We start from the raw sequence: 420,917 nt of genomic DNA, 5'->3' as shown, positions 1-420,917 counted from the left end.
TTTAAAGATATGCTTTACTTAACTTTATGCAGATTTCGTTCCATATACTGCATTTTATCTTGGATGAAAATATTACACCTAAAATTCTGATATGTATTATAGTTATTTTATTATAGCTGACTCGTTCCCACGAGACTCTCTATCTACGCCTCATGTAATTATGGATACCAACTCTGTAACTAGGAACTACAAAGTACCTGTAACCAGGTACGTTACAAGTGTTGTACTAGTTACTTTGTAAATACTGAATGCAACAGTGCTACTGTGGATTATGGTATAAGAATCATCTCTGTATGAAAAATTCTCCGCCTAAACACGTTAAACTATGGTGGCGCCAAGCTTACGTCACTAGGAACAATATAATTTTTGTACGAAACTGTGATATCATATTTTTAGCACACCATATTTGCAACCAGTTGTTCGCATATATTCATTTTGAAGGTTTTATTGGCATGCTCAAACCCGCCTCAATTAAAACAAAACAGTTTATTTATGAAACTATGCAAGCTCTTTTTGTAGAAGCATTATGCGTTGGAACAGGGCAGGTGGCAACTCTTATAAAACGTAGAGTTAATTTCTCTATCAGTATTGGTACTGCAGCAAATGGGCAATAAAGGAAGGAAGTAAATATGCATTAATCTATACAAATAAATAAAATTAAAGTTTGTAATTACAAATTAACAGCTTTTCACTATCTGTTTTTTGTTAAAACAAATTTGTCTGTTTGTTTATTCTATTTAATCTCTGAAATGGCTGGACGGATTTTGACGGAGTTTTCACTCACAGATAATGCTAATGTTGTAAGAATTAACTGAGACCAATTTAATTTTAGAAATGTTGTTAATTGTAATAAAAAAAAGTTAAATTTTCACGGTCGAAATCGCAGCTATCTATACCAATGTTATAAAGACGTAAAGTTTGTAAGTTTGATTGTGCGGGATAATCTCCGGTACTACTGTTCCTATTTTAAAAATTCTTATAATATTAGATAGCACATTTATTAAGGAAGGCTATACCCTATATTTAACTGCTTTTCGAATGAATAGTAGAAAACGAAATATGACTATTCAAAAGTGTTTATATTTAAGTTTATTTGAATAAAGATTATTTATATTGTAAGTAATATTAAGTTTATTTGAATAAAAGATTTCTATTTCTATTACACATTCACTGCTGCTCGTTTTTAATTACGAAACACACGTGGTCGACATTCAGAAATTAGTTTTGTAAGAGGATTATATTGTCCCTACTCTGATAACATTGTATCATGATAACATGCTTGTATTACACAATTTGTAAGCGGGGATTAAGCAGATAGACTTAACATTGAAAGGAGGGGGAAAGGGGATTGTAATGTGGACTGATGTTATTGCTAGCAATGTACCATGTCAGGTTGACCTCCACGCGGTTCCCCCTGGAAACCATCGTGATAAATTCTTGGTGAATTCGTCATGATTGGCTAACTGACCTGACCTCATGTTCATCTTGTCATCCTCCACTGATGCCCCGCCAGCGTAAACCGTCAGCGCAGGCGGGTGTACCATTCCGTTTTCATCCATAACATAAAACATTGAAAGGAGGAGGGGATAGTAATGGGGACTTGTTATTTTTAACAATTTGACCTGTCATGTCGACCTCCACTTGGTCGCCGCTGGAAAACAATGTGGTTAATTCTTGGCGACTTCGTCGTGATGGGTTAACTGGTTTAACCTCATGCTCAAATATAAATAATAAATAATATAATAATAATCTCAGGACAATTTACACAGCGCCATCTAGACCTAAGTTAAGCTAGCTAAAGCTTGTGTTATGGATGGCGTATTAATTTACATTATTTATATTTTTATTCGGGCAGCTTCGGAGTGGTACCTATTACTGAAAAGCTTAAAGAATGTAGACTTAGGTGGTATGGACATATTCTGCGTGAACCTGAACACATTGTGAGAAAGTGCCTTTCCATGGCTACAACAAAAAGAGGACGAGGCGGGCCACAAACTACCTGGTTGACAAATGTCCATAGGGACATGAAGGAGTTGGGCCTGTCAAATGACGATGCTTACCAGCGAAATGTACGGCGCCCCAGTATTAGAAAAGCCGACCCCGAGTAACGGGAAGAGGCGAGGATGAAGAAAAAGAAGATATTATTAATCGGGTTTTAACACGAACTAATTTTATGGCAAATAAAGGTATTTACCTGTTTCGACGTTTCGACTAGATTGCACTAGCCGTGGTCACGAGCTGACTGGAGTAACAGCGATGTCAATGTAGATAGGTGACAGCAGTTTTTTCATCTACCGTCACTAGATTGTTCAACAAAAGTTCGCGACACACAGCACTCACGGTATCCGTACACTTATTGACTATACCTTTATTTGCCATAAAATCAGTTCGTGTTAAGACCTGGTTAATAATATAAATTAATACGTCCAATTAACCACGACAGTTTCCAGCGGCGACCATGTAGTGGTCGATCTGACATTGTTAACTATGCCCTATCCCCATATTTCATTTTTTTTTAAATGGATTTAATCATCCATAAACTATCCGGTTAATAATATAAATAATGTATATTAAACAAGAAAGTTTAAAAATAAAATATTAATTTAATTTTAAAAAGTCCTTTAAAAGCTGAATATTTAGAGACTAAGTAGTTACATTTGAAGGTTTAACACTATGTCTATATGGTTATATATGCGTATATAATAATAATAATAATAACAACCCTTACAATCCACACAACGCCATCTAGATCCAAGCTAAGCGATGCTGTTTTATGAGTACTAAACAAATTACTATACTCAAATGCAGATTTTTTGTAAATCTTACGAATTATATACTAATATTATAAACGCGAAAGTTTGTGAGTATGGATGGATGTTTGTTTCTCTTTCACGCACAAACTACTGAACGGATGTTGATTAAACCGTACAGCTTATAAATCAGAATAACACATAGGCTAAATTTAAAGAGATATTATGTAAATTGGACGATATATAATGATAAATGTGATGCAGACGAAGTTTCGCGGATCAGTATATACATAATACACATACAAAACAATAAGACCAAATCAAAAATCAATGTTTGTACCGTGCAAGGACAGTAGGCATCAAAAGTAAGGCAGCATGGAGACGCTCAGAGTTATATCAGTTTATAAAATCTCCAGTTTTTCTCCGTTTTATCTGGAACCGGAGATAGCCACAAAGAATTGCGTTATGTCTTGATAATTAATCAATAGTGATTATAACTGGCATAATTATTATGTCACTTTAATTACTATATTTACGATCATTAAGTGAGAGATATTTATATCGAGCGATTGGAAATAAACATTCGGTATGTAGCTCTCGCCTTTGAAGCAACCGCTTACTTGCATGGGTGTGGTGCGACTGTTAGCGGAATATTAAAAATATTAGCGGAATATATAATTAATAAATAAAATTAATAATCTCAGGACAATTCACACAGCGCCATCTAGTACCAAGTTAAGCTAGCTAAAGCTTATGTTATGGGTACTATGGGTTTATATTTTTTTTTCGTAAATATATTATCATAGAAAACACCCAGACAGAACCAATACCGAGATTTTGTAGTAGGTTTTAATTTTTTCGATAGTCAATGTTTTGTAACATAAAAAAAATGACAATTTGAGCTGTGTCTACGTATTTATAGAATAAACTTAAATTAGTCAGTAGACAGTAAAAATGATGTGTATATAATTTTGATTATGTATTTGACCATGATTATGTATATAATTTTGTATGTATGTATCATTATTTTTCTGATTCTTATTTTTTTTAAATTGTTACCAATTCAAAAACTTAGTATGCAATGTCTATTGAATATATACAATAGTAATGAATATAATCTATCTATATTATTATTGTTGTTATTGACTATATAAATAAATCAATTACGTTCTGACAATCGACTGACAAAATTTAATCCTCTTAATAATTTAATTCTAATTGATACGCTTATATATTAACTTTTGCGACTAAATGTAGAATGTTTTTGTCATCCTGTGTACTCGTACATTTTTTTTTTAATTATACTAAAATTTGAGCGCTTTTGACCGCAATCTCACCTGATATTAAGTGAATACCACCCGCTCCTGAATACCATTGTCTTCAGTAATGACGTTGGAAAGTATTGGGACATACTTTCTAAGAATAATCGTTGTATCCACACTAATTGTGCAATTACAAGTAAATTTTTGTGTGGTTCTAAGGGGTTTGTATCCGCAAAAAGTACAACAACAACAACAAATACATACATACATAACCCCTGTGAATTAACACAGCGCCATCTAGTCCCACGGTAAGCAGAGCTTGTGTTATGAGTACTAGTACAACTGATATAAATTCTTAGATATTTTTTTGTAAATATATACATAATATACATAGAAAACACCCACACCGATACAAACAATCATACTCATGAATACAAATGTTTGCACCGTGCAAGGAATCGAACCCGTGACCATCGAAAGCAAAGCGGTGTGCTAAACCGCTAGACCACCGAGGCCGTCAGACAGAAAAATAAACACCACAACAACATTTATAATATTAGCATAGATTCATTTACCGCTCGCACTACAGACCCACCCTTCCTGAAGTAAACAAATTAAATGAAACGGTTAAGTATATTATAAGTATTTACTTATTTCTAGCGTCAATATTGTCGATGCCTCTTTTTATACCTTCCTAATTGATGATCGATGAAATATTGAATCTAAAATAACTTTCAAGTACATATTTATTAGTTTAATAAGTTCAATAAACAAATAGGCACTTGATAATTATCTTAAGTTTAAGATTTCAGCCTTGAAAATGTCGTAATTTGCGTGGATATATATTTCTGAAGTAGCTTACGTTTTAAATTATATTAGTTTGAAGGGTAGTGACCAAAAGTTGTTACCGTCGCCTTTATATATGAAAATAGTACCACTGACATGACGTCATTTGAGGGTCGTGTTGGCAACATTATATTTTTGTTAATGTAAGCAGCAATATAATTCTAAATGTGGCAACTCCTCCGTTCGCCCTAAAACATAAATAAATAGAAAACCTTCTTGAAAAATATTACATATATATACAAGTAGTCAGTATTCAATAACTTTAAGAAAAATATCTTCCAGAATCCATCCAGAATCAAAAGTTAACAAAATTTTCTCCTAGGAAACGTAGCTTGATGTCTTTCATACGGGTCATTACAATAAACCTAGTAAGTACACCAGTAACAACTAATATTGAGACTTAGGTAATATAAAGAACACATTTAAACATTATAAAACTTATAACGTTCAGTAATTTTAATATTTACTAATATTACAAAAGCGTAACAACATTTGTTTGTCTATGCGTCTCGTCAAAACTGAAATTATTGCATTTCAACTAGTTAAGCAGCATCGTTCACTACTTGTGAACTAGATGGCGCTGTTCTGCAATTTAATTTTTTAAATCAATGTCCTGCATTCATACTTCATTTAATAAATTCTTTATATAAATATTAGATGTATACCATCTATATTTTCTATTATATTAGAATATGTGGTAATTAATTGACTGAACATAATTCTCTTTAAAATGGTTAGAAAGAGATATGTATCTGATTAGACTTTTGTATCTAAGAATTTTGATGGTTATATTGAACTTAAAAAAATATGCGATATTATTTTAATTTTATTTATTATGCGTGTATGTGTTTTAAAATATCTTATGATCTTAATTAGTAACTTTGAAACATGAATTAGTATACACAACAACACTTAGTGCTACCGCTACTCCCTACTAGATGGCGCCAAAAAACGTTATCACGAATTCAGGTAAGAATTATGTTATTAACAAATTTACTGAATATTATATTTTTTATATAATGTTGAGATTTCACAAAAAAGAAATAAATATATATATTTTTTTTAAATTATGACATTCATTATTATATTATATAGATGAAAATGCGATGAACATATTGTGAAAAAGAGTGTAAAAGTCACACACGAAGTTGAGCTAATCAGCTAATAGTTACTATATTTAAATTAAATAATTATAATGATTTCCCTGGACAATTCACACAGCGCCATCTAGTTCCAAGTTAAGCACAGCTTATTTTATAAGTACTAGACAACTGATAATACATAGATACATTTTTTTCGTAAATACATACATACTATAATATGTATACATAGAAAAAACTCAGACCGATACAAACAATCATACTCATGATTAGACATTTTTCACCGTGCGAGGATTCGAACCCGCGATCAGAATTAAAGCGGTGTGTTAAATCGCTAGACCACCGAGGCCGTCAAGTAATCATGTGTTAATCGTAATAGATTGCATCTGCACAAGTAAAACAAATGATGACCATATGTTAAACAGATATAATATTAACCGCAACAAACAATCACTGGAATACAATGTGTTTGATGCATAAGTTGACAATACAATCCCGACTAGTTTTTTTAATCCCAGGATTTCGGGATTACGTAAAGATTAATACCAGGTATATCAATTTAGGAATACAGTGGCAATGAAAAGTCAGTAAATTATTTTCATTCATTCTATTTTTATTTTGGTAATAGGTAATAGTTTCATTTTAAAACTATTAAACAAAATTTACTTCTAATTTTATTGAAGAGTAATATTTGTAGTTTATAAATTGTAATACATACTTATTTACTAAAAACTAAACTTTGAGAAAATTAACTTTTCTAGACTCAGTGAGAGAAATCTGGAAAAATATCCTACAGCCATAGGGATGTAAGACAAGTAGGTATGCGAAACAATAGACTTCGATATAGTAATTCTTACATATCATTGTAGTTCTTATAAAAGACACTTTGCGCTTATAGTCAACGAAATATTTGCTACGAAATTTATTTCTCAGATCTTTGATCTTCTCAGATAAAACTTTACAGCTTATACATCAGAATAACACATAGGTTATAATTTAAAAAGATATTATGTAAATTGGATAATAATGGAAATATAGTAATAAAATAACATATAGGTCATGATTTAAAAAAAATATAATGTACATACATAAACATAATAAAAATTGTCAAGTAAATGTTATGCAAACGAAGTTGCGCGAGTCAGCTAGTACACACACAAAAATAACATTTCTTAAAATTTTTGTCTGTCTGTTTGATCCGGCTAATCTCTGGAATGGCTGGACCGATTTTGACGGGCCTTTTTTTGGCAGGTAGCTGATGTAATAATGGAGTGATTTAGGCTACTTTTATTTAAAAAAAAATATTTTATTTTAGAAAAATAATGTTAAATTTCACGCGGACGAAGTCGCGCAGACAGCTAGTCCATAAATAAAAGATGCGTAAAACCGCAGCCAAACACTGGTAAACAGGCAATTCTACGCATTTCCATTGTGTGGTAATGAATCTGATAATTGGTACATCTAATTAACAATGAACTCTATATTCGATATGACTTCTTCAAATGACGTAACAACCAAGCAGACAATTCACACTCTTAATTAAAAATAGAAGATACAATATACTTTACTAGCTGCTTGCCCCGGCTTCATACGTGTGTACATGTATTATATATATAAACCTTCCTCTAGAATAACTATTAAGAAAAACCGCTTCAAAAGTCCGTTGTGTAGTTTTAAAGATTTAAGCATACATAGGGACGGACAGACAGCGACAGCGACTTTGTTTTATACTATGTAATGATTTGTAACATATAGTAAAGAAAAGATATAAACAATATATTAAAGAACACTTGTGTAGTTACAATGAGGCGGCCTTATTGTTGAAAGCAATCTTTTCAAGGCAACCTTAGGAAAACGGATTTCAATATCGAACAGGTTATATGCAAAAAGGAGGAAAGTAAAAAAAAAATAACAAACATATAATGGTGATGAAGAAAAATAATAATAAATGTAAATAATGATAATTATATATTAAACTGTATTAGCCAAGAGCATTAGAAAAATGAATTTTAAGGTTTAAAACTTTAAGGTCAATTTTTAAAAATGCCTATTATTGGGTTTTATTTTTATAAAAATACGTGTATATCTCTAAATAGTTTAAAGTAGAGTACCTTTTTTCTCTGTCTGTTTTTCTATTTATTTCTAAACTACGACAGCCATAACACGGTTTTTAAATTAGACGGCCTCGGTGGTCCAGCGGTATTACACACCGCTTTTGATGGTCACGGGTTCGATTCCTCACACGGTACATACATTTGTATTCACGAGTATGATTTTATCGGTCTGGGTATTTTCTATATATATTATATTATACGTGTATTTTCTAAAAAATATCTAAATATTTATATCAGTTGTCTAATACCTATAACACAAGCTCTGTTTATTTTGGGAGTAGAGGGCGTGGTGTGAATTGCCCAGGGGTATTATTATAATTACATAGTATAAAACAAAGTCGCAGTCGCTGTCTGTCGGTCCCTATATATGATTAAATCTTTAAAACTACGCAAAGGATTTTGAAGCGATTTTTTTTAATAGTTAGAGTGATTCAAGAGGAAATTTTATATATATAATACATGTACATCCGTGCGAAGCCGGGGCGAGTAGCTAGTAGTACATAAAAGCCGAAAAAGATCAATTTTTTTTTTATTATCTCAGGACAATTCACACAGCGCCATCTAGACCCACGTTAAACTACCTAAAGCTTGTGTTATGGGTACTAGATAACTGATACAAGTACATAGATATTTTTTTTTCGTAAATACATACATATTATACATGGAAAACACCCAGACCGATACAAACAATCATACTCATGAATACAAATGTTTGTGCCGTGCGAGGAATCGAACCCGCGACCATCGGACGTAAAGCGGTGGTATAGCGGTCTAGCATACCACCGAGGTCGTCAACTATTTGTTATTATATTGTAAAAGTAACATCCATACCAATGTTATAAATGTGATTAATGTGTCTGTTTGTTTGTCCTCTTTACTCGACTAAACGCCTGAATGGATCTTATAGAAATTAGACATGAAGGAACATTATATAACGAGGATGGCTATAAGTATTTTATTCCCACACATATTTTGTTTAAAAAAGCAAAAGTAAGCTAACAGGTGAACCTACAATTATTAAAAAAATAGAGAATTTGAAAAGAATAAGAGCTGAGTTTATTGTCAGTTCTACTTGGCTCGAAATCACTCTGAACTGACGATAGATTTGGCCTCGATGGTCTGGCGATTTACTACATCGTTTTAATTCCAGTGGTCGCAGGTTCGATTCCTCGCACGGTACAAACATTTGTAGTGATTAGTATGATTTTTTGTATCGGTCTGGGTGTTCTCTATGTATAGTATACAATGTATAAATGAATATGTATTTATATCAGTTGTCAGTGTTTGTATTGCGCTGTGTGAATTGTCTAGGGATATTGTTATTATTATTTGACATATCATACGAGTTTATAATAGACCTACATGAATAAAGATATTTAAAATATTTTGAGTAATTACCTCCACGCGAAGCCAGGACCGGCGTCTAGTCTTACTAATATTATAAACGCGACAGTTTGGGATGAATATTTGTTACTCTTCCAAGCAAAAACTACTAAACGGATTTTGATGAAACTTTACAGTATATAATATCAGAATAAAACATCTTTACTAATATTATAAATGTGAAAGTAGGGATGTTTGTTACGCTTTCACGCAAAAACTACTGAACCGATCATCTTGAAATTTTGTACACATGTTCTTGCAAGTATAGAGATACTTTTTATTTAAAAAAACACAAAGCTGCGGTTAAAAGTTAGTAGACTATAATTTTAGAAAATATTAGGTAAATTGAGATAAATATGAAAAGTGTGATGTAGACGGAGTTGCACGGGGCAGCTAGTGTTATATAAATTGATTATGTTAGTCACGCCTTAATTGCAAATCGGCTGAGATTATACCTTCTTATACATACAATTCTACATCACCTTTCAAGGTATTGCATAATGTAGGAATCCCGCAGGCCTGCCACCCACATGGGTCGTTGAACGGCCTCGCTAGCGACCCTGCGATATTAATACCGAGGTGGTAACACTATGCTAAGTGTTGCCAGATCACGTCCTAATTTCCCCTTCAAAAATTTCCTCGAAATCCTATTAAAAAGAATTTTGAAGGTATTGCCAGATCACGTTCTGATTTCCCCCCAAATTTTGCTCAAAATCCTATTAAAAAGAATTTTGAAGATCGTCGCTAATAATTTCTTTATTGCATTTATTGTTTGTGTGGACTAATATTGGGTTATAATGGCTCATTGTTAGTAATGACCTATGAAGTCAATACCTACGTAGAAGACATCGCTATTAATTGCTTAGCTTCACCACGATACAATGGGTTTACTGACCAGACTTCCTCATGCGAACAATCTCCACTGGTATTTAGTGACTTTATTCCTAGCAATGTACCATGTTAAGTCCACCTCCAGGAAATTCTTGATTAATTCCTAATGAAATTGCTACAAAGATCTAACCGACCTGACTCCATGCTCATCTTATCATGCTCCACTGGTGCCCCTCCAGCGTATACCGTTAGCGGAGGCGAGTACACCATTACATGTTTATCCATCATAAAGGAATTACCAGCATTAGCCTAAAAAACTACCCAAACATAACGTAACAATTCAACAATATTTTAACGTTGCTCTTAATGTTATAGAATACCATAGAATGAATAATATTATCGTAACAAATTCCCCATCTTTTCCACAACTTTCATTCATCTCAAAAGCCCCCAAACATTTGACCCTCTCAAATTTTAGCCTGACCCTATAAAACGCTAGTCGTAAACCGTATTGTCTGCATAACACCTTATGAATTAGTTGTCTAGATATTGTAACAGAGAACTATGTGAGTAAATAAAATATTGTTATAATATTTGGATAATGGACCCAAAAAATAATAGCACTTTCTTCAGTAGTGTTTACAATAAGTAATTTTATAAAGATACAAATATATTCTTAACATGACATATTATGGTATTAAAATATAATTAATAATTTTCAAATGTATATAAAAGAAAAGTAAAATATAGTTAGAATATAAATAAATAAATATTACATAACCCTTTGCTTGTGTTATGGGTACTAGGCAACTAATATAAATACATGGATACTTTTTGTTGTAAATACATACATAATATACATAGAAAACAACTAGACCGATACAATAGATACATAGAAATGTTTCCACCGTGCGAGGAATCGAACCCGCGACCATCGAAAGTAAAGCGGTGTGCTAAACCGCTAGACCACCGAGGCCGTCAAGTTAGAAGACCGTGAAAGTTTTATATTCATACTTAACCGATGTTCCTGATTTAGAGGGGAGACCCACCCAGTCTGGTATCACTAACTGCTGAGTTTAGATCATATATAGAGCCTTACTAAGCCATTTCCTGCCAACCTCTACTGTAGCTAAATAATAAAACGCAATGGAATGCTATTAAATAATTTTATTGTTGTGGTCATATGTAGTTCGATGTAGGAGAAAGAAATCATCCAAAAGGTTTCAGGGAACAATTTCTTTATATATTTATTATTACTAACGGATTATTTTTTTAAGAAGATACAACCAGAGCCTAAAATGCTTCAAGGTGGACCGACGATCTGGTCAAGATCGCTGGAAGGCGTTGGATGCGAGCAGCGCAGGATTGATGATGAAAATTCTTAATTAAACTTGACGTGAATATAATAATAATAATCTTATTTTTCTTGCCTCTCCAATTCAGTGCAGTACCATTTGTTTTGCAAGTTCCAGCGGCGTTATCTTGCGATATACGTAATTCCATTCAAGCGTTGCCATTCCAGAGGCCTGAGATGTCATTGTCACCTGTCATTATAATGACTAATCTCCACCCTTCAACCGAAACAGCAATACCAAAGAAAGTTGCTTGGCGGATGAAATAGGTGAGACTGATGTACCTACGACATCGGATACCGTCTACCTCTGGTGCGGAAACAAAATGTATCATCATCTGCTTCTTCCTTATCCCATTTATTTGGTGTTGACATAACATGTTTTCTCTTCCATTCAGCTCTGTTCACAGTCATCTCTTTATTTACTCCCTTTTCTACTATATTATCTTTCACACATCCATGCATCTCTTTTTCGGTCTTCCTCTGCCCTTATAACCATCCACATTCATATGTAACATACTCCTTAAAATATGATCTGATCTGATCAAAATGGAAACAAAGTATACCAATCAGGGATGTTAGGGAGCTCCGTAATCGTAACCGAAACTATCGGATATGCGATATAAAAACCGTAACCAAATCCGAAATAAATGATTCTGATTGTAATTCCTACCAAATGTTGACACGTAAATAAAATTATTTTATAAGATATTTGTATTTTACTTTTGAAATTCCTTAAAATACTATAACCGAAATTATCCGAAACTAACGGATGATCCGAAATAATTTCATGTCCGTATCCGTATAATATATCATTCCTATATCCGAAATCTATCCCTATCCGAAATGTCATAGCCATAACGTCCTTTAATTAAAAAATGTGTCGAACTAATACGAAGACACGAATGGACTAACAATCCACGCAACCATCAAGCGAGGAATAAACAAAAACATCAGATGACTTCATAGCACCAATTGGTATACAATTTCGTCATCGCAAAACGAATCATTAACTCCGCCAATTTTAGAGTTACTTTGGCACTGAATAAAACTATTGTTTGAAGCAACTCTATGTGGTGTGATTGAATATGTATGGTCGTTATAGAAACGGTAATAATATCGATAATGTTTGAAATTAAATGAAAACTCTTTATTGTTGCCCTCACAGAAAAAAAAACATTTATGTAATCTAGTAGCTGACTCGGCAAACGTCGTTTTGCCATATTATATATATGATTAATATCGCTGTAAAAATAAAGGTTGTTGGTAGAAGGGTGAAAATTTTAAGTTGTTTACTATTTTTCAATGCTAAAATGAAAGTAAGAAAAAATTGAAAATGTTTTAGTGTCGGGTCACCCTTATCATTGAAGGGTATGAACAATAAATGTAGCCGATTCTCAGATCTACCGGATTTGATTATATGCTTATTCTATCTAATATATAGTCTCTACAGAAAACTCCGGCAGTTAGTTTATTCTACAATCTAAGTGTACGCAGTAGGAAGCTCAACTGAAACCGCACTATCCGAGACAACTTACGTTCCAGCGTGTGGGGCTGAATTCCCTGTCGATATATATAAAAATATACTTTGACACAATTATTTTCTTCTGTCAGACATATTTGAACCCACTATCCAAAGCGTGTAAGTCAGTAGTATTCCACTAGACCATGACACTCTTAAGATGACGACGGCTATGATTTATTATTAAAATATGATAAAAATGTCTAGAGAACGTAATATATTCATGTTTCATATTAAAGTTTCAGGAATCGTCCACTAGAAAGTTTATAAGTGGAGTTGAGGGTTGGAGCTCATATATGTAATTCCACCCCTACTTGTACTATGCTAGGGGTGCAATTATGAGAATATAATATCACACACGTATACGTACACGTACTAAATATTGTACACCTGTACAATTTATAAGTCTTATTCATTATCATTCATTATTTTACTTACTTACTAGCTTTTTTTATGCTCCGTAGGTGGCAAACAAGCATACGGCCTATCTGATGGTAAACGGTTACGGTAGCTAATGGACGCCTGAAACACCTATCACGTGCGCGTTGCCGACCCTTAAAAAGTCTTAATATACCATTCTTGAAAAACCCCATGCTGTAGTCTCTCGAGGAATTAGCCACTTACTAGCAGATCCGTAAACGCGTGCTGCTTATAGACTATTTCCGTTTAACAAAAATGGAACAGCATATTTTTTTCGACTACTCTAGTGCTGTTAGCCGCAGCTGGCCGTTACAGCTTCACCGGACGATAGGAGCCGAGTGAAGATGGCACACCAAACCCGCGGAAGGACTTATAGAGCGACTGAAGGGCAACTCTCGCCGAATAGATACGACCAATAGCATATGACATGACACTTTTACTTAATTGAGTTAAAAAATTAATCTGAGTTTTTGTAGTCATGTACAAGCTCATTTGAAAATAAAAAGAGCAATTTTGTCAGTTCTTGGCTCGAAAAGACTCCGAACTGACGGTAGATGTAGACGGAATGACAATCAAGCTAATCCAAATTAGTTGGTAAGTGGTAACCGTCGCCAATATTGTCAGCCTCGGTGATCTCGTGATTTAGCACATCGTCTTACTTCCAATGGTCACGGATTCGATTCCTCGCACGACATTTATATTCATGAATTTGATTGTCTAAATTAGTGTGGGTGTACGCATAATAATGTACTTATGATATATAAGCATTTTTTTCAGTTATCTAGTACCCATAACACAAGCTCTGTTTAGCTTGGGGACTAGATTGCTATCTAGTCCACGCCATTTAGTCATCACTGTGCCCTGTTTAAACATGTTTTTTTATCAGGTTCTGTAATATTATTCAATTCTATAATCAACGAATCAACTATGAACAGAAAGCTTGTACCTAAATCTAGACCTGAGGCTGCAGCCATCAAATGGACTCAAACTGGTTTCATGGAGAAAGTTAGGATAGCTTTCTTCGAGCTCGAAACCGTTTACTGTATACTTACGATGTTTACTTGCTGTTAACAGATATTATTACTTATATAAAATATTGGAAAATACTTTTTTTATACAATTATTTAATCTAGCGACCAGTTTAATTTAATATAAATACAAATAAACTCAATACAAGCACTTTATAGTATATTTTTTTTATACTACTACTCATTCGGAACGCAAACTTATCACATGAAGAAACTTGTCTTTTGCTTTTTTTAATAAATGTAATTTTAAATAAATAAATACACAGTCACAAGTAGGAGGCATGCGATAATCAATACAGAAATCGCTACACGCTCATTCTTAGTGCAATCAGATAATATTGTCAGCGCTATAAATTTTAAGTTTTTTCCACAAAAACATTATTATCATTTACAAACTCATCAATTTTATAATAATCTTTTTTATAAAGAAAGTGTTTAAATGACATTTGAATCTTTTTTCAAGTAGATTTAGAAGAAATTCTGGTAGTTTGTAGTAAAACCTTACGCAATTATCATAAAACGTATTACTAACTTTAGTTAACATTTAGATAATTTAATTTGAACAGTCACAAGGATATTTTAATGATTTACTTGGCTGTTTTTATTATTGTTTTGTTTATTTGACGTGAACACTTGCCTTAAGGGATTGCGCAGATACTTTGTAACAACCGCTAAATGTCATATTTTAAATATCGTTCATAAATTGAGGAATGTTTACAAAACATTAAAAAGTTTGTTTTCTCTATGGATATGTACAAACTTTGTTTGAGCCCCTACATAATGAAAAATAATAAATAAACGGATATTGTAAGTTACATTTATTAAAGTCTTTTGACCCAATTACTAAGTTATGTTTTGAAATGTTTTTTATGCTTGCTCGGTTCTTTAGAGTAAGGTTGTTATAGACTATTCATTGTTGTCGGTAACGATTTAATAAACGACATGAATATTTATATAATTTTGCTCCTTAATAGGTACCTAACATTATATAATAAAAGGTGAATTAGCCTTAGCAAATGACTTATTCATTGGGGAAGCTCGAAGCGCGGCGCGATCATAGAGATCAATTTTTACCAATCGAGACCAAAATTTCAACGACGGTAGACCTTCGGGATTCCATCGTTTACCACTCAAAAAAATTCCGATCGGTCATAGTCGATTTTTTAAGACTAAACGCGCTCCGCTCAACATCTGCGCTGATGTATAAACAAATCACCGGTAACAAACCTAGTTTTACAATTACGACTTCATGTGTGTTCAAATGTTTTCTAATAGAAAAGTTAGTGCTAATTGGTGTTTTGTATTCACACACTTATACTTAAAAATGTAAAGTAATAATAAAATTATTTAAAAGAGCAACAAGCAAGTTTCTTGCACGTTTTTCTTGTGATGAGACAGCTTTCCGAATGAGCGGTAGATTAAAAAAATGTAATGACTATTCAAAAGTGATTCAATGTAATTATTTGAATAAATGATTTTCTATTCTATTCTATTTAGATAGACAGGGACATTTTATTTTTTTATTTTGTGCACACTGCTGACAACAAAAACACAAAGACATTATATGCCGGCATTTTTATACTTGCTCAATAAACAAATTCATCCATCCTTTCCAAATATCCAAATCTGCATTCCTTAACCTTCACTTCATCTTTCAAACCACACTGTAATACACGTCCCATCTAAAGAAGGATTTTTTTTATGGATGATAATGGAATGATGCACTCACCTGCGCTAACGGTTTACGCTGGCGGGACACCAGAGGAGGATGATAAGATGAGCATAAGGTCAGGTAAGTTAGCCCATCGTGACAAATTCACCAGGAATTTATCACGATGCTTTCCAGGGGGAACCGCGTGGAGGTCCACCTGACAGGGTACATTGCTAGTAATGGGGTCATGAGTCCACATTACTAACAATTCCTTTTCCCCCTCCAAAGAAGGATTAGAATTACCACTAATGGTGCCCTCAGTCGTAGTCATCAGGTAGGAGCTGGCCTTAAGTCACTTCATAAGTCCTTCCGTGGGTTTGGAATGCCATCTATATCTGGTTTATCATCCGGTGAAGCTGCGCCAGCTGTAAACAACAGCATTAGTATATTATAATAGTTAAAAAAAATAACATATCTGTTAGGTAGGAGTTGGCCTTCTCCCGCTTCTTAAGTCCTTCCGCGTGTTTGGAGTACCATCTGCACTCACCATCTATCGTCCGGTGAAGCTGTACGCTAACTGGGGATAACACTATTAGTATATTAGAATAGTTCAGAAAAAGAACATATTCGTCAGGCAGGAGTTGGTCTTCACCCGTTTCATAAATCCTTACGCGGGTTTGGAGTACCATCTGCACTCGCCCCCTATCATCCGATAAAGCTATATAGGCCAACTGCGTACAACAGCTATAATCTATAAGAATAGTTAGATAAAAATAACATATCTATACAAAGATATGTTTAAAAATAGATTAAAATTTGTCTAACTGTACATAATTGGTGCAACACCTGAGGCACTGTACTCAATCCCGTTAGATTGGAAGATTGGCCACACAATTTGTAACATAGAGTTAATATTAACTTTATCTCGTGGACAGCAGGTCTTCTGTTCTGTCTTGAGTTTCATATTGTTATATTATCGCAATATCAATTTGAAACTGATATAGTTTTCTAAAGTTTCATTGATACGCAATCGTTAGTAAACACATAATAATATAATAACGGTGGAAAATCCACACAGGGCCATCTAGTTCTAAGCTAAGCAGCGTGTTAGGGGTACTAGATAAGTGATATAAGTACTTAGATTTTTTTTATATGCTTAATATACGTAGAAAACGCTCAGACCGATACAAACAATCATAATCATGAATACAAATACGAATACTGTACGAGGAATCGAACAATGGAAGGTAAGCGGTGTGCTAAATTGCTAGATTAACGAGGCCGTCGCATTAGTAAATAAAATAAATCCCTTGTAAATTGATTACTTCATTGAATAACAACGAATTGTGATATTAATACATTGGAATATCTAAATATATATAACTCAAAGGTGACTGACATAGTGATATATCAACGCACAGCCCAAACCACTGGACAGATCGGGCTGAAAGTTGACATGCAGGTAGATTTTATGACGTAGGCATCCGCTAAGAAAGGATTTTGATTTATTCTACCCCCAAAGAGATAAAATAGGGGATGAAAGTTTGTATGAAACTTTGTCTGGCTTCGAACAGGTGCACATGTATTACACATAGAAATGTTTCTCTTGATCACTTTATCTTTTGCTAAAAACTGCATTAAAATCCGTTGCGTAGTTTAAAAGATCTAAGCAAACATATACCGTCTTAAACATACAGCGACTTTATTATATATTATATAAAGATGAAAACTCTGTATCGTTCCTCTTACAGAATAACAGTTACACTATTATATATATAAATATAAGTATATATGTGTATAAACATATATCAATGAGCTAGAAAAAGAGGTAACAATGTGACCTCCCAAAAACGATCTCTTCCGGTTTTATAGTTTCATACCCATCTTGAAATAACTCTTGATACCAGTTAAGGACACCCTATGTTTCCCTACTCATAGAGTAGGGAAACATAGGGTGTCAAAAGTCAGCGCAGAGCCATAGGGCTCTGCGCTGACTTTTGCCACAAATCTCAAATTACAATATGGTTGATACATCTCAATGTGTATATTTTAGGTTTGTATAGTTCGCGAAGGAACTAGTTGGGAAGAGCCCTCCCAAAGACGAACTACGCGAGCTAGTTCGCAGATCTTTGGCTCTTTAGTTCGTTTGATAAAACAAAACAAGAACCATCCTGTAGAAATTAAACCGCTATCGCTGAGGCCATCTATGCTCGGTCAGTAAGCCAATAATATTATCTTTTATGCGGGTAGTTGATATTGAAACTTTGCTACTCCAGCGTCTGCATTATATATAGATAGACCTTATTTTTCACTAATGTTTAATCTTTAGATACTATAAAGTTAGTCACTTTCTGTCTAGTCTGTTCGCTTAGATCTTTTGAATTACGCAACGAATTCAAAATGCAGTTTCTAGAAGCAGATAGAGTGATTCATGAGGAAGTTTTACATATATAATACCCATGTGAAGCTAGTATTGTATAAAATAGTTAGTTTATTTATTTTACTCATTCTTGAGTCGGGAGCGATTGAACTAGTAGTAGTAGTTCGTATACCCCTTGGGAACTTTGAAACGAAAAGAAATTGTGCGATTTCAGTCACGAACTGTCATGTGCAAGACTAGTACATTTTTTTACGATGATAGTTTGTTTCGCACTATGTGATGTGCATTGTCTGGGATACGTTTTTTGTGTATCAGTTTTGGCAATAAACCTTTTTATGAGTTTAAAGAGACCGCCTGAATCAAACATCAGATTTACCCCAAGAAACATCTATGTATATATATATATATATATACTAAAAACGCAGCTGTCGAAAGACGCATTTAAGAGAAAAACTATTATTGAGTATTTTATTAGTGTAACAGAATTGAAAAAAAAGATTGTTAAAATTTTCTCTATATTTGTGCACATTAATATCAAAAACGACTTAACTGATTTGGATACGTTTTACTTTGTTTATATTTAGAATATTTAATAAAATTAATAAACGTCGTGATGAATAAAAAATATATATAATTAATATTGTTGTAAACTTCACAAACACATTTGTGTTTGTTTTAAATGGTTAAAATAAGAATAGTTGAAACTTTTTTATGACGAATATAAGGACGAAATTATTGTTTATGTGGTATATTGGTTTTTAGATTCCAATAAATCAAATAAAATTTAAAACAGAACATTTTAGCCGTTTATGAACGTAAATTTTCTTGTATAAATATTTTTTCCTAGCGTCCACTTTAGTTTAGAGATTCAATTGAGAAGAACTGGCAAGAAACTGACTTTTTTCTTTTTAAAGCCATATCTCTTATCTTGTATACTTATATATGTAGGTGTCTATATCTAACATTATATTAAAATCCCGTGCATGAAACTTGCCATGCAAACTCTAAGTCAAGTTAAATGTAAAGTAAAGTATACCACTTTAAATTTAACTTGACTTATACTTAACTCATGAGGTCGCGAGTTCGAATCCGGTCACTTTACCAGCGAAACTTGATGCGTCTTAATTTATAATTCCTGCCGCATCTCTTCTGATACAAACCAAATGACTTTGTGATGTCGATAGGCTCGTCCGGACTCCGGCGCCACTTTGGATTCTAATATACCCAGCCAAATGCGGGCAAGTCAAGTGTTGAGATCACCACTTCATTGACAGTTGACAATGTATTACTGTACTATCCGAGTCTGTACTCAATTTGCCAGAAAAAAGATTCAAAAGTCTTATTTAAGCATTTCCTTTGTAATTTTTTACAAAGGAAATGCTTATCATAAAATTGAATTGAATATCTACTTTTAATTAATAATTCTTTATTGCACCAATATTAAAAGATATAGAGATACATAAAAAAATACAACAATACATTAAAGAAAGAAGAAAGTACAGAAGGCGGTCTTATCGCTAACGCAATTTCTTTCAAACAACTCTAAGAAAGAGAGTATTACCAAAAATAAAGTAGGCGGCATATTTGTGGAAATAATAAATTTAAATAAAAAAAACATTAAAAATAAATTTATACACTTCATTACATAGTACATAGTAAAAAACAAAGTCGCGGTCGCTGTCTGTCCGTCCATGTATGCTTAAATCTTTAAAGCTACGCAACTGATTTTGACGCGGTTTTTTTAATAGATAGAGTGATTCAAGAGGAAGGTATAATATATGTATACCTGGGCGAAGACGGGGCCAGTAGCTATTATGCAAATAAATAATAAAGTGTACAGATGTACACCGAAATAGGTTTGATTATATACTTTTAAAGTATATTTTTATTATATACTTTTAAAGAATATTCTAATAATATTGTTCTATATTTTCTGTATCTTTTAAGTTCTTTATACTTTTCATTATTTCTACACCTATCTCTATTTCTAGATTTAATCTTATCACATCAAACCGTCTCATCACAGGGAGACCAAAAGCGATGCAGGTATGCCCCGAACCCGCCGTGTATGTGCAGTTAGGCGATGTATCGGTCTACGGCGATTTTGCCGATAATCCTGTATGCCTCGGTTGCAATCGGGAAGAACAGTTTTGTCAAAGCCAAGTGTTACGTTCAAATTCAAATTCAAAATATCTTTATTCTTGTAGGTCTATTACAGACTCTTATGATATGTCAAATCTACCGTCAGTTCGGAATGATTTCGAGATGAACTGAACTGACAAGTTCAGAACATCAGTTGGCGGGGCTTTGTCAACCGTTTGAGTATTTTGGATGGATGGATACATCCATTTGGGACCAAGCGTCTATGTATGTATGATATTAAATTATTTTGAATATTGCCTGCACTGCTATCTTTTACCTAAAGCCTTGAGTTTATTGTAATCTCATTTATTTAACTGTACGCCAGACTTGCATTCGTGGTCACCAACCGGTCCTTTGAGGTTGGATCTAGACCGGTTAAGGAATGTATATTGATTTAAATATTGTATACTGATTTAGAATAGACGGCCTCGGTAGTTTAGCGGTATGGCATACCGCTTAAGATCCGATGGTTGCGGGTTCGATACCTCGGTGCAAACATACTCGTATGTATGATCGTTTGTATCTATCTGAATGTTTTCGATATATAATATGTATGTATTTAGAAAAGAAAACTATGTACTTATATTTGTCTATTGCCAAGGTTGCGACTTTCATTTCCAACTAGTAGACATAGATATCTCTAAGTCGTCATGGCTTAAATCGAAAAGTGGCAAACATAAATGCCACTAGTAAACAATGTCTAAAAATACGACAACACTCACAGGTAAAAAAAACCCAAAGAAGCGATTATTTTATTAAAAAAAAAATTGTATTAAAAAAACTATTTTTGTCGTTCATAATGCTATCAAAAACATTCAATTTATAATTTATAGAAAATCCATTATTTATAATGAATTTTCTATGAACAATATCATAGATAACATTATGCGTCCCATAGATTTACTATTTAAATTTATTTACTTAATTAAACTTTATTAAAAGTTATATAACAATACATATGTTAATTACTTTCTCTTCTAGCGAATCTCCCAATGAAGTGCAGAAATTTGGCTAAATATACTCGATGGCGGTTTAGTTAATAAAACAATAATTATATAACATATTAAATAAATATACCTAGTAAAATATAACATACATACATATTATAAATATACATACAATACATATATATATTATCAACGAGCCACACATATAAATATAATTACAACATGACTACGAGCCTATCGACGGAAGTGATCTATTCCATTAAACTCATTTTGTTTCAAATTTCAATCACATTTTAAGGGTATTGATAATTTTATTTAATTTATTCATAAACAATATTCATAATCGATTCTATCACCAATACTTGGTGATCGACGCACTTCTAATATGAATACAATTGTCTACTGGAATATATTTTTTTAGAATAAAATACGATTTAAATATTTTATTAGTTTAATAACTCAGTGTAATACCGAGTAACAAAAATTGATAATTATTAACCAATAATTATCGAAGGACAAACGAGCTTGATGTAAAATCTCTAGAATGTGTTATACTAAAACGTGAAGTTAACTTTATAGCGCGTTTTACGTTTTGTACAGCGCCATCTAGTAGATTCGTGTTCAACTAAATATGACAGACTTATTCGTTATATCCATTGTCACTCAATTATTTTATAGTAAGTTTAAAATAAATACATAAAATTAATTCGAATTTCAAATTCACGTTCCGTTACACTTACATAAATTATTTGGTATTTTTCCAAATATCATAAAAAACGCAAATTAACATTGTCGAACGACGACTCGTTTTACATAAATGAGATACTAAACGTATTAATGGAACACAAACTCATTTCTTCGTTCCATTAATTCGTGAGCCTCACCGCTAGTGAGTGAATATGTAAATTTTGATTGCACTAAAATTGTAATAACCTTGTTTACATTTGAACGTAATGTACTTTACATTACTACAATTATCGTATAATTGTTCTCACTATTCTTATTTTTTAATTCTTTTAAGTCTTCCTTTTATTCAGAGATTCCTAAATCATTAATAAAAAATAACAAAAATATATAAAATGAATATTTACAATTATTCTTTATGTGTGTACCGATGTACCAAGTCATAACATTATATCTGTTGCACTTTGGGTTTATCTTTGTATTTTTTTTATAATTATACTGACCGAGATAGCGAAGAATATAGGTTAAAAGCTACAACTGTTGAATTTAAAAAAAAACATATCAATACTAATATTATAAACTTTGTCTGTCTGTAACATACTCATATAAAATGAGTATGTTACAGACAGACAAAGTTTTTATTGATGGCCTCAGTCGTATAGCGGTTAAGCACACCACCGTACCTCCGATGGTAGCGGATTCGATTTCTCGCACAATACAAAGATTTGTATTTATTAGTATGATTGATTGTATCGAATGTTTCTATATATATTGTATATGTTTTTTTTTCGGACTACTCTAATGCAAAGGCGAGTGCATATGGCACTCCAAACCCGCGGAAGGACTTATGGAGTTGCTGAAGGCCAACTCTCGCCTGACGGATATGACTTTAGTCTGAGGGCACCGCTAGGGGTGCGGCACAGGCCGACGTAACAAAAATAAATATATATTTGTATTTATATCAATTGTCTAGTACTCATAACACAAGCTCTGCTTAGCTTGGGACAATTTAGAGCTGGGTGAATTATCCTATACATAGGACACATTATTATTATATTATTCTACAACTCATTTGGAAAGCTATCTCATCAAATGAAAAACCAGCAAGAAACTGTGTGTTACTCTTTTGAACGAATATTGTAATTTTACATTTTTAAGTTAAAATATGGGAATATAAACCAAATAGCACTAATTAATTATAGATATTAAAAAAGATATTAACGTTGGATTTGACATATCATTTGACTCTGTTATAAACCTATATGAATAAAGATATTTGATGATTTGCTTAAGTAAAAAATAATAAAAATTAATAGAAAAGTAAATATATAAAAATGTGCAAATAGTTCGCAATCTGTTAGTTGTTCGGCGTTATTTGTATGCAGCATGCGATCATTGTTACCATGCACTGATCTCAAGAACGTGAGGTAAATATGAATAATTGAAGAGATGGAATTACTTGCGTGCTTCTGTAAAACGCTTGACAGTATTTCACACTTCTTAAACAGAAATTTAGGTAACCAATACATACAAGGAAGTCTATTAATTAGATTCGAAGCGATATAATGTATAAGGAAGTTTATTAATAGTAATAGAAATAGTCTTTCAACTACTCATTTTTGATTCTACTACTCATTCGGAACGCAGATTCATCACAAGAAGAATGAGATAGAAACTTGTGTGTTGCTCTTTTCTATAGATGTTTTTTTATATATATAAATAATGAATCGGGTCTGTACAGTTATTATGAAAAATCGAACCCACGACTATCGGAACTAAAACGCTGTACTAACCCGCTAGACCGCTGATGCCGTCATGGGTTTTTTGTGGAAATAAAGCCTGCAGTTACAATTTTGTACAGAGATCTTCATCATCATCATCATCATCCTTTTATAATCCGGAAGACGTCCACTGCTGGACATAGGCCTCAGAGATCTTAGTGTTTTAAATGAGGAGTTCTTCTGCTACGTTTACATTCAGCCGCTTCCCCTGCCACTCCCGCTGCCGGAAATATCAACTCAAGCAACAACTGAGCCAGAGGGCTGAATGTAAAAACATGCTGCCACTCGTGCTGCCTGTCCTTTGGCTCGCGCACGAAAAACCAACAATCGAGGGAGCGCCGGGCAGCGCGAGAGGCAACGCCAATGGCATGGGAAGTGTTTCCACTCTCGCACTGCTCACTTCCCTGCCCACTCAGGCTGAGTGTAAATTGGGCATTAAATATACATCTACAGTTACCTACCTACATCCTTAGTAATGGACATAATAATTACTTCAGAAGAAATAGTCTATAGTTTTGGTAGAGACAAATAATTATCATGAAAGATCATCGACATCGACATCGACGCGGAAACTATATTATTACACAAGAAGTAATACAAAAATATTTTAATATAAATATTGTAAGTTTAATGCATACTATGATTACTATGCAAGAGTTAGCAAAGCGTACTATTCAGCTACATTAATATTTTATTTGACAGTGGGAGCGAAAGGACAGTATTTGTATTGAGCTGGTAAATGTAATTACGGTAAGACGATTTTTCTATATATACTTTATTGCATTTTTAAATACAGTTGTAAACTTAAATACAGAGTGAGCAAAGGTGTACTTATCTCTAAAAGAGATCTCTACCATTCAACCCAACAGTGAGGCATAACTATTAGTGAGGGGGTAACACATGTGCAATTAACAATCTTATGTTGAAATGTCCAAAATTAGAGAAAAAAAATTTAAGAAGGAATTATAAGGTATGTATCAAAAATAAAAGCAGATAAAAGAAGAATAAAAATAGTGACAATATACAAAAAGATGTATCGTGCACAAACAGCATAAATCCATTTCCATTAAGATTGAAAAATCCTAGCAATCCCCATTAAATATGTGAAAATTTCATGTAAATTCAAATTGGTGAAAATGTTCAACGACTGAATTCCAAGAATAAACCTGCTAACTGCTAGCTAGTAGTATGTGTAATTTAAGTAGTAATAGTTCGTATTAATGATATCATTGATGCTTAATATACAAAATTACTTCAAGGTCAATACAAAACAGTATCCCTCGCAGTTAGTAGTAACCGATTAACTTACGGAGAAAAAATAAACATAAATTTAATAGAAGGTCAAAAGGCCAACTAGGATGAACATGTAAATTTACGTAATATTGATAATAAATAACACGAAATTAGAAAATGTCAACCATTTAATTGAATCTCGTGATATATTGACGCCATAAATTGAATAATAAAACTCGTATTAGGTATGTTTCAAATGTACAAGTTTAATGGTTCCGTCTATAATATTGATAGAAGTGCTGTCAACTGATGACGTCACCTGCGCAGGCGCAGCTCAAGTTTAACCGCGTCGACTAAATATAGAGAGTAAACATTTCTTAAGTGAATCATGTGCGTCTCAGCTGTATTAAGTGAACGCATGAATGGTAATGAGTAGGTTGTTCATTCAGATTTCCAAACTTCTATGATTTTCCAATTGAACAGGAATGGGTAAGCTTTTTGACGAGTCTTCCAGTAGAAATGTAAGAAAAAAGATCATAACGAATCGTCCAGTACCAGTTTTTGGACCAAGCGGTTCCGCGTGCATTCAAAACATAACCTCTAAATTGTTAGCCCATTGTCCGAGTGGTAAAAAATGCAGGCACCGCGCCGCGTTAGTGCCGGCTTAGAGCGCACCTTCGTTGTAAGCGAATGCGAGAGCGAGTTCAAAGCCAGTAAGTGAAGCCAGTCACATTCCCGCCGCGGGACAGACTCCTCGCCTCGCTTGCCCCCGACCGGCAACAAGTTTCTGCACACTTCTCGATAAGTTATCAGTAAATAATTGCATGAAGTCATCGATTAAATTAAGTAGCACAAGCAAAACAACACATGTAGCCGTACCGCAACAGTTTTCTCAGATAAATCTCGCCGTTGCAAATGCTGGGTCCACTAAGATTAACAGTAAACTTGCGAAGTCCGGTGTTTAAGTTTGACAGCTAGTGAACTCTACAAGTGTTCGTGAAAAGTTTGGTGCGATCCAATTGGTTGTTATCTTATTTTGTTTGATTGTTTGCTAAAGTGGCCACGATGAACGGAACGCCGGCAAGGAGATCCAAGAATGCGTTCTCTGAGACGGTAAGTGACTTCTGTGATTTTGAATATTCTATTAAAGTTTGTTGTGCTGTCAAACTTTATCCGGAAGAAAAGAGACAGAATAATGATTTAACGAGAGTAACTGACATGTTTAGAAGAATCCATATTTCTTTACTACGCAAAGCTTCAAACCCTAAGTTGTCTTGTAAATTTATTTATTAACATGATATGTATTTTCACTTCATCAACACTCCCAGATAAGTAAATAAAGGGAATATAAAAAAAGTTCCATTTATCATCATAGCCATCGAAATTAGGTACATGAAGTTTAGGTAACTTTACGCGAATTTCAATAATATAAAATTTTATTAGCGAAAGGGCTACAAGTATAAGCAAATAAATAAATGCTTATTAGATTAACCATATCATAAATTGTGAATATGTAAATTGACAACAGAACGATAACTTTACAATAACTAAATATGTATGGTTAAAACATTCCTGTTTCGCTATTTTTAGGTATATGTAGTAACTTACATCATATTGATATTTATAATTGCGTGATTCTAAAGTATTACTATATTATGACAAGGTATAGAACGCATTTGAGACATAATCCATCAGTCCGTTCGTAGGATTTAAAATTAATTAAAAATTATATGATATCTGCAACAAATAGATGCGATCAATTTTCATGGTAATATTAATTAGAAACTCGAAATGAATTGAATTCGTGCTAGTATAGATATCATTTTTAAATATTATGTTGTAATTAATAAAAAATATATGTAATTAATAGTTTCAATTCAACATTCAAAATTTGGAACTGAACTGAAACTGACCAGTGAAAATTTGACAAATATTATTTTAATACGCATTGTATGTTCTTGTACTTAGATTCTTGTTTTAAGTAATACTAGCTATTCCCGCGACTTCGCCCGCGTGAATGTTAAATTTATTTTTCTAAAATAAAAGTAGCCTAAGTTACTTCTTATTACCTCAGCTACCTACCAAAAAAGTCCCGTCAAAATTGGTCCAGCCATTTCAGAGACAACAGGGGAGCTATTACACCACTAACAAACTGTTAAAGAGATCGGAAATGAACAGGTCAAATTTTGAATTAATAATATTTTTTTATTAATTACTCGTAATTAGAGATCGTGGACTTATGATGCCAAATATTTCATATTTTTTATGAATGTCATTTGCGGCATTAATCATAATCATAGATTTAATATATAGTTTACATAGGTATATATATTTCTCTAAGTTCAATAACTTAGTCTATATATATGTATAGTCTTAATTGTCTTATTAATAAAAACTAAAACCTCCTACATACCAGTTTTAACTATTTCATTATTGTATCTTTTCTTACAAATAGACATAATAATTGGTAAGTAAAAGACGACATGACGGCAGTCTGATAATTAAAACGGGTTTATAAAACGTTCCTCGTTTTATAAGTGAGCAGGTCAGAATTAGTGTCGCATATAATAATTTATTTTTACAATCCTTGACACTATATTTATGTTGCTAACTGTACCAATAATGAAGGACAATACGATTTAGCGTCCCTGAACGCGGCGCCGCGGCGGCCACCTGCTGACAGTGGCCTTGTTTGAGGGTGCTACGGTCCATGAGTTCTTGTAATCTTTACAAGACAAGTTCACAACCTAAAGCTTACAATGTCTGCAATAAATATTTTATTTTATGTTTTATTATTTTCTATATATATTAGTCATTACCGTATAGGTATATAATAAAGGGCAATATTGCTATATCTTACTAATACATGCGAAAATAAAACTTATAAATGCGAAAGTTTGTGAGTATGGATGGATGTTTTTTACACTTTCACGCAAAAAACACTAAACGGATTTTGATGAAACTTTGCAGTAACATCAGAATAACACAAAGGATATAATTTAAAAAGATATTATGTAAATTAAGCGATATGTAATGATAAGTGTGATAGAGACGAAATCGCGCGGGTCAGTTAGTAATAAATAATATTAGGTTCCCTGAAATAAATAAATAAAATAGGTGCTAATTAAAAAAAAATAAAAAATATATATCATATTCTTGCAGTTTCTTCTTGTAAAGTTCTAACTTTCTACGCAGATCTTCGGAGAAAGTTAGGACCTATCATACTGATATAATAAATGTGAAATTATGTGTTTGTCGTCTGTATGTTCCGTTTACACGTCTGAACGGATTTTAAATAAAATTTGACATTAAGATATACATCTATTGCTTTTATAAATAATCTGTATTTAAAAGACCAACACACAAGTTTCTTGCTCATTCTTCTTGTGATGTTTTGTGATGTGATTGTGATGTGAATTCAAAAGTGCTTATATTGAGTTTATTTGAATAAAGGTTATATCTATTTGTCTAAAAGGGTGGAAAAGGGGGAGGAAAGATTTTGCAACGAAGTCGAGAGTAACAGGTAGTACAATATATAAAATACTATTCCCTACTATTCATAGTCAAACTAAAATTAGAATCTATAGTAACCAATTTGAATATTCTATAAAAATAAAGTAAAAATTTCACTATCCACGTTGTTAGATAATATTAAACATTAAAATATAATATTATAAAATAATTAGAGTATTATTGGTATTTAAAAAATTATAATAAAAAAAAGAAAAAAAAATCTGAGGAATGCACACACAGGAATAAAACAGATCAAGAGGATGTCGCCACAAAGAAAGCAGCACATATTACTTTATTCAGAAAAACAACCCAACTAATCAACTTCTAGAAGTACTTCAATACATTTTGTTTTGTTAAAACACACTATGTTCTATGTAAGCAAACACAATGAATAAACAAATGTTTGTAATTTGTATAGAGCGAGCATCAAACCCGTGATTATCGGAAGCAAGGTGGGTCTAGGAAAGGCTACAAAGTCTTATAGAACACATTTTCCAATAAATGAAACTTTTCTAAAAAAATAGAATAAATAAAGCAAAACATTTTTTATTATATTTTTTTAGAAAGTCCATTATAAGCCATTATTCCATATTTATAAACTCTATGGAATAATGGAGTCTAGATAATAGAGTAAAAACTTTTTTGAATTATATTACCCAGTGCAATACCGAGTTCCAAAAATTTTATATAATTATCATTCAATAATTATTGAATGGCAAACAAGCTAAGGAGGCAACATCTCGAATAGGTTATACCAATACGTGAAAACAACTTGTTAGCGCGTTTTACTTTTTACATAGCGCCATCTAGTAGATTTCCATGGTAAATAAACGGGGACCGGACACATTCGTTCCAGCGCCATCTAGTTACAATTCTGTGAATTAATACGAATTTAGAATTCACGTTTTTTTCACGTATGTTGGTAAGTTTTTTGCTATTTTTTTGAATTTCGAATCGAGACATATCTTTATAAATTCGCGCTATTATATTATCAAACTTATTTCTTTGGAGAAATAACTAATTAAAAATGGAAGTTTTGTTTATATTCCAATTTGTGTTCACTGTTACAATGTTTTTAAGGCCAATTTTTAACTAATTTACGTCACACATTAAGGGGGAAGAAAGAGGTCAAGGAAATGTGACATTTTGTGACAAGGTATAGGAGGTGTAGTAAGTAATTATTATTAAAATACGCAGTTTTACTTATACATTTCTAGGCGTAAATTGCCAAACATGTGACGTCACAGCAGTGATGGGGAGTCTGACAAATGTGTGTGGGGTTGAAAATTCGTGAAATTTGTGTGCCTGAGATTAAACTGCGCTCTCTTTTTGTGTTTATGTTAGGTATCTTAAAAACCATATTACATTACTTTTGTACCTACTATATGATATAAGATATATTGACTAATAGAGATATTGGAATCAAATATATATATTTACTAGCTGTGCTTCGTCTGCGTGGAATAATGATCTTGACTAACAAGCCAAAGAATTATTATTATTATTAATTTATATAGCAAAACAACGTTTGCAGGGATAGCTAGTATTAGATATACCATATATGTGTTATTTTTATTTCCACTATATTAACAACTACGGAACGTATTTTTTTCATACATTTTCGACCTTTTATTTATCATTTTTTAATACAAGTTACTTTATATCGCCGGTCTTATCATTTTGTTCCAATTTCAAAAACACATAAACCGAAGGATTTTTGTTATCGATAATTTAATTGCATATGCTGTTTAATCGATTCAGAATTCGTGTTTGTTTTCTTTTTTATTAGCTCAGGTAAAAATAATATACAGCTATGTAACCTTGAATACATATTTGTGTATCTTTATATTGTATAGTGCCGTCTTTAGGATATGTGTTACTTTATAGTACCTTTATTTAGTAGCTAAATTCATACTGCCTCGGTAGATCGTTCTCTACAATATTATGAAAAAATGTTTACTTCTTTAAAAAATAATTTTATTACAATAACAGTGTTGGGAAGACCTAGTAAGCATAGCAATACCTGTGCAAAGTAAATTGCCATATGTTTTTTTTTAAGAATTTATTTAAGACACTGGATACTAAATATTACTATATAAAAATTACTTATTAGACGTTAAATACGAGTATAAAAATTTACAAGTGGCATGTTTGTATAAAATGTTAAATCCGCATGAAATTAGTTCCAATAAAGAAATATAAGCTTTTATACGTATTTTAATTCTAAAGAATTAAATTGCTAATGCTAATTCATTGTTAATTAATGGTATTTGCATCATTGGAGATAAAAATAATTGTCAAGTATTTTTTTAATGGATCGAATAGTTTGCGCTCATATAACATAACAGTCCAACTGAACCGAATAACCGCACTAAATTCGCGAGAGAAGTCGTTGAATCCACACTAGTGTTACAAATCCGAAAGCATGTCTGTCTGTATTTTTCTTACCTTGCCAGGAGTAAACGCCTGAGCCGATCTCAATAAACAATTATTTTAAAAAGCAGACGATGTCACGGGTTTCTGCTAGTATTGCTTATAATAATGATGTGGCATTGTGCCGCTTGTTAAATTATTCCACAAGTTCGTCGACCACTGAAACTAGGCCTTCGATCGCTCAACTCATGTTGAAGCGTTTAGTAATAAAGTTTCCGTGTATAGGTACACATATAGGTACTAATATTATAAATGTCAAAGGGTCTATCTATCTGTCAGTCCGTCGACTGAACGGAACAATAATAAAAATGATAATAATAAGTCTAATAAACTAGCAAGAGCTGATAAAGTTAATAAGAATAAAATCGCAGGACAATTCACAGAGCGCCATCTAGTCTATGCTAAGCAAAGTTTGTGTTATGGCTTATGGATATTAGACTAGAGAACTAATGTAAACACATAGATACATTTTTTTGTAAATGCATACTACTTTTATATGCAAACATACATAATATATAACAGAAAACACCCAGACCGATACAATCAATCATAACTCGGTTGTACTCTGCGAGGAGAATTGAACTCACTACCATCGGAAGTAAGGCGATGTACTAAACCGCTAGACCACCGAGGCCGTCCTAGGTAATGAACCTGACGACAACTATAGTACACCTTTTTCAGAGTGTTCTATATATTACAATTCTTATTTTGAATTGAATGAATATTTCCCACTTTTTCGTTTAGTACACATTATTATATTAATTTTTTTATTTATTTATTTTATTTTGTAATCAATAATTAATTAGTACAATTTATACTACATTTTCTGTGTCATGGTAGTGTTGTAGGGAATGAGCACTGCTTATCTTAAAGTACAGGATTTTTCCTATTTAGGGAGCAGTGTTTCACCTTATATCATAAGGATAAATGTAACATATTGTACAATTAATAAATAAATAAAAAATAAATATTAATTTTATCAAACGGGTTCTAAATTTTTAACAAAATAATTTAATCACGCAAAAACCACCGAATAGATTTCAAAGAAACTCACCAGAATAACTCATAGGCTATAAATTTCACGAGGCACAGCTAATAATAAAGGCTGTCATTTAAAAAATCAATTAAGTAATATATGATGCAGACAAAGTTGCGCAGTTCAGCCAGTATAGACATATAATATATCTCTATATATAATATATGTATATGTATGTATACATATAGTTCTCGAAATATCGATAGAGCCAAGTAAACATTACTCAGAAACTGCCTTACTCATTATTAATTAAAATAATAGATGTACGTTTTTTTGGTGTTCTCATGTGTGATTCCTTCACACGGCTCATGGAGTTCAGAATAACAACTAATTAATATGATTATGAAAGTAACCTGACCTCCACGATGGTAAGATATGGTAAATAGTTAGTGTTGGTGTAGTTTCGTAAATATTATCGAATTATCAATTTCATTTTTTTTTTATTATAGCGCTTTATGCAGACTTTTTGCTGTTCATACTATATATATATATATACATATATCTTGTAGTTCTTGGTCGTCTGCTTGTTGCCAAGTAAAGGGCTCTACTAATCGTTTCCACTCTGTTCTGTTTCAGGTGATTCTGGTCCATAGCTTTCATTACTTAATAGATTTGTACTCAATTGTTTGTTTCATATTAAGACCTGGTTAATAATTTAAATAATGTATATTAAAAACGAAAGTTTAAAAATGACTTGATCTTATGTTCATCTTGTCATCCTCCACTGGTGCTCCACCAGCGTAAATCGTTAGCGCAGGCGGGTTATAGCGATTACGATAGCGATAGCGATACGAAAGGGTGATAACGATTACGATCGGAGTTTGATCACTTCTGGGGAAGATCCTAGCACTTGCGGTAGGGGTGATCAGGTTTCAGTACTGAACAGAGAAGAATAGAAAAATTGAAGAAAATAATACGAATCCATTAAATAACTGTGGTTTAGATTCTACAATAACAGGAAATGAACTTCCTAAATTGATCCTGATCCTAAGGAGCTCTATAATAAGTTGCTGTTCAAATTTTTTGCAACAAAATTTTTGTAATAGACATCCAACCGAATCTTATTTTTAAATGGACATTCTCTACAGAATAGTTCTTTTGTATAATTTTAAATTACAACTAATTTTATTAATATAGAAAAGCTGGTTTCAGCACGTATAATTTTATTGTAAATAAAGGTATTTACCACTCTCGCCGTATCGACTAGATTGCACTAACTGTCACGAGCTGCCTGGAGTAAGGAAGACCTAATTTTTTCAGGACGCAACATAATACACAGTGTGATGTGCAGAAAGAAGGAAAATTAGGATATACCTCAATTATTTATTATTATTTATTTTTATTTAAATAACTTTAATGCACGTCATACACAAGTAAAGAGTACATATGGTGGACTTAACACCTAATGGCATTTTCTACTAGTCAACCATGAGTTGTGCAGAGATAAGTTGTTGGCGGTGCAAATAATATTATAATATTTTATAGAATATACAAGAATAAATATATACACATGTATATACATAAATATTCCTACAAATATACATAAAAAACATAAACATATATATATATATATATATATATATACAAAAATATACCACACACACATAAATACATAACCAATAATCTGACAATGAAATAGTGATTACAGCTGACAGTGTAAGCATATTACAACATAGTAATAGATACAAAAATATATGATTCGCATTGTAGTAAAAATGAAGAAACTTAATGCTAAAGAGAAAAATGTATACAATCTTCGCTTGAAAGAAATTTTACTCGCAGCAGTCTTCATGTCAAGGGATATGTCATATTTATAATATCTACCTATTGTATAAAAGTTACTAAGTTATCGTAGGTATTCTGCCACATAACATGAGTCGATACACGCCGGTCGATGCACTTAGTTGTGAGCAACTGGGTACTAGGTAATATGAAAGATTGCGACTCCACATTGAGGTCTATATTATTTGCTATTATCGACCCGCCCCGTCCCGCACGGGTATTATTTTTTTTATACTGCATTGGTGATGTGATGGTATAAACGCCGGAGCCTGAACGGTGTAACTTGCGCGTTGCCGAAGGTTTCTTAAGACCTTAATATACCCTTCTTAAAAACCCCATGCTTAAGTCTTGTGAGAAAATCTCGGCAGGTAGTTCATTCCACAATCTAAGTGTACGCGGGAGGAAACTCCTCTGAAACCGCACTGTCCGAGACCACATAGATTCCAGTGTATGGAGAGGAATTTAAAATCTTCCTCTTTAATCACTCTATCCATTGCTGAATACTGTATTCAAATCTATTGCGTAATTTAAAATCTAAGTATACAGACACTGCGACTATTTCTATACTATGTAATAATATCACAGCCAACTTAAACAGCGCCATCTAGTCCCAAGCTAAGCAGAGCTTGTGATATGGGTACTAGATGACCGATATAAATACTTAGATACTTTTTTGTTTTGTAAATATATACATAGTACACGTAGAAAGCATCCAGACTGATGGTCTAGCAGTTTAGCAGACCGCGTTACTGTCGATGTTCTCATTTCGATACCTCGCACGATACAAACAATTGTATTCATGAATATGATTGTTTGTATCTGTTATCTCTCGTGATGTGTTTACAAAACAAAAAATATCAGTTGTCTAGTACCAAAAATACAACAAGCTTACTTTGGGATTAGATGACGTACAAATTGTCTGGTTATTATTATTACAGTTTTAAAATTGTCATATATTTGTCACTTTTACACTTACTGTTCGTACTTACATCACAAGGTTACATACACAGATACAGTCCATACATGCTATGCTCATATTTCGGAGTATCGACTCGTTCATGAATACGGCCAGTAGTTAATATTCCACAGCACGTCCAATGCTAAAACGTAAAGATCTGTTTGTCTGTTTGTCGATCATTCCAATGGTTGCCGATTTAAAAAATACACAGTACATTATGTTTCCTACACAACCCAATTTTTTTAACTACTCTAGTGCTGTTGGCCACACACTGGCTGGCCTTTACAGCTTCACCGGACGATAGGAGGCGAGTGTAGATGGCACTTCAAATCCGCGGAAGGACTTATGGAGCGGCTGAACGCTAACTGCCGCCTGACGGATACGACTTTGGTCTAAGGGCACCGCTAGGGGTTCGAACCTCGACTTAGGCCGTCGTAATTTCGATCTCCGTTTAAATTGGACGGGGGATCGATCGGAGGGGTCTAGTCCATTCTTGCACGATCCAGGGCTACCTAAGGGATTTTTGGGCTGCAGCCCAGGGCCCAAAGATACAAAGGGTCCCCAGTCCCGCATGAAACGATACTTAGAATATAAAAAAATATCTAGAATGTTAAAAAACCTATCATGAGTTTGACAACCCTGAGATCAACCAACCCATGCAAATGCGCGTCTATCGAAAGGAACGGGGAATTCCTGGTCGCTTGTTTTTGGTCGGTGTATTTTTTTAATTAGGTAGGCCCCTAAGTAGATTTAGTCCAGGGCCCCACAAATTCACGATCCGCCCCTGGCACCAACTACTATTTAAGTCCTTTTCTGTCCTCAATGGCTTTTTCCACGTGTAAATATATGTTTGTCCCTTACATCTGACGCTACCGGTTTACGTGGCATCGCATCGTTCCCAGAAACATTAAATTGTTTATTAAAATGTCTCAGTTATGAAGTCATCATTATAACACCAACACGCGAGTCAGTTAACAAAAAAAGGATATTTGTACGCTGGAATTATGCGTTCATACAAGGAAAGATTGAAATATAGTTATTTACTGCTTGCATTTATTTTTAATCTTGCAACAACCGTCAGCTAACTATGAATAGTAATATGATACACATATTATATGTATGGAAGTATGATTCTTATCGTATCTTAGTATCTTTCGAATGGACCAGAGCAGTGGTTCCCAAATAGTTTTTGCTACGTACCACTTCAAAAGACCTCAAACCTTGCGTACCCCTTATTGTAGTAATAATACTAATATTATAAATGTGAAAGTTTGTGAGTGTGAGTGTATGTTTGTTTTACTGATAGCTGCACGTACCCCTTGATGCAACTTTACGTACCCCTGGGGGTAGAGAATAAAAGTAAAATAAGTAGAGAAATAAAAAAAAGGCTTTTATCCTTACTATAATATCAGTATGCCAAAGTAACTCTTCTCTGTCTCGCTTACACATCAATACTACTGAACCGAATTAAATGAAATTTGGTACACATACAGTCTAGACCTTGAGAAAGGACATAGATCACTTTTTAATGTGAAAAAGGGTTGTAAGGGGTTTGAAAGGGGAGTTGAAAGGTTGTATGGAAGTATCGTCATAAACTTATTTTTTATGCTGTCGATTGAGTTGTATGATATTATGTATGGAAATTCGTCATTTTTGAAGCTAGTACGATGAAACTTTTTTATTTAGTTTTTATTAGGTTAGATTATTAAATGTTTTTTCACTATTCGGTCAAGGTCACTATTTTACGCAAACGAAGTAGCGGGTACAGCTAATATTAATTGTAAATAATAATAATTAACACGGTATATATTAACATTACCACTAAAGTTAACGTTAAATTAATGTTCTTACATTCTATGAAATATTCTGTTAAATACTATTGATTATTATGACATTGTACTTATTTGAAAAATTAACACTGTCTGGTGAATCACCATTCAATTATGTCCTTAGCGATTTATTTCGTGTCTACCTTCTATCTTCGAGTAGCGAATTCAATTTCCAGTTGGACAAATATTTAAGAATATTTATACAAATATTTGATTACTGAGAGGTGTTGATGTGTCATTGATATCTCTAAACTGAGCAGCTGTTTGGATATATAAGTATATATATACTTATTCTTGTAATTGTAGATTTGTAAAGAACTACGATTAAATTGCGTTGTTTACATTTTTTTAACGGATCACAATGGAATGGTGCACTGCTCTAACAGTTTTCGATGGGGCACCAGTGGAGGATGATAAGAGATATACAAACATACGATAGAATTTTTTATACTGTCGTATTTTTTATATCAATATTATCTGACCCGGCAAACGTTGTTTTGCCATAGTAATTATTATTGCTATTAATCGGTATTGCTATTGTCGGTGATAGAAGGGTGAAAATTTAGGATTAAATGTATTTAATAATGCCTCATAATTTAAAAAAAATTGTCGAAAAAATTAAATTAATAATTTGATCCACCCTTACACACTTACAAAATTACAAAGAAAATTTGTGTATGTTTATTTAGTATGTATTTACTTTTTATATTACTGTTAATATATCTTTATATTAACAGTAATATAAAGAAATAAAATTAATTGTAACTTGTGTCTGTGCCCTTTAACCCATAACGCAAATAAATGTTATATTTATATATATCTATCTATCGATGTATACTTCTATCATATACCTAGTACCTACCTAGGCACTATTTTTATCTCGAACACTATCTTTTTATAAATACTCCGGTATAAATACAAATATCTTCTGTACTGAAATAATGAAACTTATTCAGCAAAACGTCCGTTTTATAAATATCCGTTATCTGATTCTGACATAAATCAAATTGTATTGCAAAAATACATATTCATATATGTATTTTCGATACCTATTTCAATATGATGGTCAATCCTTACTAATATTATAAATGCGAAAGTAATTCTGTCTGTCTATCTATCGCTTTCGTGCCAAAACTACTGAACCGATTTAAGTGAAATTTGGTACACAGACAAGACTATCTGTGTCGGTCTAGACAGACCCTAAGAATAGGCATAGATTACTTTTTAATGCGAAATAACGTCATTTTTAAAGTTGGAGTTAGAAACTTATTTTTAGGCTATTGTTTAAATATAAATATATACGCAATTCAAAATTTGCAAAATTTTTACCCTTAAGGCGGTAAAAGAAAGTAGGGGTTGAAATTTATATGGAAATTCGTTGTTTTTGAAGCTATAACGCTGAAACTTTTTTCTTTGGAATTTTTTATTTGTAAAATAATGAGCCTAAATTATCAAAAATGCTATCCGCTTTACAATAATACATATATCAGAATAAAATATAGGCTATAAATTTCACGCGGGTGTTATCGCTACTTACCGTGATGGTTAGTATAGCGATAATTTTTTTAAATAATTTATTGTTCAATTCTATATGAATAAAGGAAATTGACTTTCACTTTAATAAAAACCATTCGAAATGCCTACATTATATCTTGTAGACTAAATAGAATGTATTGTATGTGTGTGTATGTATATGTATGTGTTGTATTAGACGCCAGTTTATTTACAAGTCAAGGATACATAAAATGCATCCGGCGACACAAATTGAATGTCTCGATACCTACAGTCCGTGCATAATAAAACTATTTTCATGCTCTAGTAAATATAAGATACAAGTATATTTTGTACTATAAAATTATACGTGACGTAGCGATGTGCCACTACCCTGAATTACGCGTTAGTGGTAGTGAGTTCAAACCTGGCTCACACAAAAAAATAACAATTTATTTTTCTGAATAACTGTCCGGCGATATAAACACCGATTACAATATAAAAAATAATCCCTATCAAATCAGAAATAATCCGAGAGAAGGCAGGCTACCCCCTGCCATGTAGAATTAAAATTTACCTATCAAAGTGTGGATATGTCAAGTGTTGCGTTCATCATAAGATTGGCATCTGAGGAGAAGGGGATTCCTATTAATCTGGATTGATGACCCCAATGTAGCATGTCAGCTTGGCTTGCTAATGTATGAGTAAGATAGATAAAATTTTTATTTACGTTAAAGCCATATGCACGCAAGACTCTGAAATATTAACAACAAAAATAAAAAAAGTAGATACACAATTAAATGAGTCAACAAAATACAATACAATACAGATAGAATACAATGTATTGTAGTAAAAAAAATAATTCATAATTTACTACAAGACAAGACAATTTTTTTTTTAATTTAACTCAGTAATGTTCTTATATGTGCGAAGCGGTCTGTATATAAACGAAAATCTATCAATTATACTTCTAATGGGATGTAGTTTCTACATAGTCAAACAGTAGATATCACAGCTGATAGAGGTTAGTGAGAAAGAGAAAACATACCGACTGCTGCTTGTGGGGACTGGTCTGTTCGGGTTACGAGCACTGATTAACACTAATTGCTTTTAACAAAATTGCAATAGCATAGTAACTCTAATCTTCCAAATTTGAATTTAGAAATAAATATATATAATTATAAACAAATATTGTTTAAGATAAGAATACGAGCTGAGTTTCTTGTTAGTTCTTCTCAGCTCAAAAGCATTCGCTAGATTTGACATATCATACGAGTCCGTAATAAAGAAAACAGATAAGAAACAAAGAAAATTATTTATTTGGTACATAGCAATACTGAAAATAATTTTTAAATTTTAATTTACATTTTATCGGTTTATATTAATTTTCAGCTCAGCAAATGTCGTGACGGGGTGCCACGACGCTGGTATTCTGTGGATACCTTCATCTTATATATAAAATTCTCGTGTGACAGTTTTCGTTCCCATACTGCTCCGAAACGGCTTGATCGATTCTCATGAAATTTTGTGAGCGTATGGAGTAGGTCTGAGAATCGGCCAACATCTATTTTTCATCCCCCTAAATGTTAGGGGTCCAACCCTAAATTTTTAGTTTCTATTTTTTTATGATACAACATACAAAAATACATACAATCCTAAATTTTCACCCTTCTATCATCAACCCCTATTTTTTTATAGCGTTATTAATTTATATGGCAAAACAACGTTTGCCGGGACAGCTAGTAGATAATAAATATAATAAAATAATAAAACACATACATACATAGATCTAGGCGGATAATAGACCTATATGAATAAAGATATTTTGTTTTTAATTCCAAATAAATAAATAAATATAAGAACAAAGACAAGAGTCTAATGTTAAATTAGTCCATACAACAAATATGACACACTTTGATAACATTAATAACCTGAATGAGCGGGTCAACCCACAGATGAGCTGTCCTATTAATCAATTAACTTCATACAACACTACATACAAATATATAAATAAAACTGTAGTGTCTATTTGTAATTTTAAATTAACAGCTTTTCAATAAATGCATATGAAAGTATGTTTAAAATCGTACCTTCATTTGAAACAATGAATTGTATCAATCACTAAAACACAATATCTTTATCGTGTATTTTTAAATCGGGCTTCAAACAATTTGACAATATTATAATGCATTTAAATAACAAATATAGTAATATAACATAGTAATATTTGCTCTCGAGTTATCTTCAATCTCTAATCTCTATATAATATTACTAGTTTTTGCCCGCGGCTTCGCTCGCATTAATTTATCCCCTTAGTGGTGGAATTTATCAAAATCCTTTCTTAGGGGATGTTTACGTCATAGTATTTTATGTATGTAAAGTCTCAGCCCGATCGGTTTAAAATTGACAAAGTCTCATACAAACTTTCATCCCCTATTTTATCCCCTTGGGGGTAGAATTAATCAAAATCCTTTCTTAGCGGATGCCTCCGTCATAACATCTACCTGCTTACCAAATTTCAGCCCGATCCGTCCAGTAGTTTGGGCTGTGCGTTGATAGATCACTATGTCAGTCACATTTGGGTTATATATATTTAGATTTCTTTTTTAATAAATGACAAACAATAATATCACCTCATTAGTGTTTGTAATTTTTGATTTTACAAAATAAAGGAACCACGAACTCTTAACACGATATATTCTAATATCAAATTTATATAATTTCTTTAATTTTTAAACTTTCAAATTTAGAATAGTCATATAAATAAAAATGAAAAATATTGTTAGAAAACCATGAAGGTTTTAAATAGACACTTGAACATAGATAGATATAGACTATATATATGTATATACGGAGATATGTATAGTATTATTATATCTGTATAGATATCTCCTTACCTCCGTACCCTGTTATTTCTCTGCCATATCTCTTATTTAAAATCCAAACACGGCTTAAGTGATAGATTACCAATGATTCGATTCTACAGTCAGATGAAACAGATGTTCATTTAGAATGACTTCATATTGAGTACCTATAAAAAATCTTGCGTGGGCGTAGTACCATATTGTTACAAGGCCGATCTGATGTGTCAATATTGGATTTAACTTTACCTTATTTATTATAACTACCAGTGGTCAAAATACGACCATTTATTCATTTATAAGTTTAAAATCTTACTAATGTTCTATTCTCAGAGTATATAATTATACGTTGTTCTACAAGTAATATATTTGTTTGTGTCATTCGAATAAGTCTGTATGTATTATTTTGTATTTATCTAAAGTTTTCTAGTTACCTTATCTTTCTACACAAATTTTCATCCCCTATTTCAACCACTTTTAACATAATTTGTGAGATAAAAAATATCCCATTTACCCATCTTCGTGATAAAATCTATCTTCATTGCAAATTTTACTTAAAAACGTACAGCTGGTTAGACGTCTCGTAACAAATAGACAAACAGAATAGCAAACTTGTAGTATTATTATATATGAACTAGGAAAATGTATCTTAATGTATATGTAAGATCCAAAATAATGGCAATGTACAAATGAAACAAAAAGTCATTTATATATCATATAAGACATTTTAGCCGCTTATGAACGTCAAGATTTTTGTATTATTTCCCTATTATATTTTTTCCCTATCGTCCAGTCCCGTATACAAATTCAATTGAGAAGAACTGGCAAGAAACTCAATTGCATTTCTTTTTCTTTTTAATCCAGTTTATTTACATTATGTATTTATATATATGTGTATACTAATACTACTATAAATTCCCTCTCTCAAATCAGAAACGTAGCGTGCCTTGGCGGGGCTTCTTTTAAAAATTAGTTTGAAGGCCGTTACGAAGGGTAAAGATTTCTCACAAAAGAAAAAAAATTGCATTAAATTAAAGGCAAATCATCTATCTGTTTATTATAATTTATTATATTTCCAAAATTTTTCAAACAATTCAAATTATATACACGATATTCAAAAATACACTCTCCTTGCATTTTTTTCGCCATTTAGATTTATTAAATTACTAGTTATACCCGACTTATGTGACCTATTCAATTCTCACTTGTCATAGATATTTAAATAAATTACTGTCGGAATATCACTTCATAGAAGTAGGTAGTAGGGGTATCCAGCTGAATACAATAGGCCCTATTTAGACGACGATCCATAGTACCACGTGTCTATTCATCGGCCCGAACGTTTGACTAATATTATGGAGTCTCTTTAAAGACAGATTTGAGCAGGGGTGTAGTTACCGCTGTAACTGCCGTATCAATTATACAGGGCCTCGAGCCACGGGGCCCTCAACGTGAGTAAGCAAAAATTAACTACCCAATTTTTATTTTCTTTCACTTATGACAAAAGTAAAAAAATTGCTATATCTTTATTTGCCGCTATAAAATCTATACATATAAATAAAATTGGAGTGTCTGTTTGTATTATTGAAATAACCGTTTGTTACTACATGCATATGAGTATAAATACGGTACATACACATTTTTTACAATTTTTGTCTGTCTGTCTGTTTGTTCCGGCTAATCTCTGTAATGGCTAGACCTATTTTGACGGGACATTTATTGGCAGATAGCTGATGTAATAAGAAGTAACTTAGGCTAATTTTATTTTAGAAAAATAAAGTTAAATCCCACGTGGACCAAGTCGCGGGTACGGCTAGTCTCTCCTATATTCATTAACAGCACCATAATAATATCATGTATATTATTAACTAACAATAATAGTGGACAATAAAATTGTTTCTTTCCTTCTTTTCTTCCTTCCTTTCTTTTTTTCTTTCAATGAGTGCATAAATTAGAAGTATAAAAGCTGCGAAATGCTTCTACAGCCCAAAATTTGTTACCGGAATAGATCGGCTAAAATACAGCTCGCAGCGCTCCCTAAACAAGCGTCCTTCACAAAAAGAAGAATTTCCAATCGAATAACCGTAGTATATCGTTACATAAAGTCCTAGGAAACGGGCAGGTGTGATAGTCGTCGAGTTACGTTAATAAAAAGTGAATTGTCCTCTATTTAGTATTCTGTGCCGTGTGTTACATGTACTTAGGAGTATTTATAGTATGTACTAGTTTCTGTAAATTCAACTATGTGACCTTCATTGACCGGGTAAAAACTACAATCTGATTTCAGATTTAAAAGGTCAAATATGGCTGTGAAATTACAGTAATAATCTTTATTGAAATACACTTAATATAGGCGCTTTTGAATAGTTTTTTTTATTCTACCACTCATTCGGAACGTAGATTGCAAAAAGAATTGCCCCCGGTTGCTCAATTCGATCGAAATTACGATGACCTGAGCCAAGGTTCGAAACCCTAGCGGTGCCCTCAGACTAAAGAGGGATACCTCTTTAGTCGTCGTCAGACGGGAATTGGCCTTTAGCGGCTCCAAAAGCCTTCCGCTGGTTTGGAGTGCCATCTGCACTCGGCCCCGATCGTCCGGTAAAGCTGTAAAACCCAACTGCGGCCAACAGCATTAGAGTAGTCAAAAAAAAAACACAAGAAGAATGAGTAAGAAACTTGCGTGTTGCTCTTTTAAATAAATGTGTTCTAAATATGAATTATAAGGATGAAGTAGTATCTTCTACTCTTGAGGTATTTCAAGTTTCACAGCGTCATAACTACTTATATAAGTACCTACTCATAGTATTTCATGGCAGCCGAGACTGCAATAGTTAACTTGACGATAGGAATGCAACCCCTCCCCCCGTTGTCATTCCATTCCCCTCTTATCGCCATCCGGACGCGGTAGCTTCATGACGTCACAAGTCCAAGTCTCAAGTTAAAATCGCCAGATTGCATCTTATGTGCAGTAAGGTATTGTAAACAGATACTTATTTATTATGTTTGACGATTTGGGTGGTCTAGGAGTGCGGAGGTATATTTGTAGTCTAATAGTAGCAGAATTAAATAGATGTAATATATTTGTAGTAATTAAATAATAAATTGGACTTCCGCAAATTTTTTTAATTACCTGTATCGACTTCTCAGCTTTTGTATGTGAAATTGCAACAAATAATAACTTTATTATTATTAAACAGAAACGAATAAAACGAACGCAATTAAATGAAGCTTACAGCAATACATCTGTAAAAACCGCATCGAAATTGGTTAAGCCGTTTCTAAAATAACCGCCCACATACATACAAAAAAATATAACAATATTTTTTTTTACAATTGAATTCCCAATGAATTCGTCAGGATGCCCCGCCAGCGTTTATAATTAGCGCAGGCGGGTGTACCATACTATTATCATCTATTAAAAAAGTGCCATCTACTCCAAATCAATCCCAAGCAGTGGTATAGGTACGAAAAAACTGACAGATATACTTAGATATACTTTTTCGTAAATACATACATAATTTATATAAAAAAACACCCAGATTAATCATACTTAAAAATACAAACTTTTATAACGTGCGAGGAATCGAACCCGCGACCAACGGAATTAAAGCGGTGTACCAAACCGCTAGATCACCGACCCCATCAAATAATAAGTATAAATTGAATGCGTTACTTTCCCACAATTTGTAAATTGCTCCATTTACTTATTTGTAACAACAAAAACCACAATTTCATTATCGTTCGTAAATATATTCTTCCCTGTCGCACGTATGCAATATCCTACTTATATGAGTGGGATAACGATATTGTTTATAGAGAGGTCGCCATAACAAATGTGTAAACATTATACACACACGCCACGTTGATTGATATATTCCATATACCAAGGTTTGCTACACGGCAGACATATATATACATAATGGCACAGATATATCCGCCTAGATCTATGTATGTATGTATGTGTATTATTATTATTATTTTATTATATTAATTATCTATGAAGGTATCCGCAGAATACATATGCTGAGCGGAGTAGACCTATTTGGTACTATAAAATTAATATAAACCGATAAAATATAAATTAAAATTTAAAAATTATTTTCAGTATGCTATGTACCAAATAAACATATAAATAATTTTCTTTCTTTCTTTAGATAATACCAAATCTATACAAATAAAATTTAAGTGTTTGTAATTTCAAATTATCAGCTAAATGCATATGAAAATATATACGGTACTTACTTCATAAATGAATATTAAAAGATTTCATCTGACCATCTGTCTGTTCTTGGTAACCTCTGAAACGGCTGGACCAATTTTGACGGCCTTTCACTCTCAGTTACCTAAAGTTGTAAGGAGTAACTTAGAGGACTGTTTAATTTTAAAATTTTATTTATTTAATTCCACGCAGACAAAGTCGCGGGCAACCGCTAGTGTACTATATTGATCACGTGATCGCTCTATTCGTAGGAAATTTAATCCGCCTACCCTATTAATCCTACAAATAATTGTTGCGGACGAACTACTAGCAATACCATCATTGTCTATTCATTATAACTAACGATCAGCCCCGGTTTTGCGCGGGTATTTCAATTAATTTACACAAAACATTAAAGTTGTATACTTGTACGTACACTAAACCTTAGTTAGGAATCTCTCTGTTTATAGAAAGAAACTGTATGATAATGCGTTTAGCAGTTTTTGAGATTATCTCAACATATTATACATATTATATATATAATATGTTGAGATACATAGACAACACCCAGACCGATACAAACAATCATACTCATGAATACAAACGTATGTGCCGTGCGAAGATACGAACCCGCGACCATTGGAACTAAGGCGCTGTGTTAAACCGCTAGACCACCGAGGCTGTCAAAAGTGTAGTTAGTAATTAAATCAAATGTTTCTTCAATAAGTTCTGTAATTCCTTTGACATAAACAATGTGATCTACAAAACATTATTGTGTCTCAGAGTATTGTTTGCAGAAGACAATTGCCCTGTTATTCGCTACTGAAGATACCTCGATGCATTGGCAGGTGTCATGCCTTTTTTGTACAACATTGTGTTGCTGTTAGAGCAGTGGTTCTCAAACTATTTGATATTGGAGGTGAGGAACAGGTCACCTCAGAAAATAATCTTATTTATCGTAAATAAATAAGAGCATTTTCTGCGTGTAACTAAAATATATAACAATAAATAAAATCAAAAATAATTTGTTCATGTATAGTAGGACATTATAGCCGCTTATGAACGTAAACTTTTTTGTATTAATATTTTTCCCTACCGTCCAACTTACCAGTTACCTTGCGTAACCTAGATAATTTGCAATTATTGAAGAATCATTCCAAAAGATTGTTGTTATCTAAAGTATATTACTCTGTTACTGAATACTTAGATGACGAAAATATAGGGTAAGTGTATGTAAAAGAAACCTAGACGGTTCACACTGCGCTTAGTCCCAAGATAAGCAGAAGTTGTGTAATAGTTACTAGATAACTGATATAAATATCTTTATTTTAAATACATACATAATATACTGGAATTCACACAGACCAGTACAAACACTTATATTCAGGAATACAAATGTTCACACCGTTCGAGAAATCGTACACGCGACAATAGGAAGTCAGGCTGTGTGCTAATCCGCTAGACCACCGAGGTAGTCGATAAATAAAATTTATTTTAATACAGTTTAGAGGTTTAAGCAACTCTGGCGTTCCGCTATTCGTTGTCCATCGGACATATTTCTTTTTAAATTGTTTTATTGTAGTGTCATTTAAGACAAAAATTGCGATGTTATTTATTTCTATCAAGAAGCATTTTGCTCCTCTCTGGAAGAGAAAGAATATGAACTATTTTTTATAGAATAGGGGACGGCTTATGACTTACGACTCACCTGATGGTAAGTGATTACTGTCGCCATTGAGCACCCGCAACATCAGAATAATTACAAGTTGTACATTGCCGGCCTTTTAAAAATAAATAAACTTTTTCTTGAAGATTTCAATATCGTATCGGTTCGGAAATACCATTTCTAGAAGGTGATTCCACAATGTGTTGTACGTGGCAAAAAGTTTCTTGAAAAACGTATGGTGGAGTAACGCCATTCATCTAGATGATCAGGATGGTATTTTAGTTTAGGTATATTAGGTTTAGGTTAGGTAGAGGGATGGTGTAATTCAGCAGCTGGTATTAATCCAAACAGTTCCTCAGATTACTCTCCGTGATATATTTTTGATGTTATTTCAAGAATGAAAATAGAGGACCGCCATTCATCCAAATAATAAAGTATTTTTGTTTCTAGCGGCTAGTATTCCTGTACTAGCCGCTAGAAACAACTGACAGCAACAATGTATGCGGTAGAAAATACACAGTATGATTCTCTCTTCCATTCGTCTCTGTTCGCAGTCATCCCGTTATTTACTCCTTTCCTTTCTTGCCACGTCATCTTTCACAAAGTTCATCAATCCCTTTTTCGGCCTTCCTTTGCCGTTATAACCATCCACATTCATATAAAAATACCATATTTACCCATAGAAAACACTATGTATGCATGTATGTATTGTAACACTGTATGTATGTATGTATACCATTTAATCATGTTTATGAATACCAATTAATTTGATATGTATACAAATTGTGATTCTAAATGAATCAAATATAATGAATTTACCCAATGCTCCATCGTTCAATGTTTACAAATATTTTCATTGATATTTGTAAACATTCATTTTTTTATTGAGTAAGGGTATTCTCAACCTTGTTTTGGCATTAAGTATACAGCACCTATTGACAACAAATCAAATGTTGAAACGAGATAAATAGAGCATTTTTACAACGCCATCTATTGTATTAATTAATTAACAATATTCCAAATTAAAAAAAAAAATTAACTGACCTTCTGGAAGGGGTATAATTATATCATATTTCTTTAACCTATAACTCATATTTAATAATATGAATGATATATTTCCGATATTCAAACAAATTAGTCTGAGACAGTGTTCAGTTCACTCTCTGGCATTTAATCCTTATTCTTAATAATATTATAAATTCGGAACTAACTCTGTCTGTCTGCCTGTCTGTCACGCCAATGCTACTGAACCGATTTAAATTAAATTTCGTACTCAGATACTCTAGACACTGGGAAAGGACATAAGGCTACTTTTTACTGCGAAAAAAAAGGGTTGTGAGAGGTTGAAAGGGGAAATGAATGTTTGTATGAAAATATAATCATTTTAAAAGCTTGAAACTTATTTTTTAAGCTGTTGATTAACAACTGAAATATAACAATCAAAGTTTGTACAAATCCCAACTGTCGCCTGACGGATACGACTATAGTCTGAGGGCATTGCTAGGGGTTCGAACCTCGGCTCAGGCCGTCGTAATTTCGATCCCCGTTCGAATTGGATGTGACATCAATCGGAGGGGGTGACATACCTGGTTTTTATTGGTTTTTATAGATTACCATAGTAACTATTTATATAAGATGAGCTGTATCTATGTTTGCCACCATTGTGGCATAAAAAATGTAATAAATACATAATTTACGAGAGTTCTTCGTCTCTTCACATTCATCAGAACTCATTTAAGTTTAAATAAGAATAAATTACGTGGTATTGGTGTCATTATTTTATGAAAATAAAATAATTCGATCGTGGAGTGATGCCTATTTATAGATCAAAGCTCTCCACTTTATTAACGTCTGGTTACTGCAAACTTCAAACGAATATTTAATATTACTTAAATATGTTACGTTAGTAGATATATAAAATGTTTATAGTTTTTTTATGAACTAAAATGTCAGGGTACTATAACTTGAAATTTCGCCGCTTTATTTCACTCTTCAAGCGAAACACAGCTTAAAAGCTAGCAGAACTTATGTTACGGATACTAAACAACTGATATAAATATTAGATTTTTTTTATAAATACATACATAATCTACATATACACACCCAAACCGATACAAACAATCATACTCATGAATACAAATACTTGCACCGTGCGAGAAATCGAACCCGCGATCATCGGAAGTGAAGCGGTGTGCTAAACCACTAGACCACTGAGGCTACTATTATAGATGTAACGTTACTATAGTAACGAATAATTGCTTCTTGGGTAAAGTAATTATATATGTACGTGTTACATATATATATGGGTGAGATAGGGCGGGTAAGAGATTCGCATCCTGCGCTATAAATGTATTATATTGACCTTTCATTTTATTTATAGACAGCGTGTATCGGATCACATTTAAGGGCATCTTTACATATATACTAGCTGTGCTCGCGACTACGTCCGTGTGGAATAGACGATGAATGACGAATTTCCATACAAACTTTCATGCACTAAATTCTAATTCAAAATATTTATACTGAATATTCTATTACAGACTTTTGATATGTCAATTCTACCGTCAGTTCGGAATGATTTCTCGAGATTAGAAGAACTGATTAGAAACTGAGTTCGTATTCTTTTCAAATAAATTTTATACATGTTTACCATTAATTTATTTTACCCCCTAAGGGTAAATTCTTAACAAACGCTGAACGTTATATTTATTTATATTTAATCAGCAGCCTAATAAATAAATTTCAAGCTTCTAGCTTTAAAAATGACGATACTTCCGTACCTAACCATTAATTTTCCCTTTCAACGCCTTACATCCCTTTTTTCGCACTAAAAAGTGACCTATATCCTTTCTTAGGGTCTAGACTATCTATGTTCCAAATTAAATTGAAATCGATTCAGTAGTTTTGGCGTGAAAGCGAGACAGACAGAGTTACTTTCGCATTTATAATTCTAATGTAAAGATATATATGTCTATATATTCATTTCAAAGTCCCGAAGGTTACCAAAGTTGGATACTCTTTATAGGTTCCGTACAAGTTTAGGAAGGCCTAAGAAAGTATAAAGTAAAATGTGCATCAATTTACTTATGTTCTGTTAAATATTTTATTTAAATATCTTGAATATCTCATTTAAATATCTATGCACATGAAATCCGTTGATATTAATAATTTGTCTCGACACGGCCCCAGTGGTCTAACGGTTTAGCACAGCGTCTTACATCCGATGGCCGCAGGTTCGGTACCTCGCACGGTACAAACATATTCATGAATATAATTGTTTGTATTGGCCTGGGTATTTCCTATGTATATTACAAAACGTAAACTTTGCAAATATAATATATCAAGACAATTCACTATATACAGCCTTCAATTTTCACCCTTCTATCACGAACTCTTATTTTTTAATAGCGATTTTAATTTATATGGCAAAGCAACATTTAGTCAGTTAGTTATTACTATAAATATCTCCACATCTAGTCACTAACAAACTAATCCTGCATAGAATGCATCGATACTGCAAACCAAGCTCATGTTGACTCTAAACTTAAGGGATGCATACATGGATGCTGCATGTCATAACGGGAGAAGATTGCGGCAACAATTTTGCGGGCAAACAGGGTTGTGTTTGTTTAATTTCACTCGTATACCTATAATAAACTTGTATATGTATACCTCAAATACAAATATATACACTGTAATGTATCTTTGGACTGTATGGGTGTCTAAATGATAAAAACACGTAGTTTATAATAATATAATATAGTAATGTGTAGTTGCGAACTATCAAAAGAACAATGGATCAATAATTGAAATGTATCAAATAACATGACGTATAAAAAGAACTGTTCTAAAAATGTAGATTAATATCAAAAAAATAATAAAAAATATCAAAAGAGGTTTTTTTTAAAGGATGATAATGAAATGGTGCACCCGCCTGCGCTAACGGTTTACGCTGGCGGGGCACCAGTGGAGGATGATAGGATGAGCATGAAGTCAGATCAGTTAGCCCAACGTGACAAATTTACCGGGAATGTATGACGATGGTTTCCAGGGGGAACCGCGTGGAGGTCGATCTGACATGGTACATTGCTAGCAATGGGATCATTAGTGCACATTACTAACAAGCCCCTTCCCCCCATCAAAAGGGGTTGCGGCCGTGAGGATGTGAAGGTGGATGGTAAAGAAACAACAGGATTTCGACATTTCTATTTTTTTTTTATACTATGATGGTGACAATCAGGAATACGGCCCATCTGATGGTAAACCATTACCGTAGCCTATGTACGCCTGAAACACCAGGGCAGTGGTATCACGTGCGCGTTGCCGACCCTTAAGAAACCTTAATATACCCTTCTTGAAAAACCCCATGCTGTAGTCTCGTGGGAAAACCTCGGCAGAAAGTTCATTCCACAATCTAAGTGTACGCTATTCTATTATTGGTAATTAATATATTGGTACTCTGTACCAAACTGCAATCCAAAAAGGGGCGAGGAGAATGAACTGCAGAGTGACACAGGTTTTGACTGACAGGACTAACAATTACTATGATATTGACAGATATATGATAGTGTTATCATTCTGAAACAGGCGGATCGCCAACATATACATTTTGATATTTCACTTTGTAGCTGCAAATAAATGTTGACTCAATATTTTCAAGTTGTTAATAACTGAATATTACTAAGTATATTTAAAGTATTGGTAAAACTAGTAAGTTTAATAAGCAATTGACGTCCTCGGTGGTCTAGCGGGAAAGCACATTGCTGTACTTCTAGTGGTCGCAGTTTCGATGCAAGCATTCATAAGTATGATTGTTTGTATCGGTTGGGTATTTTCTATGTAAGTATTATGTATGTATTTACAAAAAAATCTAAGTATTTATATCAGTTGTCTAGTACCCATAACACAAACTCTGTTTACCATGGGACTAGACGACGCTGTGGTAATTGTCCAGGGTTATTTATTTATTTATTAACACTATAAATTATTAGTTTTAACATGTTTGAGTATTTACAAATTATCACTTCTATTACTCTAGTATGATTTTTAAATTGTTTTATGTTACACGCAAACCTTTTTAATCATTCCATTGTTTTGTGGGGACAATGTTTTTGATCATGTGATATCGAAACGTTCGTGTCAAGAGAGATTAGCCGCACCTATTCCCGACCACTATTAAAATAATTAACGGAGTCATTTGTCCAGTGAAGCCAGTCACTGTACTGAAATATTAGCTTTTAAGGTTATAGCTAGCTATAAGCTGTGGTTATAATCTGTTCGGGCTGAAAAAAAGTAAAGTACTTTATATACAAAAAAATATCCAAAAATTTGTATCAGATGTCTAGTAACCATAACACAAGCTTTGCTTAACATGGAACTAGATGGCGCTGTGTGAATTGTCTGAGATTATTATTGCTGTTATTATTTTGATATTGGTTTTTGTGAATTATATATATTACCTGGTTCATTTAGGTCAATAAAGATCGCGCTTGTAATGCCAGAGAGAGTTTTTTTAAGGATGATAATAGAATGGTGCACCTGCCTGCGCTAGCGGTTTATGTTGACGGGGCACCAGTAGAGGATAATAATATGAGTATGAGATCAGGTCAGTTAGCCTATCGCGACAAAGAAAACCTGAAATTTATCACGATGTTTTTCAGGGAGAACCACGTGGAGGTCAATGTACCGTACATTGCTAGCAACTAAATAACAACATAACAACTAACAATCCCCATCCCCCTGTCAGAGAGAGTAGTCAGAAGCACTTGTCAGTTAATTCTTAACTAAGCTAGCGAAAATCTAATCAGTATATGTATATTTATACAAAACATTAATTAATTATCGTTTTAATTACCAACATTATGTAATTATTAATATAAACACGTGCATAAATTTGCAATTAAATATTATAATTAGTTTCATTAAGACTTCATTGATTGTAATGAAATATAGAAGGCGTTAACTGTTGTAACTTTGTAAGTTGTAAGTCGGGTTCAAACCACGATAAAACCTACTTCAATCCTATTAAAGACTAGCTGTGCCAGCGGATTTATGTTAAATTTACAGCCCATGTGTCATTCTATATATAAGCTATATAATAATATATGGATTTTATTGAAACTTTACAATAGTAAAGTTTCAATAAAATCCATTGAGTAGTTTTTGGATGAAACAGAAACAAACATCCATCAATCCGAAACAATGTGAATGTAAGAGAAGAAGTGAATTGTGTAGTAATGAAGAGAATTGTGTAGTTCAAAATTCCGCGTTTATAATATTAGTACTCAAAAACTGACATAACCACTTGTTATATATTAATCAAAATTATACGGAACCGTACAAGAACCACCAGCATTTAAATAAAAAAATAATTATCAAAATCAGTTGAGAAAAAAGTTATGATATAATTCACATAAGAATACACAGTCGAATTCATTACTTTTTTTAAATTGGTTGAAATAATGAAGATTTCTTTCCATACTAAACTCCATACCAATTCTGACAAAATAATCGTCACAGAAAACTAAAAGTACTTTTCTAAAAAGAAAATAACACTTATTTACTTTGAATAAAGTTAGCTATTTTGTGCTTTATGATTTACGCTTTCTGCCTCGTGGAGTATAAGGTGTCTACTGTTGCATTGGAACCTTCAACAAGACCTGACCTAGAAAGTTATTATAAAGTTGACAAGTTTTAATGATGTAACACTATACCGTTGCAATAGATTGTAACGAGTTCAGAGCTTACCTTACGAAGGTAAACTTTGTAGAACTGAAGGACAGAGTGAAACTTGCGTGCAGAGTTAATGAGTTTCCGACTTTTTACGTAACTGGGACGGTAAACAAGCTGACGGTCTGAACTGGTGGTAAGTGGTCACTATGACCTATATAATAATAATAATAATAATCACTACATGATAAGAAAAATAAAATAGTTTATCTTCTATCTATCTAATATACTGATCTGGCAATAGAACTAAAAGTACAATGGCGTAGAAATAGTGGAAACTCTCCCAATCATTATTTCGTCTACAGGTGTCATTCCAACATTCTTACACACTAACCTCAAGACATTACAACTTCAGGCACTTACTTTCATACTTCTCCAAAAAGGTGTAACACTATGCAGAATTGTCCGCAAATTTTTGTCGTCCATTTAAAAAAAACAGTTGCTTCATATATAAGTCTGTTTATACCTATTTATAAAGGCTATACTCTCGTTTTACACAGAATGGTCGCTTTGAATTTAAATTATATAACTTAGCATAAAACAGTCATTTTCCACTTCAACGATCTCGCCAGCGGATTTTTTTATTATTTCGCTTAGTTTGTCCTGCGTAGAAATACTAAACATGTATATAAATAGTATACAAATATACATATGTGGTCTTTTATGATACACACCAAATGAAATCGCCATCCAGCAATGGTATTTCCTAATCGATACGATATTGAAACTCACATTCAATTCCCTTGGTTATTTGTATTCACACATTTCAACATAAAAATGTAAAATTTCAACAATTGTTCAAAAAAGCAACACGGAAGAGTCTTGCTCGTTCTTCTTGAGATGAGAAGCTAGCGAATGATCGGTAGATTAAAAAAAGATAACAGTGACAGAGAATTTCCCATACGCTGGAACCTAATTGATCTCGGACGGTTTCAGAGCAGCTTCCTCCAGCGTACACTTATATTGTGGAATGAACTACTTGCCGAGGTTTTCTCTAAGGAGGCGTGAGGTTTTTTAAGATGGGTATATTAAAGTTTCTTAAGGGTCGGCAACGCGCATGTGACGTTCATAGGCTACGGTTACCGTTTACCATCAGATGGGCCGTATATTTAATTTTCGCCATAGTTGAAAAAGAACAAAATCACTTACCTTCAGATATACTGCTAGCTTGTTTGCTCTATGGTGTAAAAAAGAAGTCCCTTATTCCCATCTGTCTTGACATAGTCAACTGTGATATGACATGCCTAACTGGCAAAAAACTCAACTGAATTTCCTTTTTTTAAAGCCAGATTGTTAACATTGTTTGTGTATGTGTGTATTTGTGTTATGTAAGTCTATTTGTAGCACAAAATGAAAATCTCATTCTGGAACAACTATTGCCATGCACGTTTGTCATTTAAGTAATCCTGAAGCATCATTTTTTTTATTAAATTATATATTAATTATTAATGACTTGCTGACCCCCCACGAACTTCATTCCCCCTCAGAATTGAAAAATGTGTCAAAGGTTTTTTGAAGTTTAGTTACGCAATGAATTTCTGAAATTTGACAGGTAAGAACAGATTGTATAAGAAAATGAAAGTGTTGTTTCATTCAACGATTATCCAAGCAATTTCTTTATATTTTCTCACCATTAAACTTCGTTGGAGTTCTACAAATATTTCAAAACTATAATTAGCTAAATCGGTCCAGCCGATCTCAAATTTTAGCGAAACTAACAAAAGTCATTTCATTTTTATATATAAGAAGAAGACTAGCTACTCGCCCCGGCTTTACACGGGTGTACATGTATTATATACATAAAGCTTCCTCTGGAATCACTCTATCTATTAAAATGAACCGCTTCAAAATCCTTTGCTTAGTTTTCAAGATTTAAGCATACATAGGGACGCACAGACAGCGACAGTAACTTTGTTTTATACTATGTAATGATGATGAAGATTGTTATATTAACTTATCTTGATTGTTATATTCGGTCGCTTATTGATCATCTTTTTTCTAGAAAAACGTAGAATGTTCGGCGAATGTGTCATTTAAAAATTACCACGGACGAAGCATCAAAGTGACCAGTTTAAATTGACAAAGGTCACGCTTTCAATATCACGTAGGGCTGTCCCCTTTAAAAACACCCGCAAATTATAGAAGAAAATACAGTTAAAACTTTATAAACTTTGAAATACTTTTTTTTATAACTGTCAATATTTATTTAAAACATTATATAAATGTTTAACTAACATAATCTGAAAGTAAATTGTAATAATAAAATGGGCAAAAGGGCTTAAAAGTTTAAAACACAGTACTTTCAATTTATTAGAAATATGACAGACTAAGAATAGCAACTAAGATACAAACTTAATAGTATTTAATTCGTTGTGTTTTGGTTGTACTGTTGTGTTTTTGTGTGGTATGGTGCGATATTAAGCACACACGTTTTGAACTGAAATATGGAAAATTAAAATAAACAACTTTGGGTCAATTCTACTTCGTGACTAGACCCGACTTCCTCGTGCGCGTGGAATAAAAATAAATAAAAGTAGCAGTCTACTTGTAACTTTTTATAATATTAGTTATCTATTAGTGAAAGTCCCGTCAAAATCGAAGTTCCTGTAAAATTTTTCAATAGTAAAATATCTGTATAAAGAATCGTTAGTCACCTAGAATTGCAGTGCATGAGTGGTATCACGGTTGTCACATAACAGTGCTTTTCACGTTCATCATCAATTGGGTCATTTCAATTGCACAAAAAAAAAATGTCCGTTCATTGTCAACCCTAAGTAGACGTTTAAAAAAATTAAAAAATGACGTGATTATTGGTTGAAAATTTCCATTAAACCGTGTAATAATGCTTTGGGTGCCAATGATCGTTCACGTGGACATCGGACCGATGGGGCGTGCAGTCACGGAGCCTGGACGCGATACAATTTTAAATTTTGTTGTTCCACACTGAAAATATATTTTTTACGGAATTAATAAAAAAAACATTAGCTAGCTGGTTTTCATATACGAAATATACTGTAGCCTTCGCAAGTTCTAAACATTTACAACAGTTACTTGTCGGTTCCTATTTTATTATTAGTAGTAACTTGCAATTGAAAGTAATAATTGGTATATGAGAACTGGCCAAGTTAGACCTTAGGTTACAGTATATTATCCTAAGTTATAAGAAGAAATGATATTATATATTGTTATAAATACATTTCAGGACATACTATTGAACTTGGCACCCATTTAGATCTCACCTCTTTTGTCGTAGAAGTCAACAATCAAGGCATATATCATAATATTAAACTCGGCTATCATTTCACATTTATGTTTTTGATGGGATAACAAATTACACAGCGCTATCTAGTACAAAGCATATGTTGTGGACCCTAGACAACTAATACAAATACTTAATTTTTTTCTATAACACAATTTAAGTCTTGTAGGTACATAAAAACAATCTCCGACACAAAGTACAAATTTATGTATCATGCGTGGAATTGCACCCGCGAACATCGTAAGTAAGGCAGTATGCTTAACCGCTAGACCACCGGGACTGTGAAATCGAATCTGCTAGGTAAATAATATCCAGAGGTATGTGCTTATTACTGCTCTCAAATGACTGCGAACTTTACATGTTGAGTCATGTATTATGCAGACTCTTTCAACGATAAGGTGTTTATGTAATATGATAGTAAATTGCAAGTATGTAGATTGTAGGCACATACAGTTTTATAATTATTTTATACTAGCTGTGCCTGCGGCTTCGTCCGCGTGGCATAGTAACCTTGACCAAATGAAGAAAAAATATTTATACAAAAAATACAAAGAAAAAAGTTTCAACATTATTGTTTCAAAAATGACGAATTGGCATAGTTCGTCCCCTATTTTATGTTACCTCCTTAAAGGTAACATTATTACTTTGAATATAATATTTATTTATATTTATCAACAGCCTAAAAATAATTTCAAGCTTCTAGCTTTAGAAATAAGAATAATTCCCTACAACTTTTATCCCCTTTCAACACTTTACAACACTTTTCGCATTAGAAAGTAGTCTATGTAAAGGATATAGGCTGCGACCCATAGTCACAAAAGTGCAAGCTGATTACCAAAGTTATTACAATTGATTTTAAATAATAGATTAATAATTAAAGTTTGTTATTAAGCAGTCGAAATAAATATTTAATTATAAAATCAGCTGTTACGTTATTTCCGCTTACGTAACTCCTAATACCCACTTTTCCCCTAATTTAGGGACTCTGCCCTAGTAACTATATAAGAGGCATGACATCTTAATCCTCTAGAGTGACAATGCTTGAATGGTATCACGGATGGCACATGGTAACAGATTTTTTTCGGACTAGTCTAATGTGTCCGCGGCTACATTTGCCTGATATTTATAGCCTATATATTATTCTGATATATAAGCTATATTTCTGCAAAGTTTCATCAAAATCCGTTCAATACTTTTTGCGTGAAAGAGTAACAAACATCTACCCATACTCAGAAACTTACTTGTTTATTATATTAATAAGATGTTTATTCATTTCATCATGCCAGATTCTTCTTCTGTCTTTTCTCCTCTAACCAAAGGTTATCTGGAAGAGATCGCTAAAGCGGTATGACTGCCTTTATCTATATACTACGTATTTTCTATTTTTTTTTTCAATATATTAAGGGTGCAATATAGAGTAATAAATAAATTAAAAAAAAATTGAAATTCGATCAGTCAAAATAATCCTGGCCATGGTAACATTCCGGCGAGAATGTTTACAATTCGAATTCAATATATAAATCGAGCTATTCGCCGGTGACACTGCTGTCGAAGCCACGCCGGACATAGTCTAGTCAAGTCTCTACTTGCCAACTACTCTGTCTCATCTTCAGTATATTATGTTAATTCATATGTCACGTGACCCACATTAATAACTCTCTAGTTTCATGCTTTAATGTGATACTAAATGACGCTGTATTTTTTTTATTGGATGATATGGAATGGTGCACCCGCCTGTACTAACAGTTTATGGCGGGGCATTAGTGGAGGATGACAAGATGAACATGAGGTCAGGTCAGTTAGCCCTTCGTGACAAATTCACCAAGAATTTACCACGATGGTTTCCAGGGGGAACCGCGTGGAGGTCAACCTGACATGGTACATTGCTAGCAATGAGAACATCTGTCTACATTACTAACAATCCTCTTTCCCCCAATGACGCTGTATTACATTTTAAATTTATATTTATTTTGGTTCGAACTGTAAAAAGGCGTATAATTAGGAAACGGAAGTTAAGACACCAGCGGGGATAATTCAGTGTCGCCATTGTTAAAAATTGTCATATAATACAGAATAGAATAGAAGAGAAGCCCGTGATAGTTTTCAGGAAACTGATAAGTTATTTTTTATAACCTTCATATAAATTTAATGAAAATATTAATTTAATTTCCTTACTTCCGTAGTATGTGTGTATTGGTAAATTTTGTATATAGATTCTGAATTTTATTTCCATAAGTATTACTTTTAAGATATTTTAAAAATATCTTCCAATATTTTTAAAAATAAGTACTTATACAGTATACACAATCAAGGTAGAGATGGCCAATGAATCCGCTACCTATTTATATTCATGAGTATGATTGTTTGTATTTGGTCTGGATGTTTTCTATGTAGATTATGTATATTATGTATGTATGTATAAAAATTAAATCTATATATTTCTATATTTTTTGAAATGAGCCATACAGAATCAATAAGAACGTCACGCACTCGTCACTTCAAAGTCAAGACGTCATGAGGCTACGTTTACCATCAGACGGGCCGTATGCTTGTTTGCCACCTACGTAGTATCTTAATAATATTATAAATGCGAAAGTTTGTAAGTATGGATGTTTGTTACTCTTTCACGCAAAAACTACTGAACGGATTTCTATGAAACTTTACAGTACTTTAGCTTATGCATCATAATAACAGATGGGCTATATTTTATATTGAAATTTAACGCGGGTGAAACCGCGGGCATTTCTAGTCTATACATATAAATAAAATTGGAGTGTCTGTTTGTAATATTGAAATAACCGTTTTTTACTACATGCATATGATTATAAATACGTTACCAAAATAACATTGTTTGCAATTTTTGTCTGTCTGTTTGTTCCGGCTAATCTCTGAAATGTCTGGACTGATTTTGACGGGACTTTTATTGGCAGGTGGCTGATGTAATAAGAAGTAACTTAGGTTACATTTATTTTAGAAGAAATCTTTTATCTTAGAAATATAAAGTCAAATTCCACGCGGACGAAGTCAGAATAAAGAATTTATCCGCTACCTCCTGTCACTTGGGCAACAGGACAAGAGTCTCTGCCCTATTCGGCGTTCAAGGTCTATGTTACGTAATAGAATATTTCGAGGAGTGATCTGATCCTTAGCAATAGCAAATTCATTGTGGCGTATTAAGTCCACGTGTTTGATTTTTTTCTTTGAAATTTGAGTATAAATACACTCGTAATTTTATATGTCATTGTTGTCTTTACCTGTATTTACCTTTGTACCTGATGCACTAAATATATGTACAGCCAAATTCAGAATAGATAGTTGATTTATTTTTATTTAAATTTAATATACTTTTATAAAATATAAAGAAATAGGTTGACTATATAATTGCAGCCAATGTACTAAATATATATACCTACTGCCAAATTAAAAAATTGTAGTTGTATTATTTTTAATTAAAATTTTTTATACATATTATATTATTTTGGTAATGTATATTATAAAAATAACACTCAAATTGTACATATGAACACCTATTCGCTCCTACCCTAACTAAAAAATTTCCGAAAAGAAAACCTAAAATAATTACATTCTAAAATTATTATTAGATTACAATAAAAGATTCGTGAGAAGACCGCTTAAAAAAATATTAATTTTAATTATAAATAACAATGAGGTAATATGTTGCGAATTTGCAAAACTGAAAAGTTTGTGAAACTATTTCCTTATTCATACAAAATCTATTTTTACTATTAAACTATTCAGTTCTCCACTTTCTTAATATAACAAGAGTATTTTTATTTCATTTTTACTATTGAACTGTTCTTTTCTTCTCTTTCCATTTACCTAATTTGAGAGGAGAATTTACTTTTCGTCACACTTTTGTGATTATTCGAAATTTAAATTTTCATAAATGGAATAGTGTCATTTTTTCTTATTATTTCTTTATATAGACAAGTCATAGTTACGGCCCAGTCGCGTGACGTGTCTAAAAATCTAAACAATACGATATGACATTAATCAACGCCCAACACGATCCATTCATTCATGTTTGTCCTGTTTACAACAAAAACTAAGCTTTGTATGATGTCCTTGTGTAATCTATATATTGAATTAATTTTTGTTAAAATTAGAATCAATGACACGTACAACCCACCTCAGCCCATAGCTATACCACAGATAACATAATATACTGACCTCGGGTAATAACGGCCCAAGGAGGAATGGGATTGTTAGAAATGTGGTGTAATTAACCCATTACCAATTCACAAGGATATAACCAAGATGGCTGGAGGGAAGGGGGTTGTTAGTAATGTGGACTTGTGACCCTATTTCTAGTAATGTATGGTACATTGACCTCCACGCGGTTACCCCCGGAAACCATCGTGATAAATTCCTAGTGAATTTGACAGATTCACCAGGAATTTTGCAGTTGCACCATTCCATTATCATCAATTAAAATCAAATCGCCGAAACGTCGGGCGATAACCGCAACCGCGGATCTCTATTTACTCTCTACAAATTATTTAATGAAATGATGATATGAAATGAAATGAATGATGAGCTGCTTTATGTATCGAAAACGTCAAAATGGTGTTGAAAAAAACATTATTGTCACATTGTAAGTCACCAGTCTCTCCTCATAGAAGGAGATTTAATATAACTTTACCACAATTATAGTATTATCACGGTATATTTCGAATTACGAGAACTACTTTGCTGTTTTTAAGGAAACTATATTAATAGCTACTGTTTCGTATAATATTATTAAATTTAATAAGTCAGGTCAACTAGCGGCAGAAATTATAATTAATTGTTTAATATTTCTGATGCTATTCGATGATAGATGGCGCTGTATTAAGCATACAGTTGCCCGTTCACACTTTGTTTTAGTTCGTCGACGCTATTAGTGTATTTTACGCGTACTAGATGGCGCTTCAAGTATTTTCTTGCAATTAAAATGTACATGATAGGACTTGATTTATGACAAGTTAATTGTATTCTTATTATCACAACTAGTTGATATAGACTTAATAAATCATTTTTATGTTCAGGCAATTAAACAAATGCATTAGGTATCTTATTGTTTTATTCTTCAATATTCTATTAAACTGGGCTTACCTACTGAATTATCTTTTTAATTATTTGCTTCATAGGTTTATTTAGACTAGATTTTCTCTTGTTTTGACATTACACAGTATTGTTTCTATTTAGCTTGAAGAGTGCAATGACCTGTCCATAAAATCAGATATCCACTAAGGGTCGAAATTTAATTGGCAATTTCATCTAGGGGTGTTGCAGTTTATCGAGTCATTTCTCCACACATTTTAGCTCTGTTTGCATGTCCGTAAAGAGTCCACGCCCTCAGGCAGCCCATAACCACCCACCTACAAAACCAGTTTTTCTTGAACCCTGCTCTTTCTGTCTATTCGCGATTAGATGATACAACAGAGGCGTTTTCTAGAATTCCTCATGGCTCAAAGTTAATTGGATTGTTGATATAGTTCACCCATTGGGCAGGTAACCACGGTCGCGTCACCGTCACAATTGTATAGTAACAGTAAAACTTAGGCTAGTATTGTGTTATCACCCCAGCTGGAAACTACCCCTGTTTATTTTTATTCACTCAACATAGTTTACGTTCTCAGTTTTCTATCGAAAGATGAAACAAATGCAAAACGGTCCTAAATACTTAAAACAAACTTACCAATAGGTAAAATAGAAATACCTTTCTCAGATTATTGTGGAAAAAATAAACTATAAACAATATGAGACGTAGAAGAGAGTCAGTCGCTTCTGTATATAGGAAAACTACAAAATTTCTAACATCTAATACCGTTAATTTATTAAAGAAAACACCGAATACAAAGAAATATACATTACTAACAAAAATTATAGAAGAATATGACCAACGTCCCTTAAATCGTAGCAATAAAAGTTATAGTAGTTATTCAGAAGAGGAAGACGAGGTTTTAGGTGAAAGAGATCTAGATTACTATCTGGGCGTGCGAAAGAAAGAGACATATTGGAGAGATCCTGTAAACAAAGAACAAATAAGAAAAGATTACCTTATAAACCATTGCGGAATCAAAGAAGAAGACTACAATAAGAATTACAAAATATCAAACACTACAAAATCATTTGACGTTGTACAACCAAAATTAAAGCAGGTGCCTTTCAAAATATATAGAAAGAAAAGGAATAGTTTGAAAGAAGGTGAATCGTGGTGTGAAAAAACGGGTATCTTTAAATTGTTTGCGAATAAAAAAGATAGTGATTATTCAACTTCTGATAGTTATAGTGAATGTGACTCGAATGAAGACATAACAGAGAAAAATAATACATCCAATAACGCAGATGACATTGTAGACAATATGACTACGCATTTCAATTACCTTAATATACGTGACACACTTGATATGTTGTTGATTGAGGTTCGTGTTACATATATGAAACTGTTTTATTTATGTATAATAGATATTAAAATATATATTTTCTTTACAGGGAGTTCGAATAAAAGAAGTATCAGAAGGCAGACCTTGCGACAATTGTCCAGAGCTATGTCCAGGATTCATTCCACATGCATGGAGGTAAGACAACTGTTCTAATAATAACATATACAATATTACTTACGTTATGTCAGTGGTTAGGCATGAGGAACAAAAGGTTCTTGCTTGGAACGAACATAATGGAATTCTTCTTCTGGTATCATTGGAATTCTTCATGGTTATGCAAATGTTCAAAACACAAAACTATGTCTACAAAAACATATAATTTATTTTAAAAGTGCAATAAACGGTTAAAATTTATTAATAGGTCTAGAATAGAAAAATAAACGCCGGCCAACGCCGACGAAATAAAATAGCCCGAAGAATAGGCCGAGTTACGATGGAATCATTTTCTTGTATGGGATGAGGTATCTATGTATATGTAATATTTATCTTATCTGTGATTATATTAAATAATAGAAAGTAGGTAGGTAGTAAGTTATATCGTCCACGATCCTCAAATCTAAGTTGATTTAGAAACTACATTTGTTAATATGTAATGTTGTGTTATCTGTGATTAATGTATTAAAATTGAGGCAAATAAACAACAAAAAACATACGTACCTACGGTGATTACTTACCAATGCAAATAACAAGGTATAACAAAATATGAAAAATAATGGAAATATGATTTTACTAATATTAATTACTAAAAACGTGAAATTTTTGTGAGTTTTGATGGATATGGATATTGCTATGGATGTTTGATTGATAATCTTTGTCACGCAAAAACTACTGAACGGATTTTGATGAAACTTTTCTAATATAGCTTATACATTAGGATAACACATAGGCTACAAATTTCATGCAGGTAAAACCAAATAACGGTTACAATAGCAATACCGTAGTAGGAAGTGCTCTTACTGGCTTTCCTATTAACCTTCTACAGGAACAGCTACTTTTTGTATGGAGTATATTATATGTATATACCTACATATATACATATAATAAATAGGGGTTCTCAACCGCGACTTGTCTATTTCAACGCCAAATTTAGCATTATCTCTTAGCAATTTATTGAAGGTGAACGAAACACAAAAAATATATTAATAGGTGCTTATATTGATAATTTGATGTTATATCACCGTTGAATTATATGCAAATGACAGGCAATTATGTCTCATTAAACTTTTTGTTACCGCCATAGATAAGTGCTCTATTCCAAATGTGATAAATATGTCAATAATCACAAAACTCGTTTTGTTATCGCGCGGACGAAAAACAGTGTTCTCGTTTGAGTTATAGATAACATATCAACAATTTTTAACTTTCATTCACTTCACAAGCATCGCAATGGTTAAACGTGATTAAAATTGACGACCGAGAGGACAATAAATAGCCTTGTAAAGTAAGAAGCGTAAGGTCATCGTCGCATGCGCTTAACAGAAAGGCAAAACATTTTATTTGCCACTGTCATTCGAGCGTTGACAGAGTACAGACGTGTGTAGATAGCGTTGACCGGCGTGACCTGCAGTCATGTGTCTCTCATTGAAACAATTGGAATGTGCGGAAGTGTACCGTCGGTTAACAGGAAACGAGAAAGAGCTACAAATTCAGAGCACTCAGAGGAAAATCCAAAAGTTCCCGTCCAGAGAACGCAATCACGCTGTAAGGAGAAAAAAAAACAACAACAACAATATGCACTCGTATGCTAGCTGCCCCAGCTGTGCGAGAATCGCTCAAGAAGAGAATAGGTGATAGTGCAAAGTGAGGATTGTGGTTACAATGATATTATTAAGGGTGTTCGATTAATCACAAGATTTAAAGCATACTCATCGCTGTATCCTGGAACAATAAGTTTTGGCTATAGTATCAGCATCAGCCGGTCACAAATTTAACTATAACGTTATCGTATAAACTTTTGGCATTGAACAATGACGTGAATAACGGATATTGATAGTGATTAGTATATTAAGAATGAATATTGCTGATACTAAGACTGAATCCGTGATACAGTCCAAAGTACTAACGAGCAAGAACGGCCACTGTTTGTTTCAATATGTAAATTTATGTTAGGCACTTGCCGAGACTTATTGTTGGTATCACAGATAGTATAAATGTTATAATATTGTTCCACGTGTATCACCAATAAAAAACAGGTCAAGTGTAAATTAGTGTTAATTTGTTGATATCAAAATCGTATCGTGTGATATTGTAATTCATGTATATCGTTTTATTGTATTGTATTCGTTGTTTGGACTAATAAATGATAATATAGTCATCACGGCACTTCGTGTCACGTATTTTATGTTTTTTAAGATACCTTGTTCATATTGACTACCCGAAGCAGTGTCAATTTGCACTTCTAAAACCGTTTGTTTGAATGTAAACTTTCTGTTGTAGAGGCGTAAGTTTTAAATCAGTTGAAGTTATCGTCCTATCACTGTAATTGTTTAGGCTGGTAAAATAAGTGAATCTATTTAAGGGGGCCCGGATCCAATAATTTATCGGCGTGTCGTAAAAATGTCGGCTACGAGTATAAAGGATCTAGATAACGAAGTTTATATTTATTATACCTCTTTTGTTTTTGTAATTATATTTAATCTCGTATCTCATTAATGTATAATGAAATAGAAAGAATCTTTATTCAAATGAACTCAATATGAAACGATGTTTCCACACAAAGTTAAATCTCTATATAAAATCTCTGGTCAGGGTTAGTTGCTATACTTTTCCGAAACTAGCTAACCGATTTTGATAAAATTTTATATATTGGTATACTCGGTAAGGCAGAAAATAGGTTGTTTATTCTCTTTTTTTGTGTATCCCAAAACAACGAGACTGGCCTACCCTAAAAAATGTTTTTACACTTTTGACAAAAAAATATTTTTATTTATTGTTGCATTAAAATACACAATAATTAAAATGCTCTCCTAAATTATAATACACTCCTAAATTTTCACACTATTTCACTATTTTTAATGGCGATATTAATTTACATGGCATATCAACGTTTGCCGGATCTAGTAGGTATAATATAAAACTTGTTATGTACAGAAACAATTATGGAAAATTCATGCAATTAGGTAAATAAATCTAGTACATAAGTTATCGTATCGTATAATGGCTTAGTTATAGGTATAATAAAAACAATTATTTTAATTTGACTCCAATAAATGTAAAACATTATCAAGATCGATTCTTCTATTGATAGTCAGTTCAAGAAATTAATAGTTTTATTATGATTATATTATTATTTCCATAAAAATGAGCAATAATAATGACCCTGGTCAAAGCACACAGCGCCATCTGGTACTACGCTGAACAGAGCTTGTGTTATGGGTACTAAACTACATAAAAATATATTTAAATTAATTTCTGATATAAATATGTACATAATATTTAAAACACCCAGACCAATACAAACAATCATTCTCATGAATACAAATGTTTGAACTGTGACCGTTTGCACAAAAATCGATCCTCGGAAGTAAGTGCGATATAAGAAATAATGGATCCATTTTGTACAAAAAATATATTATTGTTTGATCGTAAGTTGACGTTACGTGACGTTGTAACAATAAGTATTGTATTGTAGAAGCAGAACAATTGTATTCATAATATTGTTTCATATCAAAGCAATTACACATAAATTGACACTTTATTTTAAGAATAGCGGTAAAAAAATTACAATATATAATAAGTACTTAAGTAATAACTTTTAGATTTAATACAATAACTTATTCTTTATAACAGTCAACATAAAAAATCATGAATAAGATTAATGTACATATATGTAGTCACAATTGGGTTTTCATTTTAGTTAGTCACTCATTTTATTCAGTTACCGGAACAAGAAGAGTTAAACTTTAAACGAATTAAATTTAATGTTACGTTAACAGGTTAAATATAAAAACTAGACAATTTTTAATTTTATTGTAATTTTATAGCTTTAGAGAGTTCTGAGAGCCAAACGGTTGACACCAGTCTTTCCCCTTCATGCAAGTGTCTTTATCTTTGTACTCAATAAAGGAGTTAAGCTTTTTACACTTATATGATATATATATCATTTTGAGTATACATTGTACTGATATTTTTGAGACCACGAATCCGTGTAATTGCCTGTTACATACTCGTATAGTTATGAGTCATGGGCAATCAGCAGTGACCAAAATGTTTAAATAGATATGTCTAATACTGCACAGCACTGCCAAAACAATAGCCCCGTCATAATATCTGGCACTCAGTCGGCGAAAGTAGTTCTTCTTTTTCTTAATAAACTGCTATCGTTTAGATTAAAATCTCAGCACCGACAAGACTGGTGGACAGACAAATTCAGGTATAATACAGCAAATTTACTTATTTTTAATAACAATTTAAGGAGTGGTTGCATTTATTAACATAGTAATTTATTGTTTATTGAAATAAGTACCTAATAAACTGTAGGTTATTGTTTGTGTAAATCCTGATTCATACATGCATTAACATTCATTATCTAATTGAATTTGTTTAATAACAATATTATTATTTACATACATTACAACAATATTATTATCAGTTTTAATAATAATGTACTCCTTTTCGAATATGTGCTCATAACGCTGGAAAATTTAGCTTTTGTTTTAACTTAAATTTTGACGTACACTTAAATTTAACCTACTTACTGCTTTCAAGAAATAATTATTGTATTTTTATTTACTTATTTTATTCAGGCCCATTTTATAAATCACTACATAGTATAAAACAAAGTGGCTGTCTCTGTATGTCCCTACGTATGCTTAAATCTTCAAAACTACGCAACAGATTTTAAAGCGGTCGTTTTAATAGATAGAGTGATTCAAGAGGAAGGTTTATATGTATAATACATGAATAATATTGTAGAGAAACACTGATAAATTTAGAGGTTTCTAGTACTTTATAAACATGTGTAATTTAATAAATTAAATTATATTTATAATGTATGTAATAGCATTTTGTGCAGTAAATTGAAGGAATAAATTTAGAGGTTTCTAGTAATAAACATGTGTAATTTAATAAATTAAATTATATTTATAATGTATTAACGGTAGATTGAAATTAACACCTATACATATAATATAGCAATAAATAAAATACCGGTGATAACAACCGGATACAAATATTATCAAACAAACAGTATACATTTCCAATAATAGTATTGTGATACTATGACTCATAAACTCTCATCACATCACACAAAGAATGTAAAAACACAAAGGGACGGGCCTTGAGTAGTTTGTCAGTAATTTGTATTTATTTATATAGGCATGTATATTTATACAAACATACGTATAAATGCGAAACAATTATGTTTATAATTAGCGACTAACAACAATGCGAGTCAATGCCCTCAATCCCGCCATCTATTGCGCGGTAGTGGAACTAATACAGAAAATCAGAACACAATTTCAGTATTCGATCCATTGTAGTAGTTACAAGAGTACATCACTAGATGTCAGTATACGAAAATATTAGAATTAAAAGTGATCAAGTGATATTAAATTAAGAAAAATATTAGGATAAGTAAATATTATAAAAACTAAGAATATTAATATTATTAATTGAATAATTTTTAGTTAAAGTAATATACTGCTTTGATTCACAACCATTTCAATTTATGACAGTAAGTATTTTTGTTTTTGTTTATGGCTAGCTACAAAGCTCTTTCTTGATTTGTTCTGTGCAAATATTAAAATTAGAAAGTTCTAGTTTTGTTTCATTGGTTTTATTTATACATACATAAATTTTCTTACTTACATTTTATCTTTTATTAGATATATATTTGCAATGGAAACACGCCCCAACACGTATTTATTAACTATTAAAAAATACAAACATATTCAAATTCAAAAATATTCAAAACCTTCAAGTAACACACTTGAAGGTTTTGAATATTATTTTTTGATATAAGTATCTATCTATCATATTCACGAATGATTTTGCTGAGATTAATCATGTTCTAAATGTATATATATATGTATGTCTACACATTGAATTTTGTTATTCCGATAAAATGGCGCATTGTATATTTCTCTTCTAAGATTGCTCAGATAAAAATCGAAGGCGTTTGTTAGTGAACAAATAAACTAAATCAGTTTTTACCATACCATTTATATATAAATTATAAAGAAAACAGTTATTTTATTCATATAAACATATATTAATTCACATTAACTATTGAATTGTTTTAGGAATCAAACCCAAGACCAAGAAATAAACTCTTGGTTTAGCATACCGCTTTAGAAGTAAAGCGGTATGCTAAACCGCTAGACCACCGAGGCCATCTGTTCCTTAACCACAGATAATATAATATTAACTTAACTAAATCGAAGGACAAAATCCTTTTATTTTCTTTTATTTTAATAATCAATTAAATTTTAAAAAAGATAGACACAAATAAACAATATATTTACTTGTGCCTTACTTGATTCGTAATAAGAACACTTAACACTAGAAGAAACCCCACTTATGGGATAAGTCCGCCATTGTATAAATTTGTTTCTTAAGTTCATTGTAAGTTGTTCAAGTATTACAAACAAACACTTATTAAATAAATCTTGATAAATCCTAAATGCACGATAGTATTATAATAATATATTAATATTAATTAAATATAAAACATCGTAACATATTTGTTGCCATATATGAATAAAAATTTGTATTTTTTATTTTATATAAATGACATATAATGCAGAAACTGGCTAGATAGGTAGAAATGAACACCTTTAAGGATAATAAATTCCTACTAACGTTATGTAATTTATCAGTTAATGTGCTATTGTTACTACAAACATGATTAAGTTAGAATAAATAAACAAGCCAACACAAACTGACATACCACAGTTTATATAATAAACTAGCTGACCCGATCAACTTCATTTCATTTCCCCACCTTTTTCAATATATTTCATTGTAGCTCCGCTCCTATTGGTCGTAGCGTAATATTATATAGCTGAAAGCGTCGAAAAATGGTCTATGCAATAAAAAAATAATTTTTCCATTCGAACCAGTAGTTCCTGAGATTAGCGCGTTCAAACAAACAAACAAACTCTTCAGCATTATAATATTATATTATTATCTATTATATATATACGAGTAAGTACAGATTAGCGACCCGGCATATTTCGGGTGCATTACAAATCTTTGAATTTATCCCCTTGTTTTATATTATAATGTATATAAAAGTTTCTCTTGTATGTGCATTAAAATCCGTTGCGAAATGTAATTGATATAAACGAACAGATAGCGGCGGTGGCTACACTAAGTATATATAGATTAAATAAAAAATAATTTGTTGACAAAGTCAATATGTAATTTTGTTGATTATATTGTGAAGTACCCCTAGGGCTTACGGTGGGAATTGAACCAATTTATAACATCGATAGATCGAAATTATAACAGAAATTCTATAAATAATATAAATTATAAAATAATATTTTCCCACGACGAATTTGTATCAATAATATCATAGAAATGTCTTATCAATTCCGATATATTATCTCCTACCTACAGATTTTGGTACTGTGGGTTTTAACTTTTGTACATTGCTGACGTACTGGCCACATAGTTACATTTGTTATTGTTAAGAATTTTGTATCACTTTTCTATACAGAATGTTTGACATAAATAACTATTTAAGTAGGTAGATACCAAGTTTATGTTTAATTTAGAGTAGTTCTATAAGTGTAGTAAAAAAGTAATACATATGAATTTTTTAATTTATGTGTGAGAAGTCGTCTGCCAAAAAATGTACTTGAGACTACTGCTAAAATTTATAAACTGTCCAAACAATAATCAATAAAATATATTATACTACTTAATTCAATCTACTCTATGTTTATATATTTGGCACTTTTCGTTTGTTTATTCATATCTATTCATCTTACACGCTTTGTTTTAATGTCGACCAGTTTTGCTTATTATCACTACAAAGGTATGTATGACATCATCAACCTCTGTTATTGTACACGTTCAATTTAAAAAAGCCAGTTCGCAGAAGAAATAGAAAGCCCTCGCTTGGCTGAATGCGGGCGTTCCTTAGCCTAAATCCCTTGAACTTGAAAGAGCAAAACGGCGCGGCGCGGCGCGGAGGTAAACAAAACAAATATCGCGGTAACTCGTTGACTGTTGACGCGCATTTGTCATTTGGATATCAAACACGTCGCTCGCTGGAGCGCTAGTGTCCTCGTGCGTTCCGCGGAGTTTCTAAACGCAACTTCGAATTTTAAAAACAAAGTTTGCGTTCGTTTTTTAAATACTATCAAATACGGGAAGTGCAGTGATTTCGGCCAGTGCTATTAGTGATAGACTAGTGGTAAATATAGTGAAGTGTTTTTTTTTGTTGGCAATATCATGTCATTGTTAGTGTTCATGAAGGAAATGCCGGCGAAATAACCGATAAGCAGCTGATACTGCGTCACTGCATGTATTCAAATTATAGCTGCATAGATTATTGTGGATAGCAACTAATTCTAGTAGGTACCCTGGTAGGTAACTGTCTTACATTTGCTGAATAGTCTTTAACAAGTTTTTAATTTTGATATTGACTGTAAAAAATGTAATTTCTCATAATCTTTCTAGATAAATATCTATTTAATCTACGATTTGATAAAAGAAAGAGTTACATAAAAAGCAAACTATTCCGGTCTTTAACTAAACTGTAATGTTTTTTAATCTCGGTGACGGTAATTGACAGGTGTAAATGTCAAATTTTCAAATAATATTACCAGCTGTAACGGGGTAGTGCTGTACCTGCGGTACCGATTTGTTAAATTGTTACTATTTATATAGATTTAGTTTTAAAGATTACTACGACGTTTTCACAACATATTTTGAATTAATCAACACAAAAATATTTGTATATATTTGTCGTTTTCGTAGGTATATAACTCGGCTCTATAAATATTTTTTCACACGTTAGATTACATTATCGAAGTTTTCATGCGGCTCCCTAACCTTTGAAAATATTCTACGCCATTCTATCGCCTACGATCATCAGCGATAACGTAAGATCGTAAAGATAAGAGAATTTTACAAATTGGTAGTTTTGGAGTATATTCAAAGTAAACGAACAAACAAATATTTACTCTTAATAATATTAATAATAATGCCAACCTACTATATTAATAATAGTAATAAATCTTAGGTCACTTTCTTACCACACACTATATCAGCAGAATATTCGTCTGTTACAAATTAGGTTACTTAATTAATCTATAAATACATATAAATAAAATTGGAATGTCTGTTTGTAATATTGAAATATTTGTTTTTTACTATATTCATATGAATATAAATTCAGTACATATACCAAAATAACATTTTTGTCTGTTTGTTCCGGCTAATTTCTGAAATGGCTGAACCGATTTTGACGGGACTTTTTGGCAGGTAGATGTAATAAGGAATAACATAGACGACTTTTATTTTTAAAAATTCTTTTATTTTAGAAAAAAAAATACCACGCGGACGAAGTCGCGGGAAAATAATATATCAACAAGTATACTGCTTATTGATAAATTAATGTTTGAAATATACAATTCTAAGAATTTTAATTTGGTGCTTCGATGGTTTAGTGTACACCGCTTTACTACCGCGGGTTCGATTCCTCGCACGGTAAAAACATTTGTATTCATGGGTATGATTGTTTGTATCAGTCGGCTGTTTTCTATGTATACTATGTATGTACAAAAAAATCTAAGTATTTATATCGGTTCATTGAGTAACAAAATATCAGTACTAATTATCAGAACAGACTAGTACCCTACAAGGAAATAATTAATGGACTCCAGTAGAAATGTGTTTTGATCTATTTACTAGGCTACTATTAGCAAGTAGATCCCATTACTAACGTTTCACTATCTCATATTTGAATAGATTAGTTACGTTATCATATGTACACAATGCAGACTCATTCTTTGACGATTATTGAGGTCGAGCGATAGAGCATTACTTGTATAGTTTTTTTTTATACTACTATGGTTTGCAAACAAGCATAAGGCCCATCTGATAGTAAATGGTTACTGTAGCCCATTGACGCCTGAAACACTAGGGGTGTCACGTGCCTGTTGCCGACCCTTAAGAAACATTAATATACCCTTCTTGAAAAACCCCATGCTGTAATCATAGTTTACTATGGCGCATGTAGGGTGTAATTTTATTTCTAATTCAAATTCAAATTCAAAATATCTTTATTCATGTAGGTTTATTACAGACTCTTATGATATATCAAATTTACCGTCAGTTCAGAATGATTTTGAGATGAGAAGAACTGACAAGAAACTCAGCTCGTATTCTTTTCAAACTAATATTATACATGTGTACAATAATACAGATTAATTTTTTAAATTCAAATTTGGGAGAATAGCGTGACTACCAGCATATGCTATTTCAAAAGCAAATAGTCTAATTCTTTTTTCGATGCTTTTTTTATTCTAATGCTGTTGGCCGCAGCTGGCCTTTACAGCTTTACCGGACGGTAGGGGGCGAGTGTAGATGGCACTCCAAATCTGTAGAAGGATTATGGAGTAACTGAAGGCCCACCCCGCCTGATACAACTTTAGTCTGAGGGCACTGCTAGGGGTTCGAACCTCGCTCAGGGCGTCGTAATTTCGAACCCCGTTTGAATTGGAATTTGATGGATCGAAGGGGGTCTCGGAGAGTGTTCTGAGGAATCGTTCGGTTTACTACCAGCTGCTAAATTTCACCATCGCTTTACCTGCCAGAAACTATAATACTCTGATTTTTTGGATGAATGGCGGTCTCCCCCTTCGTGCATTTTTCCAATACTTTCTAATTGTCTATTTATCAAGTTATTTAGGAATGTCGTGGACAATATCGTATAATAGTACCAAGGAATATTGTCCAGTTTCATGAATAAAAATCACAAACTTTCGTCACGGTACAGTTAATCTTATATATATTATAATACTTTTTAACTTTATTAGTAACTGCAATCCGAACCAGCGTAACGGATACATTACAAATCTTTGAATTTATTAACTTATCTGTACTTTATTATACATGTATATATAAATCTTTTTGAGTCCCTCTATCCGCTGAAACCTGAAACCTACGTTAAAATCTGTTGCGTAATTTGAAACATATAGCGGCTACGACCATTTGTTATGGTACGTACAAAATACAAGATTTCTAATTTTTAGAGTAATACACCAATTGTTAACGCAAACGCACATCCCAAACGTTGGCAAACTACCAATTCAATAATCCAATTGATACAATAATCAACATTCGATTTACATACATACATACATACATCAAAATTGATCGGAGCAGGTAAATTGGAATCAAAATACATTCGCGGTCCTCCTACACGAACCGCTTGACAGGATTTATTGCTGGATTAAATTCAAACATTTGCAGTTAACTAATTAACTTCTAGTAACAAACAGTAACACCGTGGTCCTTACGCACTGACTCACTTCATGGCTAGTGATTCACCGACGGTTAGAATTCCGAAGCCGGACGACGGCGGCTGATTCGTAAACATAAAACATCAGACAAGTTGAGGGATTATCCATAAATTACGTCACAAGTTAAAGGGTGTTTTTCTTGTTACCTTCCCCCTGGAAACCAACATGACAAATACTTCGAGAATTTGACGAGCTAACCGACCAGACGTCATGCTCATGTTATCGTACTCCACTGGTCTCCTGCTAGCGCAAATGTTAGTGCAAGCGGGTGTACACCATTCCATTCCATCCACCATTCCATTATCGGGTGGTAATGGAATGCCATTACCATCCGATAATGGAATGGTGCACCCGTCATGATTCTCCGAGAATTTATCATTATGGTTTCTTGGGGGAACCTCCTGGCGATCGATTTGACATGGGACGAGTTTCGGTTCGAATTCTGAAACCGAACGACAGCGATTGATTCGTAAACATAAAACATCAGACAAGTTGAGGGATTATCCATAAATTACGTCACAAGTTAAAGGGTGTTTTTCTTGTTACCTTCCCCCTGGAAACCAACATGACAAATACTTCGAGAATTTGTCATGACGAGTTAACTGACCAGACGTCATGCTCATGTTATCGTACTCCACTGGTCTCCCGCTAGCGCAAATGTTAGTGCAAGCGGGTGTACACCATTCCATTCCATCCACCATTCCATTATCGGGTGGTAATGGAATGCCATTACCATCCGATAATGGAATGGTGCATGGTTTCTTGGGGGAACCGCCTGGATATTGACTTGACATGGGACGAGTTTCGGTTCGAATTCTGAAACCGAACGACAGCGATTGATTCGTAAATATAAAACATCAGACAAGTCATTTTTCTTATGTCTTGATGATGATTACTAAATTCTCATGTAATCGTCCTCCACTGGTGTCCCGCTAGCTAAACGTTAGTACAACTACAAGAGATGCTTGCTATGCTCCTCCATGTATAAGATCCTAAAAAAGTTTTGAGGAAACACATAAGAAAATACAGTGGAGTTATAAACCTGCGCTTTTTTAAGTTGGTTATAAAATAAATTAATACTTTCAAGTCTTGATAAGACACAAATTATATAAATGTTTATATATATTTTAAGACGAAATCATATCAAGACCTAGTCAGAGACGGCTGTCGTCTAACCGTTTAAAAGTCTTGGTAGTAATTATATGTACTATATGTACAAATAAATAAAATTTAATTGTCTGTTTGTAATTTCAAATTAACGGCTTCTCACTAAATGCATATGAAAATATTTACATAGAAATATAATTGTCATGTTTGTTCAAGCTAATCTCTCAAACGGGTGCACCAACTTTGACGAGACTTTTACTCGCAGATAGCTAATGTTATAAATACTAACTTAGGTTACATTTATTTAAGAATTAATTATCTTAATACCACATGGACGAAGTCGCTGGTAACAGCTATAGCAGCGATAATAAATAAAGTTTATACTCTCAGATTTCTGATGGAAATTGAGAAGCATCTGTGAAAATATTTACACTTGGAATGATCTGTAGACTGTTTGGAAGCGCTGTTACGCAATTTATAACTATATTATAAATTAAACAAAACATACTTTCCTTTGAACTATTTTTAACTAACTTTTATTATATATTTGAAGTAATATCATAATAGTGCATCCGGTAATATCAAAATGTCGTGCCAAATTCCTTTGAATTTGGTGGAGGGGATTGCTAGTAATGGGGATTCTTTTTAATTCATATAAATCTATGGTGCATCCGATTGCGCTATGGGTATATCAGAGAATATCATCATGATCATGAGATGAGGATGAAGATAGGTCAGTTACCGCCCGGTGAAGCTGTAAAACCTAGCTGCAGCCAACAGCATTACAGTAGTACCGAAAAATATTGTGGGGAATACTAGTAATGAGATGATACCAGAGGTTATCGCGTGGAAGTCGTCCTGATATGGTACAGTCCGCCTTATTTAAATTAGCCACGAGCCTACAATATTAATATAAAAGTACGAGGGAGGAATATTAAATATTAATAATGCTGCATCAGGCCTATCAGGTCGACCTTCACGCGGTTGCCCCTGGATTCAACGTTAATTACGGGTAAATTCGTCACGAAGGGCCAACTGACCTGTCTCATACTACCGTATACCGTTATCGCAGGCGGGTGCAACTATCATATACCATCATTATTCATAAAAACATACCTTTGACTAAAAGGTAAATTAACGTAATTATCATAAAGATTAAGATAAAATATATTATCATTGATTATGTCATATTTTATGTTTAAATATCTTATCTTTTCATAATATTAATAATACAAATGGATAACAAGAAAAACTGCCTCGATACTTTGTAACTGTTATTAGAACTGATAATAACGGAATATATATATTAATAAATAAAATTAAATATATAAGTACAGTTATTTAAAGTACAGTAAGTTACAAGTTATTTATAAAAATGAATATGTTGACTTATTTTAATTGTACGGCGGTACAGGATGCGCTTAACGTCATGTAAGTACAACTTATATTTTATTAAACGATTTCTAAACGAAAGTTTATATCTTGTCGGCTCTTTTCTACGTCTATTCTGCAATCTCATCTCTAAAATTGTGGGTTTTTCTAATAGATAGTATTTTTTTTTAATGGATGTTAATGAAATGTTGCACCCGTCTGCACTAACAGTTTACACCAATGGCGAATGATAAGCCAGGTCAGTTAGCCCATCGTAACAAATTCACCAGGAATTTATCATGATGGTTTCTGTGACGAACCTCTTGGAGGTCAACCCGACATGGTACATTGCCAACAATGGAGTCAATAGTCCACATTACAAACAATCGACCTTCTAATAGAGTTTATTTGCTCAGTTGATTGGATACAATTTGGGAGTTATTGAGATATACATATATAAGAATCCCGCGTTATGCTATTTGTCCGGAATAAATGTCAAAACTACTTAACCAAGTTTCATAAAGATTAGTCTAATTTATAAAATGGTATTGATTTGTGCACATAAGTGCAGTTTCTATTTCCAATATTAAGCATTTGGCAGTATCTGAAAATCAGCGGTTTGTAGCTTGAGTGTTTGCTCAAGATGTTCAGACATACAATGAGATGCTGCTTTTTTTTCGTATGAGCGATGCACACACACTACGTTAGTCAGGAGTTTTTTGTACCTTAATCTTATATATAAAATTCTCGTGTCACAGTTTTCGTTCCCATACTCCTCCGAAACGGCTTGACCGATTGTCATGAAATTTTATGAGCGTATTGAGTAGGTCTGAGAATCGGCCAACATCTATTTTTCATCCGCCTAAATGTTAGGGTAGTCACCCATAAATTTATTTTTTTTTTTTAGACAAAATTTTTAGTTTCTATTTTTTTATGTTACATCATACAATCCTTAATTTTCACCCTTCTATTATCAACCCCTATTTTTTTATAGCGTTATTAATTTATATGGTAAAACAACGTTTGCCGGGACAGCTAGTTATGTATATAATTACTATACCTTGTGTTTATGTGCCCCTTAACGCTAATAAAATTTATATCTATCTGTAACATTTAATATAGTTTTCAAATTCATTTAAACAGCGGTAATATAAGTTAATAAAATCAAATATAATTGTAACGGATCGTTGGACTGTTTGAGTGTCTAAATGATGACAATACGTAGTTTATAAAATAATATAATATATTGATGTGCAGTTGCGAACTATCAAAAGAACAATGTAGCAGTAATTGAAATATATCAAATAATAACACGAAAAAAAAAATGTTTTAAAAATAAATATTCAAAATAATAAAAATATCAAAAGAGGTTGTGACGATCGGTCGCCAATAATAATTAAATTCTATTGAAAAGGTACAGAGTACCTTGGTTATTTTGTTTAATTAAGATTCAACATAAAAAAGTCAGATAACCCATATTACAGTCATAAAAAATTCACCAAACCAACATAGCGGCGATGGTAAATTCGGCGCCCGCATAACCGCGTTTTTATGGTCCCCATGTGATAAGTGACAGGTTTATTCTTGTTTGCTGTCAAAACAATGACGTCAGACTTAATCCTCAGTCATGAAATTGACAAGTTGGCAAGAGAATTGATCGGCGAGCTGTTATTATAAATAATTAATAAATTATTGTAGGTAGTAATATAAATAGCACTCATAGGTAATGGTTACCACTTACCATCAGTTGGGTCGACAGCTTGCTTACCCATTGTTAGAAAAAAAAAAAAAATGTTTTGTTGTTTGAGATCGTCTTGTTTTTTTGGACTGTTCAATTTTACCGGACGATAGGGAGCGAGTGCAGATGGCACTTCTCGCGGAAGGACTTATGCAGCGGCTCATGGACACCTCCCGCTTGATAGATACGACCTTACTGGCACTGTTAAAGGTTGGAACCACGGCTCTGAAGAATGCACTAGACAACTGATATAAATACATAGATATTTTTTTCGTAAATACATACATAATGTACGTAGAAAGCAGCCAGACCGATACAAATAATCATACTCATATTTACATATATGTGCACCGTATGAATAATCGAACCCGTGACCATTGAAATTAATGTGGTGAGCAAAATTGCTAGACCACCGAAGTCTATGATATTTGCTATTTATACAAAAGAAAAAAATATGACAATATTCCTGACTACCCAATCAGTGATTACAGTCGTTAAAATATTATATATATATATATATATATATATATATATATATTTTTTTTTTTAATTCACTAAACATAAAAATGGTGTCATGTACTCCATTTAGTGTTAGTTATGCATATAGACTTACTACGACCGTAACACAGTTAAGAGATATTATCTATAAACTACTTTTTGTTTATGCTAATAAGGTAACAGTATGTGTATTGTTGTGTTAAGCACTACCGTGGCTGTTTGATACATTTCCTTTGTGCCAAGTGCGCGTGCAAAAAAAGAAAAAACTGTAAATATCTTGGGACTAGTCTTTAATATTTCAGTATTACATGTTTTTTTTAACTAGTGGTCGCTTCACAGTCCAAATTCGACAGTAATTAATTTGAAATATAAGTTTGAACAATGTAAGGTTCTATTTTCAAAGACTATACTTTTATGCGTGTGTGTCTCAAACATATGGTTGTGGATGTAATGTTTTTATTGAGTAATCTATAGGTACTACATACATACATATAGGTATATAAATAAAATTGGAGTGTCTGTTTGTAATATTGAAATAACCATTTTCTACTACATGCATATAAATTTAAATACGGTACATACACTAAAATAACCTTTTTTACAATTTTTGTCTGTCTGTCTGTCTGTTTGTTCCGGCTAATCTCTGAAATGGCTGAACCGATTTTGACGAGACTTTAATTGGCAGGTAGCTGAAGTAATAAGGAGTAATTTAGGGTACTTTTATTTTAGAAAAATAACGTTAAATTCCAAACGAATGAAGTCGCAAGTACAGCTAGGCTATAATATATGTATAATTTAAAAATAAGGGGTCGTTCAAGTATTACGTAAGCAGATTTATTACAATTATTTACCCCCCCCCCCCCCATGTCAGCAAAAGTAAGCAAAGCCCTTACCCCCTCCCCCGATGCTTACGTAAACATTTTTCAATAAATGTATTGTTTTTTAGCAAAGACAATGTGACAGTTTCCATTCGTGTATAAATAACTAGTGATAAAATCATCATCTAGACTCCCCTACCCCCCATATCATCCAAAGTAAGCAAAGCAAAGACCCCCCCCGCCCCCCCATATGCTTACGTAATACTTGAACGACCCCTAAAACAATATTGCATTATGCACTTCTTCTCTATATAAACTATATAAAATTCATACACCTCTGTCCGCGCAATCGAAGGGGATTGTACGTAATTTGGACTATTAACCCGATCCTATTCTCAGGGTCTAGACTATTTGTGTACCAAATTTCATTTAAATCGCCTCACTAGTTTTGGCGTGAAAGCGCAACACACAGACAGACAGAGTTACTTTCGCATGTACATTATTAGTAAGGATTAGGCTTTCTATTATAGAATGACGGAGCTCATTCATTAATTATTTAAAAGCATTTTCGTGTGCATTAATTTTAATTAATTTCATAGTGACAATTCTATTGTGGCGAGATTAGCTTCAATCAACGCCGGCCACTCCCTTTTACACATAAAAATAAAAATGCTATTATTATCATAAAAGTTATTATATAGAATATCCACAAATAACTTTTGATTAAAGATTACCTATCGTTATTCCCGACATCGGCTGCTTTTTTAAAGTCCAGTTGACCAATTCCCGGTCCAAAACTTCTAAGATGGTTAAGGTAGTTCTTAAGATAATACAATCTATGTTAGTGCTAAATTTTATTAGAATTAGTTCAGCTGTTTAGTTGTGAAAACGTAGAGAGATAAACTTTGCATTTTATAATACTAATAGGTACCCTCGGCTTCGTCTGTATAAACTTTTATGCAATTTTCACCATCTTTCTGATTATTTTTTCATACAGAAGAAACATTATTTCCTTCGTCATGTTACAATCTATCTTCATGATTCTTTTCATCCAAATCTGTTCAGCTATCATATGAAAAGGTAACAAACAGACTGACAAATACACTTTCGAATTTATATAATTTTTTGTTATACCTAATCTTTTATCTCCCAAATTGTATAATCGTTAACAGATGTTAGATTTCACATTAGAAAAATGAATGAGTCATATGAAATAAATCCTAGTTTATTGCGATGTAAATCATGCGTGTAAATCTTTTGATAAACTTTAACTATGTAATGCTTATAATTGGGAGTAGTAGCGTAGTGGTTTGTAACTCCGAATTACGCCCAGAGGGTCGTGAGTACAAATTTGGTTGACATAAAAAAAATCTTATGCATCAATTTATATTTCTGACTGACTCTCTGGTGTAGAAATACCGATAACAAGACTAAAGATTAACGAGAGAGACAGAGCGGCAGGGTCGCCGCCTGTTACTTTGGATTGAATATTCAGTGAAATGTAGATTAGCTTAAAAGTTATAAATTAAAAAATATACCCGATAAATATTAATGTAAGTAAATATAAGTAATATTTAGTTTAGCTATATTTATATTTATCTGATAAAAATGTTTAGATAAATTTATGCCAGTTCGGGACACCGGGACTCGTAATTGTAAAAGGGACAGTCCCGTGAAAACCGGACGTCTAGTCACATTAGCTGTACAGTCTTCTTGCAAACACTTCAATCAGATGTTGCAGACAATAATAGATTTCATAATCTTGTTACATTACTACACCACTTTTAAATCCAGCATAAAACGAACTTGTGTCATTGTGCCAAAATTACGAATGCCGTGGACAATGAAAACATGAAAGGCCTAAGATAAACATTACAAAACAAAAGAATGCACATTAAGAAACAAAGAAATAGGAAAATTACAGCATTTTTTTCCGTTTAGAAGTCATAGAAACTTAGTTAAGACAACTGTTCAAGATTTTGTACGGAGATATGATTGAAATAAATATATTCAGAGCAAATTACACAACGCCATCCCGTCACAAGCTAGGCAGAGCTTGTGTACTGGGTACTAGACAACTAATAGAAATAAATTAAATTAAATACGTACATAATATACATAGAAAACAACTATACAAACAATCATACTGATTTTTGCTCCTGAATACAAATAATAATAGCCAAGGACGATTTACACAACGCCATCTAGTTCTATCCTGTGTTATGTGTACTAGTCATACAAAAATATTTTTTGTATATAATAGACATAGAAGTCACCCAGAACTATACAAATAAACATACTCATGAATACAAATGTTTGTACAGTACGAGGAATTGATCTCGCGACCATAAAAAGTATGTTAATCTTAAATAGCACCCACTTAAATACTGAAAGGATTTCTCAAATCGGCGTAGTTTACTTTCATTATACAAAATTCGCAATCTCTTCAATATTATTAACAAAACTGTAGTATAGAATTTATTGCAGTTTATCTAGAATTGCATTAAGTTCTAGGGGTTCTGCATTAAGTTGCAGGGAGAGAAACAGTAGCAGTGTTGACGTAAAGTGACCTCTTAATCCTACACTCTGATCACAAGTCCCAGGAACTGCTCGGAGTGTCCCTCTCTGCCGCACGATGGACCCGGCACCCGCACGGTGAATCTATTAAATGCTAAGAAGCTAAATTTTTAGCATGGATTTATCGTGAGTCACTTTTTGAGATTCTCCTCGTACAATCGGTAAAAACCTCCTGAAAGTTACTCACTTTTCTTTGAAAGCCGGGTAAATAAAAAGTATATTTTATAGTTTTTTATTTCCTACTTCGTTACAGTGGCGGTAATCCACAGCTGTGCAAATTGCACGTGTTAAAAGCGATCTTGTTTATTTATATGCAAAAAGTACTGAAGTTTTGAATAATGTCTTTATCTTTACATCTATACATATAAATAAAATTGGAGTGTCTGTTTGTAATATTGAAATAACCATTTTCTACTACATGCATATATATTTAAATACGGTACATACACTAAAATAACCTTTTTTACAATTTTTGTCTGTCTGCATGTCTGTCTGTTTGTTCCGGCTAATCTCTGAAATGGCTGAACCGATTTTGACGAGACTTTAATTGGCAGGTAGCTGAAGTAATAAGGAGTAACTTAGGCTACATTTACTTTAGAAAATAAAGTTTAATTCCACGCGGACGAAGTCGCGGATATCGCTAGTAAATAATATTTTTGTGTAGATATTATTATTGTCAGTAGCAGATGAAGCTGAGAGAGTCGAGAACTAGTGATTTATATATATACAATCTATCTGCTTCATAGATATTTCAACTTCAGTTTAGACAGGTTTAATGTGCAAGAAATCTTCAAATATAATGTGACACTACTGAACTGATGAATTGCTTTGATCGTTTGAACGTTAATATTTACGAGTATATGAAATTAGTTGGCTGCCCTGACTTTGCATATATAATTTCATAACTACTACGGGAATATTATGAACTTACTAAATTTTCGTATAATAACACTAATAACACAGTACAACTCACACAGCGCCGCTAAGCAGAGCTTGTATTATGGGTAGAATTATATAAAATTTATGTATATTCATTTATGTATAATATATAGTACATAAAAATACCCAGAGAGATACAAATAATCGTACTTATGAATACAAATTTTTGCACCGTTCCTGGACAGGGCAGGAGGAAGTAAGTGCTAAACCACTAGAGCACCGAGACTGTCAGAATTTCGGGATAATTGTTTATACTTTACCTGTATGTTCTGACGAATGTACATATATATCACTCACCTTAAAAGGTGAGTGATATATATGTACATTCGTCAGAACTTAAGCTGCATTAGTACTAATTATCCAATTACAAAACATAACATAAAAAATAATTAAAAATACAAATAGAATAAATATGAAAGTGTACGGACCTTCTGTGGTTGTAGATAAACTTTTTTTTTTATAAAATATTTATTTATAATTTTATAAAAAAAAAGTGTATATTAAACAAAAGTGCAGGGTTAGCCGCTGCGACCCAGTTAGTAATTATAAAAATTTTTGTTTAATAACGAAGATAAGATTTTATCGTGCAAAAATTGAACCCACGTCGGAAGTCAAACGGCGTGCTGGACCGCTAGACCACTGAGACCGTCGGGTTAAAAATAGTTAGTATAAATACCAATGTCGCGTCTAGGTAATCGTATCCATAGACAGTCTGCCGTAGAGCCAATATTTCAATGTGCCTGCGGTAACTACCCGTCTAATCTACGTCTAATACTATATTGCAGGGATCGTCAACAATTCCATCGCGCAGCTAATTTTTAATATCTAATAATTCCACGTTCCAAGAGCGTTCCACGTTCAAAATGCGCAAACTGCTAAAACTACCGCATCTCTTAATAATAATAAAATTATTAATATTAAGATTAATATAAATAATTTTATTACTCTAATAGTATATTGCATGTCTTATAAAAGAAGTCACAATACGAAATCAAAATAGTCAAAGATTTACGAATAATCAAATTATTATTTACTAACGGTATTTTTTTTATTTACAAAGTATTTTTAACTGCATCTTCTATGTTTGATCCTTTATTTCTCTGTGTCTGATAAAATGTGAGAATCTATACCAGAGTGCTGAAATTTAGTTATATTAAATTAAAATTATTTCTATTTCTTAATACATAAAAATATGTTTTATAATATTATTATATAATATATATATATAATATTGTCCCATATTAATGTATGTCTGCAATCTCTATGTATCATAAGAGATCATGAATATTCAATTTAATATTTAAAACTTTACAATCAAACTCGGATGTGGTTGTATTGTATGTGATAGTCGAGCAAATTGAACTAAATATAAATGTTATACTTTTAAAAATGTTGTTTTGAAACTTGTAAAACTAAAGGAACGGGTGTTAAAAATTAGAAAGTTTGTAAAGAAATGTTTGCGACCTCTGATGTAATAGATTTATTTGCGTAGTAACATCAAAATAGAATGTAGCCTTGCGTCGGGGAATATTCATTGAATGAATAAAGATCATCGAGATGAAACAAGACAGTTCCTAGTATTAGATAATGTGGATTTAAACGAACAGAATATTTGTATATTCAACAATCCAAATTCCACCTATAGTGCCTATTTATGGAACTATAAATATTCGAACGCTATATAAGAGTGTACGTAAATAAAAAAACCAATATAATACTATTTTAGTTAATGTAGTTTACTTTTAATCAAATATGAAAAATCGTATCAACAAATAAAGAGAAGATCGTCGAAGATGGCAAGAGCACCGACAAGATCACGGCTCTTAAATTATGAATGAATGTTTAAAATACTCTAAAGTATGTCAACGTTTGGGATGAAATCGCTAAAATCAATTTTTTTTAGTGTTCGTCTTTCAATTCATCATAATGAGATGACTAATATCTTATCGATAAGTCATCGTTCGGACCTTTAAATAATTATTTGAATCTAAATAATTCAAATCAACTTACCGTATACCGTTGGCTCTGGAAGGTACGCCATTCCATTATCATCCATTAAAAAACCATGTGATATGAACGAAATCATATTGATAATTAAATATACTTGACTGCGATAGGGTTGCCATCTCTAAAATTTGAAAATCAGAATAAAACGCGCGAAACCCCGGATTTTAGAGTCTAGAACCTGGATATGTCAACAGGTTTTTTTAAACATAGTGTAATAAAAAACAGTTAAAAATCACAAAAAAGACATTTTAATTTATTTTGAAACCTTAAAATGAAATGTAGGAATTTTCTATTATCATTTTGAATGTACTTAACAAAACAGTATCTTATTACAGTTTGTTACAAATTGTTTTAATAATCCATTCGATTTTTCTTGTTCCCAAAATAAAACACAAATTATTAATGTACTTTAATATTAAAACTAAAAAATTACATTACCCCAGACGCTCCCCGGATGCCCTCTAAATTAGGACAAATCCGGAGAAACCCGGACAGATGGCGACCCTAGTGTTGGACATTAAGCCTGAAGTGTTATGCGCTTATTGGTACGGTGACTGTTAGTATACAAGTGTTACCGGATCATTTGCTGTCACTTGACGCCAAGGTCAAGTGACAGCACACTACAGTATGATTTTATCATTTTATCAAGCACTTCTATAACTATAATTATGTGAAATATTTATTTATAAACTTTTTATTGCACCAAGCATTTTACACAAGAATTATACAGAAAAGAAATATAGTTTTACAAATGGCGGTCTTATCGCAAAAAGCAATCTCTTTAGGTAGAGAAAAAATAAAAATGGTAGGTGGCGCATGAATAGCATAGAAGAATATATGTAATTATATAGAGGTATAATAATAATAATACAAATAAATATTAGAAACTAACACATTTTATCTTAATAATTATTTAAACACGAAAGTTAGTGAATATAGATGGACGTTTGGTCCTCTTTCACGCAAAAGCTACTGAACGGATTTTGATGAAACTTTACCGTTATATAGCTTATATCAGAATAACATATAGGCTGTAAATTTCATGCGGGCGAAACCGCAAGCACAGCTAGTACTATGTACAAAATATATACATACATAAATATACAAATATATATAGGTCTCTAGGATGATTATGATTTCAGTTCAGATAACTGATCCACGATTCCAGGGGAAACCCTGTGGAGGACGACCTGGTTTTTGGCAGTGGGAACATTGGACCGTATTATTAACAATTCCAATGTGACATTCATGTCATTACATACATATGGTAGTAGAATAGAATAAGAAATAATCTTTATTCAAATAAATTTATTCACGCACTTTTGAATATTCATACATTATTTTGTTGTACTGCTCACCGGGAAATCAGATTCAATGGAGTCGAGAGTGGAACTTGCGAGTTTCGCTTTTAATGTAATGTTATTCAATATTACATATTTAAGATGTTTTTGGAAATATAAACTGCTAAATTGGCAGAAGTGAGTTATAATAGTTAGTTGAGTAGCAAAATAAATCATCAGTTCACGAGTATAAATTATTTCGTGTAGCCACTATAAAAATATCTGTTTCTTTCTAAAATGGTGTTAAATTTTCTGACGATTAACTTTTGGCGGCGTTAGTGCTTAACGAACAAACTTACGGTCTCATTTATAATATTAATTAGAATAATATACATATAATAAGTACATACAGTGAGACGACCTACATCCTAAGTACTTTGTAGTCATATATTGCAAGAAACCTTATATGGGTGCAATATACTTAGTGCATCTTGACCCAGTAGCCCAGTATCTACCTATACCTACCTACTTCATTATAATATAAGAACCTTTTTAACATTAATGATAATTACCATTTTATCATTATTATAACAATAATTTGTGTGTTGTTTAATTTAAATTTATAATATAATCATAAAAATATCTCAACATTTCACGTACCCCCAGCTACTCCCATATTAAGATGTATTATGTTATGTTATAGTTACTAGACAACTGATATAAAATATATAGTTAATTTTTTTTTAAATGCTTACAAATATACATAGAAACCATCCAGACCGATATAAACAGTTATAATCATGATTACAAATGTGCGAGTAATCGATTCCGCGACCATCGGATGCAAGACGATGTCCTAAACCGCTGGACCACCGAGGTCGTCACCTTTCTATAAGAAAATAAAAAAAAAAAAATGTATAAATATACAACAGTACGATACTCATATAGTTATATATCAGCTAGCAATATGTCCTCATAAAACATATATATTTCTCAACACGCGGCTGTTATTTCTTCATATTCCTGAAAATAAAGTGGTGTTATAAACCGATAAACAACATTTTAAAGTTATATATTAGTTGTCTTGACATTTATGTTGGATATCATGCATAAAAAGTCACTTTGTGTATTTATGTACACAAAGAGTAAAATTAGTTAAAATTACTACGTTACAAAACTATGCACTCTTTTGCTAACCCTAACCAAATTGTGTACAACTATCTAAAAAATATATTTACAAAATGCAGTTCAATGCTAATATATTAATATAAGTCTATTTTATAAATTTTAGTTTAAGAAATTAATAGTCAATTCCGTACATCAGAAAAAAGACTTTATTTGTAATATTCTTTAGTCGATTTTTCAATTTTAAGGCCAGAAATTGGCCGCTGATTCCTCTTGTAGTTCCATTACTTTTTTATATAGACTGTCGATTCGCTTAATCTACACATGTATATAAATAAAATTGGAGTGTCTGTTTGTAATATTGAAATAACAGTTTTTTACTACATGCATATGATTATGAATACGATACAAAATAACAAATGTATCAAATTAACATTTTTTACAATTTTCGTCGGTCTGTCTGTTTGTTCCGGATAATCTCTGAAATGGCTGAACCGATTTTGACGGGACTTTTATTGGCAGGTAGCTGATGTAATAAGGAGTAACTTAGGCTACTTTTATTTTAGAAAAATAAAGTTCCACGCAGATGAAGTCGCAGCAGCTAGTATAATATAATATATAAGTACAAACCCACATTCATATACGCAATGATTTCTTTGTGTTCAATCTATTAGTTATAAATGGGAAAAATTAACCGATGATTTGTTATTGTGTAATGAGACATTTTACATTAATAATAAATGAAACAAAAGCTATGTTAATGAGTCAACAACGATAATAATAATAATTTGATTGCAAACTTAGAGTTATAATAATGAAGTTGTACATAAGTGTAAATACAATTTAAACATACGAGTGTAATTGTGCCATCTGAACTAGTATAGAATTATACAGTATCTCAGATGTCACGTACCGTGCCAGGGTGCAGAATTTTTTCATTTATTAACATTGATTTTCAAAATTAACAAAGAATTATTTATGTAATCCAGGTAAACTTTCTAGCTAATTTACTAGCATGAACTTTTACTGACTACAGGGCTAAGAATTTTCCCTAAAGAATTCGTCAAATATAATAATTTAGTGCCAATAAATACATCTGCGTTCCGATCTCTTTACAGACAGATAAATTTCCTCAAATATACACTAATAAACTTTTTACAACACATAATAAATATGTATAATAAAATTTTATTCATTTATATAAATATTTCATCGCGTGAGTTTCCATTGCGAAAGGTAAAAAATATAGTTTTCAGATTATAGGGAATGACATAGAAGCTAGTGAGGGCTGACACAGAATAAATAAACGTATGTTTCACAGAGTAATAATAGCTGTACCCGCGACTTGTGACTTCGCCCGCGTGTAAGTTAATTTTAAGTTTCTAAAATAAAAGTAGCCTAAGTTACTCCTTATTACATCAGCTACCGGCAGGTAGCTGGACCGATTTTGATGGGACTTTTATTGGCAAATAAAAGTCCCATCAAAATCGGTCCAGCTATTTCAGAGATTAGCCGGAAGAAATAGATAGACAGACTGACAAATATTGTAAAAAAAAAATTTTTTGGCATATGTAAGTACCGTATTTATCTTCATATGCATGTAGTGAAAAACGGTTATTTCAATATTACAAACAGACACACAAATTTTATTTATATATATATATAGATAATACATAACTATATAATATATTATAATATATGTACATAATATTTAACATCTTAATAATATTATAAACGCGAAACGTTTTTAAATATGGATGTTTCTTACTCTTTCACGCAAAATCTACTGAACGGATTTTGATTAAACTTACAGTAATATAGCTTATACATCAGAATAATACATAGGCTATATTTTTTATTGAAATTTGACGCGTGTGAAACCGTGGACACAGCTAGTACGTTATATTTTGTAAGAGTCGGCATCATCCTTACGAAAACGAAGCTTAAATTGAATCTGTGCAACCATACAAACCACATAAGCTATAGGATCCACAAATAATAATTACAAAGTATTTAATTCTTACGTCATCTAGTCCAAAGCTTAGCAGACCTTGTGTTATGCGTACTAGACGACTAATATAAATAAATTAAATTAAATACATACATAATATACATTGACGACACCCATTACAAACTGGTGGATTAATTAAAAAAATAATTATTGTATTTAAAATTATTTAATGTAATTATTAGCAAATCTGCTATTAAGAAATCGACTCTAAATGTCTAGTATTAAAGTCAACAATAAAAAAATATCGTGATTATTGTATACGAGTATGTACTATAGTAGGTAATACAGTTTATCTATATAGTATAAAACAATTTAATCTAAAAAGGAAATGACTTATCCTGTTAACATTGGATCACTTGGATAAAGTGTATATGCAATATACTTATTCCAATATAGTGTATATCTAATATATATATAAATACATATAATTTATATAACAGTACCCCTATTTCCCGCGATCGTAACTTCCGAATGACTTAATCGATTTTATTCATGTTTTCTTTTATTGTTTTATAATACTTTCTAGAAGATTGTTACTAAACGAAAAATTTGAATAACTGCAAAGTCAATTGTACAATTATAGAAAACTAGCTGTACCTCCGCGACTTCGTCCGCGTAAAATAGTGACATACATTCTAGTTTCATAATTCTAGCTTAAAAAGTCATGAATTTACATAAAACTTTGATCCCCTATTTTATTGTATCCCCTTAAGAGTAAAATTAATAACTATTAATATTATAATAATAATATTAACTTTGAATGTCATATTTCTTCATATTTAATCACCAACCTAAAATATAAGTCTGATGCTTCTAGTTTTAAAAATGACGATTCTTACGTACAACATTGCATTTACCCTTGTAACCCCTTCTATCGCATTCAAAAGTAGCCTATGTCCTTTCTCAGGGCCTAGACTAACTGTGTATCAAATTACTAATTAGTAAGGAAGGATTTCACAACCATTTTCTGTTCCTGCTTGTTACAGTTCGCGCTAAGACTGAAAAATATTTGTCGCGTCAAATAGTGATTTATTTAATTTAATTATTTTATATTTATTATATTACTTATTTCAGTAATCGAATAATTAATACTTCGTTTTCATTATACTTATAAATAATTATAAACAAAACAGAATTAAGAATAAATTAATTGGGAGTGAAATAAAATATGTAAGCTAAGTAAGGAGTGTGTCGACCACAAAGAATGGAATTCTTTATTCCATTATTTGACATTATTTTCCATTAGACATCAATATTATGTTGCTAATATATATATATATAAAATTCTACGTGTACAGAAAAGTTCGCGTTATCTTGTCAGTTTCCCCGTGTCTGTAGGTTTATCACGATAATATTTATAGACATGTTTACATTCGGCAAACACAGCGCTAAAGGTCGTGAGTAACGCACCGTAACATCACTAGCCACTGCTGTGTGTGGACCAATCTCTATAATCCATCTCCATACCAAATTGGTTGGTTGTTTGGTTGGTTTGTTGGTTGGTTGGTTTTTTTATGCATTATAATGTAATGCACCCGCCTGCGCTAACCGTTTTTTTTTACGATGATAATGGAATGGTGCTCCCGCCTGCGCTAACGCGTTTACGCTGGCGGGGCACCAGTGGAAGATGATAAGATGAGCATGAGGTCAGGTCAGTTAGCCCATCGTGACAAATTCACCAAGAATTTATCACGATGGTTTCCAGGGGGCACCGCATGGAGGTCAACCTGACATGGTACATTGCTAGCAATAAGATCATCAGTCCACACTAACAATTCCCTTTTACGGTGGCGAGACACCACTGGAGGATGATAAGATGAACATAAGGTCTGGTTCACTTTCAGTCCAAAGGAAATTATAGATTGTGTTGTGGGTTGTGAAAATTAGAAGATATCTTAGACCTTCGAATTTAAACGCATGGGTGATGATGATGAACGCATAGGTGCTATCACGGGCATTAATATAAAGTTGCCTATGGTCATATAGACGATGGTGAACGGTCACCTTGGTTGACTTTGCAACTATAAAGAGAAAAGTTTTATTTTATAAAAATTAGTGTCACTTAATGGTCGAAATTTCAATTACAAGTTTGAACAATAAAGTTCTATTGTCAAAGATGTAAATTCTATGTGTGTATGTCAAATACATAGTAGTGCGTGTAATGTTTTTTTTATTGAATAATACATTTTTTATGCATAATTAAAAAAAAATAGCATTCTGCTCTCCTTCTCTTCGCTATCAATTAATTAATTCGTTTCGCTTAAAATAAAAGTGGCCTAAGTTACTCCTTATTACATCAGCTACCTGCCAAAAAAAGTCACGTCAAAATCGGTCCTGCCCTTTCAGAGATTAGGCGGAACAAACAGACTGACATAGACAAAAGTTGTAAATTTTGTTATTTTGGTGTATATAACGTATTTATATTGATATGCATGTAGTAAAAAACGGTTATTTCCATATTACAAACAGACACTCCAATTTTATTTATATGTATAGATAAAAGTGCGATGTTAAGTAGATGTGCGTTAGGAGTACAAAGTATTTGCCTCATGTACAATGATATGTATTTTAATTGAATAAAACAAAAAGTGAGTTTTTTTTTTTCATTTGCTTTTTATAAAACCTTCAGGCTTCTGCTTCTATTTCCAAGAATTGTAACTATCTTTCTTTGGTATTGTTATTGAGTTTGAATATTATATTCTAAGTAATCACTACGCCATACCTATTTAATGACAAAAACTTCTAAGAATTAATATGTGTCATATAATTCGTACTTATTTAGTCTGTATGCATCTATGAATCCAATTCTATATAATTAAACCTATTCCTAAAAACATTTCTATAACCACTATCAAGTACTTTCATAGATCATTAAACACTAGTGACAGAGCCCAGCATCGCTCGGGTGCAATTATTGTAACTATTTTTTATGTACTTATTACTTGCTGATAATATAGCATTTTATCGGCGAAAAGACTTAAAATTGATAAAGTATTGTATATTATATAATAACAACAACAAACTATAAAAACTGCACTATAGGGGGCATCAATTACGTGAGATGTTTAAGGAGATGAGGGGGTCGAGTCAAATCTGATTTAATCTTACGTTGGAGAGAGGAGGGGCAAAAATCACGTAATTTTTTTTCTGATTGAAACAAAAAATATACTATTTTGGTCCATTTAATTCAGATTGTACACGATTATGATTTAATCTTAAGCGTAATCATAATACGATTAAGATAAATAAAAGCATGAAGCAATTTTTTTTGTTTTTACAATAAAAATCTACGCATACCTACTACGTACCTACGCGTACGTAATCTACGTTTAACTAAGCCCACATTTTGAAAAATCTCACATGATATCGTGGGATGAGGGAGGGGGTTGAATAAAATCTCACGACATCTCACCATTACACCAAAAACACTTCGCGTAATTTATGGACAAAGTATTAAAAACAATTATAAAAATAAGCATAATTAAATGTAACAATGTAAAATCAAATTGTGTAGTTTTTGTAATTTAAAAATAATATAGTAAGTAAATATTAACTTAATGAAATATGTGATATCACTCACTCAAAAACCAATAAAGAAAGAAATAATTACAAAATATTTATGGATGGATATTATGTTATGGAATTTAACTATGAGTTTAGGTAAATTTTAAATAAATAAATATATTACAGTACTTAAATTGAACTAAAAATAAGTACAACACATTAAAAGTATTATGTTTCGCAGCTTCATTCTTTGCGATTTCCGTTTAACATAATGTAGTAGCGCCATCTACTCTAGACCTTAGCACGATAATTTAAATACCTTCTTTTTTTTTTTATTGCAATCCAATCACTCCCCTCCTTGTAAGTGGGGCGAGGCTACGTTTTAAATGTAATCGTTCGAGTTAGTCATTCGCGTTTTCGTGCTCAAAGCCTTCGCACGCATACCGCAACCCTAGTGTTTCTTAATTCAAAGTTCGTTATTTTTTAAAATACAATATTTTAAATATGGGAAACAAGAGAAAACGAGAAAAAGAAGAGGCAAGAATTATGAAAAAGATGAGGAAATTGGAACAGAAATTACATCGACGAAGACGTATACTTTCATCAGATGATAATGGTAAGTAAATTTTAGTCAATTTCCTATCGCTATTGGCGATCCACTATTGCCGTTGGCAGTTAATATGAACATACAATATGAACTGTCGTTGACGGTACTTGAAGGTGTTGATTTATAATTATAATGTTATTATTTGTTGTGCAGATTCTGACAACGCCGACGATACAGTGAATACTGATATAAGACGAGTTTCGTCAGAACAATTAACTACAGTTCCAAGTATACCGAATTCAATCGGAATGTCGTCATCTCAACAAGAGATAGCATTAGACATGCCCGATCTGATGTCTCCTTTACCACAGTCGCCAAATGTGGACCCAGTTGTCACTGGTTTAAATCCTTCGCCTGTCCCAGACAAAGAAGAAATAAATGTTTACGTAAATACACCAGAAGAGATGCAACTAGAAGATGATATTTTGCAAATATTAGGTGAGGCACCTCAGCCAGACATAAAGTTTGGTAAAAATATTCACTCAAATATCGCTTCCCGTTGGGAAGATATATTAATAAAGGGTTTACCAAAAGAAGCTAAAGATATTATTCTTAAAAGATACTTTATTCCAGCTAACTGTAGTAATTTAATGGCTCCAATATTAAATCCAGAAGCTAAGGTTGCAATGCCGGATATATTAGTCAAGAGAGATGCTACGCTATTACAAAAACAAAGTCAGATTGGGATTGTATTGTCTGCATTGGCTGAGCTCACCGAGATGATTCTGCAGAATGAAAACTCCAAGCAAAAATTGCTACAACCTCTTAGTGATGCGTGTCGTTTATTGTGCGATAGTCATAACGTGGAAACAAAAACTAGACGAAACATTATTATGAGTTCTATTAATTGTAGTCTACGCGATACGTTCGATACTACTAAACGAGATAAATTCTTGTTTGGTGAAGATTTAGCAGAGAAGCTCAAAGCAGCAAAATCTGTACAGAAAACAGGAGAATCATTATCCCAAATTAATCCTGTAGCATCAACTAGCAGGGTGTCAATTTACAAAAATATGTCAAAAACCCGGAATTTAAACTACAGGGGCCAAATACAAAGGAAACCACCATTCAGAAACAACGAAACATCAAGAGGTCGTGCCTCGACACGTCAGCCTCGCAGCAATGTATCGTTACGCCCGCCGGCACCACCGCCGCCGCGACGAGCATTCTCACCGACCAGGAAGAATCATCGGAGATAGATTCACAGGTAAGTCAATACGCTGGTCGATTACAATATTTTTACAATCAATGGATTCGGATAACTAATGATCGTGTTTTATTATCATGGATAAAAGGTTATAAAATACCATTAGTCGCACAACCAGTTCAAACTGTAATACCATGTACCACCCCTAAATCTTCACAAGAGCACAACGAATTTATTAAAGCAATTCAGGAACTAATCGATATCAATGCGATATCAAAATGCTTCCATGAAGATGGAGAATTCATATCCAATATATTTCTTGTGACTAAACCAAATGGCAAAAAACGCTTTATTCTAAACCTAAAACAATTTAATAAATTTATAAGCACCGATCATTTTAAAATGGAAGATTACAGAACGACAATAAAATTAATAACTAAAAATTGTCATATGGGTTCTATTGATCTAAAGGACGCCTATTTTTTTGTTAACATCGATAAAATACATAGAAAACTATTACGATTTAATTATAATGGTACACTTTACGAGTTTAATTGTTTACCATTTGGTTTATGCACAGCTCCGTATGTTTTCACAAAGTTATTAAAACCGGTTATGGAATTTATGCGATCCAAAAATTGTATATCTGTAATATACTTAGATGACATTCTCTGTATTGGAATAGATTATATCGATTGCAAGTATAATATAGAAAACACATGCTTATTACTCAAAAAGTTAGGGTTCATTATAAATCGTGATAAGAGCTGTTTGAATCCTAGTACGAACTGTAGATTTCTCGGTTTCTGTTTTGATTCTGATAAGATGATTATGCAATTACCTACAGATAAAAAAGAAAAAGTAAAAAATTATATCCATAATTTTTTACATAAAAACAAATGTAAATTAAGAGATTTTGCTAGAATGGTTGGTCTTTTAGTATCTGCTTGTCCGGCATTACAGTATTCATGGTTACATACAAAATTATTTGAACAATTCAAATATCAAGCCTTATTAAAAAATTACAATTATAATCAAATTGTAACTTTACCACATTTTATTAAAGGAGATTTCCTATGGTGGCTGAAAAATGTGGATAATGGATATTCCCCTATAAAAAGAAATCAGTACCGTAAAGAAATTTATACCGACGCCTCATCCACAGGGTGGGGTGCATACTGTGATGGTGAAGAGTCGTATGGTTATTGGAAAGAAGATGAAATAGATTTGCATATCAATGAACTAGAACTTAAAGCTGCGTTCTTTGGATTAAAAGTCTTTGCCAGTAATTATCATGAATGTGAATTGTTACTAAGAATAGATAACGTAACAGCAATTTCTTGTATAAATCGAATGGGGAGTGTCCAATATCCACACCTAAATGAGGTTTCTCGAGATATTTGGAAATGGTGTGAAAGACGTCGTATTATAGTGTTTGCATCATACATAAACACGAAAGAAAATCTTAACGCTGATAGACTGTCTAGGAAGAAATTTTGCGATACTGAGTGGGAATTAAGTGATTACGCGTATAATGAAATTAAACAACAGTTAGGTGTGGCAAATATTGATTTATTTGCCAGTCGCTGCAATTCTAAATGTGATACATATGTTACATGGAAAAATGAACCGGGAGCATGGGCCATTGATGCTTTCACAATTTCATGGGAAGAATTAAATTTTTACGCCTTTCCACCATTTTCAATGATATTGAAAATGATTCAAAAAATAATACTAGACAGGGCGGAGGGTATAGTTGTCGTACCATACTGGCCAACCCAACCATGGTTCCCCTTGTTCAAAAGAATATGTCAGTCAGACCTTATATATTTTTCACCACGTATTAACTTGCTTAAATCTCCTTACAGATCCGTGCACAGCTTACACCGCTCTCTAACGTTGGTTGCCGCGAAATTATCCGGCAGACTCTATTAAAGAAGTCACTAACACCGAGATCAGTAGATATAATGCTTGCATCATTATCAAATAATACATATAGGCAATATGACGGCGGTATAAGAGCTTGGCTCAATTATTGCAGTTGTCATAATTATGATTATACTTCTATATCTATACCTCCAATAATAGAGTTTTTAACGGATGCATTCGATAAAGGTGCCAAATATGGAACGATTAATACATACAAATCCGCCTTGTCTCTGTTATTAAGCAATAATCTGGATGATGATAGACTTAAGCGCTTCATGAAGGGAGTTTTTAAACTAAGGCCATCGAACCCAAAATATAACATAACTTGGGACCCTGGAATTGTCTTACAATTTCTAGCACAGAAATGGCCTAACAATGACCTTGATTTGAAAACTCTTTCCAAGAAGACAGTAACGTTACTCGCCCTTGTGACTGCACATCGTGTACAAACTCTGTCATTAATCCACATAAATAATATTTATACAATGTCTAATGAAATTCTGATAAAGATTACAGACGCAATTAAGACAACAAAATTAAATACATCTCTACCCATATTACGACTTCCGTTTTATAATACCCGTCCAGAAATTTGTCCCGCTCGTTGTTTACAATCATACCTAAATAAAACTAAACTGCTACGCAGTAATAATGACAACAGGCTTTTTGTGAGTTTCAAAAAACCTCATTCTAATATCGGCCCCCAGACTATTAGCCATTGGATAAAAGATATATTAGAAGAAAGCGGCATTAACACATCAATATTTAGTTCACATAGTACACGACATGCAGCCACATCGAAGGCTAACAAACTGGGTGTTAGTATAGAAGTAATTAAAAGGACCGCAGGATGGTCTGATTCATCTTCAGCTTTTGCTCGCTTCTACAATAAAGAAATTACAAATAATAATATATTTGCAGAATCATTACTAGATGATACAACATTATAACTATTGTATACAAAATTACCTACAATGGAGAACTGATTTTGATTTGTATATTAATAAAAATATTCTAAAATTGTCTGCCGACGTATTATTACCTATTCCGAGATATATTATGCAAAAACAAATACTGATAAGTATGATTTGACATTGTTAATTTTTATTTTAAAATCACGACTTTAAACATCCTACATTATGTTAAACGGAAATCGCAAAGAATGAAGCTGCGAAACATAATTGAAGATCAAACGAACTTACCAAGTGAAGTTCGATCGTAATTATGTGAGCAGCTTCATTCGAAGCGATTTATTATCACCCACCCAATTAATATTGGCATCAATCCCATCCCAATAATACTTGTGATTATAAAATAACAAATAACAGATTCATAACTTTAAACAAAATGACTAACTCGAACGATTACATTTAAAACGTAGCCTCGCCCCACTTACAAGGAGGGGAGTGATTGGATTGCAATAAAAAAAAAAAGAAGGTATTTAAATTATCGTGCTAAGGTCTAGAGTAGATGGCGCTACTACATTATTTTAACGGAAATCGCTTCGAATGAAGCTGCTCACATAATTACGATCGAACTTCACTTGGTAAGTTCGTTTGATCTTCAATTATTATTGTTACAATAGTGTGATTCGATGTTTTGCAAAATATCGCTATTTCCTGCAGTACAATTTTAGCAATTTCCTTGTAGAGGTGATAATAGAGGAGTTCAATAACGTACAACAACAAATAAGTGCGTTGACATCATGTTCATGTTTGCAGAAATTATTACAAAATAGGATTTACAGTATTATTCTCAAATCCTGATTGAATCGTGTAAACTATATATTTAATTCCGCTACAATTAGCATGTTTGAGACTACAAATATTCGGTGTGGAAACTTGACTACCATTACATTCTCTAGTGGCGATCAAATTCCGACCGCTATTGAGTCTATACCCATATCGCGACACGTGTTTCGCCTATGAACGAGGCATCATTAGGCGTTGAATAGAGTTCGTGTACAGCACGGAATCCTAGTGTTGACTCCTCGGCGACCAAACCACGCCTCCCTACGCTAAATAACACCTAATTCGATTAAATATATTTTTTTGTCTGAATGGTAAACATGTTGACGACACCTGATGGTAAGAGGTAACCGTGGCTTATATACATGAACCAATGACATCGATCCTCCGTCCAATTCCAATGGAGATCGAAATTACCACGGCCTGAGCCGACCTCAAGTAGTCCCTCAGACTAAAGTCGTATCCGTCAGGCGGGAGTTGGCCTTCAGCCGCTCCATAAGTTAATGAATACATATAGCATACGACTCCCGTCACAAACACAGAGCACCCATGCGATATAGAGATTATTTATTTATATACTCTTTATAGCACCAGATAAATTACATGAATTAAAATCCACAGAGTAACAGGGTACAATAGGTGGCCTTGTAACGTCGCATACGCGATAAGGCCGCCTCTATAGGGATCACTTCCAGAAACCTATGGGTAGAGGAGAAAAGACAGTAAGTAGATGGTAGTAAGTGGTGCTAAAATATAATGGTAAAAAAATCAATAATAATAATGACAGTAACATTACAAATTAATAATAATGATCATACATAATTACATACATATAAACAGTATATACCTATTGTCATATATGTATAACAGGCAAAAATTGTAAAAAATGTTATTTTGGTGTATGTACCGTATTTATATTCATATGTCTGTAGTAAAAACCGATTATTTCAATGTTACAAACAGACACTCCAATTTTATATATGTATAGACTAGCAAGTAATATATGTATATACATACACCAAAATAACATTTTTTACAATTTTTGCCTGCCTGTTTGTTCCGGCTAATATCTGAAATAGCTGGACCGATTTTGACGGGACTGTTTTTGGCAGGTAGCTGTTGCAATAAGGAAGTTACTCCTTATTTAGGCTTAGGCTATTTTTATTTTATAAGATTTCTTTTATTTTAGAAATAGAAAGTTAAATTCCACGCGGACGAAGTCGCGAGTACAGCTAGTGCCATATAAGAATGATTCATCATAATTTTTAGAATTCATTTCATATTACCGTAACTAAATCAGGTAATGTTTGTCCATCTGATAACATTTATAAGGTAAACGCCTAGCTTTTAGCGTAATATGTAACAGTAAAATCATTTGAGTTACGCCGCTGTATTTGCTCATAATTATAGTGAGATCAAAATCATGCGACACACCAAATAGAGAGCTTGTTACGTTTATGTGGAATTAAATGATTAAGGTTGCCTTCGAAAGGCTGCATAATCGAACTGTATTTGGAAGTCTAATACCTTACTAGAGGCCTATTGATTCAATAGCCTAGATTCATGTTTCATTTTATGCACACTGTTATTGCATCATTGCTAACATGGAATCTGTTATCTCCTAATTAGTAGAAGAACAAAAACTGTCTGAACCGAATTGAGAAACTCGTCGTATTTTTGGAATGGGTAAATTGCAATTATAAATGTTGAAATCTGATGCAATAATTTCTTCTTCTTTAGTCGTACACTCTGTCAAAAGTGGTCGTGGCTTTCATGATGTTGTCGGATTCTCTTTATTATCCTCTTGGTGATAGAGCTCTCCGCAATTTGTCTCCAACTTGTACGATTTTTGGCTGTACGAAAACATACCACATTTTCTTCTTTAGTTAGGTACAGCCTTGACAGAGTGGTCTTGGCTTTCATGTTGGTATCAGTGGATTCTTTTCATTTGTTCTCCTTTATGATAGAGCTTCTTGCAAGTCGTCTCCATCTGCTCTTGTTTTTAGCTGTACGAGAACATTCCACAATGGACTGCTGTGTAGTTTTGATAAGGTCTGTTCATCGCGTTGGTGATCGACCCAAGAACTTTTGCCCCCATTGAACCTTGGATAATTACTGTTACTAAACAATTTTCGTCTTGTCTAAAGTGACCAAAATTCTTGCAATGTAATAATGTCCTCTTCCCAACGAATGCCAATTGTAACGACAATTCAATATACATAAGAACAAGATTTGTGATCTTCAGTACGAGATGTTTCTAGAAGATTTTGACCTACGGAAATCTTTCTAAGTACCGAATGACAATATTTTTTACTTATTCGTACGAAGCTAAAATTTATAATGTAATCTGATAACCAAATGAAATGCCTTTATGAAAATCATCGTTTCATTGGCATCCCTGATACTTGCTCAACATACGTACGTAGGACTATAATAAATTTTTATAACGATACAATAAAAAATTATAAAACATCAAGAATAAATCACGATAGAAGCTGTTTACATTATTTTTATCTCTAAAATGGTTGAGATAAATAAACGTAAAGTGCATATTCTCGCTGAAAAACGTCAGTTGAAACGTGTCTGCCCGTTACTGTTTGCCGCAATTTTAATTCGTGTGCACGAAAAATGTGTGCAATGTCTTTGTAATGTCAGCCAGATGTGTAACCGCGGAGAACTTTTGTTCTAACATTTTGACAATATTTATTTTTTTAAATAGATACATCACACGCTTCAACTTTAACGTATGCCGTCGGAGATAAAGAATGCAACAAAGAGTTTAATTTCGTGTTAAAGGACAACTACTGTACAATGTTTTTAGTTCTGTCAGATGATAATAACGTCGCAATGATACCGTACAATTCTGTCACGAATGCATCTGCATTCGTGACAGAATTGTACGGTATTATTGCGAGAGTAAACATTATAGCGTTATTCGTGTAAAAATATATCAGTGACATATTTTTTTAAAGAATAACTATACACTAAAATAAATGCACGGGTGACGCATTGCGATATCGACTGTCAAATCCTTAATGAAGCGGCAGATGAAACCGGGGATTTCAGCTAGTCTCGAGCAATTCTTAAAAGTTACAAAGCTGAAAGCCAGATAGAGTTCATTTCACTACCCACCCGTTCTCAAAAGGCCGGCAATTCCCCTATTTTAGTAATTTTGGGGAAAGGGATTGTTAGGAATGTGATATTGCATCCTCCACGCGGATCTCCTGAAAACTATCGCCATAAATTCCTGGTGAATTTATCGCGTTTGCCTGACTGACTTGACTACATGCTTATCAACAGCGTAAATCGTTAGCATAGTTAGGCGGGTGCACAATTCTATTATCATTAATTAAAAAAAAATCGTCTAGTGTTGCGGATGTTCATAATCACTTACTATCAAATGTAAAGAATTAATCTAATTATCCAATTTACTTTTTGGCAATTTTTATATCAATGTCATGCATCAATTGCTTGGCATACATAGTAATAATACTCTTAACAGCTAACATGCATTCGAGTCAGATAGGAGAATGTTTAGAACAAAGACAATAGCTGCGAGTGATTGTTTAAATTGGAACTTCCTTTTACGGTCAGCCGCTACCAGTTGTATCGCAACTGTCCACTTCGCTTATTGGACGGTTTGATGTTTCCTGCATATGTTTTGATTCGATTAATTAGTCTACATATACTACATTAGCTCCATACACAACAATTATAATCTAACCCTTGATGTAGTATTGTAACTAGGGATGTGAGAAAGTCATTTAACATGAAAACAATCGTATTAATATTCCTTAAAATCGTTATTCAATATAATAGGCCTCGGTGGTCCAGTGGTTTAAGCGCACCGCCTTACTGCCGATGATCGCGAGTTCGATTCCTCGCACGGCACACACATTTGTATTAATGAGTATGAATGTTTGTATCTGTCTGGGTGTTTTCTATGTATAGTATGTATATATTTACGAAAAAAAATGTATCTATGCATTTGTATCGCTTTATCTAACTAAGATTATTATTATTATTCTCTATCTTTTTCACAGCTGGTGATTAGTACCGAGGACGGGACATTATTATTATTATAATAGATTCTTTTTTAAAGCCGATTTTTAAATGACTATTATGAATTGTTATTTATCTATTAGGCTTTTCCCCTAATAGGCTTTTTTGCACAAATAGATAGGCTTTATTTAGTTAGGTGCAAAAATTACTGAATGGATTTCAATTAAACTTTACAGTAATGTAAATAAGCTTATACATCAGAATAACATATAGGCTATAAATTTCACGCGGGTGAAACCTCGGGCACAGCTAATATATATATGTAGTATAAACAAAACATATGGCTCTCTTCTTTAGAAAAAATACAGTTTTATATCGGCAGCAACAAAGTTATGGGATGGCCCATGCCACACTATTATTAGGTACTTATTAAAGAAACAAATGCACACAATTATGTAGGTACGTTACATTACAGCACTTTAATTCGACACCATTTCTATATCTCTATTTCTGTTACACTAATGCATTATCGGCTATCAGTAATGATTAATAATGTAGGTAATGCAAGACTAAACGTGGTTACCTAAAAATTATTTCTGAATCGTACACATAGAATTGTACACATGTAAATGTAGAATAAATAATAATAAATAGAATTGCAGTGTTTCTTTGTAATTTTAAATTAAGAGTTTTAAAAAAAAAGTATGTTGGTTTATTCTCGCCAATATCTAAAACGGTTGTTTTTCAACATATCCTATAGAATTTTTTTCACAATTCTATAGGGATACTTTTATTTTAGAAATTGTATTTATTTTAATAAAAAAATAAGTTACATTCCACGCGGACAAAGTCATTATTTATTTTAGACCTCCTTATTATAATAATTTTTATTAGTGGATGTAAATCATTGAAGCCTTTTATTTTCATAGTCTTAAGTTTACATAACAAAAAATATACAAGTAGAGAACTGAACTCAGCACCTACATTAAGTCAAATGTTTACATACAGACTTTGAAGTCATTGGGAGATAGTTTAGAAAATTTATAAACGGTTTAATAAACGATGTCTAAAAAAGGAGGATGTTTGTTTTAAGAATTGTATTTTCAATTATCTTTATTACCTCAAAACTAGAATCATTTTTAATTCAACTACTTTTTTTTGTACTACGCTACGGGATAGGTTCTGTAGAAATTTCATGAAAACCGGCTCAGTAGATTGATTGAAATTAAATTAACTAGAAAAAAATATCTCTCAGTTGTGATTACAGTCGATGGAATACTTCAAACACTTTCCTTCACTTCATCATATTGATTTTGAATTCTAAATAAATGTGAATAAAACTGGTTGTGTTTTGGCTAACGATTGAAGTCGCAATTTTAAGGTACCGAATGAATTACTTGTTATACCCTAAATAATTTGAACTCATGAATACTAACAAACAATAAATAAATATATAACCCAAAAATCCAAAGAAAAAAGTTTCATTGCTCTACGTTCAAATATATATAAGTTTCCATACAAACTTTCATTCCCTATTTTGTTTACCCCCTTAAGAGTAAAATTTATACAAACTTTGAATGTCATATATTTATTTATATTTAATCAACAGCTTAAAAAATATGTTTTAAGCTTTTAGCTTTAAAAAAGACGATCTTTGATCTCCCCTTCAACTTCTTACATTCATTTTTTTTCGCAACAAAAAGTAGTCTATTTCCTTTCTCAGGGTCTAGATTATCTGTGTACCAAATTTCATTTCAATCCCTTCAGTTGTTTTGGCGTGAAAGCGAGACAGACAGACAGAGTTACTTTCGCATTGAAAAATAATTAATATTAAGTAAGGATTATTCGCATTTATCATAGTAGATAGGCGAGTAAAATTATTTTTAGTTATGATATATTATTGAATCCACATCAGTAATTATTGAATTACCTACCAATTTCATGTGTATATGTTGTATCCGAAAAAAAATTTTGCAATCAATTTAATTTTGATGCCTGATAATACTATCAGTTTATTAATCCTTAAAAAATATTTAATATCGTAATTTCACCCATTACTAGTACCGTAACCAGCTACGTAGTGACACATCGATAAAAGACTTTCAATCAACAAATGTGATACATGCACACTTCGCTAAAATACTGAATCAACTAATCTCATACATGAAGACTTCGCTAAAAGACTGAATAAATAAATGTGATACATGAACAATTTGAAAACAGTGATTAAAAGTGTTAACATTTTGAGGTAATTCGGGAAAGGCAAAAGCGAAGATACAGTGGAAAAATATTTAAATGCCTCCGGAGCAGAGTCGCGAAGGAATGCTGTGTCTATCGAGGCACGAGAACTGCCCATGGTCTGACGCCCTGAAATCGGCGGACGTTAACTGGAATGGGTTGAAGTACAGTTGCCTGAAGATATTACACTTGTACTGCAAAGTGTTCGACAAGGAAGATGTCATCGATATGGTTATTCGGTGAGTTGTACAGCTATTGATTAATATTTGAAAGCCACTACGGTTTAGTAATTACTACTCCTAATTTGATCCAAAGGTCTCGAGTTCAAATTAGACTGAAGCATGAAAATCTTTTGTAGTTATTTATTTTAATATTTATGTATTATTCATATACATTATACATCATCGTCATCGTCATAAATATCATGATCATCATTGCCTTGCGCCTTTATCTTGTTATTTGGGGTTGGCGCAGTATGTAATTTTTTGTCGTCATTTATATATGTATTTATTATAATACATGTACATTTATTATCTATTATCAATAAATTATCTAAGTTCCACGGAATAATATAATAATTATTATATGTTCACGACTGTTATCCGAAATGACATAGTCAAATGCATTATTGTCTATGGTTTCGTCGTGACTGGGCATAATTATTCGTGCCTAATTGTTGCTAGGTGTATTTAAATCCAACTTGGCAGAGAGGAGTCTATTTTCGGCTCTTGTTTTTTTCCGTATTTCTATCATAGGAGTCACAGTATTTTCTGTGATTCATCATTAATTCTTTCATTTATTCATCCATTCACAAAGTGTTTCAGTATTTCGATAATAATATATGTAAATTCAAATATGACCGATATTTGAATTCACTACATTTCAGTTCAAGTAGAGGACTACCCGCTAAGTTACAGCCCTCTCTTGCTTGTTTAGTGTCATACAAAAACGACAATATTTAACCCTAGATTTATTTCAATTAAAGTGCCCACGGGTGATTACGTCCCAACGTGTAAATTTACTCTTACGGAGTCATCCACCGGTGGACATGCGGTCTTTTTCGTGTTAAAATTAGTGTACTTATTGCTAAGTAACGGTTATATCTAACATGCAGCTGTGATGAAATCAAGAGTAAATTGTATTTACTGCTGTATATCTCCATCATAAAATAGATGTACTATATATTATATTACATTTTATTTATAGTCTGGACTATATCCATATCACTTACGTATCACATTCATTCAAACTACAAAATAAAAGTAATGGTTTCCGTACCATTTAATGTATATGTTTATTATACTATGGTGAAGCCCCGAAATCAGCGAATGTACTCTCATTACTCCGCCCATTAACTTCTTTACGAGCAGTCGATGCCCGCAACGCAAACTTTAATGGCCACAAAAACGTTTAACATTCCCATCATCGATGTGCTGCAATGAAATTCAAGAAAACCCGTCTGTTGTCACCTATATATATATATAATACTAGCTGTCTCCGCAAACGTTGTTTTGCCATATAAATTAAAATCGCTATTAAAAAATGGAGGTTGGTGACAGAAATTGTGTGAAAATTTAGGGTTGTATATATTTTTTAATGCCGCATTATAAAAAAATAAAATAAATATGGACAACCCTTATCACTTAAGGGTATGAAAAATAGATAGTAGCCAATCCTCAGATCTACTAAATATGCATATAAAATCCCATAAAAATCGGTCAAGCCGTTTCGGAGGATGATGGTAATTAACATTGTGACAACATTTGGGTGAGGGTGTTCTACAAATGTTATGTACTTATGTATTTGCAAAAAAAAAAAACTAAGTATATCAATTGCCTAGTACCAATAACACAAGCTCTGCTTATTGTGGGACTATATGGCATTGTGTTAATTGTGTTGTAAATCTATTTCAATTCCAATTAACTCCATCTTTCTGAATCCATTATCTGTTATAATCAGATCTCATACTAATAACGAGCAACGCACACGGCCAGCCTGAATACCAAATCGTGTATTCGCTAAAACAGACGCAAACAATGACACGAATGTTCAAAGAAATTCAGCAGCTCATTACAATTTAATTAGGTGATTATACGGGCGATTTATTCCGCGAAGGCATTTTATAGCGATCGGTAACGTTGATATGTTTATTTTCTGCAACATTTCATTTCATCAAAAGGCGTTATTAACATTTTAAAACAATCCACATTAATTCAAATTCAAAATATCTTTATTCATGTAGGTCTATTACAGACTCTAATGATATGTCAAATCTACCGTTAGTTTGGAATGATTTCGAGATGAACACGAAGAATGGACAAGAAACTCATCTCGTATTCTTTTCGTTGTACATGTTACAATAATACAGATTGGTTTTAAATTCAAATTTGGGAGAATAGTGTGACCACCAGCATATGCTATTGCAAAAGTCTAATCAGTGTTCGTAACCTGAGCAAACCAGGCCTCACAAGCAGCACCCGTTCATGAGTATGACGGATGAGCCAGCCATCATTGCACTGGTCTGAGTGCAATGATGGCTGGCTCATATTTATTAGAGCGAGAACCTGGCCTACCACGCCGTCATAAGTTGGAACTTTATAGCAACTTCATATGAGCTGGTTCATCGAATTGAATTTATTATCTCTGTATAATACTCCATTTTCGATTCCCCATTCTTAACAAACGCGACGTCAATCCCATCCTTACTGTTTCTCGCCATTTCATGTTCAGCTATCTGCCTCGGTGATTTAGCGATTACGGCTTAATTATTAAGCACAATTTTCCGATGATCGCGAGTTCGATTCCTCACATGATGCAATCATTTGTATTCATGAGTATGGTTGTTTGTGTGAATTAGAGTGTTTTCGATGTACCTTATTTTAAATGGATGATAATGATATGGTGCACTCACATGCGCTAACGGTTTATGCTGGCGGGACACCAGTTGAGCATGAGGTAAAGTCAGTCAGCCCACCTCGACATATTCACCAGGAATTTATCAGGATAGTTTCCAGGGGGAAGCGCGTGGAGGTTAACCTGACATGGTACATTGCTAGGTCATTAATCCACATTACTAACAAATACCTTTCCCCCTAGTTCCCACAGTTAATAAATGCTGCAAATAATGGAAGTTTGTTCAATAGCCAAATAGAAGCTGTGAATGGAGAGAGGCCGCAGTAAGGTCGCGTTAGACTTAGAACCTAATAGTTAGAAGTTACGAGTTAACTCACATCCATGTCAAGGACTTTGTGTGTATGAAGATACAAATGTGACACAATTTCGCGGGTAATCTTTTGTTTGTTCTTCTACAATCTATATGTATATAAAGTTTTCGCGTCGCAGTGTTAGTTGCCATACTTCTCCGAAACGGTTTGACTAATTTTGATGTAATTTTATATACAGATTTAGTAGATCTGAGAATCGGCTACTATCTATTTTTCATATCCTTAAGTGACAAGGGATATCCACCCCTAACTTATTATTCTTATTTTTTAGTAAAGTTTTTTTAAGCATTAAAAATTACATACAACCTTAAATTTTCACGCTTTAATCACCAACCACTATTTTTTAGTTACAAATAGTTTTTATATATAAATTACACCATTTAATCAATATTTTTCTGTCAATATTCTATAATTATGTAGAGGTATTTAATGAACACAAGGAATTTAATAAAACCAAAATATGAATGTTATACCTTTGGATCTTCAGGCCTGTTAAACCTTTCCGCGACAATTGTTTTTCTGTCAGCTTCAAATACGTTGGAGTTGTCAAGCCACCACTCCTTGTCTACCCCGTCTTTGAACGTTTGCTTAGTAAAGTGATACAATGTAAATGCGTTGTGGGCTTGACGCTTGTCCATAGATTCCATTAGTCGACCGTGCCAAAGGTCGCACAGCATAGAGCTGTTGAAACTGGATAGGGCAATGAGCGGTGCCAATTTCGAGTAATAACTAGAATAATTTGATATTATACTTACTATTTGTTCCCGCGATATCGTACGAGAATACATTAAAAAAAAAGAAAACACTGAGTTGAACTAATAATAATATCTCAGGACAATTCACACAGCGCCATCTAGTCCCAAGATAAGCAGAGCTTGTGTTATGGATACTAGACAACTGATACAAATTCATGGTTACCTTTTATTTTGTAAATACATACATATTATACATATAAATACTCTATATTATTATATATAAAAAATCATAAAATTTTTTATACTATTATGGCGGCAAACAAGCATACGGCCCATCTGATGGTAAATGGTTACCGTAGCCTATGGACGCCTGAGACACCAGGGGTGTTACATGCGCGTTGCCGACTCTTAATAAACCTTTATATACCCTTTCTGAAAACCCCCATGGTGTAGTCTCGTGAGAAAACATCGGCTGGTAGTCCATTCTACAACCTAAGTGTATACTGGACGAAATCTTATTAATATTATAAACGCGAAAAATTTGAGTATGGATGGATGTTTGTTACTCTTTCACGCAAAAACTACTGAACGCATTTTGATGAAACTTTACAGTAATATAGCTTATGCATCAAGGCTATATAAGGGTGTAACCGCTGGCACAGCTATTATAGTATAATATAACATATTAATAGAAAATTTTGTTCAGGTGTTTATTACACGACTCATATCCAGTCCCTTATAAATCTACGTCAAATCTGTCGCATTTGAACATCGGTCACGCTTGCTCGTAGCTGAGATTATGTATGTTCAAAATAGTAATTATATTTATTAACAGTAACAGAATATAACCGTTTAAAAGCCACACCAACAACGGTGACCACTGTGGACTAAAATAGCCTTTTTATAAGCCATTTACTGAACAGAATGGTTGCGTACTTACGTGTTATACTTGTCTACATAAAACTTTATAATAGCTTAAGAGCTCGTGAACCATTCGGTAAGCCTGTCTGAAAAGCTACTTCGAAATATTTTTTTTCGGACTACTCTAATGCTGTTGGCCGCAGCTGGCCTTTCTAGTTTCACCGGATTATAGGGGGCGAGAGTAGATAGCACTCCAAACTTGCGGAAGGACTTATGGAGTGACTGAAGGCCAATTCGCGCCTGACGGATACGACTTTAGTCTGAGGGCGTTGCTAGGGGTTCGAACCTCGGCTCAGGCCGTCGTAATTTCGATCCGCGTTTGAATTAGACGACGATCGAGGGTGGGTTGATGCCTGATAGGTATTGGTAATCGTACTCAGCATGCTATGAGTCATAACTATAATTTCTAGCCTTACAGAAAGCCCGTTGCCCAGAGATACGAGGTCTAAGTCGATTTTTTTAATTTGATGATAATGGAATGATGCACCCGCCCGCGCTAACGGTTTATGCTGGCCCACCAGTGGAGATGATAATATGAGCATGAGGTCAGGTCAGTTAGCCCATCGTGACAAATCCACCAGGACTTTATCACGATGGTTTCCAGTGGGTACAGCGTGGAGTCAACTTGGTGTGGTACATTGCTAGCGTACTAATTCGTATTTAACATTTCAAGCTCATTGTAATATAAATAAATAAATAACTCTAGACAATTAACACAGCGCCATCTAGTCCCAACATACAAAACATCCAGACGTACAATACATACAAACAATCATACTCATGAATACAAATGTTTGCACCGTGCAAGGAATCGAACACGCCACCATTAAAAGTAAAACGGTGTGCTAAACCGCTAGATTACCGAGTCCATCAATATTGAAATAACCGTTTTTTTATTTAAACATTAAAAAATATATATACTAAAAATGTGCAAGGCTATCCTGCCAGGTAGTATTTATTCATCACTAAAATCATTTGTATTCTTACACAGATACAAGTGTTCACAAGTGTTCACGAGCTCTTAGGCTATAGCGAGAAGAATGGATTCGTCATTTCAATGTTTAATTGCTTCAGACTGTGCTCTTTTGTTTTAAAGTTGTGTTAACATTGTTTTTGAGTAAGGATTTGGAATTAGTTTTGTTAAAAAAATGATTCCTGCGTTAATATTTGACTTAGGAGAGACAGAGAGAAAGAGAGAAAGAGCTTTTATTTGTGGTTATACTAAGTAAACGCTTCCTCCTGATATGTGTATATGTATATCTTATCAAACGACATCAAAAAAAGGGGGAGATTTTCACTTCGCACTTTTTTATATGTATATGTTAGTATGTATGTATGAGCACAGAACTTTTTTATGCGTGAACCGATCCTCATTATTCTTTTTGTATTTGAAAGCTGAAGCTTCTCATGTGCTCTTATATAAATTTGGTAGAGGTTTAATCAGTAATTTTTGAGTTATACTTACCATGAGAAATACATCTATTTTCACCTATAATTAGTAAAAAATCACAGGATCCTTACCGCCATGATCACTGATAACGATTGAAACACTGATAACGATTGAAACACTGCTGAAATATTGTGAACTCAATATAAATAAAGCGTTGCGTGATTTTTACTAATTATACGTACCTATAAATAATGACCGCTTCAAATTTAAAATAGTATTTATCTGTTTTACGTTTGGAAAATTGTGTTCCAATGCTGTTCCAGAAACGATTTTTCGATATAATTTATGTTATTTGTCTGCATTAACGATGTAAGAAGATCTTTCTTGCATCGTTGGTGCTGTCTAACATGTATAAAGAGTTTCTAATATTCTATAACAAAAAAGTGTTTTATATACGCCCTTTAATAACGTCCTAATTGTGAAATTATAAATAAGACTAACTGCAGGATATTGAAAATATTATTATACTACTCGTGAAAAGTACATAATATAAAATATATATGTATGTACATTACTGGGATACATACACTTACAAAACGTATATAAAACTTCCGTAAAAAAATCTAAAATACAGCGGAAACTATATCAAAATCTGTTGGGTAATTCAGAAGATGGAAAAACTAGTTAATGTTTACAAAATATGTCCATTGTTCAATGCAAAGATGAAGTCATCATTTTTTGTTATTGTAGTATAAACATGAACGGCCTCGGTGGTCTAGCGGTTTAGTACATCTCTTTACTTTCGATTGTCGTGGGTTCGATTCCTCGCACGGTTCAAACATTTGTACGATTATACGAGAGTACGATTGTTTGTATCGGTCTGGGTGTTTTTTATGTATATTATGTATGTATTTACAAAAAAATCGAAGTATTTATATCAGTTGTCTAGTACCCATAACACAAGCTCTGTTTACCGTGGGACTAGATGGCGCTATGTTAATTGTCCAGGGTTACTTTTTTCTTATTTTATAAGCACATTTTTTTCATGACAAAATTATTTTTTAATAATACTATAATAAAATAAAATCCATACATGTAATAGAAAATATAACTGATTACTTGAAACCCGAAATTTCTTTATCTGTACAAATAGTTGTCAGTTCTTCTCATCTCGAAAGCATTCCGAACTAACGATAGATTTAACTTATCATAAGATTCTGTAATAAACCTACGCGAATACAGATATTTTGATTTTAACTATAGCAACACGCAAGTTTCTTACTCATTCTTCTTGTGATGAGACATGCCAAGAGTGAGCAAGTACTTCCAAATGACCGGTTAAATTGCTTAAATTTAAATTTATTTGAATAAATAATTTTCTATTCAATTTCACGTATACTTTCAGAAATTTGCAATTCAAACACATTCCGCCAACATACAAAAGACATGCATTTTTAGTCAATCAACCTGTTTTTCATTTACGTTATCTAACGCCCCAACTTCATTCCATCAATCTGACTGGAGCAAGCGGTGTTTATTTCACCAGCACCCATGAATAGACTAAGTAGTTTATCTATTAGTTCTTACGTCATTATATGTACAAATATTTGTACGTTTAAATAAAATTTACGCGTCTAAAGTGTTCCGGGACAATGGGAGGCTGAAGTTACGTAACGGTTTTTAGGACTATAAAGAAAAATTATTAATACAAAAAACATCTGAAGAACTGTTAATATAACAAAATGAAGTAACTGAAATTAAAAAATCTGTTAATTTTTTAATTTCAGTTAATTCATTCTACTTCATTGAAGTTCATTTTTATATATACTGTACATATACTTTTTATGAGAGACAAAACAATTTTTCTTTATTATACAAATATTCTGTTTTTATTATAGTTAACAAACGCCAATATTTTTTTGTTATCTTTGTGAAATTATGAAATTAATTATTTCATGAAATTACGAAATTATGATTTTGTGATAATTATTATTATCAACAAAATCATAATTTCGAAATAATTTCAAGAAAATTTAATTTTGTATTTTCAAGAAAGTTTCATTATAACCAACGAACCGCCCGCGGTTTCACTCCCATAAAATTTAGCCTACATGATTGATTAACTTTTGTAGCAGAGAAAAAATTTCAAAGAATGGTCATATAAAACATAGATTTACATGTTATAAGAAAACGGAAACCACACGTTATAAGAAACTAATTTAAGACTGAATTTTTGCAGTATTAAAGCGAAACTATATTCTGTTAAGTAACTTTTATTATTTTATCTTTAAATTAACACTTTTACTCTAATAATTTGATTGAAATAGGACAGAAATATATAAATCAGATCAAAATATACAAAATATTTATAAAAAAGTAGAATTAGATCATATATAAAAAGTTTTAGCAAACGTTATGATTATTTTTTTACAATACAAAAAATACCATACGACGGATTTTTTTTAAAGAGTGTGATTGACAGATATAGCCGCGTAGACCAAGTAGGGGGCCCTAGGGGATTGTTAGTAATGTGGACTAATGACTCCATTGCTAGCAATGTACCATTTCAGGTTACGCTGTTACCCTTGTAATCCATCATGATAAATTCATGTTCATCTTATCATCCTCCACTAGTGCCCCGCCAGCGTAATCCATTATCATAAGAAACCACGTAGCCCACTTAGTACAAAGTCTATTTCCGTAAAAAAAATGTTAAGCAATTAATTATCTATGTATTTATGTGTAATTAATATAATCTTATAAGTAGATAGTCACCAACGATTGCAACCTTCCGAAATTAATCCATCGCAAATCGTCGCTCAAGCGGCCAAAGAAAACACACACGTCTATTCTAAATTTACAATTGACATTTATCGTTTACAATTGCCTTTGAACTTTTCAAATCCGCCACAAGTTTCTGCGTAGTAAAATTTCTATCTATATTACGGGCTCGGTGGGATAGCGGTTTAAAACATCACTTCCAATGGTCGCGAGTTTGATTCCTCACATGATGTACACATTTTTATTATCGAATACGGTCATTTAGTCTAGGTGTTTTCTATGTATATTATCGATTACCGACCTCGGTGGTCTAGCGGTCTAGATCACCGCTTTATGTCCGATGGTCGCGGGTTCGATTCCTCGCACGGCACAAACATTTGTATTCCTGAGTATGATTGTTTGTATCGGTATTTTCTGTGTATAATATGTATGTATTTACGAAAAAAAATATCTATGTAGGTACTTGTATCAGTTATCTAGTACCTGTAACACAAGCTTTAGATAGCTTAACTTGGGACTAGATGGCGTTGTGTGAATTGTCCTGAGATTATTATTATATTATGTATGTATTAAAAATGTATATATGTATCTCTGCTCATCCCTAAGGTTGACTGGGAGAGAATGCTATAGCGTTAAGTCCACTTTTTTTACCAATTTTAGTAGTCAATTAAGCAAATAAATAAAAAATAAAATAAATGAGTGCCATGGACATCTGAATGTCTCTAGTCTGTGGTGCTATTCATGTAGGTACGTGACCATCGCCACTTTCCATCGTGTGGTGGACATCAGTCAGTCAGTCAGTGTCAGTATGATTGTTATATCGCAATCTTACTAATATTATATACTTTACAATTACAGCTTATACATGAGTACATAGCTATACACGAGTACAATGCTAAGCTATGTATAACTATGTACTATGAGTACATAGTTATACATAGCTTATAAATTTTACGGGGGTGAAACTGCGAGCACAATTTTTTTTTCTGGAGCATATATTAGTCCACTGTTGGACATATTTTTCACTTTCTTCGGTCTACGGCGCATCTTGTCCAGGTCGGTCCTGCCGTCTTTTTGATGTCGTCCGACCACCTGGCTTCCGCTTCACATCCTAGGTCGCCATATTAGAGATCTGTATATACATCTGTCATCTGTGCTTTGACATACGTGGCCGGCCCAGCTAGTAGTTACATAAAAAAGTGTGCAGCACCTATAACTAAAAGATTCTTTTAGCTCCAAATGTATATAACATAAAGTTCTCTTTGTTTGTCTTTATGTCCAATCAGTAATCGTAAACTATTGCTCGTTAAACAATAAAGTAATTATTCTAAAATTTATTTTGGTTGTTAAATATGTGGGTGAGTGTACACGCTGCACCAATACACATCTGAACTGTTTATTACCAGTAATAAATCACACGAAAATATATTTTATGACAATGGCACAAGGTGACGCGTTTGCGACAGGCCCGGTGACTGGTAACCTTGTTTGCTAAAACCCGAGATTAGAGACTTTCAGGCAATAAGCAAGTTTATATAAATAGCATTATAGTTCCTTTTCCTGTAAAAAAAACTATAACAATGCACTTTGTTGATAATCAAATTTACACATAAATAAATATTCTTAGATTGGAAGTAATTGATTAGTGGTAGGGTGCAAAAGGCCCCGGTTGTCTAGCGGTTTAGCATACCGACTTACTTCGTAGTCGCGGGTTCGATTCCACTCATAGTGCAAACATTTATTTTTATGAGTACCATTACAAACAATAGCCAAATTATATAGTACTTATGTATGCACTGTATAATTTGGTTATTGACATACAGATAAACAGATAAAATTGTAAAAAAAAATATTTTTAACATTTTTGTCTGTCTTTCTGTAATTTTGTGTGTCTTTTAAAACTAGCCTAATTTACTCCTTATAAGAAGTAACTAAAATTGAAGTAATTGAAGTAAGTTAGGCAATGTTTATCTTTAAAAAAATATTAATAACAATAATGAAAAAAATATATTTCCCCGCAGACGAAGTAACGGGTAAGAGGTTGTCTGACATAAAACTAATGAAAACAAAAGATCGTGTACTGAATTATGACTGTACTTGAGTTGTATCATAAATAGCCAATTAGTGGAATAGTAAACAATGTCATCGACCCGTGTCCCGGCTTACATTGTCACTGCGCATACCAATTATCCCATAGATCAGTGGTGCGCAACCTATCTTCATTTGCGATCCCTTTCTTTTATTTGTTGCGACCCCTGAATAGACAGTAGAGGTTTTTCTTTAATAATCAACGTAGTTAAAAAAAACTATTTCTGAATTCCTTTTATTAGAGGTTTTACACAACACAAAATCTTGTGAAACAATGGTTTTATAAACAATAAAAAATATAATAAAACCATTGTTTAAGTTATTTAAATTTGTCGACCCGGAAATTTTTTCTCGCGACCCCTCTCCCCTCTCCCCTCCCCACTCCCCTCGGTCGTAACCCACAGGTTGCGCACCACTGCTATAGATCCCGTGGGAATGGAAGCTTACTATTAACTTACACACGTATAACTATTAATATTTATTACAATATGTTTTACAATAGTTTTTAATGTAACTAGAATAGCAAACTTTTTTTTTTAATCTAGATTTATTTTGGGGTTTTTTTTTCAGACATGTCAACCCCATAGAATAATACATATATGCAAACTTAAAATATATAATTTTTCTCTTTATATTTAGGAAAAATCCTCATGGACCCGATTACTTCCCTCATTTATATGCAAACGGGTACTGTCAGACTCTTACCGTTTAAAAACCACAAGATGTTCATAGGAACATGTTCATAGGAATAAGGTACTATAGAGTGCCTTTAAATTTGTTCTCTACAGAACCTATGCTTGCTTGGTAGAAACAGTCATACGGTAATACCATATGTACTTATGAATAAAACTAATTATATGAATATAACGTATTGTAAATAAAACGAATGAACTGAACTTGAAATGTGACTGTTGAGATGAATGTGTGGTGTGACAGTAATTGACAAAATAAAGAATTTTTTTTTATCAAAATTTGATGAAATGAAATCTAAAGAATGAATACATTAGAGGAGTAAGTGTTGTCACAAAATATAACTTTTTACTCTTTCACCCAAAATATACTGAATATATGTTTTTATGTATGATAATGAAATGGTGCACCCGCCTGCGCTAATGGTTTACGCTGGCGGGGCACCAGTGGAAGATGATAAATTGAAGGTAAGGTCAGGTCAGTTAGCCCATCGTGACAAATTCACCAAGAATTTATCACAATAGTTTCCAGGGGAACCCGCGTGGCGGTCAACCTGAGCTGATGTACCATACATTGCTAGCAATAAGATCGTCAGACCACATTACTAACAATTCCCTTTCTCTGCACTGAATAGATTTTAATGAAACTTTTCAATAATATAGCTACTCGCCCCGGCTTCGCCCGTGTGTATACATGTATTATATATATAAACCTTCCTCTACAATTACTCTATCTATTAAAAAAAACCGTTTCAAAATCCGTTGCGTAGTTTTAAATATTAAAGCATACATAGGGACGGACAGACGGATACTTCAGAATTTATATTTTGGTGAGAAACAAATCGTAAGTGTTGTCACTAAATATAACTCGTTGGTTGGCGAAGGTCGGGGTACAGGCGCGGTGCACTTACCATTATTGGATGATATCACGGCGTCGACTTAAGGAGTTGGCTGTCTGGCAAATTGATTCTTTCCCCTTGAAACTTTTAGACTTGACCTCTGACACTAGCATGTGTAAATGCGGAAGCGTATCTTGTCTGTACGATGTATTTCAAACGTTACATTACGTTAACTAAACAGCTGAGCAAGATTTTAATGCAGTTTATAATAAGAAAATAATAATCCTGGTTAATTTACACAGCGCCACCTAGTCGTAAGCGAAGCAGAGCTTGTTTTATGAATACTAGACAACTGATATAAATACTTAGATATATATTTTTTGAAAATATAAACATAATATATAAAAAAGAAATGAGATTGTTAGTAATGTGGACTGATCTTATTGCTAGCAATGTACCATGTCAGGTTGACCTCCACGCGGTTCTCCCTGGAAACCATAGTGATAAATTCTTGGTGAATTTGTCACGATGGGCTAACAGACCTGACCTCATACTCATCTTAATCATCTGCATTTTATGGTTTTTATCCTAGTAAGAGAGAACACAAATTGTCCGTTCACTTACTAAAATTGGATTAAAATGTATTTGGATCTTTTTCTAAAAAAACTTTTTTAGTATGTAAGTATTTTTCATACTAGCTGATACGTATTTTTATTTTAATGATATTTTGTGTCCATAAACCTAGACAACCTAATAAGCAACTACTTTATTGTAACGTGTGTATATAGATATAATTTAAATTCGACTCATTCTTTCACTCATTCATTCTATTCAAAATATCTCCCAATCTTCTAATATATTTAATATTTACATGTTTATATATTTACTGTCTCTTGTTCTTCTTGTGATGCATCTGTTTAATATATTTGATCAATTATTTGTTTGTCCATAAAATAAGAATAGCTTTACTTTGTTGTACTATTAGGTATATAAATGAAATAAAGATTTATTTTTCCTAATTTGCTAATATAATACTAAACTTGTATTATAATATTAACTACTCGCCCCGGCTTCGCCCGGGTATACATGTATTATATATATAAACCTTCCCCTAGAATCACTCTATCTATTGAAAAAAACCGCTATAAAATCCGTTGCGTAGTTAAAGATTTATATATATGTACATAAGGATTGGTAGACAGCGACCGCGACTTTGTTTTATACTGTGTAGTGATGTACATTTTCCTTATATTTTATTTATAACTGATATGAATCCAATCATTTTCGAACAATTAATTTATAAATAAATAACATAAACTCAAAGATTTTTTTGTACTTTTATTATAATAATAATAACGGACATTTCATAATTATTATATTAGTTGTCTGGTGCTCATAATACATTATTTTATTTCCCTTGGAAATAGATGGCGCTGTGTTAATCGTCCAGGATTATTATTATTATTTTGGAATTATCCAGACCAGACCAGTAGACCGAAGCATCATCTCAGTCAGAATCTATACAACAATCGGCCAATATTAAGAGCATCAAATATTGATATGCTAACTACGGCACAATAGCATCCAATTGTACTCTCATATGATTGACGCGACCGATTCAGTTAACAACATAAGTGCTCTTCAAATAAATAATGCATTAAGATGTATGGAAGATTGGAGATTTAATAAATCTTTAAAATTATTTTAGAATTATTATATTAAACTTACATACAAGCCAGCCGATTATCTGTGACAATAATAATCATAATTCTGGATAAATCACACAGCGCCATCTAGGCCCAAGCTAAGCAGACCTTGTGAAGGGTACTAAGCAACTGATAGAAATACATTTTTTTTTAATACACACAAGATATGCTAAGATAATATTCAGATCAATGCAAACTTTCAAACTATGAATAAAAATGTATTTACCAAGCAAAATCTGTAGTATAGTAGCATCAGATCTAGCAGTGTGGTAAACTTCTAGACCGCTACAATGGATGCCATCTTATCTCAATTCATCAAATTAATTTTTTTTATTTATTTTATTTATTTATTCATTTCAATATTACAACACCATTACAGTATACATATATATTAATTTACAACATAACATATTTTATTACATAATATAATATGTATATAACATTATAAAAATTCTAGATACTTTTGAACGGCTTCTGTGATTTTCGGAAGACTATAATCAAAAATATCAATATAATTTTTGATAAAATATCTTTATTCATGTAGGTCTATTAGAAACACTTGATAAGTCAAAGGTACTGGCAGTTCAGTGCTTTCGGTCTATGAATTAATTTTTTTTTAAATAAAATATGTTTTCGAAAATAAAGCCTAAGTTACTCATTATTACACCAGCTACCTGCCAATAAAATTCCCGTCGTTTCAGAGATTAGCCGGAGCAGACAGACAAAAATAGTAAAAAAATGTTATTTTGGTGTATGTTACTTAAATAGTAACATACACCAAAATATTCATATGCATGTAGTAAAAAATGGTTATTTCAATATTAGAAACAGACACTCCAATTTTATTAAATTGTATAGATACATATACACTCGTGCGAAGCTGGAGCGAGTAGCTAGTCTATAATAAAGGGAAACGATAATTCGCCGGATTGTTCGAAACAAGATGTCTTAATATGGACACAAGTTGTCGCATGCTCTTGAGCGACTTGTTAGCGATATTTTTAGATCTCATTTATGCATCCATGCATGCGTTATGAATGTGCAAGTACGCTATTTACGTCGTCGGGCCTGGAATGGCTTATTAGCTTAAATGTCAAGGTTGGGTTGATGCCCTAGAATACTTTGAGCGCTCAAAATGTAGTCTCCAAAATCGAACCTATTTATATCTAAACAGTATCACAGTGTCACTATATCGGGAACAGACGAAAAGGTAATCGCAGTAAATGCGTGCACATTCCAATGACCACCTCGGTGGTCTAGCTGTTTCGCACACGGCTTTACTTCCAATGGTCGCGGGTTCGATTCCTCGCACGGGGCAAATATTTGTATATATGAGTGATTGAAGAGTGAGATTTGATTGTTTGTATTAATCTGAGTGTATACTATGTATATTACGTATGTATTTACAAAAAAATATATATCTACTAATTATTTATATAAGTTGTCTAGTTACCCATAAAACAAGCTTTGCTTACCGTGGGACTAGATGGCGCTGTCTTAATTGTCCAGGATTATTTTATTTATTTATGAAGTAATTTCATACATGTGCGCAAAACAATTAACTTCATAAGCTGTGCTTCGGTTGTAGGGTGAAGTTAGGTAGAGAAATTACAAGAGAAGAGGCATGACATCTTAGTTGGTATGCCTTATCTTACATGGTAGCCATTGTAGAGAGTCAGCTTGTTTGCCGTTCCAATCTACATTAAAAAGTAATCCTCTCATTAAGGTTAAATTATTATTTTGTGCGACCTATTGTTATTGAATATTTACGTAAAACAAGTTCTGCATTGAATGAAACAATAGTATTAGGTATGTCAGATAAAAAAAAAATTATAGAATAAAATGAATTAAAAATAAACAACTATTATTACTAAATAAAATAAGATGAATTTCTAACAATTCGTTTTTTTTAATTACATTATTTTTGTTCCGTTCTGTAAAAACCTTTTTTCCTGTATATAGCAGTACGCAATAGGTTATTAATTTAAGTGTACCAAATTATTTAGAATTTTTCTTATTATAACATACATTAACGTATTCATTTTCTTTGTTTACAGAAAGAGTTGCAAGTCATGCGGCTGCGACCGTCTCACCCATTCGGTGTACCACGAGGAGTTGGGCTCCGTCCGACAACGGCTGGGCCTCAGGGATACCCGGCCCAACCACCATGGGTACGACAGTCCGCCAGGACTAACCGCCAAACAAGTAAGTATTCAATATTTGTACAATATATAGTTTGCTGTCATTATTGGGCGTTTTTATTTTGGCGGCTGAATTAGATGAGATTGTGGTAATTATTACATAGTATAAAACAAAGTCGCTGTCGCTGTCTGTCCGTCCTTATGTATGCTTAAATCTTTAAAACTACGCAACTGATTTTGAAGCGGGTTTTTTTAATAGATAGAGTGATTCAAGAGGAAGGTTTATATGTATAATACATGTACACCCGTGCGAAGCCGTGGCGAGAAGCTAGTAATATAATAAAACAAAAAGGAATGTAGAAGGGACACTTCAAAGGACACTGCTCTCCGCGCGCCGTTCGGCTGCCGTTGTCCTCTCTCTGCCGCCACCTGCTTTTCACTCGAACTAAACGAAAAATATTGTTCCTACACGCAACTTTTTCGTGACCCCAAAATCCTATTATGTCTGATGAATAGAAGTTTTCAATAATATAATTCTTTATTCTGCATTATAAATATGATGATGATGATGATGATGTAATCCAGGCCAATTTCGGCCACGGCGACTATCTTCAATTCCGATTTTGTCGTTGATGTGCTCGCATTATAAATATACTAAACGCTTAAAGCAGTATCTTGCAGACAGTATGCCTATGCCTATGCCTATGACACTATGCCAACAACGGCCATGACTACCTTGGCAAAATAGTCATGGCCGTTGTTGGCATATGGGTTTCCTATCCTGATTTAGGCAGCAAAAGTGACCTCTAGCTGTCACCAAAAATTTGTATGTAAGTCCAATTTCTGACTTACTGCGACTTCATTTGCTTGGACCTTTTTTTTTGTTAAAATAAATAAAATGTTGTCTATAGTAAATGTTGTCTATAGTAAATGTTGCATAAGTTATTCCTTATAAAATTTGCATCTTAAAATCCTGTCAAAATCAGTTTCAGAGATTAGTAAAAACTATCAGACTGTGAGACAATCAGACAGATAAAGTATTTAATTTATTTTTTTATATGCATCCTTTCATGTGCATTACAGAAAAACTACTACTTTGATTTTAGAAACAGAGTCTATAATTTTATATATTTGTATAGATTAAAGAATTAAAGAAAAGAAACCGTAACGGCAATACCAGGTTTATTCCTCAGCTTCTTATATAATAAGTGTTCTACAACTGGACGATGATTTGTTATGTTTAATATAAAGAAAACTATATATAATATAATACAGTACTAATTTAATTATCTAGTGTGTAAGAAATAATTTAGTAATTTATTTTTTACAGACCGAACTATATTGGGCATCTTTAGCTGAGCGGGCACCAACCAGTGTAGGTGGCGCCACCGGTGCAGCGGCATGGCACTCATGGAGAACTAGATCACTAGCCTCTCAGTTACCGAAACAAGATCTCTCTCTAGCACATTGTCGGCATGTTGACGATGGTCATAGAAAACAATTTGAAGACTTCGTTTCAGCTCGTAATGAAATTGCTTTAGATATTGGTAAGCAGCGCCATCTATCGTCGAATAGATTTACTTCATTACTGTACTTTTTGTTTTATATTATCTTTTTTTTTAGGTGTTGCATATCAACATCATAGTAGCCCGATAGATTGTTTGGGATGTGATAAGCCTATTCGCAGTGGAAGTATTGCAATTCAAGCGCCGAGAATTAGTGAAGAGGTAATTAATAAGAAATTATTACGCCATCTATCTTACAATTACATATTCAATTTTGTTATAATTATGCTACTCGCTACTAGATGGCACTATATCTCAAAATTTAAAGCTGGACTTTTCTTTCAGGCTTCATATCATCCTGCTTGCTTCTCATGCTCGGAATGCGGTGAACTCCTGGTAGAGCTTGCGTACTGTGCTCTAGATGGTAGTTTGTACTGCGTGAGGCATTATGCGGAACGACTGAAACCGAGGTGTCATGCTTGTGATGAGGTAAGTCCTTATGTTATTATATTTATAAATAATAGCACGGGTGAACGGTCGATATATGAATATGATTGAACATTATTCTATTTTTAAATAATAGTGTTCGATATTTAATATTATTATAAGTAATGGCATTACGTGCGAGGTGCCAGAAATATCTCAGTATATTTTTTTTTTATGTATTCGTATTCGTAGGTACCGGTCACCAATTTCAATAAGGTCAACTGTCACCTATATTTTCGCGTATAAAAAGAGTACTGCTACTACCGGAGAATAGTGAATATTACAAACGGCTTTATATAGCTAAGCTTCACCACAATTACGTTAAGTTTAATTCAAATTCTATTTTCACTAATAGTTAGCACTCGAATGCCTCTGATTATTCTATTAGAGATTAGAGAATGTTCAAACTTATATTTTAAATTTAAATTATATCGAGTACAGTTATGACCGAATTCCGACCATTAGGCGACCACTAGTATATATTTAAATTAATTAGGACTGAATTTTGACCATTCGGCGACCACTAGTATATATATAATAACAGAAAGACAAAATAGACCACTGCCAGAATCCGAAGTCCGACGTATTAATCCATTCTTAGATTAACATTTCCACATATGTTAGTGGATTAATTCGAAATCAATGTAATATTTATTTACATCCTATATTGACATGGTGAGCTTTTCAAGCCGCAAAAATTTAAAATATTCTTGCCAGAAATGTTGGATATAATGTAATCTATAACGTCTTATTAGATTTGTTTTTTTTTTAATTATGTAACTGGCAAACTGTCTGTTGCACCACCTGTTTTAGTCATAGTAACGAGCTATATACGTTTGACGTTACCAAGCAAAGATCATATACAGCAAATATTCAGCCGTTACAGATGACAGCTAGTCATCTGTAACGGCTGAACGGATTTTCATGAAATTTGATGTGAAGATAGATGTTTAAATCCTTACTAATATTATAAATGTGAAAGTAACTCTGACTGTCTGTCTCACTTTCACGCCAAAAGTACTGAACCTATTTAAATTAAATTTGGTGCGCAGATAGTCTAGACCCTAAGAATGGACGTAGGCTACCGTTTCCCCTAACAAGGGGAAGAACCTGTTGTTGAAAGGGGAGATGAAGTATGGAAATATCGTAATTTTTAAAGCTTGAAACTTATTTTTTAGGCTGTTGATTATGAAATGGTGCATTTCCTTGTGATTAACGGTATACGCTGGCGGGCACCATTGGAGGATAATAAGATGAGTATGAGGTCAGGTAGCCCATCGTAGCAAATTCACCAGGAATTTATCATAATGTTTTGAAGGGGGAACCGCGTGGAGATCAACCTGACATGGTACATTGCTATGGGCATTACATGCAATGGGGTTATTAATCCACATTATTAACAATGCCCTTGCCACCACATCAACCATATTAGAGGGAGCACATTGACCTAACCCACCATGCCACCACTTTATAACCTGCAATGACTTTCAAGTTACTCCATTATTTTAAAGTATTTGGATTGTAGACTGTATCAATCACAGTATTCACTCATTACAATCTTCCATAACTTCATTACTTGTTGCTAGATGGCGCTGAAGTAGCGAAGTGTTCATATAGTCAATTTACTCCTAAGTTCATTCTAATACCTCCAACAACATGTGTACAAAATTTCATGATGATCGGTTCAGTAGTTTTTGCGTGAAAGCGTAACAAACATCCCTACTTTCACATTTATAATATTAGTAAGGATCTACAAAAAAACTCACAAATACTATGTCCGAAAACAAAACCAAATGGCTTTATTAACTAGTAGATACATCTATTTTCGTGTACTGAACCGTCAATCTGACACTTTGACATTTGCCAGCGAGCGGCAAACGAGATAGTCGGGTATCTACCGGCAGCCGGCAGTCGGCATATGACGCCATACTCTTCGTAACAGGAGAGGTGACCAGGAATAAAAATTGAACAGAAATCTTAAACTTTGACCAAGGGCGCATACAACGTTGAAAAGTATATGTATTGTTTGTTTGTTGTTCCATATGACATCGTAATCTTATATAAACGCGAATGTTTGGGAGTATGGATGGATATTTGTTACTCCTTCATGCATGCCGAACGAATTTTAATTAAACACATAGGCTATATTTTATATTGAAATTTAACGCGAGTGAAACCGTGGATACATAGTAATGTTAGGTATAAACGCGAAAGTTTGTAAGTCTGGATATTTGTTACTCTTTCACGCAAAAACTACTGAACGGATTTTGATGAAATTTTACAATAATGCGGCTTATGCATCAGAATAACACATAGGCTATAATTTTTATTGAAATTTATCATGGGTGAAACCGTGGATACAGCTAGTAATATTATAAACGCGAAAGTTTGTATGTATTGATGTCTGTTACTCTTTCACGTAAAAACTACTGAAAGAAAATAAATTAAATTTGGTACACAGATAGTCTAGACTCTGAGACAGGATATAGGCTACTTTTTAAAGCGAATAAAGGGTTGTAAGGGGTTGAAAAGGGAGATGAAGGGTTGTATGGAAGTCTCGTCATTTTTAAAACTAGACTCTTGAAACTTAAAACTTCGTACTTTGGTAATTACGTACTTTGAATCTTGAATATTTGCATTTATAATATACTAGCTGTGTTAGTAGTATAATTATAATACTTTCTATTTGTGGCTGTACTTAGAATTTGTTTATCAGATCATTGAGTATTTATTTATATATAATATTTAGCTATATATTTATATATATTTACCTTGTGTATATATATACATACAATTTTTTTACATTTCTTATTAATATTAGTCCACCGCCAACAATCTTTCTCTGCACCACTCATGGTTGACTGGTAGATAACGCCGCAAGGTGTTAAGTCCGCCATATGTACCTACACATTGTTTTGTGTATTGAAGTTAAAATAAATATAATAATAGCAAAAATAAAAATATGAATTTCAATTCTTTTTATTTCTTTTCTGTTAATTGTCTATTATTATGTCATATTATGTAATATAATCTGTGACTTTGATTTTTTTATATATTACATAACTTTAATTCCTATTTTATAGATTGGAATTAATTTACTTATGATCCTTATCACATACATACATAAATAAAACAAAGTCACTGTCGCTGTCTGTCCGTGCCTATGTATGCTTAAATCTTTAAAACTACTCAACGGATTTTTTTATAGATAGAGTGATTCGAGAGGAAGTTTTATATAATGTACACCCGGGCGAAGCCGGGGCGAGTAGCTAGTAGTTCATAAATGAATGATATTTGTCATGTAATTAATTGATCTATTAATTATGTCATCGAGATCATGCTCCTTTAATAATAGCATTATGTGCCGCGTGCATGAGTGTGTCACATATTTTATAACTATTACTATGTGCAATTGAATTTTATTAATATACTGCAACTGTTCTGCCCATTCATACCGGCTGTGATCTGTCATGTATATACTGTGCTGTGCACGCGACTACGCCCGCTTGGAATAGACGATGAATGACGAATTTCCATACAAATCTTTAGTTTATATAGAAATTTGTCGTCGTCGAAAGGGGATGCCCTCTATTTTATTTTACCGCAGTAAAGATACAATTTTTACAAACTGTTAATGTTATACATATTTATTTATATTTAATCAACAGCCTAAAAATAAGTTTCAATCTCGTACCTATAAAAATGGCGATACTTACATCCAACTTTTATCTCCCTAACCCCTTACAACACTTATTTTGTATTTAAAAGTATGCCCAATTCACCAGAAATTTATCACTAGGTTTCCATGGGGAAGCGCATGGAGATCAACTCCAAACGGTACATTGCTAGCAATAGGGTTACTAGTCTATAGTACTGACAATTCCCTTCCCCCTATATACGTGCCTACGGTTTCACCCGGGTGAAATGTATGTATGTTATTCTGATGTATAAGCTATATTACTGTAAAGTTTCATCAGAATCCGTATTACTACTATCCGGTACTAAAATAAATTGCCCGAAATTTATATCTACGTTTTTTATTAGGGAGGTCCTTGAAATTGTTCTTGATTTATTTTCTAAGTGTTCGTCAGTCCATGAAGGTTAAGAAATGATGATCTGAAGGATAATTTTGAACAAAAATCACAGCGCTATTATTCAGAAATATAACAATAAGGAAGGCAAAGTTAATTTATTGTATATTCAAAAATCACATTTTTAATGCGTAACCAGTTCATTTTGAAGTTTTTTTTTCTTATAATATTCCAAATTTAAAAATATCTCTTCCTCCTCTATTTGTCTCTATAAATAGACACCAATACTTACGCTCCGTAATATTTCATTGCGCGGTCACTCCTAGTATCGGCGTTAACCACAACCGTAAATAGTAACCTTCTTGGTGTAAAATCAGGAGTGGTTAATGAAATAATAAGCGCGGTATGTGGTTACGAAAATAAACCGTTAACAGTTCAGATTGTTTCACACCTTACCACTTAGTCAGTTGTAATAAGCACATCGGGATATTTACCCGCCTTTTTTAACGGAAAACTATTTTACAGTGCGTATTTTGAATTTCGAATTCAATTTAATCTATCATAAATGCAGTGTGTTGGTACTTTAGTGTTATAGATTAGAAATATCAGTTCAACGTAAGGTGAGAGTCATTGCATCCGTGTGTAGGTAGTGTGCGTGTTATTTATTTTAATTGATGTTCTATTTTCATCGTATCTTTGCAAATGCGAAATGGCCAGTGTTTATGATTAGTGCATTTCAAAGTAACATTATGTTGGAGTCTGAAGTGGCGCCCTATATTTCTGCCACGAACGAAATATTGCAAATATTACAACATCACATTAGTTGTGCGGTGTGCCAATTTGTAAAATATCGATTTATTGTGCTCAATTTGTTTGTTCTAAATTAAAAAACAGACCAGCACATATGATCTTATTTGCGTACATAGTTATTGAAAATTTTGTTAATAACAATGATTATTCAAGACCGTAGAGTACGGCAATGTCACTTACAGCAATCAAAAGAGAAGTTAATTTTTGGAAAAGTTTACATTCTTACATTAATACCATTCTAAAAGTTGATCTTTAATAAATTCTAGCCTATTGTAATTTCAAATTATATTTTTTGAATAACAATAATTTTAAGTTGAACCCATCCACTGGACAAATTCGCACTTCGATCCACCATCGATCTCCTAAATAGCTATCGATCTCTTTGAAGTTTGTCGTCCGGGCTTGTTTATAGTCACCAGTTCGATGTAATAAATATAATTGACGCACACACACGACAAGGAACACATCTCTTAACCGGATAGCGTTCGCCAACTGTGAACTCAATACTCTTTCGACAGCTACCGAGGACGTGTCTCCTCCAGTTGCCTTTGCCTCCAGCGAAATTTAAAAAATAAAACTAGTCATAGGTTACGACAGGCGGGAGTGCAACGTTCGAATTTTAAATTTACCGCGTACGGTTTGTGAATTTGTGTGCGTTCGGAAACACCGATAGAAGAAATACAATATTGTGAGTGATTTTTATAAAAAAAAAAGTTATATCCTTAATTTACCTATTCCCATTTCAGATTATTATTATGTAATAATTATATAAATATAAGATATTAAATAGACAGTTATGATATAACGTAATGGATATGGGTACATGACGATGTAAGGTTAAAAATAGGCAGGTAAGGTTTTCTAGTAGCGTACCTTAAACGTGATCTATATTTGTTCAAAAATATATATAGGTAGTAGTTTAGTATTGAATGTGAACTAGATACTAAAGTACTTGTACTTTTAGTGCTTAAGTAGGGTAGTTTTTATAAAAATTTGATATTTCGCGTTGGAGGAATCGAATTTTTGATTCTTCCATATTAAAACTTAACCCGTCATGAGAAACGATGTCCCCTTTCGACCGATCCCCCGTCCAATTCAAACGGGGATCAAAATTACGACGGCCTAAGCCGACGTTCGACCCCTAAGGTTGCCTTCAGACTAAAGTCGTATCCGTCAGGCGGGAGTTGGCCTTCAGCCGCTTCATTCCTTTGGTTGGGAGTGCCATCTGCACTCGCCTCCTATCGTTCGGTGAAGCTGTAATGGCCAGCTGCGGCCGACAGCATTAGAGTAGTCCGAAAAAAAACGAAGTAATGAGAGATGACTTGACATGTGAAGATCTTTTACTATCGTTAACTTAATTTACCTAACAATTATTTACTTACTTACTGACTAAATTTAGTTAAATATAATGACAATTATAACTATATTTCTCTATCTAAACTTACTCACTAACGTATCGAAATAATATTATTGCGCACCTACGCAGATGACTTTTTGCAAAGTTTGTTATTTTTACAACAAACTTTGCAAAAAGTCATCTGCGTAGGTACGTCAGTCTCACCTATTTCAGCTAGATTTTTAAGCTTCTTTGCTTGAATGGCCAAATGTGGCAGATTATTGAATAAAAGACATTACGTAGTCATCTGTGACGGTTTGAGCGGTATCACAAACATCACATGATAATGTGATATCCGATGTTTATATATATATTACCCAACGGTTACCACTTACCATCATAAAGACCCTTAGCTTGAGTCTTAAGCTCTAAGGAACTTTTGTCATTACGTAATCTTACATACCCTTTAAGAAATACTTTTTGAAATTTATGAAGGTATTCGGCGCTAATGTTAAAACAAATCAATACGTTTAATATTTTCGAAATACTGTATTTAGAAAAAAATAACCAGGCGCTCTTTGTAATAGGTATATAATTTGATGATAGTATTAAATACTAGTTGTGCCCGTGGTTTAGTTAAGTAAACTTGTTAATAGTTAAGTAAACTTTCATTAAAATCCATTCAGAAGTTTTTGCGTGAAAGAGTCATTAACATCCATCCATCAATTCATCCACACACACAAATTTCCGCGTTTATAATATTAGTGAGATGACAACCTCAGTGGTCTAACGGTATAGCATGCCGCCTCACTTTCTATTGTGTAGGTTCGATTCCTCACCCGATACATTTTTAGTCATGAGTATTTTTACTCATGAGTATGATTGTTTATAGATATTAGTCTATGTATATATATTATGTAGACATGTATTTACAATGAATATTTGTAACCATAAATCGGGCGCTGCTTAGATTGGGACTAGTTAGTGGTGTGTGAATTGTACTAGGTTATTACAAAAAAATATAAATTATAGTTACCTACTGTGAAATAGACTATCACTAGACACGAGATAGATAGCTAAAGAAAATTAAAAAGTCGCAAATCAGAGCGTTTTATATGTAAGTTTATTAATGTATAATATAAATTAACGCAATATTCATGTACAATATACTTAAACACAGCAAAAACTTCTAATGTCTAGTAAACAAAGTATGAATTTAAATCTGGCTATTAAGTCTTACTATTCTTCCTACTCGACGCTAGATGGCGCTATTACACGTATTAGATCATTTAGAGTTGAATAGACAAACCTACATATATTGACTTCGGCAATCCGTACATAACATTCTTATCTGCGGCAAAATAACACCACATATATATATTATTATGTATATCCGTATAGTATTAATATATGAATTATAAGTTAAAAAATATATGAACTTTTATGCTCGGCATCACGGTAAATTCCATCTCCTGAAACCACAATTGGTGTTCTAAGAGGAACGTGGAATCTGTTTAGTCTGTTGATTGATTCATCAGCTGCCCAATTTTAAAGTGTTTTCAAACGCTTACGTTCTCAATTTGATTGTATTTTACATTATTGCGTAATTTATTCAAATCAAAATATTACAAAGTCAGTAATTAGTAGGTACAAAGGCAAAACAAGAGGCGGCGGAGCTTGCATATGCTGACACAACCTTTGCGATTAATATATGCAAGCAATTGCTTGCTAATATGCGATGATGAAAACGTATATATAAAAAAATTGGTAGATAGTGATAAATTCTTAGTGAATTTATTACGATGGGCTAACTAACCTGACCTCATATTCATCTTATCATCCTCAATAGGTGCCCCGCCAGCGTAAACCTTTAGCGCCAACGGGTGTACCATATCATTGTCAACCACAAAAAAAAATCAAATACATACATCTTCAAACTGAAGTATTGAGTTGAGTAATTAAAACCCACCTACTTCAAACAATAAAATTTAATGTCACAACCGCATTTTCCTTTACGTGTGTAGACACTAACTCACTTTTGTAATAAACTAATATAAAATGAGATACGTGTGGGCATGTGACTGATCTTTGGAATTGTTAAAACAACTCGGCAACAGCTATTATTGTTTTATTTCAGTCAGGATATGAGCAAGCACATGAAAATTAATCACATTTTATTTTAAAACCACGAGTTTTGTAAAGAATAGCGGACACATACTGCCAAAAGGCTAAAAATAGAAGTATATATATATATATAGGTTTGTTACTTTTTTTTTAATGAAATTATTAAGTGGTAAATATAGAATACTGGTTATGCCCGCGAATTCGTCTGAACCAAATAAAGAAAAAATATTCATTAATCTAACCCAAAAGAACCAAATGATAAAAAGTTTCATCGTGCTAGTTTCATAAATGACTAATTTCCATTCATCCCATTTTCATTTTACCCCCTTAAGGGTAAATTTTTAGAAACTTTGTTATATTTAATCAACATCTTAAAAAATAACGTTCAAGCTTCTAGCTTTAAAAATGATACTTCTGTACAATCTTTGATCTACCCTTTCAACCCTTTTTTCCTTCATCATCATCATCATCATCGCAACCCAAGTTTCATATAAACTTTCATCCCCTATTTTGTACCCTTGGGGGTAGAATTAATCAAAATCCTTTCTTAGCGTATGCCTACGTCATAATAGCTACTTGCATGTCAAATTTCAGCCCGTTCCGTTCAGTGGTTTGGGCTGTGCGTTGATAGATCACTATATCAGTCAGTCACCTTTGAGTTATATATATTTAGATTTAGGAATTGTAATTTTAGTACAATAAAGATATTAAAACCCCTTGATCATTTGTTGTGTTTAATATTTATATAGTACACTGCCAGCTGCAAATAATATAGTATACAATACAGTTTTGTGGTTAGTGTGACGTGAACTCTTCCGGTTTCAGATTTAAGAAATACTACGCGTACTCGCTCATTCATATTATGTCATACACATAAATACTCACTATACTTGTGTCCCATTGACTCTGTGCTTGTGCATAACATCTACTTCATTGAGTAAGACGAACTTCTTAGTATTCCATGAATTCACCGTGCGGGTCCCGGGTCTTCGTGTGGCAGAGAGGGAAACTCCGGGTAACACTGGTGAAGGTTTAAGGGGCCATTTTGCGTCAACCCTCACCTTTATCGCTTGGGTTTCTCTCCCTATCCATCCAAATCTGATAGGAGCCTGCTAGTGAAACTTTAGATACACGTTCTAGTACAGAACTTACTGTAGTTCTAGATAGGCCAAAATCTTTTAGAAGATTGTAGAGAGATTTCACTGATATACATTTCGCTCCCACTTCGACCACAAAAAATTTCGTACGTTAATTCGTTTTTTGTTTTCTAGATGTTAGGAATTTTTCTTTGCCTATGTAACCCACAACAAATGTCGTAAAATAGTTAAATCTGAGTTTTACATTGCAACTATTGTCTGCGTGCCTATTATATCTATTACAGCCGCGACGCAAGATGTGTTTCATTTGTAGAGTCAGATAATTCAGGGATTTTACAAGATAAGAGTCATAACATCTTAGTATTCCGAAATAGCAATGAATCGTTGTAACAAACTCCTTGAAGTATTTTTATATTATTTTTAAATTTTATGTTCATATTTTTTTTCGTTATTTTTTTGTAACTACCTATTATATACCTCTGTCTTAATAGTTAGATTTCAGTTATCTCCGTATTTTCTTCTCGTCTCCTCACAAAAGCCTCGATACCTCTCATTCAGATACATCAGATACGTTCACTTTAATGCTAATAAATTCAAAGTCAAACTCAAAATAAAGGTCATTTTTGCCATGTTCATGCGTGCCATGTTAATAAGTCTTATCACTAAACCTATAGACGAGTTCGTAGCTAGTTCTACTATCAAAAGTATACTAGTGGGGTGTTAATTAAATCTGTTCTTACCATAATAGTTGGGTAACATCGTAACTAGTGTAATTTACTGTTAGACAAACAATGTTAAACCCGAATAAAATGCTATGTGAAGGGTGTTAGCTGCAAATTACAAATACAGTCCGAGCGAAACTCGATTGATTTTCTACATTTTTATTGTCACTTGTGTTAAATTAATTATCGTAACGATCTGTCTATAATGTTAATTTATAAACTATTATTATATATACATTTATTGACAAATATTAAAAATTATAACATAAGGAAGCATGTAAAGTTCGTAACGGATTCTGATATAGGTTCCACTTGACGGCAGGGAAAAAATTATAATATAAAAATTTGACGTACATAAGCGGCTCAAATGTCCTACATGAATAAATGATTTTTGAATTGAATTTGAATTGAACTGCCCAGATATGTACATATTTTTAAATGTTTATTCTTCAGTTTATATGTACTACAGTGTGTCCTAATCTTTACATAGTATAAAACAAAGAAGCCGCTGTTGTATGTTCGCTTATATCTTTTAAATTACGCAACGGATTTTAATACAGTTTTCAGCAATAGATAGAGTGATTCAAGAGGAAAGTTACATGCGTGTTATAGTATAGAACAAGCCGAGAAATTCAAAGATTTGTAATACATCCATGCGAAGTCGGAAATAATCGCTAGTAGAAAATAATACCTACCTACCTTTAGAAAGCTACATTAGTAAATTATTGTATCCGTGTGAAAAGATAATTCTTTTCACAAGTCCCGAAAATCCGGACATAGGCTAACTTTTCTCCCAATTAAAGCATAGTATCATCATAGTCGCGAGTATATGCTTGTTCTCTATCTATGTTAGTCTGTAATTCCCATAATGTTATTAATTGTTAAACGCTACATTTCAAAGCATCATAACAATTGACCGCCAGAGAAACGATGTCTACTACTTAATCCGAATAAAATGCTCTACACACGACTCTGAATTCAGAATTATGAGAAATCGGCCCTAATTTCACTACACACAAGCTGTAAATTGTCGTTTGCGTGGGTACCACAGTCTCACTTTACATGCTTCCTTATGTTATAATTTTTAATATTTGTCAATAAATGTATATACAATAAGAGTTTATAAATGCATTATACACAGATCGTTACGATAATTAATTTAACACAAGTGACAATAAAAATTTAGAAAATTCATATATATTACAGCCGCCAAGCAGATTTCTTTGTAAACTCTATTTCGGTTGTAGGGTCAGATTAGTCTATGAAAGTACAGTATAAGAAGCATGACATATTAGTCCTCTAAAAGGGCAATGCATTAGTGGTATCATGTTTATCACTAGATAACTTGATGTCCTTAGTGCTATCATGTATATAGGTGACCTTTGCGTCCTCATCTTCTTCCTTATCGTATCTTCTTATCGTAGACCTCTGCAATGGTAACGTATGAGTGGTATTACGGTTAATAACTTGGTTTTCCTAGTCTGACGCCCCCTGTGCTCTAGCGGTTTAGCACGCTTTACGAGATGATCGCGAGTACAATTCTTCGCACGATACAAACATTTATGTTCATAAGTATAATTGTTTGTATTGGTCTGGCCGTTTTTTAACTCAAGCTCTGATTAGCCTGGGAATAGATGCTAGGTATATTATTATTATTATTACAAACGATAGTTACAGTTTACTATCAGATGGATAACTTATTTGCAATTCTAGTTAAACAAAAAAAATATCTCGGAAGCTATCTAGTGAAGTTATTACAACTGCTCCGATATTAACCCTGATTATAAGTGTTGTCTGTAGACCGTTTATGATTCCACATAGCACGTGTTGTCTTTAATCAGCGTGTAACGATAAATGAACAGACAATTGTAAATTAGCATAAATTACGAGCTCAGTCAGCGGATATAGAAAAATGAAAGTATTAGCACAATATGTTTGCGTTAAAAATGTGCGCGCCAACGATAAAAACGTCGACGAGATCATGCCACAGTGGTGGAGTAGAGATTTTCATTCATGAATCTCTTATCGTATTTTCCTTTATTTTTTATATTAGGTGTATATTATAATGTATGATAATGGAATGGTGATCCAATAATGGTGGTATACGCTGGAGGGGCACCAGTGGAGGATGATAACATGAGAATGAGATCAGGTCTGTTAGCCCATCCTGGTAAATTCATCAGGAATTTAACATGGTTCCCAGGGAGAGCCTTGGAGGTCATCCTGACATAGTACATTATTAGCAATGTGTTTATTAATTAACATTACTCACAATGCTCTTCCCCCCTTTTGTATTAGGTAATAAGACTTCTATTTAAACGACCATACATGTTATCCTATGAACATGATAAGCATGAATTTTTTTGGAGGATACATGAATATTTAGATGTTTGTTACTCTTTCATGATAAAAAGCACTGGCCGATTTCGAATGAAATTTAGTAGTAAGATAGATCATATCCCAGATTAATATATATGATTTCTTTTGCATCACAGTAGTGGTAATCCAGCATCCGGTACCATATGATATACAGTAGACACCTACCGTAGTTTGTGGACGCGTTGCCAACCCTTAGGAAATCTTAATATCCTTCCTGGAAAACCTCGCGATGTATGCTCTAGAACTCTTTTATTCATATTAACACAGGGATATAGTCCTCTGGTGTAATTTAAAGGGTTTCAAAGTTGTTCTTTATATGAAAAAGTATGCTGTGTTCTCCATCAAGTTTTCTAACATATTAAGGACCGCCTTACCTCAAGTTTCAGTTTTGAGTTATGATTGATGTGAAAATGACCTATTCCGTACCGAAAATTGGGTCGGAAACTATCAGACAATTCCTTATATCAGCTGACTACGTATCGTGGATCGACGTCCACTCTTGCGCACGGCCCGCGTGACGTCACCGCGGTGTCGGATTACGGCGCGCGCCCGCAGCGCAGCGCCGAACGCGGGCGAAAACTTTCACCACTCGTGACCTTGCCTTTGAATTACTTTATTGCGTACTTTTATGGGGCGGTTTACTATTTATAGAATATCATTACCTATGTTTTTATCTGCTTCATGAACTGAAATATTTATTGTATTTTTACTTTATATAACTAACTTTACGTAGATTTTACAGTAGTCTAAACTCGCGATGTCATTCGTGTGATCAAGATAGGATAAGGACTAAAATTAACCTGTATTGATCTGTATCTCTAATATAATAATGTAAGCCAAATTGAATGACGCTATGAGACAATAAACAAACATGCCCAGTTCTTTATTCAGACTATCAGTAATGATAGGACCAGGCTTCAACCTAATGTACATAACTTTTAAATACACAAATATTACCGTCACGACTATTACGTGTAAATGAGGTAATCAGAAGCATTGTTTAATGACGATGTAGTGGAGAAAGCAACACTTGACAAGACCACATTTCATTCGGTATTTGAATCCAATGTGACAGGGGGTTAATTCTTGGTTTGATATCGATGTTTGCTTCACTGAAAAGTTAGCGAGATATATAAATAAACACACAATGTTTCCTACATTTAAATTTTGTATGTACACACATATTAATATTATATAGCCCATGTTAGTTCCAAATAATGTATTGTTTGAACAGTGGATGATAGTCGAATGTTGCACCCGTCTGTGTGTATACATACGCTGGCACTGTACTAGAAGAGGAGCGATCCCATAGTGGAAAATTACTCAGAAATTAAACATAATGGTTTCCAGGGAGGATCACGTAATCAAAAATCACTAGTCCTCATTAGTATTATTCCCCTCAACCCTAGGAATGTTATTATCACTATACAAATTGTACCAAATTGTTAGATAACAATTACATTTTCCCCCGTATCTAAACTTTACTATACAGTGGGTATGTGTTTGAGATTTTGGCACGGTTATTATAAGCCGTTTATCAGCTGCAAACGTGTTCAGTGGATGAAAGAATTTCAGATATATTCTCTACAATGTATTAATAAAATATTTATTTTAATGAGGTGTTGTTTGCAATAGTTTATGTCAATCAGTTAGACTTTGAAGACTAAGTTCAAACGTACGGACGTGCATGGTTCAATCGTAAAACACGTTTAATGATGGAATGGATTTCTAGCCTATGCTTACGGTGTACGCTGGCGGAGCACCCGTGGAAGATGACAGGATTTGCACGAAGTCCGCTATTTCATATAATTGGAAAGCCAAACAATCTGACGGACTTCTATTAAGCCCTCCATTGAACAGCATTATGGACATCGCAATATCATGTAACGCCCGTGATTACGCATCTAATCCCAAATAACTAAGACGTTATGCCCTTATTCTGTAATCTGCCTTATTTCGCCCTTCTATCAAAGCAACTTACAAATCAAGTTGCATGGGGGCTGAAATAGACGAGACTAAAGTACCCACGCACTTTAATATCAAGCAGTCTCATCCTAATACAGGTTTATATAAACTTTAAAGGATAAGGCTCGCGCAAATTATGGTATTGTATCTTTTGCTGTGAAATAAATTATTTTGTATGAAAAAGTCTTGGCCTAAACACCCATTGCACTTGTACCAAAATATACTAAAGATGGAGAGCTAGCCACTATTGGGACTCCATCCAAGATTTTCATGTTTACTGGGAATTCGTTATTATTTGGCAGGAGTGTTCAGGTTTAATTAGACAATGTTAATTGTTGTTTCAGTACAAATTGTAAGTACTGCTTTTAAAATTATTAGACGGTTGTTTACAAATAGTGGTCTCAAAATGCTTTTAAACGAAAAGTGGTTAATGCCATTAAATTTCAATTCAGTACTATCAGATGGTACCAATTCACGAGAGTAAGAAATAAATATAATACGAGTAGTAACTTAAGTAACAGAATACATGTTATAGTAATCAAATCAGACTAGTCCAGTCCAAACAGATATTAATTAATTCGAAAAATTCGATTACATCAAGACAGTGTTTTTAAGGCTTGTTAATGATTTTAAGACAAAATTAGAGTTAACCTCTTCAAAATCAAAGAGAACTAGACTACTAGAAACAACAACAGACATATAAATTTGAAAATATAGCACCTGCCCGCAGAAACCACATGTTTCATTTCTCTAAAAACGTTTAACAATTAGATACTCTTCAATTTACTATCTATATATGAAACCGAAAATATATGAGTCATTTGAATAGTTCTATGTACTTAGAGCAGCGTACGATCTAGTGTACCTATAATAGTGTACTGGCCAGTCTAATTGGGGAGATCATGACGTTACTGCTCACTATGACGCGCTAGGTCCGTGTGAATAGAACACATTCGCTGTACGTTGTTCAGCGTTGTAGGCGGACTTGTGGCTATCTACGATATATTCTATTACAGTAAATGCTTCTTTTATAACTGGGAGTGGCTCAGATTCTGACGGTACATCTGATGTTTTGTCTAAACTAGTCCTATAATAACAATATCTAAATATCAATGTATACTCTCTTATTATTAGGAAAATCAAATGCTCATAATATAAACTACATATCTCTTTGGTTTACTCTATATTCATTAATCTATTCATATATATTCGCCTTTTACAGATAGGTGTTTTTTATTTGGCACTTTAGTAAAACTATGAAATATCATGTATTACTAGCTGACCCGGCAAACCTTATTTTACTATATAAAATTTATCAATTCCAACAACCGAGAAAATTATTTAAGTTCGCTATTAAAAAATTGAAGGGTGAAAGTTTAGGGTCACGTGTTTTTTTAATGCCACATTATAAGAAATGACCAAATAGCTGCAATAAAATTTAAGGTGAATTTATCAATTTGGGATATGTAAAATAGTAAATGTCCTATTCACAGATCTATATACACAAGATTTGATAAGAATCGGTGAAGCCGCTTCAGAGGAGTTTTGTTAAAAATATTGTGAGTGAGAATGTTATGTTGAGTATTATATAGAAATAAATTTTAGCGTATTATCCTAAGTGGGTTTACAATTGTTAAAATATATTAGCACAATCAAAGATATGAAAAAATGACCCTTGCAGCAATATCCCCAGTTTCTTTCAGTTGCTACCGTCTAATCTTTTATTTATAACCAAACTTATTTGTCACATCTACGTGAATGGACTCTGTTATAAATTATTCAATATAGATTTAAATATAGTCGCTATAAATATATTCATTCCCATACCCATACATAGTAATAAACAGAATCATGTATACAATATGTCTTTGACAGAATTTAGATACTTCTGCGAGATAAGTAACTCGAAATTTTGCCAAGTTTCAATGTTTCTAAGCGTTATTTTTTCGGGCGCTTAAAATTGTTCATGACGCACATACATATTATTTAAGTCTTTTATTGGCTATTATTTTATATAGAAAAATATTGGTACATTGTCATTCTTATTCTTCTGTTATCGTCCTTATTTTGATATGTAAAATTATAAGATTGCTTCTTAAAAATTCCAAACCTTATGGTGTGAGGTCCGCCATACGCTTTATTTTTGTATTTGTGAGCTAAAGTTTTAGTATATAAATAAATATTCACCTACTTAATATAAATACAGTTCTTTGTTCGCAAAAACTATTAACAATTATATAATTAATAATAATGTTTAAAATTATAATATAGCCGAACGTGTCCTGTTTGATTAAAATACTTAATTTACGTTGGAAAGTTGCCACTATTCAATTATTTGGCTGGATTTCTTACTTTCTTCCTTTATCTAAAAACTTCACATTAAAAAATATCTTAAATCAATTAAACAAAAAAATGTAAAATACATTACCATATGACATCTATACATCTATACATATAAATAAAATTGGAGAGTCTGTTTGTAATATTTGAAATAACCGTTTTTTTACTACATGCATATGAATATATTACATATACATGTAGTAAAATACTAATATGCATATAGTAAAATACGGCACATACACCAAAATAACATTTTTTACCATATTGTCTATCTGTCTGTCTGTTTGTTCTGGCTAATCTCTGAAATGGCTGGACCGGTTTTGACGGGACTTTTATTTGTCAGATAACTGATGTTAAGAAGTAACTTAGGCCACTTTTATTTTAGAAAAATAAAGTTTAATTCCACGCGGACGAAGTCGCGGGTACAGCTAGTTTTAAATGAGTAGTATCACATGATAACATAATTGTTCTTAGTGCTGTTCATTCGTTCTTAGTTCCTTGCTTGTATATAGGCGATGATTACAGTTTACCATCAGATGGGCTGTCAGCTTGTTAGCTATTCCAATTACGTAAACTGATTGAAGCTCCACCCGAAATAATACCCAAAACGCATGATTCATAATATATTTGTTCTAAATATTTAGTGCAATAATAGCACAATGTTTACAGATCGCTCTAATTGTGGAAAGAGAGCTATTCGTCACAGTGACGCGAGAGATTCTGTGTGACGTACCTGTGAAAAGATCAATTGCGAGAAAATTCGGACGGTACCATCGTCTCTCCTTAGTAGCTATTACCATAACCTTTTCTTTGGATTAGGTCAGTGGGTAACTTGTTACTATGACTTTTACGTATACATTACGCATCTTTTTACTAATTAGGTAATCTTACTAAGATTGATAAGATAAGATATATATGCGAAAATTTGTGAATAAGGATGGATGTTTGTTACTCTTTCACGCAAAAACTACTTAACAGATTTTGAAAAAACTTTGCAGTAACAAAGTTTATACATCAGAATGACACATGGGCTATAATTTAAAACGATATTATGTAATTTGGGCGATATACGATGATAAGTGTGATGCAGACAAAGTTGCGCGGATCAGCTAGCTAATAATATAAGAACTACGAATTTTATTATTCTTTTTTCTTACTGACAATGACTAAACGTTTAAAATAGTTCTAAGGTCACACAAAAAAAATACAGTCGAATTTAATACCTCCTCCTTATAAAAGTCGGTTGATAAATAATCATTATAGGTTAATCATTAAGCCTTAACCTACTGTTGAACTTGAAAATTCTTATTATATAATTTTAAATGGTGAAAATGATTTGAATGCTGCTGTTTTTCATGTGGTATATTTTGATCAAGATTCTGACCAGTACTAGTTTTGAGATATACTTAATAAGGGTTTTATTTATATTATAAAAAGAAGAAATACTGACAAGAAAACTGCCACATTCTTTATAAAATGCGATTGTACATTATTAATTATTATATAGTATATATTTTTATTGATGTTCATTATATAAATGATCTAAGTATAAAAGTTACAATTGATGTTATTTTAATAAATGATAGTGTCTCAAACATGTTTACAAACTTTGACTTAGGTACGTTATAGTAGTAGGATTATCTTATTGCTTACGTAAGATACCGTGTTGAAAAGCCATAGAAGAGCGGAACAAAACCGAAAGCAGTACAGGAAACGTCTGAAATAAATCGATCAAAACGAAAACAAGTGTATAGGCAACAATAACAGTGTTTTGTACGCTGGTCGTTTGCAATAAAATTAGGTACCCACTCTTGGCAGTTTGACAAAATAAAATGTCAATGTTTCAAATCCAAAAATGTATTTTGAGTGTTTCACAGAGAGTCGTGCGCAAAGATTTTTAACCCCTGAATCAAAAGAAAGGTCGCACAAATTCGTAACCTATATCTCTGTATTGCATGTACCTTTCTTACTGTTTAAAAGAACATTGGTACACACCACTCATTAAGAAATTCGGAATATACGTATGTAATGGTGAAATACTTAAATAATAATTATGTGACTTTTATCTATTTAGTCTATACAAATATTATAAAAAGATAAAATTTCTTTGTATGTAAAGAAATGAGAATATCTGAAACCACTTAAGTTGTTACCCTTAAAACTCTCAATTATATACAATGCGTTATCAATGAAATACTTAATGATCTGAACAGGAGTTAAGAATTGCAGTGTATGAAGAAGTCTAGAAAGAACAAACCAATTTATATTTTAACTGCAATAGTAACTTTAGATATTGTTGCGCACCAAACAAGACATCAGATAGGTAAATCATATTTATTGTCTCGTCCATATAGCTGCCATGACCTTGGCCGCTATCAAAAGAGACATAATGTAATAACGTCTAGTTGCATCGCCAAATTCTAAACGTGGACACAAATCTTTGGCAAGCATTACACTTTAATTTCAGTTGTTCAAATCTTGTCCCAGCGCTACATCGCTGCATCCATCCTTCTCCCTTTCAACCCTTAAAAAGTACCTCACCAATTCCATTCCTTTGTAAACAAACTGTGATTATCGTGGACGAAATGGGACTGTTTCTCTCTGTCGTCATTGCTTACGCCGGGATACAAGACGCCATTGAAACTATAAGGCACATATTAAGTGGTTTACTACCTGAAACTGATCCAGATTTTCAAGATTTAGTCGACTACTACACAAAACTTCTTCATAAGTCGGCCAATCCATCTAGTAGCAACGATTGGACAGAAGAATGCGGTCAAGGGTACTTATGCTTGACAGATGATAAAAATGGAAATCTAAAATCAGCAGCGGTGAAGTACTACGGCGGGCAACCTAACTCAACAGCTATACTGTTCTCAACTAAAATCTCTAGCTTCGGTCAAGAATCTGTTGAGGAAATCCCAATAAAAGCAAACGGTGACTACAGATCTACAGAAAGGTATATACCTACACAGACGAAAACAATCATAACGAACACGTCCGAATCCTTCAATGTGGGGTATAGAAACAGATCACCTACGCCTTCCGAAAATATTTCAGATTCCAATCATATTTCGGCAAACTCTTTCGAGCGTGATACCAGTGACGCCGTCGAGAGTGACCTAGCCAACGAGAAACTGACCTGGCATTACCGCCCTTTGAGCCCCACCCAGGAAAAGCAAACACTGCCCGAAATACATTTCCAATCATTAGATGAAGAGAAGAAAGGAGTTTACAGCGACGACTTTTTAAGGTTATTATTGATTGATGTTGAACTGCACGACTCATTGTTATTATCACATAATCATCAATCAGTAGTGACTTAGCTACACACTTATCATCACAGGCATTATTATTACCATGCACGAGTAGAGAGCTACTTCCAATCTCTGGTTCATCACTCATCTGTATCATAAAACAACTCATATATTGTAAATTTGTTTAAGATCACTTGATGGAATTAAATATCGACCATTGCAACGAAGCGACCCGAGTGGCAGACGCAGAAGTTTCAAAAAGCGTCATTCGTCATCGTCGAACTCTTCCAAAGAGTCGCGGGCATCTCGAGATGAAGAACTAAAGATGTTCACCTCTTTAGAAGAGACCGAGTTTGAACGTATGAATAATGATGGAAACTACACAGGTTTCGGGAGTACACCTAATCTAGCGCCGCGTTCTAATTCCAGAAGTCGATCGAGAGAAAATTCCAGAGAGCGAAGACACGAGGCTTGGAGCGTCGAGGCCTCAGTCGACAGCTTGCCCGAAGACGACAATACAGAATTAAAGCTCCGAGTTAAAGATTTATCGAAACTTGACTCCTTCGAAGAAGAAACGGACGACACGAAAGATAAAGAGGTAACGGCAGAAGACGAAGACGTAGATTTCTGGGGTAACTCCGGAGATTAGTGCTGCTTTAACATTAACGTAGCACGAACGCTTCGAAGTGAGCATGACTGAATGTTAAATTATTAAACTATTATGATTCCCTGTTTGCGTGTTTTCTTTATCAAGACCCCTGCAGCGTGAAAATGATGACACCATCCTTATAGACAGGAATGTCACGAGCTTTAATCCGTTTGGCTTCTGTAGAGAAGGAACTTAAAGTACAGAAACATCTACTTTATATACAGGTACTTTCTAAACAAATTGCACGATCTGAGATTAGAATAGTGATCTAAATTGTTAAGGTTCCTATTATTTTTATTAATAAATAGGAAAGAAGGAATACAATAATCTAATTGTTTCATAATTCTTATTGACACTAAAAAGAATCAGTGACCAATGTCGACAGATGACAAAATTAATACAATTTTTTTTATAATTACGTACACCTAATCCCAGAATTGTGAATCTGTAAACATGAAGATCAAGATTGTTGCACAATGTATCCGAAAATATACGATACGGTGTAGGACCTCGACCTAGATGTGTCGCGATGACGCCGCCAACAGACTTCAGTTGCGACCTTTGCCATAATGTCACTTGTAGTACATAAAGGGATTATTGTTATTGCCCTATCGAGGTGATATTTAAAAGGGTTGTATTTTATCTAAATTTATAGCATTCATTTACATAATAGCACATCTAGGATCTAAATTTATTTAAAAGGTGAATCATACTGAATCTTTACAAATTTAGGTGCACCTTGCAAGTCAATTTTGACACCGGGAAGTTCGAGTGTTGTAGAATATAGAGATAAAAATAATGATGCAATCTGCATCTTTGATGATGATGGATTTGACAAAGTAAAAAATAATATGTTAGTATTTGTTTAAGGAAATAAATTTTATACTTAAATATGCAACTACATTTGAGTGGTTTCAATTATCAAGCTTATCAATAAAAATTACTTCCGAAGATTATGTTAACATTAATTACTCGACAATAACATGTGACCTTCAACAAAAGTATTTACTTTTGAAGTTTTTGCGCATTTTGTTTACATGTGGATAATTTGTTTTATTCAGAAACCATTTTGGTCAGTTACATCATATCAGGTTATGACTCAGCTCTCCGAATAGCTACTAGTATTAATGTTTTTTTGGAGAAAATTAAATCATATGAGGATAAGGCATTATTAATCACGACTCAAAAAGGCTTCAATTTTGCTAAGATTATATTAGTATTCGGGTTCATTAATTTGACAATTAAATTGTATTCTATCACAATATATTTTGATTATTACAATTTGACGGCTTCGGTGGTCTAGAGGTTTAGTTAGACCACCGTTTTACTTCTAATGAGCGCAAGTTCTATTCCTCGCATGGTCATGAGTATAATTGTTTCTGTCGGTCTGGGTGTTTTCTGTGAAAATTATGTATGTATTTATAAAAACAATGTATAAAAGTATTTATATCAGTTATCTGGTACACATTACACAAACTCTGCTTAACTTACTTAATCGGTGTCTACCCAAGTAAGATAAGAGAAAATAAGCGTATTATTGGGGTTCTTTATCAACTTAATAGAGTCCAAAATTATGATTTTTAGAATGTTTGTGCTGTACGATCGTGCAAATTTCAGATACGGCTTAACTAATTTGGTTGCAATGCAATCTTTATTGATGTATAGGGATAAGCTTTAATTAAAATCGATGGTTTTGTTTTCTTTCAATCTGTTTACAAACAAAAAAGTGATTATATATTGTTATGCCAACCTTACCACGGTTACGATATTGTAGGTCTAGCTAGTAAAACTGTTAAAAATGCTATTTAGCATAAGATAATGTTACGTCAGGTAGCCCGTGTACAACAATAGGATATCCTGCCCTAACCGCAGTCTGTAGTATTTGTTTTCATACCGGAATACAGTCTCGACTATTTATATTCCTGTAACATAATGTCCCAGCTGCTGTACAGTTAGCATTCATAATTTATTATGGTATAGATTGTATTGTAAAAAAATCATATCTAAAAATTCGTCTATACAAAAGTTTTTTTTTTACTGTAATGTCAAGTTGACGGCCCAAACGATGGTAAATGGTAATAGTCGCCTATATAAATGAACAGCACTACGAACATCATATAATTCTATACATATAAATAAAATTGGAGTGTCTGTTTGTAATATTGAAATAACCATTTTTTACGTGATATCGACAATTAGCCGGAACAGACAGACAGGTCAAAATTTACAAAAATGTTATTACATACACCAATGTATGTACCGTATTTATATTCATATGCATGTAGTAAAAAACGGTTATTTCAATATTACAAACAGAGACTCCAATTTTATTTATTTTATATGTATAGATGATCATGACGGTTGAAACACTGTTGAAATATCGGGAGCTCAATAAATAAAAAACGTGGTAAGATCCCGTGATTTTCATTAATCACTTTTTTTACCTTTTTCTTCTTATGGATGATAATAAATTGATGCACCCGTCTGCGCACGGTATACGCTGGCGAGGCACCAGTGGAGGATGACAAGATGAACATGGGGTCAGATCAGTTAGACCGACGTGGTAAATTCACCATGAATTTATCACGATGGTTTCCAGGAGGATCACTTGGAGGTCAACCTGTAATGGTACATTGCTGGTAATGGTGTTATTAGTCCACAAGTAACAATCCCACTTTTACTTTTACCCATAGTCACTTGTTAGAACATGGATCAATTAAACATGTTTTATAACAACGGATTCTTGTACGTTTTCACGAATGATAGCTAAGGGCAGTTATTTTTGTCTGTCGTTAAAATTCAGCTGGTCACGTAACTATTTTCATCTCTAAAATTATAATCCATTTCGATTAGTCATTTTATGTTATTTTTCACTAAGAAAAACCGGGGACCTAAATAAATGTCATTGAACCCATTTCATTTGCTAAAATTATTTATATATTTAATATAGATATTTAAATTATAAATGCGAAAGTGTCTACTTGTCTGTCTGTTTGTTATCTTTTCATGTCTAAGAGGCTTAACCTATTTTAATGGAATTCGGCGTGTAAATAGATTGTACTACGACGGAGTACTACAGTTTTGTTGAAGACAGTCGCGGTAGTCTGTCGGTGTAACACACCCTCTCACTTTTGATGGTCGTAGGTTCAATTTCGTACGAAACAAACATTGTATTAATGACAATATGAAAGACAATTTTATTTATTTGTATAGATTAGATATTGTACTCGATAAATATTATGTTGAAATACTGATTTTAACAATAATATAGCAATTGTGTTAATTACAAGAATGTTCTAGTTCAAGTGTGTCTATCTGTTTGTTTGATAGCATTTTTCGAATAAACGACTGCACATATCATCATTATTGAAATTTAATATGAAGATAAATTGTAGCACGGGGATGGATAGTCTATCGAATATCTAAAAAAATAATCTGCAAAGGGCTGAAAATTTGTGCAGACGAAGTTGCGGGTAACAACTAGTGTAAGAGTAGATATTTTTGATTTTGAATTTTAAACTTTAACGCAACATGGTAAAATACAATTTAAATCGACCGTATTATCTATGGTAGGTATCGAATCACATCGCGTATTGCATTTGTATACCAAACTGGCCGCGAATCTAAAAATAATAGGAATTTTCAATTGTAAGATAACATTCCTGTGGTATATTTTATTTGATCAGGTGCTATTTTGCGGAAGTTCAATTCACAGGCTACCGAATTAGAATTTGGTGTTTTGTTTAATTCCAACACTGTTGGCATGGCAAGAATATAAACATTTACAACGGACGGACGGAGGGACCTTCAATAATGATGTTATTTTATTAATATGTTTTACGGCTCTGAACGCAGGTCCTTTTGAGCCCAAGATTTACATGTTATTGTTATCGGTATCCCTATCGTCCAGTTCGGCTTGTTACTTCAGAACTGGCATGAATCTCAATTTGTCCATTTTTTTATTTATGTTTATTTTTTATTTATAGTCCCATTCAAAATCAAAAATATATAAATATATATAAAAATATATTTATATATTTTTGAATGGGGGCTATTGCTGGCAGCTTGCCAACCATTCTTTTTATAAATATTTATGTAATTTTGATAATTTTTTTTATATGTCACTTTTGACTGTCTTGCGAGACCTCGGGAATTGAACACGTAAAATTATTGCTTGTTTTTGTTAATAATTGTGTAGCAATGTCGCTCCAGGCACATAAAAATTAAACAACCTAACAATTTGAATCTGTATTTTTGTAAACATGTACAAACCCATTCAAAAAGAATAAGAACTGAGTTTCTTGAAAAACTAAACATTCTAACTATTTGCTAAGTATGAGTTTAGAAGTATATTGTAAACATGGGTTCGTACTCATTCGAAAATAATAAGAGCTGAGTTTCTTGTCAAAAATTAAACAAGCTAACTTTCTTGTCAAAAATTTGATAAGTATGAATAGATAGATATATGATAAAAGAATAACATTTTAATTTAAAAATTAATCTGTATTTTTGTAAACATGTACAAATCATTCAAAAAGAATAAGAACTGAGTGTGTTGTCGTTCTTCTCAGCTCCAAAGAACTCCGTAATAATGGTAGATCTGATATATCTACAGTCTGTAATAGACCTATATGTATAAAAATGTTTTAATTATGATTTTTTATCATAATAAATAATAGAGTTACCTAAATTAGAAATACATACATATATTTATGTAATGTATATAGTTCAAGCATAATAGTTTTAAAATATAAACGTGTTGGCAATTAGCTGTAAGTTTATATTGTATTATTTAAATAAGAAAAAAAAAGTTTTTATTATAGGTAGAGTTATATCTCTTTTATGGAGACGCCAACTCTTTAGATGTTTCATCTTTGATGGTATACTTCATTTACATTATAAAAAACAATAATTCAGAAAAAATCCTGTCAAACTGTCACCCAATTGCACATCTTTCAGTTTTTGACAAAACTCTCATACATCAAAATGAAATTACTGTTCTATTTTCTATTTTCACGAACACCGGGTGTAACATTCGTCAAGGCACTAATATTAGATCAAACTCGAAATCATGCCAAAGCAATACTTGATCTGTTTGTATTATTTTTTATAAATTCAGCATTATTTATTCATTAATTAAACCACTTAATTATAAAATTACTAATTTTAATAGCACTGTAATAAAACTATATAAACAATTATACCTACCTACCCACCCATATTTAAAATGTTTTTCTTCTATATAACAATTTTAGTTTTCTAGTTATAATCATAATTCAGAGATTTTTTTTTTTTTATAAATAGTGCTATATCGATTTTTACACACTCGTGTATGGTAATAGTTGTTTATATGTCAAAAAACTGGGCTTAAAAAAAAATTCAGTTGAATTTATTGCCAGTTCTTCTTAATTGAATCAGTACACTGAACTGGACGGTAGGGAAAAAAATTAATTCTAAAAAGTCCTTCATGTAGGACATTTTAATCAGTATGCACGTAATTTTTTTCATCAAATGATCATCAAATCTAATAATTTTTGATTTGATTGATTTGACTTGTTACCACATAAACATGGGCATGCGTTCGTACATAGGTACTCGTGTGAAAAATTACAAAAAAAAATCCTTATATCGCCGGCGCTGCGGAAATTATTGATAATAGAGCAAAGTGAAGTGACTACAGTTTTTTAGAAGCCATCGATATCGTAGATATATGTGTGTATTAAAATAAAAATTATGAAATTGTGTATATGAATCCCGTGTGTAGCAGGAGCTGGCCACTTTTTATAATCACAGAAAATTTATGACTATGAGAAGATGGATATTTGGTTCTCTTCTTATATACCGTATCTTAGATTAAAGCCTATTATTTTTTTCTTCAAATTCATACACGCCGCCTGATTCAGTTTTCCATACATTGGTTTCATTTCGGTTTGCGCAGTCAGATTTCTAAATCAAGAGCTGTAATTGTTACCTCCATTGATCGCAAAGTGGTCCGAGTAATCAGTGATTCAATCAGCATCCATTTTCTCAAGAGCGCATCTCACATCCAGGTGTTGTTTATGGTTAGACCGCGGAAACGTAAGCGAATGATTTAAAAATAAACCGATGAATGGATCCGACCCAGACCTTGTGGAAGCGAGGTCCGAATGCATCACGGCAGTGTTGCCAGTTTAATGACGTTACCACTAAAATCGGTAGATTTGAACCCTGCTTTTTTTTGGTGTAAATTTTTTTGTGTATCTCTCGTGTCTCTTGCCTCTTTTGTGGGCAAAATTAGTTTCTCAAAACTAGTAATTTTTTTATAAGCTTTCACAAAGCAAATGATTTAATTTACAATTAAAGTCAAATATATTTCACACGATATCTAAATAAAATATATATTTTAAAGGATTATTATTGAAGTTTATACTGAATACCAAATAATTGTACTAATACCAATACCAATTAGGTAATAATAATATAAACATATCTCTGGACAATTCAGACGGCGCTATCCAGTCCCAAGCTAAGCAGAGCTTATGTTATAAGTATTAGACACCTGATATGAATATACAGATACGTTGTTTTTGTAAATATATATAAAACACCCAACAACAACTATACAAGCAATTGTACTCATCAATACAAATGTTGGTACAGTGCCAGGAACGGAAGCCGCGACCATCGGAATTAAGGCTGTGTACTAAACCGCTAAACCACAGAGACCGAGAATGAAGGAATTATATTGGACATAATTTTTAGAATGTTGCATGATAAATATATTTTTTTATGCATTTATTTTTTTATAATTTATAATGTTTTTATAATTTTGTTGTTCTAGTCGTCTTATAAGAATTTGGTAAAGGGACTTAGTGGTCACATTAATATACTTTCCATAATTTGATAAATGGATTTTTTATGTAACCTGTCGGCTTACTGAATTTTTCTGTTAACACTCCTATGCTATGTCTAGACTAGATATGAAATAAACGCGCTGAAAAATTTGTGAGAAAAATAAACAAGAAAAATTACTCATTAGGTTAAAGTGCTAGTGGAAAAAAGTCCTCGTTAACGTGAATGTTGCTATGAGAAAACTCGTACACTTTTAAATAAATTACGATTATTTGAATATTGATCTTTCAAGAATACTATTTTCTACAATATGCTTTCTAGATTATAAATAAACAATTGTGTTTTATTTTACTACAGATATTTATAATCTATATCTGTGGAACAGAGTTATTAATATATAAAAAATATAGCAAGTGCAGATTTTTTTACAACTCGTCTGAAACAACACAATCAACTTGGGCCTAGAGTGTTTGAGCCAGTTCCTCTACTTTTTTATTTTAATTCGATTTTATGACAATTTATAAATTCTAAATTAGTACCATTTATTTCAAAATATAAAATTGTCTGTATCGCTGATAGTAAACAGTTCTGTAACCTATGGACACCTGAAACACTAAGGGTGTTATGTGCGCATTGCCGACCCTTAAGAAACCTTAACATACTCTAATATAAATAGGTAACGTATAGAAATTTATAATCATTAAACGGTTTTTCTATATTGTAAATTTGCCTCCATTTTTGGCATTTAGCCTTTCATTTACTTCTATCCTTATTATACCATAATATGTTTTGGACAATGTATCACCTGGCCATACTTTTTTGGTCATATAAACACAGCCTTCATACTAGACATGAAGTGATGAATCAAGTGTAATTAAGCGGATCTCAATGAAAACTGCTACGCGGTCCTTTTGTGGTGCGACCCTAGGTCGGTAGGTCTGTATCGCTTCCGTTCTAGAACATAATTCTCTTATTCGACATCATTTCTACAAACATTCACTTGCAAATTCACTACTTATGTATCCACTAATATATGTGGAGTATTTTTATGGATGATAATGGAATGGTGCATCCGCCTGCGGTAATGGTATACGCTGGCGAGTCACCGGTGGAGGATGATAAGATGCAGATAAAATCAGGTAGCAGTTAGCCCATCGTGACAAATTCTTAGTGTATTTTACCATGATGGTTTCCGTTCATGGGGAACCGGATGGGGCGTGGAGGTCATACACATAATCAGTCCACATTATTAACAATTCCCTTTCCCTCCAATATATATGGAGTTAGTGAGTGCAAATAGATTGTATTTCTTCCAATCAATCTCTTTGTACGTTTCTTTGGTTTTGAAAACTGGTTATCATTCGTTTAAAAAAAAGGTGCCACGGGATTACGAACTACCAATCGTAATCATGATCATACGATTAACATGCCAATTAACGTACCGGTGTTGCAATAAATGTAAGAAATTAGTTCAGTTTTGGTAATCCGTGCAAAAATCTTATGAAATATACAAAAGTTTTTTCATACTTATCACAACAATCGCAAACGAGCATACGGCCCAGTAAATGATAAACGGTTATTGAATACTAAGAATATTAAGAATCTCTTGTTGCCTTTGTTACTCGATAAACGTTGTGAGACTATTAAATCGGTTTTCTAATATCAGATAAGTACGAATATGCCGTCAATCATATAATTAGTCAATATATATTGAATTAGGCTAGACTAGTCAATAACAATATTATACACTGTTGATTTTGGCGCATACCATAGTTTTATGGCTTGCAAACAAAACCCATCCAAACTGCCAGGAATAGATACGCCTTGCTAACATTTAATTGTGCGCTTATTGGGTCGAACGTCAAGCGTAAATCAATGATTGTTCGGCAATAATAACTAAGCTGAATCTCGGCCAAGCGATAAGGGAGCGCTTAACACCGTTACAGCGTTTGCCTATGTATATTGCCCTATATACCATTTAATAATGCCGGCTGCGCGGCGTCGGTACGCTTTCTATAGCTGATCAGGATCACAGATGGTGCGGGACGAGGTTCTCGGGTCGCTACGCTCGGAAAGTAAACGCCCGCGCACCTGCCCTCTCCGTCACTCTTCCAAATTTAAATCCCAAACTCCCCCCACCGTCTCGTGCGGTGCGACGCTAAGCATTCTGGAATAATTCCTGTGATTCGGCAACCGTTTCTCGCCATTCGAATTCGGGTCGTGACCGCGTCCGGTGATATCGCTTTCCTAACACTAAACCGGCTGTAAAGACCGCAATGGCCGACGTAGACGTTCAAGTCCAGTATACCACTACTGAAAGGAAGACTAGGAAGGTCAAAAAGAGCACCAAGCGTAGGGAGTCCAAGGATGGGGAGGTGACCGTGACGGAAGTCGAGCAGACCAACACCACCACAACTAACGACGATGGGTATGTGTAGTGGTGGCCAAGCGTGCGCAGTGCAATGTGACGCCAGTGTGTCTGTGTCAACCAGTGTCGATTACCGATCGTGTTCGACCTTTTAAGTGACATGTACATATACAATGCTTGCTATATGTTATGCGCCAGGCGTTGTCTGTTGGCCACCCTCACATACCCGACCTAATTTAAGGTATTTATAGGATACTTATTCTTCAAACTTTCTATGTCATTATACGACGCAATAGTATATAATTAAAAAATAACATAAATTTAAGATGTCATAAGTTCTGTCTACGTAATAAGTTTATGCAAAAAACATTTTTTTTATGTCTAATTAAATCATCATTATTTATACAAACAATTTCCATAAAAATCAAATTCTGGAGAAAGCATCATAAAAGAACCATATTTTTCTATGAGACCCATTGGTTAGTATCTAAAATTCTTATATCTTTGTTCACAGCTCATTTTCAGCGGCGAGTACACCAAGGCGATGAACAAGGACTGGCACAGCGGTCACTTCTGCTGCTGGCAGTGCGATGAGTCGCTCACGGGCCAGCGCTATGTGCTCAGGGATGAGCACCCCTACTGCATCAAGTGCTACGAGAGTGTCTTCGCCAACGGCTGCGAGGAATGCAACAAGACCATCGGCATCGACTCTAAGGTGAGATTTAGCGTAATCGTCGTCGTCAGATTCATACATGGACATCTTAATATTGCTTTTGATACAGAGTCAAGCATAATTACATCTGTAGTTATAAAATCATTTGTCCTGATTGATTGACACACAGTCAAAACTACTTAGTCCAGAAAGCAGAAATTTGATTGTATAAGATAATGTAATAAAAAGATGATCTTATGAGATAAACATCGGGTTTGTAGAATTTTTGAAAATTTTAACTTAACGACATCAAGCGTGTAAAGCTGGAGACAATAGTTAGTTCAATATAAAAATGTAAACATGTGATATACTTAGATAATTTATAAATTTATCTGTTCATTGCGTTCTCATATATTTATTATCATAACTATTCTATCAACTATGATTCAAAATGGTCTCATTTGTCTACAGTACATTCTTGTACCAATTCAAAACATTCTCCACTTAATAGTAAAAATATTCTCAACCAATCTATTAAGTAATTAACAACTCTATAATTATTATTTCTTAACACTGCAGCATTAATATGGATGCAATAAAGATCCAATTAGTTAACACATCATTAGTAGCCACCTCATGTTAAAATAGTGCCGATGTTATATTTTAATATTCTGCTATTTTCATAACGGTAAAATTAGTCACAGATTATAGAATATCGCTATAAATTAATATTTCTAGAAATATCTTTCTTAGAAGACGTATCATTTAATTTATGTGTATATATTGTAATTGTCACATTTTAATTGTGTTCTATAATATGATTAGCAGTTAATATGTATCTAGTTACGATTTTACATACAGCTATAAGATCTGTGGTATTTTCTAGCTTTGTTACAACGATCGGATTTAGTAGTGACACTCCAGTCGTCCCAGATTCTTTGCTGTACCTCTGCACACGGCCCCAGGCGAGCGGTGCCAAGCCAACATAACATAACATGTACGCAACTATACCGGCTACGCAAAACTATTCATTTATCTCAACTGCCGAATGACTTTTCCTGTCTCACAAACAGCTGCAAAACGTCTTCTGTTTACTTTAATACCCAATTGTTTCCGTAATTACATCAACGTAATAACAAGTTTAAATAATCAAAGAAAACATTACTGCAGCCGAATTGATTGCAAAATTTTGGACTAAAATAAGCGGTTGTAATAATAAGTATATTGGCGAAATATTAGCGTCATGTTTACTAAAATAAACATTAGTAATATTGTTAACATTGTGCTGGATTGTTTGCCCGTTGCAGACTGGATTTTAACAAATTGACTAGTATTTTGTGAAAATTCGACGCGTGTTGCTACAAATGAAACTATTTCTGGGGCGGATACAACGTTATGTTAATGTTTTCGTACTCGGTAACCTTGAACGATCATGGGTGGATCCGTCAGCCGATTCTTTTAAGATTTATAATACTCAAGACCCACTAAGTATTTCGTAATCGGCCAAAATAAACATTCATATTTTATTGACATTACGACATTCAGTTTAAAATGTCCGCTCTGCAGCTCGCTCTGTGGACAGGAATAGATTCCAGAAAGAGGGGAGCTTTATTTTGAAACTTGATTATTGTACGCGAGCGTCGAATATGCAACACAAACTATGTATATCTCTGTGTGAAAAAGAAGAATATTTTACCGCGACATTGTCTAATCCAGATAGTTTAAGTAAAATATGTCCCTATATCCTTCTTCCATATGTCCTACGAAACCTAAAATATTGACACCTGAAAACAGATTTTAACTGGCGGCCAGATCAATAGCAAAAATACGTTTATTGGATCTTTGGTACATTTTACATTTTCTAACACTTCTTATCATCACCAGGATGTAAATTAGAAATAACTATAAGAAAAAGAAAAGAAAATGTACAATTATTATACGTTTTAAAAGAACTGTTCATATGTGCATATATCATGTAATACTCGTATACAAACAAACAAAATTTGTACAACAAGCAGCGGCTAGCGTGGTTCTAGTAGACGAATTCTTCTTAGGAATTAAATCCTCGCCTTGTGGTACATTATTGTGTTGGTATGGATGCATATGTTTACAATTCTAAAAGTGTATACGGCAAATGCAGTGAATCACATTACATCGACATGAATCGTGTCCCAAAATTCAAAATTCCAGATGATTCTGATAACACCCATTATTTGAGCACTGAACTTCCAACACTATACGCTAAAGAATATTTACTGTCGATTGTTTATCTTGCATAGTAAATAGATGATTCATGTTTTAAAATAATCCAAGATGTCTGATGTAAATCTAACATGGTGTTTTCGCAAACAACACTTAATGAACCTTAGGAAAATGGCAATAGTAATTTATAACCGTCAGGATATTAAATCCCACAAAATGTATGTATCGTCCAAATAAGTACATCTATTGATTTAATCTCGACTCATCAACGGCGAAGGTTATAATTACCGCCCACGTGTCGCTTCGTTTATGACAACAGATGCTGTCTGCTTCGGAAAATCTCGGTTTTTTGCTCTTATTTGTCTATTGTGGTAATTTTCGTTCTCAATTCAATTTGTTCAATGAGGTTATTTATTTAAATCGCGTAATGAATGTCCAAGAACATTTTTATTTGAAACTGGACTATTCTTAACCTTGATATTATCTATTCATGCGCTCATGTTTAAGTCTATCTGTTTGTCCGTAGTAATCTTAAGTGTCACTGTAGTAAAAAAATACTGTTATGACCCACATTATTACAAGGAGATAATAATCTATACCAGCGCCTAATTATTACATACAAGCACGCAGACGGCTCTTATTTGATGTTCCATGGAGAAAAGGCTAGGCTCCCATTTCTCTTGTACTCAGTCTACTCAACGGTGTCGTCAATGGATTACCAGAATTATATCATATTTACCTGTGTAATTTAATGAATTTTCTCAGGATGGCAGTGGATTACTTACGTAATACGTATATTTTTATATTCTTTTTTTTTTATATGTAATATTCCTAAGTGAGCATATTGGGAAACTGTAGTCAACGAGCTCTCTTAGTTTTAATATCAATAAATAATATATAATCGAATTTATGTTTAGTAAATTAAAAGAGCAATGAATCAAATACTATTGAATACATACGCTGTCCCAGCTATGTTATAAAACTTGTTTAATAATTACCTAATGTTGTGAATGCCAATAATATTTACATAATATTCACATAAAGGATCAGAATTTCCTATCACATTCAAGTCATTAAGAAATTAATTAGCTATTAAATTTCAAAGTATTCATAAAGCCTTTATTATGAATACTTATTTACTTACTTATTATTCCAGTATGTCTTCAGCTCTTATTGAAAATTATACGTCATATATTTAAACATTTAATAAACTTACGTTTTGATTTTCATCGGTAATAATTAGCAACATAATTACATATATCACATGAAATAACAATAAATATATGATAATGATTACAACAATATTGTGAATTGCCTCATTGTTTCACCAATAATCTCGAACGTGTTTATCATAAACTGCAACTTCATACGAATAACAATATTATACATATTACAAACATTTCAAACTTCATTGTATTCACATGCCTACTTATTAACCGAGGTAGATATGTACAGAGTCGTCTTCATGGGTACCTCTGTCTCATCTGTATAAACCGTTATACTTCTTATAAACTATATAATTTTTGTTAAATGCGTATAATTATTATACATGGCTTATTATGTCTCCGAACCGTCTAAATTTACTGCCATATCACACACTTTATAGCAGAACACAGCTTAGAAAGCCTACCTGACATGACATCTTAGCCCTCTAGAATGGCAAAGCATGTATCGTATTGCGGGTGTCGTGATAACATACTAGCCGTAGTGCTGTTCATGTATTCAGGTGATGGTTACCGATTACTATCAGGTGGATCTTTAGCTTGTTTGCCATTCTAATATCATGAAAAATCTTAAATTTTAGCTTGATTTGACGTATCAGTCGGTATTCTAATTTAAAAAAAAGTATTAATTGCAGCTTCATTGAACTTATTGCCTCTTCTACCAGGATCTGTCGTACAAGGACAAGCACTGGCATGAGGCGTGCTTCCTCTGCGCGAAGTGCCGTGTGTCGCTGGTGGACAAGCAGTTCGGATCTAAACTGGACAAGATCTATTGCGGAAACTGCTATGATGCCCAATTCGCTAGCCGCTGCGATGGATGCGGAGAGGTGTTCCGTGCTGGTGAGTTATCCAATTTTTTTCTTCTAGAATTATTCACCAAAATTTTTTTACGGAGAAATATGAAGTTGTCTGATAATGGTTTACGATGTCAGGTACCAGAAGGTAACCAGAGCAATTATTCCACGACGAATTTAGCAAAATTGCTTTATATTGGACATATTTTCTGCTAATGCAAGTACATTTTTTTTATCACTATTCGCACAAATAGGAAATATTGGCGATAAACTCAGCTTGTTTTTTTAATCAGTGTTAAGAATTGTCGACGATTGGACTCTAGATAGTTTGCGTAAAAGATCGCCCTGACACAATACATTGCAAAACAACCCACTAGGCACATTTTCTCCATTTAGAAAAACAAAGTTTCCTCTATTTTATTTTTCTATTACATTGGTCTGCAGGATTTTGCCCGTCTATCAAGAGAAACATAGACGTAGTAAGTTCGTTATTTATAGATTCACGGTCAGATATAGATGCATACATGTGATGTTATACAGTAACTGTTAAAAACCGTACATCGTATAAAAATGCGCCGTATATTTCTGTACTCATATTAATCTCGTGTATCATAAATAGGAATTATTGACTTTTGTCCTGTTAGACATTTCTTGAATGAATTTTATCGAAGACTTATAGAATAAAAAAATTCTGTTATTGACCACATTGAACCAGGATTGCTAAACAAGCATACGGCCATGACGACTGACGGTACGGTCTGACGGTATCCGTAGGCTATGGATACCTGAAAAACCTGAATACACGATTTATTTTTATTCGATCCTTTATAAAATTTTACAAATAGGATTTGGAAATCCCGTACATTCTACATAGAAAATCTCGGCAAATGGTACATTTGACAACCTAAGTATTTAAGGAACAATAATAAGTACGTAATTCCTCTGAGACCACACTGTCCAAGGCCAATAGTTCCAGGACGTGAGGATGAAATATCGATAACAACCACTTATATTTTCATTTGCAGACTTATCTGAACCATTATGATTCCGAATCAATGTAAAATTATAAATTTACTTCGGCCATAAAATTATATATACTAACAATTAGACATCTTAAATATTTATTGAATACAACCTGACTCGCATAATACTTTTGGACCATTTTTTACGGAACATTTTTTTAATTCTTAGCACACATGCCATGCGTTTGAGTAGCTCGCTACTCGTGTATCGTAAGCAGATTCTGCCTATATAAGGTATGCATACCCTCGCTAAATATGGCCAGGAAGGTGATTCGAAGGCGGAGAAACCTGACCACTGTCATTGTCATAACCTCGACACTTCCATATTACCACCTGTATATTTTTACTTTTAGTCCAAGCTGTTACGTGCCATTTCACTATTGTAAAAATGTTAAAGAGCATTGACTATAAAAAGGAGAAAATAAAAGACTAAAAGAAAAAAAATTACCTTATCACTTAGGGGTATGAAAAATAGATAGTAGCCGATTCTCAGACCTACTGAATATGCATATAAAATTTCATAAAAATCGATCAAGCCGTTCGGGAGGAGTATGGTGACTAACATTGTGACACGAGAATTTTATATATAAGTTTTAAATACTGCAAATATTTTTTACCAAAGCGTATATGCAGATTTAAACAAACTATTTCCGCTTGACAACCTCTCGTATCTATCTACCTACGGTTTGATTAATTTGTATTTGTAGAGATTGAAGCCTTTAGTCCGTGTATGGTAGTAATGATGGGTTTGGTTTGATGAAATTACCAATTTGATTATATAATCGTATAATTATAGTGTCAGCTAGAGTCGAACGTCTTAGCATTCCATAGATTCACCGTGCGGGGGAGCCAGGTCAATCGTGTGGCAGAGAAATTCTGAACAGTTCCTGGGACTTGTGACCCGGGTGTACATTTAAGGGGCCCCTTGCCGACGTACCTCAATACTCACCTTCACTGCTCATGTGTTATTTGTGTGTTGACGTTTTATGTAAAAACGACGGCTGGTGAAGCTAGGATAAAGTTTTACACAGTATATAGTGTTAAATGTGAGTCAAAGATAGGCTAAAGAAATCTTCCAAAAAATATATATAAAAAAGGACAGATATTACTGTTTCTTCTTATTAATTTTAAGCTATCTGCTATTTTTAATTAATTTATTAATATAATAATAGCATTTATATGTGTATAACGCGGATGACGGCCCGGGAACTACTTTATAATAATATATTTGGAATTTAATGAAATTCGATATACAGTATAATACATTAACTCATAAGCCATGAGTTACAGTTACTAATACTATAAATTGTATTTTATGTGTAACTAAACACAAATTGATGCCACCAATAGCAAATGTATGTTACATTTAAATCACTTTAATACCAAACAAGATGTACTATAGTATAATAATGTAACATTAACTTGTGCCCACGAAAACAGTCGTAAATTGGAAACGTACGATCAATTACTGGACAAATGTGAGCCCGGTCTAGGGATGCCGACTGTACGAGAATTCTCGTACAAGTAGTTACTATTTAGTTCAAGTACGAAGTCTTCGGTGTGAGGTACGAGAACTTATTATCATGGTCCAAATCTGTACGAGTTTTTGACTTACGGAAAATGACAAATTATTTCACTGTTTTTTGTATATGTATTTTAGTTAAGTTCGACGCGACTAATCCGCCCCCTCTATGTACTGCCGTCGGTTTCTTTTCGAACCCTTCTAATGCTGTTAGCCGCAGCTGGCCTTTACAGCTTCACCGAACGATAAGCGCAGGTAGCACTCCAAACCTGCGGAAGGACTTATGGAGCGGCTGAAAGCCAACTCCGGCCAAACGAATACGACTTTAGTTTGAGGGCACTGCTAGAGATTCAAACCTAGGCTCAAGCCGTCGTTGTTTCATTTCTCTTTCCCCGATTGAATTGGATGTGGGATCGGACGATGCTGTGGTCGGTCAAAATATGACGATGTACGACCTTGGATGGTTATATATATAGGTACGAGGTTTTAACGTCTTTATATGAGGCTAATGGTTTAAAAGTTGCCAACCCTGACGGAGTCTCTTATATTGATGCCACTATAACACTTACATGGTTTCTAATTGATAATGTAATTGGACATTATAATTGATTGGACATATATTGAATACGTGATGGGAATGGGGTACCGAGGGTGGGCTTAGAGGGTCGCATCTCGCCAGCAATTTGGGGATTTTCCATGTGGTATTAAATAGTTTTTTGATGTTGTTATTCATAAATAGAAGAGTAAAGATGTATTGTTGAAATTAGCATGAAGATTTTATATTGCATATAACTTCTAAGTTTTACTGTGGTTTAACATGATATGGGTGTATATTTTTTATATGGCATATAGCTTCTATAATGGGTTGATATGATGTGTATATTTTTTGCTAAAGTGGTCTACATTTAGTCAATAAAACTAAAACCTTTTGACAAATTAATTATTATACTGCAGTGTTGTGTTACTTTTTTTATTAAATAAAAGAGAATAAAATACCTTGAAAAAGACAATTACATTTAGTTAACTATACTATCTTGAAAACATGGTTTATTATACGTTAGCTATAGTTTTAATTTTTTTTTCCACTACATACCTATACATATAGAAGACGCCCAATGAATATAAAAATACATCTAAACAAATGATTCCTAAATTATTAGTATTGTTAATACGAACCTGCGTCTATAGAAAAACGAAGTACGCTATATTAAACCGCCATACCACCACGGTTATCGGATAACTGTCTGATTTATTTTTTACATTAAAAATTACATTGTAGATAAATTTTCGTACGTAATTAATCACTACATGATTTATTACTTATTTTTTTATCACACTACTATAGGTGACTGAATGATGTCATAAATATATTCGCAGTTGAGATAGTACTATGAGAAACAAAGATTTATTGGTTAAGAGCGATCACGACCAACGGCTCGCAAATTTTGCATTATGTCTTAATTTTGTAATACAAATAATTACACAGTTTTCAATATTCATGAACGACTAATTAAAAGGTTTCGTAGCGAAATGAAACGATTAAAAATTTCAACTGTATTTTTAATTGATGACAAGAAATAAGGTTTTGTGTATATGAAACCTCATTTATTCTCAGTTGATTATTTTTTATTCCTTATTGGTTCTTTTTTATTTGAAATTACTCTCATCTTGGATGGGTTAAATATAGATGGGTCCCATAGAAAATTCATCAAAATCAGTTCGGTGCTTTTTAATAAAAATATTATACAAATGAGATCAAAAGAAACATTTCATAATTGTTAACGTGCGTATAATTTCAAAAAGAAACATTTTTTTCTTTTACCTTAAAGTGAGGTATATTTATAGAATTTACACAATTGTTTCTGTTTCTACAAAATGTCAATTCAATGACTCCCACACAGTGTTAGCGTGATGATGACACCAGCTGCCAATGATACGGAAGTGTCCCAAAAGTGATTCACGCCAATGATTGTTGTAATTTGAATTAAATTATTACACGTAGACAAGCTTTTTTACGCGAGCAGTTATAGGTTTTGTATATTTTTTTTTTGCACACGTAAAGTAGTTTTATTGAAGACAAACTCTCAATTTTTTGAAATAAAATAGAGCTTATAATTATCTATGCAAAAGTAGCTTTGAATGGATGAAAGAGTTTTAAAATCGAATAACTATTTTTGAATTTATTTTTTACAAAAGTTACAAGTTTTTTACAAATACTTTTTTCTTCATAATATTAGGTTAACTAAACTTAGTTTTTTTTTCTCTTTACTTATTCAGAAGTTTAGGATCACAATAGTGTGCTTCTTAGCTCAATCTTGGCTTCTTAATTAATTACACATTTAAATATATTTATATTTATATTACATCTAAAATTTAATTTCCTATAAAGACAAGTAGGTAATAATTGTCTTTATAGATTTAAACTTTCATAATGCGAAAAAGATATGTATAAATACCAACGCCAAATAACAATCGGTAATTCTTGTATACTATGTATACTAGACAACTGATAAGACTACCGAAATAGATTTTTTTAATACGTACATAGAGATCACCTAGAGTAATACAAACATTTCTACTCATAAATATAAATTAACCTGCGGTCACCTTTTTAAATACCAATATGATAATAATAATAATAATAATCGTTATTTGTCTCAAATAGAAACTAATACAGTTGCTGCTTATAATAAAATATAAAAGTAATGAACGAAACAAAACGGTGTATATCTCAGAGGGGACAGTGAGTCCACCCTCTCTGCTATTCTGTTATTATATACTTGAACGTTTTCATAAAAAAGAGCATATATTCGTGGCATAGTGTAAAGCTGATGATGGAAACAGCCGTGAGTTCATTTGAAGTAACAGTTTTGAAGTTCTCTAATATTAATATATACAAGTTGGAGATAAATTCAGGATCATAAAACCGTTATAATCACGATCAGACGACGGCGTACCTGCTCCGTTATAATTAATGGCTAGAGTGCGTCACTGTCGAAAAATGCTTTTAATATTTAAAGATTAATTTTAGGACATCTCAATAACTTTTAATTTATAATCTGTTGATGGGTATTTTTATTGAAAGTATATTTTTATTGATGTCATAAACATACAGTTATACCTAAGTATTAAATTAATATTTAAATTATTTAAATTGTATTTCATTATCTTTACTTGTCTTCATATACAATGTAAATTGATATTATCAAGTGTTCACGCTAATATTTAATTTAGTTTTCATAACTTCAAGATATGTATACTAGATGTCGTTGCTTCATATAGGTTCATATATGCCTATATTTTAAAACGTGGTTATACATAGTAATGTACTATTGCTTTCATTTACTTTTATAATAAACTAGCTTTTGCGCGCCTTCGCTCGCGTTAATTTATCCCCTGAGGGGTGGAGTTTTTCAAAATCCTTTCTTAGGGGTTGCCTACTTCATAGTAGCTTTATGCATGCAAAGAATCGGCCAATATTCTGGATTTTATAATTCAAATATGATTCATAACGCGTGGGTTTAGAGTCGATATATTATTAATATTACTAATATATTATATGATGTCAATAATTTGTACAACTAATACATTTTCTGTTATAAAAAGTAACCTTGCCATTACCTTTTAGATAATACATATTTATTATAAAATATTATACAATATGCGTGAATCATAATATTTGCATTTTAATTTAAAATATTGCGGAAATATTAATCTACGGGATTAAATTTTATCGTAAACTAACTGCCCGCTCTGGCTTTGTAATGAGGTAAACTGCCCGGCATGACTTCGAAATGAGGTGGAAAATGAAACCACCTGAACGGTAATCTGTTCATATTATCAAATACTTTTATTTTAACCGAATTTTTTCACTTTTCTAATTTCTTTCTTTTCTAATATATTCTTGTCACAATTACTAACACAACAAAAGTTTAGTTAAATAGTTCTGGCCGTTTTGAAGCAATGCTCTTACTGACATTCAGCAATTGAAGGTTATCTTACGATCATTCGGAGGTGAATGAACAATTAATTATGTACAATATAAATATTTACATGATTAATATAAATATTTATATGGTTAAGTACATGCCTATGATACTTATACATGGATACCCTTTAACATCACGGATGAGTAAACCTTACAAAAGATTAGAATATTTACAAAAACAAACGAAGGTGTGGGTGGGATACCTTAAGAAAAACTGGCAACACATTGGTACTCAATTTGTTGCTTTATATTTGTACAAATAAAGTTTAATTTAAGATTGCAATATGTTAAATTGATGTCCCAAGTAAGTCACAAGTCGCGTGATACCTTAAGAAAAACTGGCAACACATTGGTACTCAATTTGTTGCTTTATATTTGTACAAATAAAGTTTAATTTAAGATTGCAATATGTTAAATTGATGTCCCAAGTAAGTCACAAGTCGCGTTTTAAAATTCATCACGATATAATAAATGCTCGCTCAGATTTAATTAGCCCATTCAAGTGATGTATAGATGGAAGCATATAAATATTCATGAAGACGATTTAATAGTAAGATTAAATTGAGATGGTAACGAACTAAATGTATTTTAAATGGTATTAAGTGTATACATAACTTTGAATCATTATGTCGTTGATTTAGAAAGACGTTACATATTCATGTTCGGTAATTTAATCTAAAAAACCGATATAAAAGTAAAAGTTCTATTTTTAAAATCTAAAAATAGATCTCTGGCTATTATATAAAGTAATATGTTAATATTAAACAAATATAAATAAAAATCTACGAATAACTAATAAATATATATTCCTTATAAGCAATATTAAAGCGAAATTATTTGGAAGAGAAGTATATTCTTATAATCTATATCTATATTCTATTTCCAAACCATTACGTACCTTTCCATTTACAACAACTGTAAAAATATTATTTACTAATTCAATCCTTATTTCTTTTTAATGATTGTATATTTTATTAATAACTAATTAAAAAGCAATTAGCTTACTTTTAGCTGATGGAAAGACAGTTTTTAATCTGTGAAATCGAGGCGTTTCTTTGTATTATTAACTGTACAGTTAGACATGCAAACACTTAAAAATAAAATAAAAAGTTATTAGAAAGTTACATCTAAAAGTACAATACGTACCTAACGATATTTCTAGAAGGATTATAGGTTAAACTTATGCAGTATATTGCATGTAGGCAGCAAAGTCACCTAGTAATATACCCAACGACCGATTTACAACGTATCTCAAGAACATCGCTGACATTAATTTAGATAATCATTTACTTAGTAATGACGGGACACGACACATGTATGTGTGCCTTCTAGGAATTTGTGAATGGCAAATCTTGTTTTGATACCCATAGTAAATGATTCGTTGATAATTCGAATAGCTTTAATTGATTAATGAATGGATTTCCTATGTGCTAACATGAAAATACGTATGTATTGACAAGATCGTAGTTGTCACAGTATATTGTGTGAGCGTATAGACGTCTTTTGCGGTTGTAATTAAATACTTTTGTGATACACATTGTACTATTTTTTTATACAACACACACATACATTTATGTGAAATATACAGAAATAAACATTATTTACAAAATAAAATACACAATTTATAACATTATATATTAATTAAATATAAATAAACCTATTTACAACTTTACGTTTTTCCTTTGCTTCAAAATTCCAGTATATAGATAAGTAAAAAAAGTTGTGATTCCCCCCTCGAATGATATATACATCTTGGTTGTCATAACAAATGCATCCTGCCAATTTATTTCCTCATTGTACTATTACAGATACATCTCTAAACAGCATTCAAACTATTCGTTATCACATTTGATCAATTAAGTTCAATCTACAACCTACATTGTATAACAACACAAACTCAGTCTCCCTCCACGATATTGGCGGCAAACCGCTTCAGTACGGTACGGCGAGCCGCGAAGCCTACACGAGTACGCCCGAAACGTCAAAATTGGCGCTCTTTTTAACTTTTTAATTTTCACGGCAAAGGAAACAAAATGTCAGCGGACGTGTTGAGTGATGACTTAAAGTCTCGTCTGCATTTAACGACTAAAACAGTAGGACAGGAGAGGATACGAAGGGCGAGGGAGAATAATGAGGATGTTGCCATATTATCAATGTTCCTGCCAAATGCCACCGCTGAGAGGGAAAACAAGAAGTTCTGTTGTGCATTACGGGATGAGTGCATGCTTGGGGACCCTAGAAAAACAATTGCAGGTTTAGTCTTTATTTATTTTAATTATTACATTAATTTCACTCAAGTTAAAAGATATTACGTGTAGAATATAAAGAAATTTATAGGTATCATCTCCTTTATTTAAAACCGGGTCGGATTGTCGTTTGTTGAATACCTATCTCTTTAAGGTCAAATGTCACTTAGCACTATCATAGATCAATGTCAAACTACAGAGTAGAGTACTACATTTTATTTATAAGTTTCTATACTACTGAAGATTAGGCTGTATGTTCTCGTACCTTTGCCTATCCACTTGTGGATAAAATATACCGCTACTATTATAAGTTTCTTTCTTATTTCTATAACAAGAATTAGAATGAACACTCTTTACCTACTTCAACTTTTTAGTATTTAATTTTTAGATAATTTTAAACAAATATAGTTAATTAGTTTAATAGTAAATATTATTTTTAAATTAATTACTATAAACTAATTACTATTTTTAACAAATTAGTAATATACTATTTTGTTATTTATTAAAAATAACAAAATAGTATATTACAAAATAGTGTCAGTGTCTTTTCTAGAGGATCTTTTGGGTCGGTAACGGGCACGTGACACCCCTGGTGTCTCAGGTTTCCGTAGGCTACGGTAACCATTTACCATCAGATAGGCCGTATGTTCTTTACCACCAGCATAGTATAAAAAAGAAAATTCGTGACCTAATTAACATAGCCAATGTCTCGCCATTAATTCATTTCAACACTAATTGAAAGTACAATAATCCTCTTTTATCTGTTCATTCAATTAATTTGGAGCCTGTCACTCAGATGTAGGACGTTCATTTGGACAGACAAATATCCATCAAGTATACATATATCAATCAAATAATATAAAGTACAATAGGCTTTTTAAATTTCTATAGTGAAAATAGACCATAATTGTACATTATAAATTGAATTCTAAATTCATTAATGCTGGGTTTAAAGCCGAATAACCGTATTAAAATTTACACTATATAGTTAAAATAATAGAGGAATTTGTATATTCGTATTCCTTTACCTTGAAATAATATATTAAGTTCTCGTGCATTTTTAAAACAAATTTCAGTGTAAAAATGACCAAAAGTTTTAAAAATATATTTACAATTGTCATTGAAACTGAATGAGGCATCGGAAAAGCGAAATTAATACGTAATTGTTAAAATACACACAAACCTACATGAGTACAATACTTAGATGTCTATTTAGATATGATCATATGATATCTTTGTTATCAACACAGAATCAAACTCACGTTCTGCCTTACAAGCCGATAGCGATACGTTGCCACATTGCCTAATCACGGTGGGTAGTTGCTATTCAATAAGTCTACATAATACGAGTTTTTAAACTGATAGAAAACACATATAAACCGGTAACGTGTTTGCTAAGATCACTAACCAAATAAACACTATGTTTTTTGAGTTGGCACTGCCCTTATGTGAACGAAACGTGAATTGAATCTATTACATGTCAAAAACTAAGGAGAGTTTTGTCATGTTATTATAAAAAAGCACATTTTCATACAAAATAATAATAATTATAAGCCTGGACAATTCACACTGCTCCATCTAGTCCCAAGACAAGCATAGCTAGCGTTGTGGGTACGAGATAACTGATATAAATACATAAACATTTTTTTGGTGAATACACATATTATAAATAGAAAAACTCAGAACGATACAATCAATCATACTCATGAGTGCAAATGTTTGTACCGTACGAGGAATCGAACCCGCGACCATCGTAAGTAAAGGGGTGTGCTAAACCGCTAGACCACCGAAGCCGTTAAAAGACGTATTTAGCTAGACATTCAATCTAGAATTTACAAAGACACATTTGTTGTCCGCCAAAAATAGTATACACTACTGTTATACGAGTTTGTTTTTCCAATATAAGATACCTAGTTACTCTGTACTTATACCTATTCTATGTCCGGAACTACGCCGCACATCAATTTCCTTCACTATGCTCTCTTCCGGCGAACTGTAAAGTCTGCAAATGGTGGCTGTTTCCCTCGCTTGTTCCTTAACCCTATTATGTATTTTCCCCCTCTATGTAAATAACTTCTATATTTCGGAGAAATCTTAAAAGATTCAATCCAAAATTTATATTATATTTATTCATGTAGGTCTGTTACAGACTCTTATAATTTATCAAATCTACTGTCAGTTCGGAATGATTTCGAGATTGGAAGAACTGAAAAGAAACTCAACTCGTATTCTTTTCAAATAAATGTACATGTTTACAATAATACAGATTCATTTCAAATTTGGGAGAATAGAGTGACCACCAGCATATGCTATTGCAAAAGTATATAGTCTAATCAGTGCTCGATTACTTCGAAATACAGGAACAAAATGTGCATATAATAATATTGGCTGTACTGTATCGTAATAATTATTGATTATGATTTTGTTGTATAATAAAATAATTGCATATATCTCCAACGCTAAATAATGGGATAAAGGCAAAGCAATTATGATAATGATATGCATAATAAAATTTTCATCCATTTCATTAATGACCGAAGTCTTCCTAAAGGGTAAAATGAACGAATGGAGCCGAGAGCCAATGTAGTTGAAAATTAACAATTAAAATACAATTTATTCAAAGGGTAAATAATAAAAAATACAGGTCAATATCTGTATATCTTTAAATATGTATCTACTACTTAAAGTTCTTTGGATCTGTTCAAACAGTTATTCGTGAAGAGACAACAAACAACACACCTTCGCATTTATATTATACGTATGTAATTATAAACTTTCAAATATTGTAATATGTATTTGTAAATTCAAGTCCAACTTGAACTTGACGAACTGCGTTTTTTTAAAGCATCGCCATAATCTTTAAACATTCTGTCATGACCTTTATATTGGGCGTCAATAAAAAAATCAAACATCTCGGAACTAAGTGTGAATTATTACATTATTTGAACATCGATATATTATACCTCTAAATAATATGTAAACGAAATTGAACTTTACACAACATGTTTTTGGTTTATTTTACCTTTGTATATGAACTATTACCAGTTTTTGCAGCCTTCACCTAAATATGTACAGATATTTGTATGAATATCAGTAATATATTTTTAATAAGATAATTAAAATTTAAGTAAGATTTATGAATTAAAATTAAATTATATATTCTTTTTATTTATCTTATTACTTAGAATATACAAGGAAAAAAAACATACGAGTGTGTTTGTTACGCTTTCACGCAAAAATTACTGAACCGATCATCATGAAATTTTGTACACATATTCTTCGAGTTATTAGAATGAATATAGGATACTTTTAATTAAAAAAAATGGATTCAGTGCGAGCGAAGCCGCGGGTAAAAGCCAGTATATATATAAATTTATATTGTTTTTCTAATTTACCTCGCCTATACTCTTTTAATCATAGAGAAAGTTGAAAATAGTTTTATTTTCACTTGACTTTTAACTTTTAGTATTAACTATTACGGCATCAAAGTATTGGAAGTAATAAAACTGTAATGAGGGAGTACATAAATAGAACAAAGATCTGTTTATAAGTTTATAGCGGACGTAATATTAATTATTTTAAATAGATATAGCTTTTCATTGGACTAATATACGAGTATTAGGCTACGGTAACCATTTACCATCAGATGGATCAAAAAAATATAATAAAAATAATATCCTAGGTCATTTCACACAATGCCATCTAGTCCCAAGCTAAATAGAGCTTGTGGTATGTGTACTAGACAACTAATATTCATACTTAGATTTTTTTTTGTACATACATAATATACATAGAAAAATCCAGACCGATACAAACAATCATACACGTGAGTACAAATGTTAGTACTGTGCGAGGAATCGAACCTGCGACATTTGGAAGTGAAACAGTGTGACCACCGAGGCCGTCAGAATATATACGGCCGTACTTATAGTACAGTGTATATTCATGTCAAATATTATTAATATTTACATTTATATTTTTTTTTATTTATATTTTTTACACATTATTATTTATTAACAGACACAGATACTAATGCATTTATTATATTAATATGAAATATAGATTAGTATGGAAAGAATGTTAATGTCAGGCTTATGAAGGTAATATTCTGAGACAATTACTATTAATTCACAACAATATGTAATCATATCACAATATAAACAAATTGTTATATTTTTCATAACAAATTAACATAATATTAGCATGAAACATAAAAATTAAAAATGAGTAAGCAGATACGACATTCAAAACGGCTCCACGATAAAATGCGTTATTCATTTCAATATTGCAGAGTGCTGTAATAAAAAAAGATATTCCGCTTATACGATGCTCAACGTCGTGTTAAACAACTTGGAAACGTTGGCATTTTGCGTATAATTCCGTAATATCCGTCTACGAAACGAAATAGAATTGAATAGAAAATAATCTTTATTCGAACAAACACAACAGCAAATTTTAAAGAAATAAATTTACGGACTGAGCTACCGATTTTGTACATGTTTATGTTTTTGTATATACTTTTAACTGAAAAATCTTAGTGATATTATAAACGCGAAAATTTGAGAGTATGGACGGATGTTTGTTAGTCTTTCAGGCAAAAACTACTGAACAGATTTTGATGAAACTTTTCAGTAATATAGCTTATACATCAGATTAGCACATAGACTATAAATTTAATGCGGGTGAATCCTCAGAACAGCTAATTTTATACACAAATCTGTTATTGTTTTCTGTTCGGTTACTACTTTTCTTTACCGATATAATTTAATATCCTATTTTTTAGTAGTAACCCTACTTAATAATAAAAAATAGTAGTACTACTAATAATAAGTGTTACAGACTCTTCGCACACAATCAAACACGTGAAAAAACACGAAATTATTAACTAGAAAAATGACATCATTTCTATCCAATTTTAATTACATTATTAAATAATGTATCTATAATTATATAATTATTCAACTACTTTTCTTTTCCAAATGATCGAATCTTCTCGAATCAATATAAAAATAAACACCATATTTTCCTAATTTTTATTTCAACTTTCAGCGTTGGCCAGTTGAATTTTTATTAGTCATATTCTTTGTTATGCTCATAGAAATTATTGTGTTCATATTTTATTTATTTTTCTATCTATACAAAACGTTATCCTATCAATAGTTCTTTGTTGTTGCAATTTACATTACCGGCTACGTTAATGCCAATAATTATAATTATGAAATCATTGTTTGTTGCTTCAAATTAATTTAATAAGTTACCATCTGTCTAAATCAAAAGCTACGGATGCGTCAATGGACTCAATTGAAACACAAATAATTAACACTTGTGTAATTATTATAATACTATGTACTTGATAAAATATTAATCGTTTTATACAACTCTTTGATTATAGTTATCAATGTATCTCATATCATCGAAGAAATACATCGACGATCTCGCTGGACTAGCGGTCTAGCACACCGCTTTGCGACCGGTGGGCACGGGTTGGATTCCTCGTACGGCACAAACATTTGTATTCACAAGTATGATTGTTTGTATCGGTCTGGGTGTTTTCTATGACATCTCACAAAATTTTTCACACAACACCATCTAGTCCCTCGCGAAGCAGAGCTTGTGTTACGGGTACTAGACAACTGATATAAACACATATACATTTGTAAATACGTAGATAATATACATAGAAAACACACAGATCGATACAAACAATCGTGAATACAAGTTTGTACCGTGTGAATCGAACCCCGACTATCGGATGTAAGGCGCTATACTAAACCGCTAGACTTCCGAGGCCGTCAATATCTTCAAATATACGTATAGTAGAAGATATATAAATAAATATATTCTAAGCAACATTTAGAACATTAATTTGAAATATTTATGATTGTTTTATGTGTATTTAATTTTAAATGTAACATCACTCCATCTATATGCATAGCTATAAAAAAATATCGATCAGAGTTTAAAATACAGTCTCCTCCTATTCTAAGTCGGTTAAAATAGACAAGAATAACAGATATGGCATGATTAAACTCCTATTACATACAACTGATTTTCTTACATCCTACACAGCTTTCACTATTTCTAACACAATGACAAAATAAGCCGATTCAATCAATCAGAACACCAATCAATGATCAATGAGGAGTACTTACAACTGTACATGTAGGCTTAACGCCAATATATGTCAAGATTTGTAGTGTCAATGATGAAGCAGTTTCGTAGGCATTCCTTTGTCCTTTAGCAACATTTTGTATTAAAAAATATAAATTATCAAAGCACGTAAAATACACAGTTTATTGGAGGACTACCTCTTTATTAAGCCGGTTGAATTCTGTTTTATGACCACATCTACGTGTCAATTGACAATAATCCATATAAATATTAAATTAAAACTCAATTATAACGGTAAACAAGTCCATTGAAAAACTTGTTGTTCACACTTCATTACAAAAAAAACTTTCATTTTGCAACCTTACATAAATTAAAGCTAAAGTTGAAGGAACCTCTCATATCAATTAAATTGAGAAACGGCTATTAATTTGTCATTTTTGCAAACATGCTTTATACAAATTAGTAACAGTATGTACAGATCAGAGTTCAGATAAAAAGCAGGTATCGGCACAGAACAATTAACATAACGTTTTACGAGTATATGAGTTGGTACCGCCCTTACTTGACTAAAATTTACTCTATGTATCTTTCCACAAAAAGAATATTTTGATATGAGACGGGCATAAATGAATATGACGCATATATATATATTTGTATCACAATTACACACAAAAAAAATCCTAATGATCCAAGCCTGGATAATAATATTAAATGGAATCAGTTATAATAGATATTTACGACGTGACTTAATATTGTATACTAGTTAGAAATTATTCTGCAAATCTATACTAATCTATAATAATAATGTATCAGCAACATAATAATAATTTAAATGAAATGTTATGGCGACGTTTCGTAACGATTTTTTTTGTTTCTGTTTTACCCTTCACTGAGAAAAGCAGAAGGACTTAGTCCATACAGCCATTGTCTTCGGTAGATTCCATAGAAAATTACGTAGTATATTTTTTTTATTTTAATGTAGGTGTTAAATAAACAAAAAATAGGCACTTAATATATTTTGTTTTTGTTCTGCGTGACTTAATACAGTTTTTTTTTTAAATTGATGACGCCATTTTACAGTTCCTTTGATTGGTCTGTAGCGTATGTTGTTATGTTTGATGCATCAACTTTATAAGGCTGTCGGAACAGATGGTGAGTAGGTTGCCTTGGCCTTCACTTATCATATGATTGATCCCTTAACCTCTCAGACGTAGAACATCGTTTGTAGACATTAATATTATTAATAAGGCCATACGTTAACAACTTTTTCCGCTACATAAATTTCTTTTGAAATTAGATAGATTATAAAACAGCTTGATAAGTATTTACTCTTCTATAGGTGTATTATGTCAGACATTTATTTTTTTAATTTTAACACGATTACAACCTTAGACAAGACAGCTGCATGTAATTATTCAAGTGGAAAAGTAGAGACATTGAACCGTTTATTTTTCGATTTGACCAATTAATGAAGATTTGAATATGCTCACAATATTCAGTTAATTTCTTAGTAGAATCACTAGTCAGATTCTATTAAGAAATTAAGAAACTTCAATAACGCAAGTTATGTATATAGTATTAGAAGAAGAAAAAATATTAACTATAAATTGATATAACGATTGTATGCGCTTAATTTCTTTGCCTTTTCCACACAGATAAATACAACAAAAGAAAATCACACAAAATATATTTTTGAAAATAGAACTGTAACCTAATTGTGCTATGGAAAAGAATGCAGTTTTAAAATTTGTGTTATCAATTGCACGTGTTAACCAGGTGCAACGTACACGTGACTGATAACGTTTTTCCCGCCAAATACCTAAACACTATGGTCGATATTGGCGACATGCGTTTAGTTTCTGTACAAATCAGCCATTCGCGTGCGACTGTTTCATTTTAATACCGTTTTATTACTCCTACAAAAAACAGATAGTACGATGTTGGTAGATTGTTTAGTCATGATTCTTAATGGAACCGTCAGACAAAAGTGCAATGAAAGTCAATTCTTTTATAATATAGCGTGTACCTAGGTTACCTACTATCTAAAATTTCAAACTTGCCTCGTTATAATCTTATGATTTGTAGCTGATGTAGATACAGGTTTATATATTAATATAGAAATGATCTTTATATAGTTATATAGATTACAAATCAAAACTCAACTTTTTCCGAATATTGTTTATATTTATCTGCTCTAAAGAATTTGAACAACATAAAATAATTCTAAAGTCTTGTTCACACAGACATAATACAACAACAATAAAAACAAAAACCTGCATCATTATTTACTTAAATAATAAAACATGACATACAAATGAACTGTACATATTTATTTACTTACAAAGATGACATTATAGCACTTGGCTGAACAAATATTGGCAATATTTAATTACTTAAGCACTAAGTTCATTCATAGTACTTAGGGGAACTTTAAATTCATGTTTAAATGTATATACAAACAGACTAAACATATAGAGACGCTATACTCACGTATAGTTTAAAATATATCTAAGTATATACATATATCAGTTGTGTAGTAACTATAACACAAGCTCTGCTTAGCTTGGGACTAGACGGCGCTGTGAATTGGGCAGGGATATAATATTATTGTTATAGGGGAATAGTGGATTGATAATGGGGAATTATAGCACTATTGCTAGCAATTGACTGTCATGTCAGGTCGCCTTACAGGCGGTCTCCCTGCGACAAGCCGAGCATAACATTTATTGAATTCACCATGGGTTGAATAACCTGACTTAAATCTCATCTCAGGTTTTTCTGCTGGTGCACCGCCAGCGTATACAGTTAGGGCAGACAGGTGCACCGTAGCATTATCATCCACAAAACAAACACAGATGTGCAATAGTGGTTGCCACTACACTAGGTCTACAAAACTATTATTACGTTGCTTCATTTAAAATAAATAAAAATAATAATAAAAAACGTCCTCCTTCCTATAATGCACGTGAATTACCCTGAGCCTACCAGGCTATTATATCTGTGGTTCATGTATATAGGCGTATTTTCACACAAACGTATTTTCTTAGGTGGCCAATTAATTACTTTGCCATTTCCGTCATATAAAAAAAAATTGTTTATAGTATTTACAAAAATACAATGTCGTTTGTTTAAGTCGAGTTACTGATGTAATGGACCATAGCCTGTCACCATTATCTGTGCAAAACAAATTGTCCATGCCATTCAAGCTTATGTTAACGTTAAAATTCTTCACAATATCATTTAAATTTTATCGCTACGATATAAAGTTGAAGATTGGCTGGACATAGGTATTCATACAGAATAGCTGGTAATTTGTCTGTACCAGTGTAAACTAACCTTGATCTTCTTACGTCATTGTCAGTATTGTAAGAAAACTCGTCTCTATGGAAAGATTCTTTCAACGTTAATAACACACATATGTAATACACAACAAAATATGTGATCCTCTCAGAAAAAGAAACTTTAAATAGGCCAGCTATGGCCAACAGTATTAGAATAGTTTAATAAAAGAACTTTTAACAATACAACTCGAATATATTTCCATAAAAAGCAATCAACCACAACAATATAAGTTCATACTTCATTTATGAGTAAAAATTTACTTCGTTGTTGGAGACTGGGATTTTATTTATTTTCCTAATCACTGTGTTTTAAATATTTTAACTAACTAATATATACGAATAGGATGAAGTCGTTGTCTCTATTAAATTAATTTGTAAGTTACTCTGTGATTACGCAGTTCCAAATACTTAAATTCAAATTTACGGCATTTAAGAATTTGTAACTGTGCAAACTATTATATTTAAATCGAAGAATAATGTAAATAAAATTTTAAAATGTAATTAAATATGAAATATAAGTTCTTTTTCATTTTTAAATGGATTTAAAAATACAACTACATAATATAACATATCTTTGTAACGAAAGATTCACTAGTTGTTGCGTAACATATTTACACGATTTTCATTTTAATGCAAAATTATAACATATGTAATGTGTACGACATATTCTTGTATGAACGCCAAAATTCTAAATAAAATTTCCGTGCCAGTAGGTACGACTTTGTTTTTAAATTTATCTAAAAAAAGCTCTAATAGCCGCAGATAGTTTCAGAGGTAATGTGTTGAACTTTCGAATCGAAAGTGTCGAATGTAACAGTAGAAAGAAACAATTTGGAAGTAATTGTTATTAGAATACGATTTCAACATGAAAATTAATTCGCTACACACTTATTTTATTGAGGCGAAGAGAAATAAAGTGCATTGTCTTATTTTATACTCCGCTATACTTAGCACGAAGTACCGTAATGTATTATTAACCTACAAGAAATTTAGCAAAACTACTTATCTATCTTTATACTTTTCTATATTTTTAAATTAAAATAAAAAAGTTTTGAGAGATCTATTATTAAGCCTTAAAGGCCTGCGGCCAATGGTATTAAAGTAGTTCGAAAAAAACTATTCATTAAATGTATAATCAGTGGAACAATATTTTCGCGCCAGGACCTTTTATCTCTTTTTAAAAATATAAAATACAATACCTAGTTAATTACATTAATAATCAATTATAAAGCTAAATCTAAAGGGATTTACCTTTATGAATGTCAATTGTCTATTAACCAATTTCCACTGATCAAATTATTGTTTTATTTTATTTTATAATCTACGAATGTACGTAGATTTTTACATTCGTTCTATAGTGGTCATTTCGTTTACTTAACAAAGTTACATGTGTCCTCCTAACAAAGATGACTATGTAATTAAACATTAAGTATTTGTAAATATTCTCGCTGCCTTCAAACAAATGTAGTTCAAAATAGTATCCGAAGGAGTTAATGCCTTATTTATTCCGATTGTATGTACGGAACCACCCACATTGTACTTACATCACCCGGCGGCGACCTTCGCAGATGTTCACGTTAATCGTTTACACATAAATACATCCGACTGTCCTTGTGTCTGGTATCAAAAGATGAAAGAATCGCATTGTTTGTATAATGTTTTGAGCTTTCTCTGATTTCCTGGTTTCATTACAATATAATGAAACCAGGATTTATCCACCAATAGTTATATTCTGTAAAAAGTATTTTTTAAGTAACTGGAAAGCTAAACTAGCGGATTTTTTCTTTTTTATCGAGCACATCTGCGTGCACAAGACTCAGCTGAAATCGTGTTGCGAATAGGATACAACACATAGTCGTGAATATATGATTATTTTATATGTAATATGTTTGTGTTATTTATTATATATGTACTATAGATACTTAGTAATATATATTGTACATATAATATTAAATATATGTGTATAGTATTTTTTTATAATGTAAATGTATGTCTCACGCCAATCGGTTTTTCCTACTAGAAATAAGCGGATTAGCCATTAAATGACAAATGGTGTCACTAAAATCCGTTGATGTCACAAAGTATTTTGTGATCGAAATACATAATCAAATACACTGTACCCAATAATTTCACTGCCATAGCTCGCTTTCACCAAATATATCTTACGATGCAAGATGCTGACAGCAGAAATCATGATATTAACAAATTAAAAAAAGAATCACATTAAAAGTTTATATAGAGGAGTACAGAATGTTTTTTTTAATTTTGCGTTAAAAATACATAAAATCTATAAATAAAACATTAATCATACTAGCATTATATTACAGTCGTGTGTACAGACGAAACGTCAATGTCAAATGTCAATATTGTTAATTGTCAAATCAGCGAATCCAGGTTTGTGTCTCTGCTGTTATCAAAGTAATCTATTTATACGAGAATCAAGTATTTGACAATAGAACTTTAATAATGTTACGAGTTACAATTTAAATTAATTATGGTCGAATTTCGAACACTAGCCGACCTCTAAAATAGATAACGAAATTAACTATAAACTATTATACTTGTAAATATTAATAACAAAATATTGAAATATTAGTAAAATAATGTATTCACAAACTAGTTTATAGCTACCTAACGAACTACCTACGAATGATTTAATGTCTTACATCATCCCAAACGACATTGGTGGACGACGCAATATTTCTTAAAATACAAAATAATATCTATAATAATAACGGAACGAACTCATAATGAAGAGTCTCAATCTCTATCTAATGAAATTCTTGCTATTTAGTTAGTCCACAGCGCAAATGACAAGGCTGACAACAACCTTAAGGGTAGTACTATGTTATTATTTGAATTTGGAATGCGCGAGTAGTCTTCCGCAACCAACTCTATGGTCCTAACCACCGAATGATTGTCTTTCCACGCTGGTAGTGGCACCGCCAGTTTTCTTTTAGTAGGATTTTTTCTTGTGGTAAAACTTACAGACAAAATAAAGTTTCTCAATAGAATCAGCGTCTCTTAAATTGTTCTGTAGTTCTTTTAGTTAATACATTATCAGTAGGATTTTTATAATACAAAATAGAGGATAGGAAGGGGTTGTTGTTAATGGGGATACGTAGCCCCCGTACTAGCAATGTATGTCAGTTCGAACTCCGAGCGGTCGCTTCTAGAAACAATCGTGGTTTAATTTCTTAGATTGAAAGGTTAAAATAGGTGAATTTAGGTAGGGAATTTTAATGTCGAATCGTAAAAAAATGTGTTTGTCTAAAAAATAAAAGAAATAAAATGGGGTCATATATGTCCTTATCTATATATGATATAAAAATAGATAACTACTTAGACGTATCTACTAAGTATACATATAAAATGAATACGAATTACCAATGTTTTCTTCGCTATATTGTGGTATATTAGACTTAGCAATTTCAGAAAGTTTTCTACTAAAACTTCCCCATAATAACATGCCGTTTTATTCATAGAACCTGGTATTAGATATAAGGGCGAGAGTTTCCAACTGTACGTTGGTACTATTAGCTACATATTTATTTTCACGTTTTATCTCTTCTCGTGCGTACGGCCAAAGCACTAAGTTTCACCCTACGTATTTTTCCAGACGCTTTGTAAATGAATATGTGTGTAAACAACATGCCCGTAAGCTCTACCTTTGAACTCGAGACCACTTGAAATCCTTCAATCGTAAAAGTCTAAATAATTTGAAGTGGTGATAAGTAAATTCCAAATATTTAATAAGAGAGATTTAGTACAGATCTAATACTATAATATTTAGACTATCTGAAATTCATATACCGAATAACTAATAAATCACCGTAAATTATATTGTACATAAAGTGATATATATCTAGTATCTGTGAATACATGTTTGTGACATATATGATCTAATAAATTATATGTTCCCAATATTTTACTGCGCGTTTTATCTCTACCCATACATTAATAACAATAACCTAGGACAATTCACACGCCACTTAGTCCCAAGCTTAGCAGAGTTCATATTTTGGTTACTTGACAATAGATAGAAATATTTAAATACATACATAATATACACAGACAACAACCAGACCAATACAAACATACTCATGAATACAAATGTTTGCGGTGTGTGAATCGAACCCACGACAATACTGAATCGTATGAGGCCGTCATGTTTTCATTGATTCATTCTGTCAAGAACAATCAGTAACAGACTGTTAGTCAGTCAGTAATTAGTCATGTCGGTATAATGTAGGATGTTGTCGATATATCAATTAATTATTTGCAAATACATTTTATATTCAACGGTTTCTAGGACGTGGTGAAAGTTGTTAGTGTACTGATTTCTATATAAGTATAATTTAATTAGAGTAAGCTACACTTAGATGCAATTAAAAGGGACTACAATTTCTGTTATTGCTTACAATATATCTTCCTACTTTGTAATATTAGATTACATAGTATAAAATGAAGTCGCTTGCACTGTCTGTTCGCTTAGATCTTTTACCTAAACTACGCAACAGATTTTAATGCAGTTTTTAGCAATACATAGAGTGATTTAAGACCAAGGTTTATATGTACATATGTAATACATGTACACTCGCGTGGTTCCCCCTGGAAACCATCGTGTTTAATTCCTGGTGAATTAGTCACGATGGGCTAACTATCTTATCATCCTCCACTGGTGCCCCGCCAGCGTAAACCGTTAGCGCAGGCGGGTGCACCATTCCATTATCATCCACAAAAAAAAAAATACATGTACACTCATGCGAAGCCGGGCCGGGTACCTAGTTAGATTATAAGGTAGGCAGGTATATTTTTTTATACGTGACGAATAAATATAAAAAATACTTAACGGATTTTAAAACACATCTTACACATATACTTTCCTATATTAAATATACTAGTATAAAACCGCGGCGATTCGCTAGATATTAAATATAGGTGATAAATATCATCGGTGCTTAGATGTAACAGCCTTGTAGGTTTGCTATAGCTTGACTTGAGGTAAACCGCGAAATGGATAATTTAGCGTGTGTATAACTTTACATTTTATTTACATGAGTTTTAAGTCTATGTGAGAAATTTCTATATTTATTTTGCCTTCGTCAATTTTTAATGTATGTAGCTTTCCTTAAAATTCACGTTTTATTCGAAATCTAGTTGTACTCTGATAATTTCGTTTGACCGTTCTTCCAATTCTATTTGTGACTCTCTTGCAAATTTTACGCGATTACTGGCTGGCAATCAAGCAAAATATCTCTATATTGCAGGCACTTAGAAGAAATCAAATTTTCTGTCGGTTTGGAATGTATTTTGAGTGAGAATTGAGAAAATCTGTTTTCTTACTATTTTCAAATAAGATTGAACATGATTATAAAAATACCGATTCATGTTAAAATTAAATTAGAAACAATATAGTAACGACAAAGCATTATTTATATTAAAAGAAACAATTTAATGAACATTTGTAATCTAAAAAATAGATCAGTTTGCGTCACTCCTTAACCATTTACCAATTCATGTAATTTTATATTAAAAAAATACTACTATATCTCCGTAGGTTTTGGAAGCTACATATTGGTCATTTGATCGTAGTAATAGTAATAAAGAGACGAATATTAAAATACCTATATCAATACATCTAAATAATTTAGTCGAACATAAAAGTAAAACAAATAAGTTATACAAATTTTATATGCTTATTACATACATTACATACTTTTTGTATGTACAAACCAAATCCATTCATGATTAGCATAAGGTCAACAAATACACATTAGAAATGTATTAAACTTGATCGAAAGTAGATCTTACTGTGAACAAGGCAAAGGAAAAAAATAAATACGCGTGGGAGTGTTAATTTAACTACTTACATATATTATTATTGGATACTTGTTATATTTACGTGGGTTTAGTTTGTGTCAACAACTATCCCAGTTACATGGCAGAATAACTGATTTCTGTGCCGCGCCGCTCTCTGTGGAGCGTAATTAAAAAAAAACAATGTCCTTTCCATTCGTGTCAATATGGAACAATCAGAACAATGGAAAACGGGCGATTTAACTGTTTGTATGATTTATATTCAGAGCTTTATTGTCATTGTCTCCAAAGCAGCGGTTCCATTTATTTGTTCACTAGTGCCTCGTCCCTGCTTCGCCTGTGTGTTCATAACTTTGTTATTTTCGTATATTTTAACATAATATCTTGCCAATGTCGCTCTGGAATTATGTACCTTTTAAACAGCAAATGAATTTCTCAAACCGGTGCAGTCTATTTTCATTAACATATGTTCAGCCGCTCAGTCGTGAGAAGCTAACGGACTGTTAGAGATTAGAATACAACATATATTAAATAAAAGAAAATCAGTAATTTTTCCAGTTAAGTGAATGAATTGAAGTGAATATTGACTGAATTGAAGGCAATTTTCTTGCTGATTCTTCTTGTGAAGAATCTGCGTTCCGAGTGAGTAGTAGAATAAAAAATATGACTATTCAAAAGTGCTGGTATGAGTTTATTTGAATATAGATTATTTCTATTTCTATTTGATGGCCAGACATAATATTAATATGGATTCCTATGATAGATCATGCACACCCACAACTGTATAGGTATCGTCACGCTATCTTAAAAGAATTGTTACCCCAGTCTCGACAAGTTTTCCTATTAAAGTTTTTCACTGCAAGTTAATAGTTTACTTATTTCCTATGACATAAATACCATTTTTATTCGCTGTGGAACTTTAGACACGATTAAGGTGTGGCCATAAAAGTTTTCACGCTACAAAAGTTTCCAAATTCTGAAGTTACTATTAAATAGATTGTAGCTGGCTGATTGTATCTCACTAATGAATTAGAAGGAAAGGGATACTCGAAATATAACATTATACATTTGTTTATCGTGTTAGACTTTATACAAAGTCGTCTGCTAAATACTTCTATCTCACCTGTGTCTGCCGCCAAGAACCTTGCTTTATTTTTATTTTAGTTATCTATTTTAATTCCCGCACCTTAAGCAACAATTGCCATTTCTTATCACGACCAGTTAGTGCAGTTCAGCTCGATTCCAGTTCCGAAAAAAATCTATAAAAAACTTTCTGTATGATATAATAATAGTAATACCCACAGAACAGAATCTCTTTTCTGTGGTAATGCCCCACGGCAATTTCAACAGTGAAGCTATTGGCATTGCCGTGGAGTATTAATAGCTCCAAATTAGGTAAACCCTATATCAATATATGGATTTGTATATGTTCAAATTCCCTATATTACTTACATATATACATATGCTTTACATATGATACATATAAAATCCAAAACAATACAAATAGTCATAATCGTAAATACAAAAGTTTATTCGTGCGAGAATCGTACCCGGGGCTATAGGATGGACGTTTATAAAGTGCAAAATGCTAATATTCTTTTGAAAATATTTATAAAGAATATATTAAATCAATAAAAAAACATTACACACACTACCATGTATTTGACACTTGACACACACAACGAAGTCTTTGACTTTGTCTTTGTCTTTTACAATATAACCTTAATCTTAAAACTTATAATTTAAATTAATTATGGTCGAATTTCTACTATTGGCCGACTACTAGTTTTAATGATAACGTCACAATCGATCCTAGTTCGATGAACCTTGAACGTTGCAACATTTGCGTGCAATCATCAAATATTATCCCGTACCATCAATGTCACATGCAACCCCTTCAAGGACAACCGATACGATGTATCGTGGCACGGTAGCGATGCAATTTACGACATCATAAATACAAGAAACCATTGTAATCTTGCACGAATGCGGTATTATTGTGCGAAGAACGTATTGAAATATAGATTTGTACAGTTTTAACAATATCACATTGTGTATTCAACTATTTAAAAAAGTTGCTATGTTTACTTTTTTTAACTTTATTTATCCTTATAGGAAAGGCAAAAAGTCTAAGCCCAAACAGCCATTGTATTCCGTATCATTCTTTTTTTTTTTTTTTCCACTTTTTTCAGATATCTTTTACTATAGAAATAATATACTCATAAGTTTTCTTGATTTTTCAGTGAAGTTTTTCAGATATTCAGATCCTTATAAATGCACATAAAATTGTAAATTAGAGCTCAACGTTGTATATTAAATTTATGACAATCAACGACTAGACGATATGTTTACATAAATATCTTTAGCAATTTGAAGCATAAGATATGCTAGTGAAATTATAATTTATAAGTTACGGATGACAACTTCTGTGGTGATAGTGAATTACATTCCAGTAAAAGGATTATATTTCAATTACCACGATTTGATCTGATATTTAGTTGTTTAATTATTCCAATCGAATGATTCTGTACAAATGACCTTATTGTTTATCCTTTATTTTTACAAAATACAATAATTATCTATGATTCAAAAGAAAACGTTTCAAACTACATTAATCCTCGAAATATGTATTTTAAAATAAGAACAAAATAATAATTGAACACGTTCTTTATTTAAATACCTATTATTTAAGTTTCATTAATCACTTATATTTTATTTTCCAATTGCAATAACTTTTTAAAAATCAACTTTATTATCAATGTCTTTAAATTAATATTGGAAAGAATATTATGTTTGAATTACTTCTGTTTATTATTCAGCGTGCGAAATGTCTAATTAATCCTTTTTGTCAGATTAATTTTATTATTACAAAACTGATATTAATAGTGCAAAATGTTGACATCTTTTCTTGTATTTATACAGACATATGTAAATTTATTTAAAAAACACATGCAACATTATATCCTTGACCCTGCAGACACTAGACGCGAAACTAATCATAAATAACTGTTATTCCTTTTGGGTTCATTATACCCAAAAATGGCGCGTCATTTTAAATTCGTGAGAGTGCTATTATTCTTTTAATGTTCTATGATTATCTTTGATTGTGATGAAGATGGCGATAATGTGCCTAATTGTATTCTTAATAGGGCATTTTGAAAAGATTACCGACACAAAAGAGGACAATCTTAATTATAACTACACTGTATTATTTTTTTCTCGTCCAGTCATCCTTTTCGTCAACAATTTATTTGTCTATTATTTTTGTAACGTTCAAATCAAATCAAATCAAAATTATTTTTTTCTTGTAGGATATTTTAGCCGCTTATGAACGACAAGTTTGTTGTATCAATATTTCTCCCTACCGTTAGGTTTTTATATCGCACTAATTCTATCACATTTGTAGTCAATCTGTTTTCGTATGATATATGTTTAAATATCAAAACTATAAGAGTAAGAATATACTTCCGAGACAGTAAACAATAGGTTACTTTTTTATTTTTAAATAACTCATTTACGGCAGAATTCACCCAAACAAAAGCGATTCTGCAGTCTCGAATATTCTATATTCTAAGTCTCGATGCCTATTAAACAGATCTTTAGCTCTCGTATCTCTGTCTGTCTACCCTCCATGAGACCTGGCATAAACTTAATCAAGGACTACAGTCCCACAAATCGTAACTAGAAATGCTTAAATATCTCTTTCATTCTTCTACAGGCACCAAGAAGATGGAATACAAGACCAGGCAGTGGCACGAGAAGTGTTTCTGTTGTGTCGTGTGCAAGAACCCTATCGGGACCAAGAGTTTCATCCCCCGCGAACAGGAGATCTACTGCGCCGGCTGCTACGAGGACAAGTTCGCCACCCGCTGCGTTAAATGCAACAAGGTATGTCCTACCATAATATATTTTGACCAACTTCAAAAAATGAGGTTCTTAGTTCAGTCTATTTTTTTATATGTTACCTCAGGCATTTTCTGATTGGCAAACAGATCTACAGAATACAATTATTAGAATAAGTTATTAGTTTCGTTTTTAAAGTTTGATGTTTGTTTTAAAGTAACACTGCTATTAGGCTAAGTATATCTAAATAAAGGCTAATTATAATAAACCCAGAATTATAGTATCTAGGGATAGGTTTAAACAAATCTTTTATTTATTTTAAAGTACATGTAGTCAGTTTTTTATAGTGTTTTGCTACTTGCAACAGATTATGTGCAAGAAGTTGGAAGCAAAGGTTTTTCAGCTAAGAATCCATCTTTTTTTATTAGTGTATTACGTCACATATTCTATGATGCTTGGCCGTTTTTACTTTTAGTAGTAAATTGATTAAAAAAAACATATTTCACTTAATTATTTAGACATTTAAGTCAAATTTTATTATTATAAAATTTTATGTCGAATTCACACTAAAAAAAATAAAAGTATATCCTTCATAAACTATGGACATTAATAATTAAAATCTATTTTATTATTTAATCTGTTGTAGTGTTACATGGGTATCTAATTTATACAGCTTCATTATAACTATACAATTACTAAGCGTTAAATTTAAAATATTTATAAGAAGCATGTTCTAAATTTAAAAACATTCAAACCGCCAGTTTTTACGTAACTCAAACGCGAATATACTGTTTGGTGTATTTGAAATGATTCAGTACTACCAAGTACCCAGTCAAACTCTTTTATACTTGATTTTATAGCTTCAGCTATTAGATAGGTTAGTTTTGCAATAAATTTAGTCAAGTCGTTTTATAGGGATCGATTACTGACAGCGTCACCCCCGAACGTGGATTTATTGCTCTAAGAAAAGTGGACGCGCCCTCTTTTGTGCTATATTAACAACTTTACATACATATTAAATGGTACAAATAATACCTCTTTAAATAGTATTTCATACTAAAATTATTTCCCTCTTTTAATCTTAATAATATTATAAAAGTTTGTAAATATCGATGTTTGTTACGCTCACGCAAAAACTACTGAACAGTTTTTGATGAAACTTTACAGTAATATAGCTTATGCATCAGAATAACTTATTGGCTATATTTTTATTGAAATTTAACACTAGTGAAACCGCGGTCACGGCTAATATGTGTATCTTAACTTAGTTACTAAAATAGTTAATTGATCTTTTATAATAATATTAATAATATTCCTGGACAATTCACACAACGCCATCTAGTCCCAAGCTAAATAGAGTTTGTTTCATGGGTTCTAAACAACTGATTTAGTTTTTAACTTAGATGTTACATAAATACATACATAATACACATAAAAAACACCGATACCAATACAAATAATCATACTCATGAATACAAATATTTAGACCGTGCTAAAAATCGAACCCGCGACCATCAGTATTAAAGCTGTGTGCTTAAACCGCTAAATCACCGAGACCATCTTATAGTAACTACCAAAGGATCCTGCTACCAAAGCGGTAAGAGATGTTTTTAAAGGTCAATTTATAAAATACGGTATTCCATAAGCTTTAAAAACAGTTTTTTTTTTGTATGAATATATTAATAACGTTATGTTATACAAAATTCTATTATTCATCGAACCTGCTACCTCATGTTCACGCAAACCACTGAACCATCGAGTTCAAATTGTGGAGATTGTTAACTGGGTCGTTTGAATCGATATTGTCTATGACGTATCTTTAACTTTGTATCGTGAGTTTCTCCAATTAATACATTGAAACTCCTTTAGTATTCTTTATTCATTATTTTTTTGTATTGAAAACTTTCTTAATTATGTCAGGCTATTCAATCAATCATTTTTTTTACTTTCTCTAATGTTTTAATTCTAAAACCATTGTAATATCCTAATGCCTCCTATTATAAATGCGAAAGTATCGTATAAATTATAATTAATTTTGGTGTGGGGATGGAATTCTGGTGAGGGTTTTGGTTACTATGTATTTCTCACCAAGCGTGTTTTTATTTCAAAAATAATCAATTCAACATCAATCAAACGATGATAATCATACACACATTTACCCACACACACATACAGTATTTTGCCTTTTCTAAATTACTTCCATGGACTGTCTGATTACCCACTAGTCGAGTATGGGGTCGAAATACTGTAACACAGGTTCTGTTCAATCCTATTATATTATTATACTAGCTGTGCCTACAGTTTGACCACCTGAAATTTACAGTCTACGTGTCAGCTATCATCATTAAAATCCATTTAGTAGTTTTTACGTGAAAGAGTAACAAACATACAAACATCCATACTCACAAACTTCTGCTTTTATAATATTAGTAAGAAGTAAGATTTACGAAACGTTTCATATTTAAAAAGTATATACCTATCACTGGCCTTAATATTTGTGACACATGTGACACTGTCATTTCAGATCATCACGCAAGGAGGTGTGACGTACAAGAACGAGCCGTGGCACCGCGAGTGCTTCACGTGTACAAACTGCAACACGTCGCTGGCCGGTCAGCGGTTCACTTCCCGCGACGAGAAGCCATACTGCGCCGAATGTTTCGGAGAATTGTTTGCGAAGCGATGCACTTCTTGCACCAAGCCCATCACTGGTATATTTCATATTTATTTGCATTTATTTTAGTCCAGTAAAATTATAAATTAAACCATGCGCCAAAACTGGCCACGTTTTTGCGCAATATATAAAAATAAGTCCGCAAATCCGCAAATAATGTTAAGAAAGAAATTTTGATTTAAGTTGACGGAAAAGGGTTTTACATTCTTACATGTTTTACATGTAAAGAATATTATTTATACTGATACAGATATCAGGTTTTATTATCTGTTGTTAATATAAAAAAAACATTAGTTTATTTTATTAAAAAGATTCAACTGTATAAAAATCTGGTCCTTCGCTTCGGATAACGCTATACAGATATTCTGTGTGCCTACTGTGGTCATATATATTAAACGATCCAGGGCTATTTGTGACATACAATAGAGATCTATTTGGCAGTAGATGAAATGTACAATCTAATAGTTGAAGAATAAAAAGAAATATAGTCTACTACTATACTAGTACTGTTATATTTCACAATAATACATTTTCTTTTCAGGCATTGGCGGCACACGTTTCATCTCTTTCGAGGATCGCCACTGGCATAACGATTGCTTCATCTGCGCGCAGTGTAAGACCTCCCTGGTTGGCAAGGGCTTCATCACCGATGGCCAGGATATCATCTGCCCGGAATGCGCCAAACAGAAGCTAATGTAAATAACTCACGCCAGCTTGCTCTAACGCTTCCTCTCGTCAGGTGTGTAACTGTTCTCATTTCAAAATCCGAATAACTATCATATCTGGATGCATATATACTTTTTATTAAAAAAAATACATTTTTAATACTGGCAGCACAGAATGAAATGTTTAAAAACGATTGACGATAAAAAACCACAATAATTATTTGTGATTAGTGAATGCTTGGCGTAAGTTTCAGCACGTTTATTTTTTTAAACTAATAAAAAAAAAGTGTGACTGACCATAGATTTTTGTGATTGTGCAGCGAAAAAACCATTCTACCGATTGTCGCTAACGCCAGAGACTGGTGCACATTCAATAAGCAGGGAACACCCAGCGATGAGCTATTCGATCTTGTCGACAAAATCAACTTTCGTAAGGTCGTCCCTTAGTTACTTATTACTTAGAAGCGTTGTTGAAGATATTTTTATACAAAAACACATGAGAAAATCATAAAAAAAATGTGAATGCACAAAATATTTATTAAGTATTAATTTCGCTTTTTTACTGAACTCTATTTAAGATGTTTATATATTTTGACTGTTTAGTTTGTTATTGTCACTAATATTTTGCAGTAATCTACCCATATTTTATATGTATCACATATCGGTTATATATTATGCTAATTGCCATATAATTTCGCTTTGGCTGTTGTATTAGTCCTTTAGATTATATTGTCAATTTACCTAGAGCGATTCACACGTTGCCTTAATAACATATCTAAGTCAATTTCGAGGGTATATATGTATATATATATTATTTGTGTTGTATGTATATGAATATATAAATTAAAATATATTCGACATGCTCTGGTGCTACCAGATTTCATGTTAAATCTTAGACACTTCCAAAAGGATTGTATTAAGTGCTTGTCATTGTTTAAAATGCGTAACATAGTGTATAAGAAATCTATATTGACAGAGTAATGTATTGTTAAGTATTTATTTGGGAGTATGCACTTTTTTAATGTAACATCGGCGGTGTTACCATGTCACAGAAACACTTGAGATTCTTTAGTTGTAGTGTTGCCATATAATATGCGCCGCCGACGGACACAACCTAACAATAATTATTTGTTAAGCGACGCGGAGTCATCTAGTTTTACTAATAAAAAAAAATATTATAAAAATATTTTTGTTCTCCAATAGGAATCGTGTTACAATAATGTAATTGAATGTTATTGACATTTTTACATGACTATAATACTATTTTTTAGATTTTAGCGACGTATTATAAGAGAATAACATCTGTGTTTTGTGATCGCGTTTGCGAGCTGACCACGAATTGTTTGGGGATCACTTTATAAGGGTTACTTGTTAAGGGTTAAATTATTCTAATGTTGATTATTAATTTATAATACTGTGTACTTTAAACTGCTTAGTTGTGTGATCTGATCTAATTAAATCTTTGTATATCTATCTACCCATAGATTGTAAAACTATGAAACTGAAATAAATGAATAAAAGTAACCACATTGTTTGTTATTTATTATCTATTAATATTACAATATAGCCATAGATGAAAAGGAAACGAAGGCGTCAGAAAGAGGTAGGATTTTGATTTAAGGGCAGTAGTTGGACCAACATGAGAAAGAAATCATTGGACAGAAGAGCAGAGTTGCCAATCCGAAGGACTAAGATGTCATGCCTCTTATCCTGTAATTTCACTACCTAATCTCATCCTACACGCGACCTACGGCTTGAATATGTAAAACTAAGTTATCCATTCAGGCAGAATTTTCAGTCTATCTCGATTAACCCTCAGTCAACAAATTCACTCACAAAGATATGAGTACCCGAGCGAATCCGGGGCGAGCCACTATTCCGAAATAAACCTGATACCAAACTCAGTCTTTTGAAATAACCTTGTACAGAAAAATTATCAAAGTAATAAATATCTCCTTTCCTTGATCCTCTAGTTTCTTGTTATTTAAAAAATAATATAATTTATTGCGTCTTTGGGAGAAAAAATAGACAAGTTTAAAGCAGAAAGCAGTCTTGTCTAAAGTAAAATAACATCTCTGCAATTAAAGAAACTAAAAAAATTTCCATTATCTGAATTTTCAAAATTCCTCGTTGTCCGTCGATATAAATTATTACTTTGGCAATATTGGTATTTCACTGGATATCAATATACAATAAATACATATATAAATCCAAATGTTTTGACAACAGTTTCTGTTGTCATCCAATATGTCAGTTAATTCCACACACTGTATACTCTTAACAGAGCTAGAACACGTGTATGCATAACTAACAACAGTTTATAAAAATATAAATTATTGCAGTTGTTTACGTTGCAAATCTGTTACTTTTGGTGTTATTGTGGATTAAAATAATAATAAAAAAATGAAAAGTTTTATTTTCCTCTTTATTAAAACAAGCATAATAAATATTTATTAAGATTTGGACTTCTCTAAATACATTATTGTACATAATTTCTAAATGAAATTGTACATTTTAATTACATAAATAAAAAAAGGAAATTCCTCACTAAATGTGAAACTTGTTCTTTCGCTAATTTCTAACTCCAATATAATATACCAGTGTAAAAATAATACCGTAACACATGTAATAGCACTCATATAGAAAATACGCCTAATTATGATAAAAATACATTACATCCATTTATTTAAGTAGGTACTTACTCTTAAGCTTATTTTAACCTCATTGCTAATACAATAAACAGCGGAGAGTTAAAAGATGTACATCATACACCATATTTATAAAATTTATACAGAAAATGTATTTATTAAATAAAAAAAATCAATAATACATTTATATAAATTGTGTCTAAAATGAATGTTTAGCAATAACATTTTGCATTTAAACGCTAAATTGCCTACCTTGGCGTTGGTTAGCGTCGTCCATCTATGGATGTCAATAAAACAACTATTTAAGGGCATGCCAATAATGTTAATAATGTCCTATATTTGATACTTTTAGTAGAAAGGTGGACAGAAAATAATACATATATGTTTTATATCAACATAACGGCTTGTGTTCAAGAAACTTCAGTTGAGAATGGTTCTTAGAGAGATAAATATCTCTGCATACAGAATTGTTGTGATTTATGACAACTATTTTGAAATTGAAAGTTTTTTTGGGAACTGTATAATCACTTCGAGTAAACTGTGAAGAAACCAGTAAAATTCTGTTCTTCTGAGTGGAGTTTGGCTGGTTACTCTAGTAGTCTAGGCTCTACACAACAGCCCAAATGAGATGCTAAATGCGCAATACGGAGTCTAATTAATTTTTTTTTATATATATACACAACATTGGGTTCTTGTTGCTTATTAACTACGTCACACATTCAAAGTTTTTATATAATACATATTATGTATGTTCAATAGAAGAATAGTCTAAATATCAGTAGGGAGTTTGAAAGCAAACTATTAATTCATAGGAAATAGATTAATTTATATATTTAAGCATATCACAAAGCATTATCTAGACCAAAAAAAGTCTGCAATTACTAAACAACTAAAAAATTACTAAATAGATCGATAATATATTTTTATAATAGGTTACAATTACTAAAATTTATTTTTTGGATATACAGCTTATTTTATAATTCCGAATTAATTTACAATCGTGTATCAATTTTAAGTATAAGTTTTATTCAAGTTCATAACTTTACTTTATTTCTAACGCTATTTAACAAATCTACTTTTAATTTCAAAAGGCGTACTTGGATATAATTTCATCTAGACTTATACATATACACATTGCCTTGATTATTGCATGATACTAAATTCAAAGATGTGAATCTTTATAATATAATCAAGGCGAGGCATAAAATTGTATGTGCATCACAAGAAGCGACATCAATTTAAAAAGCATTAATGTGTATGATGCCAGGCTAACAACAGGCATTCTTCATTTAAAAATATTATAAATTATTTAATTATAATTATTTATCTTAGCACATACACAATAACTGCCTGATTTCATTAATTTGGCTACAAATTCATCTTATTACATTCATTTGTGACGTAATTAATAGATTATACCTATATTTCTCTGCATGGTATGTAAATTACATATCAAATTCGTCGTCGTATCAGTCGGTCCCGAAGTATTTCTGCCCAAAGTGATTTGGTGCTACGGGGTGTAGTTCTGACGTCAGAATCTTCATCTTTGGTACATAATCTACTACCGCCTGAACCGCGGCCGGAGTGCAGAACAGATTTGATAGAATAATACGTTCCTCTTTAACACCGTGTTGTGTTAGGACATTCACGGCCTGAAAAAGAATTCTTGTATGTGTTGACGGGTACAATATGATCTTTCATCCCCCTTCGATCGATCCCCCGTGTAATTCAACCGGAGACCGTAATTACGACGGCCTGAGTTGAGGTTCGAGGTTCGTTGCGGTGCCCTCAGACTAAAGTCGAACCGTCATTCCGTCCATTCGTCAGTCGGTCACCGAACCGGATACCGTCAGGCGGGAGTTAGCCTTCATCCGCTCTATTTCCGTTTGGAGTGCCATCTGCACTCGCCCTCTATCGTTACCTGAAGCCGTAAAGGCCAACTGCGGCCAACAGCAGTAGTAGTCCGAAAAACAAAAGATCTTTCACACCTTTTTATTAAGCTGTAAGAGGTAGCCAAGAGATCAAAGCAAAAAATAAAAAACAATTCTGAAATAAATCCATATGGCCAAAGTCGGTGAGCAAAAAGATGGAATAATCATGAGTTATTGTTATGACAATGATGTACAACAATTAATAAATTAAAAAATAATACAAGGAAACCCTTATATGTTGAGATATAAAATCACAGTTACCACATCCCTTGAAATTAGAGGGAGGGGGGCATAATAATTTTAGAAAGGCTAAGATGGGGCACGGCACTAAAAAAGTCGGTAAACACTGCTATAAAAAGTATAGCATTTACCTGCTTAACAGTGTTGCCAGTGGACATAATCGGGTACATGAGCAGCACCTGCCTTCGCGCAATGTCCTCAGGGAACTTCGCGTACACAACATGCGCCTCATGTGTGTCCGTGTCGCTTTCGACCAGAATCTTACCAATGCGGATTGAACGGCAACAGTCGCGGAGGCCCTGGAATAAAGAACAACAATGAATATATTAGATTTCATTTATAATCAAACCAAGTAGTTTAATATTACATTAATACTAGACATCCATATTTATTACTATATATAATAGAATCTAATAAATGTGATAGTGTCTGTCTAACTGTTTCCTTGTTTATCCTTCCCTATCTATCACTTACTTTTTGACTATGTCTGAACAAATTTCTATTACATTTGACATCAAGATAGATTGTATCATGAGGGCCTAAAACATAGCCCATTCGGGTATCTGACAAATTTTTACAAACTGTGTTTTTCTGTAATTGTATAATGTAAATAAAGTAATAATTTGTATTATAAATGTGAAAATGTGTTTGTCTGTCGGATTGGAGACATAAAGATATATTGAATCATAAAAATGGACATAGAATAAATTTTCTATGTATCTATGAGTACTTGTGTCCCTTCTATTTCATAATCTTATTGTATTTATAAGTTGTAACACTACATTTTTACATTATGAGATATGATATGATATATAATGATGTTGGAGGACCAACCATCATTTCACATCTTCTAGGGGATTCCAGAACTTTAGAATTAAAAAAAAAACAAAAAGTTAATTATTATTTCGTGCTTATAAATAAATATGCAGAATGTCTAATCTTACAGATATGGTTAACTTACAAAATTTATCCGTCTGTCCTCAGATATAAGGACTAATTTTATTTTCAGTATTATAAAAAGGAGAAATAGTAACATACCTGTTCCATCGCTTCTCCTGATCTGACAATTGAGACTCCACAATTCCCTGCTCCATACTTCAAACCCTTATATATTGCCCCCGTAGGTGTGACTACCTCACAATCAGTGAATGGTAACTTGTTTAAGCTCTCCTCAATAACAAGTCGGATTAAACGATCTGCATAAAACTTAAAGTCGCTTCGAGTTGTATTTCTAGAAAATACCATGTTAACTAAATTTCATCATGTAAACTATCTTTACAGTAACTTATTAGTTTCTTTCAAAGAGAAAAAAATAAAAAATATTATTGTATATTCATTTAAACAGCAAAGGATAATAAATAAATGGAATTATAAATAATTCTTTTATAAATAAAAGCATAAAACTATACTACTTAAACTTGTATTGTCACAAACTTTTTTAAATAAAACAATTATGAAACAAATTACTTAAAATTTTAAAAACTTATTTGGTTTTATTTTACTGACAAGAAAAGGAGTGAATAACAAGATTACTGCAGAGATGAATGGAAGAAAAAAACATATTACACCGACCCCAAATGGAATGGGGTAAGATGCAAATGACGGCTTACAGGCTATTCTGTACAGTAATGTCAATATAAACGAACTTAGGTAGCACTTCAATACGATGCTTTAAACATTTATAATGGGTTTGTATCAGATTAACAATGTTTGAATAACATAACCTTACTTGTCTCTGAGTATAGTTTGCAGTTCTTTGATGTTATCATTTGATGGAAGTAACGTTAAACTATCACCAAATTGTTCCTTCACATCTTTGGCATCCCACTGCCTAATATCATTATCTACCAAATCCATTTCTATTATGTTTTTACAGAAAACAAAGCGTGATGATGAAAATAAGGTAAAAATATTTTTTATTTTAAAAAACAAGACAAGCTACTGACATCGAAACATCAATTTGCTGTCAATCAAAATGTCAAAGACATAAAAAAAAAACTGACTATTGCCCGATCTAAAAATAACGCTGTTCATTCTGGGTATGATGTAAATAGCAAATATCATGAGCATGAGTATCAAGTTATCAGGTATTTGATACGTAATGTTGTTGTTATATATGTTATTGCTTTTGTATCGAATTATGCCATATAACTAAAATAAATATTTTTCTCTTTTTCTTGCCCGATTCTACCTATCATTTAAAAAAAATTGACAAAATCGCTTTTTAATTTTCAATGTGACAGTGTAACAATTGAATAAGGATTTCAGTATTTCAATCTTATGAAATTGATTCCATGCGATTCCATTAACTTGATCCGGGGGGGAGGGAATTGTTAGTAATGTGGACTAATGGTCCCATTGCTAGTAAACCATACTATATTAGGTTGACCTTCACGCGGTTCTCCCTAGAAAACATTGTAATAAATTCTTGGTGTATTTTCCACGATGTGCTAACTGATCTGACTCATGGTCATAATATCAATGGGAGCCCCCTTGCGTAAACTGTTAGCGAAAGCGGGTGCAGTATTCTATTATCGTCCGTTTAAGAAAAAGATATATTCCATTAATTTTCAAAGAATTGTCATCAACAACCTGTATTTGGATACTATGTCTGTGCAGTTATTCCACTGACATTCGACTTCATCTGACTTATATTACTAAAAGAAAAAAAAGCATATTCATTCATTAACGCTTTATTTGCCCAGAAAATACAAATTAATGACTGCAAGAATATTTCCACTTTCATATTGTAGTTTACAATGATTATACAATGATATAAACATATTTATAATCTGAAATTGTAACCACAAAATGTCAATCACAAAAATATATTCTTAAAATATTTTTATGTATCGAACATGGAACTGTGACCGCTAATTCATTCTAGGCAGAACAAGATTTATTGTAAAATATAGAAAAAAAAACGTGATTATTATAAATAAATGCTATAAATCATTTATGATCATAATAGTAACAGATATAAAACAAAAGAAACGCACTCATTAATGACAAATGCGTTATTGTTGTCCCTTTCGATTTGGTATTGCCAATATAAAAAAATTGTGTCATGGTCTATTACAAAACTTCTATATGACTGGTGCCAGTTTATTCCTTGCAAATTCATATAGAAGTTCTGCAGTTACAAGCATTTGTAACGAATTTTTATAATCAACGAAACAATGTTCTGTATTACCAAATAAAGTAACTGTAAGTAATGGCATGGCAGACCAAATCACAAAACAACAAAGAAAAAATCATGTCAAAATTAGTAGGTACATATCAGTGTTGTAATATGTAGGTGTATTCCCAGTCTCCTTACAATATAATCTTATACAAAATCTTTGTAAACCTCCCGTCAGAGTCAGCATTACATAATTATACATGACATTTGTGACGACTACTACTTTGATATGCTTTACCAAGCTTTTGAGACAAGAGCAGTATTTATACATACAAAATATGTATTTGTACTTTGTCCATTATATTATATTCTAGGTGACAATGTAACAAACAAGTCGACTTTAATGGTAGTTTTAATTTCATGGTTCATTCAATGAAATTGTAAAAATCAGATAGCCCGTGCTGCGATTTTCTATATTAACCAATGGATTATTATGCTATATTAGAGATATCATATAGAAATTAATAAAATGGACAAATACATTTAAATTAAATGAAATAATATCAACTTTTGCATACTAACTGGGTATTCAATGAAATTGTGTTGTGTCAACTCAACATATATTGATCTGGAACAGCTATAGACATTATAGCAATATTAAATAATATGAACTTATTATAAACATAGCCTGTAATAAGTTATGGTTAAATAGTTTTTTTAATAAATAGCGGATCGGTTGTGCCTAAAACACGGCAGCATATCCAAATGCGTCGGGGTTATATTTATTTATAAACTAACATTTTGACTTGTACAAAGAAACAACATATGTATATCACTGTCTCAAAATGTACGAATCTCGTGTACTTATTCAGGTGTAAACGCAACATTTTATTTATATCTATGTTATCGAGTCATCGCTCTCTAGAAGTAATCCCACCCACAACCCTGTTATTACAATTTCCCCTATTTGATGTAAAAACAATCGAATGACAAAATAAGTTAATATATAATGTTAAACGATGTTAGTCGCATTACCCTTTCTCATTATAATGAAGCATTGGTTGGACAATAAGGCTCATCGTTCATTTAACATCCCAGCATTCAAACAACACGGTCTCGCCAATAAAAACGGAGAAAAAAGTGAAAATAATGGACATCGTGAGGACATCACTATCCACCGCCATAATTTTCCCAGAGATCTCTGTAATTGTGTTAGCGGTAGACACATTAAATGTACGATGAGCCTAAATTATAGACTACATTCGAAACTCCCTACCTTAAAAATATGACTTCTATAGTGGTACTATACGAAATTGACCTGATCTAAATCTATACTAAATCTGTATCTTATTCCAAAGAAGTAAGGTTCTGTTTAGCGGACGAAATGGGATTAATCCCTACGCTAATTATCAACAGGTCAGAGGAATCGTCCAACAACGTTAACACTAATACAAAAACACCGCTAGTATCGCGTTTATTACATTTTAGGCGAAAGCGGTACATTTAATAAAATGTTTACACTATATAGATTACTTTTTAAATCACAAACTGACACTTGATGCGCAGTTACAACGCGTTAAGTAGACAGAAAGCCTATAATTGTTTACAATTTTACACATTATAGAACAGCATATTTACAATCATATTATGAGCTTTAAAAATTAGGACGCTGTTACCAGCATCTTCAAATTCTCGTTTGAAAAGACCCTTATTATGGATAGACAAATCTGTCTACCCGCTTTCTGAGTTATAATAATTGAGGGTAACTATGCCATTATATAATGTGTACAATAATAAGCCAGTGGTCGTCAAACTTGGACACTGGAGAGCCTTAAATTTTAGTTTGTAGTTGTCCAATGTTCGCGTCCGGCATCAAGGGAGTCTCTAAGTCTACGGCGACAGGTGCCTTGCACAGCACTTATATAGGTACCGATTTTGTACTATCATTATATGTCTATCTCTAAAGGTTTAGATATAGAAATATACCGATAACATTTCTATTGTTTGCACAATTTTACAAATGTACTTGACCAAACAAAACAAAAACTGACGAAAACAAAACTTTATTCGACTTTACTGTATTACTATTTGAAAAATAATGATACAATAAGGTCGATTAAAGTTACCGATATTGACATTTGATTACACACTAATACTGGCAACACCGGCGGTAACTGTCAAATTAAAAACAAAGCTTATGTTTTCGAATATTATTCGTTTAGAACGATTAGAGAGATATACATCTCAAACCTTTGCTTTGTTTGTAGATATTTTATTGTATAGGTAATTATAAATTTTACTGTTATTATTCCGTCATGTGTCACCATGATATCATATACAATTTTCAAAATAATATAAGCATATATGTTAATTTTTATAAAGTTAATATATTTTTCTCTAATTATCTCAAACCACGCAGATGGCAGATTATATAGTTGTCAATAAATGATTATCGTTAAGGTACCAAAATGTTATATAGCACTTGTACTGTACAAGTCCCGTCGCGACCGCTTAAGACCTCCACGTGATTCGACTCTGACACGTGGAAGCGTATAATTTGAACTATCTCTTATTACCCCTCATATATCGCTTAGTGGAAGGGAGGAGATTATATAACAGCCAAATTGTTAGTAATTTGCCCAAATCAGGCAAAAACTCCAGAGCTTGTGCACAAGTGACAAACGATTCAATTCCGCTTCAGTCTTCGCAATGTGAAACAATCTTTATTTTTACGCCTGGACATATCTGTAGTAACTGGAGAAAACGAGACGCCATACACATGCCGTCTCGTTCCCACACGCGGTACTGTTCGTCGCACTCATATTTCGGAATGTAATCTTTGCCACTTGGCAACACGCCCAGATATTTAAATTACACTGACCTAATTCAAAACTGTCAATTTCACCAACTAATAATATTGCTTATTCCACTATAAGGAATTACATTTCTTACACTTTGTGCACTTGTTTGACAAGCGTTACAAAGTATTAAAACTATTCCTAGAGCCGCCCGGCGCGGACACATGTTAAACCCCTAATGTTCACAATCTGTACAGGTCGATTAAAACTATTCCTTTACAAATAAATTATTAAAAAAAATCACTCAATTTCATTAATAATAAATACGTTAAACAACAGCATAGAACTATCTGCTTTTATACGGGTCTTGGTGTGAAACGGGAAGCGAAAAGGAGGTGAATTACATATGCAATATGTTTGTTTTGAAAATAATAATCTCATTATTCTGTCCAATATAATAAGTACCCAAGCAACCATTTATAAAATGCAATTTCCTCCTAAACGTCCATAGTATATGGAACCCGTATAAAAGCGCCATATGGTAAAGGCCCATCCACACTCTTCATCGTCGCATATAAAGATTGGAAAAATAAACATGGAATGTACATGTGAAGGACGCCTTTATAGTCTGTTACGATTGAGGACTTGCCGGTATTTAAAAAATATTAAAACGTTTACAATAATTTATATTAACGTCACGTTTAAATAACATTAAAAAATGTATATTTATTCTTTGTTTTACTTTTTATAAATTAAGATAATAAATAATTGTTAATATTTACGTTCGATTTTCAAATTTGCTGTAATTACTTTGCAACGCCTATTGCATAAACAAGTATTGTCATAATGAAAAATATATATAATATCGAAGAAGATAAAAATATTCGAGTTTCAATATTCGATATTATTTCATTTGAACCATAATACAATATGATTAATGTGTAAAATCTAATCTAATACTTTTAACTTCTTAGATCAACACTATTATATTTTTTCATGTTAATATACTATTATAGAATCGCTTCAGAATAATGAATTTTATTATTGCAATAATATAATTACAAGATCTATGAGTTCTGACACTAAAATAAATGAATAAAAAAAATTACATTGTTTTGAATATATTTTTTTTAGTAATTCTTACTTCTTATTCAGTGCTATTTTTATTTTTATTTCTGGCAACACTATTAAAAAATATATTATTATCGTCATTGTACAAATGTGTGAGTGACCGCATTTTGTGTGTTATGAGCGTCGCTTTGCGGCATTACTATTTTCGTACGTCTTTATGCACAAAAATAGATAAGCCGCATATTGATTTATACCTTTTTGTAAGCCTGAACTTGACTCATGAACTATTCATAAACATATGGAGCAAACCAAAGACAGAATACTCGATGTTAGTAAAAATTTAGTTTTTAACTATTTATAAAAAAATATCTAATTACGCGCCAATTATTAATATCTATCAGATTATTAAAGTTATGCAATTTAATAATTGAACTAGCCGATTTTTTTATAACTTTCATAATCAAGATAGATTCTATTATTTATATAACGATCAACAATTAACAACAGATCATCGCACTGAAGAAGGAATAAAATAAAATGTGTCTCCATACCCATCTCTATTCAGTACTCTAGTATTCGGATTAAATTCTTCTATATAAATAGCGACCAAAGCTGGTTCAAAATACGTCTAATTCAAAATATAAATTAAAAATAATTAAATAGGAAAACAACTGTATAAGAAGTGATGCCCTAGACATGCTATCTCTTTCTTTTTTATGTGATGCGTTGTACGGTAAGCGTATTTAGAACTCTCTAGTTTTCATTGAATAACAACAACCGATATAAAATGGACGAATGAGATGTTACTAATGATAGCGCATATACCATAATCTTAACAAGATATATAGGTATGCATAACCTTTAGATACAAAAGAAGGCCCTTGAATTACAAAAATCTAAATGGAACATAATGGCTTAGACATTACAGTTCAATTTTAAATGTCAACAATATTTGATTGACATAAAATTAAATCCTAGATCTATAACGGTTGTCATCATTAAATTATATCCTACATATTTTAAATTAAATAATTTAATGGTAATAAATTATTACTTTTGTATTGTTAATCCAAAGTATAATTAATATTTGTTAATTATTGCAGTAAGGTGTGAAACCTTATTATCCGGCAAGTCCATCGAATCGTCACAAGATAACAGCCATAACCATTAATCTAACACATATCACAAGCTGTGGTCGACTAGTGCGCGACGACACCGTTCCTCTGTCTCGGGTACACGTTGGGATCAACTTTCTTCGCGCTCACTGCTTCCGGGAGCGGCTCCTGCTTGTCCTTCTTACCCTTTTTGGGCGAGAGGTAGGCCTTGTAGAAGAATCGGGCGAACAGGACGAAGTATGAGAAGTACATGGCCATAGAGAGCTTGATGTTGATTTGGCTGATGTGACACGTGTCTGGGGGTCCGGTCGCGAGGTAGTTGTGGGCCCAAATGTTGATAGCGCAGCCGACTATCATCTGAGTGAGTTGTAGGAACGTGATGGTCATCGCGAGGAACTTGGGTGGGTATTTGCCCATGCTTACTAGCGCGTAGTACGAGTACATCACACTGTGGAAGGAAACAACAATATTATTAATTTATGATCTTACTAACATTACAAACACGAGAATTTGTACTGACGATTTTCTCCATCAACACAAACAACGCTCTAGTATTTATTTTCAATACAATAGTTATAATCTTTATTAAAATGTTAACTAAGTCCGCGGTTTCATCCGCGTTAAATTTCAATAAAAAAAATAGCCTATATATTATTCTTATGCATAAGCTATATTACTGTAAAGTTTCATCTAAATCCGTTCAGTAGTTATTGCGTGAAAGAGTAACAACCGTCCATATTTAGAAACTTTCGCACCTGTAATATTATTAAGATACTTAAGTACTTTTAAATAGTAATTTTTAGGGTAACCCAATTAAAAGAGCAAATTGGAACTCTTATATCTCATTAATATTATAAATGCGAAAGTTTGTGCTTATTAAAAGATGTTTGTCACTCATTCACGCCAAAACGTTCAGTAGTCACGGATTATACATCAGAATAAAAATTAACAAAATATCTATTATGTAAATTGGACAAATATATAAATATATAAATGTCAAGTAAGTGTGATGCAGACGAAGTTGTGCGGGTAAGGTAGTTAATTCATCATCACTGTAACGTCCATAGTACCACTTATGTGTTGCCATTTTTGACGATTTATTAATTATACACTTTAGTGTAGTAGTAATTACGTTTACCTACTACACTGTACCCCAATGGTGCCTGCATCGTTTTAAAGTCTTCTTCTGGTAGAATGTTATAGAACATTTTTAAATCATTATCTATTAATAACTATATTAATAGACTGATAGAGTGAGGCGCGCCTCGAGTGCTCTTTATATTGCCATTCTCCAGCACAATCGCACACAAAAGATCAATAATTACGATTTGATTGTGTCAAAAGGTCAAAGTTGATGCCAATAACATTCAAATTGGATAACAATGGATCTGACAGTGGAAAAGAGGTACGCCTCATTTCATGAACGGGGTCGTGAATTCAATTAAATTAAAAAACCCTGGCCTTCCATACTTCTTATTTAAGGTTATAAAATGAAAGATATATATTTTATCTATACCTATAAATAAAATTGGAGTTTGTAATATTGAAATAACAGTTTTTTACTACATGCATATGAATACCATACATACACTGAAATAACATTTTTTGACTGTCTGTCTGACGGGACTTTTTTTGGCAGGTACCTGGTGTAATAAGGAGTAATATAGGCTACATTTATTTTAGAAAATATCATTTATTTTAGAAAAATAAATTAAATTACCCGCGGATACAGCTAGTATATAATATTTGTAGGTTATTAATGAGTTTAAAACTATTTTGCAGTATGAACTTTACTTTTTATAGGTGAATATGAAAGCGTTCATAGTCTGCGCGAACTGTATACGTTGGCGGGGTTTTTTTGGAACTATTTTAATGTTGTTGGCCGCAGCTGGCCTTTACAGCTTCACCGAACGATAAGGGGCGAGCAGATGGCAATCCAAACCCGCGGAAAGACTTATGGAGCGACGGAAGGTGATGGAGTTTAGTCTGTAGGCGGTGTTTCAACTTCGGTTCAGACCGTCGTAATTTCGATGCCCTTGAATTGGGGATCGACCGGAAAGGACGCTGGACGGTATCGGTGGAAGATAATAAGATTAGGATGAAGTTAGATCAGTTAGTTCAGGAGTTAATCACGATGGGGAGCGCGCGAAGGTTGATCTGATATATTCACAATATAATATTGCTACCTTGTACCAGTACTTTAGAAGCGGGAAATGTTGACGAAATACAACTGTATTTTATTAGATTTTCATAATAATTGTTATAAGTTATTTAGGAGAAATTATTCGAATTTTCCGTGGCGACCAGGTAGAAAGAGCTTGGATTGTTAAATGTTTTATCATAATACGTATTCATATTACAGTAGGTATCATTATTGCTTGCATTTATTTCAATAAATAGTAATAGTAAAATAGGTAAGAGTAGGTAATACATAATGTTTTCTTTTTTAATCCAAACCACATGTTTAATATTTTGTGAAGATTGTTAACAATTTGAAGATATAACAAGGAGAATATGAAAGTCAAAAAGACAAATTTAAATTATCCACTCTACCTATGTTTTCATTATTTACATATTGTTTTACAGATATTATTATAATACATATTTTTAATATTATTTGAATGTCAAATAGGTTAACCCGGACAAACCCGATGTAACAAAATAAAAATTCATTACCAACATAATACATGTAACTACAAGTATTATATTATTATTAGAAACAGAAATAATCTCTATTCAAGTAAACTGAGTACAAGCATTTTTGAATAGACATATTTTTGATTCTACCACTCATTCGGAATGCAGATTCATCACAAAAAGAATGAGCAAGAAACTTCTATGTTGCCGTTTTAAATTATATAGTTGTAATTTTACATTTTTAAGTTAAAAGTAATAGATTAGAGAAAATATTAAATACACCAGCAACTGCTTATGTAACTAAATAACAGTTGTAGTGTTTACTACAGACTAACGAGTGCCGCTTGTAGTGGACAAGCGGCACTCGTTCACAGAAATCACATAAACTTGTGAGTTGCTCTTTTGAATAAATGTTTTTTTATATAAATAATTACACAATAAGTAACTTCAACATAGAAACCTCTACACACTCATTCTTAGTGCAATCGGATAATATTGTCTATGAATTTTAAGTTTCTCTACAAAAACATTATTATCGTTAACGAACTGTTCAATTTTATATGTTTTTTTACAACAACATTTAAATATTTTTTCTGGCAGATTTAGAACAGACTCTGGTAACCTTACGCAATTACCATAAAACGAATAACTAACTTTAGTTAAAGGACATTTAGGTGAAATCAGTTTGTTATTATTAAGATTACGATACTATTAATGATAGTGTAATAGGTTAGATGCGGCGGTTCAGTTGCATACTCCCCGCGCATGTCCCTGGTCAAAATCAGTGGTTTGCTGCCGGTAGCAAACAATACACTGAGGTGCTGCCTTTTTGCCTATGGGCTATGCACATATACTAAGCTGTTTGTTAACTAACCAATGCAATTGTGTATCTACCTTTTAATTTTGTTTTTATATTACTATGCCTTGTGTGTGTACTTACTTTTAACACAAATAAAAGTTTTCTATTTATCTATTAAATTAGATAACATATTAAGACAGTAATTACGCACCTTATTTCTACATTAGTTTAAAATTTTATCTATTTATATAAGTTAGATAACATATTAAGTTCATATTATTGCACATTTATTTAAACATTAGTGAAATAGTTTCAACAAATAAATAGTCACTCATGTTATTTTTACGTCTGCTCCACCTTCATGTTTTTTAAACCTTTTTTTATATGTAGCTTTATATTATATTTATATTGTATTATATTATCGAAAATTTAGAACTCAGTGATGTTTTACCAGAGTTTTTGCATATGTTTAGGTAGTAACTGAAAACTAATGGGTTGTCTCCCAGAGCAAACAATGCACTTATTTATAGAAGTCCTTTTGACCTTTTTGCCTCACTGTGGCACATAGATAAAAACAGAGGAAAGGAAGATCTGTGTGAAAGTTTATATAAATTGTGTTTTCTTCTTATTTTATATACTCTGCTTTTTTTTGTAAATACTGTGTTGTAAAATGTGTATGTGTGTGTATATGTTGATGTGAATATTGATTTACTGAGGGACCAGGTTGTAGCTTTAATTTGGGGTCCAGATCTCCCACAAATTATAATTACAACTAGTTGTACCCGCGACCTCGTTAGCGAGGAATTAAACTTTATTTTTCTAAAATAAAAGTAGCCTAAGTTACTCCTTATTACATCAGCTACCTACCAATAACAGTCCCGTCAAAATCGGTCAAGTCATTTCAAAGATTAGCCGGAACAGACAGACAGACAGACAGACAAAAATTGTAAAAAATGTTATTTTAGAGTATGTACCGTACTCGTATTTATATTCATATGCATGTAGTAAAAAACGGTTATTTAAATATTACAAACAGACACTCCAATTTTATTTATATGTGTAGATTATTATCATTGAAAATTATATAGTCGGAATGGAATTATGCAGAGAAGTGAGGACAATGTTTTAAAAGAAAAGTATTTAACAAACTTAGACGGATTGTGTGGAAGAGGTTATGTATAAAAGAAGAGTATGCTCAGATATGACAGCTGAAAGGGATCAGTGAAAGAAGATGAACCCTGAATAACGGGATACAGTTTCAGTCTATAAAAATTATCAGTACCATACTGATGATTTATAAACTCTGAAATTCTAATTATGTATTATAATTTTTAGAGAAGAAACAAACTTATTATTAAAATACAAGAAATCTTACCTGTGAACGAAATAGTTCATAACAACGAACCACCGCGCAGAAGATGTGTACTCCGTGAAGGAGTACCAAGTGTATAGCAGAACTGTGATGTGGTGGTACCAGTGGAGGAAGATGAGGGGCTTCTTACGCAGCACGATGAACACCGTATCACCCAGCTCCGGCAGTTTGGACAACACGAACATGGCCGTCCAGAAACCGGACACTTTGTCCCGGACTATGAAACTGGAATTATAAAAAAATGTACATGAATTTCAAGTACAATTATGAATGTGGAAGTCGATGGACTATATTATAGTAGACTAGCTGTTGCGGTTTCACCTGCGTAAAATTTATAGTCTATTTGTTATTCTGATGATTTATGATCCTGAACATGTAAAATAATTTTTGAGAAATTCACAAAACCCTTTCACAATCAAGTACCTACGCTTGGATTTTAGAACCACAATCTAAACTAGAAAATCCTATTCATGTGACGACCTCTGTGGTCTAGCGGTCTAGCACACCGCTTTACGTCCAATGGTCGCGGGTTCGATTCCTCGCACGGCACAAACATTTGTATTCATGAGTATGATTGTTTGTATTGATCTGGATATTTTCTATGTATAATATGTATGTATTTACGAATAAAAAAAATATCTATGTATTTGTATCAGTTATCTAGTACCCATAACACAAGCTTTAGCTAGCCTAACTTGGGTCTAGATGGCGCTATGTGAATTGAAAATTATTATTATTATATATATTTGAAATAAAAATAAAACGTAATATTTCTTTTTATTATATACACGTGTTTCATTGCTTTATTATTATAAAACAATATACGTATAAAAAATTATCGTATCGTATTTATTTACACTGTTTATGAGAAAGATTTTTGGAGACATATGTGTTAATGTATACAAAAATACCCATTTTGATATATTACGTGATTATTCTAAGTAAATTAACAGTCCTGTGATAATTGTAAATATGTATATTGAATTGGGAAAACATTTTGCGAACTCTGAGAAATCATTAGCAATACATTAGCATTGTTCAAATACGAATACTTGTAACAACAAATATGACGCTTATGGTCAAATGCAACCAAAATTGTCATGACCTGAGATTACTTGAGGTAGATTATTTGATGGCCTCGGTGGTCTAGCGGTTCACAATACCGTCTTACTTCCAATGGTCGCGGGTTCATCATGTACATCCTATCATCTTCCACATTCTACTAACCACTAAAAAAATCTGATGTTGCAAATATTTATAATTTCCGGCAGGGAACTTATTCACATTTTGTTATAATAAAATATTCATTATGCTTCCAACATACCTAACCTTTAAGCCCTTTGAATATTTCAAAGAAAATGTTTCTAAAACACACTAACCGCCACGGTCGTTTAGCGGTTTAGCACAGGGCCTTACTTACGACGCGGCGACGGTTGCGGGTTCAAATCTTACACAATACAAAATGTAGTAAGATTGTTTGTATCGGCCAGTTTGTATGTATTAAAAAAAGTAAGTATTTCTAACAGTTGCTCAGTATTCATAGTAAAGTTTTGCATACTTTAGGACTAGATGGATCTGTGGTCAACAGATCGTACACTCCGTAACTGTCATTATTATTATATAACATTGAATTACTAATGATATGGTTGACTGTTCGCCCGATTTACGTTTCTATAGATTCCGATTTATTAAAATAATCATATTTATCTAGACAGGTTATAGGCCCAATTTTGGGAACCATTATAAACCATCATAGAGACCGAGACATTGCAACATTACGTCATGGAGTTTAAGAAAGTGTGCAATACTTATGTAAAGGAAACATATTTCTTACATACTTAGCTTTAGTACTTAACATGAGCTTACATTAATTATCGTCAGTTAGCAAGGTGAACAGCGATCGACTACCTAACTACTATTATTATAAAGACGGAACTGCTAATTGAGTTACACTCTAATTCATAGAGTCGAAACTCCAGAATTTAAATAATACTATTTCAGTAATATTATTTATCAAATGGGTGGTCACACTGTCTAAAACACACTGACGGTCTCGGTGGTCTTGCGGTTTAAAACACCTGCCGCCGGTTCGATTCCTGTCAGGGTATAAATATTTGTATTCGTGAGTATGATTAGCTTTAGATTAGATTAACTTGGGACAAGATGGACTGTGTAAATTTTCCAGAGATATTATACTAATATATAATATTATTTTATTATAATTTATTGAATATTATACAATATTCCGTATTCAAAGTGTCGTAATTAAAAAAAAACAGATATCAATTTTGGTAATGGTAAACCATTTTTATGTCAACTAAATTATTATTACATATATTTATTTCATTACTTTATTTTCTTTATTAACAAGTATAGTCAATTGCAGTATACTCGTAAGACGTACCACAACTATTTACACAGTTATTTAAGTAAGTAAATACTGTATAAAGTAACAAAACGTGTTTATTCTCTTGTTATTGTACCTAGATCTAGTATTTACATAATGTCTCGTCTCTCCGACCGACGGTCGGGGACTTTACCATATAAGTATGTTATTTTCAATTAACTTCAAATATGTTGGTTTATAAGTAACATACGTTGTTGTACGTAGGTGGAGAGTATCGTTGGTGTAGCAATTTAGTACACAACTTTACTTCCGATGGTTGCGGGTTCGATTCTTCACATGATGCAAACATTTATATTATATTATTTTTTCATGAGAATGTGTATATGTTTGTATTGGTCTGCCTGTTTTCTACATATTTATATATTATGTATGTATTAACAAAAAAGATGTATCTTAATTCTTCTATTAGATTTTTAGTGCCCATAATATAAGTTCTGTTTAGCTTGAGACTATGGCGCTGTGTAAACTGTCTAAGTTAATATTATTATTTAGTAATAAACATATCTCTCTATATCTCTATAAGTTAATTCCTAGAGAAATTGGCCACGAAGGCCTATCCAACCTTACTTCAACATCATCCTCCATCCGTGAACGGTATATGCTGGCGGGGCGCCAGTGTATACTGTTAACGCATTCGGGTGCACAATTCCATATTCACCCATACAAAAAAGAACATGTCAAACTATATAAACACAACATTTTCTGCGAAAATTACATCAGAGCCGAGCTGTCCGTCGTTGAATAGAAAGTGGTATATTGCGTAATTTGGAAAATTATGCGTCTTCAACGCAGGTAGGTGCGTATACTATGACGACACGCCGACGCGGCCTGAATGGGGTCTGATTATACTTATCGTACGACCGCCGACGACCAATCGAACGGTTCAATTTCTAGACAGTACTTTCTATTATACAATCAAAACATTATTGCACTGTCTGAACAATTGTCATTGTACGCCGAGAGGCGAGAATGCTCTCGCTTTATTATTTAATCGATTTTTTTATACCTATAACATTCTAGTCTACCTATTATTAATACTTGAGTTTGATATTACCGTTGTAGATAGTCATAATAACATTCTTAGTATGACTAATATTTAAAAATGAGAAGAGTTGTTACACTGACAAGGTACAAATAAAATTTTATTGATAACTATTGATCTCTTTACAAAGTACGTAATATTGTTGGCTGCAGCTTGCTTTTACACTTCACCGAACGATAGGCGATCTGCAGATGGCACTCCAAACCAGCACAAGGACTTCAGTATCGAATGAAGGCTCTCTGCCAATAACTCCGGCCTTACGGATATGACTTTAATCTGAAGGCATCGCAAATCTAACTTAGGCTCAGACCGTCGTAATACAATCCCCGTTTAAATTGAATGGGGGATCAATCGGAGGGGAGCCTGGGGGCGCCAGAGTGAAGTGCCCGGTCTGTTGCGCCGGATGGTGTAGTTGAGGACGTTGTCTTCGTAGGTTAGGACGGTGTCGTGTGTCTGTGTGATTCAAGGTAGCGGCGGAATGTTTGGATCCATAAGGAGATTAGCTGCCGTTACAGGAACGTCAGGATCTCCCCTACTAAAGATTTACTCCGATCAATCCCGGGATATAATTAGCAATAAAGTGCGGTTCTCTTCTAAACGGTTCGTAAACACCTGTTTATTTAGAAGTTTGTGCGTACGCGGAAAACACATTATAACATATATATCACCAAAATTACACTGATATACGAATGACATATTATGGTGATTCATACCGGATATTTAGCGGATCAGTCAAATTACGAGAAATATATGTTAAATCAACATTTTTATTACAACAGTTATTTTGATGATCATTAGTTGTTCGCATTAACACCGTTTTGTGGACCCTTTACTAGTTAAGATAGAAAATAGATGACGTCACTATGTCTAGTTAGATAAAAAAGTATTAATTAAAATATCAAAAGCGATTTGTCGCTCTACTCCGGATACAAACCCGGCGCAATCCCTATATTTAGTGTTCAATGGAAAACTAACTGACATTATAATATAATAATAATAATATCTCTGAACAATTCACACATCGTCACCTAGTCCCAAGCTAAGTAGAGCTTGCGTTATACCCACTAGACAACTGATATAAATACTTAGATACGTTCTTTACAGATCTATACAAACAATCATACTCATGAACACAAAATATTTGCACATATCGACGAATTGACCACTTTAACTAGCGACCATCGGTAATAGAAATAGTCTAGGACCCATAAAACAAGCTCTCCTTAGTTTCGGACTAGATGGCTCTGTGTGACCTTGTCCTGTGTCATTTTATTACTATTATTTTCAAACAGTACACTTATCAATGTCAGTAGGTACAGTTCTATATTGTTATGGAATTTAGCAAAAATGTAATTATAGTGGAATATTTTTACGAACAGATAAAAACTTGTACTTGATTGTCATGTATTGTGAATTTCAATTAACACCGTCATGGAATTAGCCCGAAATAACTACAATCATTTAAATAAGATTAAAAACCACAAATGTTTACGTAAAAGAAAACATAATACACCGTTTTTAATTATAGTATAATTTATTGACGACCACAGAATGTAAATATTGATTAGTAGTGAGGTAAATAATTACCTAGTCGCTAATGACATCTATTTTCAAAATAGATATACTACGACTTCTATACCAATATAAAACTAAAGCACCTATAAAACTATTACAAATTATATCACATTGGACCCTGGCGGGCGCAGCAAGCTATAATGAGATACAGTGGCTTTAACAGACTGTAAAAGTATATTCCGCAGTTTATCACAAGATAACTAACTTACTTCTTATTATTTTTGAGGAGTTACTATATACACTATATATATGCCCGTATATTGACAACTTTGATGGCATTCAATACAATTGCTCATTATTATTGTTAAATCTAAAATATTGCACTTATATGTTTAGTAGTAGGTATAGTACTTATAGAGTACAAGATCTCCTTACACTCGTTCTAGATGCCACTATAAATATATCTACGTTATGTGTCGAGATCGACATATTATAACAATAATTGTTTCCGCTCTGGTAACGTCACATCTATATAAATAAATAATATTATTATTGTCCGTTTGTAATTTATGAAATCAACAGCTTTTCACTAAACTAATGAAATTATATAGTTACGTTAATAATATCAAATATAAATTAAAAAACATTTTGACTGTCTCTCTATTCTCTAATATCTGAAAAGAAAACCGATTTTGTTGAGACTTTTACTCGGGTAGCTAATGTTAGAAGGAGTAACTTAGGCTACTTTTACTTTACAAATTATATTTATTTTAATTCCACGCAAACAAAGTCGCGGGTGAGAGCTAGTAACACATAATAACTGTGGTATTGCAATAAGTCGCCTGCCGCGTGGGCTAGACACACTAAGTACATAATACAAGTAACTGGTATACGTAATCCAGGATGCGTATGTGTAAATCCGTCCTGCGCAAGAGTTCTATTTAAAGATCTTTCTAGATTACGTACGACACTATTTACAGTAAGTACACTTTAAAGGAACTTTAAAAGAGGATTGTTAGTAATGTGAACCAATAATGCTACTGCTACCATGTCAGGTTGACCTCCATATGGTTCCCTCTGGACACCACCGTGATAACTTTATGGTGAATTTATTACCTCATGCTCGTCTTATCATCCTCCACTAATGCCCTGTCAGCGTAAACTGTTAGTGCAGGCGGGTGCACCATTCCATTATCATCCTTAAGAAATTTTTATGTCCCTGAACTACGTGTCATGGCACAGTCCTTTACAACCCCAACTTTCGCAAAAACTAACGTGAGTTCATATTTACCCATATACATATCGTTACTCGGATGGATCTCGGATGGAGTAGTCACAAGCATTACCTATTGCATCAAATCTTGCTAATACAAAACTAATTGTGCTAAAGAAACCGATATAAAAAAAAAATTCGTGAGACGGCGGTAACCTGGCCCCTGACGCATTAAATACAAACATACCAAGGCAAATGATATCTCATACCACAGTCACAGAAATACAATAGAAAAAGAGAAACTCCACTTTGAACTCTGCTGAAAAATTAATAATATAGCTAGGCTTCGGGTTTGCGCAGTTTGGTCGCCGAACAGTCAGCACTAGGCTTCCGAGCTGTGTCCAAACTCCCTCCAATGCCTGATGATGCTTTGTTTAGAAACGAAACACGTGGGGCAACGTGGGATATATAAAAGTACTTCACATAAGCCTACGGGCTAATCATTATAGAAAGAATCATTGTATATACTATATAAGATAGGTACAGTAAGAGCCCGTTTAAAGCAATTTGATTTAGCGCTACTTTAGGGGATTCGGAACATGACGTAAAGACGTTAAGGAAATAGTTCAAGAAACAGCAGCTAGTCTTTCTAATAATGAGCTCAAGGAATTAACTGAGCAAGAAGAAAATAAAAATATTTCTAGTAGTGATTCCGAAGAAAAGAAAGACAGATAGCCTCGTTTAACGGTAGAATTTGGGATGTATCCCCCGCGTGAAATGGGATGTTAATTTAGAATAAAAAGTTAAATAATACAAATAATTAATACAATACGTAATCTTATTCCTCAACAACACTTATGTTAATTGCAATTGACACTAAAGACCTCACATCATGTTATTTTTTATGTAGCATATAATATTACCTCTCTTGTAAGTGACAAATAAGTTGTAATAAATTAAACATTTTTTTTTATGTTTTTGCCTTTTTATAACAATGCTAAAACAGCGAACATGTCACTGTATTGTTACTATTATTATAGACAATTGTATTTTAAAAAAAATATTGAATTATTAGCATTGACGTAAGTTTGCGCGTCTAAAGAGCGCACTGTGTGGTTACATAACTATACTTCTTTAAGTAGTATATTTAATATTTATATATTTTGATTATTGATTTATTTTTGATTATATTTGTTTAATATTTTGACATATATTTGCCTGAAACAACGGTTTATAAAATTAATGAATAATAAATAACAAATCCTTAAATACTTTCTTATGAATAAGAGGGACGTAGCATACCATCCTAAGATTAGATTGGTTATAAGGGAAGTTTCTTAAAACAAGAGAACATCCTGGTGCTAGCAAAACAGTTCCATAATCAAGAACGCTCCTTAAAAGGCCATTGTTTGCTAGTTTTATACAAAATGGATGCAAAAAAAGTAATCTTTTTTTTATCGGAATGTAACAATTAGCATAGAAAATTTGAAATAATACTATAAACCGAAATCCTTGGCAATAGCAAGCTAATATTCGCTTCTTATGGGGTTAACACAATCCAATGCCCTTCGGTGGCATTACAATGGATTGGATTAATCGTATTATAGTATGTTATTCTTTTAAGTCTTATTTTATACTTCGATAAAAAGACGCGTAAATATTTAGTCTTCGATCAAATTACTTGGCTCTAGTAAATTGAGCATGACTGTGACCGAAAAAGAAATCACGTTTCGCAAACATTCCCTTTAGGTACAGTTCGAGACGGTTCGATCCCCGAGCATAATAATTTATAGAGACTGTAACCTATTTTTGTGATCAGAATCTCAATCCCGACCTGGGGTAGTAATATCGGCCGATATTGCTCTGTGCAGCGGATATAACTCAGATTTTGTGGATCCGCCCAAATATAATGAATTTAGGTCCGGATGCCTGGCGCGTTGGATTCTATGTATTCGATATTTGGGCAAGTCAACTCAAACTCAAAAGAACTTGTTCATTTATTACCTACATTTTGCCACTTGTGTATATCAGTAGGTATTCATATTATTTTTTAACCTTACTTCAGGTGACTCTTGTAGATAACACTTTTAAAAATATTATCACAATTACTGGAGCTCATTTACTATACTATATAAATATTTAAGATTATTTATCTAAAAGCATTTCTTTTAAATTAATTATAATTATTACATTGAACTGTGATCCGGTAATTACGATTTTGTTTGTTAAACTGTTCCATTAAATATTATTATTTATAGTAAAGGTTGCACAGTGGTCGACATTCGATCATAATTAATTTAAAATTGAGTAAGATTATAGACAAATTATATTAAAGACATACAATATTAATCTATTCTCTATTTGACCACAAGAAGGCACTCCAAACCCGCGAAAAGACTTTGGAGTTGTAGAAGACCAAATCCTGCCTGGCGGGTGCGGTATACTGGTAAATATCGATTGCCATCTCAAATGAAAGCCAAAGTCGTATCCACTTTAGTCTGAATAAAGTTGTGTATAAGTTAATGCTAACATATGGAGATTCTCCCTGCGTAAAACATAAGGGAACGCAAATAGTAGTGATCCAGTAAATCATCTCTATAAAACTTACAACTATGCTATATTTTACTTTTGTTGATGTTTCAATTACATTTTTACCTTGACTTTGTCTTATCGTTAACAAAGATATATGAGATAGAACGAGATAGCAACGCCCAGTATCTTGGTTTTTCTCATGTATCCTGTAGCAATGGATATATTTGTTTGCTACTTGTCTGTGACTAGTAATACGATTTCTAAATGGGTCATCATTTATCCCTATGAGTGCATTATATACTAGATCATTAATTAAATTCAGAATAGCATGTACTTCCTAAAAAGTTCATGCGTCTAAATATACCTATAATAATATAAAATGGATGTACAATAAAAGAACAAGACCCAAGAACATTGGAGATCATGCTCGTGTGTAATAAAAAAGAAAGAAAAGATTAAAGACTATTTTCTTCTAAAACCGTAAAAAAAAATGCACAAAATTAAATGTCGCTAACAATTAAATAAAATGACACTTAACAGCAACAATAACAATAAAATAAAACATAAATTTACACCGTCGACTAAAATATCCGTATTACCTCATTATTTACATACTGTAAAAAACACCAGTCATATATATACATATGTATTTTACATATAAGTCGGGGTAAATACAGAGTAAGACTTTTTATAGTAAATATAGCATATATTTGTTAGGACGACTGTGTTATACACGATACTAAAATATTTGTTTGCTCACAAAATATTTATTAACTACGTAAGCCCCGCGGTTTCGCCAGCTTTTTAATATAATGAATATGGCGGCCATCACATCATCCGTCCTGACCCACTGCAACCGTGTACCGATGCACGGTATAATTCTCCTGTACGATTACTTACTTCTTTCGATAAAGCGCTCGTTTCTTTTTTTACTCACTTCCTAAAGATTATTTATTTTTATTTATTTACTTTCTATAATTGTGCTGGCCGCTGCCCCCGGGAGTCGAAAGGCGCGTCGGCAGGCACCGAGTCGCTGGTACGCCCGGACGTCAATCTATCCTCCTCGAGGTGAGAGAGTGCCCTTTTCAAAGCACTCCCTACCTGAAGGGCCTCAATCAACGCCGCGGGCGCGTTGCGGGTGAAGGACCAGGTGCCTCTTTATAGGCACCACGATGATTCGTCCTGAGAAGGACGTTTACACGATGCTGATGCGACGGTGACACGATGCGATGACACGATGCGTGAAAAGGGTTGTGACGACTATGCTTGACGATGGCGATGATGGACGGGCAGTAAATGAGAAAACGGTTCTTGTGGTTCAGAATGCAGAGGCGAGGAGAATTTCTTCAGTAGTTGATGTCGCTATTCAGAGGTTGAATTCGCTCTTCAGAGATCTATTTCGCTATTCTGAGGTCAGATTCGCTATGATTTGTAGCGCTTTTGGACGCTACTTATATACGATTTTTGGCTACTAGCCAGCGGACCCTTGGCCGCCCTATTCTCCTCACCCCTTTATATAATTTTTATTATATTTTATCAATCTTATAATTTATGCTTACAATTTGTGCATCAAACGACAATATCATCTTTAATTTACATTTCTATTATGATGTGTGCGCTGCGTGACGTGCGGTTTAGGAATAATTCGCGATTTCGCGGATCGCGCCTTTTATATGACCTCGCTCCCCTTCCCCCTCATATATATATAGCGCGGGAGAGCGAGGTCGCGCGTCAGTCGAACGAATGCTGCCGCGCAACGCACATTACAATTATTATTACATATCTACAAATGATTACATAATGATACTTTAAAAAGATCCCTTTTATAGTTTATGCCTATGTATTTTAGGATCTATTTCTTATACTATATTCTATTCTGTTCCTATTTATTTTCAGGGGATTGAAACCACAACCATTATAATCATTTATTTGTCATCTTATCCTATATATCCAAGCATTTTCGTAAATAATAACATAAAGTACTTAAATCTCTATAAACTTATCCCTATCAAATCTACTATTCTTAAGGTGTTACTATGTAACAATTGTACTATGTATAAATTTGCGATATCTAATCGACTTATTTCTACAATCTATGACTATACATAATCTTTAAGCGGTGGTCCGGAACATTATTCTCCCGCCGCTGCAGCGGTCGTCGAGGGCGCTGCAGGAGCCTTGTCTGGTTCCGGAACCCGCTCTTCACTATCAGCAACTCCCGTTGGCAGGACCACGAGTCGTTTGGTTGGCCTCCTCAGCACGCCATTCTTGGTCTGGATGTCGGCCACTCGGATGACGCCGTCTGGGCCGGGAAACACTGCTATTACCCTCCCGCGCGGCCATGTGTTGCGCGGGAGATTAGTCGACGATCAGGACTAAGTCCCCGATGCGCAGAGGTTGCCCCGTGCCGCGGGGCTCCCGCCGGTGTTGAAGTTCCGGTAGGTACTCCCGGAGCCATCGGCTCCAGAAGTGGTCTGCTAGCCGTTGCGCTCTCTTCCAGTGACTCCGGCTATCGATATCGGTGTCTTCAAAACTTCCCGGAGTTTGCACTTTGCCCGAACCACCCAGTAGAAAGTGGTTAGGCGTGATGGCTTCCTCGTCGTCCGGGTCAGTTGACACATGTGTGAGCGGACGGCTATTCACGGTATATTCCGCCTCACACAGCAGTGTGACTAATGTTTCTTCCGAAGGGTGCCGCTCATGCAGTGTGGCGGCTAATGCTGTTTTCACGGAGCGGACGAGACGTTCCCACGCTCCTCCCATGAATGGTGCGCTGGGGCTGATGAACCGCCAGCGTATACGATGATTAGCCGCGTCTTCGCGACTTGCTTCTATGGCGGCGCGACGTAGCTCTGCGTCTGCGCCGTGGAAATTGTCGGACCAGATCTCGGTTGGCTTCCCTCGTCGGGCCATCATCCGCCTGAGTGCGGATATTGCGGAGTCTGTGGACAATGAAGTGGTTAACTCTAAATGTACTGCTCGCGTTGTCAAGCATGTGAACAACGCGACGTAGCGTTTGTGGTGTTGTCGCCCCACGGTGACACTAAGAGGCCCGAAGAAGTCCACGCCTGTGTATGTGAATGGCCTCTGGTGATGGGCGAGTCGGCTGACTGGATGGTCGCCGGTGGGCGGGATCGATGCTGTCGCTCGTCGTAGTCGGCACAGTTGACATCGCTTGACGATGCTGCGAATTGTCGGTCTTGCTCGAAGTATCCAATAATGCTGTCGAGCTTCGTTCATCACCAACTCGACTCCGGCGTGGTGATGTGTTCTATGCACCCAGTCCAGGTACAACTGGGTATATCGATGATTCCCATCCAGGACTATCGGTTTTTTCATGCTGTCTGTAACATCGACGACTGCTGCTATTCTTGATTTCAACTTGATGTAACCGTCTTCTTCGATCACCGCTAGTGGTTTCAGTCGGCTATTGTTATCGACTGTCCCTTTACCGCGGAGTGTTTCTATTTCGTTCTTGAACGATTCTTGTTGCGCGGCCCGTATCCACAATTGTTCCGCGCGTCGTATATATTCCGCAGTTAACTTGACGAAATTTCTTTCTTCACTATTGTCGAACCTCGGCGCTGTCTGTACTATTTTGCGAGCCGTCTTCTTATTCCACGCCGGGTCCTTCTCTATATTGCGCGCTGTGCGCCTATAATGTACCGCGTTTTGTGAGGCGGTGTTTTTTCTATTTTCGACTGCTTCGCGTAACCGGTCGATGAACTGCAACACGCGTGCTGTGGCTCGTAGCAGTCGCAGCCATGACGTGAAGCGTGTGATGTCCGGGAGTACGACGCTGTCTGTTGTGTTGCTATCGCCTGTGTATACCATGTGCGTGCGTTCTTCTCCGGTGTCTGTTGTTATGCCACCAGGCTCATCTTGCCCGGGCCAGTCTTCCTGCGGCTTGTATAGGAACTGGGGTCCGGTGAACCATCGGTGTTCCGTGTCGAAATCTGTGGGCACTCCTCGAGTTGCGTCATCGGCCACGTTGTGACGCGTAGGTACCCATTTCCATTCGTTCGCTTTCGTTTCTTCTTCTATTTCCGCGACTCTATGCGCCACGAATGGTTTGAATGTGCGTGGACCAGCCCTTAACCACGCTAATACTGTTCTTGAATCGCTCCAGAAGTATCGACGGTCCGGTTTAATCTGGTATTCTTCTGTAGCCGTGCGTGCTAACCGGCAACCCAGGACAGCGGCTTGCAACTCGAGTCTTGGTATAGATACTATCTTCAGAGGTGAAACTCGCGCCTTGGCTATGGCGAGTGTCACGTGAATGTTGCCGTCCTTGTCTTGCACTCTCCAATACACGGCGGCGGCGTAGGCGTTCTCGCTTGCGTCTACGAATGTGTGCAGTTCCCTGGATGACGCGCTGCTCAGCTCCGGATGACATCGTGGCACGTTGATATGGCGTACATTGACTAAGTGCTGTGTCCACTTCGTCCAGTCTTCGGCTAACTTCTCAGGTAATTTCTCGTCCCAGCCGATGCCGATTCGCCATGTTTCTTGTAAGATACCTTTCGCTTGCACGGTGACGGGTGATGCTAATCCTAGTGGGTCGAAGAGAGACAGACCGTCCGGAGCTTCTCTTCGTCGGTGTAACTATCTCTTGCGGAATTAGGGCCATATTTAAGTTGAAGCCCAATGTGTCCGTGGCGGGCCTCCAAGGCCTAATATTTTCTCTTCTTTGTCGGCTCTATCTATGGAGACGGTCTTATCTTCTATTCTTGTGCTGTTGTATTTTTCTTGTAGTTGCGGGCTGTTCGATGTCCACTTCCTTAAGTGGAATTTTGCTTTCCTATGTACGGTGTCAACTTCATGGGTGATTTTCATAGCTTCTTCCTCCGTTTGGAAACTGAAGGTAATCATCCATATAGTGGTTATGGATAATTGCGTCGGCTGCTCTTGGATATTGTTCCTTGTGTTGTTCTGCGTTGTGGTTCTTGATGTACAAAGCGATGCATGATAAGATCACTGCTTTCATTCTATATTCGCGGGGTGGTCCCTCCCGCCGGTGTTGTCGCCACAGGAACCGCAGGACATCTCTATCTTCTTCGTTGATTTCTATTCGTAGAAACATTTCTTCTATATCTGCGGCGACGGCTATTGGATGTTGTCTGAATCGCATTAACACCCCTGGTAACGATTGAAGTAAGTCCGGACCGGTCAGCAGATGATCGTTGAGTGACGTCCCCCTGGCGCGAGCGGCTGCATCGAAGACTGGACGAACTTTCCCCGGCTTAGCTGGATGAAGCACGGGAATAAGATACCAGGTGCGGGCGTCCGATGGGATAGGAGCGCTATTTGTCGCTCGTATTCTTCTTTCAGCTGTGGATTCCTATCTATTTTCTTCTCTGTGCTGTACAGCCTGTTGAGCGCCGCATCGTAGTTGTTCGGCAACTCGACTTTATCTGTTTTCCACAGTAGCGATGTACTATATCCCCCATCTGGCAGAGCGCGAGTCTTCTTCTGTAGTATCTGTAGTGCTCGCTCTTGAGGGTCGGCGCGTGTCTTTCTTGGCAGCACGCCTAGTGATTCTATAGAGAAATATCTTCTTAATTCCTCTTCTATTCTATCCTCGGCCCCCTCACGTATATGATATACATGGTGGACTTGATGGCCGAGACTGCGAGTGGACGCTCCATGCAGCACCCACCCGAGCGGAGTTTTCGATGCGACTGGTTGTGACGAGGATCCTCGGCGAACTTCTATGGCCAGTAACAGTTCCCAATTGTCTTGGCCGATGAGGATCGTTGGTGTGGCGTCGTGGTAACACAGTATCTTCTTGATGCCAGCCAGGTGTTGACATCGTCGGATATCCCTTTCTTCTATTTGTTGTTTGGCGAGTTTGAGTCCCTTCATTGTCCTGGCGGAGATCTCATACTCCTCTTCTGGTCCGCATAACGTTAGAGTTACGCGTCTCGAGCTATTTGTTCGAACCGTTGCGCCGGCCAGTGCTTCTATTTTCAATGGTTCTGTCGGCCCCTCCGCGCCGACTCTTGTGGCTAAAATATAGATCCATCGTCGAGGAGGGCGAAAGTGTCGATGCTGGCCCGCGGTCCGACTATTTTCACCGGCAGTATTTTGAGATAACTGCGCGGCGATGTGAGCGAGACGCCTGTCGATACTGTTGCTGTCTCTGTCTTCTGTGTCTCGCTCCTTGCCCTGTAGTGCAACAATTTGAGATGCATACGTGGACAGTCATCTATTCCGCAAGTTCGTCTTGCAGTTATGTGTCTGTGTTCGATATTGTATGGAAACACAGATGTTTGATTTCCCAACGCCCGTAGCTATTTTCTTTCTTGAATTTTTCACACTGTTGCGCCGCCGTGTGCGAATTTGATTTGCACACGGGATATATAATGCTTGCTATCTTCATGGGTTCGGCGCTTACGCTATATAATTTCAGCTTCTATCTTCACGAAGTTGTAGTACTGTATACGTCTTCGTGGGCTTGCTGCTGGCAGTAAACATACCACCTATGTCGAATGTTCGGCGGTAGTTTTTCTATCCACTTCCGGGTTGTATAGGAAGTTGATCTTCTTCAACGTCTTCAATGACACGATGCTATTCTTGACGGCTTAGAATTCCCCCGGTGTGTTTCGGTGGTGGAAGACTCCGCAGCTTTGCTATTTCGACTTCTGCTATGTTGTTCGGTCGACCGAAGGTGAGCTCCAACTCGTGCATGATCTCTTCGGCCGGCGTGTTTGCTATTAGGAGGCTCTTCATTGCTGACCTAGCCTATCTCCGGAATATCCAGGCGACGGCGTTAGAATTCTTCGTATGCCTTATCTGTATGCGCCCCGTAGAACGGTGTGAGTTCCCCTCTATACTGTGCTGCTAGGGGACCCGACGTTGACGCTTGTGGGTGCGGCGCGACGGCCGCTAGCGACGATGTAGTCGCCCTGACGATTTCGGTTACTGCGGACCAACTTGAATGGTGTCTGTGGGTGCCAATCGTTGGTGAGTTTCTAGTCAGTCAGGCCGGTGTGGGCCTCTTCGGTGGATTCGGTGGTGCTTCTGGTGGAGGCGGTGGTGGCTCGGACTGCTGCTCGAGCCATTCGACGACCCTATTGTGGCCGTCTTGCGATGCTGGTTCCGACGGTTCTTCGTCTTCTTCTCCGAAGGCTTCCAGTCGGGCTAGCTTGGCCTCCGCCAACTGTAATCGATAGCGAATGACCTCTTCTCCGATAGCGATTTGTTTCTGTCTCTCCTTTTCTCTATCGGAGAGCTGTGATCGCGCCGTTGTTTGTTGAACGACGGTTTCTTCGACGTCTTGTGTCCCTTGTGGCGACCTCGGCGGTATACATTTTTCCCTCCGCGGTGGGTAATCATGCTCTTCTGTCTTCTCCTCTTGCATATTCTTTCCGGGCATCATTTTGTCTTCTTTCTTCTTGATTCGATTCGGCAGGCACCGAGTCGCTGGTACGCCCGGACGTCAATCTATCCTCCTCGAGGTGAGAGAGTGCCCTTTTCAAAGCACTCCCTACCTGAAGGGCCTCAATCAACGCCGCGGGCGCGTTGCGGGTGAAGGACCAGGTGCCTCTTTATAGGCACCACGATGATTCGTCCTGAGAAGGACGTTTACACGATGTTGATGCGACGGTGACACGATGCGATGACACGATGCGTGTAAAGGGTTGTGACGTCTATGCTTGTCGATGGCGATGATGGACGGGCAGTAAATGAGAAAACGGTTCTTGTGGTTCAGAATGCATAGGCGATGAGATTTTCTTCAGTTGTTGATGTCGCTATTCAGAGGTTGAATTCGCTCTTCAGAGATCTATTTCGCTATTCTGAGGTCAGATTCGCTATGAATTGTAGCGCTTTTGGACGCTACTTATATACGATTTTTTGCTACTAGCCAGCGGACCCTTGATTCTCCTCATTTATACAATTTTTATTATATTTTATCAATCTTATAATTTATGCTTACAATTTGTGCATCAAACGACAATATCATCTTTAATTTACATTTCTATTATGATGTGTGCGCTGCGTGACGTGCGGTTTAGGAATAATTCGCGATTTCGCGGATCGCGCCTTTATATGACTTCATATATATATAGCGCGGGAGAGCGAGGTCGCGCGTCAGTCGAACGAATGCTGCCGCGCAACGCACATTACAATTATTATTACATATCTACAAATGATTACATAATGATACTTTAAAAGATCCCTTTTATAGTTTATGCCTATGTATTTTAGGATCTATTTTTTATACTATATTCTATTCTGTTTCTATTTATTTTCAGGGGATTGAAACCACAACCATTATAATCATTTATTTGTCATCTTATCCTATATATCCAAGCATTTTCGTAAATAATAACATAAAGTACTTAAATCTCTATAAACTTATCCCTATCAAATCTACTATTCTTAAGGTGTTACTATGTAACAATTGTACTATGTATAAATTTGCTATATCTAATCGAACTTATTTCTACAATCTATGACTATACATAATCTTTAAGCGGTGGTCCGAATATTGGAATATAAATTTATATTTCTTTAAATCCGACTGCTAGTGTCAGATATTGTAGCGTTCAAGCCAACAAAAAAGCTTTATATATTAGTAGAGATATGCCCAACCGTATTCCTGATTACTAAGGTATTGAGTAACTTCATATAGCCAAGAAAACAAACAGGAAGCGACAGAAAATTTCTTCTCGTTTCAATCAGATTCCATATTCGACGTCTATTTTTTTTCTGATGTTAGAAAATATGGCTCTGACGGCCTCGGTAGTCTAGCGGTTTAGCACAGCGCTTTACTTCCAATGATCGCGGGTTCGATTCCTTCACGGTGGAAACATTTGTATTCATGAGTTCATACTCATTTTTGATTGATTATATTGATCTGGGTGATTTCAATGTGGGTATATTGTATATATAAAAAAGTATATAAGTATAATATTTATATCAGATATACACAAGCTCTGCTTAGTTTGAGACTAGATGGCGCTGTGTTAATTTTCCCTGGATATTATTATTCCTACACACGGTAACAGATGCGGATGGGGATGAAGTCAGTCAGGTTCGTTAGCTCATCGTGATGAATTTACATTTACCCCGATGGTTCCCACGGGAGACCCGTGGGAACCACCTAACTATACATCGTTAACAATCTTCTTCCCCACTCTTCTTCTTATTCGATACGCTCTTTACAGAACGGTCGGCCATTATGTAGTGGAGTGAGAGACAGATGTCATCCGCCTACGACAGATGTCATGCGGTACACTCTTAGAGTGGTCTGCATCACATTTGACATTTATCTTCCCCACTAGATATATCATCATCTATATAAAAATCCCAGTCGGTCACGTTCTTCTATAATAGCGGATTATGTATAATACCAGCTTTGTATAACAAGTCCACAGGTCAATTTGATGTAATTGTCACCATTACCACGTTATACACAGCGCGAGTGACCTCAGTACCATATATTATTTAAAGGAACTGCGCATTTTCCTTAAACTTATTAGAATCTGCATAGAATCATATAAATATTATTATAATCATAATTCCCATTATTCAATCAATAGTATCTAAAACCATTACAAATTTCTGATCTATATCATTAATAGCTTTAAAATATAGAGTACTAGCTGACCCACGCAACTTCGTCTACATTACACTTACTTGACATTTATCATTATATTTCGCCCAATTTACATAAAGTCTTTTTAAATTATAGTCTATATATTATTCTATGATGTATATGCTATATTACTGTAAAGTTTCAACTAAATCTGTTTAGTACTTTTTGCGTGAAAGAGTAACAAACATTAATCCATCCATACTCAAAAACTTTCGCGTTTGTAATATTAGTAAGATATATTAGTACCGATTACTTTTTTAAATGGGGTTACCCTAAAAAAGTACTATTTAAAAGTGCTTAAGTATATTTAGATAAAGATTATAACTATTGTATTTAAAATTAAGACTAGACCGTTATTTGTGTTAATGTGGCGAACATCGCCATTAGAAACCCACCCGTCGTTAAATTAGTTTTTTTACATTACACGGCTGCCATCGTTATTTCACGGTGTCGTGATGTTGCCTATAGCACTCCTATAAGTGAGACGAAAATAATAATCTACTTATTTCAAATCCGGCAAGCCGTTTTAGTTACAGATAGTGTCATAGATTCGAATATAAATGTATATAGGTACAATATTAACACGTATAATATTTACGAATAATTATAATATTTATACATTACTGTTATTACCTATGATATATTATAATGTACTTTGTCATATAAGGGTGTTAAATATTTGATTGTATTTTGGATAAAACATTTTTTTACACTGTACAACATAGCTCCTTTCCTTAAGTAGACGCGTAAACAATATAAGTATGTACTATTATTATATCCGTTCACATAAAAGTATAATATATTCGATTTTCAAATTATTTATTATACCAATAGGTATATCTACTTATTTACATCTCTAAATATTGACTCTTTTTTTATTTAAACAATTGGGTAAAAAATTAATTCATTTTAACTTAAAAGTTACATCGCTAAATATAGATTGTTTTGACCGTGACCGCCAGTCTGAGACTTCAATCAATACAGGCTGAGATCAAGTAACCATTTAGAGAGACGACCCACCCGTGCACGTCCGCAAACCGCACCGTCTTGAGCCTTGGCCTCGTCTCATGGTCAAATATTTAAAAAAAAATAAACATTCATAATATGTAAAACCCATACAAAAAGGAAATCCATTTCCAGTGACTTCCTTAAAATTGTTTTTGTTGTATAATAGATGTTGTTTTAAATAAATACAAATTAATGTGACCTCTGCGTTTCTAAATCATTTAATAGATTGTGATAAATTCTTAGGGCCTTCTAAACAGCAGACACTGAGGTTTCTACAGGCGTCGTCAAGCCCTCAAGAGGTTTTCCTTTGACATAAAACTTATTACTTTGTTATGTTACTAGCTTTTACCCAAGGCTTCTCTCGCTTTGTGTAAAAAATATTTGTTTTATTTTAATAAGAAGTATCCTATCATAGTATTCATTTTAATATCGCCAAGAACATGTGTACAAAATGTCATGATGATCGGTTCAGTATTGTTACGTGAAAGAGTAACAAACATCCCTACTTTCACATTTATAATATTAATAATAGCTACTCGCCCCGGTTTCGCACGGGTGTACATGTATTATATATATAAACCTTCCTCATGAATCACTCTATCTAAACCGCATCAAAATCCGTTGCGTACTTTTATAGATTTAAGTATACATAGGGACGGACAGACAGCAGACGCGACTTTGTTTTATACTATGTAATGATTAAGGATTAAGGATAAGGATATTTTGCGCAATGAACATAGAAAAATAATCTAACATTATAGAACCAAACAACATTACATTATATGATATTACAACGCATGGCGAGTAGACCTAGAATACCTAGAGTATAGATTAAAATAAGCATGTTTATAAATATGTAATCGCAGTTACAGTTTTCGCTTTATTTTCCGCGTTTATGTGTAGTTCATTCTCGTAATAGGCAGGAAGTAAAAATACATAGTTTGCTTCCAGCAAATTGAGGAAACATATTTTTGTTTGATTGTAGTACAATATAGATTACTACGAGTAGTGATCCGCCTGCCTCGGCCGGGTGCAAATAACTTCGTAGGTTTTGTATATATATATGTATATTTATATATTAGTAACTCTAGCTGTCGTCCGTTTTATTTACGATGAAATATCCAAGTCCGGATTCGTGATTATATTTATCTTTACGTCAAATTTCATTCAGCTGATATTAACAACCACGTTGAGTCGTGAAAATGTAAAAATAAACAGACAGACGGTAAGACAAACTTTCGCATTTATAACATTAGGAAGGACTAAATATAGAACAGAGAAGAATACTGAAACTATCTATAAATGTTTAAACTTTTTTCATAACAAAATTTTCACCCTTTTAACGTCAACTCCTATTTTTAATAGCGATATTAATATTTTAATAATTTTCTACTCTCGGAGGTAGATAACTGATTAATTTACATGGCAATATAACGTTTCTTGTTGGGTCAGTTAGAATATCTTATAAAATAAGCTGCTTGGCAGCAGAAATAGGTCAAACCGAGGCACCCACGCAGGCGATTCTGTAGAAAATTAAATTCTCTAAACAATTTTTGTTATTTAAATTAATATTTTAATGGTACAGAGGCATCATTTTCGCATCAGAGATCTTGCCTACAGTTACACAAATAATAATAAATTAATTAGCATCTCGTAGATGAGAGGCGTAGCCTACTTTACATAATAAAATACAATGTATAATAACATCAGTACTATATACAGAAAGAATATTTTTTATCTACATTTGTTGTTGTACAACAAAAGAATAAATATTGGTCTTGATTTTTTTCTAGACCAGTTTTTATCAAAGAGATACAGGCCGTACTTCTCGCGGGCCGGGTTGCGGTATGCTATTATAGTTATGTAGCTATTTTATATATATATATATCTAAATAAAATTGCAAATTTTCAGCTAAATTAATTTAAATATTAATATCCACTACTACTATAAAATGTTAAAGACAAATATAATTATTTTTTATGCTTTTACACCTTAACCTTCATCATGAAATTTTGCATATCCTACTTTTTAGAATGACATAAGCAGGGTCACCAAATTTAAAACATTTTGGCCTCGTAAGAATATTAATGAATCTCGTATATTACCTGAATTTGGCTCTCTAACCTCATACATATCTTGACGAACTTCCGTGTATCGTACTAATGGTTGACCTCCACGCGGTTCCCCCTGAAAACCAACGTGAGAAATTCCTAGTGAATTTCCCACGATGGACTAACTGACCTGACCTCATGCTCATCTTATAATCTTTCACTGGTGCGCCACCAGCGTAAACCGTTAACACAGGCGGGTGTACCATTCCACTATTATCGATAAAAAATCTATAACAATGGGAATTAAGCGTTAGCGCAGGCGGGGGTGCACATATCATCCATAAAAAAAACTAACAATGGAAATTTACATGTTAAACGTCACAATTTCGTGTAAACTATTCAGCTATTCGGTTGGAAAGGACGGCGTGAATGGACCTTGCGTATGAATGAAACGGCTCAATGAGTGACGTGCGGCCGACAACGTAAAGCTTAGAAAACCCGAGAAACTTTGAATGGATGCCAAGAATGTTTATATAATTTCATTTATGGAGCACTTGGCATACCAACATTAACATTTGGGTTATTTTATAGACGGCATCGGGGGACAAATTAATAGATAAGTATACCGTTCGGACATGGACTCTTCATACATTGTTATATTAACTAACAACCAGCCTCGGCTTTGTACAACTCAACCAATTATACACGTGAACTTTCCTCGGAAATCACACTGTTAACGAATGAGAAATAATAGTAGAATAGATGCAGAATTGAAATGTTTATTCTCCTTATTTGTATATACTATTAAACAATATTTTAAAGAGTGACGCGAGCATATTGCATAGTGGTCTACAGTGAAATTATTGATTTTGGCCTAGACTTCAAAAAATCTAATAATTAATTAGATTTTTTCCAAGTGCCGGCTCTTCGAGCCTTTGTCTTCCCGAGATATACATAGTGATTTAAAATAAAATGAGATTTATTATCTGTTATAGTCTGCAAGATTACGTTAATTCATAAAATGAATGATAAGTATTGATAAGTAATTCTGTAGCAAGCATAATTTGTAACTGGCAGCCAATAAATGTATGTGTTACCATGGTAACCAAAACAAATCAATCAAACAAATCAATACAAATTTTATTGACTCTACTTTAAGAAACATTTCAAAACCAACCAACCATTCAAAAAGATCCTCATTATAATAATTTAATATATTGAAATCATACAAATTCAATTCGTTCTATTACTAGTTGATACAAGCAGTCAGTTAGTAACAGAGAACTACTGATATAGTCTTCACAATTTCTGATGTCTACATACAGTAAAAATATTCGTTATTTACTTTGTGTAATGTAACTATTATGTAATATGTAATATTTCAACTACATTTTTTTTGTGTTTAAATATTTATAAACTTTTGTACATTCTAAGTATCTATTACTATGTTTATTTGTCGTGAAAACGTGATCTTACATATATTATTCAATTGTACAAAAATATCACGAAAAACATTACCAGTAAAGAAAAGACGATAAGCACAGATTTAGTAATTCCATAGTATTCTTATTTTACACCGCAGTTTCCGCATGAAATTTGTAGCACACGTGTTATTCTTATCTATAAGCTATATATTACTGCAGTTTCATCAAAATCCGTTCAGTAGTTTTTGCGTGAAAGAGTAACAAACATCCATACTCATCACTTTCGCGTTTATAATATTAGTAAAATAGGCATCTATAATGAGAATCTAAAACTAAGCAGTTTAGTTTATCAATTAACTTTTTTATAATACTAATATTATTTGAAATAAGGTTCATTTCTTTCATACAAAGCATACATAAAAAAAAATACATAATACATAAAAAGTACATTCTTAACATAGGTGTAACTTTTCCGCCCCAATGATGACGGCTTAACAAAACTGCTCTGCGGTATTTATTGATAAAAATAAAAAGGTTTATATATTCCACAGCAGGTTCCGAGATAAACGAGCATCTGAGCAAACTAACGTCATGGAAAAATCAATGTACCTTTACCTACGACCAACAATAACTTTACAAATAAAATCTTTACCAATGTTTGTTGTTAAGCCGGCTACTCTAGAGCTATGTGCGTCACAGTTCATAAAAAAACGTATCGACTATACGAAAACCGGCTCGGTGCAAATGGGATTACATCAAGTAAATGTTGGAAAATACAGAAATTATTACAATTCTGTTATGTTATCACTATCTATACTATCATTGTATGTATATACGTGGAACAAAAACTTTGTACCGCTTTCTAAGATATTTGCGCAGACGGAAGAGTATGAAATTTCGCACCCTTATAGTTTATATTTTAATCATTATTCATAAGAAATCATTAAATGTAATATTGTATTTGTTTGTTTGAATGACTAAAACTGAACGGCTAAACGGATATTCCTGAGATTTTATATACGGTGTTACGGAGACGAACATAGGCTAACTTTTGTCCCAAAAAGTAATCTAGAACAGGTTGAAATAGGGAGAAATTTATACATGCGAAGCCGCGGGTAACGGCTAGTGTGTATACATATAGTATAACATTTTCATGTTTATTTATTTATTAATATCCTCCAACACAACATTCGCACGAACTGGGGCCGTATGCTTAATTGCCAGCATCGTGGTATAAAAAAAACTTATATTTTTCAGCGAATCAAAACTTAACTAGCGTGTACAATTAAGCTAGAATACATTACATTGCGTACATAGTTATACATTATGGGATCAATATGAACAGATACGTCAGCGGCGCCGATCAGTCTAATATCATTTGAAAAGTACGGTTTGCATATAAAATATTTTGTTAGTTGCAACCCTTTCATTTTAACAACCTCGGCGCGTAGAATCGTTCTAATTTTTTTGTGATGACACTGTACGTGATGTTTCTATGCATTACTACTGTGATAATAGTACGTCTTTTATCATCAGAACATCAAATACGTGACTTTCTTTAAACATTTCAAGACATGTCCACAGTATCTAAGAATTAATTATACAAATATAAAAATAAAGACATTGTTGGGAATTAAACTTGCGTTCATATTATTTATTTTATTGTGAGATAAGTCAAATTATAAAAAGTAATAAATATATAAAACAAAGTATAGTATTGGCAACAGATTCTTAAGAATATTGTAAAATTGAGATTGGATTGTTTTATGAATAAGGCAGAGTGTTGGTTTTGTAGAAACCGGTATAATAATAAAAAAACGAGTAGTGTTTGTGCATTAAATAATAAACATTGTACTCATAGTGTCGCGGACCAAAGCTAGTTTTTGGCATCCCTGACTGATTGTCTGTTGAAATCATTCTCCAGGTGTAAATATGGTTTTAACCTATTAAAACCGCAATTGCTGTAATCTTCCTAAAATATTTATTTACAATTACAATTGAATTTTATTTACTTACAATTTATTTACAATTCTATTGAAACACAAAACAACCTATTCCGAGCACCAAACGTACGATTTTGCGGTGTCATCTAATATATCCTAAATTCTTACTAATCTGATTATCCGTTCTGTCTCTATTCAGAGACATTGCGTCTCACCTCACCCAAGCACGATAGTAATACTTTTAATCGAAATGTTGCCGTAAATATTTACGTTCCGCTCTACTCAACTTAATCTATTATTATAATTCCAATTTGATAATGAAATTTTTGAAATAATTTCTGAAATTTCATTATAATTCTAATGTCTTGCACATTTTTCTCTCTTGATGATTTTAGGACTTTTTTTACGTTATGTGTAATTCTTAAACAAAATTATTTAACGCAAATCTGCCCAGTATAAAACGTTGATATTAGTTATCTTATTCAATGGACAAAATTTTATCGAGTATAATTAGTTGTAGACAATTTTCATAGTATCACGTTTTGTATGGAGCGAGGCCTGGGACGTGCAGTCTTAAATGTTATAGTCATAAAAACTTTGTAGGTTACATATAAACGCACGCATAACAGCCCAAATGAGAGGCTACATGCGGAGAATAGAGTCCATATTACATTACATTACATGTAAACTAGTTCCTCACCTGGGTACACAGATGGAATGGTAGATACCATGGTTCCGGAGCACATGGATGAATTCTGGCAACGTCCGGCAAGCGCCCATGATGCTGAAGGCAGCCAGCGCGGTATTCCATATTAGAAGAGTGCGTCGGAGTTCAAACCTGGAAACAAGATATAACAGAACATAAATACATAGTTTACTAATATGTATTATAAACGCGAAAGTTCTGTATATGGATGGATGTTTGTTACTTATTCAACTACTGAACGGATTTTGATGAAACTTTACAGTAACACATGCAGTTTATACATGAGATTAACACATAGTCTATAATTTAATCTGCTAGTATATATATGTAAACAGATTATCTAACCAAGTTCATTTCCGTATACATTAGCAACACAGCAAAACAATTTTGTGAGGGGCGAACGAACTGGTTTGACGACCTTATGTTAACTTAAAATAATCTATAACATACATAATGTAATTTTTAATCTGTTTTCATTAATAAAAAAAATATTAATAAATTAGAAATGTCAATTATAAAATAACCTCGTCTGTGTATTCTATTTATAAACTAGTATTGAATATGAAAGTATGAATCAAATCAAATAAAAAATAATTTACCTTTGTAGGACATTGGTTTCCTACAAAAGTAAATTATTTTATGTTGTTTGCACCGTGCTAGAAATCGAATCGCGACCATCGGAAGTAAAGCGGTGTGCCAAACCGCTAGACCACCGAGGCCGTCGTACGATTTACGAGTACCTATTCATATAGTATAAAATGGGAGAAATTACTACCAAATAATGAGTGATGAATCAAAATATTGAAAGTCTCGTGTCTAAATATAGAATCAAATCAAATCTTTCCTTTAAGATATTGGTATAGATCTTAAATTTAATTCAAATTTATTCATCTGTACAACAGTGGCTTTTCCTAAAGAATCACACCTAACGTAGTCAGGAGTATGAATGTTTAAAAACATTAATATTTGTAAACGCAATGATAAACAAACATAGCGTTGTGTTTCTATAGCTAGTGCATATATAAGTAACTGTATTTATTGTGTAAACGATCAATGGTGTACTAGACGGTAACATTTACATAAAAAAGTCGCAACTTATTGACTGTAAATCTTAATAATATTATAAACGCGAAAGTTTGTAAGTATGCATGGATATTTGTTACTCTATCAAGCAAAAACTACTAAACGGATTTTGATAAAACTTTACAGTAATATAACTTATACATCAGAATAACATATAGACTACAAATTTCATGCGGATGAAACTGAGGGTACAGCTAGTATATAAAAATCTATATTTAATTGCAAACAAGTTTTTTGCGTTGGTTAATAAAGGAAATATAGATAAAAGTATTTTTATTAATAAGTACTTAAACATTTTATTCTATCAGTTTTTTTTCGGACTACTCTAATGCTGTTGGCCTTTACAGCTTCTCTGGACGTCAGGGGGCGAGTGCAGATGGCACTCCAAACCTAATAGAGCGGCTGAAGTCCAACTCTGGTCTGACGGATACGACTTTAGCCTGAGGGCACCATTGGGGCACGAACCTCGGCTCAGGCCATCGTAATATCGATCCCCGTTTGAATTGAACGGGGGATCGATTGGAGGGGCGCCCGGGGGCGCCGGTTCTATCAGTTGTCTAGTACCGAAAGTTACAAGCTCTACTTAATTTAGTTGTAGATAGCGCTGTGTGAAATGTTTATAGTACTTTTTGTTTATATTAATTATTATCTAATTACATTAAATTTAATTATTATACTGATAAATATATAATATGCCTGTATGTCACATAGGTCAGTTTTCATTAACAAAAGTTTGTTTTATATTCGTTTTAATAATAGTTTGTAATTAATTAATAATATCTTATAACTGATAACCTATTGCCAGTCCAAGATAGTTATATTACTATATTATACGTTTTTAATAGTATTGTTTTTATTAATTATTATTTTATATATCCTAGTATATGAACATTTGTAGGTATTCCAACTTTACTTGGGAATATAAGATTGATATTTTTTACTTGGTTCCATTGGCATTACATTACAAAATTAATTAAATAATAATTAGACACCTACTTAGTAAAGTTAATATATCTTTGAAAAGTCTTTATCCAAGTTAGTTTTTAACTTTTATTTTCTATTCTTCTGACAGACCACTTGCTTAATATATCTTATATTTTTAAAGCATTATATATTATTTAGAAATGAAATGAAGTTATTTAGAATACCAAATTCTAAATTGTCACTACATCCTTGTTCTTTTCGGATTCCCTTCCTGACCCTAGTTTGTTGTGTTTTCTTACTTATATATTTTTACGACAATTCCCTGGTTTCCTTTATCGCCCATAGACCCAGACTATGAGCCGCAATAGCAATAGAAGTAATTTGCAACCTACGTCAGAAAGTTGTATGGAGTACCCTAATGAATTATATATGAATTGAATATGGAATCCTAAAAAGGGGATACTCAGTGGTGTTTATTTCGCCGGGCCGCCTTCAAAAGCAACAGGTGGTTTGTAACCTTGCACTTGATAGTTTCCGAATGTTAAGTTCGAATGAAGGACATCTGGCATGACTATATATACATACATCCATATACGAACATGATTATTGCTATAGATCAGTGACATATCCCAATTAAAAAAAAAACAAATAATTATTAAGTCCCCGGGATCTACGTGACCTGATCCTCTTATCATTCTCCGCATCCCTAATAAAAATAGACTATATATATATATATACGAACTTGTTCATCATGATTATTGTTATAAATCACTGTCATATCCCAATTTTCAACTGAATCACAGCTCAAACGCAAGCTTGTCAGCTGAAGTAGCTGAAACTTAGGTTACCTAAGCACGCGATTTTCAACAAAATTTTTTTTAAAAGATTTCTTGAGATTTCATTAAGTACTGGTCATTCATATACGCTATCAAATCGTCCACACTTATCCTCTAACTTTCCACTGCCTCGTCAGTATTTGCTATTTCTCGGGAATACCATGACCATCCAAGCATTCCTACCAAAAATAGGCAAAGTGTTACCACATAAAACTCACACTTTCTCGTCGTTACAATGGTATAGATATAATGTCTTAGGTTGTCGTCGACTGAGCTAATGACGTATAATACTGTAATCAATTGCAAAATTCTATGCGTAATTGTTGTATGTAAATGGATTCTAATTAAACACTTACTACTGTTTTACATACTAATTAATTAGTTACAATACACTCAATTTGGGTCCGTAATTAGTAGTCAGGTTTGAGTTGCCACGTCGGATAAAGGTATATTAAGACACACATAAAAAAATCTACTTCTGTCGAATAAAGGTAAACAACTTAATTGAAACTTTCTCATTTACACACAAAAATCGACTATACTTACACAATTTTATTATTAGATTAGTACCAGACCTATGTTCAGAATAGCAGTCATGAGGTATCCTAATGCAAAATAAGAGGGCTCTTATAGAACAAGCATATAGCATATATGCTTGTTCTATAAGAGCAATTCAAGCAATTCTCCAATTTGGGTTTAAAAAGAACAAATTGGGTTTAAAGAGACAACTGCAGGTGAAGAACTGAATCCGTGAACCCCGAATAAGATTACAACATACGTATCACACAGCTAAACTAGATCTAAGGGTAGGTTTTTGTATTATTAGTCAAATAACAGTAAGTCACGTAGTACACTGCACAAAGTTGGAAGAATTAACTGGGCAACAAAAATTACATATTGAGGACGTTGAAGCGATCAGATATGTATAACATATATAGAATATATATATAACAGTACAACCGAGGGGTGAATTCTGGTCTACTGAGATACAGCATTCGTGCATAGCTCAGTTCCTAGGCAAGGAATTTATTATTATTATTATTATTATATAGGTATATACATAGAATTTGTTGCTAGCATTGGCCAGCACAAGCCTTGATATAAACGGTCTATTAAAAATCAGTTTCTTGAGTTTGCACAAAGTGGTTAACAAAGACGCCGACGATTCGTAAAGTGGAAATGACAAGCTACGGTTGATCTCTAAATAAATTGAGTTCATCGACCGCTCCGTGTCTAATTGTTTTTTATCCTTATTTAATGAGTATACACACAGCCTTAAAATCGGTGGCGATATCGTAACAGTGGTGGGGAAAGCTAGAAAGAGCGCTTCCAGGGTTGCCCCTTATTTAGGCAAATTAGATAATAATAATAATGATATTGCAGATGTTATATTCGTGACCGGGCGCCGCTTGGTGGGACTGGTCTGTTCGCATTACGAACACTGATTAGACTATTTACTATTGCAATAGCATATGCTATTGGTCACTCTATTCTCCCAAATTTGAATTTAAAAATGAATCTATATTATTGTAAACATGTACAACTATTTAATTAATTGAAAAGAATACGTGCTGAGTTTCTTGTGAATTCTTCACGTGTCGAAATATGACCTACATGAATAAAGATATTTTGAATTTGAATACATTCATACCTCCGTGACGAATTACTGGTGAATTTGTCATGATGAGTTAACTGACCTGACCCTTTGTTCATCTAATCATCCACTACTGGTGCTCCGCCATCGTAGACCGTTAGAGCAGACTGGTGCACAATTCTGTTATTATTAAAATAACCTCCGCCTCATCTATTTCTAAGTTCTTGAGCTGACCTCTTTGTAAGCTCTGTATCGGATGAAACGTGAGATAATAGTGTAATTACAGGGCCTGACTACTTAAGTCTTCCCGAATGGCAACGCACCAGTTACCATAGACATCACTTGATAACGTGAATGTCATTTAGTATCAGGGATGGATACATAAAAAATATCTGCAGATATGTATATAGATGCATTCAGGAAAGTAAAACTGACGGTATTACATAGTAAATCCAAACCTTGTCACGTGCGCTAGTTCAATCATTTATTGCGATAAATCATTATCACTAATAACGTTTAACAGTGATAAAAACGATAATACATGAATCACGGACGACAATGTAAGATAGTTATAAAGGTGCACGCCTACATTTCTTATCATAAAGCACGCGATTTTCGACAAAATTTTTTTTAAAAGATTTCTTGAGATTTCATTAAGTACTGGTCATTCATATACGCTATCAAATCGTCCACACTTATCCTCTACCTTTCCACTGCCTCGTCAGTATTTGCTATTTCTCGGGAATACCATGACCATCCAAGCATTCCTACCAAAAATAGGCAAAGTGTTACCACATAAAACTCACACTTTCTCGTCGTTACAATGGTATAGATATAATGTCTTAGGTTGTCGTCGACTGAGCTAATTACGTATAATACTGTAATCAATTGCAAAATTCTATGCGTAATTGTTGTATGTAAATGGATTCTAATTAAACACTTACTACTGTTTTACATACTAATTAATTAGTTACAATACACTCAATTTGGGTCCATAATTAGTAGTCAGGTTTGAGTTGCCACGTCGGATAGAGGTAACTGTATATTAAGACACTCATAAAAAAATCTACTTCTGTCGAATAAAGGTAAACAACTTAATTGAAACTTTCTCATTTACACACAAAAATCGACTATACTTACACAATTTTATTATTAGATTAGTACCAGACCTATGTTCAGAATAGCAGTCATGAGGTATCCTAATGCAAAATAGAGGGTCTTATAGAACAAGCATATAGCCTATATGCTTGTTCTATAAGAGCAATTCAAGCAATTCTCCAATTTGGGTTTAAAAAGAACAACTTGGGTTTAAAGAGACAACTGCAGGTGAAGAACTGAATCCGTGAACCCCGAATAAGATTACAACATACGTATCACACAGCTAAACTAGATCTAAGGGTAGGTTTTTGTATTATTAGTCAAATAACAGTAAGTCACGTAGTACACTGCACAAAGTTGGAAGAATTAACTGGGCAACAAAAATTACATATTGAGGACGTTGAAGCGATCAGATATGTATAACATATATAGAATATATATATATAACAGTACAACCGAGGGGTGAATTCTGGTCTACTGAGATACAGCATTCGTGCATAGCTCAGTTCCTAGGCAAGGAATTTATTATTATTATTATTATATAGGTATATACATAGAATTTGTTGCTAGCATTGGCCAGCACAAGCCTTGATATAAACGGTCTATTAAAAATCAGTTTCTTGAGTTTGCACAAAGTGGTTAACAAAGACGCCGACGATTCGTAAAGTGGAAATGACAAGCTACGGTTGATCTCTAAATAAATTGAGTTCATCGACCGCTCCGTGTCTAATTGTTTTTTATCCTTATTTAATGAGTATACACACAGCCTTAAAATCGGTGGCGATATCGTAACAGTGGTGGGGAAAGCTAGAAAGAGCGCTTCCAGGGTTGCCCCTTATTTAGGCAAATTAGATAATAATAATAATGATATTGCAGATGTTATATTCGTGACCGGGCGCCGCTTGGTGGGACTGGTCTGTTCGCATTACGAACACTGATTAGACTATTTACTATTGCAATAGCATATGCTATTGGTCACTCTATTCTCCCAAATTTGAATTTAAAAATGAATCTATATTATTGTAAACATGTACAACTATTTAATTAATTGAAAAGAATACGTGCTGAGTTTCTTGTGAATTCTTCACGTGTCGAAATATGACCTACATGAATAAAGATATTTTGAATTTGAATACATTCATACCTCCGTGACGAATTACTGGTGAATTTGTCATGATGAGTTAACTGACCTGACCCTTTGTTCATTTAATCATCCACTACTGGTGCTCCGCCATCGTAGACCGTTAGAGCAGACTGGTGCACAATTCTGTTATTATTAAAATAACCTCCACCTCATCTATTTCTAAGTTCTTGAGCTGATCTCTTTGTAAGCTCTGTATCGAATGAAACATGAGATAATAGTGTAATTACAGGGCCTGACTACTTAAGTCTTCCCGAATGGCAACGCACCAGTTACCATAGACATCACTTGATAACGTGAATGTCATTTAGTATCAGGGATGGATAAATAAAAAATATCTGCAGATATGTATGTATATAGATGCATTCAGGAAAGTAAAACTGATGGTATTACATAGTAAATCCAAACCTTGTCACGTGCGCTAGTTTAATCATTTATTGCGATAAATTATTATCACTAATAACGTTTAACAGTGATAAAAACGATAATACATGAATCACGGACGACAATGTAAGATAGTTATAAAGGTGCACGCCTACATTTCTTATCATAAATATCTCTAGCTTGACTTGACGTAATGAATCTGATTTGATTCATTACGTCAAGTCAAGCTAGAGATAATTGAAATTACATAAACTGTTTAGAATATACATCAATGATATTGTAAATCCAAATGTAAATATAAATTAAAACCGATAATGTTATTAATGGTTTAGCATTAATCACTATTAATTACTTCAAATAATCAAAAGTTTTGTTGGCAATGGTCACTATTAATTACTTTGATACATCAATTACTACCATCATTGAGACTTTTTTAGCAATTCAATTAAAAAAAAACTAATTAACCTAATTCAAATACTATATTACGCGTATGGAAGCTGTAACACTTTCAGAATAGGTAGTAGTAATAGTAATTCAAGCGAATGTAAATTAAGTGAAGAGCAGTCGCGGTGAATGCACAAGCAGGTCTTTAAGACTGTTCTAGACGTGAGCCTCACAAACGAAAGTGAACCAGTTTCGCCATCTTTCCTGGCGAAGTATATCATCATACCCCTATACAAATTGTTCATGCCTAATGCACACGATCGATCAATAGACCTGTATATAAACTAGGGTTGCCAATATTTTGATATTGGCAACCCTAGTTTGTATGCAGGTATATTAGTCGCGTACGAAGATATAAAAAAATATGGTAAAATCTAAGTCAATTTACATCGTACACTCGTACATCATAGCATTTTGACTGAATTTCGTAGGTCAAAGTCTTGTACAATCTTGTACGATGTTTAAAATATCCTCAATAACAAATGTACTAGGTTTAAAGGCCAAAATTCTCGTATTCGTATGTGGATCCCTCGTACAAACTTATACCGGATTTAAAATGTCCTTACGAACAAATGTACGATGTTTAAAGGCTAAAACAAAACAAAAACTATTTTTACGATTGGCGTCCCTGATACAAAACAACATTGTATTAGCGATCGATAGCTAATGTAAAAAGTGCAATTGGAACGTGAATGAATAGGAACAGTTTTGGAACGGTATGTAATATGCTGGTTAAAATTTCTTCCTGACGTTTTTATATGAAACCCTAACATACAAAAAGGTAATTAGACCGTCTTACTCTCCCGTCTTTACATACGACGATGTGAAAACCTCGTAACATATTTACTATTTTATTATATGTAAAGAAATTAAAGTAAAGCATGCATCTCTCTCAAACTCTATTACACCGACTAGACTTTTCTAAACACGCATAAAAAGCGGTTATGTTCTGATGTGAACAATTGATTCTTTCTTGTATTACTTGATTAAGTGATGTAAGTGTGTTCACAGAAAGACCTAGAACTCGTTACGGTCATAGGCACATTGTAGACCGGTTTAGTTAATGATTGTATATAACTTTTAGGGATCCCTATTTAACACAGAAAAGTTTATGAAAATAGCCATAAGTCTGAGTACACAAACAAATTACAATGAAGTCGAAAGCGAAATACAATTTAGACTCTAATATTTTCTTACAAACTCTTAAAAATATAATATAATACGTATATATATTTAGGGATATAATTATTTCTCAAACTTGGCAAATCAGAAATATAATCTAATATTATGAAGAGGTAAAGTTTGTGAGTTCGGATGTACGAGGTAATCTCCGGTACAACTTATCTAATTTTGAAATTTCTTTTAGTGCTGGATAGCTCATTTATCGAGGAAGGTTAGAGGTTATATAACATGACGCTATGATCAATAGGAGCGAAGCTGCATTGAAAAATATTTCAACAACGGGGAAAATATGACACAGCCGGATGTGCAGCTCACTTAACAGAAAATAGAAATCATCCCCTGTACAACATGAACAAAACCTTGGAAATCCATCAGAAAACACATAGACACACATATATTAAAAATGTAATACAATAAAAAATGTATTGGTTTTCAAAAAATTTTAAAATGTTAGCTACGGAATTCTGTCTTTGGTCAACACGCTTTATTGGGTATAATTTATAAACAGTAAACCTTTGATGCGGAAAATTTACTAATATGCGTATATATTTCATTGTGGCTCAGCACGCAATGAACTTGCTGTATTAGCAATAAAATCATTGTTTCCAAATGCATATCTGTACCATGTTTCCCGCGATGACAGAACATGTTATTTTTATAAAATTGTAATGGGAAGGAACCGGACGGCCCATCTGATGGGAAATACCTATGTAGGTACTGATTATCCATAGCCTATGTATGAAAATAGTATGGGAGCGTTAGATTTTTTAAAATTATTCAATAAAATTTGATGAAGCTGTGAAGCTGCGGCCAACATATTTACAGATTCACCAAACGATTGGGAGCGAGTGCAGATGGCACCAAACTCGCGCAAGGACAAAAGCGGCTGAAGGCCAAGTCCTATCTGATAGATGCGACTTTAGGATGAGGGAATCGCTAGGGTTTCGCACCTCGGCCCAATTAGACGGTGTTCGGTCGGAATCAAACATGCCCTAGTAACAAGTTATGTATTACTTCTCATACATTGCCAATTGTGAGGCCTGAGTTATTATGAGTGCCTTAAATTCATTAGCCATATCCCAGCCTTGCTACCAGAAATAGTTTGTAGAAAAAGCAGTTCCGCGACAGAATTAAGTGAAACAATCCTACCCACGTAAACTACTCTGTACAAACTCTAGTTTCGTTTCATTTCAGCAACCGTATCATAAGAAGATGCAAGTGATGTTGCTCTTGCGATGACATTCCCAAGGTCTCAATAAACACTTAACTACATTCTATTATGGTCGTTTAACTTAATAACAAATTGAACAATTGTTTTAATAATTTATAATGGAGTAGAATAAATGCACATTAGCTATATTGTATTTTTTGCTTTTGCAAAGGACCAATAATGCAATTGTTCTTCATTACTATTGTCATGCAAGAATATGCATAATGTTATTGCAAATACAGTAATTTCGTTGAATAGACTGCAATAAAACTAAGTAATGAGAAAATAATTTGCATGCGATGAAAAACAAATAAATGCAGTTAAAGCATTGAGAAGTATGACGCATTACATAACAGAAGTACAATTAATTTAAAGTATAAAAAAATAACGATAATTTCAATGCGAACGAAGTGGCAGGTAAAAGCTAGTTAATAATAACCTTCTGGACAATTAACACAGCGCCACCTAGTCCCACGATAAGCAGAGCTTGGTGTTACGGGTACTAGACAAGTGATATAAATACTTAAATACTATTTTTTGTAATTACATACATAGAAAACACCCAGACCGGCACAAACAATCATAATCATGAACACAAATGTTTGCACCGTGCGAGGAATCGAACCCGAGACGTCGGAAGTAAAGCGGTGTGCTAAACCGCTAGACCACCGAGGCCGTCAAATAATAAATCACTTAATTGATATAACTAGCATGACACTGGATAAAAGTTATCTATATTTGGCGCTTGTAAAAAAACAATTAAAGATAACACAATCTAGTAAATAAAACATGCAACGAGAAAATACAATAATAATTAACAGATTAATTTGTCATTAAGATTGGCCGAAAACAATTAATATCAATCCTGATTCGTAATTCTGTTGCCCTTCAGAATCAGTCAGGGGGCAGATAGCAGACGCTATATAGTCCCAAACTACGTATGTAAAGCTTTGTGCTTATTAAGTACTAGAAAGCTAACATAAATACATTTTTATAAGGAAAAACGAAAAAAAATTCCCTGGACAATTAACACAGCGCCATCTAGTCCCAAGGTAAGCAGAGCTTGTGATATGGGTTATGGATAGGTACTAGACAACTCATATAAATACTTATATTTTTTTAATCCATAACATACATAGGAAACACTCAAACCGATACAAACAAGCATACTCATGAATACAAAATGTTTGCACCGTGCGGGGAATCGAACCCGCGACCATCACAATTAAAGCGGTGTAATTAACCGCTAGACCACTGAGGCCGTCTGTACATACTGAGCCACTAACTAAACGTCCGTACGGTAAATACATACTATACATAGAAAAAGACAGACCAATACATACTAACATACCTATAATATGTTAGAATAATGTGAATATTGTACAAGAACCCGCGACCATAGGCACTAGTGCAGAATTTAACCGATAGACCACCGAGGTAATTATATCAAATAACAAATCAATAACTGTTAATAAAAATATAAACTTGTACAACACCTGCAGCCAAGGACCACGTCTTTTGCCCGTGAACTAGTGAAATAAATTCATATGCAATAAAATTATTCATGATAAACTTGATAACACAGTTGTCCGATGTTACATAAGGAGATTACATAAGATAAAATACCTTTACTGTCCAGTAGTTTGATGCAGTAGAGATTTCTGTATCTTGGTTAATACTCAACTATAAAATAAATATATAGTCTTTGTTCAACTTAATATAACTATTTTTTTTTCGGACTACTCTAAAGCTGTTGGCCGCAGCTGGCCTTTACAGCTTCTCTGGACGATAGGGGACGAGTGCAGATAGCACTCCAAACCCGCGGAAGGACTTATGGAGCGGCTGAAGGCCAACTCCCGTCTGACGGACTTTAGTCTGAGGGCACCGCTAGGGGTTCGAACCTCGGCTCAGGCCATCGTAATATCGATCCCCGTTTGAATTGGACGGGGGATCGATCGGAGGGGGTAATATAACTAAACGCTCTTGAATATTGTGGAAACACAGTGGAAATACAGATTAAACGAAATAGAATGATCATTTTCTTTTTTACATGTTTTCAAACGACAAACTCTTAGGGGGGGGATCGTTCCTACGTTCCAATGGGTTGACATTTACTTGTATATTTTCTGATGAGTGCGGTCGCTTAACTGACTTGGCTTTATTTTCATTCTATCTTCCACAGGCGCTCGGCCAGCATAATATAATGTTAGCACAAGTGAAAAAGCAGTTTTATTGTAATCCATTAAAAAAAATAATCCAACGGCATGGGGATAGAACCGATTGCAATAGCATATACGGTGGTCACTCTATTCTCCCAAATTTAAATTTGAAAATGAATCTGTATTATCATAAACATGTACAGCAGTTCTTCTCATATCGAAATAATAATAATAATAATAATAATAATATATTTATTAATTTTTTACACAATGTCACTAATTTATAGGCCGTAACATCTGTGCTAGGGAGTCCCTGTGTTACAGATGTTATTTCCTTCCACAATGGTTGGTTCAATTTAACAATTTTTACGTAGCTTTGACGTACCTTAATTTTTACTTATCTTATATGACATCTGATGAATTTGTTTATAGTTATATAGTTGTGTGTGTGCGCGCGCGCGTGTGTGGGTGTGTGTGTGTGTGTGTGTGTGTGATGTATAATTGATATTATAAATACATCTATGTTTTTTATTTTTAATTTAAGTAATTTTAATTATATGAGACTAGACATTTACAATTTTTTCTGTTTCAATATAGGTTAATGTAGTTAGGTAATTAGTAACGTTAATTTTACAATTATGTGTAGTAAGAGGGTAAATTTTTATCTGACTACTGATTTTATTATATAAGTGAGGTCCGAGAAATTTTAATTGACGTTGCCCAAAAGAAGATTTGCATTTTATTGTAGTAAATATTTTATCTTGTCTACGTTTAGTAACTATGTGCTGTATGTATTGTTGAGCAGATACATGTTGGTATAGTATTATCTTTAATAAATATAATTGTCTAACTGTTAATACATTAAATTCTTTATACAATTGCGTCGTAGGGTACCGGATAGGTTTTTGAAGTATAATTTTTAATATTGCTCGTTGTGCTCTTTCTATATGTAGTATGTTATTTTTAAATGTACCTCCCCAGGACAGGATGCAGTAATTAATTATAGATTGACATAATGTAGTATATGTTGTTTTTAATAGTTTTAGGTCAAGAACTGCTCTTAGACGTTTAAATACTACTATTAATTTTCTAACTCGACCCGTCAGTATTTGTATGTGCTTTTTCCATGTCAGCAGAAAGTCAATATAGACACCAAGGTATTTTATAAAATCTACTTTATCGATGGTGGGGCAGTTACAATTTGCATTATTAGTACAGTAATGTCCTTTAATTTTATTTATGTTGGGTTGATCAGTACGCTGTTTACTAAAAGCTATGAATTTAGTTTTTTCAAAGTTAATTGTTAATAGGTTTTTATGTAACCAATGGATAACTTCAGTTAAACCTTTTTCACTTTTGTTAATTACATCGGACCAAGTCTGTCCATGGAAAACCAGTGCTGTATCATCTGCAAACGTGTAAACGGTTCCTTTATCGTCATGTAGGTTACAAAGGTCATTAATATAGATAATGAATAAGCTAGGTCCCAGGATACTACCTTGAGGAATACCGTATGTTACTTCTTTTTCCGTGCTAATATAGTCTTTTATTTTTGTTACCTGTGTACGGTTAGTGAGATAGCTTTTAAATATAGCCAAGGCTGTACCACGAATTCCGATCTTTTCAAGTTTGTTGAGAAGTGATGGGATGGACACAGTATCGAAAGCCTTGGCTAAGTCCAAAAATACTGCTATACATTTTTGTTTATTTTCCAAGTGATTAGCGATATCACATGTTAAGTCTTTAACTGCCATTTCAGTTGATTTTCCAGCTAAAAATCCATATTGCTTATTAGAAATTATTTTATATTTTGACAAGTACGAATTCAATCTTTTGTTTAAAAGTCTTTCGAGGATCTTAGATAAACTGGGCAAAATTGATATAGGTCTGTAGTTACTAATGCACTTTTCATCTCCATTCTTGAATATAGGAATTATTACAGACTTTTTGAAGCAAGTAGGAAATATACCACTATGAAAACTTAAGTTTGCTATATGGGTTATTATTGGTACTAATATATGATTTGACATTTTTAGAACCTTTGTTGGGATATAATCTATACCTTGAGTTGTATTATTCTTCAAGTTCATTAATGTTGTATATATTTCTTGATCGTCAGTGTCTAATAGTACTAGTGAATTTCCTTTGTCTACTAATCTTTGCTGTGAAACATTATAATTGGTGGTATTTATGTTTATGTTTATTTGTTCTGCCAGTGATTTACCTAATTCTGCGAAATGTTTATTTACCATATCAATAGCATTATTTTGATTATTTGTGATATTCAGAAGAGCTGATCCGTCAATTGGTTTTTTAATTTCCATTCTTCCAACGTCTTTTATAGTACTCCAAACTTTTTTAGTGTTTTGTGCCGCTTCATTAATCTTATCTTTATTGTATTGAATTTCTATTTTCTTTAGTAAGTCGTTGCAGTAGTTTCTGTAGCGTTTATATGTAGTTTGTAAAATTGTATTTTCTGGGTGTTTTTTTAAGTCGGCATGTAGTTTGTCCCGATTTCTTATACATTTTAGTAATCCTGGTGTGATCCAAGGACGAATTATTCGTTTACGGTTTGGAATTTTTTTAACTGTTGTGTTTCGAGTGATTATAGAAGTTAATTTTTGTGTTAATAGCGTTGCTGCTTCATCTGCGTCAGCGCATTGTAGTACATCAGAGAAGTCTGTATTCTCCACATCCAATTTGATGACATCATAATTAATATATTTTTGAATTATTTGCTTCTTATGTAGAGGTTGAGTGGTGGTTATTGTTAGTATAATCGAGTAATGGTCTGTAATTGTAGATTCAATAACGTATGTATTCGTCTCCTGTTTAGTTTTTATCATTACGTGATCAAGACAGCTTTTACCTCGCGTTTGAAATACATGTCCTGGGAGAATTCCATTAAATGCAAGTAGGTCTAGGTAGCTGTTTGTTAATTTACTGTCTTCTAATATATTAATATTTATATCACCAATCAAGTATATGTTACTGCTTTTTAATGACATTAATAGGTTTTCGAGCGAATTTAGAAAGCTTTTTATATCTTGGTATGAAGGGGGTCTATATATAGCAAGTATAGTGGAATCGTCTGACAACGTTAGCTTAAGGCAATTGGCATTAATTATAGGGGGCTCAGTAACATTTACTTTTAAATCCGTCTTTATGTAGACAACTACACCTTCATTCTGCGAATTGTTTTTAGCCGTTAAGTAAGTATTGTAATTTTTTAACGGAGGGGGTAGCACGGATTCTTTTAACCAACATTCAGTTAATATTATAATATCCACTTCATATTCCAAATTCTCTAGATATACCTCCATCTGAGAGAAATTTTTCTGGACACTTCTAATGTTTTGGGTAATGACGGTAAGTTTATTATTATTTTTACTTATGTATTTTTTAACTTCATTTAAATTACCCGTGTATGCTGTCGAAGGAGTAAAATGATCTAAATTTGAATTTATAATGTCTATGTTAGCGAATTTTTTAAAATAGTCGTACAAGTTAAATTATTTATAGAGATGTAATATATTTGTGTGTCTATTAGATTAAGAGTAAAGAATTGTAAATTTAACCTAAACCCAACATTCCAAAATTTTAAGTTAGTCAGTGTGTAGATGTGTTTACAGTAGTAATAACTATGTTCAATATAACAGTTATTATCATTAAAATTTGTGTATAAGTATTTGTATATCAGAGCGTATGACTGTGTATGTATAGATTTAAATATGTTATTGTAAATAGAGTAAAATAAGTTGTGAATTATATAGAATGAATCTCTGATACAGTTATAAAGGGTATATATGAGTTCGTGTGTGTGTATATGACTTAGACATAATGATAACAAAAAATAAGAGAGATAACAAAACAATATTAATACTAATATAGGTGAGATAAAAAGCAGGAATAGAACTAGTCACATATTTCTTTGTAGTTCCATTATATCTTCCTCACATAAGATTTGGACTGCAGCGGGGGCAGGCCCGTCTTCTTTATTTTTGGAGTTTATATTACGGCGAATATAGATATTCCCACGTGATATGAAATAGTAGTAATTGGAATTACTATTTCGAACCATATCGCGGGCCATAGCAAGCAGTCGTTTGTTCTTAGCAGTTAGATTTTCTGATATGTAGACAGGCTGCACTGGACCCTGAATTGATGTTACTTCAGTGTTAAGATGCGTTCCCTTTTTAGCCTTTTTATATTTTTTTACAGCCGTTAAAACCTTTTCTTTCTTAAGTATCGTTGAAAATTCTGCTATTATAGGTTTGTGCTTAGCGGTTTTTGAACCATATCTAAATATCTCACGTATATCTGAATTCTCAATAGGCACCTCGAGAGCTGTTCCGATTTCCTGTAATGTTACTAATAAATCTTCCTTGGATTCCCTTTCCTTTTGGGGAATATTCCTAATTTCTATACTCGCTGCTCGAGAACTCCGTTCCAAGTTATCTACTCTTTCCTCAAGAGTTTTTATATACAAAAGGTGACTACTCCGCTCTTTTTCTAGAATGTCCAATCTAGTCCTCGTTTCTTCATACTTTTGAGATAAGAACTCCACAGATTTTATCACATCATTATTTTGTTCTTTTATATCATTTAATGTACTTTCTAAGATACTAAATTTCTGATTCTGCTTTTCCATAGACTTGTTTAGTAAGTCTTTTACTTCGTCAATAGATGTTACCATGTCGTCTTCCCTTTTACGTTTTGGACGAGGATTAAGTTTGGTGGATTTATCAGTGACAGTATTTGCTGATAAATCTGGTTCAGAACCAGATTTATGTTGAAGCGGAGGGCTTCTTAATAATTTAGACATAGTTTTATTATGGCAACTAATGTTTACCGCTCAATGCAATATAATTATGTATGAAGTTCGCTAGCTATCGACACTGATGTGAAGGGTCAACGTAAATTGGTCAGTATCGACGTTTTCATTCAATGTTACGTTCCGTCCAGTATAAGATGATCTATTTAGTGGGCAGGGATCAATGTTAGTTGGTAGCTATCGACGTTTTCATACAACTTTTGTCTCCGTCCAATATAAGTTGAGCTCCTTACAATTATTTTCTCTTTCGCACTCGTTCAGTTTTTATAAGTTGAATTAATATTATTGCTACTCACACATTAGCAGTTGCGGGGATGGCCAGATGATTCGATGTGGGCATTGCAGTGTGCGTTACTGCGCTTCTTGTTAAGAGCTCGGGAGTCCTCTTGCTAGTTTCTGTACTCCTAGTAGTTGGTATTATTTATTTACTATTTATTTTAACTTTTAAAAGCCAAAAATAAAATTAACAGAGCCGTGTAGATACGTCTGAACTCCTCAGATGTCCGCGGGGAAGGGAAATCATTTCGAACTGATGGTAAATTTGACATATCACAGAAGTCTGTAATAGACCTACATGAAGTATTTTGAATTGAATAGTAGTAACTATCATTTTTCAGTGCCAATTAGTCAACACCCAATAGATTGGTCCGACAAATCAGTTGCTTTGTATCACATTATACCCTTCCAGCAGCACTCGATCAATCCCATAACGACCTCTCTTCTCGTTATTCTCGTTAGTAGTTGCATATTTTAGACAAAATTTTAAATTCCATTTTATTTATGAATTCGTGCCAAAGTTACGTAATGTTGCAGATCAGATGCGGAGTTCCATTCATAACTAGCGCCACCCCACCTCATACTACACATAATGGGTGGGTGGATACTGGCCAGACTCTCACTCGAGAGGTAAGGGCCACCCCCGCCTATTGTCAACCCTCTTTAAAAAGAAAGAGGTACTCTCTCTCGACTCTATTTTTTACACCGTATCTTCGCTAATTCTCAAACTTCATATAAATGTGCTAACAAAAGGCGACGTTATAGCTTAAAACAATCTCTTACATTTTATAAATCAATTCATCTATATTTGGTGCTTGAAAAAAAAACAATTAAAGATATCAATCAACATTACAATATTGGCATGCATGGATAAATATAAAGATACAATTTAAATCGAAAATTCATTCATTATCCTCCACGTACCACCCACGGAAGCTATAAATACAAAATCCAGTCAGAATAGAACATTTACAATGTATCTATCGGAATGAATTTTGAAACGATATATCAATAGTTGTTTTAATTAATATATCATTACGTAAAATTTCATTATGATCCGTTCTGGCGTTTTGCAATGAAAAAGTAACAAATAGACAGACTCACTTTGACATTTTTATTATTACTACTACTATGAATGTACCTGTCGTAATGAATTTTGAAACGAGATACTGACAAGTTTTTTTTTTAATTAATCTTTACGTAAAATTTTCTGTAAGATCCGTTCAGGCGATTAGTAATGAAAAAGTTACAAATAAACATACTCACTATGGGGTTTTTAATATTTATATGAATATACATTATTCCTAATCTGCCTGTCTCTTGCTAATCTCTAAAACGGCTGGACCGAGTTTGACGGTACTCTCACTAACAGATAGCTAATCTTATAAACAATAACTAGTGCTAGTTTTATTTAGTTTAGAAATTATGTCTAATAAAAAAGGTGGTTTATATTCCACACAGAGGAATCCGCGAGTAACAGCTAGTATTTTTTTATTGTTTTAATAATTATTCAATTATCGAAATCTTTATCACAATAACATTCCGCGGTCAGTAAATGATAACCCTGACCTGACACTGGATGATAGATAATTTAAATTAAATTTTTATCTGTCTGTTTGTTCTTACTAATCTCTGAAACGGCGGGACCGATTTTGGCGCGACTTTCACTCGCAGATTGCTAATATTATAAGGAGTAACAGAAGCTACTTTTATTTTAGAGATTTTATTTATTTTAATAAAAAAAGAGTTAAATTCCGCGCAGTATATAAAAGGTCACGATGAAGTCTTACTAATATTCTAAACGCAGAAGTGGACAGATAGATGTTTAATCTTTCATGCAGAAACTACTGAATATTATAAAGAAATATTACAATAATATAGCTTACACGTCAGAATTAATAGGCTATGAATTTCACGCGGGTGAAGCCGCGGGCTCAATTAGTGTTTTAATAAATATTCAATTATCGAATTATTGGTTACAATAACATTCCGCAGGTATTCAATGATAATCTTGACCTTAACATTGGATGTTAGATACCAATTGTATAATTACATGCTTAATAATCAGTAATTAAGATAATGTATTGAGGTAATCACTTTATTACATTATCTAATTGTGTAAATTATTTAATACTATTTAATTTCATTTTCTACTGATAGATAGCCGTGGTGGTCAAGCAGTTTAATACTCTAGCTTACCTCCAAGGGTACCATGTTCGATTATACTCATGATTATAAATGTTCGTATCATAATATTTATATTCATGAGTATTAGTGACTATCTGTAATGATCTGAGTTTTCTATGTGTCATGTATCTATTTCTATTAAGTAGTTTAATACAAAAATTACAAGCTCTGCTTAATTTGGGATTAAATGGCGCTGTCTGAATTGTCCTGGATTATTATCACCATTATTTTTTTAATGGATGATAATGGTCAGTTAGTCGATCATGGTAAAGTCACCAGAAATTTATCACGATTGTTTTACAGGGGAACAAAATGAGGGTCAACCTGCTCATCACTACTATTAGTATTTCTGCTACAATATGAATTAATTTTAACTATAATTATAAATAAATAGATATTATATAATGAATTTTAACTATAATTATAAATAAGAAATTCTTTTTTATGCCTTCACACCTTAAGGGCTAAGACAATTTTCATGAAATACAACTTTTAGGATGGAAAATTATATATTACTACTGGTTACTCATAGTCTATGTAATGCAGGTATTGATCATCATTTTATGGGTACAGTTTATGCCTCAAGTAATTATGAACGAGATGAATGAATTATTGCAGATCAAAATAGGATGTTATAAAAACATATGTGAGAAACCCACATTGAGTGTCCACTGTATACAATAATAAATATATCAATCAGTTCTTACTATTTCGATTCATTTATCATTTTTGAATAAAGTATATTTCTAGTTCATAATTTTTAGCTACCTTTGTAATGGATAAATTATTTATGTATTAAGTTTTCTATTTGATAACATGTAGTTTGAAAACTTGTAGTGTTTCTTTTCCATTATCAGCATATGAGCTTGATGCTCAGTAAGTAACTATAAAAAAATCCTACTTTTAATGAAATAAATAGGAATCTTATTTCAATTGTTGTAGAATTATGAAGTAAGATAAACATTGTAATGGTAGCTGTAGGGATGGTAAGGTGACATATCATGTTTTATATTTTTGATTGCTGAATAGAAAAAGTAACTTCCTTTAAAGAGTTCCTCAACATAAATATTGTAATTTTCAAGAATTTACAAATTTTTATCTTAGATATACATAAAAAAATATTAAAATAATGATTTACACATAATGTTTTTATATAGGTACAAATTGTATTTATTTTCAAAAATGTTTTAACCATTTTAGGTGTTTTTATACAGCATATTGTAAACTTATTAACATTTGCATATTTTTATTTAAAACTACTTACTTAAATGTTTGTAGATGAGAAGTAACAAATTTAGAGTTTTAAGATTTGTATATTCAAATTTAGTATTATTTACTTAGCCTCATGCAATTTATTTTGCAAAATATGTATGTGTAACTATTAGAAATAAATTCTTAAAAACTGCCTGTAGGCTGTTTCAAGAAATCATATGTGCAGTTTGTAACATGATAAGATAAATTTTATTATGTATTCTTCACTGAAGAATTATCATTAGATAATAACTGTGTAATGTAGATGATAGAGTGAACATCCACTCACCTGGGCCGATTCTGCATATACAATTGTCCAAAGAAAATGAAAGCCATGTAAATGCCAACATAGTAGAATGCCACTGTCCAGTTTTCGGTCATCCATTTCCTGTACTTATGATGAATAAATTCGCTCTCAAACTCGAACACGTACGAGTAATTCGGCGTTATGTCCAAATTGTAGTTAAGTTTCGAAGCCTCCATTATTATTTGTTTAATGTCCTATAGTCACTAAAAAAGGCTGCCACAGTTCGAGTATATCACCTCTAGATCGCCGCACCGATCATCACAACTAAAGGAATTAACCTAAAAATATTAGCAAGGTACGAAGAGTATCGCTTGCTTTATCACAGATGACAAAAATGTCAATATTTCAATTGAGAGGCGAGCCGTACTCCTTTCGTGAGACTAATTTGTGTAATGACCGCGGAATATGTTCACTTTGACTATTTATTAGCAGCGATAAGGCACTGCCGGAGACCGAACTTATAGCGTGGAGATCGGTAGCAGCGACAGCTCCGATATTAATGAAATAATTATATGAGCCGCTCGGAGATTCGTGTCAAGACAGACACGCCGTTTCTTGAATTTCGTGAATGAATTTCTGTTCAAGCACTCCGATTGTCTGACTGACAGTTACGTACACACCCACCTCATGGCGCGTTCACGTCAGTTTTGACATTGACAACTAACAATTCAACACAGATTGTCACAGATAACATAAATATTCATTGATTAATGTACTTTCAATTGGTCATTGGAGCTAGAAGTCTAGAAGTTTAGTCGTGCAAGTTGCAATCTGTTTTATAATTTTACTACTACTTCCAACTATATTTCATTAAAGGCGCACTTATGAGTTTGAGAAAACTTATTTTGTGAACTTTTTTTTAAACTTTTATGCTTTTTATTCCTTGCTATTGTATACTATATTGTTGTTTCTCGAAATATTTTTTATAATAGATTGTTCTATATTCAAAATATAAAATTCTTAATAAAAATAGAAATCTCAACAATACAAAACTAAATATAGTGACAAATTTACCAGGATTTAACCACGATCATTTCCGGGGGATCACGTGAAGATGAACCTGGTACGGACATTACTAACTATTTAGCATTACTATTAACCCCTTTCTCTCCTTGACGGCTCCATAAATAAAACTGCTTTATTTTGAATACTATTTATTTAATATTTTAATTTAAACGAAATATTAATAAATATAAAGTATATTACATCTAAATATAAGTTGCGCTAAACAAACCGTTAAAAATAACTATATGGACAAACAGACAGACAAACGTAGAAAATTGGTTAAAACTAGTCTTCTCTTATGAAGACAGACTGTTATGTTATATACAGCCATAAATATACTAACAATTTTTTATCTAAAAAATGGCACAAATATACCTACTCCATTCGTAATATACCATCTAAGGTCCATGGCACGAATTCATAGGATGGGGCCCACTCTTTGTTTAAATATTTTAGATTCTTGAATTATATAAGCACAAAAAAATCTATTTTAATAAATGTATATATTAGATTCCTGTGCCTTTCATAGCACTTTGTCAAGACCGTCTTAGGTCACTATGCCGTGGTAGTTTGCCGTCGCTACCACGATTCTCTCCTAAATAATACCATAGAATAAATATAATATAATAATACTGATTTATTCTTTATTAATCTTAATTAATAACATTGGCTCCTTACAAAAACTATGCGACAAATATTTCTTATAACTAAATCAGCAAACGTAGCCATACCGGTAAATCTTTTGATTAATTCCTTCCCAATCGGTAGGAAAGGTTGCGTTTTGCTAATGTTTGCTGTTGTTATATTATTATATATGTCTGTACTATTAAAAAATGTGTACATATAAAAAGAGGGCGTATCTCCAATATTAAGGACTTTGTGAAAGATGCCAGATACCACGTCGATTCTGTTTCCGCTAGATAGCCGATAGGACTGTCCTTGTTGCTTGGTTACTTCCGGTTCATATGCCACCATACCCTCCAGTACGGTTAGGGTAACGTTATGTAGTTCTGGTGGAATATATTTCTCTTGTACATATCCTGAGAAAAATAATTAGAATTAATCCCTTCGCGTTTGAGAGCGTAGTGGCCTAGTGTTTTGCTATGCTCGAAGGGTAGCGAATTCAAATATGAAGTTCTAGACAAACTTCCAAAATATTAAACTAGTACTGGATAAAATATCTTATAAATATCTAATTTTATCCAGTACAGCAAAAACAAAGACGAAACAAGCTTAAAGCTGAGCGATATCATTTTTAAAAGATTGCAAACAAATAGAATATTGTTATTTTTAAACATTCATGTTTAACACACATTATTAATTTAGTAACTATTATTAATATACCTTTATATACCATAAAATTATTAGTGTTAACATCCGATTAACTACTTAACAAATATTCTTTATAGTTTTTTTATAACAATCATACTCATAAATACACATATTTGTGTTCATGAGTATTATTGTCTGTTTTAGTCTGCGTGTTTAGTTAATACATTATGTGTGTATTTACAAAAAAAAATGATAAAATACCTAAACGTATTTTATCAGTTGTCTAGTAGGTACCCATAACACAAACTCTACTTAAGTTGGGACAAGACGACGCTGTATGATTTATCCTGAGTTATTATTATTAGTCGTGAATCAGTTTGATTAAAAATTACGATACGAAACTGGTAAATCCAAATAGATCTATATTTAAATTAAAAATACAGACGCGTCAATATAGCTTATTAAATGCACCGCCCACTAACCTGTGCTTTTTTTTCTTATGGATGATAATGGAATGATGCACCCGCCTGCGCTAATGGTTTACGCTAGCGGGGCAGCAGTGGAGGATGATAAAATGAGCATGAGGTCATCGTGGTAAATTGCCTATCAATGTATCACATGGTACATTGTACATTGCTTGCCCACTGCAAGCAATGTACAATGTAATGTACAATGTTATGAGTCCACATTACTAACAATCCACTTTGAGCTACTAACCTGCGTTTGCCCTATGGTTGACTGGGAGAAAATGCATTAACACGTTAAGTCTGTCTTATGCACCTTTATTTTTGTATTTATGTCTAGGCTTTGATAGATAAATAAATACCTGGAAAATCAGCTATGAACATAACATCGCTGTAATTGTTCCACGATCGTACATAGTCTCTTATTTCGTCTAATCTGCTCCTCCAATTAGACGCTTCGTCCAACAGTGGCATCAGGTAAGGTGTCCTCGTCAAGAGCGACCAGAAGGCCTTCAATATATCAACATTAGGATCGAACATGCGTTGTGTAAATCGGCCATTCAATGAACACCACACGTCTATGTAAAGCGATAAATTATTGGACAAAACCGGTTCCGTTCGACTCATACTTGCGTCAATCAAGTTCTTTTCTAAGCATCTCGCGTATTGGTATACCATGTCCCCGTGTCTCGTCCATCTGTCGTTAGGAGCGTAAACTTGAGGATCAACATAAAATTCTTTATTCCTCTCGTTGTCGATAACTTTGACGACAACGGAATATGTGTCCCAGGTGTGGACCATCATGTCCCAGGAGTAGCCGTAGAGACCGTCCGTCCAGTTATTGAAGCCCTATAAAATACATATTTTTTTTACTGGATTATAATGGAGCCCCGCCTACGCTAACGGTTTACGCTGGCGGAGCACAAGTGGAAAATGATAAGATGAGTCAGGTCAGTTTGCCATCGTGATTAAATAACCAGGAATTAACCACGATGCGTTCCAGGTGGAACCGCGTGGAGGTCGACCTGCTACCATTGCTAGCGATGTGGTACATATTGTGGACCCCATTGCTAACAATACCCTTCTCTCCCCCTATAAAGTATATTAGAATATATATTTAGATCAAGTAGGAAAATACGTAGATATATTCTTACTTATTCAAACAGGTTCCTCTAAAAACCATCGTGGTTAATTCCTAGTGAATTCGCCACAATGTGCTAACTAACTTGATTTCACGATCATTCTATCATTCACCAGTGGTGCCCCGCCAGCGTGGACCGTTAGCGTATACAGGTGGAACATTCCATTATAAACCATTACAAGAATAGAAAAATGTACCTGTTAACACATTATGGCCCTAATTATGTGATGATATTAATAACAATTCTCTATTGTAACATTAAAATTTGGGTTTACGATCATTCGAGAATTGTAGACGCGAACTATGCTGTAGGTACAGTTTGCAATTGAAACGTAAAATTATAGATTTTATATTATGCTATAAGAAAAATACGCAAAATAGAATTGCTAACAAAAAATACCTTGGTGATAAAGTGCGAAAATGGCAAGAAGGCTTGACTCAAAATATGAAAGACAATAAAGTACATTGTAATTCTGTTACGCTTAACATCTTTTCCTTCTACGTTTACTTCAGTTCGAGATAGTTTGTTTTCCTCCTCCATTTCATTACATTTACTCGCAATTCCACTTTCGTCTATATCAGTTTCTACTGTATTAGAAATCATTTCATCTGAATTTTCAGTTGTGTCAGTAGGATCCATACCAGAGTCTTTAATTTCCTGATCAATTTCAAGTTCTTTATTTTCGGTATTACATTTATTTTCAGTGTCTATAGCATTCGCTTCATTTTCACATGTTTTCTCAGTTTTAACCAAAGCGTACCATCGTCTTAATTGACCGTCAACTATCCTTATATATTTTTTGCATAGTTTTATTAGAATTTTCGGCCAATTGAACGAGTAGTATAATGGCATTGTAGCTAGACATACCCATGGGAACATACCTGAAATGATATTATCTCATTTTATTCATTTAATCGGAACATTTATTTGTATGATTATTTTTATATAGTAAACTTGCGTCGCTTGCATAGATATACAAGGACATTTGACGTTGGTAAAGCACAGTATATATGACGTAAGGTCATATACATATATGTACATAGGTCTATATGCATGTAATATAAGCGTTTCAGAATTAATTCTCGAAACGATAATGCAAACCGTATCAAAATCTTTGTAGTTTAGAAGTACTTAGGTAAGCGGAGAAACATATTTTGATTTACTATTAGTAGATGACGGCCCCGCCGTTTTAGTAAACAATTTTATTCAAGAAGGTCGCAGGTTCGTTTCTGGATGTTTATGTATAGGTATATCTAGTACTCATACCATAGGTTAAGCTTAGCTTGGGACTAGTTGGCGCTATGTGAAATTATCCTTATTAGTAAGTAGATACATACATACATATAATATATAGACATGTAATATATATAACTATACCTATTGTGGCGTTATATGTAACTGCAAGTCATAACAAATAACTCGTTGAGAAACAACAAACAGTCCCATAAGGAAATATGTCATTACAATTAAATACCAATGTAAATGCCATGATTTCTTATTTATGTGCATATTATAGTATACTGGCGTTATTATAATACGCCAGATTATTTAATAATATTTTGTAAAATAATAATAATAATAATCACATAGTTTAAACATATTTTAGCATGTGTAATATCTGAGGCAGCATGTTTAAGTAATAAGGAATGAGTACTTTATTTGTGTGAATTTTCTAATTTTGTCTATAACTGACAAGTAAAAGTGTTCATCGCTAACGAAGCAGCCACAGGTCAAGTTATCATATTAATAGAATAAACGCGAAAGTTTCTGAGTATGGATGGTTATTTGTTACTCTTTCACCCAAATACAACTGAACGATTTTAATGAAACTTTATAGTAATATAGCTTATACATCAGAATAACACTTAGGTTATAAATTTCACGCGGTTGAAACCGCGGACACAGCTAGTATACCTATACACATTTTCATGTAATTCGTGTCGTTGGTGTAACTTATGAGCGTCCTCAAAATATAAAAATAACTCTACCTATTGTACTTTCTTCTACGGATACTGTACCCAAAAAAACTTAAAAATAGTCTGCAAACACTAAATATGCATCCTAGTAAAAATCACATAACGCCATAAGTAGAGCTTGTGTTATGAGTACTAGACAACTGATATAAATACTTACATTTTTTTTGTGAACATAAAAAGCACGCAAACCAACAACAAATAATCATATCATGATTTGACACCATGAATACAAATTTTGTACCGTGCGAGCAATCGAACCCGCGACCATCGGATGTAAAACGGTGTGCTAAATCGTTAGATCATCCAAGCCATCAAAATATACAAACCAATTCTGAAAAGTCGGCTGTTCATGAGATGAAACAAAGCACAGAACACCATGGCTACATGTCGACTTCTAGACCACATCATCCACATGGCCACCGTGAGGTCGAAAACAAATATGAACCAATGTACCACTATGTAATCTATTTGAGGTATTGTCAGGAACAATCTAGAAAGGAGTAAAGAATAATAAGGTTTTTGTACATCTACCGGTCTACCGAGGAAATTACTTAAAATTTTCCAAAGACATTTAATTACGCCGTTTCGCAACATAATACAGTCTTAATTATATAAAATTTTAATTACTATTGGTAACATTATCATTAAATATTTTGTGGTTAATGAAACGACTAATCAGCATTGTTATTGTTTTATTCAGTTGAGTCTTGATTTCGATTCAAAAAGACAGTGCATAATGCAATTGAAATCGATGTTGAGTTTAAAATTCAGAGTAGACCAACTAAAAATTAAGTAACAGCATAAAATAATTTAATCTATGTCACATTAATTGATTCATAATTTAAGAGCCGCATTATTTTTTATTACTGTTTTACTAAACAAGAAATAATTAGTTGGTAGAATTAGAGCATCACGGGATGTAAACAAATTCAGTAAGAATTTATAATAATAAACAAAATCATTTGAAAATCAACTAAATTATTTATTTGTCTGATCATTTTTGTACTTATTTTTGAGTTTAAGGCGCACTTGACTGTTCTGTTTCAACGTCATAGACTACGTTACATATAAGATAATATTACGACTACGGTAACCGTTTATCATCAGCTGGGCCGTATGCTTGATTACCGTCATCGTAGTATAAAAAAAAACATTACATTACTCTCGTGCTGATTCCTTATATGTCCATTTATGAATGAAATAGAATTTTTGTAATAAAAATCTAAAATTACTTGACAAGTCAAAAAGCTTTGAACATTTTTTTAAAATAAAAAAAGCATTACTCCCTTCTTAATTTTATTTATTTATCGGCACTTGGTAACAACGTTTTATTATATAGAAATATTATTTTTTACATGATGTCATGTTAAACTCTAACACGCGATGTAATGCTTAAGTTATTTACGTCATCTATCAAAATCTGTCAGCTAGTTTGGTCGCTATAGGTCGTTAGCAATGCCTAATGAAATTCATATAGTCTCGTGTATCTAGTACATAGTTCAGTTGTGTTCAGTAAGATCCGTAATAGTACGCTCCATGCCAAGGAGAGTGTAGAGTAGTGTAAAAAGTTTATAGTTTTACTTATAACGGAAATAATGTCAAAGAACCTAATTGAAATGATACTTAGGCGAAATATCAATTTAGTTTTAATCTCAGAAATTGCTTAATTGTTTCATTGATTGATGAATTCACTTCATTATTCTACTTGCTAGAACAAATTCTAGGTCCTTTAACATTTAGGATGTTTCTTTTTAATCATCTATAAACACTATGTCTAAGGCTGCTGATATACAGTCGCATATTAGCAGCCTTAGACATGGTTTAGTTGACATGTAGTTACTATAAGACCGTCCCAAAAAGGGCGCGGTCTATCAACTCGATGACCCAACGTTAGTAGTATACCGACAACCTGAAAACTGACCTACTGTATATTTGGGTTCTTAGACGTAGTATTAATATATGAGACGATTAAATGTTAAGCGAAACTTGCTAGTATATATCAGTGAATTTATCAATTATGACAGCCTCGGTGGTCTAGTGGTATAGCAAACCGCCTTACCTCCAATGGTCGCAGGTTCGATTCCTAAAAATATTTGTATTCATGAGTATGCAGTTGTCTAGTAGGTCTGGCCTAGCCTGGGACTCGATGTAAATTGTCCTAGGCCATTATTATTATTCAAACAGTCATTTCTGAGATTTTAAAAATAATCGATATTTTCGAAGTGTAAGGCATATATTTTTTAAATATCTAATTGTAATGCACAACGTTTTTTTATGGTATAAATATGATTACAGAAATATTTATTCTATTGTTTTTTTTACAATACAAGAGGGCTTTTTGAACTGTTTTAACGTAACTGAACCACAGACCTTGAGCTGTTCTGTTGACGCAGTATAATTTTGACGTTTTGAGTATTTGACGATTAGTTTAAAGTCTAATTTAAAGTACTTTATTTTATAACAAAATATATGACGTAGATGCTTACCAAAAACTTGTATGATATGACGCAAATAGCACAATTGCGCCTATTATGTTTCTTGGGTTGACGAAAGTTATACAAGTTAACATCTACATAAACTTGCCAAGAACATCGAGTTCTGTGTATAAATTTATACTTTTAACTGATTCCATGGTAGTAGAAACACCGATAACAAATCAAATTAATGTAAGAGATGTAGGTAAACTCGCCCCCTGCCATGTTGCATTCAAATATACGAGAATCTCAATACGATTATATTTTATTGTGTAATAGGATTATCTCTAATTAAACGACTTTTTTTATGATTCGTCATACAACGTCATGGGTCTCATGTTCATCAATTGCCTTAATTATATAAGTAGTTTTTAATTAAAAACTAAACAGTTTCATACCCAGTTGAAAGTAAATTGTTATTTTTTTTGCAATATAAATTTTTGATCCTATTTATGTAAGTTGTTGTTAAATAAAAAACAGGCAGTTTCATACCAACTTTAAAGTAAAATAATATTTACCCATTTTTTCAATCAACATTAAAAAAATAAGTTTATTTTTTGTTTATCGTGATATCGTTATTATGAAACTATGGTTTCCGATTACACTTTTTACAATCGGAGCTTAAACTTTCATACATGTTTTATTACAATCCTATATAATTTTTTTAAACAAAATAAGTATACTTACTTTCAGAAAAATATCATTCATAATACTGCTATTAATAACAGGACTTATTTTTTTTTTAATTTCCCACTTTAATCATGGACTTAGAAGAGTTGCGACGACTTATAACAATAATTTATTAATACTTACTTATAATATTTATTAATTAACGCTTACTTGAAAGGTTCAAACACCCAGTGCTCACTGAGATTCTGAACTGAATAGCCCGTAAGCCATTCTGCTGTGCCTTTTTTCAGGCCCGCCATAAAGTATAATATGAAGAATTGATACTTGAGCACGAAATAGTTCCAATAAGGTACCGTCTCCCTCCTTGTTGTCGTATCTAGGTAAGCATCTATTGACCTGGAAAATGAACATGTTGTAAGAAAGAATTTTATCAAACTATTGTGTATTTTTTATTACGTTATGCTTGCGATGTTCACTTCATTTTGCCTAAACTATTACTTTGGGAGAGCAAACGAATTGTTAGTAGGTAATAGCACAGATAGGAGAATTCTTGCAATCAAATAATAGTCAATATAATACTTAGACGGCCTCGGTGGTCTAGCGGTTTAGCACAACGCTTCACTTCTGATGGTCGCAGGTTTGATTCCTCGTACAGTGCAAACATTTGTATTCATGAATATGATTGTTTGTATCGGTCTGGGTGTATTCTATGTATATAACATATGTATTTAAAAAAATGTCTAAGTATTTATATCATTTGTCTAGTACCCATAACATAAGTTCTGCTTACCGTGGGACCAGATGACGCTGTGGTAATTGGTCAGGGATATTTATTTAGTAAAATTATGGAAATTCTTTACCAAACTTTTTTAAAATAGATTACATGTTTTTGATAAGGTAATTTTGTGTTTTCTATTTGCGTAACCAATAAGTAAATCGAAACCAATAACTCTATCCACAAATGAAAATTCGTTTCTAACTACCTATAGCATATTCATACCAATTAAAACTCCCGTCTATGAAATGTGTTATAATATAATAACCTTGTGCTAATAGTCATAACGACCGACTTATTAACTAACCTGACCTAATGCTCATCTTATAATTCTCCATTGGTGCCACGCCAAATTCAAATTCAATTCAAATTCAAAAATTATTTATTCATGTAGGACATTTTAGCCGCTTATGAACGTTATACGTTATACTTTATTTTTTTTCCCTGCCAGCGTATACAATCAACGAAGATGGGTTTACTATTGTATTAATAAATTGACATTGGGGGAAGGAGATTGTTAGACATAACTAATTCCTAGCAATGTATCATGTTAGGTTGACATCTACGCGATTCCCCCTTGAAACCATCGTAATAAGTTCCAGGTGAAAATGGCCACTATGCGCTAACTGTTCTGACATCTGTTCGTCTTATCTTCCTCTGCTGGTGCCCCGACAGCGTAAACCGATAGTGTAGGCATCATTCCATTATCATTCATTAAAATACATCTACATCCAAATAAACATTATATAAACACTTTTAAATATGACTCAAAAGTGCTTTCATTCTTTCATTCATAAAAAAAGAGCGGAGCTCTTGTCGTTGGAACTCTTGCTATTTTCCAAGATCTTCCATCAATCAATTTTTAGATGTTGATAATAGTTCAATTTTTTTCTTAATCTGCTTGATATAAGTTCGTCGTGTCGTATCAAGTGCCCCAACATTTTGTCCCCGCCTATTCTCAATAGTGTCTCTTTAACTCTTAGCAGTATTTCTTCATTTCTTATTTTATCTTTCCAGCTAATTCTTTCCATCCTTATCCAAAACCACATTTCAAAAGCGTCTCAAGGGTATACAAGGCTATATATAGTCTGAGGAGCACTTTGATTTGTTAGCTCTTATTAAAAGTACATTTAATATATTTATTTGTAATTAAATTATTGTTAAATTTCTAACGACCTGGTACTTCCTATTACTAAGTTCTACTACAAAAATAATATTACACTACGAACATGACGTTTGAGCCGATCTAAATACAAATAATAGGGATGCAAATTCCATTCGACTTGAGATATTTTTTTAGTATATCAGATTATCAATTTTAGCAGAAGAAATACTATTATAGTATGAATAATATATAAAAGGTCAAAAAGTGTTAGGCGGATTATAGAGGGCAGCAATTGTATTAGTTTTTGTTTGAGACAAATAAAGATTATTATTATTATTTACGTTATTGTCGCATTTTCTTAGCTTTATTATTATTTTCTTTTTTTATTCATATACACATACTCGAATTTCTTCGGTGTTGTAGTTTAGAGTTACGGATCATACTGATTATTATTTTTATTATTATTACATCCATCTATACCAGCGTTGTATAGATTGAGAGCACCTTATTTAAGTTGTGCTTATATCAGCAACAGCTGCAGCAAGCCCTATTGCCAACTTTGTATGTTAGTTTTTATTTTGTGTATCATTTATAATTTGTTGTGTTATTGTGTTTGGCCAGTAAATGATTTATTTATCTATATCCAATATCTAATCATAATAATATCTGTACACATAAAATATAATTGTCATTAACATAGCATTGCTTTATAGACTATTATTGTTGTAGTAATATAATTTTATTATACATAATGCCGGTTCAGCAAAAACGGTAAGTTAAGTACCTATTGTAAAAAAATAACTTATTGTCTTATTGAAATTGAGTTTAATATTGTTTGATTATTTACGTTTATATACCTACCATTCTGTTCGTGACGTCAAATTAAAAAAACTGAAATCATTTCCAGGTAGTATGATTTATAAAAGGTTTATTTATTCTGTTTTACAGCATATGAAAAGTGCAACACGTAAGTTTCTTTTATTTAGCTCGTTCTTCTTGTGACAGCTTTCCGAATGAGCGGTAGATTAAAAAATAAGTATAGTAAATTCAAACTAACGTCCGTAACGTCGTCCCTTTTAATCAAACGTCGTAACTTTTATCAAAGTATACCTACATATACCTACCAGTAACAGTTGGCTTGTGTGCACGCAAGCAACAGACCGACCAATCCGAACAGATAGCTGTGATTGTTCCAGAAACTTTTCTCAATCAGAAATAAGTACCAGTAACTGATAGTGAACATAGATGCAGTGAGACGGTACTTGTATCCCAACATGATGCCAAGTGCTCCTGGAAGTATATAAATTAAAGATAGTTAGGTCGTTTATTTGATTATTACAAATCACACAATTTGTAATAATCGACTTATTATCGAAATTATATTTACTAGTGGTCGAAATTCAACTACATTTAAATTAAATTATACAAAAGGTTCTATTGTCAACTACTTACATGTATGCGTGTGTGTATGAAATAGATGGCAGTGTGTGTAATGTTTTTTTTATTGATTAAATGTATTTTTTATGCATAAACAAAAAATATACTATATATGATTATAGATACTTAGAATTAGCGTTAAGATTCCCATTTTATTTATAATAAAAAAATAAGGAAGTATTTAAGTTACTAAAAAATGTTGCATACGTAGGTACCAACCTAAATACATATGAAATTTTATAAAAATGTAAATAAACAATTGCGTATACCCTGCTAACCTTTCTATACTAGTAAAAGTAGTTTTGATGTCATAATAAACACGTTTTAGGCCCTTCAATTCATTACCACGTGTTTTGGATTCCGTATCCGATACAAATCTGTCTGTTCATACATAAATTCTATATTCTATCTATTACGTAGGTACTTGTGCATATACATATATAGTAATAATTGTATACTTACTATACTTAGATCACAGATAAGAAAATACCGCATACTTACTACTTATAAACTTTATACGTATCTAAAAAAATGTTAATTGATTATAGACTAAATGTTAACTGCAATTCTTTATATTCAATACCACAATGATGGTAAACAGTTAACGTAGCCCATGGACGCTTGCGGAGTCCTGTGCTCACGGCCTTAGGGGCCCAGCGGTCCCTTCGGCCTTTTGCCGGTGGCTCTTGATATTTTGTTACCTTAGATAGTACATTTAATAAAAAAAATTAATGACAATTAGTTATATATTTACCTAACCACATAGCAGCGTATACAAGGGCCATGTAGGGCATAGATACAGCTCGTATGAAGGGAATAAGAGGGAAGTGGCATGTGAGAGGGTCACCCCAGCGTTCATCCATAATAGCACCTCCCCTTTCATCCGGTATATCAAACAACATGGCAACACCTAGAAAAATAGATAAATTAATATTACAAATGTGAAAGTGAGTTTGTTTGCTAAGCTTTTATCTATTATCAACCTAACTTCTAATCATGAAACTTCCATGTGGTAGCATTTGTGACATTAGATAATTCCTAATTATAAATATTACCTTCTTTTATGTACCTAGTTGGAATAGCAAACAAGCTTGCGGCTCACCTGATGGTAAGAGGTAACCGTCGCCTATATACTTAACAGCAATATGGATATCACATTATCATATGTCACCAGTGATATCACTCATGCGTTGTCGTTCCACCCTTCCGATCGATCCCCCGTACAATTAAAACGGCGATTGAAATTACGACGGCCTGAGCCGAGGTCCGAACCCCTAGCGGTGCCCTCAGAATAAAGTCGTATCCGTCAGGCAGGAGTTGGCTTTCAGCCGCTCCATAAGTCCTTCCGCGGGTTTGGAGTGCCATCTACACTCGCCCCCTAACGTCCAGTGAAGCTGCAAAGGCCAGCTGCGGCATGTAGTTACATTACAGTAGTCCGAAAAAAAGGGAATTAGTCTTCAGCTTCTCTATAAGTCCTTCCGCGGGTTTGGAGTGCATCAATTTTTGTTAATTTTATACGTATGTTAGTCTGTGAGGTATCTTACTAATATTATAAACGTGGATGTTTGAGTGTGGATAAATGGATAGATGTTCGTTACTCTCGTCAAAACAACGGATTGGATTTTAATGAAAATTTCCAATAATAATGGTATATCAGATCTTATAGGTACATCAGAATAACACATAGGTTATAAATTTCACGCAAGTGAAATTACGTACACAGCTAGTATATTATATATGCTAAAAAGTTGTTCGAAATAAAGAAATAAAATTGCATTGTACAAATAGGAATAATCTCTAATTTTTGAGAGCCTTTGGGTATATCAACGCCATCAAATTCAAATTCAAATTCAAATTCAAAATATCTTTATTCATGTAGGTCTATTACAGACTCTTATGATATGTCAAATCTACCGTCAGTTCGGAATGATATCGAGATGAGAAGAACTGACAAGAAACTCAGCTCGTAATTTTTTTTCAAATAATAGTGGAACATGTTTACGATAAATACAGTTATTAAAATTCAAATTTGGGAGAATAGAGTGACCACCAGCATATGCTATCGCAAAGAACAAAAAATTTAATCAGTGTTCACAACCTGAACAGACCAGTCCCCACAAGCAGCACCCGTTCACGAGTATGACGTATGAGCCAGCCATCATTGTACTCAACCATATTTGAGGGAGCACATCGACCCGGCCCACCACGCCGCCACAAGTTTGAACTTTATAGCGAGCATGACTGTTTCAGGTTACTCCACTACGTCAATTATATTATTTACAGCATAGGCTGTACCGATCACAGTTTTCACCCATTACAATATTAAATTTACATTATTTAATTTACAATATTTAATTTACAATATGTCATTACAAAATTTATAATAAGTTTCTTTATTGTTATTACATTATCCATGTCAATGGGAAAAATTATATGCCTCATAACAAAAGTTAAAATTGTAATTAAGTCCACACATTGTAGTCATTTAAGTAGTCGTTTATTTTATAATAAGCTTTAGAGCAAAGTGTTTTTTTTACATGCATCTTAAATTTGGCTTCACTTAAATTTAAAACACTATCTGGCAATTTATTATAAAAACGTATACAATGTCCCATGAAAGATGTACTTACTTTTTTGAGACGATAACTAGGCATATTTAATTTATTTTTATTCCTTGTATTAAAAGCGTGTAAGTGACTATTTTTTGGAAATAAATTTAAGTTTTTGCGTACATACATAATATTTTCATATATATATTGAGAGGGAACAGTAAGAATACCTGTTTCTTTAAAGCGTTCTCTAAGAGATTCGCGACACGGTAAATTATATATTGAACGAATTGCTCTTTTTTGTAATATAAAAATTGATTCTACATCAGCCGCTCTTCCCCACAATATAATACCATACGACATTATACTATGGAAGTAACTAAAATACACTAGTTTCGCTGTTGCAGTATCAGTCAACTGTCTAATTTTTCTGATAGCAAAAGCAGCCGAGCTTAGTCTTTTGGCTAGTGTGAATATATGTGGACCCCACTGCAATTTATTATCTATTACAATACCAAGAAACGAAGTCTCATCAACAAAGTCCAAAACATGATGATTCATACTAACAGTTGTCGTTACTTGTTTTACATTTGGTAAAGAGAATTTAACACATTTTGTTTTCATTGAATTAAGCGCTAGATTATTTGATGTAAACCAGTTTAGAACATCCTCAAGAGCAATATTTATATTATTAAAATCCTTTGTATTTCTTTTCACTTTGAAAATAAGTGATGTGTCATCAGCAAACAATACTATGTCAAGTATGTTTTGAAACTGGTATGGTAAGTCATTTATATAAACAAGAAAAAGAAATGGGCCAAGTATAGAACCCTGGGGTACACCCATTTTTATAAATGACCCCTTGGACTTGCTTCCTTTAATGTCTACCACTTGAATTCTATCGCGCAAATATGATCCAATGAGTTCTGAAGATTTTTCTCTAATTCCATAATGCTCTAGTTTGCGTAATAATATCCTATGGTCAACGCAATCAAACGCTTTAGAGAGATCACAGAAGACACCAATGGCATCCTGTGAATCTTCCCAGGCACCGAAAATACTTTGTATTAAGTTAATGCCTGCATCAGTAGTAGACCGTCCACTCATAAATCCAAATTGCTGTTTATGAAATAAATCATGTGTATTAAAATGAGCTAACATTTGTGTAAGTAGTATCTTTTCAAAAATCTTACTAAATACTGGTAAAATTGAGATAGGTCTAAAATTTGATATATTGTCTTTGTCACCAGATTTAAATAGCGGTATTATTTTACTCACTTTCATTAGATCTGGAAAAATACCTTGATCAATGCTCATATTAAATATTTCAGTTAAATGTGAAGCAACTTCACTTATTACAGTTTTCATGACTCTAACTGACATACCCCAGATATCCTCAGTACCTTTTAGATTGAGAGCGTTGAACGTTTTTATCACACAGGAGCAACTGATATGATGAAAAGTAAAGTCATGAACGCAAGGATTTATGGTATTTTTTAATAATGTTTCAGCTAAACTAGGTGACGAGTTTAAATTTTCCGTAGCTTTGAGAGGTATTGTTGAAAAGAAATTATCAAAAGTTTGAGCAACTAGTTCATTATTATTAATAATAACGCCATTTTCTGCTTTTAACTCATATTCTGACTGGCGCGACTTAATGTTACCTGTTTCTGTATTTATTATATTCCAGGTAGTTTTTATTTTATTTTTAGAAAACTTAATTTTATTCTTTAAATAAAGTGCCTTGGCGGCCTTACATACTTTTTTGAATAACTTTGAATAATTTTTGACATATTCATAGAATATAGGATCACGCAAATATGATCTAATATCATATAATTGATACATATTTTCCCTACTTATATTGATACCTAATGTTGACCATTCAGCGTACTTAGAATTATTGACTTTAAGTTTCTTTACTGTAAAATTTTTATCAAAATGATTTTTTATTATATTGAAAAAACGATTATATGATATATTTGGATCAATATTATCAAACATCAAAAACGGTAAACTTCCATTTAATCTGTTTTTAAAATTCTGTAATTTAAATGCTGTTGTTGGTCTGTAGAACTTATACATAATCTCGTTTTTTTCATTACATGCGAATGTTACTATTTGTCCACAATGGTCTGACGGCAATCTATTTATAATCGATTTATTTAAAATACTAAAATTACAATATATATTATCAATACATGTTGCCGTAGTGGATGTAATCCTAGTAGGTTCAAAGAAAATATGATCCAGATCAAAACTTTTAAAAAGGTTTCTAATTTTATTACTTATAGGACTATCAACAAGAAGATCTATATTGAAATCCCCACATACCAAAATAAATTTGTTACTTTTGAATGCTAACTTCAGTACATCTTCCATGGTAGACTCAAATTTTTCATAGTCTGAGTTAGGAGGCCTATACACACATATAATTATGTGTTTCTCTAGTTCTACACATGATAATTCTATAATGCATTCATTTGAAAGTGCTACAATATCTTTACGTTCTTTCCCTTTAATGTTATTTTTTAATAAAATAATTGAACCACCTCTAATTGAAATTTGCCGAGTAAATGTACTCAATATTTCATAATTTGGTAACTGAAATACCATATTGGACTGTTTTAACCAATGTTCTGTGAGGCATACAATGTCAATATTAAATTTACTTATAAATAATTCTATCTCTAATTCTTTGCCAAGAAAGCCTTGAATATTTTGATGTACTAAATTTAGTTGTGATGGCTTTCTCTTTGTCTGTAACTTAAGTTTAAAGATTCTTGCACAGAAACATTAGTAAAACTACTAAAAACTGTGCAGTCAGAATAAGTACCCGTTATACTACTTATAACAGGATTGTGTATATTATAAGCTAACAAAGTAGCTATATGTCTTTTATCAAAATGTGACAAATACAAAGTATTTTTAGTCAATGTAAATTTTTTTACAAATTTATTTGTATCAAAACAATGAATGTTGTCATTATAACAGCTCATGTTATATATATGAGTGTTAAGTTTAAAGATATAATTATTTCTATTCTTTGATAATGATTTTGAGTATGGAAATGTACAAATTACAAATTTTTTAATTCTCATATTTGAGACAGATTCAAATAAGTTCATCAAATCATTTTGAGTGATACCTAAACTATTTCCAATGAATAACACAATAGTTGTGTATTCAGTATAACTATTTTGATTTTTTAACATTCTATCAACTATATAATTAAATGGGGCATTCGGCATACAATTGTTTTGGATATGTTCACTCAAACAGTTATTCATGAGCGATCCTAGATTTATTCCTATACTATCTGAATATATTACAGTGTTATTCTTACATGTGTGGTGACTACTAACAACATTGGGTAGTATATTTGTTTGTTCCGGAGTGACAATGGATGTTGATGAAGGTGATGTGTAATTGCCCGACATAGTGTTGCAGTCTGCATGTTGCTGTGACAGTTGTTCTGATGTTCCACTTTCACTTTTTGAGTTAAATTCAAGCAATTCCTTCATCACAACATTATGTTTTGATATTTGAAACTGAGCATGTGAGTACTTGTCACTAATAGCATCCAATGTTGTTTCCAGTTCTTTTATATGCAATAATAACCTTGTAGTATTTGTATCAAACTGTAATTTATGGGTCCAGAACTGATTTTCATAATATTCTAATTGTTTTTCAAAATTAAATTCTTTTTCTTTTACTAATTTTGATAAGGCAGTTTGATTAAGTTTGAAAGATTTTCTTAATCTTTTAATTTGTCTGCTTATTTTTCTATAGTTCTTACTATTGTAATTAGTTAGAGGGTGCTTTACTCGCTTCTGTTGTACAAAAGGCTTCTGTGTGTCGGAGATGGAGTGGACAGGGTCAGGCTCATCACATACACTTTGTTCGATCAACTCGGCATATAATGTCATAGTCTTTTCTGTTTCTTGGTCTCCCATTTTTGTGGTCAATGTGTTAATTTTATTATATGCTTCTGACAATTCACATTCACGTACCCCGAATTAACATTTTTACATCTATGTTCGTAGTCTACCCGCAGATAAGGAGGAATTCATAGATAGGGTCTATTCTACATTACCCAGAAACAGTTTATTTTGTGCAACTTTATAGAGTGGCAAATAGGCATACGGTCATTATTTTAATTATTCTCACCAAACAGTATTCTTGTCACAGCCAAACTAGATGAATCCTTCTGTATATACATGTAATCAACTATTTTCGTATACGTAATTTCATTAATATTAAAATCAAATTGTTGCTGAAAATGTTCATTTATAAACTTATATGTAGACGACATTCTTTCCTTTAGTTTCATTTCTGTAAATAAAAAAGTACGATAACTACGCTTCTAAATATGCATAGGAGGTAGGTATGTATCACTACATAGGTAGGCATGATTTTGCCACGTAACATTTAAACGAAATTCAATATTAAAATATCATATTAAAAGCTTACCTGTAAGCTCCCGTCTAGTCAATAAAGATTTAACTGTGAAAATGGGTTTATTATGAGATGGGTTTTGCATCCGTTTAAATAAATAATATATTCAGCTCATTATAAATATGTCGTAATAATTATTGGAGCGAGTGATATTGCGCAAATCTGTCATATTTCATGCGGGATTTTCATTTCGTTGAATCTGTGAGAATAATTGATATGACTTGACTATGTGCTCGGATAAGGGAGATGTAGGGGGATGTAGGGAGACTGTTAGTAATAATAACTAGTAATTCCTTTGCTGGCAATATACTATTAATAGAACTTGTAGGGAGGTTTTTAGTAATGAGAACTAGTGCCTCCTTCACTGCAAGTTACTAGGACAGGTTGACCTACACGCTTACCTATTAGGCCTTGACCCTTCATTAAAGAGTGAGTTTATAGCAGTTTCTATATTGACTGTCGTATGCCTAATACTTGTTAATGGCGGAAGGGAATTGTTAGTAATGTGGACAGATGACCCCATTACTAGCAATGTACTATGTCAGGTTGACCTCCACGCGGTTCCCCCTGGAAACCATCGTTATACATTTCTGATGGATTTGTCACGATGGGCTAATTTTTTTTTTTTTCATTTCAATTCCATTATCATCCGCTAAAAAAAATACTTGTTAATGTGTATTTACTTAGAACAACATTTATTTAAAAGAGGTACGCGCAAGATTCTTGCACGCTGTAGTCGATGAGTCTGCGTTCCGAATGAATGGTAGATTTAAAAATATACCTATGTCTATTCAAAAATCCTTATATTAAGTTCAATTGAATAAAGAATATTCCTATTTCTATTAGGACAAATTAAAAACAACAAAATGTTTTGAAATATTTATTTATTCAATTCTACACTGTTCGATAGCATTCAGTTATTAGTGAACACTTAATTATTGTCTTATATATAATATCGAAATGGCCACAATAATAGTTATATATCACTAAACTTACTTATCAGTATTTAATAGTCCATCACCAAATTTATTTTACTTGTATGTTCTGGAATTGAGAGTACTCATATCATAATAATAATTAATATTCTTGGACTATTCACACAATGTCATCTAGTACCAAGATAAGCAGAGGTTGTTATGGATATTAGACAACTGATACAAATCTTTAGATTTTTTTGTAAATACAGACATAATATATACAGAAAACACCCAGACCGATACAAACAATCATAGTCATGAATACAAATGTTTCTACCGTTAAGATAAAAAAAACTAGAATTCCGTATTTGTGTTCTGAGGAATTGTTCGACATGATGCCGACAGCCACCTTTTACCACCGCACCGCTCGCCATCGACAGGGAATTCATCCCCACACACTGAAACCTAAGTGGTCCCGAACAGTGCGGTTTCAGAGGAGTTTCCTCCCGCGTACACTTAGATTGTGGAATGAACTTCCAGCTAATACGTAGATAAAGTGACATATGACAGCCTCGGTGGTCTAGTGGTTTAGCACACCGCTTTACTATTCGATGGTCGTGGGATCGATTCCTTGCACGATACAAACATTTGTATTCTTGAGTACGATTGTTTGTATCGATCTGGGTGTTTTCTATGTATAATATTTATATACAAAAAAAAATGTATCCATGTATTTATATCAGTTGTCTAGTACTCATAACACAAGCTCTGCTTAGCTTGGGACTAGATGGCGCTGTGTGAATCGTCCGGAGATATTATTATATTATTATTATTATTAAAGTATTTTCGTATTAGAACTATATTTCGGCTAAAATGTAATCTTCTAATTGGTAATTCTATTAAATTATCTATATAAAAAAATATATAAGAAAAAAAATAAATCGAATGTTTCTATTCATCATCATCATTAGCCCACTGCAGTCCACTGCTGGACGTAGGCCTCTCTCAAGGCTGGTAACTAGGCAATGTTTCTAAACATTCTACAAGATATTTCGCTGGTTTGGTTTTTACCATTGTAAAGTTTGTAATAAACATATTTAATTGAGTAATACCGTGATAATATACATGTAAATGTGTAATAAAATTAATACACCACCTCTATACCAATATATTTAAGTAAAAAATGAAATAAAATATCAGTGATTCTCTCTGAAAGATATCGTTGGTTACCTGTTTAATAATATTCAACGGCGACTAGCGAGAATTACCACTGAAAATTAAAAACACTAACATGACAAGCAACATACATAAACAATTAGAAATTGATTTTCTAGTGTACCTACATTGTTTTTAATTACCCATTCTTTAAATGAATATTCAATTTATTCATCTCTGTTCCGTGGAAACGATTGGGTCAAAAGATCTTTTACTAAACTTAAAAATAATTTACTAGTACCTAGTGCTATTATGATGTGTTATAACATAGGATTAAGTCTTATATAGGCTGTCCGTTGATCCCTATGTAACTAAAAAATAACGTAAGTACAGGAAGTTTTTTGCAAATTTGTATGACCTATCACACACGGACATAAAATTTTTACTTAATATGTTATGAAACGAAACAAAAAGACATGTGCTTTATTTGTTTTTAATTGTAGTGTTTATTATATTGAGTACGCTACGTGAGTTTAAATAAGTTAATAAATAAGAATAAATTAGTTGATTTAAGTTGAATTATTATCCATTTAAATAAATAAATAACATTGAGTAAATATAGTCTTTTTAATCCGAGAGTTCACCAACTAGCCTTAGTATATTTTTTATTTTTATGGCTTGGTCTAGCTTTAATTACTGCTCTTAATCACTTTACATTTTACAAATAAGTACTGCCAAATAACGATAATATCTGCAAAATTAATATATGCAGCCAATTGGTTGCAAAATTTAATGCTAATATATTTTTTAATTATTGTTCTACATGACGCAGGCATGAATGTGACTGATTGACATATGTTGCGCGCGCGCTTTTTGCGTTTTAGCATGAGGAATAGAAAAAAACATGTTTGTACTAATTATTCTTATATTATGAATTAACTGATTTTTGATGGGATAAAATAAACTAAAAAAACATCAATAAACTTGAATTAATTTATTATTACTAACAAAATAAACTCAGGAACTTTAATATCGGATACAAATATAGTTACGCACTAAATAATATACAAATTAATCTCAATAGCTGTAACACAAACATCACATCACAGGTTAATGTAATATAAATTTAGCAAATCACTCAGTTGTGATGTTACATATAGGTACTGCTGCCATTATTAATGTATCAATGAATGCTAGTAATGTATGAAGTTCATATTGTGAACTGTAAAACCAAAAAGTATACATCTACTAAAGGGTTTTGTTAACTATTCTAATTGCTATGCAAAAGCTGGCTTCTATGTCAAGCTATTGGCCGTAGCCCTTGCAGTTTCGCAGAGGCGACTGCTTCTGGAACAGCTGAAGGCCAACCCCTGCGTGGCGGATACCACATTAATCTGAGAATACTGGTAAAGCTTCGAACTATGCTTAGACTGTTTTAATTTCGATCCTCGTCGACATAAGATAGAGGCACAATCAGAGGATCGAAATGGGAATAATCTTTAATTAAAATAGCACGAATTGTACATGCTTTTAAAGTTCATATTCAAAATTACAGAACCAGACTGATTCTACATTTTAAGCATTTTCTTATGATGAAATTTTGTTTAGTTTCAAGAATACATAACATTGGTTTCGTTTTGGGTATAACCTTATATAGTTTAAAGGGTTATTTGATAAAATCCTACATGTTTTTTACAGTGTAAAGGGAGATTCAGTGAACAAGTTGCAGTTTTTGTGTAAAATTATACATACTGCGTAGCACAGTTAAAATAATAAACCCCTATTTGTTTAATCTGTTGTATATACAGACTAAAGCATACAATTTCTATTGACCACAAATTCATTTATATTTGTTTTTAATTATTATTTATTAAATTAACACGAATATTGGTATCAAATTAAAAAAAATATATTTTTTTGTACATGCAATTAACATTAAGATTACAAAACTATATGGTATCTTATACTACGTATATATTATAATATGTACGTATATATAAATAGAATATATAATATCTATAGGTACATTAAAAAAAGAATAGTTAAAAAAACCTTGACCAATACGAAAGAACCTCTTAGGGACTTGTAAAAAAAATAACATTGTACATTGTCGTTAATACGCCATTGTCAATGTTCACCATAAATCATTTATGAAAATTAACCTCATCCGTATATTAAGCTGGCGACCCACCAGTATCAGCCAAACGTAATATAAAGGTAGAGCTACACCAAGCGCACTTAATCTTCTTACACTATTCTTAATTTTTATAAAGTGTAGAGACATTAAGAACAGTTAACAAGCTGTCACCATTCTTTGCTGGACTTAAAAGACTGGAATAAGCGAAAAATTCTGAATTTCATTCATTTACATAAAAACAGATTCATGATAAGTTATGAAAACAATTTTGATGTTATTATTCTTGATCCGTCAGCGACAAAATATCGTCATAAAGGCGTGTAGGAGCCGCTAAAATGATAATAATTCGTTATTATGTATGATTTATATTCATTCACGACTCATCCTTGTATGAATAAAACTTAACCTACACCATCTCGAATAGTTACATTACAATAAAATGTAATTTTATACGTTACAATGTGAACGTTTGTATGGTTGGTCGGATCAAGGTCTGTGAAGAAAACAGTCAGCACAGTGTATATAATTAAAAAAAAAAACTCGTCTACTAAAATCAAACATGGCAATCTACACGATAGACATGAATATTTTTATATTACATAGTCTTTTAGGTTGGCCGCTAGCTTTAAAATAGCTCTCATTGATCGTCAGATAGAAGTTTTGCTACTATATAATATAGAAAGAGAAGTCCAACGTTGCTGTCTCGTTCTATCTCATGTATACAGTAACGACAACTAGTAATATATTTGTTTGGCATTTGTTGCGTATTGGGATTTAAAAATTTCTGATTACGGGTTTTATACCTTATTAATTCACACATAATAATATCATGTATATATATTTTTAATATTCGTAACAAACACTGTTCTTATAGATAAAAATAAAACAATAAAATAATAATATTAATAACATTAAACCAACAATGTTGCAATACATTAATATGACACCAGAGATCACTCTTTCACAAACTAAACTCAGTTAATTCAAGATATGTTCAGATTTAAGAGCGTCGTCTAAAACTTCTATAAAGTCTACAAAACGGAATGTACTTATAGATAGCTATCTGGTTAATAAACTACAGCTTAATGCGGCTACACATCAGAATACAGTTTCTATAAAAAAGCAGTTAAAATAAATCCAAATGTAAGAGATTAGAGGAATATTGTCATGCTCACAATTAAATTTTCTTTTAATATCACTTATTTACAAAATGGCATTTAAACATCTATTTTTCTATTCTTATTCATTTTAAGAATATATTTCTGTGAGGAACTTAGGACTAAATAAATACGCAATTTAATATGTATATAAATATCGGACTCCTTACTATGGATTATTAACATGTGCTTAGCAAACGTGAATAATAAAAAACACTATTTTATGATTAAATTACTTTTTTAGATATATATTACTTAATTTAATTAATTATTTTTATGTGTGTCTCTTCTACTATAATTGCTGTGCCTGTATTATGCAATTCATATAATTGGAAAGAACTCCTATAATATATTATATTATAAGATGTTCTAACAGTTTCACTATCAATTTAACACAGAGACAAAAATGAAATAAACATTTCTATTTAATTATCTGTCAAATAAATAATAATAATAAATACATACATACATCCATCACTATTTTTCTTAAAAATAATTGAATTACAATTTCCCATTAGATTATAATTATTGAACAAGTCGAGTGTGACAACATTCCTATCCCTTACAATAATAAATCATCTGGCAACACATCATTTCCATATTTTCCTAGTAATCCTAAGTACAATTACATATTTTGTAATACTACGAATAATAATTGATAATTTTGGTTTTTAGTTAAACTTTGCAAAAACACCTAACATTAGTTGGCAAAAATTTTGGATGACAGCAGACATTTGAAGATCAACTATTCGATATCGCATCTAAATTCTAACGAATCAACATTATAATAATTTAATATAATAACGAGACAATCCGAATCATAATATCCTCGCGCCAGTATAAAAACCTTTTTCTTTTATTCTGTTTATCCTTTAAAGGAAAGGCATAGGGAACTGCGCCCATACAGCCATTCAAAACCTTATTATATCTAATCCGTAAATCACTGTCGATATTTTAACAACATATCGATAAAATTTTGACAGTGACAGTAACATACAGTCGGTCCGAAATGTAAAAATATGGAATAATTGACCACAGACCTATAATTCGATTTTGCACAATCGAATTTTAGGTCTGTAGCAATCTTAATCATTCAAACCAATCCCCCGGATAAAAATATATTTCTATTAGCTCTAGAAAAGTCTAAATAAATTATCACATGACATCTCGTTTATTATATATGTTAAAGAAAATTATAGGCCAGTATAATTGACATTTTATATACATAAAAATATTTTTTAGACTTAGAATTGGCACAGAATTGACATTTATATTTACAATTTAGACTTTACGGGAGTGCCATATGATTGATATTTCTTACCATTTTTGTTTACATATATAATTTTAGTGTTTAATTTGTGTTATATATCTAATAGAAATATTTTTTTGGGGAATATGAGACAGAAGAGTCTCGACATACATCGAGAACCAATCAAACTCAATCGCTCGATCATTCGAGACAAGTTTATAGACCAATATATATTATTTTATATTTATTTCATTATAGACCAAGTTTTACTGTTTCACTACTCATCCGTCCGGTCGATCGATTGTCTAAGAGTACAATCGTATGCCACCTGCTATTCTTCTGGACACCACCTTTTACCTCGATCGTCATAACAGAATTCATGATATGACATACAATTCGTTATAGTTTGAATGGCAACACTGGTGTTGGTTACGAATTTATCCTCGTTCGTATAATATCTAAAATACGTGTTGTATCGTTGTGTAGGTATAAGTCTACAATTGAGATATCCTAATGTCTGTAGATGACACCTCCAGGTCCCGGTAAGGAAGTCTCCCCCGAAAGGAACAAGTCGACCGCGCGCGCCGCCTGTCTTCCTTCCGATATTGCCCACACAACCAGTGATTGGCCTCGACGGCAATCTGTTTTACAAACATTTACATGATACACTCTCAAAATTGTTTATACCGAGATTTTTGCTTAGACAAAGCGTGCAAAGACGCAGTAGATCTGCGGCATGTAAACTTCACACACTTCTTAAATCAGTTCTGTATGAACACATAGCAAATAGAGTTCTAAACAATCCTAAGATTTTTATATCGAATTAATATATTCTGAGATCTTTCTCGATATACTTTTTTTTAAATAAATAAAGCAATCGTACCTCCCGCTGCGAAGACGTTGCTGACGGGCGTTTTGTAAATATCACTCTTTGCTGTCTCGATGTTGCTACGAGCATCGAGTGGTAGATCTGTGAACAAATTTAAATAACCCTTTATTTGGTTCCTCTACGATTCTAATGAAGATCCTTATATTTTTGAAAATAAGATTCAGCCTCTATTAGCTGAATATAGCTTCCTTCAGGTAAAAGAATTTAAATAAATAGGTTAAGTATTTACGGAATGTATCCACAAACAATAAACAAAAAAAATTGAAATGCTTAAACGAATAAGTATATTGTGTTAAAATCTAATATTAAAGAGGATTATTTTACTACAGTTGAGAAGAACTAAGAACAAGCAAGAAAAATATATAGTACATTTTTATTGAGAGAGTAATATGATGAATATTAATCAAATAACAAAGGTATCCGATCTTCCATATCCTTGTAGATTTGTCTAACATTGTGTATAAGTTTGTAACAGCATTACCTATCAACTTTTTTTCATTCAGAGTAATAGGAATAACATAAAAAAATAACAAAAAATATGTATTCTGACTTTACTTATATACAAATGAAGGAAGATTTATAGATTTGTCTATCATTATGTATAACTTTCAAACATGTTAACTCACCAAGTTGGTTGGCTACGTATCTCTCAGGGCCCAGGAAGCCCATAGCGAGGAGGACCAGCTCGGCCTTGAATATCTTATCTGTTCCGGGCAGTTCCTTCATCTCCCATCGGCCGCCTGCGCCTCGCGTCCATTCCACTTCCACGGCAGCTACTCCGCATACGTTACCTTCGCCTAAGGATTATACCATTTAATTGTATTATTATTATTATAAACCTTCTTTTTTATATTACTATGGTGGTAAATAAGCATACGGCCTATTGGATGGTAAATGGTCACCCTAGCCTATGCCGAGACACCAGGGGTGCCGATTCATAAACCTATATACGTACTAGCTGTCCCGGAAAACGTTGTTTTGCCATTTAAATTAAAATCGCTATTAAAAAAATGGATTGATGGTAGAAGGGTGAAAAATTAGGGCATTTATTAATTCCATATTTAAAAAAAATTTTAGTGGTGGACAATCCTTATCATTTAGGGGTATGAAAAAATAGTAGCCTTTATTCATATAAAATTTCATAAAAATTGGTCAAGCCGTTCGAGTAGTAAACCACTAAGTTAGACTTAGTGGTTTACTACGCAACTTATAGTGGGGAGAAGGGGACAGACAGTAATGTGGACTAACCCCAGTGCTAGAAATGTACCATATCAGATTGATCTACCTGTAGTTCCCACCAGACACCATCATTCATTATTTATGTTAACTTTGCTATTAGGCAGTTTGTATAAAAATTAAAATTTTCAAAATCTAAAGATGATACTGATTTTTAAAGTTCATTTGAATGAAGATAATTATTGTTTTTTAGTTCTGTCTACATACCGTCATCCAGGAACTCTTTGGTGAGAGTGGAGAATTTTCTTGGATCATTGCCAAATTTCACCTTCACTTCGTCGTGTCCGTAGTCGACTCTGGACCATAATAATATACATTTTTAGAATACAAATAATACACAGAGTACGCCGAATGGAATACGGTCGCCAGAGTCTCTGAAATTTGTGACACCAGAGAAGAATATAGTAAAAATAAATATGTATAAAATATAAATATAATAAAAAATATTTTTATTTCATTTTTTGTATATATATATACTCGTATATAGCAAAAAAATAAATAAAAAGGTTCGAGTAGGCTTTAGCGGTTTTAAGGTTATGTGTTCGAAACTGTGTGTTAATTTATATTTCTAACTGACTCTCCAGTCGTGTGAGGAATCGAACCCGCGACCATCCTAAGTAAAACGGTATGCTAAACCGCTAGACACCCGAGTCTTAAATATATTAAAAAATTAAACTGTTGAAATATATACCTGAATACTCTCGGCCACTGGGGCCAAGGGTTGTCTTGTCCTCTGGTCGTCTTTGGCTCTGGTAGGATCTCGAATGTTGTGATGGATTTTGCTCCTTGTCGGAGAGATGTCGCTATGCAGTCGCACCTGTCGAACGTCCAGATTGAGTAAACATACAGCTACCCTGATGCTAACTATATTTGACATATAATAGTCTACGATAGACGTATATTTGTAAAAATATTTCATTTAATTTGATTCGAAATACCGTTTACTAGTATTAATGCTTTTGACGGCGGTTTTTAGTCGAAGTTAATTTTGTTTTTTTAATATTGCTGTATGTTATTAGTTTATCATTAGTGTTTAAATTGGGCTTTCTCCTTTATATGCATTACACATTTTTTTATGTACAGTACGCGATATTTTTGTAAATTCTAATCGGCGTTGATCCTATGCTATATCTTTGATAGAAAGACGGACAACCTTAATCGTAATAAATATGATTTCCTAAGTTATATATATTTAAAAATCTGTTTTTCTACTTAATTACAATTATATATAAACAAATATGTATAGCTTCAGTTCTAGAAAATGGCCTAGTATGACATAAACAAAAGCACTAAATATCTTATTGTGCGGGGGATCCAACCCACTACTACCAGAGGCAGGTAATGCACCATTGCACTCCCAAGTTCGATGTGTTTAAAATTTACAATTTTTTAAAATACACTGATTGGAATATCACTGCTTACCCGGTATCACCTCCGCCGATGACCAGAACATTCTTATCTTTGGCATTGAGTTCAGGGTTGTCTTTCATGGGATGAGTTGACCCCATCTGCTTCTTCTGCCAGCTCTCCAGGAATTCCATGGCGTAGTGGATTCCATTCAGTTGCCGTCCCTTGAGGGGAAGGTCTCGGGGCCACGTTGCACCCATGCAGAGGACTAGGGCGTCATATCTGAAAAAGTTCCCGAATTATTTACTATTCCTTAACCAAAAAGATGTAATATTCCTATGTTTTTTATATTTAAATTGAATACATTGTTCTGGAGATAGGCGCAAATAATTGCAATTCAGTTTTTTATAAATTCATGTAGTTTTTTAACATGTTATATATAATATTATACTGGTTTAAATAAATTCTTTAATGAAAAAGAATATATCAGTAATTCTACTACTATGTCTTAGTTAACTTTTACTCGGTTTTAATTATAATTGCAAGAAATGTCTTATGCGTTAACCGCCTTTTGTACTTCATTACTTCTACTTATGTTCTTTATAATTTACTTATAGTGCAATAAAGAGTAAATAAGGAGTACTTATAATTTGATTATCAGATCATTAACAATTTATTCATATATAGTACTTATTTGTACATTTATAAATATTAATGTATGCATTATTTTTATAGAAATTTATATCTTTATATATAAGAATTATGTGTTACGTTGTTTGTCCGCGATGGAATCCTAAACTACTGAACCGATTGCAAATTATTAATGCACCACCAATAATCTTTCTCTCCACCACTCATGGTTGACTGGTAGATAACGCCGCAAGGTGTTAAGTCCGCAATATATACACTGTGTGTACATTAAATAATTTAAAATTTAATCGATTTTCTTTTTTGATAATATACTTTGAAAATGTTAATTTCGACTTAACAAAATGCTTTTAGCAATGAGACCATCTTATTGTAGTACATGTCTAACTTTAGATATTATTTGTGTTTTTTTTAATATTATAATACATATAAAGTATAGGCTATCTATTTATAAAAAAAATATAAGTGGTAGAAACGTGAGAACCGCAACGTACGTCAACTGTATTGTAACGCGCTTGAGCACGCATGACGACTAATAACCCGTGGATCATGAACTCTACGCTCAAAACACATTTCCTCTGCGTCGTAATTTCAACGTTGAACGTCAAGACCAAATATGTTGAACCGTGCAAGGCCATGAAACAACGCTGCAATTGGAACGACATTTGCATATGTCATCGGACTCTTGTGTTACATACACAAGAGTTTGTTACATTATCATGATTTGGGTTAGATTAGTGAACATCATCTGAATATGCATTGCGGACATACCGACTAATGAGCCAAAACTCTCCTGGACTCCTGAAAGTATGTATTCAAGTTGAAAAGGTCAGGTCTGGCATCAATATAACAAGTAAGATCATATTATAGACAGTTAAAGAAAGCAATCAAATCTGATAAAAGCAGCCGGATCGCAGATAGAAAAAAAGAAAAAAAAAACTAATTTGCATGAACGACGGGCAGTTCAATGTATGTTTTGATCAATAACAAAAACGCAGGTGACTTTTACGTCGTTAACAGAGCTGACGTACGATACGTTCACAGATCCGCGTGTTAACATATGAATAAAATAAAGTTAAGTCGTCAAAAAAAGAAATACTTGATTTTTATGTAACTAGAAAGGCAACAAAAATGACGACCCATGTAATAATAGCAATTAACGAACAAACGGACTGGGTCATCCACATCCCCCTAAGAGGTTAGGGGCCTTGGGGCGAGCCCCTTTCCTCTGTCATTAATTCCAGGGCAACAGCTCTCGGGGGACTGCATTTAAGTTCTATAAGCATGAAATTATATAGATTAGACTTATCTAAGTTGCAAGGAACAATATGTACAGTTTAACACCTAACTTAGGAACTAGTGATACATTTGGGGATTTCATTTACTCATATGGATATCACTCCTGACATTACGTCGTCTTATCACCTCTTTGATAACCCTAATAACACTTTGGACGACTAATCGTAGTTGCAGTCAGGTCGGCGAAGATCAGCCAATACTAGGCTTCCAACCCCATATCCGAGCTCTATTAATTGCCGGATGATGCCTCGTTCAGAGGTGAAACACGTGTAGAAATTTTGTGTGGACTCGATACCAGTCGAAATTTGATCACCAATAGAGAGTCGTCGAGCTTCCAGTAGCGGTGGTCAGGTTTCCGCACTGAATATTTGTGGTTTTAAGCATGCTAATGGAAGCGGAATTAAACAAATTAATGAAAGTGAAAAAAGCATTTCTATACATTAATTGTCTTACCTATTTATAAAATGGTATTTATCGTACATTTTATGTTCTTTTGTTATCTGTACGTACGCTGTGTCGTATCTGGTGGCGCCATAGAAAATCAGCCACAGAAATTCAGCGCTGTGGTATAACTTAGTTATACATAGTGAGAGTCTCATGCTGAATGAGACTCTCACTCAGCTCAGTTACCAGCAAGTTTTAGCTTTTAATTTGTATAGTATATATTATTGTGGACAAGAATACTGATGTAATAATAAATATCTTTATTATTACAAATGCATTCAGTAATGACGAATGAATCATGCTTATGTAATTTCACTGTCATATTTCAGATCATTCAAACCAAAACACAGAAGAAACAAGGCAGTAGAAATATGACGCACATAAGCAAAACGACTTTGTACAAAGTCTACCTAGGTAAGAACTCGGTAAATCATGTACTGATATTTAAAACCAACAATTGTTGGGAAAAGCAGAACTAAACGAAGTAATACTTTCGGAGGTCAGGCGTAAGGTGTTATGTATTACAAGTAATAATTACGTTGATGACTTTGGACTTTCTACAGTGTCTTTCCTATATTAGAATGGACGTAGTATACATACGTCAGTTTTAACTTCCTTTGTCATTAATCATCAAAACAAACTATGGACGTCATACAAAATGTGTAACATTAAATAAATAATAATTATGGTTTATAAACACTAAGTCAGAACAGATTGGTGGGTTATTGACGCAATGTATACGTACAGTTGACGTATAAGGTTGTCGAACTCTACTAGATATGTGTAAGAAAACATTAAACAGTGCGATATTGAACCCATTTCGCCTAATGACAGATAAATACCAATCCTAAAAATGGTTGTATAAGGTTCTATTTGTCAGTGGTGTTTCAGGCGTCTATAAGCTACTACCATTTACAGAAACCGCAAGAATCTTAATTTATTTCCAAAAATGCTGTTCATAAAATCAATGGGTCTTTTATGGGAATATACTCCAATTAACTTTAACTAAATTTAAAACATCTGTTTAATAATATTCATTAATTAAGCTAAGCCTACTCACTAAACGATTACTTAAATAACTAACGTGCATGGCAATAGTAGTTCGTGCATGGGATTTTCATTTAATCTTATATATAGATACCTATATAAGTATATACTGTAAATAAACTGGCTTGAAAAATAAGAAATTGAAATTGGGTTTCTTGGCAGTTCTTCTGAAACTGTATATTGAACTGTTTTTTTTTTTATTTAACCATCAGATACTCTCTATGCTTATTTACCACCATCGTAGTATAAAAAAACTTACTCATTAGCCAGATCGCTAGCGGATATGTCCTTGCCGACGTCGACGTTGCACTTGAAGGCGATGCCTTCAGCGGTCAAGAGTTTGACGCGGCGCGAGACTACCTCCTTGCTGAGCTTCATGGTGGGGATGCCGTACTGCAGTAGTCCACCTGGACGGTCATTGCGCTCGAATACCGTCACCGTGTACCCGGCCTATGTACCATATAAATGTAATAATAGGATAACTATAAACGATGATATTTGTAATTTAAACTCATAAATTATAATAAATACACTATAACATTAGAGTAATAAGTTAACAATGACATTTTTCGCTTGTGTTGCCAGTCGAATAAAAAAAGATTTGGAAATATTAAATGAGGCATGCTATATGATGCTATATGATGGTAGTAATCATCACCTACCTATATAATCTGTACTACGCACAACAAATGAATGAATGACTGCTTATCTGCACCTAGGGAAGGTTGGTGAAAGTTGGGGCCTGGAGACAAACTCCTTTGACCCGTCATTAACTCAGGGACTAACAATTGCTAGATTTAAGGCGACTTAGGGCGGGATACTTAAAAAAAAAAGAAAAATCTACCAGTAATAAAATAAAAATAACTGAATCTAACTTAAAAAGTATTTGGGAACAAAGACATAGATAAAGAATGATAGATTTTCACACTAACACCTATGGTGAATTTCATTCATACCCATTTTAGAGGATTACATTGTCTTCCTTACCATGTAACTTTTGTACGTTATAACAATGTAGTCCTTAACTAACCTTACCTATGTGAGTGACTTACCTTATTGAGTTGGTGCGCGCACGCCAGGCCAGCAGGGCCCGAGCCGACTACAGCCACTGTCTTTCCATTACGGTGTTCCGGAATCTGTGGCCACAATATACATTTTTTTCTTTTAATGGATCGATATGTAATTAATAATAATAATAGACTAGACTATTCACACAGAGCCACTAGTCCCAAGCTAAGCAGAGCTTGTGTAATGGACTAGATAATTAATACATATACATAAATACATTATTTTTGTAAAGCAAAAGCGAAAGTAATATGGGAAACTCAATAAAAATAAAACGTGGTAAGATCCCGTGATTCCTACTAATTATTATCAATTTTAGAGATCAGATTTGAAAGAAAAAAAAGAAGTTTTTCTTTCTTTTTGCTGCACTTTTTGTAACGATACTCCTCCGAAACGGCTTAACCGATCGAAAGCAAAAGGTCATAGAAGACGATGTGAGAGCCTCTATCATTTACCACTCAAAAAAAATTCCGATCGGCCAAGGTCGAGTTTTAAGAATAAACGCGCTCCGCTGAACATGTGACTTGGTGTGTAAACAACAAAGTCGTAACAAACCTAGTACATATACATAATGACCGCGTCAAATTTAAAAGAGTATAAAAGCGAAAGCACTCCGTACTGACGATAGATTTGACATATCTAAGAGTAATAGACCTGTAATAGACCTACATGAATAAGAATATTTTGTTTTGAATATGATGTACCTCGGGGGTGACCCATCCGTTGTCGAAGGCGTGGTCGATGATGGCGCACTCGATGTTCTTGATGGTGACGGCGGGCTCGGAGATGGCCAGCACGCACGCGCCCTCGCACGGGGCCGGGCACACGCGACCGGTGAACTCTGACGCATGTATCAAATACATTTATATTTAAGTAAAAATCTCCCTAATCTTATCTTACTACGACGGTATCTACGGTCTAATGGTTTAAAATATCGCTTTACTTTTGATGGTCGGGAGTCGATTCCTTGCACGGTATAAACATTTGTATTCATGAGATTGTATCGGGTTGGGTGTTTTCTAACTATTACACTAACCTTTTTAATTTCAATTCACACTATATAAAAAGTAACAATGCATTTGGAGGACTTAACATTATGCGGTATTTTCTACCAGTCAACCATTTCTACCAGATAACCAGTAACCATACTAGTGGGGGAGAAAGGGGATTGTTAGGGGATGTGGACTGACAATCTTATTGCTACCAAGGTACTAGCTACTATGTCAGGGTGACGCCCACGCCACTCCTGGAAACCATCGTGATAAATTCTTGGTGAATTTGTCACGATCGGCTAACTGACCTGACCTCACAATGAGAATAATCGTTTTAATAATCGGCGATGCAAATATAATCATAAACGAAATCTAGGCATAATGTTTTTGTCTTTAAAAAAGGGAGAATAATCTAACCGGGGAAGTTGTTGGTCTGCAGCAGCTGGCGGAGCGCCTGCCGCCAGTCGCCGCGGTACACGAGGTCGTTCCACTTGGGGATGATGTTCCCGAGCGGGCAGCCGTGGCCGCTCTGACAGAACGGCACCCCGCACTCCATGCAGCGCGCCGCCTGCGTGCGCAGCCCGCGCCGCACGTGCGCCGCGTTGTAGATCTCGTCCCAGTCGCGCAGCCGCCGCTCCGCCGGACGGTACAGGGACGTCTCGCGCGGGTACTTCATGAAACCCCTGCCGTATACATACTTTAATCAGCCCAGAAGTAGTGGCTGACGGGCGGATTATTCGGTCCATTGACCACTACTAATAGACGGGCGAAAAGTAACGCTAGATATGAATATTATTGAGTGAAATCTATAATACTCATTGTTAAAATATTGATATCCATTCTATCAAGAGTAAGGTGTTTAAGTACTTATGAATTAGTATTCAATAAACGTCAATTCTAGACTTTTACCCGCAGGCCATATGAGCCCGCATTATGTGGATAAAAGCGTAGTTAATTCGTACAATTTATATTAGAGATATGAGATCTCATACATTTAAATGCAAGCTGAAAAATTGGATATCGTTTAATAATTTTTCCAGTGTTCAAGAATATTTGATTAAAACGAATATTGTCATATAACTTACATACTTATGATGGCAAATATTGCTGATGAATAATATTTTGATGTATCCTATCTACTGTAGTCATTTTAATATCAAGTTCATTTTAACATCAAGTTTATATGATAGTCCCTATCTACCTAACGATTGAAAGCCTTAGTATTGATAGTTGTAGAAAAAAGGAGCTAACTACGTAGGCTAAATACTAAGGCGTCTATTGTTGGAATTGTGCTCGCAGGCCGATATGCTTTTAAAGCGTAATTAATTCCTAATTAAAATAACTTAATGGGCTGAGCGCCTTTGGATATAAGCCTAAGCGTGGGCTTCCTGACTAATTTTACTCTATGGGTTGAGTGAGTTGATTAGATTAGATTGATTAGAACTTTTTATGCTGCACTAGTGCCTCGCCAGCGCGTACAATTTTGTTATGAGGAAAGTAACTTTCGGATTGCTGCATCTTTTTGAGAAATTGTTTAATTGTTTTATAAGTATGTTATTTCATGGTGATTTATATAATATTAAGCATCTAGATATGGTTTATGTATTACTTTTACATAATGGACTGAACTGGATGGTAAAGAAAAGTATTAATATAAAATCATGACACAATTCATAATTGATCATATGATTTTTTAATATGAATTGAATTTAAATAAATTAACGACAACTGTATTGTCTATACCTCACCTAGTCTTATCCAGAATTTTCTCCAAATTCTTCTTGTCCAGCTCTACATCTCTGATGGTTTCTTCTATGTCTAGGACCCCGTTCTCAGCTTTCCCGTTGGCTTCCACTTTCGGTGTAGGAGCGGGCGATTTGATGGCCAATTGTTTCAATGCACGTTGGTACTCGTAAGGGAATACTTTGATGAACATTTTGGCTGGTTCAGGCCAAGTAGTTAAAAGCTCTTGAGCTATTACTGACCTATCAAAAGTTGTAAAACAATTGAAGCCAACTTACACATTTTTTTATTTATATTTGGAAAACCAAGACTATGTACAAGCACAATAATAAACATATGATTTGTTTAATGTATTAAGATAGAATGTAAGAACATAGTGGAGTGTTTTATAAAAATCAGTAATCATACCTATTAAAACAGAGAAACCACTTACAGGTTTTCACACATTGTAAGTAAACTAAGGGAGACTTTAAAGTCGTCTGTGTGGGTACCTCAGTTTATTTATTTCATTACCATTGTAATTTTCCGAAAAATGAAATAAGACCCAAGTCCTTTATTTGTATTACAGACAGCTATAAACATAAAGAATTAAGATACAACTATATTAAGATGCAGCACTGTAATATTACCTTGGCAGGTAAATTTATATTAATAAACCTAACAATTACTTATAAAAACTATATGTTAACATACCCGGTGTATTCGACGAATTCTTCCAACAATTTCTTTACATATTCGAGGTCCTCTTCTAGTTCAAGGGGCAGTAATTCTACCGTCTCTTGGTTGCACTTGCTTTTGAATGAACCATCAATATCGTATACATAGGCGATACCACCTGGTGGAAGAAAAGTGTAAGTTAGTCATCTATCAATAATAGACAAAGCTGATCATAAATGTTGACATTATTGTTTTATTCAGTTATTTATAGAGTCGTAATATTACTCTATAATTAATTTCATAAATAAATTGTTGAATTAAAATATATTATTTTGATTCAACAATTTGTTTATGAAATAAATACCACGCTTACTACGTCATTAAAACAACAATGAGTCAAAAGTTAAAACTACATATGTATAACTAAAGTGAAGTTAAACGAACTACATTATAAATACAAAAGTAAGTTTGTTCACGTTTTCAGGGCTTCACTACTCAATAAATAGTCTTGAAAGATGGTAATACTGTCCAGAGGCCGAGCACGAGCGTGACGCCGGCCGTCATGTACTCGCAGCCGTGGTGAGTACGTACCGGACATGCCGGCGGCGAAGTTCCGGCCGGTGAGGCCGAGCACGAGCGTGACGCCGGCCGTCATGTACTCGCAGCCGTGGTGAGTACGTACCGGACATGCCGGCGGCGAAGTGTTCCGGCCGGTGAGGCCGAGCACGAGCGTGACGCCGGCCGTCATGTACTCGCAGCCGTGGTGAGTACGTACCGGACATGCCGGCGGCGAAGTTCCGGCCGGTGAGGCCGAGCACGAGCGTGACGCCGGCCGTCATGTACTCGCAGCCGTGGTGAGTACGTACCGGACATGCCGGCGGCGAAGTTCCGGCCGGTGAGGCCGAGCACGAGCGTGACGCCGGCCGTCATGTACTCGCAGCCGTGGTGAGTACGTACCGGACATGCCGGCGGCGAAGTTCCGGCCGGTGAGGCCGAGCACGAGCGTGACGCCGGCCGTCATGTACTCGCAGCCGTGGTGAGTACGTACCGGACATGCCGGCGGCGAAGTTCCGGCCGGTGAGGCCGAGCACGAGCGTGACGCCGGCCGTCATGTACTCGCAGCCGTGGTGAGTACGTACCGGACATGCCGGCGGCGAAGTTCCGGCCGGTGAGGCCGAGCACGAGCGTGACGCCGGCCGTCATGTACTCGCAGCCGTGGTGAGTACGTACCGGACATGCCGGCGGCGAAGTTCCGGCCGGTGAGGCCGAGCACGAGCGTGACGCCGGCCGTCATGTACTCGCAGCCGTGGTCTCCCGCGCCCTCCGCCACGGCCACGCACCCGGAGTTGCGTACACAGAACCGCTCCGATGCTATGCCTCTGTATATTAAACCCAACTCGTTAGGGATAAATTTAGATATACGCTCATTTACAAATAAAAAAATATGATATGCAATAGCGAATACCAATAGTACCAATATAACATTCTATGAAGGTTACCGAAGTAGCCTTAGAAAAAGTCGTTTGCGTGTATTAATTACAGGGCATCTTAGTCCTCCGGAATTTAAATATATGAGTAATATAATGAGTTAAACATGATATAGTATTTGGATGATGACAACAAATGACAAGATTTGGATTAAAGTAAATATAAAATAAAGATTCCTATTACAATTATTTTGCCGGTATAAAACAATATATATTTAGAGTAAATTAATGTGATTGATTATATGTAATTTAATACATACCGGAAATAAGCTCGTCCGGATGTGGCACCGTAGAGACATACGTTACCAACGATGACATTCAAGTGGGATTCGAACGGCGAATTCTTTGGCGGGTAGATAACAATCGTTCCGCCGGATAAGCCTTTGCCTAAACAATAAAACATTAACATTTAGGATCTGTTTGGACATCGTCGGCTCGCGCAACTGGCTCCGTGTGTAATGGTCCCCATCATTTTCACGGCTTGAGGCGGTTGCGTATAGCATGAAACCGATAGCCACTTCATATCTCGCCATCGAGAAAAATTCGGGTTTATTATATTTTTATTCTTTATACTGCATATTTAAATTATACAAATTTACAGTCCGCAAGCATTTTACTTCAAGTCCTTAGCTTAGGACCCCTACAGTTTCTAGTCCTTCGAGCCGGGTCCTATCAATTAAACAGCGGTCTGTATATACTATCTATTAATTTTATCCTGTTTATTGTAATTATAATATATAATCGATAATTTATAGACATTCAAAGACGAAAGTATTCTTATTATTATGCATGCAGAAAATTTTTATACAAAAAGCCTATATTTATTAATTTTGTGTTAATGCGTTTTAAATTACACACACATTATTTCTGAGTAACCTATGTATAAACATGGGTAATTAATATTAATTATAAGATACCGATAATCAATTTAAAAATTGTAATAAGCTTCGAGATTAAAATAAGACTATAGAAACGAAAATGATGAGAGCGAGTACGTAACGACGTAGTCGTTAGTGAACTCTTGAGCGAGAGTGCGAGAAAGTATTATATACTAGCTGTTTCACCCGCGTTACATTTTAATAAAAAATATTGCCTATATGTTATTCTGATGCGTAAGCTATATTACTGTAAAGTTTCATTAAAATCCGTCGAGTAATTTTTGGGTGAAAGAGTAACAAACATCTTATACTTACAAACTTCCGCGTTTATAATACTATTAAGATAATATGGCTGTTTAGATTTTGTACACGCAGGTTTGTTTACGAAGGATTGTGATGTGATGTGGTGGGATACTGACCGACGTAGTCGTTGGCGTCTCCCTCGAGCGTGAGTGCTAGTCCGCGCGCGAGGAACGCTCCGAAGCTCTGTCCGGCCGAGCCCGTGAGTCGCACGCGCACGTGCGACGACTCCGGCAACCCTGCGTCGCCGTACTTCCTGTCATTTATACACAATCAATCTGAATGTCATATTTCCACTTGCCTAACCTTACACATAATGTAACACTTCTTCTGCGAAGTTACTAGTGTAACGTCATTGACGGCCCAGGTGATTTAGCGCTTTAGCATACCTATTACTTGCAAAGGTTGAGGATTGGATTCCTCGTCCGGTATAAACGTTTATATGCATGAATATGATTGTTTTTATCGGTCCAGTGTATATTATATAAGTATTTACAAAACAATGTATCTATATATTTGTATCAATTATTCAGTAGCCATAACACAAGTTCTGCTTAGATTGTAACTAGATAGATTATTATTATATTAGCTTGTTTTGAAAGTAGATTCACAAATTTTATCACGCAATTTTATCGATTTTTAAAAATATCGGTACATACATAGCGATGTGGTATGAGAGTGTAGTAGTGAACGCTCGATCTTCATTCGTGATGCGCATACTGATGTCTACCTCGTTCTGCGTTCCATCCAGGATACCAGAACACTGTTCTATCAGTTGATTATCTAACCGCTTCTCCAGCTGAAAGTCCTGACAACCAGAAAACAGTATATTAATCATAGAGAAAAATATAATAATTATTGTTAAATTTTAAACACCAGTTAAATTTGAAGTATTATGTATGGAATTAGCAAATTCCCAGAAGTCTACATATTTATTTAACAAAGAGAATTACATCGAGAATTTCTTACTTTTCTTGCTTGCAAAATATACACCCATGGTATTTCAGGCATCCATAGACTACGGTAGCCATTAACTATCAGATGGTTACCATCGTATTGTTATCATCGTACTATATAAAAAATGTGTATTAGTTTATTTAATTGGTATTATTTTTCTACACTTACTTGTGATTTCGATCCTCCGACAATGTTCACGCCAGGACGCATGTGCAACGCATTCTTCAATATAAGGCTGAGGTTCAACATTCTTGCTTTAGGATTGTCGTTGTTCTCCCGCACTTTGAGAAGATCAGTTCGACCGATCAGATCTTGGAAACGGCGCACGCCTACTTCTGCCATATGTTGACGTATCTGAAGTAATTCAATCATTATATCAATATGTGATATAATGTGATGTAAGTATGAGGACGTAAGGACGTAGTATGTAATTTCGCTCACATTATAATAAAAAAAAAAATAAACACACTATCATGTATTTCACACACATACACACACACACACACGCATATATACTCTTTTGTTTATTATCAAAGTCTGTAGTCAAACTGAGAATAAATTAATATTTGTTATATGCTATACTCTTACCGAATATTAAATTAATCAACCACTGGGCGAACACTAGTACTAATTAAATCAGAGGCATTCAATATAGATGATAAAACGAAAGCTTTCTGAGGATGTTATGTGTAGAACTCAGTCTGAACTATTTCTTCAACTATTAGGCGATTAAATTGCAGGATAAGAGGGCTGTCAGGTCCTCTGGAATGGAAACGCATAAGTATTATTAAGGGTGTGATATGATAACGTATTTGCCGTAGTGATTCATTCAAACGCTTATGATTGGGGGCGCCGCCTTTCCGCGCTAAATCGCGCGAATTGTTGTTCGGAAAAGAACGTGTCGTGTTAAGACAGCTATTGTTACCTCTTCAGCCAGCATGAAGAAGTAATTGACGACATGTTCTGGTTTGCCGGCGAACTTCTTGCGCAGCACGGGGTCCTGGGTGGCGATGCCCACCGGACAAGTGTTCAGGTGACATTTGCGCATCATTGTACAACCTGAGCCAAACATACGATATATGTATTAAACGATCTGTGTATCAAATTAAGAAATTTGAAACTTATTTTTTAGGCTATTAATTAAATAGAATCAAATATGACATTTTAATATTTCACAAAGAAACATTAAAAATAAAGGGGGTAAAATAAAATAGGAGATGAAAGCTTATAGGGAAATTCGACATTTTTAAGTTAGAACAATGTAACTTTTTCTTACTTATACTACTGTTAGCAATCATAGTTATCAAATAATATTTTAGCATTAGTTGTAATTTAACAGTGAGAATATACTACATATACTATATTATAAAAACTACATTACTAATTATTTTTAAACTAAACAAAACCAACAATTTAGCTCTACGATATGAGTAATTACGAAGGTTTTAATTAACAAACAAGACAAAATAGATAATAATAATAATACTTGTAAATATATCGAAAAAATATATTTATGTCGAAGTGTCGATATATTGGATTCCAATTTACATTTTAGATGTTACATTACTTTTAAATTTACATAGGAGTATTACCGAGTGCAATAAGCGGTGCTGTACTGAAGCCGAACTCATCGGCTCCGAGGAGCGCGGCCACCATCACGTCGAAACCGGTCCTGATCTGACCGTCCGCTTGTACTACCACCCTAAACACATTAATGTGATCATTATCGCTATAATTTACTAGTAGTAATAATAATAATAACCTTGGACCATTCACACAACGCCATGCAGTCCCAAGTTAAGCAGAGATGCAAGCATGGCAATAGTTGTTCATGCACGGGATTTTCATTTAATGTTAGACATAAACACCTACATAAGTTATAAGTACATAGTGAATAAACTGGCTTTAAAAAAAATCAGTTGAGCATCTTTCCAGTTTTTCTCAATTGAATCAGTATATTGAACTGGATTGTAAGAAAAACATATTTATATAAAAACTTAACGTTCATAAGCGGCTAAAATGAATAAATGATATTTTATTTGATCATATTAAATACATTTTATTCATAGGAAACATCCAGACCAATACAATTATGCACATGAATACAAAGTCTGCATTGCGTGAACCCGCGACCATCGGAAATATTCCGTAAGGAATTTACAATTATAAGTAGATAAACAGTTATATACTAGGCAACTGTGTTTTAAAATGCGAAGTGATAGATTATTTAATTTATATTAAGTAAGTACCTGGAGCGAAGGTCGTTAAGCACCAGAACCTGGTGTGTCTCAGCGACTCCAAGCTCCCATGGCAGACCAGCGCACTTGATGCCGGTCCAAGAGCTCGCGCCGGTACCTCCGTCATGTCCTGAGATCACAATATGTTCGGCCTTACCCTGCAAGTAGATTATACAACCTGTAGATTATACAAAGCATCATCGCTCATACCAAGAAGTTTTTACTAGATACTATGGACCTCTTTCGTGTTCATGCGGTTGGAGGGAAGGTTATAGTTAGTAATTAAGTCTGGTGATCCCATGGTTTACAACAGACCATGTCAGATCGTTTTTCACTCGGTACCTGGAAACCATCGTGATTAATTGCTGTTGAATCTGTCACGATGGGCGAACTGACTTTCCTTAATGCTCATATTATGATCCTTCATTGGTACCCGCGTATACCGTCAATTGATGTTATTATACCATCGGAAGTAAGATGATTTACTAAACCGCTAGACCATCAAGTCCGTTAAAATATTAATGAAATTAAATCAATGTTTGTAATTCTTTATTGTACAGACTATTTATAGAAGGATACATACGACTTAGAAAATAAATGGATACAATGGCGGACATATTCCAAAAAAAGGGATTTCCACCAGTCAACCTTTGAGTGACTGAGAGAAATTGTTGAGTGGTTGATATAGGTACAATAAATAATACGCGTCGCAAAGCAATATATAAATTAATATAGCATAGGTAATAACAATATATCTACCTATAAATTTCAAAGAAAAAAGTGGTATTTATTAGGTTGATGTTAAGAAACACGACATATAATTACAATCAACTTAATGTAAAAATAAATATAAACAATAAAGTATTACAAGGTAAAAGGTAGTAACTTGACTGTACGCTAAGCAACTAATATTAAGTACCTTGGCAACTCCAGAGGCGACGACCCCAACGCCCACTTCTGAGACGAGTTTGACGGAGATGCGAGCGCGAGGGTTAGCGCACTTGAGGTCGTAGATCAGCTCGGCGAGGTCCTCGATCGAGTAGATGTCGTGGTGCGGAGGTGGAGATATCAGACCCACGCCCGCCACTGAACATCGGGTCTTCGCTATGTCTTCTGTCACTTTGTAACCTGTCATAGCATACGTACGTATATCGTGAATATATATATCTAAACCCTGGACAATTAACACAGCGCACACTAGACCTACGATAAGCAGAGCTAATGTTATAGATACTAGACATTGATATAAATACTTTTTTTGTAAACAAATACATAATATATATGTATAGAAAACACGCAAACAATCATATTTATGAATACAAATGTTTGTAACTGAGCGAGTAATTGAACTCGCGAACATTGGAAGTAAAGTAATGAAATATGAAGAGAATAACCTGGTAACTCTCCCCCCTCTCCAGGTTTAGCGCCCTGTGCCATCTTGATCTGCAAATCGTCTGCGTGCGCTAAGTACGACGCCGTCACTCCAAACCGACCCGACGCCACTTGCTTGATGGCCGAACGTTTATTGTAGTCTGGATCCTAAATAAAAAAGCAAATAATTCAAAGTTAGATAACTACAACAAAAAAAAAACAATACCCCAGGACAATTCACACAGTGCAATCTAGTTTTAAGCTAAGCAGACCGTTTGTTATGCGTACTAGACTACTGATATAAATACATTTTTTTTTTGTAAATACATGCATACGTTACATATATAATATTTACTAGGTTAGATTTCTCGCACGGTACAAACTTTTGTATTCATGAGTATGATTGTTTGTATCGCTATAGGTGTTGTCTATGTATATTATGTATGTATTTAAACAAATCAAGGTATGTATATCAGTTCTCTAGTATTTAAAGGATGGCACTGTGTTGATTGTCAAAAAAAAATTACTGTCTCCTCGGGGTGCTTTCGAGCCGAGAATTGACAAGAAAGTCAGCTCTTATTCTTTTCGAATGAGCTTGTACATTTTTCTTCCGGGCTTAGAATTTTGAAACCCGCCCCAAGAAGCTGTCGAAACAGTTACCCGGGGATGTTGCGCCAGAAATCAATGACAGGGGCAAAGGGGCTCGCCCCGAGAGGCTTGCGCGGGGTAAATTTCCAGAACATCGTAAATTACGCAGGTTTAGTGACTGTCCTAGTATTCAAACGATTAGGAACTGGGTTCACGAGTTCGAGGAGAGTAGTTCTACGTTGCATAAACAACGATCAGGCCGACCAAGGACATGACGGACGGAAGAAAACATCGACGTAGTGTGAAAGTGGATTATTTAGTGTCAGAGCATTTTTTACGTACCTGGTTGAGGTATCGGTCTGCGTTCTCGCCGCCCTCGCCGGTGTTGGACTTGCCGTTGATGCGGTTCATGGCGATGGCCAGCGACGTGTGTGCCTCCAGAGAGATCGACCCGAATGACATCGCACCTACCATCCACAAACAGAACATTTATTGATATAATGTCTACCATTAAAAGCCTAAAAGATATAAATAAAATTAAAAAAAAAATCTACAAGTAGCTGTTACCAGCGACAAATTTTTATTAAAATATATAAAAAAAATTAAAATAAAGGTAACCTAAATCACTCATTATTATCTTAGCTATCTGCGATTGAAAGTTCACATCGGGCTGCAATTAGCAAGAGAATTTTTAAAAACATTTTCTTGAGTTAGTACTACTTACTCAAAAAAGGTTATACTTTTAACATATATTTTTTAATACATTTTCTTATAAGTATTTGAGAATAATGAAGAAGCTGACGGTTCACGCCATGAAATGTTTACCGTTTCATATACATATAAACAGTACCATAGACATCATGTTATAACGTCTGTGGGAGCATGGATACATTACCATTTCAGAGAGTGGATTTTATAATTCCCTACGCTCTAATTTCAATCTTACTCTTGATCACCATCCAACTTACACATTTTATAAAAATGGCGGATAAAATAGGCAGACGACTACTGTTTACTTTTATAAACTGAGTGCGAAACACCTATATTAATAGCTGTTAAGGTTAAAATAGAAGATGGTAAACCTTGTATAATAAATACGAGTATAATATAGTAACACGATATATATATTAATACTAGCTGTGCACAGGGTTTTACCCGCGTTAAACTTCAATAAAAAAATATAGCCTATGTGTTATTTTGATGCATAAGCTATATTACTGTAAAGTTTGATCAAAATCCGTTGAGTAGTTTTTGAGTGAAAGAGTAACAAACATCCATACTTACAAACTTTCGTATTTATAATATTAATAATATTAACTCAAATCTACATTTTATCTATTTACTGTACCTGTGGCGAATCGCTTGACGATTTCAGCGGCTGGTTCCACTTCGCTGATTGGGATCGGTTCGTCCAACTTCACCAATTCAAGTTGACCGCGCAATGTGCACGCTCGAATGGACTCTAGAGCGCTTTCCCTACGGAACAGTATTGTATAATCAATATATATAACTTTTAAACTCAAGAAATTTAATACTACAAAACCCATTTATCGAGGCTATAGGACATCACGTTACGGTCAGTAGGAGCGGAACCGCACTGATTTTTTTTTGCAAAAACGGGGTTGTATCGCGGTTGAAGGTCAGCTAGTTAAACACCAGTGGTTGAAATTAGATCATAATTAATTTAAATTATTAGTACGAACATTATTACATTATTAATTTCTATGCATGTGAGTGTGTCAAATACTCGGTAGTGTTTGTAACGTTTTTTTCCTCCACATAAACTATAAGTATCTGCGAAATTTCATACACCTCCATCCATCCAATTTTGTAAAAAGCGGTAAAAAGTTTTTGCTTCACCTATTAATATAATCATAATAATAGTCACCTGAACTTGTCGTAGGCAGAGTTTGATTTGTTGACGGCGGCCTCCTGCAGGTTGGCTATTGACATGGGATCGTTGATATGTTTCTCTCCGCCGGCACGCCAGTGATATTGACCCGGGTTTCTATACCAGAAAACAAAATATGGGATAATGTTTTTAAGATTCGTTACATGCTTATTTTATTTTTAACATTAATTTAAGTATTTGTATATATATATCTGTGCTTACCTCAAAACGAGAGAATCGTTATTGTCTCCATACGTCAATGAATGCCTGTCGAATATTTCCTTTGACAAGATTTCGAAGTTAACGCCACCTAGTTATAGAAAGCAAAGAAGTCGTTTATTAATAAAAAAAAATCCATTAATTACTAATATACAGTTGCAGCGTAATTATATAAAAAACCCATAATAAAATTAAAACAAAAATGACGTTCGTAAGTTATGCTGCCCAGATAACAGTAGTAGTTGCAATAAACAGAGACGTGCAAAGGTGACTTTTTGTTCATAAATATCATCATATATATACGTTTAATGATATTTATGATCAAGTACAGTAAAAAAGTCCTAAAAACAGCTCATTTTTAAATATGAATAAAGCTAGTTCAATGAAATTTCAATCATCAAAATATAACTTACCGATTCTTGACTGCGTTCCTTTGAAGCATTTATCAATGACATCCTCATTCAAACCTACAGCTTCGAAGATCTGCGCGCTCTTGTACGACTGGAGTGTGCTGATGCCCATCTTGGCCATGACCTTTGCCAGTCCCGTCTCTATGGCCTTCTGGTATGCGAGGTATATATCCTCGTTAGTAAGTGTAGGGTCGATGAGGTTGTCATCCCGCAGTGCGAATGCCAGCTCGAACGCTAAGTACGGGCATATTGCGTCCGCACCGTAACCTGCACGTTGAAAATGACAGTACAAAATAATTAATATTAAGTTCGTGAAAACATTAGAATATCTAGAATGTTTATGACGCAGTCTATTGTAGGATCATTTTAATTCTATTTTATGGAGTCAAAACCAAGTGACAATGTTAATTGTGGCAACTGAGTCACCTGTGAGTTAGTATAAAGCGTTTTGTATAGTGTCATTGTAGTAATGCCAAAGTACTAAACGAGCATTATAATTACATTCCCGATTTTTTTTTCGACAAATTCCTGAAAGAGTGTATCCTAATATTAACATTAGTAAACAAATAAATCAAGGAAAATTTCGTTTGTCTGTTGTGCTGTAAATACTACATGTTACAAAGTAGAAAATATAGTTTATTCTTTATTTACTGTTTCAGTTTATCAATATTATGTTCTAGTGATTGGAGCTTTTATGGACTTACCAAGCAAAACGCACATGTGGTGTACTTCCCGTGCTTCAGCGGTCTCGACAATGATGCCCACCTTCATACGTTGCCGCGTCTCGATCAGATGGTGATGTACAGCACCTGAGGATATAAATACAAAATGTCAGTATATTTGGCTCTACTGTAATAGAATACATCGTGTCACCTATAACTTTGTAGCAAACAGGAAACAAAGAAATGTCAGCAATAATCACGTCTTTTGGAGTGCGAATTTAAATATATCTCTTGTGTTAGTTACAGTATATAGTGTATGGTAGTATCGTGAGCAGTGACAGTAAGCAATCGGTATCTAGTGTATACTGCATATACAGTGTTTAATTGGTTGCCGCCGGCCGCCGCGGTGTACAGTACACAGTATGTACAGTACACAGTGTGCAGTGTACAGTACACAGTGTGCAGTGTACAGTACACAGTGTGCAGTGTACAGTACACAGTGTGCAGTGTACAGTACACAGTGTGCAGTGTACAGTACACAGTGTGCAGTGTAGAGTACCGAGCGCGAGCAGCGAGCTGACGGGCACGCGGCGCGGGCCGGCGGCGCGGTCGGACAGCACGAGCAGCTGGCAGCCGCCGGCCGCCGCGGTGTACGCTTCGCTTGCGATGCGAGTCAGTGCAGGTTCCAGTCCACCCGGACCGTCAGAGTACTCGAACGTGCAGTCCAACACCTTCGTCTGAAAACATAACATATAATTCGTTTAAAATATACAACGACAATATTTATTTACAAATATTATAAGCGCGAAACTTTGCGAGTATGGATAGATTAATGTTTGTTACTCTGTCATGCAAATATTACGGAACGGATTTTAATTAAATTTTACAGCAATATAGCTTATACGTCATAAAAACACATAGGCTATAATTAAAACAGATATTACGTAAATTGGGCGAAATAGAATGATAAATGTCAAGTAAGTGTGATACAGACGAAGTTGCGCGGGTCGTCTAGTACAATGATAACTTTCGAACAGCTAACTTACTAAGTTGGTTGAGTATGTATCTTTCGGGGCCCAGAAGTCCCATGCCTAGTAGTACGAGCTAGACCTTGAATATCTTGTCTGTTCCGGACAGTTCCTTCATCTCCCATCGTCCATCGGCGCGTCGGATACAGAGATAAACAATTTATGAAAGAACTAGTTACCTTCCAGCCGCGGTGCGTGGTGGCGATGAGTGCGGCGAGGTCGGGCAGCGTGAGCACGGGCTGCTGCAGGAACAGACGGTGCACGAAGGCGGCGCTCGGCTCCAGGATGTTGGCCGTCGGACCGATCGGACATAACAGCGACATCACTATCTTCTCTCTGCGGTGACAATACCACAACTCAAGTACTCGTTTGTAGGGCGAAAATTAACGCCTCACCACTGTAGTGTTATGTACATAATGTATTGTTTATTATAGTATGTAGGTAATGAGTATACCGATGAAATAATTGTACTATTTATTGTACATTTCTAACTTTATTTGATATTGTGCTACATGGCTTGTTAGTAACGCGTATATTCGAAGTCGTAACGTGGACTGACTTTATACTGAACTTAAATCAATGTTATAGCGTAGTTCTAATGGAAGGGTCTTTAATGGAACGTTGACAGAGATTTTACAAGTGTAGGCACGCATTCAAACCTACACTAAAATAACTGGTATACATGTAACGTTATTGACCACACATTTCAAATAAAAAATGTAAAGTTTCAACAATTATTAAAAAGAGCCATACAGAAATATCTTGTTCGTTCTTTTTGTGATGAACTTTCCATATGAACAATTTTTAAAACAGTTTTAAATCAATTTATGATTAAAAAAACATAACTGTAACTAGTCAAATGTGCTTAAAAAGTTCATATGAATAAATTATTTCTATTTTATTACTGACAGCATTCTTATAAAGTCATATAAATAGGAAATACACTCATATAATTATATTATTAAATTACGATATCAAAACATTTCATTATTTTTTAATATAAATATAGATCAGAAATACCTGAAGGGATCAATAGGAGGGTTGGTGACTTGAGCGAACAATTGCTTGAAATATTCGTACGGTAGCGGCTGGAACTGGGAGAGGCACGCAAGAGGCGCGTCATTGCCCATACTGCCCAATGCTTCTTTCCTGTAATAATGTCATAAGTGTAAGTGTTTATCTATGAATTAAATCCAAATTCAGTGAGTCCATTAGACTCAGATAGAAAGCAACCAGATCAACACAAAATATCATAGTAATGATTTGAAGATAATTAGAAGACGAGGTAGCATGATCAGTTACAACATTGTAACACAGTATTTTCGTCTCGAGTAAGTTTGCCACCATTTGTCTTAGCCAGACACATTCTGACTTAAAAGGAAATCTCCGATTTGGTTTTGATGTCACATTGATATTACAGGATATTGAGGTATGATAAATTAATCCTTGGAAATGACAATGCATGTGAGGCACTACGATACATACTGACTGTCTATGGCTATAGACGATGAATAATAATTTCCAATAACCATTCAAAATATCCCTCAAGTAAATAAAATATGGACCTAGATAGAAAAACAGGATACCATTCCTGATGTACTGAAATTAAAAAACAAAATGGCAGTAGTAAGCTATTGAATTATAGGTGCAATTAGGTCCAAATTTCCCTGAAGTAAATAAAAGTCTATACTAAATTTTGTTGTGTGTTGATCAAATAATAGGCACGGATACTTTAATTAAAATTATCTCTCAGGTAAATAAGATTCGAGCCTAGATTGTATCATGTGCGTTGAAGAAATAAATGAGGTATACGAACTTGTTCTGTATCATTGGCAGTAACAGCATGTTAATAGACTCGATGGTGTATGCGAAGAGCGCTAGTCGCTTGTCAGACAACCCGGAGATAGCGGTTTGTTGGCTGCCGTTCTGAACAGCTGTGCCGTTCTCCGACACAGATTTGTGAATATCTTCCATCGTTATCTGCATAGGAAATTATATTTTAATCCTGGACTATTCCATACACTTAATAGATTTACATTATTTTGTTTAATTCCGTTAATATTTAAACAAAATAATATAAATATATTAAGCAATGAAATGAATTTCCGCAAAATAATACCCAATTCGATAAAATATATACTCCAAGACCTGAGGCCTCAGACAAGCGAATTTATTTATAACAATCCGATAGATACCGTACGCAAAGGAAAGACCAAGATGGAGGATATGGCTGTTCCATTCTATCTTATGCGTACTGTTAACAGCTATCGATTTCTGATTTATAGATTTGATTCATACAATAATAGGCTCTCAGATGATAAGGTATAAGAGACAGTGTCGAAATATTCATCAAGACCTGAGGCCTCAGACAAGTTAATTAATCTATAACAATCCGATAGATACCGTATGCAAAGGAAAGACGAAGATGTAGGATATGGCCGTCCCATTCTAACTTATACAGTACGCATAAGATAGAACGGGACGGCTATCGATTTCTCATTGATATATTTACTTCATACAATAATAGGCTCCCTGTTAAGCTATCAGAGACAGTGGCGAAAAATTCAACAACAACAACCAAACAATAAGCCCGACTTTCAATATTTAAAGGATATTATCCTTTAAATATTGAAATTAGTGTCTTACGGCTTCTAAGATGGATACAGCTAATACGAAATTAATGAACGTTTTAATCCTGGTCATATTAGGAGATAAACCAATAAGCAAAATCAAATGAAACTGAAGTTTTGAAAGTACATTGTAGTTTTTACTTCTATATAATAAATAGCCTTTTAGTAAAATAGAAAAACAGAAAGCTTGTATTCCTAAATAATCCATTTATTTTCTTCCTTCTCTTCTCGCGCCGAAATCCATTAAAATAATAATAAATATAGCCTCGATATAAATTTGGAATATATTTTTAATTTAGAAGTTATTTTTAAAATTAAACTAGTAGTGCACAAGCGACAAAAAGCCACGTACAATCATGAATCATTCCGTTAATAAAAGCCAAGTAAAAATATATTAAATCTCGTGGAAGATTCTAGTAATTTCAAAGTCACTCACACGGCTCTAACGTTTGCACTCACCATCTGATTAAATGTTTTATGTTATCCCAACAGCGGACCATATGAAGCATAGAAAGAGAGAGTAGATGTTAGCCAATTTCACCAATGTATTTAAAATTCATTAATGTTATTAAACATATTTTTAAATTGCTATAATATAAAATATAAAATATGCGTCAATTAATTATATTATACTTTTTAATTTACTTCTCATTCTAAAAATATTTTATATATGTACTAAATTTAAATCTTCTAGGTGAGTATCTTACCAGTTATTCTAAACTGAAGTATCTAAACCTACTGGATGTTAGGGATAGTAAAGTAAGTGTTAATTTTCATATTGACTTAATAAATATGTCCAGTTTCAACAGAATACCGTAAAACAATAACGTTTTTGTGTGGGGATTGATTTTCAAATGTATTTCAAAATTATTATATAATATTCTTATAACATAAGCATAAATATATTTTGCAATAAAATACATATAAGAGTAAGTAGAACATGCATAATATATTATATAACAATGTTATTATTTTTAATTATTTCTGTTTAACTATACATATTGTATGTTTTCTATAGATTCTTTAATTATTAAATATATGTACCTGTTCGTTTAACCACTGCGAGTGCGGCCGGCTGCGAGCAATTTTTAGCTTAAGCTCTACGTCTTGTATGATCTTCTTGTCTTCTGTGTCTACTAGCAACATTCGACCAGGTTTCAGACGACTCTGCATAAAAAAAAAATAACTATAATGGTATACCATAACAAACTTTCAAAACTAATTTTAAATTAAAAATTTACATAATTAATACTTAAAATAATTGAAACTGCTGCTATATATCCTTTCCGACGACTGCATAGATTTTTTGGACGTGTTTTTTACTTTTTTATTACTGGACCAAATAAGAAAATAATTAAAATTAGTATATATACATTAACTGATATAAAAGCCTGTGTTATGCTAAGCAATTTCTTCCATTGGGTGATTGGAGAAAATAAAGATAAGAAAATCTACGTGGACTATTTATTATAAGATTTAGTTGATCATTAATTTACTGACCTTCAGTATAACTTTCTCCGGATCGACATCGTACACTCCAACTTCCGATGCCATCACTAGAACATTCTCACTGGTTACGTAGAACCGAGATGGCCGCAGGCCGTTTCTGTCTAAGATGGCACCTGAAATTTAAGATGATTTACCTTAAAGTGTTAAGTCCGCCATATGCGTCTATAATTATGTGTTAAAGTTTAAATAAATACAGAAATAATTACTAGGGAAATCAAATGAATGCAACACAATCAGTTAACTACGCCTACTGCTACCTTCTACCATCGCACGCTCGCCATCGACAGGGAATTCATCCCCACACGCTAAAACCTAAGTGATGCGGTTACAGAGGGGCTTTCTCCCGCGTAGACTTAGATTTTAGAATGAACTACCCAGAACTAATTGAGGTTTTTCAAGAAGGGTATATTAAGGTTTCTTAAGGATCGGTATCGCGCATGCGACAGCTCTGGTGTTTCAATCGTCTATAAACTACGACAATCATCAGATTGTTCGAACGCTTGTTTGCCACCATCGTAGTATAAAAAAAACTGATCTTGCTTCAGTGAGTCACTAGCATATACCGTTAACACAGACGGGTATAGGATTCTACAAAGTAGACAATAACTTACCAATATAGCGTCCATCAGTAAATGATACTAAAGCCGGTCCATCCCAGGGCTCCATAGCGGAGGAGGCCCACTGGTAATAATCGCGCTTCTCCTTCGGCATGGTTGCATCGTTCTGCCAAGCTTCTGGGACCATCGTCATCACAGCCTCCGGCAATGTGCGCTGGCCACAGTGCAGTAGAAACTCTAGCACACAGTCCGCTGAACCAGAGTCGGATAAATTCGGCTCCACAACTGGGTATAATTTCTTCAGATCTGTAAACATAGAATGCAACATTCAGCACCGTATAGCTGCAGCGTGGATTTAATGGCCGGAAGTAATATGCGACAAGAGAATGCCGTTTGAACTCAAAGGTTTATATTTCCAAATTCAAATGTTCTTGCCACTCTCCGTCTTTTGTTTTTCTTTGTAATTAATATTTTCCTAATATACGGAGAAAAATTATTGTGATTTACCCAGAATTACCTACTTTTATTTGATTTATTTTACCTACTGCTTATTTTGTGATTTTATCACTATAATAATCAACTGAGAAATCTGTAAAACTTCCCAAGAACCCCGTATCCTTGATTATATAAAAATGCCAATGTAACATACCGTCGCCAAAGAACTCGCTCTTCATAACTCCCTCGCGAGCTTTCATCAAGTTAACGTTACCTCGTAACGTATTTATTTCTCCATTGTGTGCAAGTACTCTGTAATAAATTAATATAAATATCAGACAACTAATAGGTAAAAAATAAATATTATTTTTTGTATATACATATATGTACTAGCTGTCCCACGCAACTTTGTCTGCATCTCACTTACTTGACATTTATCATTATGTTTCGCTCAATATAATAAATTATAGCCCATAGCATACTCACAAACTTTCGTATTCATAATATTTGTAACATTATCTTTAAAACGCCATTTATTGATTAGAATCAAACGAAATGTAAAAAGAATTCATTTCATTTCATTGTATTATTAATTTATTAATATTTGTACATGGAGTATTTATTAAATAAAGTAGAACATACAATAACAGGGTAATTTTTAAGAGTGTAGTATTCTAAGATTTCTTTAGTCTGTATGTTGTCCCGTATTTAACAACATAATGCAGTGAGGTGTATACCCTAGACAGAATATATGTGTATCTACTTTGTTGTTAATATTACAGTGACATGTGTGTGTGCTTTTTCCCGTAAATACAATTTTATCTATCTGTGAATACAAATGAAATGGACTTTATTACCTTAAAGGATGTGCTCTCTCCCAACTTGGAAAGGTGTTGGTTGAGAATCTGGTGTGGACCAACGCCAGATACGTGGTGAACGCTGGGTTCGTGAGATCCTTGAAGTATTCCTGCGACATACACACTGGTATATTAATATATAGATTATAACTTAATTAACAATAGTATAAATAACATTAACTAGTTAGATTTTGCTTATCTGCATACCTCTGTCTCAACCATTTCTGCTGCTAATCAGCTGGATTTCTAAGCTGTTTCAGTGAGATATGGTGATTACAGATAAATTATTATATGGTGATTACAGATTACAGATACAGGGTACTGAGCTATATATTAGTTCTCTAAAATGGCAACGGTTAGTAGATACCATGGTTGTCAAATGACGACGTCGTTCCTGTATGCAGTCAATGGTTGACGTGAGTCGTTGACATGTTAGCATAATCAGTTACGTAAACTTCTGTAGCAGCTGGTTTTGCAATCCATATTTCGGTGAGATATGGTAGTGAATCTGAGCTGTAATATCTTAGTGCTCTGAGATGGCAACGTTTAATAGATATCACGGATATGTCATATCCGTGGTACTGTTCCTGTATGTAGGCGATAGTTGCCATTTTAGACTACGCGAGTCATTGTTATCATTATAAATTACTTTAAAAAACTTACCCATAGTTGATTAGAAGTGAGTAGTCCCTTATAGACAACAGTCTTTAGCGAGAGACTGCAAATATAGAACCTGGCGCCTGGCACGACCAGCTCGTGAGAAGCGCGCTTGCGCAGCACGAACACCTGCGGACACACACGTACACCAGCTCCACATCAAATCAGACAACTAAGACGGTAAGCTAAGGGATATCTATGGGTATTTTTTTACGTTTGGACCGTCGCTCCCCGCCCCGCCTGGCCAGTGCGCGCGACAACGATCTGAAAAAAACCTTTGAAGAGTGCCTTTCCACCTAGTAGCTTTATATCTTAATCGAGTTTGAATTCGCAACATATAAACGCCGTTGCAAGTTCATACTCTACGACTTAGTATAGTTAGGATTCCTGTGGATGAAGCACGGCTCCCTCTTGGTCATTCTTACCTGGCGGGCTAGCTCCTCGTCTTCTATATCTCCGGTTACAAACACTTGACGCATAAATGGCTCCGAGTTACGAGCCACTTGACCTGAAAGCCAGCCAAAAGAGGCCATTACTAACTTCACCAAGGGGAGTAACTATAACTAATTAAATAATAACACTTTAATCTAATTAAAAGGTACAATTATCCTAGAATAGTATGCTGGTGTAAATGTAACAAATCCACGATAATAAAACGTCATAAATGCATGAGAAATAAAACGTTCTACGAAATTATATAATTAATATTGGCAAGCAATAACAGCATTTATGACAGTTTGAAATAAAAATGAATTTCATTTCTTAAAATTTTGAATAAACTTCATTCTATAATAGAACCAAATAACTTATATTTAAGGTCCTTAATTATAATGTTTAGCTTAAGATTCATACATAGAAATAAATTATAACAATTATACTGAGAAAAACAATTAACATAGTGTAACATAATTGTTTATTGAATGGCAACAATTGGAATGTTAATGAATCTCAAGTTAATTACAATATAATTGTCAATTAATTATTGTTAATTAATTTACTGTATGACATTTGCATTTGATTGGACCATACGATTGAGAGATAATAATTCTAAATACCATTTTTCTTATTCGTTCTAACAACATGTTTGTATAACTATTACTTTATTACGTTCTTATATTTAGAATTATTTACATTTAATTAATTTATTGAATTGAATTATTACTCTAATCGTAATCGTCTTTTAGATGTCGACCATAATATTCGTTTAAAGTTTAAATTTCAGAGTTAAAATTTTATAAAAAATAATGTACTAAAAATAATAATTATATATACGTTAAATACGAATATGATAGTTCGAACATTGGTACTTAGACACGTTAAATTCACTTATACATCGCTCCAAAATATGTACCATTTAACCGATTTTAAAAACGAGAGACAAATTTTCGCTATTTGTGAATATTATATTTCATTTCGAGTAGTTATTCAGTTTTTTATTACTGCCATTATGAAAGAAGAGGTTTGTAATTAGACTAAACTTTTTTGTTTGTTATGTTAAATTTTGAACCGATTTTGATAATTATTTTTTTAATTCAATAATATCAAGAGATGATTCCAATCTTCAGATTATTAACTTATTATACTTTACTTTTTACAAGAAAAAAATTTGAAAATATTTACGGACCATATTGAATATCATACGTTGAAGAGCGTTTACTTTTGTTTTAATCACCATATATATCCCACATCACCTTTAAGAGAGATTGAAGTCGGTTGGACCAATAAAATTTATAACAAACAATAATGCACTATATGAGTTAACCTACACTCAGGGCAATATTCAAGTTGGTTAATAGATAAAAAGATGTTTTTACTCCCGATTACATGCCATATAAGTTAAAACATGGTTGCAGTTACTTTTTTATAAAACAAATTCGTATTTAACATTAATAAAATATTGTATAAAAATATATGAGTTATCATACGTTGGAGACGAGAAACAAGTGAGTTCATCGCACTGTACCTTCAGAGGTTAAATTGGACAAACCAGGTGGTCAAGCATCGCATGACCGCGTCGAGCCATCGATTCGAACAAGTCTCTACTACGTGTACAACCTGCAATGATAGTCGCAAACATATCGCAACACCGTCACTGTCCTTATGCAGAAAGCGAGAGAATAGCATGACAACTTCATAATGAGGTACTGGATCTGACACTGAGTATGAACCATTGAATGTAATGTAACGTAAGAGAGTTTACAACGTAACGTCAGCCACGTCTTTACCACAAATACTCCTACTTATCTTATTTAATAAACAATATATATATATTTTTTTTAATTAAAAACATAATAGTATAATGAATAAACATTGTTTGATTTGTTTAAATATCATTAAAATGAAAAAAGTATTGTATTATTTAATTTTTTATAAAATGTTATTTAAGTAAATATCAAATAAGACAAGTAATAAATAAAGATTATAGGTACCTGTCAACGATATTCATATAATAAAAAAACGTTACGTTACGCCCCATAATAAATTATGCACTAAAAAATACCCGTTTTTTTGTTGGATAATTTAATATGGGACAAATACTGGAGAAAACCCAATTGCAAAAAGAATAATTGAAATATCTTTAGTTAAGGAAAGATGCGTTATTTGATATACAGAATAAAAATACCGTCCAATTGAGGCCTCCACATGTTGGTACTCAGTTAAAAAGTGCATTTTTATCAAAAGCACTAAAACAACGTGATTTTTATTCACATATAAAAGAAAGTTTGACATGCGAGAACTTAACAAGAAAAAATTATAGTAGTTGGAAGATGTAGTCATAAATTTATTGTAGTTAATTATTTAAGGCAAAATATCTACGTATAATTTTTATCGAATATTTATAAATATCTAATAATAATAATATACCGTCACGACTTGTGTTCCAGATGGAGTAGTCAGAGCCATTGACAACATTCGTATGTTGATAATCCTGATGAATGCAACACTGAACTTCAAGATATAAAATTTGACAGGTACTTGCAAACGATGTCAATTTTTACAGTGTAAACTCCCTTAACTGTATATAACTCTGATTTTTGTATGTGGAACATAAAAATCAAACAGGGTTGCCACAAATGTATAATATAACAGTATATAAATTTGTATTAAAATTTAACTTAAAAGTGAACAAATAATTGAAATAGCAAGCTTTTATTTTAATTTTAATGTTTTTATAAACAAAATCACGATTACTTAGAAAATGAACAACTCATATTAGATTTTGTTCTAAATTAGTCAAATAAAAGCTTGTACAGTTAAATAATCAGAAAATTAACTATATAAAGACCTTAGAGCATTTATAAATGATAGTTATTATAATCATAGAGTCTATATGTACAGTCAATTACAGTAATAAAAAAAAAGATTGTTTGTTTTATGTCACTCGTGATACTTTTTGATCATATCAAAATTAAACTTAACTATCTTTCTTTACAAAAAGTAAGTTATGCAGATTATATCATTTCTGTATAACACGTTACGGATGTTGCGTCAAAATACAGACAAATAGAATTATACTAACAGTACCACGTGTAAATGCTCTAAGATAAAAAAAAATAGACATACATAAATACATAAATATGCCTTATATATAATAAATTCAGTAGGATACTAAAATCAAAACAGACGTCATAACATCATTACAATCCAAAATAACAAAATAAATTATTCAAATTGGAGAGTTTTACGTTCTGAACATGTAGTTTTCTTTTTCGAAATAAATCTGTATTTACCAATTGCAATGTGGCAACCCTATTAGCAGTTAGAATGATTCAGTCCAGCCCCTACATGCAATGAACCGATCCTACAACTAAATTTGCGTCATCACAAACTTAAAAGTTTCTTCCAACTTACCGATGGTAGAGTTGTTGGTGGGGACCGTTCTCCAGCAGAGGACTCTAAGTCCAATGCTTTCTGATAACTCTTGAAACTTTTTCTCGATCTCCTGATGGTGGAGCTTGTCCAAAAAGAAGATTCCGGTGGCGTAACGGCCAAAATCCGGCAAATCTATTTGATGAGTGTCTCTGTAAGAAAAGAAATATATGACATAAAAAAAAAATCACGTTTATAATAGAGTTATTCAACTAGCAGGAATAGTATGTACTTTAGCTAAACTAAGGGATCAATGTATTCAATTCCATATGAATATATAGCAATGCTGGATATACTCTTACATAATAGACAGTACACTATAAAAATTACATCTTATATTATTTGTTCTATACACCCGTATAGAACAAAAACTATAGAAATAAATAATATTTATGTTGTCTTCAACCCCCAATGAAATTGTATGTAATGTAAATTAAACTTACTGTGGTTATCTGCTTCAAGATATATCGCAAACCAATATTGATGCGGAGTGTTTTATTTGAAAGCTGATGTGATCAAGACAGCACTTAGGTATAGCTTATGAAGATCTGTTCAGACCTTTGTTATGATCAAGGGAAATCGTACTATTTATAAAAAGTCGCTAAAATATCTTCGTTACTAGTTCAGAGTTACCGAATTATTAGTTTTCAAAAATATTAATTTAATTTTAGAAATTTCCCATCCAGTATATACAGTACAAACTAAAGCATATTCTCCATAGTGTTATATAAGCATAACATTCTCACAATGTGGAAATTATACGATGAGTAACAAATAATACAATATACGCAACAATTGGAACTTTTCTTATATGAACAAATATAGTTTTCTTTGCATAATATCAAAGACAAAGCCATTCTAATGTTAAGGTAAACATATTTATCAGTTTAGTAAACATAAAAAGATTTCTATTTAATTTCGTCAGTTTACCCAAGTAATATTTTAATCTATTCAAACCTCTAATGTTTAATTCTGTACAATTAACCTAAAATGATACGAGTTGTCAATATTTTATTGTAATAAAACCGTCATATATTCGGCTCATGAAATATAAACCGCATAAAGGTCAGACAGGTACGCATTGCACGCAAACGAGTTAAATGCGCGCGCAGTGACGTCACAAATCAAACACACTATTGACCAACACAGACTCCCACGAGATCACACCGCGGCAGATGTGTTCAAAACGGGAGGAGACCTAGACACTCTGTCTGCGTATGCTTCCTATTATCCAATTTTAAGCGAAGAAGGTTCTGAATCTTGCTAATATTATCGCGGAAACTTGTAAGTGACGGATGGATGTTTCTTTGATGCAAAAACTACTAACCGGATTTTGATGAAACTTTACAGCAACAGAGCTTATACATCACAATAAAACATAGACTACATAATTTAAAAAGATATTATGTAGTTAGACGAAATATAAGTGTCAAGTATGATGCAGACGAAGTAGCGCGAATCAGCTATTACTTTATATATATATAAAATGACAAACAAGCTAACGGTCTTAAGCTAACCTGATGGTAAGTGGGAGCCATGTCTTCTATACACGAACAGTACCTCATTACATCATCATAAGTCACCTGTGACTCCCATGCGTTACCAAATCGAAGGACTACGAATTTCACTGGCTTGAGTAATTCTAGTTCTGTGTATTTTCTTATTATAGGTTTCGACGGTTAATTCTTTTGTTGATGCTGTATCATATTTTTACTCGTTGTTTTAATGGTCTATGCTTCTGGAAGATGACAATTAATTACCCTAAATGGGTAATCAAATGTCATATCATGAAAACTCACTATTATTATATACATATATAACACCTACGTCAGATTAAGTCCACAGGTAATAATGTCAGCAGAATTTGAGCTGCAACTGAAGTACTTCACAGAATGCGGGCGTAGTGGACTACGGTCCGTAGAATGCGCGTATAATCGACGGCGTTTAGAAGAATGCAGGCGTAGTACACTGAGCTTCGTAGAATGCGCGTGTATCTGATCGATTCGTTGGCTGTCGGATACAAACTTACGGGTGCATTCTACAGAACACATTTTTTACTGAATAATATTTTTTACCATTTACATAGCACTTATTTTTAATTTTAACTTATTTTTAGTTTATGCTATTTATTTCGATATACATATATATAATGATTTACGCGTAACCGTCAGTACATCTTTGGAATAATACTTTAATATCTTTTTAATTATGTGCCTACGTAAAAAATAATAAAATTAAAAACAAAACAATTGGAAAAGATGATAACACTAATAGCTACCCATATTTAATTCTACGAAGTATTTTAGCAAACATGCCATTAGGGGAGTAATTGGAAAACGCCATATACAAATTTCTAAACAATTTAGTTGGGTGGAGAGTATAGAACGTGGAGTGGAAAATTTCGATAAGAAATGACATGAGTACGAAAACAATTTTGCAAATTATGTAAACAAGAGTTCTATTTATAGGGAAGTGAGTAGCTAAGTAAACCACTTAGAACTTCCACTTTCTTTAGGATTCACATTTTTTTCTGGATATTAAATTTAAAAAAAAGAAGGAAAATTATTTATTAGGCGCATGCCACTGATACTTTACAATGAATTAAGAGTAAAAATTGATAAATTTTAATTATTTTTTCCTCGAAAATCAAGACTCCTATCATGAATTTATAAAAAAAACAATCATCAAAATATAAAAATTACAATAAAATATGTTATCGATTCATACTCTAAATTGAACATTTTTGTTTACACTTCAATATAGAGTCTAAAACAGCTTAATATTACATCATGTATATTTGCTATATGTCTGTTCATTGCATAATAAATTATGACAATAACGTCTGAATCTAATATTAATTTAAAATGGCGCCTATCAGAATTGTCAACAACTGTTATGATAATGTTAGGTAAAAATAATACACATCCGCGTCTGGTATTACCGGTGGGGTAGTAAGAGACTGTCAATGACGTGAACGATAAATGCAACTTGCTCATATTTTGCTTTTATATATAACTATATATTAATGAAATGTGAATCAGAACGCAAATTTAGCATCGACTCTCACGTTAGTTTCAATTTCAGTCGTTGCTATATAAAATGATTGGTAACACACAAAATTTCTAGGTGTAGGCCACATTAAAACTCACGACCTTCTAGGGTTTATAAATCTATAAGCTTCGACGCTCTCACTATGCAGATATCTACAAAAATAGATACTAGACGGCAAGCGACATAGTTCTATAAAATATAGACTAGACTACAGACGGATCAATATTAATAATGTGATGTAACAGTAAGATAGCTTCGCCTTGGTTATTTTTGCTAAAAATGTGGTTTGCGAAGTTCTATGCTTACTCCTCGTAAACAAATGCAACGCATCAATCATATGTATTGTATACATAGTAATATTGTAGCGCAGTAATAAAATATACGATGTAGTGACAGCATATTAAAAATTAATCATGCATAGAATATAAACAGTGCAACGATATACTTATCTCTTGCACCTGGTAGTCATTATACAAGTGATGTTCATTCGGACTTTGACACTACTGTAGGTCAATTGTAAGATTTAAACACAGTTATTAATAAAAGACCTTCACTACTGTTATTTCAGACAGGGTAGTCAGAGGTGTTAACTGGCGTCGCCGTGGTGAAGGCAAGTTGACACATTTTGATAAGTATATTTAAATTCAACGCGACGGGAAAGGTAGGAGGGGCTGTCACAGGATCGCGGATTAGTTTCTTATTGATTTATCCATCACTGGAGAATTAGACATTCAAATTAGACGCAAATATGATATATAATGGACTGTTTCAATTCATGACCTTTGGGATCTCAGTTGGTATGTGTGTGTTTACATAGTTTAATGCTCTTGTTGATGCATTTTGTAGTTTATCAAATAGAATAGACTAAACAATGCAAGATAAGCAACGAGACAATACATAAAAATACGAAAGAATCACTTTATTATCGTCAATTTTATAGGAGCAAATTACTAAGATGTTAGTTCTAAGGAACCTGCAATGACGACGGTTAAATCATATAAAAAAAAAACAAAAGAAGAATTTAGATGTTTTGTATGCCTCATTAAAAATCATAAGACTAATATTTTTATGTAAAACCATTGTATATGGCTCCAATATAATAGGACGTGTCTCATCTACTCATATCCTATGCCAAAAATGGCCACTAGGGAATCACAACAGATATATCAGTAGATATAACAGATGTAAATGTTGAAATAAAATTTCATATCATATCGCTAATAGGAAACAATGTCTCTTAGTGGGAGAGACCCGTCCCCAGCAAATGTTGATAAAATGGTAATCATGATTTATTTTGATGGATGGCTGTATGGAGGGCACCAAGTTTATCAAGCGACTGGACAAATAGGGTTGTCAACTATAACTAATACTCTACGTATTCAACAGGATAGCATTGCGCAGTATTATCACCATTGTTTTAAATATTAGATGAAGATCCATTAAATAGTAATAGCTAAGCTACAAAAGTGAAAAACAATAATGATTAATCAATCTTCATAAAATTTTACAAACGTGTAGTCTTTGGTGTAGAGAAAAACATATATGTATTACTTTCTTTCCTAGACCATCAATATATCCTAGTTACGTAGTCTAGATAAAAACTACTTTGCAAATGAAAATAATTTCTTCTTCTTTACATATTCTATAACCAATCCTACTGTTACCACATTAGCCACATCACGTGGTAAGACAATAAGAGGATTATATCAATACATGTATTTAATTACTCTCAATAGCAATCATTGTTCCCGTACCACAATAACTCGATTCAATTACGTTACAATATATTTTTTTACAAGTACTCAATTGTTACTTTCTTAGAAAACGTACATACACGTGCATTTCGATGAAATATAACAATACCACCGTGGGACTCATCAGAATGATTACATATTTATATAACGTTAAACATATCAAAATAACGCTGCGGAATTTCGTTCTCTAGTTGGTAACTGATAACATTAAAAGGTTATTAATGAATGAAACATTGTAAACAAAAATGAACAAGTGATAAAAGAAGTTTACAATATACTAAATACGTATTTAATATAACATCTTGTATCGGTACTAATATTATAAATACCATTGTAACTGAACACAGACAGAGATAACCATATAATTCCTAAACAAATGAACTAATTTTTCTTTTTCTGAAATACTTATAGTATACGGCTGCTAGTGACAGCTGTAGGGATATAGTTTCTGAAAGTATCATTTTACTTTTTTGTTTCGTAAAATGTAAAACCTATTGTATATCTTAATTAGTCTAATACCATTTCAATTGTAGAAAAAAAAATATTTTAAATCAATTTGCATATCAAATAAGAATTTGTACGTATAATCCTTACTAATATTATAAATGCGAAAGTAACTCTGTCTGTCTGTCTGTCTGTCTGTCTCGCTTTCACGCCAAAACTACTGAACCGATTTAAATGAAATTTAGTACGCAGATAGTCTAGACCCTGAGAAAGGACATAGGCTACTTTTTAATGCGTAAAAAGGGTTGTAAGGGGTTCAAAATGGAAATACAAGGTTATCTTTATGCGGTTGAATCCTTATTCTCATCTTTTCATCGTCCGTTCGTTCATTCGTCATCTTTTCATTTCACTAGCTAACAACCAATCAACACATCGCGTGCGTTTGCGCCAATAAGGTATCCATCACAGAGAACAAAACCACAGATAACATAATGTAAAACGAAAGATCTTGCCGGAAACATGACGTTGACGTTTAGTGAAAATATTGTTTTTGACACTTTTTATGATAAAATCGTATATCATGTGTATGTGTTTTTTCTTTAAACCTGAAATTGGCCGATTGCGAGACAAATTTGGCGATTTTTTTATTAATTTGTTTTACGGCTCTGGATACAAGCCCAGTTTAGCCCAACTTAAAGTTTTACAATATAAATTACAAAAATTAAAGTCAATGTCCAATGTTAAATAATAATAAATGTCAAATGTTGTTTCCCTGTTCTGACAAACTTAAAAAAAAAAACTTAATAACAATCAAAATTTCTTCACATTTTATTTACATTTTTTAAAGAATGTTGTGGTGTGGCACTATCCGAAATTAAATTATTTACCCATTTTTGTAGGTTATACAGAAATAATGTGTGGGTGTTTATTTAAAAAGCATTAACACAAAATTAATAAAGTATAGGTATTAATAAATATATGGTTGTTGTATCAAAATAGAATTTTTTACATTTTTTAAGCTAAAACGATGAAACTTATTTATTTGACTTATATTGTGTTAATTGAGTTAAATATTTTTTCATTATTTACGCGGACGAAGTCGCGGGTACAGCTAGTGTAAATATACATCTCTTTCATGTAACTAATTCTACTCTAAAATACATTCAATATTGACACTGTCACCAGTCTAAACGCACATGGCATGATCCATGTTTACCGATAGGTACCGGCATGTAAAACTTGGCAATAGGCCAACCCGTCTGCCAAATCTGTATTATTTACTAGTGGTTATTGTTGTATAGGACGCTGAACTTAGCGTAAATATGCCATTCTAATCCATCAGATCAAACTCTACGAAAATTATAAGACTTGATTCATAGACGGGTAGAATTTTTAACAGGGTTAGATCAAGCTACATGTTTAACTGAGATTCGTACTGTTGAACGGCTTCTACAGAATTGTCCAATTTATCCGTTGAAATAAGAGGAAACATTTGCTTCCTAAAATAAAATAGTAACAGTATGGTCGACTGTTATAAAATAGTAACAGTATGGTCGACTGTTATGACTTACGCAATGCTCTTGATTCTATAGACCACAATATACTGGCATTTTAATAATATATTTTCGATTTACCAAAACCCTATTTAAATAACGTTCTGCTTCTACTCAAAGTAAATATAGTTGTGTCTACGTGATATGTCTAAGGATTTCTGAACCAAATATGTGTACCACAGGGATCTAATCTCAGCCCCTTTTACACACATTTGCTATACAGTGGATGGATGAAACATAATACTAGTTGTATTATGTTTCATCATATATATAACATTACTTCATTTTTAAATGTAATGAGCATTATAAAATGTTTTTGTTGCACATTAAAATGTACATATGGAAAATTACTAATGCATGACTTATATATGAAATTAATACATAAATGTCGACGGCAACGCATAACGTCATAAAATAAGACTAATATTTACGCAATTGCGCTGGAGTATATTTAAATAATACGTTCTGTATATGAATGTTTATCACGATCTTTTTCGAAAGTCATTGTCAAGAGTACTACAATTGAGGTATGATTTTCCATGAAATTACAAGAAAATATTATGAAAGTAATTATTGCAGGTCCAAATTACAATAAAATCTACATATATTTTCAAAGAGATATGGATATTTCTTTTATTATGAAACAGGAGAATGAGCCCACGGTTTTCACGTCGAATGTGGAATCCTATATGGTATTTATTTTCACTACCGCATTAACATCACCAAAAATACTCTTAGATGGTGATTCTTTTACAATTATTGTAGTTTTAGGTTTATTTAGTAAATATCTGTAAGGTTTTCAATTCACAGTCGAATTAAAAGCCTCACAGATATTCCCTGAAAGATCTTTCTGAAAGAAATTCTGTATACAATTGGGATATCTGTATAGATGGATGATTCTTGAATCAGTGATATATAACAACTAGTGAAAGAAGATATTGAAACATTTAATGGTAGCTGCGATTGAAGAATGAACAAACACAGTATGGCATTTTTTTTATTTCTTTTTAAATTTAAGGACTTTTGTACCATCTAAGTACATGTCAGTCCCATTGTACCCTAAAACTAATTACTCCATTACCTCACCAGTGAACAAATTGCCTTAGCACTATGGCATGAGTGTATCAACCCCATTCACGCTCAACAATTGAGGGTCAACAAAATCAGTGCAATGTCAATTATATAAATTAGTACGTTCGATTTCAGGTTCTCGATAACGACGGCCCGAGAGGACTCAGTTTATCATAACCTATTTACATGTATTACGTATTATACTTTATGACATTATTGTACTTATATATTAAATAACTAGTTATACTCGCGACTTCGTCCGCGTGGAAATTAACTTCATTTTTCTAAAATAAAAGTAGCCTAAGTTAGCGACAGTTGACAATGCCTCTGACCCCCAATCCCCCATCAAGGACAATAGCCATGAAGGTATCATAAACATAAGTGTTAGTTACACTATTGTTTCGGTAACTTACTTGTTTCACGATTGTCGTTAATTTAGGCACGGGTAAATAAAATAAATAATTTCCGGAACGTTACTTTAAAAATGTTTAATATTTTCAATAACACGATACTTCATCAGATTTTGTATGTCATTTTATCATATAATTTATGATTAATACAAAATTAATAATTAAATGATCGCATTATAACAAAGTTCTTGCTACACCATTACAATAACTGTTTAAAGCATTTTTGAAAATTTTACAAGTACATACTATTATATGTCGATATACATATAATAGTCGTCTACAAATCATAAAAATATCTATCTTCTTAATGTGATTAAAATGGGTAAAGGGGATTGTTAGTCATGTCAGATTGACTATTACGCGGTTCTGCCTGAAAACCATCGTGCAAAATTCTTGGTGAATTTGTCACGATGTGACAAAGAATTGATATCATGCTCATCTTATTATCCTCCACTGGTGCCCCGCCAGCGTAAAACTTTAGCGCAAGCGGGTGCGCAATTGCATTATCATCCATAAAAAAATGTGAAATAAAACTGGTTACACTATTTCACACAACCGAAGTCACTATCAAAACAATTAAGCGTAAATCACTTGCCAACAGACTCTGGCGACGAGATATGTTTATGGTGTCGATTCAAAAACAAGTCAATCACAATCATTGACCGGCACAATTATGCCATTGATATACATATTTTAGATGGTTACTACGCCACTTAAAATATTTGTATTGTTATTGTGTACTTAGCAGCTTACTAATATTATAAACGCGAAATTGGTTACGAGAATATAGAACTTAATTATTAAAATGTTACATAAAAAATATTAATAATTATATTTCTATAGTCTATTATCAAAAGACGATTTGTATATTGCTTGAAAGACTAAAACTTTAAACCGGGTAAAAGATAAGAGAGCATCTAATAGCAGACTAACGTCTACTCGATAGTATACGGTGAAATAGAATCAGAGATATAAAAGCACAAATATATTACATCGTTTAAAAATAAGTTACCTAAATGATAAACAGCACAATCAAATTGAATTCGATAATAAATAAAAACAATAAAAATAACAACAGAAGCTTCCGGTTTGTAGATTCGTCTTATCACTTTATCAATATGTACAAAACATTGATTATACGGATTCGGAATGCAATCGGACGGAGTATGATAATGATAATATGATAAGCTATCAAAACTAGTGTCAGGAAGATATATTGTAGTCGTTACGGACCGATAACGTGTGTTATTCTATCCGCGATCATTCTTTGCGGGGTGATTACCATCAAATAATTTTAGCGCATCGATAAGCTATCTGTAATTGTCAGGTTTATTGATTACAGAGTTATTATGGAAGCTGGGGGCAAACAACGTGCCAAAGTCTGAAAAAATTCTTCTCATACGAAAACTTCTGCATGTCATTTAAATAATCCATAATCTAATAAATAATTTAATAATCTTATTACATAATAAACGTATAACTGGCGCTATTAGAGAACAGATATTATTCATTTATTTAAACTTTAGTACACAAATATAATATATAAATATGGCGATATTAACAACAAAGGAAGTTCTCTACAAGTGTTAACTTGTATAAGGCAAACTGAGAAATTAGTAAGCGGTTTTGTAGTTAACAACTACGTGCTAGCTTTTATTCAAACTATATAAATATAACAAATATTTAATTTATCAAATATTATGCCATGGAAAAGTCTTTGCAAGAGCTTTTATACTTGGAAGTGAAAGTCTTATGAAAACACTGAACGTCATGACCATGTTCTTTAAACTTACTATGGACTTGAGAATTATATGTAAATGTTATGCCCATGTTACCGATCGTGTATTGTTATTTCTAAGGACAGTAAAGAATGACAATAATATTTAAATAATAATCCACCCTGGACAATTCTCACAGCGCTACTAGTCCCAAGCTAAGCTGAGCTTGTGTTATGGGTACTAGACAACTGATATAAGTACTTACATATATTTTTATACTTAGAAAACACCCAGACAAACAATCATACTCATGAATACAAATGTTTGCACGATGCTAGAAATCGAACCCGCTATCATAGGAAATAAAGTTGTTTGCTAACCCGCTAGACTACCGAGGTATGATGCCTCTGTACCCTGTAATTTGAATGTTATATCACACCCTTCAAATCAAATCATAAATACCGGATCTGGTTGGAGTTCTCCCTAATATGTTAAGTGGAACTGAAGCCTTGCAAAGTAAATTGAGCTATTATTGGGTTTCTATGGATACGAGCATTGATTGGTTTTCATAGCGCCTCTGTGGAACAGTCATAGGATCTTGATTTTATAAAGTTTATTGCAAATTGTGATTTTACAAGTACTTAACTAGTTCCTTTAATATGTAATAAAATCCTTGTACTAAATTTACGACCATAAACCTATATGATACTTATTTATTTAAATGAAAATTTAATAGACTCTCGTGAGTTTTAAAGAATATCCCATAACGGATGATCGAAAACATACAAGAAGGACGATGGCAATGTTCACGATATGATATTATCATTGAACATGATCTTGTCGGATGATAGAGTTGGAAGATGGAATCACAAAATCTGTAATACTATAGACTATTTTTAAATCACGGATACTAAATTTACAGATGTAAATGTTAATTTTTCAAAAAATGTTACCAGCTGTTGTCGAGTTGGCCCGTACCTGCGATACCGATTTGTTAAATAATATTTTTTTTATTTGAAACCATTACAAACTTAAAGCTTTCTAGGGCCTGCAATATTTCTGTACCTGCAATAGCGATTTGGTTAATCATATTTTTTTAAATTTAATCCATTACAAATTTAAAGCATTCTACGTATATTACACAATGTATTTTAAGAATCGCAAAATGCTGGCAGCATAGGTAATGTTTAATTTGTCTCGGATATAAAAAAACGGACTAAAGTTAAAACTGAGATTTCATTTATTTTAGGCTTACTCACTAATCATCATCCCTGAAGGTCGTTGTAATTCAATATTAGGTATAAAATCGTGTTTACTAAAAGTGTTTTTAATGTAATTATTTACCAACTGATAACGACTGATAAAAGTTATTTAGTATTTATAAATAACAAGTTTACCAATTATACATAGACCGTCGTGGTTGGTTGTAATGGTGGTAATACCGAAAGTAGTTGGTTCGAATTGGTGCGTCATTAAATTATATCACGGCACAAGGTTGACTGTTGAATATATCTGACCGCACAGATGATGTAGACTTTAGTCTTGAAGATAAAACTTACTTTACCATTAAATTACTATTTAGGAGACTTCTATTTACTTATATTCTAAATAACTTATCCTTTTATCTTTTCGTTTCAACTTTAAAAGTTCACGTGGGATACACGTGAATTTCAATGAACGCACGCTACCTCGTATGTGGCAATACCTTTATCAAGGTGTGTTTTTTAATCTTTATATCACACATTAAACACAGTACAAAACCTGTCAAGGGCGAGTCCAAGAAAATCGTACGATTATAAAGTATAACTATCAAACTAACCACGTTTACAAATTCAATTATGTCTTCTAGTTGTTTGTTCGAAGTATCCTCGACATTGTGAAAGCGAGGAGATAATGTAAAACATTTAATAATGCATGAAGTGATATCTAAAGAAAGAGTTTCCTCTACTTGTATTCAAGGATTTTGCTAAATCGGCAAAATGTCACATGCCCCCAGTCAAAGAAGAATCCCAACTACCAACATTTGTTATTACAAATTTAATAAAAGAAACTTTATATCTTAAATTTTTAAGTTACCTAAATAGTCGCATATACAACTAAAAATATAGTTAAATTTCAATGCATTTGTTGAAAAAAAGAGTTAACAATAACGTTATTCTATAAGCCGTGTTTGTTATTATCCGGCTCGAAGGACCACTAAATGTTTGTATTTGCCGGTTCTTTTATATATTATACATTATTATGTATGAAATCAAAGACTGTTGTCTGTTGACTTGTGTGAATATATTTCAATTGTTTTTTATAATGTTTTTAAATATTTATGTACAAAACAGGTTTTAAATAGGCCGTAACATCTGTGCTGGGGAATCCCTGAGCCTTAGCTTCTTTAAATAGTCAAATTTCTGATCTGAGTCGTCCACTATCAAGTACAAGTTCAATTTTATATGTACTATCTATATTTAGCTATAATACCCAGCTATTATTTTAATATTATCTGTATATTCGCAAGTTATTAACTGGCGTACGTTTATCAAAGTCCATAGAACAAGTCATTACATACAGTGTGACCTGTGCATTGTGTGATGTCAAGTAAAATGTAGAGGTCTTTGTAAATTGGATATTCACAGCAACTGATTGAACAATAGGGACGACTAAGTCTAAAATCATTCAATTCTATGCAGGGATTCCGTATACAATATAAATGTGCACTAAGAAAATATGTATTTACCAAATATTGCCAAGACAAAAAATCCATGAACTAAAGAAAAATCTGGTACCCGTAAACTAAATTACCCAAATATTAACTTAGAAAAAAACAATCTTCGAAATCCAAACCTCGGAAAACAGATACCAATTTAAATTTTTGAGAAGTCTGTACAGATATAGACAAATCATACCTTGGATAGGTATGATTTGTCTATAATATAATATATACACATATATAACTAATATTATAAATTACAAAAATTGTCTGTCTGTATGTTTGTTGCCTTTTCACGACTAAACGGCTGAACGGATCGAAATTCAATATGACGATATATTATTCTGTTACGAGAACGGATATAGAATAACTTTTAGTTAAAAATATAGCAATTTGGAAGCATTTGCTAGCCTGACGTAATTATTGAGAACCGAACCTAAAGTTATAAAATTACGTCGTAAAATTATTTTGGTAGACAGTTTATGATATATTCACAATGATGAGCAAATGATAAGAAAATTAACTATATTACCGGCAATAGACCTAATATAAACAGATATAAACACATTATTACCGTATTACGATATTATTTGTACTTAAAAAATGTTGTTTAAGCTAAGATAATAGTTGCATGTCGAACAATAAAGATAAGTTGACTAAGTTGATCTTGTGGCTGTAAATGCGAGTATGTTAACGAGGAATACTAATGCATTGGATTTATGAGCAATTATAAATTCATAATTCCATATACAATGTATATTATGAGTAACGAATATAAAGATTAGCTTTGTATCTAACACCTAAACGAATAAAATAATGTAAACACATTCATCTTGAGAAGAGCAAAAGTAGTTCTTACTCGTTCTTCTTAGCCAATATAGTTTTGTTTCAGAAGTGGACGATAGAATAAAACAGTCTGACTAATCGCAATTGTTTAAAATCCAGTTAAAAGTAAAAATAGAAAAGCAAAAATATTGGAATCACATGATTTTAATTTGTTTTCCCAAAATTCAGGCATCAAAGTATCACATCAAAATGAAAGGATAGGGGGACAAAATAACAATTTCAATAATAACCACCTAAAAACAAAGTTCGAAGTATATAATAAATAAAGTATAAAGTAAATAGATATATGGCAACTATGTATTTTTAAATAAATACCTATTTGTATTATGAAATCTCATAAAAGTATTTACAATATCAAATTTATTTATAATCACTATGGAAGATATAATAAAAGTCGTCATTGTACGCTAAGTGTTTATTGTTATTTAAAAACAACAAGCTAATTAATACGATGTACAAAAAATTGCGATAAAATTGATAGACATTGACAATATTAGGCAATTAGGTACTAAATCTGCTGTACAATAAAATATATTAGTAAAAGAGTTCAAAATTGTTGCGTGGTCTAGTAAAGTAAAGCTTGCAATTTTCCATTAGCGACATCCAATGTAACTTTGTCGATAGGTCCAAGTATTACCTAGATTATTCCGTTATCACACCTAGACTAATCTACATGAGAACATTAGATAAGATTATATCTCGAAACTATAATCATGTTTATCTTTCCAATATTTTATCATGTGAAAACTTCTGTAGGTCTTAATTAATAAAACTGACGAGTGCTATCTAATATCGTACTCAGGCAGATAACTACGGCTACTATTGTTCAGAGAGCTCTGAGTGACATTTTGATCTGGAAAACAATAAATTAGTACAGTAAACTTGACAATATAGATTACGCATACATAACACATTAGTTCTCGATGTTTCTACTCTAGTGGCATCGACGCTACACGCACTACGTTCCAAATGTGATGCTAATTGTGGACAGAGAGTCCCTGTTATTTAGATTAAAAAATTATTGATGTCTAAAGTGGAAGTCAACCATATTTTATAAAGGAGGCCATCTTACTTACTATTCCAATCGTATACAAAACAGAATAGCTAGCTGGTGCTATTGGATGGTAAAATGAAGCTTTAACTTTCCACGAAACAGTTAAAGGTATTAATTATAATAACAAGATAAGGCCCGTACAATTACAATTACGGAAAATCTTTTAAAGCGCAATACATGATACACTACAAATGAAGTGGCTCCTACGTAGAACAATTACATAATATACTAATTATTTCGATAATTGGCAGAAAGTTTCGACTAGTGAAGTGAAAATGCTACCATCCAACTCATCAATGAGAATTCAATGAGAACTAGCTTGATAATCCTTTCATGAGCACAATTTATATTAAAGACTATAGGCTATCATTTGAAAAAAAATCTCGATTACTTCCTTCTGAGTATTATATATTAATCTACTATGATAAGTCAGTAGTTGTTACATATCGTATACTTATAGGTATACTAGATACTATTACTACTAGACACCAAGGCTGAATAAATGCTATAGTTATCAGTCCTTGCATTACACACTCTTCACACAACGCAACGTGACTAGTTCTCAATCAACCACAAGAACGAGTATGTGAGTTTTATATTAGCATATGCATAAGATATTGCATCGGTTACAAAATAAGATAACAAGTGAAATATTCGACGACAGTGCTTCTCTTATTTCAAAACACAATATAATTTCTGAAAGACCTCTAATTCTGGAAGGGTGTGAAAAATGGTTGAAATTCGACAAAAATTTGTTTTTCTTTCTTCAAAACTTAAAAAAATTCGGAATGTCACATTTAAATTATCTTGTTGGATAGTTTACACTTTTATTGACTGTAAGATTGGAAAATATGTGACGTCAAAAATTTTTAAATTCGTGTATCATAATTTATAGATAGGTACCCCCCTTATAAATTTTGATTTTGACATTGCATTTGCAATAAAGTCTGCTAATTAAGAGTTCAGAACAGAAGACATTTCTTTTTTGTATTTACTTCTGGTTCTATGGAAACCATTCAGTTGTAATTTTCATCCACACACTCGGCACGCTCTGTTCAACCTGTTCAGACCAGTGGATGGTAAACCAGCAAGAAATGTGGGATGGTTTTGTGTACACCGATGTCTCGGCGCGTGGTAATTGCCATTCAATTAGAAGCAATCAAGGTTAAGTGGCAGTGGGTTGGTGACGTCTATAGTACATATCAAACGACTTATGGCAGTTAAAGAAATTGGACAATTGCATGATGTATCAAATATTAAAGTGCAGATTGATAAATAATCATAAGCTGATTTGTATTGTTGCTGAATTTGTTTTTCTACTACTGTACGCATAAGTATATTATAATTATAATGAATATACTAAAAGCTTTATTCCATGAACGTCTGGTAAATTCAATAAACATATTTCATGTCCCGTCTGTTATGAGTACAACGTTAATGAAGTTTCGTAGCTCACGAAAATATAAACTGTTAATTAATACATACTATTGTATATTATTCTTTTCTAAGTCCATCTTATTTTAATGTTTAAATTCGATAAATGGATTCACTAAGATTAAAAAGAATACGCGGTTATTTGCTAACGACATGCGACCGTAAGTTAAATGAAACAACTGCGTAGTTGCCAACGCATAGACATGCAGTTATATCCTAAGGGGATAACCAAAGGGGGAACAACAGCTAAATTTAAATGTACAGTATTGTTGGACAAATTAAAGTAAAAAATAATAATGATAATGTAAAACTAAAAATGTAATAATAATCTACATATCTTTTCAATGTGTGTTTGTAAATTTAAGAATACCAAGAAATCATTTATTAACCAATGTTCGTATCAAATACACGTTTCTTTCCTCAATTCACACTATGAGTTCATAGAACAGTCAGGACGTGTCCTTTTAAATATACTTAGAAATAATAAATATGTATTAAAAAAATTAAGGATAATACTCTTTTACATCATCTATACATATAAAATTGGAGTGTCTGTCTGTAATATTGAAATAACCATTTTTTACTACATGCATATAAATATAAATACGGTAGATGCAGCTACAAAAACATTTTTTTTTATTTTTGTCTATCTGTTTATTCCGGCAAATCCCTGAAATGGCTGGACCTATTTTGACGGGACTTTTTTTTGGCAGGTAGCAGATGTAATAAGGAGTAACTTAGGATACTTTTATTTTAGAAAAATTCCATTATTTTAGAAAAATAAAGTTTAAATCCACGCGGACGAAATCGCGTGTACAGCTAGTAACATATAAATAAGTAAAAAGCGCTAAATATTATTTTTATTTCTTTCACATCGTATGAATCGTTCAATATCATATCAAATTTGAAGTTACAACTTGATATTTCGCCATATATAAAATCGTTCCAGTTGAAATCATGTGACATGTAATGCTGGTATTGGACTGGGTAGCTATATTAAGGCTGACTGTGATTTAGGTGCGATTATCCAGTTGAGCTGAATGAATCATTGGTGTGCTTAAAAGAAGTACAAGGTGACAACGTACTGAACTGTGAGGACAGTGATAAAAAATATTGTTCTGTATTAGTAACAAAAATGTCGTATATGAATATAGAGCTCTTTACAATTTGCCGAAAAAGTAAGATCCTAAAATGAAATGGAATAAGCGTTAGTAAAGAAAAACATATTACTTGGATCTTGCAAACATTTTAATGTAAGATTCGAGATAATCCAGACGATAAAAAAAGATAGGAAAACGTTCTAGATTAATCAATAGCTATATTGACAATAGGGGGAATAGGGGGATTTTTTCGATTACAATAGAAATCACCATATTGTGTGTCTGTTTTTAGTACAGTTGTTTCTGGGACAACTATAATTTTTTAATCTTTCACAATAACTCAATTACTTTTAACGTCATTATTAAAAAATTGGAAACACAACGAGAAAATTCTAAACACTTCAAGTAACAGACTTAAAACCTTAATATTTACTTCAGAATTACATAACGAATCGATTTTCCGTCAGGAATTATGGTTTACACTTGGCCCGCAGCCAACTTACAATATTCAAAGGTTACGCAGTCGATTGTTGCCTGAAATTGGCATCGTCTCAAATAACACGAACTATCATTCATATTTTAAAGTATAAATTGTATTTTCTCTTTAGTTTATGATACTGGAATGAGCGACAATGGAAAATAATATATTTCGTATAAGACGTGGTCCATATTATTCGAATTTTGATATGGCTTTTATATTATCCTGTCAAACTTTTCTAGCGTCTTTTACCTTGCTCTATTTATTATATATATAGGTCTCCAAATTTTTAGGCACAAAATTATGATAAGCTGTCATATACATTATGATGCACACACAATTATATAAGATGTTCCATATACGATCAAAATAGGAAAGGAGATGCATTTGTATGATAACGACTTGAATTTTCCGTCGACAATAAACATGGTAAAAGCCGAGGGCGTCAAATGTGTGTGTACATTCGGTACACGTTTTTATAAATCATACACAGTAATTATAAATTAAAAAATCCTTTTTTGGGACATCCAAAGATCCATTATAATCAAGAGATAAAAATAATTTTTTTAAATAACATTTTGCTTAGAAAAGTTTCCACTGTTTACCCACGAGTATTCTGACGACGGTCCACGTCGTCGATAGAAATTAGCATGATAAATGTGGGGAGACTGATGTCGTATGTCATATAGACGCGTCGTATAACACTGCAGTGCGTACATACTCGTACAGTACGTATGTGATATTTTTTTTCTTAACTGTTTATCGCACCGAAGACTAGTAAACAATTTACTAATATTTTTATAGTAAGGATATAAAAGGCGATCTTATTACACAAGAAATCTCTTCTAGAGAACCTTCGGGTAGAGAAGTGAAGACATGATGCGCCATATAGTGAAATGTCCGAATAATATAAAACTTCAGTATCAGTAGTATTCATCAGTATTCTTGAATAAGTAACACAAAACGTAACTAATTCTAATTATCTCATGGTCCAACCGGGCTACCATTGAACACGCATTTTTAAATATTCCGTGTTTCTGCCAAAACTTATCTGGAAGATACAAGAAACAACGAAAACACGGGGCAACAACCGACATTCAGATTCGGGGTAATAAAATAAACATGTATCGCCCCACTTTTAGTGTAAGTACGTGGGCAATATAATTAAATACATAAATTCTAGCTATCGAAAATATAGTCAGCAGTTATCAAAGCTTTTAATTATAATACTATTAATAGAAGTAATAAAATAAAATTGGAATGTATTAGGAAGATGACCGGCTCGACCTATTTGGCAACAAGACAATGTATGATAATTATTATGCTTGTGTCCCATTTTTTACAAACATTTCCGAAACTAGACAAATATTTACACACTGTCATGCGGGTCTGGCTTGGAAAATTGATCGAACAAGTTATTTTTGGGTTTAAATATTTTAACAAGGTAGTGCAAGACTTCACTCTTTCACAATAGATTATGAAATTGTGCTTTAAAAATAATTATCATGTTAATACGCTTTTCCATAATAATTTTATACAAATATTGTTGTCACCTAGTCGCCGTCGCAGCACAAAAATGCTCCGGTTTTAAAGGTTTCGAAATTTTCCAAAATATGATTATGGTGTGTTCAAAGTTAGGAACACGAGAGCGATTCTTCTAGTAACCTGCTTTAGCCGCTTATGATAAGGCAGGTCGGGTGCTTGAAAAATATGATAACATACCTGAGCTGAGCGCAGTAGAACTGGTGCGGGATGGCGGTCAGCACGCCAGCACCGTCTCCAGTGTCATTGTCGCATGCGCACGCTCCACGATGTTCCATACGTGTAGCGAGCACTTCTGCATCGCGAACGATCTAAACGCGAACATTACTAATGTAAAGTTGGATAAAGCATTTTCATAGCGCACGGGAGCACCATGGCATTATGATCCAGAAAATAGCAACTCTATATGCTGGCAGAGCAATAGCGGAGGATAATAGGATGAACATAAAATCAGTTAAGCGCCCATCATAGCGACTTCACCAGGAAGAGATAGAGGATTGTCCTACCTCTTCTTTCATAAATAGAATAGGCAGAATCTAAACTGACATCGTGGTCCAGTAATATTATACACCTACTTAGACCAGGCAGTATGTGAGTTTGAATCAAGTATACCTAATCTCATAACTACGCAGCTTCCTTTGCGAGTTGTGTTCGGGTTTGAACATCAGGTTTTAAATCGTATTAGTTTTTTAGTACCCACTTAATCAGTTCAACCAGATTGTGATCGGTTTTCTCTTGACTAGTGTTCAAAAGAACGACGGTATCAAACTGCATGCATGCATGCAACTTTGAGATTCATTAGACTTGAAGGTGCCTCAACTTGTTTACTATGTATAAAAGAAGTATATGATTGACAGAATGTGACAATTACTAAGCATACTTACTTTATGACTACGTTTACCGTCGATAGCAACTACAAAACCAACACCGCAGGCTTCGTGCTCGTTCTGAGGGTCGTACAAGCCTTGCTTGCTCGGCCCTTCCCACTCCATACCTGCAAAAACAGAAGAAGAAGTGCAGAAGTTCTTGTATACGACACAGACATTGATTTTTTTGGGCTATTATGACAAACCAGATCTGTACTTTTATGAGTGAATATAGAATGGTGCGTATACTAAAGGCAATCACCTTAAGTTATTATCAAAAAGCGTATAGAAACATTATAGAAGTAAATTCTACAACTTCTTCCAGAATGAAGATATATCGTAACGTACACACAAAGAAACGAGTTGTATTGATGCATTTTCTTCAGAAACAGTTCAAATATTGAGTGATCAAACTTCATCAGATTCAAACAAATTTAAAACTAGACTAGTTTTTGATTATTAATAATTGTAATGATAATAAATTTCTACAAAACTATGACTATGGAAATGAACATCCGAAGACATCTATACAAATTCACCTTGTCCCATAAATAGCATTACGAACAGAATGTTATCACAGAGTTCACGGTCATAAGCCATTGGACTGAGTCTATTGCGCAAAAGCCGGCAAATATGTACCAAATGAATAAATAAAACACCTAATATCTATGAATAAATCATAAAGCACGATTTTGCTTAAAATATTCAAAATATGCAGTACCCGTACTGATATAATTTTATTACGTTGCTACTGAAATGGTCAACAATTGACACCTAAATATTTAGAACAGCACCACGGACATCGCATCGTCATGTGATGCCCCTGTTACTCCTTATGCGTTGCTGTTCTGGAAGCCCTTAGTCGTCGAGAATTGCAACGCATGACACCGCAGTGTCATTGCACCGTACCATGTAATTTCACTACCATATCAATCAAGCTGAAGCCGAAGCTTGCCGGTAGGAGAAACATAAGTAGGAGAAAAAGAGTAAGAGAGTCACTTTCGATTGAAGAATTTGAAGATCCACGATCATCAAATGTAAATGCAGTATTTAATTGTGAATATATACATATAGTAGTTGAATGTGAGGTAGTGTATTTAATTGACACACCATCAAGGTCTACAACCAAAATTCTCTACATAGGTACCAATATATCGAAAGACGTATATACGACGACAAATGACGCAGTTATTTCGTATAACCAATCATTATTGTACCCAAGCCAGAGCAAAATCTGATCAAACATTTCCTTTCAGGCGAAGACTGCTAAAATTAAAAAAATAGTTGCATTTTGAACTCTAGTGAAATTAGCACTTGAGGAGAAATTGATCATCAGAATCTGTGCCTGACACTAAGGGCCATTACCAACACAGATTCACATTATTATTTCTAATTTGTATCTTTGTAGTAGAGTGGAATTTGTACAGATTAGGTTGCATAGGTATTTTCAACTGATCTTTTATGATACTACGCAATATGCTATAGAAGTTGTGGACCAGTTTAATAGGCATGACAGTGGAGTAACAGGATAAAGAGTTATAACAGGTGACCTACCTAGGACTAGCAAGATATAAGGCCACGCCATTAGTGGAGTTCATATTTATTTTCATCAAGGGAGTATAAGTCTTTATGCTATCAGCATTTCATACCTATGAAAAAAACTATTGTCACCAAATTATACAGCTTGCTTTACACCTCTTATATTCCATCATATTATGCACTATAAATACTGCGTTTTAAGAGTAAATAGCATTTGCATTGTTTTATTTAGGATTTTAGCTAGTCATATTGCAATTAGTAAACCAAGTGTTTACAAATTTTTATGCATCAAAAAAGAACATCAAATATAATTACAATTGTTCACTATCAGTTTTCTAATACCCAAAACACAAGCTCTGCTTAGCCTGGGACTAGATTGTGCTGTTAGAATTGTTCAGGTTGGGGGGAGAGGATTGTTACTTATGTAGACTACTTAATAACCCTAGTGCTAGCAATATATGGTATATACCTGTCCTCCACACTTCCCCCTGGAAAAATTTGCATGGCAAATTCATGGAATTCATCACATTGGGTTAAATGACTTGACTTCATCATCCTCTATTGCTGCCCCACCAGCATGCACTATTAGGCTAGGCGGGTGCACCATTTCATTATCATCATTTTAAAAAAATTGTTCAGGTTTATTACTTACCAATTCTTTATTATCTATACATATAAATAAAATTGGAGTGTTTGTTTGTAATATTGAAATGACCGTTTTTAACCACATGCATATGAATATATATGCGGGGCATATACTAAAATAACATTTTTTATTATTTTTGTCTGTCTGTCTGTGTTTGTTCCAACTAATCTCTAAAATGGCTGGACCGAGTTTAATGGGACTTTTTGGGCAGGTAGCTAATGTAATAAGGAGTAATTTAGGCTACTTTCATTTTAGAAAAATAAATTTAAATTTCATGTGGATGAAGTCGTGGAAACAGCTAGTAATAGATAAGAAGAATGCACTAGTAAGAGTACTCTCACTAAAATATTAGTGGCAATATTATTAAATAAACTGCACATCTGACTGGGTGTCTACTATATATATCAAACCTAACAAGATATAGAAATATGTTTCTATCTCTTGCTAATAGTAGCTGCAATGAATTGGTAACCTTTTAATCTCAACTAGGCAGCAACTTTTGTACTGTCTACCATCTTACAGAATAGTTTTATATAGACTGTATTTTATTTTTCATAATATATTGAAACAAGTGGCAATGACAAAGGGCAAGTAATCTTTTGATGGTTATAATAAGACAATGGTGCTGATTACAAGTTGGAAGTGATATAAATATAATTTATATCAGTGCATGAAAACATGCACTAGAATTAAATATTAATATAACTTCAGGCTTATTTGAAGGGTATGATGGAACTGACATACCAAAAATGGACAATGTCCCTAAATTAATAAAATTGAAAGAAAAAAGGATTATTCAACATTAAACTTAACTATTTTTCTTTATAAAAAGTAAGTTATGCAGATTATATCATTTCTGTATAATTATTTCAATTGAACTGGTATAAACATATACAGTATGCTTTAGAATTGACTAATAATAATACAATTATCAACAGTTTAATAAAATGCAATTAATATTCATAATTGTTAATAACACACTTGCTATAGAAAATTGCCATGGTTTTAACCATAAGAGGTTCTATTCTCACAATAACATTATAGTTTTAAAACATTGATGAAAATGTAATTTACTGTTATTTTTTTCAACAATAATAACATGTTTTCTTTACATTTTACATAATAAATGAAGAATCTATCAATACATATACATATGCTTACGTTTTTATATAAAAATAAAATCTGCACAATTATTTTAAATTTTATATTTATTTATTTATTTAAAATTATACATAACAATTATATAGAAAAGAGATATAGATGTACAAATAGCTGTCTTATTGCAGGCAAGCGATCACTTCCAGACAACCTTTAGATAGAAAAAAACAAAAGTTGTAGGTGGTGCATAAATAGCATAGAAGAATATATATATAAAGGTAATAATAGAAATAGAATAATAATACACATAAATATTATAATGTTCTTTCAAAATATGTACAGGACAATACAATATCTGAAACTGGTTTATTCCAGTATTGTAGTTTTCTGATTAAGGGTAGCACATCAGTGTTTTTGTTGATATACCCCTTTAATTTAATATAAATAAGGAATTAATTATACCTTCTTAATATGCATGATGTGGAAATTTAGTATTTCCAATAAGTGTATTTGGTGATTTTATGTATACTTAAGCATTATCAAATGTTATGTCTTTAATTGTGTAAAATTACAACTCAATTTCCCAATGCAAAGCTAATTGCATTCCGATAATGATTCATTGTTAACATGAATATAAAAAATAAATTTTAGTGATGTTGTTCTGAAATTATATGCAACCTGCCAGGTTAATATTTAACCTGAATAGATATAGATATATAATAAATATAGAGACCTTTTAATTCCTATTTATTTTTTTCAATGGGTGGCCAGTGTTGGATACATTTTGAATAATATTAATCAAAGTGGTCTCCAGAAAATAAATTTAAAATCTGAGTAACATGAGTATACTAATGGAAAATAACCCACGCATTATTAAGCGGTTACTGGGTAATAATTAAAAAGCCGGCAGAATTACAAGTAAAGTTGTTTACAAAGATTTAAGTTTTATTGATATTATTTATAGATTTGTCAAAATGCGTCTTAATTATGAATACAGGTTAGCTCACCACGTTTGCAGACTGAAATACTTAGCAAATTCTGTACGTGGACATAAAAATAAACCAACAAGTAGAAGAAAATCTCACCTTAAAAATAACTTATAAAAATTCACTAAACTATGCTCGGTTACAACACTGCGCAATGTTCGCACTATCACTGAATTATTATAATAATACAATATCTGTACAACAATATTCAATCTGAAACACTGAAAATAGCCGCACGACGTAGTGACCACTCTAAAGACGACTACGACTAACGACAACGATCCTCGATCAATTGACTGAAAAAAATATTTTAGTTACAAAATAATAATTCGAAACGACATCGATATGACAAGTTGTCAACTATGACGTCTGTTTGACAATACACAAAGTTGTCAAACGAAATGTCAACGTCAACTTCTAAGTGGTGTTGCCAGTAAGTAATAAAATCAAAATTTAATCTATTTTTGTTTTATTTGTTCGTATCACCCTTATCAATGGCATATTTTATTTTAATTATGAAACCACAAAAAACACAAAAACTAAGTTTGAGATAATCACACAAATTACAAAACATCAACAGAAGTAAAGTCTAACCTATAAAATAAGTGTCTCGAATCTGTCATAACGGTATTAAATATTGTCTTTTGTTACTCGAACAGCATTGTAATAAGAAAAAAACATAATTTAAATCAATTTTCAAAAATAATAAAACACCTTTATCTATCATAAATATTACAATTTAATTAAGATTTTTATAAGATTGAATCTCTTTAAGATTAGAATTAAACTAGAAACTTTTAACAAAGCCCAATACATTAGATTAAGATGGTCACACTGTTTGTCAATCTGTCAATTTCGACTGCGTTCTGCCTGTCAATTATGTTGTGGCGTAATGTATTCTGTGGTTTTGTTTAGTTTGCCGCGATACCGCGAAAGTACAAGTTGCTGTTATTATATTCTAATAAAGTATTTGAAATTGAAATTACGAAACAAAATTTTACGCAACTTATTTTTTGTTGTTTATAAAGATTAAAATTAGAAGAAATAAATCTGTGATAAAATTGTGTGTTTACATTACACTGTAGTTATTTGGGTATTGTTATGATATTGAGTTTTCCGAGTACCTGAATATATTAGTTTACTTTCGAGCTTTCGACACTTGAATTGCACATTCGTAGAGTATTAAATTCTAAAAAATGAGTTTAAGTAGTTTGAGATGTTTATCAAAGTGCAATTTGGTGAAAGTCCCTGCATCAAGTGCATTAGTTTCGAAAGTTTCGGAACCTTGTAATAGAGAAGTCAGCACAAGTAGTTCGCATCGAGCCAGTATTGCAACACATACTCCGAAGCCAGATTGGAACAGAGCCGTGAGTGAGGCCGAGAAAATTGTTGGGTACCCGACGTCGTTTCTGAGTTTACGATGGATTCTCAGTGACGAGATTGCAAACGTCGCTCTTCATTTGAGAAAACTCGTTGGGAGCAATCATCCTTTGCTGAAAACGGCTAAGTTAGTTGATTATAATTATATCAGTATTAACTTTGTAGCTCAAGCATACATAAACGGGCAGTAATGTTCGGAATTTTAATGCAATTGCATCACGCAATAGTTACCTATATAATTGGTAATTTCGTAATTGATGTGTGCGATAAGTACCTAATTGCGTAGATACGTAAGTAGAAATGACTAAGAATCAAATTTGTTGCTTCTATTTATTACGTTAATGTATGTATTATTTTATTTAAGTTGGCACATAGATTAATTAATATTTGTCTACTATAAGGTATGTTATTAGGTAGGTATCCATATCTCAATCATTCTGATATTTATTGTGTAACTAACTCGTCCCGGCTTCGGGCGGATTCGTTACAAATCTTTAAATTTCTCGGCGCGTTCTATATTATAAGTCGGATGTATTATACATATAAACCTTCCTTTTAAATTGCTCTTTCTATTACTGAACCCTGCATTAAAATCCGTTACGCAATTTAAAAGATATAAGCGAATAGAGCGGCTGAGACATTGTTTTATACTATGTAAAGAAGAAAAACGAGCAAATAACTATCGTGTTACTCTTTTAAATAAGGGTGCTGAGGTATCTGTACTAATGTTATAAAAATATAGATTATGAGTTTGGATGTTCATTGTAATCTTTTAGTAAAGGGTAGACATTTATTGAGAAAGACTGCATCACGGGTCCAATAGGAGCGGAACTGCAATAGATATTGCAAAAATGCTGGAGATGTAACGCAGAAGTTGCGTGTGACTGTTAATTTGTTAATATTGCAATTAATAGATGAAATACAGATACCTTATAAATTTGATATATCAGACAGGCCAAACGTCATATCGTCTTACGATATTATAAATCTTAGGCACGACAGTCTTGTTATGCGCTAATTGATAATTAGCGTACATTGCGCTATCAATTGTTAATTATCAAAAATATAATTTAGTACCTAATTAGTGTAAATATAGATAATGTTCAGTTATAAGAAGGCGTTTGTATTCGTAACTAGCTGTTCCTGCGACTTCGTCCGCGTGGAATTTAACTTTTCTCTAAAATAAACGATTTTTTTATAGCCTAAGTTACTCCTTATTACATCAGCTACCTGCCAAAAAAAGTCCCGTCAAAATCGGTCCGGCCTTTTTAGAGATAGGCCGGAACAAACAGACAGACAAGAATAATAAAAAATGTTATTTTGGTATATGTACCGTATTTATATTCATATGCATATGAATATAAATACATATATTTACTGTAGTAAAAAACGGTTATTTCAATATTACAAACAGACAATCCAATTTTATTTATATATACAGACTAGTACTACGAGTAAAATGGAGATAGCCAATATTATGCAATATTCGACTATCACTACTGATCGCCAGATATGTAATCGGAATAGTAGGCTACTGTTGTTGTTGCTTTAATAGGGATGTCAAAAAAATATTCCGGAAAACTTTTTTTTATTATTTTTTACTATGATAATGGTGCACCCGCCCGTGCTAACGGTTTACGCTGGCAGGGCACCAGTGGAGGATGATAAGACGGGCATGAGGTTAAGTCAGTTGGCCCATCGTGACAAATTCACAAAAAAATGATAACGATGGTATCCAGGGGGAATCGCGTGGAGGTCTGCTTGCCTTGCTGGCAATAGAATAGTTCACATTGTTAACAATTCCTTTCCCCCGAACTTAATTACTAATATATTAATAACTAGCTGTCCCGGCAAACGTTGTTTTGCCATATAAATTAATAACGCTATGTAAAAATAGGGGTTGATGATAGAAGGGTGAAAATTTAGGATTGTATGTATTTTTGTTGTTGTATCATAAAAAATTAGAAACTAAAATTTTTTAGACAAAATCTAAAAAATAAAAAAAAATTGTGGTGGACTACCCTTAACATTTAGGGGTTGAAAAACAGATGTTGGCCGATTCTCAGACCTACTCAATACGCTCACAAAATTTCATGAGAATCGGTCAAGCCGTTTCGGAGGAGTATGGGAACGAAAACTGTGACACGAGAATTTTATATATAAGATATATCGTTTATTAGTCGATTTTAATATTGCAATAAATTACAACAATCGATTTTTTTCAATAGACGAAGTGGCTTTTAATCACACTCACAGAAGAGGCCATGTATTGGTTTAATGAATTAAAATTATTATTAATGATTAATTAAACGGTTTTGTATGGATAATGTCACATCACTATACTCCAATATCGAACGATATGTTGATTTGTTCACTGTGCTGTCGACAAACCGCGCCTCTATTGATTATATCTTATCAAATTTCGTGGGTTTGTTGAATGTGTGACACAGTTTTCTTATTCGAATACTATTGTTATTTGCAGCGATTATACGCGAACTGAACTAAACGATTGAAAATTACAAATACAAATGGAGTTGTATGAATCAAAACTGCAACTGTCAAATAGTTTATATAAGTACATATGGTTCAACTTAATTTAAATCTTTTCAATATTGGAAACGATTCCAACAACGTCATATACGCAAACCCCCTTATTTACATGTGTTTTCGTTAACAGTGTCCACCGACGTAACCCAACAAACTATAAAAGCGCATGATGCTAGGTGGTAACCGGTGCTTAAGGGGGGAAGGAACTGTTAGTAATGGGGAACAGTAGCCCCAATGCCAAATGTATCATGTTACGTTGACCTCCACGCGGTTCCCCCTAGAAACCATGGTGATAAATCCCTGGTGAATTTGTCACGATGCGCTAACTGACCTGACCTCATGCTCATTTTATCATCCACTACTGGTGCTCTCCCAGCGTAAACCGTTAACACGGGCGGGTGCACCATTCCATTATCATACTTAAAAATAATATGGTGCCTGACTACATGGATAAAATGGAATTATTTATATATTTCCCAAAACATAAAAGAAGATAAAATATAAAGATAAAACAAATATTTATTAAAATAATGTGTACAAGCTGTCTACTAAAAAAAACATCTTGTTATCAGATCTCGAACGGAACTATAAATATTCATATTGCAATATTTAGTTCAATAATATACTTGCATACCTTCGTATATCACGCAATAACTATTTATTTTTAGAATAATTATATAATAATATTTCTTTAGGTCTAATAGGTAGACTATTAATCTTATCTTATTCTTATTAATATTATAAAAAGGAAAAGTTTGTGAGTATATATGGATAGAAGGGTGGATGTTTATTACTCTTTAACGCTAAAACTATGGAACAGATTTTGTAATATAGCTTACACATCAGAATAACATATAGGCTATAAATATCATACGAGTGAAACTTTCTATTTTCGGGATTTTCCTACTACCGGGCTTAAGTTAGATTTGGTTACTTAATGTTAAGTAACCAAGTCTAATCTTTGCATGAATGTAACAGTCTACCACCGGCCCAGCGACCTCTGCTTTACCATTACCAGTAATTTAATTTAATTCGAAAGAAACTGACAATATTTATTATGTTCTTGTGCAGAAACTTGATCTACAATGGGAAGAACAACATGCAGGCGTGGGGACTCATCGTGTTGTTGGTGTCGAAGGCCGCCGGCCACAGTCCTGAGATACCGGACATGGAACAAGACAAGGCCGCGGGGGTGTTGCATAGGTAAGTTATTAATATCTATAATATTATGAATGTGAAAGTGTGTATCTGTTTGGTTGACTTGAAATGCAAAGACTATTGATATAAAAATATATATGTACGCCCTTAAGATGGTTATCTTACCTGAAAACAGGAGAAGTCCCGTGTTAGTCGTAGTTAATAGTTGGTATAGTAATAAACAACTAACAATCTCTAGTCCCATATTATTAGATAGCAGCAGTAGTTTATTCATATTAACATCATGCTAATTTTAATTTGATTGAAGAATGGATGATGTTTTTATGTAACAGTTGAATTCGATATAAAGCGTGTTTTATCGGATTTAATATAGAATCCAAAGTTCTACAAGGTACAATCTAATTATTTAAAATTTATCAACAGTTTAATAGTGAAAATGTTACGAAAATCATACTCAAATTTTAGTTACTTTTTTTATTATATACTAATACGCAATATTACAAATTTGAAAAATATGTACGTATTCACTAGTTCTCTAAACAATCTTCCACTGAGCTTACGGTCTTTTTGTATTGCTTCTGATCCCTCATGTTTCTTAATTTTATGTCGAATGTACTGTTCATGTCTATAAAAGTATAATTATGCGTGATTGGTAATTATCAAATCAACGATCTATTATCTATATTCTATGTAGTCTTAAGCATAAAATTCTGAATGTACATACGTAATGTACAAAACATAGTCCTCATTTTCCTTATGCGAACATAATTTGCAGTCTCAGCTACCTGCAACTACTTACATAGAATACCAAGTGGTATCTGGGACTTTACATCTTCAACCATTTACAATATTGGTACTTGGTAATGACGTCATTCTACCATCACTGAATAAGGCCCTAAAGGCGCCGAGCAAATAATGTGTCGCATCGAATTAACTACCTAGGTTGTTCCAGGGTTGCCATCCCTAAATAATAATTAAAAAATTACATATCTATACTAATATCTGTTATATTAGTTGTTTGGAATATAAATACCTTTATGGTTGGAACTGTATTTATAGATATTTCACCAGGAATTACTGACACTGAAATTTTATTGAAAAATTATTTTAATGCTGGATAGCCAATTTGTTGAAGAATGCTTTAGATCACAGTACGTTATGACAAAAAAAAAAGAAGAGTTTCAATAAAAAATGTGCAAAAACCGAAAACAGACAATTTTGCGCGGGTGGGATAGTTAATCGTTCAAGTTGGCTCTCCAACTTTATTGTTTCTTTTGCCCGGTGATGTAGCAGTTTAGCCCACCGCTTTATTTCCGATGCTCGCGGATTCGATTTCTCGCACGTTGGAAAACATTTGTATTCATGTTTATGATTGTTTGTATCGGGTACTTTCTATGTATATTATGTATGTATTTACCAAAACAACTAACTAAGTATTTATGTCAGTTGTCTGGTACCCATAACACAAGTTCTGCATACCGTGGGACTAAATGGCGCTGTGTTAATTGTTCAGGATTATTTATTTAGTGGTTATGTATTTCTTAGTTTCAAAACAAAACTTGATTTAATTTATTGGACAGTAGTCAAATATGTACTTCTTTATTATGGTGGTTATCTCGAAGATATGATATCCAGTCAGGTGCCAACCCTGATATACATGGAACTATACATATTCATAAGTCATCAACATGAAGTGACGTCGGCGGGGTACATTTACTTTGTGGACAGGATGGCGGGAAAACATTCTTGCAATTGTAATTAAGTAATTATGTACAAGCAGGAATGTATATGAATAACGTCGAGGATAATCAAATTGTTATTTATTTTAAGGAAATTTGTATATGTATTGTCGAATATAATAATTTTAATAAGTTTGTACTATTATTAATTTCCGCAAATAATACATATGTACATATGTTATATAACATATTACCTTTGTGTGCATGTACTGACATGATTATGATTTTTAATGGGTTATGATGAAGTGGTAGTTTGTGGTAACGGTATGCACTGATGTGGCACTAATAGGAATAATAAAGGCAGTTAACCCATAATGACCAATTCAATAGGAATTGACCATGATGGTTTACAGGGAGGAAGGTCGTGAGTGACAGTGAAGTGTAAGTGATGAGATGAGATGGGGTGGGAAAAGTGAAAGAGTAGTCGACCTGATCGTTTTATTAATAATCCCCGTAGGGTGGGAAGAAAAATGTTTAGTAATGTGGACAAATAATTCCATTCTCCATTCCATAGAAATAATCGTGGTCAATTTCAGGTAAATTTACAACGATGGGCGAACTGAACTGACCTTATTTTCATCTTATCGTCCTCCACTGTTGCCTCGCCAGCATATACCGTTAGCACAGGCTGGTGCATGACATTATTATGGAAAAAATCCCCGAAGCTCTCTTAGAGCTCTTCCCAATAATTTATCGACAATTTCATACACAAATATCCGTGTCTCGTCACCAAATAGCAAGAACGAGACGCCATAACTTATAAAAATACAATCATTACCACACAAGTTTTCTTACAATCGAAAAGGAAATGACAGTAAGACAACAATTGAATAATTGTTGTCTACAACTTTATAACTATACAAATTTATCAATAATATCTGCAACACACAATATATTTTGCAATTTTAATGAACCATTCAATACTTCCGACGTCATGAAATTATGTGTAAATTAAGTTAATTGTTTACAATAATTTGATAATTTAAAAACAATGTATAGTAAGTAATTATTTTCATGTAACCGACTATAAATTATCTCTTCGTATAGAACTATAAATATAAAATGTTAGTACATAGTATATTCGAGTGTCTAAAAGATACTCCAGATCTCTTAATCGCCTTATCCTAATAGCTAGTCATGACCAAAGGTCTTGTACAGAGGGCGCCTGAGAGTGTATCTCAGTGTCATCTATTTTACCCCCCAAGTAGCGTGCGTAAGCAGTGAAATTACAGAATAAAAGACATAATATATATATAAGTATAGGCGACTGTTATCGTTTACCATCAGATGGGCCGTCAGCTTTTTCCATTCCAATTACAGAAAAAAAGTACTAGTATTAATTTAATGATGAGGCACGATTAATATGGTCATGTGGGTAGTAGGATCACTTATCATTATTAAATATTTCCTTAACGAGACAGTTCATGTTAAAGTTACCCATTTCTTCATGCGCATTCTTCGTATACAGCCTTCAGTAAACGATTTCCTTGTTTGCAGTCAGCGGGCGTTGGCCGAGGTCACGGAGATGATCCGCACCTCGCACCTGGTGCACAAAGGGCTTGTGAACATGAACGTTGCCCGGCAATTTGCCCGCGACCCGGACGACATGATGTTCGGCAACAAGATCGCTCTTCTCGGCGGCGACTATTTGCTCGCGAACTGTTGCTCTGAGCTCGCTAACTTGAGGTAAGATTACTTACTTATATCGCACTTATACACACCTAGTATACAAAGAGCTCCTGAACATGAACGTTGCCCGACTAGTAGTACACATATTTTCCAAAGGAGATATTTCGTGAGAGAGTGCTCTATCTTGAGATAAAAATCTATGAATATCCTTGAATTGTTGTCCACGACGGGCCTAGGCAGCAAACTAAAAACAGGGCGAGCACAATAGAATTATGCATGTCGCAGTGCTACAGTAAGCACAGAGTAATAGAATAGCTAACCAAAAATAAAGAAAATGTGACAAAAGAACGTCTTGTCAAAAATATGAAATTAAAAATGTTTTATTGAGCGAGGTAATTCAACGGCCTCGGTGGTCTAACGATTTAGAACGTCACCTTATTTCGCGGGTTTGATACCTCGTACGGTACAAGTATTTGTATTCATGAGTACTAGTTATGCCACGCTGTGTTAGGTTGACTGGTAGAGATCTCTTTCAGAGATAAGTCCACCTTTGCTCATTTTGTCTACATACATGTAAATTTACTATTGTATTTCAATGTGCAATAAATAACATGTATATTTTTGGTATCGGTCTGGGTGTTTTCTATGTATATTATGTATGTATTTACAAAAATAATATATCTACGTATTTATATAAGTTGTCTAATATCTATAACACAAGCTCTACTTAGCTTCGTACTTGTTGGCGCTGTGTGAATTGTTCTTACATATTATAATTATATTATTATAAATATTGTGAATAGCTGGTGAAGCCCGAAGTGCATAACACAATACATCATTGACATCGACCACTTGTTAACTCGCTGCCTTTGATGTTATGCAAGTAAATTAACACCATTAGGTCGGTCCATATCCATCGTCATACTGATTTCACCACTCGCGCTCGTTGTAGTTAAGTAATACGTGACTATATAGTTTTGTCAATAACTGAATTATGTGAAAGTAGTGTCTCATACCAGATAGGTTTAACAAACGAAACCGTATCTCACTAAAATTTAATTCCGGTTTCTGTTATTTTAGACAGAAACTGAAGCATTATATGAAACAAATTGTCAAAAAAGAATATTTACGGGGTTGGTATAAGGGTGACCATTGAGGGAGGAGGAACTTGATAACAAACAAAATAACATGAGAGTTTTATATATTAGATTTCTGATTACTTGATATTAAGTAATATCACAGATAGTAATATTTTTAGTAAACTTTGATTAACGATTAATACATTTAAAAATAATTATGTTTATCACACATTGTATACATAGGCATACTGTTTGTTAATTGTATTAAAAGAAAAAAAAGTTAAAAGTCCAAAAACATAATTTGATTTTTTTTCGATGCTTCGTAATATCATCCAATTTTTTTTATGAACATGAAAATGATAAAAATAACGCAATATGTATGATATCTTTTCAATAATGTTTATATTTTTGTTAACACTTGAAGATATCACATGTTTAATAATATACTGTATTAACTCCACAATTGCATGTTTTAGAGAATGGATTTTAGAGTTTTTACTTTAAAGTCTATATTTCAAGGTTTGTGGTTTTGGGTTTATGCACGTTACTATTAGATGTGCAATATGTGGCGGGGAGAAGTCGCAGGCACGTATCGTATGTGTTGAGTAATAATATATTACATCTGTCGGAAACCATGTTTACCGAGATTAAGAGTCGTTGCGGAATTTATTATGTTATTCTAAAATGTGTTAGATGTCGTAAAAAGTTAAAGATCAAATTAGAATGATATTTGCCGTCGTGGTACGGTGCAGTTATTAGTGGCGACCTTCGCGTGTTGCATGCATCGGTTTTGCTTGCTTTCTAGGTTTATTATTATTATTTAAATATATTCAATGTCTTCAATTCTTTTCTATTTTTAATATAAGTGTCACAGTAATATATTCAAATAGATCGTTTATTACGTAGACATAGATTGTGTAAAAATATCTCGAAATTATTATCCGCGGTATTTGTGTATAATTTGTCATTTTTATTTGAATATAAAAAGAGACAAGATGAGAAAATACAAATTTTCAGTCTCCAGTCGCATCCCATCTTGTTGAGCTCTTTCTTCATTAATTGGAATGAATTTAGGCCTAAATACAAATAAAGGACGGGGTGCCTGAAACTCAGAGATAAAAAAACACCTTACCTATGTTTTGATACGTGTATATGTTTCTCGCCTAAATGGCATGTGATTAAAGTATTTACACCGTAACGAACCGCTCATGAAGTTTAGGTCCTCTAGGCACGAATTTTAAAATAGATGAATAGATTAACTGAACTTAATGTTAGGGATATTACAATATTTACAGCTATACCCAACTTAAAAACTAGTAAGGGAATTTTATTAATATTCTACAAATACACTATTAGAAATATATAATGTACTATACATTTCTCTCTAGTTTGTTTGTTTCCCTCTGTTATAAGTTATTACGGTATTAGTATTTCGTTATATATGTATAATAACGAAATACAACAATAAAAATATATGTATTTTCAATATGTCCATACATACTTTCACTATTAATTTAATCATTCTTTCAAGAGTTGTCTTTGACAGTGATCTTAATAAACTCTTTTAAAATCATTTCAATTATGTCACAGCAATTTCGGTTCTACACCTAGCAAAATGTATAGGTTTAATTCTATAGGTACCTGAAGAAAGGAAAGTCCGTGCCGGCGCAACACTTTCGCTCATATATGCGTGTATACAATATATACATACAGTTCATTTGTAAATACAGGAAGTGCAGAAAGTTAGTCTTTACTATCAACTACACTGTGGTATGTTTGTTAACTGTGATATGTTATATATAGGTACTTTGTCAAGTTCAGATATTACTGTAATACTAGTAATAATAGCCTTAGACAATTCACGCGGCATCATCCAGTCTTAAGCTAAGCAGAGCTATGGAAACCAAACAACTGATAGATATACTTAGATACATGTTTTTGTAAATACATACAGTATCATATGATCCAAGTTGCCTATAAGAGATTGCTTTGAGCGATAAGGCCGCCTTTTGTTAACATATTTTTATATTAAGATTTTTTTTGTAAATATTTTTTATGCACAATAAAAAGTTTATTATTATTATTATATATGGTACATAGAAAACATCCAGACTGATACAAAGAATCTCATGAATACAATTGTTTGTACAGTGCGAGGAAACGAACCCGGGACCATTGGAAGTAATGAGCTGTGTTAGACCACCGATGCCATCATTTGGTATCGAGGGGTCTCCATGCAAAGTATTACCTATATGTTACATATTTTTATCTCGATTAACCAAATTCGTTTCAATGGGGAATGACATTTTTAGTATGTGGGCTAATAACCCAATTGGTAGCAATGTACTTTGTTAGGTTGACCTCCACGTGGTTATCGTGGAAAACATCGTGATATATGGTGATTTTACCACGATGGGCTAACTGACCTGACCTCATGTTCATCTTATCAGCGGGGCACCAGTGGAGGACTGGTGCCCCGCCAGCGAAATCCAGTAGCGCAGGCCGGTGCAGTATTCCATTAACATCCATAAGAAAAGAAAACTTTTTCTTTAATTTTATAATAAATATTTCATAATAAGTTCACTATGTATTATTAGGAATCAAGAGCTGGTGGAGCTCATGTCTTCAGCAGTCAGAGATTTAGCCGAGGCCGAGTTTTTGGGAGATCGGGATGAACAGAACAACCCTCTCCCATCACGTCCCCTATCGGAGGAGCAGAGTGATGCAGTTACAGGTTCGTGTAATTTTCATAGTATCTTATTAATCAATTGTAATATAAATGAGAATGTGTGTATATCTGTTGGATACCGTTTCATGACTAAACGACTAAATTAATAGAAGATTTGAATTGATTTTACGTGAAGATAAATTATATTTCGAGGACAGACATAGGCTATTCTTTTATATAAAACTAGCCGTCCCGGCAAATGTTGTTTTGCCATGTAAGTTAATATCCCTATTAAAAAATAGGGGTTAGTGGTAGAAGGGTGAAAATTTAGGAGTGTATGTATTTTTAATGCCACATGCAATAAAGAAATAAAATTTTCTGTCCAAAAAATTGTAATTTTTTTTTTTTGATTTGTTTTACTTTCTTTTTTGTATTTGGGGTATAAAAAATCTGTGTATATAAATTTTAGCATTATAGTTTTCGGTAAATGTAATAAAAATAACTTCTAGAAATTTTTTTCACTTTACGATTATTTAGTTTTCTTCCTTTTTAAAGGTTTTAAGTGCATACACACACAACATATAATATTCTGTCAATCTTTCATTTTACATTTATTAAAATTTCCTTCTAAATGTATTAAGTAGGTACTTCTAATTTTAATAGTCCAAGTCATAGTCCACAGTTCCGTTTCATTTTCGTATTTACCTAACAGCCAGTATGCGATGTACACACATCCGTCATTTGTCAAGTAAATATGCTTGTCCTCAACTCTACTCTACTCTACGCAAATAATATGACGGTATTAATCCGTATTAATATACATGATAAAGAGATAAAGTTTGTCAGTTCGGATTTTTAGGCTAATTTCCGGTACTACTGAACCGATTTTGAAAATTATTTAAGTAATATAATATATATTGTATTACTTAAATAATTATTTTATCGAACCATTTATCGAGAAATGCTATTGCTACGCCCGAGATTGTCATTATTGGGCATAATGACAATCTCGGTAGACACAACACGCCCGAGATTGTCATTATTGGGCATAATGACAATCTCGGTTAACACACTGCCCCATTTTCCGGTGGGTTCGATTAAATTATACGTATATGAATATGATATAATATGTATATGATTGATCGTTTTTCACACATAGATATTGTGCATCATATATTAAATTATTATATATTTCCTATTTTTAACGTTGAAAGTTTGGAATTTATACTTAAATATTATGTAGAGAAGACAGCGAGAACATGAAGCATGACAGGCGCAAGTGTTGTCATCTCAGCGGCATTGTATGATAATGATTATGTAATGACTGTGCCGACATCATGTCTCAACAATGAAACCTGTCACAGAACTATTGCTTGACTTAATTCGTATCGTCCTGCAGTAGCTTATGGAAAACGTGGTTATAATATTAATAATAATAACATCTGAGGACTATTCACACAGCGGCATCTAGTCCCAAGCAAAGTAGAGCTTGTGTTACGGGTACTAGATAACTATAGGTAATTGTTTTTATAAATACATACATAATATTTAGAAAGAGAAGAAAGGGTATTGTTAGTAGAAAGGGTTTGTAGACTGATGACCTCATTGCCAGCAATATATAATACCAAGTCCGGTTGATCTCTACGCGGTTCCCCCTGGAAACCATCGTGATAAAGCCTGGTGAATTTGTCATGATGGGCTCACTGAACTGAGCTCATAGTCATTTTATCGTTCTCCATTGGTGCCCCGCCAGCGTAAACAGTTAGCGCAGGCGGATGGACACACTACCTTGTATTCGACACACACATACTATTTTTGTTTATTGTTAAAGTCTTTGGTCAAATTGAGAATAGATTAATATTGTCTATCTTTAATATTATCTTAGTCTTTGACAGTAGAAGGTTATATTAAGGTTTCTTAGGGGATGGTAACGCGCACGTGACACCCCTGGTGTTTCAGATGTCCATACGGTAACCATTTACCATCAGATGGGCCGTATGCTTGTTTGCCACTACAGTAGTATTAAAAAATAGAACTTTAATAATATTCTGACTCGCAAATTAAATTAATTATGGTCTAATTTCGATCACTGAGTCTCCTGTAATACCACCTATATATAAATATTAACACGCAAATTTGTTCTTATATAAGTATGCGAAATTATATATCTTGGAATACAGACAACCAACTCATTCCATTCAAATGTAAAGATGCCAATAGTTGTACTCTACTGACACAGTAATGTATTAAGGTTGCTATTAAAATTCACCACTGTACAACAACGAGGAATCGAACGCGCGCTGAATGCAAGTGAATTCTATCGTGAGCCGAATTGTTAATATGTAAAAAGCTATGATAATCTGTCTGTCCTTCCTAAAAACTAGGAAGTCACGTCTAGATGACTTGTACTCGCTAGGAACAAATATGTGTTTTATAGAAAAAAATACTATAGTAACAGCAACTTGATCTACTTTTTTGTAGATAAAAGGTACCCAAAAAAGTAGTCCCTTCCTTTTTAAGACTTCGACAAACATACATTTTTGCATTCATTATAATACACGGATACGGACGTTTTTCTGTTTTAACTATGAATATTGACTCAGCGCATTGTACATAGAACGACTCTATTAAATTTTCTAATGTTCTGCGTAATTTTTTAAATTTTTCTTTCATCACAATAAATAATGAAAAACACAATAAAACAGAATAAGCGACGTAGTTCCAGTCGTTCATGATGTCGTGACCAATGGAAATGGAATTGATTGCGGAGAAGTTAATAACCCCATTAATAGCGATATACCAGGTCGAGTTGACCACGCGGTTTCCCTGGAAACTTGGTTAATTGAATTAGTTATTTTGCTACTATGGGCTAACTAACCTGACCTCATACTCATCTTATCATCCTCCACTTGTGCCCCGCCAGCGTACCGTTATCGCAGGCTAGTGCACCATTCCATTATAATCCCTTAAAAAAATAGCAACTTTTTCTTTTATATAACTTACAAAGCAAGCTGCGTCGTAACTGAAATAGGTAAAACTGAGGTATCATAGACGATTTTGTACAAAGCCTACTTCGGTAAAGTAATTAATAATTTATTTGCTCTCCAATTATAATGAATAATTTATTTCTCATACTTCTGAGAATTAAAAGCAGGCCACCGACCAACTTTATAGAATTGGTATATACCTCCATACAATACATAAACAATGAACCATGGACATTATAGAATGTCTTTGAATACATTCCTTATACAGGTCACTTAGTATACAAAGCCAATCAAAATGTATACCTAAGTTCGGACTGCATTCATCATAGGGATGGTCCATAAACCTGTTTAGTCGTACAATATCGATGCTTTTAGATCGACTGTAACTTTTCAATAACATCGAAACGAAAGATCGATGTTTATATCGACACCGACATCGATAGTTGTTTATGTCACCGATTATATCGACAAAAAAGATTATTCGAAGTAGCAACCGATACCTAAAACAAAACAAAAAGAGTTTATTCGAAATTTACTGCTAGTTATTTTTTAAAATGATTAACCCCAAAATGTTTAAAGCTAATTACATAATTGCTGTGTTTACTGCTTCTCATACTAGAGCTCCCCTTGCCGAGCCACAGGGGTCTCTGGTTTAAGATGCCGTTGAAAACCGAAAGCAGGGAGGGTATTTTATCAGGGATTCCATCGGTACGAGGATCCTCGTATAAATTCGTGATATTTTGCTTTCAGTCAAAATTTATTTTCATCCTCGTACACATAGGTATGCGTTTTAAGGTTAGTTAGTTTGTTACTTAGGTTGCTACTTCACTGACAATATCTGTTAAAAAAATATAAAAGTGATGCAAAAAGCTAGCAAGTCAGTGCATTGTTCTGCTCTGGGTGACAAACCACCGGCTTTCGGGGGGTAGGGGGTTGTTAGTAATGTGGATTGAGTCCATTATTAGCAATGTATGTTACATTCATTACTAATAATGACCTGAATTTGACGGTTGAACTCCACGCAGTTTCCACTGTAAACCATTATGGCGAATTTGGCACGATGGGCTGTCTGTCCTGATCTCATGTTCATCTTATTCTACTCTGGTGCCCGCCAGCGTAAACCGTTAGCGCAGGCAGGTGCACCGTTCCATTATCCTCCATTAAACACTGCTTTTCTAATCTGGCTGACATTTAATTATTATTGCAGAATGGGATTGCATCGTAGAGCCGCTGCCGATGACTGGAGTGTTGGGTAGTTTACCGCGCGAGTGGGCGGCGCGACACGTGCTTGCGGCCGGCTCTTTGCTGGGCAAAAGCTGCTCGGCGACTCTGAAGCTGGCAGGACACGGACCAGACTTACAAACACAGGTCAGGTCTAAAAACGTCATTGGGCTGCTGCCCAACATCAAAATGTATTTATTTATTGAGTGGAGCGCGAAGTGTGGAACGATCATTTGGACTCTTTGTAACGATACTTCTCCGAAACGGCTTGATCGATCGAGACAAAAATTTCATCAAAGGATTGTTAGAAAAATTCCGACGGTCAAGGTCGAGTTTTTAAGAATAAATGTGACCTGGTGTAAACAAAACACTGGTAACAAACCTAGTTAGCACACAAAACACTAATAATCCAACACAATGTTATCCTAAAACCTAAATTATATGGATGCATGCAATATACGCTTGATAAGACTAGATAATAAAAAGTACACTAAATAGAAAGTGATAAGAAATAAAATTAGGTCTAAAATGTTTGAAGAACTTTCACACATTTGATTCATGTTTGCAAACATTGTAGTCATCCTAAACTGGACCTTACAACATGCTACTCATAAATTTGCATTCATAACACTTTGATATGTGTTGACATGTGCTTAAATATGCTAGCTATGGGGTCATTAGTCCACATTACTAACTTCCCTTTACCCAACGTGTGTGCAGGGCTACCTGTTCGGGTGCCACCTGGCGCTGGCGTGGCAGGCGTTCCTGGACCTGGAGTCGTTCACAGGTCCCGAGCCGCGCTCGTTCTCTCTGGTGGGCGCGCCGCTCGCCTTCACGCTGCAGGCGCGTCCCGAACTCTACGCGCACATCGAGGCCGGGCGCAGGAGCGTCCACGACATCGATTACCACGCTGTAAGTTTCATTTCAGATCGTCTTGTCCTTTTTTTTAAATTGAGGAGAATTTTCAAGTTGACTACTACTATACTATTCTTTAGTACCGGATTCGTACTCGTTTGGAGAGCAGATAAAAATTGGTCTTTGAAGGTCAACTTACATTTGACTTGTTTGAACCTACCGAAGTAAATAAAATATGTATTTGTACAAAAAATCTTCGACAGATTGCAGACATATGGTCGTCCGTACCCTTCTAGTAGGGTGCAGGTTGGAGCCTCAGAGCCTCTCGAACTCTTTTGCCCTGGCATTATCCCCGGGGGTATTATAATACACATGTACACAAATGTTTTTATCGTGCGAAGAATCGAACTCACGACCATTGGATGTAAAGGCTTTATAACCAATGGTCGTGGGTTCGATTCTTAAACTAAACTGCTATACCACCGAAGCCGAAATAAATAAATCATTTTAGAACTTCATTTAGCTGACTCATTGCTGCATCTACTACTTATCTATTATAATTCTACTTTGTTTGCATGACTTTTGCAAACTGTATGGCCGGGATTAAAAGTAGTCTGTGTCTTTCTCTGTCCCAAATACTATATACCTGTATACCTAATTTCTTGATATTTTTTCTAAACCGTTAAGGCGTTAAGAGATAACAAATAAATAAACTCACTTCAATGTTTACAATATTACTAAACATAATATTAGTATAGATTTTAGTCAAATAGAAAAGAATGTTCTCATTTCTTTTTGAGGTTGATCATACAAGATGTTTGTTATATATATTGTATATATGTATATGCCCCGGCTACGCACGTGTATTACAAATAACAAATTCTACACTTAAACCTTCTTCTGAATGTATAAATACAAAAAGAACAGCTCATGGGATTTCAAAGTATTGATTATTTATTTGTATGCATTGTAGACCGAAACTACTGGACCGATATGACAAATTGTTTTACCATTGGAATCCTACTTATCCCTGATGAACATAGACGATAGTACAATATTTTAAAAAACGTTAGGGATACTTATGTAAACTTCGTTTAACCCAAAGTGTGAAAGAAATACCAAATAAAAGTCCTTACATCGCGTACGGTGAGGAAATTATTTAATAAAGTAAAGTAATAATATAGTAAAGTAATATAATGCATATGATAGAAGACATCTATATCGAATCTTGTGTGTGTGTGTGTGTGTGTTAAAGTTTATTTTTTTGTTGTGTAATGTATCGAATACTCTTTTAAAACATAGATTGACATTGAATAAGGCAATGGGGCTAATTTAGGACTTAAAATGTTCAGTATTTATTAAACTAAGTACTTACTTTAATACAGCCGTTTAGATGTGTATAATAATAACTATAGCTTTTATTTTAAACAAGATAAGCTTTGACGGTAGTCCTTTTTATTATTCATTGATATATTCCTAATGAATTTGCCATGATGGACTAACTGACTTGACATGTGCATCTTATCTCCACTGGTAACCCGCCAGCGTAAACCGTTAGCGCACTGTGCACCATTCTATTATGATCCATTAAAAAGAATCAACATTACTAACAATCCTATTTCTCTTTCATCATGAATTAAACTGTCTGTATTGATATCAGCTGTACGAAGCAGTGATGGCAGGAGATGGAATCGCGAAGACTGTGGAACTGCAGCGCGGACAAGCTCGACGGGCGCGCGCCGCGCTCGGGAACTTCCAACTCGGAGACGCGCGCTCCGCACTCGCCAACATACTCTCCGCGCTGCATCACGCCGTCGACTAAGTATATACCATTACCAATCTAACTATAAACTTAATGGATACTTCATATAGCTCTTCAATTTATACTACCAACTATGACACTACACCTTTTGATATATCGGAACTTGGGAAAAGAAGAATCTAGGCGCTGTAGCCAGTATCATTTGGTTAATAGTACCTACAGCTGACCTCGTCTCATATGCCATCTCCAATCTAGCTGTACCAACTCACTGGATACCTCATCTTTCTCTTCGTTTCATACCACCAACTATTCAACATACCTCCACCCTGGCTATATGCAGTGCAATCTCAATATAATTCGTTGAACTGAAGTTTATTATATCGAGGTTACGTTGGTCTAAAATTTGTTATAAAGATTTTAAAACGTTTCTGAGCCATTTCAACTTGAATCTTTAACAATAGTGACGAGAACTGTTTACATTCCTTTCCATCAAACAACAATGATTGTTTTACGAACAAAAGCGCGTCGAAATTTGTCGCGACATGAATAACATAATATGAGATTAAGAGTCATACGTTAGAGGTATTTATACTTTTCTTGATAGTTAAAAATTCGTTATAAAAAGGTTGTTCGCAATGTAAAGGTATATTTTCCATTGACTCTCATGGACGACTCAAGGGGTTTACGAAGAATTTGTTAAATCGCGGAAGTCGTTATATTGAAGTACGTTATATGAAGGTTGCACTGTATTATCAGTTTTTTTTACGTTTAGACAGTTTCACAAGATTTATTCCTAAAGCGAAAATGAAGCTTTTCATTCATTTTATACTTAGACTATGTCTAGATCAAATTTTATGATAATTGCCTAGGCCGATGAGGAGACACGGTTTCACATTTTGTATTTTTAAGATTGTTCTAATCCTGTGATAATGCATGGACCTTATATTGTATTTAATATTTATCAACGGCTAAATATAGAATATACATTTTAAAACTATACTCAACTTTCTAGCTTTAATTAAGTATAATAATTATAAGAGTATTCATAAAAATACCTATAATACCAATTTACTATGACAATGTTTTGTCTCAGTCTATCAAATAACAAAACTGGCTTGTGAGAAAGACACAAAATAGTTGCAATAATAATAACCCTGGACAATTCACACAGCGCCATCTAGTCCCATTTTAAGCAGAGCTTGTGTTACGGAAATAGATGGTATACTTGAATACGTTTTTGTAGGTTGACTTTCACGCGGTTCCCTCTGGTAACCATCGTGATAAATTCCTGGTGAAATTGTCACAATGGGCTAACTGACCTGACCTCATGTTCATCTTATCATCCTCCACTGGTGCCTCGCAAGCGTAAACCGTTAGCGCAGGCGGGTGCACCATTCCGTTACCATCCATAAAAAATACGTTTTTGTTTGTGAATACAATATATACACAGAAAACACCCAGACCGATACAATTTACAATTATATTAATGAATACGAATTTTTGCACTCAAACCCGCGACTATCGAAAGCGGTGGTGTGCTAAAACGCTAAACCACCGAGACCGTCCAAGTTAAAATTGGTATTTTTATGAATATTGCTGTAAGTTTGCAGATGAGTGTTAATTTGTTTAAGTACAACGTAACATTATTATGCCACAGGAAAGATAGTTAATTGATGTAATGTTTATATAAATTTAGATTAAAATTTGTATATTTTTTATATAAATATATATTTCAATTCAAGAGGCTTAAAAGTAAATATGAATTGTAGTTCAATATATTTTTATTCAAACTTGTTAATGTTAAAAATGATAGTGAACTATTAAATGGTGCAGGTACTTTTGTAATTGTATGTTATGAATATAATCTTGTACTATTTTTTTATTAAATACACTGTTTTGTGTACAAATGTTTTATTTTATTTTATCACTTCCACTATACAAGTACTGACTATTTCGACAACACATTGGTCGAGATACTTCCATTATATCAAGCGTGTTTTAAAAGATATTTGACAATGATAATTATAGATTTTAAAAGAATAATACCTTAATCCTCATGAATGGCAGAGTCCATAGTGCTGGTCTATAGCGATGAATTGAACCTCTCGGTTATATTTATACAGATCTATATCCCTTCCCCAAAGAAGGGAATCATTAGTAATGTGGACTGATGTCAGTTTTGACCTCCATGGTTCCCTCTGGAAAACACCGTGATAAATTAAACTGATGTGAGTTTAACTGACCTGACCTCAAGGTTATCCTATCATCCTCCAATAGCGCCCCGCCAGACTAAACAGTTAGCGCAGGCGGGTGAACCATACCATCTACTAAAAAAATATGATAATAAACCCGAACACTTCACACAGAGCCATCTAGCTCCAAGCTAATTTGCACTTGCCCATTGCAATTTGCCAATAGCACAAATTTAAGCTAATTTTGCTTAAATTTGTTCTATGGGTACTAGACAACTGATATGAATCGTTAATATTGTTTGATAATATACATAAGAAACACCCAGACCAATTTATTTTAAATAATGAGGAATCGAACCAGCGACTATCGGAAGTAAGGCGGTATGCTAAACCGCTAGATTATCAAAGCCAAGAAATAAAAATCTATATAATTAACTTAGTTAAAGCACAGATAAGGTAATATTACGTAGTTAAAGTAACTAAGATGAGTAAGATATATTTGGCAAGACAGGTTATAAAATAAAACATAAGAAATTGTTTTAAATTATTGTATTAATAAATAATGGTAGTTCTATTTACATGACACATTCGATTACTCTTTTGTTTTGGCAGAAGACAATGAAAATATTGTTATACAATAGGTTCGCCGTAACTTGAACGCGACGAACATGGCGTCCGCCTTATATATGTAAAAAAAACACTCACATTGGTAATACTACCCACTTTCGATACAAACGAGCAACGTAACTAACGTATTTCAAATATTTTTGGTTATAACATAGGTATTGACAATACTGGTCGTTTTTGGTTTGAAAGCTATTCTACTGCATCAATCTCCAAATGATGAAGACAGTCAAACATACAAGCAGTCAAGCACTCGTGAGTTAATGGTTATATCACAGGTTTCTAGTGTGACCCTAAATGATACAATTCCCTTAAAAAGACCGATGCTCATCCACAAATGTTTACTTTACAAAATTTATTGGTGTTAAAAATTCCCTCTTTTAAAAGTGTATATAACAAAAATGATTTCAATATATTGATGCTGAATGCCTATCGGTCAATATTACAATAGGTATGATTTTATATATTCACAATATGATTTTTAAAACATTACGACTGCCTTTGATATGTCTAGTCACACAATGCATCGATGAGGAATTAACAATTTTGTTGGCAGCTAGTTTACTGGCAAGAAATTTAAGGGCATTTTACCAATGTACATAAATAATATCCGAATTACAATTTAGGCAAATTTCGTTACATACCAAATATGAAGCAATTGCATAAGATCGACGACGTATCGCACCATTCGTTAATTATAGTTTCACTCCTACGTTACAATGTACATAGACCCCGATGTCTATTATTGCTTAGTTTTTATAAGTTTTGCTCACAAAACTTGCATTTACTTATAAATAATTTCACGTCCGTCCCAATAAATTTACCATTCAATAAATAGGTACACGTAAAAAATATAAACTATATCAATAGTTTAATCTTTAAAACAAACTTTTCCTTAACCTAATTATATATTAATAACTATTCATCAGTATGTTTTCATTCATTTTCAATAATATGCCTACTTTATAATCTTTCCAAGCGCCTGAAAAAATTACTTTTTTTCCTCGCACGTATAATATTCTTATAAATGTACTTTCATCGTCTTTTTATTGTTATGCATCTAGTATACAAAATAATAAACACCGCAAAATTAGACAAGACTTGTTGACTTTAAAAAGTAAGGTCACATATTAATTGAAAATGGGCAAACAAGATTCAAATCATAATATCAACGCAGATTCCGTTATGGCCAAACATACAGGCACTCGAGTTGAAAGTAAAGAAGGCTAACTTGAAACATGCATAAAACAACTGCAATAATTTAATGTCGAGTCATAAAGCAAATATATTAAATATTAAAGTCTACAGTAACACTAAATTATTACAAAGAAAATGATTCGATAATGGTTCACGTAATACAATATAAATAAGTTAAATATTCTAGAAAGTTAAAAATACACACATCTTAACCTAATAGAAAAGCACTCATATGTTTGTGGCAAATACATGTCGCGTTACCGCCATGATTTATGTCAACTAACGCAAATAATACGCCAAAACAAATATCGAAACACGGAGGAATGATAGTTAATAATACAATAAAATAAACAACTAATACACAGACAAAGGTACAAAAATATCAAGAAACACATTTGCCGAATACGTCCGTCGACCCACGATTCATCTACGAACAAGCTTTTGATGTGATGTTTTGTACTTTTGTTCTGAATACGGTTACATATTATGTAGGGTTAGTAGTTTATGAGATCAATGCATCGCACAAAAACTTTATTATGCGCTTAATTAGAGAACTTCGACAAAATATGCAGATAAAACATACTAAAGTCAGTATTTTATACAGTACACAGAATATAAAATTAATTAAACTAAATTCCCAAAAGGTCATCAAGTCAACACCGGTAGTAACTAAAATTACGACAAGAATATACAAAAAATTCTACACAATTACGGTCACTTCGACAATACACAATCGATACTAACGCAATAACGTAAGACTAGCTGAAATGCGATAAACACTATAAAACTTAAAGTTACATCTTTGATTAAAAACTCACTCGGTATACTTTAAAAATACTACGTTAAAACGGTATTCAATTCCAATGTAAATGCATAAAGGAATCTCACGGGAAATTTATAGCACATTGGACAGTTCCGTTCCGACGATTATTCGAATCTTAATTTTACGAATTCAGGAACTACAGAACATTTGGAAAGCACATGGCTCTAATCAACGATTAGAAATTCTACATATTGAAAGGCAACATAGACCTTACAAACTACGGAAGGGACTTCGACTCCATTGTGTCGAAGTCGGTATCAGGCGTGCGACGCGTTGTCACCTAGAGCTAGTGTCAAGCAGAGGCGCCGGGATGACGTCATGCGGACGACGCCGAGGCGGATGGCTGACGTCAGGTGGCCGACTCCTGGTACGGACCCGTAACGGTGCACGGATGCATTGGGAATAATGTCGTCCATGACATCGTCGTCTGCGTCTCTGTTCTCAGCATTAGTTGGCCTTTTTTCTTCGCAGCATTAGTAGCTTCTACTAAAGCCGCTAAGGAGGTATAACCTCCAGGTATCGTATCTTCATTATTCTTCCATTTTTCCGATATCGGCGTTTGTCTCTGCTCCGGACCTGGTGTAGTAGCTGGCGAAGCAGAGTTTGAATTTTGTCCGGCCGCATTCGGTGTAGTCGGGGTTAAACCTAATTTCTTTAATCGCATCTTCTCTTCCCACTCCTCGAGACCATGTTTAGGACGATTTAAATTTCTATGCTGATAAAAAACCAAAGAAATCCTTGTTGGATTTATTCTGTTCGGATTTTTTACAGCTGTTGTAGAATGCATTTCATGTTTTGCACATTCGAACAATACGCTTCCATGCCCTAATGCTATGGCTACTCCTCCCATTTGGCTGTCTTTGAAACACTCTAAGTTGTCAGTAAAATCCGTTACTTCACCGATTGGTTCTGCTTTTGGTGGTTCAGGTGGATAAGGAATGGAGAATGGCGGTGGATATAAGCACCAGTTAGGCGACGATTGACACCAGTTCGGGTTTGGGTTCTGGTAAAAATTCGGCGTGAAATTGGGATTATACTGGTATCCATATGAATTATAGCAGTGCGAATTTCTCAAAAGTTCTTCTCTTTTATATTTTTCGGCATTATAATAAGCTAAACTGTTATAGTCGTTATACGTGTTCTCATAAGGATTAAAGTGCCCGTAAGGATTTGCTGGGAACGGGTACGCGTTGGGCACCTGGGGATAGTTACCATAACCCTGAATTGGAGTCTGATTAGGGTAAGTATTTTGATTAACAGAATGGAAATTATTTCCAGAAAATTCATTTGAAGGTTTATTCACCACTGCCATATTTTGATTAATTTCATCATGGCTTATGGTAAAGTTTGTTTGCGAGGTTGATGTTTGAGGTACAGTATTGTTGGGTGTGCTATTATTATACGGATTTCTATGCTCATATCCTTGGTTTAAGTGAGGTCTATCTGATGGTGGATAAGGCTTTAAAAACGTCGAATTCTCAATACCGTCAGGTGGGTGTTGTGATCTAGAAGGAGGTCTGGCTTTAGGAACTCTAAATAGTGAATTTTCATTTTCAGGGGTCAGTTGATCCTTTGGTTTCGCATCCCAACTCTTAGAGTCAGGAGATTTCCATACACTTTTACGAATATCTGGAGAACTATTTAATAGGTCATTACTTGGAGATTTTAATTCTGAGCCTTGTGATGGCGCAGGGGACTCAGGGGTGTTTTGTATGTTTTGTGATATTTCTGTGAGCCTCGGCGAATTGGGCATATCGAATTCGGGTATTTTGTTAGACATATCGCCCGTAAGAATATTCTGCTTTTCAGGTTCGACAACATTTTTCTGTGATAATTGGTCCGAATTAGTTTCGCTTCTATTTGAATCAGGGCTATAATTTGGTGGAACATTTAGATGCGCCGTGGTAGAGTCAGGATCTTCTTTCACAACATTGTTAAACATTTCAGTATTAGGGAAATCTGGCCACTGATTATGTGGGACGTTCATTTGTCCCGTGATATTGTTGAACGGATGGTTCCTTTTTTGTAAGCCGGCTGCAAAACTCGGCAGCTGATTTGGATTATTATTTTGACAACCTTCGACCATCGGCTGCACAGGATTTTGATTGTACATAGAATTCTGATGATGAATATTGTAACTTTGGTCATATGGATTATACGGGGAGTCTAAAACCGTACTAGATATCTGATTGCTTTGCAATTGTGCATCGGTGAAATTGTCGATCATGGTTGCCATATCTAGTAAGGCTGGGTTTCCTAAGTTTGGGTTCATAATACTGGAGTTCTGATTGTGCATATTTGATGGATTGACAAAAGCAGAGTTATATTGTGAGTTATTTGTAAACGCTGAAGGATTTGACTGGTTCAATGCTGGTGTGTGTGCCCTAGGGGAGGCGCTGCTTTGGCTTCGTGGGCTGGCGTTGTTGCGTGCGTCAGCTGGCTGTGGAGTTCTGGGGGCCGTGGTGGAGCACTGTTGGGATTTCTTTTGATTATTGTTAGGATTCTGTTGTGTGCCGTTGGTCGAATTGTTGCTGTCAGTGTTTTCCTCGTCTTTTCGCTTCTTGCCGTGACGTCTGCATGGTTGTAACGGCACAGATCGAACTCGGACTTCCATAGGATATCTGCAACGATTAAAACCTTTTGTAAGAATGATTCGTCACATTGTCCTTAAATTAAAGACTTAACTTCAAAATTATGAATAGCTAAAGCCAGATAGATAGGCTGGTGCTAGAGGTACAACCTCAGCACTAGCTTTAAAGATTTCGACAGACAGACATGCTTTGTAATATGCACACACAGTATGTACGTGTAAACTCGTTTGTATCTATAAAAAATGCGTGTTTGCCTCTATTGTAGTATAAAAAAAGAGATTATCGGTTGCAATATGAATAGTATGAGTGGAGTCGTACAATACCACTCACTTGTTGAGGACGTCGAGCGCGCCGCTGGCGACCTTCTCGTCCTGGCCCTGCTTGGAGCCGAACTCGTCGGTGGCGTCGAGCACGTACAGCGGCAGCACGTGCAGCTGCTCGTCGGGCGCGCGCTGCAGCCCGCGGTGACGGCCCAGCGTCACCACCGCCGTGCACCCGTTGTGCATATTATGCAAGTCGCGGTGCGCGTGTGCGCAGAAGTCTATACACGCCGTCACGCCTGCGATCAAACAATACAAGTAGAGTTGCGGATCCACCGCTTTACTACTATGGTACTATTACGGTGATTTAGCGGTTTAGAACACCGCCTTGTTCCCGACGGGCGCGGGTTCGATTCCTCGCAAGGCATAAATATTTGTATTCATGAGTGTAATTGTTTGTATCGGTGTACTTACATCGATATCTGATTACAATTCACACAGCACAAAAAATCGCATCACCGTCTGCATAAACTTCTTCCAGATTTTGAACAGCTCAGCACATGTCCGTGCTCAAAAATAGACCACATTCACCTCGTGAAACGGTTACAGACAGACAGTAGAATTGTCGTCTGTCTTCTATCTAATAAACGACTGAACGGATTCAAATAAAATTTGGAGTAAAAATAGACACAAGAACAGACACAGCCAATATCAAAGAAAGGCAGACAAGTTGCGGATAATGGCTAGTGAAAATAAAAATTTAACACTATATTCTAAATAGTTTACTCAGAAACAATAGTCACAATACATAGTATGCGGGCTTTATCTTTTAAGTTTATATAAATTGTATTACGGTTCAGTTTGTCAACACTGTATTCGTTGCGACTTCACTATGTTACATTATATTTCTCAGGCCGAATGAAACCTTGCAACACGGAAGATTCTGGAAGAATTTCCTGCCTTCTGTCAATGTTTTAAGTATACTACATTTTAAAGATGAATTATTGTTATTTTTAATCGATGAAAGTTTTCACGATTTTTTATATGAAGAAATATAATTTCTTGCAAGTAGTCAAAATTCAACAGAAATTATACATATATAACAAAAATCCACAAAGAGCTAATCAGAGGTATATGGTCGTTCCATTCACTTATCTACGTTGAAGAGAATGTAACATTTCACTGAAAATATTTGAATGCGATATGGTAGATGGAAACATTCATTTACAAAAAAAAAAATTGTCTCTATTGTTTAGTAATTAGTAGTTTGGGACTAGGTGGCGTTGTGTGATTTAACCTGGGCTACTATTACAATCTACTAGCAGAACAACCAACATACCAGAAAACGGTCGCCCTGGCTTAAATCCCAGTCTGCAATCGGAGGCCTCCTTCTCAAACTGACATTGGTTCTCAAATGACTTGGGCGCTAGATTCATGTACAGCGGGCTGAGCAGTGTTGCCAGCACATGCATGCGCTCCTCGATTTCGCTCTCCTCACTTTTGACCGAAAGTCGAAACTTGCGGACGGTTTTCGAACGGGCGTACTTGCATCCATTGTAATACATGGACCAGGAGCAGCCGAAACTGTAGGACGCGCCGCATGTCTCGGGGTCCAACCCTGCAAGGCACCATAAGAACATGACATGTAAATCTTCGATGGGTAAACTATTATTATGTAAGTGAACCAAATATTATATAAGTGAACCAAGTATTATATAAGTGAACCAAGAAACAAAATATATTTTGCATCTTCTATACTAAATCGATCTCGTGATTGCATAGTTTACATGAAGGATTTAGTATTTTTTTTTATTTTTCCCTTTTTTTACGAAAGTTTTTCAGAAAAAAATATTTATAAATTAAAATGCCGTATGGTATTCTCTACCAGCTAACCTTTAGGTAATAATAGTACATATAGAGTGAGCGTATTAGGTAAATTATGGCATAAACTGACAAAATTTATATTATTTCAAAGTAAATTGTCATAAAAATAAAAATCAAATATAATGCTTACCCTGACAAGCACAAGTACGGTTTTCATTTGTAGCGCATCTTCTAGTAGTTGGCAAACCGTATCTGTTTAGTTTGTGTGATAATAAGGTGTAGTCCAAATCTGCTTCCGATTGAGGGATACCCTCCCAGGCGACGAGGCAAACTACAATCCAGGATGTTGCGCATTTGTGCCCGTTTCTATACTTCACAACAACTAGTACCTTCTCTGTGTAATTAGACCGCCTTATCACCTGTAATTTTATATATATCTTATTTAATGAAATGCATATTTTGTTAAAAAATCAAACTATAATAAAAATATGGTACTGACACTGGTGAAAACTCTAAAAATCTTAATCCATAAGATTTAATATTTATGTATTTTGAATAATGTAATATTTTATTGTTTTAATATATGTATTTTATGTTACCAATTATTAACTTTATCATAAAAATATGGTTCTATTCAGAATTACCTGCTTTAAATAGCGGGTTAGAAAAACTTATAAGAATAATTTGTGAACATACTTTGAGAATTTACGTGTTTAATCGTAATATACAAATATTATATTAAACTTCCAATTATATTTTCAAACAATCTTATTTACTTTATTATTGCAAAAGCAATATTATCATATCTGTATTTTTAATTAATAGTAAATATATAAAAGTTTTGAGATCCATACACTCACCCACTTTGCCATAGGGCAACCCTGAGGAGACTTCCCTTCTTTGCCAGTGTAGCAGACCTTTTCTATCCTTAACTCTTTACCAGATAGCCCTGTTCGGGTTTCTAGATCTTTCCTTAGTTCTACTAGAGATGTTGCGGCTCCTGTAATGTAAAATATTTTATGTAATCATGTTTGAGATTTATATTATTTACACCTAGCCTTATTTTCTTATTACTTACCTAAATGAGTATAATAACTTCCAGGTTCTGGAGGATTCTTGTCCGCCGGAAAACAATTACAATCAGGCACTTCGGTTCTAGAATTAATTCTTAACTTCTCCAAATTCTCCAGATACTCTTTTGAATAATTAAACTGGTTCTCTTTGGAATTCTTTACTATTGGGTCTGGAATTGGAGTGCTTGGTTTCGATGGATTTTTCGAGTCCTTATCAGTTTGTTCGGGTTCATCTTCTATAATTTCATCTTTGGTTTGAAACCCTGGACATGCGCCATCTCTCAAATGTTCTGGTGGAGGCTTCTTTGTAGAGCCTTGACGGCAACAAGAGTATCCCACTTCATTTCTAAAAATAACTGGGCCACCGTCACCCCGAAATAAGTAAGGTTCATTTCTTGGCGGCAGATTGTAACAGATATTTTTGTATATTTTGTGTCCAGGTGGAGAATGCTCTGATTTTATTTGTTCTATGTAGTATGGCGGTTTTGGATCTACCGAAGTATTTCTATCTGAATTTACTCTGATCTCTGACGCCTTGATTGCTTTTAAATCATTATAACTCCTATTGTATTTTTGAAAGCCCATATTTTCTTGCAGCCTGGGAGTATGAGGATATGTTTCTGATGGATCCGGGGCTCGCTCGTAACCTCCAAAGTTGTTTTGAAAATTCTGGAAGCTCTGTGATTTCGACCCAAAGTTTTCTTGTTTAATTGTTGAAATTGGTGGTAATTGTTGAGATCTAGCAGCCATACCATTTGGATATTCTTTATAAGAATTAACTAAAGCCTGATCATTTTGTTTTGGATACAAGTTGTTATGATTTATTGAGTTGTTGTCATTTTCCATTAACCTTTCGTCTTTATGATATTGGTAGTTATCTGGTGCTTCTAATTTTGGTATTAAAGGAGCCGATGGATGTCTGAATTTAGGATCATAGGTTTCTCTATTATCATAAGGTTTTCTTTGTGGATTTGTGTCTCTAGTTGGATTATTTATTTGTTGATTCATTTCCGATACAGGTCCAATGAGCATCTTTGACTGAAAATCTTTACTATCTTGTTGATTGTAATTACTATCATTACCGCATATTTCTGCAAATTTTTGGCCTTCATATGGTGTATTTGAGTACGTGCTAAATTGACTTCTCATATCCGAATAAGGCGGTAATTTTTGATGAGTTTTAGATACATTTTTTGTTGTAACTTGTTTATCATAACCTTTCGAGACATCTGTCCCCCCCTCCCATACGTGGTGGCCACCACCTCCGAATTCGTTCACGCCGTAAGCATGAGCGTTTTGTGAATAATTACCAGCGACAGGATATACCTGTTCGCCTAAGCGGTAATTATCTCGGAGATGGTGGCTATACGATAAAAAATGACCGGTATTATTCCTGTCATCGTTGACGGAGAGTACCCCGCCTTTCCTATCATCTATTACACGAGGCGGTCCTTCCCCAGGATCCCCTTTATCAGGTGGCGAATTAGTGCCATCCCGAGTATGATTCTGTTTATTTAATATCATCGTTTTCAGTCTCGAGTTCAAATTAACCCTGTCTGATTGTGAGAACATCTGTTGATCCGATTCTTCTTGCCTTTGTTGTTGCATTTGTTGATTTTGCATCTGCTGGTTTTGTAATTGATTTTGAATTTGCTGTTGTTGGTTTTGCATTTGTTGTTGTTGGTTTTGTAATTGTTGCTGATTCTGTAGTTGTTGATTTTGAATTTGCTGCTGATTCTGAATTTGTTGTTGCTGATTCTGCATTTGTTGTTGGTTCTGTAATTGTTGATTTTGTATTTGCTGCTGGTTTTGCATTTGTTGATTCTGAATTCTTTGGTTATGCTGCCACTGACGCTGTTGCCATTCGTTTTGATTTTGCGTCTGAGCATTTTCTCTGTATTGCCCGCTATTGTAGCCGCCCGGGTACCCGCTACAATCGAGTGAAGCTCGCGGACCGTTGCTCCCCTGCAGGTACCCAGGCTCGGCGTTTCCCGAATGCTGTCCATTAGGTGTATTTTGTTCCTGTCTCTCCCCTTCATTACTTGTATCGCCTGTGCCATTCTCCTGGTTCGTATATTCTTCTGTGTGTTCTGTATTATATTCAGTGCGTTCGTAGTTTTGTTGACTAACTGTATATACGGGTGCTGATGTAGTTGGCACTGAGTTTTGGAAAGAAGCTGCAGATGCTGGTCTGGAATCATTTCCAGTTGTCCCACCCGGTGTGGGAGCTTGCTGTGCGTACTGCTGCTGATATTCGGTTGTGTAATGCGGTGCTCTAGGCGATGGAACTGGCGTGTACACCCCACGATTGGTCGAGGGTGGTCTTTGAGTAGGAACTGACTGGACTCCCGTTTGGTAGTACGTGTTGTTCGTAACATCGAAGGTAGTGGCGACGTTTTGGACGGCGTAGGTTGTGTTAGCTTGGTAGTGAGGTGACGTGGCGTATGCTGTATGATTGCCTTGATAGTCTAACGTCGTTTGGCTGGTTTGTGTTGGAAGCTGCTGGATGAACTGATTCTGCCAACCTGTTAATAGAAAATACTGTTGTAACTTTGTAGTTAATTAATACAAGGAATTTGACGATATAATTTAATTAAATATTAATTATGTAGCTTAGCTAATATAGCGTTAACAATTATTGAACGTTAACATGGTATTATATCTGATCGCCCTATTGCACGCAACAAGATATCATGAGGGCGAATTTAGGCTGTTTTATCTAAAAAGAAAACAATGTTGCTGGAAACAGCCAGTATTATAAATGCATAAATATGTTTTTCTGTCTATTTAAATATGTTTGTCTGCCGTATGCCTATCGGTTTGATATCTTTTCAGAATTAAATGGCTTAAATAATTTGCATAAAATTTGGCAGGAACATAGTTTGTATCACAAGACATATTTATCTTTTATTTAAAAAAGCAGAACGCTAGACTTGTCGCGGCTAAGAGTTAGTTAAAGGTTTTATATGATAAATGGAGCACTCGTACCTTGTGAGGGGTCCGTCTGCCATGCTGTGGGAAATCTGTTGGGATCGCCGGCGTAGAACGGCATGGGCGCCTGTAACAATAATAATAATACAGTTTAGTTACAGATATATTAAGTAATTGTAGAACACAAGACAATACATATTTTTGATGTCTATACTACTAATTATAACCGTGAAAGGTGTTATTAAAATCGTCATATTTTTCACTTTAAAAAAGATACGTAAATGTTATGTTATATTAATTAAATTGTTGTATTCGTATGATTTATCCTAAATAATATACATCATCATCTGTTAATTAGCGGCAATTTAATATTTAAGGAAAATGTATTCTTTTAGCACTGTGGTAGTCTTTATACGAAGTTAGCTAGCTGCATGAATGTTAGTTCCTCTATCACATCCATTTCACTGCAATGACATTACAGCGGACTAAACTAAATACGCTGCAATTTAACTGCATAGGAACTTCTAGAACTTCCAAGTAATTCTTCTGGAAAATAATTTCAGAGGAAAAAAATAACAAAGCCTTTCTATTTCCGTATCCATATTTTTTTCAAATAAAATTAAAATGTGGTAAGTATATTTTTTTCTTATGATCTACTTGTTAGTATTACAATTACAAATATGCTATTTGTGGAAATGAACCATTCTTTGTGTGAAAGCTCTTCCATCTTTCTCCATGATTCTCTTTTTTTGCCCATAGTTTTCCTATATAGTCCAATATATCAGAGGAGACTTTCCAGAGGAAATCCTCTGGGAATACTTTCCATAGCAACTTCTCTGGAATTGCAACTCATGACGCAGTTAGTTTATGTTTTTTTTTTCATTTTTCTCTTTGTGCCTTGTAAAAAATATACAGAGAATACTAAGGAACATGTCTCTTTTTTAATCAATTCTTCCAGTCGTCCTTCTCAAGGTTTTTATCTTATGAGCAATGTCTATGGCGATGTTAATGTAATGCAAGCAAGCAGAGCATTTCAAGAAGCCAAAACAGGTAACAAAAATAATCATAGGCCTCCCGTACGAATGCCATAAACAGTGGCGTGCATAGAAAAGAAAATATTCCTCGTACAAGAGTTACGAGTATACATTGGCAGTTTAAATCGGTCGAGGTTACCGAACGCCTTGTTATTGTGTGCCGAGCTACGTCACTGTCTGCTTCTGTCGTAATCACATGTTGACCGAGGTCGGACAAAGATTCGATTTTTTCGAATATTTAAAACATTTTCTTAAAGAAATTGTCACCTGATGATATTTCAAGAGTGATATTGAATATAATAATTATCTTAGAACAAGCCACACATACACACAGCGTCATCTAAACCCAAGTTAAGCTAGCTAAAGCTTCTGTTACTATATAACTGATATAAATACATAGATATATATTTTTTCGTAAATACATACCATATTATACATAGAAAATACCTAGACCGATACAAACAATCATACTCATGAATACAAATGTTTATGCTGTGCGAGGAATCGTACCCGCGACCATCGGATGTAAACCGGTGTACTAAACCGCTAAGCCACCGAGGCCGTCTGTATATACTTTTCCAATAGCGCCACGAATATTTAGACATATAGATCAGCTGAATGTAAGTGAGCGTAGCAGACCGTAGGTAACATTGTTAATTCCTAGTGAATTCACCACGATGCGCTAACTGGCTTAACTTTATGCTTATCCTATCATCCTCAACTGGTGCCCCACCAGAGTATACCGCTAGCGGGTCACTATTCCATAATTATCAGTTCAAAATCAAATTGAAATTAAAAAATCATTTCTTACTGTAAAGATAATCATAATAATCAATCAAAAAAAGTATAGCTACATGTTAATAAAATTATTAAAACATTAAATAACTGCTGTGAGAATTACATAGTGATATTGCCTTGAAAATTATGAATGGACCGTTTAAAATAAAGCCATTAAATAATAAACTGTTCCATGGATTAAGTTTGTATTACTTTTTAGCTCTTGTTTATGCTAGTTGTTGTGACATTCTCAATTTTTGTTGCTGCCGTCTTCAAACTGTTCTAATGATGCTGATAACATCCATTTTGGTTAAGTAATTAATCATAAAATTTATATAATCAAAATAAAAACAATATATAATTTGACCCACTCAACACTTCCTATGCTACCACAGTCAACCCAATACAGGGTGTATTGGATTGACTGAAAGAGATCTTATCTCTTTTAGAGATAAGTTCTTTGTTAACATTATTTCTAATGGACATGCCTAAATAATGTATTTAAGTGCAATAAAGATTATATAACAATTATTTATTTGTAAGCAAACTTTATACAAATAATTAATAAAGCGGCGGAGGGGGGCAAATATAAAACACTAATTTTCATCATATTATCCCACTGGAAATTATAGAAACAACAAACATACGATTGTATTATACGAGAACCAAACTCACGAGCGTCGGAAAGTAAGATAATCTGTCAAACCGGTAATGTTATCGTTGAGTTTTGTGTCAGTATATGTTCATTGAAAAAATACTTTAAAAAACTGTCAGAAGCATATTAGCAGGCACGTACAGCAAGGCTCTTTTATAATAAACCATAAATTCTAGATAAAAGTGTAATACTACAACTTTGTAACAATAATTGCCTCTGTAATTTATAAGAGCTCATATTAAATATCCAGTGCCGCCATAAAAAACCGAAATCCTTAATTAAAAAAAAACTCCACTCCGCCAGCAACAAACTGAGGCTGGTAAAAATAAAAACCGGGTAAGTAACCTTTTTTATATACAGTTAAATGTGTTGATTTAAGGTTTTACATAAAAAATACTATAAAAATTAAATAATATAATAGAACAGAATAGAAAATTATTTATTCAAATAAACTTACATTAAGTTGAAACTATCACAGATTGTGTTGTAAAATATGAGTCCACAATTTGCCAGCCTTTTAGGAAGGTATATCTTCTTTCCCTTTGAGAAAGATTGTAATATCTTAAAGTTTATGTAAAATTTTACACACGTAGCACGTGTGACTGTGTAATTAAAACTTTGTTTTGTCCTCTTAATGACATTCTATAAAGAGATTACACGTTTATTAAGCAATTACGCATGTAATTACGACTTCGACGCTAAATTGAGTCAAATTATGTACGCTCACTCATATTTGTCTAAACTACTCGTTTAAACTATGAAAGTAAATTATTTGATTTTTTATATATAATGGATGAAATGGATGAACAAAAATATTAAAAACTTTTCAAATTTTTTTTATAAATACTGTATGACTAGAGAATCATTTCTTATATTTATACTAAACATTATTTAATTGTAAATTTATATATTCCTACAATACTACTGCATATGTGATAACTCCAAACAGTCGCTATTAAAAAAATCTTTAAATTTTAGTTCCGGAGAAAGAAATAAAAAATAGAGAGAAAGAATTCTTTGTAATAAACGTACGGGTTATTGAAAAAATACTAATTACTTTAATATCTCCGTTATTTATTGTCCAATAAATGCAAATTTTGTTACATTTCTTCACAAAGTGAGCCTTATCCAGGATGTTTGTAAGAGATCGCTTTAAGCGATAAAGACGCCTTTTCTTGAGCATATTTCTGTAAAATTTTCTTTTATAATTACTGTTCCTTGCGTTTATTGCGATATATATTATTATTATTAGCTATTTAGAGAATATCGTGATATCTAATAATTGTATGTAACATCACTTTATACGTAGACCGAATTTAATTCAAAGAAAATAACTATATTTATTTATACAGGCTATTTTCTTGATATACGACGGCTGAATTGCTAAGAGTAAGTCGTTATCGCACACGATTTGTTAACGGACGTACATAACGGGACAAATAGTTAAGTCAGCTACATTGTTTTGTTTCTGGAGCAAGTCGTAACTCATCTGTAAAGACTCAGGTCAATAGTAATTATTTATTACGCCCCACTTTAACAATGTTAGGTATTCACGCTACATCTCTCCGGATTTATATTATTTGAAAGATGCGGATATTAATTTCAATAGATAATTTATGTATGTCATACTAGCTGTGTTCGCTTTTTCACCAGCATGAAATTTATAGCCCATGTGTTATTCTGATGCATAAGCTATAGAACTAAAGTGTTATAAAAATCCGATCAGTAGTTTTTGTATGTAAGAGTAACAAATATCCATCCATACACACAAAGCTTCGCGTTTATAATATTAGTAAGATTTATTATTGTAATATTAATTCAAGTATGATCATAACTAAAAAACCATACCCCTATACTATTATACATAAAATTTAAAATTAAACAATTTATATTTATTATATTTTCTTGGTACAGTTTTTCTAAACAATGAGAAAGGCAAAATGTTTCAAGCCATTATTTATATATTTTTAGTTGAAGTAAAAAAAATATATCAATTTCAAATTGCGAATTCATCTTTTTTGTTTAAATGACAAAGTGCGGCATTTGTTTCAGTACTCAACTTTGTATTAATTAATTTACTTTGTGGCCAGGCTCATAACAAATTCAATTGTTTCAACTAGAGGCCTTGTTAGGCACTCTGCCAGCATACGGCTGCATCTTGACGTTTTTCGTTCGTAACTCTATTATTTTTATGACAGCCGCTGCCGAAAGTTTAATTGGCACACCGAATCAAACTTCGGAACTAATGATCAAAAGAGAATGCAGGATTTTAATTGCCTCATATGTTTCAGTGAAGTATTTTAATGTTCACTTTATATACCCTAATTTATAGCATGACCAGTGAAACTATAGGTACGCAGATGTAAATAATACTCTTCTTGGATTTTCGAATATTTCTGTGCCTCAATCGGGAATCGAACCGGACGAAGTGTAAGAAATTATGTCCAATACATAAATAATGTTTCTATGACTATTCCAAAGTTTATATATTAAGTTTATTTGAATAAACATTATTTCTATATTATTGATTAAAAATATAAATTACCACAATACTTTTGATATTAGCCAGACTAAATCTTACCACCGTTAGGGTTCATATGTTGGGGTAGTAAACCATAGTGGTACGATGTTCGGTCTTAAATAACATAGAGTAAGTATCTAATAAAATGGTACTTAACCATATAAACTTTACCTAGCTTAGGTCATAAAAATACACTAAACCAGAACGATGCTAAATGTTAGGAAAAAATGAATTTGTAAAACAAATAAAAGCGCAAAGTGAACTCAATTAAAATTATCAAACTGCCTCTCGCTCGGCCATGTTTTGTGGAAGGAACAGATAAATAAATTAAGTAATTCGTCGGACGAGACATCCTGTATTTCGCTGAAGGAAAATTGTGCAAAATTCAATTTTGTCTGCGACGTACTCAAAATTACTTTCATACTGTACTCGTAGAAGTTTTGATTATAAATTATTTTGTTCCCTTTTAGTTATATTGCATTTAATAAGGTTTCCGTTTAGTATTTTTAGCCGCCTTCAAAAATGAGGCTTTTAAGGAAAAGGTTCTGCTTTTAAGGTAAAATACGGCAGTATTTTTATATGCATCTTATTATTTAATTGAATTCAGACTACGAATGGCTCATTAAACACCGTGATATTTTGTTATTATGCTTTCATTTCGATTCCTCTTATAAGCTATGTTATACGTTATATATGTACTTATATATTTTGAATGTGTAAATTCATTATATAGAACACTACTATTTATGTATTTAAAAAAGATAGTCAAAAATAGGTACGAATAAATAGACTGTTACGGTAAAACTTAAAAAGAGTATATTTTTTAAAATTACATATATAAAAAAAGTAACAAAACTTACACATAGGAGCATAGGTGGTGATAGTCTATTCATAGATAGCGGGAATTGTACGTCATTTGAGAATAACGAGCGAACGGTTAAGTGAGCCGGAAGCTTTGTAGATAACGGTTACAATAATTAGGAAAACGTAACGCAATGCTGAACTAATTTAATTAGCGCATGAGATTGATTTAACTAGGTTTTTACAGAATTTAATTATACACGCCAAATGAGAGGCACTTTATTGGAAATACCACAAAATTGGCTTTCCATATATCCCCACACCTAATACTGGATTAACTAAGATATTTAAAATCTTTGAAATTAGATTTTAATGTCAAAACTTTAAAGTGCATTTTCCATAGTTTGTAATTCTTTAGTTAGCCCAGTATTGTACTAGGTGTGGTATATGAGATAAGCGGTCTCGATTCTCATTTCCTTAAACGGCTTATAAATGTATTACAGCTATTAAACTGTTGTCCCATTATTTCAAGACATTATATTAATTTGAAAGAAAGTGACATATTACTTTTTTTCGCACTATTTTTATCAGTATTGATCTGTACAGCTTCACTGGATGAAAATGGGGGAGAGTGTTGAGGGCTCTAAAACCGAGGACTCATGGCTAAAAGCAAATTTAAGGCTTCAGGCCGTCGTAGTTTTAATCCCTAATTGAATAGATCGATATGATGGTGGACAAAACGCGTTATTTTGCGGCATTGAAACCGCAACCTTCAGGAAGAAAGGCAAGACTAAACCGTTAAACCCACTGGGATCACATAGTCAAAGTCAAGTCAGGGGTCAAATAGTATTCAAAAGTATAATATATATTAAGCTTATAAAATTTGTATTAAATAAAGAATACCTTCGAATATAGAAATTATTTTTAATTAAATTCATATTTCAACCACAGTATAAAAAATATAAATATTTAACTACGAATTATTTTAATACACTGCTTGTTATGAAATTAACCGGGTTTTTCCTTGACACATAATTTATTGGCTTATCATTAACATATTTTTTAAACCAGGTCAAATCCGGGGAAATCCTGCAGGAATGCAACCTTATTAGAATAGGGAAAATGGTTTGTCAATAATATAGAATAGTGGTTTCATTGGTGGTAATGTATAGTACCAGTTCCTCACTCGATATCTACTGAAAACCATTGCGGTTAATTGTTAGTGAATTCGTTACGATCTGGTTTCATCCTAATATTATTATCTTGTTGCGTAGTTTAGCGTAGTTTTTAAAGTGTGAAAAGTTTTTTTAAAGTGTGGGAAATCTTCACCAGGAACATCCATCACCGGGAGGAAGCGGGTGGTATAAATTCATTTGTATTACGAGTAAAGACCATTTTTAAACACTGTAGATTTCAGTTTGAAGTTTTCTCTAAGAGTCGTTCGGCCCATGTTCTGGATGATACCTCATGTTGCAACCGTCATTAGTCAGTCGACCAACCCCACGCAGCTTCTGAATCTCATCGCGGTCGTACTATGTGAAATTACTAAACTTGTCGAACCTTTCTTACAGCCCTAGTCGGGTAATAGACCAGAGAAGGATATGACAGGTTATCCGCAATTTTGGGGTGTGAAGTTTGGGGCCGCGGGGCCTCTTTGCTCTGGTAACAACGACATTCGGAGTTGTGAGCGTCTTCTAGTCTGGCTTAAGCTAGGGATTGTTAATAATAAGAAATTATATATAAAAAGTTAACTAAAGAATTAGTGCCATACATCATAGTCTTCAGAGAATGAAGACTATATCTTTTTAGCGATGACAATATGATGATGCACCCGCCTGTGCTAACGGTATACGCTGGCAGGGCTCTGATGAAGGATGATAGGATAAGCATAAAGTCAGGACAGTTTGCCCATCATGGCGCAAACAGAAATTTACCATGATGGTATCTAAATGTCTTCCTCCGCTTGAAGATTTTCTAAAAATCCGCTACCCCTTGGAAGACTATATTAGGTAACGTAACGACACTTACCATGGGCTGGCTGGGGTGTTCCTGCTTCATGCCTGCTGTGGTAGCGGGGGCTGGGCTGGGCGCGGCTGGCGCTTGGGGGGCGGGGCTGGGGGATGCCGCGGCGGGCACGCCGGGACTCAGGCCGGGCACGCCGGGCACGTTCGGACCCCCGGGGACACCGGTGCCGAGGGGTTTGCGACCACGGTAGCTCTGCAACGAAAATGGCACTTTGATACGGGAATACTTACTATTCCAATTAATGTTTAGGAAAAATAGTACCTATGATTTTTGTGATAGAATACTAATTGGAATGGATGTACCTAGTATAGATATAAGGAGGGATTTGTGGTTTATATTTTTTATGCAATTCTAAAAGGAAAATGTATGATAATTCTATTTGTTTTTAAATATTTAATATAGTACGCATTTTTATGTTACTTGTGTGGTGACTAAAGTATTTTAATGTAATTGGAATGTCAAACAAGCTGATGGTAAATGGTAACTCTCACTTGCATAAACAGCACCATGGGTACGTAGTCATGCAACACCAATAGTACTACTCTTGCATTGCCGTTCCAGAGGACTATTATACTTTCATACCTTATAATTTCACTGTCATATCTCACCCTTTAAACCGGAATAGCAAAACAAGCGAATAGCGGTACAATTATGTAGAGTTACCTTCGCAGACAACTTTGAACAAAGTGTCCCAGAGGTGTGGGTGGTGGTTCTCCTTTGAAGTTTTAATACAGTAAGTTAAGCAAATGCAATCAATTGTGATAATATAAGTGAAGACAGGAGCGGAGAAATATGGTAGGCATAATGATATTATTAGTTACTTTGGTAATAAATTAGGCCATGCATTATGTATCATTCATAATAATAACAACATAAAGAAACCGAAAACATTCTGCCAATACATTTATTATCATTAAAATATGATTAATGGAATATGTATTCCATTATATCTATGAACTCTATATCGAGATTTATATTGCTTGTATTATATTTCGAAACATTTCAATTATTTATTATACCATTTATTATTAGGATAATCTTATTATGGGTGCTATTAAATATCAAAGTTGCAGTACATTTATCGATCATGAGCACGATCGAGTAATAAAGTTCAAGCAACTTCTGAGATGAATACAATCATTGCATACAAAATGGGTCACTCAGTTAACTGCAATCGTCTCATTTCTACCTCGGCCTAGTTACAAATGTACTTGCATTAATAAATTTCCGGAACAAAATGAAATAGTCTGTACAATATAAACTAGATGTTAATAACGGTAATGCTCCATCATGCACGATACGACAGTCTTCCTTTTTTGAATCGTGCGCTCTGATTGGAAGCCGCATGTACGGTTCGCTTCGCAGTAATTTAAAATTGAAAACGTACTTACCTCATTCGAGTTATAGGTTAATGTATTACAGAGTAATAAGTCTTAGAAATAGAAACAAATACTGAAGGTCTACATTTTTTATGATTGACATAATTTACTATGCAATGAAAAACTACTAATAAAGGCCTTTTACACAATCACATAACGATATGAATTCCATTACCACCACCACACTATTGTTTATGGTGCTTAAAGAGATTCTATACAAAAAAAAGTAACACATCTGCAAAGGATGTTCGAAATTTAAATTATTTTTTACTGCATAAATCCAAAAAGTGTACCAGATCTAATTTCGAATAATTGAAATATGGGTCTATTGTATGCATATTCCCTTCCTTACGTGTTCAACACACCGTAATAATATAGTTATTTCCAACTCTTCTTTATGGTTCGATGCTTTTCGTACAATTAGAATCGAATTCTTTAAATTAATTAACATTCACAGAGCATGTGAACGGTTCTCGAGGCTCAGGCATTCTTTCTATATTCTTTTTAGTATCAATAAATAATATAAATAACTAAATCCCTCTAAAATGTATACGACCTGATACAATGGAGGGGGAAGATGGTACCTGACGATGCGCTCTAACGATTCAGGTAAAACGTTCACCAGTCACTTAAATACAAAATATTGTTAATAACCGTTCATTCATTTTCTTGTGATGGAAAACCTACTCGCAAGCAGATAGTCACTAACTGTAATAAGGCTTAATAAGTTTTCGGTGATTAATGAATTTTTCGTCTAATGTATAAATATTAATTAGCGAAAATGTATACCATTAAATATAAATAATTATATGTTAAAAATTAGTACAACTGTAATATGAACACTATTAATGTAATGTAATTAGAATAGCAGAGAAACTGATGGACTATGCACACAGCTCTAAGGACATCACGTTATCATGTGATACACGTGATACAACCAAACAATCCTACAACAACGCACCCAAATCACATACAAAAAATAAAAAAAAATAAAAATAAGTGCACTAACAATAATATAATAGTTTAATATAATCCAATAATATTATATTTTCTGATAGTATATGTAGATACTACCTGAACTTGGGGAATAGAAATACAATATGGCACTCAATCAAGATATTTGCATTGTGTTTTTTACAAAAACAAATTATACACTAACCCACCCTGAAAATGCACGTTCACTTTTCAATAAATAATAAATATATTTATTCAATCCTAAGCATTACATTTTACGGTTGATTATCTCGGTTCATTACATAACAATAACAGAGTTCCCAAACGCTGTAATCCCAGAACTCCCAGGTAATAATAGTTTTAAAAAATCTTTACTTTAAGAAATACGATAGCGTGAATATTATTTTTTATAAAAAATATAAGAACTGTGTAGTCAATATTTGAATTAAGAACATTGTTTTTTTTCTTCAGGCTCCGGCGAAATGTTATATATTGCTCCTTGAGATATTTATATTCCGAATGGAGTGCAAAATCACACATATATATGTAAATTTTGTTTGTTTTAGTTGAACTTGTTTGTATAAAATAATTGTGTTTATTGCTGTCTAATGAATATATTGGAAATTAATGCACAATTTATATTTATATATAATATATAAGTGTAGGTTAAATATTTCTAAAATATTTTGATTTAGAGTTATATATTACCAAGTATTCGTAAAACTCAGGATTTTATGTCGTGTTTCAAAGTATTTTGAAAACTTAAATTTGCCGGATGAAGTCTGATTTTATTAAAGGTAAAACACGAAGATACGAGAATATGTAAAACAGAATTAAAGATGCAGTTTAACGTAAATTGTTGGGCAATAATTCAAAATTTGCGTTGTACGACAAAGCCCGCCGTACATTAAAGTGCAAACAAAGACCTTTTGTCGCGCCAAGCAGTCCGCGCGCCGGCCCTGTAAACTCCGCTTTTGTTCAACTTGTGCAATTGGCTTTGGACTTTATTTAATTGTTTTTGGGTGTTGCGACACAAACTCGTTAAGTGGTGATCTGTAGCTCTGTGGTTAGTTTTGACAGTTGTATTTGCACAGATAACATAATAAATCTAGATGTAGCCGATATAGATGTACCCAACTTCTGACCCAGGTCGCGTCACGGTTTTTTCGTAAGTTACTTAATACAATTTTTAGGACTAACTGTCTGTTGTTGCAGGTAGCTGATGTAATACGGAGTAACAGGGGGGAAGGAAATTGTTAGTAATGGGAACTAGTAACTCCCATTGCTAGCAATGTACCATGTCAGGTCGACCTCCACGCGGTTCCCCCTGGAAACCATCGTGATAAATTCCAGTTGAATTTATCACAATGGGCTAACTGACCTGACCTCATGCTCATCTTATCGTCCGCCACTGGTGCCCCGCCAGCGTAAACCGTTAGCGCAGGCGGGTGCACCATGCCATTATCATATACAAAAAAAAATACGGAGTAACTGGGGGGAAGGAGATTGTTAGTAATGGGAACTAGTAACTCCCATTGCTAGCAATGTACCATGTCAGGTCGACCTCCACGCGGTTCCCCCTGGAAACCATCGTGATAAATTCCAGTTGAATTTATCGCGATGGGCTAACTGATCTGACCTCATGCTCATCTTATCGTCCGCCACTGGTGCCCCGCCAGCGTAAACCGTTAGCGCGGGCGGGTGCACCATGCCATTATCATACGAAAAAAAAAAATAAGGAGTAACTTAGGCTACTTTTATTTTAGAAAAATAAAGTTAAATTCCACGCGGATGATGTCGCGGGTACAGCTAGTTAAAAATAAAAAAAGCATTATGAAGTGACCGGTACACGTCAATACAGTATCAGTCGATCGGTGACGTATTATTTTAACGTCGGTACGCTTTGGGCCAAGGTCGTTCCCACCTTTGATCTCTTTGGCAAGCAGTCAACATGTAATCCCAAATTCTGTGCGAATTACGAATTAATTTAACAAAAACTGTAACGCTAATGTTTGTTGTTCCCATTGATTTACACGCTATATATTACAATAGTTGCAATGTCTGTTATGAATGTTTATGTTCTATAAATCAGCTGTACCCGGCCAGCGTTACAATGCAATATAAATTAAAACAGTGCTTTAAATTATTGTTTGTTTCCATTACTTTCTATGTTACTATAATTCACGCAAGCATAATGAAATCATCACAAAAAATACACAATTTTTTTTATTAATAATACAAGGGCTTTGGAAGATCTAAATATTTTTTTTTAAGAATTGTCCAATTTTATTTTTTAATAATTGACCTTACATGTAACATGGCCTTTCATGATCCACCGACCTTTACTTATATCTCTATAAATAACTAGCTAGCATTATTATAATAGTCACACGTAGGGGTGAAGGGTGTTGTTAGTAATGTGAACTAATAACCCCATTGCTAGCAATGTAACATATCAGGTTAACCTCCACGCGGTTCCTCCTGGAAACTATCGCGACAAATGGGGAATTTACCATGATGGGCTAACTGGTGTCATCTGGTGCCCCGCCAGCGTAAACCGTTAGCACAGGCGGGTGCACCTTTCCATTATCATCCATAAAAATAAATTGTCACATATATGTGGAATAGTACATGGAATCCCATTTCCGTGATACGGTTCATTTAACCACTGAGCTATTTGCAAGTCATCATTAAAATGTTTGATTTTCTTTGATATTATTTCAGCGATGGTGTATTCATGACGGCCACGTGACGCTGACGACCTAATTAGATAACGTTATCAGATAAACACGCGACGCGCCCAAAAATTAATGGAGTACTGTCAAGGTGCAGCGTGACGGTGGGAATAGCACGCCAGGGTTACCTCAGATGGTCGCGGGTTCGATTCCCCGCACGGTGGTATGCACCGTGGTATGCAATCGTATTCGTTTTTATTTGTATTGGTCTGGGCATTTCCTATGTATTTATAAGAAAATCTATTTATGTACTGTTGTTTAGTATCCATAACAAGCTTTGCATTGCTTGGGGCTTAGCTCAATGTTACATTATTATGTGAGACCATTCCTTTTTTGCCATTCCAGGGGACTTAGATATTATGATTTTTATCTTGTAATGTAATTTAATCGAAGCTTTGGTTTAATACCTAGTTCTATAAGCAATTTAGTGTAGCAGGTATTTAGATAAAACAATTTGACAGATGCGTACATTATTATTCGTCTAAGTGAAAGATATACTTCTTCATACGTATCTATCTATTTTATTACACTCACCCATCAATTATCTATATTCAATGTATGCAACTTTTATCATATTGACAGTTCACTAATGTGCCAAATACTACTGAACCTACGTTAATAAAAAAATCCATCGAATTCCTTTAAAAGCAATGTTTGAAGTAGAGTAATTAACAATACGGTGTTTGATTTGACGCTTTACATAAATGCATTACACGATAAAGCTCAATATACGTATATAACATGGGCATGAAGTCTCTATACGAGCGTGCATTAATTACACTCCAAGCGCTGTATTACAGCGGCTGTAGGTGACAGGACAGCTGACATTTTAACACTTTTCCACGTTAAACATTTGTGTTTAGGGAGATTTTTGCGGTTAATCCAATAGTTTTAAATTAATTTAAACTGAAATTCATTTTTTGCACTCATGTTCGTTGCATTTTTTTTTTACTAAGTATCCTTAATGAAAAAAATATTATCCAGATCGGCCAGTTACTTCATTGAGAGGAACTGATAAGAGACTCAACTGGTACATTTTTAACTTTACCGTCCTTTGCAGGTTTTTGCGTGTAATGGAGCATGACAGCCCAAATTTGAATTTTGAATGTAGTGTAAAGGAATATTTTCTAATTTCAAACAAGTTTTTTTCTCTTCTGGCTCTGGCGATTTGTGTTGCTAATAGCCATATTTGAAATGAGTAATAAGGCAGTTAACTGGTACATTTTGAACTTTGCTGTCTATTACAAGTTTTGTATATAGGTGGAACACAATATGTGCAAATTTGAATTTAGAACGTAGTGTAGACAATGATCTAATTTCAAACGAGTTTTTTTTTCTCTTCTGGCTCCGGCGATTTGTGTTGCCAATATATTTCAAACGAGTTCTCGATGAACTCGTTTGAAATATGCACACATTTGAAATTAGAACACAGACCTGGACTTTATACAAATGAAGCACGACTGATTCACTTGTAACAAGTCCAATACTCAGTGAGTACAGTGAAAATATACGTTTGTCAATCACGACTCAATGTCTTACAGATAATCTTTGATATGCGCTAACATTTGTTCAAATGTTTGTTGACATATCTTCAAATATGAGAACAAACGTTTGCAGCTAAGTTTGCCGTGGGAGTAACACGAGAAGTATACATTACACGGTGGATTGTGAGACGGCCGGTCCGCGCGTGTAATACCTACAGATTATACAAGTTGTACAAGTTGTTTAGCACGTGTACACCACGTTGGGCGGCGGCTATTCTTGTACTGGCCGGGTGAGATCGTGGCACGACGTATGAGAAAATAACGATTATTGTCACCTTTTAACAGAATTCAAATATCATATCATAGCATATAAATAAGATCTCGTTTTTTTTTCTTTTTTCTATACTCAAACGTTTTTATAGCATCTTTCGTGATATTTATCTTTTTCGCTGTTAACCATGAACACTCATTTATTTCTCTTGTTCACATGTATTAATTACTAGCTGACCAGAGCAACTTCATTAGCATCACTCTTACTTGACATTTATCATTATATTTCACCCAATTTTCACAATATATTTTTAAATTATAGCCAATTTGTTATTCTGATGTATAAGGCATATTACTGTAAAGTTTCATTAAAATCCATTCAGTAGTTTTTGCGTGATAGAGTAACAAACAAACATGCATCCATCCATATTCATAAACTTTCGCGTTTATAATATTAGTAATATTGTCATGCTTTTAGCTTGTAATAAATTTTTTTTAAAGAACATTAGTCACATGCAGTTATTGAGGTTTCATAAAATAATATGAACGGAATGAACGTGTTCTTGGTGTTTTACTAGTCAATTGCGTAATTATTATATCAAATCGTAAAGTTATTAGGAATACATAATTAATTACATATTGATTTATCTATTTCTATTTCAATTATAAACTAATTAAAGTTTGCAACTCACAAATGTAAAATCTTATCAGTATTAAATATTTAAATAACATATTAGTTATCAATGTAGGCTGTATATCTCATAACGTGATAACATACAGTTTTATTATCGTAGCACCTTTAGTGTCGCTGAGAGATGATTGACATAATAGTTGCTATCTATACATTATTATATTATATAGTTGCTAATAATAATGTTAAATATATGAAAATTAAACATTACTGTTTTCGTAATAAGTCTCCATAGAAACCAAAATTTACGAAATAGTTTGCAATTTCACTGTTATTCAATTTTTATAAGGTATGTAACATATTTTTGGCAGTATGGTTGTCGAATGATCAACACTGGGCTTGCAAGCTATTTCCAAATTATTTAATGCTTTATGATGCCTCTGTCAGAGGCGTAACATGTATCGCAACGCTTCCAGTAGCGATGGTCAGGTTTCCATACTGAATATTTGGTCTCACACATGTTAATGATAGCACAATTACCAATATAAATCCACTAAGTAATTAAATGGACTCTCGCAAAATTACACCTAATTCCATTAAATATATGTATAGTTGACTAACTGCATACCTATCAAAATCAAATCAAAATATCTATATTCATATAGGTTTGTTACAGACTCTCATGATATATCAAATCTACCGTCAAATCAGAGTGCTTTCGAGCTGAGAAGAACTGACAAGAAACTCAGCTCTTATTCTTTTCAAATGAGCTTGTACAAATTAACAAAAATAACGGTTTCATTATGAAATTATAATTTAGGAAAATTGATATAACTACAAGTATCCATAGCATATATATGAGTGATACTTGCAATATATATTACATTACATATGTCTACAGTGGTCTCATGCCAGACAACACCTCATCGTTTTGTTACATTTTGTGTCAGCTTTCTTCAAACCCGGTCGATAAGACAGATGACCTGCGAATCCATACAAAAAACAGTTCTACGTTGTACAATAATTGGCTATTTTCCAATAACAATACTCTGTCTGCTGCAAAGCACATGAAGTTAATTTAATATAAAATTTGTAAGACTTAAGAATTTATCTAATTACTCTCGACACTTTAACGGCTCAAATAATCGTAATTATAATTGATAAACATATAGTATTTGGGACGAAAAAGATATCCTGGAATTATCTTTAATGAATAAATTTAAAACATTAATTAAATCATATTTATTGAGCAAAACCTATTACTTACGAAACGATTACTTAAGTAGCTAACGTGCATGGCATTACTGGTTCATGCACGGCATTTTCATTTAATCTTAGACATCTCAATTCAAGCTGTATACTGACTTGGACGGCAGGGAAAAAATATTAAATCAAAAAATCATAAGCGACTAAAGTGTCCTACATGAATAAATTTTTTAATTTGATTTTATTTACTCCATACTAAGCATTCTCGGTCACGTGAAGTTAATGGTTGAAATTAGTTTTGAATAAAAGCAACTGGCAGAATAAATTACAAAGTTACGTAAACAAATAGTGTATCATTAAATTATATAATTGCTGTTATTATAACTAAAATTCACTATTCAATGCTATCCAAACAAATTTGAAGGCTACAATAAAAGATAATGTGTCTCATTTCCACAAAATACAAAGTCACAACTCATATTATAAATAGCATAATCACGAGAGTTTTATTCAACCATAAATAAGACAGAATAATATTAAGTCTCGATCTTGTTTTGATATTTCTTATGTTAAGAAAATGATATTTTTTTCTTTGAACCACTAACAAAATTTGTGATGCAAATACTTTTTAAAGGTACATTTGCCAGTTGAATTATTTAAAACATTTTCATTTATGGAAACGAAAACGACCAAAAGAGTTGCGAAATTCTGTGAAATGCTATTAGGAGGCATGCCAGAGCATTCATTGTCTTTATTAAATAGAAAAAGCTCTTTTTGAATTTATTATAGCGATGTTTATTCACGAAATATTGGTATCCAATTTGGATTTTACATCCGTAATAGTTCCTAGTCTGCTTCAATTCCGATGTATTCCCCAGAGAGATAGTAGACAGCCGTTTGAATAGGTACCTCGATCGTCGTTTCGGCTGTGCATATGCATGCAGTCTATGTAAATAAGTATGTAGTTGTATATAAAGCATATGCGATTTTTATACAATACATGATTAACTTACTGAATAGTCCAGAGGAAGATAAGAGTGGAAAAAGAAAATAGTAAAAGGATTCTAACGAAATCGTACTTAAAACAAATAAATACTCAGTCGTTAAAATGGACATGGTTCTTTGCACAAATATGTACTTATATCATATTTGCGCAAAGGACCATGTCCATTTTAACAACCCTCCTAGATAGACTAGTTACATTTTTATTAGGTTGCAATCTTACTAATATTATAAACGCCATAGTTTGTGCGTATGGTATTCTATGTTTATTACTATGTTTGTTACTCTTTCATGCAAAAGCTACTGAATGGATTTTATTGAAACTTTACAGCAATATCCAAAAAACGCATAGGCTATAAAGATACCGGTGGTTAATACTCGTATATCTGCAAATGTTCTTTCTTTAGGAGACAGATTATAAACGGTAACTCCTACTATACATGAACAAAGTATGAAATAATCAATCCAAATTATATTCTTAGCAAATACGTTAAGATTGCCATTGGAATGGCAATGATTCACGTATCAGTGACCAATAAATTAAGCGAGACAAGAAATGTTCACGAAGATTTAAAGGTATTGTACGTCGATTGATCTTTAACCTTCTATGTATTATGTTGGATTGTTTGCTTCCGGGCATGTTTAACGTCTTTGTCACATCTATGTGGACAGAATTTTGAAGAGGTTTCAATGTCATGTTTGATATTATAAGCCGTACGGAAATATTTGCTTAGAATAAATAAAAAAAAAACTGCGGAATTTGAAGGCTTCTATTTTATTTTTAAATATATTTAGCTCAATAAACAGTTACACATTGTACATCTGGCTTATGGTTAATGTGTAATAATTTTTAGCGAATATGTACCTACTACGTATACCATTAATTACTTTAATTATATTATGCTACCTAAGGTATTTTACAGAAATCATGCATTACTTATAACTACATTTTTTGTTATCTTTAGTTATGTTTAAGTCAGTTTAGACAAGATTCTCTTTTAAACACAGTATTTTAACCAATTAGACAGGTCATAAAATCAAATAGCACGTAAAAACAAGGATATCTAACGCCATAACATTAACTATCCACCACTCCTATAAGCAAAAGGTTATTATGTATTGTTCAATAACTATGGATCCATTTTCGCTTCGATCTTTTATCTTCGATCTATCGATGGATCGACCTATCTTCAAGGGTAGATAGAGAGAACAAATGCTCTACTTTTACCATTAATTAAGTACTGTTATAGTTTTTTTTATAATTTGATTCTTGTTAAACATTCACCTCTACAAACTCTCTATAGATCTTTACATAATCTAATTTGTTGGGTTTGAAAATCGAGTCTGTAAGGAAGATCTATTTCAGAGTTTCTTGGTTACCTCGGAAATAATTAATGGTTGCATCGCCGATCAACTCAAGAAGTTCCTTTGTGACAACCAACGTGTACTATTACTCAGTTAAGTATCTCACAATAGTTTTAATAGAATTTGCCTTGAGGTAATAAACACTAATTGTCATGTTGTATTTACCTTGTCGGTTTAATACTATGAATGCTTGACATTGTACCAGTTCACAGTGGTTATATGTAAGAGATAAAGTATGTAAACTTGTATTAAGTACTGATAATCGATTGAAGTGGAATTAAATATAACCTGCAGTTACATGATAATATTGTGAGCAGTATTGCGGATTAGAAAATTAGTAAATTGCAACATAATATTAATATATATATACATATAATATTAATAGCCTTAGTGGTCTAGATGTTTAGCACACCGCTTTACTTCCAACGTGGGTTCGATTCCTCGCACCGTACAACACTTGAGTATGATTGTTTATATCGGTCTGGGTGTTTTCTATGTATATTATTTATGTATTTACAAAAAATAAAGTATCTCAGTATTTATGTATCGATTCCTCCCACGGAACAAAAATTTGTATTCATGAGTGATTGTTTGTATTGGTCTGCGTGTTTTCTATGTATATTACAAAACATATATTGCATTTACGTGCATATATAATAAATAAAATATTTTAATTAGGACAGAATGACAGGGCCTAGGTGTGTCACAGACAGGTCTTCTAATATAATATACCCCATCATATCTGCTTCTGTAGTATTTAGTGCTGTTCATATGAATATAGGCCAGAAATATTAGTATCTAAGCGACAGTTACCATTACCATCAGATGGACCGTCAAATTGTTTGCCATTCACATATAGGCGGATTGTAACAGCAGTAACAGTAGTCTAAATGCTCTAAAATTCCTACCACATTCTAGTGTTATGTTATCGTTCGATAACAATAGACTCTAATGTTTAACAAATAACAATTGATTACGGCTGCAATTGTTAATAATTTGCTTGGATGTTTCCAAAACATCCGGTCGTAATGTCCAAACATGGCTTGGTTCTATACATATTGAGAACCAAATATGCCATTTAGAAGTCAAATATTGATATTATAGATGATAGTGAACGATAAACCCGTTTATTTGATAATAAAATAAGACTAGCAGATCGATGGTGATTTCAATAAGGAAAAGAAAAGTGAAGAGATTTTAATAAAATCACTTGGCGCTATATATGTTTAGGAATAGCTATGATATGGAAGATAATAATAATAACTAATATAGAAGAAATAAAAGTTAAACTTACTTTTAAAGCAGAGATTGCATATGAATTAAATAGATAATAAACTTAATCTAAAAATATTTTAAACGCGAAAGTTTGTGAGTATGGATGTTTGTTACTTTTTCACGCAAAAAATTCTGAACGGATTTTGATGAAACTTTACAGTAATATAGCTTACGCATCAGAATAATATATAGGATATATTTTTATTGAAATTTAACGCGGGTGAAACCGCGGGCACAGTTAGTTAATAATAAGAGAGAGTGGAGAGATAGGGAGGATCCAAATAGATGAGTTATCTGTAATAGATGATATGATTGAGAATTAACCCTCTTAAGGTATCTAATATGGATCAGTGGAAGAGATCCAAACTCCTTTAAGATGACGCTAAACAATGGGTCAAAATATACTAAAGCGATGCAATGACCACGTAAATATTCGTAGATCATTACAGTTCCACCTTTTACAGATTCAGATAGGATGGATAATTAACAATATACAAAATTTTTAAAGTCAAAGACATACCTATCAAAATTTTCTTGTTTTATTTACAAACTGTAGTGTCTCTATAAGTAAATAGGTACGGGTTATCATCTTAGTATGGTAGTATCGTAGTACCTGACTATATGCAGAATTGAACACGTGATATTAGTTACCATTTTATGAGTTACTGCATAAACCACTTTCCAGGGTACGCAGCTGGAAAATGACCTCTGTTTAGAAAGAGATGTATATATACAGACAGGGATAAGAAATGTACGCGTATGACGTCACTTGCTCAGGCGCACTCCCGGAGCGGCAACGGCGGACCAAGTGTTTTGTAAATAGAATCTTCGAAGATATTGTTAAAGTGCGAGAGATTGAAGATATGCATGAGAAAAAGAGAAAGCCTATAACGTGGTTGAAAACAATACGTATTGAACTCTATTGGGATTTTTTTACGTATGGTAATGGAATGCGCTTACGGTTTAAGCTGGTAGAGTACCAGTGGAGGACGATATGGTGAAGACGATGTCAGTTAAGTCAAGCCATCGTGGCGAATTCACCAGTAACAGCATGAAGGTTTCCAGGAGGAACCGCGTGGAGGTCAACCTGATAGGGTACGCTGCCAGGAAAGCTCTCATTACTAACCACACACCTCTTAATTGGGAAAATAATAGCTATTATTGAAATTAACACATAACTAAAACAATATTTTTTATTACAATACATGCATGATTTAATCGAATTAGGTGTTATTTTGCGGAAGTCCATTTCACTGCTTAATAGATTTATATTATTTTGTTTAATTCCGCAATAATTAGCACGTGTGAGACCAGAAATATGACATGCTTGAGTCTATACTTTGTGCTATTATACTAATATATTTTTATCTAACCTAAATAACACTAGATTGCTTATTATACCTATATTAACAATCCAATCGAGTTAATGTATCATTTTAATACGATTACTATCAGGGTAATAAAATACTAATAAATGAAATAAGCCCTCATTGACTGTTTGTAATACGTAGATACCTATATATTGTTTAATGCCGATGCAAGATATAATACTGTATTGCACTTAGCTATTGATTTTTTTATATCGTGCCGGGGCAGTCCACGTCCCTAAAAATATTCAATTTATTTTTTCTAAAGAACTTTATAAAGAAATACAATCGCTATTTTCGCATTGTATTCATCATAGTTAAAATTTCATCTGACTGAACTAAGAGGAGCTAGGTATTTTTAGTCACGGGGACATTGTCAGCAAATCCTGATCAACTTCCACGCTGTCCTCCTGAACACTGCCGTGGTTAATTCCTGGTATTCACCAGTTGTTACCAGGAATTAACCACAGAAAGACTTAAGAATTAATCTGAGTTCATGCTCATCCTGTCATCCTCCACTAGTGACCCGTCAAGTTTTGTATAACATTACAGTACATATTCGTTCCAGTAACAGTCTGTATTTTCTGCTAAGTCTACGTACTGGATATGTCATATTGTGTTTATTAATCCATAATTGGGGTCCACATATTAGTGGTGTGGGTGTTACTTTCACATTTTTTTTTAACTCCAATGCCACAATAAAAAGCAATCAGTGCGACAGATTAAATGAAATGAAAACATAAATTGTTAAACGTGTCTGGTAGTTAGACGAAATAATTTCCATATAATTTTGTTATTTCCAATGTTTATGACAGCGAGTTGCCTAAATTGCTCAACTTTCATTAATATGTGAGCTATATAAAGTACGAAATTTTAATAAATAAATAAGTTGAAGGCGGTACGGGGTGGCATCGAAATCCACCCGGGGTTGTTGACCCATCGACCGCCCCTCCCTACGGCGTGCACCCCAGACCCCGTAGCCCCCTACGACGTAGTAAATATCGAACCTTTGCGGATACAATGTATCTTAAAATTAGGAACATAATGGTAATGCAATAATCCATATGAATATTGCAAATGTGAAAGACTTTACTTTTTCTTTCGCGTTTCAATTCAGTTTTAGTATAGAGATAGATAGGGTTAATTGCAAAGGAAATAGTAGTTATAACAGTAGTTGTCGCGATAATAAAACTTTAAGGGGGTAAATAAGGGATACACCTATTTAAAGTTTTATAATGTCAAAAATGTGAGATAATTGTTTATCACAATTACGGTCCACCCTATCGAAGATAATCTCACTGAGACACGGCTGAGGTGATCACATAATGAGACGACAAGGGAGTCATATTTCCAAAAGTCTTGAACCTTAACACCGTCCCAAAGAGACACGGAAGATCCAGAATAGATGTGCCTAACTAAGAATGACTAGTTTATCATAATTATTACATTTTTATATATATCGGGACAGTAAGCGAAAGTCGTATTATGAAGCGAGTTCATTAATAAGTTAAGTAACATCAATACTTATATTCTTCGACTCATTTCATACCGTCGGCGAAATCAGAAGTAGGTCCTTATACCTTAGCAACAGAAAAAGTAGTATAAGATCTACTTTTGGTAGCCTTATTTTGATGAAGTCTCATATTTTTATGTATATATAACATATCAACATTTTTGGCAATGGCATCATTAATAATGGAATATATGGCAGACAAGCTCACGCTCCATGTAACGACAAGTCGTAACAATTGCCTTCATAGTTGAACAGCACTACGGACATCAAGTCATCACGTGATCATGCCTCTGTACCCTGTAATGTCATTGCCTAAAGAGACTGGTGACACAAAGGTACTTACCACTTTGTACAAAGTCAACCTAGGCAAATTGACACTTTCTCTCTTAATAAATATACCACGTTAATATAGCAATAAATATTAAATTACTCTGAACTAATATAATTAAATGACGACGGTATTTTAATAGTTTAAAAAGTTTTGAAACATTAATATAACTAAATAGTTATTCTATTGTATTAAAATAATATGCAACGTGCACAGAATAAGTTTAATATTAAGTTGTAATTAAATAATTTTAACATAACATTTTTAATCAATTTCTGTAATACAAAATGGAATAATAGCAGTGCAAACAGACGTGAACTGAACAATGCTAATTAAAGTTGCAAATATTAATGAAACAAGTAGAAGTAAAGGTTATTTCATTAACTATCAAGCGTAGAGATTATATAAGGATATGGTTAAGAACTATTATAATAATTAAAAAAAAATCACAGACAACATACAACTATAAGTGAAACAATGAAGAAAAGCATCATGTTTAGGGTTGTTATGTGCAAAAGAAAGGTAATTGACAAGACAGACAAGCAAATGATTAGATATGTTATATATTTTTATATTTACCTTGATGTCTTGTAAGACCTGTAAACAATTAAATGAGAATTAGTGAATTTTGTATATGTTCACTAACATTAAATAATTTAAAATTTAAATAACACTTCTATTCATAATAAACATAGGTATATGAACATAACGGGGAACAAACGGATCATCAAATAATCGCAGTTGGTGCCAATATACACAAAAAATATAGTTTAATCGAGAACTCCTTCTTTTTGAAGTCGGTTATATAGATGAATAGCTATTACTAAATATATAAATACATACACCTATCGTTCAGTAACAAATGCATTAGTAATAGCTATAAACCATATATAAATATCGATACAATACTTAAAAAGATACTAAAAAAAATTTTGTAATACCGTTAAATAAATTTAAAACCTCTATTAATTCATATCATTGAAGAAAGCCTTACAAACTCACGTTTTTCTTTCAGTGGATGAACTCAAAAAATACTTCAATAATAAAAAAAAAGATACCTATAGACAGCTAAATTATCATCGAGTAAACTAAGATATATAGCAGGCGGTTAGAGTAGGGCGGGGTAAAACTAGTAATTGGTAAACCCAAAAATATATTCCAGCGATATAAAACTCCTTACACCATCTGTAGTAAACTATATTTAGGGCGAAGTAAGGTAAATTTATAGGCACTATAATAAACAAGTTTATGGAACAACACAATTGTAACTTTATCAATTTCCTATAACATTTAACGCTAAAGAGAAATATATATGTATTAATATTGATAAGTGCTGACTGCGGAGCTCAGCATTAGCGTGTTATCGGCCGGATACGCCAGTTGCTGACTCGGACAGATAAAAACATACCGGGATAAACACCACCCGAGGTACTTTCCACTTGCTGTAGGTCAGGACTCAGGATTTCCTGTTAGATGTAGAACTATTGATGATACTGTATTATTTCCCTATCATTGAATACGTACGTAATATAAAACACGTTCACTCGGGTGTTAGGACGTAGGATATTTAGAAACAATGAAAAATCGCAGTTCATCATAATAAAAGACTTTGCTTTATTTAAAAATTCTGGTTTATGGTTGGAAAATTGTTTGACATTAATTTATGGTATTGATGTTTATTTTTAAATTCATTCGAACTTTTATTTTGTCTTACATTTTGATATTAAAGTTTCAAGAATATCTTTACAATAAAATAAATATTAAATTAGTCATTATCGGCGTACCTATATGATTTGTTATTTACTAAAAAATTCACAGATAAAGCAAAGAACGATTCATCCCAAAGGCGTTATTTAAAATTGGAACATATACTAACAACTGACTGATACTGCGTGTTCACTAAAGGCAATTATTAATTGTACGGTATATATGAAACTGACTGTACAAATATGTACATTATTTTACGTGAGTCATAACTGCATGCATGTTTATACCCGGTGAATCATACAGATGAATTATGATTATAATCAGCAATGTACATTACCTACGGTCATTTTTAAGATGGAAATCTATCTTCTTAAGGAGTAAAACACACTGATTACACCATTGGATTCTAATATACCACATCATCTGCTTCTTCCTTATCCCATTCGTTTCGGGTCGGCGTAATATGTTTTTTTCTTCCATTCATCTTTGTAGTCATTTAGTTATTTACGCTCTTTCATACCACATAATCTTTCACAGAGTCCATCCATCTCTATTTCGGCCTTCCTCTGCCTTTATAATCATCCACATTCATATAGAACACTTTGTTGGATTCAAATATATACTCCTATAGAAGAGTGCAGGTTTCTGGCAAAGGTATTTTTATGGTTAAAAGAACGCTTCAACGACTATATATAACTAACAAAAAATTGTATTAACTAAATAAAGTATTTGGAATTTTTGAACAAGCAAGCGGCTGAAATAGGTATGAGAGACCACCTATTTCAGCCGGAAAAGCAGCTTGCTTATAAGCTGTTCAGTTAATGTGATAAGGGAGTGAAACTGCAGTGTAGAGAGGTATGACTTCTGTTTCAGCTTGCGCTAGTCAGAAGTAAGGACTACACATAAATTGTATAAATTGAAATTGTATTATAAGTATAAAAGTTCAATGAAATGTAAGAACAGGTCAGGAATGGGTTTATAAAGAAACTATTGAAAAATTCTCTTGGTTGTGAGCCAAGGGGAAAGTTGTCAAATATGTATTTTATATAAACAGAAATAATATTTATTCAAATAAACTTAATATAAGCACTTTTGAATAGTTAGTATTTATTTGATTCTACCGCTCATTGGAATCGCAGACTCATCACAGAAGAACGAGCAAGAAATTTGCGTATTGCTCTTTGAAATGGCATGTTGTTCTAAGTAAATACATAATTAAGAGAATTTGTTAATATTAATCTTACTATATACTATTATAAACATGAAAGTTTGTGGTATGAATGGATGTGATGGATGGATGTTTGTTACTCTTCCACGCAAAAAGTACTGAACGGATTTTGATGAAACTTTACAGTAATATAGCTTATACATGAGAATAACACATAAGCTATAAATTTAATGTGGGTGAAATCGTGGGTACAGCTAGTAAACTATATATCAACTAGCAAACCCGGCCACGCGTTGATGTGTCTAAGGTTATTGAATATTGTGACTATAAATTGAGATTTAAGCTATTCTATCTTTCAAGTTGGATCAAATTGCACACAATGTGCAAATCAAATTTATAATCGGTTCAGTAGTTTAGGAGTCCATCGCGGACAAACAACGTGATACATAATTTTTATATATAAAGATATCAATACGTTGTCATTATATACCCCGAAATGACAACGTATTGCTCATCACAGGTATGTACCTATATATATATATATATATATATATATATATATATGTATATACGCGACGGTTAGTACTTACTATCGGGCGGGCCGTTAGCTTGTTTGCTCTTCTAGTTATATAATTAAAAAGACGTGAAGGTACTACAGATAGATTTTCAAATATTAAAGTAAGCGAACAAATTTTTCAATTTATACTATGAAAAGCTGACCCAGCATCGGATAGGAAGTTAACAAATCTCGGGGGCGTCGACCGCAGCCCGGGGAGTGACCCGGGTCTAATCTACAGTGGAAAGTCGAATCGGACGGATATAACCGGTTAGGGGTAGGTCAGGGTTGTTTGAGGGCTGTTTACGTTGAAATATGACTCTCGTCAACTTGCTGCCTCGTAATGTTCGCAAGATTTATAGGTATAAATAGCAGTGTATTGTTACGGATTTTTCTTTCTAGCTTGTATCACTCATTTTTATATACCTTTGGAAATGATGTATGATTTTAGCACATGTAAAGCTATAAATACATAAAAAATATTTATAATGCTAAATTAAAATAATTCATAATTGATTACCAAATTTAAAGAGTTCATGGATATTTTATAAAATTTATAGTGTTTTTTTAGAACAGCCGGAATTCGGTGCGGGCGTCTAGTTATAATATAGAAATAGATAATATTAATACTAGGGTAAAACATTCTTCGTCAGTTGCATTTTGAATAACATTATTATTTTTTTTATTTTTTAAATCTATTAATTTTTAAATCATTACTTTTCATTTTGTAGGATTTCTTATCTTGTATTTGCAGAACCCAAGTCTTCTACCGCTTAAATAAAATAAAAACAGTGAAAAAAGTGTTAGAGCACATTTAAAACGTTTCTATTTCCGGGCGGCGACATTTCAGACAAATTGGGGTCGATTTGTCTTTCCGACCGTTTCATGCATAGTTACACGCACAGCCGTCACCCGGGTACACCCGGGCAAAGTTCAAGGGCCGTCTGCGGCGTGTCTACGCGTATTCCCAACCGGCTATAACAGGGTATATTTCACCCGGACTTGGCAACCGGATTTAGAGAGCACGTACGCTGTAAGTAAGCCCTGCAAGTTAGCACGTCTGTTTAACGATGTTTTTATTGTTGTTGTGTTAGAAGGTACATATACTCGTATTTACAATTGAATACATATATGCGAATAAATGCGTATTTAGTATCATAGTCAAAAAGTTCACTTATTGAGTGAAAAAATGTTAATATTGAAGTAGCATGTTAAGCCGTTGTCACATCAAATTTTCACCGCATATTTAATTCCTGTGTACATAATGGCACAGGAAATAAATAAAATAATAATATGTTATTGATAAAAAAAACCATAAATAATGGAGGGAAAATTCTCCATTTTTCTTTTAAATATTTAAAATCATAGAAAACAATTTCATTTTATAGCAAGCGATTTACCTGCATTATCATCTTGTGTTGTTTGTTTGATTTTGAATATTACCCATTTCCTTATTAGTTACATAACCTAGATAGTTGGCATAAATAACATTCATTGTTCAATGATTAATATGTCAATTAATAAAATGTTGTGTACGTGGGAGTCAATGTAGCTATTTGTTATTGATCTTTTTATTTTAACAGTTTTATGTAATCATGCTTTTAATTTCATTTTAAAATGTTCTTCGCTGAACGAGCTTCTCTCTGGCTTTCATTTATATGTGAAACTTTATAGTTCACACATAAATGAAAACCATAAACAAGAGGAAGGAATTGACACAGCGGTTATAAAGTTAACGTAAATTTAAAATGGAAGTTAAAAAATGCTTTGGACATATTCTAGACATTTTTGACTGGGTATCTAAATATGAAAACGTAATAATAAATATAGTTTATAGACATATGTCACTTGTATACATAAACTTGATGTTATGTGTAGTACATAAATAACCTCAAATTAACTATAAGTATTTGAAGAAATATTTTATTTCCTTTCGAATTACAAACCACATATATTTTGCCGGAATCAAAGTTTAATTAGTTATTATTCTTACTTAACAATCGTTTCAATCAGCATTATAGATTATGGAACATTCGGGATGGACCATAGTATTCCTATAGATTAAGATATTGTGGCTTTGGAAAGAACTGACAAATGTACACGAATCAGAGACGAATAGGGGTGACGTGTTGTAGAAAACCAGCCTTACTAGTTTTGACGTAACAATTTGTACAAAGAGAAAGCAGGCACATATCTCTGTTGCTACTATCGATTTCTAGAGTATTGTTAAGTATATTCGTTAGAATAATCTGTCAATTTTTTTTAATATTCCATAATCAAGCGATTCGTCATCATCATCATCATCATTATCATCACAGCCTGGGACAGCCATCACAGTAAAGCAATTACGCATTTTTAATTGTAAAGTTATATATCTGTCGCTTTCTTTGTAGCGACTGGGGTTTTTTATTATATATATATATATATATTTCTTTTTCATTTATATCACTTTTTACACTACTTACTTATTTCTATTAATTAATTAGAAAGTCTGTAGGTTAATTTAATAAAGTACATTCAGAATTCGATTAAGCCGATCCTAAAGATACATTTATATTATTACTAGCTGTCAATAAGCTGTAAAAAACCCTATAAAAATAGGGGTTGGTGATAGAAGGGTGAAAATTTGGGGCTGCATGTATTTTTTAATGACACATAATAAAAAAATATAAATAAAATTTTTTTGCCAAAAAATAGAAAAATAATGATAGGGGTGGACAACATTTATCACTTAGAGGTATGAAAAATAGATTGTAGCCGATTCTCAGACATACTCAATATGCAATTATAAATAAAATTTCATAAAAATCGGTCAAGCCGTTTCAGAGAAGTATGGTAACTAACATTGTGACATGAGAATTTTATATATAAGAATAACAATACTATTTTTGTAAGGCGATTAAGCAGTAGAAAATCTGATAGTTTATTTAATAAAATAAAATTATTCCACTTTCAGAATTTCATTGTGCGGTTATTTTCTAAAGCTACATATAAGATATATGTAGCTAATAACATTATAAACTCAAACTTAAAAGTTTGTAAATATGGATGTTTGTTGCTCTTTCAAGCACAAACTACTGAACGGATTTTGATGAAACTTTACAGTAATATAGCTTATACATCAGAAATTTAACGCAGGTAAAACCGTGGGCATAGCTAGTATGTATATAGGGAGGGATCGAATGAGCCTATCTACAGTAAGGTAAACGTCCCTGTTTGTTGTCGGGCGCGTGACTGCTTCAAGTTCAAGGACGGGATTCGCAGGAGTGGATATCTTACGGCTGTCTGATCCCGATCCCGTGGCCCGCCGGGAAATATGAGCCGAACGCCGGCGGGAAATGAATGAAGCCATTCCGTTCTGTTTGTAAACAAGATAACAGAACTCTTTGAATGTTACGCGTGTTTAGAATAAGAGAGATATCTTGTGAATTGTCATGTTTAATAATGTCATTTTAATATTGAAATTATATTTATTACAGAAGAGGATCTTAGGCAGACTTAGGCTGCCTCGATGTGCCGTGACGGATTACAATGATTGTTTTTTTGTGACTGTTTATATATGTAATTATTTATTGATGAGAATACAGGTGTTAAATTTAAAAAAAGAAAGAAAAAAAGAAAAGAAAAAAAAAGTCTATTGACTAGATGGAATATTTTTATTATTAATTTTATTAGACACTAGCTACCCGCCCCGACTTAGGACGGGTGTACATGTATTTTACATATAAGATTTTATATGTAAAAGATTTTACATTAAGATACAAGTAAGTAGTTTAGTTACTAGCTAAAGCTTATGTTATTGATGGTAGACAAGTGATATAAATACTTAATTTTTTAAATAGATACAGATCGATACAAACACTCATGAATACAAATGTTTACACCATGCGAGGAATTGAACCATCGGAAGTAAAAGCTGGTGTAGCTACACCGCTAGACCACCGAGGCCGTCGAATAAATAAATAAATCATTTAATATTCACACACGGCACAAATCTATGTAAATGTAGGGTGTTAACTAGATAAATTCTGCCGAGACCACATCCACTAAGTGGACATGAATGGAATAAATTGTAGCATAGTAGAATCAGATGTCACATGGCCAATGCGTGACTACGCCTCGCCACGCTGTCTACCAGCGCCGACTGCATTCACGCTATTATAGGAAACCTGTTATTTGTAATCGTATGTATACTATCTCAACACCAAACCGTATGTTTTCGAAACTTACTTAATATAAAGTCATTTTGGATGCATTTACCATATCGCTGTTTGGTCATGGAGCACGGTTCATTTGTTCATTATTACTTAATGAAAAACTGTATGCCACGCTTAATTCTTATGCTCTTCGGTTTGTTGTACTCAATATTATTTGTAATTAATGTGTACTGCAGATATTAGATCACTAAACGATTACTTAAATGATAAACATGCACGGGATTTTCATTTAATGCTACACATAGACACGTAAGTATACAATATAAATAAAGTGGCTTGTAAAAAAAAGAAATTCAGCTGCGTTGCTTGCCAGTTCTTCTCAATTGAATCTGTATTCTGAACTGGGCGATAGCGAAAAAAACATTATTTAAAAAACTTGACATTCATAAGTGGCTAAAATGTGCTACTTGAATAAATTATTCTTATTTTTTTTTATTCTGATTCCCGCACGTTCCCGTGGGAATTTAAAGCATAATCTGAAATACATTTATTTATTTATCTGCGCAGGCCGCGTACGCTGATTAAGATGTAAAATATACTTTAGTTATTAAAGCATACATTTTCCAAACATATGTAATAGGTATGTATTGAAGTTTAGTAGTTACCTATGTAATGTTTTAAAAATGTAAATATCACATTTCTCAGTAGAAAGCGGCGTTTGTTAGCGAAAGTGTAAGAAACAATGTAGCGAGCGAGACCTACATATTATGCGACGCCCTTATGTATTCCAGTCGGCTTTCCGCCATTTTTATGATCACGCTTTGTTCAGGCCAAACCATTGTTCTTATGAAAATATATGAAAAGCAATAGCTAATTGCATGATATACTAAAATATCATTAAAATAACCATCCATTAACGTTCTACTATATAAGTATATAGTTGGAGTCTTCTCTGCACTTATTAGTTTATTCTGTACTAGAACAAATTTTTCCATGTTCTTTTTTTTGTAATGCTGTTGGCTGCGGCTGTGCTATACAGCTAACGAAAGATAGGAAAAATCCGCGGAAGGACCTATGGAGCGGCTGAAAGCCAACTCCTGGCTGACCGGAGGGGACCGCTAACGGTTCGCTAGAACCTCGGCTCAAGAAGTAATTTTGGTCCCCGTTTGAATTGGACGGAGGATGATCGGGTGTTCTTTCTTCTGTTCCGCTTCATTCCTCTAGTCGTCTCTTATGATCTCTTCAAAATAATAGTAAAAATATATATTTTTTCATAAATTGATGATATCTAATAATACTTAGTCTAAAGCTTATAGGAAATTCCTAATGTAAAGCGATTTTTAGTAGAACAAGATTCCATTTGAAAGCAAAATTTACAGGTAGTCTAGTCGAGACTAGCTAATTGCAGATGATATGACTCGTAAAGTCAATTACGACCCTCATGGAAATGTTCGAAATTGAAATTTACGTCCCGTATAAAAGTTGCCGTAGACACGAATGGACGCGAGACGCGACTTTATTTCGTTCGTATTTTTATAGCTTCATTAATGTTACAAGCATTATGTCTTAAAAGTTACAAAAGTATACCATTAAAAATATGAACACCTGTAGATAATTGAAATACCAAACATAACTAATTTAAAATAACCAGTACTCTTTTCAAATCATATAATTTATTTTGTCCAAATTGAAGTAATTTCTGGACAGTCACAAATAATTGCCCTGAGACATCAAAGATCTATATTTTTGAGACCATCTGTCCGTGATATGGAGTTATAGTATACCTATATACCTATATTTAGAAATCCCTAATTGATTTCCCTATTTTTCTATGAGAATAATTATATATTAAAGATATATATATATTGACCAACCATTTCACCTAGATAGATTGTTGATAAAATCATTAAACCATATGAATAAAAGTTAATTGTATAAAAATAAAGAAACAAAAATAATGGACGACCTCGGTGGTCTAGTGGTTTAGCACATCGCTTTATTTTCTATGTCCCGAGTGATTTTCGCACGTTACAAACATTTGTATTCTGTATTGCAAACAGGTGTTTTCTATGTATAATATGTATGTATTTACAAAAAACAATATTTAAGTTATATCAGTTGTGTAGTACCTGTTAACTGCGTGAAAGATGATAATGTAAGAAAGGGAGTAAATATAGGATATAATAAAGGACTGCATATAAATGGAAGAGAAAAACATAATACGCCGACCCCAAATAAATGGGATAAGTAAGAAGCAGACGATGATGATCAGTTGTCTAATACCCATAATACAAGCGGGGACTAGATGGCGCTGTGTGAATTTTCTAAGGATATTATTATTATTATACACAATCAAACATGTTCATTATAGTATATTTACGGTGTAAATAAAAATCCTACAGCGCATTAAGTAATTAATGTCAGATAACAGCATCCCGCATAACAAAACAGCAAAACTGTCGTCGGCCGCATGCAGTCGCTTTTAATTTATTGTCCTTAATGCAACACGGAAAAGGTATAACGTGGACAAAAGTGAAAATTTATAGCTTTCAGCGAATTTTCCAATTAACCGGACTCGTGCTGGCGTGGACGCGGCACAATATTGATTCTTTTTGCGAACCCGTCTACCGCTGCAGACAGTTTTTATTTGCTATACTATTATAGCTGACCCCGCGAACTCCATGCCGCCTCAGAATTAAATACGTCAAAGGTTTTTTAAACTTTATTTACTTTATTTTCTGAACGCACCCTGTATGACAGGTACAAACAGTTTGTATGGGAATGTTTTGATTGTTAGTATTTTCCATACAATTTCTTCATATTTTTTGTGTATGGGAAAATAAAATTGTTGATTTTTCATGCAATTACATCATATTTACTCACCACTTAAACCTCTTTTAAGGTTCTACAAATATTTCAAAACCAAAATTAGCCAAATCGGTTCAGCCGCTCTAGAGGTTTAGCGACAACTGACAAACGTCAATTCATTTTTATATATATTTATGAAGTAATAGCACAGGATTTAAGTTTTTTAATATCAAAACTACAATATTTTACTAGCTTTAATACCTTATTGTATTCTTAAGAAGCTGTTAAGAAAAAGCAAAAGTTGCATAATGGATGTGAAACACAAGCAAGCTTTCGAAGTTTTCATTATGGTTTGCGATATCACGCAGGAAGTTTAATATCAGAGCAGATAATAATTGTAGTAGGTAATATGTTTTATTTACATAGAAAACACCCAGACCAATCAATCATTTATACTCAAGTGTTTGTATGGTGCGAGGAATAGATCTCCGCGACCATCGGCAGTAAAGCGGTATGCTAAACTACTAAACCACGGCGACAGACATATGTACACAATCTCAATCATTAGTTTTAGATTACACTCATATATGAATCTATATGAGATTCAAACTATTGTATTAGCGAGATTAAGATAGAGTCGACTGTCAGGTCACTCGTGGTTAAGAAAAGATCGTTAACTTTTTGGATATCAAAAATCCAAAAGTGCGAATGAATAATAACTCGAATGTTTTGCACTGGTTTTATATCAATACAACGTGTTGGCCACGTGTTTTTATTTACAACACTATCATACATCGACCCGGTAGACCGCAGACTATCGGCTCGACGAGCTCTCAATGAACACGCCACGAGTGACCTAAATTTTTATTCAGCATGCACACATGTACAATGGGACAGATCGTATGTAAACACTAATTGGAAAACTAATCTTGACGGCCTCGGTGGTCTAGCGGATTAGCACACCGCCTTATCTCCAATGCCGCCGGTTCGATTCCTCGCACGGTGCAAACATTTGTATTCATGATTATGATTGTTTGTATCGGTCTGGGTGTTTTCTATGTATATTGTGTATTTATAAAAAATCTGTCTAAGTATTTGTATCAGTTGTCTAGTACCTATAACACAAGCTTTGCTTCGCTTGGGACTATTTGGCGGTGTGTAAATTGTCCTGGAATAGTTATTATATTATAATGTATGCATATATATATTGCATTTACAGATCTATCATAACCAAAAATACTAATTTTTTGCAAAAAAAGAAGTGATGAAAAATACGAAAATATTCCTTTTTTCCAAATTTTCATTGTAAAATCGTGTTTAGAGGTTATAACATTAGCTTGTGACATCACTTCTAATCTAAAGTATACTAAATACACAGGAAATATGAAAGGACATTCCACATAACGCAGCAAGTTACTAAAATTAGTTTTTAATGCTCCATAAAAAAACACTCAAAAACAAATCCGATAAAATAATTCATCCTTTATTGGAATAGTTAGCAATATTTCGTTCATTCTTTTTTTACTGTCCTCGTGTAAATTTTTTGTGGCGTTGTTAATAGGAGGCGTTACCCCACGCATTGCTTAGCAACACATTTGATAAATTAATGTTTAGATTGCTAGAGGATTATTATTTTTAATCTATATCTATAATGTTATAAAGTAGTAAAGTTTGTGAATTTGGATGAAAAGGTAAACTGTAATACTACTAATTTGATTTTCAAAATTCTTTAGCCCATTTATCGAGGAAGGCTATATACTATCTTAATCTTAATAATATTATAAACGCGAAAGTTTGTGAGTATGTATGTTTTTTACTCTTTCACGCAAAATCTACTGAAATTTTACAGTGATATAGCTTACGAATCAGAAAAAAATATAGGCTATATTTATTATTGAAATTTTACGCGGGTGAAACCGCGGGCCGAGATAATAAACATAACGCTACGACCAATAGAAGCGTAGCTGCATTGAAGAATCTTGTAAAAACGGATAAAATTGTAATAAAATAACTGATCGGCGTAGACTCAGATTATTTAAGTATAATTTTGTTCGTAATACATTCCTACATTTTAATGTCAAATAATAACGTAAGAAAATTGTTTTGGGAACGGGGCCACGCGATAAGCGTTATCTTAAGACGTATCAGTTTACTATGTTAGTATGTAAACATTAACTTTATATCACGATAACGATAAATATGGGTACGAACACCATGATTCAGGAAATTATTAAGGTATTGAAGTATTCGCGTATTATTCCATATGAGAATCTAATAGAATATTTAAAAAATGAAACATTACCAAACATTACGGTCTTAAATTGTTAAATAACTATACAATAGTTATAAATTGAGTTCTTTAATTAACAAACTGTCCGAATCGTCAATAGCAAAGTAGAATTCCTGGACAAATGATTGTATTTGAGTGATAATGTAAAATGAGTTCCAGAATGACTAATGGCAAATTATTAACCAACCTACTCAAACTATCACAATCAAAATTATTTAAACAAACATAAAAGTAAAAAAGGATCCCCAAGGAAGAAGAACCAATTCGCAAAAATGTCCTTTTGGCGTGGAATCAAACTCCCCATGGTACGGTGTATACAATACATCCTTTTTAATATCTTCTTTCAGTTCTATTTATTTTTAGAATATTATAATATTCAAAAGAGTAAATCAGAAAGTTTTTATTACTCATATGTTCCAGCGTCTGCTGCAGACGACCGTCGATCTACTCTGGAAAGGAATTATGAAATAACATTGTTTTGCGCTGTTTCGTAACGTTTTATATCTACCTGAATAATAAATACAGAAGTAAAGTATTAATATCATATTATTTGATCAATAAAAGAACTATCAAACAATGTTATAAAAGTCAGTTTAGTCTTAATTATATTTCTAAGCACAGTACAATAATTTGATTGTAATCGATATTGAGATTACAGCATGGTATCCAAATATATTCTGAATAGTCCGAAACCCTATCATTGAGATACATGTGTTCCTCTTCAATTTACAAGAAAATAATTGCTTATGGTTACAGATAGATAACCATAAATATATATGCTCAACAGTAAATTGTTGAGTATGTAACAATTTGTGATAAAATCTCGTAACTATAATAACTTATTTAATAACTATATTTATTTGTTTATGTAATACGTATACTGAACAAATCAAGAACATCTGTTATCATTGCCATCGTCGATTATACAATGTTATTTAGTTTTTATTATTTAATGCTGCTTATTATGTCATATTTTATGTTCTGCCATCAGATAATAAAGCTTAGATATAATCTATGCACATATTATTAAGTAACGGTGCACACAATATAGATACGTATTTATAGATAAGTATGTATATAAATAATATTAGATCAAATTAATCCTTGTCTTTTGTACAATGTAAAATAGAATAAGAATAAAAAACCATAAATGTTTTTCGATCGGTTTATCCTATTCTCAGGGAAAGGCAAAAGACTCAGCCCATACAGCTATTGGCTTCGGCAGTATAAAACTGGAATTTACTGGAATGTTTTGCAATTTAATTTCTAATTACATAAACTAATGTAGGTCTCCTTCTGAAGAAAAAAACATTGATATCCGCGCTAAAACATTATTACCGCGACAAAACATATCTGTCACAATTTTATACCTAAGCCCGACTTTGTCAATGAACTGACAATATAGATAATTATATAATGGCAAATAGACTGAAAATTATTTTAGTGTCACATGACCTGCGCATGTACAACTCTACCTACAAATGCATCTGCTGCGCAAGCTTCATCTTTCTATGGGCCTGTATATCTTTTTATGAACGTTAATAATTTATTCTAGGGTACATAGAAGTCTATTAGCCTAATACAAAGAATAAATTTTATGTGAACGCCGATCAATTTATCAATTTAAAAAAAATTGAATAGGACTGAGAGGTTGGATAAAATTAGGATAGGACTGATAAATTATGCCATGGGCATGCTTAATGTAAAAGAAAATAAAGATGATTCATAACATATTTGTTAGACAGAACATAAATGTTAAAGTATTATTAAAACTATCTGTAATGAGTATATAAACGTATGGAGCAGCTAGATGAGAGAATACGATTATCTAGCAATGTACATTACAATGCGAACTTCCGATGCATTAAAAATATGAATTATTACTAAAAAAGATTCGAGAATTAAATCGGCAATGAATGATTATAATACTTTTAATAGTCTTAATTAAATCTAAAAAAATAATGACTTCTATTTTTTAATTTAGTTCTGGCCGATTAACAGGTTTTATTTTTATCGCCTTTGATGGAATTTCTACCTACTACGCATGTAGAATTAGGTACATCTTCCGTTCTATTAGATTCCTTATTTCATAATAGGTAGGTACGAGTATAATAAATGCAACTAAAGTTACCGCGAGCATAGCTCTACTTCCATCTCATCGTACTCGCGTGCCACTCGGAGTATTGACCTTTTCACTATAAGCGATTTAGCGTAATCAAACCGGTTTCGATATTTTATCATAATCATAACATGTTATGATTTATAAATTAAATTTTAAATCATGGTGTTCTTGTGGAACATTAAACCCACCTGTGCTCGTAGTAATTTGGTATTCACATAAAATCCAAGGTCTCAAGTCACAAATAAATAAAAAAAACAAAAAAACACAACACACGCGACGTAGGTAAGAAGGTTCGAAAATTAAACTTGCGCGGGAAAACGAGTTGTAGTGAAGTGCATAGCCGATCGATAGTTGCAACGAGAATCGATATTATTTTACGTAAAACACGTTATGAACCGGCGTCGTCGCACGTGACTGCTGCCAGTGTGACGGAACGAACGCGGCAAGAGCGGCCACCGCCCCCGCCGCCCACCACCCCGCGCTGTCCGCTACACACACACACACTTTTAACTTACAGCAGACGTTTGATAAACAAATTACAAATTTTAGGTGGTTGTGTATACGTACTCTACGTTGAGAAATTGAAGTTTTAAGATGTTTTTGAGTATTTCAGAAAGATTTTGTATTGATAAAATGTTGGCATAAAGAACTTTCGATACATCTCATTTAGATATTCTATTTTACTGTAAGGCGGGACGTATGCTTTTTTTTTTGAGAATATGATTGAAACCTATGACAATACGACTTCAATATTTTTATAAGTTTAGAGTTAGATATAAATATACTTTTACACAAATACTAAAACTTTGATTCTAATGCAGTTAAGTTGATACTGTATGTTGAGTATATTATACATCCAAGAAGAATAGATAGGTACTATTGCTTCAAAATCAATTCCGATTTGTGTTGTATTGTATATCATTCAATAAAATGGAAAGTAAACGAACGAAGACGACTGGTAATAAATTCGGCTCTACATTTTCAATCAGACAAACCAAATAAAAAACCTATGCATTGTATTTGCGGAGTATTCTCTGTCTCCTTTTAATGCACGTTCGGAAGAGCATCGTTAAGACTTCCGTCCTTTTCTAGCGACTGAAGGTGAGCGAGCGACTGCATACATATGACCGTCGGCGACCGATAACATAGGTACACCTATTATCATACTAATATAAGTATCCACTTAAATTAAATAACCGTTTATGAGGGATACTTATTATTAATGAGTATGGGAAATTATTATTTTCAGCTTATAATAAGTGCATCAAGAATAATTATGATATTGTTTTTTAATGGATAATCCGCTAATGGTATTCGCTGACGGAGTACCAGAGGAGCATACTAAAATTAGTATAAAGGCAGGACAGTTAGCCAGTTGTGCTCAAATCACCAGAAGTTAACCACGATGTCTCTTTCGGCCGAACTGACGGTACATTATTGGCTGACGCCAGTGATCCCCTAATCCTCCTTACTAAGAATCCCCTCTCCTACCTGCGAAATAGTTTGTGGTTAAATAGGTATTATTACCTACAATGTCTAGTCGATTGCTGGCACGAACAAAATTTTTCCACCGGTCTGTACCAGGCGAAGGAACAATCTTCGTGTAGACCATGAATTATTATTTTACCGAAATTGTATAGCAATTTTGTAGTAAATTTCGAATTAATCGAATAGTATTTTAGTAAAATTATATAATGTATTTTAGTAAATCTTTTTAATGAATATAATAATTCAAATTTGAAATCAAACGTTTCGATTCAACAAGTAACATAGTCAAATTAAGAGTCTGTGTTCATTTAAGATGATTTAAAATTTAAAGTATTAAGTAAACATATTTATTCTAGCTGGATTATATAAAAAGCATTTCGCGGATACCTAAACGAAGGACGAAGCTCATGCCATACTTCAAGATTTCACGAATCGAACTACAAGCAGATATAATTGGAGAGAGGTAACGAGGGGCGAAGAAATTCCTTATTGCTTTTTGTTACATAATAATAAAAACAATTTTTTTATATAAACGAAATGCATACAAAAGAAGTATATTATGAGTAAAAAAGGAACAACACTAATTACCGATTTTAACAAAATATGTTAAAAATAGCAAATTCATTGTCCATTGAAATCTGTACAAGCCCACAACAAAATATGGTTGAAGTAAAAAATTCCTACATTCAGTTGATTGATAAAATTAAAAATTGATCATTTTGTTTTCATTATAGTTTCCGGTAATGAGCAATTATACGGCTACGAGTTCCGCCCGTAGCGGCGCGACGTAGCGCGCCGTAGAACAAACGTTTCGCTCGAACTACGCCTCGGTACTTATGCAAAAGAGGCCAATATTTCATCGCTCCGCCGTCTATTGCATGCAGCCAGTATTATCATAACAATTGCTATGTACTTGCACATAAGAATATTATACTTACATGCATTTACGATACTTAAAACTGGCTGAAATAACAGTCTCTAAACTGGAATTATAAAGAAAGATTTGATTATTGTATTTTTTTTTTATGTAATTGATGTCTGATGATAAATTATAACCATCGTATATTTATCTATATATATGAACAGTACTATGAACATCACATTATCATGAGACGTCTGCTATACCATGCCTTACCATTCCGGAGAACTAAGATGTTATGCTTCATATCCTTAAATTTCAATGCCGTAGCTCTAACTGAAACATACTTTAAAAGGAAGCTATTGCGACTATCAGAATAGAATGAGGCACAAAAGTGTATCACCCAAGAAGACTTCCTAATACTATATCTAAAAAAGAATATTTTAAGTATAGTCATTATAATACATTCATACATGCCAGTAGCGCGTCAAAAGTTATTCACAAAGATATGAATGAGAACTACAATAATAATAATATTCATAAGCAGTGTTTTGTATTATTAATAATAATAATATACGTAGTATAAAATACTACCTACCGCTACCCTCTCTTGAGCAAAAAAAATAATATAGGTATAACTGCGGAAGTGGAAAATACACGGAATTTGCTTATACTGAAGTGGATGGCATTATTCAGCTGAATATGCAATTAAATAGGGCCAGTTCAGCGTCAGCTATAAGCAGACTGATGGCGGTTGCGTGCGAGTGGGACAGCTATACCCGCCACTCGATATTATATTGAACAAGTTTATAACTACGTGTATTAGACGAACGAGTTGGTACAACGTTTTCTCATTTCCAGGACGAAACTTTTCTAATATTATAGTTTCATTCATATTGTCGGTAGTTTCGCGGAGTTTTCTTTCGTGGAAAATGAAAGACTATTTCCATAACTATTATTTCGCTTTTATAGCTTTGTTAGTTTCTTTTGCTTCAAATAGATTTGTTAAAGTTAGAAGTTTTCTACTTTATCGCTTGGAAATAATGTTACTTCTTAGAAAGTGTTATATTATAAGCGGCTACACTAAATGAATGGACGGATGGAACTTCAATTAATTTATTTAATAGGTACAATCGAATAGTTGCTATATATAAAATCTAAAACTTAACATAATTGGTTGAACTCGTTGAACATTGTATCATAGAAATGGGTTATTAAAGAGCTATTCTAATAATGATAAGTCTGCTTAGGTTAAAGACTTTTTCTCAGCTATTTCCCATTCCAATCAACCATAGGTCGCCTTGTATGAGTACATGTTTAGACTCATTTGATAAGGCAGGAAACTATCTTAGCAGAAGAAGGCACCTTTGGATTGCTATGGCGGACGTTACATCAGCCTTCGCTTGCGTACAGATGTTTTTTTTTATATAAATAATTACAGTATACCAAGTAAGAGGCATGCGACAATCAACATAGAAATCGCTACGCACTCATTATTAGTGTAATCAGTGTATAATAAAGACAAAGTCTGCATCTTAGATAAATGACAATAAAGTTTTTTTTTATTTATCAATAATCAGGCGCAAGATCTAAAACAACTGTGTATGTTCTATTATCCTTTAACGGTATTAATGAAAATAATAAACCGATATTTGCAAAACCCATTTGCTTTTGGATACAGATGTTTTTTCTAATATAGTCAAAGAACATAGTAATATTATAATTGTGATTATAAATGCTGTACAATCTGACGAAATAATATTTCCAACGAGATAGCAACGGAAAATATACATTAGAAATATTTCTTTGTAAGTGAATATAAAACCAACGCTCCCACATTGTTAATGTTAAATCATAATTTAAAAGAAATAAACGAATGTATCACACATTTTAGAATATATTACGAAAGGAGATAGCGTTAGGTACCTACGTACATAGTGATATAATGCTGAGAAGATCGAATTGAATGTAAATGTTGATTTTTAATTATATGAAGCTCTGCAATTTATGCAGGGCGGTGTCTCAGTTTTCTATGTAAACAGCGACACCGAGCACAATTTGCGTCGGAAACACGCTGTAGCGATGTTCTAGATAATGTTACTGAATTTTAGGAATTACCACATATATGTACATATACGTTCAAAGGTTTTCGAAGAATTTATACTATGTTGTATTATTAGGCAGATACTTAGACCAATACGTGACTGTTTTGAATATTTGAATATCTCTTACTCCTTTAATCAAGTTATTTGTTACAATTCGTTCAAGAACAACAGTAGTTCTACACTAGGCGACTACGAGACCCATGACTAAAGTTTTCAACATTTACTAATGTGTAGGTATCTAAGAAATTCATTAAGCAAGTATTTTGTTTAGAACACCGCAAAAAATTAACAACGGAACAAGAATAAGGCACAGGTGGCTTTACGGCAAACCAAGTTTATTTATCTTCAATTAAAATTTCAATTAAAAATATAAAACTAGAACAACAAGTACAAGGTTAGGAAATAACGGTGGCGGGGCGCGCCTGGATAACTTTCATTAGAAAAAGTTCTTTTGTCGTCGAGTTAAACTTTCCTCACAATGGTCGTAATTAAAAGTTGGCGGCAATGCGCTCGGTGACAGCGGCAATCCGCCATAATCTCGCCGCCAGAGGGCGCTAGTAAAAGGGCGCTAAAGTTGCCACAGATAAACATTACAACTTCCCGCCTATTTTCTTGTTGCATTAACGAATGATTAAATGCTTAGAGGTTTGAACACTTATCTAAAAGATAAGTTATCTATTTCTAAATATTCTTAATGTACTATGAGAGCTCTCTATAACTGAAGATTTCGTCGAATTAGTTTTATTTAAAAGTTTCTATTTCCATTAAACTAATAAATAAATAACAGTCATTTTAATGATATTATAAAATTAATCAACATAAATTCCGTATCTAAAGTAAATTAATTAAACGATTAACTTCGCGATAATATACCTACCAAATATCACTTTACAAATTAATGACCATACGATACGGAAATTAAACGCTGCACGGACGGGTGGGGGTAGATTGGCCCCCATCCTAGGGGTAGTTGGGGAGGTAGGTAGAGGGGAGGAGACGGGACGGTTAGAATAGCAATCTAGGGAGTCTGGGTGGTTGAATGAAATATCTAGCGTAGCGGACTGGCCATCAAGCCTGCGAAAATGCATTAGGCTTCGTAGATGAGCCCTAGTCTACGAAACAATTACATATGTGCATACATGATTCGAGTAATTTCTGCACGGTTTTCTGGTCTGTCTAAAATTACTATTGCGTCCTATAATGTCCTATATGCTATTATATCTATTTTAACTACATTAAACTATACTGTCTTTTACTTTGGCGTTACATCATCAATTTGAAAGAAAATTACATGACATTATGACTGTTAAAATGTGTTTGAAATACATTTTAATGAGGCAAAATTATCTCCCATTATATTACAAACAATTGTAATGTAACTTACATTTATGTGAATTAAACATACAGCGCATTTAAAACAGGTAACATGATGAAGTTAGTAGGCTTACGATAATATTTAATAAAACATCGTGATTGAAAATAGTACAACATTATTACCTTATGATAGGTACATCATTTACCCGTACAAAAGCCAAGAAAAATAACAAAGTTCGCATGGAGATACGAAATTTTCATTAATAAAAATCGATACTCATAACGAACCTAATAAGAATGCAAATGGATTCTGGAAGTACAAACATAATTCTATTATTAGCGGAGACGTCTACGTGATATATTATCAAGTTAAAATTAAATTAATTTCGCCAAAACCTCGCCCCCCCCCCCCTTTCCGCGCGGCCCCCCGCCATCCCCTGATATATAGAGGATGTTTAATTAAAATATCTTTAAGTGATTTACTGGAAAACCGATAATGTTAGGTTCAAGGCTGATTTATCGTTGTGTCCATATATTATTTTATTATTATGTACACGATAATGTTTGTGATTCATTTCTTAGTTTATGTTGTGATGAAAGATAAAATTCATTATGAGCGATGGACTTGGGAAGCACAAATCATTTTATCACGTTGCTTCGTAAACGTCATTATTATCTTTATCGCCGTAGTATTTAGTTGTATGACATACTGTGGAGTATCAGATAATTATACACTAACTGCATCATTTGCCTATGATGTCGGGTAAAAGCTTTCCTTATGTGATCCAGATGTGTACCAAATTGATATGAATCCGTCTGGCCGTGTAAGAAATATAAATAACAATTATTCGAATAAACTTTAAGTTAACTTTACTTAAAGTACTTTTTAATGTTGTTCATTATTACATATTTAAGATTTTGTGTGAATATAAACTGTCAAAAAACAAGATTGACATAAGTAAATAAATATAATAGTTACTTGAGTAACAAAATTACTCAATCAAAGCATCATTAATCATTAATGAGACATTTTTTAAAGAATGATTTATTCACAGAAGAGTACCATTAATAGAACTGTAATTTTATTATTTTTAAAATCACTGTGTAGATTTTACCGAGAACATTCAAATTTTAACCTTTCACCCAGGTCAAAGAGTACATTCTCTTTGTGTTTGGGTAACTTATAATTGCATGTTTGTAGCTACTATGGTATTTCTTCCGTAGAACAGCAAACAGTCCGTCAGTGCACTAACATTACATTATGTTATCGTTACTATCTCTGGTTTTAAATATATTCTTAGATTTTAGTAATATTTGTGTTCGTACTATCTGATCCGCGCCAGTTCGATTTCATCACACTTGGCATTTATCATTATATTTCGCCCAATTTACATAATATCTTTTTGAATTACCGCCTATAATCTTATTCTGATATATAAGCTATATTATGGTAAAGTTTCATCAAATTCCGTTAAGTCCTTTTTGCGTCAAAGAGTAGCAACCATCCATCCATCCATACTCATAAACTTTCGCGATTATAATATTAGTAAGATGATATTGTATTCATATTTACAACGGTTTACTAATTGCTATCGAGTATGTCCTCAGCTTATTTGTTTGCAGAATTGAAACTATACGGGTATCTAAACATAAACTCGTGCATATGCCAAAATAAGAATTAGTTGCAGTGATTCATTGCCTTTGTGGTTGCAACGAGAAACACTCACTTCAAAGTAATCACAACACGTAATGAGATGATGTAATATTGTCATTTTATCATGGAATACCAAGACAACAGATATTTATAGGAGTTTTATCGGGCAAATTCGATTCATTGCAGCTCCGCCGTGCCGCGGGATACCAATTTCCACAGAGAATTAAATTTGCCTTTCACCCGGAAAAAGTTAAGCGCTACGACGGAGTATCTATATACCTAGTAGTAATATACTTTGTTTATCAACTAGGTACATAGAGCATGTTAAGTTTGTATATTTTTATTTACAGTTATATTAGTTTATTGTTACTTTTTTTTCTACACTTAATGAGGTCTATCCGGGCCGAATGAATTTTCAACTCATAGACTAAGTAATTAGGCATACACACTAGAAGTTCTATAAATCCATTTAATTATTCGAATATTTTCTTACTTCATTTTAATTGAAGAGTATAGTTTCAAAGAATATAATAAAATAGTTAAATAGCTAAAATAGAGTAATGAGTTCGATTTTTGGACTGTTCAATGTACTCTCATTAGGCAAGAATTGTATCTAAGAATTGAGGACTTAGTTCTAACTGTATAGTCATTAAACAACCTGGTTTAAACTGAATAATAAAAAAATAACAAATGTATATGACATACTAAATATATGTGAAATTATATGTAGAATCGACGACATAACCTTAGAGCATTAGATTACAATCCCGAGACAATTTGATAACATAAATATTGAAGCGGCAATAAAACGCACGAAGGATTTTATGCTGTATGGAAGCATAATCCGGCTATAAAACAGATTTCAAAACGTTCCCGGGTAATCCACGAATATTAAAAGTTGCCTGTTAAGCTTCTTAGGAAGTAAAACATCATACGTATAACATAATGGTAAATTTACATAATTTTAGTACAAGACATGGTTTTTGATCCACATTTTTAGACAGTTTTAATGGAAGTTACAAATTCAAATTAATATTTTATTCTAATTTTATTCAGTTGTTTACTTTTCTTTAAAAGACACTGTTTTTTAGTTTAAAATAGTTGTTTCTATATTTTTATGTAGTTTAACAACCGATTATAGAATTTATTTTTTCAATAATAACAAAATTAGTATGTCTTTGACCGATTACATCTTTATGTATGGAGATTAAATGAAGCGATCGTCATGAATGAATCTTAACTTTTAAAATATAACGAATGGACCATGGAAGGGAAAATGAGTTCCTTGTAAAGTCTAATTTATTAATTACTGAAATGGATTCTGTTTAATTTTTTCAGCTAATTGCAATGGCTGAGAAACTACAAATAGTTGGCCTTACAAGAAGCACGGTGTGCAGTGCCGACCTACTTTTGGTAAAATTCATCAATTATAAAACCAAAAAATACATTCGCATTTGAGAAACCAAGTAAAATTTATAACTGTTGTTTCTAAACAAAATTTCTCGTGTACATATAAGTATATATTTTATAAGTATAGACAAACTATAAATTACGATTCTTCATCCAATTAAAATCAATATATGTATATAAAATAATATACTAAACAGCAATATAATTGCCGAGCTTAATATTATACGGGTTGGTAACCAGTGGGTAAAAAACGAAAGCAGTAAAGGGCACGGGTAGAAAAAGGCACTCTTTTGATATTTACCTAGATTAGGTAAATCAACAATACTATGTATGTATTTAAATAGTTAATGTAATAGATACAATATATATATATATACACAATAGACACCATCATCTATTTTGTGTATAGTGAAGATAGGATAGGAATAGATCCAATGTTTATATTACCAACAAAAATGTTTATTACCTACACCCGAAACTGTCCTGTTGTTACTACAGTAATGTAAATATTTAAATTATACATAAGTTTTTTCTTGAACTAGATAATATGTAAATGTGGAACGTCGAACTTTCTGGAAATTGACATCTGGTATGAATAATTCATGCAATACTAATACATAATGTATATTATATTACTTAGAACAATGCTGTAGAAGCTTCGTTTTGAATGCACCAATGTTATTGAAGATCACTCAACTGATTGATCGTAAGCGACAATGTTTTTTTTAATTTAGGATTTTGGGCTATTTTCAGGTGTTAAGATATGTAGCACTGCGACTTGCAAAGATCTATTGTGCTCACCCCTTTTCAAAGTTCACTACCTATACACACTAGAGACAAAAATTGAAGGATATTCCCAGGAGCGATGTTTTTTTAGTTTTAGGATAGTGTATTCTTGTATTCTTTCCAAAGGAGATATTTCTTTCATGCATGAGTGAGCTACAACCACATAGAATGTGTAATGGCGTTTTCCTCTTCAGCTTAACAAAATCTACAGATTTTTTTGTGACAGTGATACTTTTATTTTCTTTTATAACTACTGACTTTGTGATCATCTATTTCATAACTACTTTGAGAACTTGATTTAGGTGATCAGAGAAATCTATTTACATTTAGCATAGTAATGAATATAATTCTCATGTACATTGTTACTTAACTCCTCGTAAATCGCTGGACCGATTTGGATGAAATTTGGAGTGTATCGTTTAATGGTTTCTGGATTAATTGGATTTGATAGACTCGGCTTTTTAGGACGAAAATTTTATCTAAATATCTACATAATTTACGATGTAGATTACTGTCAGCTTTTTTACCATAATGGTAATTATTTGTATTTGTACCACTAAAAGTTAGAGCTCAAAGACATAGCGACAGAAGGTGGCGTGCAATTTATAAGCTACTGCCACTTGTTGCCGACGTTCTTTCTCGTGACATGATTTAGAAGTTTTCTAGTGCAACATAACCATTCAACCACGGAACTTTCAAACTGAAATAACCAAGTCCCATTTAAACTACTATGTTGAAATATTGAACTTATTAAATGCAGCATACCAAACCATTGTGTGGAACCAAACTTTCCTAAGGATTGCAGAATTTTTTAAATAAAACGATGGTACTTTTTGCGGCTCTGGCTAAAACGTATTGTCGTCAAAGCAATGTACTTCTATAGAACCTAATATAACATTGTTTACGATCGTAAATAGCCATTAAATATTATTTTAAATAAAATTTAATATTTTGAAAATGGAACATAGAGCGATATATATTGTTTTATTTACTACTAGCTGATCCGCGCAACTTCGTCTGCGTTTTATTTCCCCACCCCTTTTGCAATATTTTTCATTGCAGCTCCGCTTTTATTAGTCTTAGCGTAATGTTATACAGCTTAAAGACTTCCTCTACAAATAGACTATCCAACACAAATAGAATTTTTCAATTCGAACTAGTAGTTTCTGAGATTAGCGTGATCAAACAGACAAACAAACTCTTCAGCTTTATAATATTAGTATAGATTAATATCGGTTGAGGGTTCTCTACCAGGAATGCCATCGGACATTAAATCCGCCATGAATACAATTTCGTGTGTAAAAGAATAAATAAATTACTAATACTAGAATTGCTAGACCTTGACTGCCATAAATATCAAATGTCCAGTGTACAATACACGGGTGTTTTATTGCTGGAAATGTACCCTGTTAATTACTGACGTTGATTTTCTTATGATCGCTTAATTTATTAATTGACGTGTTGCCTACACGTTGCTAACGATATCGTGTAAGATAGATATAAATTTAAAAATATACACTTTAACGATAAAAATAAACGTCCATACGATTTCGTAATTTCGAAAGTATACCTGTCTGTCTGTTTGTTACCTTTTCACGAAGAAACATGAGAAAGAAATATGTTATAAAGATATATAGAATAAGATATGAAGATGTTATGAAGTATCCTTATGATACTATAAATAGAAATTAGTAGAACTTGTGTTACTTAAATAAAGGATTATGAATTTTGATTCCTTTGATAAAAGCTATATTACTACTATCTTAGTAGTAGGTTATTTTTTAAATAAAAAAACACATAGAATCGCGAGAATAATTTTTAAGAAATTTTACAACCTCGGTGGTCTAGTGGTTTAGCACACCGCTTTACTATCCGATGGTCGTGGGTTCGATTCCTCGCACGGTACAAACATTTGTATTCATGAGTATGAATGTTTGTATCGGTCTGGGTGTTTTCTATGTATAATATGCATTTATTTACAAAAAAAAAATGTATCCATGTATTTATATCAATTGTCTAGTACCCATAACACAAACTCTGCTTAGCTTGGGACTAGATGGCGCTGTGTGAATTGTCCTGAATTTTTTTTATTATTATAATAACAAAGATAATATATAATAAAATCTATTGAAACTAAATATTTTAAAAAAATTGTTTACCTTGCCATATAATCGAAAACTTAATGACGGACAAATTTTTATTGTTATA

At 33.2% G+C, this 420,917-nt stretch overlaps 8 protein-coding genes across 11 annotated transcripts; 3 read left to right on the top strand and 5 right to left on the bottom strand.

The window, feature by feature from the left end:
* The first annotated feature begins 26,165 nt into the window (after nt 1-26,165).
* Nucleotides 26,166-191,756, top strand: LOC131847092 (four and a half LIM domains protein 2-like). 3 transcript variants are annotated; one of them, XM_059196551.1, is made up of 11 exons: nt 26,166-26,538; nt 63,679-63,764; nt 122,146-122,293; nt 123,560-123,776; nt 123,853-123,956; nt 124,080-124,223; nt 154,644-154,844; nt 158,872-159,046; nt 186,769-186,938; nt 189,418-189,604; nt 190,109-191,756. In XM_059196551.1, the coding sequence occupies exons 1-11, from the start codon at nt 26,491-26,493 to the stop codon at nt 190,264-190,266; spliced, it is 1,638 nt and encodes a 545-aa protein (XP_059052534.1). In that variant the 5' UTR covers nt 26,166-26,490; the 3' UTR covers nt 190,267-191,756. The 3 variants fall into 3 exon arrangements, with proteins under 3 accessions (XP_059052534.1, XP_059052533.1, XP_059052535.1); XM_059196550.1 differs by lacking the exons at nt 26,166-26,538; nt 63,679-63,764 and adding an exon at nt 105,597-105,994; XM_059196552.1 differs by lacking the exons at nt 26,166-26,538; nt 63,679-63,764; nt 122,146-122,293; ... (1 more) ...; nt 123,853-123,956; nt 124,080-124,223 and adding an exon at nt 153,913-154,189 and having other exon boundaries at nt 154,655-154,844.
* Nucleotides 143,560-144,972, top strand: LOC131847094 (uncharacterized). 2 transcript variants are annotated; one of them, XM_059196554.1, is made up of 2 exons: nt 143,560-144,277; nt 144,711-144,972. In XM_059196554.1, the coding sequence occupies exons 1-2, from the start codon at nt 143,610-143,612 to the stop codon at nt 144,928-144,930; spliced, it is 888 nt and encodes a 295-aa protein (XP_059052537.1). In that variant the 5' UTR covers nt 143,560-143,609; the 3' UTR covers nt 144,931-144,972. The 2 variants fall into 2 exon arrangements, with proteins under 2 accessions (XP_059052537.1, XP_059052536.1); XM_059196553.1 differs by having other exon boundaries at nt 144,471-144,972.
* Nucleotides 191,757-194,212: 2,456 nt separating the features above from the next.
* LOC131847013 (uracil phosphoribosyltransferase homolog) lies at nt 194,213-196,940 on the bottom strand. The gene is made up of 4 exons (XM_059196450.1): nt 196,781-196,940; nt 196,090-196,282; nt 195,183-195,350; nt 194,213-194,532 (listed from the first exon to the last, which is right to left on the bottom strand). Exons 1-4 carry the CDS (start codon nt 196,906-196,908, stop codon nt 194,350-194,352), a joined length of 672 nt encoding a protein of 223 aa, XP_059052433.1. The 5' UTR covers nt 196,909-196,940; the 3' UTR covers nt 194,213-194,349.
* A 3,549-nt stretch (nt 196,941-200,489) lies between these two features.
* On the bottom strand, nt 200,490-254,893 carry LOC131846999 (elongation of very long chain fatty acids protein 6). The gene is made up of 4 exons (XM_059196431.1): nt 254,303-254,893; nt 233,405-233,542; nt 207,968-208,189; nt 200,490-203,604 (listed from the first exon to the last, which is right to left on the bottom strand). The coding sequence occupies exons 1-4, from the start codon at nt 254,494-254,496 to the stop codon at nt 203,241-203,243; spliced, it is 918 nt and encodes a 305-aa protein (XP_059052414.1). The 5' UTR covers nt 254,497-254,893; the 3' UTR covers nt 200,490-203,240.
* Nucleotides 254,894-255,982: 1,089 nt separating this feature from the next.
* LOC131846953 (vitamin K-dependent gamma-carboxylase) lies at nt 255,983-273,464 on the bottom strand. The gene is made up of 8 exons (XM_059196370.1): nt 273,320-273,464; nt 267,355-267,510; nt 266,288-266,453; nt 263,494-263,679; nt 260,506-260,669; nt 258,603-259,084; nt 257,424-257,910; nt 255,983-256,365 (listed from the first exon to the last, which is right to left on the bottom strand). Exons 1-8 carry the CDS (start codon nt 273,462-273,464, stop codon nt 255,983-255,985), a joined length of 2,169 nt encoding a protein of 722 aa, XP_059052353.1.
* A 7,006-nt stretch (nt 273,465-280,470) lies between these two features.
* Nucleotides 280,471-338,695, bottom strand: LOC131846961 (uncharacterized). The gene is made up of 43 exons (XM_059196377.1): nt 338,523-338,695; nt 334,173-334,282; nt 333,469-333,599; nt 314,115-314,284; nt 310,688-310,770; nt 310,269-310,391; nt 309,606-309,715; nt 308,963-309,060; nt 308,368-308,619; nt 307,748-307,869; nt 307,292-307,414; nt 305,434-305,597; nt 304,638-304,766; nt 303,797-303,953; nt 303,149-303,326; nt 302,632-302,736; nt 301,931-302,194; nt 301,521-301,608; nt 301,296-301,415; nt 300,756-300,883; nt 299,750-299,874; nt 298,843-298,987; nt 298,368-298,576; nt 297,461-297,606; nt 296,804-296,913; nt 296,137-296,270; nt 295,380-295,565; nt 294,914-295,062; nt 294,374-294,510; nt 293,337-293,463; nt 292,820-292,968; nt 291,626-291,767; nt 290,938-291,174; nt 289,607-289,872; nt 288,902-289,038; nt 288,185-288,268; nt 287,392-287,582; nt 283,770-283,976; nt 283,039-283,164; nt 282,555-282,643; nt 281,738-281,908; nt 281,106-281,192; nt 280,471-280,863 (listed from the first exon to the last, which is right to left on the bottom strand). Exons 2-43 carry the CDS (start codon nt 334,278-334,280, stop codon nt 280,733-280,735), a joined length of 6,138 nt encoding a protein of 2,045 aa, XP_059052360.1. The 5' UTR covers nt 334,281-334,282; nt 338,523-338,695; the 3' UTR covers nt 280,471-280,732.
* A 661-nt stretch (nt 338,696-339,356) lies between these two features.
* On the top strand, nt 339,357-358,082 carry LOC131847006 (all trans-polyprenyl-diphosphate synthase PDSS2). The gene is made up of 7 exons (XM_059196443.1): nt 339,357-339,930; nt 343,422-343,553; nt 346,745-346,933; nt 350,553-350,689; nt 354,818-354,978; nt 355,552-355,743; nt 357,347-358,082. The coding sequence occupies exons 1-7, from the start codon at nt 339,620-339,622 to the stop codon at nt 357,506-357,508; spliced, it is 1,284 nt and encodes a 427-aa protein (XP_059052426.1). The 5' UTR covers nt 339,357-339,619; the 3' UTR covers nt 357,509-358,082.
* Nucleotides 358,083-360,182: 2,100 nt separating this feature from the next.
* On the bottom strand, nt 360,183-409,504 carry LOC131847095 (methylcytosine dioxygenase TET). Its single transcript, XM_059196555.1, has 10 exons — nt 409,282-409,504; nt 394,865-394,882; nt 378,780-378,968; nt 371,021-371,090; nt 368,038-370,557; nt 367,820-367,959; nt 367,150-367,378; nt 366,475-366,753; nt 365,206-365,434; nt 360,183-364,905 (listed from the first exon to the last, which is right to left on the bottom strand). The coding sequence occupies exons 3-10, from the start codon at nt 378,807-378,809 to the stop codon at nt 362,634-362,636; spliced, it is 5,769 nt and encodes a 1,922-aa protein (XP_059052538.1). The 5' UTR covers nt 378,810-378,968; nt 394,865-394,882; nt 409,282-409,504; the 3' UTR covers nt 360,183-362,633.
* Nucleotides 409,505-420,917: the final 11,413 nt, after the last annotated feature.

The sequence above is a fragment of the Achroia grisella genome, unplaced genomic scaffold, assembly GCF_030625045.1.
Source record: "Achroia grisella isolate CSIRO2021 unplaced genomic scaffold, CSIRO_AGI_Agris_v1 utg515, whole genome shotgun sequence".
Lineage (NCBI taxonomy): Eukaryota > Metazoa > Arthropoda > Insecta > Lepidoptera > Pyralidae > Achroia > Achroia grisella.
Note: the sequence above shows the minus strand (reverse complement) of the source record. Positions and strands in the feature narration are given on the sequence as shown.

What these genes read in the sequence shown, in the direction of transcription:
- LOC131847092 (XM_059196550.1), top strand. Translation starts at nt 105,813, where the DNA reads ATGCCTCCGGAGCAGAGTCGCGAAGGAATGCTGTGTCTATCGAGGCAC. An exon ending in TGAAATTGCTTTAGATATTG is followed by an intron (nt 123,777 to 123,852) that starts GTAAGCAGCGCC and finishes CTTTTTTTTTAG; the next exon opens with GTGTTGCATATCAACATCAT. An exon ending in CGGAGAGGTGTTCCGTGCTG is followed by an intron (nt 159,047 to 186,768) that starts GTGAGTTATCCA and finishes ATTCTTCTACAG; the next exon opens with GCACCAAGAAGATGGAATAC.
- LOC131847094 (XM_059196553.1), top strand. Translation starts at nt 143,610, where the DNA reads ATGGGACTGTTTCTCTCTGTCGTCATTGCTTACGCCGGGATACAAGAC. An exon ending in TACAGCGACGACTTTTTAAG is followed by an intron (nt 144,278 to 144,470) that starts GTTATTATTGAT and finishes AATTTGTTTAAG; the next exon opens with ATCACTTGATGGAATTAAAT.
- LOC131847013 (XM_059196450.1), bottom strand. Translation starts at nt 196,908, where the DNA reads ATGGATTTGGTAGATAATGATATTAGGCAGTGGGATGCCAAAGATGTG. An exon ending in CAGGAGAAGCGATGGAACAG is followed by an intron (nt 195,351 to 196,089) that starts GTATGTTACTAT and finishes TCTTTATTCCAG; the next exon opens with GGCCTCCGCGACTGTTGCCG. An exon ending in CTGGCAACACTGTTAAGCAG is followed by an intron (nt 194,533 to 195,182) that starts GTAAATGCTATA and finishes ATTCTTTTTCAG; the next exon opens with GCCGTGAATGTCCTAACACA.
- LOC131846999 (XM_059196431.1), bottom strand. Translation starts at nt 254,496, where the DNA reads ATGGAGGCTTCGAAACTTAACTACAATTTGGACATAACGCCGAATTAC. An exon ending in TATATGCAGAATCGGCCCAG is followed by an intron (nt 233,543 to 254,302) that starts GTGAGTGGATGT and finishes TCTTGTTTCCAG; the next exon opens with GTTTGAACTCCGACGCACTC. An exon ending in CATTCCATCTGTGTACCCAG is followed by an intron (nt 208,190 to 233,404) that starts GTGAGGAACTAG and finishes TTATAATTCCAG; the next exon opens with TTTCATAGTCCGGGACAAAG.
- LOC131846953 (XM_059196370.1), bottom strand. Translation starts at nt 273,464, where the DNA reads ATGTCGTCTACATATAAGTTTATAAATGAACATTTTCAGCAACAATTT. An exon ending in TGGGTGTTTGAACCTTTCAA is followed by an intron (nt 260,670 to 263,493) that starts GTAAGCGTTAAT and finishes ACTCCTTTCTAG; the next exon opens with ATTGTTCCTGACAATACCTC. An exon ending in GTTCATAGCTGATTTTCCAG is followed by an intron (nt 256,366 to 257,423) that starts GTATTTATTTAT and finishes TATTTTTCTCAG; the next exon opens with GATATGTACAAGAGAAATAT.
- LOC131846961 (XM_059196377.1), bottom strand. Translation starts at nt 334,280, where the DNA reads ATGGAGTGGGAAGGGCCGAGCAAGCAAGGCTTGTACGACCCTCAGAAC. An exon ending in CAAAGAGTTCCTGGATGACG is followed by an intron (nt 281,909 to 282,554) that starts GTATGTAGACAG and finishes TATAATCCTTAG; the next exon opens with GCGAAGGTAACGTATGCGGA. An exon ending in CAACGTCTTCGCAGCGGGAG is followed by an intron (nt 280,864 to 281,105) that starts GTACGATTGCTT and finishes TTTGTAAAACAG; the next exon opens with ATTGCCGTCGAGGCCAATCA.
- LOC131847006 (XM_059196443.1), top strand. Translation starts at nt 339,620, where the DNA reads ATGAGTTTAAGTAGTTTGAGATGTTTATCAAAGTGCAATTTGGTGAAA. An exon ending in CCTTTGCTGAAAACGGCTAA is followed by an intron (nt 339,931 to 343,421) that starts GTTAGTTGATTA and finishes GTTCTTGTGCAG; the next exon opens with AAACTTGATCTACAATGGGA. An exon ending in GCCGCGGGGGTGTTGCATAG is followed by an intron (nt 343,554 to 346,744) that starts GTAAGTTATTAA and finishes CCTTGTTTGCAG; the next exon opens with TCAGCGGGCGTTGGCCGAGG.
- LOC131847095 (XM_059196555.1), bottom strand. Translation starts at nt 378,809, where the DNA reads ATGAAGCAGGAACACCCCAGCCAGCCCATG. An exon ending in AACACCCCAGCCAGCCCATG is followed by an intron (nt 371,091 to 378,779) that starts GTAAGTGTCGTT and finishes TTATTGTTACAG; the next exon opens with GCGCCCATGCCGTTCTACGC. An exon ending in CCGTACTTGTGCTTGTCAGG is followed by an intron (nt 366,754 to 367,149) that starts GTAAGCATTATA and finishes GGTGCCTTGCAG; the next exon opens with GGTTGGACCCCGAGACATGC.